This window comes from Podarcis erhardii (genome assembly GCF_964252035.2).
Source record: "Podarcis erhardii genome assembly, chromosome: 2".
NCBI lineage: Eukaryota > Metazoa > Chordata > Lepidosauria > Squamata > Lacertidae > Podarcis > Podarcis erhardii.
The window spans coordinates 44,346,004-44,919,734 of NC_138498.1; the positions used below are offsets into that span (position 1 = coordinate 44,346,004).

The following is a 573,731-nucleotide window of genomic DNA, read 5'->3' on the forward strand; positions in this document are numbered from 1 at the left end:
CTGAATCTGATGTTGGGCTGTGTAATTTCACAAGACCATGTTTCGTCTCCATGTCCCACATAAAGTCCATCTAAAGCTGAAAAGCAGCCAGCTTTTTCATAAAATGATGCAGATAGTAGAATACAACCCTACGGCTTAAGAATACACTGAGTTACACCAGCACAAGGATTTTTGCTCTAGAGAGTTGGGAGAACCCCTAGCATAGATTTAGAGGGCCCATGAGAGAATCTTCCATTGCACAAACAGAAATTCTTGCAATGACAGAACAATTGCTTTAGAGCTATGCTGCAATTCCACCCTTTGTGGAATTAGCTATAGCAACCCCATATGGGTGACAATTGACAACCCTAGCATCTTTGCCATTATCTATGCCATCTAGGCATGTACACACTGTTTGGAGGGTTTTCGGTATTTCTGAGGGACACTTTTGTACCTCAAACTAATATTGAAGTCAAGGAAAGCAACATACTCAGTGGCCTTGCATAATCACTTCATTCCTGGCTAACAAGAACTCGCAAGTGCAATCCCGAAATCCCAAACCACCATAGGTGAAGAAATCTGTGGCCCGCCACGTGCTGTTGGACTACAACTCCCATTATCCCTGACCATTGTCCATGCTAGTAGGGGCTGATTTGGAGGGCCACAGGTTCTCTACCCCTGACTTAGGCTATATACACATTAGTATCTTAAAACATAGTGAGATCACACATACACCTCACAGTTTAAGTCACATTTTATGTTGCTGTACATACCAGAGAGAGATGGGGATTGTCGTCACCTGATGCACATTATCAGCTTGGTTGCTTCACACCTGCGACACACATTGTAGCTTCAAATGTCAGCCATGGAAGCTCACTAGAATAAGAGCAAACATTAATGTGTACACAGCCTTAAACTAATAATTCAACAGCCATAAGTTAACTATCAAGTATAGCAAGGCAATGTTAAGTTTGTACTACCAACAAACTTAAATACAAACTTGCTATACTTGTCAGGAGCAGATCAGCAATAAAACACCCAGTGTCAGTGAAGTTAACTCTTTATTCAAAGAAACCAAAACAGTGTAGGCCTAGCGATCACAGCAACTCCAGTAGGTCTTGCAGGGCCATAGCTAGGGGGTGGCAAGGTGGGGCCCCGCAAGGGTGAATTGAATGGGAGAGGCGGAAAGAAGAGCAATTTGTCAGTGGCTGGGGGCGCAATCTGGACAGTTCTGCCAGGGGCGCAAGATCACCTAGCTACGGCTCTGAGATCTTGCCCCAATGAGGTAGTTGCAAGGACTGAGGGTCCCTGCCTCCCCACCATTCCCTAAGAATCTTCCTCCCCCAGATCCCTCCCAAGCAATCTCAGGATTGTCTTGTCTCTCTTTGCTCTGCCCTCTTCATTTCTCTGCGTGTTCTGGGAAACCAGCGGGAAGGTGAGCCGGTCACAGCAGGAGGGAGAGACCCCCTGGCTTCTTCAGCCTGTCCCCACTCCTCTCCAGCCTCTACTTCTGCCTCTGATTCTGGACTGCCCTCTGCCATAGCTTCTTCCTGCTCACCAAACCCTGTTGCCTGTTCAGTTTCTGACATCTTCCAGACTGCCCCCTCTTCTCCCTCTGACCACTCATCATCATCCCACCACCAATCCCCTGGCTCTGAGCTTTCTTCGCATGGGGGTTCCTTTGGGAGCTCCCCAGCTGGTGGCACCTCCCACCCCTCCTCTGCATCCAGACAGTCCATAACCGTGATAATCAACTTGTGGCTACCGAGCTATTTCTCATCAAAATATTGTATATGCCATTTATAAATATGCTGCACAGCAATTTTGTGTATATTTGGTACTAGCAGTGGCTGTGCCTAACACAGATATGCGATTCTGCAAAAAAAAAAAAAAGGTATTGCAATTACTGAAATGACAAGGGTTAAGGAAAAGTTGAGGGTTAACAATAGGCCGTGGGGGGCACTGGTGGCAGTGAAGATACAGCCAGAGAAATGGTGCTGCTCATATACTGATAAAGAAGCAGAGCAGGTTATAAAGATGTTACCTTGCCTTGTTTTAGGGTAGCATATCCCGCCTCCCCCCGGGGGCCACTCCACATCATACATTTAAGATCTATGGATTTCTTCAAAGAATTCTGGGAACTGTAGTTTAAGGATGCTGGGAACTGTATATCTGTAATGGGGAAAACTAAGGGACATGGGTGGTGCTGTGGTCTAAATCACTGAGCCTAGGGCTTGCCACTGTGTCCCAGCTCCTGCCAACCTAGCAGTTGGAAAGCACGCCAAAAAGTGCAAGTAGATAAACAGGTACTTGTCCGGAGGGAAAGGTAAACGGCATTTCAGTGTGCTGCTCTGGTTTTGGTGTTCTATTGCGCCATGACTAAAGGCGGCTTAGTCATGCTGGCCACATGACCCGGAAAAACTTTGCAGACAAACGCCGGCCAGTAAAGCGAGATGAGCGCCGCAACCTCAGAGTCGCTCGCAACTGGACATAACTGTCAGGGATCCTTTACCTTTACTTTTTTTTAATGGGGAAAACTACAGCTCTCAGGATTCTCTGCGGGAAGCCATGTACTTTAAATGTAACATTCCTTCTGTCGACTAGTTCTTCCACCTAGGGGCCTTCCTGTTCTGTCTAGACGAAAAGAGGGAGACAGAAGCTAGTTGCAGAAGCTTCACCTCAGATTTGCTGAACGTTCTTCGAAACTCTGCAGGGATTTCATTTATTAAGCCAGTGTACAACGTTAAAACTGATCTGCACGTGACGTGAGACTTTTAGGCTTGCCAAATAACGTTTCCTCGCCCGTCTTTCGAATTCCTCGTTGGCTCTGGTCCCTTAATAACTCGCCAGAAGGCACCAATTGGCCGCCTGCGCGTTTGAGCGCGCAGAACGGAACAGGCAGAACGCGCGCTGATTGGCGGTGGGCGGCGAAGGTCAGCGCGCGCGAGGGGAGGGGAGCGGAGGGAGGAAGACTCGGAGTCGAACGCTTATTGTTTAGATTTAGCTCCCGCCAGGGACAGAGTCGGGAAGGCGGATTGGCGGAGGGAGTGGTGGGCGTGGCCGCGCGCGAGGAGTAGGCGGGGGAGCCGAGGCGCGAAGCTCTGGGGTTGGCTGAGGCGCCTCCGATCGCCGCGCGGGGATTGGTGGCTCGGCCGTTCCGTCGTTAAGCCGGCAGCGCGCGGGGAGTGGGCTTTCGGCGTTTGGGCTTGAGAGGGAGAAGGAAGCAGGCAAGGCGGGCGGGGGGAAAAGAAGAGCTCTGTCATGGCGCGGGTGTCTGTCCTGGGAGTTTCGTTGCTGGAGAACCCGAGCCCCTTCGGCCACCCGCTCCGCTTCCAGGTCCAATTCGAGTGCGGGGAGGCGTTGCCTCACGGTGAGTACGCGGGGGGGGGGGGGAGAAGCTCCCGCGCCAGGAGCCTCGTTCCCCAACCGACCCTCAGCCCGAGGCAGGTTCCGGCGCACGGGGCGGTCGCCCGCAACCGACGCCCGGGAGCCCCCACCCCTCCGCCCAGGATGGCAGGGCTGTGTGTGTCCCCCCCCCCCGCACGCGCGCCTCCACTCCCGGGGCTGCCGCTATGGCTTTATTTTGCCAGCCTGGACCCGGCTCTCCACACAGGGGCTGCTACGTGGGCGCTATACCTTCTAACTACCTTTAAAAATAAAAATACAGCTTTTATGAACTTGGTGCCTTAAGTTTTTGCAGAGACTTAGCAGCTTAATTGGGGAGAGGCTGCTCTTGAGATGGTGTGTGTGTGTGTATTTGTGTGTGTGTATGCATATACATATAAATACACACACACGCTTCAAAATGCCACCGGATGTGGGGTGTCCTTCTGACCATTCTGCTGAATGAGGCCTTGGCCTCTGCCAGGAAGCCCCAGCCGGCAATATTGTTGGTCTGGGCAAAGAGCCATTGTGGGGTGGAGATTTGGGCTGAGGAGACCACGGTTCAAATCCTTACTCAGCCAGGCAGCTCCCTGGGTGACCTTGAGCTTGGCATCTAACCTACATCACAGGGTTTTTAGAAGTGGGTTGAGGGGGAAAGCTATTCATGTCTCATTTAGTTCCTTGGGGTAAAGGTAGGATTTAAATTGGGGGTCATCAACCTTTTTCAGCCATGGGCCTGTCCACCATCCCTCAGAACATGTGTGCCAGAATATTTTTTTTGTAGGGGGGAATGAACGAATTCCTGTGCCCCACAAATAACCCAGAGATGCATTTTAAATAAAAGCACACATTCTACTCATGTAAAAACACGCTGATTCCCAGACCATCCACGGGCCGTATTTAGAAGGCAATTGGGCCTTAGGTTGCTGCATTGGCTGGTTTGGGGTGGGGGTTGTTATACACTGTTGGAAGCCCCAGCACAAGCCATGTCCTGACCTCAATGCCAGCAGCCCTGTGGGGGCAAGATGTAGCTGCTTGATGAGATCAGCAGAGTGCTCTGGAATGAGTGCCCGTAATCTTTCTCTCCAATAAATCATAGGCTCTCTATTTGTTCCTATAGGAAGATTTTCTTGAATGCCATAGTGGGAATACAGCTGCTCATTAGCCAATAGTAAGCCTGGGAGATGCACATGGTTAAAAGCTAGGCCTTCCTAGGCATTCATTGGCAGTCAGTAACATAGCAAAACTAGGAGTTGTACTCTATAGAGTTGGTAACTTCCTATCTGAATTCTTTCAATTTCAGTTGAATGTTTATTGTTGTCATCAATTTCTTATGGTGTTTAATAATACTTCACTAGATGCTGCAGTGGTCTAGTGGAAAATCATGAAGGCTGGTCTGTTAGGTCAAATGGGGCAGTGGCCCACTAAACTCAACCTGCCCTCAGCTAACCCCCACCTGCCACTTGCATCCTATCCAGGCAGTGGCACTGGTTATCATCTTGCTCCTCCTTAATCTGTTACCATTTCAGTACTCAACAAGGATGAACATGGGGGCAAAACTAGAATAAGTTGACTACCTGTCATTGGCTCTGGCCCTATCAACTGTTCTTCTGAGAGAATGCCAAAGTCCCTTTATTCTGTGGTATCATTCTGCCAACTCCTTAGGACCATACCAGTCTCTTCCCCTACTATTCCTTTTTAATTGTGGATTCTGGATTGTTAAATTGAAAATCACTGCCTTCCTGACTTCTACTCCTTGGTGATCTTCCACTACATTGGATTGTGTGAAGCAAGTTTGACTTGATTCAGGACGGTTTTGATGGAAAGTTGCTGCTTCTGTCCCAGGGTAGGAGTGGGCTAAAAATGTCATTGTGGGACATTGTGAGAAATCAGGTTTACAAGGTGTGTCATTTCCTTAACCTTACTTTTAGGCTACTGATTTTCTTATGAGCAGCAGGCACAAGTGCAAATCAAGAGCTTACTAAATTATGGCCCTCTCCACAGAGAAAAATTGTAAGTCAGGCTTTTAAAATAGAGTAGCGTATCATGCAGAAATGATGCATAAACTTGGGGAATAGCATTCAAGAAGGGGAACACTGCCATAAAATATAGGTGAGCATCTTATTCTCACCTTTCTTATCATTTCACATGCTGTTATTTTGATTCCACTGTTTTTCTATACAACCATGAAATTTGGTATTGGGTGCATAGTTCAGTATTCTGGGAATTGCAGTTTTTATTAGAAGAACTGAATGTCTAGCCTTACAGCTGGAAAAGATATATTTGAAAGTGTTTGGGCAGTGCTTGGTGAAGCTTCAGAAGTTGCAAGCAGGGAGTCAGCTGAGCAGAGCAGGATTGGCAGAGGGGCATGTTTTAATGTCAGGGCTGTAGTGGGGGATGTTGACTGTCCTGGTTCCCTCAGGGATAAGTTTCACATAACCTATACATCATGCAAAGTTTTGCCATTGCTTTTTTAAAATAAAGCATAGGGCCTTCACATACATTATTAAGACCAGACTTCTCTTAAGAGTGTTGAGATTGGGGAGAAATGGAGGTACAGAAAATCACAGTGAGATCCTTTACTTTGGGGCAGGATGTGTATGGCCTTTCCAACTTAGGAGCAGCTGCAAGTTTTCTAAATTTAATAACCTTTGTGGACAGATGCCAAAAAAGCGCTACCTGCAAAGTAGTAAAGTTTGTAGAAGAAGACACATGAGAGTGAGCTGCAGCATAGGATCAACTTCCTATTTCAGATTCTAATCTCCTGTTAAGAGTTCTTTCTTAGCAAGCAAAGAGGGATTTCTGGTGAGCAAATGGGGATACTTTTGCACATTCCTCACAGCTCCTTATAGTTTCTTGTTGCTCCTGATGATTGCTCCATTTGCTAACATCCCTTTTGACTTGCATTGTTTTTGGCACAAAAATGTGGAGCAGTGGACTTTATTTATTCATGACCTCACATCATTGGATACAAGTTCTTGTTAATTAGCATTACTGTTCCATGTGAGAGAACTACTAGCCTTCATAGCTGCACCAATGGTCTATCATAGCAGATTGTGCACAATATTTTCTGACTTTTGTCTAATGAGATGATCCATAAAGGTTCAAGACAGACATAATAGCTAACTGGAAGTCACAGCTGATTTTGCATAGCAGATTCTTCACCCATGGTGGGAACCTTTGCAGTTTGCTCCTCCCCTATGCAGGAAAGCTATCTGGCTTTTCTAAAGAAAAAGAATTAAAAACTATTTGTATATTTGCATTTAATTGCATCTGCACCTCTTTTTAAAAAAGAAAATAAACAATGTAAAATAAACTTTTTACTAAGCTGCTCCAAGGATTGTGGTGAGGAATCTTGATGAGATTATGAGTGATGCCCACTGCTGACTTAAATGGCAGATTTGCAGACCTTGACCTGGAGAGAGAGAGAGGCATCTGTACTGAACGCTGTGAGAGTGCTTCCAGATTGAGCCCATTGCTTTGCAAACATTACATCAATATTCACCCAAAATTTCCCCATCATTGTTTAACAATATGAATTGTGGATATAAAAAGGTTTTTTTGAGACACTGGAAAACAATAGAGGTTATTCAGCCCTGCGCTTGAACTGGTGTACACATTCTCTAAACACTGGTGCTAATGGTGTATTTCAATTGGCTTTCTGAAGATGAAGGGAAATTTGCCTCAATACGTCTAGGATTCTGGTGCCCACACTCTTGCCAACTGATCCTTGTTGCTTTTACCTTTCAGATTTGGAGTGGAAGATCATCTATGTGGGCTCTGCAGAGAGTGAGGAATATGACCAAGTTCTTGACTCAGTGCTGGTGGGACCTGTTCCAGCTGGGAGGCATATGTTTGTGTTTGAAGTAAGTTTAGAGCTATCTCTTGGAGAAGGATAGAAAAGATCAGCCTAAGGCTCCAATCTCTAGATTTTTCTCTTTAAAGTCAGACAATGGAGAAAGATTGACAGATTCATTGGAAAGGGACCTCCTGTTTCATTTTTAAGCTTTTTTAATTTTCATTTTCCCTAATAGAGAAGTGATTGTTACCTGGAGAAAATGCACTAAAATCTGGATTTCTCAGTTACCTATAACTGGGCAATAGCATGTCCACCAAAATTAAAAGGTAGCTGTAAAGTAGAGGAGTTTGTGTTCTAACTTTGAATTAAGTTCTTTTTTTTTTTTTTAATGATGCTTTTCTGAGTATGTCAACATTTTTTTAAAGCACCATGCAAATAAAGTCCATCATTAGCATATCCATATTGTGTGTGGCTAGAGTGTTATTTAGGTTGAGAAAACATGGGCTACATTAGTCATGAAAAGTCACCTGGTGTTGCTATACTAATATGAGGAGATGGAGATAGAGTGGCATATGACAGCCCTGCAGTGTATTCCAGTGTTACTTGGTGTTTGCGGGGAATTGCAGCTTGAGAAGGCTGTTTCATTTTGGTGGAGGTGATGATTAAATGCTTTTCCACCCTTTAGGGGAAAACAGTGATTATTGAAAATGAATTGCTGCTCCTGATATAAACACATAAATGTGTTAATATCAAAGTCTCAAATCCTTTTTGCTCAAGAAAAAAAAATGTGGCTGTTTGACCTGTGCTGATAACATTACTGTAGTAATTACAGGGCATTGCTGCATTCTGGGATGGTACAACTCTTAACGACATAGTTAGCCAGTGCTTTCAGGATAGCAATTCTTGTTAGAACACGAAACTAAGATGGAGGTTGATTAAATTAGTGGCCCAGTTCACTGGCTTTGGAACTGCAACTGCATTGCTTACTTGCTTTCAATTTGTGCTGAGGTATAACTCCATCCTTGGCCTTTCTACCACCTGTAGTCTAGCTTTCTTTCTCCAAAATAATTTTACAATCATGGTGAACTGACATGAGGATAATTACCTGAATCTTTTGCTTGGTTTTCTGAGACTACATATTTTTGTTGCTTGTCTTTGTTGTTGCACAACACCGAGAGAAATAAAAAAGCCTTGATTATGAACTCCGGTCTGTTGGCATTTCTTCTATAACTGTATCACTTTGTTCCACCAACATAAGCCCATTCCTGGTTATATACACTTCAATGGATCTTGAATGAGGACTCTGTAGTATTGTCATTCAAGATTGGACCAGGCAGACCTAGGTTCAAATCTCCACTCAGCCCAGAAACTGAATGGGTAATTTAAAATATTCTTCAAGAATTGCAATGAGGATGAAATGGAAAAGCCCCAAGCATGCTGTCCTGAGTTTTCTTTTAAAGACAGGCAAGATGAAAATGTCACTTACCTTGTTTTGCCGTTTTCTCTTCAGGCCAATGCCCCCAACCCTGATCTAATCCCTGAAAGTGATGCTGTGGGAGTTACAGTAATACTTATCACTTGTACCTATCTGGGCCAAGAATTCATCCGCATTGGATACTATGTCAACAATGAATATATGGATCCTGAGCTAAGAGAAAACCCACCCCTCAAGCCAGACTTCTCCCAGGTGAGACACTGATCTGATAAAAGCAGCTTGTCCATCTTCTTGGCCTTCATGAAGGCCATGTCCTTGCCTTGGGAATTTGGATTGGGGAACCCTTAACAGGATGCAAAGCAAGGCAAGTGAGGGGTGTGGCTCGGGGAGAGTCCAGATAGAGAGACGGGGCCCCCAGTCTGGCGGTTCCCATTTCTTTTGGGCAGTACAAAATCCTTGCAAGGCCAGAGTAGTAGCCTTTGAGACCCAGTCACTTTGCAGTGTTGGAAAATGCTATGCTGGGGGAGGGTAGATGTTTTTTGGGATGACAATATGAAGCAGAAATTTATACAATGAGTTCAGCTCAGTATTAATTTATTGCCTGCATTCTGAATAAGACAGTGCATTTTGACCAGAAAGCTGTGAAGTGGGCAGCCCTTGGGATATAGAATGGAGCTTTGATTTTTTTTCTAGGGGTTATAGCACAACTTAAATACACTATTGTAGAATAGAGTAGTAATAATGGCCTGCTACAGATAAAACCTTGTTTGTAATTGCATCTTCATCATATTATGTGCTGATTGATGTGGCTGCAGCAGAGTAGTTTGAGGGAGCTTTAAATCTCAAAAAGAAGATTAATATGTTTAGTGAGGTACCTACTCGGCTCCGTGAGTTGAGGGGACATTGATGATTCCCTCCTGGGAAGGTTCGTGCTCTGACAAAGGGCTTCAAAGCATTGAAAGAAAATTGGGGTTACTGAGTCACAGCAGCAGATTCTAAGAGCCTACGGACTATAGAGTTTGGTTCAAGTCTTGTTTGCCATTTTGAAACCCAATGTGCAAGGTAAGTAGGTCCCCTGTACATGTCAAAAAGTAAGGATTACCAATGTGAAATAGAATTGGAAGGATTACACCCAGATATAAATTTTCTCTCTATGTTATCATAAAATAAAATAGTGTTGACTTTTAAAACCATTTTTTACTTCTGTTACCCCTCTCCTTTCTTGATATTGCTGCAGGAATTGAGTAGCTGTCAGCCTAGAAAGTTGATCCAAACATAAACCTATGTAACTTTGACCCCTGTTTTTCTTACTTCCAGCTACAGAGGAATATCTTGGCATCCAACCCCAGAGTCACCCGTTTCCACATCAATTGGGATGGTCCTAGAGACCAGATGGACAATATTGAAAATGTAGACCCAGAACCTGATAGCTTCCTGCCTCCTAGCTGTGTCTACATCAAAGGCTTGGTCCATTCCATGGGTCTGCAACCAGAGAATTCCATGGACTGTATGTGATCCAAACACAATAATGTTGAGGACCCTGCGCAGTGAAGAGCAGCTGACAAGTTTTTGTGGGAGATGTAGGAGGGATTTGGGATAATGAAGCAACTGATATGTCTATGGAGATTGACAATTCAGAGTCCTTTACGTGTTGGGGTTTGTAACAGATCTACAGGTCTGTTCTGTCATAGTATTTCTTCATTGATACTTGGATCCTGCTGCCACTAACCCTTGACAGGCACCTAGTCTAGCTGCATAAACAAGAACCCTGTGTTTCCCTCCTTTGTTCCAGGTCTCCAGAAGGCTGAGCAATGGGAGCTTCCTTGTTATTTTGAGCACCCATTTCCTTGGAATCTAGCATGGTGGGTACATTCTTTTCAGGACAGTTTTCTGTTGCAACACAGCTAAGTCTTGATGAGTTGCTGCTGGCAGAATAGCTAGCAATTACAGTCAGGTCTTGATGCCTCTCAGGAGTTGATAAGCCTGTCCCAATTTTACAATCTGTGCTTAGTAAAAGGTGATGGATGATGAGATTTAAGCTGTACAATTTACCTATTTGCACAAGGGTCCCAGCACTGCTTTTAAGAGCTCCCTCTTTTAGCTTGCACCAGTTGGCCTTCTTTCTACCACTTACCCAAAATCTGCCCAAGGCCACAGTGAGCAGGAATTGCATCAACTCCTTTAGACAGTGGCTAAGTTTACAAATCCCTCCACAGAGGAAACATGCCTTTCTTCAAAAGGCCTGCACTTGGTTTTTTTTTTCCTGGCCTGCCTCCAGTCGCACACCCTTCTTTTCTGTTATTACCTGCCCTGATACTTGATCTCTCTATTTCTCTCCCTGGTATTTTAGAGATGAACACAGCATATAGGTGTTTTAAACATTTTTGCGTTGTATGTCTGACCAATAAAACTTTTTGGAATAAACTGTTTTGTGAATTCTTAAGTGGTATATAGTTGGTTGAATACTGAGAGAACCTTATTAAAGATTTTACTGCAAGAGACTACTCATTTTGGCGAGGTTAAAAGAATATGTAGGTAGAATTTGCTTCCTTAAAGCAGGAGTGGCAAAATATAGTTGTATGCAGTGTTAAAGATCTGTAAGACTTAGAATTGTAGAGTTGGAATAGATCCTGAGGGTCATCTAGTCCAGCCTACTGCAATACACCACGTCATGCCCCCTAAATCTGTCCTGGGGGTTTCCCTGATCCTCTGGACCAGAATTAGGGAGGGTGCAGGGCACAACACTTGTGCAAGTGTAAATCTTTATGCTGATGGAAAGAGCAAGTTGGATACCACCCCTGATGATCGACACAACCAGATTACTATTTTCAGTTAATATAGTGTCATAGGTTAGTGTCAATTTTTTTATTTTATAAAATAACTTGTGGTAGGTTTAGATCAGATATGATGCCAAACCATATTCTAGTGTGTGAGTGAGTCCTCCCTGCCCAAGGAGACTCAAACCAATGCCCCAGAAAATAGAAAAACAGTAAAACGGTAATATAGCATGTAAAAGATAGTAATGCAAAGATGACAAAAGTATCACTCCAGGGGAAAAGTGCCAGAATAAAATGTTCGCTCAAATGTTATAATGGCATACTTAAATATAAGCAAAACACTACAGTGTCCTGCCCTGGGCCACCACTAGATCTTGCCTCATAAAGAAAGTACCTGCTACAAAGCACTCCTTTCAAAATGGCTTGAAATATGAGTAGCCATTGAACTGCAGAGATTCTCTTGTGTGTCAAGTATAACATGCCCGGTGTTCCCAAATTCCAGATCAGGGTAATTGGCTTACCTCAAGTCAATGGATTATCAAGTAGACTGAAGTTGGAATTTTTAGGGTTGGTTGACTCATTTTAACTGATTTAAATACATTCATTTTTCACTGCTGAAAGGTTTTCAACGTGATCATTACTCAGCATGTATATGTCTGTGGCAGTGTGGTTAAAAGTAGCTTGTGAACCAGTGGTGCTGCACCAATACTATGAAGTTCAGTTAAAGTTCTTTTTCTTTTCTTTTTTCTTTTTTTTGGCACCACTACAGTTGTGGCAATTGGTGGAAACTTATCTTAGTCACGCTGCTTTCTGCAGGGAGTTACATAAGCAATAATTATTCACGGATCAAAACTTAGATGAAAACAAATGTGCGAGCTGGGGTGCTTAGGTTAGAAGAATGAGACTGATCCTTGAAGAATCTCTGTGTAAACACTCTGGGCCATAGACGTTCCAGGATTTTCCCGGAGGACCCTTCACTTGCCCCAACCCATTCTTGTAAAGCTGGCTGCACTTTGTTTATTAAACACCTTTTACATGTGTGTCCAGGTGATTTACAACATATCTTTAAAACTGCAAAAAAAAGGGGGGGGTTTGAAATGTTGATAACTAGAACCTTGAAAATGGTCCTGCAGCAGATAGACTGCCAGTACAAATCCTGCAAACAAAAGTGTTAATAATGCTGCTGCTTAAAATGTGCTGTCACTTTTTCGTGTCACTTTCCCCCCAGTCTGTTATTTTCCTAATATTGTGTGTTCCATTTCATATTCTATTTCCTGCTTCTGGCCACCAGTACAACCTCCATTTTAAGGAGCTTGTATCTGTGGTACTTTCTCAAATTCTTGGGCCAAACATGGCAGGAATGTTACCTCTTGCACAGATTCAAGGATCCCTCTTGCCTGCCACTACTCTCACAGCTTCAAAACTCGAGTTAATTTTAGCTCATTTATAAACTTCAGCTAATCTAAAAGGCAATCTGCTCAGTTGCTAAAGCTGGGTATAGAAAACCAATTTTACTTGTGCACTGCAGTGTGGGGTGACTTCAATTTGCTGTTGGATGTGATTCAAGAAGCTGAGTATAACAAAGCTCAGTAAACCTGGGACCTGAGTGTTCCTAGGCATCACAACAGCAAGGTTTCCTATGTGAAGGATGGAAGTGGTTTAGTTTTTGTCAAAGCAATAAAAAAGTATTGACTGGTGGATCTTGCTCAGGTAAGCTGGCACAGTCCTTGGAAGGTTCCTTGGAAGGCATGAAATCCAAGAAAGCAAGCTAAAGAGGAATAAGAGGGCTTGCATGGAGCTCTCCCCCTTTATTCAGTACAAATGGGTAGTGTACAGCTCTCAGCTTTGCCTAAACATTCCAGCTTCCCATTGTAGGTGGGGGGGAAACCTTATATAATTACATTATCCGCCTACCTGTTAAGGCTATATTTTCTGCCCAGATACATCAAATTAAGTTTTTAAGAAACTGGACCATCCTTGTAATACGGAACTTAACACAATTGCATATTGGTGCTGTTCCTATGTGAAAATGAGGCAGTGTAGTCCCCATCCCTTGCAGATGACCGCAGTGCCTGGAGACAAAGACAGGGCATGTGTCCACAGCAATGACCAGAGAAGAGATAACCGCTGGGAGGAGTGCAGAGAGAAGGAACGCCATGGTGCATCTGCACCAGCAAAACCAGACACCTTCAATAAACATGTCTCTGCTGTATTGATCTCTCTAGCCATAGCAGGCACTATAACTCTCCAGTGGCTTAAATTTACCCCCATGGCCCACTCTGCCATTGTCTCTTCAGAAAGACAGATGTCAACAGTCCCCATACAAGAACCTCATTAAAGAATATATAGTGGAACCTCGGTTTTTGAATGTAATCTGTTCCGGAAGACCGTTCAACTTCCAAAACGTTCGAAAACCAAAAACTGAAAGCAGAAGCCTCAGTACAATAGGGAAACTCAAAACAGAAGCTGCGTGGCACGTTCGGCTTCCATAAATCATTCGAAAACTGAAGCAGTTACTTCCGGGTTTTCGGCGTTTGAAAGCTGAAACGTTTGTCAATGGAGACGTTTGTCAATGGAGACGACAACCAAGGTTCCACTATATATGAGTTGGGCCTGATGGAGACCCACAACTTTGGAACCCCTTAGTTTCCTGATTTTTCTTTAGGAAACAGTGCAAAAATACTCCTTTAGGTTGCCTTCTGATACATAACAGGGATCTCTTGATTTGCACTACTTATAGCTTTAATATTCTGTGCCAATGTAACTCAAATACTGTTCTCAGTACTGGAGGGGAAGGCAGAACGAGCTCAGCCTTGCCAATAGTCTTGACAACAGAAAAGGCGTGGGCTTTCCCTATATTTGTGTTCTCCTGAGGGATAAGAACCTCAGCAAGAAACACTCTTATCATACCTTCTTTCCTTGTCAAAGAAAAGGAGAAAGGGATCTTTAAAATCCTTTTCAAGGTCACCTTTGCTTTAAGCTGTGTCTAAATGAAACTCCCCTCTTGGCACAAGAGGATTTGAAAACTATATATGAAAAAGTACTATTCCAGTTGCATGTTGGGATGAGGATGAGGAAGATGTGGAGGGGAGCATTGAGAGCTTATTGCAAATAAACTTATTTTGCATACTTACTCCAGTCTATCAGCTGCAACCACAATAGCAAGAAAAAGCCAAGTAATGTTCAGCCCTAATAGTGCTTAAGGACAGGGATGATGTGGTTTTCTCTGATGGGCAAATATGCAGCCAGGTGACCTGTGGGAATCTGGACTCTTCTCTTCCTTTTTTGGATGTTTAGTAACCCTAGCAGGCTTACTAAGACCCAGTCTCCTTGAACTTGAGTAGATTGCAGATGTTTCCCCCCTTTGGGGGAACAGTTCAAACTCCCAAGGGTGCATTGTATCTGAACTCAAGGGAGACTGCAACATATAACCACTGCATTACAATACGTCAAGAGGTTTGGCACTATCAGTTGTGGACTGGTTTTTATCACACAGCATGTGATTGGTTTACCAATGCCAGGATGTTACCAACATGACTTTTTGTGTGTGGTTGATTGTTGCTGTTACATACACTGCATTTTTCTGTGTTTTCTTCTGATTTCACTGCACCACCCCCACCAACCTCAGCCATATATATGTGCTTGCAACTCAGGATAACCCTTCATGTATCTGAAGTAGACTGTAGACCATGAAAGTTTATTTCATAATAACTGTGTCTCTAAGGTGCCACAGGACTCCCTGCTACTCTTGCTGCAACAGATGCATGCATCTACTCCTCTAGAAATTGTAATAATGCTGTAGATACAGCTTGGAGTCATTTCTGCTGCATAGGCTGCCCTCCTCTTGAAAAGGGTGGCAAAGCAGGTTTGAACAGCTTTTACTTATATTTCCATGTGCCCTTCTGGAGGTAAACCCTAGCCCTTGAAGGGGAGCATTAACCAGAGCTGTTTCTTCCTGCTGTGCTGTTCTGTGCTTGTGCTGTGTTGCACTGAATTTGAGGCTGGAAGGTTCCCTGTGGTCTCAGAAATACCCCAAACTCAAATACTGTCCTCACTTCCTGGCACCAACTGTTCACATAACACGTATGCTGCTCCACGATCCAGATATTTCACAACAACAGAAGGGAACCTTACAGCTGCACAATAGCTGCCTTTGTTGTGCTTTGTTTAATCTCCTCTGCACAGGGAAATAAAGCTGGTGGCACCAATCCAAGTTTCATAGTCTGCTGTGGGCTGAAGGTACATCCTTCTCCCTTTTAATCAGATGCTTATTTACTACATCAGTGCATGGCCCCACCACTGCAATTTGCTTCATCTGCTCTTTGGCAGAGTCCATGGCAGGAGCCACATCTTCTTCTAAGCAAACTCTGCCTCGTTTTTCTCTCTTTGACATCATATTACAAGGAGAAATCATCATGTGAGCTCAAAGAGGAGATCTAGCCAGACTGGCCTGTTTATTACCATCTGGGCTCCATTTGCTCATCAGACACTCTCCACCCTTAAGATTCCATAATATATGCATAGTTATTGATGTAGGTAGGCAAAAGGAAAGCAGAAATTATAACATCGCATGCTGCTTGTGAAGTTCTCTGGGGTGCTATTTATGTTATACAAGTAGGATAACCAGCCTATTATAACCAATATGTTTAAGTCTAATTAATGCATGAATGGGTTAATACCATAGAGCAGCTGTCCTGCCAGGCTTAGCCATGCCCACTTCCCTTACTTTGGGTAATCAAGCGTATTATTCTCCAGTTGACCTGAGAAGCTCAGCATGTAAAGAAGTTTGAGCTGGCTGCTCCAGCTCAGACTGCATAGCTCTCACAAGCCATTATGGACTTTCTATACCAATAATTTAGGAACTTTCACCACTTTGTGACTAAGACAAGTTTTTCTGCCTGTGCAACCCTTTCTGAAGCACATGAATCTGACCTTTGAATAATTTGTAAGTAAACCATTTTTTAATTTACCAAATGCATGGTATTTTTCCTACGCCAGGGGAAGAGGGAAACTTTGGAAATAAACTTTTCAAGGCAAATTTTTTGGAATGCACTTTTAAAGTTTTATAGCCTCTATTTCCATGCTTTAGTTTGCTGCATATTCTGTGATTTTAAATCTCTGCCGAATTTCTCTCACCAAACAGTATTTTCCCCAAACTTGGATATTGGCATCCACAAATTCTCCATTGATACCTCTCCCCCACCCTGTGAACCAACAATACATGTGTTTGTAAAATCAAAGCAGTAAGGTTTGGGTAATACTTGGTATGGCTCTCTAAACACTAGAAATCAGTTTGCATCCAGTGTAACTATCGTGAGCCCCTGCAAATAATCTGGAGGACTGCACCCCAGTGAGTGTGTTGGGGACCCTTTGTTAGAGCTCTCCAAACCCACTGAGAGTTTCCTAATGAGAAAAAAATCAGTGCTAAATAGGTATGGAAACTGATTTGAATCTGTAGTGTGTAGAACTGCACTCTGAAATTCACCCACCTCAAACAGGTACCAAACTCTTCCAGTATTTCAAATACACTACCTGAAGCTATTTTCTGACTGTTTCCCTGCACACATTTTTAAAATTTGAGTAGTAGAAGCTTATCTATTAGGGCAAATGGGGCACTGCTGCTGGGGCACCGCTGCCAGGAGGAGGAAGAGGGCAGAATTATAACTACGGTAGTTTGCTCTGCCTGTCATGGATTCTGGCTCTACCTACTGTTGGTCTTCCCCCACTCACACCCACCCCCACCATAGGAATTGTAATATTTGGACTTCCGGGTTGGCGCCTCCGGCAATGGCGGAGTTCCTCCGATCGGGAGGAACTTGCTCCGTGGAAATCAGGGTCTGACCGCCACGGCGAAGGCGGAGACCCACTAAAATGACAGGCGGGAGAAGCTTGTGAACGTGGGATTCGGCTGGCACCCTTTGTGTCTCCCCTGCTCACGGGGAAACCCAGTTTTGGGGATCCGGAGCGACATGGGGTGAGTGGCGCGGTGCTTCGAATTGACTGCTTTTTTCACGGAGTGAAGCCGCATTGCTGTTGCCGGAGAGCGCTGACTTTTTCCTGTGGACAATTTGACTTTAAACAGCTACCCGTGAGTAGAATGGAAAATTGGATTTACAAAAGTCTTAATTTGGTACCGAAACGGGAAGGTTTCAAACAGGAAGTCCGCCTTCCCCTTTTGTAAATAGATTGAAGCAAAGAAGTTGCAAGCTAAGGTCTTGGAAAGACTTATGTAAAGGATTAAACTTCCATCGATTAAAATCATTAAACCCCCCTTGGAAGCAGAAGAGAGGGGAAATTTTGGATCGTGTAAGCCTGCAGGAGAGAGTGATAAAAATGACGTTTTGGGAGAGTTCATTGACTGTGAATAAAACATGTTGACAGTTAGTTAAATAAGAGAAATATATTGTTTCCATTGTCCTCTTCTGCATTTAAAAAGGAGGAAAAGTAACTGAAAATTGAAACTAACTTTTTTTGAACTGCGCTTGAAAGGATTGATACAAGTGGAGACTGTTTCCCTCTAGAGGGAGCTTTGGAAACTGTTACAAGAGTGGAGCTGGGGAATCTCCGGCTGCAGGATAAGAACTGTGAGAATCAGGGATTGACCTTGGATCATTTAAGAATGTCGACAGGAGAAGCCTTAGTGAATGCATTTTGTAAGATAAGCTATTTGTTGGAACAGCTTCACAAGAAGACCGATGTTATGACTACTAAAATTGATAACTTGGGACAAAAAGCGATTAATCTGGGACAAAAAGTGAGCACCAATACAGAAATTATTCAGGATTTGGTACAGGAATTTACTTCAGCAGAACAAATTGTGGAGAAGGAGAAGGAGAAGGAGAAAGTTGTTGTTGTCGAACCTAAAGTAATACAAGTGGGAGCCTCAGCCTTACAGAGGCAAATTTAGGACTATAAGTTGAGGCCTTTTATGACTGAACCTAGAAAAAGTCAGATTTTGAGGATTGGAGCCCGGCCTGGACTGGAGAAGGAAAGCTGGAAAGATCCCTCCATGCAGGGATTAACTGACTTTTGGGACATGGACTTGGGTCAGGAGGAGACTGGAGTTCTGGGGGCCTTTGGACTTGGAGGAATCTTGAAACATGTCCTGAAATACTTTATGGATCTTAGCTTTAACTATGGAAATCTGGCTGACCTGTCGAGAAGGAATAAAAATATTGTTAGGCCGGAGTTTCCCCGAGATCTGCTCTATAGCATCAAAGAATATGAAGAAGACCTGCAGAAGGGACTTGGAAAAGAGTTAAGAGCCTCGGACATAAGATCTCCAGGTTGATGGACTGTATGAAGTTGACGGAAGTGACTGGCAGAGTCCGAGACCGGGGAGAGGAGATGGTGGAAGAGGATTGAAAAATTTAAAGTCTGTATATAGAAATAATGTAAAATTAATGAGTGATAGAAAAATGTTGGAATGAAATTTTATGGCCTTAGTAGAAATGTTACAAGGAGTTAAGCTTAAATATGTATATTAGTTTTAATGGAAATAAGATTAAAAATATGTTAAGACATTTATATGACAGAAAATAGAGAAAGATGGAAAGGAATTGCTGAAACAATTAATAGAAGTGGAATACAAAAAGGGAGGTGAGAGGAGGTTGATGAAACAAGGGAATGAAAGATAGAGTATGGAAAAGGTATGATGTATGCTTTTAAATTGTTTTTGTTTTGTTTTGTTTTGTTTATTGTGTTTAGTTTAATGTGTTAAGGTTGTGTTTTGTATTGTTTATATATTGTATTGTTTTCTCTTTTTCTTGTTTTCTTTCTCCTGTCTTTTTTCTTTTATTTCTTTTTTGTAAGCTTTAAAAGTAATAAATATTATTTTTTAAAAAAGAAATGTAATATTTGACACAGTCCTCATGTTTACCCAGCAGAGGAGAGGTTGGAGGAAGTACAAAAATGCAAAGCTGAGACAAATACCTAAAGCTATTCACATTTTTAATAGTAGCATTTGATTAATTTTATTAATTTGAACTGGTAGCTTCAAATTTGAAATTAGCATCCTATTTGAAAATGCTGTATATTCATAAGTACTTGAAATGCACTAATTTGTTAAAACGTGATTGGTTTTCAGCGTTCAGATTTCAGATGTGTTAATTATTGACCTAATTTGATCTCTGTCTTTGTGCTCAAAATCAAACTAAAAAGGCCTATGCTCATGCAGCCAAAATAGCTAAAATTAAATGCCATATTTTATCCCTTTCATAGGAGTGGATAAAACTGCTACTTTTGAGCGTCCAGTTGTCAGTCACATCCTGGAGAGAATAACTTTGCTGTATAAGGAAATCTAGTAAGAAGTTTTTAAGCTGAGGTAGGTCAACTATCAGGGATACTATGAAGGTGGATTTCCTTCCTGGTTTGGCCTGTTTGTCTTGGACAAAGTGAACTTTGACATCCCTTCCAACCAAGTATGATTTTAATATGTGTGTATCAGGGTAAAGCATTAAGGAGAAATTGAGTAAAACATGAAAAAGTATTGGTCATGACTACTGTATTAGTTATTGCTACTGAGACACTTGAAACAGTAATAGTTCACTCTTAGAGGCACTTAAAGGGACGCAGGTGGCGCTGTGGGTTAAACCACAGAGCCTAGGACTTGCCGATCAGAAGGTCAGCAGTTCGAATCCCCGCGACGGGGTGAGCTCCCGTTGCTCGGTCCCTGCTCCTGCCCAACTAGCAGTTCAAAAGCATGTCAAAGTGCAAGTAGATAAATAGGTACCGCTCCAGCAGGAAGGTAAATGGCGTTTGCGTGTGCTGCTCTGGTTCGCCAGAAGCAGCTTAGTCATGCTGGCCACATGACCTGGAATCTGTACGCCGGCTCCCTCAGCCAATAAAGCGAGATGAGCGCCGCAACCCCAGAGTCGGCCACAACTGGACCTAATGGCCAGGGGTCTCTTTACCTTTACCTTAAAGGCGCTTAAAAAGAACAGAAAATTATTGTGCCTTGTATTTGTCTTGCTTTTTCATCTTCCAGTACCAGTCTTTAACTTACACATACCCTTAGTGAATAGTAAAGCCCTGTAAAACCTCTGAGGTTCTTAGGTTATGTGCTCTTCTGCAGTCTGGATAATGCCTAGCAGTTTAGTGGTACAGTACTGTGTTAACTCTCTATTGTAACTTCCAGAGAGAGAGATGGGATAGCTTATTGCAGCAAAAACAAAGAAGAATCTTGTGGCATTTTAAGGCTATCATAATAAATAATAACTGTATTAGTATTTAAGAAGCATTTGTCATGGTGACAGCCATGTCCTACATTGCCTCCAGGGCTGTTAACAATTGCCAAACAAACAGTGAAGTGGAAATGTAGCCTAGACTCTTCATAACGTTTACGTTGGTTACACAACGTGCTCCGGAAAAACCCAGGAAAAACCCGCAGACTGTGTATGTCACAAAATGAACAACTATCAATAATACTTCGGGCATCAGATTTATTACATAAGTTCAGCTCGTTATATAAGCTCTGAGCCCCCCCCCCCGCAACTTCAGCCAAGATTTGGAAAATCCTGTCATCCTACGGAAATGTAGATAAATTAGGGCCAAACTAGACGGAGAACCCTCTGAATTCACTTTACCCAGTCATTGTTTTACACGCTCACGTAGCTAGAGACATAGAAGGCACAAATGCACTGTTTCCTCCCACCCTCCAGTCCGAGTTTATGGGCGTGGTAAGCAGCCGACATCAGAGAGCGCTCCGGGTTAATCAATAACAAGCATAAACGTCTCCATTCATTCAAAAGATGGCACAGTCAGTCTATATTCATACATTAACCGAAGTGCATGAACAAAGGGGTAGTCAAGGACTGTCAAACGTTAGTCTAGGTACACAAAGCAAGCTGGTGAGCACAAGCTCAGCTGAACGCCCATTCTTATCCGAGCATCGCTTTGTCAGGCTCCCGCCCCTGAAAAATGAATTTATTCCATACTGGTCAACCGAGGACAATAGCTTTCCGCAACAGCGAACCCCTATGCTCGCTGCACAATGGAATCCCTCTATTATTTATTTCTCTTTTAAATTCCCACTGGAAGCATCAAACCCCACGCCCGGTTTTCGCCCTCTCCCCGCTTCCTCCGGAGACGCATTTCACTGCTGCTGCTCCTCCTCTTCCCTTTACAATGGACCTTCGGAATTAGGAAAATCTAAATATTCTAATAATAGAACCCTGAGCCCCCATCTCCTGGCCTAGCCAATTAGCGGATCCACACCAGAAGGGTGGGACTATAAATCTTCCGTTAGCCAATCACAGAAGCCGGTGGAAGCCTTCGGCTTCAACCCGACACTTTTTGCGCAAGAAGGAGGGCGGGCGCGCGAGAGGAAGCCGTCACGGTCCGCGGGCCAATTGCGACCGGGGCTTCGGCGACGGGACCAATCGGCTGGCGGCAGCCGCGCAGGCTAGCCAATGGCGCACGCGCGGGGAGGTGGCGCCGCCGCTGCCGCCGCCGCTGCTCCTGCCGCCAGGGGAGAAGGGGGCGGAGGCGACCCCGGTCTGGCAGGGGAGGGGGGGATTGGGCCTGGCTGGGCCCAGCCGGAGCCTCCTGCCGCCTGCACCGAGCGAGCGGGGAGAGCGCCCCCTCCCCGCGGGCCCAGCCCAAGCCCCAGCCCGGCCCCCGCCTGGCCATGGGCAACGCGGCCACGGCCAAGAAGGGCGGCGAGATTGAGAGCGGTGAGTGCGCGGCGGCGGCGGGAGGAAGCCGGGTGTGGGGAGCGGGGGCCGCAGTCTGGGAGAAGCCGAGGCAGGAATTGGCGCCGGACCTCCCTCTTCCCTCCCGGAGCGGGGAGTGTTGTGGGGTTTGCGGGCAGCCGGTTCCGGAGAGTGGAGGAGCAGCGGGGGCGTCGCCGCCCGTGAAGCCCGCTCGCGGGGCAGGACACCGCCTTGCCCACCCTGCCTTCACACCAGGTACCCCGGGCCGGGAGGGGGGGGTGTTTCCCCAGCCAGGCCTTTGCCTCAGCCTGCCGTGCCAGGCTTATCCGGAGTGGGGGGTGGCGGCCGGCCCCTCCGTGCCTCGTTTGTGGGACACCTGGCTGGCCGGTGCTGCCGGGGGACTTGGGGGCCGATCCGGCCGGTCTGCCTGCCGCGCTCTCCGGCGCCCCCGCCCTGCTTCCCCTGGGAGCCTGCGAGTGCGCTGCCTCCACATGGAGTGTGTCCCCTTGTCCTGGCTTCCCAGCACAACCCATTCTTCCCGTTCGCCTTCCCCTCCCATGAGCATTACTTTTAACGCTTTGTCCGATTTGGCTCCACCTGTGTGTTTATTCGGGGAAGAGGGTTTCTAGCATGGAAAACCGGGTTTTTTAAAAAATAGATAAATTGGCGAGTTGGGGTTTTCTGCCTCTGGCAACACTGCCTCTGGTCGTGCCTGTGCACTAAAAACCAATTTGTGTTGACTTTGTTTGTAACTTGTAGGTTAGTTATCCTCCCCAGATAAATCAAACAGATTTAAATACGAAGCGTAGCATTCAGTGGCGTAGCGTGGGGGGTGCAGGGGGGGCCGGCCGCACCGGGCGCAACATCTGGGGTTAGGGCAAATCCACGGGTTAGGGGGCGCAAATCCACGGGTTAGGGGGCGCAAATTACTTGCCTTGCCCCGGGTGCTGACAACCCACGCTACGCCACTGGTAGCATTTTCTCTTTTATCTGAGGCTGCTTAGTTAACAGTGGCTGGTACCGAATATGTGCAATGAAGCTAACACTTTGCCATTGCTTTTAGGCAGGTATGACAGGTTCCTGTTCAATAGACAGCTCGCCCTGTTAAAACACAAATGGAAGGCTACTTAATTCAGCAGAGACAGACGGATGTGTCCGCTACGCCCCACCCCCCAAAGGAAGCTGCAGAATGGAACTGCAAACTGGTCAGGCAGGGCCTCAGATGGAAAGACTAGCAACAAAGCAGGAAGTATGTTTGTAGCGTACCTAGATGGAAAACAGAGAGGTCTGCTTGGATTGCTTTCGAGGAAGTGGAAGGCAGGATTTTGTAGCTGGCGGCAGACTTGCAGAACAGTCAAAGAATTAATGCTGGAATAGGACCTCATGAAAACTATTTAAAACTACACACACACACCCCTTGGGGGTTCTATCATTTTACCTGTCTTCTTTGGGAGCTTGTGGCATGCAAGCCTGTTCAATTAAGTATGAGTTTTACCTGCCACATTGCATCCAAGCAGTGGGTGTGCAAAACTCGGCCTTTTCTTCTGCACTGGAGAATTCAAGTCATGTTTCTTTGGGACTAATGCATCTCACAGCCTTGTTTTGTAGACCAGCATCTTTAACAGCTGGACTTGGGCTCAGTTACAGATAAAAAATGTGAATCAAAGTTACACTGCAGGACTCAGGATTTTTAGGTGCTAGTACTATTCTTTGAACATGGAATTGTCGATCCTTAAAGGCTCCCTCAAAAGAGGGAGGGGATGTATGATGGGGGGGGGGGATGTATGAAAATTGCAAAGGAAGTGCCAGGGCTTGGCACAGAAGGTTATAAGAGAGCTCTCAGACTTCTGCTCCATGTGGACTCAGTCCTTGTCCCAGCATGTACTCACAAATCCCTTCCCAGAGTTGTGGATAGGATTCAGGAACCTTGACTTCTTGTCCATTATTACGGTACTCTCTTCCCTTCGCAGCTTGTTTTACTCTGTGATCAAATTCCCATTACTGTTTAGACTGAGGCTGACCCTTTCCCAAAGAGATTATTACACTTAGTAGCAGTATGGCAGGATTATATCTGTGGCTTTTAATGATCCCTGTAGAAAGAGGAAAGGGCAGGGCACATAGCAAGTGTACTAATTCCTACTCCTGCATCACTGCCTTACAGTGTTTTAATGTATTCATTGTTCTCAGCACTTCATTCATTGTCAGCTGTTAACAGTATCCAGGTATTGCCCAACAAGACAACGACAATAATCCACCAACAGCCTATGAAGCAATATAACTAACCTGATCCAAAAACACCCACCGCACTCAAACATGCAAACAAAGTTCACCACAAACAATCACAAACAAACAACCACACCCTAGGGCAACCCCAACCTCTCACCACCAGAGGAACACAAGCGAATAGTAAAGAGAACCCACACAAGCGACGCTGACACAAAACCCCACACATACATTAAATTAAATAGAAACATCGCCACCTGACCCCATCCCCACCCTCCATGGTCCCCTCCACCTCTTTCCCCTTTTTCTTCCCAATGTAACACTAATGTCGCAACAAATGAAACTGATCTGTAGAAAATGTAACTTGAAAAAAGAGACATTGCACATACTTTTGTAAACCAAGAAACCTTTAATAAAAAATACATTAAAAAAAAGTATCCAGAAATTTAGGGACTCTGTACTAAGAATGAGATGGACCAGTATTTTGGACTTCCTGAACATCAAAAGCCTGATTGATTCTGTTTTTATTAACCACAAAGATAGCTATTGCCAAAGCAAGAGAACTCAACATTGTGTATTAAAAATAAGTTGTGCAAATTAATATTTTGTGCAGATACACTTATCTTGTAGAAATATGTCTATATTTATGTTTGATTCTAAATATATTTATATTATTTTGTGGAATTTAGAATATATCCTGGAAGGGAAGCACAGGTAAATGAGTGACATGAGTGACATAGGGTAACATGAAGTGCAAGATTCATAGGTACTTGTACATGGCTTCGATGATCACTGGTTCTTTCAAAAGCACATTTGTAAATATTAACTGAAGGACTGAAACATACTGTTATATATTTAAAACGTGGATTTATCAGCAATCCAAATACTACACCATATTGGAGTATGTGGAATCATGCATAGGTCTGACTCTTAAGTTATTTTTATTTAGGTAAATGTATACCTTGCCCTTCTATTGTGATCATGGTACTTTGAAGTGGAGTTTTTTAAGTCGAGATAGGGAAAATTTAAGGACACTTTCCTTAAAATTGTCTTGAGTAGCTGTGATTGAATTCTAAACATCCTTCAAAACTTTAGCCTGATCATCACATGCATGCATGCATGTCATCTAATAAAGTTCAAGTTCATAAATTGATGGCTGTAGCCAAAGCCCATGATACTATTCATGCAATAATACAGAAAATATATTCATAATACAAAAAGACTGCCAAGTTCCTGAAACACACAGTTTCCCTTGTATCTCTCTCAGAACTCGAATTCTAATATTTTGCCTTTTAAAAATCCAATTTACCAGCATCCATCATGTAAGAAAGACAAGTTCCCAGATACACCAACAACCTCAAATCCAGGTTGATTTCAGATTACACGTCTGAAGCACCACCACAATTTATAGCAATTTTATCTTAACTCCTTTTTCCTCCCCCCCCTTTTTTTTGCAGCCAGTGTATAGAGGGCCATTCTGCATGTTATGGAGCTATTATTGTCATTCAAAAGAAACAACAGTGTGTGCCTGCTTGCTTGTGTGAACAAAGGTTTCAGAAAGCCATCTCTTGGCCCTCTCTATAAGGGGCAGGCTAACAGATAATAAGTGATGTCTCCCACCTGACCATAAATACAAAGTCTGTATACAAGACCTTGTTGTAGTCGCCATCCAAGACTGTTTTGGGCATCACTTGGAAACACAGCTCAATAAAGACATTTAAGGAAACTGGTGAAATTTCAGATACTAGCTCTAAAATGCTCTTTTTTCAAGAGTGGGTACCAAGGGGGAAATTTTGTGTTTCTAATTAGTTGTAGGTCCCTTCTGGGTTCTGTCCAGAAGATCCAATCCCTTAGTTGTCATCTAGTCAAAAAGCTATTTCCTAGCCTTTGCAACAAATGATTTATTGGCAGTTATTAAATATTACAAAGGCTATTTTCTCAAGTAACAGCATGCATTATATGAGCTCCATTAGGTAAAAAAAACTTCAAGGCTTCTGAACACTTGCTTGTTGTAGAAATATGCTCTGTGGATCATTATTTTCTGCAGAGAATAATCCAGTTAGCAAATGAAAGAAATTTAAAGGGAACAAATAGTAATTATTAATTGTTAAATAGGAACTTTAGCACACTATCCACATGATATCCAAGCAGTAAGGTTTAAGTAGTGGGACTTTGCATCTGCCTCTGCCTGCAGCTCTCCTGGTATATGTGCAGCAGTTGGAGGTGGGCTCCCTTGCAGCTTTCTAGTCCAATCTGTCCCCTGTTGTTGCTTTCAACAGATCTGAGGAGCAGACGCAACATTAGACCTGTGCCTCTATTGCTGATGCATGGAACTTCTTTGCAGATTTGTTGTTTGATCCACAAAGAAACTGTGCTGATAAATTTTACTCCCAGCTCTCATTTCTGGCAGGATTAAAAAGGAAAACAAAGCACGACTTCAATTAAACAGAGCACAGCTATAATTAAACAATTAATCCAATATAATGTATGTGAAGCTTTTATGTGAAGTGCACTTAATAGAAGCACTGTTTCTTTTTATTAAATGGGACATCCAGATGCCTGTGCTTGGCTGCTAGGCTCTGTGTAAAATGTCTATTATGGCATTTCTGGAAGATAGATGGGTCAAGTAAACTTCCTGCCTACTCCAATGAACTCAGAAGGGGAACAATTCTTGTATTTATGTAGCCTTTTTAAAAAAACCTGATGACTTAATTATTGTGATTCTCTTTCATTGGCGGTTTTAAAGTTGAAACTAGATAACAACTACTACCTACCTTTCCTCCAATAAGTTCAAGGTGGAGTACCTGATTCTTCCCCTTCTCAGTTTGTCCTCACAACAACCTTGTGAAGTAGGTTTAAGTTGAGAGGCAGTGCCAAGCCCAGGGAACTTGGTGACTGAGTAGGGATTGTGCAACATTACATGGAGGTCCTTTCCAGCTCTGCAACTGTCTGTTTAAAACAGAGGTGCCTTAGGTGTGGACATCCATATCTTGTTGGACCCCAATTCCTGTCAGCTTCACCTATCTGAATTAATCATTCAGTGCAAATGATAAATGGATTTTAAGAGGCTAGCCAACAGATTTGGAAAAATGCAAATAGGTCCTGCTGTTTGTAGCCACCTGCCAAACGTGAGTTGACTCCTGAGACGGCTCTCAAATGTGGATTGGAGTGCAATAGGGGTTACTTACAGACAGTCCTTGAGGTATTCTGGTCCAAAACGCTTGTCAATTCTTTGGTCAAAGAAAATGTGGCTATATAGGCATCAAAGCTGTGGCTGACACACTGTTGGTATGGTAAGTAAATATAAATGAAATGTACGGAGAACCCATGGATTGGTAAACTGAACTCTTTTAGTTGCATCTTAAAAAAATAGTCCAGTAGCACCTTAGAGACCAACTAAGTTTGTTCTGAGTATAAGCTTTCGTGTGCATGCACACTTCTTGGTATCTGAAGAAGTGTGCATGCACACGAAAGCTTATACCCAGAACAAACTTAGTTGGTCTCTTAAGGTGCTACTGGATTATTTTTTAATTTTTTATTTATTTTGACTGTGTCAGACCAACACGGCTACCTACCTGAATCTAGTTGCATCTTAGTTTCTCCAAACACAAAGCCATATGTTTTTGGTGCAGTCTGTTAATACAGTACAGATAATAGTAATTGTGATTCAGAAACATTTCTGCTGGAGAACAGTGGCAGACGTAGATCATCTGGGCTTCCAATAAACAGGGTTGTATCCAGTTCAGCCTCTGGGGCAATGGAGGAGTCTGCTTTATTTGATCAGAAAGGTGGTGAGGTGATTATTTTTTTTGTAAATTCGTACTTCCTCCTGCATCTGCTATGCTGTTCCAAGGGGCCTCCAGGGCAGGCGCTGGGGACTGCAGAAGGCAGTACAAGCAGCCGTGAGGTATGTCCACAGTTAAAGGTAGGTTTCCTCTTCTGTCTCTCATCTTTCTGTTAGGCTGTAAGGTCCTTGGGGCTGGGATCTGTTTTCTGCTCATTATTCTGTTTGTTGCCATCAACACTGATGGGACTATATTAAAAGTAGGTTCCTTAACTTCTAGTCTTGGGAAATCTAAGCCCCCTTTTAAAAGCTGCACTTTCCTGTTCATTCCGCATAACTACACTAAAGGCAGAACTGCTGGTTGACAGCTTAGTTGTTTAAAGCAGCTTTTTTCCAACCTGGTGCCATCCAGGTATTTCGAACTATAGCTTCCAGCATTGGCTATACTGGCAGAAGCTGTTGTGAATTGTAGCCCCAAACATCTGGAGGGCACCAGGTTGGCAAAGGCTTAAAATCTAGCTGGTATTAGAAATTGAGTTGGTTCATCTCACTCTGCAGATTTGTGATTTGGCTTTTGTGAAAGTGATTTGATTTGCCTATGATCTCTCTACCATATCTAAAGTGGAGGGATTTGGGGCTTCCAACCCAGTGAAAAAAAAACCCTATCAGCATGTGTTAATCTGATTTTTTAAAAAACAACACAAAAAACTTCTTTTGCTTCTAGGGAGCCTGGAGTTTGGGTGAAGAATATGAACACAGAGTCCCTGAAAACATACTAAAACTTAGAGAATATGCATTGGTTTTGTGGTTAAATTTTGTTTACTTATATGTCTTCTCACCCTCAAAAGGGCCTCCGGGGCCTGCTGCAACCTTCAAGTGACAATAAAACAAATTATAAAACCAGAGATAATTTAAGATCAGCCAACAAATCAAATCCACTGCTGGCTGTAACCGCAGCAAGTAGCAAAAGAACTCCCTGGAGTTGGGGAAAGGTGTTAGGAGTAAGCTGTGATTACCGTAAGAAGTTTCTTCAGAAGATGCAGACAGGAGAGGAAAATGTAAGAAACCTTTATCTGTGTACACTATCAAAATATGAAACTGTTTCCTTGCCCATGTAATTGGCACTCCGTTCTTCCAAGGTTCCGAACAAGCCCCAGCAGTTCTTGCTCTCCTCATTAGGTTCTCCCAGTTATGTGACTGATGCTGTCTTCAAGGAAGAGTTTGATGTGCATGGGATCCCAGATGTTTTAGGGTTCTTGGTAGGTTAAAAGTGTGAGCTCGCACTGATGATTAAGATGAGAAATTGGAACTCTATTAAAGATCAGAGTAAACTAGCAGGAACTTTTGGTAAAATGAGGTCAAACCTGAGCTTACAAAGCCAATAATGGACTTTGAAAGTTTTGTGCGCTTTGGAGCTGAAGGGTGGGGTGGCAAATATGCCAAGGGGGGTTATTTTTTATGAAGAGGTAGTATGGTAGGTAAAGGCTAATAAGGAAGCAACAACTGTTCATTTGTATGAGTAGCACAGTGTCGGGAACACTTCATACCTCACAGAGTAAAGGTTCAAGTGGTGGAACTTCGGCTACATAATTTTGAAGTGTCTAAGCATCTGTTTCATAGCATGTACACATCTGGGGAGTCAACCAAGGCCGTTCCTTGCCATGTGCATAGGTGCATGTAGCTGTTTCACACAATGTGTCCATCATGTGTAGATCATGAATGATCTTCAAGAAATTACTGTTGTTGTTGTTTAGTCGTTTAGTCGTGTCCGACTCTTCATGACCCCATGGACTAGAGCACGCCAGGCACTTCTGTCTTCCACTGCCTTCCGCAGTTTGGTCAGACTCATGTTTGTAGCTTCGAAGACACAATCCAACCATCTCGTCCTCTGTCGTCCCCTTCTCCTTGTGCCCTCCATCTTTCCCAAATCAGGGTCTTTTCCAGGGAGTCTTCTCTTCTCATGAAGTGGCCAAAGTATTAGAGCCTCAGCTTCACGATCTGTCCTTCCAGTGAGCACTCAGGGCTGATTTCCTTCAGAATGGATAGGTTTGATCTTCTTGCAGTCCATGGGACTCTCAAGAGTCTCCTCCAGCACCATAATTCAAAAGCATCAAGAAATTACTACAACCCCGTAAGTCAGAATTCAAATTGCTGACATGAATTGGGTCCCTGCTGCACCTGTAAGCACTCATTGATCAGTGTAAAAATCCACTCTTTGCAATCAAGATGGCTGGTTTAAAATGTGTTTAAAGAGTAATTTACTGCCTTAACAAACTGGAGTATGAACGCTGAGCAACCTTTTGTACATTCCTTTGTAGAATCCAGGGATGATTTCACACTTAATTGGTTTTGGTTTTTTTAGTGTGCAAATGCTTCATAATACATAGCATTTAGATATTAGCCAGCTCTTAAGTTGCTTGAAGTGGGACGCAGGTGGCGCTGTGGGTTAAAGCCTCAGCACCTAGGACTTGCCGATCGAAAGGTTGGCGGTTCGAATCCCTGCGGCGGGGTGCGCTCCCGCTGCTCGGTCCCAGCGCCTGCCAACCTAGCAGTTCGAAAGCACCTCCGGGTGCAAGTAGATAAATAGGGACCGCTTACCAGCGGGAAGGTAAACGGCGTTTCCGTGTGCGGCTCTGGCTCGCCAGAGCAGCGATGTCACGCTGGCCACGTAACCCGGAAGTGTCTCCGGACAGCGCTGGCCCCTGGCCTCTTGAGTGAGATGGGCGCACAACCCCAGAGTCTGTCAAGACTGGCCCGTACGGGCAGGGGTACCTTTACCTTTTAAGTTGCTTGAAACGTCTTAAAAGCAAAGTGCTGCTCATTTCATTCTCCTGTGTAGGGTAGTCAGCACATGTTTCTGGCAGGATTCCTATGGCTTTAATGACTGTGACAAGCGGGTATCCAGCAGCGGAATCTTGCTGGAGTCACCTGCTGAGTTTCTGTTTGGATTGCTGCCGTTAAGGGGCGTAGGGGCTCCTTCAAGATTTGGTAGCCCAAGCCCTTAAGTGCTGTTCTCCTTGTCACTTCCTCCAAGATTCTGTGTTGCTTTCTGAAGTGTTGCAGACAGGTTAGTCACCAGGTGGGTAATTTCCAAGGATCAGTAAATGCAACAACCTGCCACATCTCTCTCTACTATATTTGCACTCATCCCTTATCACACAGACGAGTGTACAGGCATTCACATACCACAGGCAGGCCTTCCTGTGCTCCCACTGTTGTTGCCACTGCCATCCTGGGGTGGAGGGAAGGCAGAAAGCCAGCAGCTCAGGCCTGCAGCACAAGCAAGCAGACCAGTGAAATGGGCAGGTGGGCAGCCCAGGCAGGCCTTCCTACACGCTCTGTCATTGCTACCACAATATGGGTGTGTGTAGAGGAAACAGGTCAGCGGCCCAGGAAGGTAAACTTGGCAGAGTTGGCCACCCAGGCAGGCCTTGCTGAGCTCCCTCTGTTACCATCTGCAAAGGCGGCGGGGCAGGAGAATGAAGAGGCCCTCTCCCTGCTGCTGCCGGAAGGAAATCTGCAAATGAAGCAGAAGTAGGGAGATAGGGGGAAGTTTATTTGGCGTTTTGGGCAATTTTGTGGGTGGGGGTTGAGCCAGTTGTGAGGGGTTGGGTGTGGGAGAGGTGTAAAACGAGAGGGTTGGCAATGGGGTGGGGTTATACAGTTTATAAGTCCTGCTTCTGATTTGGGAAATGTTTTTGGACTTTGTGCTACTAGCTTCATGCTCCCTTTCTCCTGGGTTGACCTAATCCTGTTGCCTTGTGGTCTTGGTGCAGAGGGAGCGTCCATCAAATTTCCACAATCTGTATCTATCTGTAAACTGATCTAACAGTACGATGTGGAGAAAATTGATAGAGAAGTTTTCCTCCCCTTCATAAAAATAGAACTAGATGTTGAATGTTGGAAGTTCCAGGGCACACAAAAGGAAGTATATCTTCATGCAGGGCATAGTTAAACTACATGCTGTCACAAATGTTGTGATGGTCACCAATCACCAACTTTAAGGCTCCTGGTCATGGTGGCTGTGTATAATCTCACGTGTCAGAGGTGATGTGCTTCTGAATACTGTTTGTCAGGAAGCACGAGGGGAGAAATTGCTGTTATGATTGTGACCTGGTTGTTGACTTCCTGTAGGTCTGAGTGGCCCCTTTGAGAATAGGATGCTGGACTAGATAGGTCTGTGGTCTGATCCAGCAGAACTCTTCTTATTCTTATATCAGCTAGATCTTATCCTGATTTGTTAGTTGCTCCAAGTATTTTAGATTATATTTAAAAATGTATGGAACAGAAACACGGAACATTTCCTGCAGTTGCTTTCTATATCTCTTAGCCCTGCCCTTGTTGCTGGCTTTTGAATTAGGAAGGCAGCAAAATAAACTGAAATTTCAAGAAGATCTAGCTTGCTTATTTTCTCATATGCTGCTGTGGGTCACTGTAGAGGTTCATGTACAATTAGCAGTGCCATGACTTGGTGACTCTGTGAGCCTTTCTCTATAACTGTTTGATTCACAGTGCCAACTAAAGCAAGGGGTCAAGCATAAGGTTTGAGGCCCATACTAGGCTCTATGGATGTCCCCAAAGTGGCCTAGGACACCCCTAAAACATTCTGGTCAAATTTTTGGACCAGCTTAAATTGCACTGTAGGCAGGAGCACCCAATAACTGTAAACTGTTATATTCTCTGGTAGCAAACATCTACCAGTTTGATTTTTGTTAGGTTGCTTTGAAAGGGGTGCAAAGGAGGTGAGAAATGTTTGTTCCTAGCTTCTTTAGGATGCAGAGGAAGACAAATGTACAGGTGTATGATGTTACTTAATTATATTCTCATGATTGTTTTAAACCTGGTGGCTGCAGTAGCAACGTCCCTTCCCTTCCAGTTTTAATGTGTAAAACTGAGCATTGACCCTGAGTACTGAAATCCTTGACCAGAATGATTCGTTTCCTGATCAACCTGTTCTGTTTGTTAGTAGGTTAATCAAGAGGTGATTTCAGACCGAAGACAGTAAAGGGGTCTGTCTACTAAATTACAAAAAACGGGGGGGGGGGAAGATTGGACATATTGCTCAAGAGAACCCTATTATGTTTAAATGGAGACAGAAGCTGTCTAAATGACAATGACAAACTGGCTTGAGTGACTACTGCCTCTTGCTAACTTGTAGCATGCTGTAAACCTTGGTGGATAAGTGAGGGAGTATTACAAATTAGTGCATTTGTAGTTTTGGCAGGAATAGGAGAGTGGTTTGGGCATCCACAGACCAGATCAGGCACGTTCTTCAGCCATGATGCATTTAAGACTATCAGCGCCTGGCCTGTGGAATGTTTTCTGGCAATTCTAGTTAGGAGAACAAACTTGAAGTTTAACCTTCTGTTGCCCTGTGGTTCAAGTGTGGGATTGTGTTGTGAGCCATTCCACTTGTAACGTTTTTGCAAAGGTGTAATGGCTAATAATTGTATTGATCAGGTTAGATAAGACTTACAGGCCAGAGCCTTATTGTAGCACGATACAGTGATTGGGTTTTGGCTCTTTCCTGATGAATTTCTCGTACATGGAAGATTGGAAACTACAAATACAGTACCCGGTCTTGTGTGTTTGCTATTTATTTAGCAGCTTTTAGCCTTGCTTGTTTAGACTTCAAAAGTCATTTCAGTTGACAGATTTTTTAAAAAAGAAAAAGAAAACACAAATCATTAAGAGCAAAGAGAAAATGCAACCATTGGACATGCCTCTAACCCAAACACCCTCCTAAAAGGATCTTAAACATTATACTTTTGAAAGCTGATGCAAGAGTTCATTAAATGCATTCCTTAGGAATAGTGTTCCAAAGCGGACCCCTCATCCTCCTGCCACAAACAAGGGAACTGTTAAGCATTGCTTTTCCAGTGTCCCCATGCACATAATAGTGGTGGTATGCCTCTGATAACTTTGGTTCAGGGCTTTAAATATCAAATATACTTTGATGTGTGCTTAGAAGCACACTGGCAATGCATGCAAATGTTTGATAACGGATGTAATATATTGTCAGCAATCTACCCCCATTAAGAGCTTTGCTGTTGTATTTATTTATTACTGTACTTTTATATTCTACTTCCCTAAGGAGCTCAAAACAATGTACACGGTCCTCCTTTCTTTACCCAGCCCTCCCCGTTATCTTCATAACAACTTGGTCACTAGCCCAAGGTCACTCATCAAGCTTCATGGCTGAATGGGGGTTTGAACTTAGGTTTCTGTAGCCTGGACATTCTAACCGTTGCCCAAACATAGCGTCCATTGCCCAAACATAGCGTGGAGTTTAGCTATAGCTGACACAATAACATATACTGTAGTTTAATGGTGCTGAACGAAAAGGGAAAAAATGGATGCTTTTTGTGCCATCTGGTGGCCATTTATTTCCTACTCTAGTGAAAAGGCTCTACAAAATAATGTTCATTTGCATCTCTACAAAACTGGGTGTTGTGGCCATGCATACTTCTTTGTACTTCAGCTGGAGAAGATGACCTTGCTGTGGATGGCGGCTCCCATACCCTGATGGAACAACATAAGAGAATCCTGTAGAGAAAAACTAAAAGAAGAATGAGTTATATAAAGACATGAATTCTAAAAACGGAAGCAGTGACGTGAAGTGACATTTTTTTGTAGGGGAACACTTTGGATCAGAAACACCACCTTGTGAGGATGGTTGCCGGGGGGGGGGGGCAGAAGTCTCCTGGGCTTTGAGGAGGAGGCACCAGACTTGAATGCTTTAATACTCTAATTTACCGGGAACATTTAGGGGACTAGCCTAGTCCCCCTAGTCCACTGCCCGGAAACTGGTGAAGTTGGGGAGTACGGAGGGCCATTATAACTGAAGTATACCTGAAGGAGCGTCTCCACCCCCATTGTTCAGACTGGACACTGAGGTCCAGCTTCGAGGGCCTTCTGTCGGTTCCCTCACTGCAAGAAGTAAGGTTACAGGGAACTAGGCAGAGTGCCTTCTCGGTAGTGGCACCCGCCCTGTGGAACACTCTCTCATCAAAATGTCAAGGGAATAAACAATTCTCTGACGTTTAGAAGACATCTGAAGGCAGCCCTGTCTAGGGAAGTTTTCGGTGTTTGATCTTTTATCGTGTTTTTAATATCCTGTTGGGAGCATCCCAGAGTGGCTGGGGAAACCCAGCCAGACAGACAGGGTATGAATAATAAAGTATTATTATTATAACTGTGTTCAGTCACCTAGTTTTGATTTGTTATACAAACTTGAACGAAGCGAAACAGCCAATCGGGCGTGGGGCAGCAGGCCTGTGTGCTGAGGGTTCTGCTCTGGCCACGCCCTCCCAGTTCTGCAGGAGATCACTGGAGATCAGACCAGGCAGGCCCGGGGCCAGATGTGCTCCGCTTGCGTTTCTTAAAAGTATGTGCCAAAGGCAGGCTCCTGGGCCTCGGAAGGGTTTGATCCTTACTCTTGTTCTTTACAGGGTCTGGCTTTAGGCCTTTTAAGCTGGCTGTTTCACTCCACCCCCCCCTCTCTCTGCCCCTTGGATCTGGTCTCCCAGAGAGCTGGCAAAGCTGTAGTATGGATTGGGCCTTCTGGGGAGCCATAGGGGAAGAGAAGCCACACTCCAGACTGGCAAGATGGAGGTCGGAGGTGAGGGGGAGTAATAGGCTGGGTAGCCCGGGGAGAAGAAGAGGCTCTGAGTCTATGATGCCAGCCCTCTCAGGGGTCCAAGGAGGAGGTGTTGTGGTTTTGTCTAGGGACAGGCAGCCCCGGTCTTCACCCCGGGCGGAGGGAGGGGAATGTGACAGGATCGGTGGAGCTGAGAAGTAGAGAGATTTCCCACTCTTAATGTGAGGTGGCTTCTGTTTGGGCCCGATTGAGGGACTTGGGAAGGTGAAGAATGGCTTTGATGTACTTAGCTGTACCGTGTGGCTTCTGCAGGCTGATAATTTAAGAAAAGGTAGGCCCTTTGATTATAACATGCTGTTCGGTCTTAACATAATCCCATCTGGTTACCTTTCCCTGTCTTGGCCTCTTGCAGGTTTGCACTGCAGCAGGTCAGAACTGGTAGTAATTCAGGTTTACGTTCCTTGAGGGAGAGGATTTTTATTTCTGTTGGGACAGTTTGTACAAGGCCCTAAAAATCTGTGGTTACCGTGGGACTGAGTTCTTTAGAGTGGAGCGTGGCAAGTGGCTAACAGAGGGAATTTCCACACTTTAGATTCCTATGTTAAATTATTAAGAGAGAGCATTATTTGTTAGGGCTGGTTGATGGTCCCAGAGCTTATTGATTAAATTATGATTGTACATAAATGTTCTGATTGAAACCCAAACTTCGTATTGAGATGCTACAAAGAGGTAAGTGTGTTATAGTTAAAATGCTGTTGAGAGGGATGACTTTTCTAAGAATTGGGGGGAACTGGAGAAGTTCAGTGTTTCTTACGTTAAGCATAGAATACTTTGCTAATTCTCCATATAGGGAAAGTAGTACTCTGGTGCTATGCAGAAGTAGGCTGTGAAGTTTGAGCTCTGTTCCGATGATGTGTGTAATGTAGAATTAGGCTTTTCTAGAATGGAAAATAATGTTAGTGGTGTTTTTGGCAGACTGGAATGGGAATCTTGGGAAGGCATGAAGGTTATATAAATGAAGGAATAGATCGTTTAAGATGCAAGCAGTGAAAATAGGGAAAGTGGTGTTACTCTTGAAAAAGGAATCCATTTTATCTTCTAGTGAGTTTTGTTTAGGATGTGTGCAAAGAAAAAACAAAGCAAACAAAATTATATAAAGGTGGAATACTTCTGGAAAGTCAGACTTTACTTTCATAAGTTTTTTTCTTTTTGTTATACATCTTAATCTCGGCTCCTTTGCTATGGTTGTGCAGTGTGGAGATTTATTTATTTTTTAATGGCCAGGAGAGAACCCAAAAGATCACACAAGCAAAATTCTTGATTTTGTTCAGCATCAGGGCCATACTGAAAATCTTTAACTGGGGTCACCAGTCAGTCATACTTGTATTGTTTGTAGCAGATGATCATTACATGGAAGAGTCACCAGCTAACTGAATTTTGCTTTTACAGGCTTAACTGCAGTAGAGTATATGTGACCCACTCATGTAACTTTCCATGTGATGTACTTGTTTGCTTTCAGAAGCAGACTCATCGGGGTTCACTTCAAATGAATGGGTACCTTGTGATGCAGCTGTATTGCTTGGCTTGGTGTGCATTCAGCTTCCAACAGCCAACGTATGAATAGAGTGCTGAGTGGAAGGCTTTATGCACCCTTCAGTGCTTACTCTTTATTCTTTTTAACATAGGTTGAGAGGTAACAGGTTGAGAAGCATTACTTAATTCCAACTGTGCTGCTTCCAGTTCGTGATCTGATCCACCATCTGCAAAGTACTTCAGATGAATGGAAAAGTTCAAGGGACACTTGGCCACAGAAAAGAGTTTTGAGAGAGAGATGTGGCCCAGCACCATTCCCTGTGGTCCAGCCACCAGAGGGGGGTGTTGCACATGGTTTCTAAAGACGGTAGAATGCTGATTGGTTTGCCAGTTTCAGAATGTATGATTCGAGCATCTCTTGTTACCAATTAATGAGAAGAACCATGGGGTGTGTATGTCACTTGTAATTGTTGGCAAAGTGTACCGTTTGTGCTCTGTGCTCTTTGTTCAGTTATTACTTGGTTTGGGAAAGAGAAAATGGTTGATGATACCTTTTGCAGATAAGATTATCTGTTTCTGCATCAATCACAAAAGACACGAGCATAAGAGATGCGGGTAATCTCAGAAGTTGCCTCAGTGTGCTAGAATGTGTGGAAGTGCTAATGTTGGAGTTGTAATATGTGTTACTATGCCAGAAAATAGTCATGTTGTCGGAGATCTCCTTTTGCAAAGCTCTTAGCACATACATGTGCCTCTTGAGAGCAAACCTGTGGCTTTAGAGCTACGGTATATGGTGAGAGAGGGTGTGAAGTACATATAAGGGAATAAGGTTTCAGAAAGTGGAACACTCATTAGCAATGCATTATGTGTAGCGAGGTGCTAAAATATCGCAAACAGTCAGATCCTAACAATGTGTACTTTGGAAGTAAGCCTGCTTGATGCAATGAGAAATCCTTAACATGTAGATAAATCTTCCAGTTTACATCTAGATAAACTTTACAAAGCCATGTAAGGTTGAGGCTGCAAAGAAGGATCACTTTCAAATCCCAACTGATTGTTGCAAGAGCTATATTGGTATCTTCATTCTCTCCTTTGCAATCCTGTTCACAGAGCAAGGAGCCACTTTGAGAGAGGAATGGATTTTAGCTGATCAGCCAGCAAACATAATGGCCATGTCTTTTCTTGCTATTCTTCATACCTCAAGCACTATCTATAGGAAGGTGGGGGGGGGGACATATGTGTGTGTGTATACACATTGTGAAAACAATATACATCCAGGCCCCATTACATGTAGATGTGTGAGTACCTAAGGTAAAAGGTAAAGGTAAAGGTACCCCTGCCCGTACGGTCCAAGCTTGACAGACTCTAGGGTTGTGCACTCATCTCACTTAAGAGGCCGGGGGCCAGCGCTGTCCGGAGACACTTCCGGGTCACGTGGCCAGTGTGACGAAGCTGCTCTGGCGAGCCAGCACCAGTGCAGCACATGGAAACGCCGTTTACCTTCCCGCTATAAAGCGGTACCTATTTATCTACTTGCACTTAGGCGTGCTTTCGAACTGCTAGGTGGGCAGGAGCTGGGACCAAAAAACGGGAGCTCACCCCGCTGCGGGGATTGGAACCGCTGACCATGCGATCAGCAAGTCCTAGGCACTGAGGTTTTACCCACAGCGTCACCCGGTGTGAGTACCTAAGGTGCAGCTTATTCTGACTTGTACTTATTGTGTAGAGGTCACCATATTGCACTGAGCCGTACTGTTTTGTTACACAAAGCCTTTAGGTCAAGTTGATTTCTGGTCTACCAGCTTTTGTTGGACTCCCATCTGCTGCAGTCAGCATGACCCATGGTCGGCTAAGATGGGAGTTGTAGTCCTACTTTAGACTGGTATGCTGGGTTCAGCATTTTGGAACAGGGAACAGTCAGAAGGATGGACAGCATTGGTGAATTTAGCTGCTGGTTGACAATACTACTATTTCATGCTTTATACCTGCCAGCTGTATTGAGAATGAAACCAACTTGTCCAGCCTGGCTGTGGAAAATGTGCGTGAGAATGTGTGATATCCTCATTGTGGGGTTCAGATTTGTGGAAGAAAAAAATGATGTTGCTGTGAAGTTTTGCCTTTTTTTGTGGGGAAGTTGTGTAATGGGATCACCACCCTTTGTGATCTCCTATCAGGATAGTTGTAGTTCAATGTTGTTCTGTACCTTGTGTTGGATGAGTCTGAGACGCCCTTATTTTTCACAGAATACCTCTTGATTACATTGCTGTCAGCAAACGGAGGAGGGGGAGAATTAAAATTCTGACATTTATTTTTTTAAAAAAAAGCTGTTTGGAGACTTCACACAGACAAAGCCCTAGCTTTCCTGAGTAGCTTGGGCTTACTGGCAAGCTTGCATTAACTATGCAAACCCTGATATCATGTTACATTAGCGGGTATGGAACTCTGTAAGTGTGGTGCTCCAATTCTAAAGTGTTGCTCTTTGGCTTGATGGTATATCTCTTGATGTCTCATTCTAAACATTGATACGCTGATGCTGCAAACATCAGGATAAAACTCTGCCAATAGTTTCTAAACAATATTTTCCAGTGAGCATAATTCATTATTTGGTAGTGGTTTGGCATTTTGAATTCAGAAGCCATTTTTAAAACATTATTGCAATGCTTTATTGCATTTGTTTTAAAAACAAAGACTATTCACCAATTCTCCTTCCTTTCTCTCATTAAAGTTTTCAGGTGTGATTTAAGACTTGTTTATGAAAATACATAAGACAGAAAATATGCAGACAAACATAACTGGAGGATTTTACGGTGAAAACTGTGGCTCTCGGCAGCAAACTTGTTAAAGTGCTGGGAATGGATAATGAACTAAAGGGACATAGCTGACTTTCACATTTTAGTTAAGTATAATAATGTGCACAGCATGTATAAGCATGTTTCTTGCCATTTCTGCAACCTCCATTGGTAACCACTTATATTTTGTGCTTGCCAATTAATGGAGGACTCCATCTACTAGTATTTTATAAATAATAACAAATGTGCAGAAACCCGCCCTCTAAAAGCACTAATTGTTGCATATCTCACTCTATCTGGTGAGTGGTACAACTCACACATCAAAATTCAGGTGGTCAGTGCTACCTAATTGATTTACATCAGTTTACACCACCAGCAATTACTGAAATGTAGGGAAAGGAATGGCCAGTAGTTAACCACAGTCTGTTAGCAGAAATTAAAAGATTCAGCTTCCCCAACCATCTTTGTTTTAACTAATTCTGATGCAGGTCATTATCTGATTTTTATTTGCTACCTATTGCTCTTTACTGTGGCTTTAAGGCATGACTTTTGCACATTGTGAGCCCTCTTATGAATCATTCTGGTTAAGAGGCAGTGTTAAATATGTCAAATTAAATAATATTGCCTGGCATGTTTTAACTGAGAAGCATTCCTCAGTGTTTCGTTTGTAGCTTCTGTGTCGGAGCTTCATGTTTCTAACCACTTTCATTCTTAGTGAAGTATTCCAGGCTGCTTGGAATGGCAGGGAGTCGTATCGTACCAGATGATTCTTTCAGCCAATTAGGGTGACCCAAGTTCCCAGGGAGTCAGCTTAACCGATTATACACTCCCAGTATCTGACATATGAAATTGGGTTCATTGTAAGGTAGCAAAGAACAGAAAGAGCTCTGTCAAAAGAATCTGCTGGCAGAGTGTGCCAAGAAATAAAAGTCTGAAATATCCTCAAGTCCCAAATATTCACTTTCCTTTCTGAAAAAAAAAGGGGGGGGCTTCTGTATCTTACTCGCAAGTTCTGAGATCCAGTTCTAAAGAGTGTTGTGACAGTCCAATAGGTGCAGTTGGAAGAGGATGCCACTAAGTACATTCTGGTATTGAGTGTACATAATGAGAAAATTGGTTCCATTACCTATCAATTTGGTACATTTGAAAGATATATAGTGATGAGGTGATATATTCAGACTTCAAAAGAAAGACGTGTTCCATTTCTGAGAAACAAAGCTGATGGTAGCACAGTTTGATTTTGCTTGTTCCCAAGGTGCATTGCTCCAAGACAAGTTGACCCCCTGTTCAGAGTCTATGAAGTAGTATCCTGAATTTTGCTTGCCAGTGGCCACCTCTGAGCAACTGAAGACTTGTCCATGTGTAATCTGGAAGCTTTTCTTCCACTGCAAATGGCAGGTGTGGAACTCCCAATCCAGATAAGGATTGCAGCAGCAGTAAGAGGTTAAAGCTCCCTGTTCTCCTGCCAATTCATACTGAATCCCTGTGCCTACTAAGTTCCTTTTTTTTAAAGGCCATTAATGCAATTGCTAACTGTGTGAAAGGCATCTTGTACAGCCCTAATTTTAATGGCACATCTATCTGTACCAGCATCTAAATGTTTGGGCTTCAAAATGTGTGTAATTAAAAAGGCATTAATTGTCCTTTAGTTGATAGTTTATGTTACGCTACAATAGCTCTGCCAAATTGGGGGGGGGCAGGGGTTGACCCCCAAGTAGTTAATGATATAAGAAGAGCCCTGCTGGGTCCAATCAAAAGCTGATATGATTTAGCATCTTGTTTCCCACCATGGCCAACCAGATATTGGGAGGAGGTAGGATAGGATATGTGCACTCCAGCAACTGGTATACAGAGGTGTGCCACCTCTGATCCTGGAGGTAGGATACAGCACCTTTCTCCCCTTCGCACAATTGTATGTGGCAAAAACTGATGAGAACTTTGATGTAGCAGTATTATGGTAAAGGTATTATGGGCACAGAATTTACTTGTACAGACCACTTGCTGTCATCCCAAACTGTCAATTCACTTAGCCTTTCCAGTTACTGTATTTTCCGTCTATAAGACGTCTATCTTGGGGGACTCAAGATTTAAGAAAATGGGGGGAGATGTAGCCGTGTACAGTATAAGATGCCCCTAATTTTTGACATTATTTTTAGGGGGGGAAAACCTAGTCTTATACATGGAAAAATACAGTAGGTTTTCTTCATCTGGTTGCATATCTGCTTGTAGTGTTGAAGGGTAACCCTGCTAAGTCAGAGGCACGGAAATTGCTGAGGAGGGCAGAGCACCTCAAGGACTCTTCCACCTGTCCTCTTGGTGTGCCATTCCATGTCTTACACAACCATTGCTTTCTGCCGCTGTGGCTGGTTGCATTTATTCCAGCATGCTCATTAAAAAATATTTTAAGCTTTTGTGCTGAACCCGTCAGAGATTTGCCTCCTGGGATGACAAAAAAAATAAAAAAATCACCTGATCTAATGAAGCCTCACCTGCACAATGTTTAACCCTTTCTGTGTCTTCAAAGGTGAGAACCTGTTTGTTTTTTAATGCCACAAATTAAGATTTCTAACTTCTTGAGAGCTTGGAAACCTTGCAACTTATCTGCAGTTAGTAGGTCTACCCTGCTCTAAGTACTTGGTTTCTACTACTGTCTACAAGTCAGTCTAGGAAGGAAATTGTTTGCTCTGCTTCTGCTACATATCACATTGATGTATTTGATCTGGATTGATTCATCTGAATTGTTGTACTGTGAAGGAGAGTCTCATTATTTCCTTTGTTTTTCTGCTAGAGATGCGTTAACATGCACCCAATGGATTTGCAGTATGAACAGTAGTTGTTGTGAACTTTTGTCTTTTCTGTAAGTCGGGTCTAGAATAATTGTTTGGATTTCCAGAAATGGCATGCTTAATACTCAGTTTGAAGCATTTTCCAGCCATGTGAGAAGTTGTTCTTCCTGGGTGCATCATTAGTCTACCTAGTTCAGTAAGCTGTCTTTGGCAGTAGTCAAATCTGACTGCTCTCAGAGGAAGTGACTATGTTCTTGCTTTGTGATCTGAATGATGATAAAGTGTTGGCCTGCAGAGAGGCTTTCTGAACTTTATGAAATGCAGATCCTCTTTGCATTCTTAGTTAATAGTTCAGAGTTTCAGTCCTTAAGCTGGTGCATCTCAGCAGTTTCAGCAAAGAGAATGGACAAAGGTGGAGGGTAGTTTCCTCATGGACAACCTTTGTGTGCATGTTTTGCTGAACATTAGTGCAGAAGATGCAAAGTTGGTGGCCTGTTCCTTTAAGGACTTTGTACAAAGCTGGCACCATGCCCAGCCTCTTCTCTTCTTCTTCCCACTTCAAGGCTGTTCCTTTGGGGCTTTTCCTGAAACAATACCGCAAGCTACCCTGCCACACTGCTTGCTCTGCTTGCCCTGCAGACAGTCTCTGAATCAAGAGCCAGCTCTGCTTTGAGGGACAATGGAGAGTTGCAGCACAGGCAGAATGAACTGAGTCTGGATCTGTGCTGAAGGCGTAGAGAACAAGGCTGTCGTCTGGAAACAGCGATATGGAAACTGAACCCCGTAGTCCTCAGAGTATGTGGGAAGGCGACTCCGAATTCAGCTTCCAGTTTTGGACCCAGCTTTTTCTGTGGATGCACTTGGTTGGCCGGTTGGTCACTTATGTCCTGCGTAGCTTTGGGGGGCTAAAGCAATAACTCCTTCCTGTCCCTTATGACTTGGTTGTTCTTTGGAGGTCCACTGTGACATCTAATATTTTTAAAGCTCTTTGGCAAGCAGTCCTATGAGGAAGAGACTGTATTTTTTCTTCTTTCCTTTTCCTTACCTCCATTCTTCTCTGTTCTGGATGGCCTTGCCTAAGAAAGGCTTCTTAACCTTGAGAGAAGGACAAAGTTTTAGAAGCAAGATTTCTGGTTTCTCTTCCCGTGTTTATCCACACACTCTGGACTGTGCAGTAATCTTTTGCTTCATTCAGAGAATATGAGCTTTTGGGGGCTGCTTAGCAATAGAATCCAGAAGTTATGAGGACTGCCATTCTGCAAATGAATGTTCACCCTTGGAATGTTGTATTAGTGCTTAGAAAGAGTGATTTCTATCTCCAGAACATGGAGCATCCAAGGGGATATGGGCTTGAATGAGATCCTACTTTGACTTTTGGGGGGCCACACCTTGTCTTATTCCATCTACAGCATCAGAGGTTTGCTTTGGCGTGCTCTAGTTTCATCAAGTTATCTGAACATCTTGGTCCCTTCCAACTCTACAATTCTATGATTCTATCTCAGTCTCCCTCTCTCCTTCAATTGTTTCTTCTTTCTGTTAAAGAATCACCTCGTTTTGGAAGATAATAGGGCTTCCCTACCTGACAATTTCCTTATTTGCCCTACCTTCAGCCCTGAGGGCAAAAGAGATTCGGAGAATTTGTGAGCTATTTTAAGCCTCATTGCATAGTCCTTGCTACTGCTGATCTGGCAGGCCTTCCTCCCTCTGTATTAATCAAATCTGCCTGCTGTTCACCCTCTGATCAGCTGTGTAAGTGACCAGGCTCCCGGTATTTCTTTCTAAACAGAGAGAATATGGAATGAACTGTCTTGGAGCCTTTCTGAACCTTAGCGTGGGGGCTTGGGAAAACCTGATATGGATGGCTGCCCCAGACTTGTTGCTGAACTGACATGAATGCTATGGTCCAGGGAGGTGGGTTTGATGGAAGTCGAGAGCAGTCGGCTCAAGCCAAATGCCTGTGTGAATCAGTTGGAGGGGAATGTTAAGAGCTCTGCTGAATCTGGGACTGTGTCTGTTCTCCAGTTGCTGCCTTTACCCCTCTCTTCCTGTGGCGGGACAGGAAAAGCAGTGCCGCTGCCTCTACCTGTTGGCAAATAGCAATGACTGAAGAGAGTGCCCTCCTGGATCCTGATTGAGCTGCTTGGCTGTGTTTGCTCCAAGAGCAGAGCTGGGGCAGAGGAAAAGAACCGGTGATAAAATAAAAGAGAAACATGAGCCATGGAGCTGAGGTGAACTCTCAAAACTCCAGCAAGGACAAAGGGTGTAAGATGTCGGCACTACAGAAACTGGAGAGTCTGGCAGGGCGGATCTTTTACTGGGGGCCACGGAGTGATGCTGGGGCACCGAACGTTGGGGAGGCAGCCTATGAATCTGAGCACACGGCAGCCTGGAATGAGCAGAGTGAGTTGACAAGGGAGCACGGTTTCCAGGGGTGCCAGAATCGGTGGGTTCCCCCGAGGCTCTGCTCCAGAACTGCTGCGTTCTGTGCCTCTTGGTGCATGCGTATGCTTGTGGTTAAGTGTGTAACTGGAATCTGAAATAGGGCTCTGATATTTTTCAGAGAAGCCCGCAAGTGGCTATAGCCTTAGCTCTGACAGCCATTCTGGCTATGACTGTTGACTACCTCTTTCCTCAGGCTAAGCTAAAGTTTAGGGTGCTCAACTTTAATGAGGCCACAGCTGCTTGGTGTGTGGCTTTGATTTTGGCCTTAGAGAAGCCCCATCGGTTCTCAAAAGCCCACTGCAACTTCTTACTATTTGTTATCATCTTTACAAGCTCTAACTCTGCAAGTGTCTATTGCACAGAGTAGAGGTGGGGAGCCTGTAACTCTCCCAAAGTCGTTGGGCTTCTGCTTCTATCAACCCTGGCCCAAATAGCCAATAGGAAGGGATGATGTGAGTTGTAGTCTAGTAACATTGGCGGGGCACAAGTTCCCCATCCCTGACCTAGAGAAAGGATAGCTGGAGCGTTCCTGGATGTTCTCCCACATTTTGGGGGAAGAATTGCAACTTTTTGGGAAGTTGTTGGCAAAGGTCATTATTAAGAAGCAAATTCTCTTTGCCTGTGTGTGTTTCAAAACTTTCTTCCCATTTTGACAGTTTTTCCTCCGGCCTCTCCAACTGATGTCACTTTTACAGATAGGTAGCCATGTTGGTCTGCCATAGTCAAAACAAAACAAATTCCTTCCAGTAGCACCTTAAAGACCAACTAAGTCAGTTCTTGGTATGAGCTTTCGTGTGCATGCATGTATCTGAAGAAGTGTGCATGCACACGAAAGCTCATACCAAGAACTGACTTAGTTGGTCTTTAAGGTGCTACTGGAAGGAATTTGTTTTGTGATGTCACTTTAGCTGTTTTGGTTAAAATGTGTGGTCAGAGTTGTTGACATAGGGAATTTCAGTCTGAGGTTGACAGAGTTGTGAGTGAAAGTCATGGGCTGATGATTGTTGCTTTTTCCTCTTTGCTGCCACTACCAGTCAGGATTGTAGCTTTTGTTGTTGACTTGATGTGATGTCATATTCTATTTCTGTCACTGGCTGCATCTTAATTCATGGTGTTGTCTACCTCTAGGGTGATGGGTTGTAAATAGATGGTAGGTCTTCTATTGTTCTGTCTGGACCACACATTACTCCTTCATCTAAGGCATAAGGGAGTGAATGGAGTCTTTTCTTGGATCCTCAAGTATGTTTAAACAAAACTGTCACAATGTTTTGGCAATGCTGCTTGGTCTAAAATAGAAGCTTGTAGAACATCTGATGCCAGATTCTTCTTTGGCCCCTTTAATCTTTTGGCATTGACACCTCCTCCATGCTGCATCTGAGTGTGTTGCACATGAAGGAGAGTGTTCAAAACCACCACCAGCACATTTTGGAACTATTTAGCATATACAATACACATGTAGATTCTGTTCAACATTCACATGAAACTGCTGACAGAGGTCATTTGTAGATTTTGGCTGTGGAGTCATCAGTATGCAGATGACAGCCACCTGTCTCTCATTTTCATTTGCTCCTGTAAGATAGTTGAAAGGCTGAATCGCTGTCTGATATCTGTGATGGACTGGATAGGGTGCAATGAGGGGAAACATAATTCAGACAGAAGAGGTACTGTTGGTAGTTGGACCATGTGATATGAGATTGGTTTTGCAGCCTGTTATGAGTGGAAAGTGTGAAAGTGCAGGTGCTTAGTTTGGGGATGCTCCTTGATCTGGGTCCTGTTTCTGCAGGTGGTGAGGGGGTGCCTTTTCCTGGTATCACCAGGTGCAACAGCTATCATCCTCCCTGACACAGGGGAATCTTGCCACAGTCATTCATCCTCCTCTAGTGACCTTCAGATGACAATGCTGTAACTGTTTATGTGGGGCTGCCTTTCAAAAGTGTTTGGAAACCTCAATTAGTTGCTGCCAGAATGCAAGGCACTTTGAATCTGTAATGAATGTATATGAATGCTGATTCTACATGATTTTCACTAGCTGCTGATTAGTTTTCATGTTCAGTTGCCTTGAACCCTCTTGTGAGGAACCCCAGGCTTTTGCCAGAGTTCGGCCTGCTCCAGAGAGGGTGCTCACCACACAACACCCTGCCTCTTCTTAGCCAGGCAGATAATAAATCAGAACTCCAGCTAACACTGCACAACTCTCTGGGTTCCTGAAGACCAGAAGGTCACTGCAGGGCTGGTCCCTTTGCATCAGCCAATCCACCCAATCTAACACACAGCAAGGCCATTACCTGGAATGCGCATCTGCCATCAGCTCTGTCTTCTTTTGGTTTTTTATTTATTTCAAGATCAGAGCACTTGGGAAATGTGAAGTGCTTCCGATCTCCTCTGATGTTTCCAAAATTGACAAGCCAATTGGAACAGTTCATTTCAACAGTATAATGTAAGACAGTAGGGGGTCATTTTGTTGCTGCCATTGGCAAGGATTTCTAATCCTTAGTTTTTTAATAATCTACTATAAATCCCTTGGGGATCTGTTAGTAGAGTATCTCCAGCCCACCCCTGGCCTAGAGCATAAAAATACAGGGTAATGTCATGAATGATTGGTGGCTATTTAGCTTCCTGCATAGTTTTATTTGAATTAACTAATTAAGCAACTCTGCAGTAGGATTAGATTTCTCTGGATCTCTCAGTGATCCTTGTATTTCATGTTTATTAAATCCTCATAAAGAAAGCATGCTAGTTAAATCAGGGTGGGTTTTGCCTACCCTGCTAAGCACTGAAAAATTTGTTTCTGTTTTTCAGAGATGTCCTTTCAAACAAGGTGTTCTCTAGATTTGTGTCATCTTCTCCAGAACTGTTCACTGGATTTGCTTGCCTACCTTGCAGTGTCCAAATCCAGGTTTAAATGTGACTGTCTTTGAGCTTATATTAGCTTGGCAACCCTAAATGCCTAAGCAACAATAAACAAGTATGTTACTTGTCAACCACCTGGCATCCACCCACTGGGGAAGATGCATAGAGTGCATCTGTCAGTGAAATTTTAGGCCTTAAGCATCTGCGACCTTAGAGCTAGGTTGGCTGGCCAATTTCATTTAAACAAGGATCGACTATGAGTTATTGGTACTCCTGGCTGAAACATGGCAGACTTCCTATGTTGATCACTCCTGCAAGCTTAGTGTTAGCAGGACCAGTTGCTTCTCCAGGTCTCCTAAAGCCCACCAAAGCCTTCCCATGCCAGTTATATAGAACAGATGTCAAAGGGACTTGTAGTTTGGGCAACACATGTTGTCTCTATTCCCAGGGATTCCCTTCCCTCAGTAACAGTCAGATGCATAGTTAAAACCAGTGCAGACTTGGAAAGGTTGGCAGCTAGGTAGAGGTGTTTATGAGAAATTCCTGCAAGATATGTGATGTACGCATTCAGTGAGATGAATTATGTTCCCAAGTGTAAATATGTTCAAGTGGTCTGGTCCTTTGCTTCCTAGGTCTTGGTACTGTTGATTTGAGAATATTGATTTCTCCCACTGTGCTTTAGGCTCTAGGACAACTTGAAAGATTAGTTCGCCTCTCTTGAAGACAAGGCATAAAGCAGCAGCAACCCCACTTCTCCGTGTGGCCTGGTTGATGCAAGGACTGCATATTGTTCTCATGGCAATTGTGCATCTAGTGTTGCAGGAGAAATGTGATTGGTACATGCATTGAATGGTTATCTCGTTAAATCACAGTGCAAGAAGGCATTGCTGCTTTTTCTCTCCCTCTCCCCACCCCCTTTCCTTTGTACCTTCCCTATCTTATGCTATGGCAAATTCACAACACTGTGGAATTGAATGCCACTTTGAAGCCTAAGTTGGGCTGGCACCCTCGGCTCTGCAATAGCTGATGGGCAAGCGCTAAACAATAGCTGGTGGGAGGTGCTGTTTGACTCACTGCTTGCCTGCTAATTTTGGTTCTTGGCCTGAATCTGCTGCAGTTTCCTATTGAGCGCAGCCGTGTTAGGGACATGACTGGCTATTCAATCTATTCCCAGGGAAATTGATTAGGGTCACTGTGTTCTGGGCCTCTGGCAAAGCTACTTTGTCCTTCATCTTCTAGACCACTGGGGCATTGTGGTTGAAGGGTAGAAAACCAGTGTCTCTCTCCTGTAGGTGGGCCTCTTACAGAACCTGACAGACTGGTATTAAAGCAACCTGTAGCTGAGATAAAGGCTTCAGAATTAAAGAGAGATGAGTGCTCAACCTTTTTTCTCTGGGTGCTGTGTCGAATTATTCTGACTGCACCTGTACACTCATAATTATTACATAATTCTGTTTTGAAGGCACTGAAGAATTCAGCAGAAATTTCGCTCGCTCCTTTCTGCTTTGATACTTTTTGTTCTTGCAATATGTCTCAAGGTACCTCCTCCAGTATCTAAAATGTCTTCATTCTGCACATATAACTTAGTGGAAGATGTTCCCAATGAGCTTCTTGCCTTAATTTTGTAATTTTGATGCTTTGCTTTAGGGTCTTATAAGCACGGCAATAGAGGGGCAGTCTGTTGTCATCCACTTTTGTCACCTACTTCCTAAAGCAACTTCCCTGGACTGCATTTGCTGCTGTCAGTAATTTTTGCCTGCCTAGTTGAGGACTTGAGCACTTAACATTGCCTGTCTTTGAACCTCATCTTTGAGGTAGTATTGCAAAAGGGCAAATTACAAACTCTTTGATCATCGTACCACCTACCAACAAAACTTTTGTCTTTTTTGAATTGGGCTACATTTTATTGGTCCGTCAGGCAGCTGCTCACAACATCTACTACTTCACTGGAATAGATTTAAAAGGAGAAAAATAACTAGGTGTTTTCAGCATTTTGATGGCACCTGACTCCAAATTCCTGGATGATTTTCCTCAGCTATGCCATTTAGATGTTAAACAGCACGAGAAACAAGAAGGATCCTCCAACATCTTCTGGAATCAGCCAGTCAAGTGGAAAAAGAACTAGAAGAGAGTGGTATCTCTTATCACATGTCCGATAACAGATCTAGAAGTATACCAAGAGAGATGGTATGAAGAGCCAGTGAGATGTCCAGGAGTATCAGTGGTTCCTGTTTTTAACCTGTAAGCCGCCTTGAGTCCTGTCAGGAAAAAGGGTGGGATATAATTAAGTATATTACTATAAAAATATATCATCAAAGCTACCCCACACCTCCCTCCTCTCTCACACACAAATTCTTTATGGTGACCAAAGCAGCATTGGTAGCAAAACTTGGCCAGAAGAAAGATTTATTAGCTAGATTTGAGAAGCCACCACCCTCTCAAACCCCTTGCCTCTCCTCCTCAGTCCACACATCTCACCAGCCCTGCTTCACGCCTTCCTTAAGTGCTTTTGCTGGCTGGAATGCATCCTTGAACTGTGATGATCCCACTTCCTCGTTGGGATGGAGAGATGTGTACTTTTGCATGGTCAACTTCTGCATGATGTGGCTTCTGCATGGTCAGAATGCAACCTACTATACAAAGGAGGAAGGGCTGCATCTGTTGCTCCACCTACTTATTGCTTCTGGTCCTGCTTCCTCTCTGGAATACAGCTCTTGGAAAGCTGCTCAGGAGGGAACAAGACCCAGGTTCAAGTCACTGCTCAACCATGAAGCTCAATGGGTTGTCCTGAGACAGTAGCTCTTCCTGCTTAACTTACCTTACAGGGTACTTAGGAGGATAAAAGCTGAGGGAGCAGGGAGAACCATATATGCTACTCCCTGGCCTTCCTTGAAAAATGGAGTATAATTTAAAAGCAACTGTATGGCAGAAATATTTCAGCCATAAAGGTAGGAATATTATAGCGGGACTGGGTGGGAGGTAGGAATGGAATGGTCACTTATAACACTGCACCTATCCAGTGGCAGGTGCTGGTAGCATTTGCTCAGCCCCATTGCACACAGTAGTAATAGCACCAAAGACTCCTATGCATGGGAAGAATTGCTTTTCCCAGGCATAAATAGTAAGTGGCATCACTGGCAAAGTGCAGTAACTCTTGGAACAGAAGCGCAGCTTCTGAGAAAGGCATCTCAACTGCACATGACATGAGTTGCAACTGCATACTCGTTGCATAAAAAAAATATTGAAGGGCCCTAACAAGAGACTTGTGCTCTATGGGTTCTATTTTTTATTTTTTTAAAAATGAGCTGCATACAAGCAGATGATCATAGCCAGTGCTAAAGCAGTGAATGTGCTTTGTGGAGACTCTGCCCCCTGCCACTGCCCACAAGCACAGAATGGGATCTGTGTGCATAGAACGCCAACTGGTGACTATTCTGGAAGTGAGCCAGGGACTGGCAGCTTGAATGCCAGTGTTGAATGGTGTCATTGTTTCTTATTGATACACCTGCCCAAGAGCCATAGATTTTGGAAATGCAAGAGAATGAAATTCACGAGGAAAAAACAGTGTCCAATCTTAAGTGAGAAAGGGAGCAGTATTATGATAGAAAGGGTTTGGTGGCTGCTGAGAGGAGAGAATCAAGACAGCGAGAGCCACAGCAAAACTCCAGATTCCTCCACTGAGCATGTAAGCTTCCACGTTGGCTGCTCCCAGGACTGGACTGCACTAGCAAAAAAATTCCATATCAAGTAGAAGTACAAAAGCACTTTTGCCATATTTTAAATGGAATACATAAACAGGGTTCCTACTTGTTCTCAACAAACTTCTCCTTCAGAAAGTTGAGGAAACAATGAGGGACATGCTATTTTTAGATCAGAATCTGACTAATAGGAAGGAAATGTTTGAGTCTGTGAAAACAGTTGGCTATGTAAAAGAAAGTAACTATGAACTGCTGAAGTCCATGATCCTGAAATAGGAAGAGGAAGGGCAGCAGAATAGCAATGAATGTTTAACAGCTGAAAGCTTCAAAAAGAGCATTAGCTTTTTGAAAAGTGTTGGCTGGAAAAATGTTTTGAAAGGAGAATCTATGATAGCAATCAAAGCCTGATGTTCTTTCCTAATATGATCAGGGCAGGAAATGGGACCTCCAAAACAAAGTTGAAAGGAAGTCAACCTTCCTTAATATCTGCCTCTGACCGATGGTGCAAATGGGGACATCTTGCATTGCTTCTATTCTCTGACCCTTAGAGAAAGGGAGTTCTGTTATGAGATATGCAGCTGCCTGGAACACCTGTGTTCTCCATGATTGCAAGTCATCATTTGGTGTGGCATTCTTGGGGTCTTCTGGGAATCTCTTTTGTGCCACCCCTAGGCATTTTGCTGCCTCAAGTAGAGCCCGAATTATGTCTACTAGGGTCAGCATTTTAAAATGTCTTTGCCACCTATTCAGGCACAGATTCTTGCCTTCATCCATCTCTTCATCACTGCCCCTTTGGTGCCACATACAGCAGAACTCTACCTTGTTACATGGTAGGCATGGTCATGATTCCCCCCCCCTTTTTTTGGAGATCATAAAATCTAAAAAAGATGGCATGTAGGGCTCAAACAATTTCAGACCAAATAGGTTTAAAAAATATGTAACTGTGCCTGCAGCACTAAAGGAAACCATTACTCACCTTGGAACCTGTTGGTAATTGGCCTTCTAGGGTAGTCTGATCCATCAAGAAGTATACCATGCTGTTTTGCCTCCAACTGTAGTCCTTTGCACTACTTTACAGGTGAAACATTTCCATGTGCGTCTGAAGGTTGGAAGGATGTTTGCCATGTCTGAAAGTGGGGTAGAAATATATTTAAAAAATAAATAAATTGTCCAGTAGCACCTTAGAGACCAACTAAGTTTGTTCTTGGTATGAGCTTTCATGTGCATGCACACTTCTTCAGATACCTTGTGAGGTTGATGGATTTGCATTTCATGCGGCTTAATGTGGTGCCTTCCATGGTTTTAGATTCAGGTAAGTGTTGGTCTGATGCAGTAGAAATATATAAATTAAAAATTGTCCAGTTGGGTAGTCACCTTCCCATTGAACAGACTTCAGTAAGAAGTGCTCCTGAAATGAAGAAAACCAAGGACTGACGCCATCAGTTGTTTGACAGTATCTCCCTCCCTTCCAGTATTCTCGGAGCCTGCTGACCATCATTCCTTCAGACACATTCACAACCTGGCACTTTCAGACAGAGCCTCCCTCCCATATGCTGCCAGAAACCATTGGATGCTCTTCACAGGGGCTATTACAAAATTCTGAGGCAGACTCAGCCAGCTGATGCCCGAAACGCAAAATCTGGGGGGGGGGGTGTTTGCTTTTGATCCATTCTTGCTTATGAGACACTCTGAGAAGGTTGGGCTGATCTTTGAGCATCCTCTGTATGGAGGTTATCTTTAGCTCAGCTACCGAGCAGTCATTCCTTCTGAAATCACTGTACTGCTTTTCTCTTGAGAAATTAGTCCAGCTCTGACTTGAGGGAGCAATGTGAAGCCTTGGGCCTTCTGGCATTTCATTGTACTTGTGCTGGATAGGACTCCTTTTATCCCCTCAAATATATATATGTGTGTGTCTATGTTGTAGATTTCATTCTACTTCGTATTTCCATGTGAGTCCTGCTACTTATCTCTAGCTACTTCTGTTGGGCCACCACCTCGAGAGAGTCCTGTGCTGGATAGCTGCATATGCTTAATCTTCTAGTAAATTGGCAATTGCGCTGTAGCTGTCATGCCTTATTATCTCACTGGTCATCACCTGCAGGCCATGTAAACAAGCCACTCTCCTCTCATCCCTTGGTATTTTCTTTTGGATTAGGAGCTGCTCTTGTATAGGTTACTTTAAGCCTGTGTTAACCTGTTTCTATTAATGAAAAGAGACACAGGGCTATCTGTTCTTGGCAAGCATGTGCTTGAACTTGCTTTCTGTTCTGGTGTTTGTTTGTTTTTAGGATCTGCTCTGGGGTGGCTGGGTTAAGAGGCGATTCCTTTTCAATCTTTGGGGCTTCCTCTCTTTTTCAGCAGCCGCATGGCACTTCACTCACACACATCAAAGTAAAAACCTAACAAGTAATGAGGGTGAGTGAAGCAGGAGCTCAAGGTGGAACTGAGATCACTAATGGCAGAATGAAAATCTTACGGCTGGGCTGATAAAATGTTTTCATTCCGAGGGAACAAAAGAAAGGGTTTCTCTCGGTACCAGCTGGAGACCTGGGCTTTTACTTTCTCTGCTTCCTTGCCCCTCTTGAGGAATAGAAAAGAGATGTATAGGCACCACTTGAAAACAAGCAAAAACACAAGTTGCCTAATAATGCAGGCTGGTCTTGGCTTGGGTCAGTTTGCAGGGCATGGGGGGAGGATCTACGGCAGCCTTTTGTGATAGGCTTGTGAATGAGCTGCCTTTGGTGACTGGCAGTATCTTTCTCGCCACCTCCTCCTCTCTTTCTCTTTGCATTGCCATCATGTGATCCCCTTCCCCCCTTCTCCCCGCCAGCATTGTTTCGTAACCAGCTGTTCCACTTACAGAACAGTTGTTTCTGGACTTCGGGGAAGTGTTACACTGGGGAGGGAATGGTTTGTACAGCATCTGCGATGACTCTCTCGACCTCATCTCTAGGCAGAGGCCACGTTGGCATGGTCTAGTTCAAGCCTTGCTGCTCCACTTGGAATCTCAGGAGCTCCGTGTATGGTGGATCTTCAAGGCGGAGCCTGCTGTGTCTGAATAAGCAGCAGGTGTTCCAGAGGAGCCTTTCCAGGTGCTATGGTAGATCACTCCTGCTGGCTATAACGGTGGCCTACACTGATGCAGTCGAAGGAAAGGGAGAGAAGGCGAAACAGGCGTGCCCTGGAGCTGCGCTCAGCCCTTTGCTGGCTGGGGACTCTCTTTCGCTTCCAGGAGAAGTTGAGCTCCAGGCAGGGGCCGTGTTTGCTTTTGCCACCGGGGGCAAAGTCCCCCATGAGCCGTCGGGTCAGCCCTTCCCCGCCACCCGTTTTGACCTTTTAACTGTATGGTTGCAGCTACGGAAACAGCCGGGTCACCAGGTGGACCCTTGGGGTTGAGGGCCACCGAATGGATGGTAAGGAACCACGGGGTCCTGGGTGGGTGAACGGACTGCTGTCTGCTTTCTCCCTCGCTCCCTGTGTTTATTAGACAGCTGCTTCTTTCAAGGAATGTATGGTGAGAAAAGGGCTCTAAAGACAAAGACACACATGGATCTATCTGTGACGCTGAATGTGGCACAGTAAATTTTTGAGCAGATGGGTTTGTACTCACATGCAGCCCCTACAACAAATCAGCTCTGACTGTCATAGACATATGTAGAAACTATTTAAATGGTTAGCCTTGGGGGAGTTATTCCTGATGAATTATGTTTCTACTAACTCCAGAATTTATCCCCTTTTATTTCCAGTTAAAGAACCTTGAGCGTTGAACAAAAGATGCTCAGAGCTGCTGTTTTCTCTCTAAGGGTACCATTTTTGCTTTATGAATTTGCAGCACGTCGTAGTTTGAGCTGAGCTTTCTTGCTGCTATTACCATCCTAATTGCTGTTTTAAATGCTTATATGAAGGAAGAATCTGCCAGTTTATTCTAAGTAGTAGATTCAAAGCCTCAAAAATCAAAGGTGTTGGCATCATAAAGAGTAAGGAGGGTCAATTAGGAGAAATCTAAGGATCAACATGCTCAAGAATGTCTCCTTGCTGACAAGCCATCTAAAGCACATTCTGATAACTTTCACCCAGTCCATTGGGCATGATTGTATTTAAATAAAATGTCTAGCCCTCAAGGTTGTGATGAAGTATCAGAAATAGCTGTTTAGATTCTGCTAAACACTAAGGATATGGATGAGTCTTCTGCTGTCATGAAGCAGATTTTCTTGTTTCCTGGAATTCTAACATTTTATCAGTATTCCAAACTCATGGGAATGGCAAGGGTGAAGAAGGCTCATCATTTGTGGGGTAGGAGGAAAAGGTTAAACTTCCCTCTATATTTTTTTTTAACTGACTGGCTTCCTAATGGTGCATTTAAGTGTTACATCTAATTTGGCTTTCAGTGACAAATGGCAGGTGAAAACATTTTCCCCTGGAAACCTATGCCTGCTCACTTTGACCACTGGTCTTCTCTAGAGGCCTTTCTTTCTCCCCCTATTAATATCTGTTGTTACACCTTCTGACCTGGTCACTACAGTCTCAGTTATAGGGTGAGGGGCAGCCTATTGGTGAATAAACTGCACCATGCTTTTTCTCAGAAACACTGTCCTGTCACTTATTAGGACCATGTTCACAGATGTCATGGCTGAGCCGAGATGTCATGAGACTTCCTGTTTCAGCCCCCAATAAAAAATCATTGTGATGTAGTGTTACTGTATTGAACTTTGACTGGGCAGATCCTGGGTTCTAATCCCCACTCAGCTATGAAACCCACTGGGTGCCCTTGGATCAGTGACTCTTGGCCTAATCTGCTCACAACTTATGTTAGTATAATTGGAGGAAGGGGGATAATAGAATTGTGTATGGTGCCCTGAGCTCCTTGGAAGAAGAGCGAGATATAAATGTAATAAGAAATAAAAAAATAAATATTTCACATCCTCAAGAGTATCACAACCAAAATGAAATTTGCATAAATATGTCCCATGGTTGATTCCAATTGCAGGCATTGGTTTACTAGTCATAGGATATTTCTTAGAAGGGTTGAGGGGGTGAGGTTATAGAACCAGATTACCTGTACTTGGCCTAGAAATTAAGGCCACATGCACACCATACATCCCAACACATATTTAAAGCGCATGACTTTCCCGAAAGAATCATGGGAACTCTGTTTCTCCCCCCCCCCCAGTACCTTCAACTACATATTCCAGGATTCCTTGGAGGAAGTTATGTGCTTTAACTGTGTGTTGGTTGTTCTTCAAGGGTATGGCATGGATCTGCCCTAAATCTGCTAGTCTGTATCCCATCCTTTTGCTGACTTGTTTTCTATACTAGAGAGATTACAATGGTGTCTGTTCCTGTATAGCCACTGAAAAAGACAGGAGAATGCAAGGCAGTGTATTGATAATATCTGGCTGGCCTGTTCTTGCCTATGGCCAAGGCTCTTAGGATGTTTAAGATCCCTCTGAGATAACATACAAGTTACGCACCAAAGCCAACACTTGCCCCTCAAGAGACTTGTTAGCCAAATGATGATGCTTTTTCGTTGTTGTTTTGGAAACCTTGTGAGGAGGGAGGCCCCTTGTGTTGGAGAATATATTGGTTTCCGTCTCCAGTTGCTAGCAGTGCAGGAGCGAGATTAAATTCTAATTTCATATCTAAATTAATGCTGAAAAGACCCAGAGTGATAAAGTGGTGAAACAAAACCAGTAAAACATTAAATGAGGAACATTGAGGTGGCAATGTTCAGATGCACCAGATCAGTACAAATAAGAATCCCACGCAGACTGCTTCCCAACAGTCCTGCAAAAAGATGTTTTCCTTGCATTTCTAAAATGTAACCGTGAAAATCATTGCCACACTTCTTCTGGGAACTCATTCCAAACCTGCTGGAAAGGTCCTACCCCTTCCAATTGAAGTTTAACTTCTGGAAGATGGGGATTTTTATCTGGGCCCAACCAGAAGTTCCTAATGGGAGGCTAGTGTATGTGTGTCAGGAACACAGGAAGCTACCTTCCATCAAAGCAGACAATTGGTCAATCTAATTTAGGGATGGAGTCCCTCTGGCCCTCTAGATGTTGGACTCCATCTTCCATCAGTCCCAGCTGGCATGACCAATGACCAGGGATGATGAGAGTTGTAGCCCATCAACATGGATGGCCACAGGTTCCCATCTCTAGTCTATACTGACTGGGAGCACCTTTCCAGGATTTCAGACAGGTCTTTCTCAACCTACTTGGAGATACTAGAGATTGAGCCTGGAGCCTTCTGCATGTAAAGCAGGGGTGGGGAACCTGGGGCCCTCCAGCTGTTCTTGGACTTTTGACTCGCATCAGCCCCAGCCAGCATGGCCAATGGTAAGGGACAATGGGAGCTGGAGGTGAGCAATATCTGGAGGCCCAGAGGTTTCTCAGTCGCATGTGCCCTCTTGCTATACAGGTGACCCGTCCCCCCCTTAGGCAGGGATTATGTTTCAGGGCCCACAGACATAAGCAAAAATCGTGTAAGTGGGGAGCACCCTCTAAAAAGCCTCTGAACGCCTGCTTTCTCTCCAGCTCTCTCTACAATGTAGACTGAAATATCAGCTCTGGGGCTGGTTGGAGGCTGGAGGACACGCAGACAAGTAGTGGTGGTGTTGGCGGCTGCAGTACCCCGTCCATCAGCTGTTAGGGAGGGAGGCTGTGTGCTCGGGTCTCTTTGGGGCTTCCTCCGCCGTCACTGATGTCTTTTTCAGGCTCTGGGGAGGGTCTCCTCACAAGCAACAAGGACTGTTCAGCTCTCTCCCACTATTTCCTGCTTTGAATTTTTTTATTTATTTCCTGGCACTGCATGTATATGCATTTGTGCACACTTTATTGCCTGTAGTCTTTCCCCCTTGTATGGCCAGAATGCCTAGTAACCTACAGTTACTTCAGCTTCCCTTCTGATAGGGAGTGCAGTTCATCTCCTTGAGCAGCCTGGACCTTGTTTTTACTCCATGCAGAAGATACCATCTGCCTGGGAATGCAAATGGTGCCATACCAACAATTATTTGAAGCATGTGTGGTTCCACAAAATGCGTTCCGTAAATAACACTGGGGCTTTTATTCCCTAGTGCAGATTTTCTTTTGTATTCCCTTCCATTTGTTTATTCTTAAGGCGTTTATATGCAGCTTAATCATAAGCATTTCCACCAAGTATTTTGTGAGAGGACTGCGACCTAAGCTGCAGAGCAGCTAAAATAGCATTTGGAGGTGGCCTTCTCCATAGGAAGCACAAAATAAGTTTGTTTTTTTTTAAAAAAAAATACAGCACGTCCATCATACGATGCTCTAATTTGCCATGCTCATGAAAATCATGTGCAAATTGTATTTCATGTGGATTAGCACTGAACTTTCAGCTCCTGCAGCTTTTCTCGAGGTGCCCCTCTGTCGAAGAAGGTGCTCCACCTTGGCTGTTGATTTGCTGATCTCCAAAGTGCAGAGAGAAAAGAGGTGAATTTGTGTGTCTGGTGAGAGCAGCTTCTGCATGGTGAATAAGCCTGATGGGAAAACTCTTTGAGGACGAAAGCGTGCATGGTGGAGATCGGCGCTGTTAAAGAGAGTGCCTGCCTATGTTGCTTGAGTGCCCTGTGCTCACTTTATCTGCCAGCAATGCAGCCTAGTAGTTGTGTTTTGGATACAGTGGGAGAAGAAGGAGATACCGGAGGCTTTGAAAGATTACTAGGGCTGCATCTCTATTAGTCCCCTATGCTCTGGTGTTTATCTTGGCACAGGTCAGTCTGTGAGGCTCTTGTGCAATTGGACATGGTCGATTAGTTCCATAAGCTGGATTCATGGAGTCTGACCAAGCCAATGTGAATAGAAAATGCCTTCATCGGGTTCACTGTTTAAGGGGTGCTCTCAGCTCAAATGGTGTAATGGAGAGTTATTTCTATGGCAAGAGATGCTTTTAACACCTGGGGCTTTGTCGTAATGAGGCAAATGGTGTGTTTCTGCTCTTTCCCCCTTGTTGCTTCTATTCAGCCAACCAATTTCTTGTTCGGTTGTCATCTGCAATTCTGGCTGCAGCAGTGGTTGAAGATGTGTGGGGAGGGGAGCATAATTAGGAAGGGAAATGGCTAGAGAATCCAACCCCCTTGGGCCAACCCAGTCTTGTATACAGTATACTGTCTCTCACAGCAGCTAGCATAAGAAACCTATTACAAGAAAGGTAGAAGAGCCCTCTAGTGGTCATAGAAAGGATGTTTTCACACATATATTGGGTATCTTAATCTGCAACAGAAATTTTCTGAAGCCCTAAACCTGGGCTGGGGAGCCTGTGTCCCCCAGAAGTTGCTGGACTATAACTCCCATAATCCCAGACCATTAACCATATTGGCTGAGGCTTATGAATGGCCCACTTTAACTGATTCCGCAGCCCCTCCGTATGCACTCCAGATCTCATGAAGGGAACCCTCTTAAAGGAAGCAAGGGGCACCCAAAAATAAAGTAATGATTTCTGCATACTCAGAGGACTCTCTGGGAGACGTGCAGAAGTATGTAAGTTTATGAGCTGAAAGAGAGAACAACTTTTTGAAAAGAGAAAAAAAGCATTGTGGGCATTTTAAGACCTTTGGAATGTCAGTGACATACAGAAAAATAGACTATTTACTGGTGCAGTTCATCTCTGTCTGAAGAGGGAAATTCTAGGTTCATGTTGCACCCCAAAAGTAAGAGGTGCTGTCTTTTTGCTGCTAGCCTCTTCTGGGAGGGGGTTGGGAGCCAGGGTGGGGTCCATGCTGCTGTTGCTGTCTATTTACAGCAATGTTAAAATCCTGGGTTTCCTTCATTGTTTTATGTGAGCAGCTCTTAGTTCTGCCCTGGAGGATGGAAAAAGTGGGTCAGATTGGAAGTTGGGCATGCTGTGTTAGTCTAGCAATTATGTCTATGGCTGCAGGCTGTTGAGCCATAGAATGATGGTGTCAGTTAAAAATGGCAAACAGAGGGGGAGGTTGGGGGATGCATGCCATGAGGCTAAAATATTTTCACCCTATATATTCCTCTATTTTGGTAATAATAAAAAAAAGGTGCTCGTACTCATGTCTTGATAAAAGTGCTGTGGGTACCAGCACCAAATGGCTGCCTTGGCAGCAAAAGGTGCCTGCACTCCATATTGGTGAGGGCTGTCCTCCCAGAAGCAATATATACACACATGCATACATAGATCTCAATAAAACGCTTGGATTCAGGACTGGCAACCAGGCCTGAACCCTGGGCAAGTTAGCATTTTATACAGGCTCAGGGAATGTTTATAACATGTGGGAAAGCAAAAATATGTGAATCTTGAATAGTATTGCTGGCCTCCTGTTTCAGGCTATGTGGAACCCTGAACATTTAGAATTATTTTTTCTGGATGCCCAAGTAGCTGAATTAAATCCAAAGGCGTGCCAGATACATTAAAATTGAGAAAAGGTGAAGCCCATTCCTTTGTTTTTCAGATCTAGCAAAAAGATTGTAAAATGCTGACCTACAGCTCCCATCATTCTTGACTGTTCCTGACCATTCTGGCTCAGGCTTATGGGAATTGGAGCCTAGTGACACCTGGAGGGCCACAAAACTTACCAGAATGCTGCTGCCTTTTGCAAACCCGCTTCAAAGCATTCTGGTCAGTGAGAGTGCTTCAGAAAGGAAAGCTGAATCTGCTCTTCCCCAGCCTTCTCAACTCAGGCTTTGGGTACCATGGCCACAGAATACAGCTCTTCGTGTTGGGTCTGTAATAGAGGGGGAGGGAACAGCTGTCTTTGGAAAGGGCCATAGCTCAGTGGCAGAGCATATACTTCTGTGTGCATTGAAGGTCCCAAATTCAATTGCTTGTACTGCTAGCAAGGTTGAAAAAGTGTCTCACCTGCCACCCTGTGGAGTTGCTGGCAGTCAAGTGTTGCAGGCAGTGCTGAGCAAGATGGGCCAGTGGGCTGATTTTGGCACAAGACAGCTTCTACTACTTAGAAAACATTTATTAGATGTGCGTTCCAGCACAGAAGGCCTCCGCTGCACGGAGTTCAAATAATGGTTTAAAGTAAATCTATCAAATAAGCCGCTAGACGAAATTTCATGAAATGATAGGGGCCATTAGTGTGGGAGATGAAGAAAATGTGGGTAGAGCTTGTTGGGTTAAAAATAGGGCTAGCTGAACATGCCCACGCCTGCCTTGTACTGTAGGGGAGTGCTCAGACTCCCATTAACTTTTTGTTTCTTAAAAAAAGAAATCTACAAAATGGTGTGAGCATTTCTTCAAAGGCACTCTTCAAGCTGGATGATTCAGAAGCACTGCAGAATGGCAGGTGAGCTTCAGAGTGAGCGAGCGCCTCGTGTTCCACATTGGGACACACAAACTCCTGCACAGACACTGATGGGATCTAAATGAGCTGTCACTTCTGCCAGTGAGGTCTTGGGGTCATGGTAGAAAGCGCAGTGACGTCATCTCAGTGTGCTGGCACAGTGGAGGAAAAGCAAATCTGATACTGGGAATTACTATAAAAAGAGGCTGAAAATGAAATGGCAAGTACGCCAGGATGAGACTCTGGTATGGCTGTGCTTGGAATGCCAATGGAGTTCTAGTGGCCTGGTTTTGAAAAAGAGATCACAGAAGGGGAGGAAAGTAAAGAAATGGGTGGCTAAAGATATTCAGGTGGATGGGACTTCCTTCGAAGAGAAGTTTAGGCCGCACACTTAAATTTAGTTCACAAAATTAGGAATGGTGTGAAAGAAACCAAAACATTGGAGTTTGAAGTTCTCTAATACTTTGACAGCAAGTTCAGGACAAATTAAAGCAAGCACTGTTTTCAACTTATGGAATTCATCCCACAGTTTGGAAGGCCACTAACACTGTCATTGTCACTGTCAACTGGAATAGGTTTAGCTCCCATAGATGGGTCTATCAATGGCTGTAGGTCATGGTTTGCAGGTGCACTATATCTTTCCTTACCAGAGACAGCAAACAGACAGAGGATGATTATTGAAATCATGTCCTAGTTATCAATTTTCCAGGGGTATGTGGTTGGTCCTGGTTAGAGACCATATACTATACTTGATGAACCTAGAATTCTGATCCTGCAAGATCATTGTTGCCAACATCCAACAAGAGGAACAAACAATTACTTGCACTTTCACACTTGTATTACGTTTTTCCAAGGAACTCAAGGTAACGTATGTGGGATTAGCAGTTTTTTCCTCCCAGCAGCCTTGTGAATTAAGTTATGTTGCTTGTGTGATTTCCCCCCGCCCCGCCCCACCCCGCAAAAAGACCCCTTCAAAACCATTGAGCTTCATGGTTCAAATTCAGTTATCTAGCCACTATACCACAATGACTCTTGCAGTGCCATTTGAAAGCTGGGAGAACAGGAGATTAGCACATCACAATTATAGCCTTGAGCAGGGGTCAGCAGGGGGGTGGTCCACTGTCCCTCAGACCTTGTGGGGGGCTGGACTATATTTTTTTTGGGGGGGGGGAAATGAATGAATTCCTATGCCCCACAAATAACCCAAAGATGCATTTTAAATAAAAGCACACATTGTACTCCTGTAAAAACACCAGGCAGGCCCCACAAATCACCCAGAGATGCATTTTAAATAAAAGGACACATTCTACTCATGTAAAAACACGCTGATTCCTGGACCGTCCGTGGGCCGGATTTAGAAGGCGATTGGGCCGGATCTGGCCCCCGGGCCTTAGTTTGCCTACGCATGGCCCTTGAGGCCCTTGAGGAATGATGCAAGTTCACTGGGCAAGAAATTGTACAGCAGTCAGTGATGATGAGACATGTGGTCCAACACCATCTGGTAACCCAAGAATGAGAGAGGTTGTCTTAAGGAATTTTTTTCGTGTTCCTGGTGGCCTATCTAAATTTTAGCCTAAGTGGTTTTTTAAACCACAGTTTCTCTTATTTGAAATATACATATTGATGAGACAGTATTGCATCTTTCTCTGATTTGGCATGTAAATGCACATTTTTGGATTGCAATGCAATGTCTTGAGTTTTGTGTGCCATAACTTGGAAGCCCATATTGCTAGGGGATATCAGCTTCATTATGGAGCCAGGCGAATGTTCAGGGCTCACTTTCAGGCAAAATAAACTCCCAGCCCCTAAACCACACTCTGAACCTAACACTAAACCAAGGTTTATTAAACTATGGTTTATGAAACCACGGCTTGGTGTTTTGTGCAAAGTCTGCCTAGTGGCTTGACTATGGTTTGTTTACTGCTAACAAACCATGATCTGAAGCTGTGGTTCGTTGCTGGTTTATGACCCTTAGTTTGTTGTAATTAAGTTTTGCAACTCTCACCAAGCCAAACACCCTTCCTTAACCATGGTTTGTTTGGCCTCCCCACCCCAGATGCTCACTGAACTACAAAGGCATGAGTTGAGAGCAGCTGAAAATTGAACCAAACTTTGGAGAAAAACAAGCCATGGTTTGCTTGCTCATCTGTGAGACAACTCATGGCTTGTTTTAACAAACCGTGGTTTAGTGTTCTGTGTGAACCAGGCCTCTGTCTGGAGAACAGAGCAGCCATCAAGAATGCAGAATTGTTCCCTCCCTTTGCCTAGACCTCAAGACAGGGTTGATGGTTTAGAGTGCAGTTGGAGGCTCTTGGGCATGACGCAGGAGCGACTGACGGCCTGAGGTTAGATGAGATCATAGTGCTCAGCCTGGCCTTAAGGCCTGTGGTGCTCTGTCGCTGTCGGGGGTCCCTCATGGCTTATGGAAGAGGTCAGTGTTCTGGAGATGGGGAGGGGTGATTGCTGCCCCTTTTTGGAGGGGGGCCCATGGAGCTAAAATAGAATGCTGAGATGGCCCTAGGAAGGGGGGAAGAGCTGCCAGAATTTTCTTACATGGCAAAAGAAATCTCCTTGAGGAGTGGGGAGGGGGCTGGGATCTGTGCAGGAAGGTGTAAGCTGGTGGCACTCTGTAAGTAATGTGGATAAAGGAGGAGACAAAGGGAAAGTAGGTCAGACAGGCTGAGCTGCAGCTCCACGTCTGTTTGTGTGCGTGTCTCGGGGAAATCCAGCCGCTCTGTGCTGCAGCATGAAGGAATTGGGTGGGAGGATTGCTGTGAAGGTTTGGAGTGGGAGGATGCTATGAAAGCATCCCCAGACTGCGCCTGGCCATGTTCCCTTTGTGTCAGGTACCTCTCCTGTAGGAAATAAGAGGCTGGTGCAAAGCAACCTTATTTCAGGGGCTCCTCCATTTTACAGTCTTCTGATCTCATGCCAGGAGAAGCTGCATCTCCATGATGGGAGGGGGGAACTGAAAATGAGCTTTTTCTGGTGGATGCAGGGGCAGACTTCACATTCTGAACTGGGAGCCAGGATCCCTGGAATCTGTAGTCAGGCTCCATTTCTTTAGATGGTAGCGAACTGTTCAGCAAATTTACCCTGGCTGAGGAGTGCTTGCTCGGCCTTTTCTGCTTCTCTTTGCTTTATGCAGATACAGTTGTACCCAGTATGTTTCCGAGCACAATTCAAAGTGTTGGTGCTGACCTTTAAAGCCCTAAACGGCCTCGGTCCAGTATACCTGAAGGAGCGTCTCCACCCCCATCATTCTGCCCGGACGCTGAGGTCCAGCGCCGAGGGCCTTCTGGCGGTTCCCTCATTGCGAGAAGCAAAGCTACAGGGAACCAGGCAGAGGGCCTTCTCGGTAGTGGCGCCCGCCCTGTTGAACGCCCTTCCAGCAGATGTCAAAGCGATAAACAACTACCTGACATTCAGAAGACATCTTAAGGCAGCCCTGTTCAGGGAAGTTTTTAACGTGTGATATTTTACTGTATTTTTGGTTTTTATGGAAGCCGCCCAGAGTGGCTGGGTAGGCCCAGCCAGATGGGCGGGGTATAAATAATAAATTATTATTATTATTATTATTATTATTATTAGATCCCAAATGCCTTGAAACTCGAATCTTTTGGCTCCCGAACCCTGCAAACCCGGAAGTGAGTCTTCTGGTTTGCGAATGTTCTTAGGAAGCCGAACATCTGACGTAGGTTCCGCGGGTTCCGATTGCGTGCAGGAAGCTCCTGCAGCTAATCGGAAGCCGCGCCTTGGTTGTTGAGTGTTTTGGAAGTTGAACGGACTTCTGGAATGGATTCCGTTCGGCTTCCAATGTATGACTGTATATGCTGTGCTTGGCCCCAGTGGATGATGGGATCTTGAGGGCTTAGTTTGTAAGGTTGTTGTTTCATAGACTCATAGAGGTGGCAACTGCCAACTGCAGTATTGTTGATAGGTGGCCAGCCAGCCTACTGTTCTTGATGCTGATATTTAGTTGTTTTTCTCACAGAGTGACCCGAAGAAACTTCCATTGAAAACAATAACAAAAAAAAAACAGCAATACAGCTAAAAGGCAGGTCTGATAGATTCCCAGCCAACACGAAAAGAGGCCACAACCCCCCCCCCATTTTAAGGACCCAAAGCTTGGGTGAAGAGAAAAGTCTAAATATAGATAAAGATGGCAACATGCATGCCTCCCTGGGGAGAGCATTTCACAACAGGGAGCCACCACTGAAAAGGCCTTAATGAAAGAGAGTCATCTACCCCTTCCAAAGCAGTCTGCTTTACTGTTGAACACGTTATGCCGTCAGGAAGTTCTTCCTGATGTTTGGTCTAAATCAAATCCTTTTTCTTGTAATCTAAACCCATTAATTCAGGTGCTATCTTCTGGAACAACAGAAAACAAAGCTGCTCCATCTATGTAACAGAGGGCTATTGCATTGCCTCTTGGTAGTCTGTTATCCAGGATGTAAAATTCACTGACTCCTTCAACCTTCCCCCAAAGGGTTTGGTTTCCAGGCTCTTCATCATCATGGTTGCCCCTCTCAGAAAACATTCCAGGAGCGAGGCAACCCTTTAGAAAGTGGGGGTGTGAAAATTGTTTGGGGTTCCTTCCCAGCTCAGCAAGGGGTACCAGTCTAAGAATGCTCCCAGCCCCTTCCTAGTTAATCAAGCAGTACTGCTTTGCCAGTGAACACAACCTTTTGGTGTTGGCAGAACGCTGTGTTACATAGATGGAGAAGCTGGAAGAGGGAGTTTAGTATGCCAATTCTGCTTTCTAAAGCCCAGCCCTGAGCTACTTCTGGAAATATCCTCTGCCAGAGTCCCCAAAACTCTAGTTTATATCATGACACAAAAAAACACCCTAAACTTGGATGATGTTCAGCTTGCATAATACACAGAATTAGCATATAATTATTTGATCACTTTTAATCAGCCAAATTTATTTAATTAACTGATTAGATTATGACTCCAATTGTCTTCAGAACCCGCACAAGTGGTAACAGCATGGGGTATTATTTCTATTGTGCAGCTGGAGTAGAGAGAAAAGGATGGGATTCATGGGATACAGGTGAATGATTAGGATGAGTTAAGGGTAATTCTCTCTCTCATTTACCTGTTTACCTCTAGATCCTTTAGAAGACATTGAATCCACCTTCCTAAGCTTTATCTTTCCTTTGTGGCCATGACCGCTAGAAACTGTCTAATTTGAGGCAGTCACGTCCAGTTGGGTGTTCTCATCTGCAGCTATATTTGACATGTTTCTGTCGGCAGTAGATGGGTTTTTCAGCCCCAAACCTGTTTGGACATGGAGCATTTCCTTGGTTCTGTGAATTTTCTGCTCTCAAGAACCCTCTTTTTCATTGTGCTTGGTGCCATTACATACCTGTAGCTTCAAAAAACCTGATTATGCAATTTAGAGAGTGTACAACTATCTACGTGGTAGCCTTCCTGCTTTGGATACATTGAATGTGTTGGAGCACCAGGTAGTTTCTCTTAGACACAAGACTACCTTCCAGGTTGGATCTGATCTTTTGTACATTATAGAACACAAGGTATGCAGCGGCCATGCCCATGGCTGCTGGTGTCTGCATATAGGTCATCAGTTGGTTTGTAGTCAGGATGATATTGGGAGCCCTTAGTTCAGTGCTGGTGGATGTGTGGCTCTCTAAATGTCTATTCCAGCTTCAGCTAGTGGTCGGGGAAGGTGGGAATTGCAGTCCAGCAGCATCTGGAGGGCCACAGGTCCCCTCTCCCCCATGTTTCAGTCACTGTCTCAGCACATGGCAGGTGCTTTAACCATGAGTAGCTCACCTGTGACTGGGAAACTTTAGAGTCTCTGAGTCTTGAATGATTCCACTTTACCTCTCATGATTGACATTATTGGCTGAAATCCAGAAGGTCCCATGCTTCCCCAGATTCTTCTCAGAATTTCATTCCACAGCTCCTAAATGTCTCTTTCAAAAATAAGTTTGGGGGTTGTGGCATGAGAACCTTTTTGAAGGGGAGAAGCTGCTAAGAAGGGGAGAAGCTGCCAGTACATGGAACTGCCAGTCTTAAAAGTCTCTAGTTGTGTGTGTGTATTTTTGAAACTTGCAGAGCACCTTCTGAGTTGGAAACTGAGAAGAAAATGTGTGCATGCAAACAGATGGAACATACAGTGGTACCTCGGGTTAAGTACTTAATTCATTCCGGAGGTCCGTTCTTAACCTGAAACTGTCCTTAACCTGAAGCACCACTTTAGCTAATGGGGCCTCCTGCTGCCGCTGCACCGCCAGAGCACGATTTCTGTTCTCATCCTGAAGCAAAGTTCTTAACCCGAGGTATTATTTCTGCACAAGGGCTTCTGTATGTGCAACAGGGCTTCCCCCTCTCCCACATGTACCCTGAAATTGTCTTGAAGGGGTTGGGGTACCCCCAGAACAGCATGGAGGGGAGGGAGGGAGATGGTTCTATCTGGCAAGTGGAAATCCTTGCATAGGCAGAGCGTTTGTCATGGTGCAGCATTGAATTTCACATCTGTATGACTCCTCAAAAGCCTTGCAAATGAGTGGCATGAATGTGGAGAGAGTGGGGCCTGCCTTCCTTTTTCATGGGTTTACTTATTCCCTGCTCTTGCTTTAAAAGGCTGGAGGTCCCAGTGTGGCCCAAAGTTGTCTGTGACTTGCAAGGATTGGGCACAGGTTGGCCCCCAAAATAAGCAACATGGTGACAGACCTAAAGCTGAGCAGCGGTGATCTTTAGCAGAGGTGACCGGTTGCTACTGTATTCTCCAGGCTGGATTTAGGGCTCCCATGGTAACACATATTTCTCAGATATTGATTGTGCATATTTCCACAGGCCAGCAGTTGGCCATTTCTCATCTAGAGTCTCATGGCTGAGCCTAAAAGAGGGGGCTGTGTGTCTGCTCTCTGCCCTCCAGGGAATGTTTGCTCCTTGGGAATCCGACTTGTTGAAAGGTGTTGTCTTCCCCTTTCTGGCCTTCCTGCTGGGAATGCATCCTCCGTTCCTGGTGATTCAGCAAATAGGCCCGTCAAAGAAATGAGAGCTGGCAGACTTGAAGGGGACTCCTGTTTCCCAACATAGCCTCTTTGACTCCTAAGGAGTGTTCAGCAGCTCAGGCCTTCAGGCAACATGCTCTCTTGTCAATGCTCTTTCTCTGCCTCTGCTTACTTACAGTGAAGGAGTTTCTTGCCAAAGCCAAAGAAGAGTTCCTCAAGAAATGGGAGAACCCGTTGCAGGTATGACACCTCTCTTCTCGTCTTGATATTTTGCCTTCCTTCCTTTATCTAGCCATAGCAGCCTGGGTCTTGTTGCTTCTAAGCTCTTAGGCCTGATTTGAAAGTGACACTGACCTGGTTTGCATGCAACCATCAGCCAGAGTTAGACAACTTATGGCTTCGCAGGAATGTGCATGTGTGTTGGTGCACACAGTTTAAATCGCTCCCGTGTACCCTGCCTCCTTTTGATGTGCTGGAAAGAAAACAGACCAGGGTGCCAAGAATACATGTGTACAGTTTCACACAATACATGTGTACAGTTTAAGCTCAGAATATGTGTGTACCGTTTCACACAACTGGTGTTGCATTTAAGTAAGGGATACACTGCCTAACTTGAATGCTATAGTGTGCTGCATGCATTGAAACGACTACCTTGATATTAAATTCATTAGTACATAGTTCTCCCCATTTTATCCTCACAGCAGTCCTGTGAGGTAGGTTAGGCTGAGAAACTGCAACTGGCCCATTGAGCTTCATGGCTGAGTGGGGATATGAACCCTGGTGTCCTGGGTCCAGGTCTGACACTCTGATCACTCTGGCTCTCCTGTACTGGCTGTGTGGAAGCCCATTTGGGTCTGCATTCACTTGTTTTTTATGTGTATAAAATGTGACCAGTGTAACCTTGTGACCTTGTTTTTAAAACAAGGCTTTGGAAGGATCTTGCCAAACCTTTGTTATTGCTAGTTACACCAAAGGCAAAAGTCTTGATGCTGGTGGACATCCTAAATCATCCTGCTGAAGAAATAGGCGCTAAGACAGGTGTTTCAGTCCCCAGGTTATTCTGGAATTGCCCCTTTTCTAGGAATAATTTTGCAGGGGTACAATACAGGAGGAGAGTGAGGTGTCCAAGATGGAAACACAGGAAGAGAGTCGGCTTTGGATTAGTTTACCTTTTGCAGTTCTAAGACACTTTGGAAGATGTGTCTGACAATAAGGTTTGCCAGTGCCCGGGTTGCTTGCATGACAAGGAACAAATAGTCAAGATCTTTCCAAATTACTAAGCAAGGCTCAGAAGCCCTTCACCTATCACATATACTCTTTGGTGTTAGCAGACCATATTACAGAAAGGGGAATGCAATCTCCCTCTAGCTGAATAAGGTATTTTCTTCCCTGCAATATCTGATGAATACCTCACTGCTCAACTAACAGGTCCAATGCTTTAGCTTTTCAGCAAATAACTCCCAGAAGGTGACTGCCAAAATAACTGCTTCATGGCAATAAAATGACTGTGTAAATTGGCCCGGAAATTTGGATGCTCTCGCTGTTTTGGCTTGTTCCATTTGCTGCCCCCTACATAAAGGTGTCATTACATCTGGTTGTATTTTGCAATAAGTGTGATATTTGGGGATATTACTGTTTTTTTGTCAGGCTCTAAGGCTTAACCTGTTGCTGCTAGTTTCTAGGTTATTACAGATAGTGTAGTGAGTGTTGGGTGTATGTACAGTCCTTTTTGTGGATTGAGTTTGATTTTCTTGCTGTTCAGTATGCAGGAGGATTGTATGTCTTTCTCTCTAAAAACTCTTGCCTTTTGCGCCCTCTCGTGGTAAAAAGCTATCTGTGTCTCAAACCCCAAGAACGCTGCAAGTTTCAGGGAGAAGAGTTGGCACGCCACAGGGATGATCCTCTTCAATAACAGTTGCTGCTTTAATATGGCATGGGAAGACATGGTACTGCCTGAAGGGTTATCTTTAAAATGAAACTAGTAAGCCGGCATTTTGAACTCTCACGGCCACTTAAGGGTCCCCAAAATCTGATGACTAGAGCCTGGTGTCCTTGACAGACTGTCTTCCTCTGCTTTTTATATTATTATTTTCAAAATCCTTTTTCAGAATACGTCCAGCCTGGATCACTTCGACCGGCTCAAGACCCTGGGTACAGGCTCTTTTGGGCGGGTGATGCTCGTGAAGCACAAGGAGACCGGGAATTACTTTGCCATGAAGATCCTTGACAAGCAGAAAGTGAGTTTGAGCCTGTCGTTGAGTTCTGGGAGTTGGTGCCTGAGGTTGGCAAGAGGAAGGCCCAACTGACTCTGGTTGACTTCCTTTCTGTCTTGCAGGTTGTTAAGCTGAAGCAGATCGAGCACACCCTCAATGAAAAGCGCATTCTCCAGGCTGTGAACTTCCCATTCCTTGTCAGGCTAGAGTATTCTTTTAAGGTAAAGGCTGTCTTTGCACTCTCTCTCCCCACCCCCTGCCTAAATATTCATTCTCTGGCTTTCTGGTCCTTTGGATACTTGCTCTGCTGCATCAGATCAAAGGCACACAGTGGCCAACCAGATACTTAAGGGAAGCTAACCACTTTACCATAGCACCCAGCTAATCTTTTTGCCCCTGTCTGGGCTTGTGGCTAGCTGAGCATCCACCATTGCAGGCAAGCCCAGCTGGCTGGATACTTTCTGTGCAGGTACAGTAGGTACAGTGTGCTTCCCCTTTGGGAGCAGCCTCGGTAGGTGGATCTCCTGAGCTAGAGCACACGTTGTCATGATAGGCCATCAAAACTCTTCCTTATGATAGGCCTTCAATATTTTGTTTTTTCCTAGCTCTTTCTGGTGTTGGTGGAGTTTTGGGCAAGTAAACAAGTGGGCACTATAAACATACAAAATGTTTAATAAAGCCAACAGTATTTTATCATTTTGTGTTTGAGTTACCCAGAGAACAATCTTACTGGGTTGCCTTATATAAATACAGTAAGTAAGGCTGCAATCCTAACACCACTTACCTAGAAGTAAGCCTTGTTGAATTCAGTAGGATTTACTTTTAAGTCAATGTGAAAGTGCTATAGGGAGCATGTAAGTCTGGACTGTGTGACAAGGCAACTGTGCCTTGTCTATTAATGCAGCTCTAAATCAAGGTTTTGCAGGCTTCCGTTCACCTCAGCTACATAGAAAGGATATAAAAAGCCATTGAGTCCTACCTATTGCCACAAAGGGCAGAACCATTTTTTTAAAATCTGCTTTGAAGGAAATATGCATGTTTATATACCCTTTGTGGCTGTAACCTAAAACCATGGACACAGTGGCTGTTTGAAAGCTCAACCAGAAGAGGTTCCTTCCCATTTCCCCTCTGCTATAGCAGTCCTTGACAATGCCGTGTCAAAAGCTTACCTCTCAATCAGAATAAAGCCTGAACAAATACATTCATGCTACCTTGCAGAGATTGTTTCAGTTGCAGACTTTGGGGGTTAAAAAAAAAAGTATCTTAATTCTAAATACTATTTCCTCGGCAGTAAGTCCCATTGATGTTAGTGGGACTTGCTTCCAAGTTGGTTGGTGTTAGACTGTGTGTATAATTCATTCCCTTGGTAGTGAGAGTAATTCTGTAAGTCTACAAGAAGATCCTTGCTGGATCAGCCCGTCTAGTCCAGCATTCTGCCCAACAGTCCATACTAGCCAACCAGGTGCCTATGGGGAGCCACAAACAGGATCTGAGCACAACACTCTTTTGTTTATGAACTGGTATTGAGAGGCCTGCTACCCCATAGTGGAGTTACTATAGTTATCATGACTAGCGGTCATTATTAGTCTTATCCTACATGACCAGGTACTAAGAGGTTTGAGTTCACCTTAGTAACAGCTACTTTTGAAGTTGTTGCCTTTTTTTTTAAGCTCATGGCAGGAAAAGACTCTGAACAGAACATAGCACTAAAACCAAAACACTCTGCTATAGAAACAGTTTTGCACCAAGCAAAACTATATGATCGTTGTGCAAATAAGTTGTGCAAATGAATGGGGACTAGAGGACAAGGAACTTGTATACATTCAGATTTTAAAGAACTTGCATTTATTGAGCGGGAAGCAAGGCAGTGGTGGTAGAGAGCGATGGACTAGGGAACAAACGTGAAGATTGGAATTGGGGGCAGTTAGGAAAGTGTAGCCATGTGAAGGAATGAAGAACTGATCTGAAATGCTGTGACCTGTTCCTTCACCACCACCTAGTCTGTAGGCACTGTATCAACATTTTGGTTTTTTATCTGCAACTGCAAGGGCAAGATACTTCATTTTTTTAAAGGAAATTGGCAGGAACTTGAATTCTGTGGTGTATATAGTCCTTTCTCCCAGCCCAACAGCAAACCCAGTTCCTGTTCTAGAGTGCTCCTATGGATGTGTGAGTACGCTGGTGCAAGCGTCACTGCAGAAAGGCAATAGAAGTAAATAAATTGGAGAGCTGTGGCCCTGAACATACAAGGTTGGGGTGGGTGCAAAGCAGTGCTGGCCAGGACCCTGAGTTGTTTCTGCCCTTGATTACAGGATAACTCAAATCTGTACATGGTGATGGAATACATCCCAGGTGGCGAGATGTTCTCCCACCTACGACGGATTGGCAGGTTCAGGTGAGTGTGCTCCCCTCTGTCATTGTAAGGTTGGGATGATGCTCTCAGTTGTGGGAACAGAAGAGCTGAAAGTTGGGCTTACTGGGTTAGAACAGGGGAAAGGAACCAGGAAAGAACTAGGTTTCTCTTTACAGATAGGTAGCCGTGTTGGTCTGCCATAGTCAAAATAAAAAAATTCCTTCCAGTAGCACCTTAAAGACCAACTAAGTTAGTTCTTGGTATGAGCTTTCGTGTGCATGCACACTTCTTCAGATATACTTCAGAACAAGGTTTCTCTTGTTCTGCACTTTAAAGTTGAGTGGAGGATATCTTCCCCTTCCAGCAAGCCCTAACTTCTGGGGTAAAGAATATGCAGTTTAGAAAAAAGTCTAATGATAGGACAGAAGCTGCATTTGCTTTGACATTAATTCCCATCCTCCTGGATGTGAAGCTGGTGACTTGCAAAGAGCAGATCATTCCTATCAGAGTGTGGTGGCAATGACACTGAGTTCCTGATTATTCTCTTTAACACTAAGGGGCAAGGGGTGACCTGGCTTGACAGGACCATATGAGCAGAGTGCTTTTCATCAGAGGATTGTTAGCGGAGACTTCAGTATAGAAGCTACCACCATACAACATGCTTCTATCTTGCTTTGTATCCATTTACTGTATGGAAAGCGGGATGCTTGTTAACATGCTCTCATTTAACTGTGTAGTTATGTGTGCTTCAGATAAGCTGCCATCTTGTAGAACAGTCTAGAACTGGCATAGCACTGAGACTGAGCGACGGACCAGGAAGCCCCCAGTCCGAATGGTGCCTCTGCCATGAACTCAACTACATGGCATTACGCAAAGTTCTGTCTCACAGCCTCAGCCCCACCATCTGCAACACGGAGAGTAAATAGTAATGACTTACCTTCCAGGATTGTTGCAATGATTACACCTACATAAGAACATGGTCAGAATAAGGGAAGAGATTCTGCATGTGTTCAGCCATAGGTGGGGCAGGGAGAGCATGAGTGAAATGTGTGAGATAACTTCCAGCTGAAGACTCGAGGTCCTGTTTAACGGGGAACAGGGGAGAGATCTGGTCTTATAGTATTGGTTTGTGACAGGGGTGGAAACCTGAGCCCTTTTGCTGAGAGTACAGCTCCCATCATCCCTGACTGAGCTGGTTGGGGCTGATGGGAGTTGGGGCCCAACCCAGCAGTGCTCTGGAGGGCCACAGGTTCTCCATCCCTGGTTTATGGGGATCAGTGAAGGTGAAGACTCAGCTGGCATGCCTTGGAGGTGGCCTATGAAAAAGCTCTTGCCCCTTTTGTTGCAGTGAACCTCATGCCCGGTTTTATGCCGCTCAGATAGTGCTGACTTTTGAGTACCTGCACTCACTAGATCTCATCTATCGAGACTTGAAGCCTGAGAACCTCCTCATCGACCAGCAGGGCTACATTGAGGTAATGCTGCTTCCATCCATTCTGTGAGATTCTGCCGCACAGCATTTTGAGAATTCCTCTCCTTGTCAGTATGTCTACGAATACTGTTTCTTTCCCCAAATATCTGTAACAATTAGTTTTTTTAAGAAAGGACTGAATTTTGACAAGCATAAGTAACTTCTTAGGAAATTTTGGAGTTGACATAAAATCTAAAGGTGCACCTCTTTCTATCATTTGTTCTTTGAATATCAGGAAGTCCATCCCCCCCCCCCCCCAGTGGTACCTGCTCAACCAAATGTGCTCCGAACCACCAGGTGCACTTTTCCTATTTTGGTGGCAAGTGGGGAGCATGTTAGAAAACATTCATTACGAGCAGTTGCTGTTTAGAAAGTGATACTTACCTTTGGAAACAAAATCTTCTCTCTTATTCCACCCGAAACATCACCTCTCCATGTGCTGGGGTTTGTGCAAGCCTCCATCACTTCCTTTGTGCTGCTAACCCTATTGGTGTGGAGAACTCAGCTTTGTTAATTTTCTCTTACCTCCAGGTGACAGATTTTGGCTTTGCCAAACGAGTGAAAGGCCGAACATGGACCCTTTGTGGGACTCCAGAATACCTGGCTCCTGAAATCATTCTGAGCAAGGTGAGACACCTGTACTCAGGAACAGTGTTTTGGGCCTCATTCAGCCCAGAAAGAAGACTGTGTTCATCTCGATATTTTGCAGTACACTGCAATTAAGTGCCGATCATCCTTGGTGTTTGTGATCTGAGCCTGCTTTCCTGTTTCAGGGTTATAACAAAGCTGTGGACTGGTGGGCCCTGGGTGTCCTCATCTATGAAATGGCAGCCGGCTACCCCCCATTTTTTGCAGACCAGCCCATTCAGATATATGAGAAGATTGTCTCTGGGAAGGTAATATTTCAGCATAGAGGCTTGCATGCTGGGTACAGGATATTACAAATATATATTACAATATGTAGACCATCTTGCCCATGGAGGGAATGCAGTACTTCCCTAGAAGGCGTGTTAGAAATTTCCAAATAGCTCACAGTATACAGTGCATACATTTATAATGTTCGGTGAAGCATGGACCTGCTGTGTTTACCTGCCAAATAAATGTTGGAGTAGGTGAAATTCAGCAGACTGTGAACGGAAACCCCCTCTGTATTTTCTTGGCAAATCTTCCAGCTATTTTTGGGTGCTGCTTGCAGCTTTCACCACAGGAACAAATGTCTGGAAATCTAGATGGCTGCCGTTATAGTCATAGTCTGACCTTATTTTGAGGAAAGGGGCAGATCTGTTGGCTTCATTTGAATACTGAGTCTCAAATTTCGTATACTTTAAACAAACTTAAGGCTCTAGTCTTCACTGTGAAGAAGAAATTAGTTGAAGAATTCTACAGGCTAAGTGGAATATGGATTTTCTGAGTCTAGAATTCTAGTGTCTGTAATACTTGGCAATTCTCCCAGGTGAGACTCCTAGAGTAATGTGAGGCCAAGCAGCACAAAAAAGATCAGAAAAGCACAAATTGGAGTTTTATAAGTTAAACAGAGTAAAACTGCGGAAAGGGGGAGACATGCAACTCAAGCTCTCTGTAACTGCAACACTGTGAGTTTTCAGAATATTGCTCTTAGAATTTGTAACATGGCCTAAAGGAGTGAGGTGTAGCAGGGCAGTGTTGGAAGAGCTTTGCGGGAAAATGTGTGATGTCAAAGGAACCTCTCCCCCACCCAAGAAAACTAAACGAAAGTAATGGAGATCAGTGGATATATGTGCATGCTAGCTTTCAGATGGCTGGGGCTTGCTCTTGTTCTGCTGCTCCAGAACATGCATGCTCTCTTTGAGTCCAGCTGTCCTTTTATCCCTTCCCTGCCATTTATCCTATGAATTTTCACTGGGCCCTACTTGCCAACTTTGATTTCTCAGGTGGTTAATGCTAAAATAATCAGTATTAAGTTGCCGTTTGAGTCAGGCTATTAGGCCAGGAGCTGTACTGACCCGACCTTTCTCAGTAACACCTAAGATCTTCTATTGAGTCAACTAATTGTTGACGAATAAACATGCATTGTGGATAACAGTTATTCTATGGCACTGACCGCAGTTTACTTTGGATTTGAAATCTGTGCAGGTGTGTTATGGATCCCCACAATGTCCTTCAGCAAAGGATTTGTCCTTGTTAAGATTGCTGTGATACTACTACTACTACTACTACTACTACTATTATTACTATTATTAGCACTTAGTATCACAGTTGGACATGAGGCATTACTATTAACTAGTTGAATTAATATAAAAGCTCCCAGAACCTTGTTTGTGATAGGTTCTTGCATCAGGACAGCTCAGCTAAGGTTGCATATAAAAAACATAGCCAAAATGTTATGCGCTTGATCAGGTTTGGTTCTCTGCAAAAGAAACTGATGATACTTGTGCACCTCTGTGAGGTGGGCTTTTACTTAGATAAGTCATCCAAGTAATAATGACTGAGAGTTAAACACGGTTGGTCATGATGACAGTCTAGCACAGATCTCAGCAGAATGAATAGCAAGTAACCATTAATCAAGATTAGGTGCTCTGCTTAAAAGAGAAAGGGAATCTGGGTAGAAGTAGCTCCTTTCACAATACTAAGAGAAGAGGCTAAGCCAGACTCTGTGATACTTACATTTGATCTTGGTGAAGCTTGTATAAAATTCTACTCTTACATTTAAACTGGTACATTAAATGTACTTAAATATAGGGCACGTCTACACTACAGATTTGAGCCAGATTTTTTCAAACTGATTCATCTGTTTCCACCACCCTAAGAGCATTGCTTGGGGATCCTTATTGCTTCATAGAATCACATTGCCTAATGCCTTAAGCCCCTTTAAAAACTATGGTGTAAATATGTGCATAACATAGCACCACATCCCTACTAATCTCTGCCTGATAACATTCTACCTTTTTATCTATCTAATATCTTTCTGTGGTAGAACAAAATGTAGGTTACAGTAAGCACATATATGTGAACTGCCCTGAGATCTTTGGATGAAGGGTGGTATACAAATTTAATACACAAATAAAATAAATATAGCCACTTTGCCAGTGCTTTTTTCTTAGGGCATTTGCTCCTAGGGGTTCTGATTGAAGATCTTCAAACCCACTAGCCACCCTGAATTTCATTTAGGTGAGATACATTGTTGAGAAGCAAGCACAAAGAGCACCTGTATTATTTTTAAGGGTTTTCTTGCTGTCAACTTCTTTTGCCAAACTGCTTCTTAAATTGTTTTCAGTTTTTAAAAAGTAGTCCAGGGGACATTGCATCAGTTGTACATTTGTGTGTGCATGTGAATTTCTCTCTTTCAGCAGTTCCTGTGCCAAGCCAGTCAGACCATTTTTTAAAAATTCAGAAGTTATAAATCAGTTTAAAGAGAGAGAGAGGCAAGCGTTCCAAGTGTGTTAGTAAAAGCCCTCCTTCTGTCCCTCTTGTGTTTCCAGAGGGATATGCACATCTCTGTCTCTGTGGCAGCTAGAAGTTCTTGTTAGAATAAATTCTAGGATTTGTGGGAATGTGCAATGTTAACATTTAAGGACATTAGAAAAGCCTGCTAGATTCTGTTCTCACAGGGGCCAACCAGATTCATATGGGAAGTCCTCAAGCAGGGCATGGGTGCAACTTCCCAAGGCCCCAGTTTTGTGGTAGATGTTGCAATTGCAGACATATGGTGAATTAGTGCTTTGGCTGCAGAGCACAATGAATCTCACTTCCTGCCCTTTCCCTGCGGCTGTCAGATTTCTCCTGGAAGGCAGAGAGATTAACCAGTTCTTGGCTTCTGCCTCCTTGCACCCAGGTTCGCTTCCCGTCTCACTTCAGCTCAGACCTGAAGGACCTGTTGCGTAACTTACTCCAGGTAGACCTCACCAAACGCTTTGGCAACCTCAAAAATGGAGTCAATGACATCAAGAACCACAAGTGGTTTGCTACTACTGATTGGATTGCCATCTACCAACGGAAGGTAAGGAGAAGTAGGAGGGTGCAGTCAGAAGAGGGGGGCGGCTTGTGGTAGCAGCCCACAGCCTTAAGCAAAGGTTTCCACTATCACACTGCCAGAGAAGTAATGCCAACTCACTGTGGGTGTGTAGTGCTGGTATACAAAGCCATCCAAACACATGTATCACCTTTTTGAAGCGTATAGCTCACAAACAAGAGAGCCCCCCCACCCACAAAGCTTAACTCACCTCCTGGTGAAGCAGCTCTTACACTTCAGTGGAACTTGCAGGCCCAATATTAATGATATGGGATCTCGGGACATATTGTGATTATTAGTTATCTGTGAAAAGATCCCAGGATCTAGTTAAATCCACTGTTGCAGCTGTGTTGGAAATCATCATGTCTTCTCTTAGACCTTCGCTTTGTGAATTTGATTGAAAGCTTCAGCCCCACAGCTGCTAATGGCACCTGGATGCTAAAAACCTTCTCTGGTCACTTGCTGCTTTCCTTGGTATAAGCCTGCAGCCTTCCAGATGTTGTCAGACTCCAGTTCCCACCTTGCTGGTCAGGAGTTTGAATCCAGCACAGTTTGGAGTGCCACTCCTGGTATAGGATCTGCTAATGGCCAAATGAAAGTAACTGCCCATAGAACATGAGGAGCGGGCAAGGCTAAGAAACCCCTTTGTATGAAAAAGCTGAAGGGAGGCAGGATAGGATGATGTCGTTGACCGTGTTCACTCTTAGTTCTGCTGCCTACCTAATTTGCAAATATTCTGGAGATGAAGGTTATAAGTTTCAGTTCCTCCTAAACTGGGGGAAAATAGCAGGCCCAATTAAATGCATCTCTGCTGAGAGGAGGAAGCTGAGCAGCAAGGCAGGGGTCAGTAGGTACAGCTTCCATTTTGGCTGGGCCTGATTCAGGGCCAAACAAGACGTGTGTTTTTGTTCAGTCTGTACCTGCCCATTTGCCTGTAACGTGCAGGTGTGGGGAGAGCCATGTTTTATGTCAGGGTGGGCATACAAGGAAGGGAATCAAGGGCTACTCCATCCACCCTTTTCCTTTTTGTTTTATTATAAGTATAATTTTTTATTATTTATTGAATTTATATACCGCCCTATATCCAGAGGTCTCAGGGTGGTTCACAAAACAAAATAAAAATAAAAAACCACAAAACACATTAGCAAAATAAAAACAACAACCCAATAAACACACCCCAAAGAAACAAAAAAATACACCACATTTTAAAAGGGCATAGGATGTCAATCAAATCAATCAAAGGCCTGGTTAAAAAGGAACATTTTTGCCTCGCGCCTATAGGTGTATAATGCTGCTTTGAGATTATTTCCCCCCAAACCAGTTCCAGTATTGGAAGTAGAGTGGGATAAAGGGAAAGGAGATTAAAGTAACCCAAGTGTGGCAAGGTAAAGAAGGGGAAAGTTTTGTTCCCCTCTCCTGCCAGCTCATTTTTGATACTCAGAAAGTAGATTTCAGCCCCACCTGAGAGATAAGCAGTCAAGGACCTGATTTAAAAGCACAGGCATATCTGGCTTGCCCTTCAGCGGGCTCAAGCTATGAGTGAGGAAGAGCTCATGTTGCTCTCCTTACCTGTGGAATAGGCTCAGCTGTACCCAAGGGCCACATTCCCTTTGGGGCAGCCTTCCAGGGACCACATGCTGATGGTGGCTGAGGCCAGAAGCCAAAGTGAGGAAAGCAGTGGATGTGAATTTTATCGTGCAATAGGCTCCTTTCTACAGATGCTTGCGCGCGCACACCCACCCACCCTCTGCCTTCCATCCAGGCAAGCAAGAGGTATTACTAGAGCCCAAGGCCCTATTCCAGTCAGGCAAGTGGGGCCAGGGAGGTGTGTGTGGTCTGGGAAGGGTCCCACAGGTCAGAGAGGAGTACATTTGCCCCCCAACCCTGAGGTTCCCCTGTATGACATGTGTTCTCTCTCTCTCTCTCTCCCCTGCCCACCTATTTTTGTTTCTGGTTAAACTGAGAAGGCTTAAACCAATAACCCCGCAGGGAGCCCAATTTCACAGCAAATGGTATCATTTCTCTCTCCTAAACCCATGCAGACACGACCCCTAATAACTCCTCACTTTGTCCCCTCCCCTCCACAGGTGGAAGCTCCCTTTATACCAAAGTGCAAAGGCCCCGGCGACACAAGTAACTTTGACGACTACGAGGAAGAGGAGATCCGGGTGTCCATCAGTGAGAAGTGCGCCAAGGAGTTTGCAGAATTTTAGGGCCAGTCCCCCTTGCTTTGTGTGCCCAGGAAAAGGAAGGGCTGGATTTGATCAGCCCCAAGGGCCAGAGTTCCTTGCCTATATGTTAATTTGGGGAGGTGGGAGAGTGTTGGGGTTCACCTGAATCTGTTTGGGCAGAAGAGAGAAAAGGGGAGTTCATTTTGAAGCTGTGGAAAAGGCAGCAGTCGGAGTGCCATCCATCCACCTCCCACTGAAAGCTGTAAGGTGGCTCCCAGCCACTCTCAGGCAGGTTTTAAACAAATTCCCTTCCTCCTCATATTGACTCCAACCCCCCTCCCCACCACTACCACACACAAACCCTAATTGGACAGTCCCTGGTTTATTGGTGGCTTTATTTTATTTTTATTTTTTTAGGGGAAAGGGGATATATTTGCCATTCATCACCCCCTATGAAAGGTCTGGTTCATGGGGCATTGCAAGAATTTCTGGAAGGGGGGGTGGTCAGGGCAAGAAATAACCACATCCACACAGCACTTTGGTGTTTAGACCAGCACTGAACAGGTTAATGGCCCCACCCTCTCGCCTTCCCCTATGGGACAACTCCTGTCCTTTTATCAGTCCCCCCCCTTCCAGGCCCCTTTTATTATCTTTAAATAAAAAGTTTAAAGAAATAGTTGACTGGCTTTATAAAAAAGGGTTTTAAAAGTCTAGGCAGGGCACAGTGCTTTTTTATACGCTCTGTCTCCCGCACCGTTAAATTAAATTCAGCCAGAATTTTAACTCTGTAAAAACAACTGAGTTTTAGCATGAAGAATTTGTGTGTGTTTTTTGGATAGAAAAACACTTTATTTCCAATCTTTGTCTCCCTATTTTGGGGGAAAGAAGGGGGCAATAGTTTTCACACCTGTAGGAGGGAGCAGTGACTGGTTGCCAGCTGGCAAAGGCATACTGAGAGAAAGAAGCTTGTCTCAATTTGTCTTTCTTAAATGTGCACACACACCTTCTCTCTCTCTCTCTCTCTCTCTCTCCCTCCCTCCCTCCCTCTCTCCCTCCCCTAGTCTCCCCATCACCACCACCCTCCAATCCAAATGTCCCAACATGAGTTTCCCCACTTCAGGCAACTCTTCAAGCATCTGCCTGAACGGAAAAGAAACAAGCAGGATCTAGTCCACCCTGTGAAACATCAGATAGACTCTAGCTAGTTGCCATGGTTCAAAGGGGCTTCTCCCATTTGGTGAGCCATCAGGGTGGGAGAAAGTCCATGTAGATAGAGCTTGACTGTCGCCGTCGCAGGCAAAATGCATTGGCTGCTGGGATCCTATCCTTCCCAACTCAAACCTCCGACATCTGTTTTTGTAATACAAGGATGTTTCCAGTCTGTTGGTGGAAACTCCATCGCACCGGTCCTTAAGGGCTCCATCGGCCTGCTATGTGGGTTTTTTTATGTTAAGACGCTAAGGAGGGAGTGGAAAATGTAAATCCCGGTGTAAACGGAGGTGGGGTAGGGGCTCAGAAATGAAAGTGTTGGGAAGGCCCATTCCATTTTGACCTGCAGTTCTGACAGGGAATGAGAGGTGGCATCTGTTTTATTAGAGTCTTTTCTCATGGATGCTGAGGGAGCTGTGACTCAAAGATGAGGAGGGGGAGCCCATTTCTCTCCATTTAATTTGTTCCGACTCTTTCCTCCCCCTCCCTTTCCAATGCAATGCCTCTTTGTGTTCTGTCTTCACCTACCCCACTCCAAACACACTCTATATTCACCAGTTTAGTTTTCTTTTGTTTTCTTTCTGTGGCTGGGGAGCAAAGCAGTCTTCTTTAGATTGATCGATGACATATAACACATACAGAAGCGCTGTCAGGAGCAGGTAAGCTTTGCTTGCCCCTCCAACTCCTCGTCGTCCTCTTCCCACCAATAGCTCATTGGCCTCTTCTATGTTGGGTTGGGGAGACAGCGGGAGTTAAAATACCCACCAGCTCCCTGCCTCAGAAAAAAACACTTCTATGTAATCCAACAAAACTTGTTTCACTGAGAAAAAAACAAACCCTACTTCCTCTTTAACAGTGTGCTTTGTTGTAAACATATTTGAAACTATTACCAATAAAGTTTTGTTTAAAAAAAACCTGAACTTTTATTTCTGAAGCATGACTTAAGACAGGGTGGTGTGGAGAAGAGGAAAAAGCAAGGGGCTGTGATGACATTGAGACGTTTGAACGCTAATACAGGAGACAGTACTTGGGCCTTCCAAATGACAGGTGCTAAATGATGGCACTGGATGGGAAGTTATGGAATATATCTTCTTAGAGAGCAGTATGTGTGCTCACATTTGCCACTGACACAGTGAGATTCTTTACCTACAGTTTAATTGCCATGCCTGAAGGTACATAGATTGAGGGTATTGTCTGTCCTGATCAACTTTAAGGAGGTCAGCTAACAAAATGGATTAGCTAGTTTTAACTTACTGGCCAATCAATAATGCAATAGCAATATAAGTGATATTTTGAGTCTGTTTAATTTTTAGTTTGTGGGAATTCTGCTAGCATCTTAAAGATGGAAAGTTAAGATTATCAAATAGCTGTGAAAATGGGATCATGTGTCTGTTACCTAAAGTTTACACCAGCATTCCACAATTGCCAGATTCACTGGACCTGTGTGTTAATATATATATAGATAGATGATAGATAGATAGATAGATAGATAGATAGATAGATAGATAGATAGATAGATATGTAGCCATAGAATGTGGATATTCATAGAAAGCTCCTACCCTGCTGATTACAAAAGAATACACTATTTGTATATGAAATAAATGTCACATGTTGAGTTACGTAATGAACTATAGTGTTGTACAAAGTCCATTCATTCAAGGCCATTGAAAGTTGGGCAGACAAAATATAAACCACTTTAATGGTACACAGACATTCCCGTTCTTGTAAGAGATCAACCGTTATCAACAGTCTATGAGAAAACTAATTGTCTTAATCTCCAGAGGTACTGCAAGGTCTCTGGACATTTGTGTTTTGCTTTTGGGGTCTCTGCTTATGGCCATAGTTAAAAGAACTTTTTCAGCAAGATGTATGGCAACTGTAGTTGGCTATGATGTCACTCTTTTCTTTAAATTTTGCTTTTTCTATGTACATATTTTCAGGCTTGGCTTGAAAAAGTGACAGCCTACCAGTAGCTTGTGGCACATTACAAACTAACTTATTTGTGTTGCATTAGCTAGCTAGGATGCTAGAGCAGTTTTTAATGCTGCTACAAGACTCCTTTCTTGTTCTAGTTCGACTGAAGTTGGCTTCTAAAGAGATGTCTGCTCAAGTGAAGTGATGGAATGAGGTGCACTGGAAAACTAGGGTGAACTGTTCTAAAAGTGAATGGGTCATTCTGAGAATAACAAGCATTAGGGACTGAACAGCAAAGGGATGCAACTTGATTTGAAGCATGCTAGCTGCTTTCCCAGTTCATATAGAGGTAAGACTTCTTGGAGATGAAAACAGCTATGAGATCCTTTTTGGTTCCTTTTTTAATTTTCTTAGCTAAACCCAGATACACTGTAGTTTGTTCACTTCACATTCCCCCAATGTTGACGACAGTTTGGAAGAGGAATTCCACTTTCACCTCCGGTTAATAGCTGTGGTATTACTTTCCAAAACTGCAAAATCTTTTTGACCAGAGATGGCAGTGGGACGAAAATGTGTGTGTGTACACATGGGAACTGAAGCCCTTCTCAAACCACTTTTCATCTCTCAAACGTACCTGTCTCCCTCTTAAATTGCCTTCTGATACCCTATCTGGTCCCCATTGTTTGAGCACTTTTTTCTCTTCGTGATGTGGTCAGGCAAGGAGGCCACATCTGGTGATGAGCAAAGTCTTGCTCAGGAGGGTAGCACTTGGTTAACAGTGATCCCCAGCGTTCTGAAGCTAACAGGGTGCAGAAGTTGTAGGCCAGTGAGCCTGCCTACAATTCTTGCAGCTTCTCGGAGCAGTCTGACACCATGCGGCCTCTCAATAGGTCCACATACAACTCATGGCTGCTATGCAAGAAAGTTGGTACAAAAGGCACTATAACACTAGAGAATGTTGAAAACCCAGAAGCACAAAGTTAAATCTCTCAAACACAGGCTTGTTAACGCAACTTGCCCCTTTTCCTGTCACGTAAGACAGGCTCCGTTGCCCTATGTAAGGAATCATACCCCAATTTCAATGTATCAGCTGTTTAGGTATCTTCAAGTTGGATTAATCTGTATGTGTGCAGTCTTCAGGCCATTTGACTTGCATAATATCCTTTTTACATAAGATTTAGATAACTGATGTGTATATATGTTAAAGTTGTATACTCAAGAGGAATGCTACATTTGGCATACTCTTGTCTCTGTTCAGGATGCCTGGAAACCTTGCATTTGCTTGCCAGCAAATACTGGAATTCTTGAACCTTGGTGTTTTAAGGAAAACCACAAATGAGAGATGTTAAGAGTAACAAAAATGCTACTGCAATTTTTCAAGGCGGTTGCTCTTGAAATCTCTCTGGAGGGCACAAATGCTTCGGTTTGGAAAAGATCATTCGTTTGACACAGTGGGAGTTTTAAAGTAAAACAAGTGGACTGGTAGTTTCAAAACATACTGAAAGCTACAGTGCTTTATTCCCACCTCTGGAAGGGAGGAGGGCTTGAAAAAGAGATGGCATGAAGGCAGTTCATTCCTGACCACTTCCTCTCACTGACTCAGCTTGTGAACATGGGCATATTGCTTCCCTTTCCAGTGCCTCTTTCCCATCAGTAATGGGGGGTGGATCAAAGCCACTGCTTCCCACAGTCCACATCACTGCTTAATCGTGCTACCTGTGCCATAACTGGGAAAACTATGATTTGAGGTGGACTGGAAATTCTCACAGGATTAGCACTGGGGAAAGTATTGAGTTAAACAGGTACAGCCTATGAAGACACAAAACCCTGTTATTCTGCCCTAATTGCAATATGTGGGAACTGGGAATATAACTCATGAAAGCTACCCACTTGATCTTAACATATCCTTATCAGCTGTCCTCAACTTATAGAAGTAGTCCATAGCACAATGTTAAAACTCATGGTAACTTAGCATGGCTGTTCCATTTATACTATCCATTTTGCTTTTGGGGCCATAGAAAGATACCTGATTCTGTTTTGTTTTTTTTTATAAATATTTATTAAAGTTTTTAAATATAAATGCACAAATAATAAACAATCTTACTTCTATCACAGACATAATTTCATCACTTCTTTGGACTCCCTCACGTCTCCCGCTCCCATTTACATTGTTAAAAGTTTTTTCCAAACAAATTATCAACTTGTTTACAATCTCATGTCCACTCATTCAAATATAATCTAGCACTTCTTCCAAAAAATTTTATATTTTCTTTAGTCTCACTTATCATCAAATTTAAATCTAATTTAGTGGTGGCCAATTTTTTATAATCTAGCATCCTTCTTAACATTCAAACAAATTACAATGTTTTTGTAGATACATCTTGAATTTCTCCCAGTCTTCCTCCATCTTCTCTTCTCCCAGATCACGGATTCTGCCAGTCATCTCGGCCAGTTGCATATAGTCCATCAGCTGCATCTGCCACTCTTCCAGTGTGGGTAGATCTTGAGTTTTCCAGTTTTTTGCGATGAGTATCCTTGCTGCCGTTGTTGCATACATAAAGAATGTTCGGTCCTTCTTTAACACCTTCTGGCCGACAATACCCAGAAGGAAGGCCTCTGGTTTCTTAGTGAAGGTATACTTAAATACCTTTTTCAGCTCATTATATATCATTTCCCAGAAGACCTTCACCCTAGGGCATGTCCACCAGAGGTGAAAGAATGTTCCTTCATTTTCTTTACATTTCCAACATTTATTATCAGACGAATGGTATATTTTGGCAAGTTTAACTGGGGTCATGTACCATCTATATATCATTTTCATTACATTTTCCTTCAGAGCATTACATGCGGTGAAGTTCAGCCCAGTGGTCCACAACCTTTCCCAGTCCTCAAACATAATGTTATGCCCAATGTCCTGTGCCCATTTTATCATAGCCGATTTAACCATTTCGTCTTGTGTATTCCATTTTAACAGCAAGTTATACATTCTAGATAGTACCTTGGTCTTTGGTTCTAACAATTCTGTTTCTAACTTCGATTTCTCCACCTGGAACCCTAACTTTTTGTCATTTTTAAAAACTTCTTTAATCTGAGCATAATGTAACCAGTCTCACACCTTATCCTTCATTTTCTCCAAACTCTGCAATTTCCAATTGTCAGAAAGATACCTGATTCTGAGTCAGATCATTGGTCTATCCAGCTTAGTCTGCACTGGCTGGCAGTGGCTCTCGGGTTTTTGATGCAAGGTTCCCCCCCCCCCCCCAGTTCTACCTTAAGCCACCAAGGATTGCATCTGGGACCTACATACAAAGCAGATGCTTTTGTTCTCCCCCAGAATCAACAAGGAAGGGATTCTGTTCTGTAGGATCCCTTATTGACTTTTCCCCTCTTCTTGCTCCTGCCCCAGGCATAAAGCAGATCACTACTGTATTTCTCTTATGATGGTCAGTGTACTGCAGGAACTCATCTACTATATAGTTCAGTAGGTTGCTGCACTCTGCATAGACATTCAACGCATCTCTCACCAAGAACCGAGCCTGCTCCTATTTACGTAACCTCTGTATTCTAATTCTTGGCCATGCTATTGCGATGTATTGTTGGAAATATATATAGAAGTTGGAGCTGCAACAATATGATGCAGTGCTGAGTGCTGCTATTAAATATTCCAACCACTCCCTCAAACCAGTTAGTCAGTCTCTGGCTCCTGAGCATGCTGTTCTCATTGGTCTGCTTTGAGATTTCCTTCCATTGGGTTTTTTCCACCATTTTTTTTTTGGTATTGCTACAAATCTTGGGGTTCCCCTATGCCTGGTAGTAGCTCCCCTTTTGTACAAGGGCCTACAGCTTGAAAAGTGGAGCGTACACAACATTTTGCAGCACTGCCCTTCAGAGTGACTGTGATGAAGACTGGTCCAGCTTGGTCAGGACTTGAGTAATTAGCAGGTAGAGAAGATGGACAATAGCACTGACTTCAACCAGACATAGCTTAAGTTGGTGGTGCTGATGTGCACTGCTGACTTTTACGTGAACAGTAACTACCACACTATTTACTATGGATATGCTTTAGTGCAACTCGTGTTCACAAATAAATGAACAGTGTGGTGTGCTAGCCTTTGGCATCTTGTGAAAATTTCACAGCCCTACAGTACATCAGTACAGAGAAAATATACTCAAGGCCTCAGTCACTCTAGTGCAGATTTCCTGTATCATCTCTTTGAAATTCAATAGTCAATATTCCTAGCATTGCTTAGATTCTGACTTCTGGGGCTGTGGGGAGGGGGGAATCCAACTGTTACAATTAATTGCTTAACCATAATAGAACCAGGTACAAGCTTCCCCTTTCTGATCCTACTTATCCTCTTAAACTATGTTTTAGCAGCTTATGTTTTGTTATGTCATCGCATCATAAACTCTGGGGTCCTGGCCAAAAAGAAGAGTACAGTAATCAAAATGCAACATATTGTGAAATCTAAGGGCCTCCTTTCTAACATTTCTAGTGTATGAGAACAAGAGTTGGAGGAGGGTACCCAAGACTGTGAGAGTTTACAGCAGGACATCCTAGTGTGACCAGAGGACAACTGGTTGTGACAACCGCAAGAGTTCAGTTCAGTCTGACCTCTGTGTATTTACTTGGATGCAAGTCTCACTATGCTCAGTGGAGCTTGCTTTTCTGTGCACAGAACTGAAACCTTAATGGTGTAGCCTAGGGCTGCAAAAGCAAATGTCATAGGAAGTGAAGGAGTGGTGGCTGGGAGGGACATTTTTCCTCTCTTACAGCCGCCTTTAAAAAAACACACAAAGCAAAACATAGAGGTTCTGATCTCCTTCCATATTTGAGCGCTCATATTTATTTGCTGTAGTCAGGAAATGCAAGTGTACAGGGGCAGGCAGGACAAACCTTCAGCGATCGGGATTAAGCAAGGGCGTGGACGCTGACCGCTGTAGTTTTGAGTGAATAAATGTGGACTAGGAGGAGGTCAGGTTCGTAAATTGGGCAAATGAAGACGGGCGTTTGAGAGGAAAGCTAAGCATTGCAGGCTGAGGGGAAAACTTCTATTCCACTTTCCGCTGAAATCCGCCGCTGAAACTCCTGCTGCTATAAATGGAACAGCCAGCGAGTTTTTGTTTTTTAAAAAAGAATTCTGTACTCGCCGGATTCCTGCTGTTGACTTCTGCCTGAGGCGGCCAGAGCGCCCTTTCCAGCCGGCGCGGCCGCTAAGGGGACGCTGCGAATTCTCCTGCTCCACCTTAAGCCGCCAAGTGTAGGGAGGCTACGGGAGGCAACAGCGCCTCCTTAAGCGGCTGCGGGTCCCGCTCGGGCGGTGGTGGAGGCGGCGGCGCGTGCGGCTGGGGGAAGGGGAGGGAGGAGCTCGCGCTGCCCGGACCAGCCCGCGCGCCGCCGCTTCCAGCAGCAGCAGCGCCTGCCGGGCGGAGGGTCTAGTTGGCGCCGCGCGGGCAAGAGCTGAGGCCAAGGCGGAGCGGCGCACGGGGGCAGCGAAGCCCCGGGGGAGGCGGCAACACCATGGCCGGGCCCCCGCCGCCGCCCCCGGGCCAGGAGGCGCCGCGCTACCAGGAGTGGATCTTGGACACCATCGACTCGCTGCGCTCGCGCAAGGCGCGCCCGGACCTGGAGCGCATCTGCCGCATGGTGCGCCGGCGGCACGGCCCGGAGCCGGAGCGCACCCGCGCCGAGCTGGAGAAGCTCATCCAGCAGCGCGCCGTGCTCCGCGTCAGCTACAAGGGAAGCATCTCGTACCGCAACGCTGCGCGGGTCCAGCCGCCTCGGCGAGGCGGAACGCCCGCCGCCAGCCCCGCGGCCCCGCAGCGGCCGGCCCGCACTTCCCCGCCCAGCGCTCCCGCCGCCGCCGCCGCCGCCGCCACCGCGACGCCCCGGTCCTCCCAGCGTGCAGTGCCCCGCGCGGAGCCAGCCGCGCCGCCGCCGCCGCCACCTCCGCCGCCGCCACCGCCGCAGCCGCCGCCTCCTCGTCGGACCGGCCGGGAGCGACCGCCGCCGCCGCCTGCCCCCGCCCCGGAGGAGCCCTCCCCCGTCAGCCTGCGAGAGATTGTGCGCTACTTGGGCGGCGACGGCGCCGCGCCGGGGGGCGGCCGAGTGACTCGAGGCCGAGCGCAGGGGCTGCTCCAAGAGGAGCGGCTGGAGAGGACCCGCTTGGGTGGCGGCGGGGGCGGGGGCGGCAGCGGCAACAGCGTCGCCTTGCCCAGGGCGGAGAGAGGCGCGCAGGCCCGGGCGCCCAGCGCCAGGGCTTACAGGAACAAGGTGAGGGGCTGCCGCGGCGCGCGCGGGGGGAGGGGTGGGGGCGGGGCGGCGGGGGCGCACGGGCTGAGGGGAACAGGTGAGCTTCCCCAGGACGGAAAGGGACCTAGCGGAGGAGTGCGCGCGCAGGGGGCGCCCGAATACTGGGCGCGCGGGGGGGGGCGGGGGGGCGGGCGCCGGAGAGGAGCCTCTTTCGGGGAGGGCAGACGGCGGCGCCCAGCCCCCCGAATGTTGTCAGCGGGCGCTCGCGCAGGTGTGCGTGTGTCTGGGAGGAAGAGTTATGGGCAGCGCCCAATCAAATCGCTTTGGCACGGGAGGGGGCGCCACGATTGGTGCCTGGGCTTCGACGGGGCGACATTCTCCCGTGCAGTTCCGAAGTATTGTGGGAAGGTGAGCGGAAAGGCCGCCGCTGGATGGCACAACTCCGCCTGGTCCGCGGGGAACTTGCGGGGCCGAGTTGGGGAGCGGGTAAGAACCACCCCCGGGCGTGCGGAGGGGCTCCGCTCACCTGCGCGCGTGGCCCTCCGGTGACATTTGTGCGGCGTTGGGGATGCACGACGGGCCCTGGACAGTGGCCCCTTCTCTGACCTCGCCCCCCCCCCGCCAAACTCAGGCCGTGCCAGGCTCCGTATAAACACAGAACAAAGAGTCAGTTTGTGCTTGACCTAAAGGGTTCTGTAACCTCCAAATAAGGTCGGGAGGTGGTGGGAGTAGTAAGGCAGCGAATGCAAACGGGGAGCGGAGGGGGGAGCAGAAAAGGAGAAATCATGTGGTGTTGGTCAGGAGGGTGACCAGCTCTGGAATGTAACCCAATCCAGTAAGGATCAGAGCAATTATCAAGGGTAGAATACAATTACAGTCCAGTAAAAAGAAGCCCCTTTTGGTTCTCTCTTATTTTTGGCAAGTTTTCTGTTACAAGGATGGCAATAGATTTCCATAAATCTAGGCGGATCCGCCCAACAAAGCCAAGTGGAGGGATGGTGTGGCTGAAGTTTGATTCCATCTCTTCTTGGATTAGAAGGCTCCTGCTGTGTTTCAAAGAGCCTCTGAGCATTTTGCGGTAGTACTTTGGAGGCCTTTACCAAGACTAGAAACACCGCTGGTTCCAAGTACAGTGGTACCTCGGGTTAAGTACTTAATTCGTTCCGGAGGTCCGTACTTAACCTGAAGCACCACTTTAGCTAATGGGGCCTCCTGCTGCTGCCACGCTGCCGGAGCACGATTTCTGTTCTCATCCTGAAGCAAAGTTCTTAAGCACTATTTCTGGGTTAGCAGAGTCTGTAACCTGAAGCATATGTAACCTGAAGTGTATGTAACCCGAGGTACCACTGTACAGTAACTCATTTTGAACAAATAAGGGAAACTGAAGCAGGATTACAAGAAATGGCTCTGAGTAAAATTACATTGTAACCTGGAAGTAGATTGGGTTAGTTGTCAAAGTGTGCAATCCTGTTTATGTCTAGACAGAAGTAACAGCACAGAGGTCAGTGGTACTTAACTCCCAGAAAAGTTGGCATAGGATTTAGCAAAAGGCCACACCCTTAGCCTGGAAGTAAGCACCGTTAACAACAATTATGTGTAGGACAGTACTGTAAAGTCAATAAAAGTGAAACAAGGAACTTGAGGCACCAACATTGAGTAAGCCTGGAGAGTTAGACACAGGGGTGATTAGTCTGGGGTGCTGTGGAAGCAGGGCCTGGATTTGTAAATATATATATGTATTCTTTTTATGTTTGCAGAAGGCAGGTGAGGAGGTCAAAGGTGAAGAAGAAGAAGAGGAGGAGGAAGAAGAAGAGGATGAAGCCTCCACCATGTCTGAAGGTTCAGAGGTGGCACAAGATTATGAGGCCAGCAACTACAGCAGACCTGGGATAGGCCAGGTGAACGGGGACTGTAAGGACAGCAAGCATGGTGGGAAAGACATCCCACCCAGCAGTGCCCTCACCAGAGACCTGCGCTCCCTCGAGGAGCAGCCCTTGAACAAAGGATCAGAGCGTCCCCACCATGAAGGAAACGAGCAATGTCATACAAAGGCCTCTTGGCCTGGAGAAAGTGCCTGTCACCATCTGGGGGGCAGCAAGAAAGATGGCAGCGCCTATCAGCAGCCAGACAGAGCAGGTATAGGGTATAGGGTGGGCGAGAGGGCGGGGGGAATAGTTGGCTAAACTTGATTTTTCTTGGGAGACCCAGGCCCTAGAGGGATATGGCAAAAGATCCTAATGGAGGAACCATTGGAGATGGTGATAAGATTATTGCACAGGTTTTTCCAGTGTAAATAGACCCCTGGCGTCATTGTGCAACTCACTATTGAGAATTATGCCTAGGAGCCCTAGGCCAGGTCAGTAGTATTATGGGTGGATGAGGAGTGGGGGGATCGGATTGTGGGAAGATGGCTTTGGCTCTCAGGTGTTTGTGCCATGGGAATTAAAACTGGCTTCTTGTTCTTCCTCAGAAGGGCTCCAGGCACACACACACAAAAAAATTCATTCACCAGCTCTGCTTTGTAAGAGAACCAGGCCCATTCCCATTTGTGTATTTTTTTCTCCCTCTCTCTTACTTTCTCCCAGTGTCACCAGCTGTTGCAGGTACTGAGCCCTCTGTGCCCTCATCCCCTGGGAGACCTGGCATCCAGGCAGATGGGAGACCCTTCAGCTGCACGTAAGTTTTGAGTGGGCACTAAAAACCAATTTGTTTAATGACAGCTAGTTCACCTATGGCCCTCTGTAAGGAGAGAACACTTGAGTCCCCTGCTATCAGTGCCACCACCTATTTGGGGGAATCTAGAAAAGGAACAGACAAGACGTCTTCAGCAGTGAGTAAAGGCTGACTGCATCTAGAAGGGCTTTCTTCAGATGCCTCCCTCCTTCATTGGAGGAAATGAGTTGCTGCTGCCTTTCAGATTCCAAAGCAGGCACAGTGGGGTTGAAATACTTAGACGTCCTCATTAGGCTGCTTTTCACATTGCCATATTCGTGTGACTGTGATGCCATATTGGTGCCTTCCTGTTTGCTGGGATAGGCTTCCTGTTAGCCTGGCCTCTGTCATCCATGTTCTGGGAACCTCCAAGATAGACTGCTGGAATGCACTGTCTATAGAGCTGCCTTGGGAAACTGTTCAGAAGCTGCAGTTTGTATAGAGTACAGCTGCTTGATTGCTGCCTGGGACTGGGGGTTAGGATCATGTTTTGCCTGTGCTATGCGGCTGCACTGGCTTCCATTCCATTAGTGGGTCCTGTTCAAAGGGAACTTGAAGGGCCATCTGTCTCCAGATAGGCCTCACTGACTGAGGTGAGGTGGGTGGCAACCAGAGAAAGTTTATTTTTGCTGGTGGATCCCCAGCAAGTGATGGAACATCTTCTGCCCAAAGATGTTTCCCTGACAAGATGCTATTTTTCCTTTCAGCTCCAAGCAGGTGTCTTTTTATTTACCCAAGCTTCTGAGATGAAGTTCTTGCTCTCTGTCATTTTGCGGCATTTGACTTACTTTATTATTCACATTTTGTTTTATTCTTGTAACCCCTCCCCTTCCCGCAATATATTTGAAGGGTGGTTTAAAAATACACATAATAAATTACTGGGGTGGGGTTTGGGTGGCCCAGTACAGAAAAACTTGTCTCTTGCTCAAGTTGGGTTCTTTTTATGATCTGCCACCCCCTGCCCATTCTGGATCCGTGCATGCACTCTCTTCTATTTAACTCCTGGTGAGAAGTCCCCTTCACATTGTGGAGCAGGAGGCCATTGGATGCCTGGGATATGAATTCTCTTTTCTCTCTCTCTCCTCCTCGTAGCTCAGTGAAGGAGAAGCCTTCTGACCCAGTGGAATGGACTGTGAGTGATGTTGTGGATTATTTCACAGAAGCTGGTTTTGCTGAGCAAGCATCTGCCTTTCAAGAACAGGTGAGAACCTTGGGATACCAAGTGAAAGATTTGGGGATTAATGCTCAAGCGGAACTCTTAGTGAAATAGAAGGCCCTGAATGGCATGGGCACTGAATGTTTAACAGGGTAGGGACTTGCATGTATGCACACTCGGTTGCTAGTTGCTTAGGGGCTCTTTGTCATATGTAAAACACGTGCCAGGGTGCATATGATTGTACATCAAAGCAGCAGTCACCATGGGGTTTTCTTGCGTGCTAAATAACCTGCCTTGCAAATAACAGAGGTGCTTGCCAATGATTAGAGATCTGTTTCAGTTTATCCATATTGCCACTCCACCCCCACCCCCCACCATTGTTTCCGACTGGCTATTCGCTTAAGGAAAAATAAAGTTACTAGAGCTCAGCAATCCTATTTGAATGTGTGTTTATGTTCATAGGAAGCATCCAGAGTGTTCTCCCACATATGTCTTCCCCATCCCTCTCTGCATGTTGCATCATGGGCCTCTTTCCCTTAGTATGGGATTTGGCTCCTTCAGCCCTCTCTCCTCTTATAATCAAGGCTCTCTGCCTGGTCCAGTTACAGCTGTCAATGGGCTCAACCAAGGCCAAAGTCAGGCTCTCCTCTTCAGGGATCTGCACCTAGAAGCATCCCACCTTGTGAGCTGCATGCTGTCTATGGACATCTGCACCTTCAAGCCACCTTTCCATAGGCCCTGTTGGCCCCTAAGCTCAACAGAGAGTGGTGTCATCATGCTTCCTATGCGCTGTGTTCAGATAGAAAAGACTGAAAAATACTCTTGTGACTATTTCAAAATATGAAATTCTGCCTAGGATGGGCATTTCCTGGTTACTTGTGTTGGAGGCCTAATGGGTTGATGGCCGGGTGTTAAACCAGTGGCATGAATCGTAATTGATCATGCTTAAATATGTGTTAAAAGGATGGGGAAGGACTAAGCATTCAAGATAGGCAAAAAAATGTGCATAAATTCAATCAAATCCATTTCTCAACCTGGAAGCTCGTCTAGATTTATAGAACACTTTCCTTCTTCCCCCCGGTTCACTGAGGAGGGGGATTCCTTCTTAATACAGATCTCTACTATTGCTTTCTTAAAAGAAGTGTGTGTGTGATCTATATTCCGTCTCTTAATGGGGGGGAGTCCCTGTGCCCTAAATGCCCTGATGTTTTGTGCCTCTGTTGCAGGAGATCGATGGGAAGTCTCTTCTGCTGATGCAGCGCACCGATGTCCTGACCGGCCTCTCCATCCGCCTGGGGCCTGCTCTCAAGATCTACGAGTACCACATCAAGGTGCTGCAGCAGTGCCACTTTGAGGAGGACGAGGGCGACTCCTTCATGGGCTGAGGAGGACGGGTGCAGCTCACGAAGGGTGTGGAGAGCTTGGGTGGGGAGAAGTGAACGGGGACTCTGCCAACCGCTACAGTCTCAAGTCATTTCAGCCTTTCTCTGCCTCCATGAAAACAAAGAGAAGCAGCTGTGTGGGAAGGGGAAGAAGGACTTTGGCCAGATTTTTGTGAAAATGGTGGGGAGGACAGAAATGATGACCCAGGCTTTGCGGCTTCTCTACCCTGATTGTCCAGAGATAGGAAAGACAGGGAGGGAGGGCTGCAAAAAAACAAATCCTACCCTTCTCCCAACCTGTCTGTGTTACTTACCCCAGCATTTTACTTACCATAGTGCATTGTCTGTTCTTGGGAAAGGGTGGAAAGATGTGGTTTTTGTTCCTCTTCCCAGCCGCAGTTTAATTGAGATAATTTGTGCTTCAGCATCCCCCCTTTCCCCTTCCCCTTTACCACCACAACAACAGCAACCACAGTAGCACTTGATGGTCCTACCTGCTCCCCCTCCCTTTGTTGCTGTTCTCAAGAAGACAAAGATAGAGCCTGCTGAAGGTGTCAGGAGGTTTTAATCAAATATCTTTTTATTCTCTTTTCTGTTTGGGTAGGCTTTTCTTCCAGTTTTCATGGTCGTTGCCCAGAGTCAACTGCTTTTTATTATTTCTTTCTTCCCATTTTTTTAAAAAAAATATAAATATTTAAACTGGAAAAAAAACCCAATTGGTTTAGTATTCCCAGACTTGTTAGCCTTCTGGAAGGAGTATTGGATCATCTAAAATGAACATGTGTCTAAAGGACAAAAGTATGTGTAAAAAGAGGTGGAAGTCCTAAGTTCTGCTCTCTTTTTCTCTCCTTTTTTATTTGAGGGTGGTGATGTCACCTAGTGGTGTTGCTAATCGGTTTATGGGATGTATTCTGACTAGTCCAGGGATGGGAGCAGAACTCTGGAGTTCTGGCTCAATTTTCAATGCTATAATCAACTGGGGTAAAAAGTGCGGTAACATTTGCACCATCACCAGGAGGTCTAAAATGAAACACTTAGGGTTTAGGGAAGGTCTCTTTGCAGTGGCAGAGGCAGATGACTCGTTGTCTGTGTATATTCACAACCAGGTAGCTTAGCTGGTGCTTCTATAGCAGATAATATAAGTGGAGCAAACACTTTGGGGACTGAAAAGAGCAAGGAAAGGAAATGGTCTGCAGCCCTGTTCTCAGTTACGAAAAATGGGGTGGTGGTTTTTGTTGCCTTAAGAAAGGATCTCCTCTTGTTAAAGCAGGCCAAGCCCGCAAAGGTATACTGTAAAGGCAAGAGGAGGTGGTAAAAAGACTACAGTGAAATTGGCTCTTTGTGCACATCAAATGGAGAGGATCTAGCTATGGCAGAAACACAAAATCTGAGCTTTTTTGGTGATTTTTCAGGGCACACCAGTACCCCAGTTGCTTAGTAAGTATCTGTTTCACAAAACAGTTTGAAACTCGTTTCACTGTCACGGCTTTCTGTAAAGAACTGTAGGAATGGAAACCTTTTGGTGAGGCTGCTGAGAACTCTTGTAGTATCTTAGACCCTTTTACAGAACGACACTTCCTAGAATTTGTTGTTTTAGAGCCGTGGCAGATGAGGGTTGAAACTGGTTTAAATTTGGAATGTAGACAGGCCCTTAGTACAGTTTAAGGATCAGTGGATAGACAGTAGCTACCCTGTTTAGTTGTGACTCAGAAACAGAGAAGCGTACGTAGCTCGAGACACAACCCAACATGCATGCCTAAAGGAATGCACAGCTAGACAGGAGCACACTGAATTTATGTTCTCAAAATTTTATTTGGAACCATGAGGGCTAGAAACCTATTGTTTGAACTTTGAAAGCAGAGGTTCTCAATGTTGTAGCACAAAAGTGCCTCAGGGGCTTACATACTGGCTGCATGTTGCCCCCTATTGCACTAGACCCTACTATTTTGTCCAGAGCTGGGAATAAAAAAACAACAAGATTTTTGGGTTCTAATATGTATTCTGTTTATTGGCCACCAGTTGTCAAAAGAGCTGCCATAGGAGGTGAAATGCTTTAGGAACCAATTTAGATGACTCAACAGTGGGAGTGATTTTTCCAACTCTTTGTGCTGTCCTTTTGGGAACAGAGTAGGGCTACAGAATTGGGCTGCCCGTTTACTTCTTTGTTATTGACACTGGCCAGGGTGGAAAGAGGAGAGGACATTAATAATCCACAGTGGAAAGGTGTAGATTGGAATGGACAAAGCCAAGCAAGGCTGCTCCAGCGCAGTGTTGAGGCTTGGTTGGGACAAGGTTGTGTTGCCTGTCAGTGCAGAGGGTAGTTCAAGTAAGAGACAAGACGGAAAGGGGCTTTAGGATCCTAACTTCCTAGATATACTGTAGTACAGTTTAAGGGCTGATATACATGACCGTGTGCTGATGAAAACACAGATAAGGTGCTGGCTGGCTGTGTGGTTTTTTTTAAAAAAAACAGATTTGTGCTTTGGGATCTAGGCTTAAGCTGGTTGGCAATGGGCCCAGGTTGTAACATACAGGTTTTGGAAATTTGTGCAGGGGGAATGGCCTTGGCTAAGGCTGTGCTGAGGTGTGAACTGGGCTTGTGTTTACTAATTCAACATCTACAAAATCCAAAGGCGAAGTTTCCTTGGTAAAGGTGGACACAACATATTGCACAGTATTTTATGTTGATCTAGGCTAATCTAGCTACTGGAAGTTGAACACTTAAAGGCTAGGAATTAATTTGGACCATTCTAATGAGGAGAAATAGTATTTTAATCCTACAGCTGGTCAAATAAGTGCTCCATCACTTTGGGTGACTCTCAGTTCCAACGAAGTTTCATCTCAACCTTTATTTGAAATCTAGTTTGGATGTGAAGCTGAAACCGGAGGTTTGGGATGGACTAGGCTGCAGAATCACATGCACCCAGTTCAATGCGAGACTTCACACCTGGCTCCCTCTACCTCAGAGCTTTCCAAACTTTTCATGTTGGCGACACACTTTTTAGACATGCATCATTTCGTGACACAGTAATTTAGTTTTGGTAGCAAACCAGAGGTTAAACTAACCCTTTTCCAGCACCGGGAAGAGCGGGGAGCGTTTGCACAACACATTAACACACTAAGGTGTCGCTACACAGAGTTTGGAAAGCTCTGCTCTACCTGAATTGAATACATAACAGTTACTTAACTTATTCAGAGACTGAATCACAGACACTTCCCTAAACTTGCTTAAAATTCTAATTTCAATCATGGTGCAGGGGTGGTCTAGCACCCAATGTTGCTGCAGAAACAATGTCACAGGTGGTGAAAAGCGAATGGGGGTGCAGGGAGTGGGAAATATTCTAGGGCCATTTCACCAACTAGGCCTCTGGCAAAGTGGTCATTCCTCAAACTGCTGATCAGTGATGCCTTGGATGTATGGTTGAAATATCAAGGAAATTCTTGATATTTCATGGGCTTCTCCTTGGAAATGGTGATGCAATCCAAGCCCACATACCCACCTGAAAGAAGTGGAGAGAGGATAATTAAGAAAATACATGCTTCTAACGGACTTTGCAACTTTCCTATTAATTCTTCAGATTTCCCTCTGAATAAGTGATTGCAACTAGCATTTGCTGATTAACATGGGATGCAGCTGTCCAACTTTGGGACTACAAGTGGTTGAGCTATAAGTACGGGTGCCTCGGATGTCCTCTGTTCTGTTTCCAAATGTGCTGCCTTGACTTAAAATGGATGGAGGACCTGTGGCCCTCCAGAAGTTGGGCTTCCAGCCAGCATGGCCAGGAATGATGGAAGCCGTAATGCAGCACCAGTATCTTAGGCCCTACAGATGCTCTTACACTCTGAGGATCCTTAGGTTGTAGTTCTATACCTGCTTACCGTGGGATAAGCTCAGTCAAAGTGAGTAGAACCTACAGCTGAGTACAGGATTGTTAGTTACTTTCAGCACTATGTGGCATTTTAATTGAGACTAACCCAAAAGCAGCTGGGTTGTCAACGATGAACATCCCTACAGAACAAATTCATTCAGGACTGGCATACTAGAGGTATCAATGTTTGTGGTGCTTACAACCAGAAGTTGATCTTTTAAAACAATAATGTGCTGCTCCTGTTTAGCTATGAGTATTTAACCTCGGGGCTAATGGTGGGACCTGATGCATTGTCCTGCAGCATACACACACACAAAAAGGCAACCAAAGCAATGAAGCATCTGAAATACTTTGAGGAAAGGCCAAAATACTTGAAGCTTTATAATTAAATGGAAGAGGGGAGGGATGAATTGTGTGTGTTGTGGCAAGAGTCCATCTCTTCCCTACATACGGGCCATGCTTCCGCCCCTGACAAACAGACCAAGGACAGATTTTTTAAAAAACTATGCTTCCATCCAGCTGATGGAAGGCTGTTGTATGTGATGGCCACTGGCTCCAGTGCAGGTTCTAGCACTAGCTGTTTGCCATGATAAATTAAATGGACACACCTGATTCAGAGGCAGTCTACCTCTGACAGCCAGCTGGCAGTCTAGCCACTCTCAAAAACAGGATGCTGAAGTGGATGGACTCTGTCTGAGGCCATGGAAGTCTTTATGTTCCTCATTCTGACTTCAATGTACCTTTGGGAGTAGATAATAAATTAGGATTGATTCCCCCCCCCCCCCCCAAGATGATTTACAATGAAAGCAACAGCTCTGTGGCTGATAACTGTGTGTAAAGAAAGATTCTGCTTCAGTAAAAAATAGTAAAGGACTTTGAATTCCCATTGTGCTGATCCTTCGTTGCTTTCAACTTGGTAGCCACTGTAGGGAGTTCCAGATTAGGTCACTGTCGAGTTCACAATTATTATTCCGTTCTTCCTGAGAAGTGATTGCATGCTGCGCTTTGTGCTGGACTTCAGTAACATAACTGCATATTGAGGATGGGAATGGGGTGAGGGAAGATCAGAGGCTTTTGGTTTAAAGGATAATAACTCCTGGCTCCCATAAGAGGGTCCATTTGATCAATCCACTACGCTTGCATCTGTTTATAAGATGCTGAACTGGACTTTTTGCATGGCAAGCAACCATAACAGGACTCCTTGCCCAGGCAAAGCCTGTATTCCTTGGAACAAAATAATAGTTTGTGTGGGTCTTGGGAATGGCAAAAAAGCAAAAAAATAAAATGGAACTAAGCCTGGGGGAAATCCTGCTACAACCAATTTTTTTAGGGTAAGGTATAGGGGGCCCAGCTGCACAAATACAAATTATGGAAAGTAGGCTATGATAGACACCTTACAAATAGAACTGCATACTTGGTATAGCATTTTTTTATTTTTTATAGTATTGGTTTGGATGTAGGTAGGTTGGAGAATCTGCACAGGAACTCAAGGGAAAATATATGCTGCTAGGACACTTTTGAGACCGCTTAGTGTGCCATTCCAACATGTCACTCAGAGCACACCCATTGGAATTAATGACTGTGACTAAGATTGGTTGATAAATTTCAATGGACGGGATTTACCTAACCAGCCCCTCAGCAGAAGCACCACACAAGCTTGCCCCTGCACACCATGTCACAACCAAAAATTGGTTATTTTGGCAAGGTGTGTGTGCATCAGAAGAACTCCCAGAATAGTACACAGGAGGAGAGGGAAATGATTCTATCCAAACACCTGAAAGAGTGATGTTGACTTCCACCAAATATTTCCTGAGTAAAAGCCTAAGGGTGCCACTTAAGTCATTGGGACTTAAAAGGTAAACATGCATCCCTTTATGTCATTTTGCTACAGCAAATCATTCTGTGAACTACAGCAGGAACAGTTGCGAGCTCTTAAATAAAAGTCTCTTTCAGTACGCAAACTGCAGCTGCACCTGTCAGCCAAGCTTTAAGGTACAGGGGCTAGAGATGAATGTGTTGGTGTTGCCCACTGTGTGCAGACTGCATCTTTTAAAGCCCATCCATATCCTTTTGATGACATAATAGACACAGCAGAACTGTGCCAGCAGCTTCTACTTTGTAGTTTTACTTGAGCACACAGAAGAACCGGCTAACCATCATTACCAACAACCAATTTTGTTGTGGTTACAATAATAGAGCGTTCCATTAACAGAAGGAAGATGCCACCTGTCCCATGCTTCATAAGGGTAGGCGAAGAGTACAGAGCTAGCAGTTCAAATGGTTAAATCTCTTATCCAGGCCTGAATTGGTACCTAATTTTGAAGCAATTTGCACCCATCATGCAGGTCCCCAAACCATTGTCCAGTATATGCAGGTCTTTTAAATGTACACTGCAAATGTAGAATTTGGAGCTGGATACAGGATTCAGGCCTGACATGGAACTGCATTGCAGCATGTCATCCAAGGAACCAGTCTAGGCACCAATAGTAAGGTGAAGTTGCTAGGGAAAGAGTTTTAGGGAAGATGAAGAAAGCAATTCACCACAAGCGCAAAATTGTATTAGAACTGAAACCTATTTTGAGGAAATAAATATATTACATCCTGAACATATAAGGCCCCCCCCCCCCATTTTGAAACATGGACACAACAGCGGAAACTCAAGTTCATCTTTATTTTAAGAAACTAAGAAAAATCTATCATAATTTATCACCAACAATGTGCTACATTACAAAAGCAGTCACACACATGCAAACTTCAGGAGAGGGGGCGGGAAACCACACACCTTGTTACAGTTAATAAGGCTCCATTTCCAATGATATCACTACACAAAGCTACAGTTCCATCGAGTTGTAAGAGATACCCCCAAACCCTGCATTCAAGGCACATGTAGCTGCATGGACAAGAGTTACCAAGAGGAAAACCATTTCTGAAGGCATGGAAGAGAAGGACCATATTGTCATGCAGATGATAGGTTTCACAGTTGGGCTACTTCCGCCATAGCAATTCATAATGCCTGGGCACTTTCAGCCCTACAAGCAAGGCAGGGCTAACCAACATGGGCGCCTTGTCCCTACCTAGAAAACAAGCTTCTCCAACTCATGTAACATTTCCCTAGCAGCACTAATCTCTCAAGGTAATTGACTCAAGAATCCTAAATTCTGCCATCTCCATTGTAGCAGGCAGAAATGGAGGAAAGTAACGCGTCAAAGGCATCTCTACCTCTGCACTGCTCAAGAGTTTCTCTAGCAAGTGGTCCTGTGCTACGTGCCCAAGTATGCGGAGGTGAAGGAGATTTTTTTTTATTCTTTAAATCCCTGTGATGGGACATGGGTGTCCCACAACTGGCATGTGGGGTAAAGGCGGTAATTTTGTCCCACTTAATACCAGCAAATGCTAGGAGGCCTTTACTAGAAAAAAAAGATGCAGTGTTTCATCGCCATTAAAGTCTGTTACAGCAGAGCCCCACAGTAAAAAGTGTCAATTGCATTTGTCCATCATCAAAGAAAGGAAATCACTGGGCATGGCAAAGCACCATAGGAAACCTGCAGGTTGCTACTGTTGTGCCAATATTGAGAGACAGAATAGCACAGGCATTGGCATTGCAATCTTGTCCACTTCTCTATACTGCTGAACTTTGGGTTCAAGCTCCCAGGAAGAAGACACCCTGTACCAAACAATTCCCAAGCAGAATAATTCCCAAAGAGATTCTCATTATCCTTTCCCCTGGACAGGGTACAGATGTCTATGTAAAAAAAACCAAGTTGATGGGCACTTAAGATGGCAAACCACATACCAGCACAAGCCCTCCCACCAAACACACACACTTTGAAACTTGGGGCATGACCCGCTCCTGAAAAGTACAGAAATGCCTAAAGACAGAGCAGTTCCTCCTCACTTGTAGATGCTCCCCCCCCCCTTATGTCATTGGAGGGGCAATTTCATGTGTTGCTCTTTCAGGGGAAAGAGGTAGAAACACCTTTCTCCCAAGAGCAAGCAGTTTGCTTTAGAAGGGTTCCCTGTATCTGTAGTCAGCTATGAGAAATGAGGCACGTGAACACTTTCTGCCAACCTAGGAAAGGTCTGCCAGCCTTTGTAGCCATTAATTGCCAATAAATCCATGTGGAACTCCAAGGCCACATCAGTAGCTGTATCAGACAGTTGCTTATCTATGGCTCGGGGAAGCCCCCAGCCAAGTAGAGAAAGTATTGCTATGTCAACCAAAAGCAAAGGGGTGTGGTCCCCCCCCCAGCACTTACCAGGCGAAGTTGCACAGGCCTATCTCAAGTGTAGAAGCTGCCCCATATCACTGAAAACCCAAACAAAATGTAGAGGGGGTCCAGTGAGCTAAAAGCAGCTCAAAATTTGCACTTTCTGGCAAGTGGCAAAAACAGTGGCTAAGCTACAGTAAAAGCCAATAGAGCAATCATCTCAGATAGTGTTTCTCATTAGCTGCCCAAGAGATCAGAAGGGGAGGAGGAACACCCCCGCAGTTGGCTAACACTAGATTCTGAAGTCTCTACAGGAACGGCTGGATCGTACCTAAGGGGAAGGGTGTTGTGGGGAGACAAGTCAAAATGCCCAAGGGAAACTTTCCATTTCCAAGGAAACAAATTCAGTGGAAGGTCTCCACCTCCACCACAGTCCAGTCCCCGTGCGGGGATGACATGTCCTCTGGGGAGAAGCTCGTCACAGAAGTGATGCTGGCACGCGATTCATCCAGAGGAGAGATCAGTTCGGTCCACTTGCCAATCTCTGCTTCGCTGCTCAGCGCCCCCTTCCCACCAGCTGCCCCGGAAGGGGCCTCCGCTGAGAAGAGCAGCGTCCGGCTGATCAGCTGCTGCACCATTGTGGCCTGGATGCTTCCTAGGTGAAGAGCCTGGTCTCGGGATGCAGCGCGCAAATGGCGGCTCCCGTCCTCTTCCTCCGGGCCAGGAGTCTCAGCGCCACTTTCCACTTCATAGATAGTGGAGAGGATCTCTGATGGACAGGGTCCCCAGGGGAAGGGCAGGCCAGCCCCATTGTCACCTACAAACAGGGCAAGGAGCTTGGGTTGGAAAGAGTGGCCCTCAGGGTGGGGTGGTGACGAACAAAGAGGAAGTAACAGACAAGAAGAACACAACAGGAGAGCAGGGGAAGAGAGCCTGGGTTTACTTTTTTCTTTTTAAAAAGAAAACCTGAGATGCTTCTCAGCCTGGCAAGAGCTGCCTTCAAAGGTTGCTGTTATCTATTGACTGAACCCACCACCACTGCAATGCCTGGGCTGTGCAGAACCCTTTTGTTCAGGTCCCCTACTTTGTCTCCCTCTAGTATTGTCCCATCCAGATATGGGGCCAGCTTAATGGACATACAACAGCTGTAAGAACTGCATGGGGACCTGGCTAGGGTTGCCTTTTGGGATTCCCAAGCAACTCCCCATTCACTCATGGTCCCTGTCAGACAGCCATTCCCGAGTTTCTCAAGATGACAGGTTGGGCAGGTGGGCAATTAATTCTTAACTTCATTGGCTTTATAAAACTTAAGCTAGTTCTTAAATCAGAGTTATTTCTTCTCAGCAGCATCTATACTTTCGCGAGTCCTGGTTGACCATTTTACTTAAAAAGCCAACCAGCAGCAGAAAGATGTATCCATCAAGGAAGTTGTAGTTAAGTTGCCAGTCAGCTCTGCCATTCTCTTTTGACAAAACAGAACACCCAATCATTCTTACTGGGGACCCAAGTACGGTATCTTTTGGCATGTGACCTTGCTTAGTCCAGTAGGATTTCAACATATTTTGCTCCCTCTAGAATGGCAATTAGTTTGAACACTCCCCCATTTCACTACACCTATCGCTTCTAAAGAGATCAACCTATGCTCTTCCTACCACCCTACAGAAGGTCACAAGGTTAAGGTATCATATTCCAAGATTACAACTATAACAAAGCTGGTTTGCCTAGATCAGTTGCCTTAGCCAACTTCATAGGACTATAGTGGGGGGGGGGGTCCTCATGGACCACAGAATCCCCTGCTTGATGCTGGAATTTCTGAGCTAAAACATCTCCAGCAGAGGGCTGCCTAGCTTCTGCTCAAAGACCTCCATCCCCCTAGATAATTGGGTTTGCTGCCTAACTGGTCCTTGCCATCAACAGGTTTCTCCTGTTACTTAAGCCTTAGGTCTAGTCCAGGCCTCTGGAGCAGCAGAGTGGGTTTTTCCCTCTTCCATGGTATTCAGTCCCATTTCTAGAAAGCTCTCCTCCCTGCCAGCTGCATTAGAAGAGGCCTGCTCAAATTTCAATTCCTCTTATATTTGATAAGGTGAGACTCACTTTAGGGGAGCTGCCTGCAAGACTAGTCTGAAGATTGCCATAAGTATAACCCCTCCCCACCAAATGCTCTGCAGAGCCTTTTTTTGGCAGGGCTTCATCCAGTTCATGAGAGAGAAGCAAATAGTGATGGGATCCCATAAAGAAAAATAACCTTCAAGGAACAGGGAGGCTCCAAGGTCACTAGGAAGCAACTACTAGGCTCAAGGGCTGCTGAACAAGGCTAGGAAAGTGTATTGACCTTGATGGATTAAAATTCTACCCAGCTCTGCAAAATATTCCCATGATTCACTGCTGCCAATATGCCAGTCAGATTTGCCCCAGTTCATGTGCAAAACCAACCAAGGTTTCTGGGCTAATTGAGCACACAAGAGGCAGCTCTCAATGACAGGGCTCCACACTGCGTCCCTAACACCTGAGCAACTTTGAAAAATACGTGGACTGTCCTTGGTGAGATCTCGGAAGCAAAGCCACTTACAGCCGCGTTCAGTTAGGGCTCTCCACTCTCTCCAAGCCCCCAACCCCCCCACCTCAAAACGGTAGGGAACAGATCTCCTGGAAAAACAAGACAGGCCAGATCAGATAGACAAAGTGATGCTTTATTCAACATATCAAGACTAAGAAGTTTACCCTTCTCAGAAAACACGCTAAAATACACACAGTTTCCCGCGAAGAAAAGGGGTTGTCGAGATTGGGGGAGGGGAGAGGTATCAAACACAAAGAGACAAAAAAAAGTATGCCTGTTTGGCTAGAAACACAGATGGAACAGGTGCACATGGAAGGAGAGGGGCCGTCTTCCTTCCCTACAGGGTACTATTGCACATTGAGATACCACAGGTTGGCACTTTTGACACAGACAAGGCAGGTTTCCTCTATACGTTACCTGCAGCCAAGCTATAAGTGGCAGTGGAAGGCTGGGATGACTCTTCCCCCTGCCCTCCAGGCGTCTTCTGGGGAGCTGGCGAGGCCTGCAAGGAATGCTGCTCCCAATCCACGGGGGCCTTGCTGCCGGTCTCTTTGGGGAGCTGGTCCTTGCTGCCCTCTTCGCTCTCGAGGGAAGAGAGGCCGGGGCTCTTCCCACAGCTGTCGGTGGAGTGGAGGTGGAAGGCGCCAAAGACATCGCAAGAGGCGGCAGAGTTGGTGGAGGCCGGGGTCTCAGTGCCAGCGTCGCCGGAGCCCGGCTCGTCAGACTCCTCCACGGAGTGGGGCAAGGATGGCTTGCCCGGGAAAGAAGTCGACAGGCACACGGCTGTTTTGGCGAAGCCTGGGTCATTCAGGAGATCAGCGTCCAGCTCGGCTTCCTCCTCGGAGGACACGGTGGGCTCAGTGGGCGGGTCGCCAAGGACTTCGTCAGCAGGCAGGGTCTCTGCCTCATCGTCTCCCTTCTCCATGTGGATGCCCAGGTCCAGCTCGCCGGGCAGGTCCTCCAGGGGGCTCAGGAGCTGGTGGCAGGTCTGCTCCAGTTTCTCCTCCGACTTGGACTCCACCCCGGAGCTGCTGTCATAGTCCAGCAGTTCCTCGGGGGTGCTGGTCTCGCTGCTGCTCTTGCCTGCCAAATCGGGTCCACTTAAAGTGCTGGACTTTGAAGAGGAGCCTCCCTTCTCCGGAGACTGGCTCGTGGTCAGCACTGTGCTACTCAGCAGCAAGTCTGGGAGCTCGGGGAGCTGGGCAGGAGGCTCCTGCAGCAGCTCAAGGCTCTTCAGGGGCAGAGTCTGGGGTTTGTGCACCAACACCTGAGCCACACCGCTCGGAGAGAGCTCCCCTGAGAGATGGGGCCAGAAGCCTGGAGCTTCCCCCGGGGCAGGAGCCTCCTCTTGGTTCAGGTTACCCACACACATTTCCAGGAGCAATGGATCATCACCACCACCACCATCATCCACAGGGCCTCCAATTGTGGGATGTCCACCCAAACAACTGCACGGGTCGGTGTGGGCTACAGAAGGCTCTCCAACAAATTCTGTGGGAAGCAAGCTTTCAGGGGTCTGGAGAGAGACTGGGGCCTGGTCCTCAACAAACTCACCAATTACAGAAGGTTCTGCTGCATGCGGAGACTCCAGGAGTACATCTTCAGTATAAATGGCAGCTGTGTGTGGAGCCTGTGGAGAAGTGACCACTTCCTGTGTTACGTCACCACATTCAACTGCAAGCTCTAGCGGGCTTCTCCTCAGCCTCTCAGTCTCTGCCTCCAGTGGGGCCCTGTCCACCTGCCGCTCCACCTCTGGGCTACGAGGCAGGCTTAGGACCTCATCCACTTCATGTTCGGCTGCCCAAGGCTCTGCCATAGTTTCCGGGGCAGGACTTGCCTGGCTGAACGAGGAGGGCTGCTCCGCTGTGAGGACAGACACCTCCGGTGCCTCTGCTGTCTGTGCCAGAGGTTTGGCAGTTTGGGCCTCTTCAAGCAACCCAAAATCTGGAACCAAGGACCTGGGAGAATGAAATCCTTCTACACAGCTTGGCATGGGGACACCTTCCCCAGTGGACACCGGGGTGCCAGGTGACGAGAGGTGGCTTATGCCTTCACAAGGCTCTTCTGCCTCAAGCAGTAAGTGCGGCTGCTCAACAGCCACTGGAACATCAAGGCGCGGAAAGACTTGCTCCTCTAAGTACTCAGAGTCTGTGCCTGCCTGCCTAGTCTGGGAAGATTCCAGCATTGAAGTTTGGGAAGCAAGCCCCGAATCAACAGGAAGGGATGGTTCGTAAGTGCAAGGTGCCTGCAAGCCCAGTATTTCGTCACCAGGGACATTCAGGACCTCAGAGGCAGCCAAATCATGTATCTCGTCATGATACACATCTTGCGGAGGCAGAGAGACCAGAGGTGCCCCGAGGACTGCTGGATGCGTCTCGGTGGGAGAGGAAGAGACCGTCACATCTTGTGGGCTAGACGAAGCCAGAGGCGCCACAAGGACCGCTGGATGCGTCTCGGTGGGAGAGGAAGAGACCGTCACATCTTCCTGATCAAGCGAGGACAGGGGTGCCTCAAGAGCGGCTGGAGTTAGCACTTTCATGCTGGGATATGCAGCCCAGTCTTCCCCTTCCAAGCCTCCTGGCTCCAACTGCTCAATCGCCACTGCTTCCACCCTGAAGGTCTCAGACACTGCCTCTTGGGAGTCTAGCAAGGAAACAGTCTCTACCTCTGCTGCAGGGTCTAATTGCTCTATGGGCCCTGCCTCCTCTATGGAGATGCTTTCTGCCTCACCAGTGACCACCATGGCATGCCCTTCCTTGGCCTTCTGGACCTTCTTTGGAGAGGGGGCCTGCTCTTGGCTAGGAAGGGCATCTTTCTTGGGGGGCTTCTTGCCTGGACTGCCCACGGCAGGAGAAGCCTTGGAAGCAGAGGAAGCAGCTCTTTGTGGCGTGGGCGGATGCGAAGTCCCACCAGCCGCCTTGGCAGGAGTTCTGGGCTTAGTGGACTCCGAGAACTTCTTCGAGGAAAGCTTGGTATTCGGAAGGGCGGCCGCATTCCTTTGCCCGAGGTTTTGCTCGGACTGAGATTTGGAGCTTGGGAGTTTGGGGTGCCTGGAGGGGGCAGGCAGCATCTTCACAGCAGGGTTTGATCTTGAAGGCTTGGCCTTTGAGGTCGCGACAGCTCTGGAAGCATCTGGAATGAGAAATAGTATTTTAAGTCCATTGCAGCGATTGCCAAAGCTGAGCCTCTCACAACATGCGTCAATGCATGCTGGAAGATTTAAGCAGCCGAAGGTCTGATTCTCATGGCAGCTGCAATTCTGCTCCAAAGCCATAAACATTTACCCATTTTATACCTGCCAACTGGTTTCATACCAAACAACATAAAAGCCACAGTACCATCACTAGGAATGCTTCGCTATGCACCACTCCCTACCCTAAAGGGATCTCCAACTGCCGCATCCCTTGCCTTATGGAGCCAGAATTTGGGTCACCTCAAACCCCCTTTGAAATAAGGCACCATTAGCTATAGTTTAATGCAGATATGCAATGCAGGATTCCCCAACCTGGTGCCCATCTGATGTTGAACTGCAACTCCCACCGTGTTGGATCACTGGTTGTGCTGCCTAGTGCCAATGGGAGTTGAAGTGCAACAACCTCTGGAGGGCACCAGGTTGAGGAAGGCTGGTGGAATGTATAGTCCCCCAACTAAGGTAGCAGCTCTCACTCTCAGAAAGCCCCTAACTAAAATATCACTTCTGCTATGAACTCACTAGGTGGGCTTCAGCAAGCAGCTTTCAGCTGGAGGCATGCAACATGGAAATGCCAACCTATCTTCAGAGGATTGAAACTAGATACTGTTACGCGGGTGTATAGAAGTGCTATATAAATGTCTCAATTTCCAGAGGGGCAGCTGTGTTAGTCTGATGCAGCAAAAGTGATGATGCCTACTTGTCCCATGCCTAGAAAGCATGGGTCTGAGCAGTTTCCCTTCTTTAGCTTGGAATAGGAACAAATAGCAGTCTGAAGAAAACCTGATTGCTGTTTGCACCGACAGCGCTAAAGAGGGGTTTTCCCCAGGTTAACAAAGCAGGACAAGGGGAAGTGTGGAAAAGCCCATAGACTTGAGCCCACTTCATGAGTTGCATATATGCTGTGTACTCTTGTGAAGATTTCCTCAATTCCTTGTTACCCCCAACTATACATGTCCAAGATTCCACAGAAAGTGGAACTTTTCCCTTTCTGCATTATGCTATGGAAGGCTTCCCATAAGCCACATAGGACCTACGTATCTTCACATATACCTCTTTGTGTAGCCGGACTGCTTTTCTGCTGCGCTACTACAGCTTGACCAGCAGCTGGCACTGCCTGCTTAGGTTTCCCCACACCTTTGCCATTGGCTGCGGTGCTGTTGGCTGGTGGTCTGTTTAGGGCTGATGCAGTTGAATTCTTGGTCCCTGGCAACCAAGTTCTGAAACAGAAAGCAACAAGATTATGCAGGGGAGAGAGACTGTAGCTCAAGCCTTTCGAACTCACAGAGGCCATTGGTGCCAGCATGCTGGTGCGTTGGCACAAATGCCAGCACTTCCAAGTCTTTGGCAATTAGCTGTGACCAGAGTGGCAAGGTTATCCCTGACAAATGCCAGCCGTCAAGAGAAGTGTTCCAGTGAGAAAGCTATAAAAAATAGATTACAAAAATCAGATCACTTCTTCCGTTCTAGCCGCTCCTTGGGCCTGAAGCAGCTTCAGATCCTCAAAGCAAGTGGGGCGGGGGGGGGGGGAGAGGAAACATAAAATTAGCTGTGCTTCCCATTCCTCCACTTGTTTACAACATGCAAATCAGAGCCCTGGGGAAACGCAGAACCTTCCTGGAGAATACCCCCACCCCCGACTCTCCAGGCCTTGCCTCCAGGCATTTCCAAGATTAAAAGAGGAAATGCATAAAAGCAAATTAAAAGTAGGTAAATTTACCTCTACAACTGCTATTCTCTGCCCACTGCTTTCTTTTTGGTACACCATACAGACTGCCCCAAAGGAGTCGATGGGGCAAAATTCTGCCTGTAGATTTGCCTTAAGAGGACCACTCATTTCTGAAGAGGTGGCAGAGTGAAGATGATTAAACTGATTCCTTTTTTGTAAAGTATGGCACATCACCAAAACTGGTATTTACTCTAGGCAGGGCAGCCTCTGCAGTACTTGCCAGCACAGTTCAAAATACTGCTTCAGTAACCATTGCTTTTAGCAGAGAACTGCCTGCTCCAGTGTGCAGTGGGGGAAGCACTGTACACAAGGCGATTGTGGGCCACATTTTCCTTAATCAGAATGGAAACTACACTTCGGTCGAGTTGGTTCAGGTGCTGCACTGTTACTAAGTGCACCCTATTCAGAGACTGCAGAGGCAGGACTCACAGCAGATCCACAAAAACAGTACATGTGGTCATCTATGGGATGCATCGTTAAGTGGGAGGTGCACGTTTTTTGTCGTTGCTATGGTGGTGTTCAAGAAGCTGGCAGCCCCCCCCCCCCGCCAATCACTCATCACATAACAGACCCACATCCCACTGTCCTCTGCACCTCTGTTCTCTTACTTCCTTCTAACAGAAGCAGGGCTGCATCCACTCACTAGGACACGAGTCCTTTGGGCCCTTCAATGTTGCTGAACTACAACTCCCATCAGGCCCAGCGAGCATGGCCAACGGTCAGGGGTGGTGGGAGTTGTAGTTCAGCAACGTCCAGAGGGCCAAAGGTTGCCCACACCTGCACTAGGATGACAAATAGCTACTGTGGTGCCCATGGACAGTGCTGGACTCAGGTCAGTCACCCTCTCAGCCTGGCCTGCCTCCTAGGACTGCCTCTGGGACAGAAGTACATGCTTTGCACATACTGTATTAGGTACCATACCCAGCATCTCCAGGCAGGGCTGGGAAAGATCCCTCCCTGCGACCCTGAACTGATGCTGCCAGTCAGTGTTGGCAATGCTGAGGTGAATGGACCAGCGGTCTGACTCACAGCTCCCTGCGCTCCTCCGTTCCATACCTGGCGGGCTTTGTCTGTTCAGGTTTCTTGACTTTCATGGAAGTTGCCTTTGGTGCTACAGAAAGAGCAAAGAAGATACTTGCCTTAAGCAAACAGCTGATTAAAGCACAGAACAAACTATCAGAAGACCCTAGCTGGATAAGCATGAAAGAGCTATCAAGTCTCCTGGAACCTCATTTCTCTACCAGGTTTGAGTACATGGTGAGTGATTATCACAGCCAGGCCTGTGCACATATTTGCAAGGTATACAAGTGGAAACCTGGGGAGGGGGGGGGAATTACTAGGGGGTTTTAGGTGGGGGCAGGGAGGAAGGACCCTTCAGTTAGCTGCATAGTTCCATGTTGTTCCCAAAATTTGGCGCAATTTGGGGAGGAAGGGTATATGGGAAGTTACCACTGAGTTAAGCTGTGTTTGAGAGAACCTGGCCCAGATCACAGCCTTCTTTAGACAAGTATGTCTAGGAACAAGCCTCAAAGGTGCCATGCAATGTCTTAAGGGGCTTAGCACAGCTTTAATAACCCCCTGCTGAAGAGTTAGGCTGGCAATCCATACCTGAAGCCGTCACCTGCGTTTCCACTTTTGTGGGTTTCTGCTGTACCTCCTTCTCCTGACCGATCCTTTCTGAAGTCTTTGGCCCGCTGGGTCTGTCCCCCATGACCTTTTTCACTGCCCCCTTAGCAGACAGGTTGGTGGCAGCACTGGCCTTGGCCACTGGCTGCTTCGTCTGCAACACAGGGGGCTTCCTGGCTGCTCCATTGCTGAGCATTCTGGGGGCACTGCAAGGAACTGTAGGAGGACGACTTGTAGTGGCTCCTGGCTGCTTCCTGCCAGGGACCTGCACTGGAGCCCGAGGGCTCCTGCTGGGTGTTTGCTTTGCTGCAGGTGGACAGGCAGCCCGGGCTCCTTTACTGGCCGTTGCCACGCCATTCAGCCGTGGAGCTGGGTCTCCGCCAGCAGCGCCATTGTCATCCATCTTCGCACCGACTGGCACTGGGCAGGCTGTCTGTATCTCTCTGAACCGCTAGGCCAGGTGCAGGGCTCCGTTTTCACCTGCGACCTGAAAAAGAGGACCACCAACACTTTGTGTGGAACCCCACCCCAATGAAGCTCTGCAGGGAGTGTGTGTAGTATTGCAGATGACTCTCACATCCCGTTAGTTCAGCAAGCTGAACCTAGCTGCTTCGGATGCAAAAAGCCAGCACTGACTATATACACAAAAGCATTCATATGCGGCCATCTAGTCACATGAAGCTATCTGCAGCTTGTTGCCAAAAGCTTTCAGAGAGGTGGATTCTACGTTGGTGGACTGCAAGGAAAAGCATGAAAATCCACGCAGTACGAAACTAATTTTCTAGGGATGCCAAAGTCATAGTGGCAGCTCCCTTGTCTTACTGGTAAGTCAGATCAGTCAAGCAACAGTTGCTTTGCTATGATCCACCTTAGAGTCACAAGGCCAATGTTGTGTTGTTCATTAGATTGGCCCTATTTCTGCCACTGTGCAGTCCCCTTTGTAGAGCAAATTGACAAATCAGGAACATTGCCGCCCAGAGAGCAGCATTTGCCCATGGCTGGCAACTATTTTAGCTGTCTACTTTGCAACAAGGGTTCCGTCACTCCCAGCAAAAAAAGAAAAGAAGAAAAGGTGTTCCATCTAAACCACAGAGCACTCAAGCTTGGGGGATGTGGTGAGAAAGAAAACCAAATCCACCAGCAGAAGGAGAACCTGATATTCCTCACCATGCTCTGCTCCCTGTGCCTCCCCAACTGACATATCAGTGGAAGAGCAGCTGGCAGGGACAGGCCAAGACAGAGTATAACTTGAAAGGAGGACCCTTCCCAGATGGCATCCAATGGACTGTCAAGGCATTTAAAAGATCACTACAAAATTTACAACCACTACTGTAGCTGAAATTTATATTCAACAATAAATCCTACCCCGCAAAGCCAAGGCAGCTCAGAGCCATACAATTAGATAATTAGATCTCCTATCGAAACCCTTTTCAGTATGACCAAAGAGAGGGAGTTATTTTAAACATGTCTTAGCTTTGGAGGGTGGGTTTGTTTTTTTAAGGGATTTGTTGAAGACAGTTCAATTCCTGCCTCTAAGGAGAGACTCTAAGGAGAGACTTTGAGGAGAGACTTTGAGGAGAGACTCAAAACTTTATAGGGAAAGTTGAAGTGCCTCTGAGACAAGGTGAACAGCAAAACAGAAGATTCAAATTTGTTTCAGAAAATGCCTCACTCTTACACACACTTGCTTGGAGCCTATTTAAAATGCAAGGTTTATCCACATTGATTATCCAGGATTGGCATGTAGCATACAAAAGAGCTGAAGGCCTTATGCAACTGCCATGCACTGAATCTTGGGCTGATTTGACGAGAGCAGCCTCCGCCAACAAATCAACCCCTGCCAGCACAGTACGCTAGCTGAAGCCGAAAGCAACTGGAGGGCACCAGGTCGGGAGAGTTCCCCTTATGAGAACCTTGGGTGCACCTGATGCAGTTTGCACAGCAGGTTTGGGACCAACCAAGCCTTGTTGCCAGTGGTAATTTTGCACATGAGCAGAAGTGTGATGAACTGTGGCTGCAGAGGCTACAAATGATAGCACTCCTCTCCAGGGGAGAGGGCAGAAGACAAGAGGAGAGCTGCCAAGCCACGTGGTCCAAATTTGACACTACCAATGATCTATTTTTCTATGCAGGAAGTAAAAGACTAACTGGCCCTTGGCAGCCTCTGCACAGTCTTCCCAGGCAATAAGTGTCACAGAATACTTTGCCCGCTGCCCATGAGCTGACAGAGCTGACTTAGTTAGATAGGTCTCAAGTCACCCACTGACTTGGGAGGCTCTAACACCTATATCCTAGGGCACCCAATGGTCCACCAGCAGATCACATTACCTTCTGCCCACTCTAGAGAAGCCATATGCAGAAAGCTTCAATGACTGCTGACAGCTATTAGATCACAAAGGCAGTTCCCAGGGTCATTTCCATTCTGCTCTTAGAGCACAAGGCAATGAGGGAGCTATGGGTAGAGTCTTCACCCATATTTGCTTATTCAGCTGGTTGTTTTAAAGCCCTAACTGAACATCCAGGACATTTAGCCACTCCTATGCTGAAAAGAATGGTTAACTTTTAACCCATTGTTTGATGTGGGAGAGAAAGATGCACAAACAGCACCATATTTGCAAAAAGCACATTTGTTCAATGCAACAAGAATGAACTTTATGGGACCAACCCCTTAAGTCACACTTGACACAACACCTCTCCATGTAAATAACCTTCCCAGTCAATATCAGCTATTGCCAAACAGTTCTGATAGGAAACTTTTGCCCTCCCACCCTGTTATTATCTTAAGAGGTCATTTTGTTTTAATACTGTACTTTGGTTTCTCCTGACCTTCTTGTCTCCTGCATGGTCAAGTTTCAGTTTCACTTTCTGCTTGCTGAAAGTGTGTACCCTCCAAATTCCCTTATATATGCATATATTGCATATGCAGTTCCTTGGAGTATCACAGAAGCTAGCCATTTAACTTATAAGTCATAACCAGCCTCTAATTTTTATTTTCCATATTGTTTTGTTAATGAATACAACTTGACATTTTAAAACCCAGCAGAGCTAAGTGTTGTTCATGCTACAGTTGAACTCTCTGAAATCTCTCTTACACACACCCTGCCCCAAATTGTATTTACACTTTTCCCCACCCTTCTACTGCCCACCATGAGTACCTTTCAGTTGTCTCAAATATCTTGTTTATAACCCACCGCAACATCCTGGCATGTTTATAATTCTGCATCACCCAAAGCTGCAAAGCATATGTTTCAGTCCACATCTGAGCCCAAGGCAGGCCCATGGGAAAACCTGCTTCTTTTCTAGCTGCTGCACATTCTCTCAAACTTTCCAGCTACATTAGACACTCAACCCTCCCCCCTCTGCTCTTTCCTTGAAGCCATAAGAAGTGCAAGGGGGCTGCAGCCCCTCCACCCCCATCACACCTGCCCCCAAAGCAAGAGAGTTAGATCATTCCAACAGTCACCCATTCACTTTTGTTTTTTTGTTTGTTCCAATTATTGTCCCAGGAGGAAGAGCTCTGCTAGCAAGCCTATAATTTATCTTCTGGTTTTGGAGATGGCCATTACATTCCCCAGCTACAACCTTGCCGATCTGCTTTAATTACACAAAGTAAGTACCAGGGAGATGGATCTAGAAGCATCAGTGTGTAAAGACACAGTTACCTCTGCTTAGCTACCCCAATCCATTATCTTCCCCCCAACACAATCATCCATGACTTCTGCTTCCTGTTAGGTTAGGTAAAGGTAAAGGGACCCCTGACTATTAGGTCCAATCATGGCCAACTCTGGGGTGGCGGCGCTCATCCCGCTTTATTGGCCGAGGGAGCTGACGTACAGCTTCCAGGTCATGAGGCCAGCATGACTAAGCCACTTCTGGCGAACCAGAGCAGCGCACGGAAACACCATTTACCTTCCCACCGGAGCAGTACCTATTTATCTACTTGCACTTTGACGTGCTTTTGAACTGCTAGTTGGGCAAGAGCAGGGACCGAGCAATGGGAGGTCACCCCGTCGTGGGGATTTGAACCGCTGACCTTCTCATCGGCAAGTCCTAGGCTCTGTGGTTTAACCCACAGCGCCACCCGCGTCCCTGTTAGGTTAGGTAGGTGATTAGATTAGCAGACATCTCTCCCATTTAAAAACTCAACTGATTTGATGCATACTCCCCAAACTTATTTCCATCTTATAATTGAAGAACTTTACCTCACCAGTGATTTTCCTTATCCTTCAGTGTACATGCACTGCCCTTCCTTTGCACACTTCTGTAGCAACATCCTTTCAGTAGCAAATGGTCCATACACCTTGCCCTAAAGGGTTTTATTCATTCATCTCAGTCCCAAAAAGGCTTTGCCTTTCCTCTAGAGCCGGGGTCAGCAAGCTTTCAGCAGGGCGCCGGTCCACTGTCCCCTAGGTCTTGTGGGGGGCCGGACTATATTTTAGAAAAAATGAACAAATTCCTATGCCCCACAAATAACCCAGAGATGCATTTTAAATAAAAGCACACATTCTACTCACGTAAAAACACACCAGACCGTCCGCAGCCTGGATTTAGAAGGCGATTGGGCCGGATCTGGCCCCTAGTTTTCCAACCTATAGACTAGCCCATTTCTGCATCTCTCAGCCATCCATCTAAAAGTCACTAGGTCACCTGGATTCCCCCACCCCCATTTTTTTGACTTTATTTCCTGTGGGATTCTTCCTGAAAGGGTAGCCTCTTTCCTAGAGAGGAGCTAATTCGGGGGGGGGGGCTATTTCTCTTGAGTACAAAGCCTTAATACAAACTTTTTTTCTCCATTTTAGAGACAGGCTCCTTTACATGTATGCTGTGACGGAGGGGGAGAAAGGAACCCCTTTGTCCACTGTCAACTACATGGGACCCTATGAACGGTGAGATAGTTGACATTTGTTCTTCCAATAACCAGCTGAGAGATTTGGTTCAGTTTGCCTTTCCTGCAAAAAGGCAGCCTCAATTTCATTTTATCTTTTAAATGGATTCATCCAGCAATACCAGGGAAAGCCTATTCACTCTCACAAAGAAGCACAGGGTGGGGCTGTGTGTTCATACGAGATGGTAGCTCATCACCACTGCAAATCCCTCCCTTAACAAAGGAAAAGGCCTGCACATCGTAGGAATTGCTCCATCCTGGTTTCATGCGAGACTTTTTAGGGATGGGAGCCACTTCCCCCTGTGGCCCCTGACATTATGGAGGCTTTGTGTTTTTGTTTGTTTATATATAATATAAACCTCGCTTTTTCAGTACCGACGCTTTTAATGCACTTGTAGCCTTAGCTCGCTTCAATCAGCTTGCTGGAAAAAAACCCTTTCACATCACGCCTTTTTTAAAAAGGAAAAAATGCCCTGCTTACTGCACCCAGAGAAAGTGCAACAACAAGAATAGCCACCAACGGGTACAGCAAATGCAGTGTGCAGCTCCCCTCTCCGAGGGTGACGAGTTGGTCGGAGAGGGAGAGCGGACGGGGCTAACAGGCTAACACAGCAGATTCTGCCCCGAAGGCTTCACGAAGCCCAGAGAAGAGCCTGGGATCCAGCTCCCAGTCTTCCCTTTGGCCGGGAGGATCCATTCCAAAACTGCCCAGCCTAACAAAAAAGCCAACACCCCGCCCCGCCCCCCCCCCCAGATCAGGGCTGTTCGCTCGGTCCGCTTTGCACCTGCCGGCGCCATGTGCACCGGAGCCCCACACGCCGCTTCCCCCAAATAAGCTGACCCCCCCCAGCACGTGGGAAACCGGGGGAAGAGAAGAGAAGCAACCCGCCCTGCCCAGCCGTGGGGGGAGAGGAGGGCCGCCCCGAGCCTCTCCGCTCCGCGCGCAGTTCCCAAAGCTCCGGCCAGGGGCCGCCCGCCGCCGGAACTCCCGGCGCCCCCTCGACGGCTGTTACCTCGCTCGCTCGCGGCGCGCCGGGAAGCCGAGCCAACCGTTCCTCGGCCGCTCCAGCAAGCGAAGGAGCCCTGGGGGGCTTTTGTCTCCGTGCAGGGGATGCTGCCGGCCGGCCTGGGCGTCGCTGGTGCTGCTGCCGGCGGCGGCGGCGCCTGCCCTGGGCGTGTGTGGCCGGAGGGCGCGAAGGAAGGCGGAGTGGAGGAGGCGGCGGCAGCAGCGCCAGAGACGCACAAAGTAGGCATGGGGAAAGGGGCGGGGCGGGAGGGAGAGCAGAAATGCCCCTCTCAATTACCTGGCCAGCCAATGGCAGCGCCGGTTGGGGTTTGGAAGGGATGATGTCACTCTCGCGGGGAGAGGCTGGCGCTGCGCGGATCAATTGTGTCTTCGGCTGCGCCGCCGGCAGCTATTATGGCCCCCGCCCCCGCCCATGTGGCAGCTGGTTAATAGTAATTCAGCCGCGGGGGGGGGGGAGCGTTAACCCTCCGCCTGCCGGAGCGCTGATAGCGAGCCTGCTACTGTTAGAAGAGGACACACGGGGCTCGTTCACACGTGCGCGTATATATCCCCCTCCTGACCTGAACGTGTGAACTGGTTTTACTGAAAAGAGTTGTTCGAGCGGGAACCGACCCGGGGTGGCAGGGCCCTGCCTGGGTCAAAGGGGCCCTTAGTGGGCCCTCCTGGCAGACCGGACTGGCCCACCCTCCCCATCCCCAAGCAGGCTCACTGTCTGGCAGTGGTACTGACAGGAGCACCAGCCAGGCCTGCACAGCTTTACTTGCCTGCTGTTGCCCTTTCCCGTTTCCGCACCATGAGGATATTCCCGAGGGCCACAGTCTCCCCATCCATCATCTGTACTGTAGCCCTCTGAAACAAGAATTTGTTCCAGTTCCTCAGACAGTGATCTCATCCGAAAGATTTGCCTCAGCCGTTCTAAAAACTATAATATCCACAGAATGAAGAGACAATATTGGAAAGGCTGGAGTGATCTACTACAGGACAGACCTAGAAGAAAAAGCAACTGAACACAACATTTTGTCAAAGGAACCAGCCCAAACTGTTCCTTTAAAAAAGCCCAACAATTTTGGTGGTTTCCTCAACAACTTTTGAGGTGTCCTGGTTTTTACTTTTTGAAATATCGTATGGTATCAGCTGTGCCAACAATGCCTTCCTAGTGTCTGTATAGGACAAATAAGCAAGGACCCACAGTTAAGAATAAATGGGCACAATGCTTACATTTTTTTTAAGGCCGCATAAGCTAGTGGGAAGATAATTCATTTTCTCAGGACACACTGCTGCCGACCTGAAAGTCAACAGCATTTAACAACAGCAAAAACTTTTACAAGGACTCCAGTGTGAAATTGCTGGATTAGAATTTATGAGTACAGTAAGTTTAATCCTATGTATTCAGATCAGGAATTTCTGTCTCGTGGTCTCTTGTATTTCATGACCTTTTGGTCCAGTTCACAATTGTTTTCTCTATAGACATATATGTGAATATATGTTTGATGAACTGGGCTCTAGTCCACCAAGTCTTATGCTGCAATAAATTGGAGTCTCTTCAAGGTGCCACAAGTCTTTCTGGTTGTTGTTTTTTGCTTTGCTTTGCTTTGCTTTTAATCAACATGTCATCAGCCTATGTGCTTTGTGGCAGCAGAGTCCAAGTGGCAAGTGGCTTACACACCCTGCTGTATTTTACATCATGCTAATTCTGAGGGCTGCTTTCCAAAATCAGCTGAAAACGCAACACTTAATATAGCACTATATTATCTAGCACTGTCCACCCCCATGTCCAGGATCTTTCTTTCATGTTTGCTCAGACCTACAACTTGCCTTAGGGCCTTCTTCACTGATGGTGGACAAACTAATTTCGATTGTATTTGCAGGCTGCAGCTCTTGAGTTAGATGCTGCATGGTGCATTGCAGAAAGGCCTGATGAAGTGGTCTCCATCTTTCCTTAGCCGACAAGGAGTAGTGAGGATGATTATGGGAAGAGTTGTCCTGGCCTTCAGAGTGGCAGCTAATTCCAGAGGTGGGTGCTTCTTGCTTGCCTCTAATCTCTGTGTTTTTTAATTTTTTGTTTACCACGTACAGAATTCAACAGGACTGGAGACGAATCTCAGTTCATCAACACTCGTAATGGCTGTGTGTATTGGCTCTTTCTGCATCCAGAATATGTCCTTCACTGTGAGCTGTGCTCATTAATCACCACCACCCTGAAGTCCCTTTATTAGTCCCCCAGAACTTAGCCTGGATCAGACTTGTCTTATGTAATAATTGTTTAATTTTATAAAAACCAAACAAAGATTTCCATATATGCATGTATCTGCAAAATATAAAACCACTGAACCTTTTCATTTTAATACATAGATCTCTTTAAAATAAAGCCCACTATTCATTAGATGAATTGGGAGAAACAGCAGAGGAGGAGAAGAACTGGAAAGCACTTTGCACAATGAAATAGCTCTAATATGATTATTTAAGAAAAATAACAACAACAATAATGGATAAGGAGAGAGACATTCATCACATATGGCTGCTATACCTGGTTAATTCTTTATAGGCCATATGGAGGTTCCACCACCCCACCCTAACCAGGCACCAGGGCCTGAATCAGAGATTTCTGCATGCACCAGGAAGTTGCACATGTGCTGCTGTGCTTAAAAATACACACATCCATTCCCCCCCAGCGACATGGTTAGTGCTCCTCCAGTCCTGCTGGCTCTAATTTTTGTGTGGGGAAGAGGGACACTGGACTCAATCTATTCATCACCACCTCTACCTCCTCTCCAATCTGCCTCTCCAAGGATCAGCATAGATAGAGCTGGCAAATTGGCAGTGTGTTCAGCTGTACACTCTTCTGCAGGCTGGATCAGATCATTTCACTCCTACTCCAGCCATTACACTCCAGTAAGGGAGATCAATGAACAGCAACCTCTTTCCACTCACAGACTGAAGTCTTTAATGAGTCAAAGAGCTTTGAGATTTTGATGAGGGACGGCAATAACACTCAGAATTGTTGATTACCATTTTGAGTACTGATTTGCAACTGTCCCAAATCCCACAATTTATTTTATGTGTTTTCAGCTTGGGAAACGGTGGCATAGATTATATAGTGCAGTCCAGTGAAGCAGCCGGCTGTTGCAGACTTAAGCACTCTCTCTTGTGTTTGCTAAGTTGCATAGCGTTAAGAGTTTGGGAGGAGGTAGGCTGTATGCCAAGGCCCTTCTAACCCCTGGCCCCTGCAAGTGTTGAAATCTAATCAAGGATTCTAATTCCTGGAAAAGCTAGGCTAGCTTCCTGGTGAGGTGACAGACTAGGTACTGGGCTACCGATGGAACAGAAGTGGCTCAGCACCAGAGGGCAAATGGGTGGGTCTCCTCCCTCCACTGGCTGGAAGTTAAAGAGGAGGGTCAGAGTTGAGAGTGAAGTTATGTGAGTTGGAAGATGGAAGCAAGGCAGCAGGCTGGTAAGGCAGAGGGTCAGAGTGACGCCTGATTTCTCTTGCAATCCAAGGCTGTGGCTATGGGAGAAGCAAGACCCTTTTGGGGTGTCAATGCTGTGAACCCCTCCATTGTAGGCTTAGGTTGTATAGAAGTGTAAATCAATTATGCACCATAGCCTCCGCTGTGCCACACTCCAAGGAAACCGAACCCTGGGTAAGTGTCATGGGGAGATTAGGGTGGTGTACAACAACATAATGGAAAGACTTCTAGGCTGGAGCAGGGAGCAAGCCATTGTTGGAAACCGGAAAAATAAACTCTACCCTCCTAACCCATCCCCATCCCCGTCCTGTCCCATCCCCAGTTTCAATGGACTTGTGCTGCAGTGGATTCAATGAACCATTATTATTATTAGCGTATTTTCATGACATCTTTTAGAGATCTGGTTGCTGGTTCTGGCCCCATAAGATACCTCTTTTTAAACATTTAAAAACAGAAAATCCATAACCCCAAAGGTGACACTTCTCACGGATTTTGTGTGACATAGTCAATGAATATGCTAATTCCAGAAGACAAGAACTGGATTGTCATTGTTTGAGGAGACATAGCTAAATTACTTTACCCCTCTCCTATTTGTAAAAGCTGGTCTAAAAGCAAGAGGTTTTGATCTCTTACTCTAAAAACCACATTCCATGCATGGTTCAGGCAGCCAACCTGGCTTTTACAGAGAAGGTGGCCTCTAGATGGCAGTAAAGTCACACTGCTGTAAGATCCCCTCTCCTGCCCTACAGGCACTGTGACCCAAGGTAAGTCTCTTTCCAGGTCTTGAAGCTTGTTGTACAGTTATGAACTCCTCTCTGAAATCCAGGACAGCTGGTGTCAGTCCAGCTAGCAAATACAAGGCCAAGTGGTCTGACTCTGTGTATAGAAGCTTCTTGCGTTCATTTGTATCCTTAAAATGAGATTTAACCAGTGCAGAACAATGCTAGCATCATCTGTATCTTACCATCTTTCTGTTAACATGGGTATTAATGGCATATTTCTCATTCCACCCCCTTGCAAAATAATGACATATTGCTAACTTATTCATTTTGGGACCTACTAGAATCCAAATATCTTCAGAGGATGTTGTATGCTGGTGATTTTCATGATGTTTTGTATTTATATCCTTGTAGGGTTATTGGAGTGGATAGCATTTAGCATTCACCTTTGGTGAATTTGGTTTGAATGTTTTCAGATCAGCATTCCTATTAAAAGCAGATCTAGGAGAGCACAACCGGTTCGGTGGCGCCAGAGGTGGGGAGCGGGCGGATCCTGACCGTTTAAATTTGAAACACCAAGATCCGCCACTGTTCCCATTTACTGTAAATCAGCTCATGTTGATTCCCTATAGCAGTTGTTTTCAACCAGTGTGCCATGGCACCCTGGGGTGCCTTGAATGATGGTCAGGGGTGCCACGGACAACACTGGCCTCTGCCCCTCTTTCCTTCCCACCCTCCTCCGATGCCCTCTTGTGTCTCTGCCTCCCAAAGGCTTGCACAGCTGTTTGTTGCAGCAGCCCAGGCTATAAGCTCCACAGGCAAATGGTGCCTCTGGGAGGCACCTCTCTTTGGGGGAGTGGGGGCAGCTCAGAGACCAGGGACAGCAGCAGCAGCTGCCCAGAGGACTCCCAAGGAGAGAGGGGAGAGGAGGCTGAGGGAACACTTCACAAGGGAGGATGTTTGAAAAAGTGTGAGAGGCTGCCAGCTCTTCAGGCAAGGGGTGACATAACTAGGCTCCTGAGCCCCACAGGGGAGCCGCAGAAAGAATGTAGTTGGTCAAGGAAGCCGTGGACTCAAAAAGGTTGAAAATCTCTGCCCTATAGTATTTGAAACCCTGCCTCCCACCAGTCAGTCTTAGTCAGATGTAATATGTATATGTATAGTCTTCTGTTGCTCCATTGAAGTGTCTGGTAAAAATGGTGGAATGGCAGTGGGCTGAGACTGTTTAAAGTAACACTGAAGGCGAACTATATAAAACCTACTGCATTCCCCATATCTACTAAATTGGTTCACCTGTAAAAAGAAACCATTAAGACATTTGGCACAACTGGTACTTAAACAATAAATATATGTCAGCTGCTAATAATGAGGATGTGATAAATATGGTCACTAGTATCTCATGAAGAAGGCTTGTGCATGTTTACTTAGAAGTAAGACCCAATCAGTTCAGTGAGCCAAACTCTCAAGAAAATGTGCATAGGATTGTAGCCTTAAAATCATAACTGAGAGCCCAAGAATACATTTTGAAAATAACAAGAACCCCTCAGTTTCAACTAAGGTCAGGTCCTGCTGGTTTTGCAAATCCGATTTCCTCCTACATTAGGAAGAACAGAGTTCAAGGGTGATGGCTGCAGAAATGGAAAGTAACCAAGGTTACCTATCTCACACCCCTTGAACATTTTATATCAAGCCCTTTTGCAAGGGCAGTGTCATGATTTTCCTACACCAAAACCTCCAAGACAACGGAAAGAGGCACAAACAGCAGAATGAAATGACACACATTTCATTCTAGCAACTTTTAAGATCCAAGAGGGAGAGTGGAATCAAAGCTCTGCTTACAAAGCTCTGCAAAGCAAGGAAGGCTTCATTATGAAGCTAAATAGCCGACACTCCAAACCAGCGTTGAAGCTATAATATTTATGCAAAAAAGGTAAATAAAATAAAATCTCCTTATTTGTAGCAAAGCCTACTTTGCTGCGCTCATAAATACAGTTTTCCTCAACAGGACAAGAAAGACTTAACAGTTTAATATCTGTTCCAACATTGCCCCCTTATTCTCTGACTATCCCTGTTGCTGCTCACCAGGAACATATAGGGAACATGATTAATTATTATCATTAAAAAGTGCTTCAATAAATCTAGGAGGAGATGCTCTTTAAGCTTAGCCATGGTGTGACAGAATTGCTGGAGAGGAGAGTCTCCCCAAATGGGGGGTTGCCTTTTACAAATGACCGTTCCGTAAATCAACATGTCTTAGTCTGGAGGCAGATGCTGATTTTCAAAGGAAGAAAGTGATTTTCAAAGGAAGAAAGTGATTTGATAAAGTGTTTCCCTTCTGCTACCATCACGTCTGCATGAACAGGGTCTGTTGGTTTTTGAAATAACACAGAAAATCTCCTTCAATTCTCAGCCCTCCCTCTTTTTGGGGGGGGGGTCTGTTTCCAGTCTGCAATGTGTGTGTTTACTCTAATTTTCCCCACATTTTAATTTTTTTTAAAAAAAATTCCCCAATCCAAGTTTGAATAACAGTTTGGCAACATGCAGAAGGATGAGCTGGGAAACAGCACAAACTGGAGCAAGAAGCCAAATGTGCACGGATATGCCCTTCACTTTCTGCATTGTCGTTGCCAACAGGTTTCTCTCTCCAGGAAACCATCTCACCACCAGGGTGTGCTGTGAGCAGGAGGCAAGGCAGCCCTTCGGTTCAAAGGAGGACAGACTGGGAAGCAAAGGTTTCCAACTGAGGCAGACAAGGAAGGAAATAGCACAGGTGCAAACAGCAGGCAGTGAAGGGGAAGCAGGTCCCTGTCAACCCTTGTTTGGCCATTTTCTCAATAATTCACAGGGTTAAAAAAGCAAAATCAGCAGCAGCAGCAGCCAGCATGGTAGAGTGGCAGCAATCACCTGACCTCTGGGTAGCTGAGTTGCTTCTGCTTACCTGGGAGGGGAGGGGTGAGGCAGCGAGGAGGTCAGTGCAGTGCAAACACACCAGGAGTACCGGTCTGCCTCTGCATTTGCACCATGGTGACCTCCCCACTGCCTTGCCCCCTCCACCCATAGTAGCAACTCAGTTGCCTGGAGGTCAAGTGAGCACCGCCACTCCACCATGCCTTCCTCTACTGACCATTAATTTGAACTCTGTACCGAAACTCTTCCTAATTCATTATTTGTGGGGCTGTCTTGAGGCTCCATTGCCAGATTTCAATCTAAGGACCGTAGGCTCTTAGGGAGGCATCCAGGGCAGATCTGACTCCCCCTCACCCCAATCCAGTCCAGCTGTGGGTTATCTGCCTTGCGTCCACCTCTGCTCTTTCCAGTCAAAGGATCTTAAGGATATCAGAGCTGTCCATCTTGGGATTTGGCAAATCAAACCAGAGAATTTACAGCTATCCCTAGTGTGCAAGGGCTGTGCTTCCTCCTTCCTTCCACCACTGTGACCAAATCATGGACTGTGGAGCCCTAAAGGTGGCTGCAATGTGGAGATCTCCTTGTTTGACTCTCCCATTTGGTTGCCTAAGGCCCAGTTCCAGCCTGAGCCTGGCTGGGCTGAATGGAGAGATTGAACCCAGCGACATGAGATCCATTCCTCAAATCGCTAGATCTCCAGACTCCCAGGCACGGCACAATGTAATCAGCCCATATACTGAGGAACTAGTGCACCTCCAAAATCCATGTTGCCTTTCCTAATTTTAGTCGCATTTGCATTCATGGAAGCAGGGCAGGTTTAGGATGTCCTGTTTTCTCCTGACATCAGGCAGAGGGGCCTCAAGTCCATAGGGGTGATCCAGAGTCACTGGAGATGGGTCAACTCGGTTCCCAAAGGTAGCGGGCTCCATCACTCCAGGAATTTGTGAATATCCCCATTGAGCTGGTACCGGGGCCCCATGGCAGGTTCGCTGAGGAGTGGGCAATGAGCCGGGCTGCACTGGCAAGTGTGGATCATCATGACGTTCTTGGAGAAGGAGCTCCCATCCGGGCAATGGAAGGGCACGCTCAGGGTGCGAGTGCGCAGAGGGACACAGCAGCGGCCATCCAAGCAGGACCCACAGTAGCTGGGCTGGTAACGGCGTGGGCTCTTGCAGCCGGCATAGCTGAACCTCACCGGCTCACGCACTTTGTGTGTCCGCAAGCACTTCTTGCCCTTCTGAAAAGAGGAGAGGAAAGTATTTGCACTGTGTGCAAAAGAATACGGCCCAGGAAAGCTGTATGCACATAAAGCATACAGTTGGAGAACCCAGAGTCATGGAATAGAATAATAGAAATGTAGAGTTGGAAGGGAATATGGGACAGTTGCAGGAATATGGGGGATCAAACTTGCAACCCTGGCTTTATCAGCACCACGCTGTAACCAGCTGAGCTATTCTTCTTCCTAGTAAACAAGCACACACCTCTTAGCCCCACAGACACCATTCCTGTAACATAAGCCTGGAGCAGAACATCTCACCATCTTGGGCCCTAATCCCTCCTGTTAGGCTCTCCCATTCTCCAAAACTTGCCATTTTGAATGGTTGGGAGTGCAGGCAGACTCAGCTCTCATGTCCCAAATGCTGGGCTTCTGTGGTAAGCAGTGCCCTCCCCTATTCCCTGCTCGGCCTCTTCCCACCTTCCCAACCCTCACCTTTAGTTTGGAAAAATCAGGTTTCCCGCAAGGCCTGATCTGACACAGCCGGGTCTCTTTGATCAGTTTGCACTTTGGGTTGTCGCTGGTGACGCGGGTGGAGATGCCGAAGCCGCAGTTCTTGGAGCACGGCGACCAGTCCGTAGTCTGAGCCAAGCACTTGTGCTGTTGCTTTGCCACGTGGCTTTGGAAGAATGGCCTCCATGCTGGGGAAGAGAAGGGAATCTCAGTTACTGCACTGTCATTCTGAACCCAAAGGGAACGGTGAGCAATGTACTGCCAGCAGCTACACACATTGGCCAAGCATAAAATGAGATTGAAAGGGATTAAGTTCCTTAAGAGATGTGGAACACGTCTGTTCTGTTCTCTGGATGTTACTAGACTACAGTTCCAATCATCCCCAGCTACTGGCCATGCTGGCTGGGAATGATGGGAGTTGGAGTCCAGCAGCACCTGGGGAGCCACAGGTTTCCTGTGTCTTCCACAAACGGAAGGCAGGCATTGATGGACAACAGCAGAAGGCAATTGTCTCCTTGTCCTGTAGATTCCCAGAGGCATCTAGCTGGCCATCATGCTGAGTCAAGATGACTCAGCTGGATTCTTCGTAAGCCTCCATGGCAGCCACACCATTCAAAATGGCAACTACAGAAAGAGGCAAGGCCACATGTTGGGTAAGAAACATGGGAAATGAGTTTGTAGGGGGGAAATGGAGGGAAGAGGGTGTGGAGGGAGGATGGGGAGGCTGTTCAGGACTCTGGCAACTGAGAACCCATCAACTCCATTTAGACTAAACTGGCATCTGTAGAATAAATTCCTAGTAGGTGCAAACTCTTGTCTTCTGGGAAGAAAATGCCTGCATTCTCCTTTTGCCATGAAACCACAAAACAAAATATGCAGGAGTAGTGGCATCCCGACCAACCATCACTTGGGAGCAAGAGTGATACAGGAGATTGTGTGAACGATCCCTCTCAGACAGATTTAATGCTTTTCGGTCCCTCTCTTATGCAGCCACTGCCATGCTTAGCCGAAATAGCAACTGGGAACCAAAGCAAATGCAAGTGAAGGATCACATTTCCTGCTCTCGGGAGCATCAGATATAGATCCTGAAAGGGCAAAGGCTGACTCCCACTCTTACCCCTATTTATGTTCTGTGTCTCCACCCTGTTTAGATGCCGCTTCCACACAACACAGTGCCAGCTTTCCATTTCCCGCCCTTGGAGCAAAACAGTTATAAACTTGGCCAGCTGCATCTTATGCAGTTCTTCCCAAGGTGCAACCTTTCCCTCAGTGCCTTGGTGCACAGACCGCATGAGGCCCAAGTAGTAGGAAGTGAAGACACCAAGATACTTGGAGGCAGGAGGAAATTTCAGGATTCCAACTAGAGAGTTAGTAGCAAAGCCACTAGATTGCTGTCAACAGAGAAGGTAGCTACATCGCCACTAGCTGGTGTGAGAAACGGACCTAGAAATTGATAGTGCAAGGAGGTTTCATGGGTGAGATGGTGTCCCAAAGCGGTTTAAGGAGCAGCTTGTCATCAAAGAGCAATGCCACACAGTAAGCAGATGCGGCCTGCTAATAAACCTCCTGGTATGACATCCTACAGTACATCATCCTTCAAGGGAATGCCTCTGACAGATGCAGTCTCACTAGCAATGGCTGGAAGCTTCATCTTACTTTGCTCCTCCATTTCCCATGGGGCAGATGAAACACACTGCTGCACAGCTCATAAAGCAGGTTTTTTTGGTCCAAAGGTGCCTATTGTTCTAAACTGGGGAGGTGGAGAATCCCTACAGCCATAAATCACCTCATAACTACATATATTCAGGTTCCCAAAGCAATTGTTTAAATTGTGATGCACACCAAATTTAGCAAGAACCACAAATATACTGCCCAAGACTATCCTCCCACAGACTCTCTATTCCTATGCAAGCATTAGAGTGACTTAATACAATGGAAAACATCCAGTATAAAGGGATGCCTTCCACTCTAAGGATTTCCAAAGGAGCAGCCATGTTAGTCTGTTGTTGCAAAAGAAACCCTTCCAGGTGGACTCCAGTCTCGTCATGCATTAGCAGGAAGGCCGCATTCCCATCTGGACAACCTTCAAGTGTTGAAGGGGTGGGTGGGGCAAGAGGCAAAGGGAGCCGAGCAATCAGTGCAAAATTTAACTCAGACAGTACACTAGTTTCTAGATTCGCTCCCACGCTCCTCTCGGTCCACACATGCAAGCTTGAGGCATTTTCAGAGACACACACCAGCCTGCCAAGAAGACCCGGGAAGCTTGCAAAGCCAGGCTAGCGAAGCAGTGGTGTCGCCTGGGGATAGGGGGTGCGCTCGGTGAGGGGGTGTGGCCTAGGGAAAGTCCCAAGGGAGTGGGGGCGGGGCTTGTTCAGCCCTGGGGCCTGAGCCTCCCCATCCCTGCTGTAGTCCATGACAGCTTATGCCACAACAGGCATGTTAGGTCTTTAAGGTGCCACAAGCCTCTCGGTATAAATACAGGCAGAAGCTGAATAACATTCCTGCTCCTCCAGTTGCAACAGCTCTGCCCTCACCTGGTAGGTTTTTCCAGTGTCCGCCTTTGCCCACATAGATGAGCTCGTTGTCACTGGAGTCGCCATTGGTGTTGTACTCAAAGGTGACCCCTCCGTACTTCTTGGGTCCTTTGCTGCACACAAACTTCTTGCAGCACTGGCCAGGCACCTTTAGGAGTTTGGGGCTGGGGCAGCCCAGGGAGGCCAGGGGCAGCTCTAGCGGGCAGAGCGGCTGGCAACCCACAGCCCCGTCGATGCAAGTGCACTGGTGTTTGCAGCTGGGCTGGAAATTCTCCCCGTTCTGGTAGATGCGGCCGTTGTATTCGCAGGTCCGGCCTTCTTGCTTTGCTGAGGAGGTAGAAAGGTATGTGTTATTCAGTTTCAGAAGTTGGATTAAAAATGAAAAAGTGATGCTGACCGTAAGGTCCCTGTAAGAGAGGACCCAGCTACAGGAATCTGGATCGGTTTCAAAAAGTCATCATGGAATTGCACGGGGGCAACAGTTTCAGAGATCCTTTGAAATAAGTGCTAAAGGGCAAATGGTCCCTGACATTCATCCCAGCAACACAAAATCCTCCATTCACCTAAACTGGTGTCTGGTTAGGGATTGGCATCCATGGTTACCACAGATCAATGATGGGAGACCAGATAATTTTTAAAAATAGCCAAGAGGTGATAGGGTGGGAGAGGACTCTGAGATCACTTCCTGCTTCCCTCATCTGCAACTTCAGGCCAACCTGGGAGTGAGCTACATAACAGCAAGCCTCACCCCTGGAGTCTGTGGATGTGAAAAACAGCAGGACTTAACCTGCCAGCGTCATAAGTAAGAGAAATACACTCCTCTGCAGAACTAGGTTTTTAGGGGCCACGTCAACAAGAAGAGAGTGTTTGGAGCTTTAAATAGCCATGTGAAAACAGGATGCGAAGAGCTCACATGGACTGAGATCGGGTTGCAAAGGCCTGAGCCATGCTTGGAGAGTCTCCTGCTTCCCCCTGGCCCACAGAGATGTGCCCTTCACCTTACTCCCCTGCAACTATTTAGACAACTTTTCACTTGGTCCTTGCTCTCTTCTTAGCATGTGTGCTCCTGAACGAAGATCTTATTTCTCACACTTTCCAGCAAGGGGCAGTGCTCAGACATACAGGGAAACAGGTGGTCCCAGACACAACCGTGACCCTGGAAAATGTACAGAATTGAAGTAGTCTCGAGGAAGGAGTGGGGAAAGCATGCTTTCTCATAGGAACAGTGTTGCCCTCCAGCATCGCCTCCCAGCTCAGAGAGAGAGAGAGAGGTAACATGTAGCTTGCATACGTGGAGCCACAAGATGAATGCTAATACAGATCTACCTTCAATGTTTCCAAAAGCAAGTGTGCTCTTGTGTGAGCATCATAAACCTGCTACCTAGAAGGGAGCAAAATACCTGGTGTAGAAACTGCCAAGGAACTCCCCTCCTCCTAGTCTGCAAATCTGGTTTTCTATCCCACTGGGAAAGAAAGAGTGAGTGGCTGGCTGACCCTGAAAAAAATGCTCACCACATCCATGAGAGAAGATAGAGGAGGGGAGCAACAGAGGTTCACCCTCCACCAAGCGGAGCCACAACTCAAGAGTCCCATCGTTGCCCAGCTGCCCTCAGAGAGCTCTTTCACCCCTTATGTGCCTGCAAGGCCACACCAGTCTTCTCCAACCTGGCAGATGTTCTAGACTGCAGCTGGTGTTGATGGGAGCTGTGCTTCAAAACATCTGGAGGGCACTAGCTTGGTGAAGGCTGGATTACAAAGTCACTTCTCTCCAACTCCTGAGCTCATGCCATTTTAAAGCAAGCACACACAGAGAGAGGGAGGATAAAAAACAGTCATAGGAACAAACAAGCATGAAAAAGCTGCACAAATATTTTGCTTGGGGCAACTCTCGCCTTACTTAGGTGACCGGCAACAGAAGTTGCCCCAAGCAAATTTTCCAAGAAGCACTGAAGGAAACCCTTGATCAAGAGACTGGCTTTCTCAAAATGCTTCAGGAACAAAAATATTTGCGCAACTGTCTCTCCACACACTCTCCTGTCCAATGTTTTGTGCCTCTTCACACACAATTTCCATTAACCTTTCTATCGTCATGGCAATGCCACGATGGATTCCACAACTACATCCGTCACTAGAGGGAGGTTGGATAAGAGAGAACGTATTTTGCTACATCTGCAAATTACCTTCACCAGCCCTCACGGTGGCTCTGCCCAACCCTTCCGGACTTTGATCCTCTTAAAAGAAAACACACCTGGGACACGGGGACCAGTCATCCCTGATATGATTGCCAAAGCAGAATATGTACATCAACAGGAAATCCTTTCCTAGTCTAGCCCCAACAGAGAACGTGCCTGACTAGGCTGGAGGAGAAGCCCTTGCTCCTTCCTCCTTCATTAAATTATGTGCCAGTTTGTGATTAGGTGCCAGTTTAGTACATAACATGTCACTGCCCAACATAGTTGGTTGCTGGTCAACACCCAGCACACTGGGTATGAAATCAACTTAAAATCGCAGTAATGATTTCAAAGCACTTTCTTGCAGAGTTCACATAAAATACACACACACACACAAAAAAGGTAATCAGCAAGCACAAAAACACTCAACTGAAATTATCATCATGACCATCGAAAGGATTAAGTAGCAGGAAGCATGGTTTATTTTGTATTTATTTAAAGCATGCACTCTGTTCAGTGACCGAAATAAATTGATTCATTCATTTAAAGCATTTATAAACCAGATAGAAACTTAAAATAAAAAAATTCTATTTAGTAGTAGCAGCAGCAGCAGCATACTGTGTTTTTTTTCACAGTGCAAGGTAGGTTTACAAAACGATTTCAAAAGTTATCATTTTATGATCACTGATACATTATGACTCCAGCCAGCCCCACAAACGAACAGCTGTAGAAATACCAAAGCTCTCCTCCACTCCGTCCTTTCGCCTCTCTTACCCCAACAGATGCCCCGATTCGCCAAGGGGTCGGCCCCAAAATTGCACTCCAGGCCCTTGTGGGGGTCGCAGGGCGAGAGCTGGTCGCAGTCCTCGTTGAGCTGCCGGGCGCACACTTGGCAGCAGCCGCAGTCGTCCAGCACCAGGCTGATTCCGGGGGGGCAGCGAGGCGGGCCGCCAGGGGGGCATCGGCACGTGGCGGGGCAGCGGGAGGCCACCTGCAACGACAGAGGAATCCTAGAACTGGACGGGACCACCAGAGCCATCTAGTCCAACCCCCTGCAATGCAGGGGTCCTTTTTGCCCAACAGGGGGCTCAAATCCATGACCCTGAGATGAAAAATCTACTGCTCTACCGACTGAACTACCCCAGGGAGGTAGGAAAGGCAGAAGCTGGCGGAGAGGAGCACTCCGCGGGCAAGTTGGGGCGCTGAAGCTCCGGATCAGGGCCCTCCTCCTCTCTTACAGCTTGCGGCGCTTGTGGGATCTTTGGGGACGCGCGGATCTTAACCTTCGCCTGGCCGCCTACTATGTATTTATTTTAAAGGCCACACCAAAATAGTTTCCTAGATGGCGCTACATGCCACGGAGTCCCGGCATTCTCGGCCTCCCCTACCAACGTGCCCGTCCCCTCCATCCCAAATAAATCTCCGTAATAAAATCCCTGCCACCACCATCAAAGCAGCCCCGCCACAGAGGCACCGGGGCTAAAGCGGCGGCGGAGTTGCAGCTCCCAGGAGTCCACAGGGTCGGAAATTTAAAAAACTCACCTTAATGCTCGGTAAGGTTCTATTCCTGAGCTCGTCCACTCTGGACAGGCTCGCCAGATTTAAGCATTAGAAAGTCTCTCACACACCGGTCCGATTCCGCACCGCTTCGAGGCACAGAACACCTCCCAGGATCAATCCCCACCGCAACCGACCGGGACGCGTGTGAATAAATACGGTTCCGCGAGCGCAGTCACGTTGGTGAGCCCGGGATCCGCCGGGAGAGCCAGCAGAGGGGGCCGGGGGGGGGCAGCAAGGAACTGGAATCCAGAGTTTAGCAAGAGCTCGCTAGCATTTGATGAAACGCCCCCTCCCCAAATGATTCTCGCTGCCTGGTGCTTGGTCACCCCTGCCTGTTGTCATCGTCAACAACCTTGCGCGCACGTTTCACTTGCCTAAGCAGAAGAGAATGAGGTGGCTAAGCAAGAGCTACTCACCAGGGAGATACAGAGCAGGAAAGCAGCGCTAAACAGGACAGCCTGCCTCATTGCTGTCGGATGGGAGGAGACGCCAGAAAGGGAGCAAAAACACCAAAGGAGATGAAATAAAATAAAACGACTCGAGAAACTAACTCTCGGGCGATCCGGAGGAGACAGCCAGTGGATCGCAGAGCAGCTGCAAAATTGTCCCCAGGATCCTTCGGCTCTGTAAGCTCTCCGCACACCCCTTTTTGCGCAACTTTCAATACCTACAAAGCAACTACGTTGTTTCTGTATTTATATTTCCCCGGGGCCCCTCCCACCTACCGGGCTGGGAGCCAATAGGAACCTCCTCGCCGGCCAATAGCAACGGTGGCGCACTTCCAAACATTCCAGGGGAGGGGCTTTGGAAAGGTGGGAGGGGCTGAATGAATAGAGTCATTCATAAAATTAGAAGGCTAGTGCATTCCGAGGCGATGCGCGCGTAGTCTCGCGCGGGCCAGGGTGTTCCGCTAAGCAGAGTAGCGCTTTTATGGAGACTGCTGAATAAGGCTCCTGCTCCCATAGGGCACATCAGTGCACAGGCATACCAGTATGAGGAGCAGCCGCGGCCACAGTCATTCCTGACATGCAAAAAAACAAATTAGAGCGAAGGAAAAAATCACGGGCGAAGGAAAATAAGCAGAAGGAAGCCAGCGTTTGCTTGGCCAGCGCCAGCCTCTGATCCGACACAAGGGCAGATCAAAGGCCCACGAAACCAGAGAGAGACAAATGGGTGGGGTCTTTCTGGGGGACCAGAATGTGGCTAAGCGCGTGATCCATTTACTTGGGAGTAAGCGCCTTTGAAATCAACGAGACTTCGGAGTGGGCACACACAATATTCATCCTGAAATTTTAAAATCATTAAATTGTACCAAAGTTGCATCAGAGGGGGAAACAAGCACCGCCAGATAAGGGCTGAGGAAGATAAAGTGGGGGGGGGGGGCGCGCATCCTCTCCTTAGCTCCTTAGAGGAGGGATGGGATATGTACCTAATCAAACATCTTTGCAATAGTGTAAGTTAAATTTCATCCTTTATCACATTTTATAATTGGGACACCATGTCCTGGTTTGCCTTTTTAAACAAAAGTACCGAAGATCTGCAAAAGGGTTTTGAGAATGAATGATTTACCTTGAAATATTAAACTGATTCTGATATTGCATGGGGCAAATCTGCTTTCAAGTAAATTACATTCATTCTACTGAAACAGAGGCAAAACTGACATCATTGAGCCTGGCTATATTGGAGCTAATAAGAGATTGTGATTTCCACTTACCATAAACCAACAGTGCCTCGCAGACATTAATGGGGCCAAAGTTTGGGCAAATCAGCCATCCTTGTAAATAATATGATAGGATCCCCACTACCTCTAATGTTGAGGGTCCAGCCACCATTTTTTCATGGTAGATCTTCATACTATAGTTGCTGATAGATTTGAAGTAAGCCTTCTCCACTTACGTGGAAGGTGTTGTGAGTTCACTAGAGCAGTTTCCCAAAGGAAACAAGTAAAAGCAATAAATTCACCTCCCCCACTACAATCTGTTAGATTTATTGGCCACATACTGTGGCTGCCAGGCTGATAACTATTCACACAGCCCTGACTGTTATTCCGTGCAGCAAATACAGGGTATTCCACCCCCAACCACCCCCGCTGACCGATCTTTCCCTTACTTACATACAGGAACCGGTGTCCATTAATATCTCTGCAAAGGGCAGGCTAGAATTAGAATGACAAAACTGGCTGTTCTGAAGACCCCAGCTGAGCCACACAGGGGCCCCAGTTGGGTGGGTCTGAGTTATACACCTTCCAGCTAGTTTTAACTTAACTGATGGCAGGGTAAGAATCCCTGGAACACAGAGAGCTCCAACTGCGACAAGTCTGCTACCTTAAGATGTGGTCTGTACAATGTTCCACCTTCTATTGAGAGTTTGAGGGCATACTCACACATGTGTGCTCATTACTTACTTACTTTCTTATAACTTGACATTACTTTATTAATGACACATTTATTTATTTCTTACATTTATATGCCTGCTTCTCCTCCAAGGAGCTTGAGGAAGCGTATACGCCCCCCCCCCATTTTATCCTCACAACAACCCTGTGGTATAGGATAGGCTGAGAGGCAATGACCACCCCAAGGTCACCCAGTGAGATTGATGGATGAGTGGGAATTCAAACCCAGGTCACCCAGGTTATCATAGTCCAACACTCTAACCTTGTGGTGTACACTGCCAATAGCAGCGTTCCTCAGGTAGCTTACAAAAATAACATAATATGTCAAATTAATAAACACAGAGCAATAAAACAGTATGTGAATTCCAGCATTTAAAAACCAGCAACTTAGAGTAAAACACCATAGAGAAAAACACAGTAACATTAAAAGTTTGGAACAGATCTACAGCTCTGGAAAAATATCAGTGGATTCAAATACTCACAGTTTAAAACCCTGGGAAACTGAAAAGGTGCCAAAAAATCACAGAGAAAGTGATTGATTGGGGAGTCATCATCAATATATGAGTGCTGGGTACCATTCTGAATCAAGGTGGTGGACCAAAACATGGCTTTGGGATGATGTCACCTCTTTCTTGGCACAGGTTCGGCTGCCTCTTGAGATATCACCACCAAATGTGACTTTGATGTGACGTTGCCCAATTTCTGTCATGATGGGTCCAAATTCACAAATTCATTTAAAAATCACAATATTTTATGGTTTCTAAAAATTATCAGGTGGCACCAGGCACGTCCCACGAGTATGGCACAAACTTCAGAAGAGAAAGGAGAGGATCAAAGATCCAGCACTACCCTGCTTGGACAGCTCTATGTCCCAGCTGCCATGTCTGATTCTTTGGGGAAAGGCGTGACAAGGTGGTCTCTGCCATGGACCAATACTACAACCATCATGTTACCTAGGGCCTGGCCAGTTTTTAACCTTATAAAATGCCCAAAATTCCCTTCTGGAGTCAACAAGCAAGCAAAGCCATGTCCAATTAGAATCAGTTTGTTTGCTTCATTTCTATGTCTGAAATCCTATTTGTCACTTTCTCCCTGCCCATCTTTCTCAGGGGACAGTGCTTTTGCAATGGCATGTGGTTGGTCACTGTGGGAACAGGATGCTGGACAAGGTGGGCCTTTGTTCTGATCCAGCAGGATTCTTCTGATGCTAGGAAATGTGTTGCGGATTCTCTCTGCCCACCTGCCTTTCATAGAATTTCCCCCATTGAAGGGGGCCAGAAGCAAAAGAGAACAGGGCTTCTGCATCGTTAATAGTTGCATAGAAAAAGAAATTTATTGCGGTGCCCAGGTACACTTACTGAAATTCCCTCTGCCACACAGCTATGAAAAGGTGCAAGGAAGACTGTTCTCTTTTTTCACCAGACCACCCTACAGCAGTTGCCCACTCAGCTGCATAATGTTATACGTACCTATTAACTTGCATGTCCATTTTAAACCTGGGATCCTTACCTTCGAAGCCATAAATAGTTTGGGTCTCAAGTACTTCAAGCGGGATCTCCTTTTACACCAATCTGCTTGCCTGCTAGGATGCTTGATCAATGCCCTTTTCCAATTACCACCTCCATCAAGAGATGGGGGTTGTTACAAAAAGGAGGTGGGGTTTTAGGTGGCATAATGGTGCCCCAGCCATGCAATGCCCTCTCCAAAGATGTATGTCTGCTGTCAACTTTGCTGTCTTTTAGGCCACAAGCAAATACTTCTATTAAAAATAAACAAATCACCTATGCATTTTAAAACATTTCCTTTTTGTTATATTAAGTATTTTAAGCTCTGAATTTTAACTGTGTTTATGTTTGCTGGTTGCTTTGCATGCATTTATTGTCATTTTACTTGTTGCTTTAAGGTTTGCAAACTGCTTTGAAACCATTGCTAAAAGGTGGCATGTGCATGTTTTGAAGAAAGAAGTACTTATCCAAGGAAAGCCCAGGGCTGGCATGGGTTTTAGCGTGCAAGAGCAGACTAACCAGGTTTGACACTGGCACTGTGCTCAGGGGAGCTGCTGCCACCATACTGCATACTGATTTTCAAGCAGGTAATGATATCTGGTTCATACAGACACTGCAGCACCTAGAAACAGCCTAAGGCTGATACTTCCCATTCTTATGTACTGCCTGTACTTCTGATGAATATTATATATGTAGGGTAGAAATCAGTCGTTGAAAATTTACATGGGTTTAGGCTAGAGCAGGAGTAGGGAACCCTTTTCAGGGTTGGGCCGCATTCCCATCACGGCAATCTTCCGGAGTCCACATACCTTTTACCTTTTGCTAGGTAACTTTTGCTAGCTGCTATCTTCCATCCATGGGACGCAGGTGGCGCTGTGGGTTAAACCACAGAGCCTGCCGATCAGAAGGTCGGCGGTTCGAATCCCCGCGACGGGGTGAGCTCCCGTTGCTCGGTCCCTGCTCCTGCCAACCTAGCAGTTCGAAAGCACGTCAAAGTACAAGTAGATAAATAGGTACCGCTCCGGCGGGAAGGTAAACGGCGTTTCCATGTGCTGCTCTGGTTCGCCAGAAGCGGCTTAGTCATGCTGGCCACATGACCCAGAAGCTGTACGCTGGCTCCCTCAGCCAGTAAAGCGAGATGAGCGCCACAACCCCAGAGTCGGCCACAACTGGACCTAATGGTCAGGGTCCCTTTACCTTATCTTCCATCCAAGCAACCAAAAGGCATCGACAAAGTTCAGGGATACACCCCAGTCAGGCAAAAACCTGCATGCAGGGTATGAAGCAGGGCTGGGGAGGGAGTATGATTTGCGGAGAATGCCAAGGGACACACACATAGAGAGAGGGCGGCCTGGCAGACTGCATTTGTGCCTGCGGTTCCCCAACCCAGGGCTGGATTGTCTAAAGAAGACAGGGCAAAAGGACTGTATCCTAGAAAAGAGAGAGAAAGGTGTTTATCCAGGAAGATAACCAGGCACATAATAAGTTAAAAGAAATATAAATATTTATTTTAGTTAAGATGGCTCTTAATAGTCTAGTTAAAATATTTAATCTTGTTAAGATGCAGAAAGGCATTACCAGATGTTCAAAAGTTACGAACAACATCCCTCTCACAGTGTCTGGTATATATTTCAGGTACACTGAAATATTCCACCCCCTTAAATTAAACCTGTTAGGCGTGCCTGGGGTGTTGTGACATAAACTGTGTTTCGTTACGTACAGTTCTTTTTCACTTCTCTAGGAACTGCTCTATCCTTAATAACCCTGCAGCTCATCAAGTGCATACAGTTAGTTGAAACAAACAAACAAACAAACAAACAAACAAACAAACAAACAAACATTCCTTCCAGTAGCACCTTAGAGACCAACTAAGTTTGTTACTGGTATGAGCTTTCGTGTTCATGCACACTTCTTCAGATACATTTAGTTGTTGTTGTTGTTTTTGCTGTTTTTGCTTTCAAGCAGAGTGTTGGCTGTTGTCATGGTTCAGAATACCAGCAAATGCCGGGTGTCCTGCCTCTGCACAGTGTGCAAGTCCCAAAATATTTCTGGGGGAGTCTGGGAATCTGGAGAGAGAGATTGGGGCAGGGCTCGGGAGAGAAATCTGCCTGCCTCTGGAAGGGCAGATGAGGTCACGGTTCCAATGCCAATCTGCCTTGAGTGCAAATGGGGTCTCTCTGAGAGGTCAACATTGATCAGCTACGTTTAAGCCCTCCCAGAAGAATGCCATGTCTGGGGACTGATCAGGCTGCACACTTAGAATCTGGAGAGTGGCGAGCCCCAAGCAAACTGCATTCTCCATCCTCTCTCACCATTTCATTTCTCTCTCTCTCTCTCTCTCTCTCTCTCTCTCTCTCTCTCTCTCACACACACACACACACACACACACACACACCCCAACCAGACTATGTGTGCTGTGAGATTCCTGGGATGCTTGCTGAACCCTCAGGCAGCTTCCTCTGTGGCAAAAGCCCCTGCCTGTTGGACAAAGGAGCCTGTGTGCAAGCAATTCCCTTTCCACCAACCCTGCTGGTCACTGGCACCTCCTCCGTGGTGTGTGTGTGTGTGTGTGCACATGTGCCTATGTGCAAACATCATCACTCCTGCGGAATGGAAGGGGCAGCGAGTCAGCACTAAGAACGCCGACCTGGGCAGCTTGAGCAGGGCATCTGAGCATCCCCAAGGATGTGAGGAGGCACAGGGAGCCAACACCAGGGAGAAGGCCTTCCTTCAGGCTGGGACAGCTGGGGGAACTGAGAAAGCCAGGCTGGATTACAGGGGGCTGCAGCAGGATGGAGCAGCAAGGTCAGCGAGGCAGAACCCAGGCAGGGCCAGAAGCAGTGTAAAATGCAGTGGCGGGGGGAGGAAAGCAGGAAGACCACCAGCAGGTGGCGCCCCAGCCAATGATAGGCAGAGCTCCATCCTCCTCACGGCTGTGTTCTGCAAGGGTAACACTGAAACTAAGGGGGAAGAAGGTGACAGCCAGGGCCACCCTTTGGACTGGTTGCAAGTAAAACAGGAGGCAGGTGGCAGCTGGCTGAAGTTGCTGAGACATTGCCCTCTTTGCACTAATAGTCTCAGTTGATAAAATGTGATGCAGCAGCAGGACAGGTTTCAGGAGGGGCACCATTTTCTTGCTCCCAGCCTCCCTTAGCTATGCTGTGACAATGGATTCCAGATATTTAAATACCCAAGGACCAGGAATTGGGTGAAAGTTTGGAGCCAGGGGCCAACAGCAAGGGGTAACCTCGTTTCCACGCAGCAAGACTTGGAGGGAAAGATCCCTCCCATTGGGTTCAGTTTGGCTTATTCTCACATCACGAGTGTTTAGTGGCATCAATCCACAGGGCCCGGTTCTGTTTTGTCCTTGAGGGCTTGGGTTCCAATAATCATTATTTTAAAAGTGCACATGGTGTTTGTGTTTGGGGGTTTCCTACGAACAGGATAAAAATGGGGCATGTTGGGAGCTTGGCCCAAGGATCTAATTACCAGCTCCTTGGCATCAGGCAGCAAGTCAGCACAGGCTGGTCACCCGATCCCTACCTGCCAAAACAGCCCTGATAAACATGCAGCCTATTAATAACAGAGTGGCACTCGGGACAACACTACAAACACTGCAGAATTGGGCCTCTCCTTTCAGAGGTCCTGTATCCCTGTCCATTGGAACGTTAATTACTACAGTGCTCACTGCCCACTCCAAAGCGGATATCGGGTTATCGGTCCATGACCCATGAGGCATTGCTCTCCTGCAAAGACTGGGGATCAAAGCCAGCAATCTTGACTCCAAATGTTCCTTGCACTATTCAGTTTTAGCCTAGGTCAGGTGTGGGGAACCATTGGCGTGCCTCGTGTTGCTGAACTACAACTCCCATAATCCCTGGCCATTGGCCATGCTCATTGGGGCTGATGGGAGTTGTAGTTTGATGATGCCTGGAGGGCCAGATTTCCCCACACCTGGCCTAGGGAATGGTAAAGGGAGGAGGAGGAGGAGTTTGGATTTGATATCCCACTTTATCACTACCCTAAGGAGTCTCAAAGCGGCTCACAACCTCCTTTCCCTTCCTCCCCCACAACAAACACTCTGTGAGGTGAGTGAAGCTGAGAGACTTCAAAGAAGTGTGACTGGCCCAAGGTCACCCAGCAGCTGCATGTGGAGGAGCGGGAAAGCGAACCCAGTTCACCAGATTACGAGTCTACCGCTCTTAACCACTACACCACACTGGCTCGCAATAAAGGAATGGTACTTTGTACATGTTACTGTAGTGGCCAGTTCAGACCGGCCCTTCCTGTTATGGAGCAGGAAGTTTGGGTAAACCATGCTTGAAACTTCCTCCATATGCAAGCAGCTCCACACAGAAAGCCAGTCTTGAGTGGGCCAGTTTGCCATGTGGATCGACCCTCATCAATTTATAGTGGCACCAATGTAAGTCACCTATGACAACAATCATAGTGAGCTTGTACACACAAACCAGCCATCCTCCAGAGTCACTTTCAATGAGTCTCCGCAGGGAGGAAACATGAGGAGCCAGCTTGGTCCATTTCCTTGATGCATTCCACATGAGGGGAAATTTGTTATTTTAGAACTTCTACATTTTTAGGAATGATTCCTTTCTTGCTTTCTTGAAAGGATTGTACCACACATATATATTGAGCTGCCTCTTAAGAGTTACCCACCTGGTTAAGTTTAAATAAACCATCTGGGAGTGTTCCTGCTGCATGACTTCTCCTCCTCCTCCTCCTCCTTCCAGTGCTAGACAATAATACATTTTTAATTTTGCCCTTATTTGGATAAAATGACACATGTAAATAAATTAACAACAACAACAACAACAACAACAACAACAACAACAACAACAGTTTGTTTTGTCCCAGAACATATTTTTAGCGCTTAGCCCTGAGTCATAATAATAAATGAGTTCTTCTGAGTAGGAGCAGAGAGCCTTTTCCACACTACTAAGTAAATGCAGACAACACTAATCTGAGGCAGAGGTTATCACTCGCAGGTAGGTGTGAACGGAGCACCTTTTTGTATATGTACTTGAGAACCTCTCTCCTTCTGACCAACATTCCTACCAGCAGAGGACAAGGATAGCTCCTTATGCTGAATGACTCAATTGTTTTATTTGTTTTCTGTGTTGCATTAGCTCCTTCTGTGCCTTTGAAAAAGAGAATGGTGTTGATCTTCAGCTAGTCAGGCTCAGAGGATAAGTGGCAATTTAAAAAATGCTAATTTTTAGAAGAGCATGCTATAAAATAATTATTTTATTTCAGAGTTTGTAAACTGTTCTACATTCAGAGGGTACCTGAGCACTGTACAGATAACAATATAATTTTAGAATCCAGAAGAGCCAACATTTTTAAAAAGTTATTATTTATGACATCAGTTTGCATGATGCCTTATAGCAGCCTGCCCTAACCTGTTGCCCTCTAGATATTTTGGACTACGACTCCCATCAGCCCCAGCCAGTATGGCTAATGGTCAGGGGTAATGAGAATTGTAGTCCAAAACATATTTAGGGCACCAGACTGGGGAAGGCTGCTTTACAGCATTACATAGGCAATATAAACAGGTCCCTGCTCCCAAGGGGCTCCCAGTTGAAATCAGACAGTGGGAAAATAACAGGAGAGGGAGAAACAAGGGGAGGGGACAGGAGGGGAGGGAAGAAAAGACAAGACAAGACCATGGGCCACTGTGGCCTTTTGGTACAACTGGGGAGGACCACCTGGGAGATTCAAATCGCAGACCATGAAGCTTTCTTTGGGTCAGTCATTATCATTCAGTCTAACTGCCTCGCAGGCCTGTGGTGAGGATAAAACGGCAACCTTGGGATGTCACTTTGAGTTTGTTGGAGGAATTGTAGGATATAAATGTAGACAGTAAGCAAATAAAAAAGACTGCACTTAGGAATGACGATTAAGATAAACCAAATCCACAGACAAATACAAAAACTACAACCAGGAAGGATTAATAAAGTGCCATTAGTGAGGATAAGGTGCCATTAATATCGTAAAGTCATAATATATCCAGATGGAGAGACTGGTTTGGCACTAATTGAAGAGGCGTTTGACATAAGTCATAAAACACAGTCCGTTTCTTCTGAATGTTCCCACACCACCCTTTCCTTCTCTGATGGGCTAATGAGCTGTCAGCTGAGCCAAGACTGCTAAGCCTCACAATTTCTCCTGCCATTTCACTTTCAAAGATCTAGCAAATTATTTTCGGTCGCTGCCATGCATAATTCTTGCTGATGCTGCAAAAGAATCAGTCTGCGGCATTTTAGCAACAGTGTCTTTTGGCCCTAGTTGAGTCATGAAAATGTGGAAGTAGGGGAACCTCCTCTTCTCTTGTATTTATTTATTGTCCTGACATCCCACACTTCTTCCAAGGAGCTCAGGGATGCCTGCATTGGTGTCAGAGCTGGCCCTCAAGCAGACACAGAGTGGGATCCAGGACTCCAAACCAGCAGATCCTGCCATTGCTCAGATACTGCTATTGCTCAGGGCAGACCTAGAAGCCCATGGTCCAGCCTTGGGGCACCTGTGGCCTTCCAGATGCCAAGATAACCAATGAGCAGTGATGGTTGGAGTTGCCGTCCACCTGGAAAGGCTGCAAAGAGATCCTGATTCTAGCCCCAACATTTCCTGATAATGGAGCCCTATGATGAGCCAGTCAAAGGAGCCTTACCTGGAACTAGCATCTAACTGAAGTCAGGAGCTCTTTTATGGGGTGGTCCTGGAGAACCCGAGCTCTGCTTCTCTGGCAGTGGTCCCTGGATCCCCTGTGGAAATAAAAAGCGTTTTTACTTTTCTTCTAGAGCAGCTGAGCATGCTGCAAAAGGCTGTGCTGGTGAGATCCTAGCCAGCCATCATCTTAATTTACCACCAGGCATCTCTGAGTATAAATTAGCATATGCAAATATGTATCATGGGCCCTGGGTCCTTTAAGTACCTAGCAACACTCCTGCCTGCCTGATTGCATTTTAAAAGCAATCAAGCTCATGGTAGTGGAAACACACTGGAAGATGTACAGGGGCTGTGCCTGAAAAGGCTCCCTCTCTTATGGACGACAGCCAGTGTGGTGTAGTGGTTAAGAGCGGTAGACTCGTAATCTGGTGAACTGGGTTTGATTCCCCGCTCCTCCACATGCAGCTGCTGGGTGACCTTGGGCCAGTCACACTTCTTTGAAGTCTCTCAGCCCCACTCACCTCACAGAGTGTTTGTTGTGGGAGAGGAAGGGAAAGGAGGTTGTGAGCCGCTTTGAGACTCCTTAGGGTAGTGATAAAGTGGGATATCAAATCCAAACTCTTCTTCTTCTGCTTTTCGAGCCAATGTTGACCCCTGCACCTCAGCGGTGCAGACAGGGTGGATGCACTTCAAAGTGGTGAGATCAGCAGGGATTAGTCATGTGCCTTGTTGCTTCCAACTTGCCCAAGCAGGAGAGTGTTCTAAGGGCAGCACTCAACTGGTTTCAGTTTCCTTCAGAGCAGAAAGAGCGCTGGAGGCTTATGGTGCTCTTGTAATATTTGGTTTGTACAAGTAGAACATAAGTGGAGGCAAGCAGCAGGTGCTCCTAACAGGCCGATCTGCTGCCTCAGATCCCCAGAGATGCTTCCAGTCTTCAGCTCACAACTCTCTTTCTACTACTGTGTACTCACTGTACTGTACCTTTATAGCACATTTCCCCCCTCAAATAATCCTGGGCACTGTAGAGTTACCATTCCCAGTAAGCTTCAGCAAACCGGAGTGCCCAAAGTCTGCGTCTCTTGCCTGCACCCACACCCCTGCCCCCCTTCTTCCCCCTCCTTTTAACTAGAGAAGGGTGGGATTTGTCACTTTCTCCAGATTCTGATGGCTGTCGCATTCCAAGCATTCCAGAGAGATTTGCATCAAGAAACCTCTCTTGATTAGCTCCCAGAAAGGAACAGGGGCTGGCCATCCTGGGACATTCAGAAACATTCACACACTGTTGTCTATCCCAGCCTCTACTTTGGTAAAGGTAAAGGACCCCTGGATGGTTAAGTCCAGTCAAAGGTGACTATGGGGTGCAGTGCTCATCTTGCTTCAAGCCAAGGGACGGGACACTGTGACAAGTGCCAGAGTGCACAGAAACACCGTTTACCTTCCCACTGGTAGTGGGGCTTGGGGGGGGTTACCTTTAGCAGGTAAGGCAAGGTTCCCTGACTCACTCTAGTGAACAATAGCTACATAAGGGGTAGGGAACCTGTGGTTTTCTGGGACAACTCCCATTGCCCCTGACCATTCACTCTAATGACTAGAGTGGATGGGAGTTGTAGTTTAGCAACATCTGAAGGGTTACATAAGTGATCTGAGGACAGACATATGAGTTTAGCAATAAATACATTTTCAGGAAGCTATTCCTCCCGCCACCTTGGTCGGATGTGGTTTATAGATAAAAGGAGGATTTTTGGAGACTATTTCTGAGGGAGAGGAGTGCAAGACTCAGGCGTGTTCCCTTGTGAACAGTAGCAGTCTGAGACCAAGACTGCTGCTGACCTTTCTCCAACCCTGGCTTTCTGGTGTGCTGTTGTTTCCAACAGTAATTCTTTGAACAATGATATCAAAGCAATTTTTATTTTGTTATCGCCAGAGCTTAGGGCTGCAACAAGAAATCGTGCCTGGCAGTGGTGCTGAGTGTGGAAGTCAGATCTAGATGGTTACTGGCAAATGTCCAGCATGGCCTTTAGGCTACAATCCTATAACCACTTTCCTAGGAGTGAGTAAGTTCCATTGAACACAATGGCACTTCCTTCTGCGTAGAGATGCATCCTGAGCCTAATCTCCTGTGTAGAAAACAGCAGTAAAAAGAGCCACTGCTGGTTTCTCAGAAGATAAAAAATAGCCCTTCGGCAACCCAGAGAGACAGCTAGTCATTCACTGGACTGCTTTAGTTGATTGAATCAGCTTTCCTTTCTCTGGACTATTTCAGTTGATTGATTGAATCAGCCAATCAAGCAGTCAATCAATCAATCAGTCAATCAATCAATCAATCACATGCTTTAAAAGGCCTCAAAAACAGGACAATCTTGATAAAATTTGTTTTGTTTTGATAAAATAGTTTTAAGATAAAGAGCATAAATACAGCAGGGGGACTTTTAGGGGTGGGTAAGCTGCCAGGGAAGGCTGAATGCTGTGTTTTTTCTACTGCCATGAAGTGCTGTGCTCACTGCTTTTGTTTTTGCAGCACTTTTATTTTTGCTTATCTGTTATGCTGTTGTTTGTTGTAATTTCTATTTTTGGTGTTAGCTCCTTGGATTTCTTCAAAGGAAAAAAAAAAGGATGCCAATTTCAAGCAAGCAAGCAAACAAACACTGTGCAAGAAGCAGACAAATCCAATGTGGACTGAGGTTACCAAAGGATTTGTGACTGTGGTTAGGCTAGGCCTGCTCAGAGCAAAATACGGGAGGTCAACTTCAAATGCACCCCACCACCCCCAGTAATGAAGGACCTTTCAGAGTGTGTATTAAGCCCTGCTAATCTCTTTGTATGTTCTATGGTCTCTGTCCCAGGGCAGCTGTTCAGCCACACACTTTCAGTAGCCTGATTGGACGGGGTGTGCCCGTCCTTTCACAAATGTGGGAAACCTCACACAGAAGGGGCAGCGGAAGAGGGTAGCCACTTAGATCAATCTGAGACATACAAATGAAGCTCTCTCACAACAGTCTGGACTATTGGTCCACCAAGCTGTCAAGAGCTCGAGTTAGGAGTAGTTCAGCAACAAAATATCTGGTATCTGTTAACTCTTTAGCCAAAGAAACCAAAACAGTGCAGGCCTAGTAATTACAGCAATTCTTCCCAGTAGGTCTTGCCCCAACGAGGCAATTGTGAGTATTGAACTCCTGTCAGAGACTGTGGCATACTGTTGTTAGTCAAAGTAGACAATACTGAACAAGATGCGTCATTGGTCTGACTACTTGCTATGCTCCTAATCCTGCTAATGTGGCTGGAGACACGCGACAATGGATGGCAGTGACCTGCAGGTTTTTTCCGGAACAGGGACAGTCTGTCTGAGCTGTTGGAAATTTGGAAGCTCAGCTGCAATATCCCATAAAAGTCCATAGTGTTTCTTAACTTGTCCTGGTGCCAGTTCCTGGTGTGTAGGCCTGAGAACTTGCCCCAGGCTTAGAAATTACTACCTACAACAACACTGTTTATCAGGCTGGAGTCTGCAGGCTAAGCAGACAGTATTTGAGCAAAGGCAAGTATGTTGGCAAGATCCATCTGTTGTGTAACTGAAACCAACCAGAAGGAGATGAATGCAGACTTCAAGAGGCCAGTGGAGGGTCAAACAAAGGACCAAAACAAATGAGGTGCTGGAGATCCTTGACTGAGTCTCCCAGCATTTCCCTTTTTCTTACCTCAAAGCAGTTACAGAGTGTACTGGAGGAGTTAATCCTTCCCCCATGCCATTTCCTTGATCTAAGTGCCCCCTTCCCAAAGCTGGTCTTAGCTCTGCAGCAGGGGAGCGAAAGAGAGGCACATGCAGGTGTCCCTGCTTTTCCTTCTGCAGAGCAAACAGCATTGTGGGAGGGCAATTTTGATTAGGGAAGCACAAGGGGCAGATTTAAGCTCCTCTCTCCCACCACCACTGCTCCAATCAAATTTGGACCCACCTCTTTTTAGGTAAAAAAATGAATAAATTAGGAGGCTCAGATCATGCATCTCCTGCATCTCATCACTTGCAGTCCCAAAGAGGCCTGTCACTGGAGCATGCATTCACCTGTAAAGGTAAAGAGTAAAGGGACCCCTGACCGTTAGGTCCAGTCGTGGCCGACTCTGGGGTTGTGGTGCTCATTTCGCTTTATTGGCCGAGGGAGCCGGCGTACAGCTTCCAGGTCATGTGGCCAGCATGACTAAGCCACTTCTGGCGAACGAGAGCAGCGCACGGAAACACCATTTACCTTCCTGCCGGAGCAGTACCTATTTATCTACTTGCACTTTGAGGTGCTTTTGAACTGCTAGGTTGGCAGAAGCAGGGACCGAGCAACGGGAGCTCACCCCGTTGCGGGGATTCAAACCACTTACCTTCTGATCGGCAAGTCCTAGGCTCTGTGCTCAGTTTGTAGTTAAGGATGCCCAGGTTGCCCCCTGGGAACCTTGCCTATATCCTTGGGCAAGGGTGAACGGTTGTCATTCCTTCTCCTGACTTTCAGCCACAGTTATGGCAATCACGACCAGAGAACTTGAGGCATGTGACTTTGGTACCACTTGTATTTATGACCTACCCCGCAATTGTCCTGCTTCCCACTTCAAGTGCTTTTGCCCGCCTAGGATATGTCATTGAACTCTGATAATGCCTCTTGCTTGCCTGGGTGGAGGACAAAGAAAGGCATAGGATTGTGAGTAGAAACTAGCCTGCTGTACAGAGGGAAATGCTACATTGGTGGCTCTGCCCCATTTTGCCCCAGCCCCACCCACCGCTGGCATGTGGTCCCTGGAAGGTTGCCCAGGCAGGAATGCAGCCCTTGGGCTTAACAGGGTTCCCCACCCCTTTGTGAAATGAATTTCTGGTGATGGACAGATAGATAGATCTCGGCAAGTGCTTGTCATTCAGAAAAAATGGTACTTCTGGCAAGAGCTCAGTATTGGGTCAACGTATGCCTGCCCAATGTGACCCATCCTTTTCCATCAGAATTGTTCTTGGCATATTGGCATGTTGCTTTGATGGCTGCTGTCGCTAATGGTGTGATATGTAATGGTTTCTGGACAATGCTTATAACCTCCAGCCTTTAGTCCACCCCACTCCAATACAGTGGTCCCTCGGGGTAAGAACTTAATTTGTTCTAGAGGTCCGTTCTTAACCTGAAACTGTTCTTAACCTGAAGCACCACTTTAGCTAATGGGGCCTCCTGCTGCTGCCATGCCACTGCTGCATGATTTCTGTTCTCATCCTGAAGCAAAGTTCTTAATCTGAGGTACTATTTCTGGGTTAGCAGAGTCGTGTGTAACCTGAAGTGTCTGTAACCTGAGGTACCACTGTATGTGGAATACAAGCGCCGAACAGAGATGCCCTTGCTTTGGGCTGCCCCATAAAGGAGGTAGCCAGGAAGGAGTGGACAAATATGGGAATGGGTGCCTGGACGCTGCAAAATTTGTGAAGTCTTAGCCCTAGCCAGGCGGGTGGGCATCTGGGCTCTGCTTCAGGCAACAAAGTGCTTAGGCACTTGCTGCAGCTACAACACACTCAGATTTTTCCTGGAGAAGGTTGGGGAACATTGATGCAATGTATCTTGTTAATCTCCTGGTTAAATAGATGCTAATTCCACGCTGCAATAAAGTGAGGCCCCAATCCTATGTACCCACTTACTAAAGAATAAACATCACCAAACACATGCACAGGGTTGCACTGCCAGGCTCCCCTCCTCCACCCACTTACTACTGAACTCAGGTTGCGATCCTATGCACATTTACCTACTCAAATCCCATGGAACTGAATGAGCCTTCCTTCTGAATAAACATGCATACAGGCTTGTTCTGCCAATGGGACTCCCTTATTACGAAATCTGCATAAGGTCTAACTGCATGTCCCAAATCAGTAAGAATGTAAAAAAAAAGCTTTATTCCAAGTCAGACTGGTCTATTTAATTTAGTACTGTCCACACTGACTGGCAGCAGCTCTCAAGGGTTTCAGTCAGTGGCATGGCCAGCATGGGCTCTGCTGCTGAGCCCCTCAAAATAAAGTAAGTTTCAAGTCCTCATAGAGCTAAATAAAGGGTGTAATAATTAGATAGGTACATAGAAATCTGGAAATGGGGGCTCCTTCACAACCAGTAACAAGGTCTGGGTAACCACTGTTATCTCCTTCAATGGTATTGTTCCACAACAGATCACTAGTTATTTATTTAACTACTACATCTCAGATTTTGATTAAAGTTGCTGTTCTGGTTTATCTCACATGTCGAAGTCACGGGTGGGAATAAATATTTCCTATGCCTTATAGTTTTTGAGTTATGTGGGGGGGATTAAAAATAGGGAAATGTTATATACATGCATGAATAAGGACACTTATGGGGCCCCTCTAGGATTAGGGGCCCCCTGAAGCTTAAACTTCATTCATAGTAGATATGCCCCTGCTTATACCAAATCAGGTCCATCCAGGGTGGTGGATTTATGCCAGACCAGTAGGAACTCTCAGACTTAGCAGGAAAAATTACCCAGTGCTAAACTTCTTCCTTGGGAAAATGATCAGCATCAAACAAGAGGCAAGGTACGGTAATTCCAAAGCCAAACAGAAGGAGCAAGGAAGCAGAAACAAAGCTGCCACATTTCTCAATGTTCTGGAGGTTTGGTGGCAGGCTGGCTTTCTTTCATTTACCTGCCAGTTGCTTCCGGGCTCTGGGATCCAGGCCTTCATACACAGCTGCACTGTTTAGACTCTTGCGAGGGGAAAATTGGCAACAACATAGGGCCCAGCTCCCCAGCCCACACACATATTGCTGTCAAGAAGAAATGGTCTATTCCAACCAGAGCTGCAAAACACCACAGACAACCTGAGTACGTCTGTTTAGAGGTAGATCAGGGTCGGTTGAATTTCCCCCCAGACAATGAAAGGCTTTGAGCCCATTCAGAGTCCTAACGATCAGCTTTCTTGAGAACATAATAACCGCCTTTTATAGGCTGCTTTCCTCCACTCACCAAAGGGCAGAATTTAGCACAGGGTTTGTCTACAAGCTTGCCACAAACATTTTACGTAAGGGCTGGAGAGGGGATTATTTTTCCTTGCCTCCCACTTGGACATTGGCTGAAGCGGAGGAGCCTGACCCCAGAGGCAGCTGCATTTTTCAGCAGCACCGAATGATCTCTGGGTAGCCCCTGCCACAGACTGTGTCCAGAATGACTCAATGGCTGGTGCCTTTGTATGCTAAGGGACAGCACCTTGCTCCAGGGGAGGGAAATGCTGCTGGCACTGAATGAGAAGGCTTTTTGTCCAAGCACAAAAAGACCTGCAGAGATATGAGACCAAGATCCATATCATCACAGGTGTGTAAAAGCATCTCCAGCCTGGGGCTAAAAACCAAGGGCCTGGTTTTAAATGGTGACAAGACTTTAAATGGTGTGATCACTGGGGCCTTTTTGACGTGCTCTGCATGGAAGCAGCACATGTCCCAGCTGGGAAACCGAAGGCTAGATTCGTACAATCATTTGTCCCACCAGAAAGAGAACTCTCAACATCCAAGGTCTTCCAACACAGTTGTGGGCCAGCACTAGTTTGGTTCTGCCCTGATTGTGGAGATTTGCAAAGAATGCACAATCTAGTTTTTTTGCAACAGCAATACCTACATGGATCTCTAGTGCAAGGCGACTCCTCCAAAGCTTCACCTCATGACAGGGGAAAAGGGATCACAGCAGAGAAAAAGGATTGTATGCATCTGCTGTGAAGCCACATTCATCACACAATCACATGGAAAGTCCTTCAACTACCACAGAGATGGTACAAAATTTGCATTTGTGTGTGTGTGTGTGTGTGTGTGAACCCTGGGCTGGGGGAGGGGCACGCTTTTTTTGGCCAAAAGGCAGAACAGAAATAAACTCCAACAATGACAACATATTTTCATCCCCTCCAAGTGATTTCAGTTTAGTTCATCACTTGGTGAGGGCAGCACTGGATGATGAGTTTTGTTCATGACTCAGGCACTGCAGATCAGACAATACTGGCAGCCACCACTGCATCAGCACAGCTGCAATATTCTTTAGTGGAAACGGTTAACTTGCTCGGTGCTCCTGGTCACACTTTCTTTTTTTGAGTTTTATTTATTTAATAATGTTCTTATGTTACATTGGTAAATATTTTATTACATCACAAGGCTTATTATAATATAATTTTCAGCATGTATACAAAGTTTATATACCTAAAGAAAAGCAACAAGGACAAAAAAAAACTATTCCAAAATCATATATGTACCAACACTTTGGATTTCCTGTCTATCCCGTTGTATATTACTTTTTTACAAATGAATGTACTCTTATTATTGTATAGTGGTACCTTGGGTTAAGTACTTAATTCGTTCTGGAGGTCTGTTCTTAACCTGAAACTGTTCTTAACCTGAAGCACCACTTTAGCTAATGGGGCCTCCTGCTGCTGCCGCACCGCCACCGCACGATTTCTGTTCTCATCCTGAAGCAAAGTTCTTAACCCGAGGTAATATTTCTGGGTTAGTGGAGTCTGTAACCTGAAGTGTATGTAACCTGAGGTACCACTGTATATTTCTTTACATTTTATCTAACACATTCCTATATCAATATGTACCCTTGGTCTTATTTCTCAACTCAGTCTTTCTCCAACGTCAATCGAATGCTAGCATTCCTGGTCACACTTTCAGGGGCCTGGTCATCCAATCAAGAGAGGCTGAGCGACACAGGTGCTCTTACACTCCTGTGTGTCTACTCCAGCACAGCAATCCCAGATGTGTTCAATCAGGGCAGCCGAAAACATTTTGGCACCTGAGGCAAACCACAAAATGGCATGCCTCCTCCCCCAAGGGAACAAGAAGTAAGTGGACATTGACAAGGATAGCTCAGCTGACTAGAGTGTGGTGCTGATAACACCAAGGTTACAGGTTTAATCCCCATAAGAAATAGCTGCATATTCCTGTATTGTAGGGGGTGGACTCAGGGCCCCTGCCAACTCTATGATGGGAATAAAGATCTACATCAGGAACATCAGGAACAGCACCTCCTGTTTGCTAAAAGGCCACTGTAGATGTGCTATTGTTGGGGAGTCTGCAGTTCTATCCTCCAAGGAGTGCACCACAGTGATTGATGCCACTGTGGCGGCGGCAGCAGCGGGCAATGCATTTTTTGGAGGCCAGGTCTGCTGCTTGTGGATCCTGCCGCCTGAGGCCATCGCCTGACCTTGCCTCATGGGTGGGCGAGCCCCGTGTTCACTCCAAAAGAAGTTCTGCTACGTTTAATGTGACTTAATCCCAGTCAGGTTGTGAGGGTGTGTGTGTGTGTGTGGTTAGGATTGTAGTCTTAGAGTGGTTTGAGATAAACAGAGAAGGGCAAAGCCGCCACCACAAGTGGTGACCAGGCTGATGCACTTTGGATCTTGCTGAGATGTCATCTCACTTCCTCCTTGACTGTGGAAGGACTCAAGAGGCCGTGAGTTAGCCAACCCTTTTGTCGCATTTTGTCACATCCACATGAATTGGCAGTCACCACTTGGGGTCAGCCGTATCCACCAGGTCCCAACACCGCCCGCCCCGCATCCTGAATCTGCTTCAGACGTCCAGCGATCCTTGAGGGAGGTTCCAAGGCAGCGTGAGAGGAGCTGGAAATGGCAACCCTCCAGTGGGTGGTTCCCGGCCTGGGCCCGTCTCGGGCTGCTCTTCCTCGCTTCGCGTGGGCCGTCGGGGCGGATTCCTCTCGCTCGGTGCTTGGCTGGGCGGCGGCGCCCTGCGCGAGGTTCCCTCCCTTCCCCAAGCCAGCTCAAGGGAATGGGCAGGGAGGCGGGAGCGCCGGGCGCCCGGGGAGGGACGGGCACGGCAGCACTGGAGGAGGGCGCCACTTGGACCGGCCGACACCGCCGCCGGCGCCGGAGAAGCCAGCGAGGGCCGCTGCCTCCTAGCGCAGGTGGCCACAAGGAAGCCGGCTCAGGTGCTTCCGGGCGGCCGGGGCAGCCAGCGAGAGCCTACAAACTCCAGGCAAGCGGCTGGGGAGAACCGTCGGTGAGTGTGCGCGTCTTTACGCAGGCTGGGACGTCGGCTTTAGCGAGAGGCGGGATCGACCCATAAAGGACCGAAGCGTGTCCCATTCACTTCCTCGAAAGTGTGGCCGCGGAGGGGGACTATAGATCCGGCCAGAGCCGGCGTGTTTACCTGGAAGGATCCCCACATGGCTCCTCGTGGAACTTCCTAGGCAGCGCACTTACGGCGGGCGGCCCACCCTGACTTTGCCGCGAGAGGTATTGCTCCCCCCCCCCCACCTTGGGGGCAAGAAAGCGAGTATGTAGCCTTAACGCGGCCCGGCCCGTTCCCAGAGTGTGGATGAGTTTTCCATTCCCGACGAGGCGATGCCTGAGTCTCGATCCCCGACAGCAGCGGGAGCCTGGCGCGCGCACCGACGGTGCCTGGAGATGCTGTGCATGGCTACCCTGTGAGCGCGCGTTTTGCCCTCGGGTCAACTGTGGGGGCAAGATTAGCAGGCTTTTGTCCGATGGAGTGGGAAAGTGCGGGGGGGGCGCTAGTGGGATCTACTCCTCGAAAATGAAGGAACGTTGGGAGAAGAGATCTCCTCAACTTGCTCAGTTTGTAGCTTCCGAGTTTAGGAAGCTCCCCCCTCCCCAAACTCCATTTGGTCCTGCTGGAATGGCACCCTGCGCATGCACAAGGGGGCCTTCCTTCCTTAATATTACATCACAGCCTCCAGGGATGAGCCCTGGCGCTGGAAAGGGGCTTGGTGAGCCTGGGTGGATGGTGGTAGCCATCGCTGAAAGCAAGGGATTGAGCAAGGGTGAGGGGGGTGGGTGGGCATTGAGACCAGCGCCTGTTGGTGGGCTTCCCATGGGCTGTGAGAACAGGACGCTGGACCAGATGGACTTTTAGTGTGATCCAGTTGTGTTGAACTAGATGACAATTCTATGCTTCTTTAATTGTATCCACTGTTTTGGCCCCATACTTTTAAAGCACACAGCTTCTTGGGAACTGTAGCTTGTAAGAGGTAAACAACAGTCTGCAGGATTATTCAGGGGAAGCCATGTGCTTTAAATATGCTATGGTGCATCTCTACCCAAATGTAACCATTGCAAATGGGCTGCCTGTGGTGGGGAACTTTTAGAACTACCACGGCTTAAAGTAACTGCTAGAGTTTTCCAATATCTTTAAATACAGGAGCGTGTGTGTCTCTCAAACTGCAGGGGTGAGGGGAGTAAGGGGAGAACTAGGTCCCACCAACACCAACTAAATTTTATGCTCCTTGGGTGAAAAATAGTCTTGAACTTTCTAGCGTTCTAAAGCAGGTACTCATTGCTTTGTCTCTACTTACATGCTGTTTTTTCCAAGGAATGGGTGGGGAGAACAGCAAGGAAAACTAGTTGATAGGAAAGATAAATAATTGCAGGGGGAAGTTGGCTAGCAGTTCCTGCTCCCTGATTCCTTTCAGTGTTACCTGCCTATTTCTGGGAGACTCTTCAGCTTATTTGACAGAGCTTGGGAGCTGCTTATTCACACACAGTTGTGTATTCAAAGGCTGCATACACATTTACACACCGTGCATTTAAAGCACCCCTCCCCCTACAAAAAAGAATCATGGGAAATCTAGCTTACACAGAACTACATTTCCTAGCACCCTTAGCAAACTATTATATAGTTCCTAGGATTCTCTGGGTGGGTGTGCTTTAAATGTATGGCATGTCTGCAGCTTGAGACAATGAAACCACAGCTTGATGTACCTCTTGTTTTGTTTCCACTTTGACGAAGATAATGCGTAGACACACAGCCGCTGGAATGACTGTAATTTAGAAAGTATTTAGTCTGGACTGGAAGTAGGGGGATAAGGACTTGTACAGTCAGTCTGGCACAGAACCTCCCTAATTATAACACATCTTGATTTACTCTCGCTCTCTAGGCACCTGCAGACCCCTCCCTCCCTCCCTCCCTCCCTCCCTCCCTCCCTTCCTTTTATCCACACAGGCAGGAGGCATTATCAGAGTTCAAGGACACATTCCAGCCAGGCAAAACCCCTCAAAGTGTGATTTATTTATTTCTTTAATAAATTTGTATACCTCCCTTCATCAAAAGATCTCAGGGTGGTTCACATAATAAAATTCAAGATAAAACATAGCAAAAAAATTTAAACCAAAACAACCCCCTTCCCACAGATACATTTGAAATAGGATATTAATCAGCCAAAGGCCTGGCTGAAGAGTATCGTTTTCTCCTGGTGCCTAAAAATATGTAATGAAGGCCCAGGTGATCCTCCCTGGGGAGAGTATTCCACAAACGGGGAGCCACTGCAGAAAAGGCCCGCTCCACCTTCTGGACCTCATGTGGATGAGGTGTACGAAGAAGGGCCTCAGATGATGAAAACAGAGTCCAGGATGGTTTAATATGGGGAGAGGCCGTTCCTGTGAAGAAGGGATAGTGAGAAGTGTGGTCTGGATAGAGTCCCAAGGGCCATATAGAGAGGGCTCAAGGGTTTGCATTTGGCCTGCAGGCATGAGGTTCCCCACCCCCGCTTTACGCCAAGGGGCTTTTTTTTTTTTTTTTTTAAAGGGTGAAATGAAATAAATAATGGGATGTATTTTAGTGGAGAGAGGATGAAAGGTGGCGTGTGAAAGGAGCAGGAGGAGGCAGAGGGATTAGCAGGTGTGGGAAATGATTTGGAAGGCAGAATTCCTGGGTGCTCCACTCTCTTTTTTTGGAAGGTATATGCCATCTGAGATTAGCATGGAAGGCAGGTAGTTTGGGAACCAAAGCATATTGTTGTTGTTGTTTTAAAAAAAAATTCTTTTCCTTAAACTGGGCGGAGATAGAAGCAGAAGAGCTGGTAGCTAGGACGCCCTGAAGCTATTTCTGTTCCAAGAGATCTTTCTATGGAAAATTACTACTCATAACATTAACTTTTATATAAGTTCCATTACTTTCAGAACATTTTACAAGTCCCATTAAAAGCTTGATTATTCAAATTGCTGGATTTGCCCTCTGTTCACCCCCTCCTGCTTCTTTTTCCCTTGGCTGCTTCCTCTGAATGGTAACCTTCAGAGATAATTACCTGGCTGGTTTGGTGCTCATAGAAACCAGAACCTTATGCAGACTGTGTCTGTTTCAGCTGTTCAGACATGTTCTTATGGAAGAAGCTAAGAAAGGGCATGAGCCAGCTCTCAGCAAAAGGAGACAAATTGACGTTGGGGAACAGCACCAATGATCTACCATGGAGGGATATTGGTTCTGGCCAAAGATTCATCTTCCCCAGCATCACATTGGCCAACCAGATGCCCATGGGAATCCTGCAAGAGAACTTCCCTGCCTGTGTTTCCCACAAACAAGTATGCAGAGGCATGTTGCCTTTGACAGGGGAGGCAGAACGTCCACAAATTTGTCTATCCAAATTGGTGGCCAACCCTCAATCTTGTGGGAGCAAATTCCACAGTTTAGCTACACACTGCACGAAGAAGGGCTTTCCTTTGTTCTGAATCTTCTGACATTCAGCTTCATTGAATGTCTCTGGGTTCTAGTATATGCGAGAGGGAGGAATAACTTATGTTTTCTCAACTCCATATCTAATTCTATCTAGCACGTCCCCTGCTTACTTGACTTTTTTTGAAACTAAAAAGCCTCAAATGTTGTAAGCTTTTCTCATGTGGAAGTTGCTCCAAGCCACTTGGTCATCCTGGTTGCCCTTTCCTTGGGGTGATTTTGGGGTCTCCCCTGCTGCAGTCAATAACAACACCCCTCTTGTTAATCATTGCACTTGCCCGTGAGGAGCGTCTTAGTAAATTGCACCCAATGATCTTTTGTAACAGGTTAGTAGCGGTGAGAAAACAAGTTCTACAACTCTTGGAAGGCTGGGAAGGATAATGGAAACCAACACCTTTTTTCGCTTTCAATAGTCTCTTTGTGGAAGTGCCCTTCCACCATCAAAATTGACTTTGATCTGGGGGACTTTTCTGCCAGTTGCTGCCAGGCCTGTCTCTGTTAAACCATTTGGCTGACTCTGTAGAGTCAAAGCGAGTCTACCACATTTATTTATTCATTTCCATTTATTGTTTCCTATAAAATCTCTTGATAAGTGATTTCACAGTGGGGGAAAAATCAATAAGAAAAACAAGAAAAATGATTTCAAATCTAATACAAAAGATCTCCACTTAAAAGGCTTGTTAATAAAAGGAAGGTCTGCAATGGAAGCTGCAAATACCATAGAGACAGCGCCTGCCTGATGCGTAAATGGGACGGAATTCCAAAGAGTAGGTACCTCCATACTAAAAGCCAGACTCCTCTATCATATGGAACAGCCCATCCCTTTCAGAGTGCAATGACCAGCTGGGTATACAAGAGGTGAGAATATCATTTAGGTATCCTAGTCTCAATCTGTATACCCAAATCAACAGTTTGAATTGAGCTTGGTAACTAATCAGCAGCCAGTGCAATTCTTTCTGCAGTAGCATAACATGATGGTGATAGTCTTAGTCCCAGTGAACAGTCAAGCCCTACAGAGACGGTATTGCAGCAATCCAGTCGGGGGGAGGGTTACCAGTACATGGATGACAGTGGTCAATCTATCCTGGTCCAATTTGACATCTCTTAAACCACATAGCTTTGGGAGTCTGGTTTAGATTAAGGAAATGTTGGTATGGGGTGAGTCTAGAGAGAAGCATATTTTTCACTCTTTTTCTAAAGTGTTATTTACTTTGGAACTATAACGTCATCAGTCAAGTTGGATGAATCCTGCTTGATGAAGATGAGATGTAGATGGTGATAAATCAAACACCTGAGGCATATGTATCAATGTACAGTAGTGCAATGTTTCAGAACTGGAGATGGAGGTGGAAACATCAGTTGGCTGCTTTTAACTCTGTATTTGTTTTCATCATTGATGTAATTCTGTTGTTTATCCTTTGTTGTACATCACTCTGGGCTCTGTTGGAGGAAGGGTGATTCACAACACAATTAATTATTATTGTAATTAACAATTATTATTGTTATGAAAAAAATATATAGAAAATTTCTGTACCATACTAAGCACAGTATGTTTTCCCTACATGGTTCCCCCGCCCCTAGTTAACCAACACCTAAACTTCATGCTGACCTTTCATATATACGCATTTCACTGTTTGCACATTTGTTGGGAACCTGCAATTGTACTGAGAAGCCACAGCCATCTACACACAGTTAATGTGTGATGAAACTGATGAAGCCGTTCAGGGACCACCAGACTCCATGGATACTCAGTCTGCTGCCATGCTGCCCTCTGCTGTTCTGAATTTTGCCCATGCAGTTTCTGTTTATGTTCCTCTTCGATAGAATGACTAGCACAGAGCAATCAAGGACCATCAGAGGCAGATCCTACATGCTTACCAAGAGAAGTCAAGTCAATGTTGGGGGTCATTAGATAAACAGAAAGGGAGATGAAAACAGATCGCACCCTCTGATCATACTGCTGAGGAGTATCTTCCTTCTGGATTTTGGTAGGGCTGAGGCAGCACTAGACTTTAGAGGCAGGATTAGCATTCCCACGTCCTTGGTTCTCCTTGGCACATTCCATGCTGCTCCTCCAACATCTCTGGCCAGGCCAGTGTAGCGAGAGCACTACTATAGCAACCAGAATCTCAGAGACTGCTCTGTTCTATGGTGCCAGAGTCTAGGTGCTGGGCAGGAATGTAGCTGTGAAGGTTGCTCTTTTAGGGTTTCTGCAGAAGGTGTCATCCAGAGGACAGATACACATGTAACTCCTGACTCAGACTCTGCCATCCCATCCTAAACCAAAAGAGAGGAGACAAAGGAACTTTGCATAAGCTATAGCAAGGAGATTGCCATATCTACACCAGTCCATTCAAAGATTAGATTTTCTCCTGGTGGTGTTGGAAGCCAGATCCATCTTCACCATGAGTACTCTATTTGGGTGAGTGAGTAGGTCTTGCCCTCCTCGATGAAGAAGGCATGGCTGCGCATTTAGATCTCTGAGAATCTTGCACAGAAGGCAGTATAATTGGTAGCATAGTGGGATCATCTGAATAGACAACACTGATCCCTTTATTCCAGTGTGACACTATTGGGCATTATCTTCTCAGTGGCATCATATACCAGGCAGATGCATGTGGCCCTGAGTCTGGTCCTTCCATCCGCAAGACCAGGGTCCAAACTATGAATATACCTCTCTTGTTCAACTCTTAATACCAGACCCTACAAAAAAAATACCTGTCCTAAAAATAAAAAATTGCTTCCCCATAGGCTTGTACTTCAAACTACCACAATAAAATCTATAAACATCATCACTTTGGGGGACTGTTAGGTTGCCAGCGTTGCTATCTGTATTTTTCTATTTTCCCTGTGTATTTAAATATGTTAGCAAACACAAGTGAGGAATGGCAGTTTCTTGAATCCTTGGGTGAGTCCCCTCTGCAGCAATGTTTCTGACCAGGTAGCCCTGCCTTGCCCTGCTTTGGTCCTGGGTGTGTCAGCCATATAGAAACAATGGGTTTCTGCCTAATTTGGCTATGTTTTCTGTCCGGTGTAAACACTGGCTATTAAAGTGTTTTAGGGCAGGCACCAATCTAGAAGGCAGCTCCCTCTTCATGTACATGGTATTGTCCCAGTGGTGTATGTATGTCGGACAAAGGACACCTAGGTTGTGCAAGAACAGGGAGAGATTATAGGCCCTGCAGCCAGCCCATGAGCATTGCTAAAAGTGAGAAGTGACTGTCCTAATCTTTCACTGTCTAAACTGTTCTAATCCTTCACTGTCTTTTGGCAGGCAGTATGATCCCGGTGGCCGAATTCAAGCAGTTCACAGACCAGCAGCCTGCTTTCAAGGTTCTCAAGCCATGGTGGGATGTGTTGGCCGAGTACATCACTATAGCCATGCTGATGATAGGAGTTTTTGGCTGCACTTTGCAGGTGAGTGAGTATGGGGGGAGCCCACGCATTGCCTAGATGCAGCCATGGTGCCATAGAATCAGAGAATTGTAGAGTTGGAAAGGACCCTTCCTTGCAATGCAGGCGTCTCAGCTAGAGCATCCATGAAAGATGGCCATCCAACCTCTGCTTAAAAACCTCCAAGGAAGGAGAATTGGAATCTTGGAGTGATGTTCCACTGCCCGTGGGAGAAGAGGCTCTAAATGTTTGGGGGCAGTCTGGGCAAGGGTGGAAACGAAACTAGCACAGAAATGGTCGACTTCTGGTCTACAGCCTGGGGGGCTGGATTCTCTGCAGCCAACCACTTGTAAGGGGTGGTGGCCTAGCACTGTGCAACCTCAGTAATGTAGGCAGGGAGGCTCTGTTCTCCAAATGTGGCAGAGATGAGGGATTGAGTACTGAGTATACTGGATTCTTGCAGCCCTAGTACAGAAAAGAAGGTATGGGAGCCACAACTTTTAAGATTCTATCCCGTGTTACAGAAAGGGCATGAAGTATTAGGTGATAGCAGGGCTGGGAAGGACCTCTGTGCCATGACTTCACCTTCTCTTGCCAATGCTTTATCATAACACTCCTCAGATCCAAAGAAGCCTACAGAGCATTGGATCCTTGAGAAGGAAAGATAAGACATGTCTCATACAACCCCCTCATTCCGTAATCAGTATTGAAAACGCAGCCCTATAGTTGACACAGCATAGAAAATGCATGCAGATGAGTTATTAGCAGATTTATACAGGTGCAGATTTTCCCCTTGGTCCCTTTAGTATTAAGACTAGATTATCAGTTCATTTAAATTAGGTCCATTTTGACTACACATGAAGCAGTATTAGATATTAGACTTTATCATTTCAGATTACAGTTGGGGGAGGATGCCTTTCTAAATAACATGTAGAACAAAAACTCCTTAAAAGTGAAACCAGCACATCAGAAAGAGCTGTTCTAGACCAGCCCACTCCTTGCTATGCTAGTTTTCTACCTGCAGGGACATATATATATATATATATATATATGCAGGTTTTGGTGTCCTCGGGTGTCTTCCCGTGTAAAAGTTGGGGTGTCTAGGCGACGTTTCAACGAGGTCTCACTCGTCATCTTCAGGCTGGTGCTTTCGGCTTCTTGTTACTGGAACAGAGCAGGATCTCAGTGTTTGAGTTCCTATAAATACTGTAGAGGGGGTGTGGGAACTCAAACACTGTGGGAACTCAAACACTGAGATCCTGCTCTGTTCCAGTAACAAGAAGCCGAAAGCACCAGCCTGAAGATGACGAGTGAGACCTCGTCGAAACGTCGCCTAGACACCCCAACTTTTACACGGGAAGACACCCGAGGACACCAAAACCTGCATTCCTGTACCCGTGAAAATCTACGAAAGCATATATATATATATATATATATATATATATATATATATATATATGAATGAATATATATATATATGAATGAATATATATATATGAATGAATATATATATGAATGAATATATATATATTCATGAATGAACATACATATATATATATATATATATATATATATATATATATATATATGAATGAAGAGGTACAGTCCATTCAGCCACTTCAAGGCTTTCCTTGTTCATCCCCACCTGATATAAACTGTTGCGTTCTACCACCAGCCTCTGTTTTATATCATGTTCCTCTCTTCTCTTTCCTAACCTGATGTGCCAGGTGACACAGGATAAGATTATCTGCCTTCCCAACCATGTGCCTGATGGCACAACTTTCACTGGTGCATCTTGTGAAGATTTCACGAAAAAGAGAGCCAATGTCTCAGAGCCAATAGGACCCTCTGCCAACCAGCGAATGAATGGATTGAAGAACAACCTAGACCTCCAACAGTACAGCTACATCAATCAGATGTGCTATGAGACGGCCCTCCATTGGTACGCCAAATACTTCCCATACCTCGTGGTTATCCACACCCTCATCTTCATGGCGTGCACCTCGTTCTGGTTCAAGTTTCCTGGGACCAGCTCCAAGATTGAGCATTTTATCTCCATCCTGAGCAAGTGCTTTGACTCGCCCTGGACTACTCGAGCCATCTCTGAAGTCTCTGGGGATAACCAGGAAAACGCATTATTAGAGAAGGGGTACCGGAGGAGGAAAAGCAGTGCTCCCAGCGAGACAGCTGAACTCAACCCCCCCGGGGGATCGGTGTCAGAAAAGAAGGTTTCAGAGTCCTCCCCGGTTAGCCTATTGGACAAAAAGGAAGGGGAGCAGGCCAAGGCTCTCTTTGAAAAGGTGAAGAAGTTCCGGCTCCACGTTGAAAAAGGAGACATCCTTTACACCATGTATATCCGCCAAACTGTTCTCAAAGTCTTCAAGTTTCTTGTCATCATTGCCTACAATGCAGCCTTGGTTTCCAATATCAGCTTCATTGTGCCATGCACTGTCAGAATGGAGGACATGACGGGCTATGACCATTTCTGCTGCAACCACACCAAAGCCCACCTCTTCTCCAAACTGGCCATCTGCTACATCTGCTTCCTTGGCATATACGGCATGACGTGTCTCTACACGCTCTACTGGCTGTTTCACCGGCCGCTGAAAGAGTACTCCTTTCAATTTGCACGCAACGAGACAGGCATCAGCGACATTCCTGATGTCAAGAACGACTTTGCTTTCATGCTCCACCTCATTGACCAGTATGATTCCCTCTACTCCAAGCGCTTTGCTGTCTTCCTTTCCGAGGTCAGCGAGTTCAGACTCAAGCAGATCAACCTCAGTCATGAGTGGACGGTGGACAAACTGCGGCAGAAGCTGCAAACCAATGCCCAAGGCCGGCTGGAGCTCCATCTCTTCATGCTACCAGGGTTGCCTGACACCACATTTGAGCTGAATGAGCTGCAGTCCCTGAAGCTGGAGCTCCTCAAAGATGTGACATTCCCACCCTCAGTGACTCAGCTGGCCCAGCTCCAGGAGCTCACACTGATCAACACTCCCGTCAAGCTCTCTTTCACTTCTCTTATGTTCTTCCGCGAACAGCTGAAGGTAATGACTGTGAAGTTTGATGACATTAAGGATATACCACTATGGACCTACAACTTGAGAGGCTTGGAAGAGTTGCACATCTCGGGACTTTTCAGTCCAGAGATGGGCCGGGCAGGAACTCTGGAGAACCTGCGTGAGCTGAGGAATCTGAAGACCTTGACTCTGCACAGCAACATCTCAAAACTGCCACCCAGCGTGTCTGACGTTGCCGCCCATCTGCAGAAGCTCAGGATCTACAATGATGGGACTAAGCTAGTGACCCTCAACAACCTCAAGAAGCTCTTCTCTGTGCAAGAAGTGGAGCTGATAAACTGCAACCTGGAACGCATCCCCCATGCTGTTTTCAGCCTGGTGAACATGCAGCAGTTGGACCTCAAGGATAACCAGTTACAGTCCATTGCGGAGATCATCAGCTTCCAGCATTGCCGCAAACTGGTGTGCCTCAAACTTTGGCACAACCACATTTCTAGCATTCCTGAACACTTCCGCAAGCTCAAGACCCTAGAGCAGCTTGACCTCAGCCATAACCGCATTGAGGTCCTCCCTTCCCAACTATTCCAGTGTTCTAGGCTGCACACTTTGGACCTTTCCTATAACAATATCCAGGTCATCCCCCCCGGGATGGGAGTCCTGCAGAGCCTTCAGCATTTTGCCATTTCTCACAACTCCTTAGAGGCACTGCCAAACGAAATCTTCTTCTGCAAGCAGCTCAGGGTTCTCAAAGTAGGACACAACAAACTGCATCGCCTCTCTGACCGTGTTAGTTGGCTGCCTTCGCTCTCCACACTAGACTTGAGAGGAAACCCCCTTCAGGCCCTTCCCTTGGAGATTGGCCAGTGCCCAGTGCTCAAACGGAGTGGCCTGCTGGTGGAGAGCAGTCTTTATGAGGCATTGCCTTTGGAAATTAGGGAGAAAATGGAGGATCAGTGATGAGGAGAATGATAAAGGGGACAGGGGTGTCCTCTCATGTGTTGGCCCCATTGAGTTCAAGCATGGACTGAATGGGGGAGCTGGCTGAAGTTCTGTCTTCGGCTGGAACCAAGGAGGGAATGGGAACTTTTCACCCTAATAAGGGAGCAAAGGAATTGAAAAGACACAACAAAGAGCAAAAGTAGAAAGTGACTTTTAAAAAAATAAACAACCCTGTTTTCTGAATGGATAAGACCACAGGAATTATCCATTGGGGCGGGGGCGGAAGCACAGCTACACCTGACCAAATCATCATTATAGCTATTTTTGTACATGTGTTGTGTACTGTTGTATCTTTGTGAAATGCCCTGGGGCTTTGCGGGATTGTTTTGCTCAAAACTCCTATCTCTGTTCCCTTCTCCTCATCAATGTGTTCAGCTCGCAGGCCTGTAGCTTACAAAGCCCATCTTTTGAGCTTATTAGAAAACTTTCTTTTCTGCAGTTTCAAATGCCTATATATCATGGGGTGGGGAATTAGGGACAGGCAACTCTTCAACAGGGAAATAGCCTAATTCCCTTTACTTCTTTGTTCAAAAAACGGCTCTGTTCCTTACCACTGGATGGCCAGAGCACAATGCCTTCACATACCACTGACTGTAAGGAATCTTCTTATGTTTGTGTGTGTCTGTGTACATATGCATGGATACCTTAATCTCTTCTGATTTCTGTTTTTGTCAGTCAGGGTGACATTGGTTTATCAGTTCTGCTTGAGTGCTAGAGCTGAACTTTCTGGCTGTTCAGATCTCTTCCCACTTCAGGCTAGGAGAGCCCAGCACCTCAGATCCTCTTCAGAACTCACTTCCTCTGTCATTACCTTCTCATGTAATTTCAGTGAGCACCACACATGGAAGAGAGGAGGAATACTGCACTGTGAAAACCCATCCTCACTACCACTCATGAAAAGCATTTCCCCCTGGAGCCTTTAATCAGTTCTCCACATATTCCAATCCCTGCATAGGTTCAATTAGAGAAGTCGCTTTCTCACTTCTCCTATAAGCACAGACATTTTTTCTACCCATTTTCTGTAATCAAGGCAGGTAAGTGCCTTTTGCTTAGCACATGAAGGAGATGTGGGACTCCCCCCCCCCCGCAGCCTTTGGTTCACGTTGGCTGAGCTGATTTCCCAGGTGGCTTGGGCTTGCTTCTGTTTCGTCCCTTTGGGTCTCAGCTCTCTTATAGTCTCTTGAGACACAAGCAGACTCTTTTGGGCCTGCTATAGCCTGGCCTTCTCTTCCTGCTTTACCTGATTGCAGAGCATTTTGGGGCGTGTAAAAGCCATTGGAAAAGGGACCCTGCTTCCTCAATGGCAAAGCAACCCAAAGCTGGTCTCAGAATCCTACCTGTTGGCAGCAGACTGCTTCATATCCAGTTAAAGTATGTTTAGAAAAAGTTTATTAAAAATAAGAGAGAGCTGAAATGCATGGCAATAAGAAACAATAGTGCACACTTTTAGCAGATGCTGTGCTAGCGCTCCCTCTCTCTCTCTCTGTGTAATGTTCCTAACCCCCCACTTGTCTTTGCTCATAGAGTTGCTTTGTCCTTAGAAACCTCACAATCTGGTCCGAAATAGTTTAGTTCATATGTCTTCTGCCAGATTGAATATATAGAGGTGGTTGGATAATGATTTTACCTTCCATTTGTTGAGAACTAGTTGCTTGAGGGAACTTGCACAATAAGGGAGAGGTTGCAGTAGTCCCTGGTAATTATTGTTTTGGTTAATGAAGTCCTAAATTCAGAGCCTGCTGAACAATGAGGGCTGAAGTCCTGTGCACATATAACGGGTATAAATCCCACTTGCACTTGAGTCAACATTCATAAGACCAAATAGAAAGGTGGCAAGGAGACAGCCATATCTATTTGCACTCTTACCAGCAGTCCTTGGGACTCAGCTGCTGAGCCTTGGTTTTGACAGGAGCAAGCTGTGCCCTACACTGGGGCAACCAGGCAACCAGCCAGCCAATGCTTCATACCTGGGAATGGCACAATAGGCCTCATTTCTCATGCCATGGTGGTTGGAGAAGGAGGAGGAGATGGGTGGGAAGGAGAACCTGCTATGTGACTCACTGGGAGAAACCAACCAACATAGCTGCATTTTGGGAGTGCTTCTGAGGCCAGAAAATTGGAAGAGGCTGTTCTGCAGCAAGGTTGTAAAACGGGCCTATTGTGCAGGAACATGCTTTAGTGGCATGAATAACACTGATGGTGTTAACTCTGTGGTGGGAGGCCTGGTATTTACATGAGCATGCACCAAAGTAATTATTTGGCAGTTCACATTTTTGTTTTCCTGGCAAAACGCATTTACAGTGGTACCTCAGGTTAAGAACTTAATTCGTTTCAGAGGTCTGTTCTTAACCTGAAACTGTTCTTAACCTAAAGCACCACTTTAGCTAATGGGGCCTCCCGCTGCCGCTGTGCCGCCGTTGTGTGATTTCTGTTCTCAACCTGAAGCAAAGTTCTTAACTCAAGGTACTATTTCTGGGTTAGCGGAGTCTGTAACCTGAAGCGTCAGTAACCTGAAGCGTCTTTAACCTGAGGTACCACTGTACTTAAAATACTTAAATAACATGGGGGGGTAGAAGATATGCCAGCAGAATTAAAACAGATGTAAAACATTGTAAAAGGCCAGAGTCAGTGTAAGAGATCTTCAGTTAATTGGGTAGGAGGCATAATTTAGTGGTAAAGCACATGCAAAAGGCCACCTCAGTCTCCAGGTGAAGGATAACAGGTGATAGGAAAGATTCACCTACTTGAGCCGCTGCTCAGAGTAAACATTACTGGGCTAGATGGACAAAGAGCCCTACCTGGTACAAGGTAGAATCCTATGTTCCCATGTACTTGGTACTAAAAGGATATAAAGTGCCAGCTGGGCTTCCTAGAGAGGACATTCCATAAATGTGGTGCCACCACTGAAAAGTCCCTTTCTCTGATCACCAGTCTAACCTAAATAGGTTGAAACACTTAGAGATGGGCCTCGGAAGATGACCTATACATTTGAGCAGAGACCACGAGGCTGCAATCCTAACCCCAGCACTTGGGAGTAAGCCAGGCAAGCGAGAAGCACAGTTCAAGGCCACATTCCAACCAGACGCCTGAGGGCCAATGAAGGGTGTGGCCTCAGGAGGAGACATGGCCTAGGGAGAGGTGTGAAGGGCCTGCATCTCTCCCTCCCTGCCCAGGTCTGAAGTTCCCCTGGGAGGTTCAACTGGTGCCTTCATTATACACCTTTAGATGCCAAGCAAAAATGTTCCTCTTCAACCAGACCTTGGGCTGATTGACATCTTGTACCCCTTTAAAAATTGTGTGTGGGAGGGGGTGAGTGGGGTTATTGGTTTGTGGTTTTTTTTGTTCTTGTTTTTATCATGTATTTTGTGCTTTCATATTGTATTTTTAGGTTGTGAACTGTTCTGAGATATGTGGGCAAAGGGCAGTATACAAATGTAATAAATTATCATCTAAGCAGTACACCACCTTAGGTTTCAGGCAAGGAATTTGGGAAAACACTGCACTGCACCACAGAGGAGTCTGTCAGAAATAGTTGGGATTGTCACTATGTACATCCACTGCCTTTGATATGGGCAATGACTGAAAGGGTCCAGACATGATGGATTAGATGTCAGACTGGATCATTTGCTCCAGTAGCTACTTATGCCAGTATTGGATACCCGACAGATTTACTGTATATTCTCTCTTCGATCAGAGGCCCTTCAACTGGTGGATTGGGGACTTACTACTAGGTTGCCTGATCTAAGGTGGGTCACAACAGCAGCACTACCACCATACAAATGTATGGTATGAATGAATTAATGAATGAATAGGTCCCCAAATACTTGTTTGGATTACATGGGGGTCCTGTGTAGGAAAACACAGAAGACTGTTGCAGCTTAAACATTTATGTGCTACGTCACTAGGTTCATTGGCTGTGTGTTGGAGCCTAATGCCACCTAGTGGTTAAAATTATTCAAGCACCTCAAAGAGCAATCATAAAATGCACTTTTATTTGTGAAAGTTGTGGGTGTTCAAACTCTACTAGACAAGGCTTTTCAGGTATAAGTCAAATAGCTGATTCTTCAAACCCCACTGAAGACTCAGCCTATGCACAACTGCGATTTGCTCTCCTTTGCGATCAGTTAGCTGCAGACTTCCTTTTGGAAGGGAAGGTTACACATTTTTAAAGGGAATAAATAAATAGGTGGGCACTGTCCATTCCTAATATGGAATTAAGCCTCCTTCACAGCATACAGATTTCTGGGATTGCAACCAACCACATTGTTCGGCTGTGTCAGGTCTTACAAAGCTGTATGTGGGTAGAGTGGGTGATTCTATTTCTGTATTGCACAAGTGAAAAATAATGCAACTTTAATGAGAGATTTTGCAAAACTGAATCAAGGAATACAGTACATGAAACCTTGACCAAAATATATTGCATCTGTGCCAACTCTGACCACACATCAGAAAGGGCGGGACCCACCAGCTGATACATGCAAAAGACATGAGTCAGTCAGGTTTCAGGTCTTGTTATGGGACCTAGAGAAGCTGAGGGAGCTGAGCAAGAACAAGTGGGTGGTCCAAAACAGGGACAGTAGCTTAGGGTGCAGGCATCACACCAGAGAAGAGTCCTTCAGACTGGGGCTAAGGCTTTATTGGGCCTAGTGGGCAGGGATTGGCCTTTGAGGGTCACCTGACTGAATGCTCAGGTAGACCAGTATTACATGTAGTTGAAGCAGAGTTCGGCCTGCCAAACATGCAGTTAAAGCAGAGTCCTGGTGCTGCAGAGATTAAGACACCAGTCTGCTGGGAATCCTGGTTTATGCACACACAGTGGGTGCCATGTAACAGGGCTCTGCCTCCAGAGAGCTTGCAGCCTACAAGAGCCAGTATGCTGTGATGGCTATCATGTTGGTATTACACCAGGGATACCTGGATCTTCAAACTGACCTGTATCAACTTGTGTGCCCTTCCCTTTCTCCTGTGTGGCTAGAGTTTCCATGTGCGTCACATTCTTCAAAGTTTCAATTAGTCCTTGATTCATTCTGAAAACCTTTTAGCCTCTTTATTTCACAGTTGTGTAATGCAGGAACAGATTTCTTGCTCAAGCCACTCCACCCACCCATGATGACCTTATGGCTGTTATTATCAGCCTTCCCTACCTCACAGGGTTGTTATGAAGAGAAAATGAAGGCAGGGGACTATGTTTTGTGGGTGAGAAGTTCTCTAGTGGTTTAGTGGTCTTAGCTTCGCCCCTTCCTTCCTTCCTTCCTTCCTTCCTTCCTTCCTTCCTTCCCCCCTCTCGCACATTTTTCCACAGTGAGTTACAGAAGACAGAATAAGAAGTGTGAGTGAGGGAGTTTGTCACAACTGGTAGCGATCCCTTTGCAAGCAAATGAATCCCGAGCAACGAGTTTTGCTTCCCTCCTCCTTCCTCCAGTCCTTTCGTCCTGCCTGGAGCTGCCATGGAAACGGAATAAAGCCTCTTGCACTGAGTACAGTGTGGTGTGCAGGCTTAATGCACAAGCAAAGGAGAGGGTCTGGGAGAGGAAGATCCTTGCAGACAGGAGAGAAAAGAGCAGAGGTTGTGCATGAAGAGTTCTAGAACCGCCTGCAGGTGAGGAATTGATGCCAAATGGGATAAGGAAGTCAGAGAGGGAGAGAAGGTTGGCATGTAACCCACGACCAGTGTTATAACCACAGCCAAAAAAATGTTTGTGTCTGTGCATGCTAAAACCACCCTTCTAAATGATATTTAAGGACAGCCTGCTGCAGATCTAGCAACAGTGAAGTGGTTCTGTTTCAAGGCTAAGTGTCTGGGAGTGCATGTGTTTTGTTGGTGGATGTTTTAGAGTGCCCCCAAACTGTTTATATTTTGTGGGAGGAATACAAACACATCCTGGAACTTTAGGTTTGCACAATTAAAGTGGATTGCAACCCTCTGTCATCCTAGTGTCACAAATCCATTTTAAATAAACAACAATGGACTTTTTGCAGTTTGCAAAGTGATGGGGAAATGCATTCAAAAGTGTAGGATGAGTGAATTATTATTATTATTATTATTATTATTAATTTATTTATTTTGTACAACACCCTATACTTGCACGTCTAAGGGTGGTTCAATGACACGTAAACACCCTGCACGCAAATAAGGGTGAATGTAAGATAAATACTCTTTTTCGTATAACTACCCCATAAACAAATCAGAACAAATGCTCAATGAAGATCAGACATTGTCCAACTATTGTGTAAGCTTTGTGCAAGCATATCAGGATGAATGTTGAATAAACTGGTTCTCTGGAGGAGCCCCGAATATTGTGGACAAACAACAACATTTTCAGCAGCAACAGCCAAAAGGAATTGGAATCTAAAGCAACAGCTTCTTTCAGAGACACCAGGATTAGATCCTCTCACAAACAACTTTTAGCACAAATGTGCAAATCACTTATTGGTATCTCTGCTTTTCAACTTCAAGTAACAATAATTCTTCCATCTACTCAGAGTAGGATATCATTAAGCCTAGGCAATTTCCCACTTGCCTGATCCACTGTAGGACGTGGAAGGCAAAGAAGGGGAAATGGAAAGTTGCCTAAACGCCACAGAGTAAACCACCCTCTGTATGGCCTTAAGGCATTTTTCCATCTTTCCGCTTTCCACAAAGCGAAGTCTGGTTACCGGATCTAAGGAGAAAACTGTGAGTAAGGAAGTGTTGTTGCTATTCATGACTTGGAGATAGGTCTTGCTAGGTGAGCATCTCGATAAATGGCTATATGAATTATATTCTTAGAATTTTTTTTTAAAAAAACCGTATTGAATATTTTTCAAGCCACTCCATCTCATTGCAATTATTCTTATTCTGTCAATTAGGTATATATATCCTGCTTTCTGCGCCAAAAGCATAATCAAGACAGCATGCAGGATAAAATAATAACAAAAACAAACTAAAATGCAATGTTAAAAACAATAACAAGGAAGCCACAATAGCAGTAAAAAAGCAGGGTTATTTTTTAAAAAGTAAGAGTCCATAGGTCAGGGGTGGGAAACCTGTGGCTCTCCAGATGTTGCAGACTCCTCAGTGGCAAAGGTTGATAGGAGCTTGAGGACGCAGCTACATTAGTAAGGAAAAGGTGTTTTATATGCATTATAACACTGTGACACCAGATAGCACTGTGGAATTCCGTCTTTAGCCAACATGCTTTCCCGCTATGTTGTTTTACAACGCGTTTTCCTGAAACACTTTTTTAATGTGTCTAGATCCAGCCTAAGACCAGTGACAACCGGAGGGCAACAAGCCCCTCCCTGCCCTAGATAATTATTTTTTCACATTTGGAATGGCAGTTCCAACTCAGCATCCACAGATGCCCTGCTGCCCACATTGGTGTCCCTGGGCAGGGGAGGACAGATTATGAGTTTTCATCTTTTTCTTTTTTTAAAAAGTAAGGCTCTAGCCTTCCAGGAAAGTTATGAAGCAAAACATACAGGTACGCTTCTAAGTGATTTCTGCAAGATGGGGGCTGCTGCCTGTCAATGCTTTTAACCAACGAGTGAAGCTGTGATTGATAAATGTGTTGCTTAGACACCAGGCATTAGGAATCCCTGGGATCCTAAAGAGCTAATGTTTTCCCCTGTCCTTTAGCACACTTTTCCTGTTTCTGTCTGTCTTATTTCTAGTCTTTGGATTCTCTTTAGTTTGCCCTTCTTTTCCCCGTAGCAGCCAGGATGCATCTTCCCTAAGGTCTCTTAGTGTTTACTAAGGCTACCACCCAGGTAAGTGGGTGCAGGATGGCAGCCTAGACTTTGGTTTATGGTTGACACTCAGGAAACAGGAGGTTCTTGTGTCTTTGGCAGCTGTATGGCAGGCAGAAACTCAACAGGTTAAGGCAAGCCATTCCTAGTATGGAAAGCCTTGCCATAACTGTACTGTCTCTAAGTTTTGGTTATGCCTGACCACTTTGTTCATCAATGACAGTGCTATCAATAGTGCCACACAATGCCCGCTGTACAACTACCAGGAGAGGAGCATTCAGTGTGGCAGCATCAAAATGATGGAACTCCCTCCCAATGTGCATTATGCAAGTGCCTTCTGTTTTATAATTTCAAACACATTTCTGTTTAACTAAGCCTTCCTTGAAGTGTGACCAGTTCTGTATTTTAGTCATTTATCGCTGAACAGTTTTAATGTTTAACTTTTTATATTGTTCCGTGTAACTTTGTATTGCTCACAGTTTAGGTATATAGAGAGAGAGAGAAAAAGAGAGAGAGAGAGCACTAGCTAAATGTGCTAAACAAGCAGACTTTGTTTCAGTGCAATAGCCAAGGATGTTACTCAATTCCCACTTACCATTTGCTTCTAGTGATGTTTAACCTGACAGAAGTGACCTTCCTCGGTGATGCCCACACTCGGTTCCAGACTCTAAAGCCTTGGTGGGATGTCCTGATGGACTACTTGGTAGTAGCGATGCTGATGGTCTCTCTCCTCTCAGGTACTCTGCTGATTTCTATTGACCATATGACCTGCTTGCCTCTGAATTACAAGCTAAATGAGACCACAGCAGCTATGCTCAAGCCTGGAGCTATGGACAGTGCCACCACCAGGGAAGAGTTTTCTACTGAGAACAGTGGACGCCCAATCAACCTTGACTACCAGCAGTACCTGTACATAAACCATGTCTGCTATCAGAATGCTTTGCCTTGGTTCTCCAAGTATTTTCCTTACCTAGCACTTGTCAACTCACTGATTTTAATGGCAAGCAGCAACTTCTGGTTCAGGTACCCTAAGACGTCCTCAAAGATCGAACACTTCTTATCCATCCTCATGAAATGCTTCGAGTCACCTTGGACCATCAAGGCCGTCTCTGAAATGGTCTGCCAGAATTCCCTAGACCTACCCAAAACCACGGATACTAGAGGGTGTCAAGAACAATTTATTTCCCCTTCATCCTCTCCTATCCTTGACTGGAAGGAGAGGGAGCAGGGCCGGGCACTCTTTGAGAAGATCTGCAGATTCAGGGCACATGTTGAAGGTGCCAGCTTGATTTATATGGTCTACATGGGACAAACAATCTTCAAAGTTGCCAAGATCCTAACTGTGCTGGGCTACACCTCCAACTGCATAGGAGCCATCTCCTTTGAACATGTTTGCTGGCTGGACACAGAGAACCTCACCGGCTACTCTGTTTTCCTCTGTAATCACAGCTTGGCTTTCATTCTGCAGAAGTTGATGGTGACCTACCTGTTCTTGGTATTCCTCTATGGGGTGGTGGGGGCTTACCCACTGGTGTGGCTGCTGCGGCAGCCGCTGCAGAAGTATTCCTTTAAGCAAATGCGAGAAGACAGTCACTTTCTTGGCATCCCAGATGTCTACAACGACTTTGCTTTCCTCCTGCACATGGCTGATCAGTGCGACCAACTATACTCCTGGCGGTTTGCCATCTTCCTCTCAGCCATGAGCAAGAGCTCTTTGCTGGATGTGGGCCTTGAACACAAGGCAAGTACTGAAGGGCTGCAGCTGCATGTGCATTGATACTCAAGGGCATCAGAGAACTAAGGCTTCACAAGCTGCCAGGCTATCTAGGGCCCTCTTCTGTGAAATGGAAGTCCTGAAGCTTGCAAACAGTCCCAGCCAGAAAAATAGGTATACTAACCTTTCTCAATCCGCATTGGTCAAGATGGGCCCCGCTGACCTAAGAAGGCCCACAGTATTCCACATCACATTTCCTGACATTACAACCTGGGGTTGTCTCTCTCAGGGGTCTCCACCAGTATCTCTCTAGCAACTTTGGCAAGATGAAAGATGCACTGTTCAGACCTGTCCTTGTTGGGCTGGGATTATGAATATGGATTTCATATGGATATGAATATAGAAGAAGGGGTACAGCTCAATAGTTAAGCATGGGCTTTGTATGCAAAAGATCCTGGGTTCAATTGTTGGCATCTCCAGTTAGGGCTAGGAAAGGCTCCTGTCTGAAACCATGGAGAACTGCAGCCGGTCAGTAATACTGACCTAGACAGATCAATAGTCTGATCCAGTTTAAGGAGCCTCTGATATTCTGATTAACTGAGGGCTGAAGATAAGGCAAATTCACAACTGGATCCTTTAACTTTCGTTTCTGTTTTAATGCAGTAGTTTTTATTAGCTGCTCTGCAATAAAAACAACAGGTACCTGCATTGCCTGTGAACTTTCCTCCCTGGGGTTAATAACAGCGCTCTCTCTCTCTCTCTCTTTCTCTGTGTTTTTTTTTGGGGGGGGGGAGGGATCAAGGAATTGGCACCAATAATTGGAAAACTTCAATAGAAACCAAAGCCTCTTCTGTATTCCTGCTTAAAACAACAACAACAAATAATACACTGACCTGGGAATAAGTGCAACAGGGACATACTTTTGAGTAAATATGCATAGGATTGCTGTAGCATTTATTACATCTGCTCTAGCCCTGGGATATTAACAGAGAAGCAGATTTGAGCTGGCATGATTTCCCTGAGCTATGCTGAAAGTAAACATATGAGCACATACAAATTAATGTATAAAACTGGAACATTGTCTCCAAATGATCTTTTCAATGTTTGTTTGTTTGTAAAAAAAGAATCGCAGGACTCTAAGTTTCAATTTAAGAGTATAAGGAGTTGTAGGTAGTGAAGTGATCCACTTTCTGAAACCAAAGGAGAATATTAGTCATATGATGGCACAATGGGCCATCAGTGTGCCTGGCTGTTAACCAGAAGGTTGGGACGGCTGCGGGCAGGATTCCTGCATTGTGGGAGGTTGGACTAGATGACCCTTGGGGTCCCTTCCAACCGTATAATTCTATTATTCTATTTCCAAGCCGCTCATATGTTAATGAAGCAAGTGTGGGTTCAACAAGCCCTTCTGCCAAAACAAAGAAGATATGTCCTCCTGCACCTCCCTTTCCTGCCTGTCTTAGAGGAATGACACTTTAAGGATATATGAAAAATGTGTCAATGAGGCACTGACATAAGAAAAGAGGTGTTTCTTACAGCAAGAATCAAAAATCACCATAACCTATATAAAAAAGGAGAGGCCTTGTAGCCCTGCAGTCAGAAACAATGATTTACAGTACAATCCTATACATGCCTATCCAGAAGTTCTATTGTGGTTAATGGAGCTTCCTAAAGTAAGTGGATATAGGATTGTAGTCTTCTTAACTGGGAAGCAGATTGACAAAGGGTTAGTCCACACTTTCACTTATGTCATGCATAGAAAGCATGGGTCCAAGTAGTTTCCTGCAGATTTCTGCATGACCCACACTTTCAAGGCATGGGTCCAAGCAGTCCTTTCCAATTGAAAATCTGCTCTTTAGCAGCAGGATGAGAGGAAGTGTGGATAAGCTGGGAGAGCGAGCTCACAAAGTAACCTTAGTAGTCTCTAGTTAAATGAGACAGCTCTGTGGTGTCCCCAGTTCCAAAAACAATTCAGGACAATGTCCCTTATTTTAAACACAAACAAAGAAGAATGCCAAAAACAGAAAGGAGCAACATAGTGGAACTCAGAAGACAAAAAGTACTGTACTCCCATAGAAATGAAATGGCCTGTTATGGTTTGCATTTTGCTGGAAGAAACCTATATTATCAGAATGTTCTGGCTGAAGGCAAAGCATCCTTAACTATAGCTAAAGTCACACAGGTGATGTTATCTGAATTAGAGGTGACGGACCATGGCAGGAAAGTCAAAGGAAAACCAGTACGTAAAACTAATTAACGCATCTTGCCCCCCCACCCGCCAGCATTGCACCTTCCACAGAAAAATTCTAAGAGTCTGTAAGGATTTGACATTTCCTTCTGATACAATCTGTATATGTATTTTTATGTAGGTAAGAATCAAGTTGGTAAGGTGTGGGGAACCCATGGTCCTTCTCCACACATTTCTAGACTACATGTCCTATCATCCTTGATCCTTAGTAATGTCAGCTGATGGTGACGGGAGTTGGAATCCATCATCTGGAGGGTCCGAGGTTCCCCACCCCTGAAGCAGAAGGCATATATTTAAAATTAAAGATGTGTGTGTCTTAGGATGGAGGAGTGTGTGCATGTATATACATGCAGTTTTCTTCTTAAACCCTAACTTGATCACCATCTAAGAGAATGCAATAATGGCTTGCTTTGCTCTGTACTTTGGTAGCTGCTATCTCATAACATGCTTTCCCATGTACTTCTTCATGCAGTGCATAGTTAAACTATGAAACAGGAGGCAGTGATGGACAAAATGTTGGACAGCTTTTGAAGAGGATTAGACAGATTCATGGAGGATGCTGTCAGTGGCTACTAGCCATGATGGCTACTAGCTGTGCCTCCACTGCTGGAGACAAAATACTTCAGAATACCAGCTGCTGGAAACCACAGGCAAGGAGAGTGCCCTTGTCCTCCTTGTGAGTTTCCAACAGGCGTCTGGGTGGCCACTGTGAGAACAGAATGTTGGATTAGATGGGCCAGAAGGCTCTTCTTATGTCTGCACCAGACCCTTAAAAGTCAGCAGTTCACACTTTAGTTGGGAAACAGATCCGCAGCAACTCTAAGGAATATAAACCCAGCTCCTTCGACTCCCAGACCTGTACTCTGTTACACTGGATGTCCCTGCAAACATTCTATTATGGGTACTCCACAATACCAAGAAATAGACAACCTTATAAAAAACTTAGCAAACTGTGATTCCCAGGGGCCTTTCATGAGGTTGTAGCTGGTTCCATTGGTTCCGTATCTGCGCTTCCTAGTTTCATATTTGATTCAACAGGTCGGACCTAGCAGAAGCTAGTGCGACAGCTCCCACTAGTGCAATGCCCTGCAGTGCAATGCATCCTGCTCCGGAGTGTGGGGAGAACCCCCAGAATAGTGCAGGCGGGGGGTTGGGGAGAGAAAGACGGGAGAAAAGGCGGCATATAAATGCAACAAGTACACAAATTATAAAGAAGCACAAAGGAAACCCAAGCGCAGGCAGGAAAAAATGCTCTTCCATATTTGGAGCAGTTCAGCTCCGGCTGGTCTTCAAGTGTGAGAGGTACGTGCCATAGAATCACAGAACTGTAGAGTTCGATCCAGAGGGTCATCTTCTACTCCAACCCCTGCAGTAATACTGTATTTTGCTCCCCGCGGAACTTGCACCCAGGACCCTGAGATTAAGAGCCTCAGGTTCTATTGACTGAGCAACCGGGCAGCATCTTCTAACAGCCCTCCGACCCGTCATGACTCCCAGACATGCTCCCTAGTCCCCATCAAAGCTGAGTGGAGATGCACGAATATTGGCGAGGAGAACGTCCAAAATATCATTGGCGGCGCTGATACTGAGCTCGGGCAGCGTTTTGGTGCCCTCGCGCATGCGCGAGCGGGGAAAAGCCGCGAGGCAAAACAAGCACAGCGGGCAAAAGTGAAGCCGTGCCTTTGCGGTGGGCGGAGGAGGAGGATGATAATATGGTGGCCTGGTTGGTCCTTTCGGCGCGTGCGCACTGCGGTGTTTGTGTATTCTGGCTGCGCGGTGGCGGCAGCGTCGGCGGCTCCGGGGGAGGGGGGGAAGATGGCGGCGTCCTCGTTGGAGCAGAAACTGTCCCGCTTGGAGGCCAAGCTGAAGCAGGAGAACAGGGAGGCCCGGAGGCGCATCGACCTCAACCTGGACATCAGTCCGGCCCGGACTCGGCCTAGTAAGGGAGGCTTTGAGGGGGGGAACGGGGGCGGCGGCGGCGGCAGGGGAGGCTCCGCGGAAGGCCCCCCCCCCCCGCTTGGGCGACCGACACGGGCCCGCCTGGGCAGGAGCCCCGGGGCCGGAGGGATGCGGGCGGGGATGGGGAGAGCCGAGCTGCCCCGGAGAGGGGCCGGTAGGGAAAGGTCCTCCCGGAGAAGCGAAGGGGTCGGGAAACCCGGGGCGCGGAAACAAGGGGGCTCTTGTTTACCACGGAGCCTGGGGGAGGCGGAGGCCCAAGGCCAGGACACACCGGGGCAGGGAGAAAGAAGACCCAGGGGAAAGGTAAAGAATGCGGTGGGGAAGGGATTTGGAGGAAGGCGTGGGCGTGGGGGGCGGGGAAGAGTTCGAGAAGGAAGAAACATGTAGGGAACAGAGTTGGGACCTGGGACCTAGTGCCCGGGCCATGATCTGCGTGTGGGTTTTTATAGGAGGACTCAGGGTGGAAGGAGAAGAAATGAGTGTAGCAGTAGGGGGCACCGACAGGAGGTCATTGGGGACCTTAGGTTAATCGATCTTCCTGGGGGTGGGAAACCACCTGTGTGTTGAGCATATGATGTGATGGCGTTAGTGGACCGTGGTTCTTTGAGATTTTATTTAAAAATGAGGACAGTACTTAGAGCTCAGAGTTGCTTTCGTGGGGCCAAGAGGAGTTACCATGTACTGTATTCTGATTAGAAAAAATGATATACAAGGAGTTGTGCTGTAACTGTTATACTGGAGGAAGTAAAAGTGGATTTAGGACCCCCCAATTGCCACATTATAACTTATGTTTTTAAAGCTAGGGAAGTCTAAGCAACTGCTCACACCCTGCAGTGGAGAGGGAGGGGGGTGGGTTAGGAATACTATGAAATATTGGTAGGCTGTGCTCAGAAATGTCCCCAAGTGTATGCATCTCTAGATCAGGTTCCTGTCATTTGCTGGACTAGTATCTTTTTGTAAACAAAGAAGCTCACAAGTGTTCTTTATTTAAGTTCTAACTTAAATACAGGAAAGTTCCATATTGTGTATATAGCAGTGCTTCCAAAACTCATACGGTTTCCCCACCCCATCTTGGATTAAAATTGAATGCATCTTTCACCCTATACTCAGATGTGTGTCAGGGTCTAGTTAATAGTGTCATAGTCTAGTTAATAGTGCATCTTGGTTTACTGTTTCTGTTTAGTTATCTTCATTGGTGTTTCTAGGAAGACCAAGCACTTGCCAGTTGTACAATGGACTATGGCAAGGACTTACCTGTAGCCTCCATATGCTGAGGGATATAGACAGGTGTAGGCATCCAATATGGTGACTTAATTCTTTCAAGACACACTTCAGCCTCTCTCATGACACATTAGATGCTCCAGCATGCAGTTTAGGAATCACTGATGGCAAAATGTGAATATATTCACTTGAGAAGAGAGCTGAGGGAGGAACTTACTTATTTGGCATATTTATAGGCCTCCCTTTAATAAAGTTGTCAGGGTTGTTCACAGCCAGAAAAGCTCAGTCAGTAGAGTATGGATCAAAACCTACAAACTTGAGCTACTGGTTTTGAACAGACTAAAATTTTCATGATCAACCAACAGCCCAAGTTTTTATGCTTACTATAGCTGTTTGACCCATATTTTGAGATACGGAGCTGAAATTTAACATGGAATTAATAATTTTTTGTACTGTACCACTGAAGGATTTCCCCCTGTAATTGTATTGTATTGCTACTTGGCACACAGGACAAAATATTAGAAAGTGTGTTGATAACATGTATAAGTTTGTCATAAGCAACATAGAATGTATATTACAATGATAGTGACATTGAAAAGATTTAGAATATTTTAAAATCAGATTTCTAATCGTTCGGCAGTAGATTATTCTAGCTGTATAGTCTGTCTCTGTGAATAAGGCACTTACCTGTGTGGCCAAGGTGAAATTGCCAGGGCAAGAGTGAAATGAACAACAAATCTAAATCATAATTTTTTTCTGACAAGCCAATGGATGAATATGTTGATCAGAGTGCCTCTGATAGTCATTCTATGGTTGGAGCAAATCTCCAGTTATAACAACTGAGACTTAAGCATGCACAGCTCAAAGTTTTGGTGCAGACACAGGGCTCTTACCTGTGCAGGTAGGTAGACTCTGCCCCATTCAGTATAGTGCCTGGGATGTCTCTGTCCCTACATTTGCCTCTACTGCGTGCATTTGCCTGCTGCTGGAGCAGAATCCAGAAGTAGCTATGTCACTGAGAATGGGAGAAGATTTCCCTTTAAAGTCAGTTAGAGGAGGAAAAATGTGAAGCTTATCTGTTCCTCACTGCTTTTAAAGTTGAATTACCTCTGGAGCATGGGAGCTATTTCAACACTGTCTGGACCTGCAGTGCCACGATAATGTGCACAAACAAACATCATGTGAGTGGATGCTTATTTATTAATTTTGATGGTTTATGTCCCACCTTTCAATCAAACAATTTTCAAGGCAACTTACAAGCAGGAGGTAACAATACAACCCCCACCCCCAGTTCACACATACAATCTAGCAGCTGCTGGATGGGACCAGAGCTTGCTTTTCATCAGCTCTCTAGTCTCAGGGCAACTGGCAATTGAAGTTGAGTGTTCTTTCTAGAAGCAAGGGGGAGGGAGGAAGCAAATTCCGGCAGCTGCTCATTCTCTGGCTGATGAATGGGGCCAGACTGGTCTCCCTTTTGCCTTACTTCCTGTGAGGCAGGGGGTGCAGGTTCCTAGTGGCCCTGCTGTCCTGGCCAGAGACAGAATGGGATTCTCTTCTGTTTTCTGGTCCTTGTATTACATGATCTCTGCCAAGATTGAAATTGGAATGTGGTTGTTTCTTATCCTGGTGGTGTGGGAAGTAATTGCCGTATTTTTCGCTCTATAACACGCACCTGACCATAACACGCACATAGTTTTTAGAGGAGGAAAACAAGAAAAAAAATATTCTGAATGAAACAGTGGATGTATCATTTTTGTGCTTCATGCTGTGGCCACAGACATGTGATTTGATGGTGAGTTTGGGGTAGCCCAATGCAAAAATCCTGAGAATCCATGTGGATCTGTGCTTTGTAACCACGTTTTTGCACCATTGTGGCCCTAGGCAACAGTGGGTGTGTGATTTTTTTGGTGCAGGCTGTAGCCATGGACATGCTATGTGATCTGATGGTGAATTTGGGGTGACCCAATGCAAAGATCCTGAGGATTCATGTGGATCCGTGCTTTGTAACCACGTTTTAAGTGGGGAGGGAAGGAAAAACACAGAAGGGACAAGGAACACGAGAGGGGTGTGCGGAGAAGCAGCTGGCTAACAATGCAGGAGAGGGGTTTAACGGGAGGGAGGAAAGGAAGGCAAAAGTCCCCCCCCCCAATCCAGCCCCCTCCCTCCCTCCCTCCCTCCCTCCCTCCCTCCCTCCCATCTGCATGTTTTCTGGCTGCCTGCGAGTCCCTAGAATGCTGGATGCAGCAGCAGCAGCACCGGAGCATGGAGAGGAGAAGGTGGTGGCTGTCGGTTGCGCTCCTAGCAGACGGAACCTGAGCCGGGTGGGCTGGAGCCTGCGCGCAGTGTGACTAGGAAGGAATTAGAAGGAATTTTTGCCTGATTTTTGCCCCTGCACTCGGGCCAGTCGGCTCCAGGGACCACACATTTGCTCAATAACACGCACAGACATTTCCCCTTACTTTTTAGGAGAAAAAATGTGAGTGTTATAGAGAGAAAAATACGGTATATTATCCCATGCACCCACGTGGTTCTTGTATCTACATAGTACTGGGGTTTTCTGAATCCAGGATATAGACAAGCAGTTCCAATAGTGTAATGCTAATATTTGAATTGTTCTTTAATATCCAATAAAGAACAAAGAGCAGATTCAGTTTTGAGCCACTTTTCAAATCAGCTCACCTGGTGTAAGATGTCGGGGGGGGGGGATGGGAAGGGATGTTTTAGCTCCTACAACTAGTTGTGGGTTTAATGTGAGTGTAATGCTTTCTGGTTCCACTTTCCATTTTGGTTTTGTGGCTTTCAATCCTGAGTCTAGAAGCTGGAAGTGGAGATTACACTGTGTATGTTACCATAGGTTAGTAGGTTATGTGTGTGTAATTAGTTAGGGGAGGTTTCTGATAACCCTTCCATGTATTCAGAGACTATGTGAGGAGGATTGTGGGGCTGCATGAGCTAATCCTGGCTCTATTGCAGTATCTAGCAGCCCTGTACCCCTCACTTTACTATGTGAAAAGAGGCTTGCTGTGCATACTGAATTATTATTATTATTATTATTATTATTATTATTATTATTATACGGCAGTTATTTATTTGCTACCCATCTGACTGGATTACCCAACACTCTGGGAGGCTTCCAACAAAATATGAAACCACAGTAAAACATCAGTCGTGTGCATCAAGGTCCTCCACATAAGTTGGGATCTTGATGCACAGATATTGGTATATTTGTAGAGCCCCTTCTCCTGTGTGCTAATTGCAGGTGAGTGGGCCTTCCTGCTATGTAATTGGCAAGAGGCAATTCCTGCTCATGTGGTTCTGCAAACTCCTTAACTTTGACCACATGGGGAGAGTCATTGAACTAACCCCCCACCCAATTGAACAACCATTTCTGATCTAGGCTTTCTAAATATTTATTCAATGTACTTCTGTTTAGTTCATATTCTGTCTTTCTGAAATCTTGTATGCTTACTTTTCACACATTTGTGTGAGGGAGATAGTGTTCATGAATGCCTAATAATGTACCCCATTAACCTTAAGAATGTTTACAAAGTATTTCACAAGAGTGACACGAGTCATGGTCCTTCCCTAATTAAGAAGCATTTCTTCAGTAAGAATAGATGCTACCTTCTTATATGGTATAGTGGAACTAGAACCAAGGTCTGTATCCTTCCTACTTTGTCGGATGATCCATAGCTATCTAACAGAGAAAATCTAATTTACCAGATCGTAGAGGTAGAGGAGGTTTTGTATTCATTTAAAAAGGACAAGACATACACTTGGTTTCTCTAGTGGAATGAGACAAGGGTAGTGTAGGTGAGAGATTAAAAGGAGAAACAAAAGTTCAAATATGCTTTATGGAGAATCCAGCTGCACCTCCAGGATTTTTGTTTTACACACTAGCCTCAAACTTAAGTGTAATGTGATTCTTTCAGTATGCTTTATGCAGAATAAAAAGTTTTTATGAAGGTGACTTTTCTGTTTTGTTCTGGGTAGTCCACAAAGGCAACAAAAAGCTATTATGTACTTGATGTTTTTTGCCGTACTCTCAAGCTTCTGATATAAAACTCCTGAATTCTACACTGCACTTTGATTCACATTTCAGGCTATCACATCTCATTTTGCATGTGGGTATCCTTTTAGAGAATGAAATTTGAGAATGACTTATGTGGCCATGTCTTCATAATTGCAGGCTTTTTGTAAGAAGATGTTAATAGTAGTTTCTTGTAGAATATGTGTGACTTCTGGTTTGTGCTGTTGGGTGCTTATATGCCAGATGTAAATGAACATGATGAAAATGGAGTGTTCAAAAGTTGCCTTGCTGAAATTAACTCTTTTAAAGCAGATCATGTTAATCCATTTTAACTTAATAATGACAATTTAAGACACCTTTTAAAATTATTAGCATGAGGCAAGTAGAATTTTGACAAGTTGCTACATTGGTATAGACTTCTCATACTTATAATTCTTGTAACAATGCTCTTGTGTAAAAACACTTTTCAGTGATAATGTGATCATAGCAACTCTATAAAGTTGTATGTACCACTTTTAAGAAAGGGGCTGTAGTTTAGAGAGATTTGCTTCCCAGTGTCTCTTAGTGAACCCATGACTAAAATGAGGGAGAACGTAAAATGATGACTGAGACATGGCTTCTTGATTTATTTTATTAAGATGGTGAGGATCAGTTCTTGTTTATTCAGGCTCTTACTTGCAAAAACAGAGTGGAAATTGGGATTTCTTATACATTTACAATTAATATTCACAATAAATGGTAGCTTGAACTGCTTTTGAAGAGTATAAAAGTCCAAGAGAATATATTTGGAAGTACACCTAGGTTTTTAATGTGAATGATGCCATCATTGGTAGGTTATAAAATTGATTTCATTGTGACAGAAGTCCTACCAAGTAATCCTTATGGCACAGTTTTTCAACCATTTTGGTCCATGGCTCCCTTGACCAACTACATTCTTTGTGCGATACCCCTGTGGGGCTCAGGAGCGCAGTTATGTCATCCCTTGCCTGCTGAGCCGGCAGCTCCCTTGTGGAGGGCTCCCTCAGCCTCCTCTCTTCTCCCCATGGGAGTCCATCTGCAGCTGCTGCCCCTGGTCTCTGTGCTGCCTCCCCTGCCCCAAAGAGAGGTGCCTCCTCTCACTGCCCCACAGGGGCCTGGGAAGCATGCCCTGGTCAGCTCCAGACACACCATTCACCTGGGAGCTTGTAGCCAAGGCTGCTGCAACAAACAACTGTGCAGACCTTGTGAGGCAGAGATGTGAGAAAGCATCAGATGAAGGGAGGGAAAGTGGGACAGAGGCCAGTATTGCCCATGGCACCCCTGAACATCATTCAAGGCACCCCAGGGTACCATGGCACACTGATTGAAAACCACTGTCTTATGCCTCAGTCTGCAAGAAGCAACCCCAGAGAGCTTTTCATTGTATGCATATGATTTGATGTTATGAGCAGGTGTACTTTGTTTGCTGTTCATATTGCTTATAACATTATGTATATCAGTAAGCCAGTTAATTAACCTCCATGTGTTACCATGAACCAAAGCAAGGAGTTCATATCCTATTTCAGATCTTGTTCCCTTTCAGGGCATGTAGTGGTGGTCCAACAGAATGAAAGAATAAATAAGGTGATGGTTCATAGAGTGGTGGTTTTCCTTTGATAAGCTAGAGTATGGGTGGGGAGCCTAAGGCCCTACAGAGGTTGTTGGAATCCAGTTCCCATCACCCCTGACAATTGGCAGTGCTGTCTGGGTCTCATGGGAGTTGGAAGTCTATTAACCTCTGGAGGACTCCAGGTCCTTCATCCCTGAGGTAGAGGCTGTTAGCAGAAGATACTGTTTTTATTAGTTGTTTTTTAACTTTCAAAAGTTGTTTTTTAGCTTTCAAAAGCAGGAGCAATCATTTCTGCTTCTACTTCTTGGGGATCAACTAAAAACTTTGTGAATTTTTTTTACCTTTTATTTTTTCTTAGAGAATGGGCATACTGTATTTTATAACAAAAAAGAAATTACTTACGTGCATCAGTTGGGGTGGAAGTCTTTTAGAAAGCAATTTTCAAGGGGAAATGAAGAGAAGTTATTAGCATCTGAGCACTTGAGTAAAAACTAGAACGTTTTGATACCTTAAAGTAGAAAATATTTCATGAGTTGCAGGGGCATAAGGTTTTGAATAAGGTGAGATGTTGCTTATGAGAGGTCTGTTTAACATAAATAGAATCAAGGAGCATAATTTATGTTTTCGTCTTTAGATTATCCTAGTCACCTCTTATGGTTTAAAATGCTGTTAGTAAACGTCATTTTGAGAGTATAGCAAGATCATGGCCTTTAAAGTAAGTCTTTATACTGTGATCAGACCTTGGAACATCACAGATAAAAGGTTTCCTAGGCATCTAGGAATATGAAATATTTGAACGGCATTGGTGCCTAAAAGAAGTGGAGTTTGATGCACATAATATAGTCAGCCAGGTGCAATCTTGGAACATAGACATTTGATGCTGACTTTGAAAAATTAGAGCTTTGCCCCTGGGTACTTTAAGTACATTTCATGTATATCTATGATTGTGAAGCACTGGGCTAGATTGTTGATGACGCCATAGTGAATGGGTTTTGCTTTCTGGAAGGAAGGAAGGCCATTGACCAGAACACTGCTGTGCAAGGGAATTGTTGACTAACAGAACAAGAACCATAGCTGTTTTTCATGTTAGAAGTGCTAGGGATGTGAAACCTGTGGAATTGATTCCTTACTGTTTGACTCATCACATTTTCACCTTGTCTGTCCCCTTTGTTGGTTTCTTGCCACCTCCACTCTTTATCCTGAAATTGATTTGAATATGAGTTATTTTCATTTTGATGATTTGATTGTTTCTGTTGTGATTTATCGTGTTTTTTTCTTCCTTTTCCCAATCCAGTTATTGTGATCACTCTAAGCCCTGCTCCCGCTCCATCCCAACGTGCAGGTACCAGAACTTTTTATCATCGCAGCTTGGATTTCTTGCATCATTTATTTAATGCTTCCTTCAACTGCATAGAATTGCCACTTGTCTGCTTCTCTTCCAAGTGTGTGTCTGACCCTGCTTCCTTCCCCACTTTCGTATTCTCCTTTACTATTGATCTTGCTTTACTTGCCAAGACTGGCTAGGCAAAGCGGTATGTAAGGCCATGCATGAAAACATGTTTTGATTGTCCACAGCTGCAGTAGTTGCTTAGCACCTTCCTTTCCTGATGATGCCAAAGCACTTTCTGAAGACAGGTAACCATTAAATTTTCACTCTGATATTTTCCACCTTCTATCTTCCACCTTCCACTTTAATGTGCCAGAGCCCTCAAGTGGCAAATGGCAGAAATTCATATTGCCATACATTTCCTTAGATTTTCCTGAGTGGAAAGGCAATGTCGAAATGTCAACCTGCATACAGCAAAATTAAGTAGGCTCTGCTTTTTGTGGTGTGCAATTGCCTCTGAGGTAGAACCCAGTAGCAGACTGTCAGTGCTGTTGCACACTAGTTTGCTTTAGGGCAGAAAGTCAAGACTGTCCTTTTAGTCAAGGGCAGCTGCTGTAGGGATTTTAAGATGGGAACAGAGTAGCCTTCCTTAGAGTTGAGCAGGGCTCAGATTTCTATGAAGCTCCTAGTAGTGTCTGTTGCATCCCACAACGGTGCCAGACTATGTTTCTGATATAATCTCAGGAGGGCATATATTTATATGTATTTGTTACCTTTGTATGCCTCTTTCCCCCAAAATAATTTTGATTACTATTAACAGGTTTTCCATGCAGATTCCTGTCTAGGTATCTATTGGTCCCAAATATGCTAAGCTTCAGAGATGGACCTAAATGAGCTATTTCAGACAATTCACTGGGGCTTTTATTGCACATGTTTTGGAGATGTGTGCTGTAAATATATAATTGCTACCTAAATAAGCTGTAATTGGATAATATAAGGTCAGGTGAGAGAGCTTTATTTTATTGTTTTAAGAACATCCATTAAAGAGTTAATAAAATTCAGTGAAGCACAGATCTAATGCCATAGCCTACATGATATAGGGTGGGAGTCTACAGCAGAAATAAAGCTAGTTTCTCATTTTTTAGTTGCTGCTGTTGCATGGTGCTGGAATCTTCCCTGCCTCATACAGAGAGCTGTCCTTGATCTTCTGGATGTTAAAATTATGCTCTGGAAGTTAAAAGAATGCTGTACTGTTGATATTGCTGTAGCAATATCTCTTACTAAGATTAATGAATTAATTAGGTTCTGGGCATATTGGTTCTTATAGAATCATAGGATCAAAAACTGTAGAGTTGGAAGGGACCCTGAGGGTTATCTCGTCCAACCCCTTGCAATGCAGGAATCTCAACCAAAGCATCCATGGCAGATTGGACAAGTCCATGGTAGTACATGAAGAGGGTTGCACTGTAAATGTTAAAGTCACAGCCTTGGCATAGCTTGTCATGCCAAGTGTTTTCTTTAGTTTATGCAAATGGGTTTCTTCACCTTCTACCCTGAGCTACTTTAGCTGTGCATTGTGAAATAGCTACTGCATTGTTTTTCTACCCTAGAGGCAGCAGTCTTTGAGTATAGAAAGTAAAGAGACCAGTCTGCCATTTTATCTAGTGGGTGCTTGCCTTACAGTGCTTTGAAGCCTTTCAGGATGGGAATGTGTTTCATTAGATTACCTTCCAATGCTTTCCAGTCTTGCCTACCACTAGCTCTTACCTGTGCTTTTGTGCTATGCCACTTGTTCTTTGCAGCTGCCATCCAGCAGAATTTCTTACCCTTCCATTTTCAAGTAGTTATTATTCTAACACTTTCTTCTGAAAGCAGCAAATTGGTAGTTTGTATGATTATTAGGTTTAAGCATGTGTTACTCTTGACTTGCCAGTTCATGGCAGCCATCTGAAGTGCACATGGTGCAGGCAACTCATTGTTGACCAAGGTTAACTATGCAACCAGAGCAGCTTGCGAGCAAGGTGGGTTAGTTTCACTTGAGTCTGCACACCTGATCAGGTACTGCCACTTAATCCCATCTCAGCTCCAACTTTTTGGCTTCATTTTTTCAATTATTTATTGGAAAACTTAATTTTAGTTAATTTCTCTTATATTTGAGTGAATGGGAAGATTCTAGCTTTAACTTTGAATTGTTTTTTCCCCCCTATTGTGGCTGTATAGAAAGTTTAAAATATGACCACTGTGCCTTTTATTGCCTAGAAGTCTAATGGCAAAGAACAATCCCACAAACATTATTTTGTAAGCTGTCTATTGAATTGGCAGATGGAGAAACTTAGGTGACACTTGCAAATATATAGGATTGGCAACTACCTGTATAAAATACATTAGCTGTGTCTCAAAAAAACATGTTGCTACCTGAAATTCTACATGTGAGAGACCACTGGGACTTTAAAAGTAGACATGCCTAGGATTTTTCTGTAAATGGTGCACTTCCATGTCTTCTTTCTGGGTAAATGTAGTCAAAGAGGATCATGGCAGCTTGCTGCTTGAATTCCAAAGGAATTCGTGGATCATATTGCTGGATAGAGAGTGAGACATTTTGCAATTTAAATGGTGCAATGCTACTTTTCCTCTCTGGTACACTTCTCCAATGATTAATGGACTGTTTGTTTTAAAATGAATATTCAGAATCTTTATTCTTTTCATTAAGGTAGAAGTGAAAAGGCATATAAGCTATATGCATTTTGGGATGCAGGCAACAATATAGGCTTGAGTTATTTCACTAAGTACTGCTGTACAACCACTTTCTAAGCCAGGGTTGGGGGATCTTGTTGGATTCTAATGAGCCCCAACCAGCATGGCCAGTGGTGAGGGATGGTGGGTGTTGTGGTCCAGGAACATCTGGAGAGCCACAAGTTCTGCATTCTGTTCTGTGGGACAGCATTCTGCATTTAATAATAATAATAATAATAATAATAATAATAATAATAATAATAATATTTATACTCCACCCATCTGCCTGAGTTTCCCAGCCATTTCATTTGGAATAGGTAGTAGAATGCTTGGTGTTAAAAATGACCAGGTTTTGGAGGATGGGGAGATTAGGAAGATAGAATGCAGCTGCTAGAATTAAAATAAAACAATTTTTGTGCTTTGTTATGGAAGGAAAGTTTCCAGACCACAAAGACGGAGGCCCACATTTCTCATCTTGCAGTTTCTGCAACCTGAAACTGCTCTTATCCCTCTACAGATGATTCTGTGTCATGCTCTAGTTAGCTTTTCATTCAATTGCTGTCTTGGCCTTTGCCTGCTTAGCTTGTCTTCTCAATCACAAGAGGCCTGAGTTATGAAAGGCCTATAGATTGTTGTCTTGGGGGGTGGAGGGGAGATAGAGAAGCACTTGCAGTCCAGCAGCGGAACGGCAGGTTGGAGGTAGACATTATTAAAATGGCCCTTCTAGGCAATATTGTTTTTAAAGTCTTGTGTGAAAAGAAGCTTTTTCTCCCATTGTTATGGAAGTCCTGCCTACTGTCCGCATCACAACCATTGGAGAATAAACAATTTCAAATATCCCCAAATGAAAAAAAAATCCATATAATTGAGCAATGATGACAAATTATGCCACTTGACTTTATTTGCATACATTATTTCACAGGGATGAACTATAGATTGTATTTTTTAAAGAAAATTAAGCACAGAATTCAAGATTACTTGCTTATATAGAGACCAGCTTGGCCTTATATAGCAAAAAATCACTCCTTCGCAGAAATGTAACAGACCAATGATGCTTCACTGTATTTGTGACTCTGGAATGCTACCACATGCTACCACATGAAGGTCTTTTTAGTCACTAGAAGTAAAAAAAAAACCCTTGAGATAACATGCTTTCTTCCTTTTGTCACTTCCGTTGCCAGGCCTATTTTTCTTTGTAATTTTTTTTTTTTTAAATACACATTCAAATAGAAAGCTAAAAGGAAGTGTTAAGTCTAGTCTTCATTCTCATTCCCTGTGTGGGTGGTTGGCGTTCTTGAACCTCACTCATAATCATATCTGTAATTTGCCTGGCACAGGATTAATTCAGTATATGCCAGGAAGAAACAGGATCTAAGTGATTGAATTTTATCCATTTACTTAGAACCATTGAAATTGGTCACCTTAAGTTGGTCAAATCCATTAATTTCAGTGATATGACTAACATTGGATATAAATCACTGTCTCTAAAGTACCTTCCATAAAAAGGCAGCCTATCTCCATGGCCCATGAAGAATGTATGTTCAGAAGAATGCCAGTTTGTCTGGATAGCTGAAATACATTTGTATGTGCCTTCATTTCATCATCTCTTGAGAGAAAGTGATCTTAGAAGTGACTACATGGTTTGTGAGCCTTGAACTTCCAGGGTGGTGAAAGTATTTGGTTTAACTTCAGATTTTGAACAAGTGCTAAACCTATGAATATTGATTGGGTTTTTAAAGTTAAAGGCATGGGGACTGACACAGAGCATAATTAAATATAACCAAATATTTTTGGAAATATGAAGATTTCACAGTTATCTTTCTAATACTTCTGAAGGTCAGATATATTTCCCCCACCTAACCCAGCAGGATTGTGGCTTTAGAAATTTGACTTCCATTAGTTTCAATTTTTGATGGAAATCTCTTTGCTAAAATGCAGGACTTTTTATTTATTATTGCATAGATAGACATATTTCACTGAGAACATATCAGTAATACTGACTTTGTAACTCATTCTCTAGAAGCATCAGGGACTTAATTTCCTAGTTTATGACGATTTAATTTTAACCCTTTATCACATGTGTGGTTATTTCATGCATTCTTAATCAGAATATTAAATGACATTAAATCCACCGCTTCCTGGTTTAAAGTAACTAGTGGCTCACAAGCAGAGACAAAATGGAGCTATTTGAACTGGCTTTAGGGGAATGCCTTAAAGCTGCAATGTGGGAAGTTTAAGCAAAAGAAAACATTATTATGCCATGAAACTCCAGGTGCCTTTCCTGAGCAGTCAGGTATATAAGCTCTATCAGTAGTCTCAGTTTAGAGGTGATTTGCAAGAATAATAATTTCCATGACTAAAAATAATAAGTTGGGAATTTGCCCTTAACACAAGAGATCTATTTTTCAAATACATCTGGTGCAAGTTTCTATCACATTTAATATGATTGGTACATTGAGCCTGGTTTCAACTCTGGTTAAATTGCTGGTTTAAAGAAAAGCCTTGTATGGGCATGCCAGCAGCTGGAACTAGGTTGTCCTTTTAGCTTGGCTATCACCATTAAAGTAATTTAAGCTGATTTATGAAGCTTGCAAAATGTGCAAGTCTGCTCTGCCTGCACTTCTGCCTCCCTGTTCCTAGCCATTATCGTTCAAAGTAGAGTTCATGTTGAATTCCGTCAGTGCTGGTCTGAAATGGCCATGTAGGGTTATGCCCCATAGCTGGCAAACCACATCATCTGAAGTATCTGGTGAATACTCCAATGTCAGCAGCCTAACTAGTGTTTCTCTTTTCCTCTGCTTCCATTCTGTGTGCAGTACCTGCTTATGCCCGTCAACTGAACCTTCCTGCTTTGCTTTGCTCTGCTTCTGTTTTGGCTTTCTTCCATGTCCTGTTCTTCCCACTACAACCGTTTTCTTCCCCTTTAATGCTGTGCTGTACTGGATTGATTGACCATTTCTGCAGCATGATTTTCTCCTTTGCTGTGGTTCTCCTTTTGGCAGACAGAGGCTGACAGGTTTGCATGATCAAGCTGTAGTGTAGCATGCAGGCTTCTTCGATTGAGAGCTTGAGCGGGGAGCGTGTTATAAGAATGGATTTCTCCTTTACAGACTATTACTATATTTGGATGCAAGGGGGAGGTGTGCAGTGCAGTAGGGTGTGATGGGGAGAATAGCAGCTAGATTTGCCATACAGTATTTTCACAAGCATTAACGTTTCTGGGTTTCTGAATTGGTATATTGATATCTAGGATTAAGAGAGTATACCCTTTATCCTGTTCGGTGCAGCATGATTGATAATCCTCTACTTTCTTCATGCCCATCAGCTTCCAGGCAGAATTCTCTGCTGCTCTCCAGAGGGCCCCTTCCAATGGGACCATGGTAGTCTGGGCAGTTCAGTTGAAACTTTGCTTCATATGCTCACCTTTCAAACTGCACATCAAAGAAAGCACGTGCTTAACCCAAGAAGATTAAGCCCTTTTCTGTTTGCAGAAGCATCCTGACTGTCCTTGTGTTGGAGGGTACCTTAGCTCCATTAAAGATGGCGAAACCAGAGGGAAGCTGGTGTCCTTTCATGATAGCTGCCTCTCTTTCTCTTTACTTCAACAAACGTGATTCTGCTACTGGTTCTGAAAATAATAATAATAATAATAATAATAATTTATTATTTATACCCCGCCCATCTGGCTGAGTTTCCCCAGCCACTCTGGGCGGCTCCCAATCAGTATTAAAAACAATACAGCATTACATATTAAAAACATCCCTGAACAGTGAAAACACTTTCTTATGTTATATAGAAGGGTATAAGAAGAAGTTCAAGACTTCAGTAATGTGGAACCTGCAGATCTCAGAGATAAACAAATCCCAAGTTACAGTTGAGTTGGGGGGGAAAGTGGAAGCTGCCACTTCTGTCTGTCTTATGACATATGAACAAGCCCCCAGATTAATATATGCCACTCCTCTTGCTTCAGTCAGGAGAGGCATATCACATAGTTCAGACCCACTACCAGGGGCCAAGAAAGCACAGTTGCATTGTGCTAGATATGGCACATATGATTCAGATATAAGTCAGCCTGGTACAAAAACTCGTATCAGCCTAGATAATTGTGTGTGTCAAGGCAGCTGAAATGCAGTTTTTTGGCAAACCATATTCCCAAATAGAATTACTCACTGCCAAACTGGTTTAGTCCCATGAGACTGACTGTGTAAGAACCATTATGTTCCTAAGGAGGCAGGAGAAAACAGCAATGAATTCTGTAGAGCAGGGGTACCCAACATGTTGCCCTCCATATGTCGCTGGACTTGAATTCCCATCTTATCTGACCATTAGCCAAGCCAGCTGGGCTGGTGGGAGTTTGAGTCAAGCAGCATTTGGAGAGCACTGTGTTTGCTACCGCTGCTGTAGAGGCTTCTGGAACACATTTTTAAATGGCAAAACTGCTACTTCTTTGCCAATAAACTTTGCAGTGTTTGTCCATCACAATACTCTTATTAAGGTATTATTTTCACTTTATAGGTTTCACTCCCTCCAGGGTTAAATTATACTGCTTCATTGGTCACTGGCTTGCTTTTGTTAATAGAGATTCTTAAGCAACTTTAATCTACTGCTTGCAGTTGGTATAGGCACAATCCTATCTGTGCTTGACAAATCAAAGTGTTCCCAATAGTAGGAAGCCCCAAACCACTTCTATAAGAGCATGCAGTAGAGAACCATTGGAGAGGTAAGACTGAATGTTTTATAAGAGAGATAATTTTTTTAAAAACCAAGTGAAGCCAGAAGAAAACTTTTGAGATTGTAGCTCAGTTCACTTGTAAATGTCTGCTCAGTGTGGGACTTGGTGAAATGATGATTTTCTATCCAGAAAAATCTTTGAAAATTATCATTTGCTTATAACTGCAGTCATTTTTGTTGTAGACATAATCCTGACTCACCCTTTTGGTATTTTGGCCCCTTTCAGAACCCTTGCACTTTCAGAACCCTAAGGTACTCATAAAAAATGTTGTAGTAAAAGAAACAGATACAAAATGTAATTCTAAATCAAAAAATTGTCCCTGATTCTTTAACTTATAAACAGAATATTGCCCGAAACTATCTAAAGAAATGGTGTACATATTTACATGGCAGTCAAAAGTGTTTGACGGATTTGAACTGCGGAGGCTTAAAATACTATAGTGATAAGCACCTATATCCAACCCAGAGTCCATTTATTTGAGAAGGTCTGTTCTGAGCATGACTAATATTGAATATCAGCATATGTTCCAAGAAAACTTTGAAATGACATGGATCCTACCAGATGGGTTTTTAATGAGCTTAAGACCAATCTCTGTTCATTTTTGTAGTGTTGATTTTCAAAATGGATGGGCTGTCGTCTCAATGCGGAATTCTGTTAACTTCACTAATTGCTGTAGCACTTTGCTTTTGAAGTCACTTGCAAAGTAATATACCCTTTCTTTAACCTATGCGCACTGGTGTGGGAAGAAAAGCCAAATTATAAAAAGAATGAAAAAGCCAGTTAAAGGAATAAACTCATAATGAGTTTTTTTATTCTTTACATTGTTTCTGAGGAAACTCTTCCATAGCTTTCCCAGGGCAAACCAAAGATATGTTATGGTGCTGAAAAAGGTTTTTTGAAATGCTATGTGTGGCTCCTTTAAATCTAAAGCCTATGCCATTGAAAACTTTATGAAAAATTGTTGCCAAACCTGAGCTTTAATACAACAGCTGTTCCATGAGCAAGACTGCAGTGTTTCTGAAAACTATGGGAGACCAGGAAAGAATATCACATTAAATAATGGTTTCTTAAATTAATGTAATTCAATAGTGTTTGAGACTTCATCAGAGTTGAATCACCCCTCTATGCAGCAGTAACATTTCCACCTCTTTTAAATAGTTTTTATCCCCTAAAATAAGCAAATAGGTTAATGCCTTTCATACCTGCCAGGTGGAGACAACCTGGAGAACAGATGTTTGCATGATGACACTTACATTTCTACCATTGATCTGCCAGACTTGATCTGCTATTTGTGAAAACTAGGCCTCAGCTAGTTAGTTGCTTCTAAGACTTCGCTAGTTAGGACCCACCTATATACCCCAGTCCTTTGATGGAAATTGAAGCACCATTAGATTATTTTGCTCCTTTGCCCACAGAACCAATCCTACCAACACATCCTCCAAACTTCTCATTAGAAATTTGTTTTACTGTCACAACAGAAAACCTTAATAAAACCCATACTATTTCCTCTATGTTGTATTTATTGCATACATTGTAATTAATGCTTTAATCTGTGCCTTTCTGGTAATTGAATAAGTTTAGAGAAATTCAAGGTAGCGCTGAGCTCTATCGGTGCAAGCAGTTCTGCTTGTTTGATGAAACAACCTCGCACCCCCCCTGTGTCATTCTGGGGAGTCTCTAGAACATCTCACCCCACCCCATCCCAGCCACTGGGTGGGCATTGGGGGAAACTCAGTTGTGTGGTGGAAGCATTTGCATGGACTACTGCTAGTGAGATCATTTAGCTGAATCTGGCGCCTTGTGCTTTTTGTCAACCTGGACTGCAGAAATTTTCATCCATTTCCTGTATTTTCTTTCTTTGTTTTCAGGTTATACTAACTAGAAGCTCCTTTTCAGGGAATTTAAAAATCCTGCACTGGCCATTTTAGAATTCTCTTGTCCTTAGCAATAAAAATGATTATGCCTTTAAATATATACATATTTCAGAAATAGTCAGCTCTCCTTAATTCATTTTCTAGCTGAGGAAGCCTCCTTTTTGGAGTTGAATTCAGATGACCTGTACTCCATTGGTTTGCTCCTATTCTCTGCCCCAAGGGATTATGTACAAGCATTTTGTGGTCACTTGCAAGAGAAGCAAGCATCACCTTTAGTAGTTTCCATGAACTGGTACTAATTGAGATGAACCACAATTTTAAAACCCCTTACTCTTCAATTGGGGGGTCTGTCTCCAAGATGTTGTCATCCTATAAATCTTTGTAGCGTGGACCGCACTGCACATTACAATGAAACATATCAAGAATAAGCTCATCTGAGTGTTAAGACATCCCTTGTTACAATCTCACTTCATGACCTCTTTTGGCTAGCCTCAGTATCCCTTTCTCCACCTGTTATACTGATCTACCTTACATAACAGTTGTAAGGATTATAGATGCAATATAAAGGGAGCTCTTTTAGCAGAAGACGTACATTTTGTTATCTTAATAGAGCTTCATTGTTTATATTTTAAAAAGTATTCCTATTTTATGCAGTCTCAGTCTTGAGGCCAGGAGAGTCCATGGGGACTTCATTCTTGCTTTCTTCAAACAGCAGCTCCTCTCTTTCCCCATGCCATACGAGACATTATTTTTGAAGCTGAGAAGAATTTCAAGAGCAGTTTGTGACTTTTGTGAGAATTAGTTGTTCAAAGAAAAGCAGTCAAAACATTTTACTGCCTCGCTATGAACTATTATACCTCTTTAGATCCCAGGACAGAATTCTAGCTAGCATGTTGCATTGCACGTTGATCTGTTATTCATGGCTGATGCAGCTGCTCTCGAAGTGGAAGTTGGGGGCTGCCCAAGCATTGAGAGTGGGTTCACTTGTTAAGTATTTTGTATAGAACCTGGCACAATTCTTCTGAACCATAATTCCTGCCTGAAATCATCACTTCTGCCCAAGTATCAGGAAACTGATACTTGAGAATCCACTTTAGTACCGGCAACCTATCATAACTAACTGACAGTAGCAGCACTTTTCTTTCTGCCTCTCCCACCTTAATATTTGCAACCTTGGAGGGGATAGAAGTGTTTTAGAAATTAAAATTAAAAAATAACGCTGTTACTGAGTTCCGTTGAGCAACCTTGTCATTGTTAGTGGCAAGATTGCAATATGGAAGCCAGTATTTCTACTTTAGCCAAGGGCTATTGTTGAGGTTGAGGAAGGAAGTTGTGTGTGGCTGAGCTTTTTATTTTTCAAATGAGCAAGCAAATCCACTGGGGCCGGGGTGGGGAACTTGTGTCCTGCTAGACGTTGTTGAATTCCCACCTCCTGCCAGCATGGCCATTGATCAAGGATGATGCAGGTTGGATTCCGGCTTCTGGAGGGTCACAGCTTCCCCACTCCAGCACTACGACTTATTCACTCGTTGATTTAAGGGACACTCCTATTCCCATTTTTAGAAATAAGCCATATCATCAAGAATATGAGTTGCAGCTTTGCTTGATCTCATGATGCACTGCTTAGCCTCTGAGCTAAGTGGAGGTGAGTTGGGATGTCTGTGTAGAATTGTTGTACTCTGGCTGTGTGCCTCGCTGTGTCTTCCTATTTTTGGATTAAAACCTATGTAGACACAGGAAACCAGGTAAAATATGAAAGGTTATGGGAAGAATTGCAGTATCAAATAATTGTACACATTGTGCTGGAAAGATTAGATGTAACCATTCAGCTACTAACAGATGTTTCTAAAACCTGTGCAGCATGACTTCTGCTTGCCTGTGCTATTCCCAGGAAACAGCAGTTTCTTGATCTAGGTGCCCTGAAGAATCCCCTCTTTTAGATTTGTTCAAAAATGGATAGTTGCCCTTAGAAAGCTCTCTTCAGGCTTAGCAGAGACCTCTGTCTAAATATGCTTGTGCTAAGACCAAGCAGGAAGAAAGTTCTTGGTGCTATCTCACATCACACACACTGCACAAGCCCCTGGGCAGAGAAACTAGGCTTTATCTTTAGTTCCAGAAGCAGGTTCTTTCTAAAAATGGATTTAATTTTAAACCACACATACTCTCCCTCCTGGTCCTAGGCCCAGATTAAGCCTGCAAACAACTTGCCAGTATAATATCCACACAGTCATTGATCTGCCTACCAGGCAGGTCACTGGTGCCTACCAATGTAACATGAATATGCCAGTTTATGGCTTATTCCCAGTCAACAGATGCCAACTGTTTTAATATATGCAAAGGCACCAACAATCCAGTTTAACTTGCTGCATGGATCCTCATATGAGTGAAGTCTGGCCATCCTCTCAGGAAAACAGGGGAAGACCTATTCATTGTGCCCAGATAGAGCTATCCCCAGGATGGTACAGTTAAATGCTGTGGCTTCCACACAGATTTGAGAAGATGGGATTTTAGAACACCTTGGGAGTACAGTAGGGCTAAGCTGACACCTCAGAAGTCAAGGTAACAACTGACTTTTTATTGGAACCACAGGCTGGTTTTCTAGCACCCCTGCCTTCAAGACAAGAAACATTGTGGGCTTGGGCTGCAAAGGAACCTACCTTGAACCTGGAGCCCATGCATTGAAGCCTCCCTGCCTGACTTTTCCTCTCCTCTCCTCTCAGCATTGCAGCTTCCCTTAGCCAACGATGGAAGTAGCCGCTCCACCTCTTTGGACAGCTCGCCCCAGCATCATCACACTCATCCGTCACGCCCCCGAAACTTTCTGGGCCTGCCTCCTCAGCCCCCCTTCCACATGAACAAGAGCATGGAGAGGTAAGCAGAACTAGAGCAAATGAGGCAGGTTCTGGTGTGCTATGCTCATCTTCACTGCTGTATTGAGACAGGAGGGACCAACTTGTTTTGAGAAAGGGAAGCAGTTTGGAGCAAAGGTTTTATGTTGTGCTTGCCATTTGATCAGACAGGTCTGCGCACAATACATGAAGCGTTTGCTGTCCTTGTGCCTGTACAGCCATGGATAATAGCGTGTTGGGGAACTGAATGTTCTCTAGGCACTTTAATCTTGTTGCTTATTGCTATTGCCACAGTCTTAACAGCTGCTTCACACTGTTCTTTTGATGTAAGAGGCAGAGCTTTTGAAAAGGGCTCCTGTCTCAAACCATCTTTGTTGGGTAGATATGGAACTTTCATAACCCCTAGTTGCCTTGAGTTGCAATTTTTTTTTTATTTTTTATTTTTTAATATCATGTAATATCAGTAGCAGCCCATGCAAAGTTTAAACTCTCCTGTTTGTGAATTAACGTGCTAAGTTTGTCTGCTAAATGAGTGATTTATAGCATGCACACAAAAATATACAGTAATGGCCCTGGGAGTTAGTAGAAGACCTGCTGCTTTTTTGGGTTTCACCAGGTAATAAAAACTCATGATTTAACCTGCACTGTTCTGATCTGCAGATTGAGGTGTCTTGTTATATAATTGACTTGTGAGTTGCTGGCTTTGAATTCATATTAGAAATTCTCTCATGATGGAGATCTACTAGTTCGTAGGGTTGTCTAGATGCTCTTGTTGAGAAGAGGAATGTGTGGTTCTCCATTGAGATGGAGCCCGTTTCTGCAGAGAGAAGGGTCTGAGATGTTTGTGTGCCATGGCTAAATGGAAGCAAACACAATATTTTTCCTTTTTTCTCTTTCCCTTTTTAGTATAGAGATTGATCAGAAACTGCAGGAAATTATGAAGCAAACGGGTTACTTGACCATCGGAGGGCAGGTGAGCTGACTTGAGAGGTGCAGCAGTTCAAAATATTATTGAAGCCTGATGTATTATTAAGAATTAACCAAAAGCAACTCCCTACCCTTTTCAATATAAAATGGATTGATGAGTAGCTTCTCTGTGTTCTCATCTTCTCACAGAGATACCAAGCAGAAATCAATGACCTAGAAAATCTGGGTGAGATTGGAAGTGGGACGTGTGGACAGGTGTGGAAAATGCGTTTCAAGAAGACTGGACACATCATAGCTGTGAAGGTGAGGTAGATCTACTGGGTGTTGAGTGGAAGATAGCTTAAGATGAAAGGAAATGGCAGAGTTGGACTTCTAGAGGGTTCATTGCTGGTGAAACTCTTAGGTGCCACAGATTATTTGGTTCCTGTGTCAGCTGTTGAGAGAGAATCCAGTTGGGCGGGATTAAGTGGGCCTTAACTTTCTTTGATGGAAAGTAGTGATGCTCTGTGAATTAATCAGAAAACAGTTAAGGGCCATGAGGCCCTTTGTGGGTCAAAGCATTATCACCTGCGACTCTTTTGGCTCTTTCCACTTCTGCTCCTAATTTCCATTCTCTTCTCTGTTCAGCAAATGCGTCGTTCTGGTAACAAAGAGGAGAACAAGAGGATTCTGATGGACCTGGATGTGGTGCTGAAGAGTCATGACTGTCCTTACATTGTTCAGTGCTTTGGAACTTTCATCACAAATGTAAATGAAGACGATGCTACTGTTTTCTCAAGTCCATCTGTATTTTTCAATGTATTTAGAACAGCCACATCATAATAACCTTAACTTTTACTTTTTTTTTACTCCCCCCCCCCCCATCCCTTAGACTGATGTTTTTATAGCCATGGAGCTAATGGGCACATGTGCAGAGAAGCTGAAAAAACGAATCCAAGGGCCTATCCCTGAGAGGATCTTGGGAAAGATGACTGTGGCGGTGAGGTTTTTTCTTTTTACATTTAGATCTCACATTTCCCCCATCTAGACATTGGCCCAGTTCACATGTCATGCTAAACATGGAACGAATAGCATGCTGGTATAGGCTACTTAATAGTACTCCTTCCTTGCTCCAGCTGTGGCAGATTCACAGATAAAACAAGCTATATATCTGGTCTGTCATGTCGCCTGGACTTTGGCTCATGGCTTGTTTCCTCCAAACTGATGAGTGGTAACAAAGGTTTATTCTTGGGTTACCACTTGAAGTTTTTTTTGTAGGAAATAAGCCATGAGTCCAGGTCCACACAACATGACAAGCTAGAACCTGGCTTGTTTTGTCTATGACACAGAGGAGCCATTAATTGCTTCCAGGTTTCCATGATCATGGCTTTTAAGGAGATACGTTGTGCTTCAAACTCCTTCCTGCATATGGCATCCAGGTATTATTCTTTTTCAGCTGCATTTTCTGCAGTTTTTGAAGGCACAGCAACCATTCTCCACTTGTTATTTGTTATTTTATATACCATTCTCCTCCATTTACTTGAGCCTCACACGTCTGTTTCTCTTTTGGCACACAAAAATGAGCTAAGCTTCCCTGCTTGGAGCAAAATGCTGTTGTGGACAGCAGAGGGAATAAGATTTTTTAAATAGTGACTGCACTGTTGGGCGGATTTTGGCAAAATTTGGAACCCAGGACTGGGCGCTCTGTTCTGTGTGGTTGTTTTGATTTCCTTTTGGCCATGCCCCCCCCCCCCGATGCTGCATAATGAGATGTGATAAAATCTAGGTTGAAGAGTCTGAAGTATTATCACACCCCACTGAAAATATGAAGCCCAGTATCTCACCTTAGGATTCCAAGAATAGTAACAGCATTTCAATAGTAACAACAGTTCATGAACATGCCACCTTTCTTTTCCCCCAGTGGTATCCCTGAAAACTGCTTGGTAATCTGCATGACTGAAGGGCTGTGCTGTAACGCTGTCTCCCCACAAGTTGTTGTGTATACAAGACGTTTTGCCCCAGATAGCTGAAACTATCTTTTCCAAGTATCACGAAAGCCTCAGACTGATTGCTGAGTGCATAACCTTTGTTCTCTAAGCAGCAACATGTTTTTACAGGCACGTTGATAAAAGGGTATCATGAGTTCTAGACTAGTTCTGAGTTGTTTTCCTTATAGTGAGCAACGATTAATTCTTCCGCATTGTTTCCGATGTGTTGCTTTCAGATTGTCAAAGCGCTCTACTATCTGAAAGAGAAGCATGGTGTCATCCATAGAGATGTGAAGCCTTCAAATATCTTGTTGGATGAGAGGGGGCAAATCAAATTGTGTGACTTCGGGATCAGTGGGAGGCTGGTGGACTCGAAAGCCAAAACCCGGAGTGCTGGTTGCGCAGCATATATGGCGGTAAGAGATGGGCAGATGGCGAGAGAATAGCAGCAGGAATCTTGCTGTGCTGTGATGGAACTGAGCAAAAAAAAAAAAAAAAAAAGTGACATTGTATGTTGCTCTTCCTACAAATTGCTCAGAATAGCTTGTGTATGATTTAATTAAATACTCTTTATTTGTTAAACTTTTATGTCATTCTTCCTCCAAGCTGCTTTGCATGGGTTGGGTATGATCCCTAGCAGTCTCTCATCCTAGCAGTGCTGTAGGCCAGACCCACTTCGTTGCAGCCGTTGAAATGCACCATGTGTCACGATAACTTCTCTGCAGGACTAAGAATTCCATCGCTTGCATTTTACTGTAGAAAGTTGTCACTAGATTTGGCCTGAGCTTTTGGGAAACTGTATGGCAACTATTATGCAGATGCTGTTACGGTATCAAAACAGCCTGCAATTTTGTCTTCGCAACATCCAGTGGGATTCAGCTAAGTTTTTGTGTGCACGGAACAAGGCCCACTCATGCAGTGAGACTCTCCCTCCTCTCCCCATGTACCCATGTGCTTCCCCCTAAATCTGCTCTGGAAGGTTGAGGGAACCCACAGAACAGGTTTAGGAGGATGGGGGAAGTCTTGTTGTGTGAGTGGCATTCATTCTGTGCACACCCACACCCACTTCGTGCTGCATTCAATTCCACCCATGGTTTGGCTTCTGTAATTAGGGGAATCTTGCTAGGTGCAGATAAAGAGACCAGTGGCAAAGAGGTTTTATTTTTGACTGAATTTGTAATAATCTTTTTGTTTCCAGCCTGAGAGAATAGATCCCCCTGATCCCTCAAAACCAGATTATGATATCCGTGCAGATGTTTGGAGCCTGGGCATCTCTCTGGTAAGTAAAACCTGCTCCCCATTTTTAAGGAAATTTGTGTACCTTTGTTGGGATCTTCAGGTTCTGGATCATATCTCAGTCATCCTTTAATGTATGCAGTCCTTAATACATGACATAAACAGCAATAAGCTTTGGGGTGAGTTTTTCTTCTCTTTTCTTCAGTTTTTTTTAATGGAGTTAACTGATTCAAAGGAGGCTGAATTCTGGCTATCCTGAACCCCATTTTTGTCTCTACTATTGAGGCTGGATAAGCCAAGTGATCATTCTGTTCTACATTTCTTCCCTTTCTTGCTCTCGTCTCTTTCTGTACAATCATTTAGAATTGTGTTGTTTGTATGGATTTTTATCTATTTACTTTTGTTGTAACTGCCCTGTGGCTTATATGCAAATAGTGGCATATACATCACTGAAGCATCATTGAAGAGATGCTGATGATAATAATGCTTTTTATATTATTTCTGTTTTTAATCACTTAATTTTCATTTCTCTACCACCCCTAATGCAGGTTGAGCTGGCTACAGGTCAGTTCCCCTACAAGAACTGTAAAACAGATTTTGAAGTCCTCACCAAGGTGTTGCAGGAAGATCCTCCCCTTCTCCCAAACAACATGGGATTTTCTGTGGATTTCCAGTCCTTTGTGAAAGACTGGTGAGTGAAGTGCCTTAAATTCATGTTATGTAGAGCGACTGCTTCAACATTTCTTACATAGACAGGAAGCCCTGCAGTTCCAGCTGGTTCCTCACTTTCCTGCTGAACTCTTGCACACCAGTTGCTTTCTCACATATTGGCTAATGTTCATTCTAGGGCAGCCCATCTTCAGTACTATTAATAGTGTATGTAAAAGAATTGGAACTGTTCTGCTTGTTCAAACTGGTACCATGCTCTTCTAAAGAAAGAACTCAACCTGTGCTGGTGATTTCCACCTAGAAAGGAAATCCCATATCTGCCTCCAGGACAGCTGTGCTTAAATTCTGGGCTAGCACATCATTGTGTATGACCTCTTATTGTCTACACATTCCTGGCTCTTACCTCTTTTCTGTGTCTGATGTACCGGTTCTAAAGGTGTAAGAAGTCCTTCATTGCCACGGAAATAAAAAGTAACATGTCGTAAGTTAGTTACATTTCCCCATCTTTCCTTGTTTCCATTCCTTCCAACAATTAGGCAGCTGTAAATGAATTGCACTCCTTGCAACTGGCATTGACACTTCCACAAATGTTCAAACAGAAAATCAACTTCTGATAGTGATTGTTTTGTTCCAGTTAACTTTGAGCTTATGTGTCCAACTTGCCACTCCTGGATTCCATCAAACAACCCCACGTAAGATTGTTGCAAACTGCCATAGGATACTGGGCATAGGAAGTTGACCCTGAAAGATTATTGGTACGGCAGGATAATGGACTTCATCCTGTTTGGCTGAGAGAGTTTGAAACTTAGAGTAGACCTATGTCAATATGAGCTCTGTTTGCAAGGATCCATTATGCATCAGGTAGTGGAAACATGCCGTGTTGGTTGCTCCATAAAATAAATTGGATCCTGTGTTTTGAATGTGTGTTTATGTTATTTCTAGCCTTACTAAAGATCACAGGAAGAGACCAAAGTACAACAAGCTACTTGTAAGTATTGGTCACACCTCTTTCATTGTGAATATTTTAAAAAGTCCCCCAGGGCTTGGGAAAAGGCCACAGTGGGTGCTTCTGCCAACCCTTAAAGTTTAGAAATAACCAGTAACATTTATTGGAACTAGTTTGTGCCAACTGGCACGGAAGCTGAGATTAATAAAGTGACATCCTTTCTTTTCTCCACATAGTTTCTTTAAAGGAGAGGGAAAGTTCTTTTACTTTTTAATTTGACTTTGGTCAGATTTGTTGTGTATCCTCCTTGTTGCTTAGCTATAGCTGACAACTGTTGCTCACAGCTCTGTAGAAATAACACAGGTGGTGTGACTCCCTTGCTTATTTTCCATCTCGTTTTGCCTGTTCCTTTGCAGGAACATAACTTCATCAAGCGTTATGAGACACTGGAAGTGGATGTGGCGTCCTGGTTCAAAGATGTCATGGCTAAGACAGAGTCACCCCGCACGAGTAGCATCCTTAGCCAGCACCACCTGCCATTCTTCACCAGGTAGCCATGTAGAGTGGCTATTGTGCCAAGGAAGGACCCCTTGGCAGACAGAGCTTGCAAGGTGGGGCAAGAGAGAGCACCACAACAGACACCTGCCCTCACAGCAGCAACTCTTCAGTGGCATGAATTGTTTGCTTCACCTGCTCAAATCACCCTTGCCCATGTTGTCTTTTCCTTCAGTATTGCCATGAAGAGATGGGGTGGCTGTCTGGTCTTTCTGGAATGTGGGTGTGTTCTAGAGCCTTTGGCATTTCTGGCACCAGGCAGCCCAAGAATACAAGGCCTTTTCCAGCCTGTGCTTGTTATCTTTCTGTGATAGAGCGCCTGCCATCCGGAGTTGCCACGAAGTGACAGCTGCTCCCTGCTTGTCTCTCTCCACCTTGTCTGGAGGCTCAACAGTGACCCTTGCTCACACACTGTGAACAGACACAAAACACACAAAAGGAAAAAGAAGATATTTTTTTTACCACTTATTTATTAAGTTTGGACTTGTGGTGCTGCGGGCCGCCTGCTGCACCCGTTCACCCATCCCTGCGTTATTAATGTCTGTTTTTGTTTTTTGTTTTTTCATTTGTGTTTTTGGGATTGTATTTGCTGAGGGGGAATGGGGCTGGACGTAGATGGGTCGTCTGCTGCTTTAGATTCTGAGCTTAGCTGTTGCTGTTGTCTTGGTTTCATTTTTTCTTAGCGCTTAGGGAGACAGGAAAGTGTAGGTTTGAGAATTATTCTCATCCAAGAGTAGCTCAGTTAAAGTGATTTTTTTCCCTCTTCAATTCTTTTTGAACTCAGGGGTTCCTATCTTTTGTTTTGAGCGTGAACAAAGTTTTGTCAGTGGTGTTTTATTTACCAAAGTGTGTGTTTGGTGCTAGGATAAATGCTTGTTCATTTTCTTCCAGTATTTAAGAAAAGGAAAAGCAGAACTTAAAAGATAATCCTGGCATCAAGAAAGCCATTTTTAAAAAAAGATTCAGCCCAAATGATTCTTACTGCTGTGTCTTAGGGATTCTTTAATATATTTAAATAGAAACACATTTATGCCCTATTGTGGACTTAATGGACTCGATTCTTAACTGGTCACAAGTGTGTATCTCCAGTTGAGAATTGGTCAGAGTTTGCTCTTTGGAAATCATGGGCTAGAATCTGCACTGTCTGTCTAGATGCTCAGACTTCATGGAATCTCAGAGGCGGGATTCTAAATTATCCAAAAGGCTTGGAGGATGAAGGCTGAGCACCCTCCTCAATCCTACTCTTTCAGAATAAAGCTTTTTTTCTGCTAGTGTTTTTAACAGGATAAGAAGCCAGAAGGGACAGAATTCCAGTCAACTCTAATTGACAGGCATTCCCAAAGTGTTGGGGCCATGCTGTAGGCACCAAGGTCTCTGGGTCACTGAAGTTGTCATATAAACCTTTAGGGGCAACAATTGCCACCATCAGCCTTGGGAATGAGCGGTGGTCAGAGACTTTGGGAATGAATTCTGGTTTTCTTCTTGAGTCAATTCTGCCAATAACAATTGCATTTCAGGTAGTCCAGAGGTTAAAGCACAGCCCTGAAGCTCTGACTGTTAACCTAACTGAAGGTGAGGCTTATTCCTGCTTTCTCTTGCTGGCAAAGGTTGGAGTACCATAATCTTAGCTCTTGTCTCAATCCTATGGATATTTGGGTTAGTGTGGTTACTTGTGGTGCAGGGATGATGGTGCACTGCACTGTCAGATGCCCTACTATACTAGATGTATAGATCAACTTCATAAACCCAACACACACACGCACACAGAAGTTTTAGACTAAAGTCATAACAGTACTTGGGATGTCCTGAAAAGGAGATGCTCCTGTGGTCATTGATGATGCTGGGCTGTCTGCTTAGTACAACTCCTTGAGACATGATTCCATCTATATTCTGGCTGTTTCCAAGGGGATCTCCTATATTGTATTATGTTTCCAAGGGGAGCCAAAATTAGGTACATTCAGTGGCAGAATTAGTGGAGGGAGGAGCAGTTATAGCATAATCCATGTCCAGGCATGTCCTACAAAGTGCTTGGGGGTGCTGGACAACCTGCCAGAAAGTCAGACCAGACCAAGAGGGTCCTTTGAAAATGGGGCAGTTGCTTGACTTGTGAAGAAGTAGGTGGGTGTTTTCTGTGACTGATTAGATTTTTAGAGTGGATAGTTGCTAACAAAATGAGGCAAGTTACCAAAGAGCTTGGAGGACACGGAGAGTTCATTTCCTGAGAGGGTGGAGGTCTTCATTCCTTGTGACTGGGACATCGTTACAACACACTGTGGAAGTTCAGTTATTCTGCTGACCTCAGTAGTGACTGTTAATGTGGCAGCATTTTTTGGAATATGAAGGAAGGCAATTTCATTTGCACACAGGCTTTATGAGTAGGTGGTTTTGTGCCTAAAAGAAAATGGATGGAGTGTATTATATGAAAAGACATTTGCTGTATGAGAGAAAGTTGGAAGTGAAGAGCTGGTGAAAACTAAAGGGCAGTGAGCAGAGAAAGCAAGTTTCTGATTTAAGATGCGTCCAGACAGTGAGTGAATATTAATGGTTTTATGGAAGTGGAGTAGGAAAAGCAATGAAGTTTACCTGTGGGTGTCTAATGAAAAACAGAAGGTGGTGCTGCGGTGCATATTTAAGAGATGCCTAGCCTCCAAGATGAATTCCTTTAGTATTGTGGAGGTTCAGCAAGATGTTTATTTAGCCTCTTCTGTGAACTTTGGCTATGATGTCTTCCTAAACTCTCCAGAATTTTAAGAAAATCTGAGTGTTTTCCAAAGACATTATGCCACAGTTTGAAAGTAGCTTGAAAATAGTGTGCTAAACCATAGTTTGAGAACCAGGAACAAACAACAAACTCACACACTTACCTTTCCCATTAGTGATCTGATCTTGTTGGAATAAACTACAGCTTCCCATTGGATCTGAAATAGTAAACTGAGCTGTTACAGTTCTCTAGCAGTAATAATAAACCATGGTTTGATCCTGGTTAGTAAAATAACAGTTTGCCAATTCAGACACAATGGGGAATTGCAGCTGAAACTAACCAGGATCTCTGCACCAACACAGGGTGGGGGTAAAGGGGGAGAATGCATGCCTGATGTTTGCTGACTTCCTAAACTTTGATTTAGAGAGTCAGTAATGCACATTTTGATTTCAAGATACTGAGTCGTGCTTTTCAAATAAATAAATAAATGGGTGGTTCCGCATAGGCAAAAGACTTTGTTATTTTCAATAGCAAGATCTTTTTGCCGTATTGGAAGCTCTATGGGTAGAGGACAAACATAGTAGAAATGCAGTTTTGTGTTTCCTTTGAGCAAAATAACAAGAAAGCTCATATTAAGACTACTTGGAGATATCATCTGTCGGGGTGAAGGGCATAGGAGATCATTTTGCCACAGAAATGTGTTTTGGTTAGGAATTGTTCAGGCCTCCCAACTTCAAATTGATACAAGAATGATCCCATAAAGATGCAGATTTGAGATGTCACTTGCACACAAAAAATGGTTTGGAGAAGAGTAAAGCATGCTTTCTAGGGCATCTTCCACAAGATTACAAGAAGAGCAGTACACTGTCAAAATATTGAACTGCCTAGAGAAGGAGTAGAGTGTCTGAAAGATATAATGAGAAACTCATAGGAGAACTAAAGCCCTGGTGACCAGTAGGACCAGTTGCAGTAGTCTTCTCCATGGATGATCAGGGTGGCCTGTCTATCTCAGTGATAGGCCCTCACCCTTCTGCTTGCTTTTGAAAAGTCCAGCAATTGCGGAGTTAATCACCACTTTTGAGAATTCATCTTGGAAAGTAGGCTGGTAGTCATCAAAGGTCTGGGCATGTTTTGTCGGGGAAGTGAAGCACCTTGGGTAGAGAATGCTGGCACAGGTGAGGGAACAGAGGAGATATTGGAAGTGTGAAAAGTTGGACTCGAGATCCAGGTGGAAGAACAGCACGTGCAAGTTGAGAATGGCACTGGGCTGCGTGTAGAAGAAAGTGGTGTTTAAATTGGATGTCAAGTTAATGTGCGGAGTGTACTGGGAAGTACAGAAGGTGTGGGAAAGAGATAAATAGAAAGGGTTAGTAGAAGCAGTCCAATGGGAGCCATTTTATTGCCTTGTCCTAAAAGCTGGGTGTGCCCTCCTTTTGGCTCTACAACCTGTTCTTCCATTGGACTTCTATGAAATGTACTTTAGCAAATGAAGTATACTAGTTGGCAGAGAATTGGTGATACATAGTATGACAACTGGCGCTGGTACCTTTCCAAAGTGGCTGATATCTAAAAGTGGAGCTAGGAGTGGATCTACCTTCTGGCTTGACCTAAAAACCATGGTTTAGCTTTAGAGCACAGAGCCTCTCAAAACTTTTTTATTAGCCATTGCCAGCATGAATTGGTTAGATGTGCACCACAGCCCTAATCTTTAGTGGCTGGCTAGGCCCTGGAAATCAAGAAGCATTGGTTGGAAGAAGATAGTTGAGAGTACAAGAATGTTATTAGAGCACTGGGTTTTCTAGTGCTAATGGAAAGCAGGTGCCCCTAATGATGGGATTGGCTTTGCAACGATGAGATTTTTCTCTTTAAAGATGGCTTTTGGGTTTTGTTTCTTCTTAGTGTTTAAGAATTTGTAGGTATCTGCTTTGCTGCTCCTAAAAGCTTTATTCCGTTTAAGATTCCAAGTGATGGAACTGTCAGGTCCTATGAATAAGTGCCTCCTGTAATGTAACTCCTGAAAAGTCCTTTGATTTTTTTTAGTGGATATTTATTGAACATTTGTGTCGTATCTTGTGAACTTGGAATTTAAGAAAAGAGCCCTTTAAAAAAAAAGTTGCTTAAAATAAGTAACTTCAGCCTTGCGCTGTTTTAACTTTCCATCTGGAAGCTTGTTAAATAAGCCATTAAATAAATATATAAATCTTTTGGCTCTCCTTTCTCTAGTGCCTCAAGACATCAAGGTTTAGAAGTGCTCCTCCCACAAAGTTGTGAAATAAATTTGCCTACATGTTTGGAAATGTGACGTATGAGATTTTTCCTGCACATTTCATCATATGTACAGCAGAGCAGTAGCTAGAAGAGATACCAAGAGATTTCTCCAGGTGTCTTGAGTTTGTGTTCTTGTCTTAGCAAGGCAAAAGATACCAGCAAGGGTCTTCAAGGGAATTAGACTGTTTGCATGCAGGTACTTCAGTACATAGTGAAGTATGTACTTGAGTATTTATAAAATGACTATTAGATGAAACGCAGTACAATGACTTGGTAAAGTCCCAGAACTAAATCAGATTTTTTTTGTTATAAAAAAAATAGAAGTTGTGCAAATGTCAATTAAGGTTAAAATTCAAAATTGAAAATATTTCTCATGAACTGAAAATTTATCCTGATGGAGAACATGGCCGAAGTGTTCAAAAAAAATGGGAGGGGGTAGATTATAAAACATAATATTTACACAGGTTCAGAATTATTAGATTGTTGTTCAGCATTTGAAGCGGAAAGCTTCTGGGTTCACTTTAAAAAATTGCACATTTGTCCCTTTCAAGAAATGAGTTTGGATACAGTATTCTATTTCCCTTTGGACTTGAAGCTCTCAAACACGGCAGACCACCCAAAAACAATTGACCTCTTGAAGAGCCTGGTTCATCTTCCCTTTACTTCAAGAGAAAGCAAGAATAACCTCTTATCAGGAGATTGCCTAACTCTCAAATGTGGAAGGGTGTTTTCCATTCTCAAAAGAAGGTTATAATTTAGCTTGCCATGGTGGGGGGAGCATACAGGGGTGGGATAGGTTTGGGAAACGTTAAAGGTTTTTTCAAACGTTCAAAAACACGGGATGTCTTTTCAAGAAAAATTGAGGAAAAAAATGCAGTTTTATTGCATTTTTTAAATTATTTTTTTAATGTATTAATTTAGAACAAATCTTTGTTAATGTTATTTTTAATCTGGATGGCTAAATGTTTACAATCGCCTGCCTGACATCTGCTCTTAAAGTGTGTGGGGATATTGGGGTGGGTGGGGCACAGGTCTGCAGCGTGTGGTGCATGCAATTCAAATGGGGGGTTTTAAAACAAACAAAACTGTAAAAAAAAAAATCATGCCAAAGGTAAGGCAGAGACTAGCTGGGTAGATGGTTATATTCTAGACATTAGCATTTCACTATATTCTCTATATACCATATATTATAAATTTGCATGTTAAAGTAAATAGAAGTAACTTCTATCTTATACAGAAAGGGACTTTAACTTTGGATTACTTGTAAATTTGGTCACTTGTCTTGATTCAGGACTGCCTGAACACCTTAAGCTTTAGGGGCTGCTTGATTTTGTTTTTGTATTTTGTTTTATTTTTGTAGCCACCAAACTTTTGCTTTGCTGCCTTTTCATTAAAAAGGGCATGATCCAAAGTTTCATAGAGGGGTTTGAGAGCAGAGCTACTGAGTGGTGGCAGCCAAATTGACTTGAGTTGCAGCCACCATAGAACTAGTAGCCAATTTGCTGCATCTTCTCCAATGCTGTATCTTCCTTTGCTGACCTGTTATACTGAAATCGGCGTCATGGAAACACCTGGAAGCTTTGTATCACGGACATCCACCAGGACAATGCTGTACTCATGTGAGCAGTCAGAAGGTTTCAGACGGCCAGCAGTTTAGCTTTGCTTGCTCAACCAACCTTCCTCATGTTAGTTCCAAGTATTCAAAGCTACACTTTTGTGCACATTTATTTATTGCCCACAGGGAACTGTGTGTGTGTGTGTTTAATTTATTTTTTAAAACTTCCCTTTCTTTGACTTCTTATGGAGGGTGTATTTTTCATTTATAGTATTTGGTGAGTAGACTGTTTTCTCAAAGTGGAGGAATGGAGCATCACAAACAGATTTAATTTCAGGTTGCAGACCACAGTCAAAATTAATTCCAGTGCTTGATTCTTCTCTAAGGGGCTTGAAGTGCTCGGGCTGTGGTTGGGCACGCAGAGTCTTGGAATCATGTAACTTTAAAATTCCCAGGATTCAATACCATAAGGCTAAGAGTCGGTGAAGTTGCTCATAGGTAATATTGGAAGAAGGACTGAGGCTGGAAATCAAGAGAATCATGATTATGCAGATTGACCAAACTCTGTGTTGAAGAATTCATGAATTTTGCTTTAAAATGATAATTAAGCTGATAAGTTGAATATTTATGCTTGCCTGCTGGCTTCGGAATTTTAATTTAGAACAAATGCTAGTCAGTTACCTTTTAAGAATTTTTTTTCCTAATGTAGATCAAGCTGTTCTAGGTTATTTTCCAAACACCTGATTCACAAGAGTTGCAGTCAAAAACATGAGAATTTATAGCCCTGTAAAATAGGAAGATTGACCAGGAGATGAGTTGGAGAACTTGCAGACACCCTGCCAATATTGAGTTTTATTCCCAAGTAGAGAGAAAATACTGTTCCTCTGTAGCTGTAGTGGATTTTGCCCAAATACAAGAACACAATATTTCAGAATGGTAGCACAGGAATTGGCATGCGACATGAACTGATGGGGTGTGCCTGTAGGTAGAGGAAGGGGACTTAGGAGAGACAGTTCACATTACTTGTTTCTGTCACATCCTAGTTTTAGAGATGGTTTGTACACTCACACAGTGAAGTTTGGAGAAATGGTTATCTCTGAGAACTTTGGGATCAGGTCTGGAGAGAAGTCCTGTTTTGTTTATCCTGCTTAAGGGGAGCTTCTTAGAAACAACAAAATTGTCACCATATATATATACTTACCTGTAGAGTGGTTCTTAATTTTTTTAAAAAAAAAAATTGGCTCTAGTTTCACATTGGTGCTGTAAACCAAACCATTTTAAAAAGAAAGTAATGCTCTATATACCAAAGTATTTCAGCTATTTGTTTGGAAGTTTGTAGAGTTTTTAATAGCATAACCATCTCCTTCCTATCCCCACAGCAGGCCATTTTATTAGTAGCTCTCCTTACTTCCAGTTTAATGTCTGGTTAATGGACACTCTTTATCTTGTTGGAGGGTTTTTTCCCACCAGCACCAGCAGTTGTTCCCAGAGCCATTTGTCACAGGCAAGAAAAGGTTTAATGTGGCTTAGTATGCTAGATGTTATAATGACGTTCAGAAAGCATGGAAATGGCTTATCCCAGGGATAACATGTTGAGTAAATTCCAATAAAGTAAGTACTGGAGTTTGTCTCAGAAGAGGAATGTTCTGATTTATGATTTGAATTTAAATGATTTCAGGCTTAGAGTGCCCTAGGCCCTCTGGCCAGTTTTGGGGGTGAGTGGATAATTTGCTGAGCTCATTGCTTTCCCTACATGCTGAGAAATCCCTTTTTAAAATATCAGTTGTACCTTGGATTTTAAAAGATAATAAGAGAATAGTATCTCCCTGGGGTGTCTTCAAGAGTCTTTGTGAAACACTCCTTTCTGTGCCCTATGGGACCCATCCTTGTAGGTTCAGTCCAGCAACATAGGACAGTTCAGTGTCACTTATTTCCAGTTATGGTTTGCTAGTCACCTCTCAGTGCGATTTCACTGTCCTAAATTTCACTGCCCACTACTTGGCATGCACCAAATTTTAGAGCAGAGACTTTCCTTTTCCTAGTCAGCACCCCACCTCCCTGTCAGCAGTCCAAACAGCTTGTCAGAAGTAGTTGCCTGCCTCCAAGCAGTGAGGCCAGTCTGATCAATTTTAGTGGAACTTTTGGATTTAGAAACATACCTACAATAGTATAAGGTAAATGACATTCTTGCTTACTTTTGAAAAGCTTTTTTTTTTACTCTGTTTGTAAAAACCCTCATAGAAGCTTAAAAATAAATCTCTCTTTCCCTAAATGTCTGTTTCTTTCCATTTCATGCACAATTTTAAAGCAGCTTCCTTCCCCAGAATGAATTTCTAAGTCATGAATCATTTTGTACTTGGAATCAACAAGAAAGGCATCCCGGCAACCTTACGGGATGACTCCATCATGGTTTAAAATGGGTGGAGAACCTGAGGCTAAGGAGAGTCAGTGCAGCTCTCTCTTTGACCTTCGGGACTCTCCCCAGTCCACACACACTCCGGCCCAGCTTCTCATCCTCCTCTACTAGTTTTTGACTGTCTGAAATGTGTCCTTGAATTCTTATAGCCCCTCTTGCATGAATGAAGGACAGAGAGGAGCTGCATATATATGTGGAAGCTAGCCTACTGTCCAAAGGTAAAGTTCACATTTGTTGTTCCACCCACATTTTGCCTCTGCCCATTGTCTCTGCTGCCCATCCCCAAAGGTCGCCCAGGAGGGAATGATGTGACCCACAGGCTAATAAAGGCTTCCCACTCCTGATCTAAAAGACTGATATTTCACAGGTAGGAAGTGCCGCGTTATCTGACAAACTTGAAGCTTGGAATAAGTAAGTATTATTATTAATTAATAAAATTTCTATACTGTCCTTCACCCAAAGATCACAGGGCGGTTTACAATATGAAAAAACAAAATGTGTAACATTGTAACAAGCAGAAGAGCGTAGCAATGGTGAATGCATTAATTTGAGCAATATCTGTTTTGCCTTTCAAAGAAGAAGGGAAACATAATTTGAAGATGGAGGGAAAATCATATTTGGTCTTTGGGCTGTACAGAGGCCTCCAAGCAGTTTACAATTAAAACTAACGTAGCAGTTTCTGGGTGCAACGTTAAATCATGCAAATTGACTATTGGAATGTAATGTGCTGAATACATTTGCCACATGACAACGGTGACCTGTTGACCTGTTCCCTGCATTTGTTTAACATGTAGAGTAAAAATGCTAAAATTGTCATAGAGGTGAGACTCAACTTACATGGGGGTTATGTTCTGGGGATGGCACGTAAAGCCAGAATCATGGATAGTCAATTTGCCTTACCTTGAGACAGCTGAAAATTGCTGAGGCAAACAGTGATGCAGCAGCAGAACCACTCACAAAATGGAAGCAGAGTTTGATAATTACTGGTGATGGTTTTTACTGATACCTAATCCATGTTAGAAAATTGACTAAATTCTTTGCTGAAGCATTTTTTGTGTGACTAGGAGCTCATCTTTCCTCAAGTTCAGTACATTTGCTCTGGAGGTTTTGTGACTCAGCCTGCCCATTTTAGGCAGAATTTGCTGAATCAGAATCAAAATGCAGAAAGCTTATTCTTTTATATCTTCCCCTCCCCACCTCCACATTCTTCTCAAAGTATTTTTACCCATCTCCTATAATTTCTTCCCCCATCCTCCTTCAGCTTTCTTTTCAAACCAGCCAGTTATTTCATTTCTCCTATCTGGGCCTTTTACAGTTGCTACGTCTTCCTGTCACAGCCTTCCTCTCTTATCCTTTTTCTTTTCTGTTCTTGACTTGGAGTCAAATCCCTGCTCAGCTGTGAAGCTCACTTAGAACACTTTCAAGAAGGACTGGTTTCTCAGCTTTACCTACTGCACCGGGTGCTAGAATCAAAGAGCTGGAAGAGCATCAAAGTGCATTTAGTGCTGATGAAGGGAACCCACAACAGCAGCATCTGAGATAGCGTAAAAACTGCTTTAAATTCTGTAATAGATGAGAGTCCACCTTCTGAGGCAGTCCACTGTCAAAACAGTTCAGGACATTCTTCCTAATGTTTGTAATTTAAACCCATTGTTTTGGGTCACACCCTCTGGAGCAACAAACCTGCTCCATCTATGTGGCAACCTGTCAAATACGTAATGTCCACTCTGCCCCACACAGCTAAACCAGCTCCTTCAACCTTCCCTCATCAGCCTTGGTCTCAGGCTCACTCATCATCTTTATTGCCCTCTTACTTAAATTGTAGCGCCCTGTTCCTCAGGTGAACTGACCAAAGCATTCTAGAATAGTGCCATTACTCCTGAATGGGACACCGAAACTCCTGTTGATGCAGCCTAGGGTTGCATTATTACTTTCAGATAAGCCTCAAGGCAGTTTGCAGTCATACAATAAAAACAAAATAGATTTTAAAACAACATCCCCCCAGGCTTAAAAAAAAATACAAATAAACCTCCAATGTACAGATCCATTTGCTTGTCGTTTTTTTCTTCGAAAAAGAGAATCTCAACCCATTTGGAAACGCTTGTCTTTTTAGCCACTGCATTGAACTCTGACTCCAGTTTAGCTTGTGGTTTGCTAAAACCCTTGTTTGTTTTCCCATGTACTGTACATTTAGACTAAAATTCCTCTCTGGGCTCTTTGAAGACTGTTTTAACATAAATGCAGTACTGTATGTTAAAACGTTTACAATTTGTGGCGAGGCTAATGTATCTGATTTAGTAACAGTCTGAACCACATATTATTGAAGGCAACACAAGCTGCCCTACTGAGCCAGATCATCCGTTTATTAGGATCTGATTCTTGTAGGAAGAAGGATGCTAGGCTGAATGGACTCAGGACAGGAAGACCTTGATCACATGATACAGATTCAATTACGGTATGCTAGCAGAAGCCAGTGCAAGGACTTGTCACTAGCACAACAGGGCTTTGCCCCACTCCTCTAGAACCTCCAGAACAGCAGGCAGGAGGAGGAGAGGAGACTGTTTCATTGCGCAAGCAGAACTCCTTACTCTGGATTGTATGCCACATGGCGCTCTCTCTCCTTCCTAACATGAGCTCTCTTGTTCACACTTCCAGCTAGCCAGTCAGCTTTGCCCTCCCTCCAGGATATGCCATTTCTTTGCTCCTCGCATATATTTCACATTTTTCATTTCCATCTGACAACAAGGGAGCACGCTTTGTCCTCACTGAACTAAGTATTGATGGGGAAGAGGGGATCCCCTTTAGATTTTATATTTAAAAGATATTTTTGTACATCTGCAGATTTCAGCCGAGCACGCTCAACCTCCCTCTTGTTTCTTGGTCACTCTGCTTTGGTTCCCACCATCTTGGATTCATTATTCAGGACACAGATGTTAAGAATAAGAGCTTTAAATAAGTACCTGGGCATTCTCAAGTTTGCTTTTGAAAAATAACCTTGGAGCGCAGCTCCGTTTAGCCCATAACTTTGCAAAGGTACAAAGGTCCAGTTAACATGTTGCACTCCACCATTTACAATCAAAGATAATATAGTAGTAATTTGTTACACCTTCACAATACTTTTAAGACCCAGAGCCTTGTGTTCTTAGCATGTTAGTTATATGACATATATATCTTTGGAACTCTAGTTTATTCCTCGGTATTACAATACCCAGTTCCCTTAAACTGCAGTTCCTAAGATTATTTGGGGGAAGAGTTATGTGCTTTAGATGTATGCTGTGTATGCCACCCTGTATGAGACCCCACAAAACTTCCTCTGTTCCACTACCACTGTATTGTCCAGCAATTTAGGTCAACTCTCTGCTTTCTGTCTGGCTTAATATTTTCTCCTTCCCTCCCTTCCTCCCTTCCATGTCTGCAAATGAAAAGGCAAAGGCCAATGTAGCCCCACCCATCCGCGGACCCAGAAGTGTATCAGGCATTGGCAAGGAGGGACTGACAACTATTTTTGCAAGAAAGGAAGGAATAGAGAGACTCCATGGCCAATTTTGGGGTGGGGGTGGGGGGAGGGAAGAGAGGCTATGAACCTCAATAATAAAAAGCAGGGCTGGCTTGACGTTTAATCTTCCATAATTAAACACTTCTGCAGTAGAGAACTCTGCTCACTCAGACATACTTTCCAGAAATGACTATGCCACATTCTTATGTACGAGTAGTAAACAAAGTTTATAAGAGAGAGAGAAATTCCATGGATGAGATAGAGGGGGAGGGAGTGAAACAAATCATAACATGGGATTTCTAGTCTAATATAAAACGATTGTATGCAAACTAACCAGTTTTGGGTTACTGAGTTTTCAAAGGCAAGGAAGTTCCTGTGAAATTCTTTTCTCAAAGGTGTTGGATTTATTATTAATCAAATTTATATACTGCCCTAAACCCGCAGGTCTCAGGGTGGTTCACAGGAGCAATCCATACCGTGATTCCCCCAGGAACAGACATGGCCAGTAAAAAGTTAATAGGAGTTTTGACCCCCTTTGGAGTGGCAGGGATCAGGTGAGCCCCTGTGGGAGCACCCTCAGGCCAGTCTTGAAAAGCCATGAGGCTACTTAACTTTGGGTGTCTGAGGAGTCTGCAACACTTACTGTAGCTTCTCATCTGGAAAATGTTTTATGTTCTATATTCAGTTGTAGGATGATGGGGATGATGATAATAATAATTATTATTTATATCCCACCATAACCAGGCTAAGGGCGGCTAACATCAAAATATACCGTATTTTTTGCACCATAACACTCACCTTTTTCCTCCTAGAAAGTAAGGGGAAATGTCTGTGCGTGTTATGGAGCGAATGCCTGCGGGTGGCGGGGGGGATCTGCTGCAGTCGTGAGCAGAGGATCCATGGTTCCCCTTCCTTCCCCTCCTCCATGGTTACAAAGCATGGATCCACATGGATCCTCAGGATTTTTGCATTGGGCTACTCCAAACTCACTGTCAGATCACATGTCTGTGGCCACAGCATGAACCACAAAAATCATATATCCACTATTTCGTTTAGAATATTTTTTTCCTTGTTTTCCTCCTCTAAAAACTACGTGCGTGTTATGGTCTGGTGCGTGTTATAGAGCGAAAAATACGGGAAATACATTAAAACATAAAATTCAGCAATTGACTGAAATACAGCTTAAAATTGGATTAAAATCAAATAAGATCAGAAGGCAACCGGCAAATTATGACTATAGGGGTTGGGAACCTTAGGTACACACCAGGTTCAGCTATTTATATGAATCGGTGAGAGGAATTAGAGAGACCCAGTGGCGTAGCGTGGGGGGTGCCAGGGGTGCCGGCCGCACCGGGCGCAACTTGGGCAGGGGCGCACTCGCACTAGCAGCTCTCTGCCCCTACTAAAATCCACTGGTTAGGGAGCCCGCGCTCGCTCGGCTTGGCGAGGAGGTCGCAGAAGGGGGAGAGCAAAGCCTTCTGCCGCTGGCAAAAAAAGGAGAGGAAGCCGGGCGGGCGGGCGGGCTGGCTGGCTCGCGGGGGTCTGGCTGCGCCTGCTGCTGCCGTTGCCGCTGCTGCCGGGCTTTGACAGCTTGGCGAAGCGGAGGGAGAGGTAATTGCGTCTCTCTTTCCACTGGCCGCCTGGGTAGTGAGCCGAGCGGAGCAGGGAGTCTGGCGAGGGGGCGGGAAGAGACTTTCCCCCCTTTTTCCCACCTCGCCTGGTCAAAAAGGAGAGCGGAGTCTCCTCAGGGTGCCCTCAGGCAGGGCAGGGCAAGGCAAGCAGAGCGAGGAGGAGAGAGAGGGGAAGGGGGGGGGAGCAGCCAGGAAACGACGCGGTGTGGAGGGGGAATCAATTAAGGAGAGAAGCCTCGCTGCTGCTGCTGCTTGGGAGAGTAAATTACTGTACTTGCCTTGCCCCGGGTTAGGGGGCGCAAATTATTTGCCTTGCCCCGGGTTGGGGGGCGCAAATTACTTGCCTTGCCCCGGGTGCTGATAACCCACGCTACGCCGCTGGAGAGACCTATTATATGTAGGGTCTTGTAGGAGGAGAGGGGTCAGACTGGGCCCTGATAAAAGGCCTGGTGGAACAGCTCTGTCTTACAGGCCCTGTGGAGAGATGTCAAGTCTTTCGCGGCAGGGTGTTCCACCAGGCTGGGGCCAGGGCCGAAAAGGCCCTGGCTCTGGTTCGAGGCCAGCCTAGCCTCCTTGAGGCCCAGGTCCTCCCAAGATGTTATTGTTTGCAGACTCTAGGGTCCTCCGTAGGGCATACCAGGTACTCCTGTTGGAAATCTAGTGAATCTAGTTACAACCACTTGTGCAATCCCTTATCCAGACTTTCTCCAACCCAGTCTTAATGGTAACCAAGCACTGCCCAGTGGTCTTCCATGCACCTTATGCAATGGACAGCATGCAACGTATAGTCCACAGCATGCTTATGCTACCCTTATATTGATTGCTTTTGCTACAACAGACTTCCGCAGCTGCTCTGTTCAGGAGGTGTAGGATGGGGCAGTGCATTCTGAGGCCTGCTGCTGCCTTTGTCTGTGGCCTTGGATGAATCACCTGGGTTACGTTTATCCCTCCCTGCGTCAGGCTTGTTCGTTTTTTTCCAGAAGGCCTTGGAGTCTGCCAGAGCATTCTGGGAAAGATGAACATCTTGTAAACAGGCAGCCTGTGGCCTTGGAGCCACGTGCAGCCCTCTCTGCCTAATTTCTACCCAGGTGCTTGGCAGGCAGGTAGAAAGAGAGGCCTGTTCCTCCTGCTTTTTGGGTTCTGTCCTGTCCATCTGACAGGATCTCTTGCAAAGGAGTTGCGGCACTTGACAGGCAATGATACCTTCCCTGCCTGCTGGTATAAAAGGGCGAGTTACCTCAGGCCTCCTTGTCGCGACTGGAACTCCTCTGCTTCCCTGTTGCCTCTTCTCTGTCCCCTGGTTAGTGATCCATTAAAGCCAGGACAGATACCCAGAACGTCTCCTTCCTGGCCCTACCTCACTGGGGTGGTAGGCAGGTCACGCTGACCCAGATTTCAGCACAGCATACCTGCCGGTGCCTCTCAGGAAGTCTCCTCCTCTGCCTGCGTTAATCATAAATCCACCCCAATCTCCTTGGTAACCCAAGCGGGGGCTTGCCTTGTGTTTCTCACTCTGTGGGACATCCTTCGGGGTGAAGGTCGCTTGCTTGATGGCTCCCTGCTTGGGGGGGGGAGCCATCTCCCCGCTACGGGGAGGGGGGTGATGAACCTGCCACTCGCACGGTGAGTTCCTGGGATCTGACAAGGGAGGAGAGACAGACACACACACACACACACACACACACACACACACACAAAGAGAGGGAAAGGGAGCGGATGCTTCTTCTTGTAAGTCTCTGCTTTCTTAATACCTTTCCTCCACTGCTGAATTCCCTTAGAAATAAACAGCTTGCCACATAAACCATGCCCTCCTCCCCTCTCACTTGTAACTTGACCCTCCTTGTGGGCCTAGAGTTATTTTTAACCTCCCATTGACCCGCATAACTTTTTTATTATTGTTGTTCATTAAACTATGCCAGTCTGGAGATAGGAGGCCTTGAATTGGCTCACGGTTTCTTCATCCCCTGGATTAAGCGCTGCGAGTCCTCCCACTTGCTTCCTGTCCTTCAGTTCAGGTAGCACTTTGTCCCACCTCCTCCTCCTCTATTTTTCTCCTAACCTGCATCTAGATCCACTGGCAGTGGGAGAGCTCTGCTGGGCAAGGTAAGTGTTCCTCTAGCATTCCCTCTCCACGTTCGGGAGCTTGGCTTGCTGGGAGGTGGAACACGTCCTGGGAACTTTTAATTACAGCCAGTCTAATCCTGTAACACTGAATCTTGCTGTCTCAATGCATCCTTCTTTTTAAACAGAGCCATAAAGGTGGGAGGGAAGTTTTTGTGGGAAACTTGAGACAGGAGGGAAGAACGCCTTTTTGACTGACAGAAGTTGGGACCAGAAGGTGAGGGAGAGTAAGTTGCCTTCAGAGAAAGATTGCAGATCGAGTCTATAGAACTGAGAAGCAAGTGTTGGGCAAAATCCTTCTGGCTAGAGACAGATCATCACAGTGGATAATACTGAGCAAAGTGGACCGATGATCTGGATTAGGCTCACACATCTTCCCATTTTCAAGGAGTAGAAGCCATTAGATAGTAAACAATTTGGAAGCAGGGTAAGCTCTGGGGTCCCCAATGTGTCACTCATGATCATCATAGTGCCCTCCTCTTGGTGCCAGCCAAGATCCCCTGATCCCATTTTTTTTTTTAAAGAAATTGAGGCTTTTTGTGATGAGGAGAGTGGGGTTTTTTTGCGGGGGAGACATTGCCTGCTTTTTGTGTCACTTTTATTTCTTTTGAGTGGGTAGGTGTTTAGTCTGGTTTCTGGGGATGAGGGAGGGGTGTCTGAGCATCACCCATTTTTCTTCAGTGAAATGGGTATTCTTAGATTTCTGACTATTTGCTCAGATTGAAAAGGTTGGAGACCCTGGCTATATGCTATACCCTTTCACTTTGTGGTGTTAATTGGAAGGGTGGCCACCGCCTTCCCCTCTGCTTACAATTGCAGAAGCACCCACTGCACCAAAATGAAGTCCTTCCACCACCCCATCCTGCTATGATTGCGCATATGACAGGATAGTTGAAGGAATGTATAATCCGTATTAAGGGACACTGAGTATGGTCTGTATGCTTGTTTCTGTAGCAGATAGATCAGGAACGGAGAGAGGAAATGTTGAAGTTCTGTCCCAAAATCCGAACCACAAATTGACTGGTATGAGGTCTTGAGGGCTGGAAAGTGTTTCCAAGTAGCTCAGAGGTCGTGCAACGGCATTCCCTTCAACTCCTGTGCTTTCTTGCCCTGGCTTTGCTTTCTTTCCTAGGGTGGAACAAGAGGGAAATCACAGCTTTTCTTTGGGTTCTGAACACCATGCATAGAAACTGCCTGCATATCGATCACCTATGGAGACAGTACCTCCTCCTGCTGCTTGTCGTCTGGGGGTGCTCTGGGACAGGTAAAGTCTAAAAGAGTGGCTATTGTAAACATTTAAATGGGCTGCACAGTAATTATCCACACCAAAGGTGTAAAACATTTTGCTAAAACAAAACAAAACAAAAACATTATTGTAGGGGAGCTGTCCAGGATACATTGCTGTATGTATCCTGAAGTGTACATGTAAAAAAGAAATTAGCAGTCTTAAAATACATTTTTCTTTGCAACCTTGAATGTAGAGCAGGTCTTTCAACTTTGCTAAATAGACATGTGTGCGCTCACACAGAGCCATTTGGACTTGTCAAATTTTCTTCCCTTGCAGCAGAATAGGTAGATGAAGTTGTCAGAGTATAAATGTATTCAATGGGGTTTTATACTAGGGGTTTGAGGGACGTGGGTGGTGCTGTGGTCTAAACCACTGAGCCTCTTGAGCTTGCCGATCACAAGATTGGCAGTTCAAATTCACACAATGGGGTGAGCTCCCATTGCTCTGTTCCGGCTCCTGTCAACCTAGCAGTTCGAAAGCATGCCAGTGCAAGTAGATAAATAGGTACTGGTGCGGCGGGAAGGTAAACGGTGTTTCCATGTGCTCTGGTTTCTGTCACAGTGTTCCATTGTGCCAGAAACAGTTTAGTCATGCTGGTCACATGACACAGAAAAGCTGTCTGCGGACAAATGCCAGTTCCCTCAGCCTGAAAGCAGAGATGAGCGCTGCACCCCAAAGTCAAATTCGACTGGATTTAACCATTCATGGGTCCTTTACCTTTACCTTACTAGGGGTTTCCCAATTCTGCATGATGCTTCTGATGCCCTTTGTCCTGCTTCTCTTTATTGGATGTACCTTCAGTGAGCAGCTTGGATTTACAGAGTGTCCTTCATTCTGTACCTGCTTATTTTTCACAGGATGCAATTTCAGTTCCTTGATAACCAAGTACACACAGCTAAGGGCACTTTTAATCTCCAGCTCGGCACTCAGTATTTGTTTTTGACATTGATTACCATAGGGCAGGTAGATGCTGCCTGTGGGTTGTTTATAGCACAGAGGCTGTTAAGCTATCTGCTGAATTCATAGCCAGCCGACCATGGTAGCTTCCTATAAAGAGAAGAGCCCAGGCTTCCAAAGTTGACCAGGAGTCATAGTTTCTGTTCTGAATGGTGAGGGGAAGGCACTCTGCACTTGCTGTAAGGTACTTCTGCTATTTCTTCACATTCCCAAATTGGGGGGAAAACATCCACGTTGAACACTCCTGCAGCTGTACTTTGGTATCTGGTACAGCTCTCTGTGGGACGTGGGTGGCGCTGTGGGTTAAACCACAGAGCCTAGGACTTACCGATCTGAAGGTTGGCAGTTCAAATCCCTGCAACGGGGTGGCTCCCGTTGCTCGGTTCCTGCTCCTGCCAACCTAGCAGTTCGAAAGCACGTCAAAGTGCAAGTAGATAAATAGGTACCGCTCTGGCGGGAAGGTAAATTGCGTTTCCATGCGCTGCTCTGGTTCGCCAGAAGCGGCTTAGTCATGCTGGCCACATGACCCAGAAGCTGTATGCCGGCTCCCTTGGCCAATAAAGCGAGATGAGAGCCGCAACCCCAGAGTCCGCCACGACTGGACCTAATGGTCAGGGGTCCCTTTACCTTTACCTTTACAGCTCTCTATTCCTTTCTCATGGTGCCAGAGCATATTCTTTCACATGGAATGTTAAGGCAGATTGAGTTGGTAGAATCCTCATGTGCTAAATGGAATTGTACCATTTCAGGCTGCAGATGGTGTGTGTGTGTGTGTCTTTTTTAAACCCCTCCCCCCTAAAGCTGTCTATGTGTAAAATTCCAGTACACTGAGGAGAAAGAATTAGCTCCCTGGGGCAACTTAATAACTCTGCCCGGAAGCATAGGCAGAAACGAGAGAGCCCAGGCCAGGCAGCTCCTGAGATCGCCCTGAGAATATTCGGTAGCTTTTGTTCCTTCCAGTATTTTAAATTGAAAATTGCCTTGGTAGAAAGGCAACAAACCAGCCCAGCCTGCTCCCTACTGTGTTAGCTTTCCTATTACAAGGAACTTTTTACATTGTAGTCTCAGAATAGTATATAGTCTGGTCTGCCACCACATTCTCACCCAGTCTTATTGTTGTGTATGTAATGTGTAGCCACCGTGCAGGGCTAGCAGCTTCCCTGTAATTATTTAATTCGTAAAATGAATGGTCAGTGGTTAGAGCACCTGCTTTGCATGAAGTAGGTCCCAGCTTCATTTCCCAGCATCTTCAGGTAGGACTGAGGTTATCCCTAGAGAACTGCAGCCGGTCAGTGCAAAAGACAATACTCTCATCTTCATAATGAAAACAGACTTTAAATAATAATTCTCTTTAATAGGGTTGAGTGCCAAACATGACCACTGAAAAACAAGAGGAGTGCCATCAACATGCCCAGGAGAAATGGGGGGGGATGGAACTAAGAGGGAGGAACCCCCCCCAAAAAAACACCACTTTCCCACCCAGCAAAGGCTCTCCATGCTGAGTATCCTTTGGAAAAGGAATTTAAAGGGAAGGAGGAGACTGAGCCCCTTACAGTTTAAAGTATCTTGGTGGAGGGAAAGGATAGCTGACTGAAAAAGAAACACTTTTTTCCCTTGTACAACTTGTACAATCTAAAAATAAGCCAGTAAGCCATTGTTAGGAGCAATTCACAGTGACCCTCCCCCCTCAGTGTGGGGACCATGAAATGCACACCAATCCATTTCTGTCCCATCATACCAGTTCCCCCAGAGTTTCCTTGTTTTATTTTTCCCTCCATCATCCTCAGTCATTGGCCAGATATTCCATATTTTTTGTTTCTCAGACACAGAATGAATTATGCAAAAAAGAAAAGAAAAAAAAGTTAAGCTGGTGTATCATTTTGAGCTCAGGCACCTGAGCACTTTGTGTTTTGGGAGAAAGGGGATGCCAAATGTACAGAGTTTTGGAAACTACTTTTCTGAAACCCCGTTTCTTCCAGCATTGCTCTTCTCCTTCCCCTGCAGCCGCCAGGCACCATCTTGCTTGCCTCCCCATGTCTGCCTCTACCCCACATCCCGTCCTCGGCTTCTGGGAATCACTGCGAAAAGGCACCGGATGCACCAGCCGGGGCCGCTCTACCCTGGGACAAGAAGTCCATGTCATCAGCCTGAAGAAGGGATTGCCGGCAAATGGCCAGGTATGAGAGATCCCCATCCATACCACCTTCCCATGTATGAGGCTGTATGATGGGTCTTGCTACAGCTCCATTGGATACCCAAACAAGATGGCCGCTCAGCTTGGCACTACAGTTCAAGGTGTCTCAGTCAGTCAAAAAGGCAAAACTCCATTTCAGTCACTTCTTCACAGTTGTCAGGGCCTCTCTTAAGTCACAGAAGCGTTAGGTTAGCCAAGTTGTGAGAAGCAAAGAGGAACACTCTTGCGCAGGGCCTGCTTAGTGCTGGGGGTGGGAACATGCCTCACCTGCTGAACATCCAAGGCGGCCGCCTTTGGTGGTATATCCTACCTTCTCTGGTTCTTTTCCAATCCCTTCTCCATTTCGCTCTTTGATCATGCATGGAGAAGGTACCTGTCCCCTTGATCCTCTTTCAGGTAACTCTGATAACTCTGGACCCAGATCCCCACGACAGAGGCCCCATCTTTGTGCTGTATTCCCAAAAGCCTGTGCGCTGGGTGTTGCTGTCTCCCCCTGGAAAAAACTGGACCTTCCAGGTGAGATGGGATAGAGGGCCAAAGGGCCTAGAGAACATCATGGGGATCACTGAGGGGGTCGTTGGAGCCCCTGCTCTACGCAAGCATAGAAGATGAGTGGCAGCAATGGGAAGGGTGGATGGAAAAGCTAATTTGCTACCTCCACAGCACTTTTACAAAATACTTTCAGATCTAGCTCTGTTTGTCTTCAGAAGCATCTTGTGTAGTAAGTTCCTATTCTTCCCATTTTACAGATGGGGGAAATTGAGGCTATGGGAGGCTTGCCTAAGGCCACCCAGTGAATCTGTGGCTGAAGTGGAATTTAAACCCAGATCTCCCAGATTAAAGTGCAGAACTGTTCTAGTTTAATGCCCTCCCCAGCGTGGGGTGTCAGAGAGGGGGGAGGTTCTCCAGGCTAGTATATTTTACCTTTGCCTTCCTCCTATCTACAGGTCTCCCCTGGCTCTAATGTTTCAGCCCCGGGGCCAGTGGCCTCTGCTGAGACCAACTTACCAAAGACGCCCAAACGCCTGCTGAAGTGGGCACGGAGGGAGCACGGAGGGGTCACCTCTCTGGCTGAATACCGTGGAGTCAACAGAATCTACACACGCCTGGGGGCTGGCATGGGCAATGAGGGTAGATATCGGCTCTGAGGGAAAGGGTGGCATTATGGCTGTGTGTCCTACAATTCCCCATCCCTGACCACTGGCCACCCTGGCTGGGGCTGATTGGAGTTGCAGTCCAGCAACATATGGAGAGACACAGGTTCCCCATTTTCGCTACTGCAGTGTGATAAGCAGGAGGAGGGCAGGCAGCTGGTCTTTTGGGTCCTGGGCTAATGCAGTAACTTTGCAGAAGTTGTGCAGGTCTGGGTCTGGTCAGTGCTTGGAAGGGAGACCATCCAGGAAGGAAAGATCTGTGCACTGCAATCATAGAGGGAAGATGGAATATATACACAGCACAGATAAATAAGACTCACCAGTATCAACTGGAGAGCAGTTGCCAAAGAGTTTGCATTGCTTGCAAAAGAAGAAGAGTAAATCGCAGCAGCTCTTCTGTGACCATTCAGTCCAGATGCTTCATTCCTTTCCTTCTCCAGATAGGATTGCCCCAGCCACTTGCAGATTAAGTAGGAATTTCCTGACCCCAGTGCACTTTGCCTCCAAGTGCCAACTCCAGCCTCTGAGAGTTTGCCTGCATCCTGACCCTCCGCAAGTCCTTGAAGTTCACATCATCCTCTCCAAAGGAGTTGCACCAAGGTGCGTGCCAGGGAGGCATCGCCAGATGCGGCTGCTGAACCGGGGGGGGGGGGGAGCAGGGGGTTGGCAAAATGTTCATAACGAGATGCCGTGTCTTGAACAGGGAGGTTGAAATTGTTCTTAGTGTAGATGGGGAAGGGGGATGGTGAGGAAGAATGAAACCTATGCAAGAAGCTGTCTATGATAAGTGACCCTTGTGTTGAAATGGATAAGATGTAATAAACAGGAACATGGAAGCTGGTTCATCTAGCCTGGTACTGCTGACACAGACTGGCAGCAGATCTCCCATGTCTTTCTCAGCTCTGTCTGGAGATGATGGGGATCGAATCTCTGACCTTCTGCATGCAGAGCAGTTGCCCTGCCACTTAGCTACGGCACTTCCCCCGAAAGTCAAGGCCAGATGGACACTGAGCCAAAAACGAGTAGCGACAGTGGCTAGTATTAGGCCTTGAATATTGGGCAGGGATCTCTGAGTTGGGGGACGGGTGGCGTGGGGCTTCACTGGCTTCCATCATGTGCTTAATCCTGTTGTGGGGGGGCAGCCTGCTCTCTTCTAGGCCCACCCTGGCTCATTTGACCGTGGAACTTCATGCTGTCCGAAGGCCCCCCCACTGGGGACTGATCTTGATACTGAAGAGTGAGGGAGCTGCTGAGTGGATGGTTCACACCCACCGCCTCACTGGCCGGCTGCATGTACTGGTAGGGGCAGGACCTGCTCTGGGTATAGATCTGTAACGCTCTAGGCCAGCTAATACTCTTCTCTCTCTCTCCCCCTCCCCAAGTTGGTGGCAGTGGCACACATCTGGAAGGGAGCAGGGCACACATGTGCTCAAAGCCAGACACAGTGGTACTTCAGGTTACAGACGCTTCAGGTTACAGACTCTTCAGGTTCCAGACTCCGCTAACCCAGAAATAGTACCTCAGGTTAAGAACTTTGCTTCAGGATGAGAACAGAAATCATGCGATGGCGGCGTGGCGGCAGTGGGAGGCCCCATTAGCTAAAATGGTACCTCAGGTTAAGAACAGTTTCAGGTTAAGAACGGACCTCCGGAACGAATTAAGTTCTTAACCTGAGGTACCCCTGTATAGCCAAGTGTGTCATCAACATCAGTACAAAACTGGGTGGGATTTATTCCTTAATTAACCTGAGGTACCACTGTAGATGCATTATGCAGAATTGTAACCTTTCCTAGTGGAAGCAGTTTGGTTGGCTTCATGCTATTATAAGGGTTATATTATGGAGGGTTCATTCTGCTAACTCCTGCCTTCACAGGCCCACTAGTGAGCTTTACCAACCCTCTTCCATAAGCTTCCCCTGCATTCTCCCTATAACTCTAGGTTTGCCTCCTCCTCCTCCAGCCTTATTTTTTTTTTGCTAAAGTGAGCCAAGGAGTCTTACTTCCTGGCTCCAACTCTCCACCCCACTAGGCTACTCCCTCTTGGGAGTCTGTCTCCATGCTGCCATTTGATTCCCTTGGACCGTCTCTTGTTTATGGTGTGCCTGTTGCTGCTGCTCTCCATGTCTGGGCCTTGTATTGTAACTCAGGCTGGGATTCCTTTCTAGGCTTCGCACAAAGTCACAGTCAGCAGCACAGAAATGGATCTGCCTCTGACTGTGACCCAGCGGACGTCCCCTCGGCTGATGACCCTCGACCCTTTGCAGTTTGCAACGGAGCAGAATCTGCCTGCCTTTACATCCTACGTTGAGGCTGAGCGGGTGAACAGGTTTCTCCTTTTTGTTGGGACGAATGGTAGGTTTGGAGGGATTCAATGGACATGAATGGGAAAAGTGCCCACCAGAGAGCTTAGAGGCAAACCACTAGTGACCGCTGCAGTAGATTCCTGGCATTTATATTCCAGTTCCTCCTGCACCATTTTACCCTAGGGTATACAACCTCAGTTTTATTTTAGGAATGCACCAAATCAAAACATTTTCAGCATGAAAAGTATGCTTCCAAGGGGGCTGAAATGATACACACCCAGCCAAAGCATATATTTTGGTGCTTGTTAACATATTTTGCTGCTTCAGTGCCATTTTCCCAAACCCTTTTGAGAGCTTATTTCCTAGTCGTTATGTGATCCCAGCCAATCAGGATTCACGTAGGGATGATAAATGGTGTCAAATAAGCAATCAGCTGTGGCTACAATGGTAAAATCAAGAAGGGCAAATGAAACTGCATTGCATTCTGAATGCTGAGCCCGTGGAAGAGAACAGGAAGGCGTGCCATATTATGTCAGAATGTGCAGACCTTTCACTTAGGTAACAGAAGGAATAGATACAGGGTTGCCAACATTCTTGGGCCCATGGGTAAGTCTGCAACAGAGAAATTATTGTGAGTCCCCTCCCCTCCTCTCCTGCAAACTATTCTATGGGCTCCAATAGAATGCTTCTTCTGAGCCTAATTTCAGTGCTGGGAGGGGAGGCTAGCTTGCAGACTGCAGAGAAGGCCTCTGTGAGCTGGGCACATGTGTCCTTTGGGGCCACACTGGTGATGCTTGGAAGAGATCATATTCTGATTAACAGCAGCAGTGTATAAGGCATATGATTGCATCACACCCACACACCTGTATTTCCTTTGTAGGGGCCACACCTCCTCTAGAAGAGCCAACACTCTTTTGGCCCGTATTTCTGCATCCTCCCAGTTTCACAGCCTCTCAACAGGACTTTGCAGAAGCCAACACAGCTGGCTGGGAGGTGACAAGGCAGGACTTTGGGGGAGAGGATGGTTCCGTTACCTACCCACCGTCTACAGCCAAAGCAGAGGGGACAGAATCTATCTTGTGTCTTGGGGACCATAAGCCTGTTCTTGAAAACCAGGACACTCAGAGAGTGAGTAGCCAAGGATGGCATCTCCAGATGGACAGAGGGAATCTATTTCCTACAGTGCCATTTCATGTGGGTGTGGATGGGTGGGTATTGTCTTGCCGTTGTACATCAATACCGCTCCACAGACCTGTTTTTCTCCTGCAGGTCTCCTGTGTTTCACCTTCTCCAACCCAGATATCTCCCTCAGAAGCCGCAACGGCCTTCCAGGATCCCCACCTTCACCTTGGCAATGCCCTCATTAACCTAGAGCTCTACAACACAGAGGCTTTTGCCAAGCAACTTGGACCTTTTGTCGTCTCAGCCAACAGCCTTGTCTTTGTGGAGGTAAAGCGGACGATGAATATACAAGAGCTGGCATTGGACGCAGCAGTTACACGCCAGAATCTTGTCCCTAAGTGATTCCTCCTCTGTCCAGAGATCTGGTGGTTTGCAGCACTCCCTGTCTCTCTCAGAGCCTCAAACAGGGCAGTTGACCTGCTTGTTGCTTTATGGGGGGGTGATAAACTTACACTGTAGCTCTCAAAGGGACGAAGTAACAGGGGTGATTTGCCATCACGTTTTACCAGCTTAGAAGGGCAACGTGCATCCCAGGGAAGGTCATGATTTTGTAAGCAAAACAGCAAGGAATAGACTTAGCAGATTTCATACTGCGGCCCAATTCAAGGTCCAACTTTATGGTTGGTTGGCAATGAAAAAATAGGTATAAAAAGACAATTCCTGGATGCCAAGAGCCAAGTTTGGGGCAAGTATTCTTTGGTGAGAGAACCCCAGCAGAAATTTAAAACAACAAACATCTAGCAAAGAAAAGCATGGAAATATAGGTTGTTATTCTTAGAATATGTCTTTCTAAGTTCCTTCCAAAATTCCCCTCTTCTCCTGGCACAGAAAATACCATGTGTGTGGCAAGTTCAAAATGGTTTACTTACAGACTCTCCAATGATCAGATTCATGTGCTTTTCAGTGCAGCATTCAGAAAACGTTGGCAGCAAAACTGGCAGTTGTCTTTGCAGATGGTGTTTCCTTTTTCCTCCAGGCTTCCTTGGCAACCTATGACTCGTCTCTCAGCTTCACCATCCAGAAGTGCTTCATCTCTAGCTCCTCAGATGCTTCAGAGGCCTCAGTGTATCTCCTGGTCCAGCATGGCTGTCCTGTGGCCGCCGCCCAAGTCAGGCTGTGGAAACCTGAGCTGCCAGGCCAGGCCCAGGCGTTGCCTCTGGGGTACCAGGAACGCCAGCGACTGAGCTTTGTGTTGAAGCCACAGTCCAATGCCTCCATCCACTTCTTGCACTGCCATCTGACGCTCTGCAGCAGGGGGTCTCAGGACTCCGTCAGACCCAAGGGCGCAATCCCCAAGGTCTCTGGCTCCCTGGGCTAGGGAACCCTGTCTTCTAGCAGCTATCTGAGGGCCTGATAGCGCTACTGCTTCAGAATAGGCTCTCCTGATTGGGGATGCTTATGGAGGAAACTGATATGCCACTGCAAGCTCTCCACTTGGCCCAGAGGTAGCCAAAATGGTGCCCTCTGCTCAATGAGGATGCTGGCTTCCCAATTCCCAGCACCTCAGCTAGCATGGCCATTGGCCAGGGGTGATGAAAATTGTAGTCAATTGGTATCTAGGGGGGGCACCATGTTGGTTACCCCTTAGCTTATTATTATTGCCTCCTCTGAACAGCAATATCTCTCAAGTGTTTCAAGCAGAGGTCTTTCCTTTGATGTTTGACTGGGGGTTGAATGGGGGCCCCTCTGTGTGCTTTGCCCCTCAGCTATGACTGGCCCCTTCCAGAAATCCTTGGACCATCTCTGCTCTGAGGGTGGAAGGGGTGGTGCCTAAGAAAAGATGGAATAAAGAGGAAAGCGAAACCCCTTGGAGGGGTGAAAACCCTCTGGAATGGGTCTGTGCAAAAGAGCCCCCCAGTTAGCTGTAGAAATGAGCTGGCTGGGCTTATGGAGAAGCAGGTGGGATATAACTGGGCCAAGGCCTACCTCCCACTGTTGGGATGAGGCACTCTTCTGAGGCAGGTTTTTGTTTCAGTGTCAGTCTGAGAAGGAGGCCTGCAGGGGAGAAGAGGAGGCGGTCCCAAGCCGCTTCCAGCGCACCATCACAAAGCCTATGCTAGTGACTGTGGAGACTCCGCTCCGAGCTGCCTCTCCTGGCCCAAAACCAGGTACTTTCCTGTGGGTTCTAGATAGCAGCCAGGAGAGAGCAGTTGGCTTGAAGGCCTTGCAGTTCAGCACCCTGGCTCCATGCTGGAGAAAACTGTCCTGCAGAGTGAGTGAGGAACTGAAAGAAACTGATGGGGGAGTCCTGCTTGCTGGGGAGATGGAAGTGTCTCCTTGTGCATCTCTCCAGAGCAGAGGTGGTGGACCTGTAGCCCTCTAGATATTCTTGGACTCCAGCTCCCATCACCTCAAGCCATCATGGCCAATGGCAAGGGATAATGGGGCTTGTAGTTCACCAGCATCTCCTACCCAGGAGATTGATGCCTTGGATCTCACCATGCTACAAGCCCAGACTTTGCCAATGGCATGTTCATCCTGAGTGAAGCAAAGTAGCAATGATGGGCAGTTATGCACTCATTTCTTTTCTCCCCCTTGCCACCCGGAGGCTATTTTCTTCAGACACTCCCTCAGATTATCTGTTCCTTCCTTGACTTTGGTGTCTTTTTCTGCAGCTAAGGTCCCAGACAAACAACAAGGAAAAGCACCAAAGGATGCAGCCCACAAGCGGAAGACTCAGGTAGTCCGAAGTAAGTAAACATCCCCATGCTCTCTTGCTGGCCTTGTTTCCCAGGGATTTGGGGACTGAAATTGGTTTTAGACTGGAATTCTACTCCTGGCTCGGGGGGGGGGGGGAGTGGAGTTGAGGATTCCTGCTGCTGTGGGCTGGAGCAAAATCTCTGATCCTCAGACTTTTTCATTCTGTATTACCCCATTTTGGGCCCTGGCCCATCTCCCCTTCCTGGACAGAGAGTGAGAATGAATTTTTGTGCTCCTTCTCCACACATCCTCCCCATATCCCGCTTCTCTGTAGCTGCAGCTGCGCCAGGCCAGACGGTCCCCACAGTAATTGGGATAGCTATTGCAGCTTTCCTCATCGGCATCTGCCTCACTATTGGGCTCTGGTTCATTTACACCTATACAGGTAGGTATGGAGAGGGTCCCCTCAGTGCTGTAGGTACCATCTATTTTACTTGAATGGTTGATTTTTGGCAAAGCCTGGGGGAGCACACCTTAGCATTTCTGTAAAGGTAGACTGGGCCACATGTCCGAGATGGGAAAACTCTAAATTATAGATCATGACACCTTTCCTCAACCTATTGCCTTCCAGCTGTTTTGGATTTTAGCTCTCATCACTAGCTAGCCATACTTGCTGGGCCTGGAGTTGTTCTCTCAAGCATCTGGAGGGCACCAGGTTGGGGCTGGTTGGCTTTTGCCAAATGTCTGCCTCCATCTCTTCCGTCAGAGCCAGAATATGCATTATGCAGTCACATCTACCAAGGTTGAGTTACAATAGGGCATGGATCTTGGGGTGGAAGCTGGCAGCCAAATGATCCCCATTGCTGTTGGCTTCTAGGAAGGATCATAGAGTGGGAAACATGACCTTTAGGCGATCGAAGATGCAGCAGCTGAAATACACATTGGAATCAATGTTACAAAAAAGTCTGGAGGGGGATTATGTGTCTAGGAAATTCACATCATTATTCATATTGGTCTGCTTTTGCACAGTTGTACTTGTCCACCCATTCACCATGGAAAAAAGAAAGAAATAGAAACAGAACAAATAGGATGATAAAAAGGCCAGACAGCCAAAGGAGGAAAGTAAAGGTCAGAGGGGAGGGAGAGGGATTTATGTGCACATCCATGATATTGATCCCAGTCTGCTTTTTATTCCTGGTTATTTTTTATTATTAGACAGTGCACATGCATTTTCACACCTTTCTCTGAAATGAGGCGGCCTGAACAAAGCTTTAATTACTAAATTTTAATGCCAGCCTTGAACTTGTAGGTGAGTCGGCTTCCGGGAGGAGGAGCCAGCCTGCAGCTGAGACCGGTAAGGTGACACATTGGCTTTTGAGAAATCCTTCATTTGAGCAGAGGCTTTGATTCTGCACTCATTTCCATCTCTGGCTGTGAATCGAATCGGTGGTGCACACTTATAATAACTTTTAATTATTTTTCAATGTTTAATTGTTTCAAACTGGTTCTTTAGTTGATAATTTCAACATTATAAGCACCTTAGAGGTTTGACTACAACTAAGCAGTATACAAAATTTGTTAAATAATAATGAATGCATATTGCATGGGTGTCCAGTTCAGCAACCACAGGCACATATGCACCTTGAGACCTTCCTGGTGCCTGCAAGTCCCCTTCCCTCTGCTGAAATAAGGCTTCCAAAAAGTCACCTATTGTAGCTAATATAAGGCAGGGAAAGTTATCTTCCAGCTATACCTAGAGATGCTGGTGAACTGAACCTGGGACCTTCTGCATACACCTGGACTCGTTTGAAGCATCCATAATGCAAAGGCAGAGCCAGGAATTCAAGAAAGCTGTCCTTACTAAAGCAGGTTGCTGTATTCAAGAGCCAGTTTGTTGCCTCCAGGATTAGGCAGTTTTAAATATACCCAAACTAGGGCAGTTTTGCTTCATCTCAATACTTAAAAGTGGAACATTACAAATATGCTAAGACTTGGAGAAACTAACATATGCAAATAGGAAGAGGGTGCATTTGTTTACCTCTGGAAGGGGGTTAGTGTGGTGGTGAGATGGATGGTTGCAGTGCAATTGGGGGCGGGTGGGGGGCACTGCTGCATTTTCTTTCTTACTCCTGCTAGACCCTGTAGGACCATCTGCTCCAAAGCGTGAAGACACTTTGTCAGCTCCAGCTGCAGCTGGCCCTGCACGTCGCACGTGGTGCTCTACCCTAAGAAGCCTCTACCGAAGAAGGTAACTAGATTTCAAAAAGTTCATGGGAGGAATGAATTTGGAGAATTGGAAGGGGATTATTTATTGACTTGGATCCTTTGTGCCCCCTGCATTTCCAGAGTTTGCCTCTGCAAATATGCAGGCTTATGCAAGTAGCATGGTGATGTTTTGGGGTGATTTTTGTTGATAATAATAATTCAATAATTTATTATTTATACCCTGCCCATCTGGCTGGGTTTCCCCAGCCACTCTGGGCTGCTTCCATCAAAATATTAAAATACAATAGTCCTTCAGATATTAAAAGCTTCCCTAAACAGGGCTGCCTTCAGATGTCTCCTAAAAGTCTGGTAGTTGTTTTTTCCTTTGACATCTGGTGGGACAATATTCCACAGGGTGGGAGCCATTACTGAGAAGGCCCTTTGCCTAGTTCCCTGTAACTTTGCTTCTTGCAGTGAGGGAACCGCCAGAAGGCCCTCGGCGCTGGAGCTCAGTGTCTGGGCAGAATGACGGGGGTGGAGACGCTCCTTCAGGTATACTGGACCGAGACTGTTTAGGGCTTTAAAGGTCAGCACCAACATTTTGAATTGTGCTCGGAAACGTACTGGGAGCCAATGTAGGTCTTTCAAGACTAGTGCTATGTGGTCTCGGCGGCTGCTCCCAGTCACCAGTCTAGCTGCCGCATTCTGGATTAGTTGTAGTTTCTGGGTCACCTTCAAAGGTAGCTCCACGTAGAGCGCATTGCAGTAGTCCAAGTGGGAGATAACTAGAGCATGCACCACTCTGGTGAGACAGTCTGCAGGTAGAAAGGGTCTCAGCCTGTATACCAGATGGAGCTGGTAAACAGCTACCCTGGACACAGAATTGACCTGCGCCTCCATGGACAGCTGTGAGTCCAAAATATCTCCCAGGCTGCACACCTGGTCCTTCAAGGGCACAGTTACCCCATTCAGGACCAGGGAGTCCTCCATACCTGCCCGCCCCCTGTCCCCCAAAAACAGTACTTTTGTCTTGTCAGGATTCAACCCCAATCTGTTAGCCGTCATCCAATCTCCAACCGCCTCCAGACACACTCACAGGACCTTCACTGCCTTCACTGGTTCCGATTTGAAAGAGAGATAGAGCTTTCAGCACATTTGTTTAACTTTTAATGGATTTTTGTTGCATATTGTACTTTGTCTGTTGTCTCTGCAACTCACTTTGGGACTTGAAGCAATACACCAGTTGAATAGATGGAATTGTTCATGGGATGCCTTCCATGTCTGTAACTGAGAGATGGAAGTCAAAACTAGTAGGGATCTTGTGTTTGAAAATGGTCCTTTTCTGTTGTTCGTTTCATATTAGCATTCTCAAATGAGATACTCCAGCCCGAATGGAAGGAAATTTTTTAGGGTCAGTTATAAAACGATTCCTCTACAGCTTGAAACACTGCAACTGTTAGCTGATGAGTCTGTGGTGGTAGCACAATGACGAATATGTAAAATGTTTGCAGGACGAGAGAGGAATGGGGAGCCTGGGTCTGCAATAGGTTGGCAAGAGAGGCAGGCAAAGCAGGGCCAGTGGGGAAGTCTAGCCTGTCATCCGCACTGATTTATCTATCTTGTAGGTTCTAGGATGTTTTTCCTGTGACCAAGCACCTGTTTCGGCGAATCCACTTGCATTCCCCTGTACCAGCAACTCTTTCAGGCCACAACATCTTTATGGCTTCAGTCCAGCAGCACAACCGATTCTGAATCAATACCTTTCGACACTGGAAAACCTCAGACTTTAAGCTTTAGCTTAAATAAGCAATTGTGTTTTCTGGCAGTTGTATGGGATTTTCATTGATTTGGGTAGCTGCCTGGAGAGAGCTGTGCTGCTTCTTCATTGAGTTTTGCTCTTCGTTTCTGCACTGGCGAGTGTGGACTAAAAGGCAAACTCAGGCTCAAATCTTCGCAGAATGTTTGCACTACTGCCTATCAGGTCTGCAGTTCCCCTCACCTTTGGGGAAGCTCTTAGCTACCATTGTGGCCTTGCAATCGCTCTTAGGCCTGCTTCAGCACTTTGGGAGAAGAAAACCATCATTGCATTTGGCTGACATTGCCACTGGTGATTTGGTTTTTGCTTCCTATCTGACTACAGTAATACCTTGTACTCTCTTTGTAGGAATGTTATGTTGTGATATAAATGCAAGTTTTCATGCCATTGCCCAGCTTCACAAGAAAAAAAGCTGATTGCTCCACAAAAAGATTCAAATTCTGAAACCTTTTGGGTCTTTTTTTATTAGTTAACCACCTTGCAAATGAGTTTCTCCAGTTTTATTAAACAGATGTGCAATAGAGTTGCTGAGGCACTTTCAATAGGCAGTCAAGTGCCCCCATTGCCTTTAAACACCACTTGTTCCCTGCTTTTTCTACAGATGCCTGATTCAATAGGAAAGACAACTGGAAAGTATGTACTTGAGAATTTGGCTGGAGACAGAGTAAACAGCCTCTAAATCTTATGTGTGATCATAAGTGTGGAGAGAAAAGGTGAATGTTGCTTTTGGTATATTTTCTTCAGCAAATACAGAAATAGCATGCAATCAATTCCACCCATAAACTCTGCTATTGTAGGGAAGGAAACGCTGTATTTTGGGCAGGGATGGTGAACATGTGATCCTGCTGGACTCCAACTCCCATCTCCTCCAGCACCGGTTACATGGACGGGCTGGTGGGAGTTGGAGTCCAACCTCCCTGATATTGCCAGATATTTCGCATGAGGCTTGGGAGTCTTGTGTTACTTCAGGAAAGAGCCATTGCTTGTGTTGCAGAGCTTTCAGCCTGATATGCTGTCGTGTTTGTGAGTTTTGTAAATTAGGTGGATACCATGATCTAGGCCTCCACACAGCAAATGTAACCCAGAACTCCCACATGGGCAGGTAGTACAAGTCTTTTGTAGAGGAAACTATGCGCTGGGCACCCACCCAATGCATGCAGGTGTTGTTTTCTCAGTGACTAACACCCACCAACACCACTAAAGTCGGAGACAGAATTATTAAGACAGTGTAAATAGTTTATTTCGTCGTTTTTTTGAAAGTACAGATATTATTTTGTACAGCAGTATTTGTTTTAAAATGGGTGTGGGCTGAAAAGAATGGCAGTTTATATTCTGAGGAGCAGAGAAGGGACACTGGTACATAGTTACACTAAACGCATGACTTGAGGAACAGTTGGGGACTATGGGGAGAGAAAGATTCCTTCCAACCTGGAAAGCCCTAGCACTGCAATGTGCACATTCCCTTTGGATAGATGCAGCTGTGGGCTAGTACTGGAGCCGTGCAGAATACAGGGGCTTTCAACCACATAGTCATTTCACACTGTTCCACAGGATGGTATAAAATTGGAGCTGGATTTTTAGCTAAAGGTGTGGCAAGTGTGTACCACTACCTCCAATGCTGCTTTATATCAGCTGGGCAACTGCTCCCACTGGATTAGAGCAATTCTGGATTTTAAGTTGAACTTCAGAAACTACCACACAAACAGCAACAATATTTTACATTTTTTTTATGCACCCAGCAGAAGTCTTTTTCTGAAACAGTGGCGACATAGGGGTAGAAGGAGGAGCATCAGACTCACTACAGAAAACCCTAAGATAGTAACCAACCTTTAACACGTGGTGTTTGTGTAATTATGACGTCTGCTAATACTTTTCAATGCTGAAAAAGAGTGCAGTGCTCAAATAAAACTCCTCAGCTGTGCTACCTTCTTAGTTCACTGTTCCTTTCTTTTAAGGACTACTAACCTGTCTGGATGCATTGCTCCTCCTTATAGCACCAAAAGCACCCTTCCATCATAACAACACCATGGTTTGTGTGTGGGCATGTGTGTCGAGTCAGTGCAACAGGCCAGGTCCTAAGTGAGGTTGTATTACCAGCTCCCACAGAGATCATGAATGTGTGTGTGGGTTAAATAGTTGTTGCAGATTGATGTAACATTCATTCTAAGGCAGACATGGCCAAACTTAGCCTTCCAGCTGTTTTGGGACTATAACTCCCATCATCCCTAGCTAACAGGACCAGTGGTCAGGGATGATGGGAATTTTAGTCCCAAAACAGCTGGAGGGCCAAGTTTGGCCATGCCTGTTCTAAGGGCACTGGCAATGGATCTGTGGACTCCAGCTCTGCAGCTTGCATTACACATACATAGCAGCAGCCTTAATGTTGCAGCAGAAAAATGTGTCTTACTCTCACTCTTGCCCTAGGGCCAGACTCTCTTACTACTTTTTTAAAAAATGGCACATGTGTGTTTTATGCATACAATTTTTCCACCATGTGGGGAAAAAATATCAAACATTAAAAAGCAACACAGCAAACCATTTCAGGGGACAATGTGTGTTGGCAATTTCACAGGTGCTAACCAAGTGGGACCCACAAGCACTAACTTGGTCCATCCATAAACATAACCAGGAAGAGCCAGTTTCCACTTTCTCTAGGACAGAAAATGTACAATTAGGTGGATGGCAGTGCTGAAACTCTTAATTTAACTCTGCTCCTCGCTGTTATTCTTTCTAGAATAACAAACTAGAATCTGGGGAGCACACACTCATTCCTTCAATCCTCTAGTTCTGCTTTGTCTCCAGCAGGATACTGCCTTTGCAGCTTGTACACTGGGACCTAGTCTGAGAAGCCAAGTTCTGTTTAGTATAATTAACAAAGGGCCACCTGATCTATTCACAAGAGTACACTCGGCCTCTCCCGCTTCTGTAGAAGGGGATGCTGTGGTGCACAAGAAGGGGATGGATGCATTCAAGGTAGAGAATAATTAGAAGTCAAGTGTCAGAGGTGGGAGAACAGAAGCAGCACTCCCAACCCCACTCTAAACACAGCACCACGTTGTTTTCCCTCGATGATGAAGGGAAAGAGCTACTATTAAAGTGCAAATTGAACCTTGTCAATAGCTAGTAAAGATCACACACAGGCACCATCTCCAGCCTACCCGTCCCAGGAGAACAGACTGGAGCAAGACATAATCTCCTGCTCTAGGATATTGGTTTTTCTGCAATGGTGGCACCACCGTTTGCTGGTACATAGTATAGGAATCTGTAGGCGATCGAACACAGAAGGCCAGATTCCTGATAACCTGCTGCTGTTATAGATACAGGAGAGTCACAGGTGTAGCTCAAGAGAAGAGAAAAGGTCTGTGCAAGCTTAATTTAGGGTAGAAATAGGTATGCAGCCCCCCCATCCTTTAAAATCCATTCACAACATTTAGTGTTATAAAAATGTAATACAAAAGTCAAAGCAAGATTGTGAGGGTGGCAAAGAGAGAAGGGGGGGGGACAGGTGGCTTAGCATGGTCTTTCTATGCCTCTTGCAGCACAAAACCCTTGCTCCAAGACACCAACACAACGCTGCCTGAGAGGGTTTTGGGGCAGCCAGACCGAGGGGCTTCAAGTCTTCTCCTATCCTCTATGCCAAGGCAGAAGCTTGCTTTGTAGTCTGTGTGTGGATAGTATGCAGAAGACCAGCACTTCCAATATGCAAGTATCCATCACATGAGCCCCCCCCAAACACACCATTACCTTTTAAGCCAATGATTACCACAAGAAATAGGAAAATCCCTTTGAGATCAATACAGTACTTTTTTTTTGTTAGCTTGATTTAAAGGGATTGTTTTTAATGACCTTAAGTAGATGTGCATGAGAAGTAAATCACTTCAATATAAGCAATAAGGTTAGGGTTTTTTTTAATTAAAAAAATCAGCTACATGACCTAATGTTATTCAGCTCACTGGGGATTATCCTCACCTAGCAATTAGCCAAACTCAGTGGGGAGAAACAGGCTGTATCAGCTTGAAGCAGTAGATCGAGTCCCTTGTGCTCAGTCACAAATCATAGCAAAGTTAGAATTGCCCTTGCCCTTAATGCTTGTCATTCTTCCATGGTACCAAGGAATCAAATTAGGCTTTCATTAAAAATAAACTACTGTTTTTAGAGCTTTACTGCATGTTATTCAAAATAATTATGTCATCATATGGTTGTATGTTGCTCGCTCTGAGCATCAAAAGGATATAAATAAATATCCCTTGCCAGAGTGCTTGTCCCTTACTCTCCTGTTGTTGCATGGATCTAGTCTGAGAGATCAGACAACTCTGGGAGAAACCACTTATTTTGAGCACACTGTGATTTCCTTTACAGTATGGAAGGGAAAACGCAAATTTCTTCTTAAACTCTTGTGTGTTTTGCAGATAAAGCAGCAGTCAGAGTTATCAACTATGTAGCAACTTTTGGTAAAACATATTGCCCTGTTCTACAGCCAGTCTCGAAACCACTGCAACGGGGTGACAGAAAGGTGAATAATAATTAATGTAGTATTACCAATGTCACTTCAGGGACAGTCATGCTAGAACAAACTTAAAAGTAAGGCCTGCACATCCAAGTGAATTCCATATGCAAAACAAATCCCAAACCCTGACAAAAACAGGCCAAAGAAGCCGCTTGGATTCGATTCTAACAAAAATATTCTCCCATTTACTCCAATGTAAATCTGAAACACTAAAGTCAACGGGGTTTTACTCCAGATTTAGAAACAGCAGCGATTAATGATCTTCCTAACATGTAGCCTTGGAGGCAGCGAGCATTCGGGTAGCACTACACAAACAAGTATCAACAACAATTGCTAGGAATTATGATGCACAAACCGGCAAACAGTTTCACAAGCCATCCAAAACTGCAAACATGTGCCCACTGCTAGCAAAAAAATGAAATCAGACTGACACAAGGAGATCAAAGCAACAGTTTGGGCTGAACTCTTGTTTGGACCACATACTATGCTGCTGGGCTGAGGGGGGAGGGGTTGAGGGGAGACTGAAAAATGGTACAGAAAATCACAGAGATTTGGCAATACGGTGCAGCATGTATATATAGAATACATCTATTAAAATATGCAAGGTTATACCAAACTGGAGCCTTTCCCCCAGGCATATTCATATAAGTACATACATAATACTTCAGGGCCACCCAAGTGACAGGCTGGGCCAAGTGGGGGCAGGTTTGTCCTCCTGCTTCTGCAGTGTAAATGCTGGGTTAACCTCACTAGAGGAATCCAGAGTTGGGGAGGTAAAATGACCAACAAGGCTTGCCTGTAGCTAAGAGGCATGCAGCATAAAATTTGGGGAGAAAACCAAAGGAACTCCTCCTTCAACTATGGACCAAATATATTGCAAATCCATGCCAAGTGAAAAATCATGGAGACCTCTTTCAGAAAGAGAGGCCCATGCATCTCATACAGAACCTTCATTAGATTTATTGTTGCAGGTTTTGGAAATTAGGCAAAATCAAATGGAGCATAAATTTGTACAAGCTTGGTATAAGGAAACAGATTAAAAGTATGCCCATGACAACAAATGCTTCTCCTTCCCTAAAAGCAGAAGCATCCCACAGTTTAGGAACTATCTGGTACTGTCCAGGGAACATTCTCTATAACCAGGGATGTTGCCTGATGAAGCTGCCTACCTCCTCAGCAGGGTGGAAATCCTACATCTTCAGAATTCGGCATCCTTCACCGCCTCCTTCACAGACCTTCTGTGGAACCCCTCCTAACACCAGCTGGTCTCCACCTTCATTTGCAACAATGCCTTTATTCAGACACCTTGCAAGACAAAATACATTTTGCATACCAGCACGTCCTTGAGATCTCTCCGTCACCAGTGGAAAGAAAGTGTGACACGAGAGAGGCCTTGCTGATTTTAATCTTGGACTCTATTGTTAAGAGGGAAGGATCCAATTATCAGGTTTCCTCCCCGTGTCGAAAACAAAGAGAAGGACCATGAATTGCAAATACAGAGTGATTTTTGGCTGGACCAAATCAGCACCATGCCACTTCCCAAAGCATTGCTCCACGGGTTACCTCTAGCTGGTGTGGCTATGTCAGCACTGGCCATGGTAAGCGTTCTTGTTGAGAAATCAATGTTTCTACCCCAACTACCCCAAACAGAGGTCTGCTTCTGTGGAGCAGAGCTACACATTATACAAGCATTTCTGAAGGTTCACGTACATGCAGAGGCAAGAGTGGAAGGGGCACCGAGGGTTAAGCACACACCTCCCACTTGATCTCCCCTGCAACCCTGCCATCCCCAACCCAATAGTGTTAGGAGGCAAACAGTGAGCTTGGAGCCTCATGTTTGCTTCATATGTAGTTCCACTACAAGAGTCTGTGCATTTTCACTAAAATAAAAAAAAAGATTTTTTTTAAAAAAGGGCAGAACCTGATGTCCAAGCAGCCCATGTTTCTCATCTCTTTGTTTGCCAAGAAGAAAATACTCTTTAGGCAATTCGCTCAGGTGCCAAGAAATTCAGCCACTTGCACTGGCCTTGTAAATCATGAACAGACTAAAAGCCCAATAATGGACCCTTCTTTCCTTAAAAAAACCCCTAGGGTTTGGGTGCTTTGATGGACTGCCACCCCCCCTGAAGTAAGCCAGGCATTGGTAGGAACTTTGCAAGAACCAATGTTGGAAAAGATAGCCATAAAGGTGGAATTGAGAAAGAATACTGCATTAGCTCACACAATTCCAGGCAGGGAATTCTGGAGGAACTGTCACTGACCATATGGATTAAGGCAGCGCCTAAACTCCTGTAATGGTTGCAGCAGAACAGAACTTCAGGCAAAGTGAGACACAGAAGTTACCAAGGGGAACCCTTCCCTTACCACAATTAAATAGAAAAGATGTCATACCTTTAGCTACAAAAGCAGTTCTGGCTGCTCCTTAAAAGCCCTCAAGATAATTGAACTTAAAGCTTTATGCCAAGCCTCCTCTAAGGGAGACGGATTGGCATTGCACAGTATAAATAAATAATATACACAGAAACAAAAATAAAAGCTCTCTCTCTCTCTCGATCCAAGCCACCTCTTCAGAAGCACTCTCTCTCTCTATCCATCCTTTCTTGGGCTGAAAACCACAAACTAGTGTGGAGGCATCCAATCTTCTTACCTCTCTGCAGAACAGCAGGGTAGGGGATCGCATATAAATAAAAGGAAGACAGACCCCTCTCATCTCTCCAAGCACAGCAAGGAGACAGAGGTTAATTACTACTGGACTGCATTTTATAGAACCAGCGGCCTGGTTGCTTCTGCTGTCCCTTCAAAGTTCTCAAGTGTGCAAACCTTTGTGTGTAAGGAGGAAGTTTTTTTAAAAAAGGAAAAAAAAGGTGTGGAAACGGTGGGTGGGAGGGTGGGAGATGTGAATGAGGTCAATACATGGATTTGAACTACCAGTGACAACAGAGCTGGAAAAAAAGGCAGTGCAGACAATGATCAACGGAGGTGGCCCATGTAATGCAGGCCAGCTGTAGGACTGTCCGTCCCCCATGCCATCTCGGGGGCACGGTATTTGCTGGGTAAGGGGGCCCTCCGCTCCATCTTGCGTGATCTGTCTATGACCTCCACACCCTCAGTACAGCGTGGCCAGAGGGACCTGGTGCCTTCCAGACAGACTTGGGACGGCAGCACCACTTCCTCATTTGCTCAGGGCTTCTTCGAAGATGATCTCGCCATTGGGCTCGGTGGCAGAGGCAGGGTCGTCCGCATCGCTATCCGTGGTGCCGTCGCTCTCCTTGCCGGAGCTCTCAGCCCCCCGTAGAAAGTGCGTGTTGTGGGGCGACAGCGGATACAAGACATCCTGCAGGGCACCTACCACCATGGGGCTGGTCAGCAGCTCCTCGTCGGAAGAGTGCAGCGAGTCGTCATCCACCGCCAGGTGACTCACAATGTGGATGCCGTCAAAGCCCATGGAGTCCTCAAAAGGCTTCTGTCCCTTCATCAGCCGAATCTGTAGGGAGAAGGCATTAGGGCAAAGATAGGAAGGGGGGGTCCTGCGAACCCTCAGAGTACAACTCCCACTGTCTCTGACCCTTTGGCTATGATGGTTGGGGCTGACAAGAGTGGGGAGCCCCAATGTATCCAGAGGGACGCAGGCTCCCAGCGACTGCACTGGGACAGCCATGATGGACTTGGCACTCTGCCTAATGGGACCGTTAGATGACATTAACTCTGATGCAGAGAAAGAACCCACGGTGGAGAGGACGCCTCATGCAGAACATGCACAAAAAGCTCCTGAAAACAGTGGCGATCCTGTGCTCAGGGAATAAGTTGAAATGGAAGCCGCGCCCCAGATCAGAGGGTTATCAAACAACATATACAGTCTCCACCCTGGTTGGAACAGAAGAGCACATTTGTCTGTGTTACATGAACATCCCCTCCCAGGGTTGGCAAGGAATCTGGGCTGTGAAAATGAAAACTTTTCACTGGGCTGTGAAAACTTTTGAGAGGGAAGACTTTTCCGCAGGTGTGCAAGAGGCAGAGATGGCTAGCTTTACAGCAAGAAAAAGGGGTTGTTGTTTTTTACATCACATAGGCGTGGGGGGTAACTTACTCTGCACCTTCCATCATTACCCTAGTTCTCGCCCACTGAAATCTCCTTCCTATGCCCTGGTGAGAGTCTTTGGAGCTCCTTTGCAGTGAGTTCCAACTGGTAGCCAACCACCTGGTTGACTCGCACCTTAAAAGCTGACTTCTGATCTCTATCAGCTCCTGAGGAAATCAGCAGTTTTGTAAGCCCCAGTCGCTTATGTCTGTTCTCCAGCTGGAGGCCCTGCACAGAAATAGGCAGCTGGGGAGAAGGAATGGGGACACAGACGGAGGCGTATTTGTATTCTTTGATTGCAAACAATAAATATTAAATCTTCAAAAAGAAAAACAGGCAGCCGTGACTTGATGCAGGGTGCTAACGGAGGCCAGCAGAGAAGACACCAGAAGTCACACAACCCCAACCCCTTGGTGGATTCCTCCTCCCTTTCTCCTACTAGTTTGGGCTCACCTCTGCCTTGAGCTCATCAATCTGATCCTTGAGTTCACGGATGTACTGGGAGGAGTCGGAGTTGTTGAGCTGGCCCTGAATCATCCCTTCTTCCCTCTGTGCAGAAGAAAGAAGAGATGGGAATTTACAAGGGTCGGATGCTTGGCAGAGAAGGAAGTGGAGAGAAAGCACATTTGCTGTTTCCTCCTCCCTTTTGTATGCATTATTTCACAGACTGCACAAATGAGCAAGCACTTTGTCTACATTATACAAATTTGACACAGTCCGTGTGGCTGATTGTTTACGTTTTGAAAAAGGGAATTGGAGAAACAAGACAGTCTGTATTTCCTGTACAGAATTCCTTATGTAAACAAAAGTTGAATGCTTGATCTTCAGGTCTCTTAAAAAGAAACAAAAAACTTGTAAGCTGTGTAAGCAGAACTAAATAAGGGGACCAACACTGGCTACCCCTGGTTTAAACAATGACAAATAAAACATGTTTTTAGCCCCCAGACCTCTCAGCTAGTTGCAGACACAAAAGGAACAACAGTTCATACAACAAGAAACAAATACTCCTGGGGGGGAAATGCTGCTTTAGGTACAAGGCAGGTTCATTGCTCCTTATCCTCCTTGCTCCCTAACCTGGATCTCCAGCTCAGCAATCCGCTGCCGCATCTCTGCCACTGCAGCCATGCTGTCGGCTTCTCGCAGGCGCACAGCCATCACCTCTTCTTTGCTCTGAAACAGAAAATGCAAGCCAGTGGCAGCAGCCCAGTGGAGTGCAATTAACGAGGTCAGCCAATGGGGGCGGTGGGCAGTACATTGGGCGTTGGGGGGAGGACCGCCTGCAGTTTCTTTTGGCAGCTGAAGATCTCACGAGACCCACAATGAGTCACTAAACTACCTGGAATTCCCAGAAATACACACAGGACACTGACTAAAATCCAGGACAGCGGCTAAAATCAAAGATGTCAGACATGCAGGAGCCCAGTCTCCTCTTCAGAATAAACAGACAAAATCTGGGCTCTCCATGGATGTGTTTGCATGTTATGGTAAATAGTCAATTGTTTTTCATGTATACACAAATGGGCACCCACTTCCTTCCCTCCCTAGCATGAAGCCACAAAGCACAATCTCTGGTTTAATGTTATATTGAAATGGGAATGGATGAAACAAACCACAACTGGTAAGCCAATGCAGGGCACCAGTGCCAAGGAACTGATTTGGAGGGTGGGGTGTATTCTGTAAATTTGCATGATTTCTGCTCTGAGTTCCTTGACTTCAGAGCAGCAGTGCAGCAAGATTCCTTCCTTGTCATGCATGAAAGGCTTAAGAGGAAGCAGCCTATGTCAACTGCATGGCATTAGACCAGATCTCACCTTGCACTCGGATTCAGCATGCTTGCGCTTGGTCTCACTCAGCTGGGTCTGCAGCCCCTTGTTCTGGGCCGTAAGGTACTGGACCTTTTCATGCAGCCCAGCACATTCCTGCTCCATCCGGTTTAAATGGTTGCTGTGGATCTGATCCTGGAATAAAGGCAAGATGATACTTGGACCCTTCCAAGACCAGACACGCTTATGACAAATAGGTTGGTGTGCACCATATTCTTACGTGGCACACTCTGAGTGTACTCAATAAGTGCCTATAATACAGTACAAAACCCTATACTTTCACTGACTAGAGTGTCATTGTTTGCATGTTAAAAAACCCCCAAACCAAACCAGGTCTTCAGTTAAGGAAATATGCTCACATTGCAAGTGGAAAGATCTCAAGTCAATTTCTAGCCATAAGAATAGATGAGGAGAAATTTATGTTTTTCAAGGAGTTTGTGCGGAATTGCCATAACTGCAACTCAACAACAACAACAACAACAACAACAACAACAAAAGATTGTGACCTGGGTTTCAAGTTCCACCACCCTCTGACGCAGTTCACGGACTTCAGCTTGGGCCTGTGTCTCACGCAGACGGAGGCTCATCAATTCGTCTTGGAGGTCATTCATTGTGTTCTTGCGAGGAGATTCCTTCCATCGCCCGCCTGTCCGGCTCAGGTGGGCCTAGAGTGAGGGAGACAGAAGGATAACCTTCACGTCTTAATATAGGCATATGATGCTCATTGGTCTCAATACTCCCATGTGCTCTACTTTAAGACCATGCTATTTCCTTATATGTTGTGATTGCTTATATATCTAACTAACTTTTATTTAAAACCCTTCCTTGGTATGAGTATCAGATATACTGCTATGTAATTTACAGGTCAAGCCCTTGCAGTCTTCCATAAAAAAGGGGGTTACCATATGTCACCGAAACAGCAGCATGTAGGAATTCAGCAACAGGGACAAGGAAGCAGGGCACTGCTTTAGTGGGCCACCATTCCACTGGATCATACCTGCCAATTGTCGTTGAGCTCCTTCACCTGCTGCTGCAGTTCCCGAAAGGATTTCATAGCCTCAGACTCCCGCACTTTCATAGCCTTCAGCTCTTCCTGAAGGCGGGCCACATTGTTTTCATCCGGAAGCAAGCTATTCTTCTGCCGAGGGAAGAGGGTTTGTGATATTGTTCAAGCATTTCAACCCACTCTGGTGCCCAAAAGTCCAAAATCCTGAAGAGTGCAATCAGGAAAACCAGACCTCTTTAAATATCACGCATGCTACCTAGAGTCCCAGGATGAATATACCCAATAAGTTCTGAGTTTTGTGAGGATGAATCTCACCCAAAATTGCTCTTTCCCTGCTATCTTTCCCGTGACGACAATTTCTCCTGAATGCATCTTGATCATGATAAAATCCGTATTTAAACTGCCCTTGAAAAGTGCGGTTTTCAACAGTTTTTCTGCAGAAACTACTGATGCAACCTCAAGGTGTATATTCAGAAAGGAAGACAAATCATAGAAGAGCAAACAAGGAAAGGTAATCTCTTGACTTTTCCTTGCTGAGACTGATAAGTGTAAATTCACCCCCCATAATACAATCTTCATCAACATGAGCATTGCAGAGAGGTCTGTATCAAGCTTTTGGGAGCTCAGGCCCTACTAGCCTAGGTTGCTTTCTAAAACATGCATGTTACATGCTAGTCCTTTTAGCCAATGTACCTTCTCCATGTCCAGCACTTTGTCCTGCATCTCTTTAAGTGCACTCAGGGTCTCAGACTCCCGCAAACGTGACTGTTCCAGCTCTGTTTCTAGGTGACTCACAAACTCCTCAGAGTAGCGGGGATTTCCCTGCAAACAGGATGAGAAACGTTGATAAAACCAGAGTGGCTGGGACAACCCAGTTGGATGGGCGAGATACAAGTAATATAGTATTATTATTATTACTACTGCTACTAGTTCCTAGATGTTGCAACCATCCATAAGCCTTCAGGTAACAAATGCCATCTTCAATGTTTTCTACAGTTTTTACTGCAGTGGTTGAGCATGTTTACCAAAATGCACTTGTAGGGGGCAGAAAAGTAGGCAGGGAGATGTTTAACATTCTGCCATTGACCCTCCCCTCATGTCAAATTTGGCCCATGAGGCAGCTCCTGAAAAGAGATCTGGCCTGTGGAGCCAAAAAGATTCCCTCCCTCTGCACTAGGAAGACAAAGGTATATTTACTCAGTGCACATTCAAGTGTTCATTAATGTTCTTAGTGACCAAAATATGGCAAAACTATTTTTTAAAAACCCATGAATTTGAGTGCATTGAATTCTCTGTGCTATTAGAAAGAGAGAGAGAGAGAGAGAAGAAATTAGGGGCTACTCTGTAGTTCTTGGGCCAGGAAAACCACCAACACCAAACCAGTTCACCGTACTTTTCGCTCTATAAGACGCACCAGACCACAAGACGCACCTAGTTTTTGGAGGAGGAAAACAAGAAAAAAAATATTCTGAATCTCAGAAGCCAGAACAGCAAGAGGGATCGCTGCGCAGTGAAAGCAGCAATCCCTCTTGCTGTTCTGGCTTCTGGGATAGCTGCGCAGCCTGCATTCGCTCCATAAGACACACACACATTTCCCCTTACTTTTTAGGAGGGAAAAAGTGAGTCTTATAGAGCAAAGAATACGGTACTTGTACCTCTTTAATTTCACCCCCTCCCCGTGCCCCGGACTGTTTCATTTGTGATGCCCATCACCTGCTGTTCCTGCAATTGCCGAATAGTGCTTTGAGCCTTCTGCAAATTCTCGGTTGCTGAACTGCACTGTTGCTTAACCACTGCCAGTTCTCGCTTGATGATGTAGTTCTCTTCAGCCTCCTGTGCGCGGGTAACTTGGCCCTGAAAAATGAGACGAGAAGCTATTATCTCAAGAGAAACACACCCACGTGTCATTTCTCTGTGGGATTCCAATTGAGGATGTGCACTCTCCTCCACTGCATCACTATGAGAGGCAATTCCATGTCCCAGGAGTCCCTTAGTACTGGGGAAAGTATTATCACCCCCAGCCCTCAGCTAAAGTGTGCAAGGTGATCTTGAGATGATGTATGAAATCAAGCAGGTATCCAAATGAGGAAATGTTGTAACAATGGGTGTCTGGGTACATGTGTGATCTGGTCATGATAAAGAGACAAAGTTTCTAAATACCCCAAATGACAATGCCCGAAAACAGCTGGCCATGGAACTGAATGGAAGGGAGGCTACCCTCAACTTAATCTTAAAAGGCACCCAGGACCTGGTGCAAGATGTAAGTGCTGATGAGCCAACTGGGAACTGTGACCAGTGTTATCAAATTCAACGTAGATGTAAGTGGGACATTGCCAGCAAAGTCCAACAGTTACATTTGACTTCAAAAAAGGAAAATTCTCAAAAATGAGAAAACTGCCGTTCAGCTTCCTTTTTACCAGTCAAAAGGGTCAAATCTCTCAAAGATGCTTCCAAGTTCTTCAAAACTATGACAGAAGCCCATTTAGAATGTATAGGAAGGCATTAGAGGCAAGAAGTCTTCCATCAGAAAATGAAAGTCCTGCCCAAATGTGAAGAGCAAAAAGCAGCATGAACTTTGATAAAATAAAATAAAATAAAAAATAATAAAATAAAATAAAATAAAATAAAAATAATTTATTATTTATACTCTGCCCATCTGGCTGGGTTTCCCCAGCCACTCTGGGCGGCTCCCAATAGAATAATAATAATAATAATAATAATAATAATAATAATAATAAAGTGATAAAACATCAAACATTAAAAACTTCCCTAAACAGGGAAATGCAAAGAAATGCAAGCAGACAACAAGGGATGCAAAAAAAGAAAAGTTTGCAAAGCACGTCACTAAAAACATTAAGACCAACAAAAAAATTGAATACATAAAAAGCAGGAAACTGGGAGGCAGTTGGATCTTTAAATGATGGGGGAAATCAAAGGAGTGATAAAAGAAGAAAGTGAGATTGCGGAGGAGCTGAATAAATTCCTTGCATCTGTCTTCACTGCAGCAAATGCAGGGCAGATCCCTGTGCCTGAACTGAAGCAAACTGGTGAGAAGAGGTGAAGTTCTAGGCATCACTGACAAATTAAAACCAAACAAATCACCAAGTCCCATTGGTAACCACCCGAGAGTTCTTGAAGAATCCTTCGAACAAAAAATATATGGCTTGTCCCCAAGATCAGTCTTGTATGGAAGAGTATAAATTGGCCACTCTAACACCATTTTTAAAAAAAGGAGTCCAGGATGGATCTGAGAAATTAATGGCTAGTTGAGCTCTCCACCTTTGACAGGTCATTCTGGCAGGTCAGCAACGCAGCTAATCCCAGCGGCACTGATCAGCACAGACAGCAAGCTTTGCTTGCCAAGGAACAATCAGGAGAGCACTTTAAAGCTCCTCATCTTTACCGCCCCACACCTGACATCACATATAGGGCAAGTGGGTGTGGTTTAGTGGAAAATAGCCTTCTTGGCAGAATTAGGACTGTTGCTGTTGTTCTTTAGGCTGCAGTTTTCCTGTCTCACTAACCTTTTAAAGTCCTTTGACAGTATCAATAAACATTTGGATAGGTGTGACCCAGTCAACTGTACGTACTTAGTCTGAGAAAAAGCATTTGATAAAAGTCCCTCACTGAAGACTCCTGAGCTTAGCAGTCATGGGGTAAGAAGAGAGGTCATTTTATGGATCAGTTATCTGGTTAAAGACCAGGAATCAGAGAGTTGGGGAAAATGGACAGTTCTCACAAAGGAAGGATGTAAGAAGTGGAGTCCTACAAGGATCAGTATTGAGGCTTGCCCTGGTAGACGGCCCAGTGAAAATGCACTTTGTGTGCGGCAAATGTGAAAAAAGCAAATTCCATGTTAAGGAGCAGGGAGCTTCATAATGCCCTTATACAAATCTGTGATGCGACCGCACTTAGAATACTGTGTACAGTTCCAGACACCACATCTCAAAAGTTATTTAGTAGAACTGAAAAAATTTCAAAAACGAACAACCAAAATGATGATGAGACTGGAACAATTCCCTTGGGGAAAAGCTTACAACTTTTAGGGCATTTTAGTTTTGAAAATATGGCAAGTTAGGTGTGACATGACAAAGTTATATAAAATTATGCACAGAGAGTGGCTAGAGATACGTCTCTGCCTGTCACATAGAATACCCAAACCCAACACCATCTAATGAAGCTGAATGTCAAAAGATTCTAGAGAGACAAAAGGAAGTATTTTTCTCACAGTACATAGTTTGCAACCTCAACATATAGTAATGGCCTTCAATTCAGATGGTTTTGAAAGAGGTTTAGACATATTTGCGAAGGATAAAGTTATTAACGGCTACTAGCTATGGTGTCTGGATTGCTTCTAGTATTGGACGCAGCACTTTTCCGAATGCTGCTGTGTGCATGCTCTGTTTGTGGCCTTCTCATAGGCATTTGGTCCAGAACAAGATGCTGGCACTTGGTCCAGAACAAGATGCTGGACTAGATGGGTCTTGGGTCTCATCCAGCAGGGCTCTTCTTAAGAGTTTTTTTGGTTTTTTTTAAGTGGTAAGCAGAGTAGCATTAATTACCATACTGGCTTTCCAAAGCATTGCTCCAGCGCTAGCCATACAGAAAAAGGATTGTGCATGTAGGTTTTGCTCCCATTTTTATTTCACTTGGTTGACTAAGGAGTGCACCAGTCTTTTAGTGCTACATGTGGTTAAGTCCATATGACATCACAAGGTATATGAAGGGGGGCTGCTCCTTTGAAAGCAATCCTATGTAAAACCTTTGCATGTGTGCAAAGCTAAGCCTATCGCTTTACTGAAAAGGCTAAGCTAGAATCCATCTCTCTGACACAAAGTGCTTTGAATGGAAGACTTTGATACATATGGTGCTTTAAAAGGGCAATGCCCTGAAGGCATCTAGCCCAGAAATGCTATCATGCTTCTCATTCCAGTTGTGCAACACTGCCCCCCAAAAGACTTCCAGCTCCCCCAAATCTACACAAGGCCCATTTAATACAACCCCCAGATCTACATGCTCTGAAAGGGCCTGTTATGTTACAGAAAGAAGGTTCTGTACTCTTAGATTCTGCTTGGGAGGCACAGCCTGCAGCAAGGGTTGGGGAGGGCCAAAGAATTTCACGGTTTTCTAGGCGCAACTGTAAAGAGATGTGTGCCTTATTAGTTAAAAATTGTAATTCCTAGAAACTGTAATATTTATATGCCTTATGTCAGCATAAGATGTGAAAACATAATGTTCCAGGAATTTGTCTTTACACAGAGCCTGTGCCATCAGCCATATTGTGTATACAAGGAACAGATGTCCAGTCATCGAAAGCAATTCGCCAATTCAGAGAATACCTGTGGGCAGAGGCAGGAAACCAATTAGGGGAAACCACAAAGCTCACCTTCTGCCCTTGAGAGGTATCTGTGACTTGCCCATGGACTAGGGGGGGAAATGGGCTTCACAGACTGAGGGAATGTGAGCCTCCTTCCTCTTGCCAAGCCTACTACTGTCAGCCTCAACACCACACCAGCTTTTCTTCTCTGAATAATACCATCTGCATTCATCATGGTTCCTCCCCACCCCAAGTCTTTTCTGGCTGGCAAAGATCTTAAGTAGGTCCTCCATCAGACTTAATTAAGAACCACTTGGTGAGTGTCTGGGACCCATTAGAAGCACTACAGTGTCTGTCTCTAATTGGAAGCACTGTGTGCTTTTGCAAAATAGTTACCCTTAGCTGTACATCAATGTGTGTGCCGATGAAACAAATACACAGTAAGAAAAACACAATGAGATAGCTGCCCTCAGAAGCTAGAAGCTCAGGTGTGGTGACCCAGGAGGTCATTTTCTTTTTTAAATAATTTTTATTAACTGGCCAATCAAATCAAATCAAATCAAATCATATCACATCACATAAATTCCGAATTACAAAGCCGAATTTTAAATTTTGTTGAGGGGACCCATATTTCAAGATCCGAAGGGGGATTCTGATCATCTTCTTGCTACTGCGTTAATGTCCAAATCAGTCCAAACAAAGTTCATAATTCTATCCAGTCTTATCTTGCTGTTTCCACATCTTATCTTGTTCATATATTTGCTCTTTTTTCTTTATGATCTCTTCTGATAATCTCCTTAAGCCGATAAACACTAATAATAATCCTGTGTGAATTTTTCCGTTTGTCCAATCCTCAAATTGAGATGGTTTCCATATATCATCACATTCATAGATAACATCGCTCTTTCCATCATTAATCACAGAACTGTCGTTCTTAAGTCCCTCTGAGGAGTTTCACCCACAATATAAAAACAGCTCTATTTCTCTATTTCGCCTCCCAGACTTAGGTCCTCCGACAGAACTTCCCAATATGGCGACGGTATTTTTAACTGCATCATTCCAAAGCCCTTATACATTCCATGCTCTTCTTAAAACATGCTTTGGTTAGAAAGTTTATCTCCACACAGACGTAAATCCACAGCTTAAGTCCTTCAAACGACATTTCTGACTTGTGAGAGGGGATTCTTGTTTAATCACATAGAGGAAAGAAAGGAAAGATTTTTTCCCCTCCCCCATCCAGTCCCTTTGCCATATCGAGTCTTGGTGTATCTTCATCTGATTGATTCTTGTTCCTCAGACTCGTCTTGTTTATCAGAGATCTCTTCTGTTAGCAGTCTTTACTCCCCCTCCTTCCTTGAAATATGTGCATTCACTTCATCCTAATCATTTCTTTTGAAGTTCTTGCAGCTAGAGGAACGGATCAGAGGCAGCGTCCAGGAGCGCTGAAATCCACAGGAGGGCATTCTGCCTAGTGCCCCCATCCCCACAAATTTGGGGGTGGTATAGGGCACAGCAGGCAAGGGCAGCCCCACCCACAATCCTGGGGTGGGGGGTGGGGAGGCTATTTACTCCCATCACAGCCTCCCAATTACCTCGTGTGGGTCGGAGAGATGTTATTGTCAGCCATCTTCTGATGCACCCCTAGTGGCCCCTCCCAGGAGGTCATTTTCTGTGGCAGTTGTGGAATTCCCTCCCCCACAATGGTGTGTCTGGCAACTTCACTGTAGTTGTTGGTGAATACAGAAGATGTGCCACTTTCCCCTGGCCTTTGACACTCAAGAGATATTTTGGGACCCACACAATTTCTGTGACTGTAAATTGTGGTACTGAAACAGGCAGACGTGGGGGTGGGGGAGAAGGTTAGCTTTGAGAGGTCTTTTAGAAAAGATCTCCCCACCACCCCTTTTAGTGCCATGTTGTTGTTGTTGTTGTTGTTGTTGTTGTTGTTGAACAGTTGGCTCTGTCCTACTTTATTTCATGATTAATTTCTGCAATGAGAGAGGGGTGGAGATGTCTATAGACATCTAGGTCTGGGCCAGAAGCAATAATATGGGAAGATATATGAAAAGACTGACAGACAAATTAAGAACTTAATTGCAGCTAAATTGCAGGTGCACATATAAGGAAGCTGGGGTATGATGAAGTCATAGACAGGGCTGTCCTTTTTGTGCTTTCTTGCACTAACAGGACGAGAAGCAGTATCCACAGTTGCCTGGGGATTTGTGTTTTACATATCATGCCAATACCTCCCAACTTCAAGCAGTGCTGCCAGTACTGAAATCTAACAGAGCTGTAAAAGATTCTGATTCCCATGAAAAACAGAGTTCAAGCCTAATCCTGTTTTTTGACCCTAAGCAAAACTTTATTCAGTGGCATGTAGCATCAAGTAACTAAACAGGATTAGTTTAGAATAAGGGTTAAACAGGCTGTCCAAGGATCGTTAACGCTGAACAGCTGAATACTTCCTATTTGTACAGCACAAGAAAGGACCCATGACAGCAATAAGAACACTGATGAAGAAAAACAGTAAGTAATCTTATTGGGAAAGATTGGTGTTCTTAGAAAATAGGAGGTCCTTCCCTTTGATCGGAGCTCTTCCCCATGCGTGGAAGTCTGAGTGTGGCATTCTCACAAGACAAGCGCAGTCAGATTCTACACCGACAGATGTGCCATCACTTTATTTTTTGAATGGGCTGCATCATTTGTCAGTATTGGTGTTGGTTGTGCCACTTCCACAATCAAATGTCAGACTTTGTTTGCAACCTCTGAGTTTGCCTAGTATTTGGGGCATATACTAAGCTTCCCCATATATGTATCTCAGTGCAAGGAAAGAAGTGTTGTATCCCAGGGAGGGTTTGTATGAGTTGCCAAGAGGAGTCCTGTAGTATAAGCAAGTCAAGGAGATGTTAAGTCATCCACATAATCTACCTTACAATTCTAAATAGACAATACAACTCTTACTTAATTAGCAAAAGTATTTTGTTCAAAAGTAGCTCAGCATTAAACACTAGTTGGAACTAATTTGCTATAACCGCTTTGCCAACAAGGTGCACTCCAGATGTTTTGGTCTATTATGGCCATCAACTCTAGCTATACTGGCTGGAGCTAATGGAAATTTAACGCAAAACATCTGGAGGTGTTGGTGAAGACTGTGTTATTAAGAACTAGAGGGGCTGGGAGCTGGGGGCACTGTTATACAGTGGTTTCGCTCCTTCCTCCTGGGCCGTGTTCAGAAAGTGGTGGTGGGGGATGAGTGTTCAGACCCCTGGGCCCTCACTTGTGGGGTGCCTCAGGGTTCCGTCCTCTCCCCCATGCTTTTTAACATCTATATGAAGCCGCTGGGAGAGATCATCAGGGGGTTTGGACTGGGTGTCCATCAATATGCAGATGATACCCAGCTCTACCTCTCTTTCAAATCAGAACCAGTGAAGGCGGTGAAGGTCCTGTGTGAGTGCCTGGAGGCGGTTGGAGGATGGATGGCGGCTAATGGATTGAGGTTGAATCCTGACAAGACAGAAGTACTGTTTTTGGGGGACAGGGGGCGGGCTGGTGTGGAGGACTCCCTGGTCCTGAATGGGGTAACTGTGCCCCTGAAGGACCAGGTGCGCAGCCTGGGAGTCATTTTGGACTCACAGCTGTCCATGGAGGCGCAGGTCAATTCTGTATCCAGGGCAGCTGTCTACCAACTCCACCTGGTACGCAGGCTGAGACCCTACCTGCCCGCGGACTGTCTCGCCAGAGTGGTGCATGCTCTAGTTATCTCCCGCTTGGACTACTGCAATGCGCTCTACGTGGGGCTACCTTTGAAGGTGACTCGGAAACTACAACTAATCCAGAATGCGGCAGCTAGACTGGTGACTGGGGGCAGCCGCCGAGACCACATAACACCGGTCTTGAAAGACCTACATTGGCTCCCAGTACGTTTCCGAGCACAATTCAAAGTGCTGGTGTTGACCTTTAAAGCCCTAAACGGCCTCGGCCCAGTATACCTGAAGGAGCGTCTCCACCCCCATCGTTCTGCCCGGACGCTGAGGTCCAGCGCCGAGGGCCTTCTGGCGGTTCCCTCATTACGAGAAGCAAAGCTACAGGGAACCAGGCAGAGGGCCTTCTCGGTAGTGGCACCCGCCTTGTGGAACGCCCTCCCATCAGATGTCAAAGCGATAAATAACTACCTGACATTCAGAAGACATCTTAAGGCAGCCCTGTTCAGGGAAGTTTTTAATCTGTGATATTTTAATGTATTTCTGGTTTTTATGGAAGCCGCCCAGAGTGGCTGGGGAAACCCAGCCAGATGGGCGGGGTACAAATAATAAATTATTATTATATTATTATTATAAGAACCTCATTTTTCAGAATCCTGAAGGTTTTATTCCCGTGCATTTCCACACAAAACTCAGAAGCAGATGTTTAGCTAAGAGCAGTTTTTATGATTTTGGCCCCTACTCCTCCTTGCAGCTATAGTTTATATATTGATGTCTTGGAAGAAAATTCATCCACATATTAAAAAGATAACCACATCTACAGCCCATTCAGAAAGCTTCCAACGGAACCCCCTGCAGCTTTAATAAGCCCTTATTTCTTCTAGGACTTTGCAGAATAAAGAATGATGGGCATTCACACTGAAGACATGTAATTTCCTATGGAAGCAGTATCTCCATAAAGAAAGTAGTCTGCATGCTGTTTCCCATATAGACGTGATATCTATGTAAGAAATTAGATATCAAGGATACTGCAGAAAATGTTTTTATGTGCCGTGATTTTCACACAAGAGAGGTGTTGCAGTGTCATGGTTCTTCCTCTGACACTTCCCTCACCCACCCACAAGAAGTAGTTGAGGGCTACAGTTTTTAAGTCTCTACAGCACTGTATCCTAAAACCAGGTAAGTCAGCCAGAGCATTGTTAATTTTGAATCTGCTAAAATAATAATAACAACTGATCTGCTAAGACCCAGAAACTTTCAGCCAGTTTAAGTCAGCATCATTCTAGCTAAAAGCCAATCAGCAAACAGTGATGTAGAAAGCTACGGCTTCAGAGCTCACATCCTTAGCTGCATAAAACAGGAAGGATTGTAGCATCATTAATATCACATGATCTAATGGATGCAACTTAAGAGTCCCCCTTTAAAGAATGTTACGGGTGATTCAAGAACCAATACAGAATTGTTAATCTGAACTCTTCTGGGTGGAAGTGCCAAGTAAACCCAAACACAAAGATAAGGCTGCAAGTGGTTTTTCTGTCCTGGAATGAAATGTTACACCAAGAGGAGAATTAGAAATAAAAAAAGGTTGTACCATACCTGGATCAATCTATCTGCCAAAGCAGCACTCTCCTACAGACTCAGAAGAGGGAGATCCAGACAAGGAAGGAAAGATGAAGGAAAGAAAAAGATACAAAAGCAAGGTCACACACGCACTCTATAGCTAGAAGCACAGAAGAAAAAAGATAAAGAACCCAACAGAGCCCAAGTAGAGAACTTCCATTCCAGAACAGTGTCCAATCTGCAGCGTGACACTTCCCTTTATGGAGAAAGCAAGGCACATTTTATGCATGTGCTTTGTGCCTGTCCACAGGGGAAGGCAAACAGATATGGATTCCCTCAAGAAAATCTTGTCTTGCATTAACTTCACTTCAATCCTGCAAATGCTGCAGCGGCTTGTCATTTTATTGCCCATTAGGTCGATGGAAGAGATCTTATTTTAGGAGTCAAACTTGTGTGTTGCCCAGTCTCCAATTAGCCAGACTCCCTGGAGTTGCTGGCTCTGGGCAAGTCTCCAAGATCTCTGTTAACAGTACATCAAAACGGGGCCAAATAACTTCTATATTTTTCATGTAAAACTTTAATATTTAGCACAAAATAAGGTCATCTGAGGTATATGGCACAGCATAGCTGAAAAACAATGAAAGGTTCAATTGCTGCACAGTGAAGTCCCAATAGCAGGCTTAGAGTGTCCAGAATATAATAAAAGTTGCTTCTGTTTTAAGTTATCATCCAAGCTGAAGTTTTTTGGGCTAATCACGTGTCTGCAGCTCCTGCAGTTTACTTTTTCCATCTTAAAGAGTGCAGGCAGCAGATCACCAAGGTTTTGCCGCTTCTTCATTACCAGCAAAGGTTGTGAGAGAGCTGAGTAACACTGCTTCGGACATATATTACTCCCTACCCTCCTGAAATAAAAACACCCCCAGCAGTCTCTGTGAAGGCACACAGCAGAGACTAATGGCTAGCACCCTGAGTAGTGTCCACAGTCAACTGGGACAGTTGGTTGTGTAAGGCCTCGTTTTTGGTGGCCAAACTAGTCTGGAAGCGGAGGAAGTGAATTTTCATGCGGCCGGGTACTCTCCTCACCTTCTCCAGGGTCTCAATTCGCTGTTTCAGAAGACGGTTCTCAGAACGGAGCCTCTGCAAGCGAGATCAAAGTCAACATGCATTCTAATCTGTAAGAATCAGCTTTTGTTAAGAGATGGCCAGCATGCAGAAATTATGCTGAAATCCTGAACACCGAGCTAGAGCCATCTGTACAACCAGCTGATTGAATAACCAGGAAGCAAGCATTACACCAGAGAGAGTGAGAGAGAGACAGATCTTAAAGTTCAGTAAGAAAGGAATGCTTAAAAAAACCCTAAGGTACACTGAATGACACAAAAGGAGCCAAGGTACGTGAGCACTTGAACTTTTGCCTGAAGTTCAAGTGTTTCTATAACAGCAGAGGACACAGTAGAAAGAATGCAAGCCCTGCAGCAGACAGAAGGACCAATATACCAAGGGTACAAGGCACTGCTATGAAACAGCAAAACCATCTATGTGATCTGACCATTGGACAACACTGCACACCCTTAGGATAACAGTGTCTTGAGGCCTTGCACTGGAAGAACAAAGAGTAAGTTGACTCGCTTTTTTGGGAAAGGAAGCATGGGGAACGCCCATGTTTTTGTTCTATATGTTGCCATATGTGCAAGACAAGTGCAGGAATGTACAGGGGAGGGAGGTAAGGAGGCAGCTTACCTTGATTTCAATCTGCTCTTCCATCTCTCTGTTTTTGATTGCAGTGTATTCCTTCTCTAGTCTGTAACACAGGCAAAATACAGTTCACCCTGATTCTCCCTACAGAACGCCAGCGCTCTGGAGATGCTCCGAGAGACAAGCTTGATATGATAGCAGCACATCCGTGCATTTAACGCCTGATCTGCCCCCATCACATTGAAAGAAGTCTATTTGGGTTAGAATTTAAAGAACATGGGTAATAGGCTTATGGGTAATAGGAGTTTAATCTTTCCCATGCTTGCCAGTTAATTAACTGGCACTGCCTGCCTTGGTCTATTTTCTCCAAGCTAGGCTCATTTCTGGTACAAAAGTCTGGGCAATGAATTGTAAGAAGCTGAGCAGCCTGTGAGGTTAAGCTGCCTTCACCAGGATGCCCTTTTCTGCTCCTTAAACCAGATCCCAACCCCTGTTTTCTATGCAAAAATCAGATTTGCTACAGTTGCACCCAATCTGGCTGCTAGAGGAGCCAAGGACTGGAATAGCTAACCATCCATGCTGGACAAACACAACTCCAAAGTCTCCCGGGTCACACTTCATGATTACGAAGTGACACAAGGCTGCCTGCAGTATTTGTCGCACGATCAGGAGACTTTTAAACTTCCAATTAAGTCAATAAGGAATGGTAATATATGATTCAGCTGCAACCGCTAGCAGTTAACATATTGACCCTAAAGCCATCTGTGTTTCTAGTCTCCAACAACACGGTATTTTACACTCACTCTCATGCTACTCTGTACTGAGGCTGAATTGCCTTATCCGTTATGTGCCCACTCACAGTGCTTTAACCTGTGGAACTGGCACTGTTACAGGTGTCACATAATGCTTGTGAGATCTTTCAGTGTAACAGCACCAACACTTTGTTCCCACCTGCCTACTGATAATTACGCAGGCACCTTCACTGGACACACACTCTCTCTCTCTCTCTCTCTCTCTCTCTCTCTCTCTCTCTCCCCTCCCCCCTCTTTTTTTGCACTTGCTAAAGCATTTTTGTTTCGGTGCAAGCCTATCTAGATACACATGATATGTTTTAATCTTCTTGCTATTCATTTTAACAATATTTAAAATGTTTCATTGTTTTTAACTCTTAGTGATTTTAATATTTCTTGTAAAAAGCTCAGGGTTTTTATTACAATCAAACAATACAGAATTTTTGTTAGATAAAAATAAATAAAATAGATGGGACCCCAGTTCACAAATATGTTAAAAGGCAGCCAGGATCTCCTATCTTTAAACAGATTTGATATTTAGGATGTAAGGTACACAATTAGCTAGTTCCACAAAAAGCCACACTATGTTCTTTCCAACCCCTGAAATTTATCTTAAATTGAGCGAACGAAAAAACACAGGGAAAGTTAAGTTTTAGTATTGGGTGCTTTTTGATGTTGTACTAATTCAAACACTAACCTTACCCTTCAGGATTGTTTTTTGCTTGCTTCGTTTTGACTAGGAGTGGAGTTTCCCCAATGTAATATTTACCATGGTAAAAGGTAAAGGTAAAGGACCCCTGACAGTTAAGTCCAGTCGCAGACAACTCTGGGGTTGCAGCACTCATCTCGCTTTACAGGCCGAGGGAGCTGGTGTTTTGCCACAGGCAGTTTTTCCGGGTCATGTGGCCAGCATGACTAAGCCGCTTCTGGCACAACCAAACACTGAAACCAGAGCAGCGCACGGAAACGCCGTTTACCTTCTTGCCGGAGCAGTACCTATTTATCTACTTGCACTTTTTGGCATGCTTTTGAACTGCTAGGTTGCCAGGAGCTGGGACCGAGCAACGGGAGCTCACCTCGTCACGGGGATTCGAACCGCTGACCTTCTGATCGGCAAGCCCAAGAGGTTCAGTGGTTTAGACCACAGCGCCACCCACATCCCTTGTTTACCATGGATGTCCTTTAAATCATGTGATTTTTGTGGGTGTTCTTCGTAAGCTTAAAGTAGGATGATCAAACCCATTGAAAAGGACAAGCCACAGAGAGGTTTCTTGGTGGATAACCATCAGCATTTTCATTGCAAATTCCAATTCTCCACATACACTTACTGCTGGTTAGAACTTGGTATCTTAGCAATTAGTGAGAGCACCATATTTTAGAAGCACGGCACAGGAAGAGTTTCCGATCAGATTTAGTCTCCCTGTTTGAACTTTTGTTACAAACAATGGTTCCAAGTTCTCTCTCCCTTCCCATTAGTGTTTAAAGACTCTGCCAAATTATACAGCCAACATAGTTGGAATGGGCTTAGGGTAAGAATGGGAGTTTATTTTTGACTGGGTCAATTTGCTTAACTTGCACTTTAATTATGTTATTGTATGATTGTAAAGGGATTGTTAAAATCCATGAAGTGCACAAGGAAAGTAATAAACACACATAAGATGGAGTTAATTCTGGACAGCAGGGGCAACATCCAACATAATGCTGTGCGAGTGGATTCCTCCTTCCGCCCTGCAGCCTCCTGAATGTCCCAAATCCTGCTCCAGGGGTCTTCCAGCCCTCCAAAGCATATTTGGTGGGTGTGCAGAGGGCTGTAGAGGGGAGAAGAGGAAAGGGAAGTCCCACTGGGCAGATAGAAGTCTGCTAATGTGTGGGCACAGCAGGGTATCACCTCAGGTCTTGTGAGCTGAGGGAGATAAACACCCATAAGAAAAGGTGTTTCGTGTCTACAGCCAACAAAATTAGGTGCTACTGTGTCCAAGTTTCAGCAACAGTCCATGACCACTTCTCACAAACACTATCTGGTGAAAAGGCCCCTTTTACGTGCCACCAATGATAACAGAAAACCCTGCTTCTGGCAATAAAAATTCCTCCAAGAGAAATTCCTTCGATATACAGTGGTACCTCGGGTTAAGTACTTAATTCGTTCCGGAGGTCCGTTCTTAACCTGAAACTGTTCTTAAGCTGAAGCACCACTTTAGCTAATGGGGCCTCTCAGTGCTGCCGTGCCACCGGAGCACAATTTCTGTTCTCATCCTGAAGCAAAGTTCTTAACCCGAGGTAATATTTCTGGGTTAGCGGAGTCTGTAACCTGAAGCATATGTAACCTGAAGCGTATGTAACCCGAGCTACCACTGTAGTTGTTCAGGAGACTTCCCACATCAACCTACACAGCTTTCCAAAGAAAGTGACAAAAGACACTTATGTATGAGATATATGATAAAGTAATACTTACCGCTTCATTTTCTTAGGGTTGTATTTGACCTGGTAAGCCTTAAAGATCAGCTTATCAGGGCAGTTTTCAAACTGATGAGGAATCACCTTCTGGAAATACTGTGAAAAAGGCAACACTGAAGTCAGAATGCGCCTAGGATGCATTCCCTGGTCTGCAAACCTGCTTCTAACGTCCAGCTTAATTATATCTACTCCTTCCCAGAAAGCTAAGACAGAGGGAGTGGCCAGTCTTTGGAATGCCTCTTGTGATGTAACACTTCCAAGTGCTGCTCACTTGAATTTTACCTCTTGAGAATCACACAATGTAGCATTACGATCTGCAATGGAAGGGGGGGGGGGAGCACTCCTGACCACATTCGTTTTAGTGCATTAAAAGCACTTTAAAAACTTTAACTCTTTCCCACCTCAAGGCACATGTGCAACACACCAAACACACAGGGCAGGCCTCAAAACAGGCTGCCTATAGGCTCCATCCTTTGCTATAAGATAGCTCATAAGTGTTTGACAGCACCTCCTAAAACAGCGTTGAAGCAGCAATGGAAATGCCACCTTCAATCACTGCTGCTGTCACCGGCTGGGGTGGGGCCCTCCTCTGCCCTCACAGAGGCCCCCAGTGCCAACTTCCTTGTGAAAAGTGTCAGGACTACCTTCTCTGGTGTGCATGTCTGCCGTATTATCAACTGTCCCCGATTAGACCACTTGACGTGACAGGAATGAAAAGAAGCTGGCAGATTCCAGCTAGGCCCTATTCTCTATGGCCAACTTCTAGGAAGGCTGGGTCACTGGGCTATTTTTAAGGATCTGCCAAGGCCTGCTTTTTAAACTGTGAGCAGCCAGTTCCCATCCAAGCTGATCACTGTGAGAACCTTGTAACATTAATCATTTGGTGACCAATATTTCTGTTTTCACTCCCTATCCCTCCCCCTCCCCCAATTTGTGCAATGCCTTTTTAGACTGTAAGCCTGAAGGCAGGGACTATGCTGTTTTTACTGATTTGTAAGCCACTCTGGGTGATTTTCCAGCTAAAGAGCATAGTATAAAGGCCTTGAATAAGATGTATTCCATGTTATGGGAAAACTGGGTTGACCTGCAGTGGAGATTGAATCTGGTATAGACAGACTAGATTCATTTCAGGAGAAGAATGTGTTTAACACAAATCTCACAGTGAAAATATTACAAATGGGATCGGTCCTGGCCATATACTTAAAACGTTTTTATGCAACCCGTCAGCTGAAATTGCTCGCAAGCTCCTTCTGCAAGGGTGAAGAACCAGGATCAGCTTTCAGAAGATTTGACACTTCAAAGTTGTGAGTCAACACAATTTAGATTGATTTTTACTGTCATTTTTGTTTCTGTACCTTCAGCAATTTTTTTTCTGGCATTATGTCTTTAGCCCTAAAGGCTTAAACTTTCTAAGTTCAACCTTGCAATTTGCCACCCAGTTGGGTGGATAGTACTTACCCCAAATGCAAGCCCACCCTTCCTAGTGCTAGCAAATCCTGCATATGACTTCCAATACCTATCACAGTGGGACATTGTCTTTCTCCACCTGTGGCAGTTCTAGTCTCTGCCCTCTTAAGTCTCAAAACCAGGAATACTCAAAGCAACTTCTAAAGTTTGGTTTCCTTACCTTCCTTTTAGAATTACTTTAGGAAAAGCAGGAGCAATATAGATATTTGAATGGCCAGAGTAAGAACGTATACTCTCCCTCTCGCCTCAATATTTCAGCACTAATGGTATTAGCAACTGCAAAAAAGCAACAAAAGGTCCCAACTGAGCTGCACTTAGTAACAGTGCAATCCCAACCATGTCTCCTCAGAATTATTTCCTACTGAGTTCAAGGACATTTGCTGCCAATTAAGTGGGGTTAGGATTGCAGCCCAAGGTGTTTTCTTGTGATACTTCTCTTCCTCACTTGGTAGATTCCAAACGCCAACATACACCGGTATCTTAAAAGGGCTATAATATGACAAGAAAGGACATTCCAACTAAACATCAGGAAGAACTTTCTGACAGCAAGAGCTGCTCAACAGTGAAATGGACTCCCTCAGAAGGTGGTGGATTCTCCTTCATTGGAGGTTTTTAAGCAGAGGTTGGATGGCCATCTGCCATGGATGCTTTAGCTGAGATTGCTATAGGGGGTTGCACTGGAGGACCCTATGGATCCCTTCAAGCCCTACCACTCTATGATTCTATTATTACACACATGTTACTCATACAGCATCCCATTTGGAATGCTTACATAGTACCACAAAAGACTGAGAAGCATTCAAAGCTGCCCCCTGGAATGCAAGTGGGTATTGAGACTCTGGTTAGGCCTTGAGCAGGCCGTATGCCCCTGCAAGCAGCTTCTAGATCCCAACAGCTGATAGTGGAAACAAGTTGACTGGCTCATCACATAAATCAAACTGCAGAAGAATAGGGAGCTGACAGAATTTGGGCCGTGAGGCATTGCCCTCAGGCATAGTCAGGCTGAAATGGATGTTCCAAAGATGTGTCAGTTCTCAACCAGCCCCCCACTTCCATTTCCCCTTCATGTCTTTCTCCCCCATACGGGTATCCGAATGAGAGACAGAAACTAGCAAGTCTACCTCTAGTCCTACAGTTCACCGCAGAGCTGACCTGTGACATCCCCTCCATGTCCAGTTGCATCAGTTCAGCCTGGTTGAATTGCAGAAGAGCCATCCCCACACGGAAGACTATTTCCAATCCCTGTAAGAAGTCAGCAGAAGTTAGATGGGCTCCACCCCAAAAATGGAGTTTCCTATGGTTCGGAGTAAGCCTATGGAGTAATTGAGGAATAAGCCACATTTCCTATGAAGTGGAAATGCATATGGGATTAGAAGATATCCAACAGAAAAGAAATATATCTAGTTTCCAACCCCCAATAAAATCATCAATCCGCTTGAGAACATCATCCAGAGAATGTGTTGGCTCATCCGTTGCCAAGTTAGGCCGAGAGAGCTCTGAATTGAACACAACGTAACAATTTGCTTAAGCAGCAGTGGGCATATGGATGCTAGCACATTTGCACAAGTATAAATGAACACAATTACAGAATTCTGTGACAAATGGAGCTGAGATAATACTTTGATGTCTTTAAAGGGGGATTAGACAAATTCATGGAGGATACGGCTATTAACGGCTGCTAATAATTTTGGCTATATACTACCTCAAGGATCACAGGCAGTAGACCTCTGTATACCTGTTGCTAGGGAACAGCAGAGGGGGAGGGTTTGTTTCCCATTTCCTCCCCGTTGTGAACTTCCCATTAGGTATCTGATTGGCCACTGCAGGAAACAGGATGGAGCAGATAAGGCCTTTGGTCTGATCCTGCAGGGCTCTTCTTACAGCATTTGAAGACACTTCGTTTAAAGGGATGTTCTGTAATCTGCAATATTTTGAAGAGCTGGTGTTTGGCTACAACACCTTTTTTATGGAAGCGGTGTCACTTTTAAACATAATATCATTCAGACACTTCCTTATATAGACCTGGGCTAGTGGCGTAGGAGAGATGGACACAGTGTACATTATTATTAATTATTGTTATTATTGTTGTTGTTGTTGTTGTTGTTGTTGTTGTTGTTACTTATACACCATCCTATACCCAGAGGTTTCAGGGTGGTTCACAAGAAGACAACAACTTCCTTGTAGTTTTGTGGACTTCCTGGGCACGGGTCAGTTTCTGACAGCAGATGAGACTGCTGAAAGTAACATGTTTATTTCTGGTTGATTCAACATAACACTAAGTACCGTATTGACCCGAATATAAGCCACACCTGAATATAAGCCGCACCTTTAAAATTCAAAGGGGGGAAAAAAGACAATACCCAAATATAAGCCGCTCCCTTAAAATTCTGCAGGCACTCACACCCGTTCTGTTTTACCATATGTCTGTTTCAGCAGCAGTATCGTAAAAGCCAATTTTTGTAAGGTCGCGAATTTAAGCCACACTTTAATTTTCCATGGTTGGAATTTGGAAAAAAAAGTGGGCCTTATATTCAGGCCAATACGATAAATCCTTGTATGGATGGAATGGCTTCCATTTCCACAACAGGAACTCCCCCACCCCGCTTCCCCACACGTGCTCCCCCCTAGATAGATTTAGGGACAGCACAGGGCGCACACACCCATTGCGCAAGCAGAAGCTATTGCAGTCTGGCAGGGATTTAGTTGAATACCACTCTTTGATCCAGGTTTTTTTCTAAAATATTTAGAATCTTACACTGTGTCTTTACACAATCCACATTTCATAGCATACAGCAGCCTGGAGCAATCTTATTTTAAAAATCAGCCATTAATTCTTCCTCGATATATGCAGACTTGTTGTGATATGTCACATTAAACAGGTCATGCTCTCACTGCTGCTCCTCCTGTCTTTCTGTAGCCCTGTGTCTTTCCCTACCCCCTTCACATTTTTATATCGAATGCTTTACCTCGTACATGAAGATGTCAAACACTCGAGTGGCCACAGGCAGAGGAAAGGTGGTAAGGAAGAGGGTAAGAAACCAGGATGATGCGTACATAGAGGTAAGGAAGCTTTGAGAACGGAAGTGGATATTCAGTTCAGGCAGCTGCTCCTGAAGAGACACAGAACACAGCTCTTAATCAAGAGGAATAACAGCAAGTCTTGAGCATCACAATTGGATTCCCCAGAGTCAGGACACTGGATTCTCAAAGGCAGAGCCTCACGTATAGTAATTAGTATCCTTAACCTTATTGCCCTAAAATAATAAAGCTGATGTACTTGAGACTGCTACAGGATTTTTAGGAGGCAGGAGGGAAGTAATGCACAGCCTAACAACTTGAACCCTTAGAAGCTTCATAATGCACGACAAATGCAGTCTTTTTTACCTGAAGCATGTACTCAAACTGGTAGATGCAGAGCCCTAGCTCAGCCATAGTGGGTTTAAAGAGCTCCCGTAATCTGTACTCTTGCATCAGACGTACAAACACACAGAACGCCTCTTCTTCAGGCATCTAGAAATGAGACAAGATGCTTGCATAAGCTTCTTCAAAGTGATTCTGTACCAAAAGACTGGTATCACCACAGATCCCCCCCCCCCCATTTTTTAAAAAAATAAAGAATGCAACAGGGAAAGGCGATACCAATAGCAGAACATATACCGTATTTTTTGCTCTATAAGACTCACTTTTTCCCTCCTAAAAAGTAAGGGGAAATGTGTGTGCGTCTTATGGAGCGAATGCAGGCTGCGCAGCTATCCCAGAAGCCAGAACAGGAAGAGGGATCGCTGCTTTCACTGCGCAGCAATCCCTCTTGCTGTTCTGGCTTCTGAGATTCAGAATATTTTTTTTCTTGTTTTCCTCCTCCAAAAACTAGGTGCGTCTTATGGTCTGGTGCATCTTATAGAGCGAAAAATACGGTACTTTGCTTGCACAAGATGTCAGTTTCAATCCCTTGCACCTCCAGTTAAATGGGGCCTAGGGAGCAGAAGTGGGCAAGATGCTTGCCTTTGGAATGCTCTTGCAAATCAATGTAGACAACACCGCATTAGATGGATCCATTATCTGTTTGTATTTTCAACAGGTAACCGCCACGTTGCCACAAAAGTATTCAAGAAAAACATTCTATCTACTGTATTCACAGAGTCAATATTTATGCAAGTAACACAAATCTTAAGTGCATTCAGTATGAATAACTTCAATTAACTGGATATGGGAACACATTGTAGAATTGTTCTTCTTTGGTACACTGCATTAGGGCTTCTCAGCAGGATACTGCTGTTCTTGTTGTATTATAATGGATACTTCTAGTGCCTAAACTAGTATTAGTTTTCATTTGCAGCACTAAAATGATGTGTTCTCAAAAATGGATTTTTCAGTGATGCTTCTTCTAAATCAGATATCCCCATTTTATACTGACATATGCATAACACTCTACCCATCACTGTTTAAACTAATGGCAACTTGTTTTGTTTTGAAGCACTTGAAATTCCATATGGTTTTTCATTACTAAAGTTGATGAATAGGCTTCCACTCTTGTATTGACGACATTAGTACAAAGGAGTGACGGCGGGATATCAAAAAGATGCCTTGAAAGCCCAGCTTCTAGTCCAAACACAGGCCCAACAGTGAATGTAAATGAAAAAAATATCTTCATTCATTGTGTTTATTCTAGATTACATTCCTCCAGCCTGGGCCAGGAAAAAACCACATTTGTAGGACTTACCCTACAATGAATTCCGAAATTCCTAGGCACTAGCATTAATATAGGTGCCTGAAGATTTTTTAGGCCTGCTTCTAGCTCAGCCTTTCCCAACCCTGGCTCCCAGATGCTGTTGGATTACAAGCCCCATCTTCCACAGGCAGCATGGCCAATTGCCATGGATGATAGGAGCTGTAGCTCAACAAAATGTGGGGATCCAAGGTAGGGAAAGGCTGTCTAGCTGAAACCATTTGGAAATATCAAAAGCTTGAATAAAGTAGGGTCATATAAGAGAATGTTTCCTTCTACTAAAGTAGCTATTTTAACAATGTAGTCAAACCCAGTTAAAATTTGTGTTTGGCACTGCCCAATGCTACGGTGCAAGCAACTAGATTTATAACCTGTTTTAATATTTTGCAAGGTACTGAACTGTTCCATAAGCTCCCAAGTAAAGATGAACACAGGTTCAGGCCAGACATCTACTCCCATGTTGCACAAACCTGCATCAGAAGCAGTCCAACGATGAACGCACTGCCTTGGCAGTACCCAACCTCACGGTCTACTAGAGAGTAAGCCTGAAAGAAAAGCAAACCTTAAGCAACAGTTGGTCCAGATTATCACAAAATACAACCATCAAATGCGCAAAGGGATTTGAAGCACAATTAAAACACACAACTATGAGGCAGAGTTTTGAAACAACTTGTTCAACCACACACAGAATTTTCTTAATGCTGGAAAGTTTCCAATATCAGCAGTGGGAAAGGGAGGGGAACTGGGAAGGATCCAGACCATGTCATTCAAGTCACTGCTTAATACACACAAGGAGAATGACAGAAAATATTTCTACAAATGTTTCTGCAATCATGCTACAAATTAAGATTAAAATGAGGACCTTAATACAATTAAAATTCAAATAATTGTTGTTGTTTTGAAAAAAGGAACTAAATGAAGAGATGTATACCTTTAAGTACTTAAGAACAGTGCTTTGTTCCCCACAACACACAGAACACATTTTTTTTAAAGATTAGCTGAAGCTCCTGGCTGGGAATTTCCCTTCTTCTAAGGTACTCAGGATGTGCCCCCTGCATTTCTTTCTGGGAAGTTGGGAATTTATTGAATTGGTTTAGCTTCAGCATCTGCCCAACTCTTCCTCTTTATACAGCAGGTTAAGCATTTGTCTTTCCAGACTGTAGTTCAGCTGCAATCCTTGTGTCAACTACAAAGCCAACTGGGAAGGAGGAACGCATAGCTAAGCTTTCCCAATAGCACAATGTAGTTACATCAAAGAGCAATGTGCAGAAACACCTCCATCTCAGGAATAGCTACATATCTTATATTCCCCTGAGAAGTCAACAAAATTTTGCCTCTGGCAGTCAATTATGTGTGGTCATCAGTGACTCGCGTACCAATAGATGAGTCACTTCGAAAGTAACAGATGAATCACTTCACACCATCCAAAAATGGGAAAAAAACAAAAGGGACTGCTTATTTCCTTCTCCAATGTCTGGCATGAAGCAAGACAGACATCCTGAAGTTCTCTCCATGTGTAGAGGACTCAGTGGAGGGCAAGGGACTTCTCTCCCATGTCTGGCACAGTGACAGCCCTTCTGAAGTTTTCTATAATTTGCAAAGGCCTGGGTTCTAAGATGGGGTGGTCTGTGGTGTGTGTGGCTTTGTCAACTGGCTTTCTTAATTCCTGCTTCCCACAATGCATATCCTGCTAGAGGTTGGTTCTCTTTACCACCATACTTTTATTTATGGCTTTATTACGTAGCTGAAATTTTTAAATTGTATTTAAGTTTTAATTTCCCAAAGTCTGGACACAAACAAACTGGATATCACAGTGTGTTTTCTGCTAGGCAGAACCTACGGCTGTTCAGCAGATTGATGTCAGCCACAAGCCATAAAATTATTTGCTACAAAAAACGGCATTAGAAAGGTCTGCAAAGAAATAAACACCCCATTCCCCACTGTGGAAGTCAAGCAACTCCTGTAGAAACTATCCATGGCTGGTACTTTTCAGCATACTGAGAGCTGAAGGAGCATCAGTTCTTATCAAGGCTGTCTCAGGACAATTTCTAGATATAAAAAGAATAATAATTCAAGTACCTTAATATAAAAGCTGTATCCAGGGTTTCAGGGATCCATGTGTCAAGGCCCATGTAATTTAAGGGGCAGAGAAACTAGCATGTATTATGGTACCAAGATTTTACAGAGCAGATGAAAGTAGTGCATAGATACCACACATTTTGTCTTATGAATTATGAATGCTAATACCCAAACTCTAGGCAGCTAGAAGTCTTCCTTTGATGTGCAGGTTAAGCCACTTTGTAAAGTTCAATTCATGAAATGCCTGAATAACAAAGGATCAGACTTTTGGAGCACTGAGTATTGATTTCTAAAGCAATTTCATTAGGGAGATTCCAACTTGCCTTCATAACATTGAAGAGGACCTCTTGGCCCAGACTGTCCTGTCCCTTAAAAAACTCATGCTCTGGGTATGTCCGGGCAATATCCCTCCTGATCAGCTTTTCACAAGGAGAAGACATCTTTAACAACTCTGAATACTGATTCTTCACTGGCATGTCAGTGGCACTGCACAGAAGTTGCCAAACAATGGCTCGGAAGTGGTGGGGAATTCCTTTCCTTATGAGCTCCTAAAGGGGGGGGGGGGGGGGAGAGAGAGAGAGAGAGAGAGAGAGAGAGAGAGAGAGAGAGAGAGAGAAACAAAGTATGAGAAACCCCAAGTGACATTTGTGAAGTAGGACTCCCAAGCCCAAATCCTGTCCACAGTTCTGCTCAATATACCATAAGGAGGCTGCATATTTTAAACCTTTGGTATAAACTAAGGAGGATGCTGGACACAAAGCAATTACCTCATGATCACAGCATATTGGAATAAGTCGGCTTGGTAAGAGAGAAGGGAGTGCATGAAAAAAAAAAAGTTTTCAAAACTGTAACCAAAATTCTATTGGCAGAGAATTTCTGTTTACTATCTAGTTCTCTGTTTGGAACTATTAACTGATTGCACCATAATTTTTTATGCATTCTTTGCAAATTACCATGTACATCAGTGGCATTGTATAAATAAAACTTTCCTTCCCTCCAATACCTTGTCTCTGATAAATTCTGCTCCCCTCAAACAACCACAGACACATCACTACTTACACATTAGCCCACAACTGTGATGTAAGTGTGTACAATTGTGAAAAGGATTACAGAGTTTATGCAATCACACTTGTGTTATTATAATTAAAAGTATTCATTAGCTGCATTACTCACAAATGAGACAACACAGTATGAACATTAAAAGCAATTGTCACAAGCCAACCAATAAAAGGCTAAAACACATATCACTTCTTGTTTTTACAATACTTCTTGTGAGAGAAGGAGGAGTATTCATGCGCCGTTATGGGTACTGCCGATCACCAGAGCAGACTCCCTCACCTTGAGCAGTTTTTCCTTCTTTTTCCGCCATTCTTCCCATTCATTTACAATCCTCCCCCACAAGATCCAGGTATCCTCCTCAAGATGGCTCAAGTTGGATGAGGCAGAAGAGCTCGAGACCAAAGAGGACCCACTATTCCTTCGCGAGCCATTCATGGAGCGCAAGGATTTGGAATCTGCTTCCAGAAGCCTGGGAAAATGACAGGGTGTTAGTAACATCCCTACCAGCCCCACAATCAGGTTAGACCTTCAGAGCTATGCAAGTGCATCAATATCTAACTAAGTTACCACAAAAGTAGGACTCCTCAGTTACACTTGGTATGCACAGAACTTCCAGTTGAACTAAGCTGAAATGCTTTTGCACACAAGCTTTTTGACATGCCAGCCCTTCTAGCAGCATACAAAGCATCTCCAAAGGTAAAACAACTACAAACATATCACATGAAACACAGCAAAGTTTGTCTGCTGATGGAGTCTGTAACACAGGGGTTGGCAAGCTTACCAAACAATGGGCCGGCCCACCTTCCGTCCGCCGGAGGATGGGCTGGAGTATGTGTGCACGCGTGCTCTTCCGGGTCGCTTCTCCGTCCCGCACGCGTGCACACATGCTATTTCCGGCGCAAATCCAGGTCAGAGGAGCGCCCGTGCACATGCGCACAGGCGCCATAAACCTAGAAGTCATTCCCCGTGCTACGCCACACCAGTAAGAGCGGGCAGTGGGAGAACAAAGCACATTCCTCAACAGAGCCCAATTTATCGATTAAGATCTCAGGCAGTAAGAGTCATGAATGATAAGAAAACCTCTCCGTGTCTATGGTACATCTCTGCTTCACCCAATTTCTATTTTAAATAAAGGTATAATTTATATCCAAATTCAAGACCAGAGAATTAAGACAAATTGAATTCTGTTACTTTCACAAATCATTTTCAATGAAATCCCCTAGATTATTCTACCCTTCAACTTGGTAAGCACCTGAAGCCTTTAATCAAAATCACATCACCGTTTTAAAAACAGATTTAGAAACACGAAGGGCAATATAATTCCTATAAATATTAAGAAAACCTTGTTCATTATACACAGCTCAGCAGAATTTGATTCCTTAGGCAGCTATAAAGGACTTATGCTTACTCATCAACAAGGTGTTCTCAGTTTTCTACTTTACTAATTCTCAATCCCAAGTGAAGCAGCCTTGCTAAAACAGTCTGGTAAACAAAACAGCTTTTAGATTAGGAAAAGAGCTGTTATACATTAGGTCAAAGAGATAAGTATTTCAAAGAAACAGCCAGACACAAGTTACCAAGAAACCTTTGCCTGTTCAATTCAATATTTGTCACTTCCCATTACAGGTTCTCTGGCTGTCACGATCATTTGATGTTCGGATGCCACCACATGGCCATTTAGAAATCAAGCAGGGCATTCAGTAAAAGGAAGCTACCATAGAGCTACTGAAAGTAGCAAATCTACAGTTGTTTATATGATATGAGCAGCTGTCAAATCTAGGCAAATCAAAAAACAGAAAGGCAATGCCAAAACAGAGCTCTAACTGCCTGTCTATTCAGTCTAACATACACTGCTTGGATACTTGGGCAAAACTTCTGTCTCTAAAAGGAATGGAGCCTGACCTAGACAATGACATCTGAACAATGAAATCCAACATGCACTCAGGTCGCTGACTGCTACATGGGAGAACATGTGCTTCGCTGGAAAGAGGAATACTGCGCTCAGTCCTTATTCAAATGGAGAAACAGTGGAAAGTCTGCTAATTCTAGTGTCCCAGCAAGTTATTCCACCTGGCCTCTGATTTTTAGAGGTTCTAAAGTCCAACATGGTAGAAAGCCTAAGACTGAAATGCTGCCCTAATGATCTATGCAGCATCTTATTTTTAATATCCAGTTCATGTGCTTACAAATGAATAGTTCATTTGTATATATGGTTCATGTAGGGATGCTGAAGGAATGTCAGTGATCTGAATTATGAGGCAAGCACATCTGATCTACGCCTCGCAAACAAAATCATGGGTCAGAGGAGTTCTGCCTCTGAATCTGGACCACCCAATAAAGCCCTACAAGGTGGTCTGAGTAGGACATATATTTTTATATATAAAAAACCCTCCAAGAGCTGCTTGGAGCAGCAAACAATCACGCCGGTTGCCATGCAAGTTGAAAACATGGCTACCAATGGCCCCAGGATTGATGAGATGTGGGTGTGTGTCAGTTGCTTCCAGAGACACCGTGTGAGAATAAAACATGGCTGAACAATGCAAAAGGCATGCTGCTTGGACCACTAAAATGTAGGTTGGAGAAAGAAAGTAAGTTTTGTGCAGATTTCCTTTTAAAAACCATGTATGCAGGAACGGGACAGGTGGGGACTGATAGGGGGTTCCATGTGATCAGAACTAGGCTGATCCCTAGGCTAAAGTAACCTGTCAAAGGGGAAAAGGAAATTATGGCAGGGAACGATGGCATATGCAACACTTGAGAATGTACAGGCTAACTTGCCCGTACAGTATGGCTCAAGTTATTCGTTCAGTAATAGCAACGATTGAATGAACAGAAAAAGGTGACAACTGCATTTATCAAGGTCCAAGAGTATCTCCCATTTGGTAGCATTGAGCTATACACTATATGGGCTTTATACTCAAGAAAGCATTTAAAACTATGTATTTATGTACAGCATTCCCAACTAGAAGGATTGGTTTCTCAGCTTTAATACTCACATTGATAACTTTTTTAACCAACCCAGTGTGTATGCATATTATATCCAAGTTCAGCTCACTTCACTCAACTTACCTGTTTTGTTCTTCAAGCTTTGCCAATAGCTCCAACTCATCTGGGCTCAGATTCTCGGAATCAGACGTGGGGGAACATGCAGGCATGGAATTGACGGAGGAGAGTCCTTCATGGGAAGAAGAGTCTGGGCTGATGGCCGGACTTGCCATCTCAGGCAGTTTGAGAGTAGCGGGGATGTCCATTAAAAAAGTATTCAGAAACAGTTTCAGGAAGGTCAAAGTATCACCTGAAAGGAAGGGGGAAAACCACAATTTTCAGAGCAACAGTCCTTTTTGCTTATATAGACTGATGTCAATATAAAGAACGACCTTTATAGGTCTAGTTCTACACTGTTCAAAGGCATTTGGTTGGCTCTAACAGGCCATTGTGTTCAAAACCGGGCATTTCAAGAAGAGTACAGAGATTATTAATTTCCGGCTCTACGAGAAGATGACGACTGAATTTTTAACTCTAGGTGGTAGTTCAAGAGATGAACTTTTAAAAGATGTAGGAGTACTGTTACCTGTGAACTAGGTTAATGTTTTATCAATTTGGCCATTTTGTATTCTGTGATCTCTTTTAGGCTGCTAAAACACAACAGACATCTCTATCAATAGTAGGCAACACTTTAGTTCTAAGCTCACAAATAATTCAGATGTAAGGTTAAGTCTCTGCTGAAAAAAAAGCTTCCAAATGTTTTTTGAAATGAAAAAGGTCAAACTATTTTCCTTTAGTGCTGTGGTACAGAGCTTGCAGGCCTTCACTAAATTGCTTTTTCTGCTGAATTTAAAATTCTTTAAAGGTAATTCCCAAATAAATTTACTCATTCAACTCTTCGTATTCTTACTAATCTGCTTACTAAATTACAGGATTCTTACTAAATCCTGGCTGGTATTTTTAAATGATATTTCTATTCATGCCATGTCATGTCAAAAAGTGCAACACTGACATCAGAAGGGCTCGAAAGTCAACACACTATGTTCCCCCATGATATTACCAAGTCTCATGACTAACCATGTCTACATGAAGTAAGTCCTACTGAATTCAGTGGGGCTTATTCTCAGGTAAATAAGGTTAGGACTGCCGCCAAAGACACTGCTTTTTTCAACAGGCTGCATTAATGGTGCAATCCTTAAGTGGAGTTCGGCCACCTGAAGGGCCTCGGAATTTGGCAGAAGTCCTCCTGCCCTCACAGAATGCCAGATAACACCATAAAATCCCGCCACACAAACTGACAAGGTGCCACAAGGAAGCCAACTGGGTCCTGAAGATGGAATGATTATGGTATTTGGTGTCTCAGGCGCTTTCCTGAAGGGCAGCCAGATATCTCTCTTAAGGACCCATGTCTTGCCACTTGTGCCACTGGGCATCAAATGAATGATGGGCTGCTATGCCACAGCTGTGTGTGTTGCAATGTATTCTGGCTCACTCCACTTCTGGGTAGTGATGTGGTGTTGACTCAATCCTATCCCAAGATTTGTAGGTAGCAGCTGTGTTGCCAAGGATAATGGAGCTGCCCTTTTTGGCAGTGTTTTTAGATGCCTCTTCATCCTGTTCTCCTGCTCTCCCCCACCACCAATCCTGGGCTGAGCAAGTATTGGACACAGCAAATGTTTGCCTGACATTGTGGCAACATTATCTGTGGCCCAAGCATAATTGCAGTTTGTGATTGTTCAGCCTGGGTCTTTATCAGACCAATGTCTGATCTACCAGAGAAATCAAAATAATCCTGTTTCCAGGCTTTGTCACATAATTTTTTTCCCTATCATGTCAGCTACCCACTTTCTATTTAGATCTCATGCCCCAAAGCCCAATGAATGTGAAGGAGAATGGGTTTGCAAGGCTGAAGTGGACCAAGCATTATCAAAAACATGTGCTCTCTTATTGTAAATTTGCCAGATGTCCCTGTAATTTCTTTTGCACCTACAGTGCTACCTTGGTTTTCAAACATAATCCATTGTGGAAGTCCGTTTGAGTTCTGAAACATTCGAAAACTGAAAGCGGAAGCCTCAAAAAGGAAGCTGCATTTCCTGTTCGACTTCCAAGGCACGTTTGAAAACCAAGGCACTTTTAGGTTTTCGGTGTTCAAGTTCCGAAATGTTAAACTATGGAGGTGTTCAAAAACCAAGGTACCACTGTACATAGATTTCTAGATGTATTCTGTTTAGCTGCTCTCTAAACTGGGTGGATGGTGCTGGAGGAGACTCTTGAGAGTCCCATGGACTACAAGAAGATCAAACCTATCCATTCTTAAGGAAATCAGCCCTGAGTGCTCACTGGAAGGACATATCATGAAGCTGAGGCTCCAATACTTTGGCCACCTCATGAGAAGAGAAGACTCACTGGAAAAGACCCTGATGTTGGGAAAGATGGAGGGCACAAGGAGAAGGGGACGACAGAGGACGAGATGGTTGGACAGTGTTCTCGAAGCTACATACATGAGTTTGACCAAACTGCGGGAGGCAGTGAAAGACAGGAGTGCCTGGCGTGCTCTGGTCCATGGGATCACGAAGAGTTGGACACGACTAAACGACTAAACAACAACAAACTAGGTGGACAGGCAACAAAAATCACAAATGAAATGTAAATGAGCTTCAGTGTAAGTGAGTGTGAGCGATACAGATACAAAGTAGTACAAAATAAGCTCCAATCTCACGTACGTTGATGAGGTAGTCGTACTGAAGCAGAGCAACAGCTAGGATATATTGTGCAACTCACTATTGGGATCATGGTGGAGAGTATAATGAAATCAATACAGCATCCTATGTGAAAAACAAAATCCATGCTAGGGAGATTATTAAGGAAAGAGATTGAAAATGCTCTTCTCAGTACTCTAATGCCTTTATACAAATCTATGGAGCAGCCTTGTTTGGAATGCAGAGTACAGTTCTGGCGATTCCATCTCAAGAAAGATACTGCAGAGCTGGAAAAAGAACAGAAAAGGGCACCTAAAATGGTCAGAGAACGCTGGAATTTGTGAGAAAGGAGTAGGATGGGGCAGAGCTAAAGAGGATGTGATTGAGGCTTGAATAGGGCCATAGTTGAAGCCCTATGTTAAGGGTAAGACACATGTACAGCATTTATCCATTGTAACCTGATATCCAGGGATGGGGGAGCAGGTGCTGCAGCTTAGAGAATAGCTTAATAGATATACAAGAAACTTAGCAGTGTAGGAAAGGTAGATTTGAGGATTGTCCATACCAATTTGTAGGAGTCTCAAGGTTGACAAGTAATTTACAGTAAGTAGGTGTTGCCAGTTCTTCCCCTCCTAGTGTTTGCTGTTGTTGGACTTGATTTCTCCATTTGTACTGCATCTTTTGGGAAATCTTTTATTATTATTAAGTCAAGGGCCAAGTATATTATCTACTGTGCCCTAGCAGTAGCGTACCATACATCTAGAGTTTTAGGTTTAATCAGTTTTGCTGCTTATTTTAACCTGTGAATGGTGCCAAGGTATGTCATGGCGAATGCTCAGTCGAAACCTGTGATACCTGTCAACAGTTCCAGCAACAGAAGCTGTGTGTTTACGAGGGTCGCTGGGAGGAGGGTGGGGGGAAGACAGGCCTGGTTAGAACAGGGATGAGGACTCAGACTCTTGTGGCTCTCCAGACTCTGACTCCCAGCAGCCCCAGCCAACATGCCCAGCGGTGAGGGATGGTAGAAGTTGCAGTCCAGCTACATCTGGAATGCCACAGGTCCTCCATCTCTGGGCTAGTGGTGCTAATAACACTAAAGGCCACAGGTTCGTTCCCCATACGTGCCAAAAGTTCTGCACCTCTTTTTCATCCTACTCATTTCTCTCCATTTCAAAAGTATAGTCACATAAAATGGACAATAATTTTGCAAACACCTGCGATAAATGCACAATTAATCAACTGAGCCATTAGAAGAGGGGAATTCAGGGAACTGCAGAGTCCATTAATTCTAAGACAACTTGCCCCCCCCCCCAAATATCCCCTGCAAGTTCTGTTCTGTCAGATCTCTCCTTTCAACCAACTCAGAGACACTCCCAGCCTAAGACAAGGCTTCAGTTAAGCCCCACAGACCTCAAGGGTTTACAGGCTGAAATGGTTAGGCCAAGAGGCTCAAGGCCTCCAGACCAATATACACAGTATTACCTATGTCCTCAAAACCTTGTTTTGTACATTAATAAATGAACCCCTTATTATAATGAACAACTGTGCAGTTTTCGAGCAGCCATTTTGTGAAGAGCCTTGGTTGATCTCTAATATACCATTAACAGTAAATATAAATAGAAGGTCTAAATAATTATAACTGGAAGGTTGGGGTGGGACTCCGCTATTGTGGCGCTTCCTGAGGGGAAGAGAGTCTCAGTATTCAGCCATAGGTTAGGGAAGGAAGATTATCTTAATCCCAAATAATGTATCTTTTTCCATCTCTCTCTCTCATTTTCCTAACCTTCCCATATCTTTCTTTTCTTCTTTATTATTTCTCATTCCAGTATCTTTCCTAATTCATTCTAATTTCCCACTCCTACTTTCCTTTACACTTTCTTTTGCTTATGAAAGGAGAGTGAATGGTGTGCTACTTCCTTCTATGACGGGGCAGGAACAACCTAGAATAAACCCCAAGCTTTTTTCCTTTTTTACAGTGGACAGTTGCTAATTTGGTGTGGGTTTACTCTGTCAGTTAACACAGCCTTCCCCAACCTGTTATCCTCCAAATGTGTTGGACTACAATTCCCATCAGCCCCAGCTAGCACAGCAGTTATGGCAAGAGTTAATGGAAGTTGCCATCCAAAACATTTGGAGACCCCTAAGCTGGAAAAAGTTTGAATTAAAAGAATGTAGATAATACTTGCCTACCCTACAGAGTTGCTTTAACATTTACAAGAGTGGTACAGTATATGTAAATTTTCATGGCTCATGTTTCCCAACACACATACATTGTTTTACTGAGTTAGTTCCTGTAACCTTAGACAATAAATATTATGTAAAAGTACAAGTAAATACATTCAGCGATGCAGGCATTCAAAATCAGCAGAAGACATTTGGGACTTTCAGATAAGCTATGAACTCCTTTTGACATCTTCATCAGATTTTTAAAAAAAACATTTTTCACTTATCAAGTGGCAAGCTTACTGGGTTTTAAGATACGCTGCATGTGTATTCTTACCCTTTTTAATGGTGCGTATTTTCTTATTTTATTCCTTCCTTTCTCTATTTAATTTCTCATTTCCAATTTCAAGTTTGTCTGCTAAGATAGTTGTAGGCACAGACTTCTCAAAAATGTATTCAAATATAATAAACAAAACAACAACAACCCACTTTTGATTTAAAGCAGGGGTGGGGAAACATCCAGCCCATGGCACAGATTTGGTCCTGCCTGGCCTCCCCATTTAGCCTGTGACCAAAACACACACCCCCTTGCCCCTCACCGAACACCGTAGTGACATCAGGTGTGGGGCAGGCAGAGCTCTGCCTGGAAAGCCATGGCTGATCCCTGCTGAAAGCAGGATTGAGTTCTAATGCATGAGGAATTAAATCCTGCTTGGTCACTATCTCCTTCCACTCCCATGGGTCAATTCCTTTCAGACCTTCACATATTTAGCGCAAACTTCTGAAAGTGGCTAAGTGTGTTCTGTTGATTGCAGTAAGAAAACTCTGTGCAATTAGAGCCCTGGTCATAAGGCAGGGTTTTCAACTGCACACAGAGGCTTCCAAGTCCAAAGAATATAGAAACCCCCTTAGACCTTTGCACTCCACATGCAAAGGTCTGAGAACCCTGGGGCACAGCTTGAGTGAACTCACCTCCTCCTACACAGTTTTAACCCTTTTGTGTTCAAGCTATTGCCTAGAGAAATGCATAAAACTCACTGCAGTCCTAATGGCTTCCCATCACCGACACTTTCATCCTCAAATTAATTTAGGTTCCTTTCATATCCTGCTTGTATGACTGCAGAAGAGAGTTAATTCCAGCATTCAGTATTATGTTTTCTAAGCCAGCAAAGGCTGTTTACAACCTCCTCCACACAAATCCTGATACGGGGGAGGGGGGTATCTAATAATATATAAAAATGTAACAGCAGCATTCAACTAAGAATTCCCCACTGATCAGGTCAGAAGATTATGAAGCAAAAAGCAGCACTAGAACAGAGTATCTTATCAATATCCCGGGCCTCCCTGCAAGAGCTCTAAGTAATCAATGCAAAGTTGCTTCAAGTTAGGCCTGAAATTGAAAGCTTCCGTAGTAATACTTTCCAAACCTTCTAATGGTTCAGTTGATTTAAATAAACTCTTGGCCACGAGAAGAAGGGAATTCAGGGCATGTTCAGAGTGCCCACAAATTAAGGCATTTTTGCTTTTTTGTCAACCTTTGGGACCAAGGAAGCCACCGTATCTTGAACTACATATCAAATGCTTACTGCTGAGGTTGTGAACCAAAATCCCCATCACTGAACCCTCAGTCAAGATCAATTCTAGTAGATGCTGTTTACAAATACCTTTTCATCTAGGGGAAAAAGTAACTTTAGGCAAAAGTACCAGCTATTGATCCTGAATTAAGTTATTGGCCGCTTCAACTTTTTCCCAATAACAGTATCTAGCTAAGATACACTCCTTCCATCTGAGACTACAGGCCAGCCATTTGTACATGAAAGAGGAGTACACACAGATGTTGCCACCAACACTGTAGGCTATACTATTCACAAGAAACTGGATGACATTCCTACACTTCCAAATGGATGACTGTACAAGGAAGTACCCTCTGGGGAGATAAGGCATCAGGGGTTGGTTTGTGGCCATACATAAACACTGAGCCTGGCAGGGGGAAATTGTTTCGTGAGAAGGCTTGAAAAGGCAGCAGCTGTCATTCATCACATCACCCTTTGTGGCTCAGATGCTTCAGCTAGCCTCCAGATAAAAATACTCAGTGCATATTTATGTATTAGACATAAGGCAGCATCTTTAGTTTGAGTTTTCTTGCTTCCATTTATGCAACATGTTAAAAGTGGTAGCTTTTTGGTAAAGTGCTACTTCAAGGCTAAGCTCCAGTTAACTTAGCTGGGAATAAGTGTCTCTGGATTCTTGTTAGTACACACACAAAGGACTAGGCACTGCACTTGTGTTGCCAGGAATAGATGGCTTGCAGTGCACTTGCTATGTATGACAGAGAGGGCTACACATACCAAAATGTGTAGACTTCAGAGTATAATGAAACTCCTGCCCCTGCCCCGGCAAAGCAATATTTGCAAAGTTGTTTCCCATTAGGCCCGGAATTAAAAGTAGTAATACTTTCTGAAGCTTTAACTTGAAATGAAATGCTACCTCATTTATAAAATATGGAACACAACAAAGTCCAAGTTATTCTTGCTATTGTTTATGGTTTCAAAATGCAGTAGTGGCTACAATGTGAAAGATTTATAATAAAAGGATGTACCACAAAATAACTGAAGCTATTCTTACAGCAGGCTTGTAAATAGCTACTTGCCTGGTTACCCAAGTGTAAGAAGTGCCTCCAAGCAACCAGGAAAAGGAAACTTTTACTAGAACAGCAGCAGTAGTCAAGCATCTATTTCAAGCTAGGTGCTATACGAAAGACAAAGTTAAGACAGGTTCAGCCTAGGCCCATGACCTAACACAGAGGTTTACATACCTGTGAGTTATTCACTTTTGTGATCTTATTTAAACAGCAGTCCTGTTTAGTTTTTCATGTTTAATGCTGTATTGTGTTTTTAATATTTGATTGGGAACCACCCAGAGTGGCTGGGGAAACCCAGCCAGATGGACGGGGTATAAATATTAACTTCTTCTTCTTCTTCTTCTTCTTCTTCTTCTTCTTCTTCTTCTTCCTATTATTATTATTATTATTACAGCAACAGCCAATGAACTGCTCAAATCACTTTCTGAAAGCTTCAAAATATACTAATGGAAGGGGCCACAAGAATTGAACTTTTAATGCCAAATTAGCCTCAAAGGCAAGTTGAATGTGGGCAATTTAAAATTCTTTTGACATAATTACCTTAAAAACTTGGAACAAACGTATATTGATCTGTCTCTACAGATGTGCTTAAAAAAACCTAAGGCCCTGCAGATATCGCTGGACTACAACTCCCATCATCTCCAACTGCTAGGCATGCTGTCTAAAGCAGAAGGGAGTCCATACAGATCTGCAGGGCCACAGGTTTCACACCCTTGCACTAGAAATATATTAGGGGTTCTTAGTTTTCTCTACTATGCAAGAAACTCATTGCACAGAGCACCCAATCCATAGTTTCAACATCACCCATTGTATGACTCCTCCCCCCCCCCCCCGGTATGTGGGCTCTGGCCAACAAAAACTTATGTCTTTAAGGTTACCTGCTATTGCACAAACTAACATGACTATCTCTCTAGATCTTCTCCCCAAAGCCTTTGGATACAGATTTTGCCAGCGGACCAAATACTCATTACACACCAGTGACATTGCTTCACACTGTAACAGGTTTATGGCTAGACACAACTCTAGCTTCCTGAGGCGAATAATCAGCAGCAGCCTGCAGCCAACCATGCAGGGAAGATTTACACAAGTGGGGCTCTTCACTTTTGTCTTTCTTGGCATATATGGAAAAGTATGTGTGGGGAGCTGGGCTTGTAAGCATTTGTGAGCTTGTTAAATTCGGCAGACTTATTACCAATGCTACAGATTTCATCGAAGGAACAAATAGCGGATGCAAGGAAAGTATTGCCACCAATACTTGATCAATGTTTTTTCTGTTTCTTGCCACAAGGTTGATGGACATTCCAAACATATGTATCTAATGTGACTGAATTGCATGGTGTGATCTTGCTATTTTATATTGTTTTGATTCTTTTTTGTACTTTTAGTGTGTGTGTGTGTGTGTGTGTGTGTGTGTGTGTGTGTGAGAAGAAATATTGCTTTTATTCGTTTATGTTTACTACAATGCGTTATACATGGGGCTTCCTCTGAAGATGTTTTGGAAACTTCAGCTGATGCAGAATTCAGCAGCTAGGTTGCACACTGGGGCAAGAGGGTTTGAGCATATTACACTAATCCTGGCCTGACTGCACTGGCTGCCAATTAGTTTCCAGGTGCAATTCAAAGTGCTGGTTTTGAACTATTAAGCCTTAAATGGCTCAGGACCGCAATACTTCAAGGGCTGCTTCTCCCTTTATAAACCGACCTGGATTCTGCGTTCATCATCTGAAGCCCTTCTTCATGTGCCTTCTCCAAGAGAGGTCTGGAGGGCGGCAACACAAGAACGGGCCTTTTCTGTAGTGGCCCCCCATGTGTGGAAAACTTTCCCCAGGGAGGCTCGCCTGGTGCCTTCATTAGACATCTGTAGGTGCCAGACAGAAAGGTTCCTATTCAACCATGCCTTGGGCTGATTAACATTCTATGTCCTTTTAAATGGGTTTGTGGGAAGGGAGGTCAGGTGTTTACTTTTTGTTTGTTTGTTCTTGTATTTATTGTGTATTTTGTGTATTTTATTATGTATTTTTATGCTGTGAACTGCCCTGAGATCTTCAGATGAAGGGCAGTATACAAATGCAATAAATAAAATAAATATTAAATATTGTTTTGAACTGCTTTGGGCTCAATTTGGTTATTGTAAAAGTGGAGTGCAAATATTAAATCACATGGAGAAAAAAATTAAATTGAACTTCCATTCCTTTTTCTTCTTCACCATCCCCTCCTTATGTATGCACACTTCTGTGAAGCCACATCGCCCAAAGTTATGGAAGAGATGCTGGAATGAGCATTGTGACTTAATACAGCCAACCCGAAGAGGCTACCAAAGGCTTGCAGCCTCCCAAAGACATAGTGAAGTCACAATTTGGAGTTGGACAAGAAGTTTGACAGTGGGCAGGGGGGAAGGGAAGAAAAGAGAGAAATGGATTTTAACATCAACCCTTTTCTGATCTAATGATGACATGGTAAAAGTCATCCTAAGCTGCCTTATTTGCCATGGTAACCACTCTTTGAGTTCTCCAATATACAATGAGACTGCAGCTCACAAACTCATAGCACAAGCCACATTTTGAAAGTCATCCATGCGGTGGTGAGCTATGCTCAATACAAATTACTCATTAGTCTTAAGGTCCAGTCACTGTAACCAGAAAGAGGCCAAGTATGTGGGGATTCTCCACACTGTAAAAAATGGCAAGCTGATCTGATGTAATATACTAAGAAGAAACGCTTGTGGCTCAGGGGCAAAGAAGGTCCCAAGTTCATTCCCCAGCATGGACTGGGTATGTCCACTGTCAGTAACCTTTGAGAGTCGCTGCCAGTCAGTGTTAACAATACTGAGCTACATGGACCAATGGTCTGAGTCAGAATAAGGCATAAGTTCCTAATATCACAGGAACACCATCATTAAAAAAAAAGTTTAATGCTTGTCCACATGTCTGTGAAGTTTTGTGCAAGCAAGAGAAAAGGACTGAAACAAAGGAATGCTTTTCATCAGCATGAAGTTGCACCCTCTTACAGCCAAGTTTTCAGATGACAGTAGTGAAGGATATTGTGCATGGCTCACTATATCATACAGCGGCAGAAGCCTACAAGGAAGTGCCCATGTTATAATACTAGCTCTCCACTTGAAAAGAGAATATGGGAGCTTTAAAACGCCTATCTGGACAATGACCCACTGTGAACATTGAACAGTAGTTTAATATTATTTATTCCATGGCACATAATATTTTAATATAAACTGTGACACCAGGTTGTGTCTTTAGTTGTACAGAGTGAAAAATGTTTTTGACAATGTTTCACTATCATACAAGATATTCTCCTAAACAAATAAAGTTAATGAAAAATCAAATCTTACCATCTTGATCATTTGTAAAAGTTTCAAGTACATTACTTTTTCATTTCAAGCTGCTTCTTGAATGGCAATATGTTATAACCCAGAATGGAAGCAATTTCTTCACCAGTAGACGTTTTTAGACCATTGAGACTTCAAACAGTTGTGATGCAAAGTACAAAACACAAGGCATAACATATGGGCAAGAAAAATAAAGTATTGTTGCCCAAGCATGATTAGAAAGAAAATGAACTATATCAACAAAGCAATAGATTTCCTCGCTGAGGGACAATGGGCTGGATCCAGACAGTCATTGGGTTCAAGTAGATCCACTGATATTTATGGGACTTAAGTGATGACTAAGTCTGGACCCAACCCAATGACCTCATGTGCACATAACACTACACTAAAACCATGGCCTTGTGTGAATGAACAAATTTGTGGATTCTCAAGGAGAAGAATTGTGATTGCTTTGCTCGTCCTGCAGTTCTGCTAGTGCAATACAGCTGTGAGCACAACCATGGTTTGGCTTAGTGTTAAATCATGAGCCTGGGGTTGGATGTATGTGATAAGCCATAGAACAAACACTGGCTACAGCCTGTGGTTTGTCTCAAGTGAGATAAACCATGAGTCCAGGTTTGGACATATTAAACCAAACTATGACTTGACTCCAGGTAGTGCAGCAGCAAGAAGAAGAAGAAGAAGGAGCAGCAACATGACCATGATGTTCTCTCCAGGAATCTACACATTTGCTCAGTCATACCAAGCCATGGTCAGACTAAGCAAAATGTACGAACTGGGTTTGTGTCTAAAAACATGAACTCCTGTAAAGTAACATTTTGGGCTGGGAACTATTATTTTCCCAGAGTTTTGTGCAACTGCTACCGCAACAGAGAACTGCTACCTAACCCAACTTTCTGGAAAACTGTTACTTCTTCGCCATGCCAATTCAGTATACCCATAAGTGCTAACAAACAGGACAAATATGCTTTGAATAAGTAGACTAATTGTAACTAACGATAAGGTAGGAAGGTTAGCAACCCACTTTCTTTCTAGAACCAAATACCCTGTGAATGTCAAAATGATATTTGAACCAGCTCTTAGTTTCTAAAAGGCTCTTATATCCCAAGTACATTGTATTTAGAGAGAAATCACTCTTTTCTGTTTCAGCTGTGAAAGCACCAAATTGCTGACATCAAGACTGAAGAGGTTAAATATTAAATCTTAAGGGCACCCAAGGGCCGAAATTCCAAACATCCATTCACTCTTAAGCTTAGCAAGCAACATCTACTTACCCCCCACATGTTAAAACTCTAACTCAGACAATACATTCTTATCATTTCTATTTTCCTTGGCTAAGAGATTCTATACCAAAGAAGCAATTCATGAGCCAGTATCAGCAAGGAAAACAACTTTTTAAACACCGTATTAGTATCCAAGAGGTTCTCACTGATAGAGCTTCTGAAGAGACATAGCTAACAGGTACTTAATGACTGGCAATTTGGACCTCTTTCTCTCAGTACAGAGTCAACTCCCCCCCCCCCCAGGCAAGCCATAGCAGCAGTTTGCACCCATGCATACATTCATTCTTGCTTCATTTGAGACACACTGTTTGGAAACAGTTCCCCCATTGTTTAAGCTGTAACACTGGACTTCCAACTACAGCTAAAAACAAATGCCTAATACTATTAAGAAAGCTTCCCACTGGTACTTGATGGTATGCGGGCAAGTAGAACAGCAGTACTTTCTTTAGGATCCGATTAATGCAAAGACAGCGAGGCCCTGGAAACCAAAAGTACAATTTCAAATATCTACTGCCCTGATGTTCAGCTTAGTTATTTGCTTTCCCAAACTCAAAACAATACAGCTACAGCAAAGAGCAAAAACAAAAGCTTATATTCACAATGCTCGCCATTCTGGACAAATAAATTACACTGACTATTAAATAAATAACAGGCATTAACACCAAAGCCAAACATACGTGGTAATCTTCCAACGAAAAGCAGTTGGCAGCAAATCATAGAAAAACTGTATCAAGATGGACAAAGTGCCCTTGGTTGATTTCTATTGTATAAAAACTGCCCACTGTTAACAACTGGGCAATGACAGCCCACATCCTGGGTGAATTTAATTAAGACCTTGAAAATGTCAAAGTCACCAGCCTACAAATCAGCATTCATACAGAGATAGAATTTGATGGAAATGGCGGAAAGAGTAAAGGTGGCACATTACTGGGAATCGTAAGCAGCTAATGCCATTCTAAAAGGGGCAACACAAAGTCCTTATCCAGCAGAGAAAGAGAGTCACTGGGGTTGCCAGACTAGATTGCTGTTTTCTTTAACCTTTAAGCTGGTTGCAGTTTCTAAAAAGATACGCCCTCCCCTTAAGGAAGCCTGCCAGTCAACATTTTTATCACTAAGAACTTTGTAGGACAGAAGATGGGAGCATCCTTAGTTCTTGGGCAGGAAAGGTACTGTCTCTCTTCACTGACCACAAAGGTTGGCAGAAAAGGAAGCACGCAATGGGGGCTGCACACAGAGCATCCATGTCCCTGAGCCGTTTGACAAGACCTGGTTGGGCCAGAAAACAATTAACAAAACAAAGGAGATCTATCTTGTCCACAGACCTTGGTTCAAGCCATTGATCAGCTGCAAACATACTAGGTACCTTACTTAGCAAGTTCAGCCTCAGTGCCTGTCTAAAAAGGACAGCAGCAATGAGTTCATTGTGGAAATAGGAAGGGTTGCACAACACTTTGTACGTTCAAAGTGAGTGATAAATGGCAATTGTTGATGTGCCTAAGGGAAAGGAAGAGCAAACCACTTCTTAGTTGGCAGTCCACAGAGAAGGATAAGTCACTACTTCAGGGTGTAGGCACAGTGGAGGACACACCTTCGGGGTTTGGAAAGTAAATATATTCTCTCCCCAACCACAGCCTCTGGGAGAACCCTCTTCTTCCCCCTTGGCAACAGGGGGCAAGGAGAAAGCATTCTCATTTCATGGCCTGCCCAGAGCCTGTAGACAGAAGACTGTCACTGCAACCCGAGAAAATTCAAGTGTCCCAAGACATTTAGGCCAAGTGCTCCAACACAGCTAAGGCAGATGGACTCAGGCCCTGCCTACAGGGCGCAAGGAGGGGAGGGGGAAGAGAAGAGTGAGACCCCCTTAGACCCCTCTGGGGCTGCATAGAAAAGCCCTCGAATAAGGAGGGAGGAGGCTTCTCCTGCGTTACATGGGAGGAAGGAGACAGAAAACAAACTACCGGGTCAGCGGCGGAGGAGGGAGGGGCGGGAATGAGGAGAGGTGGGGGGGGGCGCCGAGCCCCCGCCCGTCCTCCCCTAGACGGTGCTTTGCGCTCTTGGGCGAGAAGATGCCCAGGCTTCCGAGCAGGAGAAGGGGGTCTCCCGAGGGGCTGCCAGGGAAGCGCCCCGGCCCTCCTACCTGCGGGGCCGGCATTGCCAGGGCCATTGCGGCTCCTTCTCCTCCTGCTCAGGGAGGCGGGGGTCCTGAGCCTCCAGGCCCGGCCTCGACGGCCGCCGCCTCCCCGTCTAGCGGCACATGCAGCAGCGCAGAGGCAGAGGCAACCACGCCGGGAGCCGCAGCGGCCATGGAGGAGCTGCTGCGGGTGGCGGCGGCGGCGGCGGCGAGGGAGGAGCCAGCGGAGCGGTCGCCCCGGCCGCCTCCCGCCTCCTCCTCCCGCGGCAGCCCAGATCCAGGGATGGATGGACGGACGGGCAGACTGACTGGCAAGGCGACTCCACCTCCTTTTCCCTATGGCTGGCCAATTCTGCACCGGGCGCCCCGCGCTCGGCACCCGCCTACCCGGGCGCGTCGTCCAATGGAAAGCCGGGTTTCGCCAGGGAAGCGGATCCTGCGCTCGCTGCTCTCCCGCTCGCCTGCCCGCCCCTCTTCAGCAGCTGCTGCTCATAGAGCGATCAGGGATGGGGCTGCGGCCGTAGCAGCGGCGAGAGAGGAAGGAAGCCCTGGAAGGGGCGGGGAGGCTGGATGCACTATCTCTCTCTCTATATATATATCTATATATCTATATATGGACGGCGATGAACCTGCATCGCTCTCTGACGGCCAATAGCAGAACCGTGTGAATTAAGAGGTGGTTAGGAGCGCTGGCGGGGGATCTACCTGAGTGACAAAACCACCAGCCAATGAGGTTTAACAAGGGCAGCTCCGCGTTATCCCTTCGCACGGTCGACGTCTAGAATGATGGAGGGATGGATGCAACCAGAACCTTGGCTTAGTCTCCTTCGCCGCCGCCCCCCCCCCGCCTCCATAATCCAGCCCCCAGCCACGAGCCTCCGTTTCTAAACATTACCAGTAGATGATTGCGGCAGCACGACAAGTAACGGCACGCCCAAATTTCTCATTCAAATGAGTTAGGATGAAGCTTTCTTTCAGGTTTCCCTAGGCGATACTGATTAAATAGGTCCCCTTTGGGGACAAAAACGGCGATTTGCACCCAGTAATGGGCAGGGAGAGAGTGGGAATATAAGGAAACCGCCTTACCTCGATTGGTTCATATAGCTCAGCAATTGGCTACTCCTACCTCGAAATGCCAGGAATTGCACCTGGGACCTTTTGTATGCAAACCAGCCAGGTGCTCTACTCGTTTGTGGGTAGCAACAGGGTGCCTTCCAGATGTTTTGGACTGCTCCAAGCCATAATGGTCACTGTCCACAATATAGTGTTATGGGTTTGGGCGGGGGTGGGGGAGAGTTGAAACCCTTCTAACCCCTACACCCAGCAAGGGTTAAAATGTAAGACTAGCTTTCCGAACCCCTGGATCCAGCAAATGTTAAGATAACCCAGGCTAGCTTCCTGTGTTGAGATGATTGCCTGGGTCATGAGCCATTCAGAGAACAAAGGAAAAGGAGCTCTGTGCTAGACAGCCCACCCTCAACTCAGAGATAGTTAGAAAGACAAAAGAGTTTGAAGTATAGTTTCTTGGGCTGTGATGTGAACCAGAGGAAAAGCAATAAGAGAGAGAGAGGGAGAGAGAATCGGAGTCAGAGCACTATGTTTGATTTCTCTGTCTTGCAAGAGTTGTCAAGTCTTCTATTCATTGATCATGTGGGGGGAGGGATAGTTTTATTTTTCCAATGAACCAATATCAGTCTTTTGTCAGAAGTGATGGGGTGGAGAGTCAATCTATACTGACCCGTTGACAAACCCCATATAGTTGGTATATAGTTTAAATAATATTATCATCTGGAGGCATTATGCTGTGATTGGTGCACGTATGCAATATTGTCATGGATGCTTGGGGTTGTGTGACAGTGCTGTCTTACTGGAACCGCTATCATTTTCTGGGAGCGCATAGAACCCTGACTAATCTACATCATTATCTCATTGACTCTAATGGGCCGCCAGTAATGGGCTGCAAGGAGAATATACAGGACACAAAACTCAGAAGATTTGTGAGCGGATGTGATTACGTTTCAAAATGATAATAACAACGGACTGTTAGGGATGTAGTAAATTACAAGAAGAAGAATAAAGCTAACAAAGATTAAAAGAAAGCAGCAAAGCACTACAGTTATAGTAAATTGCAATGTGAATATGAGTCAGCAGTGAGAGGCTGTCACAAAAAAGAAGAAGACAAATGCCATCTGGGATGGTATGAAGAGAACCATATGCAAGGCAACGAGGGAAACAGTCCTCTGCTGCTCTGTACTGATTAAGTACCAGCTGTAATACTATGTCCCTATTTGGTCATCATTTTTAAGAAGGATACAAAATCGAGGAAAACCATAAAGATGGTTAAGAACAAAAGGGAAAATAGATTAGCAAGTATAGATTACAGAAAAGAAGACTGAAAAGACATGATATTGCCACAGTTTTTGAATCTCTAAAAAGTTGACGTGAAGAAGAAGAAAAAGAACGACTTGCTCCTGCTTGCAGCTTCCATGGGCATTTGGTTGACCACTGTGAGAACAGGACGCTGGATTAGATAGGCCTTTGGTCTGATCCAGCAGGGATCTTCTTATGTACTTATGTTCGGCCATGGCTCTTCAATGCCTTAAGCAGATTCTCTAGGGTATCAAGCCTCACCTGCTACCCAATTATTTTAACTGGGGATGAAACCTGGGGTCTTCTGCATCAAATCATGTGCAGTGCCTCTAAGCTATGACCCCTGTTCTTGCTGCTGTAAACCTAGGGTGGATCTACACATGGGGGGGAAAATGCTATAAATAAGTCATAAATCAAATCATTACAGTGGTACCTCTGATTTCGTACTTAATTCATTTCAGAGGTCCGTTCTTAATCTGAAACTGTTCTTAACCTGAAGCACCACTTTAGCTAATGGGGCCTTCTGCTGCCGCCACGCGATTTCTGTTCTCACCCTGAAGCAAAGTTCTTAACCCGAGGTACTATTGCTGGGTTAGTGGAGTCTGTAACCTGAAGCATATGTAACCTGAAGCATATGTAACCCGAGGTACCACTGTATGGTATGTAAGTTTTACCCTATGTAAAACTGTATAGAAAAGTAAGTTTTACCCTATGTAAAACTGTATAGAAAAGTTTTGTGCTCTACAGCACCATCTGGTGTTGCATGTTTAGAATGCATTTAAAACACTGGTGTGTGGTTTTTTTTTTACTAATGTAGCTGAGTCCCTACTGCCAAATTTTTATTTCAAAGATTCTGATATGTGGGTGAGTATGGGGCAGAGTTAATAGTAAAAGCTTTATTTTAGCTGATGGCTGGTGCTAGCTGACCCCAGCCTTAAGATTCTAGTGCTTGATGAAGGAATTGCACAAGGAATTGGGGATAAGAAAAGTCTCCATAGCTGCTGCTGCTGCCACCGCCGCCACCAAAGTGATGCATTGTTTTGCTGCTACCCACCCTGCCTCCCTAGGCTCAACAGAAACATTGAGGATGTCCATGGAAGGAAGCGCAGGCACACCCCCTGCTGTGTCTTCTGCGGCAGTGTATGAAATGGTCAGGAGCTGGGACTGAGCTCAACAAACTTGGCTCTTTAGTGCAAATGCGTGGGCTACAGCATTCAAGCATGCACACGATGTGAAAACGAAGGTGCTGATTTATGCTCAAATATTCTGGCACCCGGCCCCAAATTCTGACTTGTGCATTCTGAAAAATATTTGGCAACTGGCTCAGAAGTAAGCGGGGGAGGGAGGAGGAATGGCATGGCTGGCTTGGCATAGTTTCTCACTCCACCCCAATCAGTCTCTTCCACTCAGTGTCTTTCTCAGCACTTCCAACTCCACCAAGTCAGCGTGACTCTTTTTGTGAACTCGTTGAACAAGGTGAAACTCTGGGAATGACAGGCATGGCCAAAAGGGGGGCTCATAGTTCTCGACTGATAAATATGAAACATCCCCATATATGCAAAACCATGTGAGCAGGTGAAGGGAGCTATACTGCTAGTATTAATTCCCAAAAGACAATTCAAATCAGCACCAAGAAAACCCAGTATTTCTGATTAAATCTTCTGATTTAATTTGGACATTTGTTATGTTTGCTAAGAGTGTGGAATGCTACAAGTATTGCTGCGTTTTATGGGATGCAAACATTGTAATATTTCATAGTAGATACTGGCATCAGTTGTAGCTACTGTGGTGCCTTTCAGGACACAAGGTCCTGTACCAAGAGAATATTGCTTGGAGACATAAATATCTCCATCCCTGAAGATCTGATGGGAGTTAGTTGCGCTCCCTTGCAACAGGAAGATAGTCAATTAAAATAAAATTCTACAGGACAGTATACCAGCACTCAGCAGAAGTAAAATCTATTTTCACACAATAAAATCTACCATGTGCCTCTAGACTGCTAGTATTCTTCAAGAGGCAGGGACGCAGGTGGGGCAGTAGTCTAAACCACTGAGCCTCTTGGGTTTGCCGATTGGAAGGTTGGTGGTTCAAATCTGCACGACGGGGTGAGTTCCCATTGCTTTGTCCCAGCTTCTGCGCATCTAGCAGTTTGAAAGCATGCCACTGCAAGTAGATAAATAGGTACCACTGTGATGGGAAGGTAAATGGCATTTCCATGCGCCATGATGTTCTGTTACACCACAAGTGGTTTAGTCCCGCTGGCCACATGACCCGGAAAGCTGTCTGTGGACAAACACCAGCTCGCCATAGCGCTGCACCCCATAGTCATCTTTTACTGTCCAGGACTCCTTTACCTTTTTACACTTTTTATTCTTCAGGAAGGATTAAAGTGCTTTTTGGGGAAACTTAGGTTTTTGCAATTAAAATGGATTAAAATGCTCTGACTCTTTAGCACAAGTATGGGGAAACTTCAGCCCTCCAGATGTTGCTGAACTATAATTCCCATCACCCCTTGCCAAGGGCCAAGCTTGCTAGTGCTGATGGGCATTTTAATTCAGTGACATCTAGAGGGCTGAAGGTTCCTCAAACCTGCCCTAACACAACAAACCCCCTTTTAAAATGAAGCATACTTTTTGCTGTTAGGGAATGAAACACATTGAAAAGTGTGGAATGAGCAAATTATTAACAAGAAGACTTGTAAACACCTCACAATGCAGTTCAGGATGAATGCTCAGTAAATAGGCCATCTGGAGGAGCATATAGTATATGGTAAAGTCAAGTAGATGCAGAAGCTTTTAGTTATGTAGCACCAACCAGTGACAATGTCTCTGCTGGCCACTGGAGTCACGCCTGCAGAAGTACAGTAGTACAGTCATCGGGAACAGCAGTGTGCTTTGTCACGATTGCCACCCAGAGTAATTGGTCATGGAGTTGGGGAGGGGCTATGATCGCTAGTGCAAATGAAAAACAGAGACACAGGCGTATCACAGAAACAGCTATCATTGTTAGCCTGTAGATGGTGCACTTTATTTTCCAGCAACTTCTAGCTGTAACTGTGGAACCATGACAAACGATGAGTGACATGTTGTTAGCCTAAATCATAAAAATAACTTTCCTAACTACTTCTAATTGTGTTTTTACCAAATTATAATATTCTTTATTTGAGAAGATTTCCCTCAGTTATCACATTGGCTCTCTGATAACTCCTAGACATTTCTAAATCAACTCTCTTCAAATCGTAACATACTGTACAGTGCAAACCTAACCATGTCTCCTCAGAAGTAAATCCTGTTGAATTTAGTGGGGCTTATTCCCATGTAAGTGTGTTAGGATTGCATCTTAAGCAGGACTTGTGGACCTTGAACATATGCTCAAGAAGACATAAGGCTTAGCCTTTTTACAAAACCACCACATATGGAAAAGGTGCCTTCTTTTTCTTTACACTTCCAGCAATTATTGGATTCTGATTTATACATTTTTGCTAGTTTACTAGGTGTCAGGTACCATCTATAAATCATTTTCATAAAATTCTCTTCTATCCCATAACACGCCTTAAACTGTAAATCTACATTCCACAATCATTCCCATGCTGCCATTTCAATTTTATGTCCTATAATCCATTGCCCAGTGTATCATGGATGATTTGATTTGTTCATCTTTTGTCTGCCATCCTAGTAGCATCGTATTCATTTTTGACATCACTTCAACATTATCGCCCAGCAGGTCTCTTTCTGACTGAGAGCTTTGGCTCATAAAACCCAACCTTTGTCAAACTTAAATAATTCATTAAGTTGATAGTATTGTAACCAACTCATCAAGCTTTCTGCTACATCTTCAAATTTAATCTCATCGCCTTCTTCTGTTAAGAGCAGGGGTCAGTACACTTTTTCAGCAGGGGGCCGGTCCACTGTCCCTCAGATCTTGTGGGGGGCCAGACTATATTTTGAAAAATAAAAATGAACCAATTCCTATGCCCCTAGAGATGCATTTTAAATAAAAGCACACATTCTACTCATGTAAAAACACCCGGCAGGCCCCAGAAATAACCCAGAGATGCATTTTAAATAAAAGGACACATTCTACTCATGTAAAAACACACTGATTCCTGGACAGTCTGCGGGCCAGATTTAGAAAGCGATTGGGCTAGATCTGGCCCCCGGGCCTTAGTTTGCCTACTCCATGGTTAAGAGGTTTCTATACTGTATGTTCTCCTGCCAACCTAGCAGTTCAAAAGCATGTCAAAGTGCAAGTAGATAAATAGGTACCACTCCGGCGGGAAGGTAAACGGCGTTTCCGTGTGCTGCTCTGGTTCGCCAGAAGCGGCTTAGTCATGCTGGCCACACGACCGCGAAGCTGTACGCTGGCTCCCTCGGCCAATAAAGCGAGATGAGCACCGCAACCCAGAGTCGTTCGCGACTGGACCTAATGGTCAGGGGTCCCTCTGCCTTTACCTTTATACTGTATGTTACCCAATTGAACTGTTTTTGTTCGCTTCGTGTCTCTTCCTTGTATTCAGTCACTTTTCTACCAGTTAGTTGAAAGGTTCCAAACAACATGATTAATGGCACTGATTGTCAGTATTGTATTATTATCTTGCACCACTTTTATCAGTTTAAATAAGAGATATGCCCAATTAGTTTTGCCTTGCAATGCTGAATAGATGTATCATGCTATATCCAGTGTGAGCTCAGCCTGGGAGGAGAAACACCTACAATTAGAAAACCCAAGGAAAATGGCAAATACACTTAAACTCTGTCAGTACCCACCAATTAGGGATTGTGCCAGTGATGCTGCCCACATACTGCCGACATGGGGGGGGGGTAGCCAATGAACTCAGAGTGATGGGGAGACACCTCTAGCACAACCCTGCATCACTGCAAACCCACAACATGCGAGACAAAGCGACAGTGTCCCAACTCCATCAGCACCAAGGTGGCACAGCCAGCAGAGACACCACTACTGTCAATTCCCAATCAGAACTCCAGGCAGGAGTTCAAATGCTCCTCACAACCACTAGTTTGTGTGTGTTATGAGCAAAACATGCAAAGGAACAAAAAAGAATACACTATGCAGCAGCCACATAGCTCCCTAAGGAAAGGAGCACACATAAGCCTCTTGGGGGGAAAAGGTTCAACACTTATCAAAATCATATACTGCTGGAGATACAGTGAGACTGAGGGTACCTTCTATCATATGTGGTGGACCTGTAAAAGAGTAAAAGAGTATTGGGAAATAATTCATAATGAATTGAAAAAAAAAATGTTTAAAAGTACTTTCCCCCCCCAAAAAACCCCCCAAAAACCCCAGAGCCCTTTTTGTTGGGGATAATTCAGACGGAAATTCCCAGGTGTCAAAAAATGTTATTTATGTATGCCACTACTGCAGCCCTTGTTTTGTTAGCCCCCCAAATGGAAAATGAGCAAAGTCCCAACTAAAGAAGAATGGCAACTTAAACTGATGGAATATGCGCAGCTTGCAGACCTAACATAGAATAAGAGAACAAGAAGAACAAACATATGTTTAAAGAAGACTGGAAAATGTTTATTGAATATGTGGAGCAAAATTGTGTACCCCTGAAAATGTTGGCAGCATTAAGATAAATTCAAGTGTAAATAAGTTTTGAATGATGTAATAATGGAATACTGAATGGTTTAGTTTATGTAAAATATGCCAGGGATTTATGTTATGCAAAATGAACCATGGAAAGAGAAGGAGGGAAGTCACTGATATTTTAAGGTTGTTTATATGAGTATTCTAAATTGTAAGACAGAAAATTTAATAAATATATATAGAGAGAGAGAGTCTGTGCTTGATTGCTTGAGAGTCTTTCATAGGCATCTTGTTGTGGGAAGCAGAATGTTGGACATGGGTGGGTCTTTGGTCAAGTAGAAGCGATTGCCACAATTATCCATCAGTCAAATATATTCTGTTCCTCTTGCATCCATCTAACTAACAGTGCACTCTTGACATATACTGCTGCTAAGGTCAAGGGATGCATCAGCACGTTTGGTGCCATTGGGGCTGCAGGCATCAGCAGAAAATTCCATATAAGTTCCTAATACCCCATAATGACCCAACAAAAGCGGAAGCTACATTTGTCCCAAAAGACTGTGTTAGTTTCTGTTTCTCACTGAGCAGCTGCTTGCAGTCACAGGACTGTTTACATTCTGGAGTCCAGATACTGTTGGATTCTCACAGGAAAGGGAGATGGGATGTGACATTACTGGTTTCCTGTTTCCTTTGTTCTTTCGTTTTCTTTGTTTAGCTGCTCTCTGCTTCTCATAGAGAGAACATGTATATTTCTTTGCTCTTTGCATAGCTTAGGAATAAAGCACAGCAATGTAGCCCATACCTGCCTCATTCTTCCGTTGTGGACTTTGTTGTTTTAATGCTCTGCTGGGCTCAAAGGAAGATAAGCCATATCAGCTCGGACAACCGGAGCTGAAATTTCAATATGAGCCAGGGCGGTCGTCCTCTTATATACCGGCTGGGATTGACAAGGCATCTGACCCTCACCTGAATCTCATAACTCTCCTGGCAGGTGATTTGGTCTGCAGCCACAGTGTGAAAATAAAGGATGAGATTGCCCACCAGATACCAGGCACTCTACTATTCAAATTAGGCTCCAGTGTTTTTGTTACAATCCCCTTTTCAATTAAGTAATCAATTTTAATCTAGAATTTAAATTCTCAAAACTTTCTTACTTGTTAATTCGAGCAAGTAAACTATTGTTTTCACTTCATTACAGACAGTATTTCTACCTGCAACGCACTTGAGCAAACCTGCTCCCCTTCCTTTCACAGATATTTTGTTGCCATTTGCAACTGTAGCTGCCTCTGATTTGTTGTTGTTTAGTCGTGTCCGACTCTTCGTGACCCCATGGACCAGAGCACGCCAGGCACTCCTGTCTTCCACTGCCTCCCACAGTTTGGCCAGACACATGTTTGTAGCGTTGAGAACACAGTCCAACCATCTCGTCCTCTGTCGTCCCCTTCTCCTTGTGCCCTCCATCTTTCCCTACATCAGGGTCTTTTCCAGTGAGTCTTCTCTTCTCATGAGGTGGCCAAAGTATTGGAGTCTCAGCTTCAGGACCTGTCCTTCCAGTGAGCACTCAGGGCTGATTTCCTGAAGAATGGATACGTTTGATCTTCTTGCAGTCCATGTGACTCTCAAGTGTCTCCTCCAGCACCATAATTCAAAAGCATCAATTCTTCGGCGATCAGCCTTCTTGATGGTCCAGCTCTCACTTCCATACATCACTACTGGGAAAACCATGGCTTTAACTATATGGACCTTTGTTGGCAAGGTGATGTCTCTGCTTTTTAAGATACTGTCTAGGTTTGCCATCGCCTTTCTCCCAAGGAGCAGGCGTCTTTTAATTTCGTGACTGCTGTCACCATCTGCAGTGATCATGGAGCCCAAGAAAGTAAAATCTCTCACTGCCTCCATTTCTTCCCCTTCTATTTGCCGGGAGGTGATAGGACCAGTGGCCATGATCTTCGTTTTTTTGATGTTGAGCTTCAGACCATATTTTGCGGTCTCCTCTTTCACCCTCATTAAAAGGTTCTTTAATTCCTCCTCACTTTCTGCCATCAAGGTTGTGTCACCTGCATATCTGAGGTTGTTGATATTTTTTCCAGCAATCTTAATTCCAGTTTGGGATTCATCCAGTCCAGCCTTTCACATGATGAATTCTGCATATAAGTTAAATAAGCAGGGAGACAATATACAGCCTTGCCGTACTCCTTTCCCAATTTTGAACCAATCAGTTGTTCCATATCCAGTTCTAACTGTAGCTTCTTGTCCCACATAGAGATTTCTCAGGAGACAGATGAGGTGATCAGGCACTCCCATTTCTTTAAGAACTTGTCATAGTTTGCTGTGGTCGACACAGTCAAAGGCTTTTGCATAGTCAATGAAGCAGAAGTAGATGTCTTTCTGGAACCCTCTAGCTTTCTCCATAATCCAGCGCATGTTTGCAATTTGGTCTCTGGTTCCTCTGCCCCTTCAAAATCCAGCTTGCACATTTAACTCTTTGGGGAAGTAATTAGCATCACACATCACGTGCATGGAAGTTGCCAAACCAATTAACCAACTAGAAGGATTACTGTTAATAGTAGCAGTTTTCCTATAACTTGATATTGCTGGATAGTTTTGATGAACTGCAAAAGCATTTTTAGTTTGCTTTCTGTTGCCACCCTGGAACTTTTCTTTATTAGTGCTGCTTTGTTTTGTACGATTCCTTGCAAATGAAGGAAAACAACTTTCTGCTTGTATATGTTGATAATATAATTTTGGCTACTGAGAACAAACAAGATTCTACAAAAACAAATTGGGCGCAGGCCTGGCCAGGACATAGGCATCCTGACTGTGACAAAGGTGACCTGTGTGCTAGTTTGCTTTGGGACGTCACTCGTTTTCCATTTTTGGGCTAATGAAACACAGGCCATGGTAGTGGCATTCATAAATATCCTTTTTTGACATCTGGTAATTTCCGTCTGAATTATCCCCAACAAAAAGGACTCTGGTTGTTGTTTTTTTGGAAAAGTGCTTTTAAACATTTTTTTCAGTTCATTATAAATTTATTTCCCAATACTCTTTCACCCTTTTACAGGTCCACTACACATGAAAAAACCACACCGGCGACCTCATTGCAACTCCAGCACTTATTCAGTCTTATACATCTTAACAAGCCTACTCAGAGCACAGACTCTCATAGCCCAAACTCCTAGCCTTACAAAATTGAATGTGGGAAGTGGGATTAAATCTTGAGTCAGTCACATGTGCATTGAAACACCAACAGTTCCTCGGTATAAAAGACATCTGATGAAGCGTCTCTAGTACGTGGAAGGTCATGCCACAACAAATCTATTACTCTTTTAAGGTGCCACAGAAATCTTTTTTCCTCCCATGTGTTTGCTGTAATTAAGACTACAGCGGCTGTCCCAGGGGAATTGGTATATAAGGTATTGACAAAGGTTCCTGCGCAGCTGAGGAGATGGAAGCATCACCTAACATATGGGACCCTTCAAGGCAAGAGGAATTGTCAATGGAGGAGCAGAACTACCGGTATTTCCCTGGGAAGAGAGGTATGACAGATAAGCTGGGTGTGGAAGAAATGTTAAGGAGGATGGCACTAAAATAATTAATTATGAAATAATTAATAATTGTTAAAATAATTAATTTAATTAATCAGTCATATAAAGGATTGACTCACACTGATGTCATAGAGAAGGAAAAACATACACTGGTAACATTTTCCTGAGGGAAAAGCTAGATGTGCATTTAAATACATAACAGGCAGCCATACATCTGGCTTTTCCTTAACTAATTACAGGGATAGAGCAGCCCAATTCTCACTGTGAAGACACCATGTGGGAACCTTTCAGAATGGAGATTCCACCACCCACATCCCAGTCAGCCAGCTAACAGTGTTAGGAGGGGAAATCCCCATTGATGTCAATGGAGATCTTTCTCCTAGGGGTTCTAGCTCCACCAGGGAGAGCAGGGAATGATCTCCATTCTGCTCTCACTGGGGAAGTGAAGACATTTGTCTGTCTTTCTCATCTTTCACAGTGAGACTTGGGCCCCTCTGTCAATGCAATTAGTAAAGGGAAAACAAGGTACATAGCTTCCTGCTATGTATTTAGTTTTGCCCTCATTCACTCTGCATTTGGCTTTGGTGGCATAACAAAAGCAGCTTGGCCTGGGATACCAGTCCAGATCCACTAGTCAAGCACTCTATTTGGCCCTCAAGCAACAAATTGCAATTTTGCTTCAAAACTCAGAGTCCCTTCAGTGTTACTCTTGTCAGAATTTGGACATATCTCTTATTGCAGCTTGCCAGATACCTTTTGGGCATCCACATAATTTTACATTTGCTTTCTTTTCTCATTCTTCAAATGTAACATTTTCCATTCAGGATAGGGGTGAGGGCGATTCTTATGGATTTGAGATTTATGTTTTGGATTGTCACATCCTCCAGTTTTTGACAACAATGTGCTAACTTTAACTCTCTTCTTATTTGGACAACTGGGGGTTTAGTTACATCTTATAAATAACTTTGACTACTAGAGGTATGCAGTTATATGAACTCTATAGTCAGTCAAAGTTAACTTTGGTTCTTCTGCCTAAACCAAGCATTTTCAACTGAGTAAGGTTCCCTCACTGGGGCATCCACACTGCACTGACCTCTCTGCCCCCAGCTTCCTGGTAAACTGCAGTGGTGACATTGCCAACTTTGAAAGATGCTGATGTCTATTAAGCCATAATCCAAAACTGTCCTTTCTGCCTGCCCACCTGCCTGCTTCCCTCAGCTTCCACTTCTTCTCCATTGCTGATTCTTATTTGTTTCCCTTATCTTTCACAGGTTTCCATAGCCCCCAGTTCATCCGAAGGAATCCTGTTATCATCTGCTGTGCCATATTGGGCATTGGCCTTGTGTGTTGCATAGCCCTTCTCACTCAGAGCCTCAGAAATGGTAAGTCTTTCTGAAAGAAGAAATGCCATTCCTATGAGAGGACACTAGCCTCCTGCTACCTTGTTTTTCTAATGGAAGAAGTGTCAGTGTTTTAACGATGCTGAATGTTAAGCTGGATTTTGATGATGGGTTATGGCACCTTAAAGACTAACACATTTATTATTGCTTAGGTTTTATGGACTCCTGTCCCCTTCACCAGAAGTGAGGTGCCACGCAAATCTTTTTGTTGTTGTTGTAACTGTGGCTTTTGCTACACAGACTAACACTTCTGGAAATGAATTGTGATTGTGACTATGGATCTATAGTGTGGAAGCTATTTCCATAGAATTAATCCAGAGTAAAATGTGTGATTGTGTGTCCCTTTCCCTTAACACTACCTTCATAGAGATGAACCCATGAGGTCAGCTAAATTATTCTCCCGCGCATCACTGCTGTTTATCAAGCGGGAGAGGGGTGATGTGCAGAGAGCTCACTGTGGTGCAGTGCAGTGGTGGAATGCCACCATGTGCTCAGCTTCCCACACTTCACCCCATGCCTTCTCTCTCTCCTTCCAGTAAGCAGCAGAGATACATGGTGTTTTGATGAAACTGGGACAGCAACTCAGCTCAGCCCAAGCTGTCCTGCCAGTCACAACTGCCTGATGTCATTGTAATATCAGGTGACTGACAGGTGGGTGGGTGAGATAACGATCTGGCCCACTGGCCAGAGGCAATTCCCCATGCCTGTTCTAATGAGAGGGTATGATTTTATCAGGGATCTCTAATCACATTGCTTCAAATGTTGTTGTAATATATCACCTTGTTTTCATCTGCTCTGTGCTCTTTGCTAGTTCTGCTAGCGCTGCTTGCTTGGGAAGTGCTGGACACTTAAGACCTTTTGTTTCTGTGCCACATGCTTATACTTCCAGTCCTTTCAAGTCAGATTTGCGCTTAATTTTCGTGAGTTTTGGAGCTGGTTGAACAGAACACAAGCCTAAAGGCGTTCTCTTCATATAGCTCCCTGTTTTGGTATTTTGCAGGCTCCTTTCCTAGAGGCATCTCTACAATGTATTCTATTTTCATAATAAAGTTATTGCCCACAAATCCCCTTTCCCTCCCAAACCAACTTTAAAGATGCCTAGCACAAAAGCCCCTTGACCTATTTGTCTGAACTTTGGCTGGTTTCTTACCTAGGGGTACATCTCTTTTCCCCCACACAAAAGCACTGAAGCAGACCAGAACCAGATTTGTAGTCAGTGCCCATACCTACTGTGTAATTAAAGTAGTATTAACAAAACAACATATCTTTGTTGCCCTGGAAGAAATGTTTTGAACACCATGGAGATTATTATATGATTACTTTATAGCTGAATTTGAGTTCCTTACAGAATGTGTGTGTGCTCACAGGCCAAAATATGCGACCAAACTGAAATATCATTCTTGTGTTTAGACTCAGCTACGTTCGAAGATAACAGCAGGAGGAACACGCAATGGTCACAGATGTTTGCTTCTAGTAAGTTCTTCTGCTATTGTATCTTTTACACCCTAGTAAAGACGGAAATCCTTGGAACGAGTTCTAGGCCCCTTTTTTTAGAACTCGTGAGGTGGCTTGCATTGTTAGATTTTATGGTTGATAACACACATCTTGGTAATACTGAAAAATCAGAGGTGAGTATGGCACTGCGGGGAATTTTGTGGGAGGCTTCAAATATATGGGTCTTTTATTTGCATATGACTGTTTTTACAAAGGCAGATTTCAGCTGCAGAATAGCACGATCATGCTGATTCAAACTAGATTGGGGAAGTTTATACCAAAATAATCAGATTAAAGAGGCTTTATTCTGAATCATAAAACAGAATTTCCTGTGCTATCACAAAAGGCTATGGACAAAGTGCACTGAATTTCTTCTGGACAAGCCTCATTAAAATAAATGTGGAATGTGCAACAGCACAACTACTGGTTTCATGTGGTGGCTAAGAGACTGAGCTACAAATCAGGAAGTCTCCAGTTTGAATGTTGCCTCTGTCATGAACTCACTAGGACTGCATACACACCATACATTTAAACCCCCCCCCCACCAAATACACTTGGGAACTGTAATACCTCCCCCGAGCTTCAATTATTTGGGGGAAATAAGGTGCTTTCAATGTATGGTCCATACGCAGCCTAGGAGGCCTTAGGGAAGCCAGTCTCTCTCAGCCTCAGACTCCTTATCTGCAACATTGGGGATAATAATATTGACTCCCTGTTATGTACTAAGCTTAGATCCTAGAAGAATAGGCAAGTAGGATCCTAGAACGCAACAACTGATTGGCCTGCAGGAAAAGACCAATCAGGCTCCAGGGGGGTAGCAGAATCAGCCAATCAGATGGGACTCATTGTGTAAATAATGTTTATAAAAGCCTGAGGTTGGGGGGGGGGCTAATTCAATCACTGTTTCACAAGCTGCAATAAAGAGTATGAAATCACTACAGGACTCTGAGTATATTTCACTCCCCTTGCAGGATTGTTACAAGGGATGACAACTAGATGCACTTGAAGTACTTTGAACAGACACACATGTTATACATGTGTTAATTGTAACCAGTACTACTATACATTTGTGCTGCTCTCATTCTTTTCATTGGGGACGGACAGGAGAATTGGCCTGTGGAACGTGCCCTGTTTCATTCTAAATAACACCTCATTTGTTACCTGCAGTGTCAAAGGAAGTGTTTGGAATCAATACAAATATTATGTTGCTCCAAGAAGAGTCCAAGAAATCTGCAGGTAAGAGGCAGTCCAGTGCCTCCAGGGGGTGCCTGGCTAAAAACAAACCAGGAGATATTCCAAAAAGATATGCTGGGGTGATGGTGAGAACTTGGTGCCCTCAGAAGGACTATTGTTAACTGTAGTTGCAGTACTTGGAATAATCACACCCCTCTTTGTAAAAATGAGGAACAGCTGGTGGACCAGGATGCTTCAGGAATTATGCTGTTGGCCCAAGAAGACCTCAGCATGACTGTTGCCACTGCCCACCTGAACACTCAACATTCCAGTCTTATACATGTCTGTTCAGTTGTAGACCCTGTTGAATTCAGTGGGTATTATCCCCAAATAAGCAAAATATAGGATTGTGAGCCTTAGTGCAGCCGCTTCCAAACCTCTAGCCCTGAGTTAATTGTGCTAAGAAGAATTATTTATTTATGTATTTCTCAAATTTGTTAGTTGCTTTATCTTGCACAAGGCAACCCAAAGCAACTTCCAACAACCAACCAACTAAACAAGCAAGCAAGCAAGCAAACAAACAAAGCAACTCCCCTCCCACATAGATACATTAAAACCAAGAGGAAAAAGAAATAAATCAAAAACATCCCAACTACTTCTAAAAGACCACAGATAGTTAAAGGCCAAAGGCCTGGTTGTAGAGGAAGGTTTTTGCCTGACACCTAAAGATATATAATGATGGTTTCAGGCAAGCCTCCCTGGGGAAAGCATTCCACAAATGGCAAGAATAACAAACTTGTTCAATGCATCATGGTATGAGATTGCACATATTGTCATTCCTGTCCTAGGATGAAGCTGGATTATTTGACCTTGAAATGGCCTTGGGTAAACCAGTCATAAGATAAAGCCTGTTGCCTTGCCCTTGTATCTGTGCAAGTAAACGCACAGAACAGAGGATCATTTGGAATGCAGAAGACTAATATGTGTAACTGTATGAAGAAAGAGAATCTGTAGTAGTATAGGGCTCCACTTCATTTGCTTGAACTAACTAAAAAAAATTGAGGTTAGTGTAGGGTATGGGGTATCCAGTTCTATAAAACAGGGATAGCCCATGTGGTACCTTTGAGATGTTGTTGGACTACAGCTCCCATCACCCTGGCAAATGGCTGTTGGAGTTGGTAATCCAACATGGAGGGCACTATGTACAAGCCTTAAATATGAGCAATGGTGTCAGCATGCATGAAGGAAAGAGGGCAATATGTCAGGCCAGCTGCTGGGAAGGATATCCTGAGGTGTCACTATGAAATTCAGCTGCTAATTCTTTTAGCATTTTCTGTTCCTTAGTTGCTGTATTGGAAAGCAGGAATTCAGTGCCCTCTGTGCTAGAAGAACTGGCTGAGCTGAAAAATAAGTCTGGACGAATTGCCCAAGACGTAGCACAAGTGATGGGAGAGTTATACAACATTACAGGTGAGGAGCATCATGCAATGATACTGTTAATGGTCCTGTGCTATTGTTAGGCACTCCTACTTCCCCAAATAGTGAGAAGCCCCAGGGCAACTCTATCTCAGATTGTCTTGCTTTTTGAGGACAGATAATTTTAAACTTTTTGCCATTTTGGGGGCAGAATTATGGGTTTATTTACAAATATACAAGCAGAGCATAGGTGGAGACTAGGGTGGAATCTACACACATATGAAAAACGCTGTGAAGATGCTTAAAAAAAGGTTTTGAAAAGAATATATTGAATTTGCCATAGCTCACCATCACCATCTAGTGTCACATTTGTATATTGCAATTTATATAACACTTAAAACATTTTATTTGCAGCTGTATAGCCGAGTTCCAAGTCACATATGTAACACTCCTAAGCAGGGCAGGAGACCTGCTGTCTCCACATCAAATCCTCAGAGAAAGAAACTGACACTAATTTGTTCGGCATTTTCTGTTCCTTAGTTGCTGTAATGGGAAACCAGAATTCCGTGCCCTCTGTGCTAGGAGAGCTGGTTGAGTTGGAAAGGGAAAATGGCAGAATTGCCAAAGATGTAGCACAAGGAATAGGTAAGTTGCACACTTGCACATGTGAGAGGCATCATACACTGATATTGTTCAAGTGCATATGATATGATCAGAAGATACATAGCCAGCAAATGTTGTAGGACACTATAGGTATAGGGTGCTTAGGTGAAAATGGGGAAAGGGCTCCTACACATTTAATAGTAGTGTAGAAGAGGTCCAGAGGGTGGCAACACGAGAACGGGCCTTTTTTTCAGTGGGTCCCCGCTTGTGGTATGCTCTCCCCAGAAAGGTTCGCCTGGTGCCTTCATTGTATACCTTTAGGTGCCAGGCAAAATCATTCCTCTTTAATCAGGCCTTTGGTTGATTGTCATCCAATGCCCTTTTAAAATGTGGGGTTTTTTTGGGGGGAGGGGGTTATTCGGTTGTTTCTGGTTTTATTTTTATTATGTGTCAGAGCCGCCCCTAGGTCCCAGCTCACAAAGGACCAACGCCTGGCTGTAGTTATGTACAAAAGTCTTTATTGAAGTTCAGTTTCCATTTCAAAGCCGCAGCGTGCAACTCTACATCTTAAAGCCTAGACCGGCGAAGTCCCGTCTGAGTCTCCGCCCCCCTGACACCAGTTTAAGACTCTAGCCTTGCTCCACCTCTTCCTTAGCTCCTTCCTCCTCTGGGCCCTCCTGCCCGCTGGGGTTTCATCCTTTCTGGACTCTTCTGACGCTGACCCCCCTGATTCTTGCCCCTCCTTCCGGCGGGCTTTAGGACCTGGTTCCCTATCCGGGCTACCTGCTGTGCCGCTCGCCTGTACATTTGAACTTGGCGCGCGCGCCCAGCCGGTAACCTTCCTCTCGACCGTTCCCTCGCTCTCCGACGGAGGCGTGGTCAACCCTGACTCATCTTCTCTCGCTGGTGGTGAATACGCTGGCCCTGATACCTGGGACCCTTCCCCCCCACTATGCTCTGGTGGGGAAGCTTGCCCTGATTTCCAACTGCTGCTCTGGGAGTCCCCGCTGGCCCCTTGCTTCTGGGGTGTCCCCCTTGGGGCCCCCCTTGCCCTGGCCCTCGGCGCCCCCTTCTGTGAATCTTCCGATTCGCTGGAGAGGCTCATGGAATCTCTCGGGCTACTGTCCTCTTCTCCTACGCTGCCCTCGGATTGCTCCCCCTCGCTCTCCATCTCCTCCCCTCCCTGCGCTCCCGCTGCGTCCCTGACATCCTGTATTCTGTGTTTTTATATTGTGATTTTATCCTATGAACTACCCTGAGACCTGCAGGGGTAGGGCGGTATATAAATTGAATAAATAGAAATAGAAATAAATAAAATTTCAGTAAGGGGTACCTTGTCATCTTCCTTCTTATACAACTGTCAAAGACGCATGAGACCTGTCCTCTTTCTCTCCTGGCCATCTTATATGGGCATTATGTGATCTTGTAGACCTCATCATCTTGCTCTGTATTTCCCCAGGAGGAGGAAGGAATATAATGTAAGTCCTAATAATAGTATTTATGGTTTTCTGTAAGCTCCTTAGAACACTGAGTGATGGAAAGCTGGGATAAAAATGCCAACAATATTACTACTTGGAAATAAGCTGCCTTTAGCACAGTGAGACCAACACCTGAGTAAACATGTACCAGATAGCCATTCTATACCCACTTCCCTTGGCTGAGTCTTGCTGAACTCAGTAGACTTCCTTCTTATACGACATTGTAGAAGTCATCAAATGTTAACACACCCTTATCTGTTTTTTATTTCTTTATTTATCTGTGGTTTGGCTGTTCTTCAATGGTTCCTTTCGTATTTTTCCTTTGTGTTTTTATTCCTTTATCGTTGTTTTCGTTGCACTATAAGTCATTATTGGGAGAATCGTGGAAGGATGAGATATAAATTCCAAAAACGATCAGGTAAAAGATGTATAGGTAAAAACATCAGCTTGTGACTGTTGTGGAGTGTGTACGAAATTTGTTAATGGTGTATGTTTCTTATGTTTCTAAATGTGTTGGAAGTCACTTGAAGACTAACAAGTTCAATTATAACAATAATTGCAGGATTGCGAGACTCGTGTTGACGTGCCTGAACAAATGGAAAAAAATATAGTACATATAGTGTAAATATAGGCATAGGAGTAACCAATTTTGAATTATAATGTATATTCATGCCCTAAATATGAAAAATATCAATGAAGGAAGGGAGGCACCTGTCTGTTAGCTTCTTGGAAGGATATCCTGAGAGACCCCAGTGAAATGCACCTGCTGATTCTGTTATCTTTTTTTGTTCCTTAGCTGAGTTGAAAGCAGAAGGAAAATTGACTCCCTCTGTGCTGGACGAAGTGACTGAGTTGAAAAGGCTGACTGGCAGAATGGCCAAAGATGTGATACAGTTGCTGGAAGAGTATCGTAACTTCACAGGTGAGACCATTCAAATACCTATGATAGGATCAGAAAATCTAGTAGCTTCTCGGTGGAACAGCATAGGAAGGAGACAGCAGTGGCCAGCTAGCCAGATAATCTGCTGCCACTGCAGCCACCATTTGTGGTTGAAGAGCAGACCCAGGTAAGGTGGCGGGGGCCACAGATTCCCCGACTGCCATTTCTCACATCCTTGCCATGGTGCTCCCCCACTGGGCTGTTTATTGTTTTTGTTACTAGCATGTCGCGACACACTGTTTGGAAAGCTCTGGTCTAAGGCAATAGTTGGAGGGAAATTTTTTGGGGTGACATCTAGGGCCTGAGGTAAGTTGGTAAGGAGGTGTGGGGTGTTGGTGAGGGGATAGACTCAGCTGGTGAGCAAAAGAGTTAGTGTGGGGAGGTGGGTTTGGTGAGGGCTATTTATATGCAAAGTCTAGGCATGGGGAGTTTGGGGATGGGGTAGGTGGGGCTGGTGAGTGAAGCAAGTGAGGGGCACAGACTCCACTACTATAAAAAGTCTCAAAATGCTGCAGCAAAGATGATTTTCTTGGTGATTTGATCGGATTATGTTTCTCCTCTCTCGCAGTCACTTCATTGGCTGTCTGTTAACTCTAGAATACTTGATAAGCTTCTTGTTTTTACTTTTAAAGCTCTTTGTGGTCAACCTCCTTCCTATCTCTTGGCCTCGGGGCTCCTCTATGGACCTAGTTGCACTGGCAGAGGAAGGTGCAGTCCGCGCTGGGTGTCATTCATGGGGGGGGGGGGTGACATCGCTAGCCCCGCCCCTGGGTGCACAGCACGTGCATCATAGCTGCAAACGTTTACCTTTTTTTTAAGGGAAATTCTGAATAGGATTTCCCTTTAAAAAAGGGAAAAGTTGACAGCTACGATGTGCGCCAGCTAGCTCCTCCTTTGCCTAGTTCCTCACTCCGTTCTTCTGATTCCATGCTTCTTACTCATCCAAGGGTTCCTTGCTCTTTGTTGAGTCTTTGTCCTTTTTCTCTTGCTGCTTGGAATAATCTTTTGGAACATTTGCGGGCTGCCCTCTCAGTTTGTATGTTTAAATCTCTTTAAAAATCTTTTTATTTTTTTTTATTTTTTTTAGGCCTTTGGGTTTGGCTAGTTAGTTTTATTAGACCCAATGTGATGGCTTGTGAATTATGCATTTTAATCCATTTTTTATTTTAAATCTGTACAGAGCCATGTACGTTGATAGCACTATATGAATCAATAACAACAGCAAGGTGAAGGTGAAGAAAGGAAAATCAACTCACTTCCAAAGATTCTCTACCGTGTGAGCGATCCAGCACTGTTTCTTACTTGAATATTTTTACTCTTCCAGAGGAGTTGTGCACTGGCTGCCCACAGAACTGGGTGCTATTTGAAAAACACTGCTACTTCTTTTCAACGTCAAAAAGACCGTGGTTGGCTGCCAAGCAATCTTGTGAGAAAGAAGGAGCTCACTTGGTTATTATTAACATCCAGGCGGAACAGGTAAGTGTTCTGCTTTCCTTGTCTTCTTTTACTGAGACAAGTGGGAACCATGGTTCATTTTGCCGCTGTAGGCAAAATGCCTCCCTCAGCCCCTTGCAGATCCAGGCCTCCTCCCCAGGGGCGCCGACTTATAAAAAATATTGGGGGGGGGGCCCAAGACCTCCAAACCGCTGCTGCTGGGGGAACGAAAGGGGCGAGCCCCGGGCTGCCCCGACCTTAAGTGAACCTGTGAGGGCCCGCCCTTGGCGGCAGCCGATTGGCTGCCGCCATGGGCGGTGAATATTAATGAGCTAGGGGGAATCCCCGCTTCTAGCGGGGCTGACGCCAGCCCCGCAAGATTGTTGATGGGTCGAGAGCCCGCAACCCCACGCCCTCTCTAGATCGGGAGTGGCTTTGTTTTAACTCATTACTGAATGTATTTTAAAAGGTAACTATCGTTAAACAAGGAAAATAAAAAATACCAACATAATTTTGTGATTTTACAAAGCATAATATAACTAATAATTTTCTTAAATTATGGGGGGGGGGCAGAGCCCCCCAAACGAATTTTTGAGGGGGCTCGGGCCCCCTCAGGCCCCATGGAGTCGGCGCCTATGCTCCTCCCTGCTCGCACTGCCATGCTGGTGCTGCTGCAAGCCTTGCCAGTGCTATTGCACCCTTGCCCGCAGCTCCCCCTGTGCTGCCGTCACAATGTAGCAGTGAGGGCGAAGGCACTGTGGTGGCAGTGGTGATGGTGTGGGCCAGGCTTCCCCAACCTCGGCCATCCAGATGTTTTTGGCCTACAACTCCTATGATCCCTAGCTAGCAGGACCAGTGGTCAGGGATGATGGGAATTGTAGTCTCAAAACATCTGGAGGGCCAAGTTTGAGGAAGCCTGGTGTGGGCAAAGCTGTGCCAGTGCTAGCAGAAGAAGAAGAAGAGTTTGGATTTGATATCCCACTTTATCACTACCCGAGGGAGTCTCAAAGCGGCTAACATTCTCCTTTCCCTTCCTCCCCGACAACAAACACTTTGTGAGGTGAGTGGGGCTGAGAGACTTCAAAGAAGTGTGACCAGTCCATGATCACCCAGCAGCTGCATGTGGAGGAGCGGGGACGCGAACCCGGTTCACCAGATTACGAGTCCACCGCTCTTAACCACTACACTCACACTCCCTCACGCTAGCAGCAGTGCAATGGGGCTGGCAGTGGCGCACTAGTGGAGGCAGGGCCGGGATGGAGGTCAGATCAGCCGCCTGAGGCAAATTGCTTTACTCTGCTTCATGCAAGCGCCAGCCTTGAGCCCAGTCATTCTACATGGACCTGCAGTTTAACAGAAGTGCTTTGGTCTTTGTACTGCAAATTGTCTCTTCCATCTCATAGATTTGGTTTTGTTCAGCTGCGGCCTTCCATAGTTTGTTAGGACACCAGCTCCCATCATCCACTGAGCTAGCGGGAGTTGGAGTTCAACCACATCTGAAGGACTGTGGGTTCCCCACTTGTGCTCTAATATGTCACTGTGCTGCATGATGGGAATTACTATTCCAGCCTTATTCTCTGCAAGCTTTCCCCCTTGGTTCCTTATGTAGCCCACCCATAAATCAAAGTAGCACATGCCTGAAGACAAGGAAAACAGCATGAGCAGGATTCAGCTAATGCATTCTGCCAGTGAGAGCATTGTGCAAGGACTTCCACATGCTCAACAGGACTGTCCCCTCTCTCCTCCCCTTGTGCCTCCCCAAATTGGCTCAGGAGGGTCAGGGGAACCCTTGGAACAGCACACAGAGGCAGAAAACATTCCATTGGACAAGTAAAAATGCTTACCCTAAATTACAACTTTGAATTCCTCTCCATATGTTTTTCATATTTGTGACCGAGACATAAACATAATCTTCTCTATTTCCCCACGTAGAGTTTTCTGGTAAAACAACTTGCTGGTGAGCATGTGTTTTGGATTGGCCTGAGTGATACCGTCAAGGAAGGGGAGTGGCGCTGGGTGGATGGCACTCCCTTGTCTATCTCGTAAGTAATTCCCCATTAAGTTCTTTTTAACAGAAATGTCCCATTTACATTGGGAGAGTTTGCACTGAAGAACTGCAGAGATTTTCAGAATATCTTTGGAGAATGAAGGTTCCTTGATCTTGGGGCTGAAGCATTTCCTCATCCATCTAGTAAGGTGTCACAGTGACAAAAGTCCATTGTATAACAAAGCCATCATGGCTTCTCAAGATAATGTGGGCTGGAGGGGCCAAATCAAATGAACGAGAGGACCAAGTTTACCATCTCTCTGTTGCTCATGGCTGCTCACTGAGAGTGATGATTTCCATCTGAATTCAGTGCCAACCCATCAATTCTATCTCAGTTACATATTTAAAAACAGAAAGATGTTAGAACATGTAATAACAGATCTGTCAAATTACCACTTCAAAATATTTCTTGAATTAAAACTAAAAGGCATGGCATATATAATTTATTATATTTATTAAATGTATACCCTGCCCTTCCTCCCAGAGGAGCCCAGAGCAGCAAACAAGTGTCACAGCAGCTTAAAAATGTATGTAAAAAAACCCCTGCAGATGCAGACTGGGAAAGATCTGAAAGGATTGCTGAAAAAAGGAGGTCTTCAGTAGCTCCCAGAAAGACAATAGAAATGGCACCAGTCTAATATTTAAGGGGAGGGAATGTGCTTTGCATTGACCTACAGAATCAGGTGCTCTCTACTTCCTCTTAAGTAGGGTTCAACATTCACCCACAGATGCTACTTCAGCATATAGCAGGACGTAATTCTTAGTAGCTGCAGATAGTCATTAGCCCTTTTGCCCCACAAAGTATATTAACCTCCCAGCCCCAAGGCTGATCCAGCAGTTTGTGTGGAATGTGGTAAGGGATGTTGTTAGGAACCCATAAAATTGGGAACCCTATGTTGCTTCTAAGGGACACAGGTGGCACTGTGTTCTAAAACACTGAGCCTAGGACTTGCCGATTGGAAGGTCAGTGGTTCAAAACCCCGCGACGGGGTGAGCTCCCGTTGTTCAGTTCCAGCTCCTGCCAACCTAGCAGTTCGAAAGCACATCAAAGTGCAAGTAGATAAATAGGTACCACTCCAGCAGGAAGGTAAACAGTGTTTCCGTGTGCTGCTCTGGTTCACCAGAAGCGGCTTAGTCATGCTGGCCACATGACCCAGAAAAACTGTCTGCGGACAAACATTGACTCCCTCGGTCGGTAAAGCGTGATGAGTGCCGCAACCCCAGAGTCGTCTGTGACTGGACTAAACTGTCAAGGGTCCTTTACCTTTACCTTTATGTAGCTTCTAAGCCTTTTGTGCAACATTCCTGATCTAGACTGAAGTTACAAAAGGCAAATATTGGTATGTAGGTCATACTATAGTGTTATATTTCTGATTAGGGCTCAGCAGATCTGAGAATGGGTGCACCACAAAAAAAGATTCAGTCTTTGTCAGCTCTTGCATCTGTTTGCTAAATGGGCTGCTTAATGAGAAACTACTTCTGAGGTAGAATGATAGCTCAAAATCTGTGAGGCATTACCCTTTTTTATTTTCTGCCAGGGAAGTGCAGCCATTCAGCTTCTCCCTAGAGTGCTTGGGACTCTCTCCAAGCCACACTCTGCTCCTTGGCCACACACCCTATCCCCAGGCCAAATCCCTCAACAGTCCTTTTTGTACACAAACACCCCACTTGAGTTTTTTTGTTTGGCTGGAACGTGTCCTTGGACTTCGATTATGCTTTCTTATGGCCTTCATGGAGAACGGGGTGTGTGAGAGGTGTAAAACTACCTTATACAGTGGTACCTCTGGTTAAGAACTAAATTCGTTCCGGAGGTCCGTTCTTTACCTGAAACTGTTCTTAACCTGAGGTACCACTTTAGCTAATGGGGCCTCCCGCTGCTGCCGCTTCACCGCCGGAGCATGATTTCTGTTCTCATCCTGAAGCAAAGTTCTTAACCTGAGGTACTATTTCTGGGTTAGCGGAGTCTGTAACCTGAAGCGTCTGTAACCTGAGGTACCACTGTATACAAAGATAAAATTTACATTTGTTGCTCTGCCCATTTACTGTATATCCCACCTCTTTCTCCAATGAGCTCAAGATGATCTACATGATTCCCCCCTTCCTCATGTACTCCCCACAACAATCCTGTGAGGTAGGTTAGGTTGAGAGGCAGTGACTGGCCCAAGGTCACTTAGTGAGCTTCATGGCTGAGTGGGGATTTGAACTCGGGTCTCCTGGGTCCAGCACTCTAACCACTACACACTAGCTCTCACTTTTGCTTCTGCGTCCCTCCCTGGCAAATGGCCCTTGGAAGGGAAGGTGGCCTAGGAGGGAATATGGCCCTTGGCCTGAAAGAGTTTCGCCACCCCTTCCACATTTTGTTTATTGAATTTATATCCTGCCTTTCCACTCCAAGGAGCCCAGGGCAGCAAACAGATATATAATTTAAGAACAAAAAGAAGCAAAAACACTTAAAATTTTCTTTTAAAAATGTATGCAAAAAGGCAATTGCTGCATTGTCTGGAAGTGTACTACTAAGCAGAGACTAAAGGTAATTTATGATAGGGAAGTGAGCTGTTGCCTAGGGATTTCTGAAGCCTACCACTAGGGCAACAGGAGCTCAAACAGACCCTCATGATAGTAAATTATGTTGTTGATTATGTATGTAAGCTTGAATGCTTTTTAATAGCACATAAAGAGCACATTCAATAAAAGAGAAATTGGGAAGCATTAAAAAGCTTCTAAACTCAGCTGCCGTATAGCGCTTTTTAGAAGAAGGCGATATCTATATTTAAGGGCTTCATTAAGTGAGAGGTTCTCACCCCCAGCTTGTAAAAGTTCATCCCTCCCCATAGAGTACAACAAGTTATGAAAGGCCTCCCTTTTACTGCACTGCTAAGAGCTTTCCCCACTGAGTAGGTAATAAAAGCTACTGGTCCCAACCCACTAGTTGAAAACCGGTGATTTAGAAGACAAGTGTTTGCCATTACCTAGTTGACAGAAAGACCTGCACCAGATAATATACTGAAGGCAGTGCATTGTAGAGATTGGGATGAAATTTGATTCAGGTCTCATCTGAAGCCAAATCTATTAAATCTGCACTTTCTGAAACAGTAAGTGAGCCAGAACACATCTATCCTTCAAAATTCACACTTAGCCAGATTTTGATATGCAGTTTGCCAACCAATCTTTCCCAAAAGGTATATATTAGGGGACTGTGTGCATAAAAATGAATATTGTGGTGAAAATAACGCACAACAGTGCAGTATATTAGAGGAAGCTGCTTTCAGGGAATTTTGCAAAGAATTTGGTTGGGGATTATTGTCTACAAAAATGCAGAGATGACATATTTCCTGGGGTGTTATCACAAAATTTTCTAAGTACTTCCCTCTTGCCTCCCATTCACTTTGCTTGGGAAATAACCAATCTTTTATTAATAAAGAACTGTCTTTTGTTTAACTTCCCTTCTCTGTTGTCTTTTACATTTCCTTCCCTGGGTTCTTGGAGTCTAAATTAAATAAACATGTCAATATAGCTGAATCAGACCCATGGGATACGTCCCATGACTGCCCTGTCTTTTTGAGAACTTTGGGCTCAGGAGCTGACATTTTGCAATTATCCTTTTGAAAGGGCATGGCATCTACACATGAAAACTGCAACTCTTGGAAATTCTTTGGAGAGCCAGAATGCTTTTCCCTCTCTTTCTGGTGCAATTAAAATGTTGGCCCCCTCCCCTTGTGACTTATAACATGCCCTGCAGAATGACGATAGCAGATTACATTATCAGGAGCAACAGTTTTCTTGTTTTCCTTTTAAAAGCCTGAAATATCTTTACTTCCCTCCTTCCTTAGACAACGTCCTGTGCCTCCAAATGCACAGACAAAGATGAGAAGCAAGGCTAGGCAGGGCTGTGGAACCTGTGGCCCAGAAGATGTTGGACTACAACTCCCACTATCATTGACCATTAGCCATGCTGGTTGAGAGTTGGGGTCCAGCAATACATGGAGGGCCATAAGTAGGGTAGGTTCCTTTACAGAGGATAGTCCTCTTTTTGAATAGCTGTCTGGTCCATGTTCAGTTCAAAGACTAAGAGACTTAAGAAGGGAGAGCATAGGAGGGCCTTGAAGGGGCCCATCAACAGTTAGCTCTTGGATGACAAACTCAGCACCCTGCTAAGGTGAACTTGATTGTACTTCTGCTTAAATTATAGCACTTTTCCTAAATTTGTATGTGTATGAATGAATTAGAAATGTTTATTTTGTCCTCTTTTTTGGTAATGTATTTCCATGGGGCTGGGGGGGGGGGCATGGTGATGTGCAAGTGGTCATCCTATCCCCAAGGGTCTGCATTTCTGGACTAAATCCAGGGCTTTTTTTCAGCTGTAACTCTCTGGAACTCAGTTCTCAGGTGAGTGTCATTGCCATTATAAGTGAACAAGGCAGGCATTCATTGTGAATTCTGACACCCCTTTTTCTAGAAAAATAGCACTGAAATTATTTGAGGATTCGGAGCGTAGAAGAAAGAGAGCTGTGGGTGGGGTCATGAATAAGTTTATATGATCATGAATGGTGTGGAGAAAATAGAGAAGGGCACCCCCCCCCCCCCGCTTTCTCAGAAGGCTAGAAATCTGTGACACCTAATGACTTTGATGGGCAGTAGACTCATGGCATACAAGAGAGAGCAATTCTTCCCACAATGCACAATTAACTTATGGGACCTTGTTTTCACAGGTTTTCACATGTGTGCTGCTAGAATATATACATAGGTGCTACTGGAAGGAATTTGTTTTGTTTTTACATATGTGCTGTGTGTGTGTGTGTTTTCTTAATGGTCTCAAGTATCAGGAAACATCAGTTTGGGGGTAATATTTGAGTTTCCTGTACAAAGCACGAGCTTCGAGGTTTCAGATTCCAAGTTTCATTTCACACAATCTAATGCTAAAGATCCAAATGTCCACCAAAATCAGCCTTTGGTCTCCAACAATGGCCCATCAGATGCTTCTCAAAGCTCACAAGCAGAGCATTCTGGTGATAGCCATTTAACCAGTTTGTTTCCAGCATCTGGAAGGCAGGGTTACATGGAGGTTTTATTCTTAGCTATTTTGAGAGTCTTTCCCCTTAAAAAAAAAATTTTTTTTTAAAGCCACCTGAAAATTAGGTTCTTCATTTGCCACAGTGGGTGAAAAGGTGGTGACCAAACAACCCGAGAGGCTAATGTCCATTTGGAAAGATCTACAACATTATGAATACATCGAGAGAAGCCCAGTGAATGCATTTACGTATATGAAAGTGATGAACATGATAATAACAATGAGACAATAAATACTGTGCATACAAGAATCTTGGGGAAGGGAGAAATAAGGGAGATCCCTGTTGCTGGCTGTGATGTGACTTGATGACATTCCATTGCTCTCACACGGGATTCCATGGGAAAATATGGCTGCCCCTAGTGTTTATGGCATATAGGATATTTATTAATCTGTGTTTTTTTTTTAATCCCCTTCTCTTGCTCTTTAACTTCACCTATTCACTGCCACCACCAGCTTCTGGGGGCCTGGAGAACCCAATAATGCGTTGCAGGGTGAGGACTGCGCTACCCTCCTTTTCAAGGGGAAATGGAACGATGCTGCATGCCATGGAAATGAATACTGGATCTGTGAACAGAAATGCTAGTCAAGCTCCTCCTCTCTATACTGCAACGCTACTCAAGCCTGGGAAAACTTTCACCTTTAAAATATCCCGGGTCCCTTTGCAGTCATCTCATCGCAGACATGCACACATCGCTTCCGAAAGAGGCTTATTTTAGCCGAGCACCACTGAGCAGACCTCCTCATCTGTTTCCACCCTTTGATTTTAGGGACCCTCCTCTATGAATGCTTGACTGCAACTTTTGCTTCTTGCTCAGGGTTAACAAACATCCCGTTTCTCTTTGAATCATGTTGAACCAACCTTATGCAAATTGACCCATTGTGTCTTCTGAAGCGTGGAAGCCCAAAGGCTCCTGTTTCCACTTTGCTTTAGTTGCATCTGTTGCTAAAGTTGCTGCTGTGTGTTGACAGAATGGGTGTGTTGTGTACTTGCCCAGATCTGCATGCCTATTTGGGTGCAGGTGCTGCTTAATGTGAATCTTCCAGTGTATGTGGCGGAATGCATCTGAGTGAATCTGTGTCTGTGTGTGAGCATTGGCTACTAATTTGATACTGTGCATAAGCACATGTGCTGATAAGGAAGGATTACCAGCTTAATAATGCATACATGTGAGACACATGGGGCCTCCTTTTCATCCTTTGCCACAAATATAAGGGAGAAAACAATACTTCCGGCTACAAAACCACAGAAAGACCTTAATAGCAGTGGAAAGTGCTTCTGCAGCACAAGTCTGCACAGGGTATGTGGCAGTCAATCCACTTTAGTAGCAACCTCATTCACCAAAGGACTATTATTGACCATTGCTTACCCACAACATTTGCAAATTAAATACTGAGGCCCCAGCACGGGCATGGCCCGCACCTGCTACCAACAGCCAAGCTCAAGAAGAGGAGTAAAAGTGTTTTTCTGTGCTGAATCATTGTTTGCTATGTTAGCAAAATAGGTGTGTGTGTGTGTTGGTGAAAAGAAACTGAGAGTTAGGGAATCACAGGTTTATTGATGGAAAATTAGCATTGCATCAAATTGTGACTGTTTAGTTAACAGTACTGTCTGGTGGAAGTTATATTATTGGTGTATGAACCCATGGCTTCCCCAAAAATATTTTAAATTCCTAAGCATAAGTGCTTTTCTGTTACAACTGCCTTGCGGTACTTTCTATTACTGCCTGCCAACAATGATTCTAATAAAAAAATCTACCAATCCATATGAGCCTTATTCATGCAAGAAGCTCTATATAAGCAGGCAGGCTAAACCCTTCAGTTCAGTTCTGGCCTGTGAATAAGCAAGAGCTGTTTGAAGAATCGCTGTGTTGTCTGATATGTTCACCCACAACTTAACAAATCAATCACTTTGTAATCAATCAAATATAAGGTCTGTGAACCACTGAAATTTATCCAGGGTAGCATGGATCAGACCAATGCCTTGAAGCATCAAGTGCAAGGTGAAATCAAAAGCATCTGCAAGGCCATGGTTGTAACAAGGGTATTCAATGCAGCACTATGGCAATTGTTCCACCAGTGTAAGCTTCTCAGCTTGCCAGATGGAACAGTCCCCTCTCTCCTCCCCTGTGGGCTGTTCTGAGTTTCCTGCTCCACAGCCTATTTGGGGGGATGTAGGGGGAGGAGACATCCTTGCATAAGCTTCCACTAGCAGGACTAGGAAGTTGATCCCACCCAAGATAATGAGGCACAGGGAATTTTTGAGCTCTCTGGTGACAAAGAAGAGCATGGATTGTGAAATGTACTCAGAGTCAAGTGTGGATTTCATGTTCTTTATTCAGCTCATAGTAGTGAGGAATGAAAGTTCCCCCCAAATATCTGCTTTATATACATTATTTACACAATGGGCTGCACGTGATTGGCTAATTCCGGAATTCTCCTGTAGGCCAATCAGGTTGTGGATTCACTTCCATCTGAAACTGGATTGGGTGGCTCCTGCAGACCAATCATACTGCTGCATTGTTCTAGGACCAATCAGACTGCTGCATTTTGGATCCTATTCAACTCAGTACATAACAGACTGCATCTAACAAAGTCATTGCTACTCCTCCCTCTCCTACGCTTGTACACCCTGCTCTTGCCCTCCACAAGCAGATTTGGGGTGGGGAAGGGAAGGGGAAGTTCCCATTGTATAATTAGGAGGCATTATGCTTATACAGTGACTGTTGGATTAAATCCCATTTTCCAGTCCCACAGAGTTATGGAGGGAGATGTTGAAAACCAAGTGGTAGTGTGTGCTGAAGCATGGCATCTCATATATTTGTCCACAAGCAACTTCTGATGCCATGGTAGAGCTCTTTCCCCTTGCCCAGTACAAATCAGAGAGTAGAGATAGATTTGCCTGGCTTACATGGAAGAAGAGTAGAGACTACTTTTTGGGAAGCATTTCAGGTGGCTCCCAAGAGATCAGATAAATCATTTTTTTAAAAACCAGAATCTGTATAAGATACAAACCTAACAACATATGAAGAAGGCAATCATCAAATCAAACTACCATTGTTGAGCAGAAGACGGAGGGAAACTGTAATGGGGTAGCATTTATTGCCTTTGCTCTGGAACAGCCACACACTTCCACTTAGAAACCAATGTGAGTTTTCAGGCAGGGTTTTGGGACTGGGGCTTCATTTTAATATCCTATCTTTCCTCAAAGGCACTCAAGCATGGGCGTAGCTAGGATTTTTGTTAGGAGGGGCAGGACCGACTTGATTGGTCAGTAAGTTAAGTATTTCTATTGTTTTATTTGATCTGGGGGGTGGCAGCTGCCACCCCTTGGCTACACCCATGCACCCAAGGTTCTCTCCGCTACCCCCTGTTTTATCCTCACAGCAACCTCCATCTAGGTAAGCAAGATGTATTATCACTGTTCAAGGCACATTCCAGCCAGCTAAAATAATTGAGGATGATGGTGGGGGAGCATGACCTGACTAGAGTCCCATAGGCTGGATAGGGAGATTTGGAGGGTTACATTCAGCATCTGAGCCTGAGGTTCCTCAACCCTAAATTAGACTGCTTACACACTATGCCTTTGAAGAACATTCAAAGCACATTTCCCCCTCAAATAATTCTGGGCACTGTAGTTGACCCCCCACAGAGTTACAGTTCTCAGCAATCCTTAAGGAACTGGAGTGCCCAGAATTATTTGAGTTGGGTGGGAAATCTTCTTTGAATGTGTTTTAAAGGCATAGCATGTACACTGCCGTAGATAAACTACATCTGGTGTCATCACTAGAGATCTGCAGTAGGCCGATCAAGATTCAGCTCCAGTGACCTTAGTGTAGTGTGACTACAATCATTCCCTTCATGTTTGTTGTACCTGCTGTTGGACTTTCACGTACAAAGCCATGGTCTTCTGAGTAATTCAGTGACTATTTGCATAGTGGTACTCAGGGCACCTCCTCTAAAAGGGAGAAGTGAAACTAGAGGTAGAAGCCAAAGAACCTAGTAGTGGGACGCTTAGTGAGTGGAATTTGATGGGTTGACCACATTCTTCCTCCTCAAAACCCTTAAAGCCACAAGGCATGGCCGAGGAGAGGCAGTATGGAAACTGGTTGCCAACTTCCAAACTGTCAAATTCCAAAGGAACCATGGCAAAGCCAGGTAAGGTCATAACGGTCTATTTGGTTGGGAAAGGAGGGGCGAGAGCACAGATGAGGAAGCCTCTGTGTGGTGGGTTTGTTCCTGCATGTGCAGCATCTGGTCTACTCACTCTAAAAGGAATAAATTCCAGAAGAATAGCCTTTTTAGTCCGTCAAGGCAAATGTGGCAAGTGCCTGTGGGACTTTAAAAACAAACACACAAGCCTTTCGTGAGACAGACAATTTCATTGGATAGATTTTTTCAGCCCTCGTTCTCCTCCCTATAGAGGAATCTTAGAGAGGCTGTTTGGATCAGGGGGAGAGAAGAGAGGAGCCTGGAGAGTTGGGATTTGAGGACCTAGGGGTGGGGCCCTGTGGGATTGGGTGTTTGTCACCCAATCAGAATCAGAGGTAAAGGCTAGTAGGCTAGGAACCAAGGCGGTGGATCCAGGAGAGGAGCCAAGTGGGCCAGCAGATATACCCCTAGCCAGCACCCTCTGGCCAATCCACCCCCAGCACCTCCAGCTGTCAACAACTGGCCACCCAGGAAGGAGCTACTGGACAACAAATCAGAGTCCATGCTGGCGCTGACTCCTCCTCCACATCCTAGGAGATGCCAGCACTGGCGTGATTAGACTGCTCAGGCCCAACCCACACAATGGGCTGCCTGGTTGCTTAATCGCAAGACTCTTTTCCATGTTAAAACTGTGGCCACCCCATTTCTCAAATAGCAAGGGGCACGTTGCTCAGTGGATCAACCTCTTAGCTTGTCATCTGTTGAGCCTTTTAGCCTTTGTCTTGGCTATGTACCACACTGACTTATTCTTAAAGAGTTTGTCAGAAACAGAAATCCAAGTTCAAGGTCTACCCCCATTAAAGACCAGGGCAGGTCTGTCAGTTGGGGAAGGAGCCTGCTGCTATGCTGCTGTCCCCACCCCAATGTCCATTCATTTTGCTATTCTGTAATGTCTGAAAAGAGCTCCTGAGCACCATATTGGAAGTTGTGCAGGAATTTTGCATATCTTAATTTGGCTAGTAATTCTGATGGGTTTGTGCTTTTACCTGCAGCAGGAATGGGAAACCTCTAGACTGTAGGCCTATTTAGGCTGGTAGGCCTCCCTACTGGGGTGTTTTTGCTAACCCACGCCCACCTTCCTTACACCTGAGGTCAGGTATGGGCCAAAGTGAGCTACAATCAACTGGTTCTTGACACTTACAAAGGTAGTTTTCAGCAAGCTCTCTTGAAGGCATGCTGTCAGAAGCTTGGCAAGGCACAGTCTTTGCCTGACAGCACACACTCAGCCGAAGTCCATTTGCAAGCAGGATTTGGAGTCAACCCTCACCTGCAAAGGGAGAGGGGAAATGTCTGCAGATGGAGAAGAAAAATGAAACTAAACCACGCCTGAAAACTGACTGGGGCTGACAGAGGGTACTAAACTGTCCTATCATCAGCACAAGTATTTAGCTTGTGCAATGGGTCTTTCCCCCCTCCTCCCTCCCCACGATGCTCCAGAGGGTTGGGGGAACTCCTAGAATAGAATTGGAGGAGTGAGGACAGAGCGGATAATGTTTTGTGCTGATGGAATTGTTGCCTTAGCGCTACATTGGATTCCAGCCAGAGCACCTTCACAGGGGCTCACACCCAATCGGCCATGAGAGTGAGCCCATTTGATTGACAGGTGGGGCTACAGCATAAGCCTATTCATATCAGAGATAATCCCTAGAGAGGCCCGTGGGGCATGCACCCAAGTAAATGTGTCTAGAACTGCAGCCTTAAGCAATCTTTTTGGTTGGTCAGCCAAATGGCCCAGCGAAAGACTTGTTTGTGCTTTGAATAGCATGCTCTGAGTTTATTGGACTCTGGAGCCTTCCTTAAGTCTGCCTTCTGATGAGCACAGCCTGGACTTGTTGCCTCCTCCTATTTCTCTTTAACTTTTACGGCTTGAATCAATCATTCCCGTAAACAGAACTCTGCTCACAGGGTGTGCCTGCTGAAGGAAGAGAGGGGAAGCAAGTTTCCCCCCTTGCCTCTGTAGCCCTTTGGAAAGTTGTGCTGGATAACTGAGGACATAGAGAGGTGGCACTGACGGGGTGTGTGTTCAGGGGACACAAAAGGAACACCTTGGATCCAACCCTAGATGTGTGTGGATTATAGCACCACTATTCTCCAGAATTGCCTCAATCACAAGAAACTGTCTTTGTGAAGGTGTCCTAAACTTACAGTCACATGTGCCCTACTTCACAGAGGACAGTCCTATATTTGGAGGGCTGTCTGGTCCAAGTCCAGTTTAAAGATAAATACCTTGAAGCAGGTAGAGCAAGGAGGGCCCTTGGAGTTGCTCACTGGACAGCAGACTGAGCACACAGGCCACTTGGTCCCATAGTCTTTCTCACAATGCCTAGATTATTGTATTTTTGTTTAAATTATAGCAATTCTTTCTAAATGTGCACCTACATGTATGAATTGGCACATGTACATTTTATGCAAATCTCTTCTCTTTATTTCATTCTCTTTATTGGGTGTTGATGCACTTCCTCTTTTGGGGTGATGTGTAAGTGGCTACCTTGCCTGAACTTTGCACGGCTCAGGAAAGGGGGTAGGGTGGGACAAAACAATATGGTGCGATAGAAATAAAAGCACACATGAAGCAACAAAAAAATTAAGAACTGAACTGAGCAGCTTTCACAGCTGGAAGAATAGAAGACTTAGAAAGAAGCAATCAAATGCAAGCTACATCAAAGCTCTATAAGACGAGATATGCATAGAAAATGCAGAAGGAAATACTATTTATATCATTACAAAACTAAGAAGCTTACCCAGGAACACGTAATGATGGAATAATTAGGGTTTCTTTGAAGGAAAAAAATACTTTTGCATGTTGTAAAATTAACATGGAAAACTCACAGCTAATCCTACAGTTGGTTAATTAATATTAAAACAGATTTCTATACCTTGCTCTGCTACTTCCCAACATTGGCATGATCAAGCTTCCATCTGCTCTCCTCTGGTCTTTCAGACTCTGGTCCCTGCACTACTGTTTTTGAGTGGCAACTAAGAACACCTCAGGATTTTACTAGCTTTTTCTCTATTCTTAAAGGAGACCTGAGAGGAAAGTACTGCAGCCTCCATAAATCAGTGCCCACCACAACTCCATGACCCATACAATAGCAACACAAACCATTGTGTCCAATTATCATACTTAAAGGAAGTTTGTTTTTTGTTTTAAATCAAGATAGGGAAGGATAAGGGGAATGCCCAGCAAAGTTGCAGAACTAAATAAAATGCCAGTGTAACTTCTAGTCTGTACTCACATGTGTGGTAGTTACTTACATTCTGTCCTCACCCAAGGAAAGTCCTTTTTTCAGAATAAGGCATCCATTGAAGCATCTGTATCCCAGGTGAGTCCTTGCTTTTATCTCTGAAATTAATGATGCTTTCCATTGGGCCAGTGCAAGCTAAAGGGCTCTGCCTATGTGCATTTGAAGCAAGGCATCTGCACTCCTAAGCTAGACTCTGGTAGATTTGTCCTCAGATCCAAAATTTTAGGATGTTGTAGTTTTAACTCTGATTTTATCATTTTCAACTCATTTTTAGTCTTATTTTAATAAGATATCTTGTACACCACTAGGGGCGACTGTGTTTAAGCTGTCTACAAATTGTTAAAATAAACGAAGTACATCTTCAAATGTGCATATTCTCTGTGAACAGTTTTTTTTTGGGGGGGGTGATAAGAATTTGGCGGATGTAGAAGCAGGTACTTAAATATTGTTATGTGCTTCTCAGTTCCCCAAGTAATGAGAGGTTCCAGGGGCAGTGCTTACCTGGGTTTGCTTTCCTTTGGAAAGCGAGATTTGGATTTATTTACAAGTGAGTTGAGCCTGGGTGACAAATCGCTTGAAATAATTGCTGAAATAATACCCCTTTGAAATAAAGGTTAACGGTAATGTAAATTCCTGAACGAAATAGTGCTAACTCTCTCATTCACAACCTGAAAACTCTGTTCCTTTGTACTGCACATAAAATAAAATAAAGCTTGGTCTCTTGCTTGCAGAATACTGTGGGATTTTTGCTTCAAAGTACACCTACATACCTCTGTTGGCTGCTTCCACCAAATAGGTACAGAAATAAACTTAATTTTTTTTTTTTTAATAATATTTATTAAAGTTTTCCAATTAATTACAAATTAATAAAACATCCAATTTCAAATCTTTTTCCAATTACATCCTTTCAGGACTTCCCCTTCCCTCCCCCCCTTGTATTCCAAATCTCTCAAATGATCTCAACAAGTTCTTCTCCTCAATTCAAACTTGTTATCCTTAACCCAAATTTTTTTTTTTTTAAAAAAAACATTATTTTCCATTCCCCTAAAATCGGCTTATTCCCACCACGAGTTCCCCACTTTAGAATACCATGTAGATGTATATAGCCTAAATAAAACATAGTTTACGCCTTTAAGGATTCCACATTTCCCACCCCCCCTTTTCCCGGTTGCGTTCCCAATGTTCCTCAATGTCCGATATTTCCACGTCTCTCTAAATCATAGTCCTTTGCCAGTCCTCTTTAGTTTCGAATGTCCAATCATGGAAGGATTCTGTCTCAAAGAGAGGCCCATTTTTTCCATCCAGATTTTTATATCCAGGAGTGAAAAACTCCAAATTATAATCCTTAAGCTTGTCAAATCTGGATGTCCCAAATGTCCCCACTTTTGACTTGGTCCAATTCTTGTTATTTTGTTGTTCTTATTGATCACACTCCTCTTTTTATTTCTTTCCGTCCCTGTTTTCCTGCACAAATGTCCTAATTCCAAAAGTTAGTTCCTTTACAGAGGCTTGTTATTCAGAAACAAAACATTACGTCAAGTTCCTTTCATTCCACAACAGATGATTCCATTGTCTTCTTCGGTGTAGTGGCCTCTGTAGTCATAATAATGTTCCATTTCTGCAGTTTCCCAGGAGATAAACAGTTCAGTTCCAATTTCCAGCTAAAACTTGTAATGTCCCTCGGCTCCTCTAGGTGAATTGAAAAAACTGAGTTCTCTTCCAGATCGCATCCATTAGCCCTAGTAACTTTGTAATCCTTATTTAAAACAATTTGTATCCAATTTATAACAAATATAACCAGCAAAGTCCTTGTAACATAGTCTCTATCTTATTTTCCGCTTTGACAGCTCTTTGACAGCTGTCAAAACTTGCCTTTCTCCTCTCCAAACTCCGTCATCGATCGCTCCCGGGGTTCCAGGGGGGGTTGTTTTTAAGTCCGAATTCTACTTTCCTCCTCCAGCTCAATCTCATATTCTTCACTCGTGAGGTTAAAAACTTGCCAAAATGATGTTACTCCGATCTTAGTTATCAGATCCTTTGCTTTGACCCTTCTACAATGGAGGGGGTGGCTGACTTCCTTTTTTGCGCCTCCCCCGCTCGCTCCGAAATTTTTAAAATTTTTATCCCTCTTTTTAGTCCAAGTTCCAATTACTTACAGGTTGTTCTTTTAGGTCCGAATTTTCAAAGGAAGAAGCCAGCGCTCTCCGCCGAATGGCATGCGGCTTCGCACGGCAGGGATAGCAGAGGACTCAAAACACCACGCTTCTCCCCGGCACCCGATCCGTAGCCTTTAAAGAGGCTCCTTCACGAGTCGGGAGGGCGCTAACGGTGTCAGCCGAGTCTCCATGTCCACGGCCCCCGTGGCCGTGGTTTTTAAGGGTCCCCGCATCGCCGGTGCGGTAGGACCCAGCCCCTGCCGTGCAGGCTCCCTCCGGAGCTCGGAGGGAGTCCGCCATTCGGCGATGGCGCCGACCCGGAAGTCTCCAGAAATAAACTTAATTGGGGGAAACAAGTTTCTGTATCTTTTTAAACCTCTCCTAAACTTATTGCACTGTGCCTTGGGTCTAGGCAACTAAGTAAAATTTTAATAGTGGTTTATAATGCACAAATAACTTCACTGAGTGAGAATTCAGTATTCTTTTCCCCTTTTCAAAAAATAGCAACATTGATTTATTTTTCTCTTTGGCAAGGGCAACTGGAAGTTGTAATCTCCTGCTCTGTGTTCTCTGAGTCCTTCATTTGTCTGCTCTTAAACTATCACCAATTAGGGTTACCCTATTTCAAGAACTTTTTTGAACAATCACCCCAAAAGTTGATGATCTTTTTTTGTGCAAACGCACAAAAGGTTGTTGAGCTTTTTGCAGAAAATCATTCTATAGCCCTCCCCTCCACCTACTACCGCCGAGCCAGAGTTGCCTGTGCACTTTTTAAAAAACAAACAAACAACAAACCAAAATCCTAGATATTTGCTTTAAAATGTAAAATTTCCCCAGGATGGACTTGTAGTCCCACTGAAAGAGGACATGTCCAGGAATTCCCGGACGTATGGCAACCCTTTTTCAATACAATTTCACATGGACTGCAGATGGCTTGGCTGAGGCTAGCTAGTAAGACAATGACAGAGACAATATTTGAATTGGGGGCCTCTTGGTTCACTTAGCTCAGTTTCTTAACCACTTTGCTGTACCAACTCTCTATCACTATGTGTTCTGGACACTTAAGGCTATAAATCCTATGAATGGGTTTCAGTGTAAGATAATCTATTTAAGCCTTCCAGTACGAAGAGGTACAGCTCAATGAATCGGCACATATGGAATAATGAGGTTGACAGCATTTATGTGGCATGAAGATGCAAATTACTTTGGATCCATTCATAGCACAAAGGTGTACGTCTCTATGAACATAAGCAGTTTATGTGGAATCTAATCCAGACATGCATGCTTAAGAACCACCCACAAAGACTTATTATCTGATCAGTCAGTTCAATTCCCACATTGGGCAGAAGGGTTCCTGCATTGCAGGGGGTTGGACCAGGTGATGCTTATGGTTCTTTCCAACTCAATTCTATGAGGGTATGAGGGCAGCCACTTACACATCACCCACAAGGAATAAATCCATGACCAGAAAAAAGAGGACACAGACTTGCACCAATTTTGCATATGCTAAATACAGTACAGTATGTGTATTGAGTGATCTGTAGTGTTAAGTTGTGGGTGAACATATCAGACAACAGAGCGATTCTTCAAACAGCTCTTGTTTATTCACAGGCCCAGAACAGAAGTGGGCGGAAGGGTTCAGCCATCCTGTTTATATAGAGCTCAACTACAAAGCAACAGTAACAACTTTCTGTAACTATCCAATCACTGAACATCACTTTCAATTCCTTATTTGCATATGTGGACCTGAGTGAAAACTATCTACAGTATCCCCCTGCTGGCCCAGGGAGAGAACTTCAGTACATAACATGTAGCAATAATTACTACAATTTAGATAGTTTACAATACTTCTTACCATCGTTGGGAAGACTGTGACTGGCCTGTGTGGCAGCTTAGCCAGTAGTCCAGGTGCCAATTGCTGAAGGTCACCTTCAAGGCCCCTCCTGCTCCCCCCTCCTGCTCTTATTTTACCTTTAAACCGGACTTGGACCTGAGAGCCCTTCAAGCAGAGGACACCTTCAAACTGAGGCCTGTCCTTTGTCAAGTAAGACACATGACCACCCAACTTTCTGGCCCTGTGTACAAATATTTATCTCTCATCAGGGGTCAGCAAACTTTTTCAGCAGGGGGCCGGTCCACTGTCCCTCAGACCTTGTGGGGGGCCAGACTATATTTTTTTGGGGGGGGGGAATGAACGAATTCCTATGCCCCACAAATAACCCAGAGATGCATTTTAAATAAAAGGACACATTCTACTCATGTAAAAACGCGCTGATTCCTGGACTGTCCGCGGGCTGGATTTAGAAGGCGATTGGGCCGGATCTGGCCCCCGGGCCTTAGTTTGCCTACCCATGTCTGAGAGTAATTATTAAGAAATTTCTGCTTTGAATTCTCCCCCACCCCAAGTCACTTCACACATCCCTTGCATGTTTCCTGTGTCTAAGACCAAAGAGGTGCTTTCTGCAATATCTTCCAGATAAAATGAGACTTGAGGTGTTCATTGCTGTGCCTTGCCCGAATAGGAGCACCTTAGAGGCCCTTCAGTTTCACTTCCTTTTGACTCAAAAGTTCTGAGCTCTCTTGCACCAGGCACTGCTACTGCAGCGAGTCTCAGGGCAAGGGCATGAATGGATCGCTCTCCTGTATTTGGGGGGCCTCCTCCTCCTCGCTCTGCTGAGCGGGTCCCAAGACTTCCCCCCACAGGTTCTGGCATGACAACATCACAGGGTGAGTGGGCCTTTGTTTTCTGCTTTGAATTTCAGGAAGTTGCAGTGCTTGCTCCCTGTTTCTTTGGGAAAGTTTACCTACTAGAAAGGATTACAGCATAGAGTTTTGTGTCATCCTAAAGGCTAACAAATAAACTGTAAGAACTTATGCTTGAGCTTGCACGTCCCTCTTCCCTCCCATTCCTTTTTCCTTATGTGTCATATCTTTTTCGATTGTGAGCCCGATGGCATTTTAGAACTGATTTTTCTAAGTCATGTTGAGAGCCCTTTAGGCTAAAGGGCAGGGTATAAGCTTTTGTTGACTTCCGTCCCATCTCCTCAGATACATGAAATATTATCCCGAATTGCAGGCATATGCTGTATATATATGCGCCATGGTTGCAAGGGGGATTTTAAACAGTGAGATCAGAAGGAAATGAAATGCAGAAAAGTACAGGTGGTGATTATTATGTTAATGCAATTATTACAGTCTCTACTTTTCTGCATTTCATTTCCTTCTGATCTTGTTGTTGAGAGTTCACACACATACAGCCCTGTGTGTATATTATCCAGGGGTTGCTTGTGGGGGTGGATAGTGGCAGTGGAGCAGAGTGAGACAGCAATGAGGACAGGGGAGCTCTGGGTCGGCCACAACAGCTGAGTGTGATTGTACCCAGAAGGGATAAGGCCAGTGCTGGATTAAACCCTGTGAAGGCCCCTAGGCGGTCAAAATTTTGGGCCCCCCACTCTAGTGGGATACCATTGAACTAAGAAAGCTTGATTGTAATTTTAGTTCAAGATCAAATCAATATTATTTTGATCTGTTGTCTCAGGGCCCTAAAAGGCCCATAGACCAGTGCCTACTCTGCCTATTTGGAAATCCAGCAGTGGATGAGGTCATGGCTAGATTTATAATGGTGCAAATAGAGGGGTTTGAAGAGCAAAAAAGAGGACACATTTGCCAACTTCTACTTTTCACTATGGATCACTGTGACTACTCTACCCATGAAAAAGAGGACATGGCCTGGAAAAAGAGGACATATGGCAACCATAGAAATAGTGCAGTTGTACCACCGTCCATGCTCTGAGCTTTCTTTGGGAAAAAAGTACCGTAAGCTTCTACACCTAGTAGAAGGAAAGTTATAAAGCAAAATGTGCATCACCCTTCTGAGTGATCTCCTTTCAGTATTTTAAGGCAGTGCTTTTTTCTGGGGGGATACCCCTGAACTTTTTGTGAATCTTTGCACTTTTGTCCATTTACTGTATTTATTTTCCCCGATTTAAGCTATAAAATGGTGATTTTCTTCAGTCAAAATGAAAGTACTCCTAAACATTTTTAAAGAAAAAAAGCACTGTTTTAAGGCAATGGCTCTTTCCTTTGATGATTTTCTCTGTTATAATGTGCTCTCTACAAGTTATTTTCTCCAAATCAACTGCACAATAAGTTGCCCGGTCATTAAGAATTCACTGTACAGTTAACTTACTATACAATGGTCTACCCGTCAACTCAGAAGTAAGTCTCTTCATGTTTAATAGGGTTAATTGCCATACTGTATCAGAGGGTAAGGGACTACAGCCTTGGCTTTCTTGTCAAAAAGGAGTCAAAGGTTTGTGTATGTGTGCTCAGTATCAATGAAAAAACAACTATTTTTTTTAAAAATAAACACAGATCTTAAATACAGACACCCCATAATGTTTAATGTTATTTTATAAAGAGTGACAGTTAGGAAGGGAGCAAAAGTTAGGAAGAGAGCAAAAACAATGGGAAATGAGTTTCAAATTTGAAACTGCACATGCTCAGAATATTTTGGTTTTGTTTATTAAGGTTGTTGAAATGTTTGTGTTTTGCCGAGGGTTGTGAAACTGAACATGTTTGGAGTATAATTTTTGTAGTCCATGAAAGCTTATGTAATAATAACATTGTTAATCTTTAAGATACCTATAAGATGTGTTTTCTTTACTCCAGGCACTTTCTGCGGGGGTGGGGAGGGGGTCTGTATTTGGGGAACTGTATCAGGGACCCCAGCTACCTTAATCTGGCCTTGAATTTAGGGGTCATAAGAGGGGCATCACAGTACTTCCTTTGTCTGATCCAGGTTCAGTTGTTTTCTTGCTGTCCTTCAGATTCCAGTGTCATTCCTTTAATAATAATAATTATTATTATTATTTATACCCCACTCTCAGCCGGGCTCAAGGCGGCTAACACCAGTAAAATTACAATAAAAACATAATAGGGGGGCAATTTAAAATACAGGTTAAAATGCAATTTAAAATGCAGCCTCATTTTAAAAGTAGCTCATGGATCAAAGCCATAAGGGGAGGGAAAACATAAGGGTCAGACTGAGTCCAAACCAAAGGCCAGGCGGAACAGCGGAAAGATGTCAAGTCCTGCAGGGCCCTAGTCTCTTGTGACAGAGCGTTGCACCAAGTCGGGGCCAAAACTGAAAAGGCCCTGGCCCTAGTTGAGACCAATCTAACCACCTTGCGACTTGGGACCTCCAAAGTGTTGTCATTTGTGGACCTTAAGGTCCTCTGCGTGGCATACCAGGAGAAGCAGTCCCGTAGGTACGTGGGTCCTAGGCAATGGAGATGTCATCTTCAAGAAATATCAGTTCCCTGAACGCTTTCTACCCCCCCCTTTCCCCCCTACAGGGATTTACACACTTGCTAAGCCAGCAAAACCTCCCCTGCCTCCCAAACCAGGTGAGTCAGTATGTTTCCTTTCTTCTGTTCTTCAGCCTCAGTCGTGCTTCTGCACTTGACAGGCTCGTGACGGTGTTCTCAGGATGCCAAGAAGATGAGACACAGACTTCTTCCTAGCAGTGCCTTACAGATCTACGAGAGTTCTTTGCTTCTCTCCATGGCTTCTCTGCCAGTGATGTGGAAATATGCATTATATATGTTAACTGTTCTTTAGTATTTTAGTGTATCAATTTTATTTATTTTATCGCATTCCTCCAATGAGTTCCAGTTGATGTATGCCATTACTCTGCACCCCAGTTTTGTCCCCATAACCACAGTAGCAGCTGGCAGAGTGGCACAGGTGGGTCTACATTGCTGGCTTGCTTCCCCAGTACACTGTGTCACTGCATGTTGCCAAGAAGGGGAGGGAAGGGGCAAGGCAGTGGGGAGCTCATCTTGGTGCCAGTACAGCATGGGGAGCATTGGATTGGCTCTGCCACTGCACCTACAGCATCCTGAGCTCCCTGCTACCTTGCCCCTCTGTCCTCTCAGTAAACGGCAGCCACATGCAGTGTTGGGAAGCCAGGCCAGCAACTGTGCTGGTCCCGAGGGTTACCCGTGCAGCGAGGTCCGAGTCCAGTCCAAGGTCGAGGGTGCGGTATGGAGGCTGTCTGTCAAAGCTGAAGCAGGGTACAAGGCAGGGAGTTGGGTGAGGTTAGGAACTCTGGCAGGAGAGCAGGACAGGGTGCAAGCGGGAACAGGCTACCAACAATGTTGCTCCTGCAACCTGGGACTGGGGCTAGCTGGCTTTTATCTGCCCCGAGGCATAGAGCAGCCTCGATCCACAGGTGACTCGCCTCTCCTGGCCTGGAGGCGAGCACTCCTCTTGCAGGAACTTAGTTCCCTCCGCCTCTCTGCCCTGAGCCTCTGCAGTTCAGGAGAGGCTGGAGGGTTACTGGACCCAGAAGCAACGTCAGCTTCCCCTGACGGGGCTGAGAGTGGAGCACCTGCAGGCAATGGGTCCTCCATCACCTCAGGAGCCAGAGCAGACTCAGCTGGTGCCTGCACCTGAGGATCCAGCACAGGAGGGGACCCTTCAGGCTCAAGCCCCAGCCCCGGCTCAGCTGGTTCTGGAGGCGGAGACTCCTGTGCAGGCTGGGATTCCTCTGGTTCAGCCTCCGAGTCTGAATCCCAGGCCATCACAGCAACGCAGACCCACCAGATGCTATTTCATTACAGTCCTATAAGTTAGATGGAGAGGCAATGTCTGGTTCCAGGCCACCCACTGAGCTTCATCTCTGAGTGCAGGCCCGTGTAGAGGGTTGGGGAGCAGCCAGGGACGCTTGCCCTCAGCCTCAGGGGGCTATGTTGGCAGAGGGGCCCTGCCAGGGCCCTGCTGGTCTTATGCTGTCATGCCAAGAATGCCCGTACCTCCCAGCTGACCAGGGACTCATATCCCAGGCCTCAGACAAGCTCTGCACAGGGCTGGCTAGGTGTAGATTTGAACCTTGGCCTCGCCACCTTTGGCCTGACCCTGTGATCACTGCCCCATGCAGCCTTTCAGTTAAAGAGTGCAAGTCTTCCAGTATGGAGGCTTTCATCGTGAGCCCCCAGACTAATGGATCAGTCTGGTACCCTTTTAGCTTATACATGTTTGGAAGGGCAGAGAGCAAGCGGCACAAGTCTCACTCTGAAGACAACTGAACACTGGTTAGCGCACGTAAATGTGCCTACCATGTGGCAGTGTGTGTTGCAAAGATGGCTCATTTTGCTGCTTGTATTATGTCCACTAGTGGCAGAGTTATTTTGGATGGTCCAGACTTTACTGGCAGGGTAAAGGTTATTTTGGATGGTCCAGACCATTCTAGCAGAGTGCTCTGGAGAATTCAAAGATCCAACTGATCACACCCTTTGATGATAAAGTCGCTTGACTTAGGAGTGATCTTGCCTCTGCGCTTGTTGCAGCTCCTCTTGGAAGTACCCAATGACAGAATCGAGGATATGTGTGTGAGATCAGTTTCAGCTGACACAACCAGCTGATGTGGACACGGTGCTGGTGGCCGTGCCCCTAGGCACTGGTCTTCTTGACCCCTGCACCTCCTGGCTTATGAAATCTGTCAGAGGGGTTCTGACTGGTTGGGTCCAGAGTGGGGTTAATGCTTTATTGCTTGAGGGGATGGTCCCTGCTGCCTTGAAAGAGGAAGGGGTGCAGCTGCTCTAAAGAAACAAGTTTGGACCACTTAGATGGAATCAACTATCAACTATCAACCAGTTGCAAATACCCCCTTTTGGGAGAAGGTGATGTAGAGCAAGCAATGCCAGACTTGGCCCACCAGCTGTTTTGGGACTACAACTCCCATCACCCCTAGCTAACAGGACTAGTGGTCAGGGATGATGGGAACAGTAGTCCACAAACAGCTGGAGGGCCAAGTTTGGTCATGCCTGATGTAGAGGCTAGTTGTGAGGCAGCTGTAAGCGGTCTTAGATTCTGCAGATTATTTGGATCCATTCCAGCCTGGGTTCAGCCTCTTCATCTATTGACCATGATATCCTTCTGAACAGGCTCCGGGAATGATATTTGTGTTGCAATGGGACACAGCCTGTAGAGTACCATTGGGAGTGTGCTTTTCGGCCCCCTGGAGGCAATGTCATGGGGTGCAACAGGGCACTATCCTATCTCCAGTGCTGTTTAATATCTATATGAAGCTATTGAGAGCGGTCATTGGGAGTTCTGGGGCAAGGTGGCATCAGTATTCTGATGACACTCTGCTCTGTTTCTCCATAATTTCTCCAGTAGAGAGAGGCCGCGCAGTCCCTGGACCTGTGTCTGGATGCAGTGGTGAGATTGATGAGGAAAATCAAATTGAGCTTGAATCCTGGAAAGATGGAAGCACTGTGGGTGAGCATGCCCTCCAACATTTCTCTGATGAAAATAGGGACATCCCATTCCATAATGATAATTTTACTATTTATACCCCACACATCTTACTGGGTTGCCCCAGTCACTCCGGGCAGCTCCAATATATTGTATATAAAAACATAATAAAACATTAAACATTAAAAAACTTCCTTATACAGGATTTCCTTCAGACAGCTCGGGGGTCGGATAACTCCACACCCTCCAACATTTCTCCAATGAAAATAGGGGCGTCCTAAGGAAAAGTGGGACATTCCGGGATCAAATCAGAAACCGGGACAGCTTCTCTAAATCAGGAATGTCCCTAGAAAATAGGGACATTTGGAGGGTTGGTTAATAGCCTATCCTGGACAGGGTTGCTCTCCCCTTGTTTTGCATTTTTGCAGTTTGGGGATACTTCTGGATCCAGCTTTGTCACTGGAGCCCCAGGTAGCCTCATTGGCTAGAGGTGCCTTTTACCAGCTGCACTTGGTACAACAGCTACAGCTGTTCCTGGACCGGGAAAGTCTGACCACAGTAGTTGGTGCATTGATTGCTTCAAGATTGGATTACTGCAGTACACTCTGTGTGGAGCTTCCCTTCCTCTTGATTCTGAAGCTGTGTTAATGCCGAGTGCTGCAGCACAACTGCTGACAGGAGTAAGACCCTGTCAGTGTATAACACCCCTGCTCAGAAACCTGCAATGGCTGCTGGGACAAGCTCAAACTGTGTTACTATTAGCATATAAAGCTTAGGGCCAGTTTATCTGCATGATCACTTTATATATGCTCACTTGACCACTTAGATTTGTGGAACTGGCCCTTTTAGAGGTACCACATCATATTCATCCTGCATTTGTCCGAATTCGATCTTTATGTGTGGCAACATTCACACATCGGAACTTCCTTGTCTATTGACGTCAGGCAGGTGCCTTCACTGTACGCTCTTTGGTGCCTGCTAAAAGCGTGTTGTTGTTATTTAAAGCAAACCTGCCCAAATATGTAGGATGCTGACAAATGTTTTAATCTGCTTTTAGTTTAGTGTTAAATAATGTTCGAATGTTTTAAATAGTTGTTTTAAACTTTTGTCTTTACTTATTATTCCATTGTGTTATTCTTTTTGCAAGCTAGCTGCTTTGAGTTTGCAAAGGTTTGTTTGCTTTTAAATCAAGTGCTATGTAAATTCCATTAAAAAATAAAATAAAATAAAATAAAATAAAATAAAATAAAATAAAATAAAATAAAATAAAATAAAATAATAAAATAAAATAAAATAAAATAAAATAAAATAAAATAAAATAAAATAAAATAAAATAGTTGACCCACCTTCAGGGCCTGAACAATTTGTTGCAGGTGTCTACCACTGAAGTTATTTAATACAAATGTTTTCATTTTAGGTGAACTCAGCAATTAGACTCCACTCAGGGGTAGTCTTAAAATAACCTTATTGTGTTTCTTTAGAACTGGACTTCGTTTCTATAAACACTCTAATCCCAAGTTAATGATCTTTTTACTTCTGGTTAGTTGCTGGTGCTGATGTCAGCAGCCATCACCTTCCTAAGCTAGTTGTAGTTTGCTTTGTCAGAGAAACACTTTGCTGATCAAATGCCCGTAACTTGAAGCAATGAAGCGAGCCTTGGGCACTGTGTCCCTTGGGCTGAAGAAAAGAATTGACGGTGCACTTTGTAAGTGACCACAATATGACTGACTTTCTGCCATTTGAACTTCCAATATAATCTGCCTATCTTGTGCTTTATTGCTGCTTTGGTCCTGCATTTGGTTATATGTTATGTGCTTTGCAAAAAAAAAAAAAAAAAAATAAATCCCCCCACAAACCTGGATTCCTGGTGCCCGAAAGAAAAATTGCAGTGATCCAGTGCTTTGTACTTTAAGCAGACAATTCCTTTTCTATATTGCATTTCTCCATGTATGGCAATAAGATATAACCCCTTTTGCTTCTGTATATTCTAACTCTGCTTTGATACTTTATTTTAGAAATTAGTGCAGGTTGTACTTCAGGGTAAGGGCGAAGTTTGGTTTGGTTTGCTTTTAATGTGAACCAGGACAGTGTTCTGCTAACAAGTCCCATCGCCATGAGGATTTCTGCTTGGGCAACGGGATTCCCCCCCTCCCCCTGCATGCACCCCATGCCCTCCCCAAATCTGCCTCAGAGGTTTGTGGGAACTCCTTAACTGATTTAAGGGGCACAAAGGGGGAGGAGAGGGAGAGAATGTTCTGTTGCGCAACCAGAAGAATGTTCACCTTAGCGCTGTGTTGAATTCCACCTATAATTTGCACTTCAAGAAACAGTATGTGAACTGAAACACAGCTGTCCCTCAGCATTCACACTTCTCTTTTTGGATGCAGCTAACCAGGCAAAAACCTTTAAAAATCTATTATTATTATTATTATTATTATTATTATTATTATTATTATTTATTTATACATACCCCACCCATCTGGCTGGGTTTTCCCAGCTGCTCTGTATAGAAGTGAAAATAACATATGAAAAATGCATTACAGCAGGGGAAATTGCAGGCAAAAGTGTGTATATTAGGGGAAATTCCATACATAAATGTGTATACTTTGAGAAATGTGGACTAAAACTCTGATGAATTTTCATGAGGACTGGGTTTTTTTGGTTTTTTAAATCCACACACATAGGCTGATGTGGAAATGTGGTGAACTCAATTTAAGATTGGGAAAATGAGAAACTGAGATAAACCCAAACTGACATATTCACCCACCCCTGTTTTCCACTTCAGTTTCTTATGTATTGGAGTGTGATGTTTGTATTTATCTAATCACTTGGGAAGTGTGTTAGTTAGCAGAAGGGGATCCAAGAGGCCTGCTGAATCAGACCAAAGACATGCTGACTGATCAGGTGCTCATAGGAAGCCAACAAGCAGGATTTTCTCTACTGGTTATTGACTGAAATATATGCAGAATTTCACTTTTTCCTTCTGGCCTAAGCCATATAAAGGGGCGTGGAATGTCTTCGCTAAAGAAAAAACATTGCTGTGGAAAGGCCCAATTGTACAAGCAAGGCAGCTATTTGTTTGAGGCACCAGTATAGCACCATGTGAAAGTGCTGTCACGGTGAAGCCTCTGATAGCATGCATCTGAATTTGACGTTGCAAGGGTTCCTGGGACAAAACTCATCCATCCTCTGTGGGAGTCACTTGGGGCAGCAAAGAGCCATGAGCTGGTCCTGGTCCAGTGGTTCTCAAAGAGAGAAATGGCAAGAGATTCAAGGACAATCAAAGTAACCATTTCTGTGTAATATAGTATAGTATTTTATTTTTCAAAATATGGATAGATATCTGTTCAAAATGAGAGCAAATTCTGTTATGTAAATCAAGCACTGCTGGGAGTTGTTTACTTTTTGGTTTCCAGTGTATTTCTAATCAATAAAAAGATTGGTGTGGCATGAGCAAATGTTCTCTCCGAAAGTGTGGCCCAGAGAAAAACATTTGAGAGCCACTGTCCTAGTCAGACTGTGCATAGCAAGAAAGCAGAATGCTGGAATTGTACTATTGTATTCAAGGGCAAGCCTTGATAAATTCAAAACCCAGCTTTTCAGACCCACCCAATGGATTTGCTAATTTGACTCAAATAGTCCGTAAATAATGCACACAAAAACCCCCGAGTCTGAGTGGCTTGTTTCCATTTTCAGAGCTAACCGTTCTTCTGTTTTTAGATTCACCCAACAGTTTTGATGACGACGACGATTATGATGATGGGGGTGTTGTGACTGCAATGATTCCTGCAAGTCAGACAACACCTTTGGCAGACAGAAGAGGCATGGATGCTAAGAAAGGTGCGGAAAATACCTCAGTCTTCTAGTCTTCTTTAGCATGCACCGGCCATGGTGGTAATCTTTGTTAAGGAAGGGCAGTTTTGTTAACCACTAAAGCTGAAATGGTTATTAGTGAGACATTCATTTCAGCTTGTGATATTTATGAACTACGCAGTTAGAAAGGCTGGAGAGATCCTGTCTCAGCAAATGAGTCATAGAGCAAGGACAGAGAGCCAGAAGTTGGTAGACTCTAGGGTTGCCATATTCACAATAGTGAAAATCTGGACAAAGTTGTTGAGCTCCCCCTTCCCCCTTTTTTATTTTTATTTTGGGACTTTTCCTGAATTGGCCAGGCTTTCCCGGACATTTTGCTGATTCAGCAAAAATCCACCCAGATGCCATTTTTTCTGAGCGATTCCCAGGTGTGTCTTGGGAAACCTGGACGCATGGCAGCCCTCGTAGACACCATCTGCCATCATCTCTGTCCGCAGGCACACTGAATGTTGGAGTCCAAGCTCTTCAGGAGGGGAGGTTCTCCATCCCTGCCATAGAGGTTCCATGGTAACCACCAACAGAACACAAATGAGCCACAAATCCTTACTTCTTGTGGCAGTGAATTCCATACATTTATTCAGCATTGTCTGAAGAAATACTTCTGTTCTTTCTCTCAGCCTTTCCTTTTACAAATCCTGGATGATTTTAAGCAAACAAAATCAAAACAGTTATTCAGAGCCTTTGTCTAATTGTGCAACCATTGTGTCATGCTGCTTCACCCCCCCCCCCGAAGGAAGAGTCTCTAAGTTTAGCTATTCTTTTTCTCCTCATTTCTGTCTTCTATATTAAAGATCTCTGTTCCCTCACACACAATTATAATGGCAGGAGGAGAGGAACCAGACACTTGAATAGACTATAAAAAGGTAAAGGTACCCCTGCCCGTACGGGCCAGTCTTGCCAGACTCTAGGGTTGTGCGCTCATCTCACTCTAAAGGCCGGGAGCCAGCGCTGTCCGCAGACACTTCCGGGTCACGTGGCCAGCGTGACAAGCTGCATCTGGCGAGCCAGCGCAGCACACGGAACGCCGTTTACCTTCCCGCTAGTAAGCGGTCCCTATTTATCTACTTGCACCCGGAGGTGCTTTCAACTGCTAGGTTGGCAGGCGCTGGGACCGAGCGACGGGAGCGCACCCCGCCGCGGGGATTCAAACCGCCAACCTTTCGATCGGCAATTCCTAGGCACTGAGGCTTTAACCCACAGTGCCACCCGCGTCCCTCTGAAAAGACTATAGTCAATTCTAAATGTGTCTGGAGTCTAAATTCTAAATGTAGCTTATTTCACTCAACAGAAGCTGCTGTTTGTCAAGCAGCTAGTGTGAAACATGAGCTCCTGGACAAATGGGACAAAGGCTGCCCCATTAAACTGATGCCCTCTTCTTACAGCGCAGCAGTACCCTTAAACTTCACCAGCTCTCCCCCACTGAGCTGCCTTCAAGAACTGAGCTATGCCCAATATGGTATGTAGAGGGAGCTCCACCTGCTCACACAGTTTGAAACTTTAGTTAAACCTCTTAGGGTCCAAATTAGAATGTGGTCAATGCGTTAAATTAACCGCAAGCTCTTACTGACTCACTTTAAAAATTGTTGACTTTTCAGCTTGAAACGGACACATTTCACAAGAGAGGAATGCATGGCTATGTCCCTCTACTAACTTGCTGAATAGTTGGTGGATTTCATCATGGTGGAGTGAGGAAAAAGGGAGTGATTCTGCATTTTTCATGCACATTAGCAGTTTTATCGACTTTGTATGTCTGTGGCGTGCTCTCTGTTTCTAATCCCAAACTCCTGAATTTGTACTGTATAGTCGTTGATCCTGGATACAGCCCAAGCTATTCAAGTATCAATGCCCTTCCTTCTGATGAAGCGACAAGCAATTCAAATTGTGGTATGTATTCCAAATGGCATCTAGATGATGTGTGCACTCAACCTGTAGCCATCCTATCTTACCGCTGGGCTAAATCTAATTTCTTTTAACATAAAGGGCTTAGCCTTAGGGGAAACTTGCAAGTATTAGCAGGTACCTTGGGAAAGAGCTGACATGGCTGTTCTTCAGGAGACCCACCTCCAAGCTCCTGAGATGGATTGGTTGTGAAAAGACTGGTTGGAGTGAGCACTGGGCACAGGGGGCTCCGCCAAATCTAGGGCAGTAGCAATCCTCTTGCCAGAAGTAACTCACAGATGTGAATCAGAGACCCCTCATGGAGGTCCCAATATCTACATGGATGAGAATAATTATCTCTTAATTAATGGTTATACTCAAAAGACTGAGGGTCCCTTAGGCTTGACACCATTCATGCAAAGGTCGCACAATTACAGAACACCACTATCATTTATGGGGAAGACTTCAATTAAACCCTTAATTTTATTGAGCAAGATCATATACAAAGAGGGGACTTCCCAAGCAAAGGAGGCACCATGTGTTTCCACAGCCCTAGAATGTCTGATGACTCAGCTAAACTGTGGTCCAAGATTTTATGTATATACAACTGGGTCAAGGCAAGGCTTTTTTCCCTTACATCTGTGTTGGTTAGCTTTTGTGTAACCAAATGCACGGTAGATCCCATATTAATTTCAAATCATAGCTCACATTTAACACACCCATCCTCAACACCCTGGTTGTGCCTCACATTGGAAAGTTAGCTCCACACCATGTAGGAAGGTGGTCTATATCTTATGGTTGGAGGTTGCAGTAACATAATTCTTGGAGCACAATAATAAACAGGCAGTAAAACTCCTCTGGGACAGGGGTGGCAAATCTTTGCCCACCTCCCCCACAGTGTTGTTGGACTCCAACTCTCATGAGCCCCAGCCAACATGGTCAATGGTCAGGGATAATGGGAACTGGAATCCAACAACATCTGGAGGGCCACGGATTAGCAGAACCGATGCAAGAGATTGCACCACAAGCCCCATTCCTCCTCTCCCCTTATTTTTGCTTTGTGAGAGCATCACTGGAGGTCTCTTGGCCACCACATCATCCCTGCCTCACTTAGGAAGGGCCAAGGGACTCCTTCCTCAGAGTGATGTATTCTGGGATAGATGGGCAGGAGAACACTGCCGCTGCAGTAGCTGGAAATGTCTACATTTAGTAAAATGTTTAAACAGTATTTCCAGCTGCTGCAGCAGCAAACCACATCACTGGTCAGAGGCCCCAATTTTTTGGAGGGGGGGGTCCTAACAAGTCCAAAGACCTCCTGAGGAGGCCAAGCACGGAGCTGAGCATGGCCACAGAGGAGAAAGAGGCTGGAAGCAGCTCCCAAATAATATATGAGGTGCTGGAATCTGGGGGGAAAAATGGAAGTGTGGGGATTGGGTTATCAGATGATCTAGATGCAACTTGGACTACCCTGATTGTGTTCCACCTGCGAATCAGAAGTGTAATGTGTGACACATGCTTTTTATCCATAGATATATACATTTTTGCTTTGGCTTTCCTTTCCCTTTTCCTTTCAGTCCTCTACCCCCCTCTACACACACACACACACACACACACACACACACACACGTAAGAGAGAAATGGGAAGGAGGGAAGGGGCTAATAGGGACTGCCAATAGATTAACAATAAAATGCAAATAATAACATTTTTTTAAAAACCCCACATTCATTTCCTCACAAGCCTGCTTATGTTTAATTTGTGACTGGGAAAAGCTGTTTCACAAAAACGTAAGAAGAGTCCTAGCAGATCAGACTAAATATCTCTTTAGTTTAGCATCCTGACTCCCACAATGGCTAAGCAGCTGGCTCTGGGAAGGTCACAAGCAGGTAACGAGTGCAACATCTCTCTCCTGTTCATGGTCCTCAGCAACCGGTATTCAAAGGCATCGCCTCCATTTTCCTTTAGCGTCAGTGGACACAGAATTGGGAATTTTGATATTATTGTAGTATCTCATCTTTGCTGATCTACGGCATAAATCCGATCTCATTAATTTAGCTACTTAAAATATGAGCATATTCTTAAGCAGCTGCTTTGGATATCCAACATCACTTCTTCCAGTATTTATACAGTGTAAAGTCTCACAGGTGTTTCATTGTTTACATAACTCTATTAAATCTGCAATTACGTTCACAGAGAGCAAGAAGGAAACTCCCTGAGTCACCAGACAAACCCACACAAAACCAGACCATAATTCTGTCTCATTTACGGTGGTATAAAGAGCAATAATCTTTATAGCATTGTATAATTTTTTTAAAATAATATTTATTGCTTTTAAACCTTACAAACAAGAAGAAAAAGAAAAGGAGAAAAAAGAAGAAAAAACAAAAGAAAGAAAAAACAATACAATACAATACAATATAATATATAAACAATACACCACACAACATTAACGCATTAAACTAAACAAAACAGAACAAAAACAATTTAAAAACATACAACATATCATTTCAATGCCTTATCTTTCATTCCCTTGTTTCATCGACTTCCTCTCACCTCCCTTTTTGTATTCCACTTCTATTAATTGTTTCAGCAATTCCTTTCCATCTTTCACTATTTTCTGTCATAAATATCTTAACTTATTTTAACCTTATTTTCCATTAATACTATAATACTTATTTATGCTTAACTCCTTATAACACTTCTACTAAAGCCATTCCAACATTTTTCTAACACTCATTAATTTTACCGTATTTCTATAAATAAACTTTAAACTTTTTCCAATCTTCTTCCACCATCTCTTCTCCCTGGTCTCGGATTCTGCCAGTCATTTCCGTCAAATCCATATAGTCCATCAACCTGGTGATCTTCTGTCCGAGGCTCTTAACTCTTTTCCAGGTCCCTTCTGCAGGTCTTCTTCGTATACTTTGTCTTCTGCTGATCTTGTTGTTAATTTCCTTCCTTTGATGCTGAAGAGTAGGTCTCGGGGGAGCTCCAACCTAGCAATGTTTTTATTCCTTCTCGACATGTCATCCACATCTCCGTGGTTAAAACTAAAATCCAAAAGATATTTCAGGACATGTTTCAAAATCCCTCCAAATCTGAAGGTCCCCACAACTCCAATTTCCTCCTGACCCAAGTCCAGATCCCAAAGGTCAGTGAATCCCTGCATGAGATGATCTATCCAACTTTCCTTCTCCAGTCCAAGCAGGGTTCCAATCTGACTTTCTCTGAATTCAGTCATAGAGGGCAACAACTTGTAGTCATCAAATTACCTCTGTAAGGCTGGGGCTCTCTCCCTCTCCATTTGTATTACTTTAGGTTCAACAACCACAACTTTCTCCCTCGCTTTCTCCACCATTTGGCATGTCAAAGTAGATTCCTGTATCGGTTCCTGAATAGTTTCTGTGTAGATGTTCACTTTTTGCCCCAAATTAGTCACTTTTTGTCCCAAAATATCAATTTTAATATTCATCACATCCGTCTTCTTGTGGAGCTGTTCCACTAACTCACTTATCTTGCCTAGTGCAATCACTAAGGCTTCTTCTGTCGACATTCTCAAGCGGTCCAAGGTCAATCTCACGGTTTTCTCTTGCAGCTGGAGATTCCACCAGCCCAACTCTTGTAACAATTTCAAAGGCTCCCTCTAGAGGAAACAAATTCTGTTTGTATCAATCCTTTTAAGCACAGTTCAAGCAGTAAGATTAGTTTCAATTTTCAACTACTTTTACTCCTTTTTAAATGCAGAAGGAGACAATGGTAACAATGTATTTCTCTTATTTAACTAACTGTCACAGTCAATGAACTTTCCCAAAAACGTCAATCTTACTAGCAGTCCGTTTCCAGGTTCAGAGCGGTGGTGATCCAACTTTCTTCACTCTCTCCTGCAGGCTTACACGATCCAAAATTTCCCCCTCTTCTCCTGCCTCCAAGGGGGGTTTAATGATTTTAGCCAATGGAAGTTTAATCCTTTACATAGGACTTTCCAAGACTTTAGCTTGCAAATTCTTTGCTTCAATCTATTTACAAAAGGGGAAGGCAGACTTCCTGTTTGAAATCTCCCCGTTTCGGTGTCAAATTAAGACGTTTAAAAATCCAATTTTCCATTCTACTCACGGGTAGTTGTTTAGAATCAAATTGTCCACAGGAAAAAGTCAGCGCTCTCCGGCAACAGCAATGCGGCTTCACTCCGTGAAAGAAGCAGTCAATTCGAAGCACCGCGCTACTCACCCCACATCGCTCCGGATCCCTGAAACCGGGTCTTCCCGCGAGTAGGGGAGGCGCAAAAGGTGCCAGCCGAATCCCACGTTCACAGGCTTCTCCCACCTGCAATTTTTAGTGGGTCTCCGCCCAACATTGTATAATTTTACACTGTCATGGGGTTGAGGCTTCAGCTCAGTAGAAGAACTCATATTTTGTACGTGGAAGGCTCCCAGTTTGAGTCTCTGGTACCTCCAGTTACCATTTCCTGATATGTCCAGTTAGAACCGCTGCCTGGTTGGGACTCTGGAGAGCTGCTGTCAATCAGAGTAGACAGTATTGGATGAGATAGATGGTGTAAGTTCCACACAGCACAGACTTTCCCCTTTGCAAGATCACTTAGATCCCCATGATCATAATAGGAAGGAAAAGATTCAGGATCCTCCCACCCAGTTTCAGGATCATTACCTTTCTTAGTTTTGATTGTTGGGGAGCAATTACTTCTTTGTGGGCTCTAAATTATTTCTATATGACTTATAAAATTCCCCACTTCCTCCCACCAAACTCTTGTTTCCTCTACTTCTGATTCCCATCCATCCCCTTTTACAGTCTACATGTTCTTTCGCATACCCCTTATTTTTCTGAGACTATTACGTACTTCAATTTTCTAATGGATTGGGACTCATACACATAACTCTCCCAGTAGGTGGCAACCCTCTCCCAACAAGTGATTTGGATTTGCTACATGGAATTGCGGGGTGGGGGAGAAGTTGCAGAAATCAGAGAACACTGTGTACCATAATCAGCCGTAGGGCTTATGGTTACTATGCAATACCAGGTTATAGCCAGTCAAGTTATCTAACTCTTCGAGACCAAAGGTTCATCGAGGACTGGGGGAAATTTGTGGAATATCTGAAAAACACATGTGAAGTACAAACAACGCTAGTGGGGTTTAAAGAAGCACTGTAAAAATTGAGGTGTATTGTTAAATGAAAAATGAATGATTGGAGGGGGGACTAATGGCAATAGAGCAGTGTTTCCCAACCTTTTTTGGGCAAAGGCACACTTGTTTCATGAAAAAAATCTCGAGGCACACCACCATGCCAGATGGGGAAAGGTCACTTTTTACTTATGTAAAAAAAAAATAAAAAAATAGTAACAGCATAGAAGGTAATGGTTATCTCTTTGATGTCTGATGGGAGGGCATTCCACAGGGCGGGCGCCACTACTGAGAAGGCCCTCTGCCTGGTTCCCTGTAACCTCACTTTTCACAGTGAGGGAATTGCCAGAAGGCCCTTGGCACTGGATCTCAGTGTCTGGGCTGAACGATGGTGGCGGAGACGCTACTTCAGGTATACTGGACCGAAACCGCTTAGGGCTTTAAAGGTCAGCACCAACACTTTGAATTGTGCTCGGAAAGGTACTGGGAGCCAATGTAGGTCTTTCAAGACTGTCGTTACGTGGTCTCGGCGGCAGGTAGCAGCGCTCACAGCTTACGGACTACACCGTGTAACAGGTGTCTGGCCCAGCAGCCTAAGGCGGACAAGCCACTGAAACAGGCATTCAGAATCCATTCATTTCATAAAACCTGCAGGGCTCAATCTCTGTGTTTGTGTATGTGTGTGTTTCTGTTTTGCCCAAGGGTCTGGGGGTGGGAGAGAGCTCTTTAGCATGATGCTTTTAAAACAATTAAATTATCAACAAACAAACCTGATGATACGAATAGCAACGTCAGGTGCTACTGGGGGAGGGGGGAAGGGGGCCTACTCGGAAGTAAATACTGCGTCCAGGCGCAATTAGCGCTGATTTAAGGTGCACCAAGACTGCCTAAAAACCTCACCAAAGATATGCAACAAAGCGCTTCGTTGCAGAGGGGAGAGTTTGTGCACCGTGGAGGCTGGAGGGCTTCTATTCTACATGCGGGGGTTGGGGGGGTGAGGAAAATGTGCTCCATGGGGGGGCGGGGAAGGCAAGAAAAGGAGCTGAGCTCTAACTATAGGCTCCCACGCTTGAGCACGCCCGACTCGGTGGGGCGGACCACCCTCTCTCCTGGAGGAGGAGGAGGAAGAGGAGGAGGAGATTCCCATCCACGGCGTGGCCTCCCGCGCTCCTGAACGGGAAATCTCTGCAGCCCAAGACTCTCCGCGAGGCAGCTCCTCCCTTCCTGCCTTGAGCCGCCGCCAGCCGCGCCCCCTCCCCAGTTATCTGCTGCCTGCCAAGCCCCGCCCCTCTTCATTGTCCTCCCCTTCTGTTTATTCCCCTTCCTCCATCCCTCGCTTTTTTCCCTCTCTTTCCTTTTTTTAAAAAAATATTTTCTCTTCCCCTTCTTTTTTCCCACCCTTTCTCCCCGCCCTCCTGGGTTAAAGGATTTGAGCAATGGGTCTGGAGGTGGAGCTCGTCGGAGGATTAGCCCGACTCGCCCGCCTCCCTCCCACGGCACACTAGGCAACATCCGGCGGCACACTAGTGTGCCGCGGAACACCGGTTGGGAAACACTGCAATAGAGAACAGAAGAAATGCGTAAGCAAGAGTTAAATATGGATGATTGTCAGAGAAGTTGAAGGAATTCCAAAAGTATGGAGTTTGTGAAAATTTGGATTAAAACTGTATATTTATGTTAAAAAATCAATAAAAAGTATTATATATATATATATATATATATATATATATATGGCCAGTCAAGTTGTTCAGGAGGCTAATCACATTGGCCAGACATAGTAGTATTTCTAGATAGCATCTTTTGACTCTTGGAGCTTACAATGACAAATACAGTTACAGATAGGTAGCCGTGTTGGTCTGCCATAGTCAAAACAAAACAAATTCCTTCCAGTAGCAACTGACTTAGTTGGTCTTTAAGGTGCTACTGGAAGGAATTTGTTTTGTTTTGACAATGACAAATACAGTTCCTCTAATATTCATTTGCCTTGGTTGTATAAAATGTATGTACATTCCTTTCAGATTGGTCCAACTGTCCTCAACAGCAGCATTAACCAAGCATAAAGCAAAATGTTTTAGATGGTTTAGTACCAATTTACCCTCACCTTCAGCATTACTTTTTCAACATGAAAAGATCTAATATTTTGAGCCTTTTCTTACATAACAGGTAAAAATAAAATTCAAATTTAAATAAAGGAGCATTGTTCAGACTCATTTATGTTGTTTCCCAATTTATGTGGTTCCTTTTTCAGTTGAAGTGGCCCAGCCTATGCACAGAGAGAGCTTGTCTCCCCCTGGAACTCAGAATAGAATTTGGCAACCTTGCTGTGACTGTGCACAAACACCTGCACACTCATTATCTCACGCACACATGTTACATGACTTTGACCCCCTTTGTTATTCATTTGAAAAGGGGAGGTCACCATTTGTTCCTTCTGTTTATTTATTTTTTAAATGTTGCAAATAAAACGCTTCCGCTAATCTTCACTTCTACAGCTCCTGCCAATGCTGAGTCTCTGCAAAGGAAAGACAGCAGAAGAATTCATGTTTTCATCCTTTATGTCTTGGTAGCCATCTGCTATGTGATGTTGTCAGCGCTACTCGTCTTGGTCCTGGTGAAGTGTAAGTGATCCACTTCGGAGGAAAGGAAGTCTGTATAAATCAGGAATGCGGATTGTGTTGAATCCCAACTCCCATCAGCCCCAGCTAGCATGACCAATGGTCAGGGATGGTGGAGTCCAGCGATATCTGGAGGACTGTAGATTGATTCCCCATCTCTGGTGAAAATGGAAAATTGGAATTGTCAGAAACTGCAGGGGTTAGCAATGGGGTACCACGAATCCAGGCATACTGCCGTGTATTGAAAACTATCCATGAGGCATAGCTCAGCCGGTAGAGCATGAGATTCTTAATCCCATGGTTGTGGGTTCAAGTCCCACTTTGGACAGAGATTCCTGCATTGCAAGGGGTGCCTTCCAACTCTACAATTCTATTTTTTTTTTTATATAGTTTTTTTTATTGAGTTTCATTTGACACACACATACAAAGACAAAAAACAAAAAAGAAAAACAAGCAAACAAAGAAAAAACCACAGAACAAAAAAAACTAATACATTAAACATCTTACTTCCATCCCTGCCGATTTCGGATTTCTTCTTTTAATGACTGAATTTTAACAGCTGGTGTTAATATGTGGTTTATACCTCGAGAGTTTTGTAGCTGACCTGCTATAGTTGGTAAGTTTCGTAAATTTCCTTCAATATAGACCATAAATTTATTCCAATCGTCCTTTAACTTTGCATTTTTTTGGTTTCTGATTCTTTGGGTCATTCTTGCCAATTCAATAAAATCATATAATTTTGTTTGCCACTCCTTCACCGTTGGTATGTTTGTATTTTTCCAATTTTGAGCGACTAATATTCTGGCTGCTGCCGTTGAGTATTGAAATAGAGTTTTGTCTTCCTTCCTAATTTCCTCTCCGATAATACCTAGTAAAAAGGCTTCTGGTTTTTTTGGGAATGTGTATCTGAATATTTTCTTTAGCTCATTGTATATCTGATTCCAGAATTTTTTCATTTCCCCACATCCCCACCACATATGTATAAAATTACCTTCTTTTATTTTACATTTCCAACAGGCCTTATTACCGGTCTTATACATCCTACTAAGTTTTTCTGGTGTTAAGTACCATCTATATATCATCTTCTCTAAGTTTTCTCTAATAGCAGCACTGGCCGTAAATTTTATCCCCTCATTCCACAATTTTGACCATTTCTCGTACTCTATGTTATACCCCAAGTCTATCGCCCATTTAACCATAACTTCTTTAATTTCTTCGTCTTTTGTGTCCCATTCCAATAATATGTTGTACATTTTGGATAATATCTTAGAATTGCTTTCAATTATTTCAATCTGAAACTTGGACTTCTTTTCATTCATTCCTGTTTTTTTGTCTTCTGTCCATATTGCGTTAACTTGATGGTACTGTAACCAGCTCGTCAGCTTTCCCTTCAACTCCTCGTATGGTCTTAGTTTCCAACTATCTTGGTGTCTAACCAGTAGATCTTCATATGTCAGTCTTTTCTCTTCCATATTTACTTTTTTAATTATTAAGATATCTGTTGGGGACAGCCACCAGGGCGTTTTCCTTTCTAGCAGTTTTTTATTTTTTTCCCATACTTCATGCAAAGGGCCCCTGATGATGTGGCTCGAGAACCCTTTGTGGACCTTCTCTTTATTTGACCAGAGGTAGGCGTGCCAGCCGAACCTGTTGTCCGCCCCCTCTAAATCCAATAAATCTGTATTCTCCAGGGTTATCCAGTCCTTAACCCAACAGAGGCAGGCCGCTTCATAGTACAGCTTCAAATTGGGAACAGCCAGTCCTCCTCTCTCCTTCCGATCAGTGAGTAGTTTAAATCTGATCCTTGGCCTTCTTCCCTGCCAGATGAATTTCGAAAGGGTCTTCTGCCAATCCTTAAATATTTTGACCCCTCTAATGACCGGAATATTTTGAAACAGAAACAGCATCTTAGGAAGTATGCTCATTTTTATTGCCTCCATCCTACCCAGCCAAGAAAGGTTGGCTCTATTCCAAACATCCAGGTTTTTTTTTATTTCTTTCCACGCAGGTGAGTAGTTATCTTCAATTAAGTTTATGTTTTTTGATGTGAGCCATATTCCTAAATATTTTATTTTTTTTGCCACCTTGATTCCACATTGTCTCTCTAATTTTTCTTTTCCCTCGTCTCCTAAGTTCTTTACCAGCAATTTTGTTTTTAGTTTATTCAATTTAAAACCGGATATTTTACCGTATTCGTCTAGGATCTTCAGCGCTTTACTTAAGCTTCCATACGGCTCTTCCAGGGATAACATCAAGTCATCCGCGTAGGCTTTTAATTTATACTCCTTTGATCCTATCTTGATCCCTTGTATCTCCGGCGTTGATCTTATTTTATTTGCCAAAATCTCTAAGGCCATAATGAATAAGAGTGGAGAGAGGGGGCAGCCCTGCCTTGTCCCTTTCTCGATTTTAAATGTATTTGTAAGGTCATTGTTTAGTATCAGTTTGGCAGATTGGGTTGAATATATTGCCTGTATCCCCTTCATGAACTCCCCCTCTATCCCTGCCTTTTGAATAGATTTTATTAGAAACAACCAAGAGACGTTATCAAACGCCTTTTCCGCGTCTATGAAGATCAATGTCGCCGGTTTGTCATTATTTATCTCTAAATACTCAATTATGTTAATAACATGTCTCACATTATCTTTCAAGTATCTGTTTGGTAGGAAGCCCGCTTGGTCCTTGTGAATTAAGTTTGTTAGACACTTTTTCAGTCTGTTTGCCATGATGTCCGCAAATATCTTATAATCATTATTTAATAAGGATATTGGCCTATAATTTTTGATGTTCAATTTATCTGTTTCTGACTTGGGGATTAGGGTAATAAAAGCTTCCCTCCAGGACTCAGGTATTTTCCCTCCTCTCAAAATATTATTCATGGTGTCACAAAGCGTTGGGGACAGTTGGTTTCCTAGGACTTTGTAATACTTGGCCGATAAACCATCCGGTCCTGGCGCCTTTCCCAGCTTCATTCTTTTTATCGCATTCTGGACCTCTTCTAAGTTTATGGGTTTATTTAATTGGAGTCTTTCTTCATCCGTCACCATCTTCCCTTCGCAGTTCTCTAGATATCTTTCTATTTGAGTTGGGTCTTCATTACCTTTTTTATATAATTCCTCATAGAAATTAAGAAAGCTTTTTTGTATTCTTTTTGGGTCTACTATCAGTTCGTCCTCTACCATTATTTTGTTTATAATGCTTTGTTTTTGTCGTTTTCTCAGTTGCCATGCTAAAAATTTACCCGTTTTATTTGCCGATTCGAAAAACCTTTGTTTCATAAACTTGATTTTCCACTCTACTTCTTGATTTGTTAACATTGAATATTGTCTTTGTAATATTTTTATTGTTTGTATACATTGGTCATCTTTCGGCTGTTCTGTTAATTTTTTCTCGTGCTCCCTTAGCTGTCTGAGAATTTCTTCCATCTTTTGATGCCTCATTTTCTTTCTATAGGTATTTTGCTGGATGAAAAAACCTCTTAGAACCGCCTTGCTGGCGTCCCATACCGTTTCAATATTAGTTTCCAAGTTGAGGTTAAGATCGAAATATTCTTTTAATGTGGTTTTGGCTTTTTCAATGACTTCATCATTGTCCAATAGGTATTCGTTCAGCCTCCATCTAAAACCCCCCTGCGTTGCACCTTTTATTGTTAGTGTTATTGAGTTATGGTCGGAGAGTGTTCTCGGGTGAATTTCGCATTTTGTGGCTCTTAAGGTAAGCTCCCTCGTAGTCCAAATTTGGTCTATTCGGCCCCAACTTTTATGTACCTCTGAGAAGAAGGTGAACTGCTTTTCTGTTGGATGTTTATGCCTCCATATGTCTATTAAATCCAAGTTTTCTTCTATATCCTGAAATGATTTAGGTAACTTTCCTTGATTTCCCTTTTTCCTTTCTGTTTGTCTGTCAATTTCTGGAGTTGGTACTGCGTTGAAGTCCCCCAATAGTATCGTCCTGTTGTTCTCTAATTTTAATAGAACTTGTTCTAATTTCTTGAAAAACTCAGGTCTGTTCGCGTTTGGGGCATAGATATTTACCACGTTGATCTTTTCCCCCTGGAAGCTGATTTGTACCCCCAAAATCCTTCCTTCTTCGTCTTTATAAATCAATTTGGATTCCCATTTTCCATTGACATATGTTACTACTCCTTTTTTTTTTCCTTCCTCGGAGTTTATAAATTCCATCCCTAAACTCTTGTTAATCAAAACATGTTTGTGTTTGTTGGCTACATGAGTCTCTTGAATACAAATTACATCCAGTTTTTTTTTTTCAACACATTTACAATTTTATTCCTTTTAGTTTTTTCGTTCAAGCCATTCACATTCCAGGTTAAAATTTTTAAGTTCATCGTCTCTTTTGTCTACCAAAAAGTCAGTAATTTGCCGATTTAAATTCGGGTGGATCTGCCCTCTGTCTCTTCTTCTTCCTCTCCTTCCTCCTCCTCCCCTACTTCTTCCTCTTTCTCTTCCTCCCCCCCTCCCCCACCCTCCTCCCGCCCCGTCCCCCATCCCCTCCGCCCAGACCACCTCTCTCTTCCCTCTCTCCACACCCCCCCTCATGTCTCTCCCCCACCCCTCCAAGGTCCTTTTCATATCTGCGCAGAAATTTGTTAACTTCCTGACTTTCCGTTAGCTTGAATCTTTTCCCTTTGTAGAAAAAGGAAAATCCCTTCTGGGAATTCCCCCCAACTCTACAATTCTATGATTCTATCATGGCTATAATTGGTTCCTGGGATTGCACGAGTTATAATAGTCTTTTCTAACCTTTCTCCCTTTGGCTTTGTTCCTAGTACTGTTCCTCTCACCTGGCTCCCACTTATGAGTGGGCTCAGCTTTGAAAGCTATTTCTAAAACACTTTTTTAAAAATCAGATTTTTGAAAAGTGCTTGTTTTTTAATGAATAAAAACTGATACTATTTAGCAACATTTATATTCCGCATATCATATCTATACCGAAGTGGTTTATAGCTCTCAAAGGCAACCCACTTAAGGAAATGTGATACTAATAAAAACACATTGCAATAAATGCACATTAAAATACAGCCATCTGCTGAGTAACCAGAACAGTTCTCAAATCCAGGTATCAGATTACTACTCTCCAATGCACTCTCCCTTCCAAGCCACCCTGAACTGGAAGGAGCCAGTGATAAATGCATCCCAGTGACCTAGCATATGCTGCCTTTGCCTGAATCCGCTGCTACTGCCACTGGAAAGGTCTAAAGAACAAATCCCTTGGCCCAAATGAAGCATATTCAGCATATGGATGAAGGCCATCAGATTATATGAAAGAACATGGTTCAAAACAAGCTTTATTTTGACAGCACAGCAAAAAGTAGAAAAACTACCAAAAAAAATCTAATTTTCTTTCTTCAGACTCTGGATTATCAGAGGAGATACAAGCTCTGCACTTGAACCAGTCGGAGATGCTGCTGAAAGGTAGGTAGTGTGGCTCTTTAATATGTAAGGTGGAGGATAAGATGTCCCACAATGGCTGTGCAGGGCAGGGTAATGGCCCCCAGCACAGGTCCCAGTCGTGCTGGACTACAGTTGCCACTCACTGGCAGCTGATGATAGTAGGTACTTGTGGCATCACCACTGATAGTCTGAACTCTTAATGCACTACTAGATCAATAGCAAAGCAGGAATGGCAGCCTATGGCCCTAACACACTGCTTTTTTGGGTGGACATTTTGATTTGTCTTTCAGTGAAGAAGGACCTGGATGATGTGCAGGCGGCACAAAAGATTATGGAAAGAACCATAAGCAACAACTTCAGTGAACTGCAGGATGTCACAGGTGAGACATCCTTGGAAACATTATTTATCTTGATTATTTTCCTTCTGGCTTGGTCATCCTGGGGGTCTAAAAGCATAGGAGAAGTCCCAGGCAGTGCCATCACTAGGAAGGTAGGAGAGAAGGGAGAATTCCTATTGAACCGTGTAGTAGCAAAAGGGGAGGAGAAATCCAGTTCTGCCCACATTATGATCTGAGCAGTTGCAATCCACCAGGCAATCCATATTGGGCTTCCTCTGCCTAATCCAGAATAGGGGGAAGCAGTGGCACAATATGTGTTGGCAGCTCCCAGGGCAAGTCAAAGTTGGTGCCCCCTAACCTAATTGTGGGCATCATGTGGGCCACGGGTGGACTTGGCTGTGCCCCTGCTGCAGCTTCTCATCATGGAGGTCCCCTCCCAGTCACTGCATTCCCCTCTCAGCTCAGCGAGCTCCCAGTGGGAGCAGCGACTGGCACTCCTTGGCAGGCTTGGCAGCATCCCAGCACCACCAGAGCCACAGGTGCAGCAGGCCAAGGAGGAGGGCAATGGAGAACAGGCTAAAGTGCCAAGTGTAGCCTTTCCCCAGCCATCTCTCTTTGGCCACACACTGGCAGGTCTCAGGTGAGCGGGTGGCTCCCCTCCCTGCTGGGGAAGGACTGGTGTGGGCTGGGGAAAGTTCAGGTTCCAGCTGGTGGGAGTGCCACCCAGGTGCAGGCATCCCTTCACCGGCTGTGAGAAGGAGGTGTCGCCACAGCCCTGAAGGCCCAGCCTGGGTGCAAATGTTCTCCGCATGACTTTGGGACATGGCAGCCCATCGACACGCTTAATTGCTGCTGTATATTCTGAAGTCCCCAAGTAGGGTACAGTGTTAATAGAGTGTTGCACTACATTTACTTTGTAGAATTCATCTGTAGCAGCAGAAATTACTCTCATCCGTGCCCCAAGGACTGGAAGACTAAAGAGAAGAACTGCTATTACATTTCAGAAGAGGCAAAAAACTGGACCGATGCTCTGTGGCAGTGCATTTATAATAGGGCTTATTTGGTCAGCATTTGGTCTGATGATGAACAGGTTAGTCTTCCTACATCATCATGATTCAGAATGGACAGACATGCCCATTTTTGTTCCTGACAGTTTCTCATGTTTTCCAGTCTTTAAGTTTAATTCTCCACATTTTCGCATCAGTTTGTGATTTCTTTTTTAATCCCCATGAAAATTTATCAGAACTACAGATTTTTGGGTGCAATCTTCCATAATATACACATTTTAGCAAACTTTTTTTTCTAATACAATGCAATTTTATATGGTCATTTTAATTAACATATGTATTTTATGCACAAATAGGATGCATTTTTATATACAATATTTCGTTGGAGAACTGCAACACAAAATTCAGAGAAGTATGAATTCTGAAATATAGCTATGTTTTGGTTCACCTTCTGTTTCAGGAAGTGCAAATTAAGTATGCTCACATTACAATGCAAACTGAACCCAATTTCTTGCCCATTCGTATTGTTCAGGTGGAGCACCATTCCTTGTGAGGTAGTTGCCATTAGTATGGTGTTCCCTGGGTACTATTAAGAAAGCTGGGGGGGGGGGGGGAAGAGCCACAGCAGATTTCCTAGTAAGCTAGTTCCCTTCAAAAATGATTCTATTTTCTCCCTCCAAAAATTTGATTGCAAAAAATTGTTTCCTTAGCTTTCACTGCCTCCAAACACACAGGGCATTTTGGTACAACACTTCCCCTGCATAGTTTGACTCTACAGTGGTACCTCTAGTTACGAACTTAATTCGTTCCGGAGGTCTGTTCTTAACCCAAAACCATTCTTAACCTGAGGCACGCTTTCGCTAATGAGGCCTCTTGCTGCCGCTGGCACATGATTTCCATTCTCATCCTGGGGTAAAATTCTCAACTCGAGGTAACTCTTCCACGTTAGCAGAGTTTGTAACCTGAAGTGTTTGTAACCTGAAGCGTTTGTAACTCGAGGTACCAATGTACCATTCAAAAGAAGTATTCCAATATTATAGATTAGTGGCAAGAAATATGCCCTTTCCTTAACCATCTTTCATTGGAAATGTGTCCCTCTGAGTTCAGTGGCATTTTGCCTTCTAGTTGTTCATTAGTGAGGAGAGGGGGGCGGCCTGAGGAAACCTCTGTAGGCTGGATTCGGATGCCTTGAGGTCTAGACCTGGATGATGGTCAGAAGCTCCACCACCCTTGCTCTAGTACTTTTTTTAGGATTGCAGTTCAAATGTAATCTAGATTATTTCTCATCCCAGGGTTTCCTGAGAGATAACATCCACGGGGCAAGCACATACTGGCTGGGTGCAGCTTACAACGAAAAGGAGGGAAAGTGGAGGTGGAAAGAAGGCGATTTGCTTATATCTACAGCGTGAGTACATTTTAAAGTATTTACATGTTAAAAACGGACTGTTTCATGATGCACATTCCCATAGGCTTCAAACCATGTGTGCTGAAGAAATGCAAGGGGTGGAGGTAACCTTTAAGGCATGACAAGGGACATCAGTGATCAGTATAATGAAATAACCAGGTTCTAGACTTGTGATGTAGCCAGTCTTTTAGATTTTAATATCAAGATTTTGGCCGGACTTTGGGAGCTTTGTGGTGGTGTTGGCGGTTCTATGCTGATAACAATTATTCCACAATCCCTCTCCCTCTCTTTCTTTTCTAGTTTTTGGGATATAGGAGAGCCACAGGCGGGTGCTGAAAAGGAATGTGGTGTCATGCATCCCAATGGAACATGGGCTTCTGCTATGTGTTCCCTTCCCTATCGATGGATTTGCAAAAGGAGACTGTTCTGCTGAGACACCTGGTGGGACAGGATTGTATACAAGTTGTGTTGCTTCCCTTCCCCTACTCCCACCCCTCCTCATCCTGGAATGCATTGCAGCTACCAAGCAGACCGATGGAAGATGATAGCTTTTTATCATTGCGTGATCCTAAGCTTCCTAAAGCATTTTCATGCATGACACATAGTCTTGCTTTTGCTTATTGCGCAGCTAGTGAAAGGATTGTCTCTCATGTGAAATCTGAGTGATTGTGCCACACACTGCTGCCCACGTTCCCAGAAGGCCTCACAATCATCCCTGTCAAACATGGGAGGAGAGGAGAAATCAGCCACCCTGACTGTGGGAATCAGAAATGCAGCTTGACTCTCCCAACTAAGTCACCTTTGCAACCCACTAAACATACCTTTGCAACCTGTTCACATCTCAGGCACCTTATTAACTTTCCCCAGCCACAGGATGAGGAGGAAGCAATTGTGGGGTGAGAAGGGAGGCTGTCTAGTGAGCAGAGAGGTGTGAGAATGATGAGCTTGCAGAAGCATTCAAACTTCCTGAATGCTAGGCACTGTATTAAGACAGAAGGCAAGGAGACCGTACTGTGTTAGGTGCTATAGGTTCACTATTATTTCAAATGGCAACATACAAGAAGGATATATTATTTTTAGAGCAGGGGTGGGGAACCATTTTTTGCTGGAGGGCCAGATCACATTGCGGCCAACCCCCCCCCCCATTTGACACGTGGGCTGGGTTGATAATCTGTCATTCACCTGGTGTCACATGGCATCATGGATCTGAGCCAGGCTGAAAGCAGCATGGCTTGCATTTGGAAGCAAATGTAAAGAATGCCAAATGCAAGCCACACTTGCAAAGGGAACTACAGGGAGCCTTGCTTGGAATGCAATCCTGGCTGTTCTTTTGCAAGTGTGGCTTCCACATGCTACTGTTTAAATCTGGCACCAAATGCAAGGGTCACTGATTCTGGCAGACATCAGATGCACCTGAGCGAATCTGATCATGTATTCTAAGGCTCCTGATTGTTTCTTTGCGGCCATGGCTTTACCTATCCTGGGCCTGACATCATATGACTTCAGACAAGTGGGCATGGCCCAGAGAAAGCTCAGAGATCTGGTGGCTAGCTTGACTCATGGGATGGAGGGTTCCCATCTGTATGTTAGAGGAACTACAAATAGAAGCAAAGTGTCTGTGACATTTTGTTGAGTTAAGCACAGGTATCAATCTTGCCTCTGCACAGCCACGTGATATAGCCACTGCTGGTATTTTTAGGAGAGAAAAGGCAAGTTTTTACTTTTGCAAACCACTTAACTCTTTGCATAGTCCTCAATGGCAAATCTGCAATACAATACTGTGACTGCCTCACAATCAGGCTTTGCTCAGTTTTATTTCATTTATTTTTGTGTGTGCGTTTTTCTGCAACTACTTTCTTCTAAACAGCATAATTCAATAGTTCGCTTTTTACAGTTTTGTACTGAACCTTTCATTTTTCACTGAATAAAAATTCTCACTGTAATCATCAATGACTTGTTTCAAGGAATGCTCTTAATTTTCTTGATCTAATGAAAGATAACCATGTGCTATCTAATCCAGAGCTCAAGGCAGCAACTCTGTACCTACTCACCTGGGAGTGAGCCCCAGTGAATTTCATGAAGGAGTAAGCCCCAGTGTATAGGATTGCACTGTTGGTCACAAAGAGGACAACACCTTTGGCTTACCACTGTGACTGAGGGACATGAGCCTGTCCTCAGATTTCTGTTCTAAAATCCTGTGGAACATAGTGCAATGGTGGGAACTGCAACACTCCCCTCAATGCCTCATTTTTGAATGTGTTTCAACTAATTGTGTTGGATTAAAAAAAAAAACCCAATGAGACAGAAAGACAGGCATGCATATGTTTGTCAATTGTATCATTGATCCCTGGATTGTAAATCCTATTGAATTCCTCCCTTCCTCTTTCTTTGGATGCTGCGCACTTGCCCTTTGTAGCACTGAGTGGAGGTGAATTTGTTTAAAGGGAAGCACAGCCCTGGTCTCTTCCTCACTATGCAGGCGCAGGGTTGTTACTTGGTACGGCTAACAGTGGTGAAGCACCACGTTACTACCACGACTTCAGTTTAGAGTAATCCTAATTTGCAAGCATAAATATTAGAATAGTGGCCGCACACCCAAGGTGGTCCATGGATAATGTTTGGGTGTTGGGGCAGTTTAGGCACAATGTTTTATAACAATGAAACATGTTGAAAACAATGAAGCTGCACTGCTGTCAGAAGATGTAGTAATGCTGCCATCTAGCTGCTGTTTTGTTGGGGTTTTTTTGGTCTTTTAAAATCAAAGATTCACACTCCAGGTACTGTATTACTTAATTTGTTTTTTGTTTGTTTGTTTGTTTGTTTTTACACTTAAATAGTGGGGGCTATCCACAAATAGTAGTGGCTTGCCAACATACAGAAACCACTCTCGGTTATGGTGATATTCCAAATGGTTATGATAGAACTAGCTGGATAATGTCAATATTGGTTTTTTCCTCCACCCCACACCCTCAAACTGGGCTTCTGTTCTCACTGACATTTGGGTACCAGGCCAGAATCTGAACAGAACTTAGGCCTGAAAGAAAATCCAGCTCAGGACATATCTAGCCTGCCTTCTTTTCAAGTGAGGGAATTCTGCTCAACCCCCTAGCAATATGAACCCAAACCAGAACTTGCCATGGAAGTTGGATTGAGCACATCTGTCACCCGCATCTGTTGCCAACTCCCCTTCTTGATAAAAATCACCCAGGATTGCAAACCAGAGATCTAGTCTATATCTTTAGATTCACCATTGTAATGGAAGACAAGGCAGCCCCAATTTATCCTGCTCGTTCCTTCTTGGGTCCTGTCATCTTTACCCTACCTCATAGGGAAGCTGTCTCATACCATCTTGGTAGTGTTCATCTTGGTAGTATCATCTTCTCTCAATGGGCAGCAGCTCTCCAGGGCCTAAGGCAAAGGTTATTTCCCATCCTCTGCAACCTGATCTTGGCTCCATCTACTACAATATTGCCTACTCTGACTGGCAACAGTTCTTCGTGGGGTGTGCATTTCACATGCCCTGCCACCCCACCCCTTTTCAAGTGGAGATGTGAGGTCTTCTGTATGTCAAGCATGCCCTCTGCCATTGACCTATAGTCCTTCTCCCTGCATTGGGGAATTGAAAAGAAGAGACTGGATTGCAACCTAGCAACAATATTGCCATCATTATGTGCCTTTTACTAGTTGCTGCCTATGCTTGGGAATTATCCCCTTCAGCCTTCATTAAGCTACTTTGCTCTGCTTCGAGTTATTCTTCCAGTCCCTCTTTATATACAAAGACTTTTCTGCATCATCCTATCATCATCCTAAATTACCTGCTCCTCCACTAACATTTTACTTCCCACAACTATGCACTGTAAAGTCCTGGGCTCCCCTCACCCCACCACTTCCTTTCCTTGTGCATTTACTGTAGATGGAAGAGCAGGTCTGTGCAGAGACAGTCTGCTGCTTCTGTGTACTGCTTAGCATCCAGCTCCCTGCTGGCAATCTATAAAATGTTTAGCAGTGGTGGTGCTAATGATACAGTGGGTAATTTTACTGTCAGTGTAGTTGTGCATAGTGAGGGGTAGTAGGCACTACCTCAAGAGGTGGGTGGGAAGAAAAACCAGAGGGATAATCAGAATCTGAGAACAGGAGGAGAGAGGGGAAAAGAGAGAGAAGAGGGAGGGATGGTGGAAGAGACAGGCATGCACGTGATGCATGGCACTGGCTATGGGAGTCTACAGAGCATGCCTGGATCCCCATCTTATGGTCTTATTTACGACTTCATGGAAAGCAATTTTTGCACCAATATCTGTAATGTTTATTTAGACAAAGTGCATTTCCCTGAAAGAAAAAAAAAAGGTTCCGAAGGAGACTGGTTTAGATTCAGCTTTTATTTTTTGCCCCAATTGGTGCACTGAGCAGTAAGCAGAATTGGTGCATTGAGCAGTGGGCATTTGCAAAACAGGTGGAGCTGTGCATTTCTTTCTGACTAACGTTACTTTCTGCAGAAGATGAAGATTCTACTGCTTCCTCAGGGGATGGGTTAGCCTGACCCAAACACGTTTCTTTAGAATGAGAGCATGGGTTTATATCTCAGCAAAGGGGACAAATACAGCTCCATTTCACGGTACTTGTGAAGGGTGCTCATTGAGCCTTGTTCAGTGTTGCTGCTTACCCAGCAGGGCTGCCTGGCAGACAGAACCTTGTTCCAGGCGGCAAAACAGGCCTGTCTGCATACCAGGCCAAAGGATGATTGGGGGCTCTTTGTTTGCTTCATGGCCCAACTCACAAGATGAGCAGTAACGAGCTATTGACTGACTTTACATTGCCTCATAAAGCTCCTTAGTGAGGGTGAACTATTTTTTAAAACGAATACATACAGCAGTGGTTGCTTAAAGGTGGCATTTGAGCTCACCCCAAGCATCTACAACTGGTGTGTGTATTGGGGAAAGAGCGTAACAAACAATTTTCCTAATCTGTCCTCATTGTTTCGCTCCATCCCCTGCTGCACATAGAGGAGGAGAGGGAAGCCAAGTGGAATTGGAGTGGGGAAGGAAATGGTTACTTACTTCAACACACACATCAGAGAGAGAGAGAGGGCAATTAATAACTCCGCCTCCCAACTGAGTTAGTAATGGCATAGCAAAGGGCACAATTACATGTCCTCTACTGGAACGACCACCTGGAATTTCCAGCTGCTCCCTCGCACAAAGGGTCAGGGTACAATCCAGACTGCATCACCAAGAACAGACTTGCAACTGACTTTGGGTCCCAACTGGCCACTCAGCACCAGTTCAGTGAGTTTCAGTGGGATCCTCCTATTCACCCAGCTAAGGCTGCTTCAGGAGCAGAATGTGTACCGCCCACTGTTCCTTCCTCCCTTTTCCCGTCCTCTTAGGATCACGAGGCAAGGCTTTGCCAGTTCTCTGGAAGCTGTGGAAATAAGTTCCTGTTCAGTCTCTCTGCCATCTGCCTATGAATATATGGCATTGGCAACAGTTACTTAAATAAAGAGAGGAAAAAGAAGAAGCTAAGGCAGACCAGGGTTGCCCAATCCCGTCACGGACGGAATTGATTTCCATTTCTGTTGCCCTTCTTCCCAAGGATCAGGGCCAAAGTTATTCTGAGATAGCAAATATGACTAATGTCATATATATATATACTGCAGTGTGGCTCAGTCCCAGGTAAGTGGGTACAGAATTGCAGCTTTACTTATCCTGTAAATAAACCAAGTCCCTAAACAAGAAGGGCGAGTCTTCAATTGTGTTAGGTCAGTCAGTCAGTCAGTCAATCAATCAATCAATCAATCAATTGCAGCACACCTTTGAGTTATTCTCTGTCTTCCTTTTTGTACTCATGAACTCCTTTCTTTCATTCACCAGCTACAGCTTTAACTGAACAGTCACTATACAGAGTTCTTCTTTTTAGAAACACGGCTTAGGAAAGCTCTCTGATACATATTACCCCCATTGGTTATTGTTTTGTTGTCCCCATGCAAACTAATGGGTCCAAGCAGTCCCATTAGCCTGCATTGGGACAGGAGGCAAGGAAACAGGGTAGCCCCCCCTCCCGCAAGCATTTGGATTTGGGGCACTTGGGAAAGAAAACTCGGGGTCGGATAATCTGAGTCTGGTTTTAACTAGGGTCTTTCAAACCCCTGGATTAAAATGCGAGGCAGGCTGAAATGAGCTCTCATGCCACCCCTACAACATATTGAAGAAAACAATACTCATCAAAACAGTTTCAGATAAGAGTCTCCAGAATATGGAGATTACTTAGACCAAAGCTGCTGAGAGAGAAGGGGCTGAAAAGAAAGAAAAACGTAAAACAAAAATACAGCTGAAGAGATATTCTAGAATAAGGAGCTGGAAAAGAACAAGGGTTATCAATCTGAAATTAATTCAGCCAGTAATGACAGTGCAGACATTACTTCTCGTGTGATGGATCCTCCCAGCTACTTGGGCTGTAGCAACTGGCCGTAACAGAAGTGACAGATGGTGGAGACAATTTCCTTGCCTAGCAAAGGGAACAGTATCCGTTACATTTAACATGCTCTTTATTTTTAACAGAACTATTACTAAAGTGGTTCTATGACTTTGGGGTGGGGTGGGGAAGAAAAATGGGAATCTTGTGGTACCACAGGAATGAGAAGATGAGACTGTACCATATAAACTAAGTTATAACCATTTTCTTTTCTACTAAAGCAGACTGGCTTGGTGATAATTTAAGGCAGTGATTCTGGACAGCTTGGAGGTGTGTGGTTTTTTCATTGGAATACTGGGGATAAGTTGTGCATTATACACAGTCCTGAGTCTGAGATTGTTTTCCCCATTTTCTTCAACACAATAGCTTCAGGTTGGAGCAGAGAACCAGCAAGGGAGAAAGGAGCTGCTTAACCATTCATTTTGCTAGCTATCCACTCAAAATTCTTCCAAAGCAGCACAGGGGATGAAAATCGGCAAAAATAATAGCAGTAGTTTGGCCCTTAAATATGGATGCAGAACCTGGATTCATATCCTAGCACAGCCATACATCCACTTACACACTCACTACATTTGTTACGAAGTCTCTTCCGCTGTCCTTCCCCTCTCTCAAAATGGGAACAATTGTGGTCTGCCTTGCAGCAGTCTTGTTGTGAGGACAAACAAGACAATGGCTGTAAAAAGGCACAGCATGTGGGTTAAAATAACCAAGAGTCTTGTGGCATCTTAAAAACTTAATAAATGTATTATGGCATAATCTTTTGTGGGTTAGAGTCCGCTTCATCAAATGAATTAAGTGTTTTCTTATGTTGGCAGGTATATAGACCCATGATTGTTGGAGGTGGGTGGGGGACCATGGTAATGTCTGCCTGCTGGGTAGGGCAAAGCCTGGAAATGCTTTTATGAGCTTTTAAAACCATCAGTGTCTGAAAGGAAATGAGACATGGCATTTGGAATAAAATGCTATGTGCAAAGAGCAACAGCAGTAGCAGGGCAGGATTTTGAAAATGAGCCTGCCTCACCTATGTTGAAGGTACAGTAGTTGAGTAGTGGAGGATAAAGATGAGGCTAAGAAGCTCAGAGTTAAGAAAACAGACTGAAAACTTGGTGAGATTTTAGTCTGGGAGGTGTTACAGGGGGAAGAGGCTCAGAGCCACTGAGATACATTACAAAGTAGAGCTCTGTCCATGGTGCTCAACTGTTTAGGACTGGAGAAACCACTGGACCAGGCAGCTAATTCTGAACATGGTTGGTACTGAATGTTGCAGGGCTAAGACCAAGAAGTTCGTCTCCACAAAATAACAGACGTGGAGAGATCTCCAAGCTAAAATTGAAAATTTCTTCTGTTCACTTTTCATGAATTTACACTGCAAAAGTCATGTGGATATTCCTTTTTCTTTGTGATGTTATTTTCCTGCATCTACTCCTTAACATGCACTCCCCTGAGGATTAAAAAACATTACGTTGAAAATGGTGTGCAACAGCTAGAGGGCCAACAGTTTTATTCTTGTCTGTAGTGCACCCAATATGATGAAGTTGTATTGCAATGAATATCCCAATTGATTAGACTGCTAATTTACCCATATTTAATACACACATACGACTACTAATCTACAAAGCATTCAGAAGCACCATTTATGGCAGAGGAAGGGTTCTCCTCATATCTGGTGTTTTGGAGTATACACGATTACAAGAGCATCCATATTAAAAAGCATATTAAACACTCAATAAACAGGACTGGGTTTCAGTTTGTGGAGGCCCTAGTCACTTCATAAATTGAGGCCCTCGTTCTAAATGCAAGACACACATTTATTGCTCTAATTTGATTAAAAATATGACCAAGTTTGTGGTGGTTGTGGGTTTTTTTAATTTCCAAGGGTCAGACTTAAGTTGGTCAGGGTACCATATCTGGCCCCTTTCTTAATTTAATCGAATCCTGCTCTGAAGCTGGGGACTGAAAACAGTGGCCATTAAAAAATGCTTCTCTCATACTGAATTATATAATGGAAATTGTTTGGGCTGATATTTTTTTGCCCAAGGCCCGTTTCCTTTTTTTTCAGAGCTACTGAATGTCCTAAAAAACTGAGTCCCTAGGCATGTGGCAGTCCTGACTACGAATGCTCTCAAAATACTCTTGGGGGCGGGGGGAGTTAATTTTGAATGTATCCAAACCCTTGTTATGAGTCGTCTCTCTTTCCTAGCCACACCAAAAACAAAATAAAATGTCCCCCTGAAAAGGAACAAGCTTCAAACTACCACCTGCCGGCTCCCCAATTTCCACTGCAAGGAGTTCCGCGGGTTAGCCTCGCCTCCGCCGCGCAACAAGTCGCTCCTCCCTCACCCTCTCACCTCAGTGGCGGGAGTGTCACCGATGGATCCACCGGAAGCGTCATATCGCTATTTCGATCTATACACACACACACACGCACTTCTGACGACCCCCGCCTCGCGGCCACCCTTCCATAAACGAAAAAATAATAATCACCTCCCCGCTCCCTCTTACGGCAGACGGCACCTGCGTGTCACAGAGGAGCCCGCAGAAAAGCCCACCTCCCGCCCCGCAGCACAGTGGTTTTTGGGTGGGTAATTTATTGATTAACATATTTTATTGTAACTTTGCCCGTCCCTCGCTGGGCGCGCAGAGAGACAGCCAGGCACCGAGAGGGTTGCCTGCCTGCCTGCCTGCCTGCCTGCCTGCCTGCCTGGCTGGCCTCCCCAGCTGGTGAGGGTGCCGCTTCCCCTCTCCCCTCCCTCGGTGGGTCCAGCCCCGCCTGGGGCCCCGCCAGCTGCCGCGAGTGTAATTACCGTTTTGGGTTTGTTGTCGGCATAAATAATTGAAGGCGGGCTCCTCCTGTCAGGGTTCTCCCCCCCCCCAATAATTATTTCGTGAAGAGCCACGTGCGAGGAGGAGGAGGAGGGGTGCGCGCGAGGGGAGCGGGAGGCGAAACGGCGGGAAAGCCGGGCGGGGGAGGATCCGCCACGCAGCCTTCGGGGAGGGCGAGTCGGGCTGGCCCCCTGAACCATTTGCCGCCTCGACAAGCCTGAGGCGAGCTGCCTGGGCGGCTGCTGAGCGGTGGTCGCCATGTGGGAGCCTTAATTGCAGCAGGCGCCCTCCTCCCTCCCTCGCGGGTCTGCCCAGAAAAGGGAGTGGGCAGCGGGTGTCCCTCCACCCCATTCCCGCCTCCTCCCACTTCGGAGCCCTCCTGGGAGCTGCTCGGTGCCTCCTCCCTCCCTCCCTCCTCCTCTTGCTCTCTGTCTCTCCTCCCCTCCCTCCCTCCCTCCTCCTCCTCCTCCATGCTGGTTCAATGCCGGAGCGGCGTCTAGGGGACCACCATGCCCTGAGGCTGGCTCCCGGCTGCGCCCCCACCAGCCACCCTTCCTCCTTCCCACCCCCCTTACCTGGCCCCCCTCCTGGCCCCTCCGGGCAGCGGCCGACTGGGATGTGCCGTCGAGGTGCCTGGGCAGGACACTTGGCAGCCAGCGATGCCAGGCACAGCTGGCAGCGTTAACTCTTCGCTAGCTGCCAGCAGGGATCTCTGAGGAGATACAGGTGAGTGTGTAGCTGGCAAACCCCGCTGCCTCGGCGCGGGGCTGGGAAAGGATTCCCCGCGGCAGAATCCGTTTGCCATTCTCGGCTTCTAGGGCACCAAGGCGGACGGGCACCCCGGCAAACCCCCCCCCCCCATCCCATCCTCTGCATTGAACACGGTGAGGGGCAGGCGCCCCATCGCTGTATATGTGGGGACAGCGTCTGGTGTGCTGGGAAGAGTTCTAGGCTGGAGACTCTTAATTTAAGATGCTTGCCAGCGGGCTGGGGGAAAGAAGAGCAGCGAGGTGCAATGATTTCCTCATCTTGCTATGTCTCATTCATTCATCCCAAGGCAGCCTTGGATCAAGCCTCTCTACCCTCATTGCTCTCCAGTATCTGTTTTTAATATGTTGCTCTCCCCTCTGCTAGGTATATTTCCATCTTGCATTGCAAGCAGTAACTCCTGTTCTCCCCTAGGTGGGCATCTTGCTTAGCACTGGGAGGGCTGCATCTGCTCAGACTAGGCTAGGATGGAGGCATAAAAACATGGGGAGCCCCCCACCCCACTCAGCTTTCTAAGCTCTGGTAGCCTCCCAACCCTGTGATATCGTTCCCCACTCCACTCTCTGTGTGTATGTGGTGCATATGTGCATTATTCAGCATGAAGCAGGGAAGCGGGCGGAAATGCCAGGCTCCTGGGGTGTCTCCTGAATCTGTATTCCCTTTCTCCCTAAAGTTAGAAAGTAAGTCAGGTCACCTTCTCTTTATTGCTTGTCTCCTGCTAACTTGGTGGCTGCCTGACTTTCAAGGAACCCTATGCAGGCGGACGGAGATGGTGAGGTTGTGGATTATTTTTGTCTCACCGTCTGCTCCAAGGAACAGATGCTTCCAGCAGGGATGGTGCATGCCGTTTCCAACTGCCCCTTAGGTCCCTGGCTTCTGCTTTAACAAGAACAGCCGGAGCTCAGGGCCAGGGAACTGCCAGCTCCAGAGTCTGCAGCTTGGTAGATTGCTTTGACCCTTGACCCTGGGTGATGGACTGATGTCTATAAAGGCAGCAGCTAGAGGCATCTTGATATAGATCAGGGTCAGATATGGCCTGGGGAGTAAGAAGAATTCTGTGTGTGAGAGAATGGGCAGGATGTCTTCTGCACTATTGTTTTTCTCTTCTATGCGGTGCTTTTCTTGTGCGTGGGATCTAGAATTACAAATCTTCTACCCGTCCCCGAAGAACTGTCTCTTCGTAACACAGGACATTGCCTTTATACCAAATCAGACCATTGGCCCATCTAGCCAAGGATTGTTAACATTTACAGTGGTACCTCGGGTTACATATGCTTCAGGTTACAGACTCCGCTAACCCAGAAATATTACCTCGGGTTAAGAACTTTGCTTCAGGATGAGAACAGAAATCGTGCAGCGGTGGCGCAGCGGCAGCAGCAGGAGGCCCCATTAGCTAAAGTGGTGCTTCAGGCTAAGAACAGTTTCAGGTTAAGAACAGACCTCCAGAACGAATTAAGTTCTTAACCCGAGGTACCACTGTACTAGCAGCAGCTGTCCAGGGTTTCAGGCAGAGTCTTTCCCAGCACTACCTGGTGATGCTGTGGATTGAACCTGTTCTTTGACATCCACCCCATCCTAGTGCTCTTAAGACAGCCCAGTATTGGTAAACAACCTGGTGAAGTTACCTAAGCTGGAAGTGTCCGTAACAGGTTCACAACCTAGCAGTTCGAAAGCATGGCAGTGCAAGTAGATAAATAGGTACCACTGCGGCGGGAAGGTAAGCAGCATTTCCGTGTGCTCTGGTTTCTGTCACAGTATTCCATTGCACCAGAAGCGGTTTAGTCCTGCTGGCCACATGACCCGGAAAAACTGTCTGCGGACAAATGCCGGCTCCCTCGGCCTGAAAGCGAGATGAGAGCTGCAACCCTATAGTCGCCTTTGACTGGACTTAACCATCCAGGGGTCCTTTACCTTTACCCTTTACCTATAACAGATTCACAATAGGCTGTTGTGATATATCCAGCAGTACGTGGGCTGGAACTGGTCTTCATCTTCTTCAGCCTTTTGATTGGAGTTCTAGCTAGGTCCTGAGGGCAGTGGACTGAATTCAACTCTTGTCTGTCATCAACACCTGTAGTGAATCACTTGGGGTGTGTGACGTTCGTTCTTTGAATGTACCATGGGGAAAATATTCCACCTCACTAGATACTATAAAGAGCAGTATTGTAAATATAAGGCAGCCTGAAAGATATGAGACACCAGATCTTAACCATGCTGCTGTGATAAGCCATTTGCTTATTTCACTGTCTTGCCTCCTTTTAGCTGTATAGAGAATCTTTGAGGTTCTTACTTCAGGACAAAATACAGGCTGCTATAAGGAATAAAGGTTTTTCATACAGAGACTGGCTGAGATGGCAATCATGTGCACTCTTATTAGGTAGCAAGTCCTACCGAATGCTTTGGGACCTACTTCTGAGGGGAAAAAATTCATCGAATTGATTTGTATGAATGTGGGTTGTGAAGTTCCCAGTTCAAATATTGCCTCAGCCGCAAACTTGGGAGTTGGCATTAGGCAAGCCACTAGTCTGCATTTGACAAGGCTTGGTAGCCAGCTGTGACTAGTTTGCAAGACACGTTGGCTCACATTTATTCCTGTTTAGATTCCATATCAACAGTCAGATGGTGTACCTTCTGCTGCTGCTCATCCAGTGATTGTTAATTCTTTTTAGCTTGTGCAACCTGAGGATGCAGACGTTATTTTTGGATCAGTCTTAATGCGTGTTTAAGCCATACCCATTATTGGCTTATAAACACTGTCAGAGAGGGGTTGGCTAATTGGGTCTTTATGAGAGGGCTCTATTCCATCCTAGCAATAGTTTGGCCTCTGTTTATATATATATATGCGCGCGCGCACACACACACACACACACACACACACACACACACAATCTTAGCTGTTCAGAGCAGTGGAATTGACTTGATTCAATCCAACTGTCAGAGCTAGAGTTGAACACTCCTATTTTGGGTAAAGGACCTGAGTAATAGAATTCCTGCATTAAAATGATTATCTGGATCCATTTCAGGCCTGGTTTGGGTTCAGAAACAGCATTGGCTGTCCTAAGTAGATGATCTTCACATGGAGGTAGACATTCATGGGTGTCTGCAGGATTTTTTTGGGGGGGGAGGGAGGGGGGTAAAATTTTACTTCTCCTGGAACTTTCAGCAGCTTTTAGTCCCCTTGACCATGGTATCCTCCTGGGCTTCCTTGCTAGGGTGAGGCTGCAGTTCTTCCTTGCAAGAAAGTGGTGCTGGGGAACTCACGCTCATCCTTTTGATCTATGGGGTCCTGCAGGGTTCAGTCTTCTCTCCTGTGCTCTTAAATATATACAGGAAATGTCTGAGAGAGATCATCTGGGATTGAGTGGATTTTCATAAGGCTATCCATGGCTACTACTGTGCTCTGCCTCCTCAGTCGGAAGCAGTGTGGTTCTGAATACCAGTTGCTGGAAACCCCAGGAGAGGAGAGTGCTCTTGTGCTCGGGTCCTGCTTGTAGGTTTCCCAGAGGCTTCTGGAGGACTGTTGTGAGAACAGGATGCTGGACTAGATGAGACATTGATCCAGCACACTGTTCTTGAGTGTACTGATGAAATGCAGCTCTTTATCTCCTTGCCATCTGATTCTAGGAAGCCCAATGAGATTCTGCTATTTGTCAGGAGGCCAGGATTGCCTCCTGGATGCAGTTGCTCTCCTCTTGAAAGAACTTGGTAGCACTCTTGGGCCCAGCCTTGGTATTAGATTCTCAAGTGTCAGCTGTGACCAGGATGACTGTTCAAGGGGGAGGTTTTAGAGCCGTCTGCCCAGTAGAGACTGTGTTCTCTGGGTGAGTTTTTGTTTTTCTGTGTCGAAAGGTGAAAGGAAATTGGTCCACAACTTACTTTGAATACTATCAATACTAACTAACATCTTGTTCCGGTGAAAGGCCTTTGTTCATTTGGAGGTGTGTGCTTTTTGTCTAGTTTGGTTTTTGTGTGTGTGTGTGTGTGTGTGTGTGTAGCAGGGAGAGAATTCCCTATCGTTCAGTCAGGGGTAGTGATTACTAGAAATGATACCCAGTGCATGCAGCAGATAGACTGTAGGGCCTGAATATTGGAAGGCCATATGTTCATATCCATATTTGACCATGCGGTAGTATTGATTCAAGTCATTCTCTCTCTCAGCTGAACTGTTATGTAGGTAAACCTCCACTCTGAGGTCCCTGAAGCAACTAAAAAATGTAGCTATCACAACAACTTCTTATTACCTCACCTTTAGAATTCAGTGTAGTCTGGAGAGTGTAGGACTTAGGATCTAGAACAGCGTCAGAAAGGTGGAAAGGATAAGGAATATTATTCATATATGATTTCCTGAATATGCCTTTCAGAAAGGAAGAGATTGAGAAACTTTGAGATGTTTTGAGGGGAAGCTAGAGAACAGGGTTCTGAAGTTCTGTTCTTAAGTGTAGAATGAAGAATGGTGTGTGATGCAGTCCTAACCCCACCAACCTGGGAGTAAGCTCCATTGAATTCAATGGAACTTCTGAGTAACCAAGGTTAAGATTGCAGCCTAAGACTCATGCTGGTTGAGGACTAGTACTGTTTGATGCATAACATAGTGTCAGCTGTGTGCCAGGTTCTACGCACAGCACAATTAGTTCCTAAAAGACATGGCCAAGGAACAGCAGAGAGCTTGTTAAAGGTGCGGTAAGGATGCAATAGGGGAGATATGTCTAATACAGCATGCAGAAAAGTGAACCTGGAGGAAAAGTTTTAATGAGGAAGTAGTGGGTTTGGTGGAAGAGAGAAATATGTTTTGTTGGCCAGAGAGGAAAGAAACAGAAGCTAATAAAATGCAGCACGTCAGACCTTGTTTTCCCCTTTGCTTTGTATTCCCTTGAAGACTGATTTGTACCTCAGCCAGTTCCTCACTTTCCCTTGAGAGGGAAGGGGCATTGTGTGCAAAGGGCTGTCAGTTTATGGCTGTGGACTCACAGGCCATCATTACTTTCTATAGAGAATATTGACTGTGAAGCAAGATAACAGGGTTCTGGGGAAACCCCAGCAGGAAATGTTTTGGCACAGCTGCCAGAAGGATCCAGGTGTTAATGGGATGATAGGCAGGAAAGAAATTCAAATCATTTGCTTCCTCTGGCGGCTCTTCTGGGACTTCAAGAAGTGTGGGCACAACTAGCTGCCCCATAATGATTAAAGCACAGGGTGCTCTTCTACAGCTTTACTGTCTCTGAATTCTTGCAATAGGAAGGGTCTGGAGTCTACAGTAGGAAGGGGGCCTTTCTGGTTTTTCCATTTATAATGGAATGGTGATCTGCCCCTGCAACATCTGTCTCATTTCCATCCTAGTTATTGGAAGACACGTTTGTGTTGGGCAAACCGAAGCTAAAGCAGCTGGGTGATGCTGCACCTTTTGTTTAGATGAGTTGATACTAGTCCCACTGAGTGTCTATCAGCGTGGCCTTCCTCCCATTTAAGCTCTCTTAGATTAGGGAACACCTAAAATGCAGCATGTATATATTTCTATATTAACAGAACTGTACGCCAGTTCTATGTGTTGCAGCTGCTGCTTCTGCTGTAGAGGTTTAAATCCAGTGTATGAGCGACATCAATAAGGCTGGTAGTCCGAGGAAGCAGCACTTTGCAAAGGGGAGGGACAGGACTTTTCATGCGCCAGCAAGTGGAAGGAACTTTCCATTCAAAGCAGAAACTTGGTGCATGTGTGTTAGGACAAGGTACCATAATAGAAATACACTTTCATTGGCACATCTGTTCGAAATGCTAAAAGGTACCCAGCCTCACTTTAAAAGACAGCTTGACAGGACTACATGTGCTATAGCAGAACCACAGCAGGATGACAACCTTATAAAGATGTAGCTTGCTGAATCTCAATAACTTTCTGAAAAATGAAAATTGGAGGCAAGACTGGAATGTTAAGTGATGGGTTTGTTACATCTAGGATATTACATAGTACTCAGGAACAAGCGTGGGAGAAGAATCCTTGGAGTCTATTGTATACTGTCACAGCCTGCAGCAGACCTGTTCTTTGTTACCAGGTATTCTGAAAGCTACAGGCATATTTCATAACAGCCTATTTCTTTTAGGGAGCCCTTGAACAGACTATATGTGCACACGGACACACATGGAAGAAAAGACAGGCAGACAAAACACATTAGCAGAATAGTTAAGAAGTGTCTCTTGAAATCACAGAGCCATGAACTCAGGTGTGGCCAGTGCCCAGGAATGCTTTTGTGCAGCTAAGACTAGTGTGCCAGCTGCACTTTTACAGATACTGGATCTACCCACAGTGACATATTATTGTTTGGATACCGTAATGTGCTCCTTGAGAGGTGTTTGGAAACTTTTGCTGGTTAAGAATTTTGCATCCAGTCTGTTGGCTGCCTGTCCCATCTTCTTGACAGAATTAAAAGTGTTGGTTTTGACTTGCAAAGCCCTACATGGATTCAGACCAGATTATCTGAAAAGACACTGTTCTCCTATATGGACCTTCCTAGGTTTTTAAGCTCTTTGGGAGAGATCCTTCTTTTTGTCCTGTCAACATCTGAGGTGCTTTTTGTGATACTTGAGAGAGGACCTTCTCAGTGACTGCCCCCAAGCCCTGGAACTCCTGGCCAAGGGAGGCTAACTATCCAGTTCTAGAATTACTTTTTTCTAACAGACAGAGGTGTATTTGGCCTCATTAACTTACTTCTTGTGGCTGAATGTAAATACTGCAAAATGTTCAGCTAGCTGTTTTTTCATCGGCTTTACTGATGTTTTACCTACCTGCTTTTAATATTTTAATTGCTATTTTATATTTTACTATCATTAACTGCTTTGATCAGCATCAGATGTGAAGGCAGGATACAAATTTAGCAAACAAATAAAGAATAAATATTATGCATCTTCAACAACATAAAGTTATCTTTTAATCTTAATCCACCTGTCACATGTATATTTCAAGGTAGAATTTGAGTTTTAGGTGTGGCAAGTTAAAGGATGCTTTTTCTCCCATCTTCCTCCCTGGTAAGCTGGACACATAGCAAATTTCCTAATAACCCTCCAATATGAACCCCATCTTTGGAATCTTTGTACCTTAGGAGAATTCTGAGACATGTCCCGTCCATCTCTGGAGCAGAGATGTACTGACAACCTTACGTTGAGGAAAGATATGGCCATCTTAGTCGTACTAGAGCATACAGAAATCTTTTACAGAGTTGATCATGGATTCTTGCTATAGCATCTCAGAGACTGCTGGTGTGATGAGAGCTGCCAATCAGTGGTTTGAGTCATACAAGATTGGAGTTAATTGGTGATGATGGATGGTTATGCGTCACTCCCAAGAGACTTGAAATGCAATGTCCCTCATGTTGTTCAACATATAAATACAGCTGCTCAGGGATTTCAAGGCTAAGCATAGGGTTGAGTATCATCAGTATGCTGATGACAACACAACTGTGTATTTGCTGCCCCATGAGCAATGTAAGCTCTGTCAGCTCTGTCTCTTCCCTAGAGGGATGCTTGAATGAACTATCCAGATGAATGCATTACAGCGTTATCTTGTACTCGGTCTGGGGAGGAATGGGGTGATATTGGTGAGGAAGGACTGCTGATAAAAGGATGCCCTTCTGCTGTGCCAAGGACTTGCATATTGAGAGGATCCAGTGGAAACAGCAAGCCAAGCAATGAAACAGTGGGATTTTTGTCCATGCTACATTAGATAAGTCAAGCGCAACAAAATGTAGGGTGGAGTGCTCCTGTTCAAGATGCCAGCCAGCCAGCCAGCCAGCCATGCTCTTTTCCAGGATATTCCACTCCATTCCACCTCTCTCCCCCACCCTCAGTTTACCACCCCACCCCCAACAAGAAACACATCCTTTTGCAACCACTGTGCAATACTGTCTTCATTAGGCGAGCTGGTGGGTTCTTTTGCCCAGGTTTTTCATTGTACTCCTGCAAGCCTTCAGATTCCTGTTAGAACGCTTCTTGTTTTTCACGGGCTCCATTTTGACTACAGTCTTGTCGGCACTTGACATTCACCTGCTGAGTTTGCTATTAGAATGAGAGTGCATTTTTAAAAGCTGCACGATTCATATAGTTACATTTCTGGGTTGGTTTTTTTCCAGACTGAACTTGCTGGGTGATGAATAGTCTTGTGTGTGTTTTTTGTAATTATTCTTATATCTGCAGGTAGCAGTGCTTCTCCACAGCCTGTACTTTATTCATAGCGAGACAAGTGCATCCTGTGCTGGTTTAGGGAACTGTGTACAGGTCTAGGCAATCCCTGTCCCAAACACTTATACTGTATTAGTTGCTTGCAGAGAAGTATCAAAATTAAGAGGGCACGCCACACAACCGTACAAAATAGTACTTTCTGCTTTAGATTTCATTATGCTAAGGATCACAAGGTCTGTGTCCAGGGTAGCCATATGCTCGACTTTACAGAGGACAGCCTGCTGTTTGAATGTGTCCATGCATGGTCTAAGGATAAGGAACCACAAAAGGTGAGAGCAGGAGCCTTGAATTTGCTCATCAGAAGTTAGCAGCATCTAAAGAGCAGACTGAGCAGGCTTATAAGGGACCTGGTGTCATCCCTGCTATGGTGAGATGTATTTTGTTTTTATTTAAATTAAAGCCATTGGTACTAAATTTGCATCTATACATAAAATTTCCACATTAACATTTTATGCAATTTGATGTCCTTTTTCGGTCTGTCTTGTGGTGATGCAAATTCTTGTTTTTGACAATGCATAACTGGCCACCTTAGCTGAGTCTTCATATGGAAAACGTGCCTTGGGACTTGGAGGCGATTTTCCTACTGTGTGTGGGTGTTTTAATTTTTGTTGCTAGTGCTGGAATTTTTGTGGGTTTGCATGGTTCCTGATGGGCTTTTATTGTTTCTTGTAGTGTTTCTGGGACAATGTTTTATCTTGCTGCTTTTGTTTCTTGCTAATTATTATCTGATGTTTTTATTGTGTGAATCTGTTAGGTACCTTGAGCTGTTCAATGGGTGCTAAGTACCTGTAGTTTGAATTAGCAGTTATACTATCACCGTCAATTATTTAGGAAGCATTTACCTGTGGATTTTTCATGCTAAAATAGTATGCAACTTTACTGACAGTTGTATGTCCAGCTACTCCTCTTTAGTTTTTCTTTAAAGACAAGGAGTGACACTAGTAAGCCAGAATTTACTAAAATTACTGACTGACATGTTTTCATTTGCAAGGACTAATAGATAAAATATCTTTTAGAATTTCCAAACTTGTACAATTGAACTCTCTCTGTCCTCATTTGTGATTCCAAGCATTCCAAGTATTCAAAGGCATGCTGCCTCCAGCACAAAATGAAGTACATAGGCTTAATGACTAGTATCCTTCTCCTCCATGAATTTATCTAAATTGTAAAGCTGTCCAAAAGCGTGGCCATCACTGCATCTAGTGGGTTCAAATGTCATAGTTTTAACTATGTGCTCTTTGAATAAATACTTTATTTTGTCTGTCCCGTATCTTCCCATTTTCAGCTTCACTTCTAGTATTAAAAGAGAGGAAGAAAAACCTTTTCCCACACCTCATAATCTTATGCTGCTCCTATGTCCCCACCATCATTCCATTTCTAGTCTTCCCTTGTTACCATTTTCAGCCTCTTTCTTTGTCTCCCCCCACCAGCATTTAGGCTACATGATCTTCTGATGAGCAATCTGTCATTTTTTGTTTATATTAGGAGGCAAAATGCATGCTAGTGTTTATCACACATTTTTAAAATTGTGCTGAGCACTGGCTATGTTTTGTTTTTATATCAGGAAAATGTTGTGCAGGAAGTGGGGGGGGGAATGCTTTCCTGCCTTGACTCTTTTTCTGCCAATAACCCCCCCCCCAATTTCTATTTACCCTGAATAAGCTATTTGGGTGGCGCTGTGGGTAAAACCTCAGAGCCTAGGACTTGCCGATCACATGGTCGGCGGTTCAAATCCCCGCGGCGGAGTGAGCTCCCGTCGTTCGGTCCCAGCTCCTGCCCACCTAGCAGTTCTAAAGCACCCTTAAGTGCAAGTAGATAAATAGGTATCGCTTTATAGCAGGAAGGTAAACAGCGTTTCCGTGTGCTGCTCTGGTGCCGGTCGCCGGAGCAGCTTCGTCACGCTGGCCACGTAACCCGGAAGTGTCTGCGGACAGCGCTGGCTCCCGGCCTCTAGAGTGAGATGAGCGCACAACCCTAGAGTCTGTCAAGACTGGCCCGTACGGGCAGGGGTACCTTTACCTTTTTAAGCTATTTGCAGTGAACAGCACCTTCTGGGGAATTAGCTTGGGAGGACAGTTTGCAAAAGACAGTGGCCCTGATCTGGAATGAGACCCCACTTTTTGTGGAGTTGGGCTGTTTGGACTTTAGTCTGTAAAGTACATTGTGCACAACAAATTAAGGTATAAAATGCTGGGAACGAGCTTTTGAATGAGGAGATGATGAAAAGGGAAGAACTGGTGATGTGTATTGATTTACTTGCCTCTTTCTTCTTTAGAATATCTAAGTAAGTGTTCTCTAAAGGCTTTTATCTAACATTTAAACCTTAATTGACCGCAATATAGGTATTGTCTCACTTGTTCGGTGCAAAAAATAAATAAAAATAAATCGCTGGTTTTCTTCCCCCATCTGTTTTTCTGATAATGCTGCTTCTAACTACTTCAGTTCCCCTATCAAATCCCTTTCCTGTGAGTTAACTTTTCTGTGCTTCTTGGTGAGGTAAATAGTGCTTTGCTCCTCCTCTCTTTTAGAGCTGTTTACGGACCATTACACACATGGCATAGAAGCTGTTGAGGGTTTGTTTTGAGTATGTGCCAGATACTTACACCTTACGCTGCAGCTGGAACTCCAGATAACACTGTTTGCTTAGGCCTTATTAATGCTCATTCTATTGCTGTGACCTCAGATCTGTTTCCTGGGCCAAGGCAGCTGTTCCACTGCTGTTGTTGTACATGTCTTCCTTATCCCCTCCTAAACATAGGCATGATTTGCAAAGGGAAAATAGAAGATTTAGCCAGATGATGGGCAACTCTGGGGAGTAAGGAATGGGATTCAAGACCTGAAAGGCATTCACCTGGTACTCAGGAGTGTTTTTATTTTAAATAAAAAGACAAGCTATTAATTTAATTATTTTTATTTTTTTAAAATTAATTTATGATTAACCTTCTAATTTAAAGATCAGTCACATCTGTCAGGAAAAGAGGGAGGGAAATGCCATTTCAAAAGGTTGTACAAACACAGTAGCGCATGTTATAACATTGTAAAATATATTTGTGGTTTGGGATTATTTTAAGGGCTGCTGTTGTTACTTTATTGCAAAAGGCATCCAGTGGTTGATAGACTTGCTGCCAACACAAAATTAGCTAATTTTGACACACAAGGTAAATCGCGTGCATTTTCAAATGTTTTTCTTTCAAAGTTGGAATTTTAATTTCCCTCCAGTTTTTGGCATAATGAGTTTTGGCAACAGTAATGGTGTTTAGTAAAAGTACCAGAGGATCTAATTGAATTGAACTTGGGTATAGTTTTTATGGGTTATCACGACCCAGATGACCACAGGTCACAGATTTTTGTCCTCAATATGGTCGTCTCTGAACTTGCAAAAGGCTGTAAGGTTTTCTTTGGAAAGCAACTGTTTCCATGTGCCATGGAATTTCATAAATAAAAGAATATATTTTGAGACTAGACTTCAGACAATACAAATCCACTTCTATAACAGAGGAATTGGCTGGCTTGTGTCTGTATTTGGTATACCTTCTCATTGTAAAGCGAACACTGCCCCGTATCCAGCCACAAAAGGTTAGGAATGGTCTGGTTCATGAATGCTGAAAGGGGTGGATAGCAACAGAGATAAAACAGCATCTCTCCCCATCCCTCCCTGTCAAAGATTTGTGCTTTTATCCATGGTAGGTGGGGGTGCCACAGGAAGATGAGATGCATTCTTGGGGCCCATTCATATATTGGCTTAATGTGGATTGTGAACTCTAGTGCTTCTTTTCCTAGTGCAAACCCCAAAATGGCACCAGGGGTTGAGGGGAGCTCTACAACATGAACAACTGGAGGGAGGCGGGGAGAAAGATCAAAATCTGGATCTGCTGCCCTGGTGAATACATTGTCCCATTGCTGCCTGGCCATGGTTAGGGTTGCTCTGTTACTAGATAGCAAGTCCCATTCAACTTGTAGGACTTGCTTGTGTGTAACACATTAAAGTGTTCATAAGTGACACAGAAAACTCGTACGTCCCCCAGTTGTACTTAAAAGAAACCCATAGTTGTGTATCTAATGTATAAACAACAATTTTAAAAATTTGAATGACAAGTCTCTAACTATATGGCTGTTTAATTTATGTGAGCTGGCAGGTGCATGTTTTCTGCTTGGGTCTTACATAGGCATATTAGTGCAATTACAGAACATCAAACCATCCAGGATCTCTTCTTTGACATGTAACCAAGGCTAGCCCTGTTATGAAGTATAGTGGGACTGTTGTGTCAGGTGGAAAATTTGAGGCTTAGGAAAGTCACAACTGTCACAGGTTTGACTTTATTCAAGGACACAATCTGGTGAAGGATAAATCTCTTCCACTGAAATCCATGGTCTTAAAGTTGCTATATTGTGCTTGTGTGTGTGTGTGTGTGTGAGTATATATATATATATATATATATATATATATATATATATATATATATTACTGAGGGAGTCCATCTGGTTTTGTTATCACAGGCACCAAAAGACATCTTGGTGCCTCATTTTGTGGGGTGTAAGTGGTGTAAATGATCTTCTCTGAACATGCCTAACGTGGATTGCTGTAATGTTGTTAGGGAAGCATACAGCATTGCTATAGCTGTTTTGGTGTCTCCTGTGAAAGTGTCCTTCGTGGTGAAATCAAAAAGGGAGTTTCAAGGATGGAGAGTGAAGCGAAGGTGACTAAGAGAGAAAGAGACATCAGAGTGAGTAAAATGGCAGAGCTAGAACCTTGGATTGAAAGGGAAAGGGATTATAAGGAAGGATTCTTGATAATAGTTGTGATACAGTAAGCGCATAAAGCAGACTGGACAGTTGTAAACGATGAGCAGAAAAAAGAACTTCATAATAATGCATGGTAGCATCCGCACTGAACCCTGTGATTCATAAAAGTTTCTTACATTCTCACAGATAGTTGTTACTGCTGCCGCCGCTAGAATTATTATTAGAGTGTAAATATGTGTATGTATAGGACACAGGTGGCACTGTGGGTTAAACCACAGAGCCTAGGACTTGCCGATCAGAAGGCTGGCGGTTCGAATCCCCACGATGGGGTGAGCTCATGTTGCTCGGTCCCTGCTCCTGCCAACCTAGCAGTTCGAAAGCACGTCAAAGTGCAAGTAGATAAATAGGTACCGCTCTTGCGGGAAGGTAAATGGCGTTTCCGTGTGCTGCTCTGGTTCGCCAGAAGCGGCTTAGTCATGCTGGCCACATGACCTGGAAGCTGTATGCCAGCTCCCTTGGCCAATAAAGCGAGATGAGCGTCACAACCCCAGAGTCGGTCACGACTGGACCTAATGGTCAGGGGTCCCTTTACCTTTATGTATATGTATATTTACTGAAAAGAAAAGCAGCATTTTGAAATACATCCAGGAATATTATTTAAACAGTATATCGCTTCCTTTGGATTAATTTAGGGTACAAAATCCTAACTGGATTTTCGGTAATCAGTTCCAAGAATATTTCCACCTGTGCTTCTTGCTCTCTGACTGTTTATCCCCACCCCCACCCCCCAGCCACCAGTATCTCAGCAACATTATGTCTCTCAGTCCCAACAATGGGCACTTTCAACCATTCAGATAAAAAAAAAAAATCAAAGCCAACGTTGCGTTTTCCTCTCTTTGAAGATAAAGGACTAGTGGGGACAAATGCTCATCTCCGAGCTTCCTTTTAATTAACATGAAGATAAAATATCAGCTTCCCTTGCGCAGGTGGTGACATGCACCAATGAACGCCCCCCCCCTCCCCGGACATTCTGCCTGGTTTCTTAGGACCACGTACAGTGGATTGGGAAAGCAGAGGGAGGGGGGAAACGCAAGCCAGAGTTGGGGTAGTTGAGATGGAAATGGAAGAGCAAGCCTTGATAATATGGCTGTCGGCCTGGAGCAACCATTCTGTCAACAGGAGAGATGGGAAGGGAAGCAGAGCACACTCCTCCCTCAGCTCTGCTGTGGAAGGCCAGCTCCATTGGGCCTTCTCTCCCACAAGTGTCACCTGTGGGCAGCCCTTCCGCCAGACTGCCTCAGTGGGAGAGCTAGGAAGCAGGGCCGGAAGCGCAGCTCCTTCGATCAGGCACCTCCTATTCTTGAATTGTGCCAGCTGGCCATAATAATAATAATAATAATAATAATAATAATTTATTATTTATACCCCGCCCATCTGGCTGGGCCTCCCCAGCCACTCTGGGCGGCTTCCATAGAAACCAAAAATACAGTAAAATATCACACGTTAAAAACTTCCCTGAACAGGGCTGCCTTAAGATGTCTTCTGAATGTCAGGTAGTTGTTTATCGCTTTGACATCTGCTGGAAGGGCGTTCCACAGGGCGGGCGCCACTACCGAGAAGGCCCTCTGCCTGGTTCCCTGTAGCTTTGCTTCTCGCAATGAGGGAACCGCCAGAAGGCCCTTGGCGCTGGACCTCAGTGTCCAGGTAGAACGCTGGGGGTGGAGACGCTCCTTCAGGTATACTGGACCGAGGCCATTTAGGGCTTTAAAGTTCAGCACCAACACTTTGAATTGTGCTCGGAAACGTACTGGGAGCCAATGTAGGTCTTTCAAGACCGGTGTTATATGGTCTCAGCGGCCGCCCCCAGTCACCAGTCTAGCTGCCGCATTCTGGATTAGTTGCAGAAGAACAATTGTTTGAGAATTGGTGCCCGAGTTTGGTTTCTCCCCCACCCTTCCCTCCCTTATGGGTTGTGTTTTCTTAAATGGTAAGCCACGTGCGGGCAGGGCCTGTCTTGTTTTAATTAATCACATGTAAGCCACTCAGGGGAGCCATTTTGGCTGAAGAGTGGGGTATTAATGCTCTGTATATGGTAAATAAAATAAAATATTTTGGAGAGGAAAGAGCAGGGTTTGTCGGCTGACTGGATTTAAAGGAGAGGGAGAAATCGAGGTGATGCTTAATGACGTTATTGATAAGAGGTTGTGGGTGAGACAGAAGATTTATATTTTAGGCATAGGTGAATTTATGCATAGATTCTGATATGTCTCTGGACTTCCCCACCCAGCAATAGGGGTGTAGACATAGAGGACTAAGAAGAAAGCTTTATAGATCTGAGAGAGAGGATGGCAGAAGCCTTTGAAACCTCTGCCAAACACTATGGATTGGGGAAATGTGCTATAGTCAGATCACCCCTCTCTCAGCTATATGAGAGAGATGCTGAGTAAACTATTCTGAAGGCAGGAAACTATTCTGACCAAAAAAATGAAGACAGTCATGGTTGGGTGGGTGGAGAAGTGGCAAGAGAGAGAAAATTACTGCTGAGTATCCACAGTTTTTGGAGAACAGGGATGTGAAATCTGGGTGGCCACATGGCAAAGAGGACAGTACTCCCACAACCATAATTGTTGTACTGAAATTCTCTCTTCTACATGGAGATTTGGGGCAAGGTGTCATCAGTACAGTGGTGATGCCCAGCTCTATTTCTCTGTAACATCAGGAGAGGCCATGCAATCCCTGGTGTGGTGCCTGAATTTGCTGGTGGGCAGGATGAGGGCCTGCAAATTGACTCGTGAATCCAGGCAAGATGGAGGTGCTGTGGGTGATCGGTCCCCAGGTCGAGATAAGCAGTCAATTGCCTGTTTTGGTTGGGATTGTACTGTCAAGGATTCTTTAGCTGTAATTCCTGCATTTCAGAGGGTTGGGTTAGATGTTCCTTTAGGGCCCTTCCAACTCTGCAGTTCTATGTGGCTGTTCCTCTGTCCATCTCTGTCACTAGAGGCCCAGGTGATCTCATTGAATTTGAGTGGGGTTTTTTGCCAGCTTCAGCTGTTAAGAGACTATCACTATTCCTGGACCAGGGTAACCTGGCCACTTTTGTCCATGTGATGGTAACCTCTAGACCATGTGTAGGCAAACTAAGGCCCGGGGGCCAGATCTGGCCCAATCACCTTCTAAATCCGGCCTGTGGGCGGTCCAGGAATCATCGTGTTTTTACATGAGTAGAATGTGTGCTTTTATTTAAAATGCATCTCTGGGTTATTTGTGGGGCATAGGAATTCATTCATCCCCCCCAAAAGAAATATATGGTCTGGCCCCCCACAAGGTCCGAGGGACAGTTTGCTGACCCCTGCTCTAGACTCAATGATTGCAATGCACCCTATGTGGGGCTGCCCTTGAGACTGACCCAGAAACTGCAGCAAGTGCAAAGTGTGACAGCTTGACTGCTTATTGAGGCAGATGACCACCATTATACTATGCTGCTGCTGAAAAATAAAAACCACTGGTTGCAAGTTAGCTACTGGGCTGTCTGCTGCACAACAGTACTTCCTCTCCTTGTGTACTGCCCCCAATTTGTTCCCCTTCCCCTAACTCTCCAGAGTATATTTGGGGTGGGGGAGAGCAGAGGGAGAGGAAGTCCCGTTGCACAGGAGGAAACCCTTGCACTAATGGGGCAGCTTTGTTGGATGCAGCCCTCAGTGCCCTTCTTGGAGGGAACAGCTTGCTGGAACGTTGAGCAGGTCCCACTTGTCTTCAAATGACATTTCAGATCACTGGCTTGTGTTGTCGTGGGACTCAGGGAAACTAATGAGGAAAAGAGAACAATGTAAAGTATCAGGAGACTGAAATAAAATTTGAGGCCAGAGCTGTAAGTGGAACAGCTTTGTCAGACTTTCCTTCTGACGGTGGGATAGTCAAAGGTACTAAGCTCAGGCACTGCAGGTAGTGCCTTCAACAAAAGAAGAGTGGCAGATGAAGATGATGGACTTTGCAGAACTGGTGATGCTGACAGGAAAAATCCGAAACCAGCATGATCAAGTATTCCAAAAGGACTGGAATAAATTTATACGATACAGTGGACGCTCGGGTTGTGAACGTGATCTGTGTGGGATGCACGTTTGCAACCTGCAGTGGCGTGTCTGCGATTTAGCGCTTCTGCGCATGCGCAACTGCCAAAACCTGGAAGTAACCCGTTCCAGTACTTCCAGGTTTCGTCAGTCTGTAACCTAAAAAAACACAACTGAAGCATCTGTAACCCGAGGTATGACTGTATTTGAAAGATTACTGTAAGCAATTAACATCACTAGCAGGGTTGTCTGAAGACTTGCAATGATAAATTTTCTATCTTTCTATATTTATTTAAATTTTGAGCTATTTTGTAATGAGTGTAATTAGAACTGGAAAACGTGCAATGATATAAAGGTTAATTCTGAAAGCCATGAGGTTGTGGGGAAGGAAGTCGATAGGCTCTAAAGAGGCAAAGTGGATAATGACGATGGAGAGCGGCGCTGTATTGGGTAGGATTTGGAGCTAGCAGGGATGACCGAGTAATTTATTGCTAAGCTGGCTTTCCTCTTGAAAAAGTTGATTCCCTTTGCTGTGTTTTATTATTTCTCGGTGGTGAGAGTGCCCTCTTGTGGCCAATACTTATCTAGACAGCTATGGCAGGTGCTGCAATGCCTGGGTGAGATGGCAGTTATGTGGTTTGGGTCTGGGTGGTGGTGGTTGTTTTTCATAGCAAGCTAAGAGACAGTCTAAGGCTTGATGTTGGGTTTGTACTGGCAATAGAAATTCCCTCGGGGCCTAATTATCTTTTGTTTATTTTTAGTTGCTGTACAAAATCTCCCAAGGGCTACAAACAAACCAAAAAAAGAACCAAAAAGCCAATCACCATCCAGCTCTGAAAACAAAACCCAGAATCCTCTCGGCCTTCTCATTCTGACCTCCCCACTCTTTTCAACTTCCCTCCTGTCAGCCGTACATGGCTAACATGGACAAGCACCTGGAATCGGGAGAATTCCTTAACGTTATTCCACATATAGACCAAACTCTGCCCTCTGAGAAGAAACAGCTTTGTTCATTCACAACTCCCTAATTTATTACCTTAGATTACTTACAGGCCTGTGTAGGCAGAAGTGGGTGGATAGCTTCTCCTGTCAAATTAAGGGAGTGTTCTGAAGCAGCCAGGGACTTGGGTGGAATTGCTTTGAGTGAGCCAGTTTGAAAAAAGAGAGCCTATATTTCTATGCAGCCACTATATCTAGCCAATCTGCTTCACTTTTTCTTTTCTCCCCTTGTGTTCTGTGTCCACAGCTACCCCTTGGGCGGGCAGCCAGCCAGGCAGAAACCTCTGGGGTCTCCACCCAAGTCCCATGGATGGCGAGGCGTGCTGTGGTCCGAGCATCCCTTCTGTCCCCTCCCAGCTACTATGAAGCTGTGCACGATGGGCGTGGGCCTACCAGCCCCGAGTACCCTTTCCTTGGCAGCTGGTACCACTACATGGGCCAGGAGCCCCTCTCGTACAAGCGGCGTGGAGGCGTGGTGGATCACCGTGACATCATCATGGCTCACCAGGCCCACAAGATCCACAACACACCCCAGGCACAGCGGAAGGAGTGGGAGTGAGTATGCTCAGATTCTGTTGTTGAGCTGTAGCTGTTCCTGAGTTTCTCTCACGCAGGCCTGAAGCCATGCCACTTACTGTCTGCCTCCTCCCTCCCCTCGCTGGAAAGCTCCCCAAGTCTGTCCTTTCCATACTCCATTGCTAGGCACACACTCCCAGCCGCTGCCAGGCCTCTTAACTTTCCCTCCTCTTCATTACCTTGATCTTCCACCTATTTGTGACTCCTTCATTGTTCTGCTGATTCCTGTCAGTCTGTACCAACAGCACTTGTCCAGAAAGCAAGAAGACCTGTTCTTCATTCTCTCCTTTGTTGCTGATGTTCTGATGCTTCCCAAGATTTCTGCTGAATGAATCAGGCTCTGGTACCGTATTGGGGACTAAACCCTATAACTCTGCTATGTTTGTTCCTTTTGAAATAGGATCTTGACATTCTGCACTTCTGGTGGCTTGTGCTGTTGGTTTTAAGAGTGGTGCCAGCAGGGGTATGAAACACTTGCATATGAGCTCTGAAATAAGCCCCATTCCCATTTACCGGTAGTTCAGTGGGGCTTCCCAAGAATGCCACGTACAAGATTGCAGCCTAAGTTATACATAGTATTGCAAGACACACCATTTCTGCATAGTTCAAGGACACATTAAAACATGCATGTAATAGATAAGACAATGAAGCTACACAGCCAGACATCAGGGCTTTCAAAGAGTTCTGGTGATTAATAAGCAAAAAGAGGCTCCTGTACGTTTCTGATGAAGTGGGCTCTGCAATAGTATTTGCCACAATTAACCTGTTGGTTTTGGGGAGGGGGGCCCAGGGGTATGCATACCCCTAAACATTTTGTGAATCTAGGTTTGGCCTCATTGAGGGGCAGTATTTCAATATGAGTAGGAAAATGAGAGTACCCCTAAACTTTTTTTAAAAGAAAAAAAGCAGGACATTTAAGTTTACATTACAAACTGATTGCAAACATCACCTATTGGTTTTTGAATCACATGGAAAGACACTAATACTCAGTTTACGTACAGACTAGTTAATTTCCCCCGGGAACTATTAGGGTTGCATTAAAGGAATTTCCCTGTGCCTATGGTTGCTCTCTTCACTGGCCAGTAGTCTAGATGGACCAGAGATCCCTCTTTAGTCCAGGCAGGATTCTTAAGTATCATTTATTAGGATGGCAGGAATAATGCTACTACAACCTACTTTAGGCCAGTGAAAGCCAGATATTTTTCCTGTTGCAGGCCATGTAACACATGTGACCAGAAAAAATGGCCAAAGCAAGGGAGAGCATGGCTATACCTGCACTCCTTCGAACATATTTGCACAGCACTCACATGTGTTCATACAATGCACCTGTCCACTGCAGGTTTCAGTTCATCCTAGTCTTCTATTGTCCATGTGGCTGATTGAAGAGTCTGGGGACCAGAGTAGGCACGACAGAATTCCCACTGTCAAGGCAAGGCAGGTGTCTTACTTGGAAGGCACACTTTCCCTCTACAGAACATCACCCATATTTCTGATTTTTGTACATCTGTACAATTCTAGCAGCCCAAGCAGCTTCCGTGGCTTTAGAGATTAATTGACCTTCAGGGTAATTATAAGGATGCTATAGGTAAAAGGTAAAGGACCCCTGGAGGATTAAGTCCAATCAAAGGTGACTATGGGGTATGGCGCTCATCTCGCTTCAGGCTGAGTGAGCCAGTGTTTGTCCACAGACAGCTTTCCAGGTCATGTGGCCAATATGACTAAACTGCTTCTGGCGCAACGGAACACCATGGCAGAAACCAGAGAGCACGAAAACGCTGTTTACCTTTCCACTGCAGCGGTACCTATTTATCTACTTCCACTGGTGTGCTCTTGAACTGCTGGGTTGGCAGAAGCTGGGACACAGCAACAGTAGCTCACCCCGCCGCACAAATTTGAACTATTGACCTTCCGATCGGCAAGCCCAGGAGGTTCAGTGGTTTAGAGCACAGCGCCACGCACGTCCCTATAAAGGATGCTATAGATAACTACATGAAACAGTGGGCTTGATAGGCTTTTTGGTTAAAATCTGGGTGTTAGGGAGGTGACTTATCATTGCTGCAAAGTCAAAGGAGGTAGGCCAGTGGGGTCACATTACTTTGCTGTTTAGAAAAGCATTGCTGTGAAGATTTATCCCTACTGCCCAAGCCCTGTTTGGTTACCAGTGGCCAGGAAACACAAAGGGTCTTTTCACTCCGAGTTCCTTTTGGCTAGGGAGACATGGTGCCAAGCTATGTGTGAGGTTAGCCATGTGTTTATACAATCATGCTTAACCTAGATGCTTTGAAGAAAAAGTTGCAGTGGGCCCCCCAATCTGGAATGTGACTCTTAGGATTTATGCCTCCTCCCCTTGCTGAAAATTGCACCCTCCTGGCTGCTTTTTTCCTCCCCAAGTGCTGTTTACTGCAAGCAGTACCAGTCAGGTGGTGAAGAATTTCCAGCATCAAAAAGGCAAAGACCACCCAGTTGAGATCAAGACTGTGTTCCAGATCAGGGTCTCATGCCTGCTCATCTCCAGTCAGCCAGGTTAAACATGCTGGCTTAAACATGAGAATAACACAGAGCACACATAGTTTGACTCTCACTAACAGGGCTACCCTTCCCCTGATAAAAAGGGAACTTAGTCCGATCTGATTGTTGCACAGAGGGCCAAATCCTGGGAAACTAAGGGGCCCGCATTGCTTCTTGGGAGCCCATTGTGGAGGAATCCCCCATCTGAGCCAGAAGCCCCAAGTTAATATTGACACTGGCGCTCCCCAACACCCCCGCACTCCCTCATTTTCTTTCCAAGCCATTTCCTTTTTTGCTGCCTCCAAGAAAATCCCATCTTGTTGCCTTGGAAACGCTGATATCTCTAGCAGAGGACTATAGTTTTACTAAGGGCTCAGCCGGCTTGCCTGGGGGTGGGGAGGATCAGAATTGAGGGAAAGGGACACCCCCTTGCTGGGGAGTGAGACAAAACAACAACAACACCCTGCTGTAATGTGGGACTCAGCTGGCACTGGAGAAAGCTGCAGTGACAACCATTGTGAGGCTGCTGTGCAGTTGGTACTCCATAGCCACGTACAGGGATTTCTTGCATAATGTGTGGGTGGGGATAGACCGAGAGCATGGATGTCAACTGAGCAGAGAATGCTTCCGTCTCTCTGCCTCGGCACAGCGCTTTAGCACAGGGATTCCCTGAACACCATCCCACCCAGATCTGAAATGGATAGTGCTTTTCAGATTTGCACTTTAAAAACAGCTTGTGGGACATATGAAATGTTTGCACAACTGAAGTCAGAATGGCTTGGTGATTTGCTTGTGTAACAGTACAGGCTTTCCTGCTCCGTGTCATGAATGCTATAGCAAAAGCATTTTGCATCCTTACCACCAGCATTTCCCCCCCACTGGCAGCAAGTAAAAGAACTCCCCCCCCCCCATTTGGATTGTGCATGCTTGGCACATCCAAAAGGTAATAAATATGCTTGATGACCATTTTGGATAAGTGACACTGCAGCCAGGAAGGGGTATCTATCTCTACACTATATTGAGGAGCTTCCCTTATACTGTGGATTCTTATGGTAGACACACTCTATATTTGACACTCTATATGTTTGGCACACTCTATATTTTGATAGGAACAGTTATGTGATGAAATGGACCCAGTTACTTTAAGCATGGTAACTATTGTAATTACCTTTGGTACAGCTAATGGCTAGGCTTTATTTGCAATGCTGTCTTCTGTGAGCAGAAAACATGTTTTTAAAAATAAAATTCTGTGTGATGGGCTCCAAGTATTGCTGTTGGAGAAGGTGCTTTTTAATTTCACTCAGCAGTTAGTTGATTGCAAACCAGTCTTTTTGAAAACATTGATAAATTTCAACTGACTTGGAATTATTTCCTTAGGTGACAAGTCATAATTCATGAACTTATTATTAGAAACTTGAGCTGCAGTGTGTATAGTTTACACTGGGACTTAAATATCAAAGTAACAAATTGCAAAATGTCGATTGATGAATTAAGCAAAATATGAAATGGCAAGAGGGTTTGAATGCCCCTTGGGAAGTTTCCAAGTGAACTGTGAATTTCCATTTGAATGTAAACATTCACACACACACACATACACACACACACACAATGTGGTGGAGTGGGGGATTGAATCTAGCACTGCTATAGAAATGCATCCTTGGTCTTTATTCAAATAGATTGAGAGGTAGGGTTTGGGGGTGTGTGTGTGTGTGTGTGTGTGTGTGTGTGTGTTTACAGGGTCATGGCAAGGAATGGACAAATCCATTGAATCTGATCTCAAAATAGTCTAGGATCACCAGATACGGTAATTCTGGCTTGACAAGGAGTGGCTGTTACTACCTTTGCTAATGGAGGCTAGTGAAGGCCCATCATAGGGTGGAGAAATTCTGGGCCATTTCTGGTTTGCTTCTGGAGTCTGGTAAGCCTCCCTAGAGATCAAGCACAATCATCTGATGAAATAAAAATGTTTCCTCCCCCGCCTGCCAAACATGCATAAGTGTGCTCACACACTGCCAAGATCCAGACATAATTCTAGCATCGTTCTCTCTGGGGGCTTTTTGCCCCAAAGATGTATTGAAAGAGACATCCATAGAAACATATGTGTACTAAGGATTCTTCTCTTGCTACTATAGCTCTGGGGCCACAATGTGATGTCCATGAATGCCTTGCTGCCCTCAGACACCAGTCTTGGTGCCTGTCAAGGCCCCCTGACCCTCCCAATTTATATTTGTTCTTTCTGGCAGGGGGAGCGAGAGCTCTTTGGTTTTGTTTTTCCATGGGTGGTGTTGGGCTGGGAGGCAAGCAAAATGCAAGTATTCAAACACCCAATCCTCTTTACCTCCTTTTCTCCAGAATGCTTCTGGTCCCCAGGTGAGGGTGCTTCGCTTGCTTATTTTTTTGTTGGTTTGCTGTGCATTTTGTCTGGTTTCTTCTTCTTTGAGAATGCTGTCTGCCTTGTTTGCTTGTTTGGCCTGCTTGTTGGAGGGGTGTTTTGCCTGCTTTGTCTTTTTGTTAAACTGGGGTTATTTCTTATAGGCTATGTATAAGGGTTTCACTTGTCTGGAGAGTGGGCCAGGGGCTGGGGAAGAAGCACTGCCGGTTTTGACTTCTGTGAAATGGGCTTTTGTGGTGTCCATGACAGTTTCTTAGATTTTCAAATGTGCCCCGGGCCCAAAAAGGGCAGGGGACCTCTGATCTAGAGATTCACATTACTGGATTTAGATAGGCAACTTTGTACTGTTACTTCTTTGTACTTTGCTAAGCCATAGATTAAAATAAACCACGGTTTAATGTGTTTGAGTGCTTTGCTGCTGCTGTGCACTTGCTTGCTTTTCAGGGGACAAATCAGGCTTGTTTCATATCCAAATCCAGGCTTGTGGCTTGTTTCTCTTTGCTTTTGGCTTACCACTCATTTGTTGTTGTTCTGGTGGTTGTTTTGAGGAAACAACCAATAAGCCTGGGTTCACATGTCACAGCAAGCTAGACTCTGGCTTCTTTCCTTCCCTGTGCGGCAGTCGGGAGTGGGGGAGGAACAAAGTGCTCATGCACATTAAATCATAATTTATTGTAAAAAAAATGGTCTAATGTTGCGTGCAAGCCAGGCCAATGTCCCTCTAGACATCTCCCCCCTGGCCTTTATTTTCTATGCATGTGCTTTTTCTTATCAACTTCTAAGATTGTTGAGCTATGATGTTCTGAAATCCATGCCTTTTGTCCGGCTGTCCTTATTCCTCCCTTGTTGAACAGTTTTGTGATTGCTTTTCCCTGGCTGTCTGCAGTCATTGTGTTCTCAGACAATTCCTCCTTGTTTGTCATCATCAGTTGTAAAATAGGTAATCCTCAGGTAGCTTGTCGGACCTTCTGTCGCATGCATATGTTGGCAACTTTCTAGATTTTTCTGTTCCCTGTTATGTGTGTCTGTGTCCACCCTCCACTCTGGCAGATTTAGGATTTGCAGAGTTTTGATGCAAGGGATTGAGAGAGAGAGCAGAGCAACTATAGCTGTTTGCTGCCTCTTAACCTGTCAGCTGGGAGGGGGGAGACAGTGAGGAGCATACCAGGCAGAAAGGCTGCAAATGGAGGCTTTGCCTAATTGCTGAATTCTCTTTTAAAGCCATCCAAGCTGGTGACTGTCACTGCCTCTGGAGGGAGCAAAATGCATGGTTTAATGGTGTATTGCATAAATAAGTACTTTTTTTTTGCCTGTCCTGAATCTTGAAACATTCAGCTTCATGGGATGACCATGAGTTCTAGTATTATGAGAGAGGGAGAAACACTTTTCTCTATCCACTTTCTCCATGCCATGCATAATTTTATAAATTTCTGTCATGTCACCTCTTACTAGCCTTTTCTCTAAACTAAAAAGTCCCAAATTGTGTAACCTTTCTTCATAGGGGAGTCATTCCATCCCATTGATCATCCTGGTTGCCCTTTTCTGAACTTTTCCCAACTCTAAAATACCCTTTTTGAAATGAGGTGATTAGAATTGTACACACAGTATTTCAAATGTGGGTGCGCCATAGATTTGTATCGGCATTGTGATATTGGCAGCTTTTATTTTCAATTCCAAATGATCCATAGCATGGAATTTGCCTTTTCCCACAACTGCTGCACCCTGGGTTGACATTCTCTGAGTTCTCCACTACAACCTTAGCCAGACCCCATGAGCATATAAGTGAAATTAGGGGGTTTTGCCCCTCCATGCATACCCTCCAACATTTCTCCAATGAAAATAGGGACATCCTAAGGAAAAGTGGGACATTCCGGGATCAAATCAGAAACCAGGACGCCTTCTTTAAATAAGGGACATCCCTGGAAAATAGGGACACTTGGAGGGTCTGTCAATGCATCAATATAAACATTTGTTTATGTTGAACTGCATTTGCTAGTTTAACACCCATTCACTCAGTTTGGAGAAGTCCTTCGCCATCCCTTTTCATATTAACCACCTTTTAGTATCAGCAACAAACTTGGCCACCTCGCTGCTCACCCCTAACTCTAAATCATTTATGACTTAGTTAAAAAGCACAAGTCCCAATGCCAATCCTTGAAGGACTCCACTTGCTGTCCATCAAGAGAACTGTCCATTTATTCCTACTCTCCACTTTCTGTTAATTAACCAGTTGCTGATCCATAGGCCCCAAAAGTTGGGGGCCTCTTGCTTCCTGTTATAGCTGCTGACAGCTGTCACTGTGTTCACACTATGGACCTTCAAAAACACTTCTCTGCATATTAACATGGCAATAAAATGCTTTCCTATGTCCAGCACATGGGATAATGTCTAAGTATTGTTGTGACAATTGTTTTTTTGCCAGCTTCTCCTATGACCGATGCCACCCAGGTTTTGTTTATTCCCTTTAAAAGCTACCTCCTAGTCGTGTACTTCACCCTAACCATTATGCTAAAAAGTTTTCCCTGCAGTTTAATGCCTTTAATAGCATGGGGCATGAAGGCTGTGATGTGGAGCAAGTTACAGTGAGAATATCCTGGTTGTGTGAATGTGCGTAGACCTTGCGTTTGAGATAATCATTTCCCCCCACAAATAAACTTCTTGCTCCTTGACAATTTCCTGCAAACCCACTGGGTGGCACTAATGTTCTCCCACAAACTGATTCAGTAATCTGTGCAGAGGTATTTCTTGAGCTGATACAGGGAGGCCATTAAGCAATCCATACATTCTGGTCATTTTCTGGTCATTCCGGAGACTAGAATAACAGATTGCTCATGGTCCATTGGTGGGGTCACAGACTCCTGGGATCCTCTCTCTGGCTGTTGATAACTGTGCATCTCAATTAGCAAGCACAATTAATGGTATATACCGTACTCTAAATTGATAGAGTGATATATTTTACATACTAGCTTACTTGTGTTGGTGAAAGAGCATCTAATTTGCTCTTTTGGATAAACATGACATTGAAGCCCACTGATTTCAATGGGTGTATTCTTGTGTATGACTTTGTCAAATCCAACTCATTGTATCCATTTGTATTTAAACCATACATCCCCCGACTCACCCTGAATTCAAACTCATTCAGTGTTTATTGGAATTTCAAGTACCTCTGCATCCATCACACTACATATTCGGGTGACAGGATTAAAAAACAAAACACTTTTCTCGCATGAAATCTTTCCAATACCTTCATGGTACTGCCTCTTTAAAAAAAAACATAAAATAAAACAATGAGGCAGTAAATACAAAGCAAACCACTAGCTTGTGGTTTGCGTGAGAAGTTGAGTTGATCTTGTGGATTTTGCAACAGCTAGCCAATGGTGAGAAATTCAACTTGATATACACGTTGCAGTGCCAGTTTCCTAGCTTTACTGATTTTCTTACGTTTGTTTCCTGTCTTCCTTTTGCTATGGAACCCAAGGGTGGGATTCAACTAATGAGTGGAAGCCCTGTGCAAGGGCTGATGCTTGTGCAATGGGACTCCCCCCCCTCCTTTCCCCCACCCAAAAGCATGCAGCGGGAAGAGACAGGGGATCATTCTGTCTGGCAAGTCAAAATGCTTGGCTCTGATGGAGCAATTACCTTAGCGCAGCACTGAATTCCTCCACAAGGTGGCAGTTACCCATCCAGGTTCAGACCTGCTTTGCTTCAGTAATGTGGTGGCCTTATTTGTTACTTTCCTTTTCCCATCCAATGCTATATGTTATATCATGGCCATAACTAAATTTATTCTCATTAGTAGCCTTTGGAATTTGATTCAGCTGGATAAGTAGGAGCCTAGGTAACTGATAATAACGACCAATTCTCAATAGGTGGGGAATATGGACCCATTGGCTATGAGCATGACTGGGGATTGCCAGCCCTTAAAACCCAAACATTCTAGTACCTAGGAAAGAGTTGGGTCGCACTATGTATTTTTATGGGTGAAAGCAGAAGGCATAGCTTTTGGTAGCATTTGGACTTCTTTTGGTAGATCTCACTGGTCTCCATGGGATGGAATCAAGCACATAAGGCTGGAGTCGCCAATGCAGTGCCCATAGGCACCATTGGCACCCACCGGGTTATCTCCTGCCCTCCCACCCCCACCAACCTCAGTAGGAAGTTACTATCTTCCCAGTGCTGCTCCTCTGGCCACTTGTAGCTCATTGGGAGGCCTCTGCTGCATATGCCCACTTCTGCTATGAATGAATGGGTTGGTTGAAGAGGAGAGAGAAGGACTGGTAGTGACTGAGTTATGCCACTGTGTGCATGGACTGGAGGAAAGTTAGGACAGATGAAGTGATGGGGAGGCCAGGCAATGAGGAAAGCATGCGGGAGAGAGGGGAACCAGAGCTATGAGAGGGGCAGAAAGTGGGTCCTCTCTGTAACTGGCATGAGGGCTAATGTTAAAGACTGAGCAGGCTGAGGCAGCTTGACTTTTCATTTCAGCAACTGACATCTCCCAGTTAGGGTAGCCTGTACCAGTTCACTGATTTATGCTGATGTGTTCCAGCATCCCCCTAGAGAACACCCAAAAACAAACCCAGAAGCCCATTTTATTATGATACATGTCTTCTGCACCCATTTCAGCTGCCTGTCTGCTGAATTCCCGGTGGCTGACAGGAAGCTTGCTCCATCCCTTTCAGCAGCATAGACATCATACTACTGCGAGTCTGGCAGCCGTCAGTCTGAGGCACAGGACACTCCAAAAGAGGTCAGGTGACCCTGGAGTGGCCTGTAAGTGGTACAGAGAAATCTGTTTGTGGAGGGATTTTGCCCAGGGACAAAGCTTCACAGAGATGCTTGTCATGCTAACCAGATAAGGTCTATTAATCAGGAAAGTATTTATGGAGAAGCCAGGCAAATGTTTGTGGGTCCCCAGTCCAAATCCCATTCTTTACCTACTATATAGCACCTGAATTCTTTTGCTTTAAAAAAGAATATTTTCCAAGCATGCTCGTTATTTTTCAGGGGGCATTCAAGTTCATACTGGAACTTTAGGTTTGCACAATTAAAGTTGATTAAAGCTCTCTGTTACCCTAGCACAACAAATTAACTTTAAAAAAATAATGAACTTTTTGTGGTTTGGAAAGTGATGAGGAATTGCATTAAAAAGTGTGGGATGAAACAATGATTAACGGGAAGACGTATAAACAAACAAATCAGGGTGGATGCAGGATGAAAGTGCATTGTTGCATAATCCACAAACAAATCAGAATGAATGGTCAGTAAGGAACAGATACATCCTAACCTCTGATTAAGCTTTGTGCAACCAAATCAGGACAAATGCTCAATAAAAATGTTGTCTGGAGAAGCCCCAACAGATTCTGTAGCTAAATCCATAAATGACAGGTATGAATTCCTTGGATTAAAACTAGACTGAGTCTTTTTTGCTTCATGAACATACTTCAGTAGAGCATGTTTCTGGTCTTATTGTTTGTGGAATTTCAGTTGTAAATGCATTAGAGTTATCTAGTGTGTAGACATTTACACACTGGCAAATAAAGAAGTTAAGATTCATCTTCTGTTGTGTGGGCAGGGTAGTCCCTCCCTCTACCTGGCTGATCCCCTGGCAACGCCTCCCCAGGCGGGATTGGACGATTGGCTGAGGTAGGCGGAGACCTCCAGGTATCCAGTCTGGTGAGTGTGACGTACTACTGGGAGCTGCACTGGGATCCGGGCAGCTGCGCGCAACCACACAAAAGGTGCCTCCCATTTGATGTGGGGAGCTGTCTTTCTGCTGTTTCTGCTGTTGGAGCCTAGCTGTGAAAAAGACCGGAAACATGCTCTACTGAAGCATGGGCAACAGACTGCGGGGAATTAAGCAGGAGAAGAGTGGAGGGTTTAACCAAGGTAGCCAATGTAGGCCAGCATCTAGAGAGCAGCACAACTCCCGTCATCCCTGATCACTGGCAGTTCTGTCTGTGGCTGATGGAAATTGTAATCCAACAGTGTCTACAGGGCACTTCTGGAGCACCTCTCATGTCCCCTTTGCCTTAAAAATTTGGGGTTGTGTGTGTGCGCACCCGTGCGCACCCGCACAGGGAAACAACTAAAGATGGCACCTTATATAAAAGCAAATTTCAAATGTACTGCATGTTCAGTTGTGCAGGTTTAGTTGCGCAGAGGTTATTCAGAGGTTTAGATGAGGGAAAAGAAGATGGCATATACCAGACAATAGTCACAGTTCCATGTGAACATCTGGCTACCCTAGAACAAAGTAATAAATACAGATATAAGGATTATATAAGGATATAATGGGCCAATAACTACACGAGATGTGCTCATTCTAGGTTGGATTAGCCCATGTGATTCCCTCCAAATGTTGAACTACAACTCCAGTCATCTCTGGCAAGCAAAGCCAGCAGACAGGGATGCTACAATACCTGGAGGGCACCACATTGTCCTGCTCTAGACAGTGTGAACTAACACTGCATGAAATAGAAACATGTATTTAGACAGCATGTGTTCGTTCCCAGCTCTATCCCACTGGTTAGATTCCCTTCCCATTGGTATTCCGTGCTCTTTCAATTTATCTAAGGCTGGTACTCCTGTGCTCCCTTGAAATCTTGTATTGAGCTCTTTAATGAGAAGGCAAGGATGAGCATGCTTCCCTGAAGTCAAGTTTATCTTCCATTACTGATAATTCTCCCCCATCGTGCAGCCATAGGAGAATATGAGTGGCATCTTTGTATGAGCCAAGTATACCTTAGTCAAGTATGTACCAGCAGCCCCTGGAATGTTCTGTGGTAGACATGCCAAGGTTTCTCAGAAGACTGGTCACTGTGGAAAAGGTTCCCTGAAGGTGGAAAGCTTGAAAACCGCTGCTCTAAAGGATCTGTTTAAGCTGCGGTTATTTGGGCCATGGGTTTTGCTTGTCATTTACTATGCACCTCCCAGCATTACAAGGCTCCTGGGCACATCCGTCCTACAGACTATAACACAGAGTTGGAATGACAGTAGCAGAATAACTGAAAATGCAAACTCGGTACAATCCAGGAGTCAAAAGGTGAATCAGTTGTCTTAAGTTCTTAGGAAAATGTTGGGAGGGCCGAAAAACTTAAGAAAAGCCTGCTGGATCAGGCCAAAGGCCCAGCTAGTGCAGCCTCTTGTTTTTACAGTGGCCAACTAGATGCTGATGGGAAGCCCACAAGCAGAACATGAGCGCAACATCACTTGTGCCCCTGATCCATTGGTGCATCCTGCCTCTGAAAGAGGAAGAAGTGCAACAACCAGCATGGCTAGCAGTCATTGGTAGCCTTGTTCTTCATGAATTTGTCACCCTCCCCCCTTTTTAGAGCTATCCAAGCTGGTGGTTGTTACATTTTATGGAAGTGAATCCCATAGTTAACCATGTGCAGTGTGAAGAACTTCCTTTTACCTGAATCTTCCAACATTCACCTTCAAGGTGATCCCATGTTCTGATATTATATGACAAATGGAAAATAACTTCGTTCTATCCAGTTTCCCCACAACCATATATCATTTAATGCATTATGGCATCATGATATTGCCAATTTTATTTCCAAACCATTTCCTAGTTATCCCTAACATAGAATTCATCCTCCCCCCCCCTTTTTTTGGGGAGCTGTCACACACTCAATTGATGTTTTCAATGAGTTATCCACCACAACCCCAAGGTCTCTTTCTGGTCACTCAAATCTCTTTGGCATGTATGTGAAGCTAGGAAACTTTTTTTATTTTTTGGCCCTCTGTGCATTAATTTATACTTGCTTATATTGAATCACCTTTACTATTCTAATGCCAACTACTTGAAGAAGGAATGGAAGCAGCAGAGAATGACTTCTTGGTGCCTCCATCACTACTTGATAGGCGTGATAAGAAGTGCTCAGTCAGCTTTGGATTGAGTTTTACACCACTTACACTGCGTTTCATCTGATTTGGTGGCGGCTCTTGAGGGTTTCAGACAGAAGGCCTCCAAGCCCTATGTGGAGATACTGTGGACTGAGTTTGGGATCTTTAGTGACACGTACCTAATCCTGTATACTTGTAGAAAGTGTGGTCCTCAACAAGTCTGTAGATTTTAGTAGAAAATTCTCGCAAAATTCTCCTTAGGAGATGGAAGAAACCAGTAGGTAAAGGCGGAGATAGTCTCTGTGCCATAGGGAGACTACCTGCTGTTTCTGAGGGTGCAATACAATGGGAGGAAACAGCCCCAGAGTTCTAATGCCCTCTGCAGTGCTTTCCCCTGCACAGTGGCAGGAGAGCTAGATGTCAACATGACAGAGCTGCCCCCAAGGCAGTGGTATGAAAAATCAACACGACAAGCCCGTCACATCTCGCTTATCACTTATGGAAGTGCGGCCGTTCTTGTCTAGTTCTCTCCCCACCCCCCACCCTTTGCAACTCATGGCTCAGCAGGCGTGAAACCTTATATTCTAGGAAACAAAAATAAAACAGAAGCTTTGGTAGGGACTTCCATCTCCTTGAAGGGATGGGAGCAGGTTGGTCTTTAGAGCAGCACCAAATATTTGCTCCTGAAAATTTTCAAAGGGAGGGGGGCTTTCAGAAGGCATGAAAATCTCCCCCCATGCAGAACCCTGTTTACCACTCCTTACAGCAATTCTTAGCTTCTGTTTCTCTCCTCCCTTGACCCCTGCAGCTGCTCTCCACCATTATTTTATTTAATTTTGGAGCAGGCATTCTCCTTACCTGACAATGTTATTGTGGCACCACATTGCCACTGAAAGCAACAATCCCCATCTCCATTCTGATTCAACTAGTCGAGCATACTTACATGCAGCTAGAACTGGATCAGGGCTAGCAAGTGTTGGCCCTGTTTCCTCAGCTACACGGATGTATTTCTTCCCTCAATAAACATTTTAGCACTGTTTAAAGTCCCATTTTTTAAAAAAACCACACACATAAGAGGTTGCAAAAATGTTCATGACATTCCTCACCCCCCACCCTTGCTTTCAAATCAACTGGTCTCTTTGTCTGCTCCAGAATATAGGCAGAATGCCTGCAGGTGTACCATCAATGCCACCAGGAAATGTGCCAGACATGGCCGTGTGCAGTTCAGCTCCTCCTACAGTCAGACTTAGCATGATGTCTATAATATGCTTGGATACCAAACACTTTCCTGTCCCTTTTCCCCAGGTCTTCCCCTACTCAGCAAGAGTATTCCCTTATTGCAAGAAGGGTTCACAGGCCTATCTGACTTCTGCTAATGCTGTAACTCATAGCCATTCACCAGATTTCAGGGCTACAGAGTGTGAGTTCTGCCAATTCTAACAAGAGTTGCCCAAGTAACAGTCATCACAGAGATCCTCCATCTTTCCTTGTACCCTCCAGATGTTGCAGCTGCAAGTGATGTCCACTAATTGCCCAAACCATGCACACCTGCCCACCAGCTGATGTCACTGATGATGTCAGCTGATGGATGGGAAGAGAGGGATTAATCTTTCAGGGAACAGGATTGCACAGCAGAGGCAGCATAATTTAATCCCTGCAGAAGCAATGATTTGAAGCATCTCTGTGCTTCCCCTTTAACTGGGGTGGGGGAAGAAAAGAACCTCTCCCCTATCCCACTTGCTAAAGTGATATTTGTCTCCAGAGGTTCAGATGGTAGTGGGGCAGGTGTTTTAAAGCCCTTTGCAGGCAGCCAAAGGGCTTTGAAGCCACTGTGGGTGCTTTGAAATGCTGCCCAAGAGATTTTGAGAGGTGGTTGGGGGTGCCCAGTTGTCAACCATGTGTTGTTACAATGACATTATGTTAATTACAGGTAGGGAACACCAAATTTGGCCCATGAGGGCAATCCTTATCTAGCCTGTGGAGCCAAAAAGGTTTCTTGCCTCTGTCTTAAACCATAGCTAAATTGTGAACATGCCTCTTCACATCGCTACTTCAATGCACACAAATGCAGTGCCCGTGTGGCTCAAGCAAGCAATACTATGTCTCGCCGTGTTATCCTTCCTTTATTTATTTTGAGCAAAGCACAAGCTGTAGGGCAGAAATAAAACAGGGTTTGTTCCTGGTTTATTTCTGCCTTATTGCTCATGCTTGGTTTGAAACAAGCCATGGTTCAGGTTTGGATGACAAGACAAGCTGTAGCATGGCTTATTTGAGCTATATGACACCATGGGTGGAGCAGGGAGAAGCCATATGGGAGTCACATTCACAATTGAACTATGATTTAAGACAAGCTGTCTCCTTTTGTGATGTTCCAAGGAGACCAATGGAATTTGCCAGTAGACAAGTATAGGAATGCACTGTAAGTAGTAGAATGCAAATAATATATTGTAATTTGCATCAGCTCCTACAAATATATTGGTCTGAACGTATCTCACCGCTATCATTCCAGTGCTGGAAAAGACAGTGCCTCGATCAACTAACGCTGGCCCACAGCTTCTTAGAAAGAGATAATAAATCCTTATAATGCTTTGTTCATTTTTGACTGAGAAGTCTCAATCTGATAACACACACACTTCTGCCAGTGAGATCTTAAATGGGACCAAAACTCAGTTAATTCATTCCTTGACAGCCCACACAGGGCAATAAGATAATCCTGACCAAGATGGCTGTTTACTGACCTGGTTTGATATAGGTCTGGAAGACTGCAAAGCCTGGCAGCTTGCAGTTTACAGCAGCTGAGCTCAGCAATCTGGCAGCGAGTCTGGAAGCCTCAGCAGGCATGCCGTAAGAAAAGCAGAAGCCAGTTTTGTTGTGGCCAATCTAGTGGCTCCTTGTTCAGTCATGAGCTGTGAAGCAAGTCTTTTTGTTAAAGTAAACATTTTCAGTGCTGCTTCAGCATGCAGTGAGGTTGAAGAGAGGGGCAGCCTTTTGTAAGAGTGCTCACAGCTGGCTCCTCACCTTAGAGTGAACCTGGCTTTGCAGTTTGTGTTATAGCAAGTCAGATTGCTGAACTGGTTTGTTGTTAGCCACTCCAAAGAACTGCGTCAACCCCAAGTCAGACCCCATTCCTTATGCATCTGGTAGGCTATCAATCTGTATTTTTTGAAAGGCATGTGTGTGTTTATTCTTTACCTAATAATAAGTAATAATTTTTAAAGTAGTTGCAAAGTCTGGAGATTGGGGGCAGTCATTCTGGCCATGCCAAAAACTTAAGTAAATAGGTGCCAGTCATGGCTGGCTTTTTCCTGGTCCAAAAGGAACTATACCAAATCCCTGCAGAATGGTTCCCTGCAGAATGTTGTTCCTAATTACGAAAGTACCGTCCAGTTCCACCTTTAGATTTTTAGCCTAAGATGCAAATCTTGTCCTAGGGGTCCTCTTTTATTCAAAAGAACCAAAACGCTGTTTTGAGACTCTGTCTGAAGCATTAACACACACAAAAAGTGACAATTGGTAGCATTTGATCTTGTCTTAGACTGCAGGCAAGGAGGCCAGATGAAAAGGCAAAGAAAAGGTACACACAGTACAAGGCATGCATATGGACCCCCAGAAAAGGAATCAATAAACCTCTGATTAGGAAAGCAGGAGACAGTGCTGTGACTCACAGGGGATGTCAGTCAACGGGGCTGGAAGGCGCTTGGGTACTTTGGTAGTTGGGAGTGATCACTTTTGCCAAGTGACCTGAGATAAATGCGTTGCTCAGCTTGCGAGAGAGAGGCGGGGGGGGGGGAAGACACGATGGTGCAATCAACAGAATTGCAACCCAACTGTTTCATGGAGGGCTTATTCCTCTTCCTGCAAATGCTTACACCCCAACAGGGAAATCTACATCATGTTGAGAATTATGGATCTACAGGGAGGATTCTTACCATCTGCACCTCCTAGAGCACACTCTGAAATACTGGATCAATCATGACTTTTCAAAACTATAATTTCCCTGTTCTCGGAACATGTTTTTATAATAAACTGTTAATTATCAGTGATACCATTGTTGAGAAGGATTACAAAGGTAAAGAAACAGGCATATTGCAGAGTTCTATTAAAACAGGGAGAAATTACACACACAACCAGTCCCAAACCCTTGTGCTTTTTTCTGTAGCTTAGCAGGCTGTAGCTTATCAGGAAGAAGTGTCCTGCATTTCAGGTGCCTGGAATATCAGTTCTCCACCAGGGCCCATGGGGACGCGGGTGGCGCTGTGGGTAAAACCTCAGCGCCTAGGACTTGCCGATCGTCAGGTCGGCAGTTCGAATCCCCACGGTGGGGTGCGCTCCCGTTGCTCAGTCCCAGCGCCTGCCAACCTAGCAGTTCGAAAGCATCCCCGGGTGCAAGTAGATAAATAGGGACCGCTTACCAGCGGGAAGGTAAACGGCGTTTCCGTGTGCTGTGCTGGCTCTCCAGATGCAACTTGTCACGCTGGCCACGTGACCCAGAAGTGTCTTCGGTCAGCGCTGGCCCCCGGCCTCTTAAGTGAGATGGGCGCACAACTGTAGAGTCGGACACGACTGGCCCGTACGGGCAGGGGTACCTTTACCTTTACCTTTACCAGGGCCCATTATATGAGCCCCATTAACTAAAAGGCTTACATGAGCCTAGGGGAAAAGCCATATCTTTGGTTTGCATTGTTGTAGCTATATATTATAATGCAAACATTTCCTCCCCCACCCCAAGGGATTGACCTCTGCCCATGAATGAGGTTGTAACATTTGAAGATGTCCAAAATGTTTCTGAATATGTACCAACAAACTGAAAGCCATGGGCAATGACTATGCTCCCCTATTTATTTGTATTGTGGCATTTTCCCTAATGGGCTGCTTGGTAACTGACAAGCTGATTCACATGACCATTCTTCCCATGGTCAGCCTCTTTTCAAATGTGCTTATGTTTAATGGCTCCTCTGTGCTCTTTGCTCTAAACAGAAGTCATAGTCATGCATGCCAGGGGGAAGACCCATCCCCCCAAAGTGTGTTGAATGGTGGGATATATAAATGTGGATTTTGCTGATGGCAAATTATTCCAATGGCTTGTAATCAATAAGCATGGTTTGGTCTGAGCAGGTGGATAAAGCTCCTAACCATAAGCAAGGTGGTTGTGTAAATGGGGCCAACACACTGCACAGGCTGCTTGTTTCTGAAATTCAGCTCTTAACTGGAGAGGACAAGTGTTGTTCAGTGATTGCACCAGCAACTATCAATTTTGCTTCTTTTTTTGGCTCTGGGAGGGACAAGTATAGACAACAAAAAGACACCTGAGGTGAGCTTTCCAAAGCATTTTCAATTAAAGCCTTGCCATGGTGGGTGTGGATGAACATTTAATCCTTTGAGAAAGTTGATTAATTCCACAGGTGAGTGGGGATAAGAGCTGAGTTGCTCATAATGAAATCTGCATCTAGGAGCTAAAATGCTAGGGTTCACCTCCCTATTTAGTAATGTGAGTAGGTTCTAGCAGGTGACTGCAAAGTGGCAGGAAGCCAAGTTTCAGGGATTAGTGGGGTGGACTGGAGGAAAGCGGCGTTCTTGGATTTTATTCTAGTCCTACAAAGACAGTTTGAAGAGACTGGAGGTCTGTTGTTATAATGGCAACATCACTCATCCTGAGACAGCTTGGATTCTAAGGCCATATTTTATGAGTGATTAATTTAGTAAATCATTAGACTGCACACCACAAATATAGTGAGAACTGAATCATTATTAGGAAGGAAAGCCCATAGCTCCTTTCTAGCAGAGGAGATGATAGAAAAGCATAATGCCGTCTGAGGGCTACTTCACCTCCAATACTAAAAGCAGTGCACAGCCATTATTGCTAGTATCCATTGGTAGCTTTATACTCCATAAATTCATCTAAAACTGTTTCAAAGCCATCTAAGTTGCTTGCCATTGCTACATCCTGTGGTCGTGATTTCTATAGTTTAACTACGTGTTGTGTGATGAAGTACTTCCTTTTGCCTGTTCTGAATCTTCCAACGTTCAGTTTTGTTGTATGACCTCCAGTTCTAGCATTTTGAAAGAGGGAAGAGCTTTCTCCACTACAAATGTAATTTTATTATGCCCCCTGCCATGCCTGTGACATGTCCCCCCTACTTACCTTTTTTCTAAACAAAAAAGGTCCTTTCCTGAACTTTTCCAGTTCTGTAATACTCTCTTTGAGGTGTAGCCACCAGAACTGTAAACAGTATTCCAAATGTGATCACATCATACATTCGTAGAACAACATTGATGATATTGGCAGTTATATGTTCAAACCCTTCCTAATGATCCATAATATGTATTTTGTCTTTTTCACAGCTACTGTGCACTGGGTCTTTTCTTTGAGGTATCCACCATGACCCCAAGATCTATTTGCATACACTGAATTGCATTTGCTATTTTGATGCTCTTTCACCCCCTTCGGAGGAATCATTCTGGAGCTCCTTACATTCTTGGTTCTTTCTCTGAGAAATTTGGTATGAACAGAAAACTTGGCCCCATCTTTGTTCACCCCTCACTCCAGGTCATCTATGAACAAGTTTAAAAAAACAGGTCCTGGTCTTTGGGGGACACCATTCACTTCTCCTTCATCAAAATTATCCATTTCCTTCCCAGTCTCTGCTTCCTGTTTTTTAACCAACTGCTGAGCCATAAGATGCCCTGTCCGTTTATCCCATGATTGCTAAGTTTACTCAAGAGTCTTTGGTGAGGAATTTTATCTAACACTTGGGAATGGATTGGCTCCCTGTCATTAGCACACATGGTGGCAAAGATACTTTGATTGCCAAGTAAGGTGTGAAGAGGTCCACACTTAATGCAATCCTTGACATGTTTAGTCAGAAGTAAGTATCTCTGTGTTCAGTGAGGCTCTTCCCAAATAAGTGTGTACAGAACTGCAGTCTTAAGACTGATTTTCCTTTCCACAGAGACCACTGGGAAAGCAAGAAGTGGCTTTATCCTAACTTAATCATTATTTCAAGTCACTGCATTTTGAGAGTGCATCCAGGTGGCAGCCAGCCATGCTCTTGGATCAGTGCTTGTTCAGTAAACTGGAAGTGCAGGAAGAGGGGGAGAAAATAGGTGTATTGAAAAAGCAAGTATGCTTTATGGTTTCAAAGCACAATTCTTGCCACATAGCCTCTACTGGTTCCGCAACAGATACTGCCGGTGCTGTGAACAAGCATGGACTGGCATGAAATTATGCCTTAGGTTCACACTTGCTGTAGCTATACATTAAATACACATCTGCGAGAGGTCCAGAGAGCAGCAACATGAGAACAGGCCTTTTCTGGAGTGGCTTCCCACTTGTGGGATGCTCTCCCCAGGGAGGCTCACCTGGCACCTTCACTACATATCTTTAGGCACCAGGCATAAATATTCCTCTTCTCCCAAGCCTTTGGCTAATTAAACAATCTAAACTGTGTGTTTGTGTGGGAGGGGTGTTATTGTTACTGTTTGTTATTATTGTATGTCTTGTGGGATGGCACCCCAATCTCTGAGAGGTGTGAGATTCTAGGAGTTTCAGGCACTTTCTCAGGGTTTGGTTTTGGAATGAGGCACATCAAAGACTGTGGTGTCTTTATGAGATATGGTTTATTTACACATACATACAACCTGGGCCTACGATGGAGGGGTTCACAGCAATAACACCCCAAGAGGGTCTTGCTTCTCCCATAATCACAGACTTGGATTCCAGCAGAAATGAGACATAGCTTTGTCTCTCAGCTGCCCAGCCTGCAGCCTGGCAGCTTCTAGCTTCTAGACCACATAACTCAACTCTTGACTCTGGCCTTTGTCTTCCTAACTGTCAGACAGTTGAGGGGAGGCACCCATTTGCCCTCTGGCACAGAACCACTTCTTTTGTTACCTTAAGGACCCATACTTAGGCCATTACCTTGCCAGGAAGCTAATCTGGCTATTCCAGGAATTTGAATCCTTGCTTAGATTTAAAACTTGGTGGATCCAGGAATTAGAAGGGTCTCAGCATATAACACCCCACCCTAGAAGATTTTTTTTAAAAAAAAATCTCATAATAGTATTTTGTTTTTCTGTTGTAAACCACCCTGTGATCTTTGGATGAAGGGAGGTATAGAAATTTAATTTCTATAGGTCACAGGTTTGATCCCCGTATGGGTCCATATGCTTGCAATGCAGGGGGTTGGAGTAGATGACCCACAGGGAGTAGATGACCCACAGCTTGACTGACAGGCTGGAACACTGAACAGCAACACTCAGTGCTGCAATTATTTGTTGCTGGTCTCTTTTCCTGTTGTTCAGTTCCAAACAAGCCCACAGCTAAATGTCTTTTTGCTTCAAAGGTATGTTCTTGGGACAGGCCACTTTATGTTTCTTACATCTCTGATTTGTTCTCTAAAAAAAAAACTTCATAGCACAAAATAATCGCCGAAATTAATTAGTGGGCTTTTGGATTAGTGTATATCCTATACAAGTTCTTTCCAGAGTTAAGTCCACATAGAAACAAGGCAAACAATATGTGAAAGACCAAAAAGGCCAATAACATTATATTGCTCTTTAAAATGCATTAGCTAATTAGTGCTCATTAAAAAGGAAGAACAAGAAATATTGGGAACAGAGAGTTTGATTAGGGGGAAGGATTACAACTTCGCAAAAAAACATTTATTTGGTTTCCAAGCTTGGTTACATTATGAGTAAGCTTATTGTGTTGAGATGAATATTCAGATACAAATATGTTACAAATGAATTTTTCAGATTTTAAAACATAAACTTTTGCCCTAATTCTGCATAAGCAGATTTGGATAGGCAATGGTTTGGCCCTGGGCACTTCCTTAGTCAATCACTCCATTTCCCCCTCCTGCACTTTTATTTGATGTTCTTTATGAAGCCCTATGAGTCACTGATTAATTTGTGGCATGTGGTGAAGAAGAGCTGATGATCAGCCAGTATATACGCATCTGAACAGCTATTTAAAGAAAACGTTAAAACTTGTTATACACTGTCAAAGTTGACAGTGTGAGTGTTTCTGTTTGTGGATAAATACATACTTGAACCCATCTACCTGGTAATTCTTTTCAGATATGGCTAATAAAGTAATTTAGGCATGGTTCTCACTGTCCCCAAGTTGGGGGTCGGTCACATGTCTAGCCTGGCTGAAGGAAATGAAATCATTTCACTTACCTGCTAATGGGGGGAGTGGAAGAGGAGAAACTGTAAACAAGGCAGGTTTAGTGTTTATTCTGCACTAGCAGAGATCACCAGGAGGAGAGGCTGCTGCCTTGATGTTTTCTATGGCATGCATGGATAGAAGTGCCATTTTCCACCTAGTTGTAGGGAAAAGATCTTGAGCTTTGCTGGTTCAGCAGATCATTTCCCTTTCATCTGGCAACAGATGCAGCCCAGTCTTCTGCCTGTTCACAACTGGCTTTTTCGGGAGGTAGCTCTTAGTGTAGTCAGTTATCTCAGAGTGAGTGGATAATTTATTTATACTGAACCTTTGTTATGCCTTTCATTTGATTTTGTATTCCAAATTACAGTCCATTGCCTGTAAAATGTTCACAGGGACAGCAAAGAAATTTATTTACCAAGATCAACCACTGTTAATAGTATAGTCTTAATAATAAGTGTGTTTCCCCCTTTCTTTATTAGTTTTATTTTAATGAAACAGCATTAGCAAACAGTAGTTGTTTTTAAAAACTGCTTTAGCATATCTGTATACACAAGACTAACTCTAAGGAAGCCTAAAGACATTATGCATAATATTTCATATCAAAAAGCTATAGCATTACAAGTTCTGTTCTTGCAAATCACAGCCCTGAAACTTGTTTCGCTCTTGTCTGATATAAAAAGAATATTTTTGAGCAGGTGCAGTGCATTTAATAAAAAACAGAGGTCCAAGCTCTAGATTACTTGGGATCAACATCCACTTATTTGTAAGCTCAGAAACTCTCTTAGTTCTGGGAGGGGGATGTGTGACCCCCAGGCTAATTTCATGTGGCCCTCAGCATCATCCATCCGTCTGGATGCTGAGGGTCCAGCACTTGCTCACCTGGGAATCTTTCCACTTCCACTTTGTGTGTTTGTGTGCATGTGTTTGAGAGAGAAAGAGGGAGGTGGAGAATAGATAGAGTACCCACACAGAAAAAAAGGAATGTAGTGCTGCAAATTCTAAGAACATAAGAAAAGCTCTACTGAATCAGACCAAAGCCTCATCTAGTCCGGCAACGTGTTCTTACAGTGGACAACTAAATGCTGCTGAGAAGCCTGAAAGCAGAACCTAAACAAAACAGCATTCTCTTCACCTGTGATTCCAGAAAACTGGTTTATAGACATACAATGCCTCTGACAGTGAAGGTAGAGCACCGAGACACAGTATGGTGCAGTGTTGGACTTTGACCTTGGGAGACCAGGGGGTTGTAGCTAAAATAGCACTCCTTGGGCAAGCAGAACAACTTCTGCTTTTGCAGTGGGGCTTTCTCTCTTCTCTCTTCTCTCTTCTGGTGGTTCTCTCAACCCTCCAAAGCAGATCTGACAATGTGTGCAGGGGGAAGAGGGAGGGAGTTCTGTTGTTCTATTATTTAGTTGAATACTGTCCATAAATAAATCAACCGCCTTATCCTCCATGAATTTGTCTAATACTCTTTTCAAGCCATCCAAGTTGGTAGCCCTCTCTATCTCTTTTGGGAGCTAATTATATAGTTTAACTATGTGCCATGAGGGACGCGGGTGGCGCTGTGGGTTAAACCCCAGAGCCTAGGACTTGCTGATAAGAAAGTCGACAGTTCGAATCCCCGCGACGGGGTGAGCTCCCGTTGCTCGATCCCTGCTCCTGCCAACCTAGCAGTTTGAAAGCACGTCAGAGTGCAAGTAGATAAATGGTACCGCTCTGGCGGGAAGGTAAATGGTGTTTCCGTGCACTGCTCTGGTTCGCCAGAAGCAGCTTAGTCATTCTGGCCACATGAACTGGAAGCTGTACGCCGGCTCCCTCGGCCAATAAAGCGAGATGAGCGCCGCAACCCCAGAGTCGGCCACGACTGAACCTAATGGTCAGGGGTCCCTTTACCTTTATGTGCCATGAGAAGAGCTCACTCCCACTGCTCTGTCCCAGCTTCTGCCAACCTAGCAGTTTGAAAGCACGCCAGTGCAAGTAGATAAATAGGTACTGCTGTGGCAGGAAGGTGAACAGTGTTTCCGTGCACTCTGGTTTCTGTCACGGTGTTCCGTTGCTCTAGAAGCAGTTTAGTCATGCTGGCCACATGACCCAGAAAGCTGTCTGTGGACAAACACAGGCTCCCTCAGCTTGAAAGCAAGATGAGCACCGCAACCCCATAGTCGCCTTTGACTGGACTTAACCGTCCAAGGGTCCTTTACCTTTACCATGAGAAGAAGAATTTCCTTTTATTTGCTCTGAATCTTCCAACATTCTGCTTCCTTGGATGACCCCAATGGTTGTACCTGCCATCAGCTTACTCTTCACATGAGTCAATAACCTTTCATAGGAAAGCAGCTCAACAAATTATGCTGTAAGAGATATGTAATCAGGATCTCCCAGGGTAGTCCTAAAATAGAATTGAAACAGTAGACTACCACAGTTATTGGAGGAGGGGCACTGGACAATGGAGCATTTAACCCTTTTCTTCCTTGCTGTTTTCTTGATGGTAGCTCCTGTGGGTTATAGAGGTTGACCTTAAAGGAGGTCTGTACAAATTGCTTGAAGGTATTCTATCAGTGACTATTGGCCATGACAGCTCAGTGGAAATTCCTTGTTCAAAGGCAGCTGCTGGGGAAGAGCTGTTGCCTTTATGTCCCCCATCTGGGCATCTGGTTTATTGATAAGAGAAACAGGATACTGAACTAGATGGATCTTTGGCCTTATCCAACTGGGTTGCCCTTGCATATTTACTGAAGTATGCAACCCAAGATAAACCTCTTAACCCTGGCCAATGATACCTGAGATGTGTGTTTTCAAGACCCACTCTATTCCTGTGACTGTAATTTGTTTTAATTGTTTTTAATACTGAATTTTAAATTGTTGCAACCCACTGCAGGACCTGCTGGTGAAGGGTGGGTGGTAATAATGATGATGATGATGATGATGATGATGATGATGTTGTACAGTGCTTCCAGGGGAAGTGACTTACATTCATTTTAAATTGCTTGTGAAACACCTTGAACTCAGGAAGAAGTGGGGTGAAAATATTTTAAATAAATAAAAATTACAAATCATTCAGTGCCTTGACAGTGGGCAGGACCAGAAACTTCAGAAATGGATATTTAATCTCTGGGCCAATTCTGCAAACACTTGATCTCTCTGGTCCGCTTTTCCCAAGTACAAGGATTAATAGGATAGATTGCTACAGAGAAACACTTGCATGTTAATTTTTGAAACTGGGTCAGAGCATATAAAATTAATTGTAGGCACAAAAAGGAAACTGCCAGGCTGCGTTTGGTCTAAAATTTGGAATAGGGCTGCAATATTCAGCATACTTACTTAGAGGCAAACCCCATTTAAAGCAGTGGGGTGTCCAAATAAACATATTTTGGATTAGAATGTCAGCTTCAAATCCCATAACAGCTGGGGTCTAAAGGGTTGAGTGGGGAACTCTATATGTGCAAGTGGGAAATTAAGAGCACCCACTTTGAAAGTCACCCCTTGCAACCTGACAAACCACTCCCCAAATCTGAGGAACTTTGAGAGAGACCTCTGAAGTAGTACACACAAGAAACTGCAGTAGAAGAGAGAGATGATAGAGATAGAATTAGATTTTTATTATTATGTTTTTAGATATGCTGCAAGCCACCCAGAGTGGCTGGGGAAACCCAGCCAGATGGATGGGGTATGATGGTGATGATGATGATGATTAATAATAGAAAGACAGAAAGAAGGGATTATGTATGGAAGAGCCTGTATGTGCCTCAGGGACTACCTGGGTACTGGCCATGGTCTCAGTGAATTCCTGCCCCCTAAATAAATACAGGCCACACTGCTTAAACTGCTTTAGTTTTCGCAGAGAATGAGACCCCCCTCCCCCACCTTGAAATTACATTTATTAGAAATACCAGAAAGTGCTGCTTCTTTTTTTTCTTTCAAAGTGCTGCCTTTCAGGGCAATGAGAAATTTCACAACTGAGGGAAATGAGACTGTCTTTCTTTTTTAAGGGATCACTATCCCTCTGGAGGAAAGGCCTGTCTCCTGTACAGCTGCTTTCTTTAAAAGACTTTTCAGAAGATAAACACACAAGACAGTTGCATTGCACAGAAAGACTTCTTCATTTTGTGATGTTTTCCTTGACAGTTGACTTAGCAAACTCTTGGCTGTGTGAGAGATTTTTGTCCCATGGAGCTTGGTAGCTACCATTCTTCCTGCTTCTTTCCACTTTGCCAATATAACCTCTCCTTCCCTCAAGTAACTAAATAAAGTGGGCACTGTTGTTTTCCATTGTATTATGGCAGTTTAGCATGGGCAGAGCTCTCCTCTCCATAGAGGGCTTCTGTGGGCTGGAATCTGTAGAGGGTCCATGGCAATACTACGGAAGCGCTTAAGATGTTCTCCCAGAGAGGAAATAAGTGGAGGTGAGGTCTTAAGGGAGAAGCAGAAGCTATAAGTCAGGCATGTCTAGTAGAATGTGATCTACCAGTAGATCACTGGACGTCTGCGGTAGATCACTGGCTCCCCTCAAAGAAGCTGAACAACTGTGGCTCGGCTCCCTAAAAAAAAGCTCAACATTTTAATGGGCCTTCCTCCTTCCTAAAAAAAGCTTAACAACCTTGACCTGAACCCCCAGTTTCAGGTCACTACCAGTTTTTAACTCTGTGAGTAGATTGCAGTCTCTTGGGAGTTGGCCACCCCTGCTATAAGTGATTTTCATTTGAGCAAACTACTTGGCAAAAGGAGTGAGTGAAAGAGGGCAGAATGAAATGCTATTTGCATTATTGAGCCTGCAATCCTGTACCCATTTGTCTGAAACTTAGCTTCCTTGAACTAAATGAAATTTATTTTTGAGTACAGAAGATTGCACTATGAACAACAGGAGACGCTGTTTAATATTCTACCTCTAAAGCAACAAGCTGACTATATTGCAATGGCAAAATGGCTCTGAGCCTGTACAACTGTTCTGCAATCTGTATATGCATGCGAGATGCTATTTGAAACCTCACTGCATGGTGCCAAAGATGAAGGGGTTTAATTTCACAGAGATGTGTACATTGACCTTGGAATTCAGATTTGAAGTTTTACGGTGACCTTTCTCTACAAGCACTCAGTTATGTGGGCCAAAGTTTGCCTAGTGTGGCATTAGAGCAGTTAAGCTAATGGTGGCCAGAGGATCAATGACTACCCTGTCAATGTAAGCATGTTGGAGAAGATCATGGTATCAAGGAAAGGAGGCACAATCAGCAGGCAGAAGATGGAATGTGGTCCATACCTGTTGCTTACATATCATATAATTTCACAAAGCCAGAGTGATTAAATTTCCTAAGTCTAATGCTGCAGTTTCTATCTCCTCTTTAAGGGGGGGGGGGGGAGTCTATGTCTTATCCGCACAGTCAGCTTAATCTGACTATATGACACTTCTGAACTGCCTATAACCTACAATCTTTTTAAAAAAAACAGTCTAGGAAGGTTAATCTGAAATCCTCAGATGTTCAAAGTATTTTAAAATTGAATTAAATTATTTTAAAAAGCTCTTTCAATAACTTCTGTTGGAACGACTACATTGAAGGCTCCTAAAGAAACAGGTATCTTCTCTACATTGGAAAGTGACCCATCCATACTTGTTATTAGAAGGAAGCCAGGAGCCTCAATATGTAGCCCATATCTGCATTGCTGGCTCTGTCATGGGAGGAAGGAATAGGTGCCTCTGAGCATGTTCCTATGTGGCCCCTCTCCATAATGCTTTTATTGTACAGAAGCCATGCCTGATCAGCATCCTATCCTGCCTGCAGTGTAGGTGGATATGAGCTAGGTGCAGACCATTCAACATGCATGCAACTCAGGGCTCTTGAGGGTAAATCTGTCACAGGGCCATTATGAGAGCCAATTGTGTTGGCTCCCGCTAACCTAGGGCAGAAGGACCATGGCTTTGTTCCAGTGCAGAGCAGGGGGGAATCTGCCTATTCTGCTTGCTCAAAGTCCAACTGTACTCCCAGGGTGCTGCAGAAAAAATATTGCCTCCCCTGTTGGGTGCTGTGGCCAGCATAAAACAGCTTCCCCAATAAATAAATAATGGACTATGGCATGCATTTATATTTTGCTTTCCTTTGTAGCTTTGTTATCTTCCCTGGCCCACTGCAAGGAAAGGGCCAAGGGCAATGATCTCAGAAATCACGGAGAGTGCTGCTTATTTCCTCACTTCTGGAGTCTTTCAGCTAGGTACTTTAGACCGGTTCTTAAGACGCTGGTGCCTTAAGGACTATATTTAGGCAGCCTCAGATCTGCTGGCATGGGACAAAAGCATTACCCTCAAACAAAGGAACCTGGTGACGTCAAGGCTGGTGGGAATGAAAAGGGAGAATAGAAAATAGGTTAGGGACTCAAACAAGACAGCCCATTATGCCTTGTGTGCAGAGCGCTGGCTCTCTCAGCTGCAGCAGTCCTAGATATTTAGGATTTTTATAGGGTATTTAAATGACTAGACAGCAGCCTCCCTCCTTTCAATACAAGTTTGGGCCTTGTTTTATCCTCAGACCCACATGCACACAGGAACTGCCAGAACAGGGAACACCAAGGAATCCATCCAGTCCAGTGTCCTGCTTTTGACCATTTCCAGAAATAAATAAAGACCGATTAAGAGTATAAGACAGAGGGTTTCTGTGTGGGGGGGGGGTGGGGATGGCTGTGGAGTGCTCCACCCTTTTCATAGACTCACAGCTTGCTGCAGGCCAGGCATTTAGAATCCTCAGACTGTTGTGATATATGTACCTTGAAAAGTGATTTCATCAAATCATGGAATTGTAGAGTTGGAAGGGACCACAAGGATCATCTCGTCCAACCCCTTGCAATGCAGGAATATTTCACCCAATGAGGGACTTGTGAGGCTTTGCCCTCATTTTTAAAGGTGTGTGCTTTCCAAAGCCTAAATCCCATCCCAGAGCCCCAGGCTTTGGTCAGAAGGAGCATGAGACTGCCACCCTGCTGAAGTTAAGCAAGGCTAGGACTTGGTCAGTGGCTGGATGCATGCTGCTCTGGGATCCACAATGGGGGGGGGACACAATATAAGTGTAAATAAATCCAAACCATTGCAATTATATAAACTTAGCTTCTTTGTCTCAAATTCCACAAGTTACTTAAGAACTATTTCTTCTTCTTCTTGAGGGCTCAATAGTTGTTGAGTTACAGGAATATAGGAATATTATGTACTGCAGGAGTGTTATTAAATGATGGCCGGGGGGCGTGGGCTGGGTTTTATGCACTAGACCCTGGATCTCCTGCTGCTCTCCCCTATTTTCTTTTAACTTTGTTTACAGGGTATGTTGAAAAGCACAGTACTGGTGAAGCACAGCTACCTGCCATCTTAATTTGCAAAAGGCCCAATCCCCATAGTAAGCTCTCATAGAAGGAGCCAGAGTTTGTTTTTCTCCTTGTCTGAAAGTCAGCCCATATTTGCATCTATACATATAAATCAGCATTAGGAAATGTTATGCAAATTTGTGTCATGGGCCTGTGTCACGAGTCCTTTAAATATCTAGCAATGCCCCTGATATTATCTTCTGTGTTGCTGCCAATCTTTTACCTACAATTGCAAGCTGGTCCTTGTGCTCTTGATTTAAGCAACTGTGGGAGGCTGAGCCACAACCAACCATCCTGCACATTCATGCATGCATACCTTGGAAACTTAAGCACTTTCCAATGAAAAAATAATGCTAGAAATGTGCCTATGGGTGGCATTCAGTGAAGCTTTACTTAGAGTAGACTGACTGAAATTAATGAACATGATTACACTAGATTCATTACGGTAATTTCCGTAGATCTACTCTTACCAGGGGCAGGCTCTGGTAATATGGTGCTCTGAGTGAGGACAAAATTTGGCTCCCCCTCCTAAATATTTCTTACTTTGATGTCCTCTTCCCTTTCACCTTCCTTTCTGCGCTTCCTCAGCTCTGCACCCTGTGCAGGGGAACTACCCACAACACCCTAAATCTGGCATTAATGCTAACTAAAACTTAGTTGGATACCACCGAATGTGTCTTCCTTTACAGACTGTCTGGGAACTCCATCTTCCCTGTTACTGATTGCCCCAGCTAACAGCTTGTGTCTGAGCACTATTCAGCATGCAGGTGATTTCCTGAAATATCATACACATCTATGCGTGAGCGGTTGGGAGGACCACATTACTACAGTGTCTCAAAGAGTACCACTCCTGATTTCTCCCTTCTTTGAACTTTCTTCAGTGTTAAGATCCTCAAAGGAAAAAAAAATTCCTCTGCAGTATCTGCCCATGAAGTGGGCCTACAAGACCAGAGTAAACATTCATTTGTTTCCGCATCCAGCTTCCCATCGTGGCCAGTCAATAGGAAGCCCAGTAGCAGGGCGTGAAATAGCCTTTCTGAGAGAGGTCCATCAGAGTACCACTTTCTTTAAAGACACGTTAAAACCCTTCTGTTCAAGAGGGTCATTAGATGTGTTTGCGGGAAGATGCCGTTATCTATCTATCTATCTATCATCTATCTAATCTATCTATCTATCTATCTATCATCTATCATACAGTTTGTATGTATTTTATATGCATGTTAGCTAATACTCTTAGCATCCTAATTGCTGCTATGTTTTTCCTACTGGATAAAGCAAAGCCAGATAGAAGTTATACAGTTGGTCAGGGATGGAGAACCTCCAAGCTGCTGACCAGATTAGCTCAGTGGGGGTCATATGTGGCATCAGGTGTGAGGCAGGTAAAGATACAGCTGCAAAGGAAAATCAGGAGCCTTTAAGTGTGCTCCCAATTGTTCCTTGGCAAGCAAGGCTTGCTGTCAGTGCTGATCAGCAAGCTCTGCTGGAAACTGCTGCACTATAGAATTCCCAGTTGACAGCAGATCCCTGCCCAGTCAGATCACCTGTGCTTACAGTTGGACAAGATGGGCCTTTGGTGGGTTCCAGCAAGGCTCTTTTTATATTCTCAGAAAATGGCTAAGGGCACCATCACTGTTGCAGAGGGTTAAGTACATAACACAGAGCATGTTCAGTTGAACATACCTAGTGACCAAAAAGGGGAGGTAGGATGGCACATTAAACTGTGGAACACCTCTATCCCTCATGACTTTTGAATACATTTTTCTTTCTCCCACCCCAATAATTAAAAAAGGCTTTGATTAAAAGTTGATAGGTGCACTGCTACACAAGCCCCGTCTGTTCCAAGGGGCATTAATTGGCTATTCGTGCTCCAAGGACTCAAGTTACTTCCAAATGTTTTTTTTAAAAAATCCCAAATTTATTTTGTCTTTAGTACTACATGTTGCTACTAATCCAGTGCCATTAGTGCAGTATCCCCATCACTAGGTGATGCTAGTGGAGTTGGCCACCACCATTCTATTCATATAATTACACTGCTGGGCAAGCTACACGCAACAAACCAACACACAAAAGGAAGCTTTAGCAGCATTTGGAAAAAAGAAAAGAAAAGCAGCCTTGAGAGGGTTCGTGTGCATCCAGAAAATTATAGGAATGAAATGTAGCAAGTGCGGGGGATGTGGAACAGAAAGATGCCTGGTCGTGAAAATGTTCACTGTGTGCACACACCATTTGCGCTCAACACACTTACATACCCCTCCAACGTGGCTTTCCATTAAAAATGTGTGTGTGCATACACGTACATCATTGGGACTTTCTGACATGTTGGCACGCAGTGTGCTGTTACATTATACGCCAACTTGTGGGTCTGCCTTTGAAGACCATTTGGAAGCTCCAGCTGGTGCAGAAAGTTGCTGCTTAGTTCTTGATAGAGCCCAGGAACAGAGAGTATATTAAATCAGCATTTGCTGATCAGCACTGACTTCTGATTAGCTTTATGTTGTGAACCGCCCTGAGATCTACAGATGAAGGGCGGTATATAATCCTCCTCCTCCTCCTCCTCCTCCTCCTCCTCCTCCTCCTCCTCCTGATTCAAGATGCAGGTGATCACCTATAAAGTCTAAATAGTCTGGGTGCAATGTCCTTAGAGTTTAACCTCCCATACAAAGCTACCTGCACATGAAGATCTACAAATGATGCTTTTATTGTATACTGTAATAATAATAATAATAATAATAATAATAATAATAATAATAATACCCAGCCCACCTGGCTGGGTTTCCCCAGTCACTCTGAGTGGTTTCTGGGCAGTGTATTCCTTCTATTTGAAATGAAATATCCTCTCACATCCGGAGCAGGACCTTTTCACTGGTGATGCTACAGCTAAGGAGTAGCCTCCTCAGGAATGCTCACTGTGCCATATTTTGATTCACTTTCTCATAGCCATTAAAAACTTGTTTATTTAAAACAAAACAAATTCCTTCCAGTAGCACCTTAAAGACCAACTAAGTCAGTTCTTGGTATGAGCTTTCGTGTGCATGCACACTTCTTCAGATACACGTGTATCTGAAGAAGTGTGCATGCACACGAAAGCTCATACCAAGAACTGACTTAGTTGGTCTTTAAGGTGCTACTGGAAGGAATTTGTTTTGTTTTGACTATGGCAGACCAACACGGCTACCTATCTGTAACTTGTTTATTTAATTAAGCATTTAATTAGCTGTGTTACCTTCTGATTTTATGGCCTCTGATTTTATGTCTCCTTCACTATTGCAAAATAAAGCAATCAAAATTAGTACAATATCAAAATATTTGAGCTGCCATGGTGGTTTTTGCAGCCATTAAGAAATATAAACAGGGCTGGCTTTACATTACATAGGAGGGTGTAACCATCAAGGTTTTTAAAAACTAGAGCATGAGACTCTTAATTTTAGGGTTGTGGGTTTGAGCCCCACATTGGGCAAAAATATTCCTGCATTGCAGTGGGGGGGGGGTGACTAGATGATCCTTGGGATCCCTTCTCACTCTTATTTTATGAATCTATTATTCTACCTGGAATGCAGAAGAGGAAGCAGTTCAGATGAGTGGGTGGCAGTCATGCTTGCCTCCCTGAACTTCTTTAAAACTAGTGCTGTATATGTGTGCTCCTGCATTGCACCAGGAGAGTGCAGATGTTTCATTTAAAATTTATATTTATTCCCATTTATTATTTTGTGAAATATCATTGTTTTTAAAGTCACTCCTCTGTTGCTCAGTATTTTATTTTATTTTATTTTATTTATTTTAGGGTAGTGCGTATGAGACACTTAAGTGGCTAAGGGTAGGGGCAGGGTGATTTTTCTTTGTGGAATTCTGGGATTCTGTCAGTGTGGGGAAATGAAATAGCCTGATTTCACCATCAGTTATATTTGCTACCCAAATCAAGAGAACAAAACCAGTCATTAGTCTGGATAATGTTTGTATCCTTCTTCCTCCTCCTCCTTGAATAAAAATCCCCAGGTTGGAAGGAGCTGAAGAGTACTCCTTGTTCGGGATAAAGAATGAGAGTGGGAGGAAAAGCAGCCGTGGCTTGGGTGAAGCAAAGGGAGAAATGTATGATGGGAGGGAGCCTTCCAGGCAGCCTAATTTGATGGAGATAAAAGGAGGGCCTGGCTCAGCAGGCCACTCCATCCCCCAAGAGAGGAAAGAGCCATAGCTCAGATGCTTTTTTGCATCTGGGATATGCCAGAACTCAGTTCCAGCACCTCTTAGGTGGGTGCCATTGCCATTATAAGAGAACAAGGAAGGCATTCTAGAAAAACAGCACTTATTGTAGTGTATATGCTGTGCATGTAGTGTTAAGTTGTGGGTGAAGATATCAGACGACACAGTGATTCTTCAAACAGCTCTTGTTTATTCACAGGCCAGAACAGAACAGAACTGAAGGGTTCAGCCAGCCTGCTTATATAGAGCTCCACTAGAACGCAACAGTAACCATTTTCTGCAACTATCCAATCACTGAATGTCACCTTCGATCCCTTATTTGCATATGTGGACCTGAACTATCTACAGTATCCCCCTGCTGGCCCAGGGTGAGAACTTCAGTACATAACATGTAGAATGTCAAATCCTTGGCACTGGCCTTCATATGGGAGGATGTGACATGTTGGTTTGCCAAAATGATGGCTTTCCCACTTTGCTTCAAGGAAGGAGCAGAAGGTGCAAATGGGTGGGTGGATTATATACATTGGCAGACCACCCGAAAGAGCTTACACACTCACAAACTGTATGTATAGGCTCTGTACACACAACTGCAGGTCTTGCCTAGTCACATATGTATTTGCAGCATGCGTTTTGTTCCTCCTCGGAGCAGTGCTCGTTCCTGCTTCCTTACATGCTAGTCCCCCTCTCTCAAATTGCTACCCTTTCTTCACCCACCCTTTATAGAGAACTCGGATAATGTTGTGACATTTTTTAGTCCAGTGTTTCAGACCTGATTTGTGGCCAAAAAAAGAAACTGCTATAAAATACAGTTGCAGCACCAGCTTGTCCAGAGTGAGCAGGCAAAGTGGTTTGAGGCTTGCGGGGCGGGCGCTCCTTTGCCTTTTATCATCATCATCATTCTGTTTAGAGGTCCTGCCCAGTTTTTGTTTTTCCTGTTGATCCATGCAGAGGGGAGGGGAAATGAATATTTACACCTGGATTTTCCAGCCTTTCACAAATCACAGACTTGATCTGAAGCAATTAGGTGACATACAACACTTTTCTCCTTGCTGTTAAAAGCTGCAGATCAAGCAGCATAGCAGCATAGGCTGGTTAAGGAAGTTGGCAATCTTCCACACAGTAGGCAGAACTGAGCTATCAGCAGTTTGCAGTAGCGAAAGGGAAGGGCTGACCAAGTGAACCCTTGTGAGAGAATGGGAATGCTAAAAGTACACAAGAGCACTGCTATTTTTTTTATCCTTTGGTGTATATGCCACTGAGGTTCAATTCTGGCTAGCAGTGTTCAGTGCAACAGTTTTTTTATTTTATTAAGATGACCTGAAATATTCCTTGGTGCCACTTAGCTTTGAAAGCTTTTCAATCCCACATCCAGTTGCAACCCTTGACAAGCAAAGGGCTAGCTAGATGGGGGGTGGGGGAGGTGATGGAGGGAGAGAGAGAGAAAGTATGAAGTGTATATTACTGGATTGTGCATCTGAGGCTATTGCCGCTAACAGCATGGCTGAGGCTGAAGCAGGGTCTCTGCCCTCCAGCGCAGACACCAAGACAGAAATACCATTGTGACAGACAGCTCTATCCACCCCTTTGCAGAATGCTGTTATTTTATAGTGATCTGTAAGAAACAGAGCAAAATAATGGCACCACTGAGTCTATCACACACACCACATCATCTTCCTACTCTGCTGCCTTTATCTTATCTTTCAAGAAGGAGCTAGGGTACACAGTAGGGTTTCCCCTATACAGTGGTACCTCGGGTTACATACGCTTCAGGTTACAGACTCCGCTAACCCAGAAATAGTGCTTCAGGTTAAGAACTGTGCTTCAGGATGAGAACAGAAATCGTGCTCCGGTGGCGCGGCAGCAGCAGGAGGCCCCATTAGCTAAAGTGGTGCTTCAGTTTAAGAACAGTTTAAGAACAGTTTCAGGTTAAGAATGGACCTCCAGAACGAATTAAGTACTTAACCCGAGGTACCACTGTAGTCACTATAGCAGGACTGCTGTAGGATACTGCCCTCAAATATTCCAATAAAAGCTGCCATTGTGCACAGTTTCTTTATTTTTGTCCTCCATTATTAGAAGCAAAACACAGCAGTGTAGTCCCAGGTAATTCAGGGGAATTTACTCATGGTAAACCATGCTTAGGATTGTAGCCAAAATTGAACTGTTTGTCTCTAGGGTAATGCTATAACATGCACTATATGGGGCTGCCACAGAAGGCTGTTCCTCAGCTGTATAGGGTTCAGAATGTGGCAGCCAGAGTGATCTCTGGAGGTAATTGCAGGGTATGTATAACATATGTTCAGTCTTCAATGGTTACCTCTCTGCTTCCAACCTAGATTCAAAGTGATGGTGTTTATCTTTAGAGACCTATACAGTTTGGAGCCAGATTTTTTGCCCCATAGGTGTCTTCTCCCAGATAGAACTCCCAGTTTTTAAAGCACTTGTTCAGGTGCTAACAGCTCCACCCTCTATTCAGCTGGTGGCTGGGGTGGGCCATCTTGTTTTGCCACCCACTCACCCCGCTGGGGTACATGTTGCTTCTGTCATGTGGCTACTACTGGAAGCATGCTGTGTGTGGTGTCTTTTCCACGCTCTTTCCTTAATCATAGTCGGCATCATGCTGTGCTACCACTATAGAAATGTGCCATATGATGAAGAGAAATTACATAGTGTGAGATGTGTTGATGTTACAGCGGTGGAGAAGACAGACACCAAACAGAGTCTGTTTTGAAAGGGAGCAGTATGATAAAGGCAATGTGACAGAATTATCCACCGCATGGATGCCACTAAACAATGCAATTTTGTACATACCTGTTCAGAAGTTCCATTGTTTTCAGTGGATAAAGCATGGCTAGGACCATCAGGCCTAGGGGCCAAATGCAGCCCTCCAGGCCTCTTCCTCTTGGGACTCTCTCCAGGCCACACACTCTCCCCTGCCACAACCCTCTCTGGCCCTGCCTCACATCCTCCTTGGGTGTTTTTGCTTGGCTGGAATGTGCCCTTGAACTCAATTGATCCCTCTTGCTTTCCTGGATGGAGAGCAGATAGATGTTTGTGTGTGTAAGTTTTACATAAATTGCTCCTCCTACTTTTGCCTCTGGCCCTGCCCCACCACTGGCATATGGCCCTGAGAAGGTTTCCCAGAAGGGAATGTGGCCACTGAATTGAAGGTTCCCTACCTCTGGGAAAGAGGATTGCTGGCTAAATTGCTCCCCCTGAAATCTGAGTGTCACGCTGCTTGGATTAAAATGGCTTACTGGCTGGGAATGTTTTCCACACAATCACACACCTACAAAATAAATGTTTGTGGCAGCGTAGAAGAGATCCCCAGCAATCAAAGAAAGATGCTGCTCACGAATACCGGTTTGTCACATGGAGGCAGTTTCTGCAAGGTTAATTCAATGTTGTATCCTTTGTTGGGCGTACATTTCATGTGAAGTAGCCGTAAGTCTTCTAATTCTCAAACCAGTGGAATGGGTCCAGATTTATACCAGGGTAGATAAACCCAGAACCTAGAACAACAGTGAAAAGGTTTATTTATGCTATAAAAACTTAATGTAATGGTCCTACTGGATCAGGTAGAAGACTCGTCTAGTCCAGCATCCTGTTTTCACAGTGGCCAATACAATCCTTGTCAGAAATCCGCAAGCAGGACATGAGTGCAGTAGCATTCTCCCCACTTGTGATTCCCAGGACTTGGCATTCAGAAACATGCTGCCTCTGAAGGTGGACATAGCCATAGACAGGACATATATATGTCCTAACAGCCATAGATAGCCTTATCCTTGTCTAATCCTCTTTTAAAGTCATCCACGTTATGTCTTGTGGGAGTTTATTCTAAAGGTTAACTATGCACTGTGTGAAGAAGTAATTTATTTTGTCTATCATTCATCTTCTAACATGTTCAATGCTATTAGAGAGGGAGAAAAACTACCAAATTTCTCTACACCATGTGTAATTTTATAAATTTCAATCACATACCCTGCAGTCTTTCTCCAGTGAAAATAGGGACATCATATTCCATCCCCTCCAATATTTTCCAACTAAAATAGGGGCATCCTGTTCCCCTTACTTGCTTTTCTTTTCTAAACTAAAACTCCCCAAATGTTTTAACCTTTCCTCAAATGCGGGTTGCTCCACCCCCTTAAACATTTTGGTTGCCCTTCTCTGAAAGTTTTCTAGCTTTACAATATTGCTTTTTAGGTGAAGCAACTAGAACCACACACAGCATTTCAAGTGTGGTTGCAGCATAGATTTTTAAAATGGCATTATGATATTGACATTAAAAAAATTCTCAAACCCTTTCCTAATGATCCCTGCCATGGAATTTGCCACACACTGGGTCAACATTTCCACTGAGCCTATCCACTATAACCCCAAGGTCAGTCACCAGAAGCTCAGACTGTATTAGCATAATCATTAAATTATATATATTTTTTGTCCAATGTATATCACTTTATACTGGTTTACATTTAGTTGCATTTGCCATTTTACTGCCTAGTCACCAAGTTTGGAGAGATCCTTTTGGAGCCCTTCACAATCCCTTTTGTTTTAACCAATTGTTTTTTCCTAAAAAAATGTTCAGGGGTACTCTCATTTTAACTCAAGAAAATCACCATTTTATAGTTCAAATTGGGGGAAATAAATACAGTAAATGGACAAAAGTGCATAGATTCACAAAATGTTTAGGGATATGCGTACCCCTGCATACCACCAGAAAAAAGCACTGGTTTTAAACCCTTGAGCAATTTTGTATCATCAGCAAAAATTATGAGCACACTGCTGACCCCCAACTCCAGATTGTTTATGAACAAGTTAAAAAGCACAGGTCCACTTTCTACATGCCTTCTTTGGAAGAACTGTCCATTTATTCATACTCCTTACTTCCTATTCCCTAACCAATTGCTGATCCATAAGAGCAGTTCTATTTTTCTAGAAAAAGAGGTGCTGGAACTCACCATGAACGCCTCCCTTGTTCTCCTATAATGGCAATGGTGCCAACCTGAGAGGTGCCAGTTTCGGTGAGTTCCAGCTGAAAAAAAAGCTCTGCATAAGAGGATTCCTCTTAACCCATGACTGCTTGGGCAAGGGACTTTTTCAAAAGCATTTTGGAAATCTTAAATACACAAGGTTGACTGGATTACCTCTATATGCTCGCTGATACTCTCATTAGCTAAACTAAGCTCACAGTCCAACCCACTGGAATTCACTATTTGTATATTGGTGTAGCAAAGACGACACTGGAGCTACTAGAACTATTTTAACAAGTGGAGCGTCAGTTTGGCTGACTTGCTCAGATATCTCAGCTTTATGTCCATGACACATGCACTTTACAGTTCTGTGCCACACACATGCAACCATCTGCACATTTCGACTTTGCAGATGGTACACCGACTTGTGTATGCACATTTACACTTGCATGCCTTACTAACACTCACTCCAGCAGTATCGCATTTCTTACACTGAACGGCGGTTCTAACATTGCCCCCACTTCCACCCCAGGACTTGGTAGTTGCCAACTGCTTTCACTATAAAATGTGTAAAGTAAGGGAAGCCCATTCTGACCTGATTTTTATACCAAATGAGGGCATGAAGGCGGGGTAGAGATATTCAAGTCTACATCAGAGAATTGACATCAGTCTAATCTGCCAGGGTGTGGGCTGCTGAGAGATGCCATTTGTATGCAGGTTTTTCCTACCCCATCAAGCTGTCTGTGTGTGTGTGTGTGTGTGTGTGTGTGTGTGTGTCCTTCTCTCCCTGTAGAAACCCAACTGGGTTTGGTTGGGCTGTAGCCCCTGCTATTGGTTCTAGGCCATCATGTGCCAAGCCTGACCGAGGCTTTGGGATGCTCTGTGCTTGCATTAAATCGATCCACTGCTGCACATTAGAGCTCAACCTGCCAGTGAATCAGACCTTTTCTTTCTTTTTTTTCCATTTTCTCTCCCTGCCTGCCTGCCTGCCTGCCTCCCTCCCTCCCTCCCTAACACCAGTCTTATTTTAGCTTACCCAAGAGGAGGAGGAGGCGGTGGAGGAGAGGAGGAGGAATACAGGGCAGGAAAAAATACTAGACATTGCAGCAACCAGGGAACCCTTATGAGTAGATGGTGGATGGCAACTACTTCTCTTGTCTCTCTCATTTTTGGATTTTACAGGATGTCATTGCTGCATTCAACTCCAAGCTGAGGCAAAACCGACACACACGCTCTCTTTTTCTGTGTCTCTCACACGCACACACTCTCATACACGCAGTCACACGGGAAAAAGGCAGGAAGAGAGACCGCTGGATAGCAAGAAGGGGGAGAGCACAGCCTTCAGCTTCAGAAGCTTAAAGAGAGCCCAAACCGTTTCGCCTTCAGATCTTGGACAGTGCTGAAGATAACAGGATGAAGCTCCTGTGAAAAGAAACCTTTGGAGGGGGGATTTTCTTTTGATTTTAGGGTGTCTTTGGGGGTTTTTTTTGTGTGTGTGGGGGGGTATTTTTCTGCTTTTTAAAAAAGAAAGATCTTTTCCCCCTCATCACCAATGCAGTACTTTATTTCTCTATCAGTGAGATGGGAGGGCATGTACTGATTTCATAAATCTTACAGAAAAAAAATATATATATATGCTTTTTTTCCTTTGCGAGTGCAAACATTTGCCAAGCTGTCCGGCACAGAGGAAGCCTGCATTTCTCCCATCAAATTGCATTGCAAATACCTAGACAGTGAGCCTAATTTTGATGGCATCTTTTTTATTTTTATTTTTATTTCAATTTCCTTTCCCTCTGGGCTTGAGAAGAGAGGCAGGAGCAAGGAACTGGTGCATTTGATTTCTTTAATTGCATTTTTTCCCTCCCTCAGTGGGGAGGAGGTGCTGCTGTCGCTACATTTAATTGTCATTTCCCCCTCCTCTCCCTCCCAGTGGCAATGCATTTTTTATTCTTTAAATTGAAATATTTTTAACTGATGGTGCATTGATTCTTTTTCTTTTTCATTGTAATTAATTTTAGGGGCATTTTGGTGCATTGGTCTTTTTTGCTCCCCCCCCCCACAATTGCAACCCACAATTTTGGGGTGATTTTTTCCCCCTTTCTTTTTCTGGGGTGTGGCTCCCACCCTGACAATTGCAACCTTTTGGGCAGAGGGTGGGGAATTTGTACATCGCTTCCCCCACCCCCCCTGCAACGGGAGGCGAGAGTGACAATGTCCAGGATCTCTGCTGCTTTTCCCGACCGCTCTCCAGCTTGAGTGCCCCTCCCTCTGCTGCAAGCTTCCCTAGCAGCATCCTACAGCAGCCGATGGGATGTGATGAGCTTCTTCTTTTCTCCGGCAGCATCCTCAGCGGCGTAACCCCCGGCCCTTTGCTCTTTACAGGATGGCTCGGTTTGGAGACGAGGTGCCAGCCCGCTATGGGGCAGGAGGTGCAGGGGGAGCTGGCTCCGGAACGGCAGGCGGCGGAGGTGGCCGGGGTGCCGGGGGCGTCCGGCAAGGTGGTCCCCCGGGGGCCCAGAGGATATACAAACAGTCAATGGCCCAGCGAGCCCGCACCATGGCACTCTACAACCCCATCCCCGTCCGGCAGAGCTGCCTGACTGTCAACCGCTCCCTCTTCCTCTTCAGTGAGGACAACGTGGTGAGGAAATACGCCAAAAAGATCACCGAATGGCCATATCCTTTCTGTGGGGGGGCTTCCAGCAACCTAGGCCGCAGTGAACATCTCAAACTTAAGGGGGAAATGGCAAAGTCTGTGTCCCACTTTGGCTCCTGCCTGCATGCCTGGCCCACCCTGTCTCTATGCATGAAGCCCACCTGCACATCCCCCAACCCAGCGACTGCATACCCATCCCATTCCTGCACCACATCTGGATCATTCCTGCATGTGCTACCCCACCTAGTCAGCATGTCTCTACCAAGGGACCTTTATCTTCCACCCTGATTTCTCAAGGCACGATTCAGATGCATTTATGCAACCCTTGAGGCTGACAGCTCTGTCACTGAATGCATCCTTGCTCTGATCCATCTAGCTGAAATGCTTAATTGATGTATTGCTCCCCCCCCCCCAATGTCTCTCTGCTGATTTTAAGTTGTATATTGCCTCGTGGATTTCTCTCTCTCTCTCCCCCTACATGCAAGCCTCCCTTGTGCAGGGGCCAGTTGCCTTTCACCAAGCCAAGCATCTCCTGCTTTCTTTATTCCTCCCTTCTCTCCCCCATCCCACTTTACCTCTAATACCTGTTATTGGGCTGCTCTTTCAAGCCAGCTGTCTTTCATCCATGCAAAGGCGGGTTGGGGGGGAGGATGGGGAGGAAGGAGAGGACGAGGAGGACCGATAGCATCAGTTTTCATTTCCTCTGGCTCAGGGTTTTGGAGACTGCATTTGTTAGTCATGCCTTCATTTCCCCTTCTTCAGGCAGAGGGGCATATGGGGCCAGGCTTTTCATGTGCCTTCTGGAAAGTCAGCAATCAACTTGGTTCCCAGAGGTGTGCTGTGGAGAGTGGGGCTTCAAAGCACTGTGTCTAGCTAGTTGCGCAGAAAATAAAGGCCCTTATTAATGGGGGAATTGTCAGGTAGTGTTGAGACAGGAGGAGCCAACCTCAGCCTAGTCTCTAGAAAAGGCACATGGTGGGCAAAGAGCAACCTAATAGAGGCCCTCTGAGCCAAGTGTAGCCCCCATACTAGAGACAGAAATCAAGAGAAAGGGATGTGAAACTGAACCATCAATACGTTCCACTGAGCACATTTTTCCCCTCCTCCACCCTCCCAGTTTTGAGGTCCAGCATGAGATTTCAGTGCCCCTCTTCATTGATTCATGGGTCTGCTATCCATTATCTACTATCCAAGTCCTAGATATGTTCAGAGAGCCCAGGGCAGTATTTTGGGGGGTGGCATAGGGTGGTGAGAGATATAGGAGGCATGTTGGGTTCATCTGCCTCTGCTGGGCCTTGCAGGGGGAGAGGGGGCTTCTCAGGTCTTCTGATGGTGGAGAAAAATGCAAGATCCGCAGCCGTTGCCTCCCTCACATCAACTCGGTATGTAAAAGATCTTGCTTTCTGTTATAATAGTTTGTATAGTACTTTGTATCTTGTATGGGTCTTTGGGTTTCATAGACTCTAAACCTATGCCTACCTTGCTTAGAAAAGTTTAGTGTCTGCTACGAGTCAGAATATAATTTAGGGACAACATATATTATGCCTGGAGAGGTAATTGTTATTTTGGAATGTGCTAAAAATCCTGACACACTCAAGTGCAAGGGGCTAAAATATGAGGCAGATTGCAGGGAGATGCTGTATTCTAGAGCAGGTGTGCTGTGTGTGTGGAGAAAGTCTTTTTAAAGTGTAGTTGTGTTGTACACAGTGTATGTGTGTGTGCAATTTTGTCATCCGTGTGTGAGAAGGGAATACACATTTTGTTTACAGGAAAGTGAAGGTAGAGCAAGTCTCTTGAAACCAATGAGTTAATGCAGGTGTAACAAGTCAATCAGGTTACATTGCTGGTTCCTTTCTTATCATACAGTAGATACTTGCAAATATGATTTTCTTGAAATACATACATTGAAAATGATCAAGCTCACTATTGAAATACGGATTACCAAGCATGAGCACTGCAGATATTTGATGTTAGTAAAAGTGGGTACTGAAGAAAACTGTAGGGTGGATGGGTGGAGACAGATGTGTGATGGATAGATGAAAAGCGAATCAGCCAAACTCCTCTCTGTTTACTGTAATTGTTTATAGATCCTGAGAATCTATTGAAGTATCATGTTGTTTTTGCTTTATTTATTGTTTCATGTGAGTTTGCAATGCTCCTTTTGTTTTTAGGGAGAGGAATGTGATAAAATGTGGGAGTTTGGTCGTGATGAGAGCAGTTTAATCCTGTAGATGAAGTGCTGGCTTCCCTTCCCCCTTCCTGACAATCCAGATTGTAATCTCAGATCAACCACAATTTTATGGGATTATGTTAGGCAAGTTATCCTAGTAATCCTTTTAGACTTAATTTATATCTGTAAAATGAGAATAAACAAACCACGGCTTATAGGGTGAGTTTGTTGAAAGGATAAATGAGACAAGGATTGCAGTGCCCTTTGCACAATAAAAAAAGTATTATAGACAATGGCCACAATGTCTGAGCCCTGTGGGTACATGAGGGGCCCATTGTCAGTTATGGCAGATAGAGCTGTGTAACCACACAGAACTTTTCTACCTCACTACCATAGCCTTCAGTGTGGGAGCCCTGTTTCAATGCACAAGGCTACCTCATTTTCATTATTAATGGAAATCATAGCTATCATCTGTCTAAAAAAAACCAGTTCATCTCCAACAATTTCTCCTTTTGTTACACTTCCCCTAGTGTCCCATCATATTCTTCTAACATTCCATCACGCTGTAGATTAGGGGCTAACAATGCTTAGGCAAACCTGCCCCTCCAAAGGGTGGTGTCTTCTTCTCCTCCATTGCCAGCCAAGAGAGGTTGCTTTTGCGGCACTTGGATGTGGTATTTGGGGCAATGCAGATTGTTGCCCTGGCTTGCTGTGCTCCCCATCCCTCCATCCCATCTCAAAGTGATCATCCAGCAAAACTAAAGGTCGACAGCCAGGCTCTAGCATGACTAAGAAATGGATGAAAGGGTGGAATCCTATGGATAATGGCTGGATCAATTCTGAATGAATTCGATTAAGTTATTGGGACAAAGTGATTACAATGTAGGGCTAAGGTGAGAAGGAATCCCATTTCTTTCTACAGGTGCTGGAATCATTAGAGTCAGGTTTAACCCTCTGCACTAATGGCTGCTGTTCATTCCTGTAGGGAAACGTAAAGCGCTTATCCTTTGTGCTTTCAGTGGAGGCAGACTTGCCTATTGGGAGACTGTGCGGCTCCTTGAGGAGTAGAACAAGGTTCCATCTTCCCCTGCTGAAAGCAGATGTAGGGTGAAAGAAGGAAGGCATATTTTTTGTACTCCCTACCCTGCAAAATCAGGACCTGAGTTCAGAATGGAGAAATGTGGAGCGTTTTAGTAGTTGGTTAATATAATTTATATTACGTTTTTCAAAATAATACTTAATAGTTGCACAAAAATAAAATGTAATAGTGAAAATGCATTTAAAAATTTCAAATGTAAAACACATCAGGATCAAAACCTTAAAAAACCCCTCCAACAACCATAGTTGGAATCAATTATAAATTGCTCTCCAAAATAAGAAGGTTCACAATACCTGTCTAAAAACAGGAAGTGGAGACTTGCTAGATCTTTCCCGGCTTCTGTCCCTCCCCTCCCCCTTTCTGAATGCTCCTTCTGGATTGGGTAGCAGGGGAAATGTATGTTATCAAGGGCCTGAGCCCCACCTGTGATAATGGCCCCAGTGATGGATAGTGGAGTGTGGATGGAGAAGTATAGGGGGGGGGGAAGGCCTAGAACCCTCTGTTCTTTCCCACCTTGCAATTGTTGGGATGTTTGCTAATTACTAATAATGGGTATGTGGATTCACACAGGTTTTTATTTTTAAGGAATATAAACACTGGTGCAGGAGTAGGGAATACTGATTGGTGCCAAAAGATTGTTATGTTTGTATCCAGGCAAGGTTGTCGTATTTGTATGTAAGAGCTAGCACTGGATTTAATATATTTGGCATGATGTATTTGAACTCAGGTTCTTTCTGAGAACATTCCTAAATCTAGAAAACACACACTTGAATCTCCAGGTGGGTAGGAAAGCAAGTTTCTTTCTGGCATAGAATTGAAGGTACTCTCACCATCCAAGAGGCCACACACTGCCCCATGTCTAAGGCTGTGTTAGCCAGGGTGGAGCTCTCATTCCCTCACCAACCACCTATGTCTTTTGTGGAAGTGGAAGTCCTACTCACTGTGCAAAATGGATGATCCAGCCATTTCTCAGAGCAAGCTTAGAGGCTTGCAAAAAAAGCCACAGAGGACCAGAGCTATTCTAAGCCTTGAGAAGTTTCTCTTGGACCTTGACTAGAGCTGGCAAATGATGAAGAGTTCTAGCCTGTTCTCTAACCACAGGGACAACATTGAATATTCTTAAGAAAGAAGCTGTGGAAGGGGAAGTGTGAGTGACTCATGCTTTTTCTCTCCAGTTTCCAAAAAAAGGTGATGTCTATATTTCCCATAGGAAGATACACATTACTTCCGCACCAGGAGGGGGGAAGAGCACATCTCTATGTAGGGGATAAATGCATGCCACCTTGCTATGTTCAGAATTTAAGGACACTGAGGAAGATGAAGAATAAGTCACCCACGCTTCCTCTAATATTGTGTATCTAGGGGGTTGGTGTTCAATGTACTAGGACTTGGACTTAAATGGGTTTACTGGGGGCAGGGTCTTTTTCAGCCGGAACTCGCCGGAACTCAGTTCTGGCACCTCTCAGGTGAGCGCCATTGCCATTATCAGAGAACAAGGGAGGTGTTCCTGGTGAGTTCCAGCATTTCTTTTTCTAGAAAAATAGCAGTGACATGGGGCATGTTCAACCAAAACAAAGCAGGTTGGGGGGTACAATATACTAGGATGCACCCCTGCTCTAGCCTCAGTGAAATGAATGAATCTTCATTCTTGTGCAGGTCTCATTTAATTCACAGGGGCTTGCACAAAATAACTTCCAGGCAGATTGTGCCCTATGACTGGCTGGGGGAAATTGTGCTAGTCCTTTATGCTGCTGTTAGCACTTAATTTTTCCAAGAATGCATCTTATGTAACAGCGTTAGTTAGAACGGGGATGTGAGTGTACTATTGAGTTGGCATTAAAAACACGGATGCAGTGGTTATATGCTGTGTGTATACTCTACAGACAGATGGGCACAAATAAAAACTGGCAGCAAACTGCTTAATTAGTGCAACTGGCCCATTATTGTTTGCATGCTATGGTTATAAAAACAATACCTGTTGTGGCATGAGGTTAGATGGCGTTTGACAATATTGGTGTGCTTTCTGCACTGTGGCCCATGTATCCAATGCAATGGAAGAATTACCCAAGCCAAATCTCATAAAAACCAATGCAGTTCAGGGTTTCTGCTCTTCAGATAATAACCTGTGTGTGATCATAAAGGATAGAAGAACTGATTGTCTTAAAACTGCAGGCAGAGAACTTCAACACTTCCCTTGCAGCTGCAGAAAAGATAGTGCGGAAACAGACCACGGTTTTGTCAGTTTCAGAGCAATGATACTGAAGGTTGTCATGTCTCTGACTACCTGGTGGTTCTTTGGAAGCTCTCAGCAGTGAGACACGGTTTTCTTCTCTGGCATCAGTTAATATCATGGACTTCTTTGGGGGTTAATGGTTGGCTTGTTAATTGTTTCTCTTTATTCTTACGGAACATAGAACTTTACAGCTCCTAGGTATTTGGTGTTCATGCCACTACCTTTGCTTGTTTGATATAAAAGAGGAGTGCTGAACAGTTTGTTGACAGGCACTTTCTTTTGCTGCTGCAGCCCCTCTTGATCTCTTCTGCTGCAAATGCCTTGGTTAATTTTCAGCACTTAATCCCGCCCCACTGCTGACAGGTCTGGCTACCTATAAGGAGGAGAAATATATGTTTTCCTTCCAATTAAAGCAGCAAGTGGGGGCTCAAGAGAACATAGGCTCCCTTTTAGCGACACTGCTGAAGCCTTTGAGAAAGTTGGCCTTTTCTGTGCCTTAGTCCTCCTCCCATCTTCGTACAGTTAGCTGTGACAGCCCTCCGTATCTGCCTTGACTCATTTAGAAATTTCCAGGCATAATCTGTCACTTCCTGTGAGTCTTGTGGGGTCATTATTGGCTGGACCTCTTCATGGTGCTGCAGTCCATATAATTAAACGTTTGAATGACCACAGATGAGAATCTGTGCATTAGGCAGTTCTAGCCTTTTAAGCTACTTCAGAGGAAGAATAGAGTGGGATTGCTGTGGGGTAGCTTAGCCAGCAGACCATTAAGTGTGCCTAGAACCTGCTTCTCTAGCTTGAACCTAGCCTCTCTGGTTTGCGCTTAGTTGCTAGAGGATGTTAGTATAGCCCAGGGAAAGGGTTTCCACAAACAACCATGTTTGTATAGCCCCAGGGAAAGGGTTTCCACAAGCAACCATTCTGGAACAGAAGATATTGCGGTTGATGGCTGTTATAAAAGGGAGTCTAGATTCGGGTTGAGGTTGTGTGACAATTTCATGCCGGAATCACAGCCAATATGGCAACATAGAATCATAGAGTTGGAACATGCATAGCTTGCTGTGTGCATTAGCTTTCTGTGAGCATTTAAACTACAGATCTGCATATCCTACATCTTACAGAAAGCCAGTAAGAATTTAGGAAGATGGAGATGGTTCCATGGTCCCTGCCTTTTCTCTTGCCACTAGTCTATCTTTGCCAGCAAAGATACACAGGGGGATTGAGGGGAGATAGAGAACTGATAGACTGCATTTATTGCAACAAGTTGCTTATTTTGCAGGGAGGCTAAGGGGCTGGGGGTTATGGGTAGACGCCCATGAGAATGCCATTTCCCAGAGCTCAGTCTTTCTCTCAGGGTACGTTCAGAGCTAAATTTCCCTACTGGGAGCTGCTTTGGATGTTGTCAAAGAAAAGCAGCGAGTCAAAAGCGCAGTCACTTTCTCATTTGGCTGGTGGCACTTTAGGAGCTTATGTATTTGACCACAGGGTGAGATGCAAAAGTTCTCCTAGAAATACAAATGTTACAAGAAGCCAAATGGCAGAAGTATATTCTAATATTTGGTTGACGGCACTTCTGCAGTAATGTCTGAACCCCTCTAAAACAGGCCTACTCAAAATTCTGCAAAAAAAGCAAATCACCTCACAGTCTTAGAAGGACAGAAATAGTTGAAGCTGTTCTTCCAGCTGTCATTACTGGGATTGGATCTTCCCAGTAATCAGTTGCAGTGGTTTGTTGTTGGGAAAATGTAGTTCTTTCCTCAGCTTGTACCTGTTGCACTTGAAATTTTATACTGCAGATATATAGGTGTTGTGGGCATCTATAACAATGCTAGGGATTTATTTGATGACAGTGCATCATTCTCGTATGATGTTGTATTGAAACAAAGGTGTTTTTTTAAAAAAAACACTTTCACATGTCACTTCCATCTTTCAAAGGAATCCTTTTTTTGAGGCTGCATCCTCTGATCATATTGGTTCTGTGTCCCTTTGAGGATTTCTATATAAAGTGGCAGGTTTTGTTTTCAGCTGTCTATTTTTGGTCTTATAGCATTTCATTGCAGTCATCCAATTTATTGTGTAGTCAGTGGCCATTAAACAGATGAACTAAACAGTGTGTGTATGTGTAAATTGGATTCCCCCACCTATCCAAGTCTGCATATGTTCATTGGCACTTGAAGACACTGGCTGTCATCTGTCATTTTATCCCGTATATTGTGAGATCTTCTTATAGTTTTGAATCTATGTATATATGACCAACAGGCTTCTGGAGGACACCAGGGTGAGGAATGTTGAACTAGAATATCCTTTTCCCTGTGTTGGTAGGCTCTGCTGAAGAACTCCAATTATTTTTGCAGAAACTGTGCTAATGGTTCTTTAAATTACCATATTTTTAGTGAGTCTAATAATTCTCTTGATTCCCACATTATTTAATATTATGCTTATTGGATGGCAATGTTCAAGATTATTTTTGCTGCCTAAAAGAAAAGTATTTATGTTAGTTCTTTTCAAGCCAGTTTTCTTTTCAGGAGCCTATTTTAGTGGTGTTTACATATGTGGATTAGTTCAGCTATTTTGTATAAGATCTTCCCCAACTGTTGGATGATTATTATATTTCCCCCAATATGTTTATCAATTTAAACTTCTCAGACAACAGTTTGAACCTTTTTATCTCTTAAAAATTGTTGTTCTTATGCATGTCATATCCATTATATATTTCATCTGCAATTAAATTTCCTTCAATTTGATACAGTGTTAATTTGACAAGTGAGATGACATTAATCTGGTAATCAGCTCCTTCAAATCAAAATTGGAAAGTAGGCTATACCTTGGAAGGCTTGGCTATTATTTCAAGTTTCTATCCCCATTAAAATCCTATCCTCCCACTCCCATTGAAAATTGGGAAACTGAACCCAGTTTAGCCCTTCTGTTTATTGTATTTACTGGTTGGGAGCTGGGGAATATTGCTCAAGAAAAGGAACTCCTGGTTCCTGGCAAGATTTGCAACTGCACCTGTTTCATTTGTGTTATGCATGTTTTCTTAATCATGCAAGGTGAATGTGAATTACACACTATAAACACCACGGTGTATGTGCAGCAATTTCAGTAAACATGTAGTCCCACTATATTCTAAGCAAGTATCAATCTACTCATAGATTTCATTTAGCTTCCCTTTCATGGCCTTGATGTCATTGATTGCTCCTCTTACACCTTTATGGTCTAATGGCTCCATCACCCAATTCCCAGCTGACTTCCTCCTCCTGATGTAGTTAAATAAAAACACGAAACCCTTATTGTTAGCATTTCTGTCTTCAGCTCCTCAATTTTCTTCTGGAGTGTCATATTGCAATCTTACATTTAACTTGCCAGAAGTGATGCTCATAAACTATTCAGGGATTCAGATTGCACAATCTCATTAGCCACTTTAGTATCACCATATTCTTGCAAATTACTCCTTTAGGTTGCAACCCCTATACATGTTTGCCTGGGAGCAAGTCCTACTGAACACTATTGAGGTTACTTCTCTGAGTATAGGATTTCAGTTTGACAAATCCTTGGCTATGCGGCCTAGGACCCACGTACCTACGGGACCACCTCTCCTGGTATGCCCCGCGGAGGACCTTAAGGTCCACAAATGACAACACTTTGGAGGTCCCAAGTCGCAAGGTGGTTAGATTGGTCTCAACTAGGGCCAGGGCCTTTTCAGTACTGGCCCTGACTTGGTGGAATGCTCTGTCACAGGAGACCAGGGCCCTGCAGGACTTGACATCTTTCTGCAGGGCCTGCAAGACAGAGCTGTTCCGCCTGGCCTTTGGTTTGGACTCAGTCTGACCCTTATGTTTCCTTCCCCTTATGGTTTTGATCTATGGGCTACTATTAAAATGAGGCTACATTTTAAATTGTATTTTTAACCTGTATTTTAAATTGCCCCTCATTATGTTTTTATGGTAATTTTACTGGTGTTAGCCACCCTGAGCCCGGCTCTGGCCAGGGAGGGCGGGATATAAATAGATTTTATGATGATGATGATGATGATGATGATGATGATGATGAACAAAAGGGGAAAACACTGGAACTTTAGCTTTGGTTATTGACAGGAACGAGCCAGCAGAAAATCACACTGAGCAGGCTAAAGTTACCTTTTTATTAGCAAAGCAGGAGTGTCAGGCCTAATGAGCACAACAACTCTGGTCTTGTCCCCCTGAAGCAGTTGCTGAGACTAAAGGTTCCTTCCTTCCCACAGCCAGCTATGTCTCTTCCTCTCTTGGGTTTCCCCCCCAAGCAATCGGAGACTGTGCCTATGTGCTTGCCTTTTCTCCTCCCGCTACATGCCTCTCATAGTTCTAGGAGGGCAGGGAGAAGGGGAGCTGTTCACAGCAAGAGGGGGAGACACCCGTGATTCTGCACCAGCTTGACTCAAATCTGCCTCTTCGCCTCCCTCATCCCACTCTCCTGCTTCAGCTTCTGACTGATTCTGGACTTCTCTCTGGTACAGACTCTCTCAGCTGACTAAGCCCTCTTACCTCTTTAGCTTCTGACACCTCCTCCTCCTAGTCTTCTCGATCCTCCTCTGACCACTCATCATAAAACCTCTGATCCCTGGGCTCTGAGCCTTCTTCCCTTGGGGCTCACCAGTTGGTTTCTCCCATTATTCCTCTGTGCCCAACCCGTCTATGACAGTTATTCAGGAGCAAACATCTTATTTTGTGTTCTGTGCATGCAAGAGTAAATGCTTCCTCTCATGAAAAGTGGGGGGTTGTGTAAGCACGCTGTGGTGATTTACTAGAGAGTTTCCCTTTAAGTCTCCTTTTAGAGCAGTGTTTCCCAACCTTGGGCCTCCAGCTGTTTTTGGACTACAACTCCCATCATCCCTAGCTAGCAAGACCAGTGGTCAGGGATGATGGGAATTGTAGTTCAAAAACAGCTGGAGGCCCAAGGTTGGGAAACACTGTTTTAGAGAGACTTGAAGAGCTGAAGGGATTTAGCCCATAAAAAGAGATGGGAAGTAACAATGGGAAATCACTAGGCCTAGTTAGTTAGTCTGGCTGCTACTTTTTAACCGTAGAATAATGTCCTTCTCATTATTTTTGCCTTGATTCTTGAACAGAACACATACACACATAAGGCTATGTGTGCTAAAAAAAAAAAAAAAAAACTTGCCACCACTACCATTGTGGCAGTCAGCCCACAATCAGTGGTCCCACTTCAATAATGTTATACATGCCATCGTTTGGAAATGCAAGTAAGAGACATATGCCAGTACTTTGATCTTCTATCACTGTTTCCATTGCCAATGATTCACATCAGTCCCACCTTTAAATGTTACTCCACCTGGACAATTTCGAAAATGACTGCTGTGTGCAAATATGCATGATCACTATTGGTCACCTCTGTGTTCATTAAGGTATGGCAGATTTTTTTTTAATTACAGCAATATATTTTTTAATTAAAAAAATAGTCAGGACTGGATAATATATGGGACAAAAGCAACAGCGACAGGCTCAGGGGTGACGAAAGTGAGCACAACTGCGATGGCCTTCAACATTGTTAAAATTGTTAGGCAATGTAATTGATACCCCTGTAATGTTCTCATAAGCAAAATTATTCAGAAGCAGGTTTGGGTGTAAACTGAAATGTTTTAAGATTTGTGAAGAGGAAACAGTCAGTCATGTACAGGCAACACCCCATTTCTGCAGGGGTTGTGTTCTGGGTCAAAGCATGCATAAGCCTGTTTGCCCCCACCCCGTTCTTCCCCCATTCCTCCCTCTTCTGGGGAGGACCAGTGTGTTGGCCATCATCTATTGAATGCTCCTAAAATGGTTGCTGCCTGTAATCACTCATGTAACTCCACTTTGGTCTTCAAAGGGACTCAGTTCATACATTACCATTATGGGGCATCACTTCTTGTGATTCAGTCCCAATTGCTTGAGTAACGTCTGAAAAGGGGAATAACGAAGTTGAGCGAATGACGTGGGTTTCTGCACCAGCATCACCATCAAGGTGTTGTTGTTTTTAGAAATAGATACACTGTGAGACTAGACCATATGGAACAGATTCCTATACTGCAATACTGACACATGAATTGAGCCTGAAAGGAGAGTGAAAGTGGTTCACGAGAACATTGCCAAGAAAAGGCTCCCTTCCTCACTTCTGAGTGTGTTGCCGTGACTCATAGTGTGGAAGATTGTGACTTCCTCTCTGAGAAGCTGTTCCATCATGTGAACTATGCGTAGTCTGTTTATGCGTTCAATGTAAATTATGGGGAAACTAGCAAAGGAGGACTCTAGATGCTCCCATGAGAGAACGTGATTCTATAGGTGAATATGACCTAGTTTACCCCCCACCCCAACAATATGCATAATGAATAGTACAGAAGGAAAGTACATATATCAAGTAGCCTCTACAGAGGGACATAATGAGGTCATTGTTTTTGAGGGATATTACAGTTTTTCAGAAACATACCAACCATTTTGTCAATTTTCCCATGAGAACATTTTAGTAAAAGTTGGCAAAGAGGAGGTAATACTTTTAAGAGCTGCCAAATAGAAAAGAAAAAGATCTAACAAAAATTCATAGAAATTGATCTCAGCATAGAAGCACAATGCTAATTATGCATTGCATGTATAGAGTTGCTGCCTGGCTATTTCCGCCCCCTTTCAACTCAGTTTTAAATTCATATATAATGAAATATGCACCAGCCCTCTTTTTTTCTCTTCTTCAGGGAGACATTGCAGCTCTAGGTATATTTCCATATTGGTGTCACTGAGTCAAATCAGAAGACAGCCTGATCTGTTGCCAACCAGGTGACCATTCTTAGTCCACAGAGACACTGTCATTGATCCCTCCAGAGAAAGAATCTTCTACATTGAGAATACTGGCCCTACTCCACTCTCTAATTGTATACATATTAAATTCATTGGGCAAATTCCAGATTCTCTCCTGAGCTTGTATTTTTGCCTCCAGGTCACACCCAGAGCTTACTTAGACAGTTAGTTGAAAATGTGCCTCTCTCACATCTTGGCCTCTGAGAATCCCTGCAATGCTAAAACAATAGTGCAAAATTGAGTTGATGCATAATGAATGGAGAGGTAGCTTTTCAGTAAGGAGCATAGCCTTGTTACAGAGTTAGCTATGCTGCTGTCTCCTATCATTCATTTCTTTTTTGTGGGACACACACACACATACAAACAATACAGATAGCAAAGCAGGAGATGCAAAAATGGGGAGTGCATGGAGGCTGATGCTGATTAATCCCAATGAAAATCTCTTGCTAGAGTAACCTGGGCTCTGGATTCTGCTGTGGTCTCAAGTCAGAGTCCCAAAATTGTCAAAGGAATTCTCCCACACTTGGCTTGCTTTGACTCTCATGTGGGCCGCTTCTTTACAAGCTCAGCGCTGGTATAATATGATATGGGCAGGGCGGTTGTCTCTCTCATTTTCAGTGATGTCACAGGGACTATCCAAAAGGAACCTGAAACACTTGTACTACCACAATGAATAGAGCAGTTGCTGTCTCCATATACTGCTAGATAATGGGGAGAAACTGGATTCAGTGTGCACTTTGAGGCTAATCTATCTACCGGTAATTTGCACTTTCTGAAACAATTTGAGAAACCTGCAAAATTTGCACGTATTTAGATTTTGTGATGCAGTTGTCCAACCAACATTCATTATTTGCAAAAGTGCATATACTGGGGGAAGTTGATTGCAATGATGTAAACATTAGTTAAAACTGCATACCAAAATGTATTGATTGTGAAAAATTTGCACTGAAATGCTGATTAATTTTCCAGACATTAAAAACAACAACCCTCAAGTTGCTTCAGAAATGTAGGGAACTGAATACAAGACTGGAAAAATGAGAAACTGAGAGAACTGAAATTGACAGACCTTTCCATCCTTTTTGCATATATATAATATAACACATTGTAAATCGCAATAACCTGCAGGCTTAGGAAAGCAGTATCCCCCCACCCCCCAGCAATATCATAGGAGGAATTCAGTCTTGCACTAAGGCAATCATTCCAACAGCACAAGCATTTTGGTTTGCCAGACAGAACAATTCCTCCTCCCTCCAGGGAGTGGGGGGCCGGGGGGTGGAGGAGAGAGGGGAAAGCCTCATTGTGCAAGCCAAAGTCCTTGCTTGAGACTTCTGTTGATGGGACTCATTTGTTGAATCCTGCCCATTGTGATTCAAAGGCTGGGAAATTGTGTTGCTCATAAAGCAGAAGCACCTGCTTTGGGGAAGATGTCTGAATCGCATCCAGTGTATGAGAACATCTATATAAAGTGTAGTCATCCTGCAACAAAATGGATAGGATTCCAGCCATTCGATTCCATTGCATTCCATTCCTCCCCTCCTCCATTCAGTCAGCAAACCAGGCCCACTAAGCATACCCAGTACTCAATTGACTTTTTTTGGGGGGGGCTCCCCCAACTTTGCTTTACTATTTATCTCATCAGTCTCAAGTCAATCTGTGGTGACTTTTGCAAGTGCGTTCAGCTAAGGTGTGGTGCTTTCTGGATCTCCTGCCATGCCACTGAGCTATCAAAATATAAGGTTCAGTCCTTTAAAACAATTCTGCCACAATTGTACTTCCCTCCACCCTTTCTCAGTAGTATTTCTGTCCCTGGGGGTGCTTCTGTATACTTCAGTATAAAATCCTAAGAGCCTGACTGGATGAGACCAAAGGTCTACCTAGTTTAGCATCCTATTCTAACAGCAGCTAACCAGATGTCTCTGAGAAGTCTGCAAGCAGGCCATAGCACTCTCACTTCTTGTGAGGCCCAACAATTGGTGTACAGATGCATACAGATGCATGCTACTTCTGAGAGTGGATGTAGGGAAGTTTTTAAAGAGGCTTGTGGCTTCAGGAATTCGATCAAATTTCAAGTTACCACTTTTCATTGGTGCTTATATATTGACACATTTCCTTGAATCACTTGGAGCAGTTCCCTCTGCAGGTGCCCTTTCTGAACATCACTTGCTCTCTTCTGGTAGCATACAACTTTACATTGCATGCATTGATCAGGAGAGGAGGAGGCAGAGGAGAGAACTAATAGGTAGATGCTACTAATACTATACTGTGGGTTGCATTAGATGACTATGTGGATTGTTCAATGCTGGAGGCTCATCCCCTGCGTAAGTAAGTTTAAGCATGTGCTGATATTGTTCAAGACTTGGCTCTGTGCAAATAATTAAACACCTGGAGCCTGACTTGGATCCTCTGCACATAAGTATCATATCAAAAATAAGGGGCAGGACAGAAAATCACTTCCAACTAATACCGTTGCAAAGGTCATGTGTGCCCAATGGCACTGGGAGGTTTGGGATAGCTCGATGGAGAAGCTTCTTCTTCTCCTTCTTCTTGTTTGCTAAGGTTAATAAGGCATAGAATTACCTGTGTTTGAAGCTGCAAGCCTATCTGAGTGGATTTATCAGGGGAAGGTCACAGGGGTAAGCATCACCTGGAGTCTAATATTACAACCTGGATGTGTGGGCCCTGCTTTTGCTATCCCAGCAGGTTGGAGCAAAATGACAGAAATATCTTTTCCATCTGATTTGGTTGTTGTGGGCATTCTTCTTTTCCTTCATCAGCCTTTCCTTGGAGTTATCCAGGAAGAGGCTGTGATAATTAATGGATTTTTACTGGTCCACTTAACAGATCACATTAAACCATACTTTTATACAAACTGTGGTTTAATATGAATGCGTTGCATGCTGATGAGCAAGGGTCAACAGTTCTTGCAGTGTGCCTCCCTTGCTACACCTGCTGCCACACAGTGGATGAAACAAACCAGAGTCTGGTTTGTAATGTCCAAACTTGCGCAAGTGGTTTTCTTCCCCCAGATAATCCACAAGTGGTAAGCCAAGAATAAACTTTGGTTGCCAGTAATTATTTGGAGATAAACTTAACCAAAAGATGAAGTTGCAGGCCAGACTCTAGCTTGCTTTTTCTGTGGCACAGCAGCAGCAGCAGGAGTGAGTGAGTGAGGAGCACTGTGAGAACTTTTGAGCTCGCTTACATTAAACCATAGCTTGTTTGAAATTATGGTTTTATGTAGCATGTGGCCCAGGCTCATACATTTTCTGCATGCTTTGTGTTTCCCCCCTCAAGATGGGCATTTCAAGTTGTACCACAAAATGCAGGGTTGGCTTTGTAGAATGTGATGTGGTGCTGTTACACAGCAACACATTTCTTCTGCTTTATCCTTGTGCAGTCTGTGATTCTTAGAGGAGCCTCAGAGAAAACACTGCTGTGGAGAGAAAAGGAAGTGCACTTGTATCCACTTCCTGTCCCTCTGCACCCCTGACTCATTAGGCAGCTGAAGCATTTTCTGGGTAGGGGAGATGTAAAAGTTGTAGAATCATAGAATCATAGCAGTGTAGAGTTGGAAGGGACCCCTGGGGTTATCTAGTCCAACCTCCTGCAATGCAGGAATATCAATTAAAGCATCCATGACAGTTGGCCATCCAACCTCTGCTTAAAAACCTCCAATGAAGGAGAGTCCACAACCTCCAGAGGGAGACCATTATAATAATAATATTATAATAATTTATTGTTTATACCCCGCCCATCTGGCTGAGTTTCCCCAGCCACTCTGGGTGGCTCCCAATCAAGTGTTAAAAACAATACAACATTAAATATTAAAAACCTTCCCTAAACAGAGCTGCCTTCTGTCTTTTAAAAATAGGATAGCTGCTTATTTCCTTGACATCTGATGGGAGGGCGTTCCACAGGGCGGGTGCCACTACCAGGAAGGCCCTCTGTCTCGTTCCCTGTAACCTCACTTCTCACAATGAGGGAACTGCCAGAAGGCCCTCGGCGCTGGATCTCAGTGTCCAGGCTGAACGATGGGGGTGGAGACGCTCCTTCAGGTATACTGGACTGAGGCCGTTTAGGGCTTTAAAGGTCAGCACCAACACTTTGAATTGTGCTTGGAAACGTACTTGGAGCCAATGCAGATCTCTCAGGACCAGTGTTATATGGTCCTGGCAGCCACTCCCAGTCACCAGTCTAGCTGCCGCATTCTGGATTAGCTGTAGTTTTTGGGTCACCTTCAAAGGTAGCCCCACGTAGAGCGCATTGCAGTAGTCCAAGCGGGAGATAATTATAGAGCATGCACCACTCTGGCGAGACAGTCTGTGGGTGGGTAAGGTCTCAGCCTGCGTACCAGATGGAGCTGGTAGACAGCTGCCCTGGACACAGAATTAACTTGTGCCTCCATGGACAGCTGTGAGTGCAAAATGTCTCCCAGGCTGCGCACTTCGAACCACCTGAAAGAGTCTCCTGCTTCTGTTTTCTGTAGATGCAATAGAGGTGGTGAAGAAGGTCCTCTTCGCCGTCGCCATTGCCACTTAGTAGGCTCGACGTTGAGCTCTAGCCCGTGTCTGGTCTGATTCAGAATGAGTTTTCCATCACCAGCGCTCAAGCCGTCTCAACGATTGTTTCATCGCCCTCATGGCTCCATGCAATCAGAGAGGGTGCTTCGGAGCCAGACAGTCAATAGCCCTGGTTAACTCCACATTCCAGCGGGCCACCACTGTCGAATAGCCAGTTCTTCATCATACATGTTGTTGTAAGATGATAGGTCTTCAGACATAGGCTTATTATCCATTCCAACAATATAGAGATGCATAGGATGGAATAGTGTCACTACTTAAGCTGTTAAGAGAGCCAGTGTGGTGTAGTGGTTAAGAGCGGTGGACTCGTAATCTGGTTAACCGGGTTCGCGTCTCCGCTCCTCCACATGCAGCTGCTGGGTGACCTTAGGCCAGTCACACTTCTTTGAAGTCTCTCAGCCCCACTCACCCCACAGAGTGCTTGTTGTGGGGGAGGAAGGGAAAGGAGAATGTTAGCCGCTTTGAGACTCCTGAAGGGGAGTGAAAGGCGGGATATCAAATCCAAACTCTTCTTCTTCTCGTCTGTCCTGCCTTGTGGGCAAGAAGACACTGAATGAGCAATTCTATCCGTCACCCATTTTGATCCCCATGTAACTGTTCCCTTAGTAAAAATTCCACCTGTGCCCACCCACTTTCTCATGTTGGGGTTTGGTTGAATCTCATGTGAGCAAACCATTCAAAACAATATCCCTTTGGTATCTCTTTTCTGGTTGGAGGACAGGTAGTTTTTTGAGGGGTGTGTGTGTTTCCTTTAAGTTCTGTAAGGAGTAAAAAGAACAGTTGTGTACATTATTAAAATTAAATGAACTCAGTAGCTAGACTTCTGCTTTTGCACTTCCCACTTTAAGCCTGAGATACAAATAAGAAGGCTGTGTATTAGGATACCAACTACTCATGCCCTGTGGGTTTGTGTCATTTGTGAAATCGTGGGAGTCAGCTAGTTCTTTCTCTTTGCTCTCTTCACTGTATGGCTGAAGTCTAGTTCCTTCCTCCATGTGGGTGCTTCAATATTCCATCAATAAAAGCTTTTTTGAGAGTCACCACATCATCTACAACAGTTTGCCCAGTGTCCCCTCAAAACTAATGACAAATGCAGGTGCTGGGAAGGGACAATATTGTTAACAATGCATGAGTCATTCCTGGGCATAGGTGCAATGAGGTGGATCCCAGGCCCAGGGTTCCCTGAAGTGAGGTCTGTGCAGCTGCTGCTTTGCCAATAACTGGTGCGTGCCAAAAGTGGCTGCAGGATGGACAGGAAATAACGAGAACCAGTCACAGTAATTTCTTCTAAATCAGCTAACATTGTGCCTTGGGCCTTTTTACCTGGGGACAGTAAAAATAATGAGGAATCCCTAGATTTACATCTCATAGTTTGTGTGTAGGTAAGGGAAGGATTTTTCCACTGTAAATGAGAGCCAGCACTCCCCGACCCTGCTGCTTCTCTGATGAGCAGTTGCAACATTCTTCGTCCCCACCCCGCACCCCAGTTCTTGCAAGTAACAAGCTGGCTCCATCTCATGTAATCCTCTGGTTGCTGTCCATCTCCTGCCACAGATGTTAGCATTCACCTGCACACAATATGCGTGTGTTTGTATGTTTGCTAGAGAAAACAAACAAACAGTTCCTTCAGACAAGTCCGCTCAGCCTTCTCAGTGGGCGGTGGTGTTTCAGCCAACTATCTGAGCCCCTGCAGTGAATCAGTGTGGGGGCGGGGAGTTGACATCCCCCTCGTGCCGTCTCAGCTGTGTCACCAGTGCTGGGCGGAGCCCTGCCCAGTGTTGCCCTGCTGGCCAATCAGCACCAGTAGGGGGCATAGCCATGGGAAATTTAACCACAGCATGGCGGGGTCCCCCCCATTTTTCTCACCTTTTTGCCAGATCTCCCAACCTACCTGCCCTCTTTTCATGCTTTGCTCTGACACAACCTTGCTATGGACAAATGTCAGCTGCCAGATGGTTGGGGCTGAGTAGGATTTTTTTCCGCTTAGCAGATTGGCACCAGCCATTTGGTTTTTGCCTACCTTGTAGCAATCGTCAGAACTTTGTGAGGTTAGGCATCGGGTAAGCCTTTGTTTGGATGAAAGGCAGGTTGTAGCCTCTGCCTGTCCCTCCTCATTAAGGGTATCCTGTTAAAGGGATCTAGGGATGTGGATCCTGTCCGATGCCCGGACATGGGCTAGGGCCACGCCATGACCCCAACGGGGACCCCTCGAGGTGCCCCTATTTGATGTAAGTCATAGGGCTCCCCCTATTGGTGGTTTACCCTTAGATGGACTCCCTGCAGACACTCCCTGCAGATGGGTCGGCTTCGCCCAATTCCTAAGCAAAACTGCTCACATCTGTAACCAATAAAGTTGTGGCCTATTTGAACCCATAAACCTAAATACTTGTGTCTGTGTGTTTATTAGCCACTAAGGAACTGCGGGTCATGTGGCCTTGGCACACAAGCCCAGTGTTTGTAAGCACAATGACTGCTGGAGCTGCTGTACAATCCAGTTCCTGCAGCAAGCTATCTATATTATTTCCCCTATTATTTCTACTGCTTACCCCAGAACGAGCCCTTAACTGGTAGGCTCAGGGAGGGTTCTGCTTTTCAGAGGGGGAGGATCGTTTGGAAGTGGCTCTCCCACCCCCCTGCAGTGGCTAATGCCATAATAAGCCTATGTCTGAATACCTATCATCCTGCGAAAGAATAATAGATTCATAGAAATGTAGAGTTGGAAGGGACCATGAGGATCATCTAGACCAACCCCTTGTAAGAAGAGGGGTGGAAGTAGATAAAAGGGGAAAGGGGACTGGGGAACTAATAGCTCTGTTGCAAGAACAGAATGAAGAGGTTAGCTTTTAAGATGGAACCAGAACATGCAGTTTATGTTCTTGTCAGATTTTGTAGATGAGAAGGACCGGCTAGAAAAAGTAAGCTATGAGAGGTTCCTTTTAAATCCGGTTTTGAAGCTGGAGGCATACGCTAGAGCGAATGAGATGAAAATATATGAGAACTGGGATTCTGGAAGTCAGTGCTGGCCAGCTCTGGTATGAGAGCAAGATCTAGGAGTAGAGAGTGGGGAATGTGGTGGCTTGGAATCCAGGTTTCCTGAGATTTGCTCCTCACAGGGGTCTTTTCGACCTTGCCTTTGCTGCATGGGAGCCAGTCATTTCAGTGGTGTCCCTGCTGTGCTTTTCTAGTCACAATGGAAGATCTAGATCAGTAATGGCCAAACTTGGTCCTCCAGCTGTTTTGGGATTACAATTCCCATCATCCCTGATGACTGGTCCTGTTAGCTAGGGATGATGGGAGTTGTAGTCCCAAAACAGCTGGAGGGCCAAGTTTGGCCATCACTGATCTAGATTAAACATGAGTTCTTCCCACACCAGTGTTTATTTTCCGTGGTTATGGGCTTCTTCCCTGTGACCACGCTTTCACTGTTACCAGATTAGCTTATAAAAGGAGAAGAACACAATGGAGTGGCTCCCATCCTGCTACAGTAACCTCAGAAAGACAGGAATATGACAAACTCACCACCGAAATTCATTTGTAAAAAATGAAGGCAACCAGAATTTCATAATTCGTCCTGGTTTTTGCTGTTGATTTTCAACATCCATTAGTAACAGTTGCTTATCCAACTTTGCAGGCTTTTATAAACCACAGTCGGCTGGGTTTGTTTTAGATTTTAAGATACTGTTTAGGAATAAATAATCTTGTTACGTTACCTGGACTGTGTGAGCCAGATGATCTCTAGGGAATCTTTGTGTCCTGATGGTTCCAAGTATTATGTGCATTCTCTGAGCACTGCAGATGAGACCTGCTCCCTGCTGAGTGGTCTTGGTACCTAGGCGAGGAAAGAAAGGCAGCTGGGCTGTGGGGGTGGGGAGGTGTGGGCTACTGGGAGGCAGGCAATTCCATGGAACTCTTTGGCTTTTGGTAGGCCAATAGAGGTTTGGTAGATAGAGGTTTTGAGAAAAGATTTGTTTTGCCTGCTGGAGAGGCGATTTGCTTGATGAATAGCAGTGAAGCATCTGTGCCAAGCTTAGGAAGCAATGCTGTAGTGGCATAAAAAGATGGCTGTGAAAAAAGAACACAAAGAGAACTAAAGCAGATGAGCTTGTTGCACAGAGCAGAGAGAGCAAAAGGAGGATGGAGTGGCAAGAAGGAAGAAATATGGTCTGGGCCAGGGTGATGGAGAGCTTTAAAACTGGCCTCCTTACACAGAGCCAAAGGAAGTTCAGAAGGAGACGGCAGAAAATATTCCTCAGAAGCTATGGGATGTAACAGCCTTGCATAGCATTCAATTTATCACCCAAAACAAGCTGGCCACCCTGTCATTCAGTGCAGAGAATTTGTTTTTGCCCTATTCTAACTAGGAAAGGATCTTGCAACAAACATTCCATTGAATGTCGCCAGGGATGAAAAATAGATAGCAGCATGTGCACACACATAAGCCAAAATGTTTCTGCATTGGCTGTTTTTCCTAAATGGAGAAGATTTGGTGGCTGGGTGGAGGGGGATGGAGCTGGTCATTGATTAGGAAAACAAGAATGCAGGAAGCGGCATCTGATCCCTTGGCGCCACATGCCAGCTGCTTAGGAGAAAAAAGGAATAGTTAATTAATTAACACTTGGGAAATCAGATCAACGCCACCCCAATATTTCTGCAGATTCAAATGGATTTTTTTAATCATTACCTTACATAATATAAATTAATTTTGACTCAGTTTTCAGTGGTCAAGAAGAGATGGGGTGCCGCCCCCCCAATTTTCAGAAACTGGGATACACCTCTTTTTTAAGAGTTATTGGGCTACTATTAAGGGATTTGCTAGAAATAGAGTTCTGTTCCATGTGAATTTTAGAATAAGGGGCATCAGGTACATTTTACACAATTGTACAATAAAGGACCCCCCCTTTAAAAGCTCTATTAAAAATGTAGAGTAGAACCAAGATGACATTAACAGGGCATTAAAAGCAAGTAATTTGAAACATGGAAAATGTGGTAATTAGTTGGTCATTTCTAAGACCTATAGAGGAAATGGAAACTTCCTATGAAGACGAGAAACCGAGAAGAGATCTTGGGGATTTTTTAAAAATCATGTTACCCCCGCCCCTCCACTAGCTCTTGGTGGATGGACAACTGTTCTGTTGTTACAATTTGCAGCACCAACCAGTTTAACATACAGTTATGAAACTGAGAATTCTCCTGGTCAGTGATAGCTGACCAAGATGAAGGCTTAAGTAGGGCAGTATGCAGCATTGCAGTTGTGTGCTGATCAACAAGTTGTTCATATTGTTAAGTCAGGCTGGAGGCAGCAGTCATATAAACTCAGATGGGACTACCCATGGCTCCTCAAGTCACCTGGTGCTGCTGGGTCCTTAATGCTACACCACAGCCTCTGGCCATCTGCAGTAGTGGTGCTTCAAAAGTTTAGGCCAGCGGATTACTCTGCCTGCAAATGGTACTAGTAGTACAGGATGTGAGGTTCATGGGCTTTGACTTCAAGATCCCCAAGGATTTATGTTTCTGTGTGCACTGGAGGAGGTTGTACCCAGCTAACTCAAAGGAATTGGAACTAGGTGGCCTACCTCAAAAGGTTATCCTTCTGTATACATGAAGCCTGTTGTCCACAGTGGTTTAAACCAGGTTTCTGTTCTTCGATGAAAGAGACTTCTGTACACCTAGGCTTAAGGGTTATGTAAGAATATTTAAGAGACCACTGGGTCACAGGTTGCTCAGCTACCAGACTGGTTGTGGGGAAACTTAGAAGCTTATCTGGGTATAACCTCTGTGCCAGTCTGTTTTTATTTCTTGTATTTTACTTCTGAGCTTCTTGTACCTATCCACATTCTTCTTCAGCCTCCTGGTCTTAACAACCCTCCTTCCTCCATGAGTTGGCCTTAGCTCTTTCTGCCCCTACCTGAATTATGCCTTTTGACATATTACTAGAGCTCTGCTTCCATCCCCCTTATCACAACCCTGGTCCTTGTGAACAGTGAGACTGAGGAAAACGAGGCCTAAGGCTTCTCTTCCCCCACCCCCAATCTTTTAGTGGCAGAGCACAGTGGGTTTCTTGTCACAACACTGTAGCAGTGCATGGCCTCTGGTTAATCCCAGCGGCAGTGACTGTGTAGCTCTCCCCAGGGTCATGCTGTAAACGAGGAGCTTTGATCTCAGTTGGACTCCTCTGAGCTGAATATTTCATCATGGAGGAATCTAGGCTGCAGCTCATGTGATGGTGAAATTAATGAGAGGAGGAGAGACTTGTAGGTGGCACGCGTGAACAGCAGGAGCTGCTTCCCTTCTCTTTGTGGTTTCCTCTGCCATCATTCACCCGTCTTTCTCTTCGTAGCTCAGGTCTTATTTCCCTTTTTTCTCCTCCTCCTCCTCTTCTTCTATTCCCCCACAATTTGTCTTCTTTTCCATTCCCATCTCCTCCTCTGGGGAAATGAGCCATTTTACTACATGAGCCAACTGTTACCTCTCTGTCCTCATGGGCCCATGTCCTCTACAGGCTGTGAGATGTAGTGTCAGTCCTGGATAGAGAGAGAGACAAACAGAGTGAGAGAGAAAAGAGAGAAAGAGAAATGTCCTCTACCCTAATCCTTCCTTCTGTGCCTGTTGGGCCCCAGCGCAACCTGTGGTTCAGTCATGTTCAGGGCTATTTTCTGTTGAGAATCTTTCACATATCCCAAGGAAGGACAACCTACATTACTGCTCTGCATATCTCCCTTTGTTGTACATGAAATGGGATCAGACCTGCTTGCGGGTTTCAAAGATGACATGCAAGATGATAGCAGGTAATGGCCAAGGGTGTTGGGAAGGAAAACCCAAGCTTTACAGTCCCAGAATACCACAATGCAATGTGAAGCTTTCTTCCCTCTGGACACAAGAACTGATGCCCTGATCCCAGAGTTTTCTCTTGCACTCAGGGTGCCTTGGTTGTTTTCAAAAGTGTAGTTTAACTTGACTTTCGCATTTCCTGCATCTGAGCTTTTAACGTAAAACTTAACATGGGACAAGTCTTTTAAATGTTTTTCTTCCACTTTCAATTCAACATTCAAAATGGTCACAGGTGGCACCACTCTTGACCAAAAATCGTTCTTGAGCATCCCTTAAGGATATGGTGGATTTTAACAGCAATATGGCATAAGAAAGTAGCTGCTGTCCTTTCTTATCCTGAGAGGGGCAGCTAGAGAATATGGAAGAAGAGGGCCATGAGACAGAAAAACCAAGGTGTAACATGAAGGTGGTTGTTTAGACCACCCCATGCTTAATCTGGGAAGCAGGGACTCCAGGGGGCTCGGAGAGTATCATTTCGCTTTCTTCTGACAAGTGCTCTGCTGTTTGGAGCTGCGCTGCTGTAATCATTGCTGAGCCAGCCTTCTGCCTGGAGCCATACAATTGCAGTAATGCCTTGGCTGGAACAGCCCGTCTGCCATGTTCCCAATCCTGCTTGCTCATGTGCTGAATAATGTGTGTTCAGAGCTGGCTGCCCCTCTGGTTTTGCTTGGCCAGAAAGGCTTAAAACTGCAGGATCAGAGTGAAGCAAGAAATTACTTTTTGGGCGGTTCTCTTCGTAAGTGTGTGCAAAAATGTCCCAGTTGTGAACAGGCTTGTGATAAACAGTCCCAGGGAAGGTATGCTGTGCCACAGTAGCATAGCCACGCCTCATATATAGGGATTAGGAAAAGGGTTTTAGAGGCATTACTACCAGCATCTCGATCTCAGGTGACCTGCTCACCACCTGAGCTTTGGGAGCCACCGCATGCTAAGAGACGGAGCATGTGCTGGGTTGCAGGGGTTGAGCCATTTGTTTCCCAATTGCTTTACCCATACCCACTCGCCCCATCTTTCCCACTGTCAAACTTCCTAGCCCCAGAGTGAGTAGGGCTTCTGAGTATTGCTTCCATTGCTTTGGGAAGGTTAGGATGGGTGGAGGAAACCAGAAGTGCTGCTTTCTTTTTACTCAGTATCTGCCTAAAAGCCTGTGGCAAAGCCTAGTCACTTTGCAGAACTGGTGTTTTCCATTTTGTAAGGGTAGCCTCATAAGCAACTTATACATTTTCTGCCTCAAGTAAGGACTACTGAGATCTGCCTCTGATGTTGAGAAGTAAAGGGAGGGAGTGTAGACTGAATAGATGGGGAAAGCAGCAACCCTGGGGGTTTGTTTTTATTTTTGGGAAAATCAGAGGCATGTGGTATGATGAAACTCCTAGGCTGTGTTGCTACTTGAGCTTTTATTGATTTTATGGCTGGGCCCTGTATATAATTTTATCTGATGCTGTTTTTACTGCATGTTATTTATTCTAATGTTGCATTGCTTTTAGTATTTTTATTGCAAGCCATCTTCTGAGGGTTTGCCCTCAAATGATGGGGTGGAAATGACAAAATAGAGGGTGTGTGGTGGTCTGGTCTGGATAAGATGGTGCTAAGCCCCGTTGCCTTGAAAAGCAAGGTTGGCATGGACAGTGCTATAGCCAGGTTGTCTGGCCTCCATGTGATCAAGATGTGGATTCTTTCTTTTCTAAAAGTCAGTAGGGCTGCTCTGTCCTTTTAGGAAGGTTGACATACACATGTGTAGGGTTTATGGAAACAGATAGCCCCTAATAAGTGCTCCTGTTTCTGAAGCCTCTAATGCAGATCACAGAACCACCACATTCTTGGCTGCTGTCCCTCCCTGAAAGCGGTTCTTGTGCAGGAAACTGAACCCCTGCCCAATTGCTGTCAGGGGGCCTAAAACTTCCATTTCAGCAGGATCTGTGCAGAGAGAGGAAAAGGGAAGATGTGGCACTAGCACTGCACATTTGAGCTCTCTGCTTTCCTCCGTTAATGGTGGGAGGGGGAAAGAGGGCAGACAGTAGCGAAGTTGAGGCTTCAGATGGGAAACAGGCTTGTGGTTAGTGTGAAGGTCCATGTTTTGAAACTCACTTGGCTTTAGTCAGACTTATACCCCAACATTGCTCCAGAGCGGGCAAATAATCATTGGTCTACCAGCAGTAATCACAATACATTCTACAAAGGAAGTCTATTATGAAACCGCAGTAATGGAATATCCCATTGTCTGTGGTTTCTTTTCCAGCTTCCAGCAACCTTGGGTTTTAAAGGCAGTCTGAACTGAATGAGGCTTCCTCTGAATTACTTCTCCAACAGCTACTGGTATTCCTACTCCCCATACTTTTGTGTAGAACAGGTGACAAAAATGTTTTGGGTCCTGTGAGCACTTTTGCTAACCAAATAACTTTTGTGGGTAGCACACACGCTCCACAACCAAGTCCACTTTGGAACCTATTATGTTGGCTGCAACAGAATGCTTCTTTAAAGCCTCATTTCAGTGGGGTAGAAATATACACGTATGAATTAAGCTGCGCATTTCAGTGGTAGCTGATTTAATCCTCATTTTATGTTTTACGTGTAGTCTGCGGCCCAAGCATGCCAGTGATAAATAATGTATTCCCATTTCTGGCTTCTTGTTCCCCATTTTTTGAAACTCATCCAAATCCCACAGAGGATGAGATGTGCCTGAGTTTTGAACTGGCGGTCTATGTGCTTCCAGGCTCGGTTCAAGGTTTTGATGTTGATGTGTAAGCCCTAACAAAAGAGAAAGACTGAATTCCAGTGGCTTGAAAGATCACCTCTCAGTGTATCATCTTTTGTCCTGGGCTTTGAAATCTGCAGAGGAGACTCTGCTCATGGTCCCACCTATGTCCCAGGACAGGGCACCACACCTCCAGAATCCCCCTGACCCTTGAGCTCCTCTTGGCACTTTTCATTCTGAGCTCCCATCAGCAGTTAAAAATGTGTCTCTTCACTTTGGAACATACTGGTATGCATTGTTTTTGTGGGATTTTATGCTTTTTTTTTTGCAAATTTCATTATACACTGTCCTGATATTTTATATGTGGAGCAGTCTATAATTTATTTATTTATTGTAAATGAATATGTTGGTCTGCACCTTAGACTGTGCCCTAGAATGCAGCTGCATTGTGATTTTTGAACCAAATCATGCTTTGCCTTTAATATGGTTGTAGTTTACTGATGCATTGAGGTTGTGTTTCATGTTTTAATGTTATGTGTACTGTAAACTGCCCTGTGGTTTTTAATGAAGGGTGGTCTAAAAATAAAGAAATAATAATAGTGTAGGAGTTGACTTGCTGGATCAAACTAAAGGCCCATGTCATAAGAAATCCAGCATTCTGTTTCCATCACTGTCCAAACAAGCATTGTGTCCCACCCATTGCTCGACAGCATGTAGTGCTTTCAGATCTGCTGCCTCTGAATGTGGACGTTCTTTTTAGACATCATGGCTAATAGCCGCTGATAGACACATCTCCATGAATTTGTCAGATTCGCCTTCAGCATCTTCCTTGTGCCACTTGGTTTGTGCCAACTGGGATTCAGAGCCTATTTGCTCATGTAACAATGTGACCCTCTTCTCCACAGTCTTTTAAAGACATGGGCTCAGACTGAGCAGCATTTCAGAGAGAAGGGAGGGGGGAGAAGGAGAGAGGGAGAGGGAGCTGTTTTGCAGCGAGATGCTGTAGGGTCCTGCTATATTGATTAAGCTCCTGGGACCGCTGCCAGTTGCCTCTAGGATTAAATCGATACAGTTTGCAAAAGGAAAAGCTTCTCCTTGCTGGAGACATAAAATATTGGAGTTTATTTTTTAAATGATAAAACTTACAGGCGGGGTGAATGTTCCCACTACTCTGCCAGGGATGAAGGATAATTGGGGCTTTGAGAAAGGGGAATGGGGTGCCTCAGCAAAGTGACTATAATGTTAAGTGCTTCAAAGGGTTAAATAGCCAGGTTGCAGAGCTACAGGGCACACACAGGAAGAGAGTCTAATTTCAGTCTGAATAATAGCTATATTGGCATGCCAAGAATGATATACAAGTGTTGCCCATTATATGGGAAGGGCAGATTTCTAAGGTATCTTGTCAGACTGGTGATAATAAAATTATTCTGTGCCAGCATCTGCAACAGTACAACTTGCTGCTAACTTCGATCTCTTCCTCCCAGTGAACTGAATATTGTTGAATTAGCTTTTGTTCCTGCTGCTTGAGCATCTTTTTGGAATTTGTTTTGTTTTACTGGTCTTAGGGGAACTTAACTTAGGTAATGATGATGTATATGCATGGAATCTGTTGCAACTCAAACTGTGGGCCAATTTACATGGTACTTTGCCACTGAGGATTTGCAGAAGCAGAAGTCTTGGGGGTGGGGATGTGAAGTGTTAACACATAGATCATCATGTGTATTCTACAGTACATTGATACACTCCTGGGTGGGATTTCTGCGGCATTTTGCAGGGTTTCCCTTTCCTTTTCTGAATATGCAAAGCTATGAGTTGATTAGGCAAAGATATGAGGTGATATGTGAATTAGCTCTAATATTGTGACCTTGTGCCTTGCAATCGTGTGAGAGCCTCACAGAAAGAGGGTGTGATCTTCTGTCTAATGTAACAACAGAAATGTGCAGGTTCTTTGCTCAGTGGTGCCATTTGCATTTGTTGCTATGTGTCTAGGGAATTCACAGCTGCAGAAATCCCATTACAGTTCAGCTGGGAAGTATGGGGTAATGGTAGCTTCGCATATAGCACACGTGTGTATTAGAATGACATGCTGGCATTCTTAAGCTTGTTCTTTAAAAGTGTATCCAGGGTTCTACCCTCTTTGACTTTCCTAGTTGTGCACACACCACTGAATGCCATTGGATTGCTGTAATTATATAATTTATAATTATATAAATCATATATATAATTATATATAATTATATAAATCATACTACTTCCGTCCAGCATTTGTAAAGTGAGAATAGCAGTAGCCAGCTTCACAGGGTTGTTGCGGAGATGAATCAGATAAGACCAAAGCATTGTTCGCTAAAAGAGCTATATAAATGATTAATAATAACTTCCCAAAGGTGGTAAATTAAATCAAAATATTTGCCATTTGTGTGCTGGAATAGCAAATTGCAACATGCAAACAAGACAGGGCCTTATTTGCAGACTTTTAACTCATAGTGGGGGATTTTTTCATTGTGAGGAGGGGTCCTTATATATCTGCTCACCAACATGGGTCCTCAGATCTGTCTTCTGCCCGGCCATTTTTTCTCTAGCTGTAACTGAGGCTCTTTTTCTGCGGTGTAGCTCCCAGCCCAGTCAAGTGTCATCCTGGTGGTTTGGCCTACAAACACTCCCATGCAAAGCTAAGAGAGACCATGCAAACTCTTTCTTGCAAGGTCGCAGTTTGAGCGGAGGTGACTGCCTTGGTGAGGAGCTGGCCAGCGTGCTGAAAATAGGTTCAGCACCAAGCAACTGCCCTTGCTACACAGCCATTTCTCGACTCTACTGCCTGTGGGAACAGAGACTAGGCTGTTGCTATTGCTTCCTTTCCTTTCCTTTCCTTTCCTTTCCTTTCCTTTCCTTTCCTTTCCTTTCTTGCTTGGCCAGGAATGGGCTTTTGTCCTCCACAAGTAGAAAGAGAAAGAAGCAGTTTTTTAAATGAATTGGTCCCACCATGCTCTAATGAACAGCCTTGCTGCCTTCTGGACCTGGGCACGAAAACTCCCTATTGTAATCCAGTTAGGGCAGGCCTGCTCTACAGTTTCTTGCGCACCCAATTTCTTGCACACCCAACATAAATGTGCAGGGCGGGATTGGGGGTGGAAGAATTGCTAAAAAGCAAGTCTGCCATGGCATAGTAAAACCCTGTTTTGGCGTCAGTTAATAGGCCACAGAGATGGCACTACCTATGCTGATGGTTTCTAGATAATGTCCTCTACCAAAGCTAGTTTATCTGTGTCCATAGATTGGATGGTTGATTCAGAGGCTATCTTTTACATGGTGTTCCTCCAAGATGGACGTCCTGGTTATTTCTCTGTCATAATTCAAATAAAATTAATCCCTTTGTGTCAAAAGGTTAGGTACAGATAGCTTACTTCATGTGTTTATGTGTAGGTGTGGGTGTTTCAGATGATAAAAATGGCTGATTAAAGTGACTGAGGAAGCTAAGGGTGGTGGTTGTTTTTGCAAGATGCAGGATTGTTTATACACAGAGTTTCAGAGCTTGAAGGAAAAGGCTCCGGAGTTCTGTACCCAGTTTGGCAAGGGAGCGGGAAGTAATCATTTATTGGCATCAGATCCTGGGGAAGGGAAGAGTGGCAATGGCCCATTGCCTTCTCACTTTTGGAGAACCCTTTCTAAATCACACACTTAGAAACAAAAGAAGCTTTTGTCAGTGTCCTGACCTGCTAGTTTTCCATGTGGAACACACAGTTTTGTGTGATGAAACATTCAGTTGTGTGAGCCCCACACCCCCAGACTCTGAAGTGAACAGCCCAGGCATAGTTTCTGTTCAGGCTTCATTTGCACAGTGCTGTTCATATCTGAGAGGGGTTGTGGATGTTGCCACCTGATGTGCATGGCATTTTGGGTTTCCTTGCCCCTGCAAAACACACAAACCTAGAACTTATTCCTTATGCCAGTGTGTGCCATGGCACCCTGGGGTGCCTTGAATGATGGTCAGGGGTGCCACGGGCAACACTGGCCTCCATCCCTCTTTCCTTCCATCTCTCCTCTGCCTCCCAAAGCCTTGCACAGCTGTTTGTTGCAGCAGCCCTGGCTACAAGCTACCCAGGCAATTGGTGCCTCTAGGGCTGGCCAGGGGGCGCTGGTTGCCAGGAGCTGAGGTGGCTCAGAGACCAGGAGTGGCTGTGGCATGCCTGGAGGACTCCCAAGGAGAGGGGAGAAAAGAAGAGGCTGAGGGAACACTCCACAAAGGAGGGGTGAGGGGCTGCCAGCTCTGCAGGCAAGGGGTGACATATCTGGGCTCCTGAGTCCCACAGGGGTGCCACAGAAAGAATGTAGTTGGTCAAGGGAGCCTTAGACTCAAAAAGGTTGAAAACTCTGCTTTTATGCTATCACTTGCATTTGCAACAGCTGTTAGGTTGTGTTCACACTTCCATTTACTCCTCATCTACAGCTCTATTCAGATTGAAGCAGGTTTAAGGGAGGGACACAGCAATATATTGTCAAGAAACTATAGGATTGAGATGGAGTGTGGCTCACATCTTATGAATGTGGCTTCAAAAATGAGCACTGGGCATGCACTGGATGCAAAGTAAGCAGTAATGTGAACATCCCCAGACTTACCACATTTGAGAACTAGAAATATGTGTGAGAAGCAGAGGAGGATGCCTGGAATTTCAAGAGTGAACTGAAGAAAAAAGAGTGGGGACATAATAGCGAAGTATATTGTTGAGCATATTATGTGAATTAATTCAGGGTTGGATTTTGGTAATATGGCACCCTGAGCTAGGGACAAAATTTGGCACCCCCACCTAAATATTTCTTATTTTCACAATAATTCCTTTTGGTATAGTTGCTTTTTAAAAAATAGATCTTCTCAGTAGGCACCTGTATCAATATACAGTGGTACCTCAGGTTAAGAACTTAATTTGTCCGTTCTTAACCTGAAACTGTTCTTAACCTGAGGTAGCACTTTAGCTAATGGGGCCTTCCGCTGCTGCTGCACGATTTCTGTTCTCATCCTGAAGCAAAGTTCTTAACCCGAGGTAGTGCTTCCAGGTTAGCGGAGTCTGTAACCTGAAGCGTATGTAACCTGAAGCGTCTGTAACCTGAGGTACCACTGTAGTAGTAGTTGTTGTTTGCACTCACTTGGCTTGCCATAAATCCAGGACAGATTAGTTACCACCTAGCACACTTGAATGATCATGCCCAAATGTAGGAAAGTATGGATTCCTCCCTCCCTTTTATTTCAGTGTACAGTGGTACTTCGGGTTACATACACTTCAGGTTACAGACTCCGCTAACCCAGAAATATTACTTCGGGTTAAGAACTTTGCTTCAGGATGAGAACAGAAATTGTGCTACAGCAGCGCAGCGGCAGCAGGAGGCCCCATTAGCTAAAGTGGTGCTTCAGGTTAAGAACAGTTTCAGGTTAAGAACGGACCTCCGAAATGAATTAAGTTCTTAACCCGAGGTACCACTGTATAGCCAAGTGTGTCATCAACATCAGTACAAAACTGGCTGGGATTTATTCTATGACCTGGAACATATGGTCGTTGGATGGCTATAGGAAGGAAACCGCATCTTGTGTACTTTGGCAGGAACCCAAGCTATCCACCCTCTTCCCCCCTCGCCCCTTTTTGAGCCTGGCTCTGGATCATGGAGTCGCCCTCGGGACTCAGAAACCACGGAGCCTGGTTTGGCGCGCCTGCGAGCTCGTGGAGCTGAGCTGCCTTTTTCGAGAGGCCTCCTCCTCGCCCTCTTTTTCCGCTCAAGGAGCTGGCTGGTGTTCTCGCCTTGCCTTCCCCTCGCGTCCCCGGCTCACTCTCCCTCCTCCCCCCGCATCTCTCTCCTCCACCGGATCCGCTGATTCAGGCATCTTTCCGCGCAAGCCAATCAATGGGCAGGAAGGGCCTGCAGCGGGCTCCGTGGCTCAGCAGCTGACGGTGCTGTGCTGCTGCGAGGCAGGCGGCGCGCACTGCAGTCTCAGATCCTCCTGCCCACCTACCCACCCCAAGAACTGGGCCGGTCCCAGCGGCACGTTTCAGCGCCTGCCTCCGCTGCTCCACTTTTTAAAGCAAGCTCGTTCGCTGGCTGCTGCGAGCTGCGAGCTCTTTTCCTTTTGACCCTTTCAGCGCCGAGTCGTAGTGATCCATCAGTGAGAGGGAAGGGGGGAGGCGCATTGGTTTGCAGGAGCAAAGCAAGGAGCATGGGGGGGGGGGCAGACAGCAGGGGCTTGAACTCCGACTGGAGGACGAGGAGGGAGGCAGCCTCCGTCCGGAGCAGCAGCAGAGGTTTCAGTTCCTGGCTCAAGTACGGGGATATGTTCAATAAAGGGCTCAGATGCAGATCTGTTTGCATTCCAGCCCCTTGCTATGGAAGCTGTGCCTTGTATATGTAGCAGCTGGTTCTGGTGTCTCTGGAAAGTTGGGTTCTCTATACAAAGGGTGCTTCCGGATGACCTGTTTGTTGAGAATTCATCCTGATTTGCTCATTTGCAGGGAGATTAGGGAGCACTGGCTATTTAATAAACATTCTTTCTCATTTGTTTCTGGGGAGGTTAGATGATGTTGAATCACATCAAGGGGAAGCCCACACATTCCTTTATATTTTCCTGTTTCTTTCTTTTTAAAACAACTATAATTACGCAGCCTGAATTTGCCAGGATGTGATCGAATCTCATAAAAAATAGGGATGGTTTAGAAGATGATTCCATAATCAGAGGCACTCTTCTCCAAGCAGTGTGTGTGTGTGTGTGTGTGTGTGTGTGTGTGTGTAAGCCACACATAGATCTGGCAGGCTGAAGTCCTAGAGCCTAACACCAGTTTCTAGAATAGATATAGTTACAGGTAGGTAGCCGTGTTGGTCTGCCGTAGTCGAAACAAAATTTTAAAATTCCTTCCAGTAGCACCTTAGAGACCAACTAAGTTTGTTATTCATATGAGCTTTCGTGTGCATGCACACTTCTTCAGATACACTGAAACAGAAGTCACCAGACCCTTATATATAGCGGGGAGGGGTATTACTCAGAAGGGTGGTGGGTATGGGTGATTGACTGATAGGGGTGGTAAAGCTTTTGACGACTGTTAATGACTGCTGGTCTTACAGTTTTGGTTTTTCCTCCATTTCCTCCAATAATTCAAAGTTTTGTTTCTTTTGGAATTCATGATAATTTGGTCACTTGGTGCAGATTAATCAGCATCTTGGAAAACCTTTCAAAAACACCTTTGGGGAAAAATTAAGAGAGGATTGTCTAAAATTCCAAGATTTGGTATTTTAAATCCTAGAAGAGAATGAACTGTGTTAAATTCCAAACTGTTTAGTGTTAAGTTGGCCAATGTCGGTTTAAGAATGTGTGAGACCATCCATTTAAGCCTTTCTAAGTCTGTCAGTAAGATCCTACCCTGTCAAAGACCAAATAAGACCCATAAATAGAACCACACCTTTGTGCTTTTGTGCCCAAGGTCAGCCATTTTTTTAAGAAGGTGCTGATTGCAAACAATAAGCTATGTGTGTGTTTACAGATTTGGGAAAGATTTCTTTGGGTGAGGCATTTATTAAGAGCTTTTATTGTGCTTCCTGTTTATATTCCATAATAACCAGAGATTTAGTTGCTCATGCTCTTGAAGAATAATCATTTGTGGTCTGAAACACAAGTGGAACAATTGACTCTCCTGCTTTCCCTAATAGATGCTTTTGGCGCAGTGCTGGTAGTGATCAGTTAGCACTTAGTGCAGCTGCCTTTCCCATCATTACACCTCCACAAAGGTGCTCGAGTGGTTCGTGCAACACTTCCTATATAACTGGGCTTGTGTGTCAGGTCCTGAACATCAGGTCTCCATGGAGAAAGATGAGCAGATGCTTCCTGGCAGGTGTGTTTCCAGATTTCCTATAGATTCCCTGCCCTGAAGCTCCCACACAGAACCTCACCTCAGCAGGGGAACAGTGGGTGCAAGAATCAACCACTTCACACAGGTAAGCCAATGAGGAGCCTCCTGTTGGAGGATGAGAGATGGTATATGCCACATAATTGTACCTGCTTCCCATCCAGCAACTCTCCACTACCATGGACATGAACCGGGAAACCCATGCACACAACAAAAACAAATTCCAGGTAATATATTGCCACAAGCATGGGGAAGAAATGAAAATGGCCACAAGAAAAGGGCACGAAGTGCTCCAGCTGCAGCCGAGCCACTCACATAGGAACATAGGAATCCACCTTATACCAAGACAAACCATTATTCTGTCTAGCTCAGTACTCAGCCACGTTTCAAACGGGGCTCTCCCAACCCTGCATGAAGATGCTAGTGTACTTGGTAGACATGTTTGCTGTGTGTTCACCAGTGTGTGCTGGCTAAGACTATAAAGTCTGTCTTACTATTAAGTAGAGTGAAGCAGCCATGTTGGGGCCTGGAGAACAACTACAAGGCATTGGAGGACAGAGCTATGTGTCCTGCAACCTGCCCTGTTTCTCCTAAGTTATCCTTCTGTCCTCAGGTGTGGTGTGAAGGATGCTGTCTCTCTGCAAGTGCTGAAGGAACCTGTTGAAAGGGTGGGCATCTTGTCCTTCACCTCAGTCAGAAAAATATCTTGGGCCAGCCCTGTGAACTAGAGATGCATGCCCAGTGGGCACATGGTGAGCAATGCACAATAGAGCTGTGATTTGGTGCGGATCCAAGGATGAGTGGATGCTTCTCATTCAATTTTGTTTGTTATTGAGTTCAAATATGCACAGATTAAACATCTGCACACAGCTGGCTCTCAAGAAAATCCTGATTTGTATCTGCAAAAGCTAAGACAGGAGCTCTTTACTCACAGCAAAAGCAGGAGTCTGGAAGTCCTGTTTCCAGCTCTCTTGCTGCAGAGCTCTTGAATGGCACAGGGCCAATGGCTTGGCTCCTCTGTGAAACAGTGACAGCGTCACTGACCCTCCTAATATTCCTCTAAACGATGTTTAAAGAGGGTTCAAGTCAAGTATGAATAATCTAGACTCACAACTGCAAAATTCACACTCCATGTAACTGTGAGGATAGCCAACTGCAAGTCACTGAAGCCCTCTTATCTTCATGGCTTTTAATTGGGAGCTCTTACTTTTGAGATATCTATGCATTTCTTTAATAGATGCTCATAAACACAGAGAGCGAGGAGATGGAGCATCAAGGAAATTGTACAGCCAGGCACTCCTGTTCCTATTTAAGTGAATTAGATCCAAACGTAACACCATTACACTTGTACACATGGTTGCTTGACTCATGGAGCAAATTACTCCAGATAATGTGCTTTTTATCATTCAGAATTCAATATATCCCTATCAACTCTAAATATTGGTATAAATTAATGTTCTGAACACAAAAGAAAGGAGTTTAAAAGGTTACTGCAAGATAAAGTATTATATGAAGAAGCTTGTGTGTAATGGGTAAATGATAAAACAGGGCATAGTAAGGGACAGTCTTGTAGGGCTGCTTTCTTTTTCTAGCCTCTGTTTCTGGCCTCTGTTCTGTTAATGTGAATACACAATGTTAATCTCTGCACGGCCTGCAACTGGCATTCACTGAAAAACCTTGGTGGATTTTGGAGTAGATGTCAGAATTTTCAGAAAGGACAGCATTGATTGCATTTTGGTGAAGGTGAAGAATTGTCACTGTGCTCTACCCAGTAAGTTGAGGTGCTCTAGAAATTATCTCTATTGGCATTAATCAAATGATGATGTTGATTTGTAGCTGCACTCAGGAAAATTGCACTGGTGACTAGTCGATATTTGTCCTTTGTTGTATCCAATGATTTCAAACCACCTTATTATTTGTTTATATCCCACTTTCCCCCCCTGACAGGGGCTCAAGGAAGTATATTTTTTACCTTAGTGCTTAAATTTGTGTTTTCATTTGACTTGTAAACAAAGAATGGCATTGACTGGAACACAGATTTTATTCCACTTCAAAGCCATTCTCTCATGCACATTCCAGGCTAAAGAACATTCTAAACATCCTTCATATGTATCTGATCCAAGGTGGGTAGACCGTATTTACTTGAGGAGTGGGGCTTTTTGTTTTGACTGAACCTAGAAGATCCAACCATATGCAAGACTTTCCTTAACTGTGCCTCACTCCTTTTGAATACATGATTTTAGCAACCATCATAGCAAACTGCATTGTTCTTGCTCTGGAGCAGCATCTGCCTGATGGAGACAAGACGCCAATGTCAGAACGACTGGTGAGTAGCAACCTCTCCCTTTTAAACATTCTCCCTTTCCGTAAGGCACAATAAACTTACTGTATTTTTCGCCCTATAGGCCGCACTTTTTCCCCTCCAAAAATGAAGGGGAAATCTGGGTGCGTCCTATGGGGCGAATGCAGGCTTTCGCTGAAGCTTGGAGAGCGAGAGGGTCGGTGCGCACCGACCCCTCTCGCTCTCCAGGCTTCAGGAAGACATCCGCAGCCTAGGCAGCCCTGCGGGAGTTCCCGCAGGGCTGTAGCAGCCTGATTCCCGGAGCGTCGGGCGCCTTGAAAGCAGAGCGCCCGGCGCTTCGGGAACACATCCGCAGCCTAGGGGTCCCCGCAGGGCTCCCCACGCTGCGGATAGCAGCCTGCCACCCGGCGCGTAGGGCACCCTGAAGCAGAGCGCCCCGTGCGCCGGACAGACATCCGCAGCGTGGGGAGCCCTGCAGGAGTTCCCCGCAGGGCTCCCCACGCTGCGGATAGCAGCCTGCTGCCCAGCGGGCGGGGCGCCCTGAAGCAGAGCACCCCTCGCGCCGGGCAGACATCGGCCAGCCCCACAAGCTCGGGGGACAGCAGGGAGGCGCAGCGCCACCATCCCCCTGTTCCTCGACCTGGTTCGGTTTCCCAGACCTGCTTTTGGGGGGGAAATAAAGGAAATTTCCCCCCTTTTATTCCCCCCCCAAAAAACTAGGCGCATCCTATGGGACGAAGCGTCCTATGGGACGAAAAATACCGTAACCTGTGCCTTGACAGTGTTATTTTTGTGTTTCCCACCTAGTGATGTGGAGCTAAGGTTGCCAACTCAAAAATTCTGGTGCATGGTTGGAATGTAGAAGTGGAGCCATGGCCTAGGAGGAGTTTCTGCCTCATCTAGTGGGTCCAGGTGTTTGGTGCTGCCTATTTACCTAACACATCCAGCTATTTAAGCAAAAACTGCCAGGGGGGTGCCCTTGCCCCTTGCTTATCTGGTATCATTTAAGAGAGTAAGAAAACCAAGCAGACACCCCCCTCCCCCACAACCGGTTGGCAATTCTATGTGGAATGCTAGTGGGGAAACATACATCATAGGGTCAGGTCACAAGGGGCACAGAGAGAGAGACAGGAGCTCCACACTCAATTTCTGTTTCAGTAGCAGGCTCATGCTCCCTTTAACATTACTTCTGTTCCTAGAATAGTGCCACCATACATTTTCTTTCTTTTCCTGTTTACCGCAGCAGCTAACATGGGAACTGGAGATATTTCTCTGGGTTGAGAGTTCTCTTTCTCAGTATTGCTCACACTGTCTAAGTCTGGACCCTAACAGATTGACCCAAACACAGCTTCCACTGGACTTGTTTTCATAAAATATTGTTCATGCATGTGATTGAATGAAAATTGGGAGTGGTGGCTCATTAGCAGCCTCTCCATAATTTGGATTTAAAGTTGGTGTCATACCTAATCCTGTGCATATTTTCCTTAGATGCATTGATAAGTTCTTAGTAGCCTGGCTCATATTGGATACTCTGATAAAAAGCAGCAAATGATTTTTGTATTCTAATAATTGGTATTAATAGATATGTTGGGAAAGAGAAAAATGTTCCTAGAATATATTTATACCTTAAATTAAGACCCAAAAGACCAGTTCCCTCCTCACTATGTAGCTCCTTCAGAACTTGTCATTTTATCTTTGAACCCAATCCTGCCTCACATTATTGTAGTGATGATAAAATGGGGAAGAGGACCATATTGGTTTCTCTGAGCTAATTGGAGGAAGGGTGGAATAAAAATCTAACATATAAAAATTTTCCCTTGTGAATCTCTCCTTAGGATGACACAGAACCATACTTCATTGGAATATTTTGTTTTGAGGCTGGAATTAAAATTATTGCCTTAGGATTTGCTTTCCATAAAGGCTCCTACCTAAGGAACGGCTGGAATGTGATGGACTTTGTGGTGGTTCTCACAGGGTAAGTAGCTGGTTTTTAAATTGTTATCAATTCTTGTTTAATTTCAGTCTGGTAGAGGCACTTCTGTCTAGCGGACATTGGGCAGTGTCAAGAGTAAAGAAGGGAGTTTGAATTCTCAGATTCTGTTCTCTGACATGCAAGGAGAGGGAAGTCTAGTTATAACAGGGGAAGGCTTGGCATAAGGTCTTCTGGCTTGGATTCCAGTTTTGAGATGCAAGTTGAATGCTGATTTAGCCATCAGTCCTGTCTCTCTAAATCATGCTACAGCCAAGTTATGCATCTTAAAGAATCTAAGCCTCATAGATATGCTGGTAGTGATATACAATCATTCTTCTTTTTTATAAAAAATGCAGACATTTCATATTGAAAACAATTATTGTAGAGATGGAAGGAATGTGTTGGTAATATCATGAATTCTAGCCAGCAGGTGCCTTCTGAAGGTCGCTTTTATTTCCTTTGTTTATTATTTGTTGGTTCTACACATTTATAACCCCTGCCTTTCCACTATTCAATGCAATTTCCTACCAATTCACACTCTGCCGTGCTGAAAATTTGCAGAATGTTTTTTTAAAAAAATAATAAAAAAATATTTTGACTTATCATCGAAAATGGTATATTTGTCCTGCATACTGTGGGGTGCTTTCAAACTTCCCACCACCACTGCTCTTCAAATGTTACATATACCTTCACCATTAGAATTCCAAATGGAAGGTTTGGGCTGTTGCTCATCTTTGCCGCTAACCTCTGCTGGTTCTCCCTTGTTAGCAGACGTGTAGGCTAATACAGATACATAATTTTTGGATACCGTCATGTTTTTGGTCACCACAGCTTTAAGGCTGGCCCATGAGCATGAATTTCTGGATCTTTTGTGTAGCAGGTACATCCTGCCTGCGATGCTGTGTGCTCTCATACTTTTCTAGTTTGCAGTGCTTGTTCCCTGCTGCTTCCCAACCTGCTCACAATTCCTCTGATGGGAACAAAAGCTTTTTCCTTCCGAAACAAAGATGTTTATTGGTGGTGGAGTGTTCACAACACCCACAGAGGCTCTCATTTGTTGTGCATTATTGGATATGAGAAGAGCATCTAGTCAGCAGAGAGAAGTCCATGGAGAGAGTGCTGGGCTATTTGCAGGTTTGCTCCGCCATGCCTTGCAGCTTCTCCCCCCTTCGCTGATGCTTCAGTGCATGTAGCTGATGTGCTTTACTCCTGCAGTTTCAACAGGTGTCTTGTTACGGTGGTTTATATTTCTTTGAGACTGATTGAAGGGGGGTTGTAGCGCTGATAAATTCCCATTATTTGCCCGGTCTGGTGGCTTCTGTCATCTTTGAACAAAGCATGAAAACTTTCCCTCTCTTTGTCTGATGCCTCTGCTTCAAGGCAGCTTTGAATTTGACTAAGGGAAGCCCAGGTTCAAATCCCGCCTCATCTATGAAGCTGAGCCACTAATTCACAACCTTGCCTAATTCACAAAGTTGTTGAGAGGATATATATATATATAGAGAGAGAGAGAGAGAGAGAGAGAGATATCACTCTTTACAATGAAAAGCGCTATAACAAAGAGAAAGGAGAATGCCACAAACCCCTGAGAACTTACATTCAAGTGAAGCTCCCATTACATGGAATTGCTGTCCTGAGATTGCTTTCTCTCCTTCCTTCTTCGTATTTCCCTAGGAACAGTAATTCATACAGTACTTGGAAGCAAGGTTTTCAGAAGCCATTTTAGTTTAGAGAGTATATCTCTAAGAAAAATCTGAAGAACTCAGTGCTCCTACTTGGATAATGCCACAGCTGTTCTGGTTTACTTGTCTTTTTGGGCACTTTGATCACTACACCCACTGTTTCTGTTGGCATACCCATGGGTTCTAGACAGGGCCAGATTTAGGTTTGATGAGACCCTAAGCTACTGAAGGTAATAGGGTCCTTTATATAGCAGGCGGGGCCCATTACATACATCAAAGGAGCCTACACAACACAAAACACTGTTGCTGTATGTAGGTTTTATTTTTATTTTTTTGTTTTTTAATCTTATATTTTGGAAATGTACATCCAGTTTTTTCCCTTTAAATTTTTTGGGGTCCCCAAGAGAGTGGGGCCCTAAGCTATAGCTTGTTTAGCTTATATGTAAATCCGGCACTGGTTCTAGAATTGCAGTGGTTTAAATGGTTTGAAATAAGTGCTGATTTATGTGCACCTTTTGGACACCTAAGTATTTCTAGCTTTCTGTGGATTGCACCCACTGAGCCTGTTGTCCAAAGAAAAATTGTCCTTGCATCGTTCCTATGGATTACTCTCTGGTCTGCTTCACACAGGACCTTCTGTCCACAAGGAACACCCTGAACAGTTCCTGGGGATGCACATAAGCAGAGGAACATCACTGTAGGCTTGGCAGCAAATAATATAGTAGCAATTCCTGGGATTGGGGGGGGGGAGTGATGTTGTGATTCCAGTAACTCATGTTTAGCCGTGCTGTTTGGTTTACAGTGTTGTTTCTCCACAGGGATAGTGGCTGGCAGGGACTGGCAGGACATGGGCAAGTTTGCATCAGGGGAAGGGGGGCTGGAGTCTGACTTGTGGGAGAGGGGGCAGTGGTCTGTGGGGACCTGTACCAGCCAAGAGGCAACAATCAGAGGCAGGGGAAGCTTCAGAGCTGGAGGAAGTGGCAGGTGCAGCAAGGTGCTTTCCCCACCCTCCCCTGCACCACCGTCTCCCAGAACCAGAAGAGAATTGAAGCTGCAAATGCAGAAGCACTTCCACGCAGGCGTAGTCTCCATCTCCTTTGGGAGTACAGCCATTTGGGGGAAGGTACATAAACTGGGGGGGGGTGGTCCCCAGTTTCTGCAACTACTCCATAGAGTGCGGACCTTGGAATAGCTGCCTAGATGTCAGATTGGTATGTGTAGGATTCCAGAGCGGTTGAAGTGACTGTGTTATCTGACAACAAAGAGTTAGCTCTCTGCTGTGTGCTTTCCTTGGCTGGAAAGCGCCTTTGACAGTGACTTTGTAGTTTGGACTGTTCACACATAGGTGTGAAGCCATGTCAGACCTCGTCATGTTAGTACTTGGGTTCTTGAGGACACAGTCATCAACTAGACGGTTTAGGTTTGTTAAGTTCCCTGGGGGTGGCTCTGCTTCCCATATTTTCAAAGCCAGTGTGGCTTCTTCCTGCAGAGGAGATCAGTTACATTTCCTGTTTGTCAGGAGTGAGGAAGGTGCTGTTGGACTCCAACTCTCATCAGCTCCACCCTGCACAGCGAGTAGGCGTAGATGATGGGAGCACCTGAAGGGCCACTGCTTCTCCCACCCCTGCTCTGTGTTTTTTGGAGAGTAGTGGGTGGCTGTTTGATGCCCTCATTTGTGCCTCCATTCAGTGCTGCTGAGGATTCTCAAGCTAAGATGGAAGGGAGCTGTGAGTGGTGCAACATGCTAAAGAGGAGTGCCTGGAGGTGAAAAACAATGCAGTATATTTAATCTTGCTGCGTTCTTTGAGCGGAATGAGAAGGTTAAGGGCCAAGCTAGATGTTGCACAAGGGATGTGTGGCGGCTGCCAAGAGCATCAGCTATCCTCTATTTCCTCTACGTATTTCCCTGGTAGCTAGTAATAGAAAACATGGGTCATCATCTCAGCACTTGGTGCTTCCCCGCATCTCTTTAAATAGGCTCTCAGCTTGTATACAGGTTGGTGGATGTGTTTTAAGGCTGTGACCAAAGAGACCGCACAGAGGCTGATTCACAGAACCCAAAAGACCAATTGCTGAGTGTTTTGTAGCACAAGCATTCTAGATTTATTCATTGGGCTTTGAAGAGAAAAACGGAAGGCTGTTTCTGATGAGTAGGAGGTATCAGTGCAAATTAATGTCCTGCTTCACGTGTTCTAGGGCTGACCTCTGGCACCAAGGTGCTGATTTGCATGTTCTGGAAATCTGCACAGTACTGCTCTCACAGGACTATATCGGAATGCAGGTGATATACCTGAATGCCCCACACTCCATGAGGCTTCCTTCACACATTCATCCAGAATGGCTAGGAAATTGCTGCCACTCTTTGCCCACTGCATCCGTAGCAGTACGCAATTCATTAGTATGCCAGGCGGCATTTGCTTCTTGATTAGGGAGTCCTCCCAGCACTATTACTTAAAGGAGCTTTCCAGACATGCCCTGAATGCTAAGCGAGTCTCAGCCTGCATGCACAGCCAGAATGGTGAAAAGGCAGGGAGGGAGCAGGGATGCTGAAGGAGGTTCCCTGGCACTTTGGCAGGCAAGCAGCTCGGCAAGCAGATCTTCTGGTCTCAGATTCAGATGATGCACTATAGGACTTAGGTAGAAGCAATTCATTTGTGGCTAGATCTCAATGGGCATTTGCACTTTTATGCATCCACATGTACAGCATGCTCCGCTTATTAATCTTTCTGTCTTTGTGCACATCAGTAGGCATGTTTACCCAGTGCACAAATGATATATTCATGGGGGGTATACCTCATGTAAATATAGTTTGTTTTTCTTGCAGTGCCTGTGAGAGCAACCACCACAGGAGTACGTGTGTGTATGCCCAGTATGTGGGGTGGGGTGTCTAATATTCTTCCACCTCACCTTTTTATGTGGACACATGATCATGTGCCTCTGGGTCCAGACAAAGAGCGCTGATTAACACTCTGTACTGAAGGCAGCAGTCCAGTACAGCTCACTGTACATAGACAGTGGCGTAGCGTGGGTTGTCAGCACCCGGGGCAAGGCAAGTAATTTGCGCCCCCTAACCCGTGGATTTGCGCCCCCTAACCCTACCCCTACCCCTAAGCCCCAGATGTTGCGCCCGGTGCGGCCGGCCCCCCCTGCACCCCCCACGCTACGCCACTGTACATAGATGTCTAGATTAGATTACTGTAATGCATTCTAGGTGGGGCAATATGTGTCTTCCAGGATGTTTACTCATACAGTTGCTCTAACCCATATAACACCACTTCTGAAGAGTTGATGTTGGCTGCTTGTATGCCACCAAGCCCAGTTCAAGACTTTATTGTGGTTTCCTGAACAAGTTAGGACCCAGTTACCTGAAGGAGAAGCTCTCTTGGTCTTGCCTTGCCTGAGTTTTACAATCTACATGGGAGGCATTCCTTCTTATTCCATCACCTATTGAAGCTTTAGCTTGAGATAGGGTCTTCTCAGTGGGGATACCCTAGCTGTTGGAAACTTTTTCCCACCAAGGTGTGGCTGGGATTAACAGCTGAGCTCTTCCTTGGCCTTTGGTGGAGATCAGGGTTATTGAGCCACTTGGTATTCAGAAGCAACATTTGTGGTGGGGTAGAGCTGCCATCAATGCCGATATTGCTGCTTCTTAAATGGATTGTTGTGGAATCTGGGCTGCATGAGTGCTGCTGCCAGCTGATGCACCCAAGGGGCCCTGGCTCATTGCATCTCCAGCCCAGCCACACCGCTGTGTTGCGGGTGTTGGGAGTGCGGTTCTGTGGCTCTGCCCCACCACATGCTACTGTGGTGCCACTGTTGGTATTGTTATAGGAAGCAGATTAAGCCATTGAGATTTGATATGGTTTTGCTGTTTTATTGAATGAGTTTATTGTGTGCTTTTCTTTTTCCTTCCTTTGAAGCTGCTTGTGATGAAGGGAAGGATATATACCTTATAAATAAATGTCTTTTATTTTAAATATGGTGATATACATGACATTGTTGAGAATACAAGATCACTAGAAACCTTTCCAGATGCATGTTGTGGGTCTGTGCTCTGGGGACACCAAGGCTTGAAGCTCTCAAAAGTCTGGGGAAATTACCATCTCAGATCCCATATGAGCAGGTGGCCAAAGCACTCCCTAATCCTTCAAAGGATGTTCTGTGTTTTGCTTGTCCAGTATACCCAGTATGTCCATGTTGTGAACAGCCCTAAGATATATGGATGAAGGTCGGTAAACAAATTTAATAAATAAAAAAAATAAAGCCTGGGGTGGACTAACCTACAATTATTCAGGCTGCTCTGAAACTTGACTAAGGCCAAAGAATGATCCACCAACCATACTACATCCTGGGGCTCACCATTTTTGGATGTCCTTGGAGGCTAGGTCAAAACCTGTGGTTGTCAAGATGCTGCCCCTCTCCTAGGCCCTAAACCCTGACTTGAGGCCAGGGTACTCCTCTGCCTCCATCCCCAGTTCCATGTTCGGAGCTAGAAAGGGACTTCCTTGTTTGGCCCTTTGCTGTCTTCAGTAATGCAGTGGCCAAAGAAGCTCTCTCTCACCACCCCCTCTATCTCCCAAACAATTATTATTATTATTATTATTATTATTATTATTATTAATCCTTTAGCTAGGATCACTGTGCAACAGTGGGGACAATTGCCACCCCTCTCTGCTGCTCGAGGGTTGAGAGGATGGTTTGGGCTCACTACATTTGCCAAAGGGTTGTGGAACCATCACCGTGGCAAGCCAAAAGAAAAGGAAAAAAAATGCTGAATCTGATCATAACCTCAAAAATAATCATAGACATTACGGTAACGAATAAACAAAAGGAAGTCATCTCATATTTGTTGGCAGCAGTGAAATTATAATATTCCAGTAAGTGGAGAATGCAAACGATCCCAACAACAAATGAATGGATTGAAAAATGCGGGGATTTTACTTTAATGGCAAAATTGACTCACTTTATAAAGACAAAAGAGAAAATATAGCTTTGAGAAAAATTGATCATTTTAGGGTAGATTTGGTTACTCCCACAATCTGAAAATGGTTTTATGTTGTTTTGAATTATCCCATTCAAATTTATGAATAATTAAAAAGAACTGACCAACTGTGTTAAAATTAAAATCCAAGATAAAACTTGTTGATTGTGAGTTGTGTATACCTTCATGAATATGCGGATATACATGATGTGCTTATATATGTAAATAGTAGGCAATATCCAACTTACTTGTTCCATTAGTGCACAGATTTACACTTGTTTAGAAAACTTCCCCTCTCCTTTCCCTACGTATGTCCCGCCCCTGCCCAGATATGCCCCCAGAGGATTGGGAAATCCCAAAAGCAGTTTTAGGTGGCATGGGGGTGGAGGAGACTGAGGAAAGAGTTTCACTGCTCAAGTTCAAATCCTTGTACTGATGGAACAAGTAAGTTGGATACCGTTTAGTGTGTGTTTGAGTGTGAGTATTTATATGCAGGGCTTTTTTCAGCCGGAACTCGCCGGAACTCAGTTCCAGCACCTCTCAGGCGGGTGCTATTGCTATTATAAGAGAACAAGGGAGGTGCTCATGGTGAGTTCCAGCACCTCTTTTTCTAGAAAAATAGCACTGCATATATGTATATGTATATCTATATTTGTGTGTGCTTGTGTGTATGTGTGTATATATATATATATATATATACAGTCTTTGCTTAAGCAGGAGAGTTGTATGTGTGTATGAACATGTGTATATATAGGTTTGTGTAGTTATGCAGAAATGAATGCATACCCAAAGAGAATGTATAGTGATCAGTCAAGGAAAATATAGAAATATTAAGATTGATATAAATTAATTTATGTTCATGGTGAAAATATGCAAAAGGAAATTTTGAAGGTAGAGATTTAGGTATGTGATAGGAAGTGTCTCCAAAATCACTTATGGTTTGAAATAATATGTTTGAGTTCTCCTATTCTTTTTTATACTATATGCTATATTTTTGAATATATTTAATATATTAGGTTTTGAAGAAACGTTCCTAATACTAATTCTGTTCCAGATTGTTCTACTGTTGTTCATGGTTAGCACTAAACATCTGTACTACTCTCTGGGCAGAAGATTCCTTCACCATTTCTAGCAGAGACAATTAGTAGAAGTTGATTCTATTGCAAATTTATTATATGTTTCAAACTAGTGAGGTCTGTTTTTGGGGACAGTGCACCTAAGGTTCGACATATATGAACTGGAGGGGGTGGGAATGCCTGCAGAGCAACCTGTCAACAACTCCTCATCCTCTATCCAACTATTGGGACTCTCTCTAAGTGCCACAAATGCTGTTATCCCAGGATTCACTTCCCTTTCCAACTATGCTGTGCATTTCCACAGTTTCATATAGCTCCTTCTAGACTCAGCTGAACTGAGGAGGATTTTCCAGAGCTATTTTAGTGTCAGATTTAAAAGGAAAGGAATGGTGCTAAGTTAAATTCTGAGGAGTGGATGATCTTCCCACTTCCTTAATGACACCACCACCGTTGTAAGTAGTTTCCCACAACTCTAATCTTTACATGCCCCCTTCATGCTAAGCTAGCCTTCCTTGCTGCTGTTAACATAGTTGGTAGGTATTGATGTTGTTCCCTAATAGTAACCTCATCAGGAAAAAAGAGTCTTACAATCATAGAGTTAGGACCACAAGGGTCATCTAGTTCAAACATCTGCACTTCAGGAATCTTTTTTGCCCAACATGGGGCTCAAACCCACAGCCCTGAGTTTAAGAGTCGCATGCTCTTACCAACTGAGCTATCCCACTGTCCTCTTGGACAACTGTTCACTATTCCTTATGTCCCTATAAAAATGGCCCACTATGGACATGTGAGTCATGACTCACAGCTAGATCACACCCTGACTGAAGGTGAGTTGCTAGTACTGCTACCACTGTTGCTTGTGTGGAGTAGGATAAGAAAAAAAGAAGGGATGCAGACAGATAGAGAAAAATAGTGAAGGAATTGATGTGGTAAAAAAAAAAAAAAATATGGAAATTAATGGTGGGCCTTAGACATTTGCTCTCTCCTGTTCAGGCTATTCAGAGGATACAGAGGAGTGGAATAAAATATTATGAATTCCTAAACACAATAAGCTCTTTGTTTTAACAATCTACACCAATGTTTTAGGTGATGCTCCTGCATGGGACTGAATAAATATTTTAAATTCTAAAGGACAGGTTTCCTGGGATTATTCTAGCCCTGTGTAAGGTGAAGACATGTGTTAATATGAAGCGCGTTTAGGAGACTGCCCCTTTCTCACTGCCTCAAAAAAGTTAGAGAGGATTACTCTGGATTCATAACATGCTGAATTTTGAGTGATTAATCATTTTTTAGGATTGGTAGCAGTGTTGTTGTGTAGGGATAACATATCGTCCATAGCATAGGGTAGATAATGTAACAATTGGCCTCATTTTGCGAATGAAGGACGTTCAGGGAGAAGGACACAATTTTAATGGAGCTGTTGGAGGACAGTTCTTGCTATGTGAAATACTTTAAAATGCATTCTCATTTCCTATTCAAACAAAAGTCTTTGTAGTTTACACTGTCTGCTCCACTTGTCATCCTCAGAGCTGGATCATGGAGGCAACTTGTCAAAGCTGCTTGTAGCTTCATTACAGTATCCAGCGACAGTGGTTTGGATAGTTAGTGCCATCATCAAATGGAGAATGGAATCATAATAGGATTCTATTTGAACACAGCAATTCACCATTTGCCAAATATGGATGGATGGATAGAATAAGTGGGTAAAATGCACTTTATTATTATTATTATTTTTTAAGAAGGAGGTGAAGAAAAGAGCCCTGCATTCACATATTCATTCATGAAGACAAATATGGATTTTTATACATCCATAGAGTCTGGTGAGGGAGATGTAGAATATGACTACAAAGATGACACTACCTCTTATTTGTTAAAAACATTTATATCTGCCTCTCCAAAGCTTGAGTCAGCTTACAATAAAGATGACAACAGTAAAATCACAAAACAAAAAATATAAATAAATACAGCACGCATACCCTCAGCAAAACTGTATAAAATTCATACCAGCAACATGATATTAAGACTCAGTGGCGGAAAGCTGATTGAAACATGTGAGCTTTACTCCCCCTTTTGAAGATGAAGAGAGAGGGAAAAACCCTGAACCTTATCAGGAATGCTATTCCGTAGTCTCGGGGCAATCAAATTAAAGATCAAGCTCCTTTCTGCAGATGTCCTCACTTCATCCCACATAGGCACACAGAGAAGGGGTTGACCTGCATAATGCAAAACGCAGTGGGGCTCATCTGAGGATATACACATTTTGCATGTGCAGCCATTGGAAATAAATAATTTAAGAATGTGCTTTCTTTTGCTAGTGTGCCTTCGGTACTTGGGTCAGTCATGAATAGACCAGTTCATATGTGGTCATCATATTTGAGCCTTTAGCTCACATACTGCCTTCTCATGCTCGGATTCCATCATTCATTTCCTATGTAAGGAAACCCATTGTTCAAACAATGTAAAACTGATTTTCAATTCTGGTTTGGAAGCAAACTACAGTTTGTGCAAACCACTGCTTGCCGAATTTGGAAGTAATAGCAAAATATGGTTTGCTCAAAACAAGAAGTGGAGGAGGGAGTTGGAGTGTGCAAGAGTGGTGGAGGGAGTTCAGGAGTTGAAAGCTTTGAGCCAACAGCCAAACCACGATTTGCCCTCAGAGTGTGTCAACAGTCGTGCTCACTGCAAAACACATACAAACATAGATGGCAGATTATATCAATGAGATGACTCCCGTTTCCATGACAACCTACATGAATGAGCATAAGAAGGTAACTGTGAAGAATGTGAATGGGAAATGTCCAGTTGCTATGGTGATCCAGTAAATGGAAAGAGCCCCTCTGGTGTGACAGAAGCAGGCTCATCTGCAGGCAGAAGCTCTTCTCACACTTCACCTGATGGACAAGTAATAATAGAGTGAGTGTCTCGCTCAGGATAAAGGGATTGGGACCAAATAGGTATGTATTCATAGGAAAGTCCCTTAGGTATTTACAGGACCCAACCAATAACCCAAGTGTGGATATGAGAACATATGACTGCAAGCCCTATTTATTGCAGTGGTATGTTTATGAGAAACTGGGTAGAGTAATTAATACAATTGGCAAGATAAGTTACTTGGAAGTCATATGTCAGACTCACCTATATAATTATACCCGCAGTGTACAAAAAAAGGGCTAAAAATGGAGGGTTGATTCTGGAAGTATGTGAGGCAAAGTGTGCCAAGTATGAATGGGAAAATTTCTCCATAGCTGGTTCATATCACTTTCATGAGTTTTTACCCATCATTCTATTCCATTTATGTATTAATTTGTGATTTCTAAATAAAACATTTCAATATATATTTTCTTTAAATGCCTATTTTCTTATGTCCAGATGGCTTAGAACTGGGTCACAATATCTTGAGAACTGTGAAATCTGGTGGATGGCTGTGTTCTGCTTTAACGATTAGTCTCAGATGTGCTGATTATTTAAAACATCCATTCCGGGCTGGATTACGTTAGGATAGTACTCATGCATCTGCCTGGTCAGGGTCATAGGGTATGTTGTTCTGGCAATAGAAGTGGAGAAGGAGATACATTCTTCTTGGCATTCAGCCATTGGTTACTGTGAGTCACTAGACTTTCACCTCACAGATCAGTTCTCTAAACTAACTAGTGCAACCTGTGAGAGGTGTGACAGCTGTAATTCCCTCCTCTGGAATTACAAGGAATCTCTGGAGCACAGATTCTTTCCTCTAACCAGTTCTACAGCACAAGGCAAGAGAGGTATGGGTGCTAGAGACCAGGACTCTTTGGGTTTTCTTCCAATCATGGAGAACAGGTATGGTAGACCTAGGTAACTAGTCTAGTGTAGTGGTAAAGGTGTCAGACTAGGACCATTTTTTCTCAAATACCCAGTAAGATGCGAAGATTACTAGCTGACCCTAGGAATCCTTTAGGACCTCTATAGTTGTGTATATATGAACTGTTTTGAGATGGGACTGCAGCTACCCAGAAACAGTAGTAAGTCATGAAGGTTCTTTGACCAACCAACATACACACTGCTAGTGATGTTCTCTGACTCCACTGCAATGAAGTCTATTCCCCATCTTATTAGGATGCCTATGAGTTCCCACTGGTTCCCATTGGAATCATTTGCTGCCCACACTGGTCCCAAACTGTGTATATGGACTTTCTGCACACTCTTTCTATGCACAAAGCTTGTGAGCTGGTTCCAGATGCTGCCATCCTGCCAAGTGCTCCTATTCCTCCTCTCTCTATGGGTTGTATCCAGTGTTAGGTCCATTAATTCCAATGGGTCTACTATGAGTAAAGCTTAGTTGGCTACAACCCTATGCAGTATTTCTAAATCGATATATGACTACAAATTGTTTGGTTGTGTGCATATTTATCTTCTGTGTATTTTTTCCAGATTGTAGAGAGTATTTTTGTTACATTTGGGCAACTGTGGAAATTAAGCAGGGGGACTAAACTGCTGTTGCACAATAAGCAATCATGCTTGCTTCTTCTGTATTTTGTAATTGTTGATCAAAATGACTATTGGGGATGAATTTGGGCATTTGTACAGCTTCTGCTCCAAAATGGAAAAAGAAAAAGCCCCCTCCCAGCACAAATCTTTTGTTTTGAACCGGGGGTGGGGGAGGATATATTTGATTCACACAATTGCCATGCAAATATCCTTCCTGTAATTAGAGTAATGGCATGATCAGCCCACAGCAATGTAATTCTGGACCACATCATGCCCACATTGCTTCCTCTTAGAGTTTCAATGTGAATGACCCTAAGCAAATGCAGGGCACATGCACAAAACAGTGCAGTTGTAGGTAGCAGATCAGGTGTGCGTCACAGATATCTTAAAACGGCACTAACCTGTGGTGCCAGTTTCCAAGTAAGGCAAATGGGCCCTAAGGTATATTGTTCATTAATCTCTTATATTTCTGATATTCAAAACCCATGATATCCAGCATGGTTCCATAATGTATTCAACTTCAGCTGCCCAGTTCCTGCACATTCCTTGATTACTGGACCCCTATCCAAGACAGTTTAAGGCTTTATGCTGCGTATTTCTGGGAATCCAGAGCTCAGCTTTTAGTATTGCAGCATAGCTGATGAGTCAAAAGATCCTCAGCGAAATGACTTTTCCTTTCCTGTGCTCCAGCTGAACTCCTGCTTTGCACCAATTTGCAGCTTCAGTTCCTAGATTTTGCAGACTTCGGTAACCACTCTTGCAGTGTGGATTAGAGTGGATTGCAGTACAGTGGTACCTCGGGTTACATACGCTTCAGGTTACAGACTCCGCTAACCCAGAAATAGTGCTTCAGGTTAAAAACTTTGCTTCAGGATGAGAACAGAAATCGGGCTCCGGCGGCGCGGCGGCAGCAGGAGGCCCCATTAGCTAAAGTGGTGCTTCAGGTTAAGAACAGTTTCAGGTTAAGAACGGACCTGCGGAACGAATTAAGTACTTAATCCGAGGTACCACTGTAGTGGAAACCCAGTAGTTGCAGTGAGCCACAGCGTAGAAAAGTCGAAACCTGCCAGAAATTGTAGGCGTGTGTGTGTGTGTGTGTGTGACAGAGAGAGAGAGAGGGAGCACCTGGCAGGGTGCAGCAGCGGAAGATAAAGAGAGACTTGAGAAAGCACAAGCAGGTGCATGGAAAGTGTTTCATGTGGCCCGCACTGCAGCCTGAGAGCTCAAGAGTGTCTTGCCAGACAACTCCTTGGGTTGGCCCAGTGGAAAGCAGTGTGGAAGTGACTAGCACTTCCACACTGCCCTTTGCTGCTGGGGGATATTTCCCTAGCACAGTCCTTGCCCCTCATGTGTTTTCTTAGAGCTTGGGGAGAAGAATGGGGTTGTTCTGTCCGATCACCAGGTTTTGTTTCTGTTCTTGTTTTTGCAAGAGGGAAGTGTTTCTAGCATGGATAGAGACTCTCCTCCCTCCTGTGCCCTGTTGGATTCAGTCATGTGGATGCTGCTGCTGCTATTTCCACCCCACACCTTTTAAGACTCACCTAACAAAGCAGCTTGGGACGTGGGTGGCGCTGTGGGTTAAACCACAGAGCCTAGGACTTGCCGATCAGAAGGTCGGCGGTTCGAATCCCCACGACGGGGTGAGCTCCCATTGCTTGGTTCCAGCTCCTGCCAACCTAGCAGGAAGGTAAATGGTGTTTCTGTGCGCTGCTCTGGTTTGCCAGAAGCGGCTTAGTCATGCTGGCCACGTGACCCGGAAACTGTACGCCGGCTCCCTCGGCCAGTAAAGTGAGTTGAGCACCACAACCCCAGAGTCGGTCACGACTGGACCTAATGGTCAGGGATCCCTTTACCTTTTTATAACCCAGTGCTCATAGGTTGTTAAATGCATATTACTTTGTTGTCCTATTATTGCAGTTGTTTTTAGGCACAGCTGGAGTTACCTTTCTGTCTCCCGGTAACCACCCGCTGGGGGTACACAATACAAAACTGAATTTCAGACAAGGAGAGTTTTGAACATCTCCATATTACCCGGCAGCTGAACTGTAATCTCTGCACCACATGGTGGAATGGGAAAGAGCCGTTCAGCCTTGGGCATTTAAAACAGAATATTGTAAAGGAGAGGAAAGGGACCAGGGTGGCAGTTTCCATGAATTAAAAGCCTCAGTCACAGATCTAGAATCTCTAGGTTCCAGATCTCGGCTTTTCTCAGAACTGCTTGGGCAGCCAGAGCAGGTCAGTATCTCTCTGGAGCCTCAGTCTCCTATCTGTAAAAGGGGGAGTATATCAGAGAAGGATTCTGTATATGAAATGCATGCAGAACACAAATGATATCAGCCTCATTAATTTCATTGGGGTTTGGGGTGGAATTTAGTGCTATAAGCTATTCTGACACTTCCATGTAGGAAGGGAAGGATGGGATATAAGGATTTTTAATAGCGTAAAAATGCTTTGAAACTTGGGTTAATTTCCTCCTGTTTCTTAATTATTATTATTATTATAATTATTAAAAATTCTATTTTGCTCCCCTGTTGTATACTGTTGGGTTTCTTTCCCATACCAGAAATTTCTGTACTGTAATGCATTTAGTTACATATGGCTTCATCAGCTGCAGTGCAGCTGCTAACTTTTCTGGGTGATACTTGCAACCCAATTATGCCCCTTAGTGGGAAGGATGTGTATAAACTGCTCTACCAGACTAAATTTCTGCTATTTACTCCATGCTTCAACCAGCAAAGTTTGGGATTTAGGAATCATGTCAAACTCCTATAAAGTGGTGGCCTGGGAATGAGGCAATTTAAAGTACAAGATGGGTGGTAGGATTGCCAGTGTTCCCCCCTCCCCAGGTCTCCTATGCCTTGAAAAATTGCATAGCAAATTGAAGAAGTGCATCTTTTCCCATTGCTTCATATGCATGGGGGGGGGGGGAATTCACCACCTGCATTTTACTTGCCATGCAACTTTTCAAGGCACAGGAACTCTGCCAGGAAAGAAAAAATGGCAACTCTAGGTTGCCTGACTCATTTTGCACATGAACTAGTTTGCAGTGGCAGGCAAAACCGATGACTCAGATGATGCACTCTCATAGATAGAGAGACCTCTGCCATTGGCCAAAGGAAGGAGCAGATTCCTGGAGCGTGGCAGTGGGCCTGATTCAGGCTTGTCCTAAATGTTCTGGTGTTATAGAGAGCATGACCCATAGGATTATTTTTTGATCCTCCAAACCTCCATGTGAGAATGGGAATCTTGGTGAGTGGTGAAGATTAACCTTTTCCCTCTGTCATGATTCTGAAGCTTCTGTTTGCATCAGGTGGGGACTTCCAATTGGCACTAAGGCTATGCATACATTGAAAGCACACGATTTCCCCTAAAGAATTCTGGGAATCGTAGATTGTTAGCTCAGGGATGGAATTTGGTAATATGGAGCCCTGAGTGAAGACAAAATTTGCGCCACCCAAATATTTATTATTTTCACAATAATTCCTTTTGGTACTTTGAGTAGGTATCCATATAAATATAGGTAGTACCTTGGTAGTCAAACGGTTTGGCTCCTGAACAAATCAGCTCCCGAACGCCACAAACCCAGAAGTGAGTGTTCTGGTTTGCAATCGTATTTCGGAAGCCGAACATCCAACACGGCTTCCGCAGGTTCCGATTGAGTGCCACGCCTTGGTTTTCGAACTGTTTTGGGACTCCTGGAACGGATTAAATTTGAGAATCAAAGTACCACTGTATTATTATGTTCCCCCTCGGTTGTTGCCCTGTGCAGGGGAACCACCCACACCGCCCTAAATTCGACGCTGTTAAGGGTGCTGGGAATTGAAATTATGTGAGGGGTAAATTACACTTCTCAATATTCTTTGAAGGAAGTAATGTGGTTTAACACACTACAGCAATATAGTGTGTTTATCATGAGTAACAGTGGGACTTCCTGATTTCCGTGGGATTTTCTTGACAGTGTACTAGGATCACAGACTTGAACTGAAAACTATTCAAGGTGTTGAAATTTTCATTTGCCTGTCCTAAGAGGGTCTGCATTTTGGTGCTGACATAGAGCTGCTGCTGTTTTCTAAACATCCTTTATATAGATCTGTAATGGGGATGAATATAGATATAGGTATTTCACTATGCCCAATACTGAGCCATGGTGGTTTTGTGATCTTTTGGAGATGATACACTATGTAAATTAGTGATAGCTTGGGATACATGTGAATTTACACTGCAGGAGCCATTTTTGCCACCTTTCCCCTCCCCTTACTGAAGGGAAGGTGACAATAACTTCACCCAAAGCTTTTTCAGGGCAGGCTGTTTAACACCCAGCCTGCTATAAATATTCTCCTGACGATCATATTTTAAAAGCATATATAGCTTTGGTGCCCTTGATAATTCTGTAATTAAAAACAGAAAAATGCAAGACTGCTAAGTACCAGCTAGTGGCTTGTAAACCAAACCTATACATTCTTGCTGCTGGCTTCAACAAGATCTGCACCTCTTTGGCACAACACTGTTTTGGGTTAAATGGCTTTGGTGCAATTTGTTTATCAATTGATTTTAACAATACATTATTGACATTATTGACTCTGAAAATAATGCAAGCCTTTGCAGAATGGTGAATCATATACTTGGGTGTATGATTTTTTATGTCTATTTTCCTCCCATTTTCCTCTTTTTTTTATAAATCCCTGGGCAATTCATGCTGAAGTTTAACCCAATGCTGACTCTGCTTACTCTCCCTTTAGTCTGACTTTGAGTGTGTCTGAGCAAGACAGAATGTTATATAAACCCAGATCCAGGCCTGTGCATTAGCGTGCAGGGCAAAAGAATGCAGAATCAAGAACTCAACAGCAGGACAATCATACAGGTTTTGCATCTCTTTAAACACCTCAGAGACTAGGCATGTGGCATGCCAGTTCCAGTGGTGTGCTCTGAAACACAGACGTGGTAAACCTCATGGAGGAACAATTTCAGAATGACTTTGTTCTCCACACTGCACACTCACGGCACACACTAACAGCTCCCTCTGACACCGAGCTGCAGCTTTTACAATGAGTGAATGCTCTGATAAAAAGTGCATGCTAACAGAATCCGATTTTGCCTGGGTTTGTAGTGCTTCCATCCTGACTGCAATTCTGCACATAGTTCTGCCCTCCCAGTGACATATCTGACCCACGAAGTTCTGGAGCAGTGAGATTGATGGGAATACGACCCATCACTACTTCTTGTCCATAGTGAGCTCTATCAATGCAAATGCCGTGGAGAAATTTTTCCTAGTGGATCTCTGTGGGGCTAAACATTGCCAGAGGAAGGAATGGCAATCAGGAGAGTCGAGAAATGTAGGGTAGTAGGCAATAGAGTCATTGTGACTTCAGAATGTCTCTAACCTAAGTAGTACACAAGAAGAGTCTGGTTGGCTTTGAGCAAAGACTTTCCACTGTGGCTAATCAGATGCTTTGGGGAAAGATCACAAGTGGTACTTTGCTTCAGTCTCCCCAGCAACTGAAACTCATAGGACTACTGTCTCTAAACATGGAAATGCCATACAACCATCATGGTCAATCACTGATGCATCGTTCACGAATTTGTCTAATCTCCTTTTAAAACCACAAAACCTGAGATCTTCACCACATAACTTGGAAGTGAATTTCATAAATTTATTATGCACTGTGTGAAGAAGGTACCGTCTTTTGTGCTTCAGCAGCTGGGAATGCAAAAGAGGGGCAAAAATCAACAGCCTAAGGCAAACTGAAAGATAGAAAAGTTACCTATTTACTCTGACTAACTTCAGGGTAGTAATGTCGTTACTATGGTCTGATATTTAGACGTGTCCGATGAAACAGGTACACATTCAAGAGGTGGTCAGGTATTAAAAGCAAAGGGGGGGGGCGGAATTTACACCATCCAAGATTGAACCAATTTGTATGTGCCAAGATGGTTCAGAGTAAAAATTGGATATTGTAGCAAATATTTTTTAATGAAAACTTATATTTATGATACCTTGCCCCATACCAGCTGCTAAAAAGTTGCACGCTTCCCACCATGTTGATGAAATTTAGGCACATTTGGTAGGTTTGTAAAAAATAAAAGAGAGAAATTTTGGGTTGCTGTTACAAAGAAAAATGATAAGATCATAGGACATAAATTAATCATGGATCCCACAATTATATTATCAGAAAAACTGAATGAGGCATTACCAAAAAAAATTAAAGGAAAATGGTGGGGAATATGTTGGCAGCAGCACAGATATTGATAGCTAAATGTTGAAAGAAACAGCAGAAGTCATCTGTGAGGAATATGGAAAATATATTTGGCATACAATATTAATGCACAAAGTATTTTATAGTAAACTTTAATAATGAGAAAGGTGCTTTGTGACTGTGAATTTATTTCTTAATGTACTCTTAAAACTTGATATAAAAATATTGGGAAATCAGTTTTGAAAGTTATATAAGATTGAAAATCATGCTCATTTGTAAAAGAAAGAACTGTACTGGTGTTATTTAATCACAAAGCAATTCTGTTCAATATTAATCCATTATTATGTAATTAGAGAAGTGTAAAAATATATGATTTATAGATTTTAATAAATCATTGTTTAACATAATGATATAGTGTTGTACTATATCACACAATGATAATTAACTGGAATGTTTATGTGATTTTTTAAATGAAATAAGAGTTTATTATTAATAATAATAAATATTCAGTACAGCAATACATAGGATGGAGAGAGGGTGGAGGTTGAAACATTACACTTCATAATAGCAAGGTAAGGATGTTCCACTGTAATGTGTGAACATTACATATTTCACATATGGCACTTTCCCATCCTAGTTCTGTTGGCCACTGATGGCGTGTGAAGCTCATGAATTTCATCATAAGTTAAATCAAGGGTGGGGAACCACTTTCAGTCCATGGTCCAGACTGAAACCTGGCCAACCCTCTGGGCTCCTCATTCCAGTGGTGCGTGTGGCAAAAGCAGCGTGGTTACTATCAAATGTACTTTACATTTGATTCTCCCTTTGTTTTAGGGCAGTTGTACATAAAACATGTAAAACATATGCAAAATACTTAAAAATTTACAGTCTAATCCAGGGAACATCACAGAAAGTGGTGAGGCAGATCAAAATAATTGTCAGATGGCACCATCATAATGTCATATGATTGGCAGAGGTTGCTAAAAATGGACCATTTATGGGCCATTTGGAGGGGCTCAGTGGGCTAATTCAGGCTTGCAGGATCCACAAGTTTCATACTGCAGACTGCAGCAGAAATGTGGAAAGAAGCTCAGTACATGTCCTGCGTTGTGTTTTCCCGCTTCTGTGTCCTGTATGATCTACCTGTAGTTCAGGGTCTCTAGGCACAAAATCTCCCCCCACCTCAGCTTGGGGTATGAGAACTCCACATAAACTTCAGGAAAAAATGCTACCTTGTAATGTACGTGCCATATATTTTTCAAAGCAGATTGTGCCAGCTTAGAGTTAGTGAGTTCTTTATCTTTCTTCCCATTAGTCTGAGACTGTGGCATACACCTTGCTTTCTCTCCTCCCACCCCCCACTGCTGAGTCACATGGCCAGAGTAGATAAGTGGTTCCTAATCAGAGTTGCTCATTGAGCCCATCTGAGTCAGCTTTTTAATTACCATAAGAAAAAGATAGGAACACAGCAAGAATAACTTCTAATTCCAGAGCCCAGAGATCTCATTACAACGCAATTACTATCCTCTAAAATGTAACCACTTTTAAGTTAGGAAAGGCAGAAAAAAGGGTGGGGGGGGAGGGCTGCTTAACTAAAAACCAGTGAAAGGATGCTAAGATGCTTGCCACATACCCGTATTTTTCGCTCTATAAGACGCCCCAGACCAACCACAAGACGCACCTAGTTTTTGGAGGAGGAAAACAAGGGAAAAAAATATTCTGAATCCCAGAAGCCAGAACAGCAAGAAGGATTGCTGCGCAGTGAAAGCAGCAAACCCTCTTGCTGTTCTGGCTTTTGGGATAGCTGCACAGCCTGCATTCGCTCTATAAGACGCCCACACATTTCCCCTTACTTTTTAGGAGGGAAAAAGTGAGTCTTATAGAGCAAAAAATACGGTATTTATGCCGTGTATGGTGCGTTTACCTCTTGCCCGTGTTATGATGATCCTGAATGTATTGCAGTAAAATGAAGAGATTATGATAACAACCATCATCATATTATTTCTTAGCACTAAACCAATTGCAGGCAAAGTTCTTGGGATCCTTCCCAGCTGTTGGGAAGGAGTGGTGGATTAAATTAGCTGAAGGCAGTTATGGAGAATGGTGATTACTAGCTGGAAAAGAAATGAAGGTCAGCAAAAGAGAGATGGCATTCTTCAGATATATAAAGTGTTGTTTAAACAGGAAGGTTGGGTTGCTTTCTATGCCCATGGCAACAGAATATCCCCCCCATATTTTTAAAAAAATATTTATATCCTGCCTTTGAGGCAGCTAACAGCTAATAAAATAATTTTTTTAAAAAAGCATTAAAAAAAAGCAAGCAATTATTGGTTCATTAGAAACCACCTTGTTAAATGAACCTATTTAGTCAGTTTGTTGTCTGTTACCTAAAAGCACAGAGAGGAAGTAACCTGAATTTTTGAGTGGACACAAGCTAAAGGCTTCTTTGCACTGACCAACTCCTACCTCTAAGCAGTCGTTGGCCCACTTCAGCCATGCATATAGCCGTAGCCAGGATTTATTGGGGGACTGACGGACAGGATTTACTGGGGGAGTAGAACTGAGTTGTCTGCGATGCAATTGGTCACTTAAAAAGTGAAGGTAAAGGACCCCTGACCGTTAAGTCCAGTCACAGACAACTCTGGGGTTGCGGTGCTCATCTTGCTTTACAGGCCAAGGTAGCCGGCGTTTGTCCGCAGACAGTTTTTCCGGGTCATGTGGCCAGCATGACTAAACCACTTCTGGTGCAACCGAACACCGAAACCAGAGCAGCACACAGAAACGCCATTTACCTTCCCACCAGAGCGGTCCCTATTTATCTACTTGCACTTTTTGGCATGCTTTCAAACTGCTAGGTTGGCAGGAGCAGGGACAGAGCAGCGGGAGCTCACCCCATCGCAGGGATTCGAGCCGCCAACCTTCTGATCGGCAAGCCCAAGAGGCTCAGTGGTTTAGACCACAGCTCCACCCGTGTCCCTCTATTGGTCACTTAGTTAAGCATTTTTGTTTATTTACTTGATTTGAAATGTTAGCATGGGCCAAGATGTACATCTCTGGAGAGCAACCTGTTTTCCTGGAGGGCCACTTTGGGACGTGAGTGGGTGATTTTGGCTAATTCTTCAACTCCAGTCCATAAGTTTCTCCGCCAGCAAATTGGGTTGCCACTGACAACTTTGGTTTCTGACCCCTAGTATACATTGGATGCAGCAACATCCATTCTTATGCAGATGCAGATGGAGGTTGGGGGTGGGGTGGGGTGTAAGGCTGCTGTGACTGCGGTATTCACTGACAACTTTATCCATGTGTAGATCAGTTCACAGTAATACTTTCTTGCCTGATTTTTGCCTGTGATTTTTGTCTTTGCATACAGTCTAGGTTTCAGATGTAATTTTTAAGATTTCATACAGATAAAATAAAAAAAGGATGTGCATAGTCCCAAGGGGTTCCCCTCCCTTGTGGGAGTAGCCAACAAATACCTATTTCCAACTCAACAGTCCCTGGATACAATCTATTCTTTCATATAAATGATACATGGGCCAGATAGAAATTTGGGGACTATGGTTTTCCTTGATAAAATGGTGATTAGGAAAAGGGTTAATCCCACTTCCTAGGTGCTATACTCCTCATCTGAATTGATTGTCCTTTAATGGAAGCCTGACATTCAACAGGAGAAACTTCCCGACATGTAAATTGGTGAGGAAAGCTTCCTAATGTCTGTTCATGAAACTATAGTTAATGACACACCTAAAATTTGCAATATTTTTGTACTCTTTTAATACAATTAATGTGTATTAGTGGAATGGTGGAGCTAACCTCTATTAGTTATTGTTGATTCAGAATAAAGGAACAATTGCTATTAATCCTCAGGAAATGAGTATATCGTGCAGACATCCTTAGAATTAACTTCCAGAAGAAGGAAAACCTCCACATGCTTTTGGAGAAGTCCAGATTCCTTCCAAACAGTAGCAGGCTGGATTTCCACTGCGTTATTGGGGAAATCTACTTTTCTTCCTACTCTGCACTGTTGAAATAGACCAAGTTCTCAGCACCAACACTTCCTCTTTATTTCTCTTACAGCATTTTGGCAACAGTCGGCACCGATTTTGACCTGCGGACTCTGCGGGCTGTTCGTGTGCTCCGGCCACTAAAGCTAGTGTCGGGAATCCCAAGTGAGTTAAGTGCACTCTTCATGTCCTGCAGCTCACCTGTAACTTATTTGAAGCACCCACCTTAGCATCTTCCTACAAGATATAACGACTGACCCAGGCAGGGGTTCTCGTCTTCCTGTGGCCCCAGTATCAACCTCTGCCCACCACCTCCTGGGAACCTACAGCTTTTCTTACAGCCTCCCCATGCAACCCATATGAACCAGCTTGAACCCTGTGATCATCATCAGAGGCCCTTCTTTGTGTGCCTCTTCCTAAAGAGGCAACATGAGAACAGGCCTTTTCTGTGGTTGCTCCCCATTTGTGGAATGTTCTCCCTAGGGATGCTTGCCTGGTGCCTTCATTGCATTTCCTTAGGCACCAGGCAAAAAAGTTTCTTTGTAGCCAGGCTGATTAACATTCTATGGTTTTTTAAATGTGTTTGAGGGAGGAGGGTTGTTGGGTTTTTTATGTACTTTACGTTCTCATATATTATTTTTATGTTGTGAACCACCCTGTGATTTTCAAATGAAAGGTGATTTACAAAATAAGTAAGTAAGTAAATAAATAAATAAATAAATAACCCAATGCCTAATCAAAGAATCTGTCCTCTCCCTGTAAAACCCAGACTCTAATCCTAGGGACACCTTCCCAGAAGTAAACACCACTGATCACAGCAGGACTTACTTTTGAGTAAACATACATAGCATTGCACTGCCACCCCTTATTCTCCTCTAGGCTCTACATGTAGGAACTAGAGCGTCAGCCAGGAGTATGGCATCATTGGATATTATTCCAAAATTCTTGAATGCTAAGAGCGATGTCTAGAACTTGTGGAGTTTCCCATTTGTTTCCATGGGAGATATTTGGAAATAATTTGCATGAATGAAGGCTATTCCAATGCAAGATGGTTATCAAAAGGGATTTGGGAATATCCACATAAATTCCATACTTGGGAAGATCTTGTGACCTTCCAAAATGGCTCTTGCTTAATATCAGCCAGTTCAGGCTTCTTTCTTATTAGGATCTCTTTCCTCTAGGCTTATGGCCTCTTCTGAAAATATCATGTAGCAGAAAAAGAAATGGTCATAGATTATAGCCACATGCTATACAGAATGAGGAATTTGTTTTCTCTCATTCTTCTGTCTCCACTACTTATGAATGCAATAAGCAGGGAGTGAATTCTAGGTTAGGGGGAATTTGCACAAAGCAGGGAGCAGTGGTCAAGTCCCTCCCTGCTCCTGTTAAAATTTAAGTACAGTATGCATACTTATGGATCTGCCTTGTGGTAATCCTGCTCTGCCCTCTGTCTTTTTCTTCTAGGTTTACAAGTCGTCCTCAAGTCCATCATGAAGGCCATGATACCTCTGCTGCAAATTGGCCTCCTCCTATTTTTTGCAATCCTTATTTTTGCAATCATAGGGTTAGAATTTTATATGGGGAAATTTCACACCGCCTGCAAGGATATTATTACAGGTAGGTAAAGAGCGTCTGTTTCTCTGTGTCTGCTCCTCATCCTCATCATCCCAAGCTCAGACATAGAAGGCAGTGAGGTTGTTTTGACCCTGGATAATAGGTATCAGGCAAGCTTTTTTTCTGCTAGGATTAAGTGGGCCAGGCTGAATATACTGAGTGAGTAAGTTTAGGGCAGGGGTGGGGAACCACTTTTGGCTAGAGGGATGGATCCAAAAAGGGTCAACACTCCTAGGATTACTTTGGTAGGTGGACAGGAACTCCCACTTGCCAATCACCTGATTTCACCTGATCTCCTGTGACATCAGACATTTCCTCTTCCATGTCTCCAAAGGAGGATTTGAGAGTGTACTTAAGAGCTCACTTCTGATAATTTATTTGTGGCTGCTGTTTGAACCTTTCCCATATCCGATGTCAAGTGATTTAAGGTGGGTGAGGCACACCCAAAACAGCCTCTTGAGCCAAACCTGTGACCTGGTGGGCCTAATTAGTTCCTTGTTACAGGGTTTCTTCTCCCCCCTCCAACTTGTGTAGGAGAAGAAATGTAGACTGGATAGAAATGTACATGTTAGGTGGTGAGCCTCCTTGCAAGATTGACCTCAGGCCAAAACAGCTCTATCTGTTTCTACAGAAGCCAGGTACAGAGAATGCTAATTGACTGATCCCTGTGATATCACCATCTCTCCCCCTTTTCATATAACTTTTTTGTTTGTTAAAATGAGTTGTGTTTTGATGGGGCTCTTTTTTAATGAATAGGGTGCTGAACAAATGTTCAAGCAACTGAACACTCCATGATATGCTTTATTACCTGCTCCTGATTACCTGCCTGGCACAGTTGCAGTATAACCAGAGAGTCTCTTTTTCCTCCCTCCACAGATGAAATCAAGGAGGAAGCTCCATGTGGAACGGACGCGTCATCACGCCTCTGCCCTAATGGGACCAAGTGTGAAGAATACTGGCAAGGACCCAACTACGGGATCACACAGTTCGATAACATCCTGTTTGCCGTGCTGACTGTCTTCCAGTGTATCACCATGGAAGGGTGGACTGACCTCCTATACGATGTGAGTATTATTGTTATTTATTTATACCCAGCCTTCTTCTCTCAGAGGGACTCAAGGCAGCTTACAAAGAAATATATTAAATGGTAGAACTGGCTGTATTATGGTTCTGTCTGCAGGATGTACCGTAGCAAGAAAAGCAGAAAAACAAGGACTTAAGTACAGTCATACCTTGGAAGCCGAACAGAATCTGTTCTAGAAGTCCATTCGACTTCCAAAACATTTGACTTCCAAGGTGCGGCTTCTGATTGGCTGCAGGAGCTTCCTGCAACCAATCGGAAGCCCCACCGGACGTTCGGCTTCCAAAAGAACATTCGCAAACACTCACTTCCGGGTTTGCCGCATTCAGGAGCCAAAACGTTTGGCTGCTAAGGTGTTCTTCAACCAAGGTACGACTGTAATTTGAAAAGATAGTATCTCTGGGTATGTTATGAATGTAGGCAGGCATTGGCCTAATGCTGGTAGAAGAACTTTGTGGCTTTTTCTATAGTATAAAGGAGTGATGAGTATAATATGAACCTAGGCATGGGAATTAGGATCTGTTCGCCACATTCCTGCCTTGTTTGTTCATTTGTTGGCTGCATACATGCATATATCCCTTTTTCGCCAACATGCTTCAGTTTCATCTGCAGTAAATACTGTTTTCCTGCAGAGTAGCAAATTAGTTTTTGCATCTGTCCCATAGCCAAGCATTCAGAGATCAGTTTCTAGAATGAAACTGTGAAGCATTCCATCTAAACCAGGAGCTGGGGGATCTCAGGTCCAGGGGCCCAATGCAGCCCTTCAGGCCCTTGGACCTCTCCCTAGGCCACCCCTTTCACTGGCCCTGCCTCATACCCTCCATGATAGTTTTTGCTTAGCTGTAAGATGTCCTTGAATTCTGATAAGGTCTCATTGTGAGTAGAAAGTAGCCTACTGTATAATGGTAAAACTTGTATTTGTTGTTCCACCCATTTTTGCCTCTGGCCCCACACATCACTGTTCTGTGGCCCTTGGAAGGCTGTCCATTAAGGAATATGGCCCTTGGGCTTAAAAACGTTCCCCAGCCCTGATCTAGACTGAATCTGGAACCTTAGTCACAGTCTCAGATGCACAGAATCCTCATTGAGCTGTAACAATTCTATCCCATTAGGAAATACCGTAATTATACTGATCAGAACTGGGAGATTTTAATTGAGAAAATAGATCTTCCCACTGGCTGCCCTCTGACCATTCAAAACTAGGTTTCATAACATAGTTAATGATACATGGGACAGTGGTGGTGGTGATTTCTCAGTATCTGTTGTGGAGATTTAAGAGGTCACACAGGCAAAACGGTGCAATTACTGAGGATAGTTCGATTGCATTAGATGCAGCACAGTCTCTCTCACACACCCAAATTATATTCCAGACCTTGAATTGAGGTCAGTAAATTCTAGTCCCAGACCCTTACTTTTTCCTCTTTAGCGTTGAGTACAGCTGGTGGCTGGTTGTGTGGATAAGGCACAAGTGTCACAGCTGAACCAACATGGGGAAGAGGAATTAATCCTAAAGCCACAGGGATTCCCCTGGAGCAATTTAGGAGGCCTCCTCTTAGGATTGGTCTACCTGTCATTAGGAAATAAGATCATTTGGAATTCAAAACATAAAAGCACTCTACACCAAAGAGGCAACATACATTTTTTGCTGGAGGTACAGTTCTAAGTCTTCCAAAGCCAGGCTGCAGAGCACAGGAGACTGATAACTTCCGTGAGTCACAACAAGCAGACCTGATTCCAGAATAGCAACAGGAACCTTTATCCCATAGCAGCAGACTCTGTAATAGGAAGCAAAAGAATCTGAATTGAATTGAAATGAGATGAGATGCACCCATTTTGGGAGAGTTTATAAGGGGAGCCTTATAGGAACGTGGGGTAGCCATGGTCGCATGTCATAATATACTGCCACTTACCTAAAACATTTAGATGAGCACAGCAAGGACTGCCTGTCCTAGATAGCTCCAAACAGCTAGAAAAAAATGAGGGAAAGAGCCTGAAAGCACTCAGGCCACCTTGTAAAAAAAGAAAAAACAGCAGCAAATACATGAGTAGGAGCAGACCATGCTCAGAAAGAATTGTAGACATGCAAATTAATCTGCATATCTACATTCTGATCTGATCATGATCTATGGATGCATACTTGGAAAGGTGGCTCCAAATTGTGGAACATATGGAAATCCTCCTCCATCCCTGTTCAGGTGGCTGCACAGACTCCTAACCACTAGCTTCAGTGTCCAGAACCCATTCTAGCGTCCCAGCTGCTGGTACAGCAACCCTGCAAAAAGCCAGCCCATCCTTCTTTGACTCTGAGCTCAAGGCTGAGATTGTTAACAACAGTTCTGGGCTCTGCGCAGGGATTAGACAAAGGATGAAAATGTAAGAGGGGGTGTTTAGCATGCTGCTCAGCTGAGCATCTGAAAAAGAGACTCTCAGCTGTAAGGTAAAAAAGTTTGATGGCCTCTCACACTTTAATGGTAGCCACCAGTGAAGATTTGTCATTTTCCCTGTAATGTCACTTGAAATGACTCTACATCATGATGTAGTGTAATTCTGGGGCATCACAGGAAAATAAAAACGGCAGCTGCTAGCCTGTGGAGCACCAGTGAATTTCAGAATTTGTCCCCCTTATTTCATGGCCTCTGAGTGGGAACATAGAAGGAGGAGGCAGTTTTGCTTCAGTCTAGTTTTGCAGTCCAAGCAACAGCAGAGGGTTTTGCATAAGAAATGGCATTGCTGATTCCCCCAGTTGATAATATTTGCCCTTTTAAAATCAGCTGCTAGTGGTGTCAACCTGTCTAATATAATCCTGGTTTTGTACAGCTACTGTAGATGTCTGTCCCCAGAAACAGAAGGCTACTCTGGTATGTGAGAGGATGCAGAAGCCAGGTGATCTAGGGTTGTGCACTGGTAGACCTTGGGAGCAGATAGAGGTTTAGGAGAAACAAAGAATATTAACAGGAGAGAAGCAATGCCTGGTTGCAGTGTTGGTTGTAGAAGTCTTTTAAAAGGATAGAGCAGAGTTGGCAGAAGGCAAAGGATGGGTGAGACATGGAGAGGGAGGGAGACTGGCTGGTAGCCAGGGAGGGTGGATCACTGTAATGGAAAGAGCATTGATCAGCCATGTAAATGGCAATTGATGAGACTGGGCATGTTGAGTTTGTGTTTCAAGAAGCGTGAGGAGTGGTGAGGTCAAGAAGCCAGGAAGATGAGCACAGATTTTAAAATCTCTGGAGAAAGGGAAGAGAGCCAGGAGTCAGACACAGTTCTTGTTTACTGAAGTTGATTATGGATAGTACCAAAGGACCAGCTGTGGGGGCACCATTATGATATGTTGGTGGTACTCTCTCACATAATGTGTGGTTAAAACAAATACATCCCCATTTTGCCTGCAAAACTCATTGCCCCAGAACTGAATGTCACTTGTTAAATTCTGAGTAAGGAGTAATAGTTATTGTTGAATGTTTGTTATGATCACAAGATGCAATTCCTGAGGCTACAATAATACTGTTAATATTAGTTACTGGATCATGTATGTAAACACAGCACTTCTTTCTATTCCGCCCCCACCCCCAAGATTACACATCCCATTAGCAAACCATTTAAAAATGAGGAGGTGATGCAGGGACCAGGTAACTGATAGGTGACAGGAGAGCAGGAGTGGATATAAGACTCTTTCTACAGCAAAATAAAGTTGACTGAGAAATTAGATTTGAATGCTCCCATACACCTCAATCTAAATAGTTAAAGCTCTGTAAAACATCTGAAATTGACCCTCAAACTATATTGGGAGTAGGAGAAGCCAGTGTCACAGAGCGAGGAATTCCGGAAAAGGCAAAGTCATTGGTTGTTTTTTAGTATGATATGGTAGTTGGGAAAATAGCTCCTTATAAACCTATAGCCTAAGAACATAATAAGATCTCTGCAGGTTCAGAATTAAGGTCCACCCAGTCCAGTATCCTGTTTTCAGGAGAAGTCAGCCAGGTGCCTCTAGCAAAACCACAAACAGGTCATGAAAGTGACAGCCTTCCCTGTTGCTGCTCTCTCAGTAACTAGTATTCAGTAGCTCACTGCCTCAGAACCATTTTATCACATTGAACCAGACCTTGGGAGGGATGTGCCAAAAGAAATTAAATTTCCATGTCCCACAAGAAGCACCGAAAGGTAAGTTTGGGGCATAAGATGCCCATTAGAGACAGGTCTCTCTTTGAGGACTTCCTATATTGGAAACAAGACTTTCTTGTAAATTAATGTATCATCTACTACCATTTTAGTGTGTTGCTAACACTAAAAAGTTTGAACCCCATGAATCATCCCCTCCTACCTGCCCTCTTTTCAAAAGCACAGATGAGCAATATGTAAGCTATTCTTTTCCTTTTTGCCTTGTGGGTCATCAAACTAGAAATCATGGGTATTTTTTTAGAAAGAGACACGTGTTTATTCAATTATACTCACAGTCCTCCCTTAGATTCTAATTCAGTTTGGATAATGCACTTGCAATAGCAGTGAACTATAGACTCTCTATCCCCTTTCCCACTTTGAATGCGTGTGGATATTTCATTTTGCCATATATATATATATATATATATATATATATATATATATATATTGCAAATATATGAGTGTTATTGCTGCCACACTACCATGCTCTCCTGGAAGATGTAGTTTTGCTATGGAAGGTGAATGTGCATGAGATGCCTGCAGCAGGGTTCAGTACTTTTAAGGTTGCATACAGGTGTACCTGCACATAGGAATGGGACAGTTTTTTTCTATTGCGGGGTGAGCTCTGCTTCTCCCCTGCCTTCACTTCTCAAAGGAGGCGCATACAGTATCCAAACTGAAGCCGGTTTTTGTTACTCCTTTCCTCCTCTCCCCCACCAGCCTTCATTCAGGCATTCTACTTAAATCTCAAGCATGTGCTTGATTTGTTTGTTTTCAAGTTTTTAAAGAAAAGGCTTTCACAGAGTGTATTCACAGTCTTGTACTGCTGCTCTGAGAAATGGGAGAGGTGGCTGTTTGACTGACATAAAGCTCCATCAGTCATTGCTGTGTTTCTGCAGCAAACTAGAAGAACAGTTTTCCCCTAAGCTCAGTCCTGGGAGAAGATGGTGTTTAGCTCTAAATGCTGTGAGTGCATCTCCACAGCAGGCTCCCTGTAAAAATGTCACGTGTTTGTTTTGATTAGCAGCCATTCTATCTGGCTGCATCAGAGGAGGAGTTGAAACAGCAAAGCCTAATACAACGGCTTCACTAGGACCAGCTGCCATGTGGCTCTTCCTCTCCCAGCGTTGTCATCTGTTAGTCGTCATTTCACTTGGCTGCCTCTGGAGAAGAGATGAGACAAATTGGCCCCACTTCATTGGCTTAGCCAGGCCCAATTGCCATTTGGCTCCTCACTTCCCAGAACTATCTCTTCAGTAGCCATTCCACCTGGTCATTAGAACAACAGTAATAGAATTGTATATAAGAATTGGCTCTCTCACATTTGCGCTCTCCTTCTTCTTTTTCTTCCCTGTCTCCTTTCCCCATTTTATATTGTGTCTGTTAGACTAAACCTGTGGTCAGGGTCTGTGGTATTTTTTTGTGGGAGGGGATGTTTTTTGAACAGCACCTATGTCTGGCTAGAAATGGGAAAATATTAGCAATAATGTATGTTTGCTAGTGTTGTTGATAATTCGGCGTAGCCACAGAATTTGGAACGACAGACATTCACATGTTGTAATATGAAAGAAGATGTGATGTCTGTGTCTATTTTTCCTATGAGACAGCAGGAGAGCAGTACCAGCCAGATATCTTGGCTAATTAAATCCACAGCAGTTTGTACTTGAAAGAACCTGAGGGGCTGTGAAAACCACAGGAAACTGCCTTAAACCAAGTCTGACCCATCTAGCCTTTAAGTGCAGGGTTTTGTTTTTCCACAAATTGGCAGGGCAGGTCCTCAGATACAGATCAGGAGCGTAGTATTGAGGGGGTAGACCACCCCAGCTATAAACCTGATTGGAATCAGACTCCCCACAGCTGCAGTTTTGCACTACAGTGGTACCTCGGGTTACATACGCTTCAGGTTACATACGCTTCAGGTTACAGACTCCGCTAACCCAGAAATAGTGCTTCAGGTTAAGAACTTTGCTTCAGGATGAAAACAGAAATTGTGCTCCGGCAGCGCGACAGCAGCAGGAGGCCCCATTAGCTAAAGTGGTGCTTCAGGTTAAGAACAGTTTCAGGTTAAGAACGGAGCTCCGGAACAAATTAAGTACTTAACCCGAGGTACCAATGTACAAGAAAAGCCACCATGAACAAGAGGTGTGCCCCACCTTCCGGTTGTAGGCATAGGGGCCGCAATCCAGATCTGGACCACAGCAAGAGGGTAAATAGTTAAAACCCTCCCTACTATGTTAGGATCCTAGTTGAAAGGCCTCATACTGGTAATTTGTGTAAAAAGCAAAACCCCTGAATAAGCATGCAATTAAATGTACAGATGCATAGCTAAATGCACAGCTTAGCCCTCAGTATTCTTCACTTACTTTGCTTTCAGGCAGGGGGTTTTCCAGCACGTAAAATGTTAATGTTTCAATAGTCTCTTTCATTTTTCTAAACACTGGGCATTCGTGACTGCATAAAGTTTCTGCTGTGCTGTAACCTTTTCAGTTGTGCTAGGCAGCATCTGCAGCAGCTGCCTGTGTTGTTTGTCTGATGGTATTTTAGCAGTATACCCCTAAACCATCCCAATGTGAGCGGGACATCTTTTTTGGTCTCACTCTCACGCAAATCAGCTGGCCCATGCCAGAGTATTGGACCAAAAGACACCCGGGTTTTTGGGGTCTTGCGCAAGTCACCTGGCTTACCCAGTTTCTCAGAAGTAGCTGTATTAGGAAACTGCGAGTTGTAATAATAATAATATTTATTTATTTATTCATACATACATATATACATACATACATACATACATACATACATACATACCCCGCCCATCTGGCTGGGTTTCCCCAGCCACTCTAATGCTAGACCTACTCAGAGTGTTGGCCCATTGAAATCAGTGGACTGAAGTTAGTCAGTGGATCTACTTTGAGTAGGATTACCATCAGATGGATTTCTTTGTATCAAGTTTCCCAAACAGCTTGAGACTGGGAAGTGCTCTACCCATGGAATTCACACACTGTTCCATGAGCTAATCAAGCTAATGCAGACAGCAGAGCTCGCTGTCCCAGGATTGTCTCTCACTATATTCCCCACTGGCTTCCAAGAGAATTTGTGGCAGCCAGCAATGCTCTGTGAGTCAGTGGCCATGAATCCCTCCAAGACAGCACTGGGGTGAGGAGACTGCACTTTGCACCAGTATTCATGGAACTATTTCTTGGAACCCTGGGAGTGAATTTCAGTGAACAAATTTGCTAAATGCCTCCATGTTAGTGTGTGCGCACTAAATGTTTGACAGACATGGGTGTGTGGCTCTAATTAGAAATGGGAAAACTAAGCAGTGAGTGTTAACTCCTCAAAGGCAAGCAGCACACTATATTGCTGCCTGCCCAGGAATGCAGATATGGAGTGGGGCTGTCAAGCAACTGGCAGGCCTCAGAACATGGCTGGTGGGCTGCCTTTGGTTTGGTGGGTCACAAGTTGTTCAGGCCTGCCCTAGAGGGTGGCAACTGCACCTTAAGCTTTGGTTACCAGGAAGAGGAGAAATTTGAAAAGTCAGTCCATTCTCCTTTCAGACCCTGATTTGATTTGCATAATTGCTCACTCTTAGAGCAACTACATACTACCAGGAGTCTGTCACTTTTGTTAGAAAGAAGTGGAGTAAAAGCTTTATGTCCTGTTATCCCCTAAAATGGAGACCACCCTACTGTTGGAAGAGGGGCACTGGGGGGGGGAGGCAGATTGATTGGGGTGAATTAATTCGAAACTGGCAGTCTCAACCAGCAATAGAAAAATCACTTTAAGAATCAAAACAGCACAGTCTACAGAGGCCTGAAAGAGGAAGATGCATGTTAGGGAAATGAGAAGCGAAAAAGAGAGAGCACTTTCAAATTATAGATTGGCATGACCTTTCTCAGCAGCTTTGATTTGATAGAGATCTTTGAAAAAGCCGAGCAGTGGAGAAGATCCACGATATATGCTTAAGTCCGCTGGAGCTGTCTGTTCTGCAAGAATCTGTTGCTGCACTCACTTCTGATTTCTCGAGAAGTCTTTTCACAATGAGCTGGATTACGCTGATTAATCATCTGTGCTTGTGTGGCATGTGGATCATTTAGCCTTGATGATTTCCTGGATCAGTCTATCCCCACAATTTAGTTCGAGTGTTATTATTTAGATTTTCACTTCGCTTTAGCCTAAAAATAAAATTAAAAAGGCAGAGAAGCAGGGTACAAAATTGTCCCTATCCCATTCTTTACAATAAACACGATAGATAAAGTAATTACAAGCTACTCTCAACATGCTGGGGTTATGTTCTGGGGATAGTACTTAAAGCCAAAATCACATATAGTCCAAAACACATTGGGTTCAAAGATTTTTGCCCCTTGCTGCCTGCCCCCTTTCCGACCCCTTTTTAATTAAATTTGCCAAGCATGTAAAGTTGAATGCACACAGGTTAAATGTGCTTAAGTTGCGAGTCACCTGTGCTAAATATTTTTAATTCTGCATAACAAGATTTTATTTTAATGCAGCACATGCACAAACACTGCCAGTATTCCAGTGCTAACTGCAAGTCTGGCACTAACTTTATTTGCTTTTAGGCAGCAGTTAAAAACTCATCCCTTTGTCCAAGCTTTTGGCAGGGAGAGGTTTTGGGGAGATGCAGCCAATACTAGTTGTCTTGTTGCAAGTAGTCATTCAAAATTTGAGTTTTATTTATGTGACAGGTGATGGTTATTTATAACATATTTTGATTATATTATGTGACCCACCCTTGGATCTCCTTGTGATGAAGAAAGATGCAGTACAAATTTATTAAATAAATAAGCCCAACGCTGCTTCAGGTGTTTAGGCTGCATTTCTTCATTTCACTTTTTAATTTGTATACTCCCTTTCTGTATTGCTATACACAAGCCAGTTTGCAATCTGAAGAAACAACAAAATACACAACAAATATCACACATCCTTATAACAGTCTAATTCAATACAAGTAAGTCATTTAAAAAATGACTTAAAATAAAAACTTATTAAAAAATTAAGTAATACAGTGGTACCTCGGAAGTTGAACTGAATCCGTTCTGGAAATCCGTTCGACTTCCAAAACGTTTGGAAACCAATGTGCTGTTTCCAGATGCCTGCAGGAAGCTCCTGCAGCCAATTGGAAGCAGCGGAAGTTGCGTTGGATGTTCGGGTTCCAAAGAACGTTCGCAAACCGGAACACTCACTTCCAGATTTGCGGCATTCGGGAGCCGAAACGTTTGACTCGCAAGGCACTCGGGATCCAAGGTACGACTCTCCACTTAGAGTATATTATACAATAAACTCTCGAAATATCAGTAAATAATAATTCAACAGAAATTAATGGTCAACCATTACGATAAATCATTCCTAAACTATAATCAATAAAAACAACAGCAAAGACACAATGCATAAATTACTACAGTACATAAAGGCCATGTAAAAAGATTGAACTGAGCACAAAGTCATATAAATTATAAAATCACAAAATGCCCTAACATAACTGGTGCAGTAGGTTTAGTGAGTTTCCAAGGGGGTGGGAGAAGGATACCCCTCCACTCACAGTTCTTTCTCCAGCCTCTTCCCCCTTCTCCTCCAGCTGCATGTTTACCTGAGAGTAAGCCCCATTGAGCAGAGCTTGAGTTTTCAACAGAAGTGAGTTCTACAGTTATGAACCCTCAGAAGAGCACATAAGGGGAGGAGAGGAGGATTGTTTTGTCTGGCAAGCGGGAATGCTTGTCCTGATATAACAATCAGAAGAGCAAAGAAATGATTTGGGGGAGATGGGGGTTTCTGCTTTTTTTAGTCTCTGGGGTGGAGATGGTGAGGCTCTGTTTAAATTGCATATTTAAAGAAGAAACATCCACTTCAATGGCTTTCTGCTATAGTACTTTCCCTCCATGTTCTCAGATCACTTTCCTGTGCCCACCTTGTCCTCTTTACTCTGTGTCCTGTGCGTTTCTGAAGGTGCCCTGGATAACTAACCAGCACATCTTTTCATTCCTAGCCTCTTGGGAAAGGAAACTAGTTTCTTTCTACTCAAATTGGTTTCATTACTCTCCTGTGCCTTCCCACCCCCAACCCCCATGTAGGTCTCCTATAAGCTTTTTGAAAGTGGTTGTGTTCCTTCTCCCTGTAGGCTCTCTAAAAATGTAACATGGCTGGAGTTTATGCATATAACTGTTTCCAAGAAAGAATAGGGCATCAGTGATTCTCTTTCTTTCCTATTTCCAGTTCACACAACCACAGAATCATAGAATTGTAGAGTTGGAAGGGACCATGAGGGTCATCTAGTCCAACCCCCTGCAATGCCGGGATCTTTTGCCCAACATGGGACTCAAACCCACAACCCTGAAATTAAGAGTCTCATGGTCTGTGGACTAAGCTATTTACTTGATGAATGCAGCATCAGGTTATTTATTTAATTTTTTATTTGGTGTGTTTATTACCCACCCAAAGCTACCATATACCACAATAAAAGAGTAGAATACAGTATAGAGATAATCAACAGTTAAAACAGCAATCAACATATAATTGATTATGAGCCCTTTGATGACTTATCCCAAGGATGGGCAACCTGCAGCCCTCTAGATCGGAGCTTTCCAAACTGCGTGTCGTAACATGTTAGTGTGTAGGTGTCTCATGCAAACGCTCCCCACGCTCCTCCCAGGGCTGGAAGGGGGTGAATTAACCTCCAGTTTGCTAGTAAAACTGAATTACTGTGTCACGAAATGATGCATGTCTAAAAAGTGTATCACCAGCATGAAATGTTTGGAAAGCTCTGCACTAGATGTTGATGAACTACAGCTTCTATCATTCTTGACCGTTATCTATGCTGACTGGGACTGATGGGAGTTGGGAATCTAACAACACCAGGACAGCCATGGCTCAGACCCCCTGACTTTCTCTGTCTTTCCCAAACCGATTGTCAGATGGAACCAATCTGTACATGGGGTCAGCTCATATACACATTGAGCAATCATGGGAAAGGAAAGAAATTAGGTAGGAAGAAGTTCTTAGAATAAATGGTGACATTCTACTGCCAAAGGAGAACTCATTGGAACACTTGTATTATACTAGCAAACAGTATCTTAATATTTTGGGAAGTGAAGTGAAGAGAAAATATAGTAGAGGGCATTTTCTCTCAGGGAGATAATTCATTGGGCCCCTGTGGCTATTGATGAGCTAGACTCCCTCAATCCACTTGGACTGTGCCAATGGACTATGTGCCTTTACAACAGACCTGTCTGCCTATTTGTGGCACCTTGGGGCATTCTACACACCCATTGTTTGCGTCCCTTTCCCACATCTATATGGGAACATCTAACACTTGCTGAAGCCAGGGGGTGAGATAATGCCTGCATCTTTACAACTGCATAATGGCACCAGCTTTTGTAGCCTGTAGCAGCCATTCATGCTACATGGGTCACCTATTCTGTCTGACATGCCTTCTCAGCATATGAATTTCTGGGAGAGTGAATTATTTCTGTGCTACAGAACTCAGTGAACAGTAGATTGGGGGTGGGATGCAGGGACTGACGACAGGAACAGAGCAAAATTAGAGATGGAAGAAGGGCATAGGGAGGATTGAGAAATGGAAGTGCAGAGAGATCTGTGGAGAGGTAAACAGAAAAACATGGGGTGGGCAGACCAACCTGTGGTTGTGGAAAAAGAAGAGAGAACACTATGGGATGAAAAAGCAGGCTATCATGTTTTGTCGAGAGACCTATGGCGTGACCTATGGAGTGAGGAAAGGGGAATGGTGGTGAGGTGGAAGTGTGGAGTGATTTGTGGGTAGGAAACTGAAAAAGAAGGGGTAACTGAGAGATGGAGAAACGAAGAAGAGAACATGTGCATTGCTATGGGGTGCAAAGAGAAAGTGCTGTGGAGTGGAAAGAGAGAGAAATAGATGCCCATAGTAGTGTTAAGAGAGAAGATATTGTTGTGGGTTTCTGAGAAAAAGGGAGGTTTGACGTGAGAATAGAAAACCCTACATAAAAATGGTGGCAAAATGTGTTTTTTGTGGTTATTATAGTGAAACAGTTTGTAAGTAAAAGTTAGTAAAAAATACAACAATGGCCCTTAGGGTGATTTCACTTGTGTCCTGCTGAACAGCTGCATGCTGCTTATTCTGATGAAGGTGTTCTTGGGCAGTAGAAACACAATTTCCACATTTTTGTTGAAGGCAATACTTCACATTTGTCCCAAGCAGTACTTCTGTTGCTGGGATACTGTATTATTTTCCTGGTGTTTGTGGGATGTTATATTTTTATTACCAGCAAGGGTTGTATGATTGCAAATTGGATCGCCTTTTAGAATGTGGCTTCATGAACATCTAAAGCATCTGTTGGAAACCTCAGTATTTTCCCCAAGGGGCAAATAGCACCTTTGAGGGGTAATTTAAATCAATAAAACAGTACAGGGGAGAAAGAGTCATCATCCTGCCCTGCACCTTCAGTCCTGATTAGATCCCCTTCCCAGCTGCTATGAACTCAAAAAACCAAGCACAGGCAACCCTGATCATGGAGTTCCTACAATATGCAGTTAGGGTACACATATCTTAATTGTCTGGATAAGTCTACAGAGTTCTCGCACAATGAATCAATAGAGTTATCACTGATGTAGAACCAAGTTGAACCCAATGAGTTTGCCTTCTCCAGAAGCTCAAAATAAATGTGAATAATTGTCGTCTATGTGCTGTACGGGTTGCACAAAATAAATGTTAGGCAGAGACAATGGTTTGTTGGTTTGTTGCATTTATCTACCACCTTTCTGTGAAGGGGGTTTACAATTTTAAAATAGTAAAAGAAATAAATGATATAAAGTGTAGAAGGAGAAATTCTACAGTGCTCTAAGGCAAGCATTTTGGCCCTGGGCTTCCTTAGACAAATTTCATGCATTTGAATTAATACATGAATCTGTGCAGAGGCCATTTTAGTGTGCTTTAGCTCCTCTACTAAATTTAAATCCTCTGGGAAGTACTTCACCCCAAACCAGAGGTTGATTATTAACAGAGGAGTGGTCTACAAAAATACCCCGATAGATAACCCCCTAAACCAGCTTTTCCTAACCTTGGGCTATTCATAACTCCTATTATACCTTTTAAATAGCCATGCTAGCTGGGGCTCCAAAACTCCTGGAGGGCACCAGGTTGAGGACATCTGCCCTAAACTTGCTCTGTAACCTGATACTATCATATGCATCAACGAGTTATTCTTTCATCCCAGGACAAGTTGTCATGTAAACAATAGCTGGGTAGATTATGGCAGATGTGAAGTTCAGTTTCACTTTTTAAAAAAAGATAGCAGAGGCCTACGAGTGATGCAAGATAATCAGCAACAAGAGGGTATGAATAACCTCAAAATAGCAACCCTTGAGATAGCAACCTTTAGTTCTTGACCATGCAAATAAGCCCAGGATGTGAACTGAGTTTTCACTGTGCGCATGATCTACACAGTGGATTTCTTGACGTCTCGGTCCTACTCCTTACCCACCCACCCATTTGCAGTTATGAGGATAACACTGAGCTTTCTTTCACGTCCGCCCCCCTCCATCCGCCCCAGATAACTAAGATAAGAAATATAGTGTGCTTGGGATTCTCAGAAGCCCTAAATAAATGCTAAATCTTACTATTTTTAACACCGTTCACCTCAGAGAGCTCCAGTGTAAGTGATGAGGTAGAAACTGTGTGAGGTTTAGATTGTTCTTGCACCTGTCATGAGTCAACAATTGTGTCAGATATTTGTGTGGGAAGAATATGGTTAGACATAGAAGCCTCTCAAGTGACTGTGGAGTCCTTTATGTGCTAAGTCACCTGGCTGTTCAGTGCGCTCTTGAAGGCTGGGGTTCACCAGTTGCCACAGTTGCACAATATCTTTTTGTTCCTCAACCTATAGTTAGAAGGGAGAAATGGGGACAAGGAGTTGTTAGTGGCTCACATATATGCAATCCATACAAAGCTCCTACTTCTAGTGCCCTACAGCCACTGCCGAGTAGCCAGGCTTCACAAAAGGGTCTGTTCCATTAGCACATTCCTTGGGGCAAACCTGTGACCCATTGCTAATGTTGGCTTTCAAGGTACAGAGGAGAGGCAAGCTACTTTCTGCTGGAGAACTATCTGCATACAAGCAAAGCATGGCTGGAATTCTATTGCAGGAGGCATTTGATAGCAGGGCATGGAGCAAGGACGAAATAGTTTCTGTTGATGGTGTCAGTAAGACAGAGAAGGACCAAAGAAGACTCATTTCTGTACTTGCCTTAACAGATGAAAGAAGAATCCTGGTTCTGGAAGTTGTCTTGTTTAGGAACTAGGACAAAAAACCCCAGAAAGCTACGACTTCCAGGTTCTGGTTACAGTTGTTACAGGGAACAACTTTCTAGCACAGACCTTAACTTAAAGTTCATGTTTTATGGGCCACCAGTTCTGTTGAGATGTAAAAGTGGGTTGTTCACCTTTGCAAGAAGTTCACCAGTTTCCTGTTTCCATCACCTTTGCTGCTACAGTCTTTTACATACCCATGAAATGTAACAACCCAATGATCTAATGCAGAGCTTTCCCAAGTTGGGTCTCCAGCTGTTGTTAGACTACAACTTCCATCATCCCTGACCACTGGCCCTGGTAGCTAGGGAAATGGGAGCTGTAGACCCAACAGCTGTAGACCCAACTTTGGGAAACCCTGTTCTAATGGAAACCAAGCAATGGGCTTAGAAACAATATCTCTTGAGCCTTTCCCCTTGACATACAAATTGTCTCATACAGAATCAGACCATTGGTTCAACTAGTCTCTACTGCTCTGAAGGCCAGACTAGATGTGCACTTAGCACATGGTAGACTGTAGCTTATTTTGTTTTCTTAAGTAAGGACAAGGGCAAGGGAGACCCAATTCTTACTGTAAAGGCAGTTCATGAGAAATGAAGTCTTATATCTGCACCCCACTACTGAGATTGGAATGGAGATCATTGCCTCTCCCTCCCCCAAATATATTGTATCTTAAAGGACTAGGGGAAAGTCCATTTGCACCAATGATCCCCCCCCCACACCTAAAGCTCCTAGTCCCACAATTAGTGGCAACAGTTATGGCATGGAATCTTTATTTCAGTCTTAGTGGGAAGTGGAGAGATAATCCCCTCCCACCGCGTGTTGTCTTTACAGTGAGAATTGCTCCTATAATTAGTGAAGAAAAAACAATATGCATAACAACCTACAATCTATTTAAGTGCCTACTAGTTTGGCTTAGCCAGCCATACTCCAAAGACTCAAGCATAGATATATCCTAGCCCAGCTATTGGAGAAGCTTCAAATGGAGATGCCTGGGACCTATCACAGGAAAAGCATATGCTCTGTCATTGAGCTATGGACCCTATCTTCCAACATCAGTGCTGAGGTATGTGCTGTTCATGTATGAGGGGCCAGCTTCAATCCTAGCATCTCTAAAGACCTCAACCCGAGACCATTGATTGCTGACAACTCTGCTGTAGGTCAGCCACTGGACTACCTCATTTTAAGGCTGCTTCTTGTAACCTACGTCTTATACTCACGCATAAATCCAGGGGGAAGGGACGTAGCTCAGTGGAAGAGCATCTGCTATGCATGCAGAAAGCCCCAGGTTAAATCACCAGGTAAGCCTGGGAAGGACACCTGTGTGAAATCCCCAAGAGCTTCTGCCAGTTAGTGTAGACAATACTGACCTTGATGGATCAAAGGCCTGACTCAGTGGCCTGGTTCTCATGTTACACTATGTCAAACTCTGGCTTAATTTGTACATGTGAGTGCACAGGTACTCAGGGAGGAGAGTGGCCATTGAGCTCATCTGCAAAGATACAGGTTTATTGAATAACAACCTCACTATCGACTCTTTCTATTGGTAGTTAGAGTGACAGTTGCAGTCGTCGTGAATGAACTAGATTTCCTTGTGATCACATCTGAGGGATTCCTGTACCTAAGAATTCAGGAGGTATCAAGGTGGATTGTTCTTACACCACATACTTGGTTCAGCTTGCCCATTCCTGTGTTGTTGGGCTACCTTCCAAGCATTGATTTAGGAGCCTTGCTTTAAGGGCTATTCTGAATGTTTTCCATGCAAAATGTGTTCCCTTATGTTACCATCCTATAACTTCACCCTCTCTTTCTTCCTCCTGTAGAGTAACGATGCCTCAGGGAGCACTTGGAACTGGCTATACTTTATCCCCCTCATCATCATTGGATCCTTTTTTATGCTCAACCTTGTGCTGGGGGTGCTTTCTGGGTAAGTATGTAGCACACCTGTCCTAGACAGAGCTTGGAATTGCCTTTCTCAGCCCTGCAAATGAAATGAAGTTTAACAGGGTTATTTATCTCCTTGACATCTGATGGGATGGCATTCCACAAGGTGGGTGCCACTACTGAGAAGGCCCTCTACCTGGTTCCCTGTAACTTCACTTCTCGCAGTGAGGGAACCGCCAGAAGGCCCCTTGAGCTGGATCTCAGTGTCTGAGCTATACAATGTGGAATGGAGATATTTCTTCAGGTATGCATCTGATTGGCCATTGTGGGAAAAGAAGTCTAGACTACATAGGCCTTTGGTCTGATCCAGAAAGGTTCTTCTTATCTCCTCTTATTCCTCTTGTGATTCAGCCATGGTCATGGAGAACCTCTAGCAATCTGTCCCATTCTTACCTACAGGGAGTTTGCCAAAGAAAGGGAGCGGGTGGAGAACCGGCGAGCATTTCTGAAGCTGAGAAGACAGCAGCAGATTGAACGGGAGCTCAATGGCTATATGGAGTGGATCTCCAAAGCAGGCAAGTACCGCTCCATGCCTCTTAATCCCACATGCCCTCTTCTGGTATTTGCTGCACTTCCTGGCTTTTCTCTTGGAAGCCGACTTAAAAATTTTATCCTCTGGTTTGAGTGTGACAGCCAGGTTATTCTTCTTCTCCACATTGCTACCTTTATGACCAACAAAATCTACACTACAAGTTCAGCTCAAGTGTTTTGGAATTGCTGATTTCTCAGCTTTGCGTTATGGGAAACTCCCACAATCTTGCCTGTCTCTGTAGTAGAGACTGACTGGTGTGTTAAGCCAGGCTTTGAGCTGGTGTACATGTGAACATGAAGTTTATCAAAATGTGCTTCAGACATACCATAAAAAATAAGTGGGAGAGAGATTTTGTGTTAATAGTTGCTATTCACTTATTTCACTGACTGAGGCTTTGGTTAGATAAAATTGTGATTTTGTCCAATAAATGAAAAGTTTCCAGCTTTTAAGAAACATCTCAGTTTTGTAGTTTTGCTTTTGGGATCTTAGAGGGTGAACTTGAAGAGTTGTTTGTTGTTTTGTTCTGAGAAAAATATATTTGACTCTTTCAGCTGAATATTTCAATTTGAGTGAATTAATAAAATCAGTTTAACTTCCTGCTTGTTGCTTATAATGATTACTTATTGCTTATAATGATTACTTACTGCTTATATTATTATGTAGTAGTTTTAAGGGTAAAACAGAAATAAATTCAGTATAAATATTTTGACTTGAAAGTATCTGGTTCAGAAAGCCTCTGAAAACAGAAGCCAAATTTTATGTATCTTTTAATCACTGCTGTAATTGTGGATGAATCAGAGGACTTCATGAACCCTAATAAGGGCCAGACTATTTGTGATGTGATTGTCCATGATCTGGATCTTCTCTTTTACTGTGTTTGTTTTTTACTTGTCTGGAGCTGCTAACTCAATCAGGGGAAAAGCACTTGAAGAAGGGAGTGTTTAACCCTTTCCTCCCACACCCTTCCCCAAACTAAATTCTTCCCCCGTTCTGTTCTTGGCTTCCAAAGTTCAGGGAGACATGCTTAGTATCTGTACCTGTGTTTCTGTCCACCTCTGTGTAGCTAATAGCTGCACTAGAGTTGAAGATGTTATTTAAAGAATGGAAATGGTGTGGGAGAAAAGGGTTGAAAACTACCTATCCAACAGTACGCCAATCAAATTCATAGCCTCACATTGTTACCCTGATCACTGTCTAGTGTGACCTGCACATAATGCACTGAGCTGAGCTTCTACTTCGTGAGTCTAGTGACAGAATCAGCGACCATGGTGCATGTCACACTAGGATGGGTGCTGATGGGCACTGAATGTGGACATCAAATGACATGCCTTCCTAGGATTTTGTTTGGGTCAGGGGTGCATAGTTATCCTTATACAACTTGCAGCAGAATTCTTGTCTCTGCACAGCAGATGTAAGGTTGTGTGCACTGTGCACAGCACAGATGGAGAAGTGATGTCAATGTATGTAACCCCTTGCCATTTGCCTTGCACTGACCAGCGCAACGTGTGGGTGGTCACCCCTTAGTTTCATGAGTGGTATTAAAAATATATAACATTATGTGGATAATAGGGAGACGTTTTGAGAATTCCTGTGATACGATATTCGGGTGTATGTAAAAACATCCCCAAGGCCAAATAAGAAAGCTGCCCTTCCTTTCACAGGTTTCTGCCCAAGTTAGTTTGTTCACATGGCTTTCCTTTTCATTGCATGAGAGGTGGGTTTCTTAGGGCAACTGTCTGCCCAAACATGTTCTGGAGCTACCCATCTCTTCTTTGATGCATTTGCCTCACTTGCCTCCTGCAAAGCTTAATGCTGCCCATAGTTTAATTTCACACATTTGTCTTAGAAGAAGTGATCCTGGCTGAAGATGATATAGAAGGAGAGCCTCGTCACCCCTTTGATGGTAAGCCACCGTCTTCTACAGACTATTTTATGTGGGAGCAGGAGGGAAGCAGCGAAGCTACCAGTCACATTGGGATGTGGGCTTGATCTACTTTGATTATGGACTGTATAAGGATTGTTACATTCAAGCAATGGAAATACAGCAACTGTGGTTAACTGGGCCATGAGCCTGAAAACAATAGCTGAAAATCATACAAAAATTATGGCTTATCCCAACAGGTGGTATCATTGTAGAAAGGTCTTCTTCCCTAGTAGAGGGACCTGTTTTTTCTGCTGGTGTGGTAAAGTGGATAGACTAAAGGGCTTGGAGACCTAGGTCCATACTTTAGAGCAGTCATGAAATTAGGGCCAAATGTTACTTGCAAGTGTGTGTTTGTAAATCTTTGTGACTGCTTTATTTATGGGAAAGCAGGTTCAAGAAGGGGCAATTACAGGTGGGAAGGTGTGGATAAATGTTATTTCTCTCCTTACTTGCTATTTTCCCACTCCAGATGCTTGTTTACCCTTGTATATCTGTAACCCTTCAGGATGTAAAGTTCCTTAAGGTTATAGTTGCGGGTGATTTGGAGGGGGAAATTGTGTGTAAAAGTGGTTTAAACTTCCTTTCCTTTCTTTTACCTCTCTGAATTGCTGCCTCTCAAATATGCTTTTCCACAAACAAAGGACTGTCAGGGTTTTTAAAAAGGACATTAACATGTAGCATCTAGGTTGGTCCTCAGTAGCTGAGCAGGGAATCGAAAGTGGTTCGGTCTACTTTGCTTCCACTTGCTCCCAATTAGGTGAGTGGGGAAAGGGCATGAACTATGGGGTCACCAATGTGGTGCCTACAGGTCCTTGAAATTTTGCTGGTGTCCACAAAGCCTCTGAGATCTCACCTGCTCTCGCTCCATATCTCCTTCACCATGAGGTGGAGAGAGTGGTTACCTTTCCCATCCTTGAGAAGAACATATAGCTGAAGGGGGGAGCAGGAAGGCTAGTGTTCTTTCCCCCTTTCTTTTTCAGTTTGAAGTGCTTGTTCAAGGTTCAGTTCAGAGCCTGATTGCTGAACAGAAAGCAGATTAACCCAAAATGTAGAGGGAGAGGGCAGGAGGGAAAGAGGAACAAACTAGAAGACTGGGGAGAGGAAAATCGAGTTGCTAGACAGGGAGGGGAGAAGAGAGAGAATTGGGTGCTAGAGAGAGAGAGAAGGCATGTGTGCTCGCTTATGAGTGCACACACACACTGGATCCAATAAAACAGGTCTTCCTGAAACTGCATACTTTCCTCATAGGTTCCCCTCCTTAAAGCCACTATCAAGTCACAGATCATGTCTGCTTCATTGGCTGAACCATAAAAATAATGGATACAGTTCTTTCCAGCTGTGTCATGGCACAAAGATACCTGGATCCAATACATTAAATGTTATGGACAAGCATATTTTTAAATGTATGTATATATTTCATAAAATTTGTACATCACTTGATTGTAATTCCCTCAAAACTGCCATCAAATCATAGGCCACACCTGTGTCCCAAAATGTGTTCTGTGATTTGTTAGTAGTCTTGGTGTCATCCTATGTAAAAATCATGAGGGTCCATGAGGATCTGTGCCCTGGATCAGTGTTTCTGTGGTGCTGGTAAGCACCAGAAAAGTGATCTTTACTGTGCAGACCATCAATCTAAGCTTTAGTTTGATGATGGGTTATTTGGGGACCCCATGTAAAATAATACAATTTCAGGAAGGTCTGTTTTAATTCTAATGGATCTGACTTTTTTCCAGATCTCATGGAAAAGTAAAGTCTGCCTACATGCACACATCTGGGGATGGAGATTTACCAAGAGAGGGAGGTGGGAAAGAAATAACCAGAGGGGTTGGTCCCCACAGCACTCTGTCAAAACTCCAACTGTGTTAAGGTAAAGGTAAAGGTACCCCTGCCCGTACGGGCCAGTCTTGACAGACTCTGGGATTGTGCGCCCATCTCACTCAAGAGGCCAGGGGCCAGCGCTGTCCGGAGACACTTCCGGGTCACGTGGCCAGCGTGACATCGCTGCTCTGGCGAGCCAGAGCCGCACACGGAAACGCCGTTTACCTTCCCGCTGGTAAGCGGTCCCTATTTATCTACTTGCACCCGGAGGTGCTTTCGAACTGCTAGGTTGGCAGGCGCTGGGACCGAGCAGCGGGAGCGCACCCCGCCGCAGGGATTCGAACCGCCGACCTTTCGATCGGCAAGTCCTAGGCGCTGAGGCTTTAACCCACAGCGCCACCTGCGTCCCCAACTGTGTTAACAGGCCCAAAAATGTTGGCAGCCTGAGGTAGCCTGTGGTGATCTCTGTGCCCTTTTCACTGCTTAGATCAGGAGTGGGAAACATTTCTCAACCTGTTGGTTGCATTTCTTCACGGGCAGCCGTGTCAGCCAAATGCCAGGGGTAGCTGGCGCAATAAGTGAGCCTCTTCTTTTTATACAGTAGAGTTTATTCCAGCCACATGCAACAGCAGAGGTTTCTATACCTCCTCCCCATTTTTCCATCCTCCAAGCAAGCAAGAGCCATGAAGACATTTTCCAGGTAGGGAAAAGGGCTTGAGGAGGAGGCAAAGCAGGACTGGTGATTGGTGCAGCATGTGGAGATTCCTGAGGGTCAGATAGAGAGGGCTAGAGGCAGCCTCTGGGCCTGAATATCACTACCCTGGCTTAGGTACTCTATATTAGGTGGTTTATAAATTCTTAAAACAAAATAAGTAAAAATAAATAAATATCTTTTGATTCTGATGAGTCTAATCAAGGGACCTTGAGGATAATGTCTGTTTTTCTTGCGATGTTCCTATTGTTGGAGCTCTTCGGAGGGCCACAATCAAGAAAAGCAAGACAGATCTGCTGAACCCAGAGGAAGCAGATGACCCGCTGGCTGACATCTCCTCAGTGGGTAGGTCAAATAGGCATGGTGGGGTGGGGTGAGGTGCAAGAGTCACCTACCATTTCAGACTTGGTGCCTACCATTCATCCAGACATACATTTGGGGACCTACTTACTAATTTGTTACCATCTATGTGTATGATGCTCATCTTTGTTGCTACTTACCCAAGATCAGGGCATGGCCCGGTAGCAGGTCTTGGTCCACTAGCAGAAGAACAGTGTGAGGGCCATTCCCTAGGAGGAGGCTTAAAATACATAACTGAGTAAATATAAATGTTAGCAGACTGCAACAAATGTGTGTTTGGGCACATGCAAGTGCTGCTGCTCTGTCAGAGACCCGATCACGTTTCTAGTGCTGCTCCTTATAACAAGCAGCAGTTACTGTACCAACTGGCATTCTTAATGGCAAGTCTGCAACCACTAGCACCTTCTGTGGAATCTTGTCAGTCTTTCTGTTGCATAGGACAGTGCTTGGAAGGCAGACAGTGAATGACAGGCCACCATATCGCTTCTTGTACACTGTTTACTTCAGAAGTGTGGCTATTGTTGGTGGCAGCATACCAGGCCAGGGAGGCCTTTGCTGTCATGCTTAATAGAAGTTCTTTGGCTATGACCAGCATCAAATATCTTGTGAGCAGCAAAGAAGGCGCACCTGGTGATCCTCTTCAGGACAAATGTAGCTGATGAGGCCACGCTCTGTAAAGATGAGAAGACTTCTTCCTAATAGAGGGCTATAGTTGGTTATGCCTATTGAGGATCGAGATGAGACCTTACTGGCAATGAGATATATTCCACATCTACCTAGTGCAGGGCCAGAGACTTTCCTGTGGTACCTTAAGTGCTGTCATTGTCACAGAAAGGATACTGGGTTGGATAGACCACAGGGTTGAGCCAGTTTTGGTAGGTTAAATGCCCTAAGACCTTTCTCTTTCTAATCTTTGTCTCTTCTTGCCAGGTTCACCCTTTGCTCGAGCCAGCATCAAAAGTGCCAAGCTGGAAAACGCTACTTTATTTCACAAAAAGGAGCAGAGGTTGCGTTTCTATATCCGTCGAATTGTCAAAACTCAGGCCTTTTACTGGACAGTCCTCAGTCTGGTAGCTCTCAACACTTTGTGTGTTGCTATAGTACACTACGACCAGCCAGAGTGGCTATCTGACTTCCTCTGTGAGTACTAGAGCCCCCGGACTTTCATTTTACATGGGGAGCCCTCCTGATCCTTGTCTAGTTAGGGAGTTAGGGAAGCTTGTTCAGTTTTTACTATAATAGGCCCATCCTCCTTTAGCCATGGACATTTATCAGAGGCATAGCCAGTTACAAGACAGTGATAATGGGTTCTGTATGAGGTCCATGTGATTAAACTCTCTTTTAAAGTTAGCATCTGTATTAACTTTTAGTCTTCCGTTCACAGGATTTTACTTTATTTTAATTTCAGTATGGAGGAGCATTCAGTCATGTGACTCCCACCTGCAGTCTGAAGGAATACAGCCCAGTCCCAAATTTACCAACCTCAATGAGAACTAGGTCATGAAGACGTATGACTTCTGGATTATATTTTTTAATTCTGACAGGAAGGTTGCTGTTTGATCACTATTTTAAGACCATTTATGCCTTCTAGGTTGTGTGTCCCTACCCTGCCGCCCCAGGAGTCCTTTCCTGTGCTGGGCTGGAAGAGCATCATAATTCTGATGGGGGTCTATTTCTTTATCTCAGCACTTATTGCTACAGCAGATGATAATTGCTGATGTTTCTCAGTTCATGAGAAAGAATTCTAAGCTTGTTGTGATGCAAGGAAATTGTAAACAAAGGCTCCTATGATGCTATGCATGCTTACTTGGGAGTACGTCTCATTGAGCTCAACAGGACTTACTTTTCAGTAAGCCTGTATAGGATTGTGCTGTAAGGGACCTTTCATGTTCTAGAGCAGGGGTGGTGAACCTTTTTCAGCCTAAAGGCTGCCCACTGCAATCTGGGCATCCTTCCAAGGGCCACATGCCAGTGGTGGGCAGGGCCAGGAAGGAGGGAGTAATAAATGCAATTTTTACCTTTCTACAGTAGGCTAGTTTCCATACACCCTCAAACACCTCTCTGTCTTCTCCATTCAGGTGAGCAAGAGGCATTATCAGAGTTCAAGGATGCATTCCATCCAAGTAAAAACCCCAAGGGCCAGAAAGAGAGGCCAGCTTTGGGCCCTGAGCCTGCAGTTTCCCACCCCTGGTCTAGTGTGCTTAGGTTCTCCATAGGATCCTTCTAGGTCTCTAGTAGGTGTTAGCAGTTTTTCAAAGAATAACTACTATGTATTTTGGCTTCTTTCATCTAGGGAACACCAAGAGAGGCTGCTTCTGTTTAATAAAGTGAGGGATCATTAAAGGTTGAGTGAGGGGTGGTTCGTGCTGTGGAAACAGATGGGGGGTCATTTTGTCATATGGAAGAGCTTGGCTCTGACCCTGTACCTCTCCCTGTTTCTCTGTTTCAGACTATGCAGAATTCATTTTCTTAGGGCTCTTTATGTCCGAAATGTTTATAAAAATGTATGGGCTCGGAACGCGGCCTTACTTTCACTCATCCTTCAACTGCTTCGACTGTGCTGTAAGTCTCTCTGATATGACAGGACTTCTCTTGTTGCCTGCTCTAGTATCAGTCTACAACCACTCTCTTAGATCATGCGCTCAGCTATGTAGGTGAAGGCACACTAGCATGCAGATGAGCCAGCTCTCTCATGAACATCTTTGCTCCAGATGTTATTGGGAAGTATCCCATACCCACAAAACATAAACCTGTCCATGTGGAATGGTCCCAGGTGTAGCCAAGTCCACCATGAAGTACTGTACCACTGACACCATTGTTGTGCTTTTGTTGCCAGTTGGAGTTTTAACATCAGGGTGAATTGTGCGTTATGAACTTTACTTTTAATAGATATCAATCTTGAATTGTTTTTAGCAATGAAGAACAGTATAGAAGTGCAGTAAATTAAAAAAAATAGATAAAATAGATAGATAGATGATAGATAGATAGATAGATAGATAGATAGATAGAGTGGTGCCCTGCAAGACGAACGCCTCGCAAGACGGAAAACCCGCTAGACGAAAGGGTTTTCCGTTTTGGAGGCACTTCGCAAAACGAATTTCCCTATGGGCTTGCTTCGCAAGACGAAAATGTCTTGCGAGTTCCTGCGGGGTTTTTCCCCTTTCCCCCCCTTTTCCTAAGCCCTAAGCCGCTTATCAGCTGATCCGCTGATAAGCTGCTTATCAGCGGATCTGCTAAAAGCCGCTAAACCGCTAATAGCGCTAATCCGCTAAGCTGTCAATGGGCTTGCTTCACAAGACGAAAAAACCGCTATACGAAGAGCCTCACGGAACGGATTAATTTCGTCTTGCGAGGCACCACTGTAGATACATATAGATAGATTCAGATGGTTCCTAACAAATCTAGGATTTACTGACCCTGCTGCTTGACCTACTTGGGTAGCAAAATCACCTTCTGCTTTGGTTATCTATATGACTAGAGGCTGCATCTTGCATCATGATATTCTTACAAACTGGATGTGCTCTCACATTGAAGCCAGGTTTGTCCATTCTCAAAACTTGAGCTTGAACAGCTTGATTACTGTTTGAACCCTGCCAGCCAAAACACCAGGTGTTCAAGAAACAGTAACAAAAAGCAACTTCCTGCTCATAGCCAATATTATGATTAGGTATGTCTGACATATGTTTTGAACTTTTATGCTTAGCGATCCTAAGTCTAATTGTGGAGTGAGCAGATGCAATGTGTTATTATTATATGATAGCTGCAGAAAGCTTTGTGTTTGCTGCATGTTTATGAGCCGGAGTTAGGATTACCAGATGTCTAGGATTTTAGCAAGATGATGCATTTTTAAATGCCACAGCTTCATGCTGTTCTTATTTTTCAAATCTTGAAATTTGCCCATCTAGTCCAGTGTTGTCTCTTCTAACTGGCAGCAGCTCTCTAGGGTTTCAGGCATAGGTCTCATCCATCACCAGACAGCCAATCCTTTTGCCTGGAGGTGCCAGGGACTGAGCCTGTGGTCTTCTACACATAAGGCATGTGTTATAAGCACTCTCCCTATGCATATGGAGTATACAGGCTTAAGTAGATGGATGAGTAAACCTCTGTGTGTGTGTCTGTGTCCATGAATGCTGGCAAAAATTGTCTAGAGCATAGCCTATAATAGTGTGTTACTAAACTCATTGACTTGGTTTTTGGTAGGTTATCATTGGGAGCATCTTTGAGGTGATCTGGGCTGTGGTAAAGCCTGGCACCTCCTTTGGGATCAGCGTCTTACGAGCTCTCAGGTTACTGCGTATTTTCAAAGTCACAAAGTAAGTTGTTGCTGTTGTTTTATATCAGTGCCCTAAGTGTATGTGCATGAATTAATTGGCAGGAAGACTGAGTGTGCTGTTTGTACGTGTCCCAACATGTGCTTACTTGTGCAGTTGTGTGTGTGTACACAGTGTTGCATACAAATACAGTGGTACCTCAGGTTACATATGCTTCAGGTTACAGACTCCGCTAACCCAGAAATAGTACCTCGGGTTAAGAACTTTGCTTCAGGATGTGAATAGAAATCGTGCTCTGGCGGCGCGGCGGCAGCAGGAAGCTCAATTAGCTAAAGTGGTGCTTCAGGTTAAGAACAGTTTCAGGTTAAGAATGGACCTCCGGAACGAATTAAGTACTTAACCCGATGTACCACTGTATGTATATGTTCTTACACACTGGAAATCTGCAATTTGTTCTGCAAGCATATATTTTACCTTGTCAAAAACAAATAATTATTTAGAGCAATTGAAATATCTAAATTTAGCTTAAGAAGGTTTCTTCGTCCTGCTGCATCTATAAGAACAACTTTCTGCATATATTTACAATGAAACTGCGATCTGCAGAATGTTCCTTTCACTGCTGAAACTGCCACGTCCTCTGTGTCCAAAGGGAGAGGCATTAGGATGGAAGCAAAGCATCAAACAAATAAAATAAACAATCCCTTGTTTTGATGGTTTGCTTCATCCTATCTAAAAAGGAATCTTCAGCCAGCAGGCAGCAGAAGCTGAATACCGTTGGAGTGTACATCAGTTTAAGAAAAACCAGGAAGCATTAATGTGCTTGGTGGAAGCCATCTGTATATGGATCAGGAGATCGCTGCCTTTGTATATAGTCATTAATTTCTCTAACAGTAAAGATGACTTTACAAGATGACCACAGTTGCATTTCCCTGTAAAAACTGGCATATAAAAATTCGCTGTAAATATACTGTTGCTGGGTTACCCAAAGCATGGAAATGAAGCAAAGGATGTCACTATAAGTTAGGACTGGCAGAAGTCTTATTGAATGAAAAGAATTTAGGAAATAATATTGAATTTGAATTGTTTGCAATAGAAAAGGCAGAGAAAATGTTTCAGAGGAGCAGTGCTTAGAACATTGGACTGGCACCAGAGAAACCCAGGTTCAGATCCCCTCTCTGCCATGTAGTTCTCTGGATGTCTTTGAGTTAGTCTTTGTCTCCTCACCTGACCTACTTCAGAAGGTTTTTGTAAGGATAAAATGGAAGAGAGAGAACTATATACGTTGCCCCAAGCTACTTGGATGAAGGGTAAGGTAAAAATGTCATGAAATAAATAAAGCACTAAAGGTAAAGGTACCCCTGCCCGTACGGGCCAGTCGTGTCCGACTCTAAGGTTGTGCGCTCATCTCACTTAAGAGGCCGGGAGCCAGCGCTGTCCGCAGACACTTCCGGGTCACGTGGCCAGCGTGACGAAGCTGCTCTGGCGAGCCAGCACCACCGCAGCACACGGAAATGCCATTTACCTTCCTGCTATAAAGCGGTACCTATTTATCTACTTGCACTTAGAGGTGCTTTCAAACTGCTAGGTGGGCAGGAGCTGGGACCGAAAGACGGGAGCTCACCCTGCCGCGGGGATTCGAACCGCTGACCATACGATCGGCAAGTCCTAGGCACTGAGGTTTTACCCACAGCGCCACCCGCATCCCTAAGAAATAAAGCACTAGTCCACCTTTTAAAAAAATTAAAAATTGTCCAGTAGCACCTTAGAGATGAACTAAGTTTGTTCTGGGTATAAGCTTTTGTGTGCATGCACACTTCTTCAGATATCTACAGATTCTTCTTCTTCAGATATCCCTACCTGAATCTAGTCCCCCTTTAGTTACTGCCAGTACCCAAAACAGGTCAGAACAAGTGGTTCAGTAGTAAAATAATTTGATTTTTAAAAATGAAACAAAACAAGACAAAACCTCTATCTTATCAAGAGTTGCAGTTGCAGGTCATCAACATATCCAAATTACCAACAATATGCAAGAAAATGTTATTTTGTATTAATTACTGTGGATTACACATATATTGTTTGTAGCAGCTGAAGCTAGCTAAATTATGATCTTGCATCCTGACAGCCTTCACCAGGCCTGAGTGGAAATATCCTTTCTATGAATGGATGTTTGCTATATGATGTGTGGCTCTAGAAGACAGATTTCCCTGCTAGCTCACATGTGGATTCTCTTGACAGGTACTGGGCTTCCCTACGAAACCTAGTCGTATCTCTGCTGAACTCCATGAAGTCCATCATCAGCCTCCTTTTCCTCCTCTTCCTGTTCATAGTCGTCTTTGCCCTTTTGGGAATGCAACTCTTTGGGGGCCAGTGAGTAATGGGAAAAGCTGGGGGGTGACATTTCCTGCAACATCCTTAGAGTGAATACTTGGGCCCTGTTCATATGTCACAATAATGGCCTTTGAAACCATGATTAAGGTTTGTACCTGCACACTCCCTCCTGCTCCTTGCCTCCCTGCTTTCTGGATCCTCTTTGATGTTAATAGCATGACTTGTTAAACCACCTTTTTCATGATGTCACTCATGATATCAAATCCTGATTTCATAGCCTACTTTGTAGGCAGCGCTTAAACCACAGTTTACTGGTTCACATGTCACAAGAAATTGTGGTTTAACAAGCCAGGCTGTAAGCACTAAAACTCAAGAGGGAATGGGAAAGCGCAGGTACAAAGCTTGTTAGCACTTGCATAATCTATGGTCTATCAGATGAAGATTGTGGTGTCTGAACCCATCCCAGGTCTTGGCCATTGTTCCACTAGGGCATCACACTAACTCATCACAATTCATTTTGGCAATAGGAGCTAGAGTATGCAGATGCTCATGTCTGTAGTAATATAGAAGTATTCCACACATCCATGCATGCACACACACATAGCCAGAATCTCTACAGTCTTTCTAGAAAGCTCCTGCTTTTGATCAGCTTTAGAATGGAGAAATCAAATAGGGAATCAATAAGCTAGGGTTCCTCTCCAGTTTCTTCTAGGGACCCTGATGCTAGATACTCATCTCTGCCCACAGGTACAATGTTTTTGCTAGACCTGGAGAGTCTGTGATGTTTCTCTCTCCACACACACACACACACACACACACACTATCAAGATTCACACAACTGCCCACATTTCTGTGGTATCTGCAGTTCCTTTAGCAGGCAAAGCTAGGATTCGGATGTGAGCTGACTAAGATGGAAAGAGTTGAAGTACCTTAGGATCTGTAACTAACATCTCTGTTTCTGTTGGATTGGTGTTTCTCTTGCTCAGGTTCAATTTTGACGATGGAACCCCTCCGACCAACTTTGACACTTTCCCAGCAGCAATAATGACAGTATTTCAGGTATGCAGGGGGAATGGGAAGGAGGCTGCATTCCCTGTCCTGTTTGTCTTTCTGTCCCTGGAATGAGTCTCATGTAGGATAACCACCTGAGCTGGGATTATGTGCTGATATGTCCAAAAAGTCCACACAGCACCGGTTCTTCTCTTCTCTTAGTTGTCGTAGATTATTATCCACATTAAATTGGATAGTGATGTAGCAACAAAAATGTCACAAAATCTGGCAGCCTGGAGTTGGGGGTGATAGTTGAATTTCAGAGACTTGGGTTGTAGAACTGCTGAATCAGCCCCTTAGGATAGAGGTGCTCATACTTTCAGAAGTGTATTTATTGCCACTCTTTGTGTTCTTTTGATTTTGTATGTGAATTGGAGTAAGCAGGATTATTCTTAGAAATATATCTTGGATAATTGTATGTAGGTTTGCATCATTAGAATATCTTTGTTTTAAACCTGAGAATTCTTGCCACTCTTTTACTTTTTTTTTCTATAAACAAGAAGCAAGTGACCAATTGTTCCTTGCTGCATTTCTTTTAGTTTGTGCCGCTGAATTAATTTGAATATTGCATGTCTTGATTTGTTTAATTGCCTTGAGTTCTGTTGAAAAAGCATTCTAGAAGTCTGGTAGAAAAATACATTTCAAATGGAAGAAACTCTAGTGAAACAAACCATGACAGAGAGCACTATTCCATATCATAACAGAATAAAACACTTACATTAGAAAGTAGTAGATTACATTAAAAACCTTTTCAGAATCTTCTATTTAAGTTCTGACCCTGTTTGATCAATAATGAATTCCCTTTCCAATACTACCATTGACTCAGCTGAGGAATCTATCAATTTCATCTGGAATTTCTAGTTATATATTGCATATTTCAGATCTTGACTGGTGAAGACTGGAACGAAGTAATGTATGATGGTATCCAAGCTCAGGGCGGTGTCGATAAAGGAATGATGTTCTCAGTCTATTTCATTGTACTGACTTTGTTTGGTAACTGTATCCTTTGTTGAGAAATATATAGTTCTTAGATGTTTATGGGACGAGATTATGAACTCTGATTATGAACTACTGGTTATAAAAGCAGGAGGTGTTTGGGAACGAGGATTCTTTGGTGGTTCTTCCATCTTTACTGTTGAATGTGTTACATGGCTGGGGAAATACATTCTCAGTTGAACTTGTTTCCTTCTGTTTAAAATGATGGAGAAATTCCAGTCTGTCAGTACTGGGACCGAGAAATGGTAAAGTCAGTACTTTACATGCTAAAATAAAAGGTCCCCTTTATAAATCTTGAAATTACACTCATTTGGGACACTCCTTCCGAAGGGAGTTGTGGAATAAGATGAACTACTGGTGCTGAAATAGGCATTAGGTTTGGGTGACTAATTCTGTTAACTCTGCAGTCTGGCTAACCATTTTGGGGGAACCCTGCAAGAGAAACCAAGCATTTGACAACTCTTCAGGTAGTCAAGTGAAAATGAAACTAGAACTGCTTTTGGTTTTGCCTTGACTCTCAACATTCAGACACTTTGCTCAATGTATTCTTGGCTATCGCAGTGGATAATCTTGCCAACGCTCAGGAGCTCACCAAGGTGGGATTACTTCTCCACCACTGGGACAAATGGGGCTATGGGGAGACATGCTTATTGAATGTGGTGATTACAAGGCTGGGTTTCCTGTATACTGAAAACAGGATTGTGTAAGTGAATGGCTTCCTTCCCTCTGCTTCATTTTCTGATTGCTGTCAGTCCAAGGGTTGGCACAGGTGATAGTCTAAACCAGTGACTAATTGTATTAAAACCTGGTGCTAGCTGATCCTTCTTCCTACAGATACTTTCAGTTTAACCTTACAGTCGTTTGGAAGAAGCTGCTGTCTGGATGCATCCTAACTCTTGTGTAATTATGCCTAAAATGATATTTTGCATCTCTTTCTTTCATGAACAGGACGCTGTCTCTGTCCTGTTACTGCCAGGGTAGCTAATCAGTGGCCCTCCAGATATTGTGGACTCAAATTCCAATTAGCCTCCCAGCCAGCACAGCCAATGGTTAGGCATGATGGGAGCAGTTAATTCAACATCACCTGGAGGGCCACAAGTTTGCCATCCTTCCTCTGTTGGAATCGCATTTCTGTGATGAAAGAGGCAATTCAGCCCTTTCTGTGATTGGGAAAGGAATCAAAGGACAGTTGCGAAAGCAGCTGTTACGGTTAGCTTAGTGGCACTGGCATTTCCTCATGAACATTAAGTGCCCCCCCCCTCCCATGCTCAGACACATAGATATGGGCACTAAACCTCAGGGCAGTGGCAACTCAACTCTAATGTATGGGCTTCACAGGATGAGCAAGAAGAAGAAGAAGCTGCCAGCCAGAAACTTGCCCTCCAGAAGGCAAAGGAAGTAGCAGAAGTGAGTCCTCTGTCTGCAGCCAACATGTCAATAGCAGCGTAAGTGTTGTCTTGATTTACCTCAGCCCCACATGACCCCTGGGTTTCTGTCTCACAAATGCAAAGCAGGGCAGGCTTACACGTAGCTCTGGATCTCAGTAAAAGGTTCCCACTGGGGGGCAAGTAGGAACAGTTTGGGTCCTGTAAACTGTGAGGAACACTTGCTTATGGAAGGAGAAGTTGGCCCTCACCAGCCCTAGCCTTCTATCAGAAAGTGCTGGCTTCTTGCATGTCCAAAGAGAACACTATAAAGAGAAATGAGGCAGGAATACAAACTGTGACCCAAATTACTCTAGTTTGTGCATCTTCTAATAAGGGTTTTTGCAAGTAAAAGTAGTAGGAGTAAAGTCTGTATGAATAATGAATAGCTGCCTAAGTCCAACCTGACCTTCCAACATTTCCTAGAGAGGAATCAATATGGCATCTGTGGTGGTGATAGAATAGCTAGGGAAGAGTAAATGGCCAAAGCAAGTGCTAGGAAAGATGTTCAGCCACAGTTGCTGTTCTGTTTTAACCTGCCGTTTGCTGAATCAGGAAGAAGAGCTGTAGTGTCAGCAGCTGGGCCAAGTCATGTCTGCACACATCTGGATTAATGTACAACATTATTCCTGTCCATACCAGAAGCAGCATGTAAACCAAATTCTTCTTTGGGCTTCCATGCTGCTTCCAGCATTGCCAACAGCACGTATAAGTGGAGAGTTTTACTCTAGGATCTTTTGCAACTTCACAGTTCTTTGGATTGCATTATGCTCTGCAGGCATAGCCTGACTGCATCTGAAAGGAATGATTAATTGGCTGGATACAGATTGATTTAATAGGAACGCCAGAAAGTCAGAACCAGAGCAGGAAAATTGGCGTCCTTGAGGATGGTGCATGAGATGGTCTTGGTTTAGGCAGGAGTGCTGAAGCTAAGGGTGCATTTCAAGAAACTGTTTCTGTGTTGTCTTCAGGAAAGAGCAGCAAAAGAACCAGAAGGGCGCTAAATCAGTGTGGGAGCAACGGACAAGTGAGATGCGGAAGCAAAACTTGTTGGCAAGCCGGGAGGCACTATACAATGAACTGGACCCTGAGGATCGCTGGAAGGTCACATTTGCCCGCCAAATGCGACCAGATATGAAAACCCACTTAGACCGGCCACTAGTGGTAGATCCTCAGGAGAATCGAAATAACAATACTAACAAGACACGTCCCAGTGAGCCACCCTTGGACCCCCACTTTGGACAACAGCGGCCTGAAGAGTTCCTGAGAAAGCCACCTCGCTACCATGAGCACCCCCGAGACCCCCACATATATGAGCGCCCTGACTCAGGGAGCATGGAGCCACGACGCCCACGGAGCAGCAGCAAGGAAATTGATTTTAACCAGGAAAGTGGATACCATGAGATTGACTATTCTAGCAAGGAGCACAATGCCATCCTTGAGCGTGGTTACCGTGGTGACTGTGACTCACAGCGAATCAAGGCCTTGGACCCCCACCGCCGGCACCGAGGCAGCAAAGAGAGCCGAAGTGGGTCACCTCGTACAGGCGATGGTGACCGGGAGCACCGGCGGCATCGGCCTCACCGCCGGGCACCAGATGAGGGAGGGGGGGAGGAGACAAGCAAAGCTGAGCGCAGGCCACGGCATCGTGAGGGGAGCAGGCCTGCACGCGGTGATGTGGATGGGGAGCAGCCTGATGGAGAAAGGCGCCGACGGCACCGACATACTGCACAGTCCACCTATGAAGCTGATGGAAAGGAGCGACGGCACCGGCGCAGGAAGTAAGTAGGGATAGAAAGGAGACTCCTCAGAAGCAATGGAGCCTGGTTCCCTCATAGCACCCATTCCCTTCAGAACACCAATTTGCCTTTGAATATTACTAGGCTGTTTTGACATCAGTATAGAGTTAGGAACCTCACATTCAGATGCTCATGTTGCTGAAGCAAGACCAGCTCAGAACCCACAAGGTGGTAAAGAATATCTAGTGAGGAAATTATTAGTGACTAGGTCATCTGCCTCTCTGGAAAGAGAGTTTAGATTCTAACCCTTTAGTACATGTGTGGATATGATCAAAATAAGCAAGGCTCTTTTGCTAAACCTGCCGTCCTGCTGGCCTATTGCTGTATTGAGCCAATAGCCATCAGGGAACTTGGTTGAAACTGAACTGGAGGCAGTTAAGATGGAGTAAGATTAATAGCTGAAATGATGGACAATTTGACTAATACAGCTGCATTTTGTGCACATAGGAAGATAGTCTGGCTCTAGAGGGTTAAGGCAATGTCATGTGGGTAATGTTGATGCAGCTTTAGAAGTGGAGAGTGTAGGTAATGCTTGTGCTAGAATGAAGCAATTGTCACGTGAGCAGGCAGTTTCAAACCCCACTTGCTATTGTGCTAGTTGCATTTCAGTGACCCATTGATATAAATATTTCGACCAGTGATCAAACTTTTTCTTTTTAATTATACAGAGAGAACCAAGGCTCTGGCCTTCCACCTGGACTAAACCTATCCACCACACGGCCAATCCAACAGGATATGGGGCGTTTGGAGCCCCCAGTGGCTGAGGATATTGACAACATGAAGAACAATAAGCTGGCAACCAATGAGACCTCAAACCAACATCCCATCAGCCACCCTCAGAATCCTACCAAAGGAGGCAGCCACTCAAATTCCACACCAAGCCACCTGCCCCCAAACCCACCTGTTCCCTTGGACCAACCACTCCCCAACTCTCAGAACTCTACCAGTCGCCGGACCCCCAATAATCCTGGCAATCCATCCAGCCCTGGACCCCCTAAAAACCCAGAGAACAGCCTCATTGTCACTAATCCCACTACCCAGAACAATCCACCCAAAACTGCCAAGAAAACAGAGCACACTGTGGTGGAAATCCCACCCACCTTTCCACCACCAATCAACAACGCTATCATGCAAGGTGAGCACTGAGTGCACTGTGTCTGTAGGGCTAGAGCCAGACAACATGGATATGAGGCAGAAGAATTATAGGCACATGTTTGAGATGCAAGTTGGATGGAATTTCATGAGAGGAAAGGATAGAGAAGGCTTTGTTTTGTTTGTGTGGAAGGCAGGAGGAAGTACCATATTTTTCGCTCTATAGGACGCACTTTTTCTCCTTCAAAAATGAAGGGGAAATGTGTGTGCGTCCTATGCAGCGAAGACGCCATAGCCCCGCAACCCTCTCCCGGCTGGAGAGGTGACGCGCGGCTATGGCAGGAACCTCTATAGCCGTGCGTCACCTCTCCAGCCGGGAGAGCGCGCGCGGGGCTAAAGAAGCCCCCTGCGACCCTCTCCCGGCTGGAGAGGTGACGCGCGGCTATGGCAGGAGCCTCTCCGCTGCGCCTTTCCGCCTCTCCCTGACCTGCTCTTTGGGGCTGGTGGTGGGCTTCCCCCCGCCAGCCCCAAAGAGCAGGTCAAAAGGAACCTGAAGCCTGGAGAGCAAGAGGGGTCGGTGCACACCGACCCCTCTCGCTCTCCAGGCTTCCAAGGTAGCCGTCTGAACGCACCTTAAACGGCACCTTGTTTTAGAGTGGGAAAACAAGAGGGGGAAAATTCTCCCCCTCTCTGCGCAGCGCCACATGCCGCTTCGCTGAAGGGGCGCTGGGCAGAGAGGGGGAGAATTTTTTTTTCTTGTTCTCCCCTCTCTAAAACAAGGTGCGTCCTATGGTGCGAAAAATACGGTAACCATCACAGGCAATAAAAGAGACAAAATGAGTTTGTAGAACACTCACATAATGGTGTTTGTGGTTAGTTCTACCTATTTTCTTGTATTAGTCTACTGGCTGTACCATCAGCTATGTTACTCCAGGTCATGTTTGTGTCTAGCCCAATGGCTATGTAAGTGGACTGATGTTCTGAGTGTGAGTTGGCTCTGTTCCTGTCACAGTTGTACTGACATGCATCTGCATGTGCCTCTTAGCTGCTGGATTTCTGTGTGTCTGTATCTGTTTTCCCTTGGATATCCTGAAGATTTGTTGTCCCTTTCATGCTGAGTGTATATAAACCTGTCAGAGGAAACTAAGACTACAGCAACTGTTACATGATAAGTATGACAAGCCACCATATTCTGAATTGCTGAGGACTTCATTGCACAGAGCAGAATGTACACACTTTACACCTAGGAAAGATCTTTTTAATTTAAATCTGTTGCATCTTTATATATTAAGGGCTTTTAGTTGTAAATTATCTTAAATATTTATGGCATGGTAAATTGAGTAAATAAAAGAATAAAATATTGGGGATACTGCTGGCCTGCTACACATATTGTCCAGGTTGGTGTGTGCTATGGTTCAAGAGGCTTTATCTTTCTGACTGTACTGGAGCATTTCCATACACAAGTTGTCATGCATCTGTCTGAGTCCTGCAAACCTTTGTGCAGACATTTTTGCATCCCAGAATTGGGTGTCAATATCTACTTTGTACACTTCGTGTTTTCTGTAGGCATATGCAGTGTACCAGTAAAAAAACAAAAACAAAACCTGTTTCTATATGTAGAGTATCCAACATCCTGGTCTCCATATTTGTCCTTAACTTGCTCCCCAACTCCCCCCCAAAAACTACCCAACATAAGTTTCTGCATATGCAGAACTGACTGGATCAACTTTTGCTAAAATGGTACTGGGAGGACTGAGAGAGGGAACATATCAAGACTGATCACTTTTATTTTTCTCCACCTATTCACCAGTCAATAAGAATGCCAACCCTGAACCTCTGCCCAAGAAGGAGGAAGAAAAAAAGGAGGAGGAGGAGGAAGATGATGGAGGGGAGGGACCCAAGCCTATGCCACCATACAGCTCTATGTTCATTCTCTCAACCACTAACCCGTAAGTGTTGCTCCATTATGGACTGAAAGGTAGCTGGGAACCTGATACCATAGTTCACAAATGGTTAGAGTGTGTGAAAATTGGATACTTGGCTGGATTATGCCAAGGATTCATTCAGAGGATGAAGGAGGACTGCTTATTTGCAGAGACTGAGTCTTTGGGGTTCTGATTTAGGTTGAATATGTCATTTTTTGTGAACTTGGGCAGAGAATGAGAAGGATCATGCTGGTTGTATTCATGAGACTGATCCACAACTAGACTCAGAGATATTAAGGTTGGCTTATGCACCAGAACCTAATATATATTGGCGCCCTCTCAAAAGTCTCCACTCCTGCTTGTGGAGAACTTAAGTGGCAGTGAAATAGGCATCACTATTTTTCACTGAATTTCTCTGGGGGAGAAAGTGGTCTTTTTCCAGCAATAAAAAAATACAGTGGGAAATTTTCTAAAAAATATATATTCTGAGTAATTCTCACTCAGCTCCAAAATAAATACTTTATCTGATTCAGTAGGAGAAATGTAGCCATTTGCTCAGCACTTGTGATACCCTTCCACAGAATATGCTTTTGCCTATTGGTACTAGGTTTCGGCGGCTCTGTCATTACATTGTCAACCTGCGCTACTTTGAAATCTGCATCCTGATGGTGATTGCCATGAGCAGCATTGCTTTGGCTGCTGAAGATCCTGTGCAGCCAAGTGCTCCCCGTAACAATGTAAGTCCTTCCTGCGTTCCTTTACTTTTATCCGTGAATCTCCATTGCAGCTCCTGCTCTCCTCTGACTTTGAAGATGAATCATAGGATACCAAAATAGATATGGCCAGCTCTGGAAGGCCCACCGTTTAGATGGGGAAGACTATGTCTCTAAGTTAGCCTTGATGGGTACGACTATGGCCTGATCAAAATGTCTCTAGGCAGTGAGACATCTTGCTATAGAAACAAGTATTCTCCTCATCATTGGATGTTGTAGCCATGGTTTGCTACAAAATCGAGTTCACGAGCAGGGAATCTCAAGCTTGGGGCTGAATGTGGTCCTCCAGGCCTCTGTAGTTGGCCTTTAGGACCCTCCCTAGGCCATGCCCACTCTGTAGGCCTCCCCACTCACTGGCTGCACTCCCTCCTCAAATGCTTTTGCCTGGCTGGTATGTGTACTTGAACTGTGGTTCCCCTTTCTTGCCTGAATGGAAGTGTGGGTGATTCCTCACCGTGGTCTAGTTTGATGGGACTGGCCAGGAGCAAAGCTGGACCCCGTAAGGACATTTGGGAGGCTGCTGTACGGGAGTTCCATCAAAAAATAAACCAGGGAGGTCTGGTGGAATAAAAGGAACTCCTGGTCAGTTAGCATAAGTACCTTTCACATCTCTGCTGGTCCAGCCTGCAGCTCTGTCTCTCCTCCTTTAGTAATAGAAATAAAAAATTTATTATTTGTACCCTGCTCATCTGACCGGGTTGCCTACCTACTGTTGCTCCCTTAATTCCACACTTTATATGGGAGTTCTTGGTATGTGTAGAGATGTCAGATGGTCCTCAGCTATATAGCACCTCATACTAGTGTCCTTGTAAGATCCATATTGTATTAGCCTGCTGCATGTTCTGTCTACATCTGGGATTGATGACCAACTAGGAGCTGTGCTGACTGTCCGAGCCTATGATCCAATTGGTATGGTTTTCAGTAGAGCCACATAGAACTCAGTATATGATTGCATGGCTTTGTGATGACTTTACCATGCATTCCAAACTTTGATTGAATATGGATAGAGCCTGGAAGGAAGGATTGGGAACTAGAGCTCAAGATCGTATTGGAACTTAGGTGCATCTTGCTTCTTTTCTGTCCTTCCTGCGCTGTCCAGCTTTCTAACTGATTGAGATAATCTGATAGACAACCATACTAGGGCGACTTACCAGTGTCATGTCAGCTGTCAAATTCATAAACTTCACTGGCCCCAGTGAGTGAAATGTTGGCGATGGGCCTTTGAGAGAGAAACCTGTCAGGGGACTGCCATTGGAACAGGGGAGGGAGGCAGGAGGGCCGTTAGAATACAGAGAGCCTCCAAAACTTCTGAGGAGCAGTTCCTCTTCCAGCAGTGGGAACTGGCCCCTTCCCTCTCTTCTCCAGTGGAGAAGAGAGGGAAGGGGCCAGCCAACTGAGGAAAGGGCTCGAGGATGCTGCTGAGAGCCCCAGCGCCTCACCTCGGGGAGCTGGCCAGGAGGGACGCACGCCACTTCCGTTGCCCAGCTTGCGCAGAGGGGTGAAACGCAAGAAGGGAAGGAAGAGGCTTGGGGTGCTGAAGTTCTTATGTTGGGGGAGAAGCCGGAAGGGGCCACTCCCGTATTCTGCAAGTGACTAACATGGACATGAACTTTGTAGATCTGCACTGTAAATAGATTGCACAATAAAACCTGTAAAAGACAGGTTGGAGTCCTGCCTGGTTACTCATGAGCAACTGACAGGAACCCTTTGTCTTATGTTTTCCAAGACCTTATGGACAGCTTCATACATTAATGATTTTTCTACATGGATATTGCTCTTTGTAGGCAAAATCTTGTATATCCTCATATCAGACAAGGGTTCAGATGTCTATTTCAATGTGTGCATGCAGCCAAATAGACACATGTGAGTTGGTTGCACGTGATGGTGTACAGTTTTTTCTACACTGAGGTGATTTTCATATAGGGAAATTGTCATGCATATAGAAGCCTTATGTCTGGTATTAGCCAGTCCTTTGAGAATATTGTAAAAAATAATATTTGGGGTGGGATTCTTATTAACACTACTGATCTTATAATATTATATGTGAAAAGCAAAAATCCCTCTTGCAGTCTCTGACTTTCTGAGAAAAGCAGCTGGGATTTAAATAGGTTAGGAGGGAGGTGTAGTGGTATAAAGGGAGAGAAAGAGATAAATCACAGCCTGGCTCTGCTACCAGCTTACAGTGCACTTTCTTTTTCAAGAGCTTCGCTGGACAGGTCCCATGAGATATCCCTACGGAAAAATGAGTGAAATAATTAGAGCAGCATCTCCACTAGGGATGGGCAGGAGGGAAGGCCTCTACTGGGCTTCTCTGTTTCATGCAGTAATAAGAAACCTTTGTACTGGGATGAGGATAAAATCAATAGAATACATCCCAATAACCAAAGGACCCCCTCCCCCAGCTTTATGCTAGCTGAACATAAGAATAACCTGGCCCAGGGTGGTCATCCAGCACCAGTGTCATACATCTTAGGATGCTAAAGGAGTTCAGTTTCTGTACATTCTGGTGCAAACTGACCTGATACATACATACCTGATACAGGCCTAATGTGTGGACTGAAACATAATTGTCCTTTAGATTTCACACTTTTCCAAATAGTGCAATGTAGCTCTTGGCTCAATGATGCACCAAAATGCATTACAATGTGCATTTTAGAGTAAAGTACATATAAACATGTAATTTTGACATAAAATAAGTTTTACTCAAAGTAGACCCATTAAAATAAAATAAGCATGACTGTTATGTCTATTAATTTCAGGGGGTCTACTCTTGAGTGAAACTTAGTTGAATACCATACCACTCTATGTATTTAAATACAACTTCTAGTGTGGATTCAAAGATCACTGATTAATGTGGAAACAGGTCAAAAGATGTGTCAACAGATATGGATGAAAACAAACAAAAATTGATATGGACCAGGAAGAGACTGAACTATGTACATTTGGGACTATTAATACCCAGTGGCGTAGCGTGGGTTGTCAGCACCCGGGGCAAGGCAAGTAATTTGCGCCCCCTAACCCATGGATTTGCGCCCCCTAACCCGTGGATTTGCGCCCCCTAACCCTAACCCCCAGATGTTGCGCCCGGTGCGGCCGCCCCCCCCCTGCACCCCCCACGCTACGCCACTGTTAATACCCAGTAAGATAGCATGTAACTGGCAGAAGTGAAGGCCATCTTCACTACCAAAGCAAAGAGTAAAACCTGTTAAAGGTCATGTCAAGGGAGGTATTAACATGATTTGGACATATCTTAATGGTTGAATTTTGTTTTTATTCCCATTTCCTGTGTTTAAAGAGCTGTGAAGTCTGCAACTTCTTGACTACATGGCATCTTCATGCACCCTGGTGATTTCCCCCTTTTCTTTCAGACTGTCTAATGTGGATACCAAAACAATTTTGGCTTATTTTTGTTTGTGGCTCCTATTCTGAAAAGGAATTTTCCTGCACAAAATTGAAAAAAACTTTACATATAGGCAAATATTCAGTGATTTAAAAAACCCTGCTAGTTTAAGATCAGAGTTAAGATGTCCTTGTCCTGTGTTGCTTATGAAGCATATGGCCCTTAATATATTGCTAGAGGACTCATGTCAGTTTGTGGCTTATATCATAGCTAGCAGGATGGGTTAAAGAGTAGCTGAGTGGAAAATCCTCTGATGCACTAGGGGTGAGACTGGTACAGTACTGCTACCAATGACTTGGGGCATTGGGTGTGTAGACCTCTTTCCTATCACCATTACGACGGAAGATTATACCAAAAACAGTAAAGCAAGTTTTGGAAATAACCCAGCCGTTTCATAGATTTTAAAGAGGCAACAAGAAAAGGAACGAGTTGCTTAATTATTTATATTTCAGTGCATATGTAGGCCAGTGCCTCTTCCCCTCTAAAAAAGCTCTCATGGGAATTTACAGAGAATATCAAGTTAGATAAGGGAGCTTACAAATCTTAGTCCACACATATTTTCTGTTGCAAAGTGATATTCAGAGGGTGCAATCTGAAGCAAAGCAGTTGTGTTCTGAAAGAGGGAATTCAATTGCTTCATAAGGCACTACAGGACAGCATGAGGCATCTTTGCTGTTCACAGGAATTCCAAACTCCCCATATGGATTTGGGCCTGAATGATCAAGGAAAAGTCTATGTGGATGGGGAATAAGTTGTAAGCAAGCGCAATTTGTACATCACACAACATCATTCCTGATCATGAGGTTCATCTGTTAAGGCATCAGCCTTAGCTTCCAATTTCCCAGCTTTGCAGAGCTTGAGTCAACATGAGACAGCCCTAACTCTAATCTTAAACCAGCAGGTTTTATGATTTAATTTCACAGGTTTTTAAAAGAAAATGTATTAAAATACTGGAGTCTGCTAAACATGAAAGTAGTTGTTTTGTAACTATTAATTGTTGGATATAATTGGCAATTCTCCATTATGCACTTTCATTCATACTCTGAACTTTACACTGCACTGCAGCCTGTCATGAAGAATGTACAATATTTAGCAAACTGAAATGCAACTCGCAGTGTTACAAAGCTTGGTCTAGAGCCTGACAATTTAAAACTGCTAACCACATGGCATCTTATTTTCAAAGTATAAAGGAAAGAAAATGAAGACTTTAGGTACCATTATGTTCAGTAGGCTATCATAGAAAAATCTGACCTGTGTCTGTCGAACCTACAAACCAATTGACAGGGGCATGCTGCCCTCAGGATAGTCTATGCTCCTGCTCTTTCAGGATCTGTTAAACACGCTCTCTCTCTCTCTCTCTCTCTCTCTCTCTATCTATCTATCTATCTATCTATCTCTATCTCTCTATCTCTCTCCCACCCACACCCATATTTATCTTTAACTGTGCAATGTGTGCAAATGGTTATATTATATACTGAAGTTCTCACCCTGGGCCAGCAGGGGGATACTGTAGATAGTTTTCACTCAGGTCTGCATATGCAAATAAGGAATTGAAAGTGACATTCACTGATAAGATAGTTACAGAAAGTTGTTACTGTTGCTTTGTAGTTGAGCTCTCTATAAGCAGGTTGGCTGAACCCTTCAGTTCAGTTCTGTTCTGGCCTGTGAATAAACAAGAGCTGTCTGAAGAATCACTGTGTCGTCTGATATCTTCACCCACAACTTAACAGGATAGATGTGCCTCTTCTACGTTTAGAAAGATTTGCTGTTCTGAGTGATCTTGCACAGGCTTACAGTATACCTCATTGTTTTACTTCCCTACCTTCTGGCAAACTAACTCCCTAAAGCCTCAGAAATTACCTCCATATTGCTTCAGTTGTCACTTAACTGCCGCCCCTCCCCCACATGAGAACAGCGCTGTACATGCTTGACCTCTGTGGTAAACAGCTTCCATTGGCCTGAAGGGACTTTGTGTGTGTGTGTGTGTGTGTGTGTGTGTATATTACTATTGCTGGCTATTCACCAAAAAAAATCCAATTCTCAGCAAAAACAACATTTTGGAGCCTGTATCAATAACAGCACAACATGGCTGCCATAGCTGAGCCTGCCTAGTCACAAAATGACCACCAAGACACCCCTGTCCCCATTCCCCTCCAATAAATTCCTGTTCAATTGATTCCCGAGCCACTCCTTTCCTCTCCGTCAGAAAACTCGTCTCCACGCTCTTTCTCTCCTATAGATAGCAACTGTGGCAGTGTAATCTCATACCCTCCAACATTTCTCCGATAAAAATAGGGACGTTCCATTCCATAATGATGATTTTACCATTTGTACCCCACACATCTTACTGGGTTGCCCCAGCCACTCTGGGCAGCTTCCAACATATATAAAAATAATAATTAAACATTTTTTTAAAAAATTCCCTATACAGGATTGTCTTCAGACGGCTCGGGGGGTTGGATAACTCCATACCCTCCAGTGAAAATAGGGATATCCTAAGGAAAAATGGGACATTCCAGGATCAAATCAGAAACCGGAACAGCTTCTGTAAATCAGGGATGTCCCTGGAAAATAGGGATACTTGGAGTGTTTGTAATCTTGTGAAACACGTGACGTTTGTTTAATCCAGTGGTCATCAAGTTCTTTGCATCTGGGGACATATTTGGAATTTTGTGAAGGTGTTGAGGGCACCAGTCACAAAATGGCTGCTGCCAGGGTGGTGGCCTAATACAAAATGGCTGCTGCCTCCTCAACAGCAGGATTGGAGCAAGCGGCCAGGACGACTGCAGAGGAGGCAAATTTTTGCTCTGCTTTTGCTGCTGCTCCCTAAAACTGGAGGAGAGATACTGAACTATCACTGGAGGACACCCCCCCACACACACACACTGATTTACATCAACTGGCCTTGCCACAAGGTTTCTGGGCAAAGTGGGGAGATTAAACAAAAACAAAATACAGCCAAGTTAATATGAATGATCTTTGGGCCATGGAGGGATGTGTTAGTGTTGAGTTATTATTAATTTTTATCTGATGGTTAGGGGGTGGGAGAGTTGTTTTGTTTATTGTTAGCGTTTATTGTTTTTGTTTTTCCAATATGTTGTATGGGATCAGTGTAATTGTGGCACTTCTGTAGACCTCATCAGGTAAATCGTGTATGTCAAATTCCAAATCATTAGCCCACCAGTTGCTGTTTTTATAAGCTATAAAATGTTTATGCATGTAATCACAGAACCTTGTTTTTGCTACTCTAACTACAGTATATGCCCCTATAAATCAGCCCTTTTATAATAGCAACATCAGAAGCCAAAGGACAGCTGTAACTCCCATGGAGATAGGATGTTACACATGCAGATGCTTTTTATGTTTCCGTTAGCATCTTCCACAGATAACAATGGTTACAATGGGAACTCCATAAGATGGTAGTAGAGTAAAACACAATTCGAAATTCTGACCCTCATTACAGATCAGTAAGGCTGTAGTATCTCATTAAAGAGGGAGAAGTGACCAGAATGCAGTATGGATTACTTTATTGATTCTAGATAATATAAGAGTCTTTAATCTGTCATTTGTTGCTTTGAACTTTATCTCCTGCATGCTGCTGACTAGATTGTGTTTAGAGACAAAATGGAAGCCAAGGTCTGCCTTGGTCACGAGTTTGGTTAGGATTTATGACTTCAAAGATGTGGTGAGACCTGAACTATATTTTTAATTCCTTTATGTCATTTCTCCCTGTAGGTTCTCCGTTACTTTGACTATGTCTTCACAGGTGTCTTCACCTTTGAAATGGTTGTTAAGGTTAGTAATTGGGGAACTGGGCTTGAGCCTGAGATCTCATGACGTTTTGGTAGTGTTTGGAACAGAGAACTTGAAGCTGCAGGGCAGAAGTAGAGCTGGGCTGAATGTTTGTGAATCAGTATTTGGGGGGCATGAGAAACAAATGTCCCTTGGGGGAATTGCTCAAAAGAGCCTTTTCACACCCCCTTTCCCATTTAGTAGTCCAACAGGCACACATATCTTTCATAGCTTGCCCAGGTCGAGTGAAAATTTCAGAAATAAGATACTCTCTTTCTTTCTTTCTTATAATGAATATACTGCTTAATATTTCAAAAATCTCTAAGCAGTTACGATTAACTACTCTGCCAAAATACAATATGGATTTGAATACTTCCAAACCATTCTTCCCCTCAGAAAAAAAACAACAGTTGTACATGGACACAATTATGAACAAGTAAGGGTATGTGTGCCTCAAACCAGAGCTTTCAGAAACTAAACTCTGCCACTCTGCCTCCTGTACAACCAGCACTCTAATTCTTCAGCAACCCTAGCATATTAAGAGTTAAACTACATGCTATGCTTATTGTGCGGTGTGCAGCTACATCTCTTTGTCTTAAATTAATTATAGCCCATGGGGTGGATTGTTAATGTGATCGCACCATGCACGGAGAGGAAATCTATCCCTTTCCTCCATACCTATAACTCCCTCCCCGCAAAAAATGTCCCCACTACAGTTATAAAGCATAGTATAAAAGCATCGTAGCAGAGGAAGGGGGCAGTTTTCAGGAGAAGGTTGTGGCTAGGAAGGGAAAGGATAAACCTTCCCTTCCTGCATGCTGCAACCACAATAACAGTTGCCCCCATGACCAGAATTGTAAGAAAAACAAGAGACAGCCTAGAGCAGACCTCTGCTGGGGCTTGACTGAACACTTAAGACAGATGCACACAAGTTTAGATTCACCGGTGAGGAAATGTACAGGCATGGTGACATTGACAGATATCTGGGGCCTAATTCATATACAGTGGTACCTCGGGTTACAAACACCTCAGGTTACAAACACTTCGTGTTACAAACTCTGCTAACCCGGAAGTAGTACCTTGGGTTAAGAACTTTGCCCCAGGATGAGAACAGAAATCGCACGGCGGCAGCGGGAGGCCCCATTAGCTAAAGTGGTACCTCAGGTTAAGAATGGTTTCAGGTTAAGAACGGACCTCCGAAACTAATTAAGTTTGTAACCCGAGTTCCCACTGTATAATATGTTAGCCACTTGAAAGCAGAGCCAAACTGAAACATTTTCACCCAGGAAGCCATTTGTGTGAAGTATCCTCCTAGAAAGTTACAAAAATTTCAAATGTGCTAGCATATTTCCTTGAGGGCACTGAACTGCGCCTAAGAAAGCAAGGCATTATTCCCCAAATGTGGTTATTATAGTGAAGAATATTGTGTTTTCATGCTGCAGCTTTACAAGCTAAAGTGTGCCGTAGTTCACACTGCTGGCTTCTCTTGAGGCTACCGCGGATTGATTGTGTGACAGGCTTTTTTCACCTCACTTGGGAACTAAGATCTGCTCAATTGAGTGCTAAGACAGAGCAAGATCTGGACTAAAAGCTGGTTTGTGCAAATAGGTAGCATGAGATACTATTAACTATTCCTAAAATGAGGTATTCCTAGAATCCACCCAGACCAGAACACCTTCATTAATTAAATTTCAAATGTGCTAGCTGTATTCTCATTTTTTATTTCTATTTCTATTTGTTACACTCATCATTCTTACTGCATTTTGTATGTGCTTATGTCAACCATTCTGTATGAAAAATGACAAAATAATTACAAAAAGCATTTAATGTATCAGAACAATTAGTAAATTTATAAAGAATAAAAAATAAGTTTTTTTCTATCCTGACCAGGCATAATGGTTAAACCCCCTCTTTTAGAACTATCCTAATATACCTATACCTTCGTTTGTTTATTCGTTCGTTCATTCATTCCCTCTCTAACACTCACACACCTAATTCCCTCCCGCATTTTTACTCAACTCCTCATACTCTTTCAGCTGCCATTCACAACGGACACTGCTAGACCTGTCATTCATTCTGACTCTAGCTAGCATTCCATCACATCCCCCTGCTGTCAATTGTTCTTTCACTCACCTGTCTATTACAACTGTCTTTCATGTTTGCTGACATAATGGTTGCTCCATGCCCTTATCGGAACTCCCAGGTCTCTTATTGAGGGGAATATATTTCATTTGGTTGACAGCCCTAAGCATACTTTCCCCCCTCCTGGCTTCCCATTTCTGTATATACTCTCTCAAGCCAGAGGATTTGCTTGTAGTTGTGACTGAGGACCACTAGATGACACCATAGCGCCTTATAGGTTAACTTCCACACAATTCATCCTCGCTTCCACTTGTCCCATGCCAATATAAAGCATGGGTCAGAGCGGTTTTCCACTCACCCCATGCTTTCTAGGCACAGGTCAGAGTGGTTTTGCCTTTGCCCTTCCACTTTCCCCTGGAAAACCCATGCTTTAGCGCTAAATCGAAACAAACAGCTATCCATGGAAAGCCTGATTTATGATTCAGTGATAAATCACAGGTTTCCCTGGGAGAAAGCAGCAGGGCAAATGGAAGTGTGGATAAGCCCTAAGTCTCACTGAAAATCAATGGGAATTATCTGAGTAAACATGGTTAGAATCATACAGGGGAAGGTTGTAGCTGAGAAAGGGCCATGGCTCATGCATTGCATGCTCCAGGTCCAGTCCTTGGTGTTTCCAGACAGGACTGTGAGTTACTGAAACCTTGTCAGTCATTATCAACAACACTGAGCAAGATGGACCACAATGGTCAGATCCAATATAAGGCAGCTTCCTATGTTCCATTAGGCTGCAAGAGCTTTTCCAGGCATTAGTTGTTTTTAATTCAGCAGTTCTTTGTGAGCTGCTTAATGGGTTCCAGAAGGGACAAGTCTCACTCTGCATTCACTTCTGAGGCTCCCAGGTGCATGCTTCCCACATGACTGCATATATTTTTTCTCTTTTAACATTACAGAACATGTGTGGTTGATACGTAGTAAAAATGCTAGGCTAGATGTCCTTTTACTGTAGCATTTGAAGTGGCTCTGAATTTAATGCACGCTTTACAGAGTGGCATAGTGAAAGATTTGCCTACAAGCAGTAGTATATGTGCTGCAGAATGTTTTCATACACTCTGGATTCTGTGTTGTGGGGTTTGATAACTCCAGTATTGCATAGATCCCATCTCTACCCAGTCAGGATTCCTGTGACAGCAGCACCATTAAACATGTGGGGAGAGATTATGTCATGGAGGAAATTGTGTGTACAACACATCCAGAAAAACAAATAGTGTTTCAGACTGTGTTTTGCCAGCACAACTCTCAAGATTCATAAAAACCAGATTTTAGTCTTTGAACTGGGCATCTTTTGTTTGCTATTTTCTGCATTGCCCATGAATACTAGAGCTGCACCTGTGGTATGTTCTTAGCATTTTCATTTTCATTCAAGTCAACCCCCCCTTTTTTTTTGCCTTGATCTCCTACTTTGTAAAATGAGCCCAGCAAGACTGACCTCCATCATTAGAGTGGAATTATGGAAACAATAGTAATTGACACTAGGGGACTGGGAATCTCAAAATTATAGTAATCAAAACCATGCATAGTGCCTCAAGAAGCCTGTGTTTCTTTGCTTTGGTTAATTCTTTAGATGATTGACTTAGGACTGATCCTTCATCGAGGTGCTTATTTCCGTGACCTGTGGAACATCCTGGATTTCATTGTGGTCAGTGGAGCATTGGTGGCGTTTGCCTTCACGTAAGTTTCTTTAGGGAGCCATAGTGCTTTCTTTCTTTTACCTCTTTCTGCAGAAAGCACAGCTCATTCCCTTCTCCTGGAAAAGACTCTTGTTGAAGCTTGCTGCATGATTGGTCTGTTAACAGTTGTCAACACATAGGCAACTTGGCCCCCCTGCCCATTCCCTCATCACAATCCCTCTTCCGGTGCTGCCATAAGCCTTCCTAGAGCATGGACACTCCAAATCTGTGTGCTCTCCCCTTGGCTTGGGATGCTCCTTGCATGTGGAGTTTTCCCCAAGGGCCAACTATAGGAATGGCAGACTGCCCCTGTTTCTTTTCAGACTCCTTGTAAGTTGCAGGTTGTGGGAATCCGAGCCATAAATTCTGAAAAATGATCTCCTATGTTGCACTGAATGGATATATCAGGATGCAAAAAGGCCAAGAGGCTGGCACGGCTAAGATTTTTTTTCTCAGTGATAACAGAAGCATACATCATTTGTAGAGAGGCTCCACTACTTCCTGTTCAAGCTAAGAGAAAGAGCTGATTAAATGTAAAACCAACCTACATTTACAATACCACATTTAGGGTGTGTCTACAGCAGTTGATCATCAAAATATAGGGTGAGAAGCTCATGTGGTCTGCTCTTTCTGATTTGTCCCTTGTACGTTTGCAATACAGATGCTGTGAGATGCATAGCACCAGAATGGGTCAGGTTTAAAAAGAAGAATAAAATATGGTTCAGGCCCTGAGTCCTAAAGTGCCTTATGCTGTATTCACACATTTTAGAAAAGAAATGTGAACTCACACATTTTAGAAGACATCTGAAGGCAGCTCTGTTTAGGGAAGCTTTTAATGTTTAACAGACTATTGTATTTTAATATTTTGTTGGAGTGGCTGGGGAAACCCAACCAGATGGACGAGGTATAAATAACAAATTATTATTATTATTATTATTATTATTATTATTATTATTATTATTATCATCAAATTTAATTTACTCTAAAACAAAGAAAATGAGGTTATGTTATTAACAATATTTCTAATAATATCATCAAAAACCTGAGTTGATAGTTTACTTTTGGCTCAAATTAGGGAGGGGATATATTTTGCTTTCCTCTTATTTTCAACTCCACCCCCCACCCCCCGCTACCAGTTTTGCAGGGTTGATATCAAATGATACACTTTTTTATTTTTAAAAATATTTTTTATTGATTTTCCAATATCATTCCAATAGCAGCCTCACTATAACAACAGCATTCTTCATATCGAACACATTCCTTTGTGGATAATGGAGGTTAGGGTGGATTTTGCTCTTTATTTTCATAGCATCGGGTTTCTCACCCCCTTCCCTCTCAGTTCCTTTCTCTCTCACACACAGTTCCAATTTTGTTAAATTCCATTTATATTCCAATTTCTTCCATCCTCACTTGTTCAGATATTTTTAAATAAAACTTGCATTCCAGGGAGGATTGCCGTATCAAAAATGAAGAGAAAAACTTTAAATAAGCAAACCATGTGCTCCCCTCCCTCCATCGTCTCTCTCACCGAATCGTATCCACTCTCAGTCCAAACCTTTTACATCCTTGTAGCTGGGTTGTTTTTGCAGTTTCTTATCATCTCTGGCACGCACCTGTAGTTTACTCCAATTAGAATCCAATTAACAGGATAGCCTGTGCTTCCAGGAAAGGGGTGGGGGGCGTTGCAGTAGCCAGAGTGCTCTGTGCACCCAGTGTCTTTGCCTGCCCTCGCATTCCATGGGGAAGTGAGTGCCATACCACCAGGCAAACTGCGAGTGAGAGCCTGGTTCCTCTTCCAACTGAAGAGGAATGCAGATAATGAAATTCCCCCATCATTTTCTGATTATCTCCATCTGTGTCTATTCCACAGTGTTAAGAGAGGCTCTATTGCTGGTGCACTGGAAGCAGGAAGACGATATCAAATGATATACTTAATCACAAAGCATTGTTCTTAGAGATACTATTGGGTGGAAGAGTGGCCGCAGCCCCACTCCCCTGAAACATTAAAAAGCCCTCCCTCTACTTTTTCAGCTTCCAAAATAGTTTGCAAATTAGGGGGTGGGCTTTTTGGCTGAGCCCTAATATACTTCTCTCGAGTCTTTATAAAAGGTCCATGAATCAGAATGACAATGTAATCCAAATAAATCTACAATGAATATGATGTAAATATATCTAGCACAATAAGTGAAAGTTTTCACAGTCACCACCACGAATGCTATTTAGTCTGGAGAGGAAGAGGGAAGCAATATATATTTTACTCCAAGCCTCAGCCTTTGTAGCAACTAAAGTTTACAGCCAGCTGTTATTGTAGGATTCCTGCCACTGTAGGTCACATCCAAGCAGCCAAGAGCTTTCCAGCTGATCTTCACATCCTTCAGTTTTCCTGGATGTATAGAGATGGTCCCAGTTCTCCAGAGATGGCGCTAACTCTCCCTGCTCAGTTGAAAATTTTGTCAGGTAACTTGATGGTATCCCACACTCTTTAGAGATACTTAGATAGAAGTGGCTGCAGACATGATCTGGTGCTCTTGGACAGTGGCAGGGAAACATCTGTTACAAATTTCAGCCTCCTGTCTCCTTCACCCACAGAACCTTATGCAAATTTTGAAACTTAATGCTTCTTACAGAGCCTTATGCATTAAAGGGGTAATACACACCCTACATTTAGTTTGGACAAATACCACCGTCCTTGACCATTTCCCTTCCATCTTCAAATTATCAGAGTTTCCCTCATTTCTTTGAAAGAAAAAGAACCTGATTTTGCTCAAATTTATCCATTCGCCATTTGCTACTTTCTTCTGCTTGTTACTTTGTTATACATTTTTGTGGTTTATATATATATATATTTGTAAATAATTTTTATTAATTTTCAATTAATAATATTCCAGTTGGTAATAAATCAAATCAAATCTTTCCACATCATACAAACAATAATATGAATTATACATCCGAATTTAAAAAAATAATTCAAGGGAGCTTCCCATATTCTGGATGTCTAGAGAAAGTCTCTTTCAGTTGTTCCTGCGTTCGTCTCTCTTATTTCCCCCCCCCCCCCAGTTTCATCATTCCAATTTTAACGTCTTCTTCCAATCACTGGTGTGCGGCTTTCTATCGCGATTCATAAATCCATAAGTCTGTTCGAATGTGAAGCATTTCCCCTGTATTGATCTTCTTTAAATGGTTTAAGCGTAGTCATCCCAGTTGACCCTTCCTTCATCCCAGTTTTATCTTTGTTTTCCAATGCTCTGAGCACTCCTCCAACTCTTCTTTAATTAGTAAGATTTATAGCACAGCGACCTTCCAGGTCTTTTAACCAGTTGTTGCTCCAAATACAAATTTTCCGTAGAAAAACAATGCCACAGGCTATATCTCACAGTTTCAGTAATTATTTGTTGATTGTTGTTCCTCTGGGATCCAAGCCAGCTCCCCCTGGGCCCTGGGGGGGGGGGGAGAGCGAGCCACAAACCACAAATTCACCTTCACTTTTATAAAGATAGTCCATGCAGGCAAAATGCAGTTTTTGCATGAGATATTCCCAGTCCATTGAATGTATTTTGCTTCCCCTAAGGGGAGTTCATTTATTTTCCTTCTGCATCACAACCACCACAGCCACTGCCATATTTCTCAGCCTGAGCCTCCTTCTTATCAAGTCATTATTTTTGCCTTGGGGTTCTCCGCAGATGGCTATGCAGCCAAATATCAAATTGATTTTAACAGTTCCTCCCACATTCTTTTTGAGTAATTAATTCTTTCTTGGTGAGGTTCACCAAAGTAGCAAATGAGAAATAAAAGAGAAAGTCGCTCACCCCACTTAAATCAAAGCACAGTGATGAATGTCCATTTCAAGTCCACACCTTGGCATCCAATGATTGTTTTCTTTAGCAGGTCTTTTTTATCTCCTTCTTTCCAGAACACGCCTGTTTCTTAGTCCAAATTTTAATGATTTTAGGAAACAGGGATCTCCCGCTCATGGCGATGACATTAGAGCATTGCCAACTCATGCAGTGCTTGCACCCAGCATCCCTGCCCCCGCATTCTGTAGCGAGCAGCAGTTATCGGACAAACCGCGGGTGATGGCCAGTCCACCCCTACCCTGGGGCGGGGGGCGGCAGGGCCAATTACCCCCATATTAACCCTGAAAACCTGCACGATTGGGGTCCAGTATTCTGGGAAAGCAGCCAATGGCCATGGCAGAAAACTGGAAGCTGGTTTGTGTTTTTATATTGTAAACCGCCCTGTGATCTTTGAATGAAGGGCAGTGTAGAAATAATAATAATAATAATAATAATAATAATAATAATAATAATAATAATGTATTTTGATGGAGAAGACAGACTGTTTCTGACCTTCCACAAGTCTGGGTACCTCATTACCTCATAGAGCTGCCTCAAGATTCTGTCGACAATTTCTTACGATGCCAATAAAATTATAAGTGTGTTTGGGTGTAGGCTATAAAGCTATAATTGGACAAATCTAGCTTTTTTCAAACCATGACAAAATATCCATTGAAAATCAGAGTCTACAATCTTGAGGGGTGAAATAATTTTTTACAGGAATTCCACAGGAGCTTATTCTGGGATAATGAAGAACTTACTGGAATGAAAAAAGAGGGTGGGTTGATGCAGAGATATCCCATTTATCATATGAAAAGAAAAGTAGGAATTTCCTGAATTCTCAGAAGCATCATACATCATGTCTGGAGTTCTGAACTGAGTCTCAAGCTTTTATCAATAAATGAAGTTACAGTGATTTAGAATCAAGAACTTTCTGACCTATACTGGAAAAGAACTTTCCTGCTTAGCAGCCTCAGCAATTGGTCCATTTCATAAGGCAGAGTAGCCAGCCTGGTGCCATCCAGATTTGTGGACCACTGTAACACCCACACCATGCAGTTAGAGCACTGTTCACTTGAAGAGTCATGGCTTTCCCCCCCCCCAAAAAAAAACACGCCCTGAGAACTGTAGTTTGGTAAGGAATTCTAACTCTGTGAGGGATGGCCTAACAACTCTAAGCACCCTTAACAAACCACAGTTCCAAGGATTCTTTGAGGGAAGCCATGATAGTTAAAGTGGTATAAGAATGCTTTTAATGTGTGGTGTGAATGTAACCTACAACTCCAATCATCCCTGATCATTTGCTATGTTGGGACTGATGGGAATTTGAGTCATAAGCACCAAAATGTCACCAGGTTGGCTATCCCTATCATAGGGCTTGACTGAACTGGTCCCAGCTCCTGATTTCCTTTGCTCCCACATGGAACAAGGAAGTCAAAGGGAAGAAACAAGCAGAGACTTTTTAGTATTGGGGAACCTCACACCTGTGTCATGTGTCTGCGGTTCAGCTGAAAATTGGGTGCGCACAGTGTGTAGTGGTGATTGATTCAGAGCACGTTGGACAGGATTTGAATGTCTTAATTGCTTCCAAGGGTAACTAGTTCTAAAGGTACAGATTTATATTCATTTTCCCTCCTAGAAATAATTTTAGGAGCTTGGACCAAGGTGTAGTAGAAGAGGAAAGAACAATCTAATAGATTGCCACTTCTGTTGTTTGTTCATGTTATAGCTCTATTAACACACATGGCAATCTGAAGGCTTATCCACACTTCCTCTTGTCCTGCTGCTTTCTTCATGGGGAAACTGCTCTTTAGTGGATTTCCCCCAGATTGCCATTTGTTCTGTTTATTGAATAAGAGCAGGTGTTCCCTTGGAAAGGAGCGGGTCAAGGGGAAACCACTCAGACTCATTCCTAGAAAGAGCAGGTCAAGCGGAAAAGCACTCAGCCCTGTGCTTTCTAGGCAGAGTCGTAGCTACAGGGGAGCTAGCCAGGTTTTTGCACAGGGTAAAGGCTCCAGAGAGGGGCACTATTGAGGCTCCCAGGTGAAATAAAGCCTAGTTTCACCCTGTTTCTAGGCACAGGACAAGCAGAAGTGCAGATGAGCCCTAAGCTGCAATCCAGTCCACTTGGCTGGAGGGGAGGTTGGATGAGGCAGAGGTGAGCCTCTGTCCAACCCTGCCAGCAGAGATGTTTCACCGCTGTAGAGTATTGTACCTCAATGTGACTGCACAAATGGCAGTCAGGCAGAAGCTACCACCAGCAATATCACCACTGGTTGTAGTCAGGGTAAACCCCATAACAGGGAAAGGTCAGAGTCAGTCTAGCAAGGGATCTGCTGGATACTGAACTAGCCCTGCTGCCATCACATGATGCCAATAGGCCCAATCTGGGCCTCTTCACTCTGCCAGCTTGGGAGTTGGCATAGCAATAGGGCATTTTTTTCTTTGCCACTCCCTTTCTGGCTGGAGTGAGTGGTGGGGCTGTGTCGATGTGGTGGTGGCCATGTCATTTGGTTAAGCCCTGCCACTGCAATCCATGAAGAAGAAACAATCCTTCAGCCCCAGTGATCTTACCATTTAAATTGTGGTTAGAAAAACAGGGAGTTGGGGGTGAAGTGGGAGCAAGTGTAACAAGGTCTTCTGAGTATGCAAGCAGGTGAAGTTTCATATGCATTTGCAGTGGGAGGAATGCAACATAGCACTAAGGAAATTGCTTCATCAGGGCAAGCATTGCTGCCTGATGGAACGTCCTCTCTCCTCCGCTATTGTGCTGTCCTGAGGGTTCTCTCAGTACCCACCCTCCAAGCCAATTTGGGGGTTATGTGGAGGGAGAAGAGCAGGAAAGCCCCGTAGCAGTTGGGGTTGTGCAGGCTTCTGCTAGTGAACAGTTAGTTGCCTAGTAGCTTTATCCCAAAATTCATCAAAGCCAGAAATCTTGAAGTTCAAGGGCAGTTTTTCTGCGGTGCTCTGCACTCCATCATTCAGCATCAGGCTCTTGTGATGCATGAGAAAAATTTTATTAATGCAACCTTATCTCATATTTTCTATCTACAAACCACAAGGATGGTAGGAGATTCCACAGCAACCCAAAGGTTACCAGATTAGTGCAGTCAGCCTTTCTCCTGGAATAGCCACCTTATTTCCTCCCTACCTGCATGCCTTGCACCCATTTTCCAGCTCTTCCGTGCATCTGCAACTTTCTTCTATAGTTTTTGGCTCTCTGCATGAACCTAGGAACGTGCTGTGGCCTCCTCAAAAGTGCTTGCACTCATGCACTGGGGTCTCAGGGTTGCTGTCTCCGGTCATGCCCAGGTGAGATTTAATCTGGAGGTGTTTCAACCTCCTTTCCCAGATCACACACCTGTAACAGCATGTTATTCTTACATTTTTTTCCCATCCTGAGGCGATGGGCAAAGCAGCCTGAATACAGAGTGGGCATTTGAAACCTTCAGTTCTCGCCTGAGGCCGCAATGCTTCGCTTACGGACCCCTCCATATGTCCTTTTTATTCATGATTATTTGTTGTCATGATGGTACTGCGAGTTCCTCTGTAGCCGTCTCAGGTGAAGGTAGTCTTACAGTTCTAGCATATCTCTTAAGTAGCTAGACATAGAACAAGCTTGGGGAAGAACTGAGGCTGAAATCCTGGAATGGTGACTAAGGTTTCTAGTCAGGTGTCACATATGCAGCACGTGGCACTGAGCCAGTGCCATCACATGGAAAGGCAAGCTCCAGCAGTGTTGTGAACTTTTGACTAAGGCAAGTTTATGTCCCTGTAGGGAAGCGGGTGGCGCTGTGGGTAAAACCTCAGCGCCTAGGACTTGCCAATCGTATGGTCGGCGGTTCGAATCCCCGCGGCGGGGTGAGCTCCCGTCTTTCGGTCCCAGCTCCTGCCCACCTAGCAGTTCGAAAGCACCCCTAAGTGCAAGTAGATAAATAGGTACCGCTTTATAGCGGGAAGGTAAAGGGCGTTTCCGTGTGCTGCGGTGGTGCTGGCTCGCCAGAGCAGCTTCATCACGCTGGCCACATGACCTGGAAGTGTCTCCGGACAGCGCTGGCTCCTGGCCTCTTAAGTGAGATGAGCGCACAACCCTAGAGTCGGACACGACTGGCCCGCACGGGCAGGGGTACCTTTACCTTTATGTCCCTGTAAGGCAAGCCTATGTACCTGGGTTGTGTAGCAGGGTGAAAGTGTAATTGTCTCTAAGGCCTGCCGTAGCTCCCTCTTCCAGATATCCCATTTTTTAAAATATCTTAACACAATGGAACTTGGCCCTGTACCTGCAGGACTGAAGAATGGGAGCTGGGAATTCACCTTGCAATAGATTAGCGTTTATTCTACTGATCCAACATGCACATGCTTATGTACTCAGCCTTGGAGCTCTGACTAGGACAGTGCTTCTGCTTCAAAAACAATAAGGGCAGCAAGAGCTATGGAAGAGAATATGGGGTGCACTACTAGAGATGAAGGGTATCTGACAAATTTATCAGAGATTTGGGGCTCCTGGAGACCATGGGTCTCATTTTCTTTTATAATCTTCTGACAACTGCCACCATAGAAGAGTGTTGGAATAGAATTAATGTCTGACATAACTGGCATTTTAAAAGTCAGTGCAAACAACTTTGCAGCGACATTGTTGGTGATTGTGTTTCCCAGTCATTTATTACTCTGATGGAACTTGCCACCCTCTACTGCAGTTTTCCTTTCCTCTCTTTCTTATGCATTCTATATCACTGGTGATCTGGTTTGTTCTTCTCTCATCTCTCATCAGTTTCATTAAAATTTTCATCAGCATATAGAAAATGTTTTTGAGCCAATCATGCCAGCTTCAATTAAATGTACAAGGGTCTGTATTGTTTTTCAGCTGTGTTGCTGTCATCTGACTGTATAAACTGCTCTGTAGTCCACCACGTTATGTTTATTCATACTATTGCATCAGTAGCAGCCACACCAGTATGTTAAGCAACTAGTTTCTGGATTGTAAACTCATTTCATAGCCACTGTTCTAGACTTGAACTTGGGATCACTGGAGGAGTGTCAAGATAATTGCTATTACCCCACCTAGGTCCAAAAAAATTGTGCCGATGAGAGCTTGGCCTCCCCCACCACTATTGCTATCTGTATTTGGACAAAAGAATGATCACCTTGATAGGGAAAGTTAGTAGAGCTTCATGAAACAATAGTTTTTATTTGTACTAGCTTAGAGGTAAGGACTGAGAATTGTTAAACAGTGTCCCAGACCTAAACAGCCTAATTAGCTTCCCATGTCATGTGGTGAGGCATGCAACCTGATCCCACATATGTTTATTTGGAACCAAGTCGCACTTAAAATCCTAACCATGCCTACTATAAAATATGTCCTATTGAATCAGTGGTGCTTAATCTCAGTTAGGTGGGGTTAGGATTGCAGCCTTTGTCCCTACTAAGCGTGCTTAAGTACGAAGACTTGATATTTCAATCAAACTCCTCTTCATTTTCATTCCTTAGTCAGGATTTGTGTAACCATTGGAATTTGACGCCTCAATTTTTATGTCAGTGGAAATTAGGAGTATATAAATCCAAGTAAGCACATCAAGAAATGGATGCTGAATGAAAGACCGAAAAGCTTTAAAGAATAAGGATATGTAAATTTAGGGTAAAGATTAAGCCTTGAATAAAAACCAAGTACAATCTGAATGTGAGTAAGCTCCACATAAGAGATGAATAAGATTTTTTGAAGCACCTTTGGCTGCTGCCCTTTGCCCTCAGGTGGTTTTTTGTGTTTGTTGTTTGTTTTTGGATGAGCAAGGGCAGACAGGTTTGTTTTCTTTGTAAGAAATGCTTTGTCCAGTGATGCTGGAAACTTCCCAGGTTTCCAACTGAGCTGGCATGAAGGATTTTCTCAACACCAAGGCTTTGATCTTGTTTAGCCTAAGATCTGTAGCTAAACAGTTGTAGCACATTACTACCCTATGTTTCAAGGCAGCTGCCAAAGAAGGGTGCAGGAAAAACCTATTTGTTTCAGAAACTTCCCTGAACAGAGCCAGCATGTGGTATTGGGTTCGTTTGGGGTTTATGTTGTGTGTTCTCTTTCTTAATGTTACTCACTTTCCTTGTCTCTTCCCTTTCACTGCCACTTCACAACAGGAGCAGCACACGGTAAAGTCTTTCTGTCTGTCTCTTTCTTTCTCTCTTTCTCTCTTTCTTTCTTTCTTTCTTTCTTTCTTTCTTTCTTTCTCACTCATTCTCTGGTACACATTCTATTTATCTATGTTATCTTGGTTATGCATCACTTTGGCTAATGTGGTTGGAAGGGAAGACATTTTAGAGCTCCTTTCATCTCTCCAAACATCAGTCATTCAGTTGGTACTGTTGTAGGTTGCATCACTGAGTTGGGATCATTGTATTTTACTGTCAGGATTTCACTTTCTGGGACTCTGCAATGGCCATGATGTGCACTGAACAGAACATTCTACTGCAACCTGCTTGAAATATATTGAAATCCTACTTGTGCCAGGAACTCATGATATGCTAATGTTGTCAAGGATGAAGGACAAGGATGGTGATTAGAAATAACATCAGCTTTAAAAAGAAAGCCCCCACGTGCTAGAGACTTTGGGAACATCCAACTGCACTGAGCAATCATAGTACAGGGTGCTACTTCCTAGAGGCCTGTTGCCATCTACACACAACAGCAACAAAAACGGCCCTGGGGCATATGCTTGGGAGTTGTTGTTTTTTATTAAAAAAAACCTAGCCTCCCTTGTGCTTTTGTTCTGTCAAGGAGAGAGTTGGAGAGCATAGTTTGCTTGGCTGTAAAGCCTGGGGCTCACTGTTGTTCGAAGGAAAGTCTTCTGGTGAATAGAGATATAACGCAAATAAGCAGGGCATTCTCACAACTATGGAAATATGTTATGCCCAAACAGACAATCCTCCTCTCTCTTTGTTCTGCAGGCTAGCTATTTTCAGTAATGTTAAACATTTATGCTGGGAAATGACAATGTTTGGGAATGTCATGGCCAGAGAGTGCTAATAGGATCAAGCTGGAATATGTCACTACTAGGCATCCGTTTTGCATTTTCTGGCATCTAAAACTGTCATTTTATTAAAAGTGTCATGAGAGATTATCTAGCTGTCAGAACTCAGAGGTTTCTAGCTAGAACTCTTTCCCTTTGTGTCTGACTTTTGGAAGGATTATAATCAGGAGCTCTTCTCCAAGTGGCTTTGTTGGCTCTCCATTGAATATATGTTCACTCAAAAGTTTGAAAACCATCTCTCCAGCAGTGCATTTCTGAGAAAAGGTTTTGCCACTCTCTTTATAGTATGAGGCTATTCACATGTGTTGAATCAGAAGTGTAAAAGAAAGAGTGCTCCTCGCACAAGTGTATATTAGATAGCAGGGCCTGTGAAGCAGCTGTAGTTATAATAGCTCTCCTGCAATATAGTCATGTTGCTTAAATGTTTCCTTAAATTATAACTATAATTTATTATATAGATGTCTCAAATAAACCCACTATTAGAAAAGCTGTGTTGTAGTGGACTTGCAGTGGTTTATTGTAGACATATACAAGTTTCTCTTACTACCCTAGCTGGTAAAAATACAACAACATTAATAAATTAAATAGCTAACAATTTGCTGCATATTCACGATTTCCAAAATCAGCTGCCCTGCTCTGCCTAATGGTGGGGCTGGCTTTCAGTGGCTTCTTGTAGAAGATGAGAAGAGGTTATATATTTCTCCAAACTAGGAATCGATTCCAGGAATATGTCCTTGTCGTCTTCTTTTTCACTTTTTCACCCAATAAGAAAAATTGACAAGGTGGAGCTAAATGGGACTGAAGAACTTTAGCATATTGCTACTCTCACCTTTGCATGTGTGTTGTGCACTGAAGGCAGAGATGGAATTCTATCTTACTGCTGGAGAGAAGGTTCTAGGTTATCTGGATGCAAACAGAATGTGAGCCAGTGGATAGGTTAAGGAAAAGCATACTGAACAGTCATCCAACGACAGGACTACTTCAGAATAAACTTTTAATTCTCCCCATACCAAAAATTCTCTGGGATTGGAAAACTAATGTGTAATGGAGAAGGATAGGCTAGAACAATTCTCATAGATGTGCAAGCATTCTCACTGGGGTGCTGGCTTTCAACATACAAGAATTTTTGTCATGAAATATGCCATGCCACCCATCTGCATTCTGAAGTACAGTAGTACAGTCCCAGGAAGGCTTTACTACATGATATAATAACAGCTACAACTACTACTACAACAACAACCAAAGCACCCAGTATGTTTGAATATGTGTTTTCTTATGCCTCAGGGCTATAAAGATTCTGTAGGTGTACTTTGTATTCTTTCAGTTTGTAGCAGGTCTGTAAGGGGCTTCCCACATTTCTGTGTTCTGTTGGTTCTGTATAAGTTATCTGCATAAAGCTAGTATATTTTTCTAACAGCATCAACATATTCTGCTTTGCTTCGGCATGGGTTCCTGAAGCAGCACAGTGAGAGCATTAATTCAGGCTGCAACTTCTTCCTTTGTTATTTTCCCCATTCTTAGGAGAATCCTATTTTAAAATGCCCCCCTTCATTTGATATGATGTACACACAGTGTGGGTGGCGCTGTGGGTTAAACCACAGAGCCTAGGACTTGCTGATCAGAAGGTCGGCGGTCCGAATCCCCGCGACGGGGTGAGCTCTCGTTGCTCGGTCCCTGCTCCTGCCCACCTAGCAGTTCGAAAGCATGTCAAAGTGCAAGTAGATAAATAGGTACCGCTCTGGCGGGATGGTAAACGGTGTTTCCGTGCGCTGCTCTGGTTCACTAGAAGCGGCTTAGTCATGCTGGCCACATGACCTGGAATCTGTACGCCGGCTCCCTCGGCCAATAAAGCGAGATGAGCGCCACAACCCCAGAGTCGGTCACGACTGGACCTAATGGTCAGGGGTCCCTTTACCTTTTACCTTTACCTTACACACAAATGCATAGCCAGTTATGATCTGAGAAATGTAAACCTTAGTAAGGCTGTAATGATTCTTGGCATTGTATGTGTGTACACTTTACAAAACTGGGAGAAGACAACTTTAGTAGCACAGGAGATGAGGGGAAACTAATATAGGGTAGCATAAAAACAGGCAGGATAACTTGACTGGCAAGGTTTGAACTTTAAAGGAAATTGAAACTGAGTTGAGAACTGCTGTTGAATACTTTAGTGCTGTGTATCAGCTGGTATCAATGAGTGCCATTGCCTTGTAACACTCCAATACACCTCACAGCACCTTCTATGCTTTATCAGTGAATCTGGTAACAACAGTTAAAAAATACATCCAGCAATACTTGAACCCCCTTTGAAAATGTTACTTCTAGACCAGGCTATTTTCTTTTTTGAGGAGCACATGCCTTGGGACGGAGCATTCCAACTTCTTAGCACCTTGAGGAATTCTTCACAAGGAATCCAAATCCTATGGTGCTGGTGAACAGAAAGGGTATGAGCTGAAAGGGTACCAATACAGATGAAGTGATGGGTGGAATCAAAAGCATATAAAAAAGGGTAAAGCAGCTTAAGGAATGGAAAGAATGGAGTGGTAACTGGAAAAGGTAGATGCGACTGTTACAACAGAACCTTAAAAGTAGTATGGATGACAAAAAGGGTAGCGAATAGCATGAGTATATATCTCCCTTTGGCAGTCCTCTGTCTAGAACAGTATAAAGATTCAAGCCTCATTGTTTTTCCTTGCTCTTCTGTCCTCACCCAACATCTCTCTACAGAGGCAGCAAAGGGAAAGACATCAACACCATCAAATCCTTGCGTGTCCTGCGTGTCCTCAGACCCCTCAAAACTATCAAGCGATTGCCAAAGCTCAAGGTGTGTTGGGGGTAGCAGTAAAAAAAGATGGAGATGTACATTGATGGAACTATATAATCATTGTTGTTTTGGGGGGATGTAAATCAACAGTTTAATAAAGAAAATGTGGGTGTGGTTAGAGTGAGAAGAAGGTTGGACCCAGCTTTCAGACCCTTTCATGCATGAGATCTAGTGAAACAAAGGGAGGGGTTTCTCTATTTTCTCTCCATAGGCATCTCTCAGTGTCATTTGAATTGGATCATAGTTAGGGATGGAGGAAGAATCCACCCTACCCTTATACAATCCAGACAGATCATGCATGACCTGGATCATCTTCAGAATCCACAGTCCAGTGAATTCCATTATGAGGGGATCTGCAGGTTCTGTGCTGCCTCCAACCCCTCTCTGAACTTCCCTCCCTTTAAAATTCATGTAAACATTGGGGCAGCCATTTCCCCCCATACAGTTCTCTCTGGGAGTGACAGAATGATATCAAGTACTGTTGCTCCCAGGGAGTCTTGCTCTATGCATATTGGAAGCAAGGAGCCCCCCCATGCTAGCTGTTTAGGCTCCGGGTGGTTGCATACACTTATTCCTGAAGCTATAAATAGAAAAATGGGTGGGCCGGGGGGAACTGGAGAGAGTATGCAACCATCAGACTGCCTTATAAGTACTTTAATGTGTGTTTCTAGGTGCATTTTAAATAATTTTCCATTTAAAATCTGCCTGGAAAGGGGATGGGATGAATTTAGTCCCATCACCTGTGAGAACTGGGATGGACCAGACTTTAATGGGTCCATCTATACCTAAGCATAGTTGTGCCTGTTTTCCAACCATAATTCTGCAAAATGAGGATAACATTTCATGCATCTGATTAAGTGGACTCTAATCCATGAAGATTTGTGTAATAAATAAGAGAGCTAGACTCTCTCTTGCTACAATAGAATAACACAGCTTTATCTACAAGTAGCAAAAAAGATGGAATCCTCTTGGTGGGGACGAGTTATTGCTCTGTTCTGGAGGAACTTGAAATTATTTTTGGATGGGCTGAGGATTTTCAAGAAATAGGTACTTCTGTGGTTATGCAGACAGCTTGGGACTTGGCTTCCTCAGAAGTTGCCTGCTCCCACAGTGATTTCTCAGCCCTTGAGAGGCTGTGCTTTCATATAGGCAGCTGCAAGAGAGAGAGGTGGTGGAAGCAAGATAGTGGAGTATCCTCTGTGGGAATCCACTGGATTTCTATCTGTTTTTAAAGGGCTTTTGAATATTTCTACTTACTTATTTTAATAAATGTTTCACATCAAATTGAATCGCTGTGTTCTGCAATTTTATGGTCTGCAGCTCTTAAAATAGTTTTTATTCATTTGTTTAGTGCTGATATTTTAGTGCTGCATACAATTGTTAATTTAGCTTGATTTTATATTTGGTGTTGTATGTCCTTTTTTTTTGCAAGCTGATTTGGAGTTTTCTTTAAGCCACTTCGGTTGGCTGGATATACATTATAATAAGTTATCTAGCAAACCCTTACCAGAACCCTGTGTTCTTTCTAGGCCGTCTTTGACTGTGTGGTGAACTCACTCAAAAATGTCCTCAATATTCTCATTGTGTATATGCTCTTCATGTTCATCTTTGCTGTGGTGGCTGTCCAGCTCTTTAAAGGCAAGTTCTTCTACTGCACTGATGAGTCCAAGGAGTTTGCAAAAGATTGCAGGTATGTATGTTGCTTCCATCCATTTTGCCACGCTTCTGCTTCCTGGGCCTGACACCATTCCCATTCTAACATTTTCTAAGAACTTTTATGTCTCTTCTCTAGAGTTATAGACTCAAAACCCAAATAAGGTTGGAGCCTGCAGGTTGCATTTCTCATGTTGCGTTTCCTGCTACATCAGTGAATGAATTCTAATGAATTCTAATGCTGTAGTTCCTGGTTTATATTTTGCTGTGTACTTGTTAGTATTGTTTGTTATGCTGATTTTATATCTCACCATTAAGTAAATATAATCAAGAATAATAATACAAATAACCCAGATCCATAGTGAAATCACAGCATAGCTCAGTTATTATCTTACTAATAACACAGCCAAATCTTAAACTGGTGTACTGTACATCAGTGTCAGTCAAGTTAATGAAATAACTGTGGTTTATACAGATCAGACCTATTAAGAGCTATTGTGTTGGAGCGAAGTGAATCAGCTCCACTTAAGCACCCTGAAATGAGGCTGTTATACCACCTAAAGTGTGATCTTTAACTATCTGGATTAACTTTTGTGTGATAACATGAATAAAAGGTTCAGACACACCTTATATTCACACAGAGACTGAAGCTCCAATCACTGGCAAAGCAACCATTTGCACCATAACATATCCTTGCTAAATTGCCCACTTCATTGTTGTAGCATGTCCCTGAATGTTTCTCTTGATCTCCTTCATCAGGGGAGAGTACTTAGTCTATGAGAAGGATGACGTGAAGGCTGAGAAACGAGAATGGAAGAAATATGAGTTCCATTATGACAACGTGTTGTGGGCGCTCCTTACTCTTTTCACTGTATCTACAGGAGAAGGCTGGCCAGAGTAAGTGATTCAGGAAAATGAGTGTCTGTTACTATGCTAGGCTGCTGGGTATCTGGTTGGCCTCTGCTAGAAACTAGATTGGTCCCTAGACAGAACTAGTCTAGCCTTTTTGGATTAGCTTCATCACTAAGACACTTTTGTCACATAGAAGTCCAGGCTTATCAGCCATAGTTTGCCCTTGCCATATATATAAAAAAAAAAGCCACTAAATGAGGCAAAATGTAATTAAGATTGGGGCTTGTGATTCATGAACTTTACCTTCTGGGAACCCAAGGTCCATTGTGGGCATGCACATAGGTATTTGTTTACCTGTGCATATGTCCCATTTTTATTTTAAAAAATGTTTTGTCTGTGGAATAGTGCAAGAGCGGTTGTACACAAAACAGCTGTTTTAGAAAATTAAACTAAAGTGGACGTGCCTCCAGCTAGATTGTGCTCAGACAACAAGCAAATGGGAAGAGGGGATGTGGAAATAAATAGCACTGAGAAAAATAGCTTTACCCATGTTAAAACAACAACAAACCAGCCACACAATGCACTTCAGTGGGTTGCATGCTATTTTATGCCAGATTTCCCACCTCCATTACTACATTATCAATAGAGTGGGAAATGCAAATTAAATGGGGGGGCTGCCATTGGGATGATGATGTGTAGATAACATGAAAACCTTAAAAACATACGTTGCATCAAATTCACTGTAAAATGCCCTATACATAACCCCTTTGCCAGAGAAACAATTTCTCTTGTGACCTATAACTGTGATCAGCTTACCGTAGACCTCCAGTGCCAACACCCCACATTAATATAGCTGTGCCATTGGTATGAGATTTAGAGGCAGATGTCCAGGGCTCAGTTCAGAAGAATGAGTAGAAGGGCCCCCAGATATTTTAAACCACATTTTAAAATCAGAGAAATAATACACGTTACCATCTAAAAGCCTTGCCCCTCCATAAGGTAACATCTAGAGTTTAAAATCACCTATATCCAGCATTGTGCAAATAGCAGGGGTTGCTTCTAGTGCCCTAGAAGAATTGTTACAAAGACAGGTCTTTCTTTAAAATGGAAAGAATCAGCAATCCCTAAGATTAAAAACTGGCTATTAACAAACTGGAGAACTTACTGCATATAACACTAATGTCTCACAGCAAATGTAACTGATCTGTAGAATACAGAACCTGAAAAAAGAGATAATGAATGTACTTTTGTAAACTAAGAAAATATTTAATAAAATTTGTTTTTTAAAAATAATCTGGGGAACTGCTGTGATGGATGGTAGGGGTAATACAGTATGTTAAGATGAGAGAGCCCAAAGCATACATATACCAGCTATTTTCAAACAAAATGGAGTTCATGAATTTCTGAGAGATACATGCACAGACAAATGGTTTTGAAATTGCAGAAGAATGTTTGGAATGTAATGTTTTATGTTTCAGACTAATCTCTGGTTCTGGAAAGTCTAACGTTTTGTTTTGTTGACTTACAGATTTGTAAATATAATTTTTGTTAATTAAAAAAACAGAACTGTTAGAAGGTGTCTCCATTTCAAAAGTACCAGTGCTTGCATTGACAACCACATGGGAAAGAGAACCAGAACAAATGACTGCATCTTCCTCTTCCTCTATGCACCCAAGAGGAAGAGGTAAGTGCTGCCTTCCCATCCATCTCTTTCCCACTTGCTATGAATTTTGCCAGCTGCCATCTCAGACCTTGAGCTTAGTAAGATTCATCTCACTGTGTGATGAGAATCTCAAAAGCTACAAAAGACTTTACAGACACTTTGATGTGATTACAGCTGATTTGGGATTTTAAATAGTCCATGTCAGAAAAACCTTCATGGAGCAGACTATCTCAAATCTTCTTAAATTTTGAGTATTAGGAACCTATCTCAGAAATCATAGGGTTTTACTACTATTTTAGATGGATCAGCGAGCATGGATCACAGGGCTCTTCAATTCTTCCCACCACATCTCATTCGCTTTCCCCATCTCTCCTTGTTTTTTCTGCAGTGTCCTCAAGCACTCAGTGGATGCTACATATGAGAATCAAGGTCCCAGTCCTGGTTACCGCATGGAGATGTCCATCTTCTATGTGGTCTATTTTGTGGTCTTCCCTTTTTTTTTTGTCAACATTTTTGTGGCCTTAATCATTATCACCTTCCAGGAGCAAGGGGACAAGATGATGGAAGAGTACAGCCTGGAGAAGAATGAGGTAGGACTAGGCAAAGTGCTTTGGCAAAAAAAAAAAAAAAAGTACTGGTACTGGTACTGGTACTGGTAAACCCAGCCAGCTTCCTGAAGTTTCTATTCCATTCCTTTATGATAGTTTCAAAACTTTGATTTGTTAAAAGATGGTGGGGTGGGGGCAGTGGATAACTGAATCTGTGTTTACTAGCAGTGAAAGTTAAATGACAAAAAGTCAACAGATTTCAAAAACAGATATGTTATAGAATACCCAAGAAGCTCATTCCCATTTTGAACTGCATCCATCTCCTCCTCTTGAGAAATTCTAAGAAGTTAACAATAACATCAAAATCCTTTAAAGAATACCCAACACAGAGATTTAAAAGCAACGCCACCACACACATACAAAAGTACACATAAGGGACAATGCACCATGTACTAGAAGTCTTTAGAGTTTTATTGATGTATCCTCTACTTCTGCCATCTATAAGGTTGGAGGAAACTGGAATTTGTGATAGTTTAAGGTTCAGTTGATATCATTTGTTTTTTTCCTCCACTCCTTGCAACATGAACAAGATTCTGCTCCTAGTTTTGTGGTGCACAATCCTTTTTTCCCCCTTCTTCTACAAATAGTAATAGCCCACCTCAAGCAGCTGCCCTGGGGGGAATATTGATGTCCTCTGAAAGCAGGAGTGCCTAATCTTCAGCCTGATTCAGTCACAATTTTCCATGACTGAGCATAATATTCCACATACCCCACCCAAAAAAACCCCAGAAACCTATGACGGATGCTCCACCATGCAATGGTAGAAGTGAAGTGAAGTTGGGAGGGATTCTTTTATTTTTAAAGTAAGGCAAGATAATTATTCCTCTGAGGATCCTGTAGAAAGCAGACCTCACTGAACTGGTTGGGTGAACTGAATAGTATTTAGCTCATTGAGGTTAGGATTTCCAAGTCATGCTGCTGGGATGGGAATAAAGCAGCCTTCACCAGCCTAGCCCAGTCTAGATGTTTTGGATTGCAACTCCCATCAGCCCCAGCCAGCATGGGAAGGACCAAGTTGATGACAGCTGGACTGAAGACTTCATAGGTGATAATTAGTTGTGCTTCATTTATTTTAGTGAAATAACCTTAGGGCCATTCACCACATTGCTTTTTGAAGGCATGTGTACATAGACTCATGTCTTAGACCAACTTCATGTAGGAAAGCAGACATTCATCTACTTCCTAGGTAAGACTTGGGTTTAGAAGCACTTATTGGGTATTTGCATCTTCCTTGACATATAGATGCATGTTTCAACCTTGCAACATTATGTTTTCTGGCATCTTAAGATACCAATGTGCACAACCTTGCCTTCAAAATTAATGTCATATACAGCAGGCATTTTGCTACTGGTGCTAAAGTAAGGCCACATTAAATGTCTTGAGTCAGTACAAGGAAGGATTAGAGGGAAGAGCAAACATTTTGGTCAAAGCAGACTCTAAAGTGATCCAGTCAGAAGGAAAGAATATAACACCATAGGAATCTGCCTTATGCCAAGTCAGACTATTGATCCTTGTAGCTCAGTACTTTTCATGCTGATTTGCAGCTGCATTCCAGGGTTTCAGGCAAGAATCTTTCCTAGCTCTGCCTGGAGAAACCAAGGATTGGGCCTGGGACCTTTAGCATTCAAAGCATGCACTCTGTCCCTGATTTATGTACATTTCCTATGAATCCAAGCTTGTTTTTTCTCCTTGGCATCTTCTCTTGAAAAAGACTCCTGCACCTTCTTCACTGCTACTCTTCTATTCTCTCTTCACAGCGAGCCTGCATTGACTTTGCCATCAGCGCCAAGCCACTCACCCGGCACATGCCTCAGAACAAGCAGAGCTTTCAGTACCGTATGTGGCAGTTTGTGGTTTCACCACCCTTTGAGTACACCGTTATGGCCATGATTGCCCTAAACACCATTGTCTTAATGATGAAAGTAAGTAGGCGGAGTCATGGGGTGTGCTTCATGTGGGGTTTGCCCTGACTAACGTGGGGGTATGATGCTGAGCTACGTAGGTCTGAGTACCATCGTAGTGGACATTGTCCAAACCCATTGTTATTCAGAGTCATTTGTGCTCCTATTGAGCTGACCTCATTTGTCTGTAATTACCCCTGTTGAATAGCTGTGACACTGAAGTAGCAACTAAACTAGATTTTTATAGTATTAACTGGGGGGGTGTCTCGCTTTTACCCTGGCCTAGTGCAGCATTGTTTCAGCTCCCCCAGTTTCCCTATCCTAACCCTACCTCCATCTTCATGACTGTGCTTTCTCTCTTTCTATTTCTCTCTCTATCCCACCCCCTCAATAGTTCTACAATGCCACACCTGTATATGATCATCTGCTAAGGATGTTCAACATTGTCTTCACTTCCCTGTTCTCATTGGAGTGCATTCTGAAAATCATCGCCTTTGGATTGTTGGTAAGTGTCACTCTTGCTAAACTTCATGAGAAATAATCATGAAGGCCTCCACTACAGAGTGGGAGGAATATGACCCCCTTCCTCATGAAACAGGAAGGCGTATATTGCACCTTGGTTAGTTGTTGTTTTTAAAGAAAATTTTAATTTATTTGATAATAATAATAATTTATTATTTATACCCTGCCCATCTGTCCCTCTACATGACTTAACAGAGCTCACAGGGCCCTCAGAGATCACACTGCTTATGGAAGCATGGGAAGTAACAACATCTCACTCCTCCAGAGACAAACTGTACGTCTGCTGGAGGCCATGGATATAAACGGACTCATTTACAAAGGAGTCTGAAAAAAATCACCAAATTTAGACTTTAGCTTCTCTTGCAACAGGGCTGCTCATGCCAGGACTCTTGGCTTCCTGTACAGGAAGCTATTTATTCACATTCAACTCTAGTTAAACTCTGACTTTTGCTACGCCCATGATTTAGAGAAGAGTATTTTTGGGCAGTGTCCAGGCTTGAATGTCGTAGTCAGAGAAAGAAAGAGGGGGCCTCCTAGGAGAGTGAGAAAGCAATAAATCTATACAAAGGTCAGTTAGTTGTTAGCTTCTTCTGCAACATGAATGTTCCATTCCAAGGGGTCCATCTCACCTCTCATTTGAAAACTTTAATGCTCAGCAGCCAAACTTCAGAGCAGAAACTAAGTTGGTCTCTAGAAACACCATAGGTTCATGTGAATAATAAGTTTTCTTGTTACATGCAATATTGTGATAATAGCAGCTTTAGGAAATCTGATCACTGAAGGTTTTCTTCTAACATAGAGGCCAGCACCTGACAACACTTGGGCCAAATGCAATCCCCTAAGCCATGTCATCTCTCTGTCTGCATCTCTGGTTGCTAAAACCAGAGGAAACACAAGGGTTTAAATGACCAGTGTCTATAGCAATGGAATGGTAGCAGATAGCAATGGGTAGCAGAACATTTTGAGGTGTTGGGCTTAGGGTCCATGGATAGCTGCCACTCCCAACTTCTCTACTCATCTTAAAGTGACCCTCCAAAAATAATAATCTTAATTTTAATTTAATTCTATTATAGATTCACCCACCCTTCACCACAAGGTCCCAGGGCAAGTTACAACAATATAAAAATACAATATTAAAACAATTTAGACCAAATTGCTGGCAAGGACTCTTTCAAGAACTTACTCATTCCTGACCCTGAACCACACTATTTGATATTCACTGTGATTGATGAGCTGAATTAATTTGCTTAGTAATAGCTCTGCCATTACTTAGTTAGGCTTTGGAGACAACTGGCATTCTCTCCTTAGAGAAGCCGAGCTGAAAAATGGAATAGTCCCCAGGTGTAGTCTTATTATTAGGCTTGTGTGTGTTGTATTTACTTTTATAGATGTTCTTGTGATTGTCCATGCAAATAACTGAGGAAGGGGAAAGATGTACAACTGCTTGCTCCTTGCTTGAGAGTGTCACAGCCCTTGGTCTCACTGGGCAGTTGCAATGCCTTAAGCGTTCACAGGGAGCAAATTGAAAGAAAACAACCCTTCCCTCTCATCCTACTCTCACTCACTGAGGTCTGTTTCTGGCCAGTGGAAACAAATCCCATCGGCCTCTGAAAATTTGAGCTCAGCTGTTTTCACTGACATAAGGTGACAAGACCTGCCACTTTATCCCCATTTCAGGAGGCAAAATGCATAAAGAAAAGCCCCCTAGCTAGTTTAGTTTTGCAATCCCCATCACAAGAGCTGGAATGCACCCAAAAGGTAATCAGGACCTGAGTGGGGCAGGAGGGTGGGGGAATAGAAAAGGTGGATATTTCTCTGTTCTCGTTGCTGTTGCTTCCGTCGTGATTGAATGTTGTCACCTGTTTGCTGCTGTGTGGCTGTTCCTTTTCGTCCTTTGTTTTGTTCTTTCTTTATAGAATTATTTCCGTGATGCCTGGAATATCTTTGATTTTGTCACAGTTCTGGGTAGCATCACAGACATCTTAGTGACAGAGTTTGGGGTAAGTTCAAAATGATGGTGGGGATGGCATTCTGGGGGTGGGAGGCATTCTGCAGGGAGTGGGAAGCAAGAACTGAAACATGAGGTTTTTATCCCATTGAACTGCATCCTTAACTAGGATAGGGGCTGGAGAATCCAGAGAATGGCAGTAAACATTATTTATTGGCTGCCAATGAACATAGTGCAGTGTTCCCTTTCTTCTTCAAGAACAGATTCTCAAAAGTGCATAACAGCCGCTCCCACATTTTCAATAACTCTTCAGTAAAATATGTATATTTGTGACAATCCTTGCTGTTGCTCAGCAAAAGGTGTAGGCTTCTTCTAAGGCCTTGACACTGGTATTTATTGGGAATTTATTGGGAATTTCTCAAATTAGATAGTTACAGACTTAAAGATGCCAAAGTCACTCCATCGTATTGTTTACACCAGCATTAACCCATAATCTTTGTAATAAGTTATAAATGCTGTATCCTTTCATTATGGCATTTGCCATCACCTGAAACAATAGAGTACGAAGGGCCACTTTGCACTTTACAGTGTGGATGCACAAATTAAAAGAATTAGTAACTAATACTATCGTTTCCAAACCAGTGGGCCAGAGCATTCTAGTGTGCCAAAAGAGAATCATTGATATGCTTCCAGAAATGAAATGATTCAGTTTCTTACTGTGAGCCCAAAGTTCCTGCCCACAACAGAGGAGGCTACCCACTTCAGCCCTCCATCCTTCATTACTCAGGTGTTCATAGAATCATAGATTTGGAAGGGATCCCAAGGGTTATCTAGTTCAACACCCTGCAATACAGAAATCTCATCTAGAGCGTCCATGATAGATGTCCATCCAGCCTCTGCTTAAAAACCTCCAGGGAGGGAGAGTCCACAACCTCCCAAAGATGATCGTTCCACTGTCAAACAGCACTGTCAAACAGTGTTGCTTCTTTCCAAGCAGCTTCTGTTAAGAATCTATAATTCTACCACATCTCTCCATCTGGTGTGATTGGATTATTCAAGCACTCCTCAGTGCAGAGATGCAGCAGAAACACATGTCCTTGGTGGAAGCTGCATGTTACATCTCTGCACTTGTTACTGTTCTGGGAAGCTGTTCTCCTTCTAGTCAGGAAGCCTGGCCAAAACAGTGACTCTCAGAGAACACAACAGGGTGGGTTCCTTGGCAGGCAGGCAGGAAGGCAGGCAGGCAGTTTTTACTCTTACACATAATAAAATTCAACATATGGGGGGGGGTGTATGAGTCAGTGTACTTCCCATTTTAACTCAGAAACGTGTATCTCCCTTTTAAAACATTTAGAAATACTGATATACTCACTTCTATTCCATAGCATGTTAGGTCATGTCTACACATGTTTGTATATCATAGACATATGTGTCAGGGGAAGGAGAGGGTAACCATGATCATCTGCAAAATGTTGGATTTCCTCAGTGTAACTGCAGTCGAAAGTAAAAGGCATTTTATCAGACTAATACACCGTATTATACACCATATTATACACCGACTAATACACTAGGTACACCGTAAATCTTTAATGTGTACCTCCTTTTGCTGTAATGTGTGGAGTGGCCCCAAGTGGGATATACATGGTCAAATCTAAAGCCACTTTACAGAGGTTTTTTATAGAGGCAACAACGAGGGTGAATCTTAATCCAAATAGATGCCATCACACAACAGAGCTTGTCCTCATGACTTCCAAAGAAGATTGTGTAAGGGCTGGCAGACTGTGCTTGGCATGGCAGCAGCTGGGGTGCCCAACTCCCTGCAGAAATCCTCTGAATTAGTTTTTCTCATGCACATCCCTCTATAACAGAGTTCAAGTTGCAGAAGGGGCTTGCAATCAGCATTCCCTCATTTTTTCCTCTCACCCTTATCCAGCCTTCAGAATGTAACAGGTGGCTGGGAGAGGGACATACTAGGCATGCCTTGGGGCTAAACTGTGCATGACTTGGAAGCCCCATGACCAGATCTCCCAATATCTTCTTTCTTTTTTCTTCAAAGCTGCATCTGAGAGTGGGGAGGGTTTCTAATTTGAGATGGGGGGGATTCCTATTTTACCTTTATGTAGTTATCAAAATGTATGTATTATTCACTTGGCAGAAAATCACTAAGCAGCTTACCAAAAAAATCATTTTAAAAAGTCAATAAAAGCAAACAAGTTGACTTTTTTATCAAAATATAGATAAAATCAACCATTTTAATAAAATTACATGCGAAAGCTGCATGTTAAAATTACAGGCTATTAGCAGGCAGAGAAAAATATACAACAAAGGTGCCTGCCTAATGTTCATGGGAAGAAAGTTGTTTATTTATTGCATTTCTATCCCACCTTTTTCTCCAAGGAGCTCAAATTGGCATACATGATTTTTCCCTTCCTCATTTAATGCCCTTCAACAATCCTGTGAGGTAGATTAGGTTAAGAGGCAGCAACTGACCCAGGGTCACCCAGTGAGATTCATGGGTAAGTGAAGATTTGAACCCTGTTCTCCCAGGTCCTGGTCCAACACTGACCCAGCCTTTCTTAACCTTGGGTTCCCAGATGTTCTTAAATTACAACTCCCACCATCCCTGACCATGCTGGCTAGGAATGATGGAAGTTGTAGCCCAACAACACCTGGGAACCCAAGGTTGAGAAAGGCTGCTCCAATCACTTCACTACACTGGCTCCCAGTGCTGCCATACTGAAGGATCAATTCCATGTGAGTCCTTCCTACCACCGTGAAGTTTCCCCATTCAAACAAAGGTCTCTCCCTCTAAGCTACTGGGAAAAGTCCATATTGTACTTGTATTTTTGCCTCAGCTGGGCTAAAACCAACTGAGAGGTAATTTCACTCAAGGAAACAGCATAGAGAGAATTTATCTCCTTCAATGTTGCTCCCTTATGCTGTTTCCCTAGTCAAAATAACAGTCCCTTTAAGTAGCTTTGAAGAAAAGTAAAAGAGCTTAGGGAGATTTGATCACGGATCTCCCATGTCATAAGTAGCTTAGCCCACAGTGAGATGTGGAGCAGGGGAAGATATCTGAATGAACATCCTGAAATGATACAGAGCCATGACAAATTCAGGGAATTGGCAGAACAACCCACCCATTCAAAGGCTAATGTGCTTCCAGCAGGAATAGACCAGGGAAACTGAGGCATTAACCTTGGAAAGGCTTCCATAAGTTTTATGGCACAACCAGGCATGGAGAGACTTGTTTCCAATTGCCTACAATAACTGCAAAATCCTTCTGTCAGTTTTGTCCAGAACGCTTTGATGGTGATAATTTTCTTTACCCTTGGTCTTGGGAAGTACACAGCACAGCAAACTCTTTCTTACTAAAATTATTCTGTCATGGCCTTTGGCTAGAACATGAAACATGTGAACTACTAAAATTATCAGGAAAGGTCTTTCCCAGAGAATATGCATGCATGGCAAACTATTCCAAAATGCCCATGTGTGTGCACTGTATGTGTACCAAGGGAGCATATGTATTACTTATGCACATTTCCTCACAGGTGATGAGGGTGTTTAAAGAACACCCATTCTTCTAGATTTCTCAATATGGCATAGTGATTCATTTCTGTTTGACCTAAAGGGTTATTTAAATTTACTTTGACAAAGGAATGGCACTACACTGAACAGTTTAGCTATGTACTGAGAACACTTCAAATGAGGATTGCAAAAGCTAGTGCTGGCCTTCAAAGTGTCTTGTCAAAGCAAAATGTTGCAATGTGGAGTGTTGTTGCTCAGGACACTAACCACTTGGTTCCATCGCAGCCTCGGTTCCTACCCTCCAATAGTCTGTTAATGTTCTGTGGCCACTAAATATGCTCAGGAACCCCCCAGACTGCTGTGGGTGGGGGGTTTCCATATGTGTTCTGCAACACGTCATTGATGCTTTAATAGTGCATTAGTGGTGGATTTATATTGTACCAGCCGCACATCTTCTGTTTTTTTAAGTTATTCTACGATTCTTTCCCAGTGTTTTCTGGAGGGGCACTCTTGCACTATAACACAACAAAAATGGGACCAACACCCTACCCCCTGAACAGCTGGTATAAAAAGTTACAGGATTTTGGCAAGACACTATAGGACATGGATAGACTGGAAACGAAGCAATATGTCTGCCCCAAATTTTTTGTAAGCGTGAACAGTATCAAAAGCAGAGTAGCTGCCCCAGCATAGTCATGAGCACAAATCATAAATGCACAATAAAAAGGCATCTAGAGGTGCAGGAAATCTCCCCCCACCATCCAAGAGCAGAACGTCAGTTAGGAGATAAAATCTGAGACCTTCCAGAGACAATGCAAAACTTCCAGTATAAATAGGTATGAACTCCTCATTGTGCTCCACATTCTGAATGGATCTCTTTCTTTAGCGCAAGTTGTACAACCACCAATACCATTTTGGGTTATTATGCCTTTTTTCAGTCTTTTATCTTGGGGCCAAACTAGACCTGATGTAGGAGATTCATGATCAGGATCTTCCATGGTTTAGGCTTCTGTTTTGTTTTTTTTCTAATTAGACTAGCAGTCCCATATGGGAAAGGCCTGTATGGGAAGTGGGTTTCCCAATCTAAATTCCCACCATCCAAAGGAGATTTAAAATGAACCCATACGTTCTGCTTAGAACACAGTAGGTATTTCAACCCTGTGGTTGCTAGGTCATCTCTTTTACTACAGCTGTGGTGTACATTTGTTCTGCCACTTATTTGTATATGGGTGATCTTTTCCAAGTAGTTAGGCTTCCACACATTTCCAGTATGCTTGGATGGCCATTTGTATGGCTGCTCTAAGAGCAAGTGAAAGTTACCTACAAGTAGCTTGAATTACAAGGGGCCTTCCTGTAATTGTACTGTTTGCTTTGAATGCCCAAACTCTTTGAACATTGCAACTTTGTATTATGCAACTTTGTTCATATAGCATTTCTTTGAGTACTTACCACACTGAAAGATGGGGAAATTAGGTCACTCCAACAAGTTTCACATTTTAGAAGGTGGTAGTCTAAGGACACATAGTGCTCAGACTCAGAGAAGTGACCTCACAGATGGGTTTTGAAGAACTGTGTTGGTAAGTAACTTTCATTAATAGCACTGACTCATGGAAGTCCCTGTTCCAATATGTGCCTCAGTTTCCCTCTCTCACTTACCTCCCAGAATAATATGGATGGGTCAACAAAAGTTTTGTTTATGCTGGAAGCCTGTAGGTAAAGCCAAACGTGTAGATATTTTGGTTAGGAAGATCAGAATGCTAAAGTCATGGATTCCCTAAATTCCAGAAAGACAGATGAAAGGGGTGAGTGTGGGAGAAGGGTGGGCTAGGGGTCTCCTTCCCCAGGGCTATGTATGATATATAATGACTTTGTCTTTTGTCTTCTTTCCATGCTGTCTCTTTATATTGTTCTATTTTGGCGCAACACCCTCTGAAAATCTCATCCAATCAAAATGCACTATGAAAAATCCATCTGTCCATCCATGAACTGGTCTGTGTGTCCATGCTAATGAATATTTCTGAACTTCCCTGCCCTGATCCCTCTCCCATCACCAAAAATGAAATCACTGCCTTCTGCATTTCTCCATTTGCTGGTTGGAACTCAACTTGCGGTATTAAAACACCCACCCTTCCCTGACCTTCTCTGATCCTCTCCATCTCAATGTTTGCATCTAGGATCCGGTTGGTTTGATTACTTTCTCAAGCCTAAGTGCCTTACATTAATCAAAAGCATCTTCTTGGCGCATTGCATGATCTTTTGAGCCAAAGATGCCTGCAGTTTACTGGGCAGCTTCCGCTTTTAGTCCCCCCACTTACCCCATTTTGTGTCACTTATTTTATTCAGATTCACATCTGGCTTCCAGTAACCCCATAGCAGGGATGTGGTATATATGCTGGCTGTTTGCCATAATAAACATTGATTGATTGATTGGTGATGCCAATCTCTGAAGAGATGATTGCATTTAATCTAAGACTTGCATCAGTATGGATAGGCTTTCTAAAAGGATATGGTGGTAGATAGAAAGCTGTATCTGCAAGTTGCTGGGTTCTGACCCAGGGCCAGTGTCAGTTTCTGTCTGGGGGAAAACGTGGGATGGGAATTCAACATGCAAGTGCCTTACTTGATGACATACAAAACCTGATGACAGTTTGCATGGGTGGAGCATCCACCACAGTTGAAATACTACAGATACTTTGCATAGCATCTGGCATCACCTCCAGGCACATAGTTTTTGCAGTGTGTGCGCAGTCAAATAGAAGACCTAAAAATCCCACTTGTCAATAGCTATCTGAACAAGTACAGAAAAGCCCTGCACCCCCAGCTTCATTCTGCGTGCCCAGGCATGCCCATTCACTCAAAACTTTTCACATTTAACCTTCCCTTAATGCATACAACTTTAGCTGGGTATCCACTTACCACCTAAACACAACACACAACACAACACATTTCCTCACACATGAACTGACCCTAAGGTCCTCTCAGCGATATTAAGATTCTCCATACACTTTCAGCCATGCACAGACAACCTCTGCTTTGGTCAGTTGAGGTAGAACAATTCCTTAGAAGAAGTAAAATATCATTATAACTATGGAAATTAGCCCAAGCCCATTTAGGAGTATTGAGAGGGATATTAACATCCCTTTTCCTGAGAGTCAGTTGTGGAGGGTGAGTCAAAGAGAAATCCTTAATTTTATTTCTGTGGGCCACATTCAGTCTTACTTTTCTAACACACACCAATACTCCTCTTAAGATTAGGGTAGACATTAATTTTGAAAGATTGCATGTGCGTCCGTTTCACATATTTAACAAAATCTCAAGAGGAATCTGTTGAGAAAACTTCTTCAAAATGAAACAGACATATATATAATAAATATAAATCAAATTGAAACAGACATACATCACAGACACAATGCATAGCTTGAAGCAGTGATGCCTCCTATACTGGTTGGCTGACTTGGTACAATGATCTAAATATTCAGTTGCTGAAAGGACATTGCTACTTAAAAGTCCAGCTTTTCTGAGGGAGGGTAAATTGACAGTTTGACTGAAGAAATCTTGGCCTGTAGTGAAGCTTAGTGATAAAGTGTTCAGAAGAAGGGAGGCAGAATGAATGGTACAGAGTAGGAAATGGACCGAAAGCAGGGAATCTGAAGGAAGGGTAGGTGAGCTAGGAAAAAGCAGCAACGGGAGTTGAGGCAAAAAAGAAAAGGAGGAGGCGGCAGTGAAGAAATTCTACAATGTGTAAGATCAAGAGGCAGGTGTATGGTGTATGTTTGGGGCAGGAGAGTGCTAGGACTGTTAGCCAAAAGAGGCAGGATGAATAAAAAGTGTGGGGCAAAGTAGAGTGGACTGAAAAAATGCAATAAAATTTGTAGCTGGAGACATGGAATGGAACTGAAGAAAGTAGGTTACAAGAAGAAAGCTGAGCTAGGACTGTGGATTTTGTCTGAAAGGAAATGAGCAGGCAAGAGAGGTTTGGAGGCCTAGAGACAGTGGAACTGGGGGGGGGGGGCGTGTTTCTAGATCTAGTCTGACACAGGTTTCCACCGGTTAAATAGTTTACTTTCACTGCATTATTGTGTCCTGGAATAAGATTCAAAAGGCAAGGGGCAGAGCTGAAATATATATATTGGTTTAAACAAAAGAGCTAAATATTTTGGCTGAAAGATTGTCCACTTAAGATAGTGACCTTAGAATAGGCTTAAAAAGTAATGTAGGAAGTGAACTTTGGAATAAAGGTGGTTAATAGGAAAGAGAGAATGGTGTGTGGCACCATTCCTAATGGTCTGTGTGGGCATATATTTCCAACTGGAAATGGGTGTGGGTCCCCTGCCTGTCTCTCTTTCCCTCTGCATGAATATCATTCTTTGTTTGTCCTGCATGATCTGAGCATGGCAGTTTTAATAAACTGGTTTCACCCCATTGTATGTGTCACAGAGCCACCTCCACTACTGCCACCATGCATGTCCACTGAAATCCCAATTAGAGGAACAGCCTTTTTGGAGGGTTGGAGAAGGATGGGCTTATAGCTTCTGGGAACACACATGCAAACACATGCATATAAAGAGTGAAGATGCAGCAATTAGGTTTCTTTTTGGAAGAGAAAATAAATCCTATTACAGTACATGGATATATTTGGCTGCAAGAACCACACTGTATGTCCACTGTGTTATCACACACTTATAATGTCCACTGTGTAACTGCATGGCAATTCCTCAGTCTTTGTTTTATAATTATAGAGCAAGGCATTTGGCAAGCCGGTACATGTTGAGTGGTCACACCAATCTTTTGGCATGTGTATTGCCTGAGTCTTTTTCGTGCAGTTTTCTTTGGAGTTTGTGTATGAGGGGCGCTGTAGCACAGGTACTTTCATGAGTCTTGAGGGAGATGTTGGTGCAACTACATTCATTCCTGTGATGCATGTTGCATAGGTATCCCTACACACTCAATCCGCCAGATCACTTGCACTGTTTAGTGTACTATGGTGAAGCCACATGGTAATTCTCTTTGGAACTGTTAGAGCCAGCCAGGTTGTCCCTTTACAGTGTTCTCATTGCTTGAACATGCAATTCTGGTTCCAGTGAGATCAAAGTGTGGTTCCATTGAGTTCAATATCGAAACCCAGGGAAGGTCCATGGTGCATAGATTACTAAATCACTTAACCGTTCATACTGGGGCTAAAATACAGGTTCCTGTTCAAGGGCTTTTGCCCAGGGATAAAGCTCATGTGTTTCTTACATGAGTTTCTTACATGTTTCTTACATTTTGTATCTAAGTTTATCTTTTTCTGTGCTAGGCCCTTCTTCCAACCTTTACTGGAACTCTTTTTTAGAAAGTGTCTGAAGGTCTCAGTGGTAGTTACTAGAGATACACAAACACATACATCAATATTCTATTGTCCAAACTCAGGTGATATCCTAACCCTCAGAAACCTTGGGCATCTTTCGCCCTCAGGGGCTGTGGGTGTCTGGCCATAGAACACTTTGCAACTAAGAAGTACATTGTCACACTTCAATGTATTCATTTTATCCCAGAAGCTTATATGCCATTTCCTCTGAAGGAGACAGATAAAAATGCATCTTGGTGAACCCAACAGGAGAATGTTTTTCCTATCTTGCCAGAATCACAAATCCTTCTTTTAGCTACAAATTTGTTGAACTAAGCTCTTCCTTCAGAGCTTGGGGTGTGGCCCAACACCTGTTGGTTGCACAGAACAGATGCATTTTCCATTGAGAATGATATGATAGCAAGTCTCCAGACATTTCTCAGCTCTCCTCTTCCTCACTGGCACTTGTCTTGCTTTCTCCTCTCTCCAGATTTGTGTGCACAGAACATGTGTGATGTGAGGCCACACAATAATGTTCTGTCTGCTTGTGTCAAAAAATATCAGTGCATTTGGTTGTGGGTATATTTTTAAAAAATGTAATCATGTGCTAATGAATTATCACTGATTTTCCAAATGGATGATTTTCCAAGTAGAGGGGTGGCCTTATTATCATGCTAATTTTCTTCATGTGTGTGATCCCTCTCCCTTTCTTTGCTATTCAGTGATCCTTACTAACCACTGCAGAGTTGGTTTGCATTTGTTTTCTTACCAACCCCATGAGTCTGTGGTCACCACATCCCCACCCTGATCCAGCTAATGCCACTTTCCCTTCATCTCCCCAGAACAACTTCATCAACCTGAGTTTCCTTAGGCTGTTTCGAGCTGCCCGTCTCATTAAGCTGCTCCGACAAGGCTACACCATCCGCATCCTGCTCTGGACCTTTGTCCAGTCCTTTAAGGTAACAAC

General features: G+C 44.3%; 12 protein-coding genes, 7 long non-coding RNA genes and 1 pseudogene across 60 annotated transcripts in view; 12 read left to right on the forward strand and 8 right to left on the reverse strand.

The window, feature by feature from the left end:
* The first annotated feature begins 3,132 nt into the window (after positions 1-3,132).
* On the forward strand, positions 3,133-11,023 carry ASF1B (anti-silencing function 1B histone chaperone). The gene is made up of 4 exons (XM_081849407.1): positions 3,133-3,349; positions 7,114-7,229; positions 8,673-8,849; positions 9,915-11,023. The coding sequence occupies exons 1-4, from the start codon at positions 3,241-3,243 to the stop codon at positions 10,110-10,112; spliced, it is 600 nt and encodes a 199-aa protein (XP_081705533.1). The 5' UTR covers positions 3,133-3,240; the 3' UTR covers positions 10,113-11,023.
* Positions 11,024-21,870: 10,847 nt separating this feature from the next.
* PRKACA (protein kinase cAMP-activated catalytic subunit alpha) lies at positions 21,871-83,191 on the forward strand. Of its 5 annotated transcripts, none has more exons than XM_081850281.1 (10): positions 21,871-22,047; positions 69,175-69,236; positions 71,105-71,233; positions 71,332-71,430; positions 73,522-73,604; positions 74,911-75,037; positions 75,565-75,660; positions 75,807-75,929; positions 78,845-79,009; positions 81,109-83,191. In XM_081850281.1, exons 1-10 carry the CDS (start codon positions 22,002-22,004, stop codon positions 81,232-81,234), a joined length of 1,056 nt encoding a protein of 351 aa, XP_081706407.1. In that variant the 5' UTR covers positions 21,871-22,001; the 3' UTR covers positions 81,235-83,191. The 5 variants fall into 5 exon arrangements, with proteins under 5 accessions (XP_081706407.1, XP_081706410.1, XP_081706408.1 ...); XM_081850284.1 differs by lacking the exon at positions 21,871-22,047 and adding an exon at positions 35,326-35,420; XM_081850282.1 differs by lacking the exon at positions 21,871-22,047 and adding an exon at positions 35,627-35,654.
* LOC309335329 lies at positions 22,169-24,289 on the forward strand. Its single transcript, XR_014153450.1, has 2 exons — positions 22,169-22,281; positions 23,090-24,289. It is a non-coding gene; the product is annotated as an uncharacterized lncRNA (long non-coding RNA).
* Positions 32,346-35,564, reverse strand: LOC309335332. Its single transcript, XR_014153453.1, has 3 exons — positions 35,470-35,564; positions 32,874-34,592; positions 32,346-32,452 (listed from the first exon to the last, which is right to left on the reverse strand). It is a non-coding gene; the product is annotated as an uncharacterized lncRNA (long non-coding RNA).
* LOC309335331 lies at positions 46,160-54,716 on the reverse strand. Its single transcript, XR_014153452.1, has 3 exons — positions 54,592-54,716; positions 52,708-53,139; positions 46,160-50,291 (listed from the first exon to the last, which is right to left on the reverse strand). It is a non-coding gene; the product is annotated as an uncharacterized lncRNA (long non-coding RNA).
* A 6,504-nt stretch (positions 83,192-89,695) lies between the features above and the next one.
* On the forward strand, positions 89,696-97,797 carry SAMD1 (sterile alpha motif domain containing 1). The gene is made up of 5 exons (XM_081849380.1): positions 89,696-90,589; positions 92,326-92,704; positions 93,154-93,244; positions 94,373-94,481; positions 95,663-97,797. The coding sequence occupies exons 1-5, from the start codon at positions 89,837-89,839 to the stop codon at positions 95,819-95,821; spliced, it is 1,491 nt and encodes a 496-aa protein (XP_081705506.1). The 5' UTR covers positions 89,696-89,836; the 3' UTR covers positions 95,822-97,797.
* LOC309334791 lies at positions 91,697-170,076 on the reverse strand. Its single transcript, XR_014153275.1, has 3 exons — positions 169,927-170,076; positions 167,829-169,783; positions 91,697-91,750 (listed from the first exon to the last, which is right to left on the reverse strand). It is a non-coding gene; the product is annotated as an uncharacterized lncRNA (long non-coding RNA).
* Positions 102,368-119,849, reverse strand: PRR36 (proline rich 36). Of its 6 annotated transcripts, none has more exons than XM_081851122.1 (6): positions 119,187-119,849; positions 112,980-113,484; positions 112,401-112,482; positions 110,696-110,862; positions 106,870-109,584; positions 102,369-104,712 (listed from the first exon to the last, which is right to left on the reverse strand). In XM_081851122.1, exons 2-6 carry the CDS (start codon positions 113,398-113,400, stop codon positions 104,300-104,302), a joined length of 3,798 nt encoding a protein of 1,265 aa, XP_081707248.1. In that variant the 5' UTR covers positions 113,401-113,484; positions 119,187-119,849; the 3' UTR covers positions 102,369-104,299. The 6 variants fall into 6 exon arrangements, with proteins under 6 accessions (XP_081707252.1, XP_081707248.1, XP_081707249.1 ...); XM_081851123.1 differs by lacking the exon at positions 119,187-119,849 and adding an exon at positions 118,896-119,050; XM_081851124.1 differs by lacking the exon at positions 119,187-119,849 and adding an exon at positions 117,200-117,446.
* Positions 119,018-120,466, forward strand: LOC309335858. The gene is made up of 2 exons (XR_014153778.1): positions 119,018-119,128; positions 119,847-120,466. It is a non-coding gene; the product is annotated as an uncharacterized lncRNA (long non-coding RNA).
* On the reverse strand, positions 125,532-134,668 carry LOC309335857 (CCN family member 1-like). The gene is made up of 5 exons (XM_081851128.1): positions 134,413-134,668; positions 133,211-133,427; positions 130,266-130,592; positions 127,714-127,919; positions 125,532-127,239 (listed from the first exon to the last, which is right to left on the reverse strand). The coding sequence occupies exons 1-5, from the start codon at positions 134,461-134,463 to the stop codon at positions 126,931-126,933; spliced, it is 1,110 nt and encodes a 369-aa protein (XP_081707254.1). The 5' UTR covers positions 134,464-134,668; the 3' UTR covers positions 125,532-126,930.
* LRRC8E (leucine rich repeat containing 8 VRAC subunit E) lies at positions 154,412-165,732 on the forward strand. 4 transcript variants are annotated; one of them, XM_081849379.1, is made up of 3 exons: positions 154,412-154,578; positions 161,325-161,463; positions 163,167-165,732. In XM_081849379.1, exons 2-3 carry the CDS (start codon positions 161,326-161,328, stop codon positions 165,417-165,419), a joined length of 2,391 nt encoding a protein of 796 aa, XP_081705505.1. In that variant the 5' UTR covers positions 154,412-154,578; position 161,325; the 3' UTR covers positions 165,420-165,732. The 4 variants fall into 4 exon arrangements, with proteins under 4 accessions (XP_081705505.1, XP_081705503.1, XP_081705504.1 ...); XM_081849377.1 differs by having other exon boundaries at positions 154,443-154,578; positions 161,321-161,463; XM_081849378.1 differs by lacking the exon at positions 154,412-154,578 and adding an exon at positions 154,668-154,814 and having other exon boundaries at positions 161,321-161,463.
* Positions 159,350-160,152, reverse strand: LOC309334790. Its single transcript, XR_014153274.1, has 2 exons — positions 159,656-160,152; positions 159,350-159,486 (listed from the first exon to the last, which is right to left on the reverse strand). It is a non-coding gene; the product is annotated as an uncharacterized lncRNA (long non-coding RNA).
* A 215-nt stretch (positions 170,077-170,291) lies between the features above and the next one.
* On the forward strand, positions 170,292-175,627 carry LOC309334789 (volume-regulated anion channel subunit LRRC8D pseudogene; annotated as a pseudogene). Of its 3 annotated transcripts, XR_014161649.1 has the most exons (3): positions 170,430-170,445; positions 170,884-171,060; positions 173,798-175,627. The product of XR_014161649.1 is annotated as a volume-regulated anion channel subunit LRRC8D pseudogene (transcript). The 3 variants fall into 3 exon arrangements; XR_014161647.1 differs by lacking the exons at positions 170,430-170,445; positions 170,884-171,060 and adding an exon at positions 170,292-170,353 and having other exon boundaries at positions 173,927-175,627; XR_014161648.1 differs by having other exon boundaries at positions 170,369-171,060; positions 173,927-175,627.
* Positions 175,628-178,905: 3,278 nt separating this feature from the next.
* On the forward strand, positions 178,906-214,560 carry MAP2K7 (mitogen-activated protein kinase kinase 7). Of its 3 annotated transcripts, XM_081851137.1 has the most exons (12): positions 178,908-179,090; positions 187,244-187,291; positions 199,336-199,486; positions 200,371-200,437; positions 200,581-200,694; positions 201,019-201,138; positions 201,263-201,370; positions 202,595-202,774; positions 203,557-203,637; positions 204,143-204,285; positions 205,206-205,251; positions 205,626-214,560. In XM_081851137.1, the coding sequence occupies exons 1-12, from the start codon at positions 178,967-178,969 to the stop codon at positions 205,761-205,763; spliced, it is 1,320 nt and encodes a 439-aa protein (XP_081707263.1). In that variant the 5' UTR covers positions 178,908-178,966; the 3' UTR covers positions 205,764-214,560. The 3 variants fall into 3 exon arrangements, with proteins under 3 accessions (XP_081707264.1, XP_081707263.1, XP_081707265.1); XM_081851138.1 differs by lacking the exon at positions 187,244-187,291 and having other exon boundaries at positions 178,906-179,090; XM_081851139.1 differs by lacking the exons at positions 178,908-179,090; positions 187,244-187,291 and adding an exon at positions 198,179-198,260.
* Positions 214,561-220,471: 5,911 nt separating this feature from the next.
* Positions 220,472-250,795, forward strand: LOC309332819 (transforming growth factor beta receptor type 3-like). 9 transcript variants are annotated; one of them, XR_014152337.1, is made up of 19 exons: positions 220,472-221,490; positions 221,521-221,559; positions 223,085-223,216; positions 226,202-226,374; positions 226,788-226,907; positions 227,339-227,522; positions 227,986-228,145; positions 228,688-228,844; positions 229,710-229,896; positions 230,728-230,975; positions 231,117-231,296; positions 232,006-232,326; positions 233,005-233,137; positions 233,645-233,719; positions 234,004-234,114; positions 234,979-235,023; positions 235,806-235,917; positions 236,349-236,460; positions 237,500-239,622. XR_014152337.1 is itself a non-coding variant. In XM_081846032.1 (18 exons), the coding sequence occupies exons 1-17, from the start codon at positions 222,882-222,884 to the stop codon at positions 236,401-236,403; spliced, it is 2,487 nt and encodes an 828-aa protein (XP_081702158.1). In that variant the 5' UTR covers positions 221,572-222,881; the 3' UTR covers positions 236,404-236,426; positions 237,500-239,622. The 9 variants fall into 9 exon arrangements, 2 of the variants coding, with proteins under 2 accessions (XP_081702158.1, XP_081702159.1); XR_014152339.1 differs by lacking the exons at positions 220,472-221,490; positions 221,521-221,559 and adding exons at positions 221,572-222,975; positions 250,488-250,795 and having other exon boundaries at positions 237,500-238,649; XR_014152338.1 differs by lacking the exon at positions 221,521-221,559 and having other exon boundaries at positions 220,472-221,454.
* EVI5L (ecotropic viral integration site 5 like) lies at positions 240,181-291,506 on the reverse strand. Of its 6 annotated transcripts, none has more exons than XM_081845968.1 (21): positions 291,205-291,506; positions 277,023-277,248; positions 274,233-274,422; positions 273,218-273,442; positions 271,286-271,360; positions 269,474-269,599; positions 269,056-269,199; positions 267,242-267,331; positions 264,621-264,718; positions 261,423-261,483; positions 260,766-260,819; positions 259,719-259,751; positions 250,818-250,958; positions 249,798-249,926; positions 249,096-249,236; positions 248,605-248,763; positions 248,087-248,233; positions 247,350-247,445; positions 246,729-246,824; positions 246,411-246,521; positions 240,181-245,681 (listed from the first exon to the last, which is right to left on the reverse strand). In XM_081845968.1, exons 2-21 carry the CDS (start codon positions 277,202-277,204, stop codon positions 245,370-245,372), a joined length of 2,610 nt encoding a protein of 869 aa, XP_081702094.1. In that variant the 5' UTR covers positions 277,205-277,248; positions 291,205-291,506; the 3' UTR covers positions 240,181-245,369. The 6 variants fall into 6 exon arrangements, with proteins under 6 accessions (XP_081702094.1, XP_081702095.1, XP_081702096.1 ...); XM_081845969.1 differs by lacking the exon at positions 291,205-291,506 and adding an exon at positions 281,644-281,661; XM_081845970.1 differs by lacking the exon at positions 259,719-259,751.
* A 10,905-nt stretch (positions 291,507-302,411) lies between these two features.
* LOC309333167 (uncharacterized protein) lies at positions 302,412-321,261 on the forward strand. 2 transcript variants are annotated; one of them, XM_081846567.1, is made up of 10 exons: positions 302,412-302,657; positions 303,938-304,048; positions 305,477-305,539; positions 306,728-306,796; positions 308,078-308,203; positions 308,690-308,794; positions 311,027-311,152; positions 312,495-312,646; positions 314,537-314,646; positions 320,173-321,261. In XM_081846567.1, exons 1-10 carry the CDS (start codon positions 302,567-302,569, stop codon positions 320,300-320,302), a joined length of 1,083 nt encoding a protein of 360 aa, XP_081702693.1. In that variant the 5' UTR covers positions 302,412-302,566; the 3' UTR covers positions 320,303-321,261. The 2 variants fall into 2 exon arrangements, with proteins under 2 accessions (XP_081702693.1, XP_081702694.1); XM_081846568.1 differs by lacking the exons at positions 314,537-314,646; positions 320,173-321,261 and adding an exon at positions 314,214-314,332.
* Positions 321,262-323,604: 2,343 nt separating this feature from the next.
* Positions 323,605-361,211, forward strand: LOC309333098 (asialoglycoprotein receptor 1-like). Of its 7 annotated transcripts, none has more exons than XM_081846537.1 (11): positions 323,605-323,874; positions 334,687-334,737; positions 337,511-337,615; positions 341,312-341,431; positions 343,268-343,348; positions 350,970-351,095; positions 356,462-356,524; positions 356,794-356,883; positions 357,762-357,931; positions 359,141-359,253; positions 359,554-361,211. In XM_081846537.1, exons 1-11 carry the CDS (start codon positions 323,796-323,798, stop codon positions 359,684-359,686), a joined length of 1,131 nt encoding a protein of 376 aa, XP_081702663.1. In that variant the 5' UTR covers positions 323,605-323,795; the 3' UTR covers positions 359,687-361,211. The 7 variants fall into 7 exon arrangements, with proteins under 7 accessions (XP_081702663.1, XP_081702666.1, XP_081702667.1 ...); XM_081846536.1 differs by lacking the exon at positions 323,605-323,874 and adding an exon at positions 331,434-332,056; XM_081846540.1 differs by lacking the exon at positions 337,511-337,615 and having other exon boundaries at positions 323,608-323,874; positions 359,554-361,210.
* Positions 361,212-369,041: 7,830 nt separating this feature from the next.
* CACNA1A (calcium voltage-gated channel subunit alpha1 A) overlaps positions 369,042-573,731 on the forward strand; it is a 257,374-nt gene continuing 52,684 nt past the window's right edge. The window contains exons 1-34 of one of the 5 annotated variants that reach the window (XM_081845837.1): positions 369,042-369,270; positions 387,592-387,899; positions 428,728-429,020; positions 465,524-465,630; positions 467,442-467,581; positions 490,053-490,144; positions 491,444-491,596; positions 492,470-492,657; positions 508,962-509,065; positions 509,482-509,597; positions 511,461-511,515; positions 514,319-514,416; positions 515,362-515,571; positions 516,881-516,993; positions 518,632-518,744; positions 520,938-521,069; positions 522,017-522,089; positions 522,962-523,079; positions 523,605-523,672; positions 524,415-524,521; positions 525,472-526,281; positions 526,968-527,434; positions 529,202-529,340; positions 529,924-530,053; positions 537,225-537,284; positions 540,985-541,091; positions 554,667-554,763; positions 556,293-556,453; positions 557,176-557,313; positions 559,320-559,521; positions 561,297-561,461; positions 561,835-561,945; positions 563,879-563,962; positions 573,607-573,723. In XM_081845837.1, the coding sequence (XP_081701963.1) occupies positions 387,655-387,899; positions 428,728-429,020; positions 465,524-465,630; positions 467,442-467,581; positions 490,053-490,144; positions 491,444-491,596; positions 492,470-492,657; positions 508,962-509,065; positions 509,482-509,597; positions 511,461-511,515; positions 514,319-514,416; positions 515,362-515,571; positions 516,881-516,993; positions 518,632-518,744; positions 520,938-521,069; positions 522,017-522,089; positions 522,962-523,079; positions 523,605-523,672; positions 524,415-524,521; positions 525,472-526,281; positions 526,968-527,434; positions 529,202-529,340; positions 529,924-530,053; positions 537,225-537,284; positions 540,985-541,091; positions 554,667-554,763; positions 556,293-556,453; positions 557,176-557,313; positions 559,320-559,521; positions 561,297-561,461; positions 561,835-561,945; positions 563,879-563,962; positions 573,607-573,723 (5,313 nt within the window). In that variant the 5' untranslated portion in view covers positions 369,042-369,270; positions 387,592-387,654. Of the gene's footprint in view, positions 369,271-384,192; positions 384,266-387,591; positions 387,900-428,727; positions 429,021-430,311; positions 430,384-465,523; positions 465,631-467,441; positions 467,582-490,052; positions 490,145-491,443; positions 491,597-492,469; positions 492,658-508,961; positions 509,066-509,481; positions 509,598-511,460; positions 511,518-514,318; positions 514,417-515,361; positions 515,572-516,880; positions 516,994-518,631; positions 518,745-520,937; positions 521,070-522,016; positions 522,090-522,961; positions 523,080-523,604; positions 523,673-524,414; positions 524,522-525,471; positions 526,282-526,967; positions 527,435-529,201; positions 529,341-529,923; positions 530,054-537,224; positions 537,285-540,984; positions 541,092-554,666; positions 554,764-556,292; positions 556,454-557,175; positions 557,314-559,319; positions 559,522-561,296; positions 561,462-561,834; positions 561,946-563,878; positions 563,963-573,606; positions 573,724-573,731 lie in introns of those variants that run through there. The other 4 variants (XM_081845835.1, XM_081845838.1, XM_081845836.1 and 1 more) reach the window with 4 other exon arrangements.
* On the reverse strand, positions 533,319-535,413 carry LOC309333423. Its single transcript, XR_014152510.1, has 3 exons — positions 535,312-535,413; positions 534,977-535,146; positions 533,319-534,201 (listed from the first exon to the last, which is right to left on the reverse strand). It is a non-coding gene; the product is annotated as an uncharacterized lncRNA (long non-coding RNA).

Excerpts from the sequence above, each read along its gene's own strand:
- ASF1B (XM_081849407.1), top strand. The coding sequence starts at position 3,241 with ATGGCGCGGGTGTCTGTCCTGGGAGTTTCGTTGCTGGAGAACCCGAGC. Across the intron at positions 3,350-7,113 it reads CGGGGAGGCGTTGCCTCACG|ATTTGGAGTGGAAGATCATC; the intron begins GTGAGTACGCGG and ends TTTACCTTTCAG. Across the intron at positions 7,230-8,672 it reads GGCATATGTTTGTGTTTGAA|GCCAATGCCCCCAACCCTGA; the intron begins GTAAGTTTAGAG and ends TTTTCTCTTCAG.
- PRKACA (XM_081850280.1), top strand. The coding sequence starts at position 44,952 with ATGAGCCATGGAGCTGAGGTGAACTCTCAAAACTCCAGCAAGGACAAA. Across the intron at positions 45,142-69,174 it reads GGCAGCCTGGAATGAGCAGA|TGAAGGAGTTTCTTGCCAAA; the intron begins GTGAGTTGACAA and ends GCTTACTTACAG. Across the intron at positions 71,234-71,331 it reads AGATCCTTGACAAGCAGAAA|GTTGTTAAGCTGAAGCAGAT; the intron begins GTGAGTTTGAGC and ends TCTGTCTTGCAG.
- SAMD1 (XM_081849380.1), top strand. The coding sequence starts at position 89,837 with ATGGCCGGGCCCCCGCCGCCGCCCCCGGGCCAGGAGGCGCCGCGCTAC. Across the intron at positions 92,705-93,153 it reads TCAGCAGCCAGACAGAGCAG|TGTCACCAGCTGTTGCAGGT; the intron begins GTATAGGGTATA and ends ACTTTCTCCCAG. Across the intron at positions 94,482-95,662 it reads CATCTGCCTTTCAAGAACAG|GAGATCGATGGGAAGTCTCT; the intron begins GTGAGAACCTTG and ends CCTCTGTTGCAG.
- PRR36 (XM_081851122.1), bottom strand. The coding sequence starts at position 113,400 with ATGGATGACAATGGCGCTGCTGGCGGAGACCCAGCTCCACGGCTGAAT. Across the intron at positions 112,483-112,979 it reads AACGCAGGTGACGGCTTCAG|CACCAAAGGCAACTTCCATG; the intron begins GTATGGATTGCC and ends CTCTTTCTGTAG. Across the intron at positions 104,713-106,869 it reads CACTTATAGCTTGGCTGCAG|GTGACAATGGGGCTGGCCTG; the intron begins GTAACGTATAGA and ends CCCTGTTTGTAG.
- LOC309335857 (XM_081851128.1), bottom strand. The coding sequence starts at position 134,463 with ATGAGGCAGGCTGTCCTGTTTAGCGCTGCTTTCCTGCTCTGTATCTCC. Across the intron at positions 133,428-134,412 it reads TCCTGCTCTGTATCTCCCTG|GTGGCCTCCCGCTGCCCCGC; the intron begins GTGAGTAGCTCT and ends CTGTCGTTGCAG. Across the intron at positions 130,593-133,210 it reads GAATCGGGGCATCTGTTGGG|CAAAGCAAGAAGGCCGGACC; the intron begins GTAAGAGAGGCG and ends CTACCTCCTCAG.
- LRRC8E (XM_081849376.1), top strand. Across the intron at positions 161,464-163,166 it reads TTTTTGGCTGCACTTTGCAG|GTGACACAGGATAAGATTAT; the intron begins GTGAGTGAGTAT and ends CTGATGTGCCAG.
- MAP2K7 (XM_081851137.1), top strand. The coding sequence starts at position 178,967 with ATGGCGGCGTCCTCGTTGGAGCAGAAACTGTCCCGCTTGGAGGCCAAG. Across the intron at positions 199,487-200,370 it reads ATGAACAAGAGCATGGAGAG|TATAGAGATTGATCAGAAAC; the intron begins GTAAGCAGAACT and ends TTCCCTTTTTAG. Across the intron at positions 200,695-201,018 it reads GACACATCATAGCTGTGAAG|CAAATGCGTCGTTCTGGTAA; the intron begins GTGAGGTAGATC and ends TTCTCTGTTCAG.
- LOC309332819 (XM_081846032.1), top strand. The coding sequence starts at position 222,882 with ATGGTCTGTATGCTTGTTTCTGTAGCAGATAGATCAGGAACGGAGAGA. Across the intron at positions 222,976-223,084 it reads TCCGAACCACAAATTGACTG|GGTGGAACAAGAGGGAAATC; the intron begins GTATGAGGTCTT and ends TTTCTTTCCTAG. Across the intron at positions 226,375-226,787 it reads GATTGCCGGCAAATGGCCAG|GTAACTCTGATAACTCTGGA; the intron begins GTATGAGAGATC and ends ATCCTCTTTCAG.
- EVI5L (XM_081845968.1), bottom strand. The coding sequence starts at position 277,204 with ATGGACATCCCCGCTACTCTCAAACTGCCTGAGATGGCAAGTCCGGCC. Across the intron at positions 269,600-271,285 it reads TTGGACTGCTTCTGATGCAG|ATGCCTGAAGAAGAGGCGTT; the intron begins GTTTGTGCAACA and ends TCTCATTTCTAG. Across the intron at positions 245,682-246,410 it reads ATCAGAAGTCAGCTTTTAAG|ATTCGGCTGATGAAGGGACA; the intron begins GTGCGAGTCAAC and ends TTCTCCCTACAG.
- LOC309333167 (XM_081846567.1), top strand. The coding sequence starts at position 302,567 with ATGGAAGCATCACCTAACATATGGGACCCTTCAAGGCAAGAGGAATTG. Across the intron at positions 302,658-303,937 it reads GTATTTCCCTGGGAAGAGAG|GTTTCCATAGCCCCCAGTTC; the intron begins GTATGACAGATA and ends TATCTTTCACAG. Across the intron at positions 304,049-305,476 it reads CACTCAGAGCCTCAGAAATG|ACTCAGCTACGTTCGAAGAT; the intron begins GTAAGTCTTTCT and ends TCTTGTGTTTAG.
- LOC309333098 (XM_081846536.1), top strand. The coding sequence starts at position 331,957 with ATGGATCGCTCTCCTGTATTTGGGGGGCCTCCTCCTCCTCGCTCTGCT. Across the intron at positions 332,057-334,686 it reads TGGCATGACAACATCACAGG|GGATTTACACACTTGCTAAG; the intron begins GTGAGTGGGCCT and ends TCCCCCCTACAG. Across the intron at positions 341,432-343,267 it reads AGGCATGGATGCTAAGAAAG|TCGTTGATCCTGGATACAGC; the intron begins GTGCGGAAAATA and ends TGTACTGTATAG.